The sequence below is a fragment of the Alligator mississippiensis genome, chromosome 1 (assembly GCF_030867095.1).
Source record: "Alligator mississippiensis isolate rAllMis1 chromosome 1, rAllMis1, whole genome shotgun sequence".
In the NCBI taxonomy this organism is placed as follows: Eukaryota; Metazoa; Chordata; order Crocodylia; family Alligatoridae; genus Alligator; species Alligator mississippiensis.
The window spans coordinates 387927266-388503981 of NC_081824.1; the positions used below are offsets into that span (position 1 = coordinate 387927266).

Genomic DNA, 576716 nt, shown 5'->3' on the forward strand with positions numbered 1-576716 from the left:
GCAAATTTGTGTCCCGCTATTGGCCAGTTCTAAATTATTCCTACGTGGCGGCTAGTGATTGGCTTGCTAGCCATTTAAAATTTCGCGTGACTTCCGCCCAAGTCGGAGAACTTTGAGCACACTGCAGAGTGCTTCTAAAAGAGATCTGACTTGCGGCTGAGCTGATCAATAGACTGATCACCTATCGATTCTTCTCCCCGTCGCCGAGCGCAATCCCAGACGTACCCTATCCCCGCCAGCTTGATCTGTGGACGGATGAGCTAGCCTGAGCCTTATCAGCTAGAACAACTAACATAGTTGTTCAGACAACCGGACCGTTTTCATCGCAACCACAAGAGGCGTAAGTAAAGTTTTACAACCACTAAGCTTTGTCGGCCTCTCTATTCACCAGCCCGCCCAACAAACGAATAATTATTACATCACCTTTAGTCGGCTCTGGCCGTTCGAGACATGGCAACGAGGATGGGATCTAAGGGCACGGTGATAGAGAAGAACCTAATCGGGTGCTGCCCCTGGCGCACCGGGACCCGCCGCGTAGAGAATGCAAACGACCTGTGGGCGCATATCGCTTACCACCAGGCGGTAGAAGGGGATGAAAGAAATATTGATGGTTACTTCTCCATAAAGAGAAAAGAGGCCGTAGTGAAGGAATGGAGAACTAAGCTATCCCTTGGGGAGTTTGGATGCATAATGGGGAGCGACCAGGTCTATTATCGACCCCCGGAGGAAACCTCAACCATATCCTTAGCTGGGGTGAAAGCGCGGAAGGCAGAAAAGCTGACCCCCACTCAGGAGTTCGTTCAATGCATTCGATACTTAAGGGAAGGAGGGAAACCCACCCCCACGGACTGGTTCAACTGTCCGGATTTGGTGCCTGAGTCGCGGGGCCATGAGCTCCTCGTTCAGCTCTGGAAGGATTTGGAAACTAAGGGCCGTCATGTGCCGAGATGGGGTCTAACTAAATGGAAGAAGGGAAAAATGATGAATGTGCTGTTCCGTACAGTAGCAGGTCTACTAAGGGAATACGCAAATTTAGAGGCACAGATGCATATGGCGGGTAAGGAGTCTCTGGAGCGGACAGCAAAGAGCTCCGGAGCAGCGCTTATCAAAAGCACCAGCTGCATGATGCCACTAGCAGAAAATGGCGCCGAAAGAAGCGCAAGCCATCCGGGGAACCCGGAAAAGAGGGGCGGAGTTTCAGAAGACCCGGCGGGGATCCACCTAACAGCTCCGCCCCCTGAGGTGACGTCGTTCCCAACGGCCCCGCCTCCTTGCCACGGGGAGGGGGCAATGGGAGGAGGGATGTACCCAATGCTCCCAGATGAAGAATTTAACTCTTTCTCTACCACAGCTCACCCGATAGCTGTGATGAAGCATGTTGCGGATGAAGAAGGTACTACACGCACCACTGTTATCTCTCGCACACGCACCCGACCAGAAATTCAGGAACTTTGTAGAGAATCTAAAATAAAACCAGAAGAAACTTTGGCCATGTGGTTAGGATGATTAATAGTGGAATTTGGATCTGACACCTTAGACAAGGAAGAAGCGAGTGCCCTGACCCGACAAGCGGCGTGGAGCGGAGGGCGAGCTACCGACTTGAATGTGGTCACAGACAGTGCCCACTGGCCCATCCCACTCCCGGCACTCGTAGTGGGACAGGTAACCCACAAATTTCACACCTGGCACGAAGGTTGTCCGCAGAAGGCTACTGCAGAGCAACTCCTCCTGGCTATAGTTGGGGTGTCATATCTCTCGTGGAGCCCGAGAACAAATCCAATGGGACTAACAGCCATACAATGCAAAGAGAGATGGGCTCACCGCCACCTATCCGACCCTGGGGCAATTCCAACGCCCCTGGAAGCTATAGATGCCTGCGTGGAGGTATACGGAGGAGCAAATGCCGTTACACTCCAACTCTTTTTTAACCCAATGGCAGGTCAACCAGTGGGAAATCTTTTAGGCCATCTCCCATGACTACAAGCACTTATGAAGCAAGGTGAAGAAGCTTCTGATATATTAAGGGACCGACCTTCAGCATACCCAGCCGAAACACTGAGACCTAGACATCAAGAGTACACCCCCTGGCAAGAGCCATGGTGGTCACCCCCAAGAACCCCGAAAGAAAGAACGACAAAGGAAAGGAACATGTTTGGTTTTCTCCTTGCCTACTCCGGACTTACAAAGACTCAGTTACGAATTTTGGGAGAAAGGGGCCAGTCTCGTCTGGCCAAAGCATTAGGATTCAAATTCGAGGACCCATCAAAAAATGAGTAATGGCCGGCGGCTCTGCCGGAAGCCTTCTCCAGCTCAAACCTGACCCCACTGATTCTCGACCATACACCAAACTCACTGTTTACAACCCTACCGATCCGGAGGACCAGCAACAAGCATTCTTCCTTCTCGATACTGGAGCTCAAACCAATGTGATTACCTCAATGATACCTCATCAAAAGACCACCAAAACGATCAAGGTGCAAGGGCTTAACGCTATCGCCATCACAACGAAGGTCAAATTTTGGGTCCAAGGCCACCGATACCCCCTAGAGGCTGTCCTAGGGGGCATTAACATTTTAGGGATCCTGGGGATAAGAGTGCTTGACCTTAAAGAACAAGTGCTACAGGCATTACCCATTATTATCCCAGAACAGGATTGGCATCGACCAATGCTTCATAACACCTCCACCTGGCGATATCGACTGATCCCAACTAAGGGTCCTCTAAAACAGTCCCTTACTGACCTCCTGCGGCGACTCGAGCGATGAGGCTGTATTAAGACCGTAACTGCCAGCACCTACCTGTCATCAGGATGGGGAGTTGCAAAACCTGGAAAGCCTAATGAAGCCCGGTTGGTTGTGGACTATAGAGAAGTCAACAAAAGGTGTCAAGTACTTCAACAACCTAATCCTTCTACTCTGCCACAATGTATGTTTGAGAGGGCACAGTTCCAACAAAGTAAGTGGGTCGGAGTCAAATTGGATCTAAAAAATATGTTCTTTTCCATCCCGATAACTGACCCAGAAGGAATACTAAATATGTATATTGATGGCATTATGTACAGGTGGACGGTCTGTCCACAAGGATATCGCAATGCTCCATCACTAGCCACTGGAGCTATGAATAATACCCTAAAGAATTTTCAAGCTTCATACTCTCTTCCCCCAGAGAAGGAATTGAAAATTTGGAGTTATGTCGATGATATTGCCATCATGGGTTGCGATAGTTCCTTAGTTACTAGTATAGTCAATCAACTAGTCGCTCACCTTCAGAGTGAGGGATGGATGATCAACGAGGAAAAGTCAAGCCTGCATCCTGTAGATGACATTACGTTCCTTGGTACTCGATACATCGGTTCCATCCGCCACGGAATTTCGCATGAGGGTCCTAACATCGATCCATTAAAAACATTCTTCCCTACTACTAAGAGGCACTTCCAACAGCTTTTGGGTCATTTGAATTGGTATCGGGATTATGTTGGACCTAGTGATTTGGCACTCCTCACCAAATTGCAGCGACAGATCCGTAACAAATCTCGAAAGTCCACACCCTGGACGAAAGGAGACCAGCGGAACCTGCTTCGCTTGCTAGCCACGGTTAAAGATACATCACTCCACGCCATCGATCTGGGTGAGTCACTAACCATAACCCTTGGGTTCACCACAAACCATGTGTGGGCTGTCGCACATAACCCTCACGATGAGCTAGTATATACAGCCCATAAGACGCTTCAAGTGGCACAACATCGATATGGAGCTGTAGGAAAAATCCTCCTAGCTGAACAACTGGTGGAGCCTTTAGCAAGGGGGCATGGGACGTTACGCGCTCCCGGTGCCACATTGTTACCCTTGCTGGATGCGGAAAGAGTCGACCCACATTTTCAGTGGGAGTCTAAGACCTGGAATACGCTAGTGCTTACCCACCATTACAACTGGCATTGTTGGAGGTTGGAAGACACGGCACCTGATCCAAGCCCAGAAGATGAGGAGAAGGTCCCTACATTGTATGGAACTTCTGCCCCGGCGTGGATGGCCTCAGATGGAACCTCCCGACATGGCACAGACTATGGGTATTATTGCGAAGCTTGTAACGATAGGGAAATATTTCAAGCCAACCCAGATGATAATTCGGCCCAAAAATGTGAATTATTAGGGTTCCTCAAGGTACTAGAACATTGTCTGACACATCATAACAATACACTCCCCGTTCCAATCATTGCAATTGATTCACAATACATTTATAAAATCCTTACAGGTACAGCTTTTCCCTCCGAAAATTTGAATGATTGGCAAGACATCTGGAAAACGTTAACTAAATTTGTGCGCCTCCCGTTTATTAGGCACACTAAGTCCCATCGTCCGGATACTGATCCAGTACATGAAGTAATTGATAAGCTCTTAGAAGATCCACTCCAGACCAACATAGTCTTGCCTATCACATCTACCTCCGGTCCCAAAGTAAATCCATTCCTCACGTGGCTTCACGAAAATTGGGGTCACCTGGGACCACGAGCTTGCCATCAACGTTGGTGCCAAACCCTTGCGAAGCCGGCCTCATACGGAGCTCGGCGTGATTGGGAAAAGGTAGCTCAGGCCTGTGAGATATGTGCTAAAGAAAAGTGCCATAGAACCAAACATAAGCTTGGAGCCTTCGATTCTTCACAGTTTCAGGCAGGAAAAGTTTGGCAGGTAGATCTGCTAGGACCCCTCCCAGGGTCTAAGCCGCCAAATAAAGGATTAGTTGTTGTCGACTTGGGAACAAGACAGTTACAAGTCATTCCTTTATGAAAAAGCAATGCCACTGCTGTCATTTCTGCTTTAACTGCTGTATTTGCTACCTGGCAACCCCCTCATGAGATTCAGTCTGATGGGGGACCCCCGTTTAACTCTAATGCTCTAGACAAATTTGCTCGTCTTCACAATGTAGCCTGGCATCTCCATCTGCCGTACCACCCACAGTCCAGCGGCGTTGTGGAAAGACACATAGGTCTGTACAAGGAACAACTTCGCCTCAGAGGAGGAGGGACATTTAAAAACTGGACTAAATTCAATCATGATGTTCTCATCTCACTGAACAACGCTAAACTGTTATGGGACGAAACTAATGTCCAGAACCCCCCACCTCTGGAACCCAAGTTCCAGCCAGATGAGTTAGTGTGGATCTCAATACCGCACCCCCATCAGTCTCATCCACAAGTTCACAAAAGAACCGTTCAACGGTCGGGACAATATCCTAATACCTAATCTGTTCAATTAGAAGAAAAGCCCGATCGTCCTCCTATTGTCGTTCATCACAACTGGATGACTCGCCGTTCTGACGTTCACCCAGTATCCTTACAGTGAATTCAATTATAAGTCTCTTTTGTTTTGTGTTGTTGTTCTCTTTCTTCACAGGTTTAGTTCCAGCAAAGCAGTAACTCACAACCGCCCGATTGTGAGATTCATCGAGTACCAAACTACTGTTCATTCGAGTCAATAGAGTGATGGTTGTGAAGGAGACACTGAGATGGCGAACGTCCATTCGCTCAGGACTTGCTATAACACTATTTTCTCTCATTTTATTAAGTATTTTATTGACATTGTCTGTTAATAGGACAAGATGGACCGACTACTAGATGAAGGAAGTCCCAAGCAGATGTTCTCCAATCAGACGATGATCAACAGTTGTTGTTATATGTTCAAAGTTATTGTATTTTGTAATTTGTTGAAAAAACCGGTCTATCAAATTGTTTGTTTGTGTATATATATATATATATATATATATATATTATTGGTTGTTAAAGCTTTGCCAGGTCAGTAAATCCGGAAACAAAGATGCCGTATGATGTGCTCATGTGTCTAAAATTCCAGTTGTGTCGTCGGCAAGGGGGCATGTCACAACCCAGTGATTTTGGTGCCTCGGCACGATGGAATTTTCCCACCACATGAGAGCCTCTTGCAAAGAAAAGGTTTCCTGTTGCAGCAGAAAAACCCCGATGCAAGAGAATTCCCGCCATTCGAATGCAAATTTGTGTCCCGCTATTGGCCAGTTCTAAATTATTCCTACGTGGTGGCTAGTGATTGGCTTGCTAGCCATTTAAATTTTTGCGCGACTTCCGCCCAAGTCGGAGAACTTTGAGCATGCTGCAGAGTGCTTCTAAAAGAGATCTGACTTGCGGCTAGCCTGAGCCTTATCAGCTAGAACAACTAACATAGTTGTTCAGATGACTGGACCGTTTTCATCACAACCACAAGCTGCGTAAGTAAAGTTTTACAACCACTAAGCTTTGTCGGCCTCTCTATTCACCAGCCCGCCCAATGAATGAGTAATTATTAGATCACCTCGAGTCGGCTCTGGCCGTCCGAGACAATGTCAAGATGTGACAGGTTTAAGTGCACGTTCTAAAGGTTAATTGAACTGAATATATGAAGAGGTGACTCCCCCACCCCTCACCATACTTCGATGGGCTGTAACTGGAACAAATTATATCCAAAAATATGTGGATTCACACAGCTTACAAGCAGTACTACATTTATTCTAGGACTGATAAAATACTGAGAGAAAAATCAACCATGGTCTGTTGAGTGGGTTAGTCAAATAAATACATATGGTACTGAACTGAGTAACAGTATTTTTGTTCCGCAGCGTAACCACGATAGACTTTTCCTCTACATTTCCTCTAACCAGAGTTTCCACTAACACCTACTGCAGAACTGGAAGTCATCTCTCCAAAGTCTAAGTTCAGCACGACAAATAGATCATTCTGCGAGAAGCAGCTGCAGCCCACTCAGTGCTTCTAGCTAGAAAGTCTGCCATGACAGATTTTCCCAACAGCTGGACAAGATTCCAGCCAAGAGAGAGATTGATCAGGGGGTGCAGCTTGGAAGCTTATTTCATATATTCCATTATTATCTACTAAATATTTTACTAAAGACACAAGTTCCCGCTACGGAAAGACTGTCGAGTGATTCCATCCTGCAATACTATGTGGAAACTAGCATTAGGCTATTTAAGCAAGCAGTATTTGGGAATGGGAGACTAATGCTCTCACAATGCTTTGATGGCAATGAATCAGCTATTTATCTTTTCCATTATACAGACTTTGGATACAAATGGGAGCCCAAACTACCTTCAGGATGGCAAAGAAGAGGCAGAAGGGATTTTTTATTTATTGATTTGTTTTTAAAGAGCTACCTCCTTCCTTAGGTCAGCTCAACTGTGCTCAAGGACCTAATCAACCTTTATTGTAACCAGTATGGCAGCTTGCAGAAATACAGGATGTGAAAGTGGAAGCTGTGAAAAAGGTTGCCAATGCATCTGTTGAATAATGCAGGTGTCATAATTGCATCCTGGCTAAATTCTAAAATACCTAATACATTGGTGAATACCATAATTTCCTGGTTTTAGTACTCCAATTATAGAGGTTCAATCCTAAGCAGCAATTTTTAACTGGTAAAATACTATTAGATTGTACTGAGCAGTTATTGCAAATCTAGATTGTCTGTTTAGTTACAGTGTTACAGTACAGCACTTAGGAATTTTTTTTTACGGTTTTTAGAATGAAGTAGTCTGGGCCAAGATTGCTAAACTGAAGCTCTAGATGCTAAAATTATTTCAGGGTGGCACAGGGTATGACAAAAAATGCCACAGGTGTCTGGGACTTGGCAGCACGCTGCAATCTTGCCAAATAATTCTGGATTGTATCATCCTCCTTGCGCATGGCTAGTTCTCTTCAGAAATGCATTTTCTAAGGGACACTACAACTCTAATATACAGCACTTAAACAACTAATTGCACCAGCGCATCACCAGAGTAAGTGCAAAGATTGCGATGTAAATATCTCAAAGGGCAGTTGTGTGGCAGTGAGTTAATTGAATAAAAAATATGGTGCAATAGGCTGCAGTGATCCAGGAGATTTCAGCAAAGGTTCAGTATGGCATCAAGCTGTTGGGATGTTGGAAAATGGAATTTAAGGATTTACATTAGAAGTATTTTGAGGTAGCAGATTTAAAAAAACCCCAAATACTAGTAAATTCTAGAAATTATTTTGGTAATTTGAATGAATACCCAATCTCTAGCAAATCCAACTGTAATAGCAAACAAAGGTCATAAATGACAACACTCACTTGGTGAGCATGAAATGCCACAACATCTATCACAATGAACTGCACAATGAACTGACCAAATCGTGATTCAGGGCACAAGAAATAAAAATGTATTGCTTCTTTAAGAACAGAATGAGTTGCTATGGTAAAGAATAACAACTCTTCCTTTTGCTAAATTTCTTAATTCCTGACTTGCTAAAAGTAGAAAGAAAACCACCAGAGGTAACCATCCTATCCTTATGACTAAATGGTAGAGAATTCAAACAAGTAAGAAATTGCCCAAATAACCTATCCCAATTCTCAGATCACTTCAGATTTCTGAGAAATGGAGGATTTTCTGAAGGTTTTATGTTTGGCCCAGGATTTTCTAACTCTCAAAGAAAAAGGATAGGTATCCTGATTATTTCTCAGTCAATACCAATGACTGAAGTTTTGTGATCTAGCAATATCATTTTCAGGAGGCTGTGCATTAAAATTAATGACAAGACAGATTCTTTGGGGAGAAGCATTTCTAGCAGTTTGATTAATTAAGTAAGCTCATTTAAAAAAAGAGCAAAATAAAAAGAAGTTCATCTGCAGATAAAACAATGACTTTTAAAACAGAGCTCTCCTGAAAAGAAACCTACTAAACTTTATTTAAATATGGTGCTCAAACCATTATTTTTCTAAATACTTATATAGAATAATTTTATGAGAATATCAGGTAAGTTTCATGGCATTTAAGTGCTGGTACATGTGTAAGAGTGATTTTAAAAATATTTTTTACCAGCAAAATTTTACAAAGTATGACTTAAAGTGTCTACTAGTCATAGAAAAACTTCTACCATGCATAGTTTAAGTAGCACCTTAAAAACTAATAGGATTACTTGTGGAGTAATGTGCTAGTCAACATAAATAAGACCATTAGAATAAACCCCTGATTTTCTTGAAATTTTAAAACTGATTGCTTTTGAGGCACTTGAGTTTAAAAATTCCCCATCCTTCATTCCACTAAAAGTCTGGTGCAGTTCTCCAAAAACTGCTCCTAAAACCTGAAAAAATAAAAAAATTGTAAGTGTCTTCATTGACCCTGCTGAAGTACAAAAGGTAACCAAAAAAGTTTCATGGCACCATAACTGTTAGGAAAATAGGTCCTACACTTTTCTTTTTAACTCTGAAGTGGTCCTTTATAAAAGAAAAGATGTACCTGTGCTGGGTATGATGTGTTACTATTTTTTAACTTGCATTTCAATACTATACTACTGGCTCCTTTAACAAGGTTCTAAACTAACCAACACCCACCATCAAAGACTTCAGAGCCCATCCATATAGTAGCCTAGCATCTGACTCATCCACATTGTCAAGATGGAAAAGAATAGGACCTAATGTATGTTTGACACTGGATTTGGACCCAGCACCTATACCGTTGTTCTGGGCAGGCACAACCCTCAGGCCGACCACAACACCTGCCAGTTGATAGTAGGCAAATTTATTGATACAGGGTAAGAATGAAAAAGCAACAATACAAACAATCCTATATCTACCAATCCTAGGGCTGTCATCAGAGTCAAAGTACATCTGTTCAGCATGCAGGCTCCACTCTGAGGCTCTCTCTCTTGGGTTTCAGCAGTCTGGAGGTGGGATGCCGAGGCCCACAGCCCCCTCTCCAGTGGGGTGCATGCTGGTATGCCCTCAGTCCATGGTGGCCTCAGGGACCCTTCCCAGGTGACAGGGACAAGGATGGGGACCCCTTTCAGGGAAGAGAAGTGGGGGGGGGGGGGACAGCAAAGAGGGACAGACAAGGCAAAGGGAAGGACGCTTCTTAATCTCAAGTCTCTGCTTTTGTAGTCTCCTTCCCCCTTGATGACTCCCGATGACTCTTCATCCGTGGCTATCTCTGGTTGGTTGTCGCTCTATGGTCACACATCCACGTAGCCTTCCGGGCCTTCTCCTAATTTGGTCTGTTCCCCCCAAACCAGGACTTAGGCCCCGCTCTCTCTGTGGCCTTGTTGTTGGTGTCACTTATCTTGTTATGGGACAGTATGGTACATACTTCCTTTGGCTCCCAGGCTGTTTCCTAGACTACGTGTCTGTGTTAGCCTTGTTGTGCTAGACAGCCTGTCTACTTCCAGGGCCATGAGAAGCTGTGTGTGCATCTCCCAAGCTCTTTAGAAATCCATTTAACCCCTGCTGCCCATCTTGACCCCTTGCCATGCATATATCTATACCTATAAGCCAATTCCCAGAAAACAGGCTTTTAAATACCATTTCTAATATAAAGACCTTTATGTATTTACATGTAATTGAAACATGATAATCAAGGATCCTTGTTTTCTCTAATAACCCCCCACCCAATTTTGACATTTAAAAAAGTAACTCAAAATCCACCTTTATCTCCGATTAAAATGAAATACTACTATATACCTATATATATATATCTATAGACAGATGTTTAATCTATATGTCTATATAGCTATAGATACTAGTTGCGTTTCATTTTAATCACAGAAAAAAAGGTAGATTTTGTTACTTCTTTTAATCTGAAAATTGGGGACTTCTTTAAATCAGAGAAAACCAGGATCCCTGATGATCATTACAGCTGATAAACATCCACTGTAGAAACTAGATCAAAATAGGGCAACAAACTAGTGCTCCATTGTGCAGACCCCATGATCACTGTGGTGGGACTCATTCATTAGAGGATGGAGAGAATAGAGATCATGTGAAACATAGTACTGTCTTAAAATATTTGATTCAATGTCTTTAATTCACATTGGCTTCTGTACTAGTCATGTAACGTGAACTAAAAAAAAAAAAAATGGACAGAATATTGTAATAAGAGGATAATCGAGGGTGCTACAAAGAGTGCTCTAAGAACAGTCTTAAATGACCTGACAAACAGAATAAATTAAACCTGGGGATAATGGCACATACCTTTGTGAGTATCCCTGGCACAAAAGGATGGAGAAAAGATTTAGTGAGCTTTATTAAGACCACCTTTAGAAAACACAGCTCAATTCCAGATGCATCCATAACAGAAAGATGTCAGCAAATGGAAATGGGGAGGGAGAATTCTGAGAAAGCCAAATACATAATGTAGGTATAAGAGGGATGGATTTATAAGGAAAGATTAAAGAGATTGTAGGTGAAGAGGAAATGGGTTACATGGCTCCAAGTAACCGAAAAAGAAATATAACATCAACATAAAGGAAGAATTACTAATTAGGGTTGCATAACTAGAGACACTTGGATGAAATTAAGTACAGGACATTTGATCATTATGATAAAAGTTACTGGAACATAGATTCCAAGAGACATGTGAAGTGGTGGGAGCGCTATGTATTAAATTAATTAAAAACTAGCTTGGAGAATATATTTTTTGGGATTCTTAAATATTTTTAAAATGAAGGCTATTGACCATATGAATGGAAATTATAATAAAAATCCAAGTTTCAAAATTAGGATTATATGAAATGAAATAAGAAGCAGTAAACCTACCATTTTTTAATCTTATGCAGAGCTACAAAAGCAGCTTTTTAACTCCAATAAAGATGTATGGCTTGAAAATGTGATTAAGTGCAGCACCAACCAAGGAAATCAAGAGATAAATCTTCAAATACAGGCACAACAAAAAAAGTATTTCAATGGCTTTTAAGGAAAATATTATTATATTCTTTTTTAAGCCCGAGTCATTCAACTGTGTGGCTCAATTGATTAATATATTGTCCTTAGCTGACAAGCATTTTGAGAGCTGTAAAAAAGTTGAAAGGAGGTTAACTATAATTGGGACAAATGAAATGTCAGTTTGTGTTATTTGATGTAGCCTTGTAAAATGATTACAGTTTCCAGTATTTCCTTGAGCAGCCAGACATTTTGTGACCCTTTGTGGATAATACCCTTCTTTCTGATCCATGGCTTTTGAGTCCACTGTAATGTCAGAGCATATCATTAATCAAAAATTAAGAAGAGACCTGAAAAATAATAGGACTTTAAAAGCAGATGCCTTCTACATCATGTTAGTTAAGCACATCCCAGTGTGAATTGACAAGTGAGTGCCAAATTAAAGAGACTGCAGCCCTCATACATTAAGAAAATTAAAGCTAATGTAGAACAGATCAAAGAATTTTGATTTTTAAGTTGTTCTTCCTTCCTCCCTGCTCCCATCTCCTTACTTAATAAATTAAAGGTGAGTCTAGCTCTTTAACTAGGATGCGGGCCTAAAAGAATATAAGGAATTTCCATAATGTGCATTCAGCCCGAGAAAGCTTCATTGTGAAACCTCCAAGAAAAACCCACAGCTTGATTAGAGCTTGTAAAATAATGGATTTTTGTTGAAAACCTGTAAATATTTTTTCACAGAAAATTTTCAAAAAAAAAGTGCTGTTGCATTTTATATTTTTTATTTAACTACCTCTGGTAGTGGTGATTCAAGTGTCCTTCCTTTTAAATCTGTACTGAACTAGTGCTGCCAGAAGTGCTGCACTTTGAATGAAATATCAAAATAAGGGCAATTCATGGCAAGATTATGTTACAAAGAAGCAAAAACCTCTCCTTTCTACTGGTATTTGAAGAGTAATAAGCAGGGATCCTGGTTTTCTCTGATTAAAACAGCCCCAATTTTTGGATTTAAAAAAGGAGTGCAAAATCCACCTTTTCCCATGATTAAAATGAAACGCCACTTAGATATAGATATTTGTGGTGTTTCATTTTAAAATCACAGAAAAGGTGGATTTTGGGTTAGTTTTTTAATCCAAAAATTGGGGATTTTTTTTTTTAATCAGATAAAACCAGGATCCCTAGTAATAAGGGATAGGGCCACCCTACATAAATTCTGGATCTGAAGGAATGAAACAATTCCCTCTTAATAACCTTTTGGCTTATTTCTTCTGTGGCAAGGATGACACCTTGTTTATAGATTCATAGATGCTAGGGTCGGAAGGGACCTCAATAGATCATTGAGTCCGACCCCCTGCATAGGCAGGGTTTAGATGACCCCAGCTAGATGCCCGTTCCAGACCCTGGCCACTCTAACTGTGAAGTTCTTCCTAATGTCCAGTCTAAATCTGCTCTCTGCTAGCTTGTGGCCATTATTTCTAGTAACCCCCGGGGGCGCCTTGGTGAATAAAAACTCACCAATTCCCTTCTGTGCCCCCGTGATGAACTTATAGGGAGCCACAAGGTCGCCTCTCAACCTTCTCTTGAGGAGGCTGAAGAGGTCCAGGTGCCCCAGTCTCTCCTCATAGGGCTTGGCCTGCAAGCCCTTAACCATACGAGTGGCCCTTCTCTGGACCCTCTCCAGGTTATCCGCATCCCTCTTGAAGTGTGGCGCCCAAAACTGCACGCAGTATTCCAACTGCGGTCTGACCAGCGCCCGCTAGAGGGGAAGTATCACCTACTTGGATCTGTTCGTCATGCATCTGCTGATGCACGATAAAGTGCCATTAGCTTTTCTGATGGCTTCGTCACACTGCCGACTCATGTTCATCTTGGAGTCCACTAGGACTCCAAGATCCCTTTCCACTTCCGTTCCACCAAGCAGGTCATTCCCTAAGCAGTAGGTATGCCGGACATTTTTCCTCCCTAGGTGCAGCACTTTGCATTTCTCCTTGTTGAACTGCATTCTGTTGTTTTCTGCCCACTTGTCCAACCTGTCCAGGTCTGCTTGCAGCTGTTCCCTGCCCTCCGGCGTGTCCACTTCTCCCCATAGCTTTGTGTCATCCGCAAACTTGGACAGAGTACACTTCACTCCCTCGTCCAAGTCGCTGATGAAGATATTGAAGAGTATCGGTCCAAGGACCGAGCCCTGCAGGACCCCACTGCCCACACCCTTCCAGGTCAAAACCGACCCATCCACTATGACTCTCTGGGTGTGACCCTCTAGCCAATTTGCCACCCACCGGACTGTGTAGTCATCCAAGTCACAGCCTCTTAACTTGTTCACCAGTATGGGGTGGGATACCATATCGAAGGCCTTCCTGAAGTCTAAGTATACGACATCCACCCCTCCTCCTGTGTCCAGGCGTTTTGGTCATAAAAAGAGACAAGATTAGTCAGGCACGATCTACCTGCTACGAACCCGTGCTGGTTTCCCCTCAGCATAATTTGTCCTGCTGGGCTCTCGCAAATGTGAGCCTTGATAATTTTTTCAAAGACTTTGCCAAGGATGGAGGTGAGACTGACTGGCCTATAGTTGCCTGGGTCCTCCTTCCTCCCCTTCTTGAAAATGGGGACCACATTGGCCCTTTTCCAGTCCTCCAGGACCTGGCCCGTGCACCACGAATGTTCAAATATTACCTCCAGTGGCTCTGCAATTACATCAGCCAGTGCCTTCAGTACCCTCGGATGGAGCTCATCCGGGCCTGCCGACTTAAAGGCATCCAGTTCTTCCAAGTGACTCTGCACCATCTCAGGGTCTACACATGGCAGTCTGGTGCCTTGCTGCTGCCTCTCTACAATCCCAGTGAGAGCCTTGTCCTGCCCCTCACTTAGGAACACTGAGGCAAAGAACTCGTTGAAGAGTTCAGCCTTGTCCCCCCTATCTGTCACCAATTGCTTCTGCCCATTTAGTAGGGATCCTATTCCACCCTGGGCCTTCCTTTTACTCCCTATACATCTAAAAAACAATTTTTTGTTATCCTTTACTTGGGTTGCCATCCTCAGCTCCATGGTAGCTTTGGCCCATCTAACTGCTTCCCTACAAGTGCGAGCAGAGGAGGTATATTCCTCTTTGGTAATCTCTCCCTGTTTCCACTTTTTATATGCTCCCCTTTTAGTCCGCAGGCTGCCCTGGATTTCTCTGGTCAGCCAAGGAAGCCTCCTGGCCCCTTTCCCTCTTTTTCCTCGCATCGGGATCGTCTCCCTCTGTGCCCGAAGGATCATTTCCTTAAGGCACAGCCACCCTTCCTGGGCTCCCATCTCTTCAAAACTCCTACTCTGCAGTGCATCCTTGACTAATCGCCTGAGTTCATTGAAATCAGATTTCCTAAACTCTAGCACTTTGACCCTACTAGTTACCTTACCCACTCAACGTCTTATGGTGAATTCTATTATTTGGTGATCAATGTCCCCCAGGTGACTACCAATCTGTAGGTCCCCTACCATGTCATCCCCCGTTGCCAATACCAGGTCCAGTAAGGCATTCCCCCTAGTGGGACCGTGTACCTCCTGCATCAGGTGGAGGTCCTGTACACAGGATAGGAACATGCGTGAACGGTGGGACTTTACTGTCTGTGTCTCCCAGCAGATGTTTGGGTAGTTTAGGTCCCCCATGACTACTGCCTCCCTGGTTTTTATGGTCTCTGAGAGCTGCCTCAGGAGCCCTGAGTCTAGTTTTCCCCTTGGTGTGGGGGTCTGTAGCAAACCCCTACCACCAAATCCCTTTCTCCTTGCCCCCATGTAACTTAACCCACAATCCTTCTACTTTCTCCTCCTTCGATTCTGTCTTGATAAGGGTTGAAGTATATTGCTCATTGACATAGAGCGCAACCCTTCCCCCTTTCTTCCCCACCCTGTCCTTTCTGTACAGCCTATAACCCTCAATATATACCGCCCAGTCGTGGGAAGAATCCCACCAGGTTTCAGATAGCCCTACTAAGTTGTAGGTGTTTTCTGCAAGCAGGAGTGCTAGTTCATCCTGCTTGTTCCCCACGCTCCTAGCATTAGTATATAGGCACTTGAGCCCTGTGACTGGTGCCTTTTTTGCCCCCCAGCTCCGATTCCCAAAGGGCCCCTTATTGCTTACCTGCTTACTGCTTACCTGTGCTGTATTGCTGGCCGCCCCATGGATTGCAGGTTCCCAATTTTCTCCTTCTTCAGGCTGGGCTGTCCTTGTGGATGCCACATGGTTTGGTGGTCCACGGCTTCCCCCGCCCTCATCTTCCCCTGCCCCGATGAGCCTAGTTTAAAGCCCACCAGAGGAGATCCGCCAACCTAGAAGAGAACACACGCTTACCTTTGGGGGACAGGTGAAGCCCATCCCAACTGAACTCGTTCAAGATTGCTCCTCAGGTACACAGTTGTGGTAGAGGAGGTTTGTACTTGGAGCTCCAGGAAGTACAGAATGAGACACAGGGCTCTGAAATATGAACAAATAGAAGCAGAGGGAAGGAGAAAGTGAACAGGTTGGATGTGGAGAGGATTCCCCAGGCAATCCTGTAGAACAGCGGTTCTCAGCCTTTTGAACTCGAGGCATCCCACCATGACTTTTGTGAATTGAGTAGCACCCAATTTAAAAAACTAATTTATATATAACAGTGCGTATTTTCTTACACAGGGGCTGAGCAGTAGGGGCAGGGTATTGCCCAAGCAGGGACAAGCCTGAGACTGCCTTATCTACTTAGCTCATCTCCTCACACCTCACTTACCTCCTTACCCCTCACAACACCCTTCAAAGGACCTGGCAGCACCCCAGGATGCCCCGGTACAATGGTTGAGAATCACTGCAGTAGATTCAAACTGCAGGCCCAATTGCATGAGAGCCATAAGACTACACAACGTCTGGGTGGTTGGTGGTAATGATACGAGGATTCCTCAAAAAGTTCCCAGAATTCAGTTCATTAGGAGCATCATTACCTTCCCTGGTGTGAGCCAGGTACTGATAGTTGGTGTGACATGAACGCTGATCTATTGCTAACCAATCGCATGGCTTGGCGGTTATGCACATGCTGACTGAGTGCTATAGAAAGTAGTCCAAGCTGAACAGCCAACCTCCATAGAAAAGGGGACTACTGGCAGCCATATTCTATTTAGTTTTCATCCAAGGCCACATTTTTTTTCTAAAAAAAGATGTTACTCAAAAAAAATCACAAACCTACTTAAAAAACAAAGGCTTTGCAAAAGCAAAATTACATAAATGTTTTTTAAAAAAGAGTGAGCCAATTCCCACCAAATCTGCAATTTATAGCCAATCTCTGAGTAGGTTCAGTTTCTGGAAGTTAATTCTATCTTGCCCAAGTTCCCGGCAAGAGAGGCATCTTAAAGCATTGCAGAAGTTCCCGGGGAATCATTTCCAGGAGGCAAACCATAGAAACAGAGATACTTCATAATTAACAGACTTAGATGAAGACAGGAAGTTCTTGCAAGAGAACTTCTCTGGTGCCGCCATACAGAAAATTGGGAGTAAAATTTGAAAAGCCAGTGAAGTAGGATCATCCTGTGTGTCAGTATACAGCAGATACTGCAGGAAATTGCAGATGTGAAGCTACTGTATCCATCAGCCATGGCCTGCTACTTGTGAGCCTGTAGCAGATTCCTGCCTTGCCAGTTCTTCCCCATTCTACAAGTGTGCATGTGTCCAGCTCAAGTTCAATACTTTGTATTTGTTCTTAGGGAATTAAATCCAACCTATCAAGACCAGTTTGAATTATATCTTTGTCATCTAAGATGCTTGTATTCCCCCCTAATTTTCCATTTTCTGCAAATTTTAATACTGTATTTGTCATCCAAGTTCCTATTAGCATTAAACCGGAGTCAGACATTCCTATGGGGTTCTGCATGATAAGGCCTCAAATCACTGACATCAAACCACTGATAACTATTCTTTGAGTATGGTTTTATACCAGTTGTATAAAAATATCATCCAGATCAGATTTCCTTATGAGCACATGATGTTAGGCTCTGTTAAAAAAGACTTATTGAAGTCAAGATACTCTACTGTTTCCTCTAGGGTGCACTGAAACGTATTCCTGATAAAAAAAGAGAACACACATTTGTTTGAAATTGTAGCAGCCTTTAAAAAATGGACTCACCTGAACAGAATGGGAAGGGCCACCTGGCAGAAACAGGGTTTGTCCCAGAGGGGACACTGTAGGCTCTGAGGGCAAGTGAAGCTGTTTTGGAAGCAGCCCTGTTGGAAGTAGGAGGGGTGAGGTAACCTCAGCAAAGTTTTGAAAGAGTCATTAGCAAAAGCCCGGGAAGGGCCCTGAGCTGGGATTGGCTGAGAGGCTTGGCTAAAAGGGGGAGCAGTTTTTCCCTGGGGGTAGGGGGGGGACAAGAGAGAGGGAGGGGCCAAGGGCCAGGGTGGAGACCAGATTCAGTCTCAGCACAGCAGTCCCTCAGAGAGCCCCTGAGAGAGGCCTGCAGGAGCAGCAGTGTAGGAGCTGCAACTGGAGTGACACAGTATCCAGTGTGATACAGTATCCAGTTCTTCTCTCTGGCCCCGGGAGCTGCAGCAGCAGGAGCAGGCAGGGACTGCTTGTGTGGAAAATCCAACCCTGGAGAGACCTGACTGCAGCTGGTGTGGCTGGGTGACCACAGCAGAGCCGGGGCGGGGACTGCTGGAGTCTGCCCTAATTTCCCTGAGCGGTGAGGAGCCCCAGGGGCAGGCAAAGCCCAGGGCTGCATTTGCTGGGGCTGTGAGCCTGTGTGGGACCAGAGGGTTGCTACAGCCTAGAGCCCAGACACTGCTCACAGCAGAGCCTGGGAAGGGGGTCAAAGGCAGGGGAGGTTGTCTAGTAGGAACTGCAGAAGAGGAGCCACCGCTTGCTGCCCAGAGGCTCCAGGAGCAGGGAGGCGGACACCATCGCCAGGGAGCGTCCACAGACCACGTGCAGGGACACAGACAGTCCTGCTCCCTGAGATACCCCGCCAGGGGCAGTGCAAATGGGATCCCCAGTACACCGTGTGCAAATGAGAGACTGTGTAAATAAGTTCTTGAGGGTTTATTAGTCAATATATCCATGTGCTTATTTAATGATTATTTGTTATGTTGTAAATAATTAAATCTTGTAAATAGTTTGAGAATTGTCTGCAAGGGTGCTTGATTGTATGGGGAGGCTCTCCACTCAGGGGCACTGCAGCAGCTTCCCAGGGGGGCTGGGCAGGGCGACTGGCTACTGGGTACCCCAGGATCCCATTATTCAGGTGAGGGCGCGTGTAGTGTCATGCCCAGGGTTACAAAATGATATTTTCTTCGCAACTCTGAGTTGGCTTTTCTTACTACCGCATTACATGGGAGGGCCTAGATTCAAGGATTTATATGCTCTAGTTGCTTTTGAGTAAGAACAGATACACCTTTTCCTCTAACAAAACAGTTGGCAAAGTACAGTCCTTAGATTGAATCCAGCTCACCAACAGATTTGATGACTTGCAGGTGGAGGACCACCAACTAATTGGATCTGGCCCACAGGCAGCCTCTGGCTCTGCCCACCACATGGTGCCAGATGGGTTTGCTTCCACCCAGCAGCATCAGGCTTTTGTGGACCCAGGCAAGGTTCCCACTGTGGACCCAGGCACACATCAGCATCAGATGTGGGCACTGCTAGCAGGTTCCACATTGGAGCTCAGGAACCTACTGACTGTGCCCACAGCTGACACCGCCACCCACCTGGCATGGCAGCAGATCCTGCATGGGTCCACAGCTGCCAGCAAGTTCCAGGTCAGGGCTCTGGGTAGGAGCTTCCACCATGCCAGGAGGGTGTCAGCATCAGCTGTTGATGCCACTAGCAGGTTCTGCATCTGGGCTCCTGAACCTACTAGCAATGTCCACTGTTGATGCCACCACCTGCCCGTTGCAGCCAACTATAGCTCCAGTGGGTTCTGGAAGGAGGGGGAGGCAGAGACCATGAGCGAGAAATGAACAGACAGACAGAAGAGGAGAAAGCAAGCGGATGAGACAGAGGAGCGAGCGGGCAAGACAGAGAGTGCAAGACAGAAGAGGAGAGAGAGCGAGCAGAGACAGACAGACAGAAGAGGAGAGAGCAGAGAAGAGAGTGTGGAGAAAAGAGAGAACAACAGAGAGGAGGAGAGAGAATGGGAGAGAGAGAGACAAAAAGATGAAACAAGAGATACACACAGAGAGAAAGATGGATGTGGCCCTCGACTGGTCCCCAAAACTCATTAAGTGGTCCTCCACCTGAAATAATGGCCCACCCCTGATCTAACATGTGATTCAGCATAGCCTGACCTAAACTTTTATGTGCACAAAGTCCTGCACACTTCAGTACAGATCTACATATACTAAAGATTAGGTGAGAACAAACAGAACAAGGTATTGGAATACATTGGTATCACACTGGCTCAGTCTGTCATTTACTTTGAACAAGAGCTACATGGTAGCCTCTGAATCCCAGGCAAGGTTGTTTGGGATTCACAAGCTAGACAATCCTGTCCTTAAGTCCCCCTGAGGGGCCTGAACAGTTTGGAGAACCCAAAGTATGCCTAATGGAGGAAGAGGAGGATGGCCATGATCCTATTTTTTCCCAACAGCTAAAATTATGACACAGGATTGAAGCTAAGATATATTGCTCTCCGCCATAGACATATCAACTTCATGAGTGGTTAGTCTGTGAGTGAAACACTTCAGTTAAAGAATGACATTTCAGGGATAAGCACGAGAGAGGATGATAATTAGATTTCTTCCTACTTCATCTGTCAGGAATGCAAAGTCTTACTCTTGGGCTTGGAGAAGTCCTTGGGGAAGATGCCACTAATAGCTAAACTTTGGAAATGTGCTCTAGCTGATTTACAAGAGCCTTTGCCAGAAACACCAGTGAACAAAAAAAGGAATGAAAAGCAAAGTACTGCTTTGAAAAGTGACTAAGACAAAATGTGAATTTCTCAAAGCAGCAGTTTCCAATCTGTATCAATCTGAGGAAAGGCAACTGTCAGCTCCCTGGGGTGAGTCCACAACCTTTTTGTTGTTACTGGACATACTACTGCTGCCACCATCCCAAGTACCACAACCGTACTGTCCTTGAAGAAGAAAAAAAATCAAACTATCACAGTTAGAGTTAAACTTGTGACAAGGCTAAACTTAAGATTAAATGACAGTATTTTTATCTTTTCTCAGCTCTCATCTGACACTTTCCACTAAGTTGGTTCTATATTGAAGCTTACAAGCACCTAAAGGGTGCAAACAAGTGTGCCTAAAAGATTTAAGCCTCAAGCACTCAGGTTGAAAGAAGTCAGTGCAGCTTCACAGACTTCACAATCCTCTAAGTTGGAAAGCTTGAAAATACTAAAAATGCTTTTTCTTTTTTAAAACAAGGCATTACTTGTTTTAGTACAATCTAATGTGGAATACCAACTCCCCTGCCCCACCACCTGTCAGTCTTTGATCAATGGAGATTGCCTGAGCTTCATTAGATTGTTATAAAACAAGATACAACAGTGGCGTTTTTTGTCAATCAGCCCTTACTCCTAACCATAAACTAGTGACTCTTTAGAGACAGCTAGCTGAAAGGTTGCCAGCTGAAGTTAATTTTATAGAAATTCCTGAGTTCCTTTCTTTTTCTCAATAAAGAGACTATCATCTAGTTTACAAAAATTACCAAGAAAATCAGAAACCTTGAAATTAGAGGCATCAAGGGCACCATGAAGATGATTTATAATCCACCAAAAGGGGTTAGCACTCAATTTCTCACAGCATGGATTATTTATTTATTTATTTAAACACATGGTTACATTTCCTTCTGTGTCAAGTGTGCACATGGTTGACTGTGCACATTTCATGGTTACACTAGCTTCTGTGTCAAGTGTGCAGAAAAAAAGAAGCCTTAGAAATAGATAGCACAGGTTGGTAGAAATAGCAGAAGACAGAAAATATCTTTAGTTATCTACAGGCTTTAGTAGGTATTTTTATTTTGCCCACTCCTTTCTATACTTCTGGGCATATCTGTCATTGGTGTCAATCAGGGCAGTGCTGTTGAAGTCAATGGAGCTATGCCAAGTACCTCCAACAGAAAAGATGGCCCTTCCAATTCAGCTTAGTCAAGGCTACCATGTAGCTGCCCTGCAAAGAAGCCACGCAGAACTGAGCCATGTTCAGACTGTAATTACTCTGTAATGAAGCCGATCTCCAGTGGTGCCTGTTCCCTTTCCATGCGAGTCACTAGAGTTCAGCAAGCAGAGAGAAATGTCTAGTGCCAGTGGGTTATATCCTGAGATCTTCTTCTGAAGCTAGATAACAACAGCGTTCTGGCACAGAGCTGGCTCCATCATGGGAAGCAACAGATGGATAAACAACACTCAAACTTACTTTTACTTCACACCATACTGCAAACCACACAAGTCAGACTCTGTAGGAATCAAAGAGTGGCAGTCGACCTACGTGCACTAAAACGGCATTATAAATGCATCTGTTTCGCTGGCTCAGCATGAAGCATGATTGGAAGATAAATATATTTGCTGAACAATATAACAACTGCTGTTACCATGTAGAGAAACAGTGGAGCTGGAGGTATGAGAAAAAATTGCTTGGGGTATGAAGTTTAGGAGTGCCAAGTGTAGCTATTCTGGCTGCCTGAAAGAAAAGGACAACTATTTTTGCATTTTTGTAAATTGAGAAAGATGTTTTTATTACAGTACATTAAAGGTCACATCCCTGAGAGATTCAGGGGAAAAATTAAAATGCTTTCCATGTGAAAATAATGCTTTAATTTGACAAGTTTAATTTAGCAACTTTAATTAGTTTCTTACGAGTAGTTCCCCATTTCAGGTTGACGTAGGTGATCTGCAGGGATCCTGGTTTCCCCTGATAACAAAATTGCAAATTCTCTGATTAAAACACCTCAAAATCTAAGTTTTTCTATGACTAAAGTGAAACACCTCTCTCTCTCTCTCTCTATATATATATATATACACACACACACACACACACACACACACACACACACATATCAGTTGAACACAATATTTTATTGATATATTTACAATTTTAAAGCAATTTGGAAACCTACCAGTGCCTCAATCACTATGATAAAATAAATGCCTATAAATGTGCTTGATTTGTTGTTTTTTTATCATAGAAACAACCAGAGCTTCCCCTGCCCCCTTTGCTCCCCAAGACACAGGTCCAGGTGCAGCTGTCCCCTCTTCCCCCCTGCTTGTGGCACTGAGCAGCCCTGATACGCTGATGCCTGCCCATGCCATTGCCCCTCACTCCCAAACCACAACCCCCCCACCCTTGCTGCTGCCCCTCACTCCCCCACCCACACCCTTCCTGGGCCCTGCTGGTGCCCCTCACTCCCCACCCACAACCTCCCCACCTCCTGCAGCCCTGGGCTACAGGACCAGGGACCCAGGTCTGCAGCCTCCAAAAATCTGGGGGGCACGTGCCCCACTGTGCCCCCCCAGAGTGTGCTCAGCAGTGGGGAGCCAGCCCTCCCTCACCTCCCCCCCGCCAGACAAGCTGCCCATGGCCCCGTCCTGTTCCTCACCCAGGCCCTGTGGCCGCACATTCCAGCTCCCCGCTGACTTACCTGCGGGAGCTGCTCTCCAGGCTGCCTGGTGGCCATGTGCATGTGTATGTGTGCACATGCATATGGCACCTTCTGCTTGACTGCCCTCCTCCTGCTCCCCCCAGGCCCTTTCAGGCTGGAGCTCTGCAAGCCTGCAAGGGGAAACCCACCGTTTCCCCATGTTTTTTCTCCTTAAAAGGTGAAAATCCAGGTTTTAACACATTTTTCCAAGGCAAGGGAAAATGTGAATCCCTGGTGATCTGACATGATTTTGATTGTTTATTTAAGATTTAAAGACTACATAAGCACTGTTTCTGAATAGGAAAGAGGTTTTTGACATTAAGGGTGAGACACCGGAAGAAGACAATTTGGAGGGGAATGTAGGTGAAGGTCAGATGCAATTTGCCATGCTACACTCCATTCCCTGGGTCGTGGGTATGTACTATCTAATAATATTCAGGACTTCACGTGTTGAGACTGGGAGAGAAAAGAAACCAAACAGATGGAATGAAATTAAATGGACGAGGAAGAGAAAATAAAAGATAGTTGCATTTGTGCTATGCAGAGATTGTACAGGGTGACTCACCTCAAGTTTTAAATAGCTTAGCAGAATAACAGGAAGGCTCTTCAGCAGCACATGGGAGTCAATTGGTACCAACAGGAATACTCACAGAGAAGAAGAGCGAAAATCCAGAGCTTTGTATTATTATTACAAGTGTCAGTGATCTAACAACCCTCCATCAAGACTGATAAAAACACTGTTTAGAAGATAAGCAAACTGACATATTGCAGAAGAGTAGTGAATATTTCTTATCCCAAAGAATAAAATTCTAAAATACTCCAACTGTAGAGAAGAAAGAGGCAATTTGTGATTTTTGCATCTGTTGCCGACGAATTGGTGGTCATTTAAATTGTCACTTCTGACAATCACAAGCTCACTTGTCACACTGGCTCCTGACTTAACTATGGATAAAACTATTCTGACCAGTTTGCCCCACACTTTTCTACTCAAGCAGCATGTCTTATTAACAAGCATGAAAGTCCAGCCAATGACCAATAGCAGTGGCTAACTGAAGGCTGAACAGTAAGAAACCAACTGTTATTGAAGTTATTGGGATCTTTGCCACCAAATGTAGCCACAACGTTCTCCTCCTTATTTGTATTAAATTGAGAGAGAAAGTTGCTGTCATCATTAGTAACAAGGGATGGCCTATGCAGAGTATGTCCTACTTATGCAATACATACTTTCCACTGACAGGAATGGGGGCTAGTTAAGATAGAGGAAGGCACGATTCACTTTTACAGGAAAACCAAAAACAGCCATTGGCAACTTCACAGAACTTCATTTCAAGGAAAGGTCACAACTTGGATAGCCGTTATCAGAAGTTGCCAACATACTGAGAGAGAACTGCATTTCTGCAGTGGGCATGTCACGCTGACAAATGAAATTGGAATTCTGTCTGGTTCACCAAATTAATCTGACAACCTGAAGTGATGCATAACCCAAACTTTTACAGAGACTTGTCTAAAAGTGGAAATCACTGCCAGAACTATATGGTTATTGTGGAATAAGATATCTAGAGGGGAATTATACCACTATAACTACAGAAAATTCTACCAGGATAGTAAATTTACCATTGTAAATAAGCCCTTAGTTAGAATCTGCTGGTTAAACAAGAAACTCTTATAAAGCATTACATCATTCTTAATTTTAACAGCTGCTCTCCTCTGCTTAGCTTCTGTCATTTTCAGAGGTTTCAAGACATAGCACAACAAGTGGTAATCATGGTCAGTGCCTACATTATTCTCTTAGGGAAGTACCCTTCTGTTTCCTGGCTGACATGCTAATTTGTACTGCTGAATCCACATATTAAAAAAAACCATAACAAAAACCAACACCAAAAATATATTTCTAATTTGATTACATCACACCATTCACAAAAGAGTTTGACAGTTGTTGGCACTGCATTTATGACCCAGGTACCTTGTTCTGGACAAACCCAAACCCTCAAACTAACCATGACTTCTCTGTTTGATAAGAGGCAAATTTTATTGAAATGCAGTGATAGCAGATAAGAATAATGCAAACAATTCTATAGCTACCATTCCTACAGCTGTCACAGGGTCACGGTAAATCTGGCCAGTACACAAGCTTCACCCTGAGGTTCTTTCTTGAATGTCAGATATCAGCAGCCTGGAGTTTGAAGGCTGAGGCCTACCCTCCCACAGTGGCATGGGTGAGACAAGCTGGTGGCATGCCCTCTGTCCATGGTGGCCTCAGGTTCCTCTCTTAGGGACCCTTTGCTGCCCTGTAATCCCTCCTTTTGTATCCTGTCTCCACTCTGATGACTCATTTCTGGGCATCGTTGATTGGTTCCCTGTGGTCATCATACTGTCTATGTTCTGTCTTGCCAGACTATTCCTTTGTTTCACAAATCCATTGCATGCACGCATCCTAATTTGGTTATTCCTAGTTTCTCCTAATTTGGTCCACCTACCAAAACTGGAAATCCTAAGGGCCCTGCAGTTTGACAGGGATTGGTGCCAATGCAATGCTACAGAGTCCCTTATCTCTGTTATGGAACACCGTGGTACATGTGTCTTCAATTTCCCAGCCTGTGTGTCAGTTTGCTACTCATCTGTATCAGACACAGTGGGCATAGAAGGAAACTGTCACAAACAGGCTTTTAAAAATCAAGTAATCCTTGCCATTTCCCTGGACTATTGTTCTAATGCAATATCTATTTTACCTACAAGCCAATTCCCAAAAGCAAACCTTTAAGTACTATTTTCTAGCCATCAATGGTGGCTTAAAACAAAGTAATAAATAAAATTAAAAGCCATATATTATAAATAGAAAAAAATATTTTAAAAATAAAATAGAGTAGAACAAATTCCATAGAAAATGCCACAGAACTTAACTCCACCTGCTGAAAGCCTGCCTAAATTTCAAAGATTTCATAGATTTCATAGACATTAGGGCTGGAAGGGACCTCGGAAGATCATCGAGTCCAGCCCCCCGCCCAAAGGGCAGGACGTCAGCTGGGGTCATAGGATCCCAGCAAGATAAGCATCCAGTTTCATCTTGAAGGTGTTCAATGAAGGCGCTTGAACAACCTCCGGCGGCAGGCTGTTCCAGACCTTGGGGGCTCGGACAGTAAAGAAATTCTTCCTTATGTCCAGCCTGAAACGATCTTGTAGTAGTTTGTGACCATTCGTCCTCGTCATCCCTTGGGGCGCTCTGGTGAACAAACGTTCCCCTAGATACTGGTGATCACCCCTGATAAACTTGTAGGTGGCCATCAGATCACCCCTGAGCCTGCGCTTTTCCAGGCTAAAGAGCCCCAGGGCTCTCAGCCTGTCATCGTAGGGTCTGCTTCCCTGACCCCTGATCATGCGCGTGGCTCTTCTCTGGACTCTCTCAAGCTTCTCCACATCCTTTTTGAATTGTGGAGCCCAAAACTGGACGCAGTACTCTAGCTGCGGCCTCACTAAGGCCGAGTACAGGGGGAGAATGACGTCCCGGGATTTGCTTGAGAAGCATCTATGGATGCAAGCCAGCGTTTTGGTCGCTTTACTAGCCGCAGCATCGCATTGCAGGCTCATGTTCATCTTGTGGTCAATGATGACCCCCAAGTCTCTTTCTTCCATAGTGCTAACCAACATAGCACTGCCGAGTCTATAAGGATGCTGCGGGTTTTTCTTCCCAAGGTGGAGAACCTTGCATTTATCGGTGTTGAACACCATCAGATTCTCATCCGCCCACTTGCTGAGCCTGTCCAGGTCAGCCTGGATCACCCGCCTGTCTTCTGGCGTGGATGCTTTGCCCCAAAGTTTGGTGTCATCGGCGAACTTGGCCAGTCCGCTTCTGACTCCAGTGTCCACATCGTTAATGAAGATGTTGAACAGTATGGGTCCAAGGACAGAGCCCTGGGGGACCCCACTGGTCACAGGACACCACGATGAGTGACTTCCATCAATTACTACCCTCTGGGTCCGACCCCGGAGCCAATTTTCCAGCCAGTGGATCGTGGGGGACCCAAGGCGACAATTGGCCAGTTTCTCCAAGAGACGATCATGGGACACCAGATCGAAGGCTTTTTTGAAGTCAAGATATATGACATCAATCTCATCTCCCTTGTCCAGGTGATAGGTCACCTGGTCGTAGAAGGAAATGAGATTGGTCAAGCAAGACCTACCCGCAACAAACCCGTGCTGGCATCGGCCAGTCCATTAAGGATGGCCTCCTTAATAAATAAACTTTTCTAAGATCTTCCCCGGGATAGAAGTCAGGCTGATGGGCCTATAGTTAGCCGGATCCACTTTCCTCCCTTTCTTGAAGATAGGCACCACGTTGGCCTTCTTCCAGTCTTCGGGCACTACACCAGAGCGCCAAGAGTTTTCAAAGATCTGCGCTAGAGGCTGGGCTATGATGCTCGCCAGCTCCTTGAGTACCCTGGGGTGAAGATTGTCAGGGCCGGCTGACTTGAAGGTATCCAGCTTCTCAAGATGTTCCTTCACAAAGTCAGCATTAATGGAGGGCAGGGGATCACCCTCACCCGGACTTCCCAGCCCTGTAGCAGGCACGGGCGTCCCATGGGGCTGATGAAAGACCGACGCAAAGTACCTATTTAATAGGTTGGCTTTTTCCTGGGCGTCAGTTGTCAGTTGCCCCATCTGGTTCAGCAGGGGTCCAACGTTGCCCCTGCTTTTCCTCCGGCTCCCCACATAGCTGAAAAAGGACTTTTTATTGTCCTTGATGCTCAAAGCTAGCTGGAGTTCAGTTGCAGCCTTGGCTTTCCTGGTCAGCTCCCTACAGGACCGGACCAGCGCAGAATAATCCTCCTTGGAGGTGACTCCCATCCTCCATCCTTTGTAGGCCTTTCTTTTTAGCCTCAGGAGGTCTGCTAGGTCCCTGGAGAGCCAGGGGGGCTGCTGTGCCCTCTTGCTGCCTTTCCTCCGAGATGGAATAGACTTAGTTTGTGCATTGAGGATCGCTCCCTTGAGGAGCAACCACTCTTCTTGAACTCCCCTCTCCCTGCGGTCACAGTCCCTTAGGGCCTCACTGACAAGCCTCCTGAGCTTGTCAAAGTCGGCTTTCCTGAAGTCAAGGACTTGCGTGTTGCTGACCGACTTGCCAGCTTTTCGGCGGATGGTGAAGGTGATCAGCTCGTGGTCGCTGTCACCCAGCTTCCCATCGATCACTAGGTCGCCGACTAGGTCCTCCCCAGTAGCCAGCACCAGGTTGAGCAGCGCTTTGCCTCTCGTTGGCCCATAGACTTCTTGAGTCAGGTAGAGGTCATCCACGCACGAGAGGAAGCTCTGCGACCGCTCAGATTTTGCTGAGCGATCCTCCCACGAGATGTCTGGGTAATTGAAGTCACCCATGACAACCATGGTCCTGGAGCAAGCTGCCTCAGCCAGTTCCTGGGCAAACTCCTGGTCTAGGCTCAGGACTTTGGGTGGGAGGTCTGTAATAGACTCCCACCATTGTGTCCCCTGTGCCGTGTTCCCCACGGATTTTAACCCAGAGGGTCTCCAGCCGTCCACCCTGGTCGCCAATATCGGCTTGCAGGGACGCGTAGCTTTCCTTAACATAGAGAGCTACACCCCCGCCCCTTTTCTCTACACGATCCCTCCTGTACAGGGTATAGCCATCTATCCCCGTGGTCCAGTCATGGGTGGAGTCCCACCAGGTCTCCGTGATCCCTATGACATCGTAATTGTTTGCACTGAGCAGGAGGATGAGCTCCTCCTGCTTATTCCCCAAGCTCCTGGCATTTGTGTACAGGCAGGCAAGCGCCCCCTGGGGGGCTCCTTCCTTGCCCACAGATTTTACCAGGGCTGGGGCTGGAGCGGGCTCCCTTGAGTGCCATGATCCGCTGGCTTTGCAAGATTTGCTCAGCGGGCCAGCAGTGGCGGTCGTGCCCCCGTCCCCCAGCGGGCTTAGTTTAAAGCCCGGTGGAGCAGGTCAGCCAGTCTGGCTGAGAAGAGCCTCCTCCCTAGGGGAGAGAGGTGGAGACCATCTCTTCCCAGCAGCTCGCTGCCTCTCTCGCCAAAGAGCGGGCTGTGGTCATGAAAGCCAAAGCCTTCCTGACGACACCAGCGCCGCAGTCTTTGGTTGACCACATAGATCCTCCTGTCCCTTCTCAGCCCATAGCCTGAGACTGGGAGGATCGACGAGAACACCACCTGTGCCCCCAGACCCTTAAGCCCCGCTCCCAAATCCCTGTAGCGCCTCATGACCTGGCTGGGAGTGCTCCGAGCCATGTCATTGGTGCCCACATGAATAAGGAGCATGGGATAGCGGTCTGTGGGTTTGAGGAGCTTGGGGATCCTCTCCGCAATGTCCCGGATGCGGGCCCCTGGGAAGCAGCAGACTTGCCGGGCTAAGGGGTCAGGGTGGCAGATTGGCCCCTCCGTCCCTCTCAGGAGGGAGTCTCCCACAACAAACACCTTACGTTTTGTCTTGGGGAGAGCAGGGGCGGGAGTTGCAGTTGGGCCCATGTTGCCTGTGGGGGCCGGCAACTCAGCAGGCTCTGCTGGGGCAGCAAGAGGTGCATACCTGTTGCTCAGTTGTGGCGGGGGTGGGGCCTTGGTGCGGCAGGCCTTAGGGCCCTTGACCACCTTGGTCCATGCCCCTGGCTGGACACAGCAGGAGGTCCCAGAGTCCTCCTCTGGCCTGGAGGGAGACTGTGATCTACCCTCTGCCTCCCGGGGGAGAAGGGCCTGGCAGTAGGAGTCTATCTCCTGCTCGCAGTCCCTGATGGCACGCAGTCTGTGGACTGTGGCCTGGAGCTCCTCCAGCTGGCGTGCCAGAGACCCCAAAAGGGAGCAGACCCCACAAGGGGAGGTCGCCATGCTCCCAGGCCCCAGAGCCTGAAAAAGGGACAGGCAGCCCCCGCAGCTGAGAGCCAGGGGCTCCGTCTGCGTGGAGCCCGGAACCAGGGGCTCTGTCTGGGTGGCCGTCTCTGAGGTGCCAGAGGGGGGGGCCGCGGAGCCCGAGGGGACCCTCGGGGTGCGGCGCGTGCCCATCCGTGTCATGCCTCTGGTAGGCTGGCTACAGCTGGGACTGTCTACCCTGGGGGGTGCGCAGGCAGGGTCTGGCGCCCTCCCGCACGAACTCCGCGCTAACTCACATGCCAGCAGAGAAGCGCGCCTGTTTGTGCAGCCTGTTCGCGTGGCTCCCTGGGGGGCTGGGCGAAGTAGGGGCCTGGGCGGGGCTTGACCCGGCCCGGCTCCACTCAGCTGCCGCCTCCAACACACACACACTAAGGGGTTAGCCCCTTCTCTCCACGGGCCCCGCTTACCCCGGCTGCGCTGGGGGTCAGCGGGGGGCTCCGTGGCTGCTGGAGGGTTTCTGGGGGGCTTCGGGGGAGCGGGGGCACAGCGAGCTTTCACCCGCGCGTCTCTCGCCGCTCCCACGTCTAACTGGGCTTATTCCCGGTCAGCGGGCCCTTTTAAACTGAATAAAAAGATCTTACAATGATACAAGATGCCCAGACTCAGGCATTGACAGACAAGGGGAAGGGAGTTCCACGGCTGTGGAGAAACAACTGAGAACAACTTGCTAAGAGGGCCATCTGTCCCACCTTCCAAGTTCAATCTTTTTCTTCTGCCATTCCAATGGAAGATTATTTTTAACATCCTGCTACAGGAAACACAGTGTGGCTCACAAATATAGTAGGTCAGTGGTATTCAGCCTCTGGTACATGGATGAGATCCAGCCCACAGAGCAGTGTCATCTGTCCCACAGGGTTCTCACAGGTCCAAAACTTTGGAGGTGCAGGAATGGTGGCAATGAATGTTGCTTTTGGTTCCCCACTGCCAAATTACCAGTCCCCTGGGCAAGTGACATGGCCTCATGTATTCGATCATGCCAACACACAGGGCCAGGGCTATAACTGATCCAGTGCATGTGGTTGGGGCCAGGGCAGTGGTATAATCCAGCACATATGGGGCTGGTGCTGGGGCAGCAGGTCCAATTCAATGCTTGCAGGAAAGGGGGTGGGGTAGCAGGTCCAATCCAGCAAGCAGGGCCAGGGCCACATGCAGATTATGCCTGCTTGCCACCTCCACACTGGATCAGACTTGCAGTGAATAAAAGTCAATAAGCTGCAACTCTATGTACCTAAATTAAAACCAAAAAACAAGTTAATATCAAAACCATATTTAGATTCTAGCAAAAAAGGGCAAAACAGATCTATTGGTGAAATTCCACTGAATCTAGACAAATGCTGACTAGAAAGAAGGCATACAAAATTAAACAGGCAATTAACTGTTGGAACCACTTACACTGGAATATGGTGGATTTTCAATCACTCACTGTCTTGAACCTGGACAAGATATGCTATCACTGATTCGATACAGAAATTTTTGGCTGAGCTGGTCTGATCTCTATTATGCAATCAGATTAGATGTTCATATCTGTCCCAGTTGGCCTTCAAATCTGAGAGTTACCACCTTAGAATGACCAAATATAATTGGCACACTAATAAATGGCACATCTGGAGAAGTGCCTGAGAACAAAGCCAGTTCAGTGACTCTCAAGCAGCTGCTATAGCACAGCTAGTTGCAAAAAGATCATTTAAGAAGGCATGCTGTGTGGTCAGTAAATCTGTTCAAAACAGCTGATATTTATATATCGCTGGATGCTAGCATGAACCTCCCACTCAGCAGTGTTTTGCTCCATAGACTCTGTTCCTCTCTTCTATTATGGATCATCAAGAGTCCACTATGGCTGACCTGTATATAAATTTGGTAAATGGTTTAATGCTTTGTACAATGTTGATTGTAAAAGCAAATTCATAACATAAAAGTGAACAACTCCCTGCACAATATATTCCGCTCTTGACTCTGGTTGCCTCCAGCAGCTGCTTAATTGGCAAGTTTCTTTCCAGTAGAATGAGCTAATTAAGAGGATTCTGCAGCATTATAAAACTGGTACCCTACTGATCACTCTTTTTGTTAATGCAGAATTACCCCCATACTTTGTTTTAAAAAAAAATATATATATATAACTGCTCCTTTAAAAAAAACAAAGAAACAGCATCCCCCACCCCTGCCGAAAGCATGCTGAAGTTTTTCCTCTGAGGCTAAAACAAATGTTCTCAGAAACATTCTTTAGTTCAATCGTAAGCACCAAAAATAGAATTTCCATTTTAAAAAATGCCCTACCACAACTTTAGCTAGTACAAGTGGCTGGATAGCAAGTAATTGTCCCTGTGAACCTGTTTTGATGTTGAACTTGTTCACTTGGAAATAATCAAAATTTAGCTCTTTCGGGTAATGGCCCTGTTCAAATTAAGATATTCAGAGAACAACTTTCAGCCAAGGCAAGATGAACGCAGAGTCCACCATTCAGCCCAAATGAATAACTTCCTTAATGGTTCTCCTGGCAAAGCAGCAGCCTCCAGTTAGAAGGCTCTACTCCAGTTCTGGCTCGGCATATCCTGCCAGACATCACATAGGAAATCAAGATATAAGTTATAGCCCAAAACAGAGAGAGAGAGAGAGAGAGAGAGAGATTGCACTTCACTGCAGTAGGTATTTGGAATGCATGAGCAAGAAGCTTGCACCAAGGAAAATTTTATTAGGACTAATTTTACCTTTTGACATCGTATTTTATTTAACTGCTGCCCCATGCTGCAGAACATCATCCAGCACCTTTGAAACCGAGTAATAAGCAGGCAATGCCTCAGGCTCAACTGCCTGTGGTAGTGAGTTATTAGTACACAGCAGAAAGTGTAAAGCTGGAGCAGATTCAGGACTAGTGACTCTTCAGGTGAGAAATTTCTCAGATTCTTCATCAGGTCCAGTGGTTGTAACAGATTTCATGTCCAGAGAGGTGGGTGCACAACACAGCTCTCCTTCCCTGCAGGAATTGCGACTGCTTGTCATATTTCCTTCTTTTACTAATAGGGAACATTCTGTTTAACTTCTGTCTGGAAAACCACCAGGTAGACAAAAGGAAGCTAAACTTCCAGCTGGCAGTTAAGATCAAAGGATTATGCTTATACTTAGGGTAACACTCCAGTACCACACTACAAACTGGAGGTAAGATTCAAGCCTAAATGAGAATGAGCTGCTGTTTTCAGCTCACTGCCCAGTGACTATAAAAACTGCAACAAAAACACCCTTTCTTCCTGATTTATAATTACAACATGCAATTCTTTTGTACTGAGGAGTGCATGCATTTCTATGCTGAATGACAGGCTTGAACCTCTAACTCAGTCTTCTGAGAACAACACTGGACTGTCCCCACAACAAAAGGCTCCATTTGTCCTTTGCCAAGCTGCAATGTCTTGGATTTCCCTTTATTCTCCTAGCTGACCTGCTGTGTGAGCTAGCAGTGGTTCATATGTAGAATGCTAATATGGGAATAACAATTTCAAACATAAAAAAAAAAATTAATTTAGGATTCTTCAGAAGAAAAAATGCAGGCATTTTTATCTCACATCAGTTGCACTTAAACACTGCCATCTTGTGTTGTAGAATGCATCAGTTTGTTGAATTTCAGAGCTAAAAGACCATTTCAGCAAGGATACCAAGACTAATACAGTAACCTTTAATAGCTGAAGGCATAGCTACACTGTGGAAGAGGTGTGCTCTTCACACAAAGAAGCTCACCCAAATTAACCGAAATTGAGTTAAAACAGCAATAAGTAGGCAGCATGGAGTTTAAGACTGCTTAGTGGCTCTGGTTCCACTCAAGACTCTTCTATAAGCTTTGGTGCTAGCTTGTGTTAAAACGCAATCTCCCCCCACTGCTATTTTAACCTATTTTAAGAACATACTTTTGTTTTTTCCCCATCCAGAGACACAGTAAAAGTATAGCTGAAAAAGGGAGTGCTTACCAATGCCAATTACAAAAGGCCACCAAAACCAATAAAGTATTATTACTTATGTAATAAAGAGGTTTGCAAAATATAGGATTCAAACTGCAAGTTACAAAAGAGCAAAAGTGACGGAGATGATCCCAGCCCTTATCCGGCCCACTGATTACTACCCCACAGTCCTAATCCATGTGGGCACTAATGATGTGGCCGGGAGCAGGCCAGATCACCTGATGAAGGACTACAAAGCTCTGGGGGGACAAGCTGAAGGAGACCGGGGCACAGGCAGTCTTCTCATCTGTTCTCCCAGTGAGCAGACGTGGATGACGCCATGAGACCTGCATCAGGGAGGTCAACTTGTGACTTCAGAAATGGTGTCTTGAGGCAGGCTTTGTCTTTTTGGACCATGACCCATACTTCGGAACAAGAGACATGCTCAGGTGGGATGGGCTTCACCTCTCCCCCAAAGGTAGGTGTGTGTTCTCTTTCAGGTTGGCTGATCTCCTCCAGCGGGCTTTAAACTAGGTTCGTTGGGGGAAGGGAAGGATGAGTATGGAGTGAGCCATGGAACACCGAACCAAGAGACACCCACAAGACCACCCCAGGTATATAGCAAAGATCCTATTAGACAGCAGTATAAAGGGGGACTAAAGACAGCCACCAGGGGAATTAGGTGTATATACACAAATGCCAGAAGCATGGGAAACAAGCAGGAGAATCTAGAGCTCTTGCTAGTGAGCAACAACTTTGACCTACTGGGACTAACTGAAACCTGGTGGGACTCTTCTAATGACTGGGTGGTGGGAATAGAGGGTTATAGGTTGTATAGGACAGCTAGAGTAGGGAAAAAAGGTGGGGGAGTTGCTCTCTCTGTCAAAGAACAGTACACATCTTCCCTTATCAAATTAGGGTCAGAGAGTGGTCAAGAAGAGACTCTGTGGGCTTGGGGTGAAAGGGATCTCGTGGTGGGGGTCTACTACAGGCCGCTGCACCAGGACAATGAGCTAGACCAGGAATTTTCCAAACAGCTCGAAGAGGCTGTGAGGTCTAGACATATGGTAGTCATGGAGGACCTTAACTACCCAGACATATGCTGGGAGGAGCAGTCAGCTAGATCTAACTTCTCTCGCAGGTTATTAACCTGTATTCAGGACTTCCACCTAACACAGGAGGTAAGGTGTCCCACCAGGGGCAACACCTTGCTTAACTTGGTGTTGGCCACAGGGGATGACCTGGTGGGGGACCTGTGGATTCAAGGCAACTTAGGAGACAGCAATCACAAAATGATTAAATTTACTATCCAGCGAAGGGCAGGCATTATACCCAGGAGGGCACAGATGCTGAACTTTAAAAAAAGCTGACTTTACTAGACTCAGGTGATTGGTTAGGAGGGTGCTAGGAGCTAAGAACTTGGATGCGTTGAGGATCCAAGATGGGTGGAAACCATTCTTTGGGCTCAGAATGAGTCAATCCCATGGCATAGGAAAGGGGGAAAAGGAGCCAGGAAGCCCCTTTGGCTAACCAGAGGCATCCAAGATACCTTAAAGGGCAAAAAAAAAAGAGGCGTACAGGAAATGGAAGCAGGGGATAGCTAGCAAAGAGGAATATACTTCTTTGACCCACACCTGCAGGGAGTCAGTCAGGAAGGCCAAGGCAATTCTAGAACTCAGGCTAGCATCAGGGATTAAGGACAATAAAAAGTCCTTCTTTAGGTACGTTGGGAGCAAAAAGAGGGTGCGGGGTAGCATAGGGCCCATACAGGATGGGCAGGGGGGCTTAGTGACAGATAGCAGGGACAAGGCAGAGCTCTTCAATTAGTTTTTTGCCTCTGTCTTCTTATATGGGAATCTAGATGAACCCTCAACATGCATCACGGACACCAACAAAGGGAACATCAGCTGACCAACGGTCAGTGCCGACACTGTAAAAAGACACTTGGAGGGACTGGATGTATTCAAATCACCAGGGCCTGAGGGACTCCACCCATGGGTAATGAAAGAATTATAGAGGATCACAGCCGATCCATAGGCAAGGATATATGAGCGCTCATGGTGCTCAGGTCAGGTTACGGAAGATTGGAAGAGGGCTAACGTCATCCCAATCTTTAAGAAGGGGGGGAGGAGGACCCAGGGAACTACAGACCAGTCAGCCTTACCTCTATCCCAAGGAAAATCCTAGAAAAAATGATCAAGGAGCACATCTGTGGGAGCCCATTGGCCAATGTGATGCGGAAAGGTAACCAACATGGGTTTTTAGCAGCCAGGTCTTGCCCAACTAACCTAGTTTCCTTTTATGACAAGGCCACCAAATGTTTAGATGCAGGAGTCAAGGTAAATGTTATTTAACTGGACTTCAAGAAGGCCTTTGACAAGGTATTCCATACCATCCTTATAAATAAACTGAGGGGGTTTGCCTTGGATGATTATATGGTAGAATGGGTAGCAAATTGGCTCAAGGGTTGCACTCAGAGGGTGGAAGTGGATGGGTCAATGTCAACCTGGAAAGGTATGGGAATGGAGTCCCTCAGGGCTCAGTTCTGGGGCTGGTGCTGTTCAACATCTTCAGTGATCTGGACGAGGGGGTGGGAAACACCCTGTTCAAATTTGTGGATGACACAAAATTATGGGGTGCAGCTAACACCCTGGAGAGGAGGAACCAGATCCAGGCCGACCTAGAGAGGCTGGGGATGTGGGCAGAGAGCAACAGGATGCAATTCAATAAGGACAAGTGCAAGGTGCTGCATCTAGGAAGGAAGAATTGCCATCATACCTACAGGCTGGGGGGGCGACCTTCACAAACAGGTCCAGGGAAGTGATTCTCCCCCTCTATGCAGCACTCGTCAGACTGCAGCTGGAGTATTGTATCCAGTTCTGGATGCTGCAGTTCAAGCGGGATGCGGAAAACCTGGAGAGGGTTCAAAGAAGGGCCACTCACCTGATTAGAGACTTGCAGGGAAGGCCATACGAGGAAAGGCTAAGGGACCTTAACCTCTTCAGCCTCTCCAAGAGAAGGCTGAGAGAGGACCTTGTGGTAGCATACAAATTCGTAAGGGGAGAGCAACATGAAGTAGGCGACAATCTGTTCACCAGAGCACCCCCTGGAACAACAAGGAACAATGTCCATAAACTACTAGAGAGAAGGTTCAGGCTGGACATTAGGAGAAAGTTCTTCGCAGTCAGGGTGGCCAGAATCTGGAATGGGCTCCCAAGGGAGGTGGTGCTCGCCCTTCCTTGGGGGGTCTTCAAGAGGAGACTGGACAGGCACCTGGCTGGGATCACATGACCCCAGGGTTGGTGACTTTTCTTGCCTGCCAGGGGCAGGGGGTCAGACTAGATGGCCCACTGAGGTCCCTTCTGACTCTATGAATCTAAAAGTAGCATCTCAAAGTCCCTGGAGAAATAGCTATGTAGAAATCTGCCTTTTATCATCTTTTTCAAGTTAGGGCCATCCTACAGAGTGTAAGATTTGTAGGATTACGCAAATGAATCACACATTTCAACATCCAGTCTTAGCCAGTGCCTAGTGAGATACTTCAAAGGCAAATTAAAGAAGTCCAGCAATAAGCAGTCTTATGAAATAGTCTGCTCACCAAATAAGCTCTCTCCTAAGACCCTGGAGGTAGATGTTGGCTTATGGCAGGAGACATGACTCCATCAAGGGGCTTTGTCAGAGGAATTTGAAAAACTGAGCTTATATAGTGAGAAATGTTTTCTTTCACTGAGACGAAAACTTTTTCTCGCAAAGGCACTTTTGTCGAGCAAAATATTCCACCTGGCACAAAATGAAATATTTCATTTATGGGAACCCAGAAGAAAAGCAAAAGAAAGAAGGGCTATATTTACAGAGGGGCAAGAAGTGTACATATTTAAGTGCTTCAGGATCCCTATGAAGATCAGGCCACTCAGCCAGAATGCGAAAGAATCAAGTACTGTTCCCCCCTCTGCCTGATGGGATTTAAATCCACATCTCCCACCTCCCAGGGGAGTGCCTTAGCTACTGGCCAACAGACCATTCCAAAGGGAGGAGGAAACTGTCAATCCCTCAGGGTGGAGATGTTCTATGTCTACATCTTCTATGCTGCTACCACTTGTCCTAGTACCAAATTTCCGGTCCACGGTGAGCTTCATGGGCCAGACCCACCCCATAGGCTGTATCTTGGTCACCCTGGTAAAAAACATGTAAAACCCACTGAGGAAAAATTAACTGGGTAGTAGGGACACTTAGATTTGGGATCCTCCTCTAATTAACATTTAACCATTTATACAAAGTTGAACAGAACAACCAGTAGAGACAGAGCTCCTTCCCCAACAGACAAGCCTACCGCTTGGTGGTTGGGGAGCACTCACTGTCTTGAGAGGCTCGGGTTGGCAGAAGAAATTGATCCTGAGGCACTGTGGAGCCCAACTTTGTCCTAACCAGAAGGCTACTGGCTAAAAGGAAAACTAACATAACTCTTTCTCCTCAAAATTTGTGGATTTATCCCTGAAAACAATTTTCCAGCGAAAACTATTTGGTTAAGCTAACCCAAATTTATAAATAGTCTTAAGATGGCAAAAACAACATTTAAAAAAGTAAATTTAATATTCACTGAGGGAAAAATGCCTAGCTCCTGCATATAACCTGATGGGCCTTCACATAGCTTAACACTTTTTTCTTTTTGCTAAACTGACCACAGCACTCTGAAAGAAGATCTTCTGTTTTAGTCTCTACTCCCCTTAGATTGCTCAGATTCTGCAACCAGGATACCTGTCTCATTGTAACAGCCTTCGTCATTAATCTTACCATAGCACCCCTGGCCTCCAAATGCCACCTGAACCAATAAAGTATTTATTATTTATACAATGAAGGAGTTTCCAAAATGTCAGAGGCAATCTGTTGGAAAGCTTGTGCCACCAATTTTTCTTCAGACATGAAGGATCTTATTTCTACCTTAAACTCCTGAGGTAGTTTATTGACTAAGTCTAACACCTTTTGCCAGCTAAAGTTATTATACTTGCAAAGACACAGACAGGCTAAGTACAGACTGTCAAAAAGTCCAAGGCTGAATCAATTCAGTCTTCACAGATTAGTCTCATAGATTGAACAGATAAGCAAGTGAACAGACATTCACTTTTGATTCCAGAAATGCAGCCATATGCCTGCAGTGGCCCAGGCCAGAAGCCGGGTGGCACACCTCTCTGCTTGGATGGAGCAGGCAGCATAGGACAAGGCTAGCCCACCCACCCTGCAAGGGATGGTTTGCTGGGAAGGTGAGAAGCAACCTGGGATGCTGAGGGACTGTGAGTGAACTTGAATCTGGAGGGGATCTGGGACAGGAATTCAATAAACCCATTTAACCTAAATCAGTTAAGTCTGACACTACATCCATACAGTTTATCTTAAACTAGTTTCAGCCATTTTGAAAGTGGTTTACATGTACTGAACTTCTGTTGTTACAGATTTGAACCCATTTCTGATCACTTATATTGGTTTGTGTGTAACTTCTGTCCATAGCCCTAGTATTTGGTAATTCTGAGTAAACTGATAAGGAACTTCCTTCCAAAAGAAGTGAGCCACCTAGGCTCCTTTTTTCTTCTCATCTGATTAATTCTTAGAGAGTAATAAGTGCAAGACATCCAGGTGTGGTATACATGCACAAAACCCTCCAACCCTACAGGGAGTATCTGGCTCTTATACCTGCTCCCTTGCAATGCAATCACCTGTACTTAGTTCCTCATTGTCTGGCATAAATTAGTCTTCTCCAGCACTGCAGAACATCTAACAGCTCCTGCAATTTCTTCTGCATTACATTGGGCTGTATATCTAATGCATCTGCAATGAAAGACTAAGTTGTTAGGATGACATGAAATAAATGAGGTCACAGACTTTTGGATGGTGACCAGGGATAATACTGGTTTTCTCTGATAAAAAAATCCCCAATTTTCAGATTAAAAAAAGTAACCCAAAATCCATTTTCTGTCATCAAAATAAAACACCACCACACACACACACACACACACACACCATTTCATTTTAATCACGGAAAAATGTGGATTTTGAGTTACTTATTTAAATCTGAAAATTGAAGTTTTTATTTTTTAAATCAGAGAAACCCAGGATCCTTGGTGACAAAGAAATGTCAAACTGAAGACTGATGTGGTCTTCACTGTGCTTTTTGCGATGCAGCTTGAAACATCTGGTAGGACTGACATACTTGAAATCTCAGAGATCTTGCCAGGAAAGGTGATTAAATACTGAAATGTACAGAACAGGAGGAATTCCTGGTGTGTTATAGACCCTCTTGAAGCCCATTACAATAGGGGTGAGAGCCAGATGTGAAATCAGCAGGTCATGGTAGGGGATAGTGGGTAGGATTATCCTTCCAATAATAAACTATTTATTGTAGTAGCCTCGAACTCTGACATGCATGCCAGAAGCACAAGGTCATGTGTGTAAGGGCTTGGAGGATAGATAATAGAACAGTTATGGTCCGTGGCAGAAGTGAATCCTTCCAGGCTAGGGAGAGAGAGTCAGAAAGCTTGAGCCTGAATTGATTCAATTTTTGCAGGTTAGTCTAACTTGACGTGGCTGAACTGGTTGGAAACTGGACAGACATTTTATCTGGGCTGAGGAAATTCAGGCACCTGCCTGCAGTGGCTCAGGCTAGAAGCTGGGAGGTGCTCAAGCAGCCCACCCTTCCCTTCTGCAGGGAGCTGAGCTGAGGGGGGCATGGCCAGGCCCTGGCAGGACTCTCTTGTTAGGGGGTTTGCCTGCACAGTCCCAGGCTTTTCCCTGCTGGCTGCTCAAGTGGCAGGAGTGTTGCCAGCCCCCAGCCCTGGGCTAGCACTCTGAGACAAGCCAGTGCATGCATCTGTTGATGATATTGAGCTTTTCAATCTCCCTCCCTGCTTCATCATAATGTCTGCAACACACTGACAGGTGAGCAAGCCAGCTGGGGGTCTGATTACAGTCTTTATCACGCAATTAGCAAAACAATAGCCTATCTCCACCTTACTTCAAACTTCTTAAACAGTTTACCAGCTGACCTGTTGATTAGCTTCAAATGCCCTAAGCAGTCACTGTTCTGTCTGCCTGTCCCAGTGAAATTGGAGACAGAGACACACACAGATACCTTTCAGCATTAGCTAGCATACCACATGTTGGCTATGGTACCTACTGTGGCAAAGAAGAGGAAGGGATTTCTACTTAAGCAGTGAGCGGGGGAAAGGGGGAAACCAGCAGACTCTGCTGTGCTTGCAAGTGTAAGCCAAGTTCTAGCTGTGTGCTTCCCAATCAGCCAGTGATGACAAATACTTAAGAGAACATGTGAAGAGTGCTCCAAGGCAGTAGGAACGGCTTGTAGAGAAAGACTGCTAAGACCTAGATGGATCCTGGTTTTGCAGCTCAAACAAGGCCTTTTTTCAGGCAAGATTCCCTGGCCTTTGAATTAATTTAAAACAAACACAGGGCAAATGAAACATTTGTCCAGATTTGTCCCTTTTTGCCCAAGACTCCCTCTCCTTTATTTTCCACATAAGCCAGCGAGCTCTGGGAAGAATGGTCTGGTGGTTTGAGCAGAGTCTGTTAGCTGGGTGTGCTGTAAGGATTGTATCTCAGGGCTTTTCTAGAACAGATTTCAAATTTTGAGGGTCACTAGCCTGACCTTGAGACTGCTCATGGTTACTTGCCAGAAGACAAAAACTGTTTCCTGTGTTATATCAAGGCCCAATTTCCTGCAACTTTCTGCAGTGGCTTCAAGACGTGCAAATTTGGGCTGGAAACAATCATTTCCGTTCTTTAGTGCATCTGCATGAGTTTGCATGTTTGTGCTTGCATTGTGGGAGAAAATGCTTAACTATTTTCTACTGGTAAAAATGTGATCCTGCCAAGTCTAGAATGAAACACTATGAAAGAAAAACTAATAACTAACTAGTCTGGAGTTCCAAAAGTATCTGGACCGGAACACCAATGCAGTAACAGTGGGTGTCTTTACACATGCTCCGGTGTGCGGGTGGAGCGATGCTTTAATTAGAGTGGTTCTTGAAGGCTGCTTGTTTATTCAGCATCTTGTTTATCCAGCATTCCATGCTGCAAAATGGCAGCAGGGGTGCTTTAACTAAAGCTGGTTTGACAAGCTTTAGTCAAAAGCACCCCTGCCACTATTTTGAAGCATGGGGATGATGAATACATGCAATGCTAAGACTGCTGGAGCGTGCTAATTAGCATGCTCCAGCAGACTCAGTTAATCAAGTCTGCTCCAATGTGTTTGAAGTAGAATGCCTTGGAGCAGGCATCAGGCACGTGTATAAGTGCTCACAGTGTGCTTACCGGGATTGTTGCTGCCCTACTGCAACATGCTTATGTACCATTCAGCAAGATCTAGCTTTATTCAGAGCGGGTGCATTTTAACACATTCTGCTCATCTCCCTATTTTTTTTGGATTAGGCATACAAAATGTCTGAAGTCAAGATGAATTGGTCTACTGGCAAGGCTGAACAAGCAGCTTACCCACCTCAGTATGATCAGGCTTTTTCTAAAGGAAACAGTTTAACTATAAGCAATATTTGTTAGGATTCATAGGGAATCCTGCAGGACAAAACCCAAAAATTTCAGAAAAAATAACCAGCAAAGAAGAACTATTAAAAAGAAAGGACACCAAATAGGGGAGAGGAAGTGGAAGGAAAGACTCACTGCCTGGCTTTGTGTTAATTTTATTTCCAGGCTAAGACAGAAAGTTTAGTTTGTCAAGTTAAGTGCCCATTTTGAAAGGTTTCACATGAAGAAAAGCTACTACTGTACCTTGAAAACAGGTTCTCACCCTACAAGATGAGTTCATTGGTTTCAGAGCCCAGTGGTAGCGAGCAGTAAATCCCCCAGGTCACAGGAGCCCAGGAGAGGGGAAGGAAGGACTTCTTTTTCACCTGCCTTTCCTGCTGCTCCAGTTGTACTCATGTCCCTGGCTCTATGCAACTGTTTGTGTGCTCCCCATCCCCTCCCATCCAAACATAACATTTAGACTGATCCCCATCAAAGGAAGAAGCACTTTAAGTTATTTTGTTTGAGTTACTTTGACAAGGGTTTTGCTGTCCCCTTGCATCCAGCTTCCCTTTTTCCACTTTTGAGCTGCAATCCATAAATGAGTCTAAACAGTTTTTCGTGGTAAAAATCCTTTTTTTTTTTTTTGCATCTACCAAGGACTGGTGGGGTGCTAACTGACAGCAAGATGATTCTGCAGGTCACCAACCAAGAAGAGAAAAAGTTGAGAGCTATTGCCCAAAACTGCATAGTACATATTTCACCAGCATGCAGCAGCAGCTCAGGGATAGTTCTTGCATCTCATTAACAGAGCAACAGACCAATTAGGGGAAGTTTCCACATGTCCTGAATTAAACATTGTTATTGTAATGGTAGTCATGTAACTTGTACTAAATATTGAAAAGAAAGAGCAAATAGGACCTGACAGAGAAGATCACTACCAAATTTACATTTGGAATGGGTAAATAGCAGAAAAGCAAGATATAAGACCTCATTCTCTACGAGTATGTACACCTATATGTAGCAGTGTTTTAAACCTCAGACAAGAAATGTTTTACCAAAACAAATTCAAACAATCAGGTTTATTGTTCAGCAATTCATTCTGTGGACATGAATATTTTGCAAAAGGCAGGTAAGACAAGGAAAAAGTCAATGTAGCATCAGAAAAAATATTTACAAATATACTGTAATTCAACAGAAAACTCCTCCACTTCCTGAATTAACTTGTTTTAGGGAAAGTGATACTTTTATCTGTCAAAAGTGAAAAGGAGAAACCATTCCCTCAAATGGATTCCATTGTTTGTGTGTAGCACATTATGCCTTCACCACTGAGCAGACTATACTTGGTATCTTAGTTTCAAAAAGCAAATAAACAATTTTAGAAACCAGCATACAGGAAGCAAACACGTTGGTGTGCATTTTAATGCAGCTTCATATTACTCTAGAGAACTCACTTTGCAGCATGTTAAAAAATGAAGACAGCGATTGCAAATACACGTTTATATTAATTATTCCTATAGTGCTCTATAGTTTTAAGAGCATAAAAACAGAAATACCCTCTTCATGCATCATAGGAAATTCAGCTACTTAATTATTAGCCTCAAACATATTTTGAAGTTATTACTGATGCTTGTTCTTCTTTGTGCTTGAGAGGTTGAGCTCAAAGTGAATGCATTTTCCCCAAGATATTATCTTATTGTAATTACTTTCTCATAAATAAAAGTACAGGTATATGAAGGATATAGCTCGTCTTCTATGAAATCTAGAAGGGCAAAAAAAGGTTACTCTTAAAAACACACATTATATATTTATAGATCTACATCAGCAGCAAGCACCTCCTCCTCTATCTGCAGCAATGGCTTCATATCTACGTTCGCTTCACATGGAGGTTGGCTGTCCAGCTGTTAAGGAAGGGAAGAAACAGAAAAGTTGTTAATTAAGAGCCTTGCTACTGCTCAAATGTTAACTACTGTTAGTGCTAATGCAAGTTTGGAGCAGTTGAACCTTAAGGCTAAACACTTTCTCTGGATGTCTTGTACCTGCACAGCTGTGACATGCTACTAGAGAGCTGACAAACAGGGGCCCAAGTAGGAGCTGCAGGTGTGAGTTGCCACTACAGGGCTGGTGAGCCAGGACAGGCTCCTGAAATGGGAGGTGGAAAGGAAACAAGGGTGGGGGAAGGGTGGTGAAATGAAGTCCCCCAGCCACTGAAGGATAAAATAAAAAGTAGTAAAAAATAAGAATGAATTTAAAAAGAAATAAAGAGGAAGTAAATTAAAGCAAGACTCATGTTTAAATAAATTGGGATTTAAAATTAGGGTGTGGGGGTGCTGGTTGTGCTTCCAGGGGTGGCTGGGATTGGCAAGACAAAATGCTTTTGGGGGAGCTAATGCACCTGTCTGGGAAGTAAGTCCCCAGCCCATGGGGACCTGATCCGGCCAGACTCCTACCTTATTCCCACCCACCCCTGCCTAGACTCCATTCCTGGACCTGTTCATGCCCTGCAACCTGGCTAGCTGGCATATGCTAAGCAGGCTGTACAACTCTGAGGATGGGAAGGTCACACTCCCAGAGGGTTGAGAGGGGGAGCTGGCTTGGTGTCAGAACTGCCCCCTGGGCAGTAGTGTTCAGGAGGTGGAAAGTTCAGAACAGGAGGGGAGGGGAGGGGATACTGCATCCTGGGATGATGAAGGACTGCAATATGGGCAGCTCATCTGTAGGGAGTCACACATTAATGAGACATGATCTGGATAACAGAGATAAACCTGGCCCAGAGTTGCATAAACTTAAACCACCTAAAATGTGCTTAAAACTAGTTTCCAGTGTTAATGCACAGACAATCCAGTGGTTAAGAACTCCAAGAACCACTTAAAATTAATATATAACAAGGCCCTAAGATTACAATGTCTTAGTGAACAAAAATATACTTGTAAATTGTTAGTCAAAACAACACCAAATCTATTATAAGTTCTCTTTGCAGAAGCAAAGAAGTCTCTTTACACCAGTAAAAAATAATACAAGTTATGGATTTAACATATAAAATATAATGAACTAGCCAATTGCCCGTCAAGAATGATGAGGGGGCGAGGGGAAGGGGGCCACCTAACACCCCATCCTGCTGCTGTTCTGCATCTTGTCCAGTCCTTGGCATGGCTTCGGAATCATGGCGGCGCTCCCCCACACTTGGAGCACTCTGATTGGCTGTTTCCATCAGCCAATCAAAATGCGAATAAAGAGTTACAGACAGACAGACTTAGGCTTTTATAATATTAGATGATAACACTAATTACTGTGCTACAGTTAAACTCAGTGTTGTGTGTAACTAATGTTCGGGGGAGGGGGTGTTAATATTTTAAAACTTGGGCTCAGCTGGAAAACAGGACTGGGGTTTAGGGATAACCATCACCACAACATTTTGGACCTAATAAGCAAACTTAGATTGATCTAGCAGTTTCACAAATCTGGATTTTGTGAAACAGAGGTAAGGAAGAACAAAATCAATTCCAGAATCATGCATCCGAAGCATCTATATTACTTTTCTAATATTCCAAAGAGCAGGGCGAGGGACAGACATTACACATAAACCAGTTTAAGTGATTAGTAACTAGTTTAAACCTGTAACAGAACAGATGTTCACTGCACATAAACCAGTTTGAAAATGGCTGAAACTGGCTTGAGAGAAATTTGGTTGAATGTAGTATCAGACTTAACTGATTTGTGTCAAACTGGTTTAATGCAATGTCTGTCCCAGTTTAAGATAAACCAGACACTCCCAGCATCCCGGCATGCTCTGTGGGCTGGGTATATGCCTTCATTTTCTCAGTCCAGAGAGAATGTCTGTTCAGTTGGAAACTTGTTTAACATAGGCAAGTTAGACTAACCTGCAAAGACTGAATCAATTCAGGCTCAGGCTTTTTGAATGTCTGTCCCTAGCCAAAGAGATCCATCTTGAAAGCCTTCGGCAATCACATCTCCTGCAGTAACACGCTATGAGAAGAGTTGCTTTTCCAGTATCTAGTTTCCAAATCAATTTGTACTTTATGGCTAAGTACAGACTATCAAAAAGCCTGAGGCTGAATTAATTCAATCTTCACAGGTTAATCTAGGCTGCATAGATTGAGCCGATTAGCAAGTGAACAGGCATTTACTTTTGATTCCAGAAATGCAGCCACATGCCTGCAGTGGCTCAGGCTAGAAGCTGGGGGGCACTAGAGCACAGCTGCTTGGCACTTAGCCAGCATGGGTTGTGGATTTGCTTCCTCTTCCTGCTGCCCTGAGGTCTCTGGGGTATACTGTCCAGACTCACAGCAGTAGGACTCTGCAGGGTTGCTCATCACTTCCTCTTCCTGCTTCCAGGTGCCTCTGGTATATTTAGTCCACAGCTACAGCCAGCACTAAGCAAGCCGAACAGGGCACCTCTGTACTTGGGGGAAGAGAAGTTTAACCCCTACCTCCCTGGCACCAGACTCCAACAGGGGTTTGCTGGGGGAGGGGGGGGAGGTGCAGTGAGCCAGCCAGTGAGGCCAGTAAGCCAGCCTTCACTACTCCAGCTAGGGAGCAGAGGGGCGGGGCCAGCCCGGCTCTATGGAGCAGACAGCAAAGCTCAGCCCACAGCTGCAAAGTGCTGGGATGCTGGGGGGGCCTCTAATTTAACTTGAAACAGGAAGGAGTCTGTGACGGACATTTCATAAACTGGTTTGACCCAAATCAGGTAAGCATGTACTACATTCAACTAGGTTTATCTTAAAACCAATTTCAGCCATTTTGAAACTGGTTTATATGCACTGAACTTCTGTTCTTTTACAGGTTTAAACCAGTTTCTGGTCACTTATGCACAAACATGTTTAACTTCTTCCCCTAGCCCTGTTGTCTAACAGATTTGAGCTGGTTTCTAATCACTTATATAGGTTTGTGTGTCATTTCTGTCCTTAGCTTATTGGGTTGAAAACAAAAATAAAGTAACCTGACTTTGCCCCCACCAAAAAAGAAAAAAAAAAAGAAAAAGAGAGAATATAGAAAAAAATTAGTAGTATTTTCTCTTCTCCCTGTTAGGCTTCTACAGCCAGGAAAAACCTGGATCTAGGTCACAGGTTCTGGCAAGAGCACCACATTGCTTTCCTAACATCAGTGAACAAAAAGAGCTCAAATAGAATAGTTAGAGCATTTTGCCATGGGAGTATTTCATTCCTAAATGCCTGATTCAAAGGAAGAACTCACCTTAAAATTAAGAAATTGTCTAGTGCTTTCTGCAACAGCAGCGAGAAAAGTAATAGCTTATCAAGCTACCAAAAGCAACTTCATTGAAAGTTAAAATGTTAAAGATACTAATGAAGAAAAAAAATTACCGTGTCCTTTAATTAAGACATGCAAGTAAATCAACCCCCAACTGCACTCATACCCAAATGAATAACCAATCATGAGGCAATAATTCAAGTAATATTAGCATTTGAGAATTACTAAGATCTGTGTTACCAGAACAGGATAAACTAATGACTTTTCCAGAATGTGATAGGAATGTACTAATAAAATTTCATATTAGTTTTATAAACGGATACGGGTCTGCAATGCAACTGATCTGTTATCAAGACAAATCTATTCAGTTACTGGCAATAATCCTAAAATTTGCCTCTCCTGGGCTTTCAAAGACTGAAGTACATTCACTTCATCTCCCTGCTTACATCCATTTCCTTAACAAAATGCTGGTGGCTATACCAGCACAAGAGTTAAGTGGAATGGGGACAAGAGCCCACAAAAAAAGAAATGAAACAAAACCATCATAAATGAATTTGCTAGTATACCAAGTTTGCACTAAGCCGGTCATGTCAAACTTAGATCTGAATGGTGGGGCATCTTGCAGGCCAGATAGGAGGCAGCAGGACGAGCGGTGACAGTGGGGGTTAACACAGATTTCACTCATCTCCCACCACCAAAACATACCCCTGAAGGGACTCCATACCTAGGATCTTGGCAGTGGGCCAAACCCCTGCCCACACCTGCCCCAAAATGTCAAGCCCCTTTTGACTGGTAAAAGAAAAGACACTTGTTGAGCCCCACAGCAAGTACCCCCAGAAAGCAGTACTCATACTTATTCTATTTCCTTACTTTTAAATCTGATATAGCAGTCATTGCAGAAGAGCTCATTGTTTCGAATTCTGACTTCAGCTCCCGAGCCTGATCCTCCAAGGTTGCATTTACAAGCCACACACTGTAAGAAACAGCAAGAATTAGCTCCACTTTACAAACGCTGGGAAACAAAGTTCAGAAGCAGCTCATATTACAAGCCAGCAAAGCCCAGACCATAGACCCAGGATCCGCAAGAGCAAACATACAAAGATTAGTTGATTAAAATGCAGCCAACCAGATTAGCCTTATCATTTAAGGTGATGACTTGCCAACTCATAGCAGCGATGTACATTCTAAACATGTAAAAAGCAGACGTGATTTAGAGATTAGGTCACAAAATCTTGTTTTAAGCTTCAGTTTCTCTGAAAACACAAAAAAATGGCACAACATGAAAGCACTTGTTCTTGAAATGGCGATGAGCAATTCTGGCGCAGAACATTCAGGTCTGCCACTTGCAGACTCCATGCTGCCGTATCTGCTTTTCATTCTGCTAGCTTGTTCCCACAACCCCATAATTTTCAAAGGCAGCAAGCATTTATGCACAATTATTCTAAGTGGTGTATGGATACATTTAAAAAATAGAAGTTATTTGGAGCTCCAGTCCACTTCAGTTGCCAAGAACAAAGTCCTCCGTACCATTTCTTTATCCAACTATTAAAATGTTTAAGCCTATTCACTAAACAGAATATTGCTACAGAAGGGCAACTAAACAACATCTCTCCAAGAAGGCATACAGAACCTTCAAAGTTTCTAGGGCTACTTCACAACTCCCATTTACCTACTGGATTTACAAAACAAAACAGTAATCCCTAAGGATCTCAAGCTTTCTAACCTAAGTGAAAAATGCTACAGTATGTAGGGATCAGGCTCCTCCACAGGGCCTTATAAAATACATTTGAAACAACCCTTATTAAGTAATAAGTCCAATTCTGCAGCACTCTCTTTAATGTCTCAATCTTAACAGATTCTCTTTGGGCAGGGTCATGCCTTTTCTCACATGCCAGCACAGGCAAGTTTAGAGGTAAAAAGAGCCCTCTAATTCCTCAAAGCAGAGTACACTTCTTATAGGGAACAGACGGACTACAGCATCTCTCCCTTTCCAGGTGGGCAGGAACTGATGAAGCCTCAGCTAAGTTCCCTGCAACATGCCAGTTAGCACAATGGATCCAGACCACAGCCAGTGAGCTAGTGTGTGTGTGCAAAGGGGGGCAGGTAGTGTTGCAGGGAGTGGGGATGGATACTCTGGGCACTTACACACATGGGGAGCCTGCTCCGATGTGCTGGAAACCCAGTGTGTCAGAGCAGACTTGATTAAATCAAAGTCTGCTGGAGCACAAATTGACACGCTCTGGCATGCTCGTGTGTCATGTGCATGAGTGGTGCAGCGCACCTCCACACTGAGAAAGTGGTGGTGGTGTGTTTTGAATTGAAACACGTTCAATGTGCTTTAGTTCAAAGCACACCATCACTATTTGCTCAGCATGGAGCCGTGCTGCACTGCTGAAGCACATGACATGCAGGAGCTTTTAATTAGTACGGCTCCCTAATTAAAAGTGCCCAGTGCCACATCAGAAGCATGTGTAAAAACATCTACACAATCTGCAACAGCAGTGGAGCTGGCACAGATTACTTTTGCCCAAGCTTGGAGAGAACCAGGAACCAATGGCATGGGTGTCACCCCTCATGTGCTCATAGAGCAAAGTGCATTATTGTCCTTAACTAAGGGATCTTAGGAAAGTCAAAAACTGACCTCTATTGACTGAGATTCATAAAAAGGACTAGTAGTTTTAGGTGGCTTAGTTCTTGACTATACAACTTGAGACATCTTTCAGAAGGCAGGGGGGGGTTCAGCTCTTTCACAACAGGTTTTCTTTAGAAGTAAGAATTGTAAGGTAGATCTGAGAATTTTAATGCTTCTCTAATATTGCTCTAAAATTTAGAAATATTGCAAATTAGAGCAATATTAAAATAAGCATTTAACATAACATTTGCAGATAGGACTGCGGCATGGATACATACACATAGCACACCTGCATAAGGAAAGCATGTAGCATGTGATCAGCAGAGCCCCTGCAACCAAGCGTGCTCCACATTAGCTCCTATTTCTTCACAGTGTTACTCCTACCTCTCACCTTAAAACAATGTAAATGATAACAAAGACCAAGAGATTCGATGATCATGGCGGCTCCTTTGCCCAGAACGTTATTACAGTATGAACATATTTTCTTCCCACTGATTGACCTGGATACAGAACAAGAATGTGGCTCAGATCCTCAAAACCAACTTGGAAAGGTTTTTAAAAGAATTTAGCAAGGGCAATCAAAGGTCTGAGGCGGTGAGAAAAATCACTGAAAGAGAGTACTCGTAAAGAGAAAAGTTAGGTTATCTGGAAATAATATCCAACTTAGTTTGTTAAAATAAATCTGCAAACTAAGAACAAAATATATAATCTAAACAAAAAAAAAGTAAATATGTACAGACAAAACAAATGAACATTAGAATTTCTGTCCCATCTTTCACATCACTCACAAGACCAAATGCCACCTCGAGGGGAATCTAAAAGAAGGATATTGCTGAGTCTGATAAGTACCACACAGTCTCAGCACTACTGCCTTATTACTGATCTCTGGGAAAGTATTCTAAAGTCTGCATTTGAGTATATACCCTTGCCAAGTCTCTTCATCTGCACCTTGTTAGATAAGAGAAAGCTGATTCTGGAATTTAAACCCTTTGAAAGTGTGCCATATGGAGGTCAGTTTCAATGGATCAACCAGGATGTTAGCAAATCAGAAACTGAAAGCAAGAACAAGATAAGCTACCATTTTAAGGGGAAAAATTATCTTATACTATATTTTAAAAAATTACGTAGCCTAGCTTTAAAAAAAAAAAAAGGTGGGGGGGAGGGGGCGCAGCTGATACATTTATTACAATGTTCCAGAGTGCTAGAGGTAGGAAAGGTAAAGGAATGTTTTCTAAAGTCTTTATTAGACCTAGTACAAGCAATCACATGTAGATGATTTCTGAGAGTTATCCACAAATTTGCTTAAAAAAAATGACTTGCACATAACCATGATCTGTTTCTTCTCCTATGCCACATTTGAAATTCATTTTGACTTCAAAATAAACTGTAATTCTTTCTTTCCTTTCTGGATTAAAAGCAATGGCCTACTCTAGCTGTCCAAGGCCAGTAGTAATGAAAATTCCTGAGCATTCCTTAAAAAGATATTGACCACATGCCAAAAGATATGAACAATAAAACATAGGGCTTACACTTTTATTTACTGTATTTCGCAGTGTATAGGCGGATGTGCTGCATACATCGACCCCATTTTTCTGATCCAAAAAGTTAGGAATTTCATAGATCCAGTGTATAAGTCAGCCTAACTTTTTGGATCAGAAATATTAGGTCAACTTATACCAGTCCCTGCGCGCCCTCACTGCAGGTCAGGCACCCAGGAGGTAGAGAGGTGCCGCAGCACCGCTCTCAGGGGACAGAGCTAGGCTCAGTGCTTGACTGGCATGGCCCCAGCCCCTGTGAGTAGCACTGCCTGGGCTGTGCCAGCTGAGCACTTAGCCCAGTGCTGCTCACAGGGGATGGGGTTGCACCACTCGAGAGCTGAGCCTGGCACCACTCACAGGGGACAGGGCCAGGCTTAGCACTCGGCTGGCATGGCTCCATCCCTTGCGAGTGGTGCTGCCTGGGCTGTGCCAGCTGAGCACCAAACCCAGCGCCACTCGCAGGGGATGGTGATACAGTGTATAAGTCAAGGTTGAATTTTAAAGCGTTAAAAATTGGGTGTCAAAACTTGACTTATACACCATGAAATATGGTATTTATTTTTTAAATACTAGATTTTTAAAAAAACCCAATAAATGCTAGCAGTACTAACTGGAAAGCGTAAAGATACTTTAAGTAATCATTATGGTAGCCAACAAGTAATAGAATTAAGTGACTAAAAGTTCATTTGTCTAGCTTTTCTTTTTTTTTTTTTTTAAACCAGTATAAAGCACGAGCAACAAAACCATGAGAAATATGGAACTGATAATGCTTGGTTCTGCTTGGTGCTTGCCTGAAAGTTGAGGCACTTGGCAAACATGAATTAAACTTTCCAACACCCCTATTGGGTAGAGGCCAGTACAATATAATTATATCCGTTCGACAGACATTCAGAACTGAGTTAAGAAATTAAGTAGCTCATTTAATATCAATCAGCAAAGTCCATAGCAGCCCTGGAACACCACCCCCACTGTAACTACTATATCAGCATCTACAGGGTAAGACAGACTTCTGTTCATTAGACTGAGAGGGGCAACTACTTACTTATTCCGTGTCTGAGACCCGGATTGGGAAGCAGAGGTAGGAGACTGAGCGCAAGGAACAGGAGATGGTGCTGATGGGAGAGTGTGGGTCGAAGATGCTGTTCTGACAGAGCTGGTTGATGAAGGTGCTACATTGGAGGAGGGAGTGCATGTGTAGGCCCGATTTGAAGTAGACCCTGCTGGAGGAGCAGGGCGAGTATAATCTTGACTAGATGAGACAGACTGATTCATCCATGAATGATGTCTCCACGAGCTTGTTCTTGAAGAATCAAGATTGTCTAGAGATTCACCTCTGAAACAGATAATTGTTAAGTTCTAATACTCCGATATTATTGCGCAGAATCAACTTTCTGATGAAAAGGTTCATTTTGTAGCATAATATGCTTGTTGGTAACCCAAGAAATATTTGTATTAGGCTCATTAATTAAAAGTAGCAAGCTACATAATTTTACTGTGTTGTACTGACCTTTGGAAAAAGTGAACTAAAAAAGGTGGTGCAAAAGGCAAAGATAATGGTAGAATAACTTTTGCCACAGCCTTATCAGAGTGAACTAAATAAGAATCCTTTGATTAGTAACAGACATCACATAGTGGCTTTGTTTGTAGTTTTCTCTAAGGGATACCGGTTTAAAAATAGATCTATGCACTACTAGATAACAACGTTATCCAGAAACCAGCTGTTGGCACAGGAGCTATGAGTCCTCACGACTGATATCTATTGTCTCCTAAGTGCAAACCAACACTGAGATGTTGTTTAAGCAATAAATATTAGAACATGAGTTTCATGCAAGATTCCCATGTGGCAGAACTTAGAAAATCAATGTACGAGCTTTATTTCACAAATGTTGCTATTGATGTTCTTAATAGCACAGGCAAATGATGGAGCATATTAATGATTAACTTTTGCTATGGCTACATCAAATGAAAACTAAGCAATTAGGGAAGTATTTTAGTTTCCTAAACAATCGCTCTGCACAGTACTTGTAAATATGTGGTCTCAGATATGATACCATAATACAAGCAAACGTCATCCTTCTGTTAAGACTCAAATTGGCTTAAAATCTTCTCATCTTTGAAAGCAACAATACCTAAAAGGCCCCCAAGATAAATATTTATCAAGAGCCAAAGTTCAAATTTTGAACACCGGTCTTACCTCCTCATCAAAGTGTTGTGTACAGTAATGGGTTCCTTATATACACTGGAACTGCGCTGCCTAATCCAGCTGTTGTCTGTATGCAGTGACGTTCTCTTTCTCATTTCCTGAAGGATTTGTTGTCTCTCTGCCTCTGCTTGGGACATGGCAGGCTCTTTCTGAGACCCTTTCTGCGAATCAGGAACATTCCGAGATTTTTCCAAGTATTTGTTGTTTGTACCTGCTTTGAATAAGATACACAAACATTTGAGGGACGAAGGGGAAAAAATTGCAATGGCAAAAAAACTGGTGTTGCCCAATGTGCTGCATGTTCACAGTCACAATTTTAAAATTTGACTGAGGTGCTAGAGGCTTAAGTTTATACACGTTTGTATTGACCATCATAAAAGAAGTCCAGTCCAGGAGGGGATGGAAGAGCAGTGGGGAAAAGCCCCTAGCCCATTCCTCAGACTGGGGACCCTGCTTCTGACTCCAGGGGCTCCTGAGTGAAGAACAGGCAGGGGGTGGTGCTGCTCCCTCTACTCAGCTCCCTGAGACCAGGAACAGGACAAAGGAGCAGCTGGGCAAAGCCCCTGACCGCTTCTCATTCTGGAGACTCCTCAGTGAGAAGTAGGTAGGGGTCTCATGGCACCACTCCCTCTGCTTGGCTCCTGGAGTGTGAAGAGCCAAGGGTAAAGCATAATATTAATCTGCTGCTTTCACACACAGAATTTAAACATTAAAAATCACATAATAAATCATGATAATTTAAACATAACAGTTAATGTGATGTGACATAAGCAAACACTATATACATGCCACAGAACAGAGCCGTATTATTTTCAAGAACAGGGGAAAGCCAGAGGATCCTTTTCTCTAACATTCTAAACTACCCATGCTCGATTAGAGGTCCAATAATTTGAACCAAAGCCTGACAAAATACACAGTTGCACAATGGAGCCCTCTCTCTTTTTGCAGAATTTATATTCTCCCCATTCTCTTTACAAGAATTATTTCCTTGCTCAGGATATAATTATTTCCCTGTTCAAGATATACACAAACTTACTGTGTTTTAGACAGGACTCTTAATTTTGCTTTTGTAAATGCACTGCCTTCAAAAATGTCCCTTAAATGAGACAAGGTTCCTTGGGTGAATTTGATATCTTTTATTAGACTAACCCAAATGTTTGGAGAACAGTTATTAAGCAAGCTTTTGGGTTCAAAAACCCTTCGTCAGGCTAAGGAAGTTTCAGCAGTTGGTGTGTGGGGTGTGTGCTCTTACTTAAATGAGACACATTTTCTTTAATATCCTGCTACTGTAGTATCTATCCCAATACCTTGATACTATGGTAAAAGGAGACCTCAAATTTTTGGTGTAAAGAATCCTCTGGTCTTTACCTGATATACCTAAACAATAGGGGGAAAAGGACCACATTCCTTAAATTAATAGAATTACCCATGATTAAAAGTCAGTATTTTAAATTAACAGTAGCTAGTACTTAATCAAATAGTCATAACACATATAGTTCTGCATTAATTTACTTCACTGTCATTTTCTCTGCCTTTAAATGCTGCTATATCTACAGATTTTTTTTTTAAATCAGTAGAGATTTAAATTTTAAAATAGTTTGGGAGTTATTTTTCTCATTAGTTTTAATGATTGAAACATGATTTGAGAAAGTGACACAGCCATTATGAAGCTGCACTCCCACCTTGCTTTGGGTTATTATACTTCATGTGATAAAGCATTTGCCTTCTTGGAGCCTTCTGTTCAGGTTCTTTGGTCTCTTGCTGCATCTTCACACTTTGTTTTTGGTTTAGCTCATCCTGTAGCAACCCTCGGGCGATACCACCCAATGGTTTCTCATATTGACCTACATTCATGTTTGCATACATAAACCCATTTATTACTCAGACACAAGATGTTAAAACAGTTTCTAGATGCAGAAATAGTATCTTCCATCATTGGTATCTTTCATCAGAACAGGATTTAGTAAGTCAAGTCACCCACATTCACTTTCTATTTTTGCTTGAAACAGATTAGGAATTGAATTTTGGATATTTTCTAAAGATAATTTTCTGAAATGTAATTCTTCCTAACTGCTTAAAAAAAAACAAAGCCATTGTCATAATACTATGAAGTCATCTCCTGTTATCCCCACATTCACAAATTAAAAGTTGCAAATTCAGCTACGTTAAAAATACCTTCCCTTGAGTTTTCTTATTACCAATTCAAACGTACTAATGGATCCTATACCAGATGTGCTCAACCCCCCAACCCATAGTCCCATGTTATCTGGCCCATGGGACTGACTCACCATGGGTCTGGAAGACTTGGCTGCAGAAGAGTGGTGCCACACCCCTGCCGCACTTCCTCCTGCACCACTCCAAGACCACCAAATTTCTGGACCTCCAGGGGAACCCTGGGCCTTGTATGCTGAACTGGGAGTCCAATCCCAGTGCAGAGGGCTGGGTGGAGGCCTGGGACCCTGGGGCCCAACCCTAGCACAGAGGGATGGGAGGGGGTGGTGCCAGGCTCTAGGGTCCACTCCTGGTGTTTGGGGCAGAGAGGGGACAGTTCTGGGCCTCAAAGCCTAATCCTTATACATGGAGCTTATCCAGGCTGCGGACAAGGCCTGCTCTACTCATCTGCCCCACAGGCCCAAAAGGTTGAGCACCACTGCCCTATACCATTTTCCATAGATAAACCTATAGTTTCTCTCAATCTACTATGCAAGACCCATTAAAAAAAATGTAGCCATATCCTAACTAATTTTTTGGGCTGACAAAGACTTTTTAAAAAAAATAATCACAATTAAATTCCTAGATTAAAAAAATAGTTGCAATTAATCGAAATTTTAAATCACACAGTTAAACAAGTCATCACGCCCCTACCCAACAGGTTCCAAGCTGCACCCTGCAGCTCCTGCCTGCCACCACCAACAGCGCGCAGCCCCAGCTCTGACCCTGGCCCACCCCATGCCCGCTCCGGACTCTCCCCAGCCACAGTGAAGCAGCCGGAACCCATGTGAATAGCTCCAACCCAGACATGCTACACGCCTGCTCCAGACTCACCTGTCCACACCGGGCAGTGGCAGCAGCCAGGCATAAGCTGCTGCTCAGTACGGAGGAAAAGTGGCCTCTCCCCCTCACCACTGCCAGGCCCTTCTTGCTGCAGCTGCCCAGAGCTCACACCCCAGCTACACTGCGGATCCTCTGCACTGCTACCCTGCTGGGCAGCCCAGAGGCAGTGATGATGGCAGCGGAGCGGAGTTACAGGGCAGCCCGGGCACAGGCACTGGGCAGCTGCAGCAAGAAAGGCCTGGCAGCAGTGAAGCGGAGGAGGCTCTTTTTCCCCGTGCCAAGTAGAAGCTTCTGTCTGGCTGCTGCCGCTGCCCAGCATGGGTATGTGAGCCTAGAGCAGGTGAGGGGTGGGCTGGTGTCGGGGCCATGCACATGGGTTCTGGCTGGTCTGGAGCTGGTCCACTCCACTGGTCAAAATGATGTGCGTGATTAATGCGATTAAAAAAATGAACTCATTTTTTTTTTTGAGTTAAGCACGTAAGTTAACTGTGATTACCTGACAGCCTACTAATTTTTAGTAAAGCATTTATTCCTTATGTAGATGATGATCATGACAGCAGTCCATACCACTGCCTGAAAAGGAATCTTGCTAGTATGAAAGCTTTTAAAGACCAAACGGGAGTGCTCCATAACAAAAACTACAGATTTCTCCCTATGATTCTTACAGCAAGCCTAGTACTTTACAGCTGAAAGTAGAATATATATATATTTTTTTAAAAGCATCCAAACTGGATCTAAAGACTGAGTCTTGGGTGATTTGCCACACCCCTCAGATAGTTATTTGAACTGTTTATTTGCTTGACTTTTAAAATTGTGACAAAGTGTGATATGTTGTGAACTTGTGTGCAGATCCCATAATTCTTTTTTACTTTCAAATTATCTTACTGCATTAAATATCCTTTGAAGGTATTCATGTTCCTATTGATGCTTCATAAATGAAGGAAAAAAACAAACAAAAATTTAAGTACTCACCGTTTCTGTTTGTGGTGTAATCATCCAATTCTGAAGTTGACCTGGATTTACTTCTAAAAATACAGAAAACATGATTTGGTTTCCCATAGCTCCTAGACATGGAACTGGAGTTAATTGTTTTTGATGCTGTATAAATACAATCTTCCTAAATTACAAGGAGTGCTCATAGCCTTAAATTGTAACTGCAGAACCCTTTGGTAACTGCTGTATACACACAGAGGCCCATAATCCTTGCCTCAAAGAATGCCAAAATTATTATTTGAAAGGCTGATGAAGATGAGGTACAACCCAGCATATCACATTTCAGGCATGCACTCTCTCCCAGTTCATACAAGGTGATGTATTTAGCACTTTACACTTTGAAAATGCCACTGCAGCTGAAAAGAATGGTAAAGCCTTACATGTTGCATTGCAAATATTTCTTGGGAAATCGCTGTAATTCATCATGCACTTCTTCACTCTGGGTGCATCCACACATGCCACTATGGTGTCATTGTTACTGTACTGTCTTTTAGCACTTCCTTTTACAACTGCTAAAATACAGTGAAGAACAGTCCATACTGCACTGTGCATGGTTATTTTTAGGCACTATGTCACTGTAGCGACATGCTATAATGAGGGAGAGCCTCACTATGGCAATGTAGCTGCAGCGTTACAGTTTTTGCCCACAGATGCTAGGTCACCACAGAGCACTGCTACAGCAATGTAGCCTCATGTGTAGACACACCCTCTATGCGCTTAGCTGAAGGAAATTAGATATATAAGAAAATGAAAATGTGTACTGACAGCCCAGACGAGAAGTTTATCAGCACTTCTATATTACTAGCTCTAGCTAATGCAGGCAGATCAATGTGTCAATTAGTACTGAAAAATAAATAAATAACATTGTGTTTTCTGCTTCCAAAAGCAGCAGCTATAACACATTACAGCAGCATCACTGCATGCACATCAGCTATCGAAGCCCTAAGTAAACTACTGTCTTCCGTCAAGAAGATCTTTGAATGCAGAATACTTAACATATCTGCATAACATTTCTTGCCCCTCACTAATTTTCTGTTCAATGTGCTGACTGATGAGTTCTTGCACGGGTGAAGAAGGAAACAGCATAGGTTGTTCAATTGCTTATAAGAGTAGCAATTATTAGGAATAAGGAAGCCTGACCCGAGCCTTACCTCTAGGCTGCCTATACACATGCTTCCTGGATTTCTCAGTGTTAAGACTGATTAGCTGAAGCTCAATATATCAGATGAAGTACACTACATATCAGCTCTGACTCCTAGTAGGTGAAAGCATAACTCAAAGATTACACAAAATAAAATTGCTAATAAGGAATCTCACTTCATCACAGCAAAATGGCTCAGATTTACTGCCAAAATCAAGACTCAAGTAAATAAAGGTGAAATTATAACCTGTATGAAGATTGTGTCAGACTAACCTGTCAGCAAGAAAGTGGCCAGATCGATCCTCAATGGTTTTAGGTTCATCATAATGTTTATAAAATCTATAAGCAAAATAAATAAATAAATACACACAGAGACACACACACGAAACAGAGCACTATATAAAAAAAACAAAGTCAAATGGGCAAGAAAGGCCTTCGTAAAAATGTTCCCTGTGAATACACTGCTAACATCTATTTGAGTAAATATGATACATTTAAGAATTGGAAGACAACTGAGATTATAAGATGACCTCCCCCAATACTTAAATTCTACATATGGAAAATTTATAAATTTGTTATAATTTTCCAGGTACAGAATCTAATTATTGAAGATCTGCCTTGTATTTGTTCCCCTCAGACTTATTTTCTCCACTGTGGCAGCATAAGTGGTTAGGTAGCCATTTGCTTTCTACTTCCCCCCAACTTTTTACCTTGGCAGCCCCTTCCCCCTCTCCTTACTGTAAGAGCCTGCTCTTCCTGAGTACATGAAGTGAGGAACAAATCTGAAAATAACCTTGAAATTAAATATGGCTGTAAAAAATTTCATATAGTATCCATACACTTAGGTCATTCAGAATTGATGCATGTTACCTTTTTTGAAACTGCTGCTTGTTTTAGCACACGTACTCCATAAACACATTTTTGAACACCACTTGGCACCTACCTTTATGTAGTACAAGCTATATATGATATTAGTCCAAAGCCAAAGGCTCATGATATACTACACAGTTCATTGGGCTGGGGCCCACCAGAGTCAACAGCATTTCAAGCCATGTTGACCCCACAGCTCAGCACTGCTCAGTATGTATGTACCCCCCCACCCACCACACACACACACACACACACACACACACACACACACACACACACACAAAGGATCCATGTACTAATTAGTCCCCAAGTCATTACAGGAGCTAGGTGCTCTTGTCATGAATCCTGGGATGCTCCAAAAAGTTATATGCAGGAGCAAAGCAACCTGGTTTAGCTTTACCATATGGAGGCTGGGGCCGCACTAATCATATGCACCAAGCTGAGAGCTGGGGTGACAGATGGATTCTGGATGAACAGTATTCAATAATGTGGCTCACCATGACTTGAAAAAGAGTCAGTGGTGAGGGGGACTACGCTTAATAGACATTACCATAGGTCTTATTCAGATGGGCTACACTAACCCATTCATGTAGTAGGTTCCCATCAGCATCTTGGCTAGTATCAAGGATTTCTGGCACCAAAAGGAGGTTGTCAGGGCTGGCTCCTTCCCTGTCTGGCCCTCCCAGTGCTGGTCTGGTACTAAAGTACCTCTAGGCCCAGTACCAGTTCCCTGCAGAAAGAATACCAACCCATTTTTTTTTTTTTTTTAACTGCCATAAAAATGGTTCCCATCAGCAGGTTTGCCCAAAATGGGCCACATGTTTTATAGTCATGTTCAGTGTTGGCTGCATTTAATCAGTTTCATAGTTGGTGTCCATTGATGAGCACATGCTCTTTTTGGCAGTAATTTAGTAACAGACCATGTATTTGGTGAGTTTTCCTTTTATGGAATGAGGAACTTATTTCCTCATGCCAAGTAGGGGGAAAACACTTCACCCTGTATTCAAGTAAATACAGTATAGAACTGTAGGAAATTAGGGTTGGAAGGGACCTCAGGAGACCATTTATTCCAAGCCCAGCTCAAAGCAGGACCCATCCCCAACTAAATCATTCCAGCCAGGGTTTTGTCTAGTCAGGCCTTAAAAGCCTCCATGGATGGAGATTCTACCACCTCTTTAGGTGACCTGTTCCAGTGCTTCACCACCCTCCTAGTGAGAAAGTTTTTACTAATACCCAACGTAAACTTCGTTTGCTGTAACTTGAGAACAAAAATCCTATGTCAAATTTAAGTGCATAGTTTGCCCAATACATTTGGCCTGCTAAAGAGGGGACTCAAGGAACATTAGTTACACAAGAGTTCAAAATACTCTCAGATACTCTAGCTTTTCCTGCAAATTTATAGGTCTTTGAAAACAGAAAACTAAACAACCTCCGCCACCACATTTGTTTCTAATCTTTCCATTAAGTTAACCTGTTGTGCTCCTTGTAACAGCAGGAAAATCATTTTAGAATTACAGGCTCAGAAGAGACTTTTAAAGTTATCTGGTTCAACCCCCTTCATACATACAAGATTTGCCTGAACCATCCCAGGGAGGTATCTACCCCAGTCAATTCTGGAACCCCTGTTGATCCTTTTTTTTTTTTTAATATACAAACAGATGGCTATAAAAGGAAGGAGATGGTGTTTTACTCTCTACCATAAAAAATATTGAAACTAGGCATCTCAAGGACAGTGTAGTAAGTAGGCAAATACCTAGGTATCTCAGTTACTACATTCACAGTCTATGTAAATACATCACTCCCATTATGAATGCAGACCTTTGATGCTGCTCCTCTGCCTCTGCCCACCGCTTCTGGTCCTCAGTATACTGCTGCTCTATCTCCTTACGTCTTTGCTCAAGCTCTAGCTCTTGGAGTTCACTTTTTTGTTTCAAGTGGAGGATTTCTTTCTCCTCGAGTCCTTGTTCCTCCTGAAGCCACCTCCTTTCCTCATCTTTCTCTTTCTCATTCTGCTGCTGCTGTGACCCCTGTTCACTTCCTCCACCTCCTTCAGGAACATCAGCATCTCCTCCCATGACTGTTCTCCAACTAGAAGCCAAGGGCACATGTGCAGTGATAGACATCGTGTCTGCAGTTAGGACGCACTGCTCCTGGTGGAGAGGAAAACATTGCATTTTCTTTTTAAACAACATCACATGATGAAGAAAATATTGTGTTTTGTGAGCATATGAAGAGCTAGCTCTGGGGGAAATCTCATGGCAAATGAAGATCCTTTGATGTATGTTTCAGGATGTGTTGGCTCAGGTCAAACAGGTCTTATGGTCTTGAATAAAATTTATTGGATAATATAGTGAAAAGATGTAACAGCAAAATTGGTGGCTTAAAGTTGCCTGAGTTTCAGATCTGTCCCACCTCCCTGTTCACAACTGTATACAAACAGAAATGGTTTTGCCAAGACTGAGAAACTGCTCCTTAATCTGATACAGAAACAGACAGCAAGAGAGCCCTATAAGCACTTTAGATATCCAGAGTGGTTGCTCAGCTATGGCACAGACAATAGGTGCAGAAAGGAGCTGCTAAAATAGCCAGTCAAACTCTTGATATTTTGAGATATCTAAAAGATTTTATTTAGTAAGGCTGCAGTTTATTTCCAATGCAAGTTCCTCAGAAACAGTCTGGTGTAGCCTTAAGACCACTATTAAACTAGGTATTTCTGAATGTAATTAAATTTTGACATATACAGGTAGTCCCACTAACTTCAGTGGACCCATTCAATAAAGAGAATATGAAAAGCTTGAAAGGGAAAACAATATTACAGCCTACCTCATCTTGGTATTTTGAACTTTCTTTTTCTGCTTCCTCCTGAGCCCGCAGCCATTCTTCCCTCAATTTCTCTTGCTCACGTTTATATTTCTCCTAGCAAATTATATATAAAAAAAATTCAGAGCAATGAGAAAATGTGATGTGCTCTGCTTGTAATACAATACAATACAGCACTTGCTTTAAACCATTCTAGTGTATACAGCAGTCTGTTTGGTGTAGTGAAGTCTAATCTGATGGAATGAAATCCTGACTCTAATGATGTCAAGGGGAATTCTGACAGTGACTTACATAGAGTCCAGTTTTTATGCTCAGCTTCTGAAAGCCCACCAACACATTTTTAATGTTCCCTACCTTTTGATCAGTTTGAGTGCAACCTGAAAACTACTGTATCACAGGAAGAGGGATAATACTGAAACTATAGGCTAGCAATTGTGTGCAAAAGGACCAAAGAAACAAAAGGAAAGAAAGGAAAGAAGGGACAAAGGGGGAAGGGATAGAGGAGGAAGGGGAAAAGGGAAGTGGGAAGCCAGGTCTCATTTTCTTTAAGAACAGCGCTCTAAGTTTACCTTGGGCTCAAACAGATTGATCTCCAGAAGCATCCAAAAATGTGGTAGCACTTTATAAAACACCAAAGCTTTTACCTTGAAAAGTTTACAAACTAAAAAACAAAACCAGAAAAACCAGACAAAGACAGACAGGCAGACAAAGGGTATGAAAAGGGACAGATTTAATTATAGATAAGCAAAGTGTGATTAAGCCATGTCTTGATGAGTGCACTGTCACCACACACAGAGCTTCTGCGGCAAACTATGCTCAATGACACCTGCAGATCCCTACAATTTTTAGATGGTTAGCCTTAAATTAAATTAATCTGCACAAATGTGGGGCAAAGTGTTAAGCACGAGTAGTCCCATTCTGTTCATTTCCCTGTGATTACTGGCATGCTCAAAGTTAAGCACATGCTTTGTAGCACTGCTACCTCCAAAGTCATACTTCGCCCTTCTAACATATATCATAGAAATGTGAAAACATGGAAACATCCCAGCTTAATTGCTAATGCCAAGGCTGGGTTTTCAAAACTCTCAAGAAAGTATTTATTTTGTTTTGTTTTTTTCTGAGACAATTAGACATTGTAGTTAGTAAGGGACTGAACTTGGAATCCCATAATGGCATTTCTGAAAACTTTTTTTGAGGGAGAAAGTGCAAACTACAGTTTAAGAATATTTTACTGGCAGATTTTTGTGACCTTGAACGTCTTAGGATACCAATAATTGGCCCAAAGCATGAGTTATTAAAGACAAATAAAACATGCTAGCCCACTCTTCTCTTTGTGCCTCTACTCACATTTACAATAATGAATGACCAGCCAATTGTTATTCTGAAATACTGTGGCTTGTACAATACTGTTGCCACATTTTAAAATATTAACATAAACTTCTGTTGGAAAAGTCTTGTATATAAAAACTAAAAAGACAAGTTCTGATATAGCTAGATCCTAGACCCCATGAAGTATTACTTCCCCTTACTTAATTTTTAGTGAGACTGAAATTTAGAAATTCTGGAACTGAAGGTAACTCCTATGACATTCTCATTAAAATAAAAATTCAAGGCTTATTCAAGTTATTCTGTGCAGTTCACACATTTCAAAATAAACATACACCTTGGCAGACTAAAATATATATATGAACTGTTTTTTAAAATAACCTTTTTGAAATAAATAAATTTCTCCTTGACAGATTTAAAAAAGAAAAAAAAGTGAAATTGATTAGTTTTGTTTGAAATTATATGCAGAAAAGGTTTATAATAATTTTTTTTAAAGACAAACATTTGTTTCATTTCAAATTATGAAAATACAATGCTTGTATTTTCCTTTCCCACGTAAACCTTTCAAAACTCCTTCATATTTGAAAGCTTTACAGTGGCAAAGAGAAAAATAAAGATAACTCTTCCAAGGAGCAATTTATGCTGTGCACACATGTTCAAATGATCTGGAAGACTTATCCCAGATTTGTTTTCCTGGTGGAAAAAATTACCAGGAGTCCCCTGAACAGATATTTAAATGCTAAGCCCCTGAGGAACAGAGATCTTGCAGTGCTGACACTATGCTGCTGGGGGCTCCAGTGCACACATCTCAGTTTGCTCTGAAACCTCCCTGTCTGCTTGGAGGCAGATAGCAGTTGTACAAAGGCAGCCCTGATTTGCTAACTCAGATTACTCAAGGTCAGTTTGTGTCTCCCTGGAGCACAATGTAAAGGGGGGGTATGTTCTGTACTCTGGTTGGCTGGAGCAGTAGAATCTAGCCTGAGCAACATACTGCCACCCAGAAGGGCTAGGATCAAATTACTATGGGATGCTGGATAACTATGCTGCGGCTTATCTCAGAAAGGCAAGTTCACAAACATTTGCCCTGCCAGGAGAAACTCTCCCAGAAGTGATTTAACCTTGGTTATTCCCAAGATATTTTTCTCCTGGAGCAGCCATTTTTGCTCTGGGAGAAATAACTCTTCTGCTGTTGGGAAGGCTTAGGACTCAGACTGCGGACACACATTAAAATGATCTGGGAGAACACTCCTATTTCATGTATATGCCTAGTTTCTACTGAAAGAGGAACAACTTTCCCAGTAGAAACTGAAAGTCTGTATGTGGCATTAGCCAAACTTAAACATAACGAAAAGCAGTTTATCCCAAATCCCAATTCCTTACATTTCTGTCATGTCTCTTCACAGTTCCTAAAGCACTCTGCAACATGATGGAGGTAGAATTGTTTTAAGAAGTAGGACATAAGGTGTAGAGAAATTAAATTATTTATCCAAAATTAGGCAAGATGGCAGAGCTTGTACTAGGTCCTACAGTTTCCTGAATGACCATCCTATGCATTATCCACATGCAATGGAATTTCCATCTGCAACAGGATAGTTGAACAGTACCTGCAGTAAACGTTCCTGTTCTTTTTGCCATTTTTCTTGTCGTTTTCTCTCTTCCTCTTGATCCCAAACCCGGCGACTAGGAACAGTAATGGATGGGACTGAAAGCTAGAACAGAAAGAGAACAATTAGATGCAAACGAAGAAGATATCTATTCACTATCTTCTATAATGTATTTTTAAATACTAGGTCCAAAAACAATAGCTACAATTTGAAAGCAACAAGATCCTACAGTAGTATACCACTTGGTGCAGTTAAATTTTAACACTTCATTCGAGCTTTAAGAAAGGTTTAATCAGTGATCTGGTTAATTTAGTGAGACAAGTAAGTAGAATAAAAAAACCCAGTAAAATACTTAATAGCAGGCTTCCCCAAACAAAGCCACAAAACTAGTAATCTATTCACAGATTCATAGATGTTAGGGTCAGAAGGGACCTCAGTAGGTCATCAAGTCCAAACTCTTGCCCTGTGCAGGAAAGAGCACTGGGTTCAGATGACGCCAGCTAGGTGCTTGTCCAGTCTCCTCTTAAAGACTCCCAAGGTAGGGGAGAGCACTACCTCCCTTGTAAGCCCATTCCAGATCTAGCAACCTTTACTGTAAAGAAGTTCTTTCTAGTGTCCAACCTAAATTTGCTCTCCGTCAATTTGTGGCTGTTGTTCCTAGTTACTCCAGGGAGTGTCCTAGTAAATACAGCATCTCCTATTCCCTGCTCCCCTCCCCTGATGAATTTATAGGCAGCCACAAGATCACCATTAAGTTCCACTAAGTTCATTTCATAAACAGTGTGTAAACAAGTACTCACATCAGATATTGCAGATTCTGAGCCTCCTGTATGATTCATGAATAAGAGGAGAAAGAGACAAAAAAACCCATATTATAATTGCATGCAGCTATAAGACTTATTTAAATGTGGAAAGTTTGCTTGTGGAAATTCTATGATACTATTTGATTACACTGTAAACTATGCTTGTATTTGACCCATTATCTTTATTTAGATCAGTGAATCATTAGGCATCTGCAGTTAATACCTATCTGAGCAACTGCTGAGAAGAGAATAACCCTGTAACAGCAATACATTCTTCCAGACACTGCCAATAATTGCTTTGTATTGAATTAGCAGTATAATCCCAGCTGTAGTGACATGAAGTTTACTCATTAGTCATTACACCTTTCCCACTATTACGTTGAAAAATTAAATATTTGAAATATCAGTATAAATACTCCCCCCATAGAGTGCTTGTTAGTGTTTGTTACAGATCTCAGTTTAGCTTGTGCTGTTGTGACAAAGTGCACACACCATGTAGATATACTAAAAACTATGAGAAAAAAATTGTGGGAAACAAACTCTTAGGAGTGAGTTTTTCTTAGAATATTTCTGAAAGAACACAATGAATGCCAAAAGAACCAATAGTTTAGACTACGTTAATTACATGACACATTTCATTAAAAACAATTATGTAATAGAAAAGCAAAAACATTGGAACCTATTTCCCTGCCATGCAACAAAACATGGGAGAGAAAAGCACATCAAATTATTGTAATTGCTCACAGGCCTATGTCAAATTTATTTATGTGCATTATTTTTAGCTACAAAATGTTTAACAATGGAAATGTATTGCTGAGAATAATAAAGCATCATATGTGAAATTAATAAAAATATAAATTATTGATATATAACTAAAAAGTATGCCTTACCATACAGAAAGGCTTTTTTCGAACAAGGAGAAAAAAGGCAGTTAACATACTACCGAAGAATTCATTATACAAAAACAAGATTAAGACCGGGTCTTAAAATATATTTCAACATCTTCATTACAATAAAAAATAGGTAGGGCAGATATTTAGAAATGACTACCAACATAATAAGAAATGCGTTGTGCCACTTCAAAAGTCACTTTAAAAAACCCCACACATTCGGGATGAAATTCTGGCTCCACTAGTATCAATGATAGAATTCCCATCGACCTCCACAGGCCTAGAATTTCACCCACGAAGGCTGCAGCAAAATATTGACATTCAAAAGAGTCTTAAAAGACAGAATGTTAGAGTATTAGTGAAGATATGATATGTGACATGCAGAGCACACAAAAAAGCAACCCTACAAAACTATGAACAAGAGCCATATATTTTGCCTGTAAAAGGCAAAAACAAAACGCTACTAAATTCATTTCAAAATTTATATTGGGTTTACTTTGGATTTAGTGCTGTTATCTACTGTAGAATGGCAGCAGAATGATATGTTACATCGATCTGGTTGTAGAGAGCAACGACTCTGAACAAACTGCAATTTAGGTTGAAACGACTAATGTTATCGATAGCTCTGAACATTTCATGAAATATGTGCTGGAATGTTTATTATCCTGTTTTGTAGGTAGTTGCAAACCTAAACAAAGAACATGACCCTTCTGTTACCCAGTGGAAGAAAAAAAAAGTGTTTTGAACTTTTCATCAGAGGTTTTAAAAAGGTTTAGATATACAAAAACACACAAAGACCCATTACCACAAAGGTAGACCCATGAATTGTAAGAATAACCTGACGACCCTAGAGAAAGAATGGAAATGAATTACATTCCTTTGTCATGGTAGCAACAAACAATGCTGAAAAGACATAGTACCCAGCACCAGAGACTTGTTAGAAAGAATGTACAGTGGGAACAATTTCATGAAAGTACATGAAACGTTAGCTTTTAGTTTTACCTTGTTCAAAAAATTGTGATCGTCTTTTTAAGTTTTTCAAAGAAATAGATTCAGATTCTATTTGAAAAATACAAAGAACACAAGTCAATATGGTGCTAACTTTTCTTTTTTTTTTAAACTGACTATCACCACTGGATAACAAATGACAGTTAGCAGACTTTTTCAATCTGTAAAAATATTACTTAGAAAAAAAGATGGAAAAAATTCTAATCTTTTGTAATAAATAATGTACATTTTTTTAGTAGGTTATACCACATAGAGATTAGTACTTAGTATAAGCAGAATCCATCTACAGTAACAACACAGATGACCCACTTTGTGTGAGAGAACTGGAGAACTGGCAATATGGTTTGGTTTAGCTGAAATCTCAGGTTTGGTACTCTTTTACAGCCCATGTTTGGGATTACAATCTCTAAAATTCAAATTCTTTGACTTGTCTTCTCCTCCTCTATGACCCTTAGTCATAATACAATGGGATGGCTTTAGCCGGTGCATATACTTTCCCATTCAAAAGTGCTTCCACTTCAGGGCTCATATATAAATCATCAGGCAAGCTATTATAAGATACAGTTAACTAAGCAGTTCCCATTAGAGAATTAGATATTCATTAGGAGACCTAAGTGGTTGCTTTCTCTTACTCTACCCCCAAAGAGTACCTTTGTTAATAACATCATTAGGACTTGTTACATGAAGCCCACACTATGCAGTTGAGGTATTAAAAAGTCATCATACTTAAGTTATAGTGGGAGAAAAAAAAACCCCAAACACATAGGGCAAGTCCCTACATTCAAGGTTGTGAGGTTTGTGGTGCCACAAATCCAGTAGCAAAAAAACCCCAAAACACAAACACCCTCCAGGGAAAAACCCGGCACAGAGCATGTGTCAGTAGCATGGTCTGGAACAAACAGAGGGCTAGCCATCCAGAGCAATGCTCTGGCTGCCAGCCAGGTTCCATGCTGCCAGATCTGCACCTCTGCTGTACCAGGAAACCAGGTAATAGTTCAGGGGTGTGTAATGGGGCAAAAAGCAGCGACACAAATCTGTGCCTCTGCTATTTGTCTCTACAAGCACATACTCCTGCATGTGGGGACTCACCCATAGAGCTAGATTCTCTTCATCCTATCCCTCTAGTGCCTGTAGGGCAGAGAAAGCACTGACACTCAAAAGCTATGGAAGGACTGATACGAAACTGCTGTAATCTGTTATAAACAATACTGCACTATGTGGAGTTATTTTTTGTCTCTGCTTTGTTTCCCTGCACAGGAAGTCTATAACCAGCCATACTGAGATCCAGGTTCTTGTTAGGGCTTTGTTTAAAATCTAAGAATCATAGAGACATTCAGAGGTCATCTAGTCCAACCCCTCCACCAGAAGCAGGATCATATCTATCCAAGCTATCCTATACAAATTCATTATCTAAGCTATTAGTAAAACGACAGCCAACCCTGACACAAATCACAAGGCATAACACCCTAACCTGCCACAGGGAAGGCAAGGGGCCAACAGTAGCTAATATTCTGTTACTGCAAGGGTTGTTAAAATATGATCAAGACATCCAAAGAGGGCCCCTCCCATCACTATACAGGAAGGCAAAAACCCCTACAGTCTGTACCAACCTGACAATGGGGTACAATTCCTTCCTGACTTCAAATATGGCAGTAGGTCTGACTCTCGGCAGAAGGGCAAGCTTTCTAGCTAGGAATCTCAAAGCTTAAATGTCAGCAGGAGCATTGGTACAACCCAATCAAAATCCCCAGCCTTGGCCATAGCTAGTGTTCAGTGTTTGAGGAAGGTAAAACCCTGTCCTAAATTGTCCTAAATATGCATGCAGCTGATACATCTGAAGAGGGTATGTAATAAAGAAAAAGTTTGTGAACCTCTGCTATAGCGCAACCCTACTTATTTTGAGTGCAATCAGACTTATGTGCTAGACATGTAGCCTCCAGTATTCCACTAACATTTACAGGTACAATATCTGTGTTCTCTCTTCTTTCCTTTACAATTAACTGACAAACAACAGTAGTTTACCTTTTTGCTCATTAGAACACAAATCTGCTTGCATCCCATTTATCACTTTGGCTCCGGTATCCTACAAAAAGAAAAGCTATTTAAATATAATTTCATGGTTTCATTTTAACTTATCAGTCACGATCACCATTTTCTCTCACAGGAATTGCACGAAGTTAAGTATGCCAGACAGTTCCTGTAACTTATGAGCAACTTGTAACAAATTTTCTCCAATATATTTTCTATATAGGGTACAGACATTTGCTAGAATTAATGTCCATCATTAGCTGATGGCCTGAAAGAAACCATTCAATTTGGTTTAGAAAAAAAGTTATAAGCCAAAATGGTAGTTGCTATTTGAATCCATGAGGTGGGGGTGAGGGGGAGAGTTTAAGTGACTCAAAAGCATAAACTTTATATTTCTTGAAAAAGTATCACGTGCATTACTATCAAATACCTGCAGTAGCCATTTTTAAAGAATTAATGTTCTAAGGTTTATATTCAGAACAAATGTCCTCGTCAAAGCCTGTATACATTTTAACATTTATTGATTCCATGTTCATGGAAATACAGCAGTCACACTTAAAAATATTTTCTCTCTTAATTTATTAACTAACATCATCACAATATTCATAGTTTCTTTCATCTTCACTGACATAAGGATAGGGAAGCAAAGAGAATATTACACATACTGAGCAACTTAAAAGTGGCAAAAAAAATGTTTAAAGATAAGTACTGCTTATTTCTAAACTAGACCAATTCCATTACTCCCAGAAACAAGACAACAAAACCTAACTTCTCTCCACCACAAACACCTACTTTAAAAGCTCCAGGCTCAGAAGAGGAAATCTAATCAGTAAAAGCATTGTCATTTAGAAAAGAAAATGGAATCTAAATACTATGGAGGTGGGGTCCCTCTACTTGTAGTCCTTTTGGGCAAAGGGGAGTCAAACTAGATCCCTGTTCCTTTACTAACCTGACCAGATAGCAGAAGCCCTTAATTATGCTAATGGAGGAGAGAAGTGGACCACCACTCCATCATGTCATCAACCCACTCTTATCCCGAGTGGAAAGTGTCATCTAGTGTAAGAGCTTTCAGTGCATCAGTAAAGAGCATTCCCTTCCACAAGGTGGCCAAAGTGAGGTTTCTTTGTGCTGCTTCTTCTGGAGATTCTTCAATTACATCCAGGCTAATGTCATTTTAATATAGTAGGAGTTCTTTGCATATTTATATGGAAGCCAACTGCTTTCTAAATTGCTACCAGAAAGATACTGCTGCCTTGTCATTCTAAAACTATGTAAACAGTTACACTGACTTTGTACATAAATAAAAGTTAGACATTTACACAGGAAATGATGCATTAAAACAGAGACTAATTAAAAAGCCAATTGAAAAATCTTGCTCATTTGCTAGATTTACTCTTTTTCTCCTTAAGATCTTAAAACCTGTCCGTCAATTTCGTCTCCCAACATTCCACAATTCTAGAAAAAAATACAAAACAAAACAAAACTACAAGCAACTTACAGAATTTTGAAGACTGCTGTTGAAATCTGTTTTTGTTGATATGTCTGAAGAAGTAGTGGGAAAATGATCTCCAGAAGTTGCATCAATCCATTTATTTTCAGATGTACCTACAATGTTGGCAGCCAGACTGGTGAGATTGAGGATTTTATGCCTTAAATATGGCAGGGAAGGCTGGTCTTTTCCCCAATCTGATTGGCACATGGAGATCAAGAAATGAATGTGGACAGAGATGCCAAAGTAAAGAACAAGAATTAATGAAAACACATTCAAATCAGACAATAATAAGGAAACATACACATACACAATGGAGAAAGAAAGGAGGAAAAGAAGAAAGATGAATTAGGTAGACTTTGTAAGAGAAAGAAAAAGCTTAGCCTTTTAATAAGCAGACCGCCTTCCCAATAAGCCAGTTAGTCAAAAGCTAGGCTCAAGAAATATTAGCAAGTTTACTTAGATATATTACATAAATCAAGATATATATTTATTATTATTCATTAAAAGCTATTTTTCCACAAAAAACTTCATTGCTAAACCTAATCTTGACTATTATCAAACCATCATGGACAGAAATCAGGGTTTTAAATACATACAGAGCTCCAGGAACACTATCTCCATATTTTTCCAGGGGCATGATATATCAAATTTGTCCCCATTGATTATTTGCTATAATCCACATTTAATTTGACTATATTATGCAGCTAATGAGGCCCAGAGACTGGGTTTTCAATGACAGGTCACAAATTTAACTGTATACAAGTAGGAAAGGCAAATACCACTGCCTGCTCCAATAAACTAGTAAATTATTGATTCAAGAAAAGATTATATAAACCAAATGAAACATGATTGAAGGGAAAGCTACCTTTACCTTAACATTAATCTCATACAAGAGTTGCAGCCACCCTTCAATCCAGAACCAATCAAGATCAATGCCAGTAGCTTCCAGGGTCCCATGCTTTTGATTTTTCTTGGGGCCTGTCACTCATCATTTACCTAAGGTTCTAGACAAGTTTTAACAAACATTTTGGTTTTTTTTTTGTTTTAATATCCTATTCTACATTTTCCTGCCCCAACAAATGACAGTCAAGCTGTAGTAGGGCAAGTAAAAAGATCACTGATATGAGACATGTGGTCACTGGAAAATCCTTGTCGGACTCTCAAAATGTGTTAGGGCCAAGCCAACAGCAAACTTTGAAGCTTTGCCAGATCTCCTTCAAACCAGGAAGGATGTATGGATTAGTGCTTCCTGCAGAGCCAGAATGGTGGTACCATAGCCAGGAAGGAATTTTTAACCCTAAAACTAAGTACAGATACTGAAAAATCCCAAGGTGGAATTGATCAAAGCTGCACAGTTTTCTGTAAGGGGCATAGTTTAGGTAAGTACCAAACAGAACACACATTCACCCTTGGAGAGGATGAGGGCAAATATTAGACTGGGTTCTGCCATTTTTAAATCAGTCTATATTTGCTGAACTTCTGTTCTGTTACAGGTATAAACCAGCTTCCAATCACACCAGTAAAAGTGTAATGCCTGCACCTGGCCTGAAAGGCTAACTCCCACAGTCCTCCTTTGAATTAGGCAAATCACATCTCAGATGTAATATACTAGGTTCTGCTCCAGTGTCCATCATGTATATTTCCTGCTCCTTTCCCCGCTGTTCAGAGGGGAATGTAGGTGGAGTGTTATACCCAAAAGAGAGAGATGGGGGGGAAAGCTGCTGTCTCCAAAACCTGTCGGGAAAGATAGGGGTGGTTTATCCAATCTGAACAAACAACCGCCTCCACACGTGCCGGCAACTGAGGTGGCAAGAAAGGGCATTTTCTGTCCCTTTATATAGTCTTCTTACACACCTAAGTAACAATCCTAGGACACACCTTTAGCTTTGCATTCCATCAAAAATTAGGCCAGTGCATAAGTATTGGCACTAAATTAAGATCAGTAGACTTGCCAGTGAAGACTGCTGCAGTATAAATGGTTAAAAAGGAAAACAAAAAAGAAGGATACCAAGTTGTGTTGTTACGAAGCAGCCACACTAACAAAACACTTAAAGCAAGGATTATGGGACTCTGCAACACATGCATCGAGCTCAAAGACAAAGCATATTCACCTTACTAAGCATACTGTAGTTGCCCTGTGAAACAACTCACCATTCTTTCCATATCGTCTGACATCCATGACCAGGTTTCCAGTTTCTAGAGCATTAGCAATGGCTTCTTCCCCCTCAGCAGGGTCCATGTGTGACACCTTTGTGCCGCTGACAGTAATGATTTCATCATCTACATGCAGTTGGCAAAGATCTGCAGGACTACCTAACATACCAGAAGTGGGGGAGGAAAAAAAAAACAAAAAACTCAGATCATTTTTGTTACTGTCCCAATCAAAAGACAGGCAATCATTTGGTTTCCTGAAATCAATATTTACTATTGCTGGAGAGTTACGTAAGCTTGGAAGAATTACTACCGTGCATTGGACTTTCTGGTCTATTTAGTGCTGGGTATCTTGGTTAATGTTGGAATAATGCTTTCTTTTCTATTAAAACATCTGCAGGAATCATACAGGAAGCCTGAGCCTTTCAGGTTTACATATTCATACCCGAGACCTACTTATTTATTTTGAGATTTTTGTTGCCTCTTTCTTGACAAGTCTGATCTTGAAGGCAAGGCAGTGCAAGCACCCTGGTATCTGCCAAAGATGCATTTATGTTGCGTTTGTTTGCAGTTTGTACCCTGCTAGCATTCTGGATTTCTGGTTGCACCTGAAGTGAATGTCATTTTGCCTACTGCCTTACTGAAATGCAATTTGTATTATTCCAGAATTAACCAGGGCTGAGCTTAGTTAAGATACTGCTGGGCTGTATTCCAAGTTAAATTTTTCTGGGTTCTTTAAATTACTGGCAAGTTCAATAGCTCAACCAAGCTCTACTTTTATTCTAGGTTGAACTTGAATTCTACCAACTTGTTGTAGAGTATGTATAATTTTAGAAACCAGCAGAAAGGCGATGAATTTATGAGAAGCTCTAAAGCACCGAATTAAGGGGCAAACAGGATATGGACTTAAGTTGAATTCCTTTCAATTCAGTGGGGGGAAAGATGCTAAAAAGTTATTCTTCCTTGCAGAAGGATTCCATGGATTATACCTGAAGGGAGTGAATACCTGGAGGGAAACCTGAAAGATCAGAGGCAGGAAATTTAAAAGGCAGTGAGATGAAGTTAAAGAAAGGAAAGTAAAAGCTGTAGATAAGGAAAAAAATTAAGTAGGAGTTCTGTTAGATTATAAAAGTCTCTGAAAAGAAGTGGTGCAAGCAGTACTCAGGACTTTTAGAAATAGACTACATGCAACATTAGAAAATACTGTAAGAAAATCCTGTACAGACAAGAGTAGATGACTTTGTTCATGTAGTATTCATCTCCACTTTTTATGATATCCCTGCAAAGTTTTTACAAATAAGAGCCAGGGCCTCCAAATAACAGTTTAGATGGCATTTAAAATGTGACAACACTGGAAATCAAGGAATTATGGGTACGACTATACTATGTTGCAGGACTCCTGGAGAGGTCTGCTCTCAAGCACAATGCACTACCCACCCCTGTTCACATACACCAAACCCAAAAATACAGTAGTGAAGACACTGTGGCTGCCAAAGACAGAAGATTCAAGGCTTACATGGGCTAGGGACAGACATTACGTGTAAACCAGTATAAGTGATTGGAAACCTGTTCAAATCTGAAACACAACAGAAGTACAGTGCACATAAGCTGTTTTCAAACTGGTAGATTTGAACCAGTTTAAGATAAACCTGGATGGATGTAGTATCAGACTTAACTGATTTAGGTTAAATTACTTTATTGAACTTGTGTTCCAGATCCCTTCCACATTCAAGTTAACTCTCAGTCCCACAGCATCCCAGGATGCTTTGCACACCCCCCGCAACAAACCGCCCATTGCAGGGTGGGTAGGCTAGCCTTGGCCCAAGCTGTCTACTTCAGCTGAGCAGGGAGGCATGCTTTAACAACGCTCAGCTTCTGACCTGCACCACTGTAGGCACGCGTCTGTATTTCTGGAATCAAAAGTGAATGTCTGTTCACTTGCTTATCGGTTCAATCTCCGCAGCTTAGACTAACCCATGAAGAACAAATCAGTTCAGCCTCAGGTTTTTTGACCACCTGTACTTAGCATTGGTGGGGGAGGGAAGGAGGAGCAGGAGGGTTGGTGGAGAAGAGTACCTCAAAAGCAGCTTCCCCCTTCATGTATCTCCCTTTGGTGCAGAACAAGGAGAGGAGGTAGACAGGGCATGATCAAAAGCCAGACTACCTTAGAGTAGAGATCACACTACATAGCAGATGCATAACCTAAGGAAGTAGGGCACCAGCCCTGGGCACTGACTCCCAAGGGGTGACAGAGTGAGCAGCAGAATGATTAAAAGAACAGAAATTTCCTGGCATCTTAAAATGTTGGGGTACAGGAATGAGAAAAATGGAACATTTTCTCTTTTCTTCCTGAATTAAATGCTGGTTAAGAAATTTAATATTCCATTCATTTGACTGTTCTTTAGAATGTGTGGACTCAAAGGGCCTCTGGTAGATCCTCACCAAAACAACCAAAAACAAAAAAAAACACACCACCACTGTAAATCCAAGCTTTTGCTGCATGTTATATATACAACATTATGGAATAAAGACTAGGCAGAAGAAGGTATAGGAATGAAAAAAAGATAGAAGAATCCATAGCTTTCTAGATACAGCTTATGCAATATAGGATTAATGAAGATTACTTTTAAAATCCAGTACCTTTGGGTTGTAAAATAACTGTGCAGTATCATGTCCAATAAAATTTTGTGCTATCCAGGAAGCATGCTGTATTTTATTTTTTCACAACTGAAACAATGCCATGTGTAATACATTTTTAAACATAATGTGTATAACTGGAAATATCTCAGACTCGGCTGAAGGTGTAAATACTTATATTACCATATTTCTAATACTTCTTAACAAATAATTTTGGTCATGCACTGAAATGTCACTTTAGAAGATTCTTCCCCCATAAGCTTAGAAAGCTGACTAAACTAAGTCAAAGCTAATGTTCAAAGTGAGAGGTGTACTGAAGCTCAACAACAAAGTTGACTCTATGAGAGAAGAAGTTCAAATTATCAAGTAAGACTAAGAAAGCATAAACTACAAGAAACAAAACATTAATTCATTCGTATAGCGATTCTGTATGGCAACTGCTATAGTCTCTAGATTACATTTATACATATAAACCTAAATAAGCACTTGAATGAACTGAAATTTTTCCTACTACTGCATCAGATTTAATTTTAGATCATAATTAAAGCAAGTGAGTTATGGTATTTTTCAAAATTTCCACTAGAAGCAAAAAGCATTTTTCTGCTAAAAATGGAAATCTTTACTTTTTCTAATAAACTGCAGTGCTCAGTTATCTTCACATAAAAAAAAAAGGGCAAAGAAAGTTGGTCAAATTTGGTTTGCAAAGAAGACAGCCCTATATGGCTACACCTGGTATATTTCAGTCACGTGTACCCTTAGGTCACTCATGTCATCTCAAATACTGGTTGTAAATGGGCAAGGGAGAAGAGGGACATTTCAGGTGTGGAGGATTACAGGGCAGTGGGGAAACTGGCTAGGTCACTTAATGTTTTCTCAGGCTTTCTTTGTTTATTTAGTAGAAGGTGTTGAAATTGTTAGAAAAAATAACTGCAACCCTGGTTTATTTTATGGGTGTTAACTGGACTCTGGTCAAATATGCACTTCAACTTTTAAAAAGCTTTTGAAGGGAACAAATATCAAGTGTATGCTGCTTCGGTACAATGTTTTTTCTCATCGGGGCATTTAAAATAAAAAATATATTAAGCATATAATTCATTGTAAAAACCAAGAATGAAACGCACTGAAAATATTTTAAGGAAAACAATGTAGTTAAGATAGTTCGCTAAAATTTCAACATTCTCTTAAATTTGAAGCAAGCATTAAGAAATGAGCAGAAAAAAAAATGAAAGTATGCTACGGTATTTCAAGTGCTGTCCTTATTTTTGAACTATTATGTAGCTACCTCACAGTGATAGAACAATGCTTAGCTTTGAAGGCAGCATTAAACATACCATGTATGTAAGAGTGTTAGGCACAGTTCGGTTAAAAAAAAAAAAAAAAGTTACTACTGTTACTACCAATTCCTTTGTACTCTGACATGTTATTCATGGTTAGGACAAAGTATAAACTGAGATAGCCACAACCGAACATTCACCCCTCCCTCCACGGCAGGAGCCCAGAATCAGGGTTGACAGGGACCTTTGTGCACTACAATCCTATAAACATTAACCAGCATTACTGTAATGTTACTCTTATTTTGATTTACAATAGGCAGCACGGAGAGAGATCTTTGCCCAGAGTAACTGGCATAAAAAGAGAAGCCTAGTGGCAGTGAGAACAATTTTAAATTACTCTTGGATAAAGGGGTTATTCATTGTTTGATTTTCTTTATCTAGTAGGACCTAGCCGATGTAAACACAGTCCTGGTTTTTACTTTAAAGTCAATACATAAGTTGGCAATTAATAATTTTTCTTGCTACGAAAAAGAGTTTAATAAAAGCTAGCTTGCAACAGTTTCTCCTCTCCTCGTTTTTTTTTTAATTTTTTATTATGCATTAAGCCATCAGGTGTAAAAATGAAAATAGCAAAACTTGGAGTGAATATTACTGAAAAACAACACATACCATATAAAAGATGCTATTTTATGAACGATTACTCTTTTTAATTAACAATTCATTAAAATATAGTTTGCTCTTTAAAACAAACTACACTAAAAACTCAGAAATATAAAAAGGACATTTAATCCCCAACAGGAATGACAAGAACCTTAATCTTTGATATTAATACATATCTAAAAGAAATGGAGCTTTAGTTACTGTCTACTGTTTATTCCGATTCTGAATGCAACTTGCAGTTGATTTTTACTACCTCTGTTCTGAAAAAAAAATTAAATTTCAGTCACAGAACTTAGAGGTTGCAGTTACTTTTCAAAAGTAATAGTTTCCAATATTCAATAGAGTGGAGGCAGGCAAACCTGAAACAAAATATATGCCTGGTAACAATAATCTTTCCTGTGTACCTGGGTTTATATACAGTAGGAAGTAACACCTTTAAAAATATAGGAGAAAAGAACAGTCTGTATTTTAAAGACCCTTATCTTTCAGAATATTAAACTGCATCAGGCATCACAAAACCTTATTAATAAATATATATGTATACCATTGCTATGGATATACAATTGTTTCAGAACACACTTAATATTAAATAAGTTAAGTGATACTTATACAAAGGAACTGTAGAATATTTAGCCTTTAACAATAAAATAAGTGTTCCCCTTTTTCTTTTCTACCCCCATCTGAATTCTTAAGAATATTTCCATCAATTCTTACAAGTAAATGCCTTTATTTGAAAGCCTCAGTGCATTAACAATAGGAACAAAGTCTCTAAGAGGATTAAATATGAATTTACCTTTTTCAATTGATTGCACAAAGACCCCAGAAGTATTCCAATTTGCTGTAAACCCAAAGTTGTGGCTCTTACCCGGTTTCTGGTTTATACTGATTCTCATTTCACTGTACTGGTCCTGAAAAATAAAACATGACACTGCAGTATCTGGTATCACAGGCATTTACATGAGGGAAAGTTTATCCACTAAATAAGTGAGGCTACTCACAATGTACACTTTAATTATCTATGAACTGACTTTAAAATGGTTTTCCTTGTAGATCATGCTAACTAGTTTGTTTGTTTGTTTGTTATTTAGGTGAGTAATTTAAACTGTATATTGTTTCCTGTAATTGTGTATAGTTTGTTTATTATTAAATTCATCATAACAGGTTCCTCAGGGCAAAATTCTCTGGTAAGATTCTGTAGGAATTGGAAAGACATTATGATCTCAATTTTAAAAAATGGGCAGTTAGTTCTTATAAACTTCATCCCCCTAGGAGCACAAATTGTAACATCTGAAGAGGAAAAAACCGTAGTAAGTCCTTGCACATATTCTAGTATACTCAGGGTGCTCCCTGCCTCATGAGACTGTCTAGTGGGAATCTCAAAAAGCTGGATAATTGTAACTCATTTAATCTATATTTATGCATGCATTGTTATGCAACTGGATGCATTAAACTTGGACCAGTGTCTCTGCGCAGAGTTCCACAAAGTCAATGGGCTGTTCTTAGACATAGTGGTTTTAGATTTATAAAGCAATTCCTAGAGCTGGCTGGAAGCCAAACAGTCCATTCCATGGGGAACTGATACTTCAAAAATTGTTACAAGTCAGAACAAAAAGCTAAAGTTCCCTGCGAAAGAAAAATATTGAAAAAATTCAATTTGAACTTATCTAAGCCTTCTGTTTTGCTAAAGTAAGACTGTTTAGTTTACTATCAGAACATTCTCAACTATTCAGTGATATGATATTTAGTTTAATATAATGAAAACCCTACTTAACAGTTTTTCCCTGATCCAAACAAAAAACACTAGTGTTTTTGTCATAATGGGAAAATTGAAATGATTCATTTAGCTTTTTCCTGTTGGAAATTGTCAGAGTGGATACATTTCCCCAAAACAATATTCTATTACTAAACCACATGCTGTGGCACTGTGGGCCATTTTTAGCTCAATAAATTACCACTATCTGCATAATTATTGGAATAAATCTCTATTCATATGGTTACAAATATGGTTACCCTTGTTTCTTATTCTCCCCTTTCACTTACCTAACACTTCTACATCTAATCCTACATTGTAATATCAAACCAAATTAAGTAAGCAAAGGTACTCTAAGTTAGTAAAGTGGAATGTGCTAGAGTTTGATGAGCAAAGAGAAGCAGGAAATAGGCACAGACACCAGCTACAATGGCAATATGTGGAAGCATTAAAAAAAACTTAAGTCAACCCTTTGGATCACGAGTCAGAAGACAATTACCAATCAGAAGAGATGTTATAATAGCCAGACTACAAGATACAGATAAAAAAAGGCATCTCTCTCTGTTAAGAAAGAAACATTTTTGGCAAAACTCAGAGTTACAGTTTATTGAACCAGCGTGCAAGTTACTTAGCTATTACAGTCATTGGCCAATAAATAGGTTCTTACTTTTCCTTAGGTATATAACTGACTGCATTAAGTCAAAATTCCATATTTTTACACATACAACAAGCCCCAGAAAATAATATGCTCCTTTTTTATGAAAGACAGAATGAAGGAAGGGAAGGGGGGGGGAGAAAGATTTTTTTCACCCCAGAGTTATAGATGCAGAGTAGAGATAGAGCCTAATCATCAGCTGACTCACCCTTGCTTTCCTGCTTAACTAACGCTGAAAAATTAGCTACTGCTGAAGACTGGTCTCCATAGGTGGATCTATGATTTTGAAGAAGCTAAAGAATCTCTGAGGTTGTAAAATAGAAAAGGAGAGAACAGAAGAAGCTGGCAAACAGCAAAATAACCCTAAAAAGTTTAATTTGATTGGTGGAACATCAAGATCATTAAAAAGGAGAGATGATTGTTAAGACTGTGAAGAGCAATAAGCTATTAAGTCTACTGAGGCCATCAGCTGCCTGACCAGTAATGAATGAATTGCTGCACTGTGGAGTAGAAATCAAAGCAAGACATTTCTATCCTGGTCAGAATATCAGCTTCTTTGCTTAAAACACATACCAATTTGTGGGGGCAGGAGGGTGGGAAAAAGGTGTGTGTGGTAAGTGAGAAAATACGGTATTACCTTATATTGAAATTCTACTACTATACTTAAAGTTCAGCACAGAATAATGTATGAAGTAAGATTTAGGCCATTAACCTGTTCCTTAAAAAAAATAAATGAGATCTTTTTACTTTCCCCAACTACGAACGGATCTTTACTCTTACTCCACCTGAGAGGAGGAGAGTCCAGTTCCATTCACTGAATTTCACCTTGCTGCTTTGACAGGTTCTCTCCAAAGATTATATTGGTCTACAAACTCAACATTAGTGCTTTAGTGTTTACTTGACTACCAGTCTCTCGCCTGGCCATGAAATGATTTACCAGCAGATTAAGCAGAAAAGGATTTTCTACCTCAACTACATCTTGTTTGATGCATGCTGTATAAAACAGTCATGTGCCTGATAACCAAACAGTAGCTAGGCTTAGTCTTTTTATCACTGCAGTGAACAGAAATGAAACCCGAACCTAAAATTTTTGTTTCCAAAGCAAAAATGGGCACATGAAGTCCATATATCTATCTAATTTAATACATATCCTACCAAATTTAACAGCAACAGCTCTAGTTACCATTGTATTATTATTATTTAAATTATCATAATCTCCTCCTACTTGTAACAATCACGTCTTCAGAAACAACAATTAAATAAATTAATTATGATGACCAGACAGGCAGTTTAGAGCTGCCAGGCCAAAAGCAGTAGTAAGAATCTGTAAACTGAAAACAACCCAAAAAACCTGCTCAAGAAGAAATTGGTTAAAGAAAAACAAACAAGCTGCTGTCCAAATGGGCTGACACTTACAAAACAATATTAAAACAAAAATAAGAAGAATATGCAGTGACTTCATGATCAGCATTCAGGTTTTTTTGCTTCAGCAGTAGGCATAATTAGCATTTAGAGAAATGTAAAAAATGTGAAGAATGCAACTTGCAGCATGATCTTTGAGGTTTAGCAACATCAACTCCTGCAGGATGCTACTGACAGCTGAAGCTATTAGTATTCAGTTTACATTTGAAACCTGAGACTGACAGGAGACAGCAACAGTCAACAGCTTCATGAATACAGTACTTTATATTCCTCAAAGCTCTATAAAAAGAGCACTAGATCTAATTTCTGAACAAAAGTTGGAAAATTTTGCATCAGACAATTAGTGAGGATGTGATTTAGTTTAAAACTAATTAGTGAGAACAGTTGTTAAACTAAAACCTAGTTGGAGAATTAGTTAAAAAAAAGCACCGATTCAGGCCAATTTGGGGAGAGTGGGAGTGGGTAGGAGAGATGCAACTGTGATGCTGCGTACATTAAAAAGGGTCAGATTTTTAACGCCTGAATTATTTTGCCTCCTGCAGTTTGAGGGCGCAAATAATGGCTATAGTGCAATTTGGGTCACTCACATGACTGTACTCAGGAGATAAGATAATTTGCTGCTGCAAAGCATGGGCACAAAAACTGAAACCTGGGTAATGTTGAACTGAACATCAGACTCACTTTGTACTTGAATTAGAAATGCAGTGAAGCTCAGGGCAGAGAGTTTTAAGTGTTGTAGTTACCAAAAGAGCAAATACTATTTTTCCCTATACTATCTGAAAAAGAGGCTAGATGAAATGGGCTAAGTTGTTTCTCTGAGCAGCTCTCATTACTGGAGAATATTGGCCTAAGGTTTTAATAATAATCTTTGTTCACGCTGCCTTAGGTCTACTAGATTACTGCAAGTAATTATATACTTTTCAAACTCACCCGTGACCTTGAAACCTCAGGCTCTGGCAGGCTTCTTCTTTCTGCAGAGGGTGCAACTGTAACAGAGTCAGGAGAAGTATAATACTCTGATTTAAGACCATGGCTTCCAGCATCCTGGTCCTGGGATACAGCAGAGGCTACTGAAATAGGCGAATATGTTCTTTTAATATCTTCCTCCTTTTCTTCTTCCTCCTCCTCTTCCTCATCCTCTGCATCTTCATTGCCACTTTTCAGTGCAGTGGTAGAAAGAGGCTGTCTTGTTTCTGGTTGTGAAAATGAATTGCTGGTGAACAAAGCTGGAGCTCTCTTGGCTCTATCTACTTCTCCGTTATACTTCTGGGCATCATCCATCTAGAATTAAAATGTTATTACAGAAAAGCAATTCTTAAAAATCCACAAGCCACAAATGGAGTATTTCAATACTCCAAAAAGTTTAACTAAAAAAAGCACTTTGACCTTTCTTCTTTCTCTTCAATTACCTTTTTAGTCCTTCCATTCAATACCACTTACTCCTTGCCTTAACAGAAAGCAAGAGGCCTACAGGAAACTAAATAATCCAGGTTTGAATTCAGGAGTAACACAATCAAACCATATGCTTTCAAAAGCTTACCTATTTACCAGATGCAAAATTGGAGAAACTAAGGGCTTTTGAAAAAGCTATGAAAAATCTACACCGATTCTGATTTTCCATGTTGTGTTTCAGTACAAAGGAAAAAAATCTCACTGTTCTATCAAGTTGGATTTACACCACACAAGAAACTGTCCTGATTCATTAGCAATTATCCGATGCAAAGAAAAAGCTCCAGAAAACTGTAACATATTTTTAAAAAAATTTCTGGCAGGAAACTTTACAAAAAAAGAGATTACTATTCACACAGTCTGATCAAAGTACTAATACAATCAACAAGTGATCATTTAAAATATATATCAGTAAATGTTTGAGCATAGAAACAAAATAATCTGCTCCATTATTAATATGCCCTGTGTAATGCAATCACAGGTAATTTGGAAGGTAATTAATTACAATGTTAAAAGTACTGTTTGGTGACTTACTTAAGATTATAACATTCATATACATTAAGAAAAAGGATGTTTTTACCGTAAATGATCTAGGAAGTGATGAGATTCCTCGTGTGTGGACACCAAAAGGTCTTGGTGTAACCACAGATGTTAACCTAGAGGTATCAGTTTTCTGGTAACTTCTGGGTAGAGAAGCTGAAACCCGAGCTGACCCAGTTTGTGCATTCACTGAATGGTGAGTAGACAAAGGAGCTGAGCTCTGTTTTTCGGACAGGCTTTTAGATGGAATTTGCGTTTCACCTGTTGCATAGCTCTCCCACTTCTGCAAATTCTCTTTGCTAGTTGGCGCAGCTAAAGGTTTTTCATTGTTCTTAAACACATCAGTGGTATCTTTTTCAACTAAGTAATCTTTTGCTACTGAGGATCTAGAAGATGTTTTTTCTTCACTAAACACATCATCATATGACGAATAAATCCACTTGCGTTCAGTTGTTCGCTGGTTGTCACCATAGGTTTCGTGATCTCTCTTCTCCCTGAGGAGACAGGGCTCATTAAAATACCAAAGGAGTGACCTGGTGAACAGGTGGGTTTTAAAGAAGTCTTTCAGCTACTAAATGCTTGAGGCAAGAAAACAAGCAGTAGGTAAATTAAAATGAATCCTGCTCTCTCTCCAAAATTAAAAAAAACCTTTTCTTTTCACATATTAAAATGGCCAATAATCCTATATACTCTGATGTTATCAACTGGCTGTGCTGCCAAAACTGGTTTCTCTCCAAGCATTCCAGTTAAAATTTTTGGAAAGCTGTAATAACTATGTTTCTCCAAAGGAAGTTAAGAGATGGAAATGTACTTAATTTGGAAGGGTGGAAGACTGCCACCTGAAGACTATTGTCTTATTAAATACTGTACTAAAATGCTTAACTAATTTATAGAGAACATGGTGTTTGTTGATCCTGAAGCTGAGCTTTAGTGGTTTTGTTTTTTGTTTGTTTTATCATTAAACGTGTCCATGTAGTGTAAAAAGCTCACTAGCACAACTATAGTGTTTTAGAAAACTATTTTTTAAAATCACGGAGATATTGGCGATTAAGTACAATGAACATCTATGCTGATACTGAATAAAATATATTTTTTGTCTTGAAAATAAGAAGTACTGAAACTCAGAACGTGTTCAAAAAGGGTCCTTTTAATTTGCTGTCTAGATGTATGCAGCAGGTATACACAGGCATTCATCTAAAATAGATGAGACAATGTATTTATAAAACCACCATCACCTATAGGCCAAATATTGTTGCTTTACTGTATTTACTTTCTTTCCCTTTGAAGAGTGAGTTAAAACTATTTGCATTTCACCCATTCTATAAATAGCACATGGATTCACATAGCAATTACATTGAGAAAGTTGGAGAACCCATAGTCCTGCTATTTTGTGATATAACAAGCACCAGGCATATATTTACTCACCATGTAAATACATGTCTACAACTAGTAGAAAATTACAACTACAATATTAAAGTAAAGAAAAATACCCAATCCTATTAAACTAGCCCAGGTACTAAAACAGCATGACTGACCAACTTATTCATTCTAGCCTGGCTAGGCTAATTTTAAACCAAATATGGTTAATGTGAATGCAAATTTGATAAAAACAGATACACTTATTTATACCTAGTTCCACTTTCTAAATTTCATGGTACATGACTATCCAGATTTAACATCCTCTATAAATTTCCCAGAACTAAACCACATCTGCCATTCAGTTATTTATGTAATGCTGAAATCTAAACAAATCAGTCACAAGTTGGCAAAGGAAACCTTTATCAAACAACACCCCCCCTCCCCCACAAAAAAACAAATGTACTAAATTAATTCCACTTCATATGCCAGCATCATTTTAATGCTAGTTAAAGCTACTTTATAGTAGAGAGAACAAAAGAGCCCACGCTTAAATAATACACATGAAACCCCAGTTGGATGCATTACCTGTCTCGCTGCATTTCTTTCAGTGATTTGGTATTTCTTACAGAAACCTCAGAGGTTTTCCTTTCAATGTCTTCTCTTTCTTCCTTTTTCTTTTGCAAATCTGAAGTGAAACTTTTTCGGCGACTCTTCCATTTTGCAAGATCCTAAAATGGAAGTCACTTGAGTTTTGGGGTATCTAATTTTCTGGAGACCTGTAACCACTTCATAGTCTATCCTACTGCATTACTCAGTCCTTCTAACTAGATCTAAGTGTCCTAATTTTCCTCTGTAGACAGACACAGTTTTTCTGTGCTAAGGCTAGAATCTCATGTGTCTTCTTGCAAAGTCTGACCTAAATGTTTCCGAAACACAGTGTTTGTATTTTTCAGATAAGGTGACATGCCTGTTGATCTTCTGATCTGAAACTGAAAAGGAAAATTAACTTTTCCTTTTCAGTTCTTTCCAGTTGCATCTGCAATATTTATTCTTAAATTTTCTAGGAAAATAGAACTGTTTTATTTAAATGCAACTGTTTATTTGCTTGTTTGTTCTTTAAGCAAAGGAAAGCAATATAACAACTGACTGATGCATTAGTTTTAATAAGCTGATGTCAGTATTAAAGATGAATTGAAGGCAGAATATTTTTGGGGAGATTTTTTAAAGAATTAGCAAGGTAAAAAAAATATACATTAATGTAATTTGCAAGGAAGAAAATATTTTTTTTTCTGAATGGCCAAAATACTCAAATATACTCAACCATCAGCCCTTCATTAACTTTCATTGCATGTGTAATGCTTTCTATCACTGAACAATTTAATGTGGAATTCTAACTATCATTAGATTTCACAGTAACACTAACATGTATTCCTCTAAGCAGAAGCATGCCCTGTTTAGTTTCCTCCAAATGCGATTTGCAATCTTTGTTGCAGATCATTGTATTAAGCCATACTATACATATGATATATGTATAGTAAATATCTATACATAGCCATACTATACATATGATATGATACTATAATATAGCTGTTTTTATATTACGCCTATATTACATTTACAAACATGCAGACCAAAAGATACTCTATTCCCAGAGAAGCAAATATCTAGTAGAATGACACTATGCTAAATATGGCATCTTATCTTTTAGGCTAGGTACGGAGGTTCAGAAAGCCTGAGGGGGATTTACAGTAATTTTCACAGCTTTTTTTAAGCACCCTACATTAGTCTGGGAGAGAACAGAACTCAAGTTGCAAGCCCAGCCAAGGAGCCGAGCAGCTGGCCACCCCTGATTGGCCAGTACACACCCTCTCCCCAGCTCTGTCACCTGCCAGCAGCAGCTGGGGGAAAAGGAGCCCCCAGCTGCACAGGCCCAGCCCCAAACCAACATGGCAGGAGGGGTGTCCATGTGGCAGGGTGGGCATTTCCCCCACACACCTGCTCAGTCTGGTGGACACCTGCAGCCAGGAGCTGCTGCTTGAAGCCTCTGTCTCCTGCCTGTGACCAGACAAGGTGGGGGTATAGAGCCATGGCTCAGAGCTGCATACCTTTCTGCCGTTCCAGGAGCCAGGGTTGGGGAGCAGACCCCAATAACTTGCTGGCTTGGGTTTGGAGGGTGCCAGGCCAGACTGGATTCACACAACAAGGGGCTCCACTCTCCTTCTGCCCCGGGTTCCTGGCACAGTGGAGAGTTGCACATCTTTGAGCTTCAGCTCCATTCTCCCACCCCTTACCCCTCTTCCCCCCTGCCCAGCCACACAGGCAGGAGACAGACTCTGAGCAGCTGCTCCTGGCTGCAGCTATCCACCAGGCTGGGAACCGGGAGTAGGGAGGGGGAAGTAGAGCCCCACTGCCATGCAGACCTGGTCCATCTCTCCCTCCCCCAAGATCCAAGCCAACAAGATCCCGGGGGGGGGGGGGGGGGGCATGCAGCAGGGGTCTCTGCTTCTCACCTCCCTGCTCCTAGTTCCCAGCATGGCAGACAGTCTGGCTCTAAGCTGGCTCCTGGCTGCAGCTGTCAAGTGGGTTGGGTGGGAGCGATGAGTGGAGGGAAGAGCTCTCCCTGCCCCTCCTGCTGTGCCAGCTCAGGGCCAGGGTTATGTGCAGTGTGGCTCTGTTATCACCCTCTCCTTCCCCCACTCAGCTGCTCAGGCAAGAGACAGAGACTCTATCTGTGCCAGCTCAGGAGCAAGGCTGGCCCGGTGCTCACCCTGTGCAGATAAGCACCAGCCAAGGCTAGCACACTGACCTGCAAGGGGCACCTGTGATGCCAGAGGACAGTGAACAAAGGTGATTTGCTATGGGATATGGTACAGAAGTTCAATATACTGCTCTGACCTAAACCAATTAAGTTTAGTACTACATCCATCCAGGTCTATCTTAGTCCAGGTTCCACTATTTTGAAACTGGTCTGTATGTGCTGAACTTCTGTTCTGTTGCAGGTTTAGACTGGTTTCCAATCACTTATACTGGTTTATGTGCAATTTCTGTACTTAGCCTTATTGTCATACACAGAAAGCAGCCTTCAAGCTGGTATTACTGTTTAGTCCTCAAAGGCTACAATGGAAAAAGCTTTACCTGGCAGAGTTCAATAAGATGCAGTAGATGAATTAAGGCATCAGATTTCATCCCTTCTTCCGATAACTTAGGCTAGGGCAATTGTTTGGACTGGGTCTTTCTGGACTCAGTTGTGTGAAATAGAGTGCACGCAACAGCCTACAGATTAGGTAGAAGTTGAATGTACTCAGCATCTCTCAGGTAACACAGGATAGAAACTGCATGCCCTTAGAAGTGTATGTGCACAGAGGTCAGGGGCAGGGAACACTTACATCTTGCCACCTTTGGTCTTGTTCTTGTAGCTGGGCTTTTATTTTCTGTAGCTCTTCAAAACGAATCTTGCGCATTGACTGCAGCTCATCTGCGCTGATATCAGTCAAAGACTTACTCCTAGGAAAAGCATTGTTATGCTTAGATTTATTTGTGCCAATATTTATTCAAGTGGAACTTTTGAAAGGAAGGGATTTATGTTAATATGATGAAGCTCTTGGAGGGAGACATTTTAAACTGAGCAAGAAATAGTAAAAACATACAAAGTCTTGACAAGCAGCTAAATGGGCAGGCTGGGATGTGCAACAATGCCAGTGATCATGTCAATAAACAGTATCTTTGTTCTAATAAGATTAGAAAAGGTAAGCAGCAGCTCCTGTGGTTTTGTTGCAGCTTCGTATTAATCATTCAAGTTGATTCTTCACATTTGCCTGCTCCTCACAGATCTCCGCTGCTTCTTTCTACTCAAATTCTCCTCTACCCCCAAATGCCGTTTTCTCCCTCCGCGTGTGCAGTTCTGTCATTTTTACCTATTCCTCAGGCCCAAAATCATGGAACCATCTTCAATTATCCTCCTTCTCTTTCTTCATACAAAAGCTTTCAAAATTTTATCACTTCTCATACAAATTATGAATACCTCTGTCCCTCAATCCCCCCCATTCCCTCCCCCCCACAAGCCGCAGCCACCCACACATTTCTAAAGACCACTCCATCCTCACTACCAAAAAGCAGTTTGATTCATGCCATGACTTCCCAATTTCCTCCTTCTCAGCCTTCCTGACTCTCTTTGATTTAATGTCCAACAGCTACAATAATCTTACTCTCTCCCAACTTTCATTAAGCTGTCCACACCAATTTCAAGTTCCATTATTGCATTGTCACCCACTCTCCTCCTGCTAAATTTTCCCACAACTCTCTTCTCTTTCACTTCACTTGCCATATTTGACATCCATTCCCGTGCTACTTTCTTCTCTGTTCTCACCTGTATTGAGTCATTAAGACAGAAGACAGCTGCATTGCATGACAATTTTCTGGAGGTTTTGTATATCATAATGAAGACCTTTTGAAATATTTTGCAACACGCACAAGCATGTGCGCAAGCACTGATTCCCTCCCTCATCCCCCATGGAATTTTTGCAACTGAGAAGTAGACAGTATTATGTATTAGTTGTTTTCCATATTGTTAGAGTGCCCTAACCACCAAACTATAAACTCAATTTCTGTCACACACTTGTTTGAGCTCTTCCATGCCATAAATAAATAGTTATTAGGCTAGAAAACCATGGAATTTTAAGAGGTCTTGTGTTTATCTATTCATTCAGAAGAGGTCCTGAAATTGTGCGAGTTCTTTATTTCCTATTCTCTGCAACCTTTTAGAACCTCTTCCAGATTTAAGACTCAGCCATAGCTGGAGAGACATGACAGCCTTCTCCCATTCTAATGCTTCAGAAGAATGCCACTTCTGCTCCCAACCACCTAGCTTTAGGTTGAAGAATACTATGACCACCTGAATGACAAGGAATGACACTGGATTGCAAGACCAAGGGAGTACACTGAAAGGGAAAAAATAATGGTATTAAATTAAATCTGGCCTAATAATATAGTTAATTGGCACAATGCCTTTTAAAATATTGGCAAACATTTAGGTAAAGCCGTGACCACATTTCTTCCCTTTCAAACTTCAGCGTACCTAAGCATGAATATGAGGTACAAAATTGTCTGGTGGCTTCGTGGCACATCCACCTGAGGTTTAGGAAGAGGTCAAACCTTCTCACTAGTAACCAAAGGCTCTGGACTTTGGTTAACAATCCCATGGTTATTTCACTCGGTACTTATTTATTTACCATTCTCTGGCCCTTCCTTGCTTTTCTAGTTAACTTTTATATCATGTGCAGAAAATTGTTGTGGATAACAAACTCCAAATATTAACACCAAAAGTGCTCAATATTTGTTGATGGAATGATAGAACACTTACCTTCTAAATTTCCCTTGCTTTTCTCTACATCCCCTGAACCAATTAGCTTTAAATATTGCTAAGTGAAAATCGTATGGCTTAGCATAAGATGAGCACATACAAATCGGCATAACAAAAATTTAAAAAAAAATCCAAAAGACCTATACTTTCACATACTCATTCTTAAATTCTAGCTCTGTCCTGGAACAACTTTCACTCTGCTGATTCTGGCAACGTTCGCTATTTAATAATGTAATTACACAGCATCAAGAAAACTCAATCTCTTTCTAACAAACTATACTTCTTCAAAAATCTCAAAAGAAAATCCACTATCACTTGCCCCTCTAAGTTTCAATTATCTTCCTCTACTAGGATCTTCCTTTTTCAAAAAAAGTTGAGTTTTGATGTCAAGTTTTGATGAAGATGATTAAATGTCACATGCTGAAACAAGAAATTGAACCCAACAGAAACGCTTCTCTAAACTAATTTCACTTTAAAGCTATCTGCTATCAACTTGCTTGAGTCTTTCTTTCTGGGTGATTTATCTTGCATTGTTTCATACATTTGGAGTAGCTGGGAAATCTTCCAACCCTCCTATAACATAGATCTTTAAAACACAGCTCCAGAATTCTCGCTTGTGCCCTATTTCAAACAAAATAAAATATATGTACTAGCCTTACTTCATATTTGATGAATATGTAAAAACCCAATTTATGCATATATAGTTGCCATGCGTAAAGTTTTAGCAAAACAAATTCCACTGCCGATTTTAAAATACCAAACAATATAAGTGATTAAACTTTGTTCTCCGCATATGCAATGCTTTATGCCACAAGGAAGCTGTCACAAGCACAGCTACTGGATTTCCTATACTTGTTAAGTAAATTGCCCAAGCACAGAATTACAAAGCAGCATGCACAAGTTGCTTCAAGCAAGAGTTTTTAGCTATTGTGCATGCATAAAAAAGTTAAACAACATACACAAAAGTGGTAGGGTAATACCTTTCATGTCTTTATCAAACTTACCCATGCTCATCAGAAAGCTTTTGAAACAGTCTGAGAAAACCAAAAATAAATTAATTACAGTGAGTCTTCCATGATAAGCAAGAGAACATTAAAAAGTTTGGTTATCAACTATTCTGAGTAAAGCAATGGGTGAACCTCAAATGGTTAGGGCTTGCAAGCTTTTTAGAGCACTTCACAGTTCAAATGCTAGGGAGAAACTTTTAGAACCCACACACTTTGGGAAGTCAAGTTTGTAAACCTTTGAAACAAATGTCTCCATCCCAATTTCTAGTACTTCTATCTTTGGAAAGACTGAATTACTTCTTCCAGCACTGCCAAACTGCAAGGAATACATGCAAACCACAACTGTTTCAATAAATGAAAATTAAAACCACACAGTCCTAACAAAAATTGCTACTTTGGTTCCAATTAATTCACCCATTCCTAGTTTTAAGGCACACAATAAATGAAATGAATTAAACAATGCCAAAAGTAATCAGCTTAACACACATGAGACAGACCCAAATACATCCAGTGGGATGTATTTAAAACATTTTAAAATACAAAACATTAGTAAAGGCATTGAGCATAAATATTTTTTAATGAAAAATCCTTGGAACAGCTCAATTATTTTCAAGTATTTGAGATATACTGCTAAGCACTTCTTGCATTTGGTTAACTGTGTGAAGCTGAAATATAAGAGACAAAAATATTGTCTGGAACATGAAAAACTGCAACTCGCAATGCCGTATTTTCAGTGCCAAGAACAAACTCAGAAAAACCCACTCTCCAGGACTGAGCATGACATCTGAAAAAGAGCAGTAGTTACAGTGCAGACTGGAGAGAGAGGTTCTCATCACCCCAGGGATGGAGCAGTGGAACATTCATTAAAATAGAGTATATCTGAAAGCAGGGAAGATGTTATGATTGGGAGAGTGAAGATATTCCAGTGGAAACTAAATTAGCACCATACATATACACCCTCTCTTTTCAGGTAGGTTTTTTCTTAAAGGGCGTAGGGTTACTGGTGATTTCTACCTCAGGTATCAGGCCTACAGCTGTGAAAAATAAGTTTCTGAACATTTTTCAATCCTGGATCATGGGCATTACCAAAACCCTTCAAAAATCAAAGCATTCACGTACTTCAGGGCCTCTCTACACGTTACATTTATACCACAATTAACATATTAATCATGGGATAAATGGCAAGGGTGGTACACATGCACCCGATGCCAGCAACTTGAAGCCCCACATCCACACTTTACAGTCTCTGGTGGGGAAAAACCTTCAGCAACCCTGCTCTCCATAGCCCTACTGGAGTTGCTGAAAGCAGAGTTTAAACTTCCACAGGAGGAAGCCCTCAAACAGACCCAAGGATGACGATCAGCTGATTGCTGGTCCCACCTCCAGGGCAGTCCCAGGTTACATGTGGGACCAGACACCTGGCTTTCAACTGGTCAGTGCAGAGGGAACTCAGGATCATGAAGGCAATGGCAAAGGGTGCGATTGGGACCCGATCCCCAATTCCAACAATCACACCTGCCATGCCACATGATCAGATCACAGGGTGACTTGACATGAGTGTGTATCATGGGCTTCAGGAACATTTGTACACTATATTGAAAACCTACACCTCAGCTTCTATGGTCTCTTGAGTAATTTATGTATGTGCCTGTTCATCCACAAAAAAGAAGTATATTAATTTGAGACACTGCTGGTATCTTGATAGAATTTACCAGCAGCCATAATGAAACATGAAATATCCTAATTATGGTTGAAAATATGGTATTGCAGCCCAAAGCAAAATTTAATGAAAGCAAATGAAGCTTTTTTATGGATTACGTAACTAAATAAATATGTTGAAGCCTTCACACTTGCATGCATGGATCAATACAAGATGATGTTTTCCTTAAACAGAGACAGTTCCAATAATTCAGATACAAACTTAGTCCGTGCAGATACACAACCTGACCTCTCAACCATCTGCCGCTTCTTGTGTCTAACTTTGCTGGCTTCTCGGATAGCTTCCCATTTTTTCCAGTCTTCTTCACTGCATGGACCTGGTATAAAACTGATTGGCTGCACAATGCTTCCTACTTTCCAAGAGTCGATCTTTCGAGTCAACATATCATCCTTCTGTCGTAAAGAGGGTGATAATACCATACCAGCATTTTTTTTCTCTTGCAACGTGCTGCTCTTTTCAAGTAAGCAAAGGAATTTGGACCGGATTTCCTCTGGAAGGCTCCAAGGATCAGGAAAGAGTGCAGGATGGTATTTGTCTGGAGCACCTGATAAAGGCACTGCTTTTTTCTGTGCTTGGGCTTTACGAACAATCATGTCATCTTTTTCTAAGTCTGGAATCACAGTTTGTTCTTCTCTGGGCTGCAATATTATTTCACCCTCTAGGGAAGGCTCTTGCTTAGAGGATTTTTTAAAATAGTCAGGATCCTGAAGAACAACTGGATTCACATGGGAAGCCCCAGTCCTCCGTACAAATAAATCATCATTTTCCAAGTCTGGGTACAGTTCTCCATTCTCAGTCTCCTTCTGACTGTATCCTGGTGTAAAAGAAACATTCTTTCTGCATGTTACGAGCCTAGGGCCAGAAGTAGGATCAATTTTGGTCTTTGTTTCAGAAGACAAGTAGTCAGTATATTTTTGCAGGGCCTGAAGTAATGAAAACTGACTGAAGCACATAAAAAAGGAGGAAGATAGAATATCATTAAGTGGCAAAAGAAAAGTTGGATCAAGACAAAAGTATTCAGAACCATATTTGCTTTACAATTGCAATCTTTAGACTAGCACCCATACATTATTCAGCATTTTCTACAATTACGATGCTGCAGCATGTCCACCACTCTAAAAGTGTCAAGACAGCACATCCACCATTGTAGAAACAAAGAGATCGTATTCTCAGGCACAAAATAACCTTTTGTAGCTTGCTATGACCTTTACATTTAGGTAGTCAAGTTGCTATTTATTGTATTTCTGCACTTAATTCGGTACACCAGCAATACTGCAGGCGACACCCATTAAATTAATTTAACTGCTGCATAACTTGTAGGATCCTTTGATGCAGCAGGGGAATGCAAGTTTATGCAATGATATCAACCTGGGTTGATCAGAAGACTCCATCTTTCTGCCTTCTGCCATTTGTAACAGAGATTTTCGTACATATTCAGCAGTTTGTTTAGTATGGTTTGGATCCTTTCCATAATGGCTGTTCAAATCAAGACTTAGTCTTGGTTCATTACCAATAGCAGCACTGCTTTGTTTATCGGCTGAATCCTCATCTTCAGAATCTGATCTCTTTTGGCTGTAGGGTAGCAAAAGGAACGAAAAGGAGGGAACATAAGGAAATATTTAGAATAACTGTGGAGCACAGCACACAGAGGGAAAAATGCTATAGCTTGTCACAGACAACATACCAGTTAAATTCCACTGTCAGAGAGAAAACTGCACAAAACCTCCATTAAAAAAAATGCTGTTAAACCTTCAGCTTCTATCAAAAGGAAGCCAGTGGAGATGATGACGAAAAAATCAGTTTCTGGATGCAGCCACACACTTTAAGCAACACTCCAGTTAAAGGTTGTACATACAGGAAATATAACAGGAGCATGCATGAAACACACACCTGAACCCCTGAAATTCCTTATACCAAGATTTGGAAGAATATTTCTTGATTTTTTTCCATTCTAATTCTTCTGGAGTCCAAAACTTAGGAAGAAACTTGTCAAAAGAAACCATCGCTTTTGTCACTGCTGAGTTTAGCTTGCGAACATATAGATCATCCTTTTCAATATCTGGGATGCTTATGGCTCTCTCTTCCTCATCATCAAAATACTCAGAAAACTTTGAATGAATGTGGATGGTTGGATTGCTTTCCACTTTAAGGTCCAAGTGTCTCTGACTCTTCTGGTTACTGTTCAAAATATCCAATCAACGAAGATATTTTAGGAACAACAACGTAACATGCGCAAGAGACATGCTTTTTGTTGCAAAAGTTCTGCCTTGTAAATGAAGCAAATTAGCTCCCTGTTCCATTACCTCAGAGTTAGAACAAAGTTAAATGGTTACAATAGCATCTTATTTGACCTGAAAAGAATAAGAATTCAGCTACAGAAGATGTAGTCATTTACTGGCTATGTTAAAAGTTATTAGAAATGCTTGCTAGGTTACACTTAGTAGAGATTGCAATTTTAGTAGGATAGTTATTTGTATCTAGTACTAGCATCTCTGACCTCATGGGTTCAAGTAGCACAGCTAATGGACGAGCTGGATAACTCTCTCGTGAAAAAGACTTGGGAGAGTCTTTGTGCAACATATAAAGACGTGCAGATGCAGCAGGGCTCACTGGGCTCTTTTTTATTATTAAGAATCTACGTTTTGCCAAATCATCCAAGTCCACGTCGGGCAGCCTTCTTTCATCTTCTGATTCAGAGACACTGTCATACTCGGAAATTGTCTGCAGGGAAGCTGGATCTGTAAACATGCATTCTGCTCTGCTATTTTGGCAGGTTGCTAAAGGATCTTTTCTTTGCCCACTGAGGTTGATCAAAGCAGGAACAAAGTGAAGATAGTGAAATCACAGAAGTATTGGACTGTTTTCAGATATTAATCTAAAGAGTAGGCATTTAAAAAAACCCACCATAGCTAGTAATTAATAACAACTGAATTTTGGGAAGCTTTAACCAAAAAGTAAAATGTATTCAAGACATTTTATCACTCCACTTTAAGATCATAAATTCCCACTGCTAAATTTCTACCATCCTCAAAATGTTATCCACATACTATTAGCAACGCAAAGAACCTAAGTATTCAACTATTTGCAATTTTGTCATTTGAATTACAGAAAAGATGTATTCTCCTGGTGTAATGAATAAGCTTATTGTATTTGCCAATTTGTCACAATGAAAAAAAAAGACCTACTTTACTCAGATAACCTGCTAGTACCTTGAAAGTGTTCCATCTGACTCGGTGGAGACAGGACTTGCCCAGCTTCTTCTGTTGTCCTCATTTTTTTCTATCCTCTTTTTCCTCAAAGGTGCTGGCATATATGCTGATGGTTTACTTTTACTGGGTAAGAAACGATTGAAATCTGTAAGAGGCTTTGGTTCAACTGCAGATAGTCTGCGATAGGACATGTCATCTTTATGGGAATTGTGCATTTTGTAAGGCAGTTCAGAGTCTGTGTCACTTCCACAACCTTAAAAGAAAAAAGAAAAGGCAGAAATGCAATTTATCCCCTAAAGACAAACATCAAGATACCACTTTAAATGCCATAAAATAAAAGTAGATACGTGTGCACATTCTCAAGTTTCTGCTCAGATTTCATAAAGCTATTGACAAGACAATAGCAAGGGTATTTTTAGAAGCTTGTCACAAAGCTGTGATGAGATCCAGTAGGTTGAACTCAATTTGCATACTAGCATTACTTTTTTTTTTTTTTTTTTGAGAGCAAAGTGCTGATTTCCAGACCTAAGCTTTAAAATCTGACAAATGTAAGTAATTTTAAGCTTAATAAACACTGACGTTTGAAATTACTCAACAAGGCTACATGTAAATATTTCAGGTAGTGGTACCTGAACTCTACAGTCTCAGATTAATACTAGGGGTGCACCAATAGAGATTTTTGGAGCCGATACTGATAGCCAATTTTTATGGAGGCATATCGGCCAATGCCAATCCAATTTCTGATACACTGCCCAGCAGCTTGAAGAGCAGTGTCCAGCTGGTAAGTCTGTTGTGGTGGAAGGGGAAAGGGAAGGGAAAGGGTGGGAGCAGATCAAGGCCCCTGTGATGAGGGAGGGAGTGGGGCTGGGGCAGGGGTGCTGTCCAGTTGGGGCAGGGTGGGTGCAGGACAGAGCCGTGGCTTGTGTGGGGTGGGTGGGATGCAGGGGGACAGCTCCTGTTGCTGCATGCCCCCCCCAGGAGGGCACAGGGGGGTGCTTCCAGATCTGTGCACGCCCCCCCATGGTCTCGAGGTGCCCCTTCCCCCCCCAGCCTCCCAATGAATTACGGCTCCTTTCTGCACCCTGCCTCATCCCGGTGGGACAGTGCCTGCCCTAGCCCCACTCATTATGGGAGCTTTGATCTGCCCCTGCTCCCATGTCCCTTCTCCCCACTTCCACCACAACAGACTTACCAGCTGCACACAGCTCTCCAAGCTGCTGGACTGCGCTCCTTGCCACCTACATGCTGCACTGTGGCTGCACACATGCATGGGGCATTTATTGGCCACATTATTGGCCATATCAGCCCAATTTCCGATAGTCAATTTTCTTTATATTGGTACTGATCTGATATTGGACCTATGTATCAATGCACTTCTAATTAATACCTAAAGCCTCCAAAAATTAGCTCTCTGTACAAAAATTACTCTATGAATCTGTGGAATCTTGACTAAGTAGCATAATATAATTTGTAACCTAAAATGTGAAAACTGCCTAAGTTTACAGGTCTGCTCAAAGGAATAGACCTTGCAATCATGTGTACTGTGTTTTACTTCCAATTTTAAAAGCATTCAACCACTTGGAAAATGATGCACACAGAAACAACTGAAGGAATTTGATTCACAAGCCTCATCCTCACTTTACATATGAAATGAGGAACCAAAGTAAATCCAAAAATTCCAAATATTTTAATCCAATACTGGTATATGACAGAATATGAAAAAGATGTAGAAATCTGATTTATGGCTACAAAAAAGAAAAACACATCTCTAACTTTGGTGATTATGTAAGATTTTTACATAATCTTTTACGTAAGTGTTTAAATAGACAAGCAAGGCAAAACAGGATGAGTTACATCTCTGAATTCAGTTTCCTTGTATGTCTTGCTTGCTGCTAGTTTCCTTGTACGTCTTGCTTGTTGATAGTTTTCATCAGGCCTTTCAATCAGCAGTTTTGAAAGCACATTAAAAGGGTGGAAAATACTGAAAAACAATCAAAGTTTTCCACCAAGCCTTTTATTTGACCAACAAAAAAGTATCAAATGAAAAGTTTCAGATAGGTCAAGTTAGGGAAATTAATCCTACTTCTGAGGAAGGTTATGTGGGATTTGGAAGAGAATCAGGTGGTAGGCAACAGCTGATACCTTAAAACATTCTTCTCTATGCTTTAAAGAAAGTGCAAGAAGTAAAATAACACAGTTGGCAAAGGTTGTAAACAATTCTAATGGGAGATAGTCATGTGACCAGATAACTGCTTCAGGCAATAGCTACCTATCAATATTTATTCCTGTAAAGATATCCTGCCATGGCATCTTCTGAAGCCTCTTATTTAGAGCTTGTTTAGAAGACTGGGAATTTAAATGCCTAGGCACCTGCAGCATTAGGTCCATGCATTTTTCCCTACCCTTGCCAGTGCCACCGTATGTGACCCAGCAAACAATCCATCAGACAATAGAGGAACTTAATAAAGTAAGATACCTTCACTGCCACCTTTCAAGGTTATATCTGATGAAAAACTTGCAGAGGATCTTGAACCAAAGGAGTCTAGGCTATCAAACGAATCGTCTCTTTTATGGCTAATTGAAGAAAATGCTTCTCCACGGTCAATGCTCCAAATATCACCGTATCCACTATCCCTGCCACTTCTTTTCAAACTGCTGGATTCTTCAAGTGCCTAAAGTAGAAAGTAACATATTTATTTTGAAATAGCCTTTTTTTTTTTTAAAGGTACATGAACACACAATTTCAAAACACATTTGTATATGGATCTTGAACTTTAGGAAGGTGCATTTTAAGATTTTAAAATAAATGTATAAAAGCTTGTTAAACTGGTAACAGAAGAAACAGAAGAATATGATGCCCATTTGAAAGAATACCATGATACAGTTACCAGCTGTTTACAAAGACAACCAACTCCCTAAGGCAGAGGTGCTCAACCTATGGCCTAAGAACCCATATTATCTAGCCCACAAGGCTCCCTACAGGTCTAGAAATATGGTGGCAGGGGAGCAGCGTCAGTATTAATTGCTCCCAGAGCCACAGCAATTAATGCTGCCACTACTGTCCCACCACTGAATTTCTGGACCTGTGGGGAGCCTCACAGGCTGGATGACATGGCCCTGTGTGCCATCGTGTGTTGGTGCACAGGATCAAGTCCACAGCTGGATTTGACCTGCAAGGCCGGTTCATGGCCAGATCCCAGCATGCTGGACTGCAACAGTGGATCAGGTCTACATATGGGATCTGGCTTGTGGGGTTGGATAGGTTGAACACTGCCTTAATGAATTTGTTTTTAAGAGCTGACATAATCAATGCATGATATTTGCACACCATATAGTTTGCAATTTAATATACATCCTTAGAAAGACCATATTTAAAATAACTATTCTACCTAGATTTTTACCTTAGTCAGAGCTTGTCCCAGTAACTTTTCAAATGCTTTAAGGTTTAAGTATGGACCATTATAATGAGGGTTGCTTTGAGCTTTCCTTCCAAGCCAGTACAATGTAATCAAAACCTAAAAGCCAAAGAAGTGAATTTTAGAAGCTCATTAGTTGGTTATTAAATTGACACATCATTTGAGCACAATGCTGCAGTTGTTTTGGAGATTTCCAAGTACTAATGCAATATTTGTTAGTGTCTCAAAATTACTTTACTGTGGCTATTGTGTTGCATCTAAATGCACCTTAAAGAATAAAAATTAATCCCTGTACTGAATTAACCTTTTCTGTTTGAGAAATGAAACCTGAAAGAAATCATAGTAAACTTGTACTAATTTATATCAGAGAAATGATCAGCTCAAGATGAAGTTAAGCATGGCAATAATATTACTAGATATGTTTTTATAAAACTTGAATTAGAGTGAAATTATTTCAGAAAGTGTTAAAAAGTATCTTACATTTTTCACTCTTCTATTGGTCTCCTCTGGTCTACAAAGAAAAGAAAAAAGGAATTTAGTTTGAAGCAATTTAATCCTTAAAAAAAACCAACCAAACAAACAACCCCTCCCCCCCCCCCAAAAAAAGAACCCTTAAAATTTGTGAAGCTGTTACAAGTTGCCATGAAATGTGGATATGTGACTCTTCACAGGCACATATTTTTTTTTTACTGTTCAAGAGCTACTTATGAAAACAGACAGAAATAACTGTATATTGAGTTTTTGAATACTTTCTGTAAATGGAATCCATCCCTTGTTATGATCTATTTATCTGGTGTCAGGGGACTACCTAAACCTCTTTCTTCTAAAACTTTCATTGGTAACTGAGAACTTAAGCTGCTTGCCACTTTATTTAAATTATCCTAAACTCTGTATGAATCTAGAAGATAATACTTCCTAAAGTATTTGCTTCAGCCGTGATCAAGCATAGAAAGTTTTTTCAGCCCGAAGAAAAGCTTTCAAAATTCTGAGCAAGTAAATCTGGGAACATCTAGAGGGTTGGGGGGGGGGGGGGGTTGTTTTGTTTGGGGTCTTTTGTTGTTTTTAAGAATATTTAAGGAAAAACCCCTTAAAGAATAGTAACTGCAACCCTAGCAAATGTTTTAAGCAGCTCACTGAAATGCTTTGCTAGTGTCAATCAAGCTGTATTTGCAACATGCCCACTGCTCTCATGCAAAGTTTAGGAGGAAAAGAAGAACTTTCCCATATTCCCAGGAGGGCTTTCAAATGCAAGGTGGCCACAGAAATTCCCCCCATTCTGTGTATTCACTGGTATATTTTTTTTGTGTGACATCTTCTACTGGACCAATAAGAGTTGGTCTAATTAAAGAAAGCACCCTCCAAAAAAATCCTTGCTACTCGCATATTTCCTGGATCATCATAGCATCAACATCACTCCAACACTATTCACAGGTAGTCTTCCAACACCAACTAGCAAGCATTACGGGCTGCACCATCAGTATGAGAAGCACATCCACCTTCCCCATCACCACCACCGTTGACATCCTGCTCTTCTTGCACTGGCTCAGTACTGAGTCTAAATACAAGCACAGCAATTTGAGGCTGCAGTCAAACAAGAGGAAAACTATACTTACTGGTCAGAAGACTAATATACAGAAGTAGAGAGACCTATCAGCAGGGACCCTGGTTTTCTTTGATTAAAATATTGTGTATCCTACTTCTGAGATATTTTATACTGGGAAGTCAAGAAGACTATTTCACTTGATGAACTTCCAGTTTTAACCTATTCCTGATGGGCAGGGATCCTGGTTTTCTCCGATTTAAAAAATCCCCAATTTTCAGCTTTAAAAAGTAACCCAAAGTCCACTTTTTTTGTGATTAAAATGAAACACCGCTATACATATAGCAGTGTTTCATTTTAATCACAAAAGATGTGGACTTTGGGTTACTTTTTTAAAGCCAAAAATTGGGGATTTTTTTTTTTTAATCAGAGAAAACCAGGATCCCTGCCTATCAAGGATAGAATCAGACTGAAAGTTCATCAAGTGAAATAGTCTGCTTGACTGCCCAGTAAAAGATACCTCAAAAATAGGATACACGATATTTTTATAGGGAACAACAATGATGTAGTCTTTTATTCTATCTAATAAAACTGCTGGTTGGAGCATACAGTTCCCCTTCTGCCCCCCTTCCTGATTTCAGAGAGGCTGCCATTCATATTCAGGTCACCTGCAATAGCATACCTATCCTTTACAGCAGTTACTCTCCTACAGACATGCTCTATGACAGCTGCAACATAGATATGAGTCAGATTCACCCCCTCCCACAGTGCTTGCATTCAACCTTTGAGCAAAAACCTCCTACACACCCATACTAGACAGGTTCCTGACAGAAGTGTACAGCCCACAAATATTTCCCAGTAAACATCTAATACAGGTCACAAACATGTTGCTGACACATTAGATACGTATTTGGGATAAATACAGGGTGAACTTAAGAGGAGCTGCTTGCAGCAATGATGCATTTTTCACAACTGTATCAAATTGTGAGCGTGAAGATTTCAATGCAGTTGCTAGTAATGACTATGTGGTATAAATAGCAAATCTCTAAATAGAGTACATATCATTTTCTTTAATCAAGGACTTTAATTGAAACACTAGCATAATACAGTGTTAGTCATTATGGGGAGAAATAAGCTTTTAGTTCTACACCTGGGTAAGTAGTTGCTAAGAAAAAATTAGGTAGGTCTCATAGGACTCTCTATACCACTTAAGCCAGGAGAAGTAGTAATTGCTATCTATTCTTTTCAAGATATAACATGATGCTTGATGCTTCAGAAAGCTAGTCAGTTCTGTTCATTTTTCCCTATTCTTTAGCTTCAACCTGTATGTTGCAGCTCAACATGCAGGTTGGCTGGCTGCTTTAGGTCTATACACACCTTTTATCTCATGCACCCCCATAAAAGTTGCTTAAAATCTAGTACTATAAGTACTAGATTTTTTGTACGTTCTCCCAAACTTTCCAGTCTTCATTGCTGTGTTTCACAGAATCAAAAAAGGACATGCTGCAACAACTTTGACTATGCCTTTCAATCACTTAACATTCTTAGATAATTATAACCGCCCCTTGGATGTGCCCATATACTAAAGTGCAGATGAAGTGCTGATTTAACAAACATTTGTCTCTTGAAAGCAACTTAAAGAATTTAAGAGGCAAATGATTTACTGAAGCAAACAAATTTCAGTATTTGAACCAATGCACATACATTAATTCAGTTACATTTAAACTCCTAACTCAAGCTTACTTATGTACTCACTAAGGGAACAGCAATATGCCCAAGTTTGCAACTATAAGTTATTTATGAAAAATCCTGCTGGGACACATGCATCTTATAATGACTTGCTATATGCTAAGCTATGTTACTATACAACAGCATTTGGATAATGAAAAATCAGGGAGGCATCACTAAAAGCTAATGCCACCGTCAATCATTACTTCACCCAGGTTTCCAAACATTTTAATAAATTAAGAGCACTGACTGGTAATCTAACTCAATAAAGAAAAATGTTTGAACTAAATAGTCATGGCTAAATGTTTAAAGATTGTGTGGTGGAGGGAGGTTTAAAATTGCACATAATTTTATTTCAGGTATACTGCAATCTAAGTAACTGCCATACTTAGCAGTCATACTGAACAGCAAACCAACATCTCAAAAATCACCTAATATAACTCCCATGCCAAGCAATTAAGAGGTCCCCGAGTTTAAAGTAAAACTTCCAAAGCACAAAAAGCAAGAATACTTTCTATGCTGGGTGGTGTCTTTAACAGAATTATCAAGGTTATGCCCATGGAATAACAACTAATGTGAGAAGGGAGGCCAGATGCCTGAAATAACAAAAAGCATGAGAAATTATTACCTATGGATAGGGTGACCATAATAAGTCAGAGGGAAATACGGGACTGGGTAAGGGTATCCAGGACAGGAGGCTGGGAGGTAGCAGCTTGCATGCATGCATTCACGCACACAACCCTGTGGTTTCCAGGAGTGGGCCCTGTGGGACAGTGCATGTGTACGCACGTGCGCGCGCGAGCACACACACACACACTCTCTCTCTCTCTCTCCCCCCCCCTCTGCCCCCCGGCTCCCCACACCCTCCTCCAGTCAATTCTGACTCTACTGTGCAAGTAACTCTGTAACTCTGCTCACATCCCAGCGGGGTCTGGACCAGGAAGCAGCCAAATGAGTGAACTCCCTTGAGAAAATTGAAACAAAAATCCTGGATTGGTACAAACCCACCCACTCATGCCTGACTTATGGCTCAGGAGCCACATGTGCAGGTGGGTTCCCATCAATCTGGGACTTTTGCTTCCATTTTCTCCAATAACTGGGATGCTGAGACAACCTATGAAATCCAGGCCCATCCCAGCCAATCCAGGACATATGGTCACCCTACCTATGGAACAAAGGCCTCTGGATGACTGAACTGCACAATGAAAAATTGAGTACGATACCAAGGTTAATCAGAATTAGATCAGCGTGAAACAGCCACTCAGAATATAAACCCTTGTGTTGCAATGCCTCATCCACTTCTTTTTTTTTTTTTTCCTTTAAATTTTCCCTGAGCCTGAGAAAGGGCGCATGTGCCTGAAATCAGAAAAAGGGTTGGTTTTTTTTGCAATTTCTTAGTTGTTCTAACAAAAGGTATCATCTCTGAACCAAGAGTTCTAGAGTGCTCCACTTCATCCACATCGAACATTTATATAGGTTTTCCAAGGACAACAAGTTTTTGGGGTGGAAATAGCTGCCACTTATTATTAGCTGGCATAAGTATGTAAGAAACTAAAATATGTCAAATGAATTCCAACAGAATTGTTTATAAGTACAGAGCATCATTTATACTCCTGCAATACTGACAGTAATATTCTATAGGAAGATAAGCAAAGGCAAAAAAGAACAAGAGCTTAGCATATTGGGAAATGGGACCAGGGAATCCATCAGTTTTCCTTACTACTTAAGATCAAGCAGAGGGATAGTCTGCTTCTCTGTGCCTCAAAGTTAATCTGATGGTGCCAACTCCCCACAGGGGCCAAGAGCTAATTAACACTTTAAGTCACTTTTTAAAACATAAAAATGAGACGTGTATAGAAGGATTACACTGACTTTCAAATTCCTTAAAATATTAGGACCAGAAATTAGAATTCAACACAAAACAGACAACCTTTAATATAGATTCAACACACTTAGTCATTAATACACTCACTTTTTTGGGTTTCTCCTTACACATTTACTAGTAAGAACTGCTTATAATGGTTGCATTTTAATTTATTTTAAACATCTAAGCCATGGGTGCTTGCTAATGTTTTAGGAAGAAGCTTTTCCCTTCCCTCTTTGTTCCCTAATAACAGGCACACTGTTCCAGGTACTATTGAGACACATGTATGTAGCCAATTTAATACTTTAGACAGAATCCTACATACCCTTGCCAGAAACAAATGAGAAACTCAAAACCAAGGAACTAAAAGTGGATTGATTTTTATGATACCCAAGAAGGAATTTGCTCTCTCACTTCCCCTTTATTTTCAGTGTACAAACTTGTGAAGTCTTAACCATAGATTCTTTTTAAAAAATCTGCCTGAATCTGGACACAAATTCAATACTAATTATTAGGGATGCACTAATATAGATTTTTTGGGCCGATACCAAAGGCTGATTATTAATGAGCCATATCAGCCGATACCAATCCAATTGATGATATGAAAGCCTGGCAGCTTGGAGAGCAGCATCCAGCTGGTAAGTCTTTCGGGAGGGAAGGAGCGGGGAGGAAGGGGAGGGCAATAGGGGGCAGACTGAGGCCCCTGTGGTGAGGGAAAGAGTGGGGCTGGGGCTGGAGCAGGCATTAGCCAGTCAGGGTAGGATGGGGCAGGGGATGGAGTCGTGAATGGCTTGTCCAGGGGGAATGGTGAGGGAGGGCGCCGCTCCCACGGGAAGCATGTATGACATGCCCCTGAATCTGAGCACAGGGCGAGGGTAGGCTGCCACTGCAGACTGGGCTCGGGGCAGTGCTGAGCTCTTCTCAGAGGAGGGATTGGGTCAGGGCTATGCTCGAGGCAAGTGGCAGCAGTGCTGGGAGGGGGACTACAGTGGGGGGCTACAGCCTCCCCAAAATTCCCCGTGGACCCCTCCGAGCCCCGCCTTCCAGCGCTATCACTACCTGCCCTGAGCACAGCTCCAGCCCAACCCCCTGCCAGAAAAAGTCAGGTGCTACCCCAGCCCCAGCCTGCAGCAGCAGCAGCCCACCCTCACCCCATACAAATATCTGGGGGACACATACCCCACATGCCCCTCCCGGGAGTGTACTGTGGCAGAAACTGCCTCCCCTCCCTGAAACCCCCAGACAAGCCACTCCCAGTTGGGCAGCACCTGTTTCATGCTGTGGCTGCATGCAGCATTTATCAGCAACATGATCTGCCATGTCAGCCAAAAAAAGCCAATTGCCAATAATGTCAAATTTTCCTTTTATTGATGCTGATATGATATGGACCTATATATCAATGCACCTCTAGTAATAATTTTTTTTTTAATTCAGTATTACTATTTGTGTCTTCTGGAGTCTTGCTTTGTAAATTCACAGTTACAACATCCCTCCATCCATGTTTAAAGCATGGACAGATCTTTGCTCTTGATTAGCACATTCCACAGTCTCTGAGGTTGCTGAATTTGACTCAAGATGCAACGTGTAATGCCATTCAGTAAAATCTTTCCCTCCTTCTGTGGCAGAGAGATTCTCTGCTACACACAGCAGGGAGAAGTGACTTGTAGTCTACTTCCAGTGATGGAAGAGAATTTGTTGCTCCTTGAACCAGTGACAAATGCCTTAGGTTTGTTGCCAAGCCCTTTTCACTATGGTGACCAAACACCCTGAACACCTTTCTGACAACTGCCAAAGCTATCTGCTCCCATTCAGTCCTCCCTATGTTAGATATTGTCAATACGCGACTTTTTTTTTAAAAAAAAAAAAAGGAAAACATCTTTAAAAATGCACCATGCTGTTCTCCTTTTGACCCTGTACTACAAGGGGCTTTCAGTTCATAGATGCAAAACGCAGAACTCAGGGAAGCCTGATTGCAGACTAGACACACTCCCTTTAAATGTGACACAGACTAACAAACAATCCTTAGCTAACTTAAAGAACAGACTCAACTTACACTTCTGACGAGGATGGTAGAGCATTTGAAGGGTTCTCTACCCACTCATGGGTAAGGGTATGTTACATGAAAAATGAGTGCAGTGTCTCTGCCCAAATGCCAGTGCGCTTGTGCTAAATTTTAAACTCTTTAGACACCTACTCAATTGCTATTAATATTCTAGCATCAGATTTCACTGAACTCCCACTAGTTGCTAATAATAGACAGGCTTCAATGGAAGATGGGATAGTTGCATGGATACAGAAATAAAAAGAAGTTTTTTGAGCTGTTGGATTATTACTAAAGTGAATATTTGTCTCTTGTAAGCCGTTTCACTGACTAGTGTAAATAATACTATCTTGGCATTACAGCAAACACCCAACTTTAATTTGTGTGCCCACATGACTTGCAAATTTGGCCATCCTTTACTTATAAAAAAAGAACAAACATTCTCCATCTTACCCAAAAATATGCCATTGGGCTCCACGCTAAAAACCCTGTACAGCACAGAAGACCACATGCAAAGTAATGCTTAAAAAGTCCCTCTCTCTCCCAGACCCCATACTATGACCATGTCATCAACCTCTGGCAAGTATTCATCCTCATCCATTTGAGAAAAATCACGGGTATCTTTCACATATGCTGAAGATTGAAACAGGGAAAATGTTCAAGATGTGGATGAGCAGCCAAGGAATTCACTGGCTTTCAACTACCTACCTCTGTCACTTAAACCAGGAGCTTCCTTGCTAATCTTTATGCTTCTATAAAAGTGTCTTATTAAAATAGTTATTTCTAGACACAAACATTAGACCCGGCAAGCAACAGTACAGCCATATTAGCCACTGCCTTCTCTTTCCTCACCACTTGCTGGGTTTTCAGTTCCTCTAATTTGTTCACATCTTAGATTCAGAATACGAGCTCCTCCTTTTTCCTATCACTGTAAAGTGCTAGGCAGATTTATGGTACTATAAACATGACACAACAGTGCCAGTAGAATAGGACTTTGGACTAGGTATGCACATATGAATCAGGGCATGGGTTCAAAGAAATAAACTAAAATTAAAAAAAAGAGAGGAGAAGGCGGGCACAGGTCACAAGAGCCTAACGCTATGACTAGCAACGCAGATAAGGTTTTGTAATTTCATTAACATACCTTCAAATTTGATCAAGAATTCTGGAGTGCAAGTTAAATAGAAATTCATATAATGGTGGACTGGCTCCATCATTCTGTATAACAACTTTATTACACCAACTCCGAAACACCTTCAAAAACCGCAGTTCCTCAACAGAAGGTGGGAGGGGTTACCATGAGTGATTATGCTGTGAAACTTCTCTGCTCCAGCCATTCATGCAGGCCTAGCAAACATGTGGAAACATCATGGCTGCAGAGAGCTGGGAGCTGCACTTCTGTCTCAGAATGATTTTGGCAAGACGTTCTGAGTCTTGCATTGCCCCAGACCAAACAGAAGTTCACTGCTGGTTCCACAGTGGAAGGGAATCTAGCTGTGGGCTGGGAGCCTGCAGCCAGGTTCCCACAGCAACAGCCAGGCTTTGTCAGTGCTCACTGTTTCCAGAACGGGAGGGGGGAAGGCAGCAGAGGGAGCTCATTCTTGAGCCTCCCCAAGTGGTGCTGAAGAATGAGGTGGGGGAATTGGAGTCCCCATCTTGGGGGAGGAAGGGGGGCTCCAATACACCTGCCCCACCCTCCAGGGGGAGCTGAAAAAATCCCAGATTAAACTCCATCCACTCCCTTTTCCCTCTCCCATTCTGAAAACAGCAACAGGCTGGGAGCTCTTCAGACGCAAGTTACAAAAGATGCTACATTTTGAAACGTCTTTATCTGATCTCATGCAACGAGGGATCAGATTTCCACCAGATGGGCCATTTTTTAAGTTGTTTGCAGCCATGTACTTGCATTTGGTCACAGCTATAAACTGCTTTCTCTGGCCAGGCTGGGTGAAAATTGTAACTTGTCTCCATCCCCTGAAGCATCAATTGCAGGTTGGTATTAACAATCTTCTCTGCAACCCATAGATACAAGGAATGCACCCATTCCTAGTATTTACCAAAGTATATTGTTATGTACAGAAAGTCATGCCTCTGAACCAATTAGTGCCAACCTACCCTACCTTCTGCCAGACTTGAGGCTAGTATGGCTAACTACCTCTGAATGCAACAGAAATACACTATACTCAAAATCACCCCCCCCAACCTTTTTTCCACCTGGCCTGTGAGCACGTATGCAGAAGATAGTAATGTTAATTTCTGGAAAACAGTCTAGACCTATAAATTATAAGATAAGAAATAAAGTACCTACCAGATTCAGCCAAAAATATCAGCCACGTGCCAGATAGTTTTAATCAATAAGAACAGAATATACACTACTTTTCAAGGGCCTCCCCTTCAAAAAGGGGCCTAGAAGATGTAATTATTAAGATTTGGATATTGGTTGAAAAAAGTTCTCAAGTTTACTTAGCCGAATGTTATGTTTTCTTCATTCAACTCGGTAGCAGCCCATTCAATAAAAAAGTTTCAAAGTTTTCAAAACAATTTTTTCATGCTGTAAAAATATTTTAAATGAGTAATTTTAATGAGGTTTTGATTAATTCAGTTACAGAGGCATAACAAAGCAGCAGTGATGCATGGGGGCAGCAGCAGCTTCTGGCTGTCAATGCCAGCAGCAAGACTGTACCTGGCTGTGGAGGCAGCTGTTATTTTTCTGTTCTACCGCATTCCCAACAAAGTTGGTGTACAGAGTTGCTGGCCTGCTCACCCCACCTTAGCTACATGATGCTTCAGTAAAATAACTTCTCACTTATACTTAATACCATTGTTTAGATATCCCATAATTTTTTATTGGTTCCAAGCACTAGTCCACAGATCTTGTGAAGTATTATTTTGAAGGATCTCTTTTGATAACTTTGAAACTATTCCTTGTATTGAGTTTCTACAGCCAGGGACAGAAGTTACACATAAACCAGTTTCATAGACTCATAGACATTAGGGCTGGAAGGGACCCTGGAGGATCATCAAGTTCAGCCCCCTGCCCCAGGGGCAGGAAGTCAGCAGGGGTCATAGGATCCCAGCAAGATAAACATCCAAATGTCTCTTGAAGGCGTTCAAAGTAGGTGCTTAAACCACCTCCAGCAGCAGTCTATTCCAGACCTTAGGGGCTCAGACAGTAAAGATCTTCCTTATGTCTAGCCTGAATTGGTCATGGAGGATTTCATAGATTTCATAGACATTAGGGCTGGAAGGGACCTCGGAAGATCATCGAGTCCAGCCCCCCGCCCAAAGGGCAGGACGTCAGCTGGGGTCATAGGATCCCAGCAAGATAAGCATCCAGTTTCATCTTGAAGGTGTTCAATGAAGGCGCTTGAACAACCTCCGGTGGCAGGCTGTCCCAGACCTTGGGGGCTCGGACAGTAAAGAAATTCTTCCTTATGTCCAGCCTGAAACGATCTTGTAGTAGTTTGTGACCATTCGTCCTCGTCATCCCTTGGGGCGCTCTGGTGAACAAACGTTCCCCTAGATACTGGTGATCACCCCTGATAAACTTGTAGGTGGCCATCAGATCACCCCTGAGCCTGCGCTTTTCCAGGCTAAAGAGCCCCAGGGCTCTCAGCCTGTCATCGTAGGGTCTGCTTCCCTGACCCCTGATCATGCGCGTGGCTCTTCTCTGGACTCTCTCAAGCTTCTCCACATCCTTTTTGAATTGTGGAGCCCAAAACTGGACGCAGTACTCCAGCTGCGGCCTCACTAAGGCCGAGTACAGGGGGAAAATGACGTCCCGGGATTTGCTTGAGAAGCATCTATGGATGCAAGCCAGCGTTTTGGTCGCTTTACTAGCCGCAGCATCGCATTGCAGGCTCATGTTCATCTTGTGGTCAATGATGACCCCCAAGTCTCTTTCTTCCATAGTGCTAACCAACATAGCACTGCCGAGCCTATAAGGATGCTGCAGGTTTTTTTTCCCCAAGGTGGAGAACCTTGCATTTATCGGCGTTAAACACCATCAGATTCTCATCCGCCCACTTGCTGAGCCTGTCCAGGTCAGCCTGGATCACCCGCCTGTCTTCTGGCGTGGATGCTTTGCCCCAAAGTTTGGTGTCATCGGCGAACTTGGCCAGTCCGCTTCTGACTCCAGTGTCCACATCGTTAATGAAGATGTTGAACAGTATGGGTCCAAGGACAGAGCCCTGGGGGACCCCACTGGTCACAGGACACCACGATGAGTGACTTCCATCAATTACTACCCTCTGGGTCCGACCCCGGAGCCAATTTTCCAGCCAGTGGATCGTGGGGGACCCAAGGCGACAATTGGCCAGTTTCTCCAAGAGACGAGTTTGTGACCATTTTACTGTGTCATCCCATGGGGTGCTTTGGTGAACAGACATTCCCCCAGAACCTGGTGAGCACCCCGATAAACTTATAGGTGGCCACCAGATCACCCTTGAGCCTGCACTTTTCCAGGCATGGCTCTCAGCCTCTCTTCATAAGGTCTGTTTTCCTGACATCTGATCATATGCGTGGCTCTGAAACCAGTTCAAATCCATAACACAACAGAAGTTCAGTGCACATAAACCACTTTCAAAATTGCTGAAGCCAGTTTAAGATATACCTGAATGGATATAGTATTAGACTTAACTGATTTTGGTTAAATTGGTTTATTGAACTTCTGACCCAGATTATCTCCAGATTCAAGTTCACTTATAATTCCCCAGAACCCCAGGATGCTTGCACCTCCCCCACAAACCTCACCCTCACAGGGTGGGCAGGTTAGCTTGCGCCCAAGCTGTCTGCCCGAGCAGAAAGGTATGCTCTACCACCCCTCCTCCCTGCTTCTGGCTTGGGCCACTGTAGTCATGTGGCTGCATTTCCAGAATCAAAAGTGAATATCTGTTCACTTGCTTATTGGTTCTACACAGCTTAGACTAACCTGAAAAGACTGAATAGATTCAGCCTCACGGTTTTTTGACTGTCTGTACTTAGCTTAAAAGATATTATTTATACCCCTCAGTCCAGCATCAAATAAATAATTAATAGTGTCCTTTTTCCATAGGTTTTGTAGACAGAGTTGAATTCCAAACTACACTGGTTACCTATTTATGGGACCTCCTTAAAAATTATAAATAGTAAATAAAGCATTAAATATGGTGGTATGAATTTTGAGAACTATTTAAAAAAAATATGTTAATGGTAACTGTCAAGCACCATAGAAGCATAGCAGATATTCAACACTACTTAAGGAAAATATATCACTCACTTTTTCTGTCTAAACTGCAGTCACCATGGTAATGCATAGGTAGCGTTGGGAAAACCACCCCAATATTCAATTTTTCCATCTCCTAGAATTGCTCTGCCAAGTGCTGGATTAAGTTAAACATTTCCACAATAGTATGGAAATGTGTATGCTATACTTTCAATTTCTTCCCTTACACTATGATTTAAGTATTTAGTGGGAGGGTAGTGGTGGGGAGGCAGGAGTGGGGATTGTTTAAAAAAAAAAAAAAAAAAAAAAAAAAAAAAAGTGAGGTTTTAATTGGCAGGGGGCTGGACACGACGATCTCACAAGGTCCCTTCCAGCCTTAATGTCCATGAAAGCTATAAATCCCTGTTCTGTGAGACAATAGATTAGTTATTAAATGGCAAGCAGAATCTTTTGCTACTTTTCTGTTAAACTGATTTTTATTTATTTTATACCCAGTTGTCTGCACAAACAAAACAGCTAGTCATAAGTATTTTAAAACAAAATAATATTAAAAAAAGTTAAAAAGTTAGAGTATCTACCTATACTGGAGAATTTTGACTGAATATTTAGTTCTGTAGTTAAAACCAGAAATATTTTACACCACCATTATGATATCACTAAATTGAGAGGCAGCTTTGGAAGCAAATTGAGAGTAAAAGTTAAGGTTGTGTTGTGATTTGTCTTTAGGGTTAAAAAGGCTATTTTACTGTTTAGTTGTTAAGTTTAGTCTCTATATTTGGCACAAGAATTTGAGAAGACAATTTTCTATGTTGTGAAATATTTCAAGTTAATCAAGATGCATTAAAGCATTGAAACCTACCTTTCTGGTATTTTGCCTTATTTTTCTCATGTTTCTTTGGGTTACTGTAGCAACCACCATATATTAGAAAATGGTGAGAGAGAAAGGGAGCAGACATACAAGTAAATCCTCCACCCTTTGGTTTCATAAACAAAAGTATAAAAAGAAAATAGATACTCATTCTGGTTTCGGTCCTGTGTGCTGAGACAGGCACAAGAACTGCATGGAAACTATCCAACGTCAGCACTCTTGCATTTTCCTGGTTTGCCTCTTTACATGGGGGCACAGATTTGAGGGCCAAAACCAGACACTCCAATTACTTCAAACTTTCATTGATGTCTGAATAAAAAAAGAAGTTAAACCTGAATTAAATTCCTTAAAAGGGCTCCAGTGGAATTCAGACTCTGAACAGTACAACTATTTCATAAAGCAAACAAATAAAATTAATAAGAGCACAGCAAAAAGACAGAAAACAATTACCTTGATGCACTCTGGTTAGCATGGACAAGATCTAAGATAAGTAAATATAAATGTTACTTTCAATATTTGCAGCAAATCTCACTTGCTGATCTCAGCCCTTGTGACATCTGCATGTAATGGAGCTAGTTAAAGAGCAACCTGAGCTGAGTTTTCAAGTAAATTCTTTAACATTTGGAGTTATTTAAGTGAGAGAGAGTTCCTCTTTTTCCACGGAAACAAAGCAACAGGTCTTCTAAAGCAAGGGAGCTTAACCTCCACCCAGCAGGCCAAATGTGGCCAGAGGAGCTTTGGCATTCAGGTTGTGGGGCTCTTCTAGGGTCAGGAAATATGGCAGCAGAGGAGCAGTGGTTATTAATATGGCCATACTCCCCCACTGTCAATTCCCTAAACAAGCCCCGTGGTGGCTCAGAGCCAAGCCATGCCCCCTTCCCTCTGCACAGCTAGGTTGGGACCTAGGGGGTCAAGTTGGGGCCATGCTGTGCATCCTTCCTCCTAATGGAAGTCAAGTTGGGGCTGCATGAAGCCCCTTCTGCCCCTGCAGGGCTGGGTTAAGCCCCCTTCTCCCTCCAAGGGGCTTGGCTGGTGCCACATCAAGGCCCTTTCCCCCTGTGGAGCTGTTTTGGAGTTGAGCTGTCCCCATCTTCTTCTGTGCAGCTGGATGGAGTCCCACCATAACCATCTTGGGTGCTGGATTGGGACTGCCAGACAGATCCAGCCCACTGGGCAAAAGGGCTGAGCACCACTGTCTTGAAGTGCTGTCATGTGAATGAAGGCAGCCAAGTTAGATAGGGGATATTTTTAGACATTAAAATGTCCAAGTTCTTAAACCTGGAAAAATGAATGCTTCTCTCCTGCACAGTGAGAAAAAGGATAAAGGCCCAACTATTTTCCTTGCCAGCATGCCAGAAAATTGGGAAGAAAAGTGTGCATGGGGGGAGGGAGGGAAACAGAGCCCAATTTAGTCTGGTCATATACCTCTAAAGTAAAGTAGCTACCCGACAAAGAATATATATTTTTAGCATTCCAAAGTGCCAAAAAGAGAGTCATCTGGGAGTTTCTATTGTGAAATGGAAATGCAACAATAAATCCTATTAAATCAAATTAATGATATGGACAAACAGACTCAGCCAATTAAATAGGGATGATCTCATGCTTTCACTTACGTTAGTACTTATGAAGTATGTAATTTGTACCAAGCAACTGACTACTTACAAAAATTGCCCCAAAGCTTTACAACTACCCCTATGGGGAAGGAAGGGAGTGGAAGAAGAACCTGATTCTGCTTCAGCTGATAACTATGGCAACACTGCCATTGCCTTCACTGGGAAGAGGAAAAAGCCTTAAAGTACAACATTTGATCTCAGAAGAGAGAATATGTAGGTACCATATACAGGCTCCCTATAGAGGGCTACAGCAAGTCATCTGCAAGCTTTCACCAGTATCTAACCGAAGTAAGAATAGGCCTTACAGGTCTTTATGACAACATATCTTACATGAGAAAACTCTACGTTAACTTTCCTAAAGATGACCATTATCCAGATGCTCCCCTGCTTGCTACACCCCTTCCCTTGCTCGCTCCCACAGCGTTTAGTAACTTCATCTTTGTCAGTCAAAGCCTGGATGATACAGCCTTAAGCCATGTAAACCAAGATCACAGAGGAGAGACAAAATCTCCTCTCAGCACAGACGGACAGAATTACAGTTTCCACATGGAGCAGTGAAATTTCTTTCGACCTTCCATAGGCATCTTGAAGCTCTCATCTAAGACTATGCATCCTGAGAAATTCAGAGCTTCCTAAAAAGTCTGATTTACTTCAATTAAAGGAAAAGATTAAATAAAACCCAGATGATCAAACAGTAGAAACAATTTCCAGTAAATAAGGGTCAGATCCTGCACAGGGTTACTCTGTAACTAATGTCACCAGAAGTTAATTGAAGTCCTGCTTCCCAGGAAAACATTTGGGAGATGTGACCCCTATCATTTATCACTTATAGCCAATTGCAATTCATGGCTCCTCATACACAAACACAGTACTCCTGACATTACATTAATTTGCATCACAAAATGAGGAACAGCCAAGTTCTTATCATCCAAAGTCATATTAAACTTCTAATCCTAGATCAGATCATAAACCAAAACCCATCCACTGAGATAACACTAATCTGATATTTATCTCTGATTACATTTAATACTACAATTCTAAGACTGTTCGAAACAAAATTGCACTTTGGAAACAACATGGGAGAGCAGGTCTGAGACCTAGTTGTCCAGAATGTTCTGCACTGAGGGAGACATGGCCTTTTCTAGCCCTATTCTCTTTCTGCCTGGGCTAAAAATGGAACAGGGAACACATTCAGCACAATGGAAAATAACTGATGATCAAACAAAAAGGCTCTGGGATAGGCCCATACAGATCCTTTGAAGATCCAGGTACAGGAGGAAGGAATGAGTGGAAGGCCTTTGTGCCATGACATGGATGCAAAGGATTTGGTGAAAAAAGCAAAACATAGAAAAATGCTGCATTTGTAACAATCTCTTAGTACTTAAATATGATTTATATTTACTCCCCCACTCTGTTCATTTCAGGAGATATTTATCAAGATAAATATCAAATAAAAATGGTGCAACCAGCATAGGATTACATTAATGGCAAATAAACATAACGTACAGTTTTGTATGTATTATGGGTATTTTTCATAATTCTCTATTCTCAGTAAGGAATTATCCACATCATGGTATAAGTAAAGCAAGCATTATTTTTAAAATGAAATCTTTTCCATCAAAACCTACTTGCAATATAACTAATCAGCCACCTACTTAGTGCTACATTATTAGGGAATGTTAATTATGAAGTGAGCACTGCTTCAGCAGCAAGAAATACAAGAAATACAAAAAGGGCTAGTATTAAATCCATCATAACATTACACAAAAAGCTCCTTGCTTGCGAAAATGTACAGCATCTCTGACAAAACATACACACACCAAGTTCTAAGGTAGCTAACTGCATGTGTACAAAAGCAGCATTTTACAAAACATGGACAAGATTTCATGTATTTAGGCACTTTAACTCTGATAACCAGCTATAGATACTCATCAATTCTCAAAATCAGACCATTTATTTAGGTGCCTTGGGTGAGGTACTTCCATTTGAAACTGCATATTTACAGGACCACTGAAATTAAAATAACCTGCTTTAGGGGTTTAAGGTCAGGTCAGGCACAGACAACTCATGGCCAGAATGCCTAGGACATTTTGGCATTGGCAAAATGAATGAAAATGGCCAATGACTTCTTGAATTCTGCATCCAAAACCAACTATGCATTACCAATTCACATTTTGCTGGAAAAGATCACCACAAAGTGTCATGGTGACATCCATGATCAGGCCACCAGTACCAACTAAACTATGTTATTGTTAGGCGGAAGGACCTACCTTCAGTGCAGGAGACCCGCACGTTCCACAGTGCTGACTGTGACACTGACCACTCCCTGATCATTAACAAAAGTGAAGATTACAGCCAAGAAACTACATAAAGCAAAACTTAGGAGCAAGCCCAAAAATCAATGCCACTAACACCAAGAACCAGAGGCAATGCCAAGAGTTTGTGAAGGCTTTCAAACTTAGCATGTCTGGGAAGTCACTACCAGGCAAGGCAGAGGAAATTTGGAAAGGTTTAAGAACTGCAATCTATGAAACAGCTAAAGCTACATTTGGAGAAAAGAGACCATTCAATAGGAACTGGTTCAAGGAAAATGCAGAAAAGAACTATTACTTCTCATCAACATCAAGAACACAGTCTATCTGGAACACAACAAGAAGCCAACAGTGAGCACCAAAGCGAGACTTCAACATGCAAAAAATGGGGTAAAGAGAGCAACCAGATGCTATGCAAGTCAGTATTGGACTAAGCTCTGTGAAGAGATATAAACAGCCTCAGACGCAGGGAGCCTAAAAGTTATGTACGATGGTCTGAAGAAAGCTCACTGTCAACAAGGTTGCCCCTCTCAAATCGAGCACCGGTGAAACCATTACACATAGAAGCAAGCCGATATCTCACTTGGTTGAACATACTCAGAGCTATACTCACAAGAAAGAAACATCACCAGCACATCACCAGACTGATACCAACTCTACAGGTCATGCCAGAGTTAGACATGGAATCCACTGTAGAAGAGCTAAGCGAGGCCACTGATTCATTATCAAGTGGCAAGGCTTCTGGAAAAGATGGCATCCCAGAGGAAATTCTCAAGTGCGGGAAGAAAAGTCTACTACCATATCTTCATCAGCTGCTACTCAAATGCTGGAAAGAGGGTGAGGTACCAAAAAACATGCGTGATGCAAACATCATCACTTTGTATAAAAATAAAGGAGATAAGGGTGACTGTAACAATTACAGAGATATCTTGCTACAAAGTATACCAGGACAAGCTTTTGCAAGGGTCACCTTGGTGCACCTACAACAGCTATTGAGTTGCGTCTACCCTGAATCTCAGTGCAGATTCAGGGCTGGAAAGTCAACCATAGACATTATATTTTCCCTGTGTCAACTTCAAGAAAAGTGCAGAGAGCAAAACCAGCCACTGTACATCGTCTTTGTGGATCTAACCAAAGCATTTATCACCATCAGCAGAGCAGGCCTATTTGCAGTCCTAGAAAATATAAGATGCCCACCAATCCTGTTAAGTCTTATACTTTCCTTCCACGACAACATGAAAGCAACCGCTCAGTTTGAGGGGTCTACTTTGGACAGCTTCAAGATGAAAAATGGAGTGAAGCAAGGATGTGTTCTTGCCCCTACACTCACTGGAATCTTCTTCTTGGTACTCCTGAACTGCGCATTTAAAGATATGGAAGGTGGAATGTACCTTCACACAAGATTGGATGGGAAACTCTTCAACCTGTCATGACTCAAGGCAAAAACTGAAGTTAGGTATTTATCAGGGAGCTCCTATTTACTGATGCTGCCCTCATAGTCCATGACAAAGGCCTACTACAAGAAGTCATGGATCTCCTCTCAAGATCTTGTCAGGCATTTTCTCTCACTATCAGCATAAAGAAAACAGTTATACTAGGACATGGAGTTCCACAAGATCCATCAATCACCCTTAATGAGAGCCAGCTAGAAGTAGTCCAAAAGTTCAGCTACCTATGTTCTACAGTGACCACCAACCTCTCACTGGATGAAGAACTTAATGTTTGTATTAGAAAGGCTGCTACCACCTCCAGCAGACAAACTAAAAGAATGTGGAACAACTCAAAGCTTACCATCAAAACCAAAATGCTAGCATATATGAGTGCTGAATATGCAAGCTTTGAATGGTGGGGAAACATGGACAGTTTATGCACATCAAGAGAAAAGGTTAAATAGCTTTCACCTGTGCTGTTTATGCCACATACTCAACATCAGATGGCAAGATAAAGTTACCAATGCAGAGGTTCTTCAAAGGGCAAATTTACCAAGTGTAACAGCCCTACTTAGACAGAGATGACTGTGCTGGCTAGGCCATCTGAGCAGATTGGAAGATGGACATATACCCAAGGACACACCATACAGAGAACTATCAGAGGGAACAACAGGATGCCCCAAGCTTTGCTATAAAGACACACGCAAGCGAGATATGAAGGTATTTGGAATTGATCCTGGCCAATGGGAAACCTTGGCAAGCAATCGGAACAAGTGGTATCATCATTTTCACCAGGGCATTAAAGTCCGTGAAAGGAATTGGCTTCAACAGCTTGGAGAGAAAAGAGTCCTTAGGAAGCAAGCAGCTCTCGAACCACTCAACCATGATGTATGCATTTGTCACCACTGCCACAGACCATGAAAATCACTATTCAGTCACATGAGACACTGCAAACCATCTACATCATAGGCTGCAATATCTAACATCTCTTGCATGCAAAAGGATGACATTGTCGATTTAGGGGGAAATAAAAAGATAACCACAAACAGGGGTGGAGGACACAGACTATGCATCCAGACCAAGAAAAAACTGTAGCCAAGGAGTTTGTTCAAGATTCCCATTATTAAGTAAAGCCCTGAGAATCTTTAGTATACAGCCAGAGTGGACTGATCTGTCGATTTTAAGATCTAACTTCTGAATCACTAGATTATGTGTGGTTGAAAGCATATACAACATGTATATTTGAGTGCAATGGAGATCCAAATCATATTCTTTCTTTGATCATTTAAACTTGTTCAGAATTCAAATCAGTTTCAGAACTCTTAATTTTCAGATTAAGCAAAGTTAATTTTGAGATGTTCCTGGCAAAGTCTTCAGACCCAAGTGTAGACCTTGAAGCTAATTAAAAAGAATTAGGCTTTGAATTTTGATATCTAATTAAGTTTCCTCTGTGCACATGGAAGATTAAATATGTAAACTCAAGTCTCCATTATAAAATGTCATAATCTGAATTAGAATAACAACTTGAGAGAGAATGTTTGGAACAGGAAAGATTTCCAAATTCAGCAATCAGTGAAGCTGTATGAAAATTTTATTTGCCCTGGACACCTGAAAATTCTTTTTCAGGGCTCAGCGAGCCTAAAATTTTAATATCTACATATTTATCTGCTTAGGACCCATGCGTTTTATGGATCATAAAACTCTTTGTAAGGTTAAATGATGCTGTAACAGGAGTAGGGTGCTCTCCTGTTTGGGCAGTCTATTCCACTCTCACCTGCTAATTGTACTTGGATGAAAAGATATAGTGTGGGAGACTGCCGTATATATGCAGCCCTGGGGTTGTGGTGCAAAGTACATGGCTCCACCTTCCCCTACACTGTGTTCATCTCCACCCTCTGATCTTAACAGCACTGGTCAATTAACGGAGCTGTCAGTCAGGACTCACTATGTTCTTGTTTACACTCTAAACTCAAGTGCCCTGTTCAGAACAATTACCAATCCTTGGTCTTCTTTCTCAAATTGTTATAACTGTAAACAAAATTAATAACTTCAAGCCAGGAGCTGGTATTCACCAACAAATTTCCCTTTTCCTGGGGTCTTTTATTTACAGTCTACATTGTAAGAAACAAAAAGTGACAGTCTGCACTTAGCCAACTTGTATTTTTTTGGCTGTCTGTTCCCTTCAGAGATACTTTCCCACGCTGTTAATCCTCACAGCGTGCATCTAACCCTGTCTCTATCAGCAATCAGGCTGTTTTGCTAAGCGAGGGCAACTCCCACCCCACAGTTACAGTCCTCCCCGACTGTGGTCTTCACCACCCAGGTCAGGTCTCACCCCGTGGCAGGAGCCTTATTCTTTACTCACAGTTTCTGTCTAAGACAGTCTCTCTCTCTCTCTCTCTCTCTTCTCCTGCAGGTCCAGACAATCTCTCACCTCCAGCTTTCGAGAAATACCGGCAAAAGCTATCATTGTTCAGCATCGCCTTCCAGAATGGCTGTTCCAGCATTTGTTTGCCAGTGCCTCCACACCAGCCCAGGTAAGTTGCTATGCTCAGTACTGGCCCCTTTCCAGGGGTCCCTCTTTCACTCCCTGCATCTTGGAGTACTTTCTCCCCCCACTTGGAGTTCCAACATCTCTTTTTTCTGTGTTCCCTACATCATTCTCCTGCACAAAATTTAAAGGGACCACATCTGCTTTTAATTGAACCTTGCCGCCAGATTCCTGGCATCAGCTCAACCACAGGGTGAGCATAGCAGGGACGAACTTAGACTCCCTGCTACAGCTGGACACAGAGAGACTAATAAACAATGAATTTATGGCTCACATCAAGCCAACTTCCTTTTCTGGGCTTATATCTGCTCTGTTCCACCTTCAGTATCAGTCTCTATACCAGTGGCCTCCAAACTTTATGGTGAACATCACTTTTTGTAAGTAAAAGCCACCACAGGATCTACCACCTCCATCCTGACTCCGCCCCCACCTCCTGGACAAGCCGCCAGGGCTCTGACCCCACTCACCCAGCTCAGCCCAGCTGGCAGGGGACATGGATCAGCCCAGCCATGTGCGTCCTGCTGCTCCTGATTGTGGAGCCTCTGACAGATTGATATTGACTGTCAGAGGCTCCATGATCAATCAGCCCATTGAGATAGACTGGCTGGTAACCACTGCTCTATACCCTCTGCCTTTTTTTCTTATGCATTCATACATTTGTGCACATTGTCTCTCACCACTGGGGCACAGCCCTCCCAACCTGTGCATAAACTCACTATTTCACATTATCAAACTGTCTACAAAATTATTCCTAGCATGTTACATACAAGGAAGTGGGAAGGTACCACTGGTAATCTTTTCTATAATAAAAGAACCATAAGCAGTAAGATGCAATGTGTTTTACTAGGTAACAGTGTACTTTTTTTTTTCTTTTTAACTTTTTTGCAATACCACCCTTCCTCCCATGCAAAACAGCTCATTATTTACAACCCTCACTTGTCTCATATTATACTTCAAGTGCATGCTCTTTTGAGTCTGGGCCTGGGTTATTATTTGTTTTGTGAGTTGCCTAGCATGCATCCAGCACTTGAAAAACAAAAACAGAGGCAAGAGACAGACAGACAAACAGACAAGTATTTTACTGCTAGATATCATTTACTTTAACAAATTAGTTTAGACATGCAAGATGCTCAGAAAGTCCCCCCTGTCAAACACGTGGAAAGTAAAATTTAAGCACTACTTAGAGTAACCTGAACCAATTCAAAATTCACAGTTTGTAAAATTTAACAAATACTAATTTTACTGTTTCCTTCCAACCTACTCCCTACACCTCATTCTCATTTGTAAAAAATGTCCTAACTAGAGCTGTTTGAATAGTGGGAAAAATTTACTAAGAGGTTCATTAAATGCAACATGCTAAAACCTACATGTAATCAAATTGAAATAAACAGTGGAAGTTTGACATACTGGCTTTTCTGATAAAATCCTGTGAAAGGTTTTTGTGCATGCTAACACAGATGCCTATATGAATTAGTACATTACCATAAGAATGCTGGCATGATCATATTCCCAGTAGGGAAAAAAAACAAAAACACATTTTATTCTTTCCCTTGGAATCCTAATTTATAGGAAGTGATTATTTTCTTGTAGAACATGGGACAAGAAAAGAACATTTCCCACACTTAGTTTTTTCCTCATAGTATATGTACTGTTAAGGAAGTGAGACAGTGTCAGAGAACCGAATGACTTAAGGTTTCTTTCCGTCTGTAAAGCTTATATCATCCACTGGGGATCTAGCTAGCAGTCTTTTCAGGCCGTGAGGCAGAATGGCCCAGCTGGGGTCACATGTGGGTGGACAGTCACTAGGACCCAGCCACCACCACTTTTCCCCACCACTGCTTAAACTTCACATTTGATTTCCAGGGTGGATACAATGGCTCTGCAGGCCGGATCTAGCCCATGGGGTATAGGTTGCTGAACTCGGGCATTAAGGGAAAAGAAACCATTCCATATAATACAGGTGATCAAATCGCACAATTTAAGTATGTTCCAAGATGCACTTAGTGCCAAAAGTTCATGAACTCAGATTTAGAACTCACAGTTTTACAGCCCTATCTGAACAATCACAAAGAGAACTGGATTAATCTTCAGAAGGAACTCTTGGACTATTTTGGTAGTTAGATTGTTGTGCATTGCAGATTTTTCTTTTATTCTTCTATCCCTCCCTCTTCCTTCCTCTTTTTTTTCCCCTTATACTATTTTTGTGTACATAGTTTGGTTTTACATACACACTTGATATATGTTTTTCTGATGGCTGAATTGCATTTAAACACAAATCAATATTTTGAAAAAACTGCAAATAAGCTAACCGACAATTTTGTGGCAAATATTACTCTACTTCCTGTGCAAGTAAGCCAATTAATAGGTAATCTTCTAATTCATATTTTATTCAAATTAGTTGAATACTTACAAATATTATTCAGCTAGGTGTCACAAGTTCAAATTAAATGGCAGAAATCAGATTGATTTCTGAAAGACAAACATTATATACAAGAGCAGTTCAGTTGGTTATTTTTGTGAATAAGCTCTGTGGGCATTTCTCCAAAGAAAGGATGGAAGGGACACAATGAAATAGCAAGTACTACCCCTGGAATTCAATGCCTTTTAAGATTTTCCATCAGCAATCCACACCCAACAAAAGCACAAAGAGGCCAAATTTCAAAGAGTATAAAATGTTTTGCATTGCAGAAATGAATGTGGTTTGCAGACTGGGTGCACCAGATTTCATTCCTGATGCATCTCATTCTGTACTTGCTCACTCTGGGTGGGTGTGCCTTCTGCTTATCCATCTGATGTGTGATTTTAGAAAGTCTAATCTGCACAGTGATAAAGTTTCAGCAGCCTCACTTTAGATACATCAATTCCCTTCGCAATTCCTATTCATTCCATGAACTCATGCTTTCGGCTGCATTCTACCTTGGTTCTTTATCACATTTAGCAAGGCAACAGCTGCGTAACAGCATGTTCACTGTATTATAATGCAATGAGAAGGTAGAACACACAACACTCTTCCTTGGTTTTCAACGCAAGTTAAGTAAAATTAGGGTTGACACACCAGTGAATTGACTGGTCAAATATTGTCAATTGACTGCATATTTTTTACTAGTCAAAGATTATATCAATTTTACAAAAAAACTGCATTTTTTGAAGTTTTCTTGATGGAAATATGATTTTTTAAACATATTTGGTGGAAAAGGCGTGCTTTTTCTGTGTATTATTTGGACCTATTGTCAATTTCTTAAAATTTGCTACCAATATTTGACAAGTCAACTGACCAAACTTTATCTGACCAGCCAAATACCAAACCCTAAGTAAAGCAGTCTCCAAATAATATTATTCAGTAAAAGTCATCCTACAATATCATACTAGTCAAGACATTCAAGCACACAGAAAGTCCACTGCAGAAAGCTTTGACTACATGTAGCAAACCGAGTAAAAATACATACTTAATGCACGCTATACCTGCTTGTCCTGCTAGGAATTGTACTCTTCAAAATAAACCACTAACGCCTTAAAGAAAAAAAATCTCACCCAGCTCCATCATTAAAGTCTGCTGTATTACAAGGTTACACACTCTGCCTTCTGTTATGGAGCCCCAGGATAGAGTTTTCCAGCTGCTGCTTGGCACTACTGCAGGTGCTCAGCACTGTATCAAAGCAGCAGCCCATATTTCTTCAATGCTAGAGTTGCCAATTCTGAGAGAGTTTTTAGAAAGTTTCTGCAAAGTAACCAGAGAACTCCAGACTGATACAGATGAAAACCATAATATGTGTTAAACAGTTGTACAACTGGAGGTCACTGCACTTTGCATCATTCCCCTTTCCATTTCACATCTCACTCGTTTTAAGATGATTGGAAAAAAAACCTTCAGTAATTCAGGACTCACACCCAACACCTAACATCTAGAAAACTAAACTTCTCAGCAAGAAAAAAAATGCCATACAAAATGCTCACCTCTTGTGCAGTTGAGGAACAACAGCTGCATCACTGTATACATAGACATTTTCTTTAACATGTTTAAACAAATGAGTCACTCTTTGCTTTTTGTTACAGAGTCTTTCCTTTCCTAGCTGCCTTGTACGTTCTTTCCCGTTACAGATCATGAGTTATCTTCTCTTTCATTATATGTAGTGCCCTTTCACTCATTCTTACTTTCTCAAGATCTTTTTTCTATTCTAGTCACTCCTTCCATCTCCCTCCAGGATTTTAATTTTGATTCCTTACTTCTCACATTCACTTCAATCTCATCCTGGTTCTCACTCTCACACACACACACACACACACACACACACACACCCCGCCCCCCATAAAATCTTTCAAATTTGTAGCCTTAGGATTGCATGAGCTTCTGTCTTCAATACATGTTAGAGTAACATAGCTGTGATGGTCATCTCCCATTAATCAAACTTCTTTTTTCTGGTAATTGTTTGTCTGCTACCCCTGGGAATCTCTCTTCTCCATTTTCACAGAACACTTCTTAAATGAATCCCTATTGCCTGCTTCTTCCCTCAGACCTGATGAAAAATGCCTTGTATTCAAAAGCTTATCTAACTTTATCCCAACCATGAAGTTGGTCCAATAAAAAGATACCACCTACAAAAAATCTTTGCCTATCTTTAATATGTAAGCAGTACATAAAGGTTATTAACAAGAGTTACATATAATCCAGTTTATGTGATCAGAAAACCATTTAAACCTGTAACAGAACAGAAGTTTAGTACACTTAAATCACTTTCAAAATGGTAGAAACTGGTTTAAGACAAGTCTGATTGGATGTAGTATCAGACTTGATCTAGGTCAAACTGGTCTGTGGAACTTCTGTCCCAGATCTCCTCCTGGTTCAAGTTAACTCACAGTCCCCCAGCATCCCAGGATACTTTGCAGCCCTGGACTGTGCTGTCTGATCCAGCAGAACAGGGTCTGCCCTAGATGGAGCATTATCACTCCTCCAGCCAGCTGAGGAGGCATTGTGGGGGAAGCCATCCCCCAGCCATGTGCCATCCTTAGCCTCAGGCCAGCTGAGGAGAGGGCTTGAGGGGGGTAGGGGGAAGACTACCCCTGAGCTCAGCATTGGACCCCCAGCCAGGGTCTTCCCATGGGTGGAGAAGCCCTGAGTAGGGCTTTTCCCTTTCCCACCCCTGCCCTCAGAACTAGGAGTGGGGCTATTCCCCAAGCCATGCCCCCTCCTCAGTTGGCCCAGAGGCTGAGGGGGCATGGCTGGAGGGAAATCCCCCAGCCGCAGGTGGGCAAGGAAAGGGAAGAAAGCCCCCTATGGGTTTCCCTCCCCACACCAGGGAGACCCCAGCTGAGGTGGCAGGTCCTACCCTCCCCACCATGCCGCCTCCTCAGTCAGCCCAAGGCAGAGGAAATCGCCCAGGAGGATGGGGGGAGAAAGACCTTCTGTGCGCTTGCCCCTCCCCTTGCTTTGGGGAGACCCCAGCTGGGCATCTGGTGCCAAAGTTGAGGAGGGGGCATGGCTGGAGAAAACTGCTGGACTCCCAGCTCTCTGCAGTGGCTGGCAGGCATCCTCTAGCACCCCAGAGCTACTGGCATGGGCCACTGCAGGGGCCTAGCTGCCTTTCCAGTTTGAAAAGTGAAAGTCAGGTCATTTGCTTATCTGTTCAATCTACACAGTTTAGAGAAACCTTCAAAGATTGAATGGATTCAGCCTCAGACTTTTTGGCTGTCTGTATCTGAGCCAAAGGTCAGTTCATTAAACTTCACCAAAGCTCATCTTGGTCTATCACTGTATCATGGACTTGAATATTTTAATATGCTGGGATACAAAGCTGCACACAGAAAACAACCAATAGCAATGGTGTCTTTTATTATTGCGTGAGACTCAAATGTTGAAATACACAAGAGCTCAATTTTGGCTTTTTTCATGTTTTTAGTTTGGTATCTCAACATTTTTTCCCCTTTACATAACAGAATGTTTCTCACAGGTACCTTATGAACAAATGTTAAAAGAGCTGTTGACTGAAATAGTCAACACTAGAGAAGGTGTGGGTTAGTATTAGTTTACAGAAGTGTGCAATAATGCTCTCAACTGTACAGAGTTGTGATGAAAAACACCTCACACCTTAAAATTAAACACTACTTGCCTACCACTATGCAACTCAACTCTGCCTTCCAACAGCATCTAGCCACATTTAACCACTGGTTTACACAAGGATGCTTATCATCCCAGAGGACAGTCAAGGCTTGAACATATTTTATGTGATATTTTCAAACGTTTATAGATAATCATAAGACATAGCTATTGAATTAAAATAGATACAATACTGCCTCACAGATCTGCCAAAATTAAAATGAGACCTTTCTTTAAGCAGTTTTATTCCTGTGACATTCCCTGGGCACCAGTTCAATTGGCTGTAAATTAACATTCCATGGAACTGTATACGTGTTTCGGACCAAGTACTTTTCTTCCAGTTGTGCACTTTTTGCTATGTACAGTATAGGTATTAATAGCACTACGCATGCCTCTTCTTGGGGTTCACAGGTGTATGTACAGGGATTAATAGGATAGCTTTTCTGGGTGGGAAAGGAAATGCATTACTCACAGGCAGTTTGTTAACTAATCATTCTTAGCAGCTTCAGTGCTTACATCACTATTCACATTTTCCTTTCTGAGTCAGTATCAGATGCCATACCTATTTTTACAAGTGGAAAGGAGTGTCTTTTGATGGAAATTAAGCTGGCATTACTATTGCATGCTGCTCTACTATCCAACACCTGCTGCAAATTCTTTAGCATTATCTTTACAACAGTTCTCGCCCTACTCTTTAATAGCGGCAAGGAAAAATTTTCCCTTTGTTTAGTGTGTGCTTATTAAATAGCCAACTGTTCTTCATCAGAACAATGTTTATAACTTTGCAGGACTTTATTCCAATGGTAAGATAGAAGTAATATGGGAAGTGAAACCAAATCAAGAATCTCATTTATTTTGTACCAAAAAAGGTAACAAATAGCTTATTTTATTTTATTTTAGAGTAATACTAGAAGTAGAAATCATATTACCTGTCAGCTTGAGCAATGTTAGTTACACATTTCAAATATCCACTAAAATGTAATATCTCCCTAAATTTAACACCATCCTAAGTCTGAAAACTTAGGATGGTATTAAAAACACAATATATGCATATTAGCTGATGATTTCAGGCATGAGGTGTTGCAAATAGAATCTATTCCTGTCAGCCTACTTGACTTTGAAATACAGGAGCTGGCCAATTAATCTGTTACCTTGGAAATTAGGAAGGTTTCAAAAAGCAAATAAAATGCAAATCTTTCTTCCACCTTCTCTTCTTCAAAGAATACATAAAAATTCTAACCTTCACTAATATTTAATATCAATTTTCATATTGCATTATTTACTGAAGGGCCAACATTTGGAGATTTAGTGGTAATAGAAATCATTAGAAATCATCCAATAGTGAATCTGGACATCAGGTTTTGTATAATCTGCGTTTTTGTACAATCTTTCAACATCTCAATTAACATACACTATATACTATGTAGGTACATCTCAACTCCCCAACCCCCAGCCCTCTCATATATACAGTGCATTTTTACAACCGTGCAAAAATAATTACTTAAAATTGTTGCTATTTTAACACAACCTTTGCCTTCAATAGTCACCTCCATTACTCCAACTGGATCCCTCAACTTTCTCACTACTTCATAAATACTGTCCTTTTCTGTCAAGAGACTGAAGTCCATATCTTCAGTGATATTTAGTTACCTAAATATGCATATAAGCACCTATTGGGATTTTCAAATACTGCCAAAGCAGGTAAGAAGTCTAGGCTCCCATTAAATTGAAATATATATAAAAATCACTATAAAAGCCACTTAACTTTCACACAGACATAACCTCTCCTGTTATCTCAGAGGTATACATTTTTAAAAAAGAAAGCAGATTACAATCATGATTCTGAACATATGAATGCCTTTTTTCAAAAGGTCACTTTTCTGCTATATGCCATTTTGGTGTGGTTGATAATTTCAAACTACCTAAATACCAATATGGCTGATTGGTGGCATAAAGCCTTCACTAACCAGCATTCAATTTACTCTCATATATAGTCCCAATCTGCTGATTTTTCTAGATCCCTTCAATAGTGACAGGTGCCAGACTACTGGGGTGTTCAGCTATTACAGTAATATCCTCTCGTATGTCAGTAAAAGACAAACTGCACACTATAAAAGTACAGCCACTGACAAGAAACATCAAGTAACACTGATATGACCGAGAGTCATTATACACTAAATGACCCAACAGAACACATTTCTCAATCTAAATTATCAGAAACTTTATAGATACAGATTAATACTCCACCCAGCATGACAAATTACTTTGAAATGCTCTTTTTTTATTCTTGATGTGTACGGTCCAAAGTCTAGAATTTATTTTATTATGTATAACAACTCACTGGAATGATTCAAGACTTAAGTATGTTAATGATATGAACTTGAGTTTTTTTTATATATGCAGTGTTAGAATGATTTAACATTGATAAAGTACAAAGAGTTTAAGGACTTCCTTTTTTGATGTGCATAATTTTCATTTATATTTATGAAAGATACACGTGCACAAAGCTGATCCTGAAAGTTACAACACTAGGCTAATGTAAATACAAGGAATTATGCGCCATGGATATTTATGTGCATTGGAAGATAAGCAGTTTTAGCATATCAATTAAATTAAAATTGTGCATTTTTAATTAAAAAACGTGGTAACATGGCCAGGGAGAAAATAATATATTGGCAAAATGCGAAGAATATTTCTCTGGTAACTCCTACACTTTTCATTATAACTTGAGTTACCAGAACACAATTACCCAAATGAAAATATACGATTAACATTTGTAAGGGACTTCCCTGCCCCGGTTCCCACCAGAAAAGCCAACTAAAAGAAATTTTCACTGTTCCACTTTAACCTCAGGTTACAAAAATCCTGAAGGAGAAATTCATTTAGTCATTTTTCTTAAACTAGTAAGAATCTAGTGTTTTAATCCTTTCATCTTTAATTGAGTAAAATTGTAATTTCTTAAAAGTTAATTTCTTCCCATTATGTTTAATATTTTCCCCTGAGTAACACTGGAGTAAAATGCTGTCACAATTGGGCTCAAAGCAGTGTTGCATATAGTTCCAAGGCTCTGAAGTACTCAGTCTTTATCAATTCCACAAGCTCAATTCAACAGGGACAGGGACACTTTTTTTTTTGGTCTTTTTAAATATTTATTATAAAAATACTAAAAACAAGTGGTAAAAAAGTGCCAAAATGTGTAGCCCACGCACAGGCTAAGCATGAAACTCTCATCAGTAACAAAACATCATATCATCTAATACTGAGTCCCCCTCCTTGATGGCCCAGCATGACAAACTGGAAGGTGAAGTGTCCGTATTCAAATGTGAAAAGTGCCCAGACCAGGAAGCAGAAGAGTTGGAGGACAACTTTGAAGCCAGCCCCTGAAAGCCAATTTCTGCACCTTTTCAGAGTCACCATGTTGACCCATCCCATAAGGAAATTGGCCAAGGAGATCACACTCCCCTTGGCCACCTGGTACAGGACAGAAATTATGTATGCTGTCTCAGGAAAGTCAGGGTTCAGCAAACCAAAGAGGGTACTGAGGGCAGGAAAGAGTGGCTGCAGCTGGGAGCAGTCCAGGAAGGCATGGAAGAAAATCACCTCTACCTCCTTCTCACAGAAAGGGGATGCTGCTGGGTCTAAGTGGTAAGCAAAGCTGCCTATGGCTAGAGGCCCACACAGCAGCTGCTACTGGAGATAGCCAGTTCTCTTGCAGAAGAATGTACAGAGTGAAACAGGCTGCGAGATGGCTTGCTCTCATATTGCTGCTCCTAGGCACTGCCTCCAGATTGTGTCAGGGTGATGCACTCTGATTGTCCCCATGTATAGCAGCTTCCCAGATAGGATCCTTGAAGTAGATCCCACCACTCTTCTTATTAGGCATGGGGAGGGATAGCAGGCTACTGGGCCTGTCTCTCTCATTACTGCCCATGGCTAGAGAAATAGGCAACAATATGGGAGGGGGTTTGTCTAGCAATCAGCTATCAATGAGGTTTCATGTGCAGAGGTAGTTCTCCAAAGCAACACATACATCCACAGAGAGGACAGCTTTTACTTCAGTCAAGAAGTGGGAATTAAACTGGAGAGAGTACAGACTCAGGCTGTCAGCCAGAGTTTTTGTGTAGAGCTAGGATGACTGGACGTGTGTCAGCTTGATGATGTGCAACTGGATCAGGGAAGCAACAAGGCTTCCAGAAGCAAGGTGCAGTGTCCCTTGTTGCAAGGCCAAGTTATGGACCACGGAGGAGGAGGAAGAGAGGGAGGGGAGAAGTGCAATTTTGTAATTCTTTTAAATACAACACATTTAAAATACATGTTCCAGTAAGAGTAGAGAGCTATAGCAAAGTTCTGCCAAAATATCTCAGTAATATGACATGCAGGTTATTTTACCATCTTGGACTTCCCAGTCCTGAGATCTTTCATCAAAAGCAGTGTACTGTGTAGTGGTTCCATAATACATGCATTAGGGATCCAAACAAAACCGGAATCTGAATTCAAAGTTTCCAATTAAAAAGGAGCATTAAACTCTCTGAACCACTTAGTCACGAATTTGCTTGTGCTCTTTCCTCTGTAAACAGATATTTCAGGATTCTTATTGTCTGAACATCTGATTCAGTCTCTTGCAATGTGGTTACAACAGCCACTCCCACTATCAATTTTCAATTGATGGCCAGGCCAGATGGCCCCTTTCACTGCTTGCCAGTGTCCACATGTGTTGCGTCCACAGAGCTCCCAGAATTTCATGCAAAGCAGTAAGAAACAGTACTGCTTCTGCAAAGGCTGCTTCCCTCTCTCCCCAGACATTTCTTTCTTCCCTATGTTAGGTCTTTATTCTTCTGTTTCCATTTCTCACTTCTGTTGTCATATGTTCGTGACTGAACTGTACACATTCAAATATGAATCATGAAATTAGCTTAACAAAAAATGTTTTAGAGAATACATTTAATATTCTTCTATTTGCCATCTGCTTTTCAAACTTACAGTGCACTTGGGTCAAGTTTTCAAGTTTTATCCTGGAACAGTTAGAGCTACAAATGACTTTTTGTAAAGTGAATGTTGAGGATCTCATGTAAAAACACAACTCAAGGAGCCATGACCTTAAGAAAAAGCACTAAATATTATGAAATGCAAAACTCTAAAACTCTTGGTTTAGAGATGATCCCTTTTATTAGACCAACTAAGAAATTGCAAAAAAAATCATCTTTCTTTGCAAGCTTTCAGGCATACTTGACCTTCTTCAGGCTAAGGGAAAATTGAAGATGGTAAAAGCCCCCTTAGGTAGAAAATAAACTTAATTTTGCAGAGGAAGCTGAAGGTGGATATCTGCTCCTCTGCGTCTATGAGTGTTCCTTTGTGTGCGTTCTTCTTTCATGTGCAGATAAGGCAGTTTTTCTTCCCTGATGATGTCAGATGGCAGAAAGGCAGGGAGGTGTAGACATTTTTCTTTCTTGTTTAGCAATGAAGTTTATAATTCCAAAATAAGCTAAAATATGGCATCTTCCCTGTTTCGGAGATGTATTTGGTAGCTGTGTTGGTCTCAGCCTGAAAAAGGGTGCATGTGCCCAAAAGCTTGCAAAGAAAGGATTTTTTTTTTTGCAATTTCTTAGTTGGTCTAATAAAAAGGTATAATCTCTAAAACAAGAGTTTTAGAGTTCTTTTCATCTCAGACTAACATGGCTACAAAATACATCTATAAATATTATAAGACTTCTGATGAGATGTTGAGTTGGAAACAGTAATCAGGCCTCAAGGATTGTTCTTGGGCTGCTTTTAAGTAAAAGGCTTACTTCATTGGTAAATATTGGACCATCAGAACCACATGACTGCCAGTTTCACTTTGCTTTTGCTGGCACTGCTGAAGGAAATATGAGTAAGAAAAACAAATGGAACCTGGAAACTGAGTGCTGCCCCAGGGGTCAAGCAAGAAAAGTGTGAAAGTGACTAGAAACATCAGATATTCGCAAGAATTAGCTAAAGGCCATATCCCGTTCCACTGACTAGGGGCATAAGTACAATCCTATTCCACCTTGCTTGATTTCCTAAAAACAAGTTAACATGACTACTTTTGGAAAGCATCCTCCCTCATCTTGGCTTTAAGACTAAGATTTTTTTTAGGGATTTAGCAAGATAAACGAGTATTGCCTAACAGGTAAGATAAATTCCTAATACTACAAAGATTTAAAGCCAGATCCTGTAACTCAAGTACTACCAAGTAATAGAATGCTAGTGAGTTAAGTAAAGGACCATGGGTTATTAGACCAGGATTTTACCCACCTCTGCTACTTCTATTTTTGGCAAGCCATCCAATATTTCTCTGCATTTCCACAGTCTTATAGGCTAGAGACAGAAGTTACACAAACTGCTTAAAGTGATCTAAAATAGGTTTAAACAAAAGTTCAGGGCACATAAATGGCTTCCAAAATGGCTGAAATCAGTTTAAGATAAACTGATGTAGTGTTAATTTAACTGACTTAGACCAAACTGGTTTATTGAATTTCTGTCCCAGATCCCTTCCCAATTCAAGTTAACTCACATTCCCCCAGCATCCCAGAATGCTTTACAGACCTGGCTATACCATCTACTCTGGTGAAGGAGGGCTAGCCCCTCCGCCATCTAAGGCACTAAAGCCTCTGCTACCTGCCAGTACCCATCAGCCCAGTGGAATGGGCCCCCAGACCACCTATCCCCTTTCTGTACAGGACAAAGGGAAGGAAAGCCCCAGCAGTGGCAGCTTTTGCCCCTGCAGCAAATGAGCGGGGTTAGCATCAGCTCACTGAAAGCTCCACCTCCCTCACAGCTCACTCCAAGCAGGGGCTAGAGAGTTGAAAGGGCTAAGCTGATCCCAGGATGCTTTGCAGTGTGGGTGGGCTAGCACAAGCTGTCTGCTCCAGCTGAGCAGGAAGGCATAATTTATCTCTCCCTGGCTTCTAACCTGGGCCACTGCAGGCATATGACTGTATTTCCAGAATCAAAAGTGAATGTCTATTCACTTGCTTATTGGTTCAATCTATGCAGTTTAGATTAACCTGCAAAGATGGAATCAATTGAGGCTCCAGCTTTTTGTCTGTCTGTACTTAGTCATGGAGATTGCTGTTTGGAAACAGTGGGAAGGGAAGTATTGGAGGTCTCAAGTTCAGAGGTGTTGTTTGTGGGATCCTATCGGTGGTTACTGTCTGCTTATTTTAAGCCATTCGGACCCTTTTGGAGAGGGCAGGATATAAATCTAAATAAACAAGTATACAAGCCAGCTCACCTCTCTGACATACTTTCACAAGTCCAGCACACAGAAATGACTAGAGACCTAGTCTTCAGAGGCCTAGAGACCAGGTCATACTAGGTGAGGCTGAGGGACTTGGGACTATTCAGCCTGGAGAAGAGAAGACTCAGAGGGGACCTGGTGGCAGTCTATAATCAGAGGAATACATCAGGGCATGGGGGAGCGACTATTCACCAAGCCCCACCTCAGGGGAGGAATAGAAATAATGGGCACAAGCTGATTGAAGATCACTTCAGACTAAACATAAGAAAAAACTGCTTTACAAGTTGAGTAATGAGGGTTTGGAACAGGTTCTCCTCAGAGGTGGTAGAGTCACCTACCATGGTGATCTTCAAGAAGTGTCTTGATGCCCATCTTGCTGGGGTCATCTGACCCCAGCAGTCTTTCCTGCCCAAGTGCAAGGGGGCTAGACCCTTTGATCTGTAAGGTCTCTCCCAGCCCCTAAAAAACTATGAAACTATGACTGAGCTGCATTGCTGCTACTCAGGCGAGAAGGTATTTTAATCTACAAGTACCCTCCTGCCTTGGACCATTCAGTTTGAGTTTAAACACAACTTTAGAATGCTACAAACCCATCTTTTTATGTAGATAGCTGTGGTGTTAGACTTCCATGGGGATTTTGTGGGAAGGTAAATTATATTTTTTTTCTTTTTTTTTTTATTAACCTGGTTTTTTTCAGGCTTCAGAGTCAGAAGGAACCTCAGTGGGCCATCTAGTCCAACCCCCTGCCCTTGGCAGGCAAGAAAAGAGTCACCAACTCTGGGGTCATGTGATCCCAGCCGGTGCCTGTCCAGTCTCCTCTTGAAGACCCCCAAGGATGGGGTAAGCACGACCTCCCTTGGGAGCCCATTCCAGATTCTGGCAAACCTGACCGTGAAGAACTTTCTCCTAATGTCCAGCCTGAACCTTCTCTCTAGTAGCTTATGGCCATTGTTCCTTGTCGTTCCAGGGGGTGCCCTAGTGAACACTCTGATCTGACAGGTTATTTGATCTGACTTTGTTCAAACTGGCAGACCTATCTTTACAGTGTAATTTTAGAATATGTCAAATGTGCTCAATGTTACAAAGGTGAAGAATAGCAAAAATACAAGGAAACAAACAAGCAAGCTGAAGTTACAGACCTGTGCAAATTTATAATGCGCTTATGACCACAAAACCAAATAGCTATTTTATCTTCTCAGCTTTTAATTTAATTTTCCTATTCCTTGAGCAACTTTAAGATGCAATTTAAAAAAGCTATTGAGTTTCATAAATATTTCCTCAAGTCAAATGTGGAAATTTTCCTAGAAAATTCAGCTTCCAAGACCTCAGATCCCAAGGCTCCATAATGAAGATAACAGCCTAATACTGTTACTGATTACTCATTTTGCTCAATTTAGAGTTCTGTGCCCTAGATCTGAAACTGCTGGGTTCAAAGCTTTTTCATTGTTTTTTAAACCTACAAATAATAATGTTTAAAATAACAATATCAGTAACCCAATCTACAGCAAGGACATGCCAGAATGGAAGTTGTCCCCACACTTTAATCCAGCCCATTAATCCATTTAGAAACCTACTTCAGCTAATCTTAAACAATACTCTACAACAGAGGTTCTTAAACTGTGGGCTGCAGAAAGGCTGCAGAACAATTGAGAACATCTGTACTTGTAAGGTAAGACTACTGATATTAAAAATGAGTCATGTGCTTTGATTTGTAGAACAAAAAAAAGTTTATTATGCGGTCTGCTGAGACCCTCAGCAATTCTCAAGTGGTCTGCGAAAAAAAAGTTTGAGTGCCACTGCTCTACAATATCTCTACAATGTCTCCACCTCTTTTAGTGCTCAGGATATACAAGAAGAAATACTGAAATAGGATGGTCACATCCTATACAGCACTGAAATGGTTTAAGTCCCAAATAACTGTATGAAGGCATATAGCACCAAAAGTGTCTCATAACTTAAAGGATGTCACCATTACATAGAATGAACCTTGGTTAACTATTGCTATTCAACATGCCTATCTCCCATTATAATGTGTGACAACATCTGCTTTAAGATATGACCTGTATCAGTTATTTTAACTAAGTATTGAAATAATTAAATCTCATTCAGTTCAGTCTTTACAGAAGACAAAGTAGAACATTTAACATCATGACTTCAACACAAGATACTGGGGCTTAAGACAGCTTTTGCAGAGTCCAATCATTTGATTTTTTTAAAACAGCAAGTCCTCTCAATTTCTTGGCTTAGTACATTTTTATTGTTTTCAGATATGACCTAGGATTGGAATTATTCATTCTCTTACTTTGAATATGAGGTCTTCACTTCTTTAAGTAGTTGTACAGTACTATTGAACAAGACTTCTGCATCAGCACTCTGATAGAAAAAATTAGGTCACTTAAAATGGGTACAGTCTCTCTTTCTACATGTATCACTAATAATTGGGAACGCACAACATTAGAATTTTGAGTATGAGTAAGGATGTTTGAACTTTAATAGTACCTTAATTCTCTTGCAGTCTTTGCCCCCCTCCCATAACTCTTCTATTGCTGTGAAAAACAGGGTGCATTTTAAAAGAACTTAGCAGGAAGTCCTCAACATGTAAATGTTAAGCGTGCTGGCAACTCAGTCACTGAGCTCATATTACCCTGAGACACTGATATATTTAAAATAATCAAATAAATAAGTGATGTAATCCCCTGCTATTCCATTTTTTTTTTTAATAAAAGCTGCTCAGTTTAGAAATACTCTCTCATTCCATTCAAAATACAAGAAAAGGTTACAGTAAAAAAATAAAAAAGTATGCCAATAAGTTACAAAAACTGAAGGCACAAATGTATTTGTGGTATATGAGGGACAGTACCATCTGGATCATTTATCATAGACACGACACATTGCTATATTATACACACCAAGCAGCCAGTAACTTCTAGAGATTTACAGAAAGTCTGAACTAACCATAGATCTCAGACACTAATCCCTGTTCCCATTTTCACTGGCAGAAAATCATCTACGCCAGTATATTTTCCACACAACATTACTGCTCTATTAGTCATTTATCTGCCAAGGTATGAAAAGATTTTTCAGCTTTACACATCAATGCCAGTAACTGGTATATTTAAACCAGCACTATCCCTTCAACCATCCATTTTTAACAAAATTTTCAGCAAGTTTTTTTTCACAAATAGGTGAAACCACATGGAATTAGAAAAGCACCAGAAAAAAATCAAGAGTTCCATTTAGCTGTCTTCTATGATACAAATAATATTTATAGAAAGTTTCACATTACACCCACCACTGATCTCAACTATATGAGCAGCCTCCCACTTCCTGTAGAAGTTGGAGAAAATTATTTTTCAAGCTTGCTATGTTGAAAACTTACCAAAGGGGACAGGGAAAAAGACACAAAAATTCTTCAATGATCATATCTGAATTTGATTTTGAATATATTGTCAAAATACTGTAATCTCAGGCCTTTCTAAAATTGAGACAAACTCTTGAAATCCGAGTGGTAGTTGAAACCTCATTACTGAAGATGTGCAAACAAACAGACAGTTGCTATACCTTGGTATAGTTTCCAGCAAAACAGAACTTCCTATATTTATGCTGTCTTGAGCCCATCCTCCAAAAAAACTGGTTTCATCACAAAGGAGACATTCATTGTCCCTTAAGGATTTGAAATGAGTTATATTGGAAGTGAATATTGAGTAAATCCCTCTTGAAAATTTATTTTTTCCTTTGAATACTATTTTTTTTTCTAGATGTGATGCAAACTGAGAACTCATCTATGTATTTTTGTGGCAGCACCAGGGTGATGTAGCTGTGATGGTCCAGGAGGTTTGAGAAGCAAGGATGTTTTTGTGGGTGATATCTTTTATTGGATCAACTGCATGGTTGGAAAAGACTTAGACAAGCTTTCAAAGGCAGTGCATATTGCCAAAACTTCTTGCCTCTATGTACATTTGTAAAGCAAGGTTCCTTGAGTAGATGTGATATCTTTTATTAGACCAACTGAGTAGTTGGAAAAAAAAGTTCTTCACAAGTTTGTAATGCAATCACCCTTCTTCAGGCATAGGGAGTCTCTGCAGTTGAGACTCCACTGAATGAGAGAAGCTAAAAGCATGGCAGGATATCACTAAGAATGTAAATAGGTAAAAGTTAGAAAAACAAAGAAGTAAAGCAGGGAAGGGAGGGGGAAGAAAACAGGGAAAAAAGGCCAAAAGGTGAGTAGGGGAGACACTACAGCAGTGGTGATTCAAGGTAGAAAATATGCTCTCTCTTAAAAAGGAGGTAGTTGGAAATTAGGAAGACAAAAGGTCAGAAAAGTAGGGGAGAGGAGAAAAGAAATGTAAGAGGTCATGTCTGGCAGGTACCTGGTGAATCAGATGTCAGGCAGATTGTAATGTGTCATAAATTCAGTATCTGTACTGAGTCTATGATTTTTGAAAGGTAGATTTATGAAATGATATTTGTAGGCTCATCTACAAACGGTGTTTTGTAAATTCCCTTTGAGGATTAGAACATTTGTAATGTGTATATTTGTAATCCACCCATGCATTAAATACCATCCATATAAAAGCGCTAGTACCCTAATGCAACTGAAAAAAGTTGCTTTATTTTATTTTAGATTGTTCAGACAAACTAACAATAATGCAGTAACAACACATAGCTATTCCACCCATATGTTTACATCCATGCTACCTCAGGCAAATGCTAATTCTATCCTGTACAACCTGTCAAGGCTTATTTAAATATGGAAAATAAGCCTCAGGTGAATGTAGAGAAAACAAAATTTGCTCAAGAATGTGAGGTTACCTGGACATTTTTCCCCTCTTACAACACAAAATTCCTTTATAGAATTTAAAACAAGAAAATTAATGAATAATGCACAAGTTACATTCAAAAGAAAAATGTATCCTCGTTTAAAACATCATGTGCTATTTGAATCAACATCCAGGTTTTGATGCATCATGTTGAACCAATACTGGATACATCTTCAAATAATTCTGTCTACATATGTCAAAACTCTACTACTTACAAACTATTTCTAATTTTTTAAAAGATGTTTAAGGAAGACAAACTAGGTAATGTTGCTCAATGAGCACACAGCATTAATCTCTTGACAAACTCATGCCTTCCTGTGGAAGCTCTCTGCAAAATACAGCAAGACATTTGCCCTGAAATCTCTCCCTCCCCATCTTTAATTAATGTCCTAAGTGTGCCAAAATGTGTCAGAATATTCAATTTACTATTTTACAACTTGGTCAGACTCATAGAGCAATTTTAAAAACTCTGAGCATTTTAGATATCATGTGATATAGGATTATATATAATCACATCAGTATTGAAAGAATGTGAACGTATGGTGTACAATTATTACCATTCCAACTCTATCATTCTATATATTTTTGCTGTTATAAGTGCACAACTGCTGACCACTTTTTCATGAAATGTATTTTTCATTTTACAAGTAAAAGGGACACTGCAAGCTGTGGGGTTTGATACCATACCATAGATCTAGATTTTAGCTCTCTTGCTCTAAGAGCCATTAGTGGCACTAGTAATTTTGGAAGAAGTCCTTCAAGCCAGCTAGGGTTTCACTCTTGATACACTTAATGGATGAATTCACTGTACCACCCAGGCACACCTGTTTGTTGTCAGCACTGAGACAAGTTGGGCAACCTACCTTACACAGCAGTTTAGCTACCTGACCTCCCTATGGTTTCAGTTCAGAACTAGTTATTTTGCTAAATGCCAGCGGCTTAGCTCCTTGTACACCAAAGATGAAAACCAGAAGAATGCTAATCATCTTTTTTTTTTTTTTTTTTTTAAAAAAAAAGCCTAAACATGTTAGTCACTGTCAGTTAAATTACTAGGTCAAACATCATATATTTTAGAAACACATTTTCACCATAAGCATGACACATGAATCTTGAATTAAATTTCATTTTGCCAGAAACAAAGAAGGTACCAAAATATTCCTGCCTAAGCTATTTACAAGGGAATTCTCCCAAATGAGAAAGCTGGGTAGATTTTATTTTGCAATATTTTTCTCATTTTTACACAAGTGTTTCCACCAACTAAAATCCATTCCTGTTTATATAATTATTTATATCCACCAAGATACATTAAATCCTACATTTAAGTTAGTGGATTTCCATCCCTGCCCACTGTCTTTTTTTCCTTATTGCTATTGGGCAATGAATTAAGCTCACAGACTTATGCTCCAAGACAGGAAAAACACCTGGTACTACAAGAAAGATGAAAATCCTAAGGAAAGATTTGCTCCTTCGTAACACCTATAAACTACCAAGTTCTTGGCAGCTAATAAGGTCTTTAGCCTGCTCTCATAGATGTATCAAGCAAAGCTCACTGTAAGACTGGGAAAAGCATTAGTCCAACAATTATAGGAATCAATTAAAATTATTTTGCTGAACACTGACTCATGACAATGTTTATTATCTATATTTTTAAAGCCATTTGAGATTAAGAGAAAGAGCCTAATGCTTATTACTACCCCACATAACTTTCATTTGTCCCTTATTTAAATTTAACCTGTAACCAGAACACCACTACAAAACATTGTAAATATCAATTAGCAAACTAGCTGCTAAGGGTAGGTTTAAACACTAATGATTAAATTAAAATGGCCAAGCCAAGTTCTTTATTTGGAGACTTTGCACAAAGTTCTAACCTAACAACTTTAGCAAGGCTAACACCCTTCACAGCCACACTGTTTCAAAGCCACTCTTAATAGCTCTAAGCAAAAATTTGAGTCAAACGTTAAAGACTCAAACATATTAGCTCACATTAAGAATATTAAATGGGAAAAAAAAAAAAACTTACTTGACTGTAACTCGATTGGATAAATCCTGAAGGTCCCCAGGATGAAAAAGCTGAGCTTCTTTCAATCCAATATTTTCACAAGCTTTCAAAAAAACATTTATATTATCCTGTGAAGAGAAGTAAAAAGTGATTGCTTAGTTAAACAGCAGTGAATACGGACTGCAAGATGACTAGCATGAATTGCTAAGTTTCAAAGTGCAACTCATGGAAATTAAGTCTTCCAGATCATAAATTTTAGTAATATTTCATATATATATATATACAGACCCTGTTTTTTTGATCTTGTGACTGACACTCGCGTTAAAGATTACCTGGTATAAGGCAGTAGCCAGCCAGTAAGCAGTAATCTATACTTTGATGTCAGCTCTGTTCTGCAAACAAACGCCCTCTTTCCAGCTTTGCACGACAAGCCTCACCTCCTGCCTTTAAAAATAACTTCAGCTACTGACATTCACCCACCCAGAAACTGTTGGCAATGGAGGAATAAGAGGAGGAACATTCTGTTTCTATGATTACAGATTACAGAATGATTGTGGAATACTGCACCTGGAATCTGGGTTTGCTTGCTGAACAAGCTCTTGAGAGAAAGGCACAGAAATCAAACTGTATAAAAATTTGCTGCTTCTTTGGTTAAGTTTATTTTCCCCCCCAGTGTAAACGGCAAAATATGGGTGTGGTACAGTACTCTGTGCACCTGCTACAGACCAGGTAACTATCACAGGCAATATACAAATACACAACAGCAGGAAAAGATTACACAGCTTGTGGTCTCCATTTCATAAACAATAGGCAGTTTCAAGAAATTCCTTTCTTGTTAGCAAGGAATGCTATTATCATCAAAAGAATGTGCCCTCTTGTCACCATTCAACATGACAGTCACAGGAGAAGGGACACAAGTTTACTTAATTCATAAGATAGTACAGCCATGTAATTCACAGCTTCTGAAGTTAAAGTACTATGTCAGAGTTTCCGGTGTGTAAAACAGCCATTTTGACAATTTAGTACTACCTTAAAAAGCTCTTTCTTTTAGCTCTCCTTGGACACAAAACCAGTTCAGCCATTTAAACTATATTTAAAAAGCCACAACAAAGTGTCAGTTGGTTCCAGGACAAAAACTGAACTGTAGTTCTGTAGGTCTTTATTGCATCTTAGTGTATTTACAATATTCCTGTATTTCTTAGCATATTTACTTTATTTGTGGAGAATGTCCATATACAGATATTTAACATACCAACTGAGAGCTTTCTTATATCATACTTCACAAAGCTTGAGTCTCGCTCCAGGGAGGGATTTCACCCATGGAAACCAGGAGTAAAATGTCTCCAGGTGTAGGCAGTTCCTCCAACGTACTGAGGTGGCAGTAAGGAGGTGGGAGCAGGGGGGGTGGTAGGGACAGTTTGAGAAATACTGGAGAAAAGGCAGAACCATAATCACACGTCTACCCACACAACCTCTCTTGAACGGATTGTGATGTTGTCTGTACAAGCAGCCAAATTATAGCTGCCCTTTTGTGAGGATGCACAGTGAGAAGAGACTCCCAAGCTTTCTGCCTCCACCCAGTGCAATCACAGAAAAATCCAGGCAAATCTGGCCCTTAACATACACTGTCAGCTTATAAATCAGGACTACAGACTTATCTACTTAAAAAGAAAGCAAAAGCCTGAGTGGGTGCCTTGCCTTCAGGGATTTTACAAACTGCTTTGGTCTGGCTGAATCCTCAAGCAAACTACTAAAACAAACAGTTTAGAAAATGTTTAAGGGATGGGAGAGGCCAAAAATTAGAGTCCAGATGTAGTGTCCTGAAAGGTATTACAGCTGGAAGGAGACAAACTGCAGAGGTTTTGTTTGGGGAGCAGCACAAGAAAACAAGAGCAGGAGCAGAAGATTGTAAGCTAGAGGTTATTTAAACGCTTGTGGAGTCCATCGAAAAGGTGAAAAAAAAATACCAACAGGCTCTGGGCAGTTGAAAATAAATGAGCAGTTACCTGGGCTTTAAGGTGACAAGTAAGGACAGTATCCTGTCAGCTACAGGCTAGGGCATCTGTTTCTGTGGGACTGGGCTCTTTTGCTCGGAGCTAAATTTCTCAGCAGTGGCAGATATCAGAACAAGAAGCAATCAGCAAGAGAAGTTTAAGTTGGATATTAGGGGGAAAAAAAAGACTCTTTCACAAGGAGGGTAGAAAACCACTAGAACAGGTTACCCAGGGAGGGTATAGAATCTCCATCCTTAGAACTTTTTAAGACCTGGCTAATCAAAGGCTGGGATGATCTAGTTGGGGCTGGGCCTGCTTTGAGCAGGGGGTTGGACTAGATGACCTCCCGAGGTCCTTTCCAACCCTAACTTTCTATGATCAAGCCTTGAAAAAAGGTTGCACCCCTTGGTAGGCTGGAGGTATCAAAACCAAAAGAGTCAGAAATTGCTGGGTTGCTGAGCAAAGGTATAGAAAAGGAAGGAGGACATAGAAAAAATTAAATTAGATCTTGGTGATAGGAAAATTAAGGAGAAGTTAAGAGATGAAGGGTAAGACTGAAGGTAGTGGGGAAGAAAAGGAAAGAGAAAGAGCAGGAGCACCTTCATCTCAAAGGAAAAGAGCCTGATGGTCAGCTCCCTCATCTAGGAAGTGGAAGACCAATGTTAAGTTCCCAGATCCTAAGTAGCCATTTTTAATTGACAAAAAAAAAAAAAAAAAAAAAAGAAGAAGTCGCTTAAAAGCTAATTTATTTGAAATTTTCTGGTGTCATTAAAGAAAAGTAAGAGAGTGACCGAAACAAACTGCATAGTTGACAGTGCCCCTTTAAAAAATATACAGAACAAACAATGCTTTAGACAGAAAAAGGCCCTTTTTTGATCAGGGCAAGTAATAAGTGGATTTCATCAGTGTTCCTATATACAAGAAAGCCAGCAAATAAGGTTATAATACAAAAACGCCAAGAATCGAAAGAAAGCAATGTACTTTATTATATACACTATCACTTCAAGCAGTTATTGTGAGAAAGCTGTCCAAGTAAAAATAATCGTTTTACAGATCGGCTCTTGGAGAATACTCTATATGACATGTGCACAGCTTTCTGGCTAAAAAAAAAAGTTTATGCTACTTTTTACTTGTTTTTACTTCAGGGCAAATTCAGATTTAGGAAAGGAAGTACAGTTCTGTTCTCCCTTAAACTTCAAAAAGAGTAACTAAGTTGAGTGCAGCATTTTGAACAGGCCATTGTTAGAATACTTAGATTCCACTTTAAGTTTTGCAGAACAAACAGAAAAGAACATTCTTACCTTTAAAAGTAAACAAATTTAAATGTCAGAGATATCAAATTAAATAAGGAAATATGGAAATAATGCTACTTTTACCAAATCATTTTTCAGAATGGAACAATACTTTATTAGAGCTGGGGGTTAATATTAAATTTAAGGGAAAAGGGCCATACTGGGGCAGACCACCAGTCCATCTAACTCAGTATCCTGTGTTTTACAAAGGCAGAAAACAGATAGTATATGTGCATCCAGACGGATCTATCCCCTGCCTCTCTCCTCCTGTAGCTTGCAGAATTCACAGGCCTATGAAGATCCTAACTGGGGAGCTGCAGCCCTTTTATGTTGACTGTCCACCAAAGGAGGCCTGATTAAATTATTAGCCTCTACAACAGTCTATGGCTGGGGTTTTCAACCTTTTTTAGTTGGTGTATCCCTGTCGGCCAGTCAAGAAGCAGGGAGTCCTCTGGTGGCTGGTCAACAAGCAAAACCGGAAGTGCCAGCGACTTCTCTGTGCCGCTGCTGCGTACCCCCTGGGGCCTTCCAAAGTACCCTCAGCTGACAACCCCTGTTCTATGGCAATGAATCCCACAAGATAATTGCAAGCTACATTTAAAAATTGTAATCGGTACACCTTTATTGGTCCATATAACATAGGAACCAATAAAAGAAAAAAATTGTCCTGCCCCTGCCCCTCTGTTTCATTGTACATCCTTTAGTTCAATGGTAAATAACAGGGTGACTTGATTTAAATCACTGGTCATGAAGCCTCAACTGAATCACTGTTTTCTACAAAAAGTGCATTCTAGTTGTTTGATATAACCTTTGTTCAAGACTATGGAAATAGGCTCCAGGATAGTCAGGATACAGTCTATATTTCTCTTTAGTCCAGTGTTGAGAACTTTGGCTATCACAATTCCATCTATTTTGTCATGATTTTGTTGACAAATTGTCATCAGATTAGGCCAGTTCTCAGTATAATTGCTCAAAACAGTCCACTACTGAGTTTCACTGCACATCTTGTGGGAGAGTTTGTTTGATTCTCCTTGCTTTTTCAGAGCAGCTGCCGCAAAATGGTTATTATGGAAGGATTTTGCAACGTCAACAACATTCTGCTCAAAATGTTTCTTTTGTTTTTACTGCCCATCCCTCCTTGCATTTATCTCCAGACTCCTCCTCCTTGCCCAGATCTACTCTACCCCCAATAATCCTCTATTCGTTTTTCTTGAAACTTTCAAATTTTAGAGAGAGGTAAGGGCTTGACTCTGTACATAAACTAACAGAGACAATAGGGCTGATGGGTCTGTTCTCTTTCATCTCCCTATACTGCTATTAACAAGGATGTTATCTCTGGAGACACAAATCCAGTTTGAGAACTGAAACAAAGCATCACAGAGATGCTTAATGGGATCTTCTAGACTGAGCACTGTGTTCCATTGGGTAGAGTAGTTTTCTTTAATCTTTACTAATCTACAGAGGAACCTCTATGAACCCCACAAGATTAAATCCCTAATATAGTCCATGGCCTATTGTGACCTATTTATAAAACTTTTCTAAAAAGGTTACATGAATATAGTGTCTTAAATAGTATGTAATTAGAAGTTAGAATCCCTATTCCATGATGACAGGGGTTTAGGTTGTAGCCGTGTTGGTCTAAGGATATAGGCAGACAAGGTTCCTTGGGTGAATTTGATATCTTTTATTAGACCAACCTAAATGGTTGGAGAATAGTTATTAAGCAAGCTTTCGGGTTCAAAAACCCTTCGTCAGGCTAAGGAAGCTGCAGCAGCTAAGAGCACACACCAACTGCTGCAGCTTCCTTAGCCTGACGAAGGGTTTTTGAACCCGAAAGCTTGCTTAATAACTATTCTCCAACCATTTAGGTTGGTCTAATAAAAGATATCAAATTCACCCAAGGAACCTTGTCTGCCTATTCCATGATGATAACTTTGAGCTTTAACAGATCTTAAATTAAAACCATCTTTATATAGGTTTTGTTTTTTAAAAAACAGCATTTTAACAGAAATAAAAAATACAATTAGATAAAAAAAAATCTGATTTAAATAAAAAAATCCAATTTTTAAATTTAAAAAATAGTTGATTTTTATCCACCCTAGTAGATAGATCCCTTTTTAGTTTCTCCATGCTATTCATTATTTTATAAGCCTCTGACATTCCCTTCAGTTTATGGGACTGAGCTGGAAAAGCCTTTTTCCATGTAGTCTCTCCTCATTTGTAAACTCTCCATGCTCCTGGTATCCTTGTTGCCCTTTTCTGTACCATTTCTACCTATATCCTTTAGAGGTGGGCAGACCAAAACTTCAAGCAGTAGTCAAGGTGTGGGAGTACTATTGGTTTCTGAAGAGCCATAATAACATTATTTTGTTTTCAACTCCTTTTAGAATAATTCCCAGTACTCTATTTGTTTTTACAGCTAATGAACAAGCCACTGCTGTCAGAGAAATATCTGCAATAATTCCATAATCAATTTCTTGAATACTAACAGCCAACATACGGCTCACCATCCTAAAACAGGCTGCAATTTTAACAATGAGCATCACTAATCTCATAGTACTCTATGTGCATTACTTAACTATAAATTGGGAAGTGATGTTGGAAATCACCAATACATTGTAGCTATGAAGAAGGAAAAGAAAACAGAGACAGAAAGAAATATCCTATGATGTATAAGGCATTCCCAGAAGATATAGGGAAGTATCAACGTCACTGTACAAGTTTTTTGTTATTATTATTATTGCTAGCTTTTTGAAGGCCAAATCAGTTCCAAATAAAGTGGGCAAAGCCCAATAGTCAAGTTGCAAAATTTGACTGAACAGAGCTCAATCAACAAGTCTGTGAGGCTCTACCACCAGCCAAGTATCCTCCCTCCCAAGCCCATCAGTCTGGGGCTTTGGATATTCTCCAGCTCCAGGAAGGCATCCTAGCTGACTCACTGGGCCCGAGGCCTTGGGATTCAGATTCCCTCCCTCTCTCTGCTGTCTCCCTTGATCTTAGCCAAAAGGTACTTTACCCAAAAAGCCAAAAAAGTACAAGTAAGCTTGACAAGGCCTCGTCTATAAAATGGTGCAGAGAAGAGCTATCAGGACAGAGGAACAAAAAGCCTGTCCAAGAGAAACCTAATGGCTTGTTTACACCACCTCTGTGCTATGCCCAGAACTGCCTCTGGCAATAACAACCCACCCATTTGTGTCAAATTGTAAAAATAAAATAATGAACCACTCTTAGGCTCTCTGTTATGGGTATGCTTATGAATGCATGATCTAAGGCTACTCTAAAAATCTGTACATTGCCTCAGTTCCATAGGCAAGTGAGGAAGGAATGGACACACTACAGAGGCTGTGTAGACAGGACTTAGAAGAGCTCACCTTATTTAACCTATCCAAATGAAGGCTGAGCAAGGGGTGAGGTCTATAAATACACGCATGGTAAACACCAGAGAAGAAAAAAGGCTATTAAAACTAAAGGACAATGTTGGCACAAAACCAAAATGAATATAAATAAGGCCATGAATAAGTTTAGGCTGGAAATGAAAATATAGATTCTAATCACCAGAGCAGTGAAGCTCTTGAACAGTCTTCTCATGGGAAATAGTGGGAGGAAAAGGAAAGCAGCTAACTAGTTTTAAGAAAGAGCCTGACCAGTTTATGAAAGGGATGATACCAGCCAGTTGCCTGTAAACAGCAAGGGACTGAATTCAGCTACTTAGGAGAGCCCTTCTAGTCCTCAGATTCCCTCAGGTCATCATTGATATTGGGTGCCTTCATAGAGAGAGAACTTAAGACTGAAGCATTAGCCACAAAATTCTAGTATATTTTTGCTGGCAGTTACTGTGCACCGTTTATATAAAAAAAAAAGTGAAAGGAAACAACAAAGCATTTAAGCAACTCCAAACAGGACTTCATTCTCACAAAAGCTATAAAGATTAACCACACCACAAAGGCTGGCTTGTATAGAAATATTACAAGCCAATATTTTATCTTGCCTGAAACATCAAAGCAAACCACACCCAAAAACATCTCTGAGACACCCAACCTGCCGCTGGAAGCATAAACCAGGCTTTGGACACACACAAACAGGCACTTTAATGCTACAAATCTCAAGAATGACAGATGGTGCCACACCCTGACAAATGCACCTGTCCCTGAGCCATCGTTGGGATCTGGAAGCCACATTCCTTTTCTGTGTCTGCTACTGAGCCTTTCATAGGTAAATGTTAGTGCTGCTTCCTATAGTCACTATGGCAAGAGTTAGAAAACTGCTTAATACAGGGGCGGGCAATTATTTTGGGCAGAGGGCCGCTTACTGGGTTTTGGCAAGCCATCGAGGGCCATGTGATAGGCAGCCAGGTGCAGATAAATATCAATTTTTAAAATTTTTTTAGGGGCCCCACAGGCTGGATAAGATGGTCTGGTGGGCCACGTGTGGCCCACGGGCTGCATTTTGCCCACCCCTGGCTTAATAAGCATCACTGGTAAAAGGAAAGGCATGAAATCCACACCTCAAATGTAGAGAAAAAGCTCTCTAAGTGGAAGGTGTTAACATGAGTGGCATGGAAATAAAACTGGAGATGCTGTGGAGACCAAGGGAAAGAGCACAAAAAAAAAAAAATGAAGAATGAGAGAACTCAGAAGAGAAGTAGTACCAGAGAGAGAAAGAAGATGGGCATGATAAATAGCAGAAATGGAAGGGGAAAAAACAAGAACCCATGATAAAAAAAATTTCAAAACCAAAGCAGCAACCAGGGCATGACACACAAGATTGAGGAAGCAAACTAAGTTAAACAGAGCAATTGTGCCTGTGTCTGCCATAAGGGAGGCAGAGTGGGCTTATGTGCCAGCTTTTTGTTTGGTTCTCTATCAGACGATGGTTTCAAATTTTCCTTGTAGCTTTTATATACAAGGGAATATGTGCCGATTATAAATTGCACTTCAAGAGTTTGGACACTGAGTTTACACTTATGCCTCTTCACTTGGCCAATTTCTTCTCACCATCCTCAAGGGGAAGGCAAGGGTGTCAAAGCTCATTTACATTAAATGCATTTCCTTTCTTCACGGTGTACTTGGTAGTCTAATAAAAGGTATCATTTTGGAACCAAGAGTTCTAGTTTTTTGTATGTCTATTTCCTTTCTTCAGAGTTTAGTCTCAACTGGGTGGGAAGCACATGGTCTCCTTATGTAATCACTTTTCTGAAGTTCACATACTAAGATCCTGTTATTTAGTTGGGACAAACAGCCTTTTACCATTAGTAGGAATACAAGTTGCGGAACGTCTTCTTAATTTAAAAAAAAGCATACGGCGCATGAAAGGAAAGCAGTCTAGTTAAAGGACTGGATGGTTTTCATTTTTTTTCCCTGTCTCAGACCAAAAAAAAAGAAAAAGAAAAGCCTTTGACATACACATTGGGTTCTTTTTTTCTTAAGTCTTCATCCTGCCTTTCCAGTGACGTTTAATGGCAATGGCAAGCAAGGGGAAAAAAATTAAACAAACCAACTTGAAAAGGAAGAAAGAGAGAAGCAGCAGGCCTTCTGAATTAAAAATTTATTTTGCAAGCTTACAGAATTTCTTAAAGAAACCATCCATCCCCAAGGATGGTTTGCATGAACACAAGCTGACAACTTACAGCCCTTGGGATAGATCCACTCCACAGAGCAATTCAATTTGGTCTGAGAAGATGGGGTTTCTGCAGTGTTTCAGTAAGGGGGTAGGAGGAGGGAGGGGCTTTGACTGTGGCAGCAGGAAAAAGTGGTGGCACTTGGGTCAGAAGGGCAGGCCCACCTTTACCTGTGCAGCATTATGTTGGCCTGCTGCTCCCTAAACGTTGCCAACCCCTGTTTAAAAAGTGTATCACAGGTTCATCTCAACAATAACAACATTCAGGAAGCAAGGAACTAGAGGGGCATGATACTATGCTCTCCCTACCAAGCTTGGAAATCTCAGCTGAATAAGACTTCACTTTGTGTTGCTTCCCATTTCCAAATGCTAATTAACTACAGATGTGAAACAAATCTGCAGCACTTAAGTGTTCTGTAAAACTGAACATGAGGGACAGGATTATTCTCTACTCAACAGACCCTCTTCTCAGAATGCCTGATACTGTCCATGACCAAAGGACCCAACAGGCTGGAATACAGATTCTAACCCAGTTATACAAATACATTCAGTAGTGCTGTGCGAAATTTCACCTGGCATTTTATTTCAAAGCTGTTTCAATGCATTTCGAGCTCAAAACACTGAAATCGAAATGAAACAAAAGCCTTCGAAACAGCTTTGAAATGAAACAAGGAACTCAATACGTTTTGAAAGTTTCAAAACATTTCAAATTTCAAAGCCAGGCTTACTGGCTTCAGCTGGTCCTAGCCGGCAGCACCCACCTCCTGTCATCTGGCAGGCAGATCAGGGGCTCACCGGCACCCCCGGGAGGGCTGTGGGGGCTGTGCCAGACTCCTCCTGGTGGTGTGCCCCCCTGTTCTGTCTGGCAGATGACAGGAGCTGGGTGCTATCTCCTGGGGCCAGCAGCAGCACCCATCTTCCCTGTGCTGGGTGCGGGCTGCGTATCTGGCAGGCAGATCGGGCCCACAGCCCCAGGAGGACTCTGAAACAGGCCCCGCAGCCCTGCCAGGGGTGCAGACAAGTCCCCGATTTGCCTGTCTGCTGCATTTTATGTTTCCCTATAATAACCTATAACATCTAAACAGTGTTGAAACAGCAAAACAATTTCGACGAAACGAAACAGTGATTTTGAAATGACGTGAAACACGAAACAAAACACTATTCCATTGAATCATCAAAATGGAAGTCGAATTGGAACGGTGCTGTTTTGCACGGCTCTAATTTTCAGCATATTTCCCCATCCCCACCATTTCTTAAGTAACTGAGGTTGTACTGCAGTTAGGATCCAAGATCCTAACTTTACAACTTTGTCTTTGGAGGATAACAGCCACACCCACATATGGACCCTAGTATAGTCAAGTGGTCTTCGGTACAGGCATTTGTTCACATGTATGAAGTTGCAGGAACACTGACAATAAGTTAACTAAACCATCCTCTGCAAATTTAGCATTTTGTTTTCTGTGAATGTTCCTTAACATAACATCTGTCTCTTTCTTCAAAGTTAGCTGGCTAAGTATTACTTGTTAGATACAGCACACCCATGCATTGAGGGAAATTTAACATTATGTCCATTTTATTTATTTCCCTGAAAGTGATCCCAGATGTTACAGAGCAAAAAGCAAATGAACAAGATTTGAGCAAATATTCTGTGCATTTCATCTTAAGGCAGAAAGCAAGCATGGAGAAGTCACACACCCATAGTACTAGAAAACTGCAGGGGTGAAAGTGGGGGTTGAAATGAAAGCAGTTCTGAAATCTACAAATACCATCAGTAGCTTATGCAGAAACACACTTACACATAGGTCACCATGCAAAGGAGAACTATTTTTTAACTTTACCAGTTCTACTAAAAAAAGTTGGCTTTTTTAGTTTTCTACAAGAAACACTTATTTTCTCATAAACACCAAAAAGACAATAGATGCAAATATGTGCAGTTGTAAAAAGTACTGATGTGTTTAATGTAGTAGTTCATCTCAAGGTGAAGTATGTCACCCATCTTTACATTTTTAATTTCTTTTTGTTTGTTTTTTTGCTAGAGCGAGTTAGTGTTTTTTGAGACAAGACTGTAATTACCATAAATGCCACGCTCACTTTTATTAAGTAGTACTGGGGTCAGCAACCTATGACCCATGGTGTCTTTTGGATTTGGGATTCAGTGGCAGAGGGCTCCTTCATCAGACAGGTGTCTTTTGGATTTGGGATTCAGTGGCAGAGGGCTCCTTCATCAGACAGTCTCCCATTGCAGGGAGGAACACCAGCTTCAGATGCTTTACCCATATTGCTAGAGAGACACGTGGCAGTGGCAGCAGGGTGCCCGCCAACAGTGAGGTTGGATCATTCGGTCCAGAGCCTTGCCAACCCCTGAAGTAGTAAATAGCACTTTGAATATGTCTATGCTGCCTCCTGAACAAGAATGGATACAACATCAAAAATAAGACAAACCTGCTCAGCACTCTTCCAGTATCTGTGCATGGTGTCAGGGCACATGCACTTTGGCCTCACAAAATCATTTAGTTCACCAGTTTGTAAGCCTGGGGTCAGTGGGCAGAGTTTTTCTGATGGCGTATCTGTTCTCCTACTCTATATTTGTTTTTGTTTCAGAATGTGCCATTTTAGGTAAATTGCATTAATGTCTTTGGATTCTTGAAGCACTCGTTTTTAAGGCATGGACTTTGGCTATTAGTTAACCTAATTAATATGTAGTTTAGACCTGTAAAATAGGTGTGTGAGAAAAATGTAAGCTTGCCATTTTTTTCTCAGAAAAGAATGTGCAGTGGAGATGAAACACGTTTCTTTGTTCAATGATCCTGTAAAACTGCTCTAAGTGAACTGGCCCTGAAAACATATATTAGTCTGTGAAAATAACTTTAACACTGGGAAGTGTTAAGCTATGGGATTATGAAGTGTAAACTATGCCAGCTGTCCAACTGACATCCCATGGGCCACATCCAGCCCCTGAGGGGTTAAACTGTGTGCCCTATGCTCCCTATCTAGTTCACATTCCCTGTCTGACTTTAGCTGCTGACCCTGGGCTCCTGCTCCCTCCTGCTGCTTCCACTGTCTGATCCTGTCTGTGGAGATGGAGCAGGGCAGACTGCAGCTGAGGGCGCTTTGGCCACAGGGCTTGTGGGGCACCCCAAGCATGCTGCATGGCATGGCAGTACTAGTGTGGTGCAGTGCAGTACAAGGCAGTGGGAGTGGGGGAGGGGCACCTGGCACTGGGGGACATGTGTGGAAGGGTATGTGTGGAAATAAGGAAAGATTTTACAAAAATCTAACTAAAACTTAACACTTGTATTTCTAATGCAGTTTCCTCTTGTAAAATTCAAAGTTCTGAGTCTTGTGGCATCTGACCTCCAAACCATGTACTTATTGAAGAGGATAAATGAAACAGCCATTTAAGTCACATGGGGTGTGTACAGAAGTCACTTGTTTCACCATTTAAAATGCTTTATTTCCATTACGTAATAGAAATATATGGCTTTTTATATTATTTTAAAAATGGGTACAGCACTTTAACCCTTGTTAAATGAGGTATTTGAAGTGCTGTATTTTACAGCACTTTAGCAACTTACAGTATTTTACATAACTTCTGTATACCAGTTAAATTTCTGATCAGTAAAGAAGCCCCAGGTGGCTCTGGAATACCCCCTGCCTCCTAGCCTGGAAAGTGCCCCCCTCAACCAAACACTATATTTCTGTCATGTTTAAGACCGCTGTAACTTTATACTGCTATAAAAAGTGCTCTAAATTACAGTGCTGTAAAACATGCACAGAATACTTGTGTACACACCCATGGTGTAAATACTTGATTTAGAAGAAAGAAGGCAATCACCTTTCATTTATCTTTTGTTAGGTATAAAAAACTGTGGTAGTACAATTATTGTCTTTCACAGAAAGCAACTATGTAATGCTTTGCTTTGACATTGAAGATGAAAAGTACTATGTCAAAGCATTTTATGAAGAGGTCAGTATCATTCTTATTTTACAGATATGGAAGCTGAGACACAAGTGAAGTGACTCAGCTGAGGTTACCCAGTAGGCCAGTGTCAGAGCCAGAATCAAATTGAAGATCTAGTTCTTCTGAATCCCAGTCTAGTTATTTATTCTAGCAGACTATGCTGCAAAAATAAAAATTCTGAGTTTAGATGGGAAATACTGGACATATCTACATGCGATGCTATGGTGATGTAGCATCCACGGGCAAGAATCATGATACCACAGCTACGCTGCTGTAGCAACACGATCCCTGGTTATAGCGCATTGCTATGGTGATGTAGTGACTAAAAATAACCGTGCGTGGTGAGCATGGTGCAGTACAGGGTGTTACTGTGGCATCTTTTAGCATTACCCAAAAGAAGTACTAAATGATGGTGCAGTAACAATGGTGTCATTGCAGCATGTGCAGATGTGCCCACTGTTTATCTTCAACAAAAATAACCCCAAACTGTAATAGAATACCTTGCAAGCTGGAAGATGGATGAGGCTGTATGTAGAATCATACCTCGGCTATCCCTCCCTTCCTCTCACTCAAGATAAGGATATAACTATTATTAGTATACCCTTAGAACTAATCTGAAATAAAATCTGGGCTTTGACTCTCAAGTTTTTGGAAGAAATAAGGCTTCGTACTATGTAAAAGTAGAGCATGCTGCATAACATCCAGTGACTGTTAGGAGAATGTAGTCATTGAAATGGTGTTCACTGAGGTGTGGTGCTCTTCTGCTTGAAGTAGTATGGAATGTTTCAGTCTTAATGATGAATTTCCTTTAATTGTTTTTTGTCCTTGCCTAAATACCTTGAAATGCAGATTTGTGAGTAAAGGATAGGGCAAGGTAGAGTCTGTAGGGTGTTTGTCATAACTGAACTGGAATTCTAGCAGAAAGAGAAGTTTCTAGGCTGGACTCACAGTTTACAGTACTTTATGGAGGAAAATGTAGCCTAATAGATCGAATGCTAAGAAACTTCTGATTTTGGACTACTAAGTGTAGTACCCTATCCAAGTGCCTTACTGTCACTTAGTAAATGTTATATATATTTATGAGCTGTATGGAGCCCCAAAAAGTGTTTTTGGAGGATATTTCATATGAAACCTCACAGTAAATTGAAACAGCAAGGGAATTATTTGGAAGTATTGACAAAATGCCAACTGTGGCACTGCTAATGAAACCCTAATTAAAATTTACAGAGATGATTTACAATGATCTGTAAAATAACATAACTCAATAGAACAGTGATTTTTTTAAGCTTAAGTGCCACACCTAACTCTATACTAAGACATCAAAAAGCCTTTTCCCCCAGAAGTGCTAGTACTAGCAAATCTCATGAAGTACGTTGCCAGGTAAAGTGTAAGGAGTTTCTGTTTATCTAGCAACACAGTCAGCAGTAGTATGCTATGTATTGTTTCTGAATGCTATTTTTATTTCCTTAACATACGATGACTACCACTATATTTGTAAGAACGCTTTTTCTTTCTTTTTTTTTTTTTTTTTTACACTAAAAATGACATTCATATACAATTGGTTCATATCTCAAGTTAGTGACGTTTTTGTGGCTTGATTTCCTCTCCTGTCTTCACTCCACATGCAGGAGAGGTATGTTGGGGTGTTGCTACAACAGCCATTCATTGCATCTGCATGTTTTGCAGGGCACAAAAGTGCCTTTTCTTCTGGCTTGTTATGGTCTTTTTATTGTAGTATCTGGACATTTAATTTTATAATTGAGGACAAAAGGAAATGAGTTACCAGTTGGCAGCTTCCTGCAAGACGAGTGCTTGAATTGTATGGATACACTATTTGTCTTTCTGTTCCAATTGAGATTCTCTTAGTATGTATGCTGCCACTATGTTTAAATGCCTACAGTTGCAGCCCTTGCTATGTACCCACCTCTGACACACACTCCTTAATAGTGTAAAGGTAAAAGAATTTACAAAGGTGTTGGCAGCATCATTGTTGCTTGCTGCATCTCCAGAATTACTGTACCCTGGTGACCACACTTTTTTTTTTCCCCCTAGAACAAAAACAGTGGCATGGATGTGAGAAAATTCAAACATAACACAAGAATGTAGATGTGCCCAAATATGCATCTTCTCAGTTCCTGCTCAATGATCAGCAAAGCCTGGAATATTTTAGTTCCTGTTAGAACTGGCCCATGCAGAACAGCCTGTGAAAAAACAAGCTGTTCACAGAAGATGCAGTAAGCTTTTTCAAGGAAGCAGGACAGGGGAAGACCACTTTTTTTTTTTTTGTAATCCCTTCCAATCATCAAGGGATGCTAAATGAGTTGATCTCTGACAGTGACAGTACTAATAGGTGCGAACAGTTCTGTTCACTTCAAGCGCTTGGTAAGAATACAGAGGGTTAATTTTACTTGCCGTGCATTCTGAACTCTAAAACTGAAAAGCCTGGGTGTACAAAAATGAAAAGATGACTGAAAGCTTTGCCAGCACCTTCCATGTTTCAGGGACAAGCCAAGAGTTATTTACTTATCCTGTTACTCATAAGGCTTCAGGGGAGTTTCAGCTTCATGCAGATTACTGTCATTCTGATTTATATATAGTAGGTTACTTTGGCATCATAGTTTAGCCACATTTAGTTTGTAAAATCTGTTTTCTAGAGACTGTAAAGAGTGGAAAAGATTTTTTTTTTTTTAAGTGTAAATGGAATGTCAATAATTGGTAGCAAATTTAGGCCTTCTCTGAACAGGAAAATAACTTGGAAATAGGTATCCTACACAAGCTTTATGTGGATGGTTATTCTCCCTAAATGCCTTTTAATTTAGCTTAAGCTATTCTGTGCAAGCCAAAGGGCATTATATTGACCTACAATATTGTTAGGATGGAATTAATGTCCACATGGGGAATCTGTGGAATTGTTATTGCCCTTTAAAATATGCACCCTGTCTTATTTCAGACGTTACCTTAAGCACATGCACCCTAGTTCACGGTTCACTAATCGAAATGGAAAACTTTCTAAACCTTCACCACCCTATACATATATAACTAGTATATACCACATCTTGTATATTCTAGTTAACTTTTGTAGTATGATAGCTTATCCTATGACAGCATAATTTTTTCCAAAATGTTCAAGAAACTGAAATATTGCCCTGTAAAAAGACAAGAAGAGTTGAGTATTAATACTCCCCTTTGAATTATTGTCACAAAACATATTGCTGTTGTGTTGATGAATATTTTGTGCATGGTTTTAAAAATACAGATATTCAAGACACGAAATTGCTGGAAATCTCATACTATTAAACAAGTTTCATGTTTATCTTTGGAAGAATATTAACAAACTCCCCAAAATCATGTTCAAGTTGACAGAGAAAGCTAGTCCTCAGAATAATGAGTCTACTTTTTGCCCTAAATACAAGGGAATCTTCACCTGACAAAAGCCTCCTTACCGATTTATTTATTTATTTACTTATTTATTTTATGTAGGGTATACTAAAGGAAGGGCACTCTTTTGGAATCTGGCCTAGGAATAGACGGGGGAGATTGTAGTTCCCCCAACCCCTTCTATTTTTGTTTCAAGTAGTGGGATCAAACTTCAGGGCTAGGGGTAGAAATTAAACACAAACCAGCGTAAATGATCAGAAACCAGTTCAAATCTGTAACACAATAGAAGTTCAGTGCACATATAAACCACTTTCAAACTGGCTGAAACCAGTTTAAGGTAAACCTGGATGGATGTAGTATGAGACTTAACTGAATTAGGTTAAATAGGTTTATTGAACTTCTAGCCCAAATCCCCTCCAGAGTCAAGTTAACTCGCTGTCCCCCAGCATCCTAGGTTGCTTGACACCTCCCCCGCAAAACTTCCCCCAAGACCCCCACTCCAGCCAAGTGGGGAGGTGTGCTCTAGTGCCCCCCCCCCCCCCCCATCTTCTGGCCTGGGCCACTGCAAGCATGTGGCTGCATTTCCAGAGTGAATGTCTGTTCACTTGCTTATCGGTTCAATCTATGCAACATAACCTGTGAATATTGAATCGATTCAGCCTCAGGCTTTTTGACTGTCTGTATTTAGCCTAGGTGTCTCTTACAACACCACTCTAAAGTATGTAATTAGTGGTGTAATTACTGGAAATAATCCAAACAGATCTGTGATGAACACCTAGACCTAGTATCTAGTGTTATCCTTTTATAAATTTCTGACTCAGCCTTCTTTTGAGTATAAACAATGTGTAACTGGTACAGGCTGCTCTTGTGATATACAGCATCAAATTTAGTCCTCAACTAAATCTTGTATTCTGAACTGTATGAAAAGTATAATACTGGATGTATGAAAAAAAAGTTTAAACATGGTTGAAATGCTTGCAAAGGTACAAATCTGTAAGGAGACTGCCTCATTTAGAATGTGCAAATGGGATGGCGTATGCCTCCCAAAAGGTACTTACTTCAAATATTTTATTTCCCAACAGGTTATTTATCTTTTTTAATTGGATACCAAAGTGCCAAAGTAAAAAAAAAAAAAATGTACAAAAGGCAACAAAAATAAATCAAGGACATGCAACAAAAGTGTAATCACCTTTCTAACTGCCCCACCACCTCTAACACACAGAATCTAATAGAAGAGTAGGAAAAGAGAAGCTTGCAAAAGCACATTTTGGATGAGCTGGTCTGAGGCATGAACAGAAAAACCTGACTGAGGAGGGTGGAGTCCACAATTCTCTTCTGCCTGCTTGTGCTATCAAAATTGTTTTAGATGAACTGAAGTTAATCATAGGACAGGCAACCTGTTTTGCAACAGAAACAAGTTAATTCATTTACCGAAAGAAGGCTAAGCCTACTAATTAAGAATCAGTTATCAGAACTCCACACTTAAAACATTTTAGGAGAAGAGGATGACAACAGCACCCCTTGATCCTCATCTAAGTACCTTTTGAAGTATGAAGGTCCATCTTTTTTGTCTTGCCCTGGGAAAAAATACCAATAAAAACAGAGCAGCAGCAAAGTGATTAGATCAGCTCCTCATTTCAACACATAATAATAGGTTTTAGCAAGTCTGTATATACATTTTTCAAAACCACACACTCTGCCTCCTACTACTTACCATTTAAAAGGGCAACAGTCAAGGAAATGGAATGTTAGGACATTCTTGATTATTAGAAGGAAGAATGGATTTTTAGGGGACAACTCTAAAGAAGTGTTTCAACCAGAGGTCAATGGCAGGATCAACTTCTCACACTAATACTTGTTACCAAGGTTGCTTAAACACTTAAAAAATGCTCCAGAACCAGTAAGAGCAATAGATTTGAATGTGTTAATAGTCCCCTTATCAAAGAGAGAGGAATGAAAGACAAGGAAACAAAAGCTAGAGCAAAGTTTAATAGTCCAATGTGGCACCAGGCTCACTAGTCAGTTCTCAACCAGAATTGCCCTAGTTAGTTCCAATTTATTTGGAATTTTTAACCTGCTCCTCAGATACCTAATTGCTAACCAGCTGCACCACCTATGCCTCCAGCAAGATGGGGCTAATCTACATTTTCAATTAAGAGCAACAGCCTTTGCACAGGATTTCTCATTTACCACTCATTTCATATTTTCTGAAAAGAAAAGAAAGAAACAAAAAGGTGGGGTTTTTTGCTTTAAAACAAACAAACAAACAAACAACCCACCCCCCCACACAAAAAAACCCAACAACTTTTCACCTGAAAATTTCTGACCAGCTGCATTACTGCTAGTGCAGAACAAAAAAGAAAGGAGGCAAACTAGAGTTGGTGGATGAAAATCCCCAATTCTCACCCACTGCAAGACACTTTTCTGGTAGAAGGTTTTGGAGGGCCATATATTAGTCTGCTGGACAAGAAAAGGAATGGCTAGATTAAGACGATGACGTGTCATGTTCTAACATGATAACTTGTTATAACTCTTTTGGCTAGACCAGTGATTCCCCAGCATTATAGATCAGATAACTCTAAAAATGTTTCTTACTAACCACCATATTTCCTTATCAAATTGAAAAACTCTAAAAAACCAACAAGGAAACAGACAAACACATACCCTAAATTTTGGGTGATCCACAGATCACAGGTTCTAAAGCCTCATAGGCCACCAGTGACGTGCAGACCGCAGCATGGGGACCACAAATATACATATAACTGAATGGAGGTCAAATTGTTTTTAGAATTGATAGAAGTGTTTTCTTGTTTTTTTATTGCAGAAACAAAATGAGGAAGAGGATGCTTCTCCAATAAACTGAAACAGTAAAAAAATGACCACTAACTGTAGTAAGGCAGGACAGATATGCACCTTTATGGCAGTACGGGACTGTAAGGTGGATAGAAAAGTGGCTGGAACATCAGGCTCAGAGAGTAGTAATTAATGGATCAATGTCTGGTAGGCAGCTTGTATCAAGTGGAGTGCCCCAGCAACTGGGGTTGGTTTTGTTCAATGTCTTCTTCAATGACCTGGATGATGACACAGAGTGCACCTTCAGCAACTGCAGATGACACCAAGCTGGGGGGAGTAGCAGATATACTGGAGGGTAGGGCTAGAATTCAGAGCGACCTAGACAAATTGGAGGACTGAGCCAAAAGGAATCTCATGAGGTTCAACAAGGACAAGTGCGAAGTCCTGCACTTAGGACCAAACAATCCCATGCACTGGTACAGCGTGGAGGCTGACTGGCTGGGCAGCAGGTCTGTAGAAAAGGACCTGGGGGTTACAGTGGACAATAAGATGAATATGAGCCAGCAATGTACCCTTGTTGCCAAGGAACCTAATGACAAACTGGATAGCACTGGTAGGTGTGTTGCCAGTAGGTCAAGGGAAGCGATTATTCCCCTCTATTCGGCACTGTTAAGGCCACATCTGGGGTACAGTACTTTGTTCAGTTTTGGGGCCCCCAGTACAGAAGGATGTGGACAAAATGGAGAGGGTCCATCCAAGGGCAACAAAAATGGTGAGGGGGCTGGGGCACATGACTGATAAGGACAAGCTGAGGGAACTGGGCTTATTTAGTCTAGAGAAGAGGAGAGCAAGAGGGGATTTAATAGCAGCCTTCGGCTACCTGAAGGGGGGTTTGAAATAGGATGTTGCTCGCCTGTTCTCAGTGGTGGCAGATGGCAGAACAAGGAGCAATGCTCTCAAGTTGCAGCAAGGGAAGTTTAGGTTACATATTAGGAAGAAATTCTCTCACTAGAAGGGTAGTAAAACACTGAAACAAGTTACCCAGAGAGGTGGTGGAAGAGCTATCCTTGGAGGTTTTCCAAGACCCAGCTAGATAAAGCCCAGGCTTGGATGATCTAGTTGGGGACGATCCTGCTTTGAACAGGGGGTTGGACCAGATGATTTTCTGTGCTCCCTTCCAACCCTGATTTTCTATGATTTATATGTTTTATACAACAACTATATGCCAGTTTCCATTTTTCCTAAAAATAAGATCCCTATAAAGAGAGACCTATCTAATCCTAGCACAGAGTGGAAAAATTAAGTTTGTAAGCCAAGCTGCACATTTTCTGGAAACTTATGATGGGTAATGAAATCTACAGCTTTCACATCTCTGACTTCCCAGTAACACATTACAAGTATCACAAACAGGACATATATTGTAATTTTAGGAATAATTGCAACTCAACTTGCCTTCTGCTCTACTTTTTTCTTGTGTTGGGGGGAGGGGAGGGCTGGAACTTAAACATATTTCACTTCGTTAAATTAGAATTTTATACAAAATGAAAACACAATATAAAGCTACACACTAGCTCAATGCTATTTTTATTAATCCACTGATTTTTTCAAAAATGTGGGCTGTTCTCAGCTTAAGTGCAATGGTTTTGTACCACATGGCTGCATGTCCAAGCAACTAGACAAATAACTCCCTCAATTTTTTGAGTCCCCTCAATTATCTCATGCCTCGCTATGTTATTTCTGAAACTTGACACCTGAGCCCTCTCTTGGAAATTAGGCTAACTGCACCATCCTTCAACCCTGTTACAATTTATGGTAGCTCTACCTTAAGTCATGTACCTTCCACATCAACCTCAGCCCTTGTATTCCTGAAGGCAGTGCCTCCTCCCACACCTTAGAAACTTGGCCTTAATGTTTACATTTTCCTTATTCATTCACTTAAATCTCCTGTCAAAAAGCAACTGAAACTTCCATGAAAGCTTCAGACCAGAACTTTCCAACCTATACAAGACACAATCATTCAGCACAGCTTTTCTTCCCTCATACTCTGACACAGATAACATTTACTGCAAGTATGCTTAACCCCACATATGGCATGTGTGGTATGAATGCAGGTTTCACTTCAGCTTCTAATCCTCCAAACACATTTGTTTCTTTATCTTTCCATCATGATTATACTTTAACTATAGCAAGACGCACCCAAATTTGTTAAGCAGCAATATAATGAAGCCAGAGATGAATGTTAAAGTTGTTTTCATCTGTCAGCTGTTTTTCACTAAGGCAAGCTTGGAAATTAAAAGGCAATCCTGCTTTAAAAAAAAATCATTAACTGCATCTCCTTTAAGTAAATGGAACTAACCGATCACAAAATCATTTGACTACCATCCATTCAGTGAAGAATGTTACAAACCTCAATTTGCTATTTTACAAGCAGAACACAGCAGCATCTATTTCACAGAAAATTCAGAATATTATTGGGGCTTGGTACCCTTTTTATCTTATTCAGTAAGTTTATCTTTTAAACCAATTTTTAAAATCAGACAACACCTTCTGCCCTTCAGTAAAAATTGCCTTACTTGAACTCCACTGAAAACCTCTCTCTACTATACAAGTTTTCAGCAGGCCTCTCTTTAATTACATCTCAAATCTGAAATATTTTATCTAGACATGCTCACTTCATAGTATATTTGAGCTCCAAAGCATACAACCACCAAAAAAGCCAAAGCTTTGAAAGAATTCAGAGGCAAAGAATATTCAAACTGCTCATTGCCACCCTCTCTTCCCCCCCCCCCAAATCACAGTTCAGGCACAAACTTTGAAAAAAAATGCTCAGAAATGCTACATAAGAAACAAGCTCCCGAGAAAGACTGCAAGAAGGATTTAGGAAACGGAGATCCAGTGCTTGAGCGGGACAAAGCCAAGCTTCATAACTAGAGGCAACCAGAAAACAGGCTGTGAAAATTTAAAACAAGCAGCTGTCCAGCTGTCTGGGAATTTGGGAGACCCATGTCCAATTCCCAGATCCATCACTGACTCTCTGTGCCTCAGGATCTCATCTGTAAAATGGACTATACTCCATCCCTATTTCAGTCATGATGGAGAAGTACATAATGATGGAGGAGTACATAATTAAATTAACTGCAATAAGCACGATCCCAGTGCCAACTGTTACTCACACTTAGGGACCCACCAAAGTGATGGCAAGACAACAGGTTTTTCGCAGCCTGCTCGTGTCAGGCAGAGCCAAGGTTGCAGTCATTTCATGGCAGCCCCGTCCCTTGCCACTCATGTGCTGAGGACACCTTCACTCAGTCTACCTCATTACATTTTTTTTTTTGGTTGATTTTGCGGGAAATTATGGCCAATGTCAGATTTTCCAGCAATCATAGACCATACTGCTTTTTACAGATTCTGCAAAATCCATCAAATTGAGATTTAGTTAGGTCCCTGCTTATACTGTAGCAAACTACAGTTCTGCCTCTGGGGTAAATGCATGCACAGCATTTTCATGTCAGCTATCCATTTTGTAATTTAGCTGTAATCCAATTAATTACAGGCAGTCTTCGATTTATGACTTTGAGTTATGACGAACAGCATAAGACATTTGTAAACTGACACCTTGTTTCGAGGTTCCAATGCGGATTTTGCCTTTACGATGCTTGACACAGCTGCGGCCAGCTGGTAAATCTGTTGTGGTGGGGGACACGGGGGTGGGGGTGGGGTGCAGTGCAGATCAGTGCCCCCACAGCGAGGGAGGGATTGCGGCTGGGGCAAGCTGCTCAGCTGGGGCAGAGGGGCATGGGGAAGGGGTGGGTCAGCTACTGCCACTGTGCCGCCGGTCTGGGAGGGCATGGTGGGGGGATGTGTGCCCTGGATCTGCGTGGGGCGGGCGGGACCAGAGCTACGCCAGGCTGCACTCTGGGCAGAAGGCCCAGCCAGGGCAGGGGGAGGGTGCGGGACACAGGTGCTATGATGCCTCAGACAAGTGACGCACAGTGGCGGGAGCCACTCCAGTCTCCCCACGCCTCCCAGATGAGCCATGGCTTCACCCTGCCCCACCCTGGGCTGGGTGAGTGACGGCAGTGGCAGGGCATGGCAGGGGCATGTGCCCCGGATCTGTGTGGGGCGGCCAGGGCTGGGGCCAGCCCGGGCTGCACTCCAGGCAGGCTGTAGGGGCTATGGGGAATTTTAGGGTGGCTGCAGACACCTCCATAGCCCCTGCTCTGTTGCCTGCCCCACACAGATCTGGGCCGCATGCCCCTGCCTTGACTTGCCACCTCTTACCCAGCCAGAGAGAGGCGGGGTGAAGTCGTGGCTTGTCTGGGAGGTGCTGGGCAGCTGGAGTGGCTCCTGATGCTATGCACTGTTTGTCTGAGGCAGTGCAGCACCTCCACCCCATACCCCGCCACCCCAGCTGGGCGAGCAGTGGCATGGCACAGCCCCTGCTCCCAGGGCCCAGCCACAGCAAGCCGCGCCTGTGTCCTGCACCCCCCCCAACCTGATTGGGCATCCCCAGCCCCAGCCCCATTCCCTCCCTTGCTGTGGGGCATTGATCTGCTGCCCCATGCTTCTTCCTTCCCCACCCCACCACAACTGACTTACCAGCTGGACACAGCTGTTTTGAGCATGGTAAAAGAACCAACCCCCCATTTGTAACATTGTTCCTATGGGAAAATTGGTTCCAAGTTATGACCTTTTGATTTATGATGAGGTTTTCAGGAACCAATTGTGTTGTAATTCTGAGGACTGCCTGTATATAGGAGCTAGGGATAGACATTACACATAATCCAGTTTAAGCAATCAGAAACTGGCTTAAACCTGTAGCAGAACAGAAGTTCAGGGCACATAAACTATTTTCAAAATGGCTGAAACTGGTTTAAGATAAACCTGGTTCAATGTAGCATCAGACAACTGATTTGGGTCAAACCAGTTTATGCAATGTCCGTTGCAGACCCCTTGCTGGTTTAAGTTAAACCAGAGTCCCCCTGCATCCCAGATGCTTTGCAGCTCTGGGTTAGGCTTGGCACTCTGCTCTACAGAACAGGGTTGGCCCTGCCCCTCTGCTCCCTAGCTAGAGCTCTGGCAGAAACTGCAGGCACAGCAGGATCTGCCTGGCTTCCCTCTGCCCCGCTGCCCCCTTGCCACTTGCTGCTCAAGCAGGGATCCCCCCCTTCCTTCCTCCCCTCTCATCTCCCACAGCACAGACCCCAGCCCCATGGACCTTAGGCATGCAGTATGCTAGCTAATGCTGACAAGTGTCTGTGTGTGTCTCTCCAATTTCACTTGGACCGGACAAAGGCAGACATGACAGTTGGGGCTTTTTGGAGCTAATCAACAGGTCAGCTGGTAATGTCCCTCCATTCCTTCTATGGAAAAAGCTGTTTAAGAAGGAGCTTGAACTAATGAGAGAAGCTTTTATTTTCTTGATAGGTTGCTAAACACTATCTTATCAGCTCCCTGCTGGCTCCCTTGCCTGTCAGGTTTGCTGCAGATGGTATGAAGAATCAGGGAGAGGGAGATTGAAAAGCTCAGTGTCAACAACAGATGCATGCACTGCACACAAGTAGTCCTCCCTCCCCCTGCCCTCTTTGCCTCAGAACACTAGCTGGGGGCAGACAACATTCCTGCCCCTTCAGCAGTGATCAGGGAAGAGCCTGGGACTGTGCAGGCAGGGTGGGGGTTTAAACCCCTCCCTAAGCAGAGCATCCTGCTGGGGCCTGACCATACCCCCTCCTCAGCTCAGCACTCTAGAAGGGAAGGGAGGGTTGTACCACTCTCCCCCCCCCCCCCCCCCAGCTTCTAGCCTAAGGCACTACAGGCATGAACCTTCACTGCTTCGGTCCAGAGGGAATGTCTGTGCACTTGCAAATCAGTTTAACCTAGGCAGGTTGGACTAACCTGTAAACAGTGAATCAATTCAGGCTCAGGCTTTTTGAATGTCTGTCCCTAGCCACAAACTCTAACTTCCTGTAAATGGACCGGAAAACAGTGAAAAGGAAGAAGCTGTCAAAGGGCTATTGTAAGAATCCCTGAAAACCATGGGAACTAACAGCCATGAAACAGGATTACTTCCCCCCCCCCACACACACACATCCACACACACTTGTTTTCAAGGCTTCTAACAATCACTGAAAGAGCTGCTACTAGAAGCCCTGAAAATGAAGGAAGCAAGTCAAGTTTGGGGCTAGTAATGTCACGGCACTGCAATCAAGGGGGTCCGCAACATTTGGTCTGAGTTGCCATCAGCCTGAGGAGCTGGAGGGCTTCAGCTGCCAGGGTTAAAGGGCAAGGGGCTGTGCCTGCACTGTAGCCAGTGGACAGAGAGAAGCAGCAGCAGGGAAAATCTATAGCAACAGCAGCCTGGTCAGAAAAACAGCCCACCTTGTGCCCAAGTTGGGTTATTCTAGGCTACAGTTCCAAAAAGTTGCTAACCACTGCTCTAAACAATGTTTCTTAAGTACAGAGCATTTCAGTGCAATTTCAAAGTTGCTAATAGTACAGCATTGACAAAGTCATGTGCTTAAGCACTAATCATTTACATTCAGTCTGAGTAAATGCATACTCCATGTTAAGAGTGAAAAAAAAAACCCCAAACAAGAACAGGCCCTTAATGATTACAAAAGGGCAATTCATTTGCAGTTATTAGTCTTCCATCCTTAAAAAGAAGGTCTATCAGTCAGACAAAACCCCTGATCTTCCTGCCCTGCACAAAAAAAGATTTTCTCAATGTACAAATTTTAGCCAATGGCATTGTGCACATTCACCCACTGTCATAATTATGTCTCTTTCTTTTTGTTATGTTCAAGCTTTTTCACACGTTCTTACTTGAAGCCTTCACTGGAAATTAGTAACAACTGAATAGCCTATAAAACACAGTAGATGGAGAAGGATGGAAACACATTGTAACAGCTAAAAACTAATGAGCTATTCTGTCTCCTGTGTTAACAAACAAACAAACAAACAAGGCCTGTAAATCTTGAGTTCTAAAAAATGATCTTAGAATACTGAAAGCTTACAAATACTTTACCTATTAAAGAGTGTAGTTAGGATTCAAACCAGAAGCCACCCTAAAATAAAAGTCTATTCTTTGGTTTCCTTTTTGAGCTCCTGGCTTATTCTGGGACCATTTAAGCAGTCAAAGTAGTAATGGAATGAACCACACTGTTTTCCTCAAAAATTATGGTTTGACTTGCATTCTTGATGGGGAAAAGTATTCAGCACATTATTCTGTATACAACAACCAAACACTCTCCAGGATGAAAACAACTATTGCTTCATGTACTTATTTGATGTAGAAATGCAAATGTGGGCTTTCCATAAGCTACACAAGCATATGTGCGAAGTTAACCCAACATTATGGCCTTGAGCTGATCACTTAACCCTCCTCATCTCTGAAGAATGTCACACTGTGCCCAACTACTAGCTAGATTTTTATAATGTAAAAAACAAACCAAAAAAAAAAAAAAATCAAACAAAATTCCCTAAAACTAACTTCAAATATTCTGCCTTCTACTTTTGTTGAATAAGTACATATTTTCTCAACCTGTACTTAGAACAGTCCAATATTTTGGTTGTAAATTTCCCCTAAATTCTGAGTTCTAACAGAGTACAGAATCCATGCCTGAATCTCTGTATACCTTGGCTTTTTAAAACTGAGGGATGTAGCCTCAGGCCATGAGCGCACACACTGTCTGAAGCACTTCAAATGCCTTTGCAGCACTCCATAAAGTGAGGGTGGAAATATTCATTGAAGAAGCCCTTAAAAATGGCGAAAATGCTTAAAAAAAAATGATCCTCAAGAAAAGAAAGAGAAACATCTTTGAAGTGCTTCATTTTGAAGTACTTCCTGAAATGTCTACACCCTCAAGTGATCCTTCAGCATCGTACAATGCTCTGCTCACCACCTCCCTGCCAGGGGGAGGGGAAAAGTGGGGAGATATCAGTGAGCATTCTCCTGCATGCTTGGCCCTTGGAAACCTCTATTCAAGGGACAGAAATTATACACAAAATGGTACAAGTGATCTGGTTCAAATCTGTAACACAACAGAAGTTCACTGCACACAAACCACTTTCAAAATAGCTGAAACTGGTTTAAGATAAACTTGAATGGATGTAGTACCAGACTTAATTGGTTTAGGTTAAATTGGTTTATTGAATTTCAGATCCTTTCCAAATTTAAGTTCACTCTCAGTCCCCCAGCATCCCAGGATGCTTTTTACTTCCCCCAAGGTGGGCAGGCTAGCCTTAGCCCAAGCTGTCTGCTCCAGCTGAGCAGGGAGACATGCTGTAGCACCTCCTGGCTTCTGGCCTGGGCCACTGCAGGCATATGGCTGCATTTCCAGAATCAAAAATGAATGCCCATTGATTCAGCCCCAGGCTTTTTGAACTGTACTTCGCTCCAGAGACCAAAGGCAAGAGGGATTCAGCTATTCTTATCTCTAGCCCCTGAAGAGAAAAGTTTTATTGCATGCTTTTGTAGTAATTTTGAAGCAATCAGGAAGGGCATATCTACACATGTGCTTTAATGTGCAGTAACCCATTTTACTGCATATTAAAGCATCATGTAAAAAACTGGAATTACGATAATACACAGTAAAATAGGCTACTGCACATAAAGCATCACTTAAAAACCATGATGCTTAGGCAGCCTAATGGGCGTTTGTTTATTACCTCATACTGGAGATAGCAAATTGAATGCGTATTAGGCAAAATGCCTTATGCATGTGTAGACATGCCCAAAGAGAGGGGACATGGCATGACTGCATGGTGCTGAAGCACACCAAATATTAAGTGTGCCAGTATTCAGAAAGCTGATGTACATGTTGTCATGACCCAAAGGTCTGATTTTGTGTGCGCTTCGGCACTAGAATTATCCCCGTGGGATTACAGCTTCATTGCATGGTGGAGTTTTGCTGCACAGAGAATCCACGTGCAAAGGAGAGAGTTCCCACCACTTTGCAGCTGTCTTTGCAGGGTGCATTTTCTTTGCAACACAGAAATGCACGGTGCAAAGAGTTCCCGCTCTTCGAATGCAAATTTGTGTCCTGCTATTGGCTAGTGCTAAATTATTCCCATGTGGCAGCTAGCGATTGGTCTGCTAGCCGTATAAGAGGCTTGAGCAGTTTCCGCCCAAGCCAAAGAGGGCTCCACATCCATCTTGTGGGGACTCTGGGTGCGCGGCAGGGTAATAGAAACCCTGTGTGTTATTCAGGAGGAGTTTGGCGGCCCGATCCACCGCACACCTCTTCCCGTCTTCGAGCGGTAACCTTTTATAAGACGTATCGACGAGTTTTGAGGTGCGCTTGTCCTGGACATCCGGAGTTCTGTCTGCGTGGAGCCTAGCAAACTCCACGTGATTGTTTGTGTTCTTTCTGTTTGTAACTGCAACTCAAGCAAGTTTTCAGTCTGCACCGCGACCATCTCGGTGTAAGTAAACAATCTTAAAATCAACCATTAAACATTTGTGCCTAATTCTAGCTTGGCGCCCGCCCTCTCCGGCCGGGTGTGCCCGGGCTGCCGGCCATAGCCCGCGTGCAGCGCGACAAAGGGCCGCAGGATCGCATCCGGCCCACACACATGTGCTTTCACAACATATGGAAAGTCAACCAATACAAGTCTGTCTGTGATTTTGGGGATTTTAAAATTATGAGATGCACAGTTTTCTACTTCTGGAAACAGAATAAACAGGACAGACTTCAGGCCAGAAAAATACTTTGGACTGAGTTTCTCCATAGGCAGGAAGGGCTTCTGAAGAGGAAAAGCACATTTTATCCCTTCCAGTCTGAGGAAGGCTGGAAAACTAACCTTAATACTCAGTATTTTGAGTTTATTTGCTCTCATTTAAAATAAAACTCATCTTGAGAAAAGTACTCCATAGTTGCTGAGTGTTTTATTCTTTCTTTGCCTGCAAGTCTGCCAAATAACTTATTGGCAACCTATTTGGAGACTTGCTGTAAAAATAAAATAAATTTAAGTTAGTTAGTTTTCCCAGTTAACAGCAACATGTGATAGCTGAAACAGATGCACTTCTCTAGTTTTTGTGAGCAAGCTGAAAAATGTGCAAAGAAGCCATCACATAAATGGGTGGAACCTGTTAAAGTACACTCTGCTCTTCTCTTTCTAACACTTATGTTTTTCAATATATAGATTAACCTGCCTATGTTCACTGCTCCCACAGAGACCCAAGAATTCTTAAAGGGCTTGGCTTTGTCATATGATTTCTTCCTAGGATTCACAATGGTCTGCGTTTGATTAGAGCCTGATGCTGCTTTCATATAGAGATGAACCAATTAAAATGACAAAACTAATATGTAATCCGACTAATGAGCAGAGGTATCATTGGATACACAACTATTTTTTTCTTTTTTTTTCTTTTTTTATTTTTTTTTACTTATTCAAATATCAAAAGAAAAACATACACATAGCTAAAACATGCACAAAGAACTGTGCTACTCAGTGAACACAACAGCAACCACATAGAAACATGGTATAGCAGGAAGGTAACTACTGTACAGAAAAGTAAAGAGACTTTTTTATATTCAAATATAAAACAAAGTGAGGAGCAACATTTCTTTCAGATTACACACTGAAGGTATCGAAACTGGTTTCATTACTTACCAAGCCGGCTATTGGAGTAGACAAACGATTGATTTTCTTGATGATTCCAGGTTTGATCTTGTTAATCAAACTAAAAATAAAATGAGAGTAATTTGACTTGCTGTTTTGTTATAACATACAACTCAAAAGATAAAACATGAAAGAGCGTATTTGTGAAAAAATATTTTCTCCAATTCTAATTTATATTTGTACCTATTAAAGACAGATAAGATGTTTAGATTCAACATTTTCAACTATGAAAAGTGAATTGATCTCACACAATATAGAGAGAAGCTGTACAAAGGATTGCTGCGAATGGCAGAAGAAATGGGTAAAAAGATACAAGAAACATGGGAGTGCATACAGGATCAGGTTTTGCAAGTCAGTTGGGGGCAATCTTCATCAGGAGTACCACAAATTAGCCCTGTACCCTTAGCAAATGCTACACTGGCCTCCTTCCCTGATCTGCCGCTCTGCTTTCTGCTTCCTGCCCTATCTGCCACTGTGCTGCTTATCCCCTCCCTGATCTGCTGGGTGCCACACAGACTACCCATGCCATTTGAGACGCACATGCTATAGGTCAGCCAACTCTAGTTTCTCAGAATCTTATTCTTAAAAGGCTTCTTCTAGAAATATTTTTTCAGAGGATACCATTCACTCTGCAAATTACAAAAAAAAATGATATGTTTGTATTGAAAGTACTATGTTATGAAACCCCAGTCACATTAAGTAACCTTATTTTTTTAATTAATGTTCTCTATCCAAATCTGAGGCCCCTTATAATTAGCACAGGGTAAGAAAAAAATGTTTCTCACCAAGAAAGATCAATATGAATTTTAGAACTACTGTATTTAAACTTATAATTGTTCAAAGCACAAATCCAATTCAAGTCTGTAAGACTGTTTCAATACACTGTCATTCATGTATGAAGCATGCGGCCACATACACTTTTTAACATATAGGTTATGCATGTAAATGGCTTGCTTGGATGCTCAAGTTAGGTACTCAGACTCAAGTGATCCAAGCCAATTACTCCCTTGGAACATGAAATAATATTTTTCATCATCATTGCAAGTGTCATGCTGTTTTACTTCATGTGTTTCCTCATTGTGCATCTCAAGGTCAAGCAATTTAATAAAATACATTAAAAAGAAAATAGTTTTTGTAAGGGTTAGAATAACTAGAGGAAAACTGGTCTATGTTTTATTCCATTAGCCCAAGAGATTTAGTCCCTGATACATTAAAGTAACTAAATACCTAAAGCAGAATTAGATTTTAAAAAGGAATGCAGGGTAGAAGACACTTCACCTCTCAGGGTATATTTTATGAATGCTGTTAAGATCCTAAACACAACGTGGAGACTGGCAGCATGCAAGATACCACTGCTGCCTGCAGTACTGGTGGAGTTAAGGTTTCACTACTGTAGGTTTTAGAATCAACATCCTTCTAATTGTCTGCTAAACACGAGCTTTGATTATTGTATTGAAGTGGGTTTTCAAAAGAATTATTTAGCTTCTGAATGCATCATTTTTGCATTGGTTCTTGTTACAGTTTATAAACCACTGAATGTTACTGTAACAAGATGTTTTAAATTTGTTTTCCTTGCCACAGAATGCACTGCAAACTCTGATACTATTGGAATTCTTGTCTTCCACTAGACTACTGATAAAATACAGCACTTGCAAAACTTTGGACCATGTTCATAACACCATTTTTTTCTCCCCTTTTACCTCTGTATATATTAGATTAAGATTATAATATAAAAAGACATCTATAGAATTTAAGCAAAACCTCAAACAAGTTAGCACAATATGGATAATTATTTTTCCTTCATAGAATATTGTATGCCACCCAATTCAACCTGCTCAGCAGAATAAATTTAAAGATGCATTGGATTGCACAGGGCTATTAGTTACAGATAAATTAGGCTGATTAGCTTCAGAAGACAGTTGCCATCTGCCAAACAAACTATTCTGACAAGCTTTGGCCAACCAAATGACAACAAAGCTGGCAAAGGATTAAAATATATACCTGTTCAGGCTGCTAGCTCTTAAAGATTTTTTTAATTATACCTGGAGGTTTCATTGTTTTTCTTTGTATTGCACACTTCCCCCCACTATATTTACAAGGTTCTCTCTGATGTTCCATTTATTAAACAAAAAACCTATATGAGATTTGGGGAGATTCTGACCTAACAGGATACTATCAAGATGGAATAAAATACTTAAGAGTCCTGATGTAAAATGCTCTGCTAATATCCGATGAAAGCAAAGAATCTGACAAGATTTCCAACTACGTAGCATTTTTGGCTCTTCAGAAATTATATGTTCTTATTTTCATGTTCCTGTTTAAACTCTCACATGCCACTGCAGATGGAGAAAGCAATCATTAAGAAAGGTTGGAAGGGATAAGTGGGTAGGAGGGGAAAGGGAAAACTCCCAAACCCAAACCAATTAAAAAAAAAAAAAAAGCAAGCACAGAGGACAGCACACAGATAAAAGGTGCATTAATGAAGTTCAGAAACTTTGCAAATAAAATACTGGCATCCACTTTAGTTCCATACTTCAAAATAAAATTTACCCACACATGTATAAAAGCAAGGCGAAGTAGCACCTGATAAACTGGGGCGGGCAAAATACAGCTCCCACCAGGCACTTTCATCTGCCCTTGGCCCCCACCAACAAATTGTACCCTACCCAGCCACACACACACACACACACACAAACAAAATATACCCTATTGTGCCTCACTCCCACCCTCGTGGGCAAAAGGGCCTGGCCCAGCCAGCAGGCAGCTTCCAGGGAGGGCTGCCACTGCCCAAGGATCTGCTCGGCATCTCCAGTGTCCTGCTCGCTCCAGGCACCAGGTAGGGAACGGCAGGGGTGGAGCTGCATCTGGATAGGAGCATGGGGCTGGGGCTGGTGGCAGTATGAAGCCCGTGCCCAGAGGGGTGGGAGCAGCACAGAGCTCAGCTGGGCAGCATGTGGGTGTGGGGGGGGAAGGACAGGGGTGTGCCCCCCCCCCCCCCCCCCCGCCATGGTATGTAGCTGGCAGGCAGTAGCAGCAGCAGTCAGGGGCACTTGTGCCCTTAACTTTGTTAAGCAACCCTCCACCTGAAATAATTTCCTGTCCCAGTTATAGCCTAACTGATTCTACCCGACTTGAGCCTAATATTGTTAACTGCCACTCTCTATTTACTCTGAAGTGCAAAGAAAGGGCTACTTATAAATATTCCCCTAGGAATTCTCCACCAAGATATTGCTGTATTGGTGGCATTTTGATTAATTTACTCCTGTCCTATAAAAATCATTGGAGATTGATGCTAATAGAGGACCTGGACTTGAATCATGCTTTAATGAGTGAGGGTCGGGGGGGGGGGGGAGGGGGGGAGGAAGGGAGGGGGGTTGGTTTGTTTTTTTTAAGGGAAAAACCCTGCGATGGGCATAATGTTCTATCTTTCTGACACACCCTGGTAGTCAACCCAAGTCAGTCCAGTAATTCCAAACCCATGACACAGGTAAATGGAATACATATTTTAGAGACAGCCAAGGGCAGAAAAATCTAAAAATAGCTGAACACCAGACATGACTTGTTTTGATTCCAACGATGAAATTAAGCCAGAAATGGGTTAATTTGCATTACCCCATGCAAACACAAAAACATGCAGAGCCATAGTTTGATTCATAAAACCATGTTACTGCCTGCAGTTTTGCAGTAGATACTCATCATCCTCACATAGCACATGCAATTTAAAAACAATTGAATATTTGTAAATTCTATACATATACACACTATTTTTTTATACCAAGGCAACTAAAAGTTCTGGCCACATCCTCACTTGGTATAAAATGAGATACTTGAGGAGCAAGTCCAATTATACTGTAAACACAAGTCCAGGCAGTTAAGCAGGCAGCATTAGAAAGTTCATATTCCCCATATGTTTTATCCATAAGGTTTGTTTGCTAGAGATTCACCCAAGTATAACAAGTGATACTTTGAGGGTATTACTGTTCCAAACCTGAATGTGGCCTGGGGCTAAAGAGCAATCCATATAATCTATTCCAATAAATATTGTTTGCAACCAAGGAAACCAGGTGAACAAGTGATATAAATGTATCTTTATTAGTAAATATATTTGAGCTATGGAATTTTTACTGGAAAAGAACCCAATACTCACTCACACAGCAGGACTCCATTTTCTAGAGCTGCTCGAAAGCTTTTGGTTCCAAAACTTTTTCCAGTAACTGCCTACAAAGAAAATAATTAGGTGTTAATTTACATTGAAAAACAGGAAAGATAGAAAAAGTGTTGAGAGATGCAGAATCTTATATCCAGGAACTGATCCACAGAGTTCATTTAAAGTATTATAAATCAGCAAAAGGTTAAACTTTCAGAGAAATTAGTTTCTTCTTTATGCCTCTGAGGAACTGTATGCTTTATTGTGATATTTCTGTGTTAACTATACTCAAATTGTTGTTACAATAGTGTGACTCAGTTTACCACTTTAGCCTCTATACAGAGGTTAAGTGGAAGGGCTGACTACATGCAAGATAAGACCAGATGCACGTTTAGCACAGCAGAACCTTGAATTGCTCTGTTTAAACAAAGTATTTCTGGGGGTGCTCAGGTTTGTTCAGGCTGGATTGGGGACAGAGGGATTGCTTAACCCTTTTGGGACAGAGAACTTGTAGATAACCAGCCTTTGCCCCAGTAAATGTCTTTACTGAAGAAATTGTCTGCTGTTATATTTGGGGCTATGGGTTGTGCTCAGTCAACCTAAGAAGAGGTGAAGTCCCTCTCAGGAATAGAACTGAATGCTTACTTCTGGTGTCAAGGGCCATGGAAAGAAGATTAAAGGTAAGAGGTAAGTGGGAAGGAGCTCAGACTCCCCCTACACTCCAGAAACCAAGTCTGGTCTGGCTTCCAGAAACTAAACAAGGCCTCAAGGGTCCCAAGCAAGCACCTCCTGGAAGGCAATCCATGACATCCTTCATAAAAACTGAGAGAGGAGATGTTCTTATAAACTAGTTAGCTAGTTAGTTGTTAGATACTTAAAAACACAAGGACATTCCAGTGCGAGCCCATCAATCATTAATTACACTCATTTGGAACAGTAACTATTATTTTATATTATAAATAATCTACTACTGTATCATGTGCAAAGCATGATAAATTTGAAATAAAGTGCTAAAACATTCTATATTTTCTAGCTTTTACATTTTTTTTTTTACAGTTGTAAATACATTCTCTTTTCTTGCCGAAAGCTACAATACTTGACAAAGTATTTTTTTTTCTAGAAACACAAGGTTTTTCTCCCATATTTAATATCTACAGAAAGGGTGATGCATATAGTTAACCTTTGAATCATTCTATTGAGTCTTCACCTAACATGTCCAAATTGATACCTGCTTTTAAGATGAGAATACATGGTTCTTTTCTGATGTGATCATTTTTCATTTAAATGGTGAGTAAAAGGGAAAACAATCCCAAAGGCCCAGGATATAAACAAACCAAGTATAAAAGCATGATCCTCAAGCTCCCTCTCTTCCTTCCCTCTCTACCCACAAGCCTGAAAGTCCATGAATATCAAAGTTTTCACAAGTGAAGTCTCATAAAAGGTGCAGATGGAAGTGACAATATTTGCCCAAACTGTCCCCTGAAAGTGCTCTACAGCCGTGACCAAACAAATGCATGGCTTCAAAGTGCTTTAAAAAGGCCCGATCCCACCACAATCTATACCCTCATTAGTTGAGGGCTCTGCTGAAGGCGTTCCAAAGCAGAGCACCTTCCCAGTGTCTGCGTGCACTGGGAGCAGGGCTCAGCTGATGCAGCCCAACACTGTTCCTGAAGCTGCTTATAGAATCAGAGGGGGAGAAGGGAGCTTGTTCAGGGGGCTGCCCAGTGGGCCCACCCTCCCCTGCCTACTCTGAAACAGAATGGTAGCTGGAAGGGAGGCCGGGGGGGGGGGGCGAGGGGGGAACTAGGGGAAGAGGTTGAAAAGATGGATGAGACTCTCTCCCTGGATTGGCTCCAAATTGGAGCTGGATCTTTCACCATCCCAACCCAACAGCTAATGTTTGTTGGGTCAGGAGGATTGGTCTAATTCATGGTGCTTCACAGGAAGTGCCATGAGTCATACCTGGAAGTTGCATTTCTGTCTGTGCCTATAGGCTCCCAAAACTTCCACCTCTAAGTATGACCAAACCTATCTCTACTTTGGCAAGGCTGTATGGACATACCCAAGTTGACTGACACAAGACAGCAACAGAATATAAACCACCTTCCAACTAGATATAATCCTGATTTTAGTCTGATGTGGTAGATGCTTGCATTAGATTTCAGGGCTTATTAAAATTTCAAAGCTTTACATTGAAGCAATTTTCAATTTAAGTATTTTAATCTCTAATATTCTTCACTGTACAGTCCCTGTGACAATCTATGTTTAAAGATGATATATACAGAATGGAAGTAATCAGATTGAGATTTTGAAGGCTGATAAGAATAATGTGTTGGCATTAAAATAAGACTTCAGTACTGTCAAATTAGGTTTCTGTGATACCAGCTTTAAAAAGAAACTGTAACAAGGTACTTCAAGACTCCCTCAGTGAGCTATTTAACACCGAGTTTGGCCATCTCTGTTTTCTGCAACATGCAGTGCAATGTGTGCTGGTTTCACAAAAAGCAACCTACTTCAAGTTTTTAATGTTAAAACTGCAAGCTTTTCTAAGAGATCTCATGGAATTCAGACGCATCGTGGGTCATCTGGCATTGTAATAATTATTAGGCCTGTGCAAAGCTTCGGTAGCTGATTTGATTCAGAGGAGATTCAGCCTGATTTGGAGACTGAATCTAATCAACTCGGGAGATCAAATATGAGCTCCGAATTGCAGGCAGCTGACAGCTGCCTCCATCTGGTACGTCTGTTGGGGTTGGGGGGGTGGGGGGGGAAGAGAAGAGAAGAGCCATGGGGGAGGGAGGGATTGGGGGGGGTGTTACTTGGGAAGGAGGGCAGGAGGACTGCAGGATGTGGGCATGGAAGCACTGGGAGTGGGGGCTCTGCCCTGCTGCCGCTTGCTCAACCGGGGCGGGGGGGGGGGCAGGATGTGGGCACAGCTCACTCCAGGCAGAAGGGGGCAAGCGGCAGCAGGGCATGGCCCCCACTCCTGGTGCTGATGTGGGTGCAACAGTGCTGGGAGTGGGGGCTATACCCTGCTGCCGCCCAGAGAGCTGCACCTGCATCACGACCACCCCCCACCCCTCCAGCTGGGCACGTGGCAGCAAGGCTAAGCCCCCATGGCTCCCCCTGCCAGGGCAGAGGCAGGCACAGCTGGAAGAGCCATGGCTGCTCTGCCTGACCCCATCCCTCACCCGGGCCCAGCCTAGTCCCAGCACTTTTCAAAAGCTCCATATTCACCAGCTGCAGGAGTGGCAATTGGGGCCCCTGGCACCCATGGCAGAATCTCCCCATGCAGCACAGGGCAGTGGGGATCACTCCCCGCTTGGCACCCGCACAGCAGCTGCCCCATGGCACGGATGCAGTGTGGCTCGGCAAGGTGCCACATGCTGTCTGGGAGCTGGAGTGGCTCCACTTGTCATCTGGATCCTGGCAGCACACAGCCCCAACTCCCAGGCAGCACGCAGCACCCTGCCAAGCTGTGCTGCACCTGTGTCATGGGGCAGCTGCTGCGTAGATGCCAAGCAGGGGGCGATCCCTGCTGCCCCCACTGCGCAAGCATGAGCTCTGCCACGAGTGCCCAGAGGCCCCAATTGCCACTGCTGCAGCCAGTGAGTGTGGGGCTTTGGGTTTTTTTTGTTTTGTTTTTTAAAGTGCTGGGACAAGGCAAGGCAGCCATGGGGGCTTCTCCCGTGGCTCCCCCCACCCAGGGAGAGGCAGGCACAGCCTAAGGAGCTGTAGAAGAACCTCTCCCTGGCCAATCTGAATCACTGAATCTCTCCGAATCAGCGCCCCATCTTCTGAAGCTCATTTGGTCGAGTTGATTCAGGACAGTGATCCAAATCGAATCACTGTCCTTTGAATTGGCCAAATCCAAATCCAAATTGAATACTTCCCTATTCGCACAGGCCTAATAATTATGATAGGATACACTAGAGGTAACATTACCACATAGAGAGTAACAGTACAGGAAAATATAGACGACAAAATACCTTAAAATGGTCTATAAAATAGCGTAAAACAATTTTATTGAAATGTAGAAGAGGGAAGAGTAGTTTACTGCTATATATGCAGGGTACAACTGAACCTACAGATGTGTGGCAAAATTTGCTTGGTTTTTTTTTTTTTGTTATCTTTTGGTGTTGTTAATTAGTTTAACCACTGCATAAGGAAGCTCTTAATTTATATATTGTAATGCATACTTCAACAGTACTAAATTAAAGGACTGTGCCCCAAGTATGTAAGCAAATTATTCAGAACATACTATTGTATTCTTATGCTTCAAGTGCATATTCAGAAAAGCTATACTGGCTACCTTTGATAAAAATAAAGGAATGAATAATTATGAAGAAAGTAACAATCTGCATTAAAAAGACCTTCTTTGAATGGGTACCATAGCATAGCATGTTACACCCCATTTGTGAAATCAAAACGTCAATAAAACATGAGACATTTAAGGGCTTATATTTTTCCTGGCCATTTTTGTTCAAAAGTTTGACCCAACATCTTTAAGTGTTGGGTAAGATCTGACACTCACTACATGTTCTAATCCTTGTTCATAAAACAGGTTATACTGGCTGTGATTCATTTATGTAATGGGCATAATTAAATTCTGAATATGCTTTCAACCATTTAAGATAACCTCACTCACCAGTTTCTCAAAGGAAAAAAAGAAAAAGAATATTTTTGCAATATTATTCATCTCTTTATTTTCCATCTCTTTCAATTTATAAGAGCATCTTCTTTCAGATGTATACATATTTTCAGTTCAGTTTCTGCTTTTCCAGGGTAACGCCAGTGGTGACTATATGATGCAAGTTTAAAAAAAAATTAAGCAGATATATTTAATTGCTGCTGTAAAACCATTTAAATTAACAATGTCTGAATTTTATAGATGTCCTCTTTAACAATTGCTCAGTGAGTTCAGTCAAAGGGCTGATTTGCAAACGTATACATATACAATACATTTAAACATAAAGAAACAAAGGAATTTGAAGCACAAACCATCCTATAGGAGGTGTTTGTTTGTTTGGGGTTATTTTTTTTTGCGGGGGGGGGGGTTGTTAGTTTTTTTGAGATGGGGGTGGGGAGACAGAAGCAGAGACAAGACACTGGACAACTGAAGAAGTACATACGGTGCAGAACTGCCAATTTATATTGGGCAAGTCTCCTTGGCCCATGTTAGGAAATTAAATCTATGAATATGGACAAATGATCACATGTCAGATAGGTAAAAGAAACTTAGAGACTTACAACAGCGACTAACACATAGTAACTTCGTACGCTTGCAATTATGCTATGGTCAATGAAGGCTAAACCGGAGCATTACTTTTGAATGAAACAGAATTAAGTTTCTCCAGTTCAACTTTCACTCACCACAGGATAAACAAATGAACAGCTGGTATCTAATCAGTTCCTGCCCACTTAACTCTGCAATTTTCTGGTCCTTTCATATGCTGACATGATCATAATGGTCCTATGCATATATACACCAGCATCTTACATGAAATTCGATGGACCTACCTGTGCTCATAAAACTTCTAGCATTAGACTGAGCTATAAAATAGAATAGGAACAGCTTCAAAGGTTTGCTACTTTGGTTAAGTCCATTCCAAAGTTTCTAAACAAGATTTTGGCACGAGAGGTTGGAATCCTCAAACTTGCAAGTAAATGTTAGCCTAATGGATTGAAACAAGCAAACTACAAAGTCTTTTACTATTCTTTAATACTTATATAATGAAAGGATGAGCTCACTGTGCTATATACTGTCAAAGCGTAACAAAGACAGTCACTGAAGAGCTTACAATATAAAACACAAGGTAGCACAATTAATTTAACATAATGAGGGGAAGTAAGGAAGTAATAAGACCATTACTGAATACAATAAGCATAGGTCACAGCTCACCAGCTGCTTAACCACTGTCATATTTTCATTCTTGGCTCTCTGGCAGAAGAATCTGAAAGCGGATTTTTGAAGGAAGACAGAGAGGTTGATCAGCACTTATTTATGGAGAGTGTTTCACCGACACTAGAGAAAAAGCAAAGGCACTACTTAGAATATTTTAAAACTAGTAATCAAGATCATTTTCTTTCTGCAGTGACGCCAGACATTTCACAAATGCACTTAGAAAGACAGGTTTAGTACTGAACTAGCTCATGAATCCACTGACATGCCTAGAACTGAGTTCATTAGATACGGATGATTTATGAAAGCTGGCTAATTGCTAATGTTTACTTTCTTTGATTTTGAATGTACAACACCTTTTGTATTCTGGAAGATCAGGGAAGAAAACTTCAAAGCACAACTAAAACTCTGTGCAGCAGTTAACGTAGTTCACATGATGTGGAAAAGTTTAGATAAAAGACATTTTTCCGAGGGCTGTGCACTGCATCTACCATGACATTGAGCTTGCTATTTTGAATCTCCATCTTAACGAACAATTCCAGTTTGTTTTAAAAGAAACATAGTTTGCAGAAACTCAAGAAAAAAATGCAAACAAATTGGAAGCAACTTGGAGAGCCAACTGTGAGCTTTTACAAAGGAATCTGACATTCTTGGATGGTAGGTACCCAGGATAGTCCATTGACAGCATCTGTCAAATCTATCATTTGCCTATCGCCATCTAGGAAAACTGATGAGAAGAAAATAGATTAAAGGGATAGATGGAGGGAGGCAAGTATTCAGTTATAATCTTTTTCCTGATGGAATTCATCGCTGTTGTGACAAGCAACATCAACTTTAAGGAGGAATTCTCTCTTGATCAAGCCCTTGTAAGGAATTTTCAGTAGTAAAAAGACAAAGCCTTCAAGTCTGAAAACTTATCCTTAGGAAGGGAAATATGAAGAGACACAGCTTTGGGTTTGCTTAGAAGGAAAACAGCAGGAAGGAAAAAGAGGGCATTTATCTGTGACAGTTGCTATTGAAAGTATTACTGTATTTACTCGCATCCAAGACAAGGTTACCTCCCCACCATCCTCCCTCTCCTCCCCACCATTCAACAGGGGAGCTCCTGAGGCTCCAGGTCTGATTCCAGACCCAAAGCCACTGCATGCTCCACGCCAAAGCCACCTCACTGAATAAGCAACGGGGAGTTGGGGAGACAGGGAGATAACAGCTGGTGCCAAGAGACATAAGTGGCATGGGAGCAGGTTGTGGGGAAGCAAGCTGCCTGCCCCATGCCACTTTTTCCTACAACAGTAGGTGCAGACAAGTATAAAATGACTCTCCCATAATTTGATTCTATGCATGGCAAACAACAAATTTACAAATTTTTCACACATACAATCCAATTTCTGGAGGGTAATCTTAAAGTCACAGTCATCTTGGGTTTGGGTAAATATAGTAGATCAGTTTTCTCCAGGCTACATTAACCCTTGATGCAATGTCAATGCTTTGATTCCACACAATGACCTAGTGATAAAAGAAAAACAAGTCTCAGCCTTTTATGGATCTATACAAGTTGTCCCCTAGACTTCTTCACATTAATATTGAGTGAAAAGTAAAAGGAGAGAATGGCCTGAATTAACGGATGTCTCAAATGATTCCCAAAACAACTACCTCATTAACAAATGACAGTGCCCAAGCACGTTTAAGAAGGTTTGTAACTCCCATTCCATCTGCCTTTCTGGACATATTTTGATAGTGGAAATAGTTATTTTTGTCCTGCAGCACTGCAGGGAAGGGATGCTGCTTTTCCACAGACTTAAAGTAAGATACATCTATGTAAAAAAAAACAAAAAAACCAAACCACACAGAATTGGGACCCAATTCAGAAATAAATGTAGATGCTTTCTAGTTTTTCCAGCTACTGCTCACTGCCAGCTTAAGGGGCATACCAAAAGAGTCACTGGGACAACAACCCAAGAAAAAACAGAGCTGATGACAGACTGGATTAGTGGTATTTCATATGAACAGACCTAGATTTCAAACCAGAAAGACATTATTATTACTGCATTTAGTTGTTTTTAATCGTGTAAGAAGGGAATCTTTACTTGTCTTGGAAGTGAATTGATACACAAATCTCAGTTCTTATTCTCATTCCCAGATTGGTGAAAGCACTAGCATTTTATTTTTAAAAAGAAGTAAGAGGACCTACATGAAGTTTAAAGCATGAGAATAAAAATGGAGCTGGGAAAATAGTCCAAATGACAATTTGGCATCTTAACTAAATGAGCAAATTAGATAAAGTTGTTTGCTATAAACCAAGTCCAATCACTTTAAGCCACAAAATTCAAACAGCAAGAACATAAATATGCAACAAATCACTAATATGCACCACTATATTGTTTTCCAAAACTTTATCAAGGTGCTTCAAATTAGTATAGTAACTCACTGATACAAGTATGAAATCAGTTTCACATCATTTTTCTATGTTGTACTGTGTTTTTCAATTCTCTCCCCCAAAACACACCAGCCCTAATTACTTTCATTATTCTTATTTGTCAAGTGCAGAAGTGTGGCTCACTGTATATAAAAATTGATTCCATAAATGGAAGCAGGTGCCTATTTAGAGATAAAATTTAAAAAACAGAATTATGGCAGCACAACTCATTCACACTTTGCTTTTACTATAGGACCCAACTGCCATAATAAAATAACATCAGAAAAGTATTTTATTATTATTATTATTTCTTCAAACATTAGGCTTGAGACTGATCCGGAGTTCAGATCAAAATTAGTCATTACACCGAAGTAAAAATTATCCAAACATTAATTTACTCTTAAAGATGATTATGACAAGCTTTACTAATAAACCAGTTTTGTATAGCATTAGTAGAGTAAAATATTAGCATAGTAGAGATTACCATTTGGTAATGTTAAGATTTGTGAATTGCAGCTTACTAGATAACTCAATGTCAGTTATATTTTGTTATGATTTTAAAAGAAAATATGAAGAGAGATCAAAAGTCTTACCACTATGAACACTATTTATTAAGGTTAGAATCATCCCCATAAAAGCAGCAGCATAAACTTAATAACTAGGAAAAGAGTCAAGTTTTCTGAAGTCAGTCCTATGAAAATGACTTGCACTCCACTAGACTTTCAGTGCTATTGGAATTAAATCATATGTATATTTTATCTGACAAAAGAAAAAAAAAAAATCAAGGCATTTGGAGAATACAGATTACATAGAAACTAACTGTTTACCAGAAACATGAGTAGTCAACATACCTGAAGGTGTGGATCATTTTCACTGTTTAGGTCATTTTTAGCATATTTTCACGCACTGTCACTTAACATAATCCAATTAACACATGCAACCCTTTGCCAGGCCCTGGAGAGAAGTACAAGGGCCAGATTCAAATTTGGGGGTTTTGGCTCAAGTCTCCAACCCAGAAACCTGGGAAAAATAATCTTTACTAGAGGTCCTAAAAGAATAATTTCCCCATTCTCAAGCAATTTTTTATCTACTAGAAAAACACAAGTTTTATTAAAGGGAAATGAGAACTTCAAAACCTTATCAAACGGTATCTCAGTTGGGGTATATAATAATAGGTGTGTTTAACAATCAAACACACACTCTCCTGCTCAGTTACAGTCTATCTGAAACTCCCCTTTACCAGAAAATGCTACTTTTTGCAGTCCAAGAAGTGTGTGTGTGTTTGAAGGGGGGGGGGGGGGGGAGGGGTTCTCCTTCAAGATCTCCTGTGGAGATAACATCTCTGGCCACAACACTTAGGTCACCGCCGCTCCACCAAAAATCAGCATGGAGCTGTACCCACTACTTTACAGGGGGACAGAGAGCAGTGACAGCACTACTATCACTGCTCCTCACTGCCACTTTTTTGGGGAACCCACTCTACTTTTTACTCTTTGAGAAAGCTTAAGGATTTCAGCTCTTTTAATATAAAATTGATATAGGTTTCAGCCTAACCTACTACTAAAGGTATTTCAGCTCTTTTAGAAACAACTGGGCAACTGGCCTCAACCCAAACCCATTAGAGATTTGTATGTCACAAGTACTCTTCTCCAAAAGACTTGATAACAGTGCAATGCCATCCCAAGGGATAGTTCCTGGAGGAAGTCTCAGAAGCCTCTTTAACTCCTGAGCCAAGGGACCCTCCATCTTAGACCTCCACAGAAGTCTGGGTAAAGGTAAGTAAGGGGTCAGCACTCACCCTATTTTCTCCTACAGCATCAGTACCCTTATAAACTTTACAAATTTTAGAAAGCAGGGCAAGTGTACACAAGCCTGACTCACCTGGCCCCTTATATTCAAACTGTTAAATATGTTATCACAGCCAAAACAAGCACAGAGGTTTCTTTGATCACGCATACCAATGAGGGTATGCAAATAAGCATCACAGAGGTTGCCACGCAAAATAGAGATATTTTAACAGGGTTACACACAGGTTCAGCAAAAAGATCATACACAAGCAGTAGGCTTTTAAACCTTAATTTGAAATGTTTCCAAATAGACAGCAGTGCCTAAAAATAAAAGTACAAGTAAGTTAAAAACTGACATTTTCACATCCATATTCCTACTACAAATAAGTTGACACGAAGCTGACATGGGGGCATGAATTTCTTCAGGGTCAACAATAACCCATACGCAAGTGCAACCTTTTTTATCAGGACTTTTTTTTTGCTAAAAAATTAAGCACCACATTATTCATATAACCTAGCTGCATTTAGGTGTTAGTAACCATTCTTTGGGATGACATGTCTATCTTCAGAAATGGTAGCTTTACTATGGATCAGCCATAACATTTACAAGATTCAATACCCTAGATATAGCCTTACCCACTCTTGTTTAAAGGCAATACAAAAGTGTTTCATAACAGGGCATATTTTTACTAAAGAGCCTTGCCTCAGATCAAATATCTTACAGATGAATAGAATGAAACAAGTTTCTAGGTAAAAGTGAAAGGAGCATACCAAAATCTTGAGTCAACTAAGTCCAATTGCCATTATACAGCTTCTGCCAGTTCATGATATATATGAATAGGATCTTGGCATAAATAATTTCTGTATTATAAAACGTGCACCTATGTTTACCTGCTCGCACATTCTGTAGGGTTCTGGGAGAGGATGTACTTCAGCTCTGCTGGGAGTCTAGTGAAATCTTGGGAGCAGAGAGGTGGACTCTGGGTTGTAGCTTTTGAAGGGGGGATGCAGCCAGGGAATATGGCTGTATACCACAACACAGAGGTGGTGCTTTGATTCTGTACAGACTCCAAAGGTTTAATACATGCAGAGATGAGCACACATTAAATTGGCCGGCAGGGGGTGCTCAGACAGATTCTAACAAACAGCACTATTTTCTCGCATACTACAGCACATTCCCAAATCAGATATATCTGCCAAATAAACTGAGAGCCCAGTCCTAGCTAGAAGAACCTGCAGAGTCAGATGAAGGCCTGTACAGCTTGAGATCAGGGGCCAGGCAGTTCAGTTTCAGCAGGATCAGGCCTTCAGGTGTCTCAACAGGAGGCTCCTGGCCTCCTGCCTCTTGAGCGATTCAGCCAAAGATCCAATCCTACTGGAGCCACACTGACTGACCCCTCTTCTTGAGCTAACTGAGCCCTCAGATAACTCAGCATATGCTGCTGACTGTCAACTTGGTTTAAGAGCAGGGGCTGGGCAGTTTAGCTCCTGCAGGATCGGGCCCTCTGCTCACTGCATCTCCTGATTTAAAGACAAGCATCCAAATTTCAGGCAGCTAAATTTTTGGAAAAAGGTACATGTGTCATATGTGAATAAATACAATAATTTGAAGTCTGCTTGGTTTATAAAAAGTTAATTGACAGACAAGCTTTGCACAGCTTCTGAATACGTTATTTTTTTAAACTTTTTTTTTGGCTGAGAAGATAAAACACAGGATGATAATAATAATGATAATTACATAACATTGTGAACTGATCATCTCAAGGAAAATAAAGGCAACATTTTACTTGTTAAAATGAGTAAAACTACACAGAGGAAACAAAGGAAAATGAAATGTTTCAGTTGCAGCAATTTAAGTATTCCTGTTAACCTTCCTGCATACAAGAATTCATGGACAGATATGCAATTTAGGCACCTCTAAGACAAAAATAGATAAGATTCCTGCAAACCATAACAGACCTTGTTACAGGCAAAGTGAATGTTTTGGATTTAAAGTTTCATGCAGTTATATCTTACAAATCTTAAGAGATTGATGTTATATATCTTGACTTCAAAAAAGCCTTTGATCTGGCATCCCATGATCACCTCTTGGTGAAACTGGCCAATTGTGGCCTTGGGTCCACCACGATCCACTGGCTGGGGAATTGGCTCCGTGGTCGGACCCAGAGGGTGGTAATTGATGGAAGTCAATCGTCATGGTGCCCTGTGACCAGTGGGGTCCCCCAAAGGTTCTGTCCTCGGACCCACATTATTCAACGTCTTCATTAATGATGTGGACATCGGAGTCTAGAAGCAGACTGGCCAAGTTTGCCGATGACACCAAACTCAGGCAAAACAGCCACACCTGAAGACAGGAGGGCAATCCAGGCTGACCTGGACAGGCTCAGCAAATGGGCGGACAAGAACCTGATGGTGTTTACCACTGAAAAATGCAAGGTTCTCCACCTTGGGAGGAAAAACCTGCAGCATCCTTATAGGCTCGGCAGTGCTACACTGGCTAGCACTATGGAAGACTGAGACTTAGGGGTCATAATTGACCACAAGATGAACATGAGCCTTCAATGTGATGCTGCGTCTAGTAAAGCGAACAAAATGCTGGCTTGCATCCATAGATGCTTCTCAAGCAAATCCCGGGATGTCATTCTCCCCTTGTACTCAGTCTTGGTGAGGCCACAGCTGGAGTACTGCATCCAGTTTTGGGCCCCACAATTCAAAAAGTAGAAGCTTGAGAGAGTCCAGAGAAGAGCCACACACATGATCAGAGGTCAGAAATACAGACCTTATGATGACAGGCTGAGAACTATGGGACTCTCTAGCCTGGAAAAGTGCAGGCTCTGGAGTGATCTGATGGCCACCTGCAAGTTTATCAGGGGTGACCATCAGTATCTGGGGGAATGTTTGTTCACCAGAACACCCCAAGGGATGACCAGGTGGAATGGTTATAAACCACTGCAAGACCATTTCAGGCTGGACATAAGAAAGAAGTTCTTTACTGTCCGAGCCCCCAAGGTCTGGAATAGCTTGCCATCAGAGGCGATTCAAGCACCTACATTGAACATCTTCAAGAGAAAATTGAATGCTTATCTTGCTGAGATCTTATGACCCCAGCTGACTTTCTGCCCTTCAGGCCGGGGGCTGGACTCGATGATCTTCTGAGGTCCCTTCCAGCCCTAATGTCTATGAAAGCTATGAAACTGTATGGTATGGCATAACAATAAAATTAAATTATAATACAATCTACTAAGGCACACAACTGATTTTCTGCGAATACCAGAAACAAGGCTCTAGCTTTTTAAAGTTAATAGGAAGTGACATAGTAAACCCTTACTTTAGGCACACGAGAATCACAACTGCAGCACTTTCAGGACTAGCAGGAAGTAGAGATGCCAAGTGAAAAAGCCACAATTGCAGAAGAGTATAGAACTCAATTAGAGTATACAGCAATTCTTCTGCAAAAACAGTCTTTTCAATAGTAGTTCTGGAAATACTATAATTCATATAGTCAAATCATTATCCCTGGTAAATATACTTTGATCCATAGGTTGGAAGTTCAGACCATGTACAGCAGGTACTCACCTGAAAGCTTGTAACCTAAATTTGAGGGAGTAGAAGGCAGAGCAGTACAAGAGAAAAGAAAGTGCATAGAAGTACAAGTTTACATATAGTTGTTTCTTCCCATTCATAGGAGTTATTTACATATGGTTTTAGTCCCGGGAAACTTTTCAACACCAGAAAATGGAAGCAATATTATCCGTGCAGTATTGAGAAGTATAAAATTCTGGGTGGACATGATCAAAACAACAAAACAAATTCTGCGCAGGTATTATACAATTATGGCTTCTCCGTTACATATATCTCCTGCATTTTCTCAATTTTCTATCTTTACCCCCCCACTATGCCCAACACTTTTCAATCCATTCCAAGCGGTTATATAACTCATAAGCAGTACTAACAAGTGGAGGGCAAACAGTTTCACAATGGGAATGGAAGATACTTCAAAAGGCTAGTAATATTGTTTACACCAGGGGTTGACAACCCCCGGCATGTATGCCAGAGCATGGCATGTGAGACCATTTCACACGGCACACCGCAGCCAGCCTGGACTCTGGTCAGCTGCCATCAATCACGGAGCCAACATCATCACTCTTTTCATAAATTATAAAACCTAGTCCAAGATGCAACCCTGCAAATCTTCCAACAATAGTAAGATGCACAGAAACAATTAAGTAAAAGTTTCTAAAATCAAAGTTGCTTGTGCTAGTTTAAAACAAACAAACAAACAAACAAACAAAACCCCTTCTTTTGGGTCCCCTACCCCAATAAACACAAGCTGTCATTAACATGCAATATTACATTGCAAGTGAAATTAATGAAACTCAGCATAAAAAGCAATGCTCCAGTGGGCACAATCTCTAAAACTACCATTTAAAAAAAAATTATTTGAAGCTGCAAAACTTCAAGCAGGAGGGAAGCCATCGAAAGATCTGGGATCTGGTAAATGGACCCCTGATATGATTAAAATTATGATTAAAAGTTTAAGATGTGGGAGAGATCCTGAAATAACAAAAAAAATCTTTTTAATAAGTATGTAACTACACGGTAATTTAAAGATTCTACTCTGGAACAGCCTTGAGATGCAGGAGCAATGTAATAAGGGAATCAAGTTAAGGGTGAAACCCTCAGGACCCCCATATCCTATGGCTTACATATATTATAAACTTGACATTACGTGTTAGAGAAAGAGAGATGACCGAGTACACTCCCATTGCTGTGCAGCACCATCTAATGAGAGCCACATGGCACAGCATCTAGTCAGAGACTTCAAGCTCCTATTAGTTCTTTTATCTCTTGCCAGAGAAAGGGAATTGCCACTGGCAAAGAAGTTATATAATTACAGTCCGCAGAGACAGTCTGGTTGGAAACTCGCACACTAATATACAAGGCAACAGCAAAGGACCACTTGAATCTAAAGCTGAGAAGTTAAGAGCAGGATGAAGAAAAGGGGAAATTAGTCCAATGCAAAAGAAAAAAAACAAGACAAAGCTGAGAAACAACAGTAACAAAAACAATTAGCAGGCAAGTATAAATACTTGACATTAGAAGCTAATAGGAAATTGCGATAAACATCTTTATGGTGATACCTTGTTAATTGCTCTCGTTTGGAAAAGAAAAAAAAATGGATTGAAGCTGCTTATAAGATAGTGTTGGTATTTTTAACGTTACTCGGCCAGCTGTAATTATTAGTTGTTACTAAGTTAAACACTTTTAAGGGCTAAGTTAGTCCTGAAAAGTGACTGTCCAAATACTAAACTGTCAAATTTAGCACATTCTGGTGGCCAATTCCAAATGAATGGCCTCTAGTTTCACTGCTACTATTTAACTACTGCCTGGATTTGATCAAATAAATATTTACTTTCTCCCATTTTTAGTAGAATTACTAATATGGGAGAAGCAGAGCTGTCCTCTCTGGTATTTTTCCAACATCTTTGCTCTCATAAACGTTACAGGTTCCCTACAATCCCCAGATTCTCCTTCAAAATGATTCTAGTCTCACTGTGGAGACATTTTCCCCATAATAGTCAGGCAAAACTATTCCATTCCAGTACTCCTAATTACATCTTCTTCTGAATTGTGCATTTTCAAAGAAGGTTATACCAATAGGTATACTCATTTCAAAACCTTTTTCTTATTTACTTTAAAATTCTGCATCAAATTTAATCCATTATCTCTAATAATATTCTTTTCTATCCCTTTAAATCCTTCTCTCTCTGTAGTACGGAAAAAACCTCATTGAAGCAACAACAAAACTTCCATCAACTTCATTTACAAACTGGATTTCACCCTCACTCCTCATCCATTTCATACGTTTCTAAAAACATATCCTGTCTACCACTTAGACATCTGTTAACAAAGGGAACTGAAGTTACCTAGAGTCATTTCTCAAATGAATCTTTCCAGCTCTCTGATCATTCTCACTGCTCTTTCCCAAGCACTGTATTTGTAACAAAGTAAAAATAACTTAATGAAGCACTACAGGCAACCAACTATAAGTAAAAGCTCTGCCTCCCCATTCAGGGACAGCAAGGGATCTCTACAGGGAATCTTATCACATTTTTTCCCTTGCTGTTAAACAGCAATGCAAACTGCCTTTATGATATGAATATGTGGAGCTAGTGTCAGGAACAATGTTTTAATCTGTCAACTGAGGCGGGATCCATCTCTGTTAAGTGCACCAGGCTATCAAAAGCGGAAGCAGCTTCCAATTTGTTGCCCACCATCACCCTCCATCTCTGCAACTCTCTTCCAGCATACTTAATTTCTTAGATTTCTCCTTCCCATTGAATGAGGTTTTGCCCTTCATCAACAATTTCACCTCCAAATTGGAATACAGGTACTCCTCACTTAACGACCTACCTGTTTAACGACCATGCAGACTTACGACCAGCTCTCTGAGCAGTCGGTATTGTACGAAATGTATTGTGGAAACGGCAGCGCGGCGCCTCAAGCCAGGGCATGCAGTATCAAGGGGCGGCTCCTCGCTTATTGACCAATTCGCTTAACGACCTAGTCCCGGGAACGGAACTCGGTCGTTAAGTGAGGAGTGCCTGTAATTTACAATGCTGAATTCTGGCTAGCCACTGGTCAAATAGGGAATAAAAGGAAAGAGAACCCCATGGCATGTGCAATACACAGTTCTATTTTGTAGCTCCTTTCTGGGTATAAACATACTATTAGGATATCTAGGCTGACCTTGTTCTCCTGCTTTATCCCAGCAAGGGCTATGGCTAGCTTTACTAATCCCAAAATATTTGACATTTGCTGCTCATAGGCTGAGTTATCCAATAAAAACAAAAACAAAAACAAACAAAAAAAACTCATATAAAAGAAATAGGTAGTAATCATGTGAGAATGAAACAACCTGTTGTTAAGCGAGCAACCACAGGGCTTAGTGAAAATAGTCCAAGCATATTCTGACATGCTGTAAAACACCCAGTGCACAGGCTGCATAACACTTCCCAGGATAGGTTTATTTAGCCTAAAAAAATCCTGTTGAAATATGCATCCTTAAAGTCAAAAGCCCAAGGCTGAATCGATCCAGTCTTTGCAGGTTGGTCTAAACTGCAGAGAGTATGTTTATAAACAACTGAACACACATTTACTTTTGATTCAGGAAATGCAGCCACATGCCTGCAGTGGCTCAGGCCAGAAGCTGTGGGGGGCACTAGACCATGGCTCTCTGGCATGTAGCCAGCATGGGCCGTGTTCACTTCTTCTCCTTGGTGCCCCCAACTTCTCTGGGATATGCGGTCCAGACCTACAGCAGCAGGCCTCTGCAGGGTTGCATCACTTTCTCTTCCTGCCTCCAGGTGCCTCTGGGATTTGTAGTCCACAGTCTCAGCCAGCACTAGGTTTGAGCAGGGGAAGGGGTGTTTAACTAGTTCATAAACCAGTTTGACCCAAATCAGTTAAGTCTGATATTACATTCAACCAGGTTTATCTTAAATCAGTTTCAGCCATTTTGAAACTGATTTGTGTGCACTGAATTCCTGTTCTGTTACAAGTTTAAACCAGTTTCTGATCACTTAAACTGGTTTATGTGCAACTTCTGTCCCTAGCCTTAGTGTATCAGGTTCCTCTTCCCCTCTATCCCTGCCCCTGTTTCCAATTACATCTTGACCTCAACAGCATTGGGAAGGTGTTTTTTTTAAAAAAAAACAAAAAAAAAAACAACCAACCAACCAACCAACCAAACACTTTTTGTCAGCTATCTGGTAGAAGCAGCCAACCGTTTTTCAAACAGATTGCTTCCAACAACTTATCATTGTTTGTTTATTATTAGTAACCTGTTTTTTCCTAAATTAAAATTTACTAGATCAAGAGGGTAGGATCATGACACCCTATCAGTTTCACCTGAGTTTAAGACCGTCTTAATTTTTTTTTTAAATGAAACTTACTTTATGCAAAAATGAACAGAATAAGAACCACCCACTTCTACTGCTTCCCCTCCCATCCCTTCTACAGTTCACGCTGCTGTGTCCTGTCCCTTTCCTATATTAAACACCAAGTCAGATGAGGCCTTAGTTTTACATAAGCTCAAAATGTCTCTGGTAACTTCTTCCTCAGTGAAGCTATTGATATGGTATTTCCCATAAGGCATGACAGATGCATAATTAAGTAGTTATATGCATATCAGTGGTATGCTGGGCCCAGCACAAACAATTGCTGGATGTCAGTGCAATAGATAAAGTGTTAAGATGTAAGGAATAGAGACAAGGAAACTCTGACCCATACAGGGAAGCAACCATAGCATACCCAGCCCTCCCACCTTCCTTTCAATGTCTGTAATATTCAATATAACTCTGTCTCTTCCAAGGCAAAGTTTTCTTTTAGCTACCATTTTATTGCTTCACTGTTGCAGTAATTGTTTTTGAGATGAGCTGAAACTGGTTTGACAGAACGTTTGCCTCCTTGCTAGGGTGTGTTTAGAAGAACTCAAGATAGATTTGGCTCTTATGCTAAATACATATTAGTTGCCCACAAACAGGGTTTAGATTACTAATCAAAAGCAGCCAGTCTGTCCTGTGATTAGGGAAACCATTTATTAGTGACTTGTTTTTACTGATATTCTTTCAAAAAACAAGGGTCCCAATGTACATGATTTCCCATCTGATAATATGGAGGGGGAGCAATTTTTTTTAATATATTTATCTCAGAGGAAGAGACTCAAAATGGAAAAAGAACTAAGAAACTTTTTATTTGCAAGTAGAAAACACTTATCAAAGGGTGTCTAAATATTGCCTATCTGGGTATTAAACCCAAAAACAAATTCTCACAAAAAAACAAATTGGCAGTTTGCTGGCAGTGCATCAGCCCACAGGTAGAAGAGTATTAGGGATGTTTGACTTAAATCAGTGTATGCACAAAAAAAGTATTAAAAGGTCAAGAAAGCAAAAATGTTGTGCATTAGGTTATGCTGATGGTTGCAAAATAGCTGATAGCTATGAGAATATTTATCCAATCCTACTCATTTAGAGGCATTTCATTTGTAGATATACCTTTGGCCACGAAGTAGATGGAAATGTTTGGAATATTTTACATTTTTAGTTTACTTTGGTCTGTTTAGATGTATAAGGAAATCTGAAACATTGAATTTAAGAAAACATTAACTGTAATCCATAGAATTAGCTGTATAAGAAGATTTCTGTCCTCTGTAAATCTGCAGTTCTCTTACATTTTAAAGGCAAGATGCCTAAAGCATTATTTTAAAGTAACAATGGTTTCATACCTTTTGGAATGTACAGACTTCAAGAACATTTGAAGTTCTGCCTAGCAACGCAGACAAAGCATAAATACAGACTCAGTGCATAAACATTTTTCTCTATACATATTTTAATGTTGTTGTTCCAATCTATGAAGCTTAATTTGGTAAATAATGATTTTCTGAACAAAGATCCTTATAATTTTATTTACACTTTAGTAGAGCAGGTGAAGACACCTTATACTTTATCCATCATAACAAACAAGGCTGGCAAATATCTTAAACATGAAGTCATTGCTTAATCAAAAAAATGTCTTATGTTCTTATAGATTCATAGATTGTTAAGGGCTGGAAGGGAACTTGTAGATCAAGTCCAGTCCCCCGCACTAGGCAGAAAAAAAAACAACTGGGGTCAAGTGACCCCAGCGAGGTGACTGTCCAGTCTCCTTTTGAAGATTTCAAGGGTAGATGACTGCACCACCACTGGAGGGAGTTTATTCCACAGTCTGGACACCGTGACTGTGAAGGAGTTTTTCCTGGAATTGAGCCTGAAGTTGGCCTTCCAGGAGTTTGTATCCATTGCTCCTGGTCTTCCCCAGGGGTGCCCTGGTGAACAGCTGTTCACTGAGTTGTTGTGCTCCCCTGATGTAGTGGTAAGCTGCTACCAAGTCCCCTCTCAGCCTTCTCTTCTGTAGGCTGAAGAGGTCCAAGTCCCTCAGCTTCTCCTCATATGGCTTGCCTTGCAAGTCCCTGATCATACGGGTGGCTCTTCTCTGGACCCTCTCAAGCTTGTCCACATCCTTGCTGAAGTGCAGTGCCCAGAACTGAATGTGGTACTCCAGCTGAGGTCTCACCAGTGCGAAGTACAGTGGGAGTATCACTTCCTTAGTTTTGCATGAGATGCAGTGGTTAATGCATGCCAGCATGTTGTTTGCCCTGCTGGCCACAGCATCGCACTGCCAGCTCATGTTCATGTGATGGTCTATCACTACCCCTAGGTCCCTTCCAGCTGTAGTGCTAGTCAAATTGTTACCACCAAGCCTGTAGGTATGTTGGGGATTGTTTTTGCCCCCAGACAGAGCACCTTACACTTCCAAGTGTTGAACTTCATCTGGTTCTGGTCCGCCCAACTCTCCAGCCCATCTAGGTATGCCTGTATCTACAACCCGTCTTCTGGCATGACCATGCTTCCCCATAACTTAGTGTTGTCTGCAAACTTGGCCAGTGAGGTTTTCACCCCCACATCCAAATCATGGATAAATATGCTGAAAAGCACCAATCCAAGCAGACCCCATAGGGACACCACTGGCCACTTCTCACCAGGACAACACAGATCCATTCATGAGAACTCTGGGTCCTACCATGCAACCAGTTTTCCACCCAGTGAACTGCTGAGCAGTTAAGCCCACAATCTTCTAATTTTTCCATAAGGATATTGTGAGATACTAGATCAAAAGTCTTTTGGAGGTCTAGGCATATAATGTCAACCTTCTCTCCTGTGTCCAGGTGGTGAGAGACCTGTTCATAGATTACAAAACTATTTCCTTATATTAATTACAATTTTGACGGCCATTCTGTGCAAGATATCAAGTCACTTCTGTGCAATGCAAATTTGTGCACATTGCATTTTATTGGACATTGACCCATATAACACTTACTTTTGAACAAAGCTCTAGATATTATGTCAGACTTGAAACAGGCATAGGCAAACCATATGCATTATATTTATATAGAAACAAAGGAACTACTATATTGACTGCCCATCAAGCTCAGTATCTTGTCTGACAGCAATGAGTACCAGGTGTTTCATGAAAAAAAATTCTATCAGCACACGTGTATAGTTCATCTAGCTCTTAATTATATTAGATAAATACAAGAACAGTTAAGAGACATGAACATCTGCTTTTGGGGTGAAGGCATCTAGAAATTAAAAAAAAAAGCACCAGAGAGAACACCATCCAGAAGTCCTTCCTCTTAGTACCTAGCAAACAATCTCTATCTTTGATTAAAGTAAAGACAGAAACTCTTTTTTCTTTAATACAGGGGAGTGTGGAAGCCTGTATCCCAAGTGAGCTAGTGACATGATTTTTGAGTTATCATCATCTGGGAACACCTAGTGAAGGAATTAGTATTCCTATAAAGCCCTTTCATTGTTATACAGGCATTACAGGCTCTCCCTCCCAATCCCAAACAGTTCTGCAGTGCCAAGTGCAGCATAAGGCCACCACTGCTATGTGCACCCTCAGGCAGGGGAGAGAAGTTACACGTAAACCGGTTTAAGTGATCAGAAACTGATTTAAAACTGTAACAGAAGAGAAGCTCAGTGCACATAAACAAGTTTTAAAATGGCTGAAACTGGTTTAAAATAAACCTGGTTGAATGTAGTAGCAGACTTCACTGATTTGAGTCAAACCGGTTTATGAAACATCTGTCCCAAGCCCCTTCCTGGTTCAAGTTAAGTCACAGTCCCCCAGCATCCTTTGCAGCCCTAGGCTGGGCTGTGCCGTCTGCTCCAGAGGGCAGAACTGGCCCTATCCCTCTGTTCCCTAGCTGACTCCGTGCCCCCCACTCCTCCCCCAGCAAACCCAGGCTGGGTTCTGGTGCCAGGGAGAGGGGTTAAACACCCCTTTCCCCTGCTTAAACTCACTGCAACTGTGATCTACAAATCCCAGAGGCACCTGGAAGCAGGAAGAAGTGATCAGCAACCCTGCAGAGTCCTGGTACTTTGATTATGGACTGTAAATCCCAGAAACCTCAGGGGCAGCAAGAGGAAGCAAACACACAGCCCATGCTGGCTACATGCCAGAGAGCTGTGCTCTAGTGTCCCCCAGCTTCTGGCCTGAACCACTGCAGGCATGTGGCTGCATTTCCTGAATCAAAGATGAACTGAAAAACAACTGGATAGACATTTAAAATCGCTGTAACTTAGACTAGCCTGTAAAGACTGAATTGATTCAGCCTTGGGCTTTTTGACTATCATACTTAGCCTCACTTTCCTCAGGCAGGAAGAACCACTCACTATTCTCAACCGTTCTGGAACCTGTGCCCATGGCATTAAAATATAGGTGGGCGATGGGACCATGCACGTACTTATACACACCAGGCCGTACAACTACAACCAGTAGTCTTCACCTTTTTATGGTGAAGATCACTTTTGGTAAGTAAAGGGCACCACAGGATCTATTGTGCCCCCCACCATCTACCCCCACCCTACCCCCTAGCAGTCAGATATTGGCAAAGGAACAGCAATAGAGGACTTTAAGCTTAGAATTCACCTCCTTTCTCCTCCCTGCTCAGGGGCAAACCCCCTCCCCACCTGCCACTGCCTCAAACTGTTCCAGCAAGAGAAGCTCCATAGCTATTCCAGGCAGAAACCCCAACCGTGTATCTGCTCCCAGAATCTGCTTCCTGCACCACTCCCCCCCCCCAGCAACCCCCCCCCCCCCGTGCACCTGGACAAACCACCCAGGCTCTGACCCCACTCATCCAGTGGCAGGGGGCACGGCAGGGCTAGGGAGGGGACCATCCCATTCACCCAGCCCAGCTGAGTGGCAGGGGGCATGGCTCAGCCCAGCCACGTTCTTCCTGCTGCCGTCTGGCAGCTCGTAAGTCCTGCTGCTCCCAATTGTGGAGCTTCTGATAGTTTATTGAGATTGACCAGTTGGTGACCACTGATCTGCATAAAGCCATCAGTGACCTACCCTCCAGTCCCAGGCTCACAAATCAAATCCAGATCTCAGTACAGGCCCACAAACCACTTCCTTTGTCTCCTACTCTACACCCTGCTCGCATATGGTTTCCATAACACACCTGCAGCCTCATGCAGTCCTGATGCCCACCATCTTACCTCTTTCATAGTCCTCTTATCAGAAATGCTGCAAACACTCAAGTCACCTTTGCATACTTTAGCTCCAAATAAGAAAGGTGAATAGCCATATTCATATATGGTGCTGGGCCTAAGCTAGTAATTCCTGCTTCTCTGCAAAGCCAGTTAGAACACCCACTGCATAATGCTATGGTAACTCTATTGTCTCTTGCCTGGGAGTCAGCAAGAGCATGGTGTCCCAGCATAATGCTAGTATCATGACTGAAGATGTTTGGCCCCTCCATGAAGCAAGGTCAATAACGCTGTCAGAGCAAAGATTCAAAAGGTGATGTTGAATTTGTTTAAATGCTGATATCTGGAGAACTTCTCTTATGTTCTTATTTTGAAAAGAGCTCTCAGACATTGTCGCTGCTAGGTTGCAGGGATAAAAAGTGAGCAAGGGAAATAAGAAGCTCTAGCTCCCTACTAGGTTTTATCTGTACTGGAAAACTCTCTCACACTTCACCAGCTGGGAACCTAAAAGGTTTGGTATGCCATAGCACAAAGTTGCTAAAGTATTTATGTCATTTTCAGCCACCAATTCGGAGAAGAAAAAAAGAAAGAAAACAGAGCGTGCTTATGAATATGAAGTTACCCTTCGCCCTTTGGATTCACTCCTCAGTGAAACTAGCTCTTTAATCTTCTCCTGGGTAGCATAAGCTTGAAATATTTATAAAATTAAACTACATCAGAAAAATATATAATGTAACAATGCAGTTTCTCCAAGTAATATTATGTATGTATGGTGCTTCTATAGGCAAAATGCAGGAGATGAGAAATTATAAAACACTTCAAAGGAATCCTTGTCATTCAATATTTATCAGGAGTTAAATCTCAATTTTGGGATTCAATGCAACAAACACAACGGGATGTGGAACTAGTGCACAACTGCTTCCCAAGTACATGGTGTTGTCATAACCTTGTGCTTCATGTCAATGCACAGTTTAAAGTTACTTTAAGTTCTGTAACTTAAATTTACAATAATTATAACTACTTATTTCCAAAATTTTAGTACAATATTTCCTGAACAAGACTGACCCTCCAATGACAAAAATTACAAACAAATTAAATGCTTGATCATTTTCATTAACATAAATATAATGATGCATCAATTACCTTACAATTAAAATTATTAAAATTCAACTTCATTCTCAAAGTAAGATGAATTTTTCATAAAATACATAAAGCCATCTAAAACATTTAAATAGATGAAAAATAATTAACCAGCTATAGCACTGAACAAATATTAGGATAAGATGTTTCTTTACGACTTTTTTTTTTTAAACTGAAAGACAATGACAACAACAGTAAAAAAAAAAGGCCCGCACATATACTGGCCAAAGCTTTCAAAAAATTGCTAACTCAGCCTAGGAATTTACAGGGATTTTCCAACAGCACCTAAGTGACTTCACCTTTTATGAAGTCAATAAGGCTTGGGTTCCTTAAGCACTTCTGAAAAATCCTCCTAAAATAAGCAGTTCAGAAGCCAGTTTGAGACTCTTCTTTTGCAGTGTCTGACTAATAGATATTTTCAGTCTATACCATGTAAACTTTAATATTGTTTTAAATACCTTTTTAGAAGCCAGATTCTCAATCCCTACTACTATAAAGAGGGGGGAGGGAGGGGAGAAGAGAACGAGAGAAGAGCAAGACAGAAGAGAGCGAGAGAATTAAATTGTTTACTACAATTTTACATGCCCGAACAGTTTTGCATTGACATCATTAGCACCTAATTGTTTAAGAAGCTGAATAACTAAGGGTTGAGTAATCCAGTAAATCTTCAATTGAGCTGAAGTTTCTGGGCTGGTCCTTATGTAGGTAGTATTTGCAATCCTTGTCCTGAAGGATGACAGAACTTGGACTTCTTTAGAAAGAATAAACATAAAAGAAGATATATGGTTTCAAGATGACAGGGGCCTACAGCAAGCAGGTATAAAGCACAATACTGTAGTTAGAGTTTTAACTTCAATAAAGCTCTTTCTTTCTTTCAGATTTTTTGTGAAGAATTGGGACAATGTATTAGACATTATTAAGTGGCATATCTGCATTAAGACTTGGCAGAAAGCATTTACCATATGACCTGAAGACAGTGTTAAATATTCATATAAATTAAATTATGCAAAGATGGAAAGTTGATGAAAGGAACACATGGCTACATACATTTCCCTCCCCCTACACTGATGCACTTTCAGTTACTTCTTGACAGATACTTCATTAACTTTGTAAAAGCAGTTACACACTCAGTAATGAGACAAATGTGTTGTACTATTTCTTCTTGAAATAAGTTTTTAAAAATTCATACTGGGTACATAAGGAGCAGCCTTCATCTCAGTGATGGGCATTGTTTAGTTTCTGTTCGAAAATGATCTTGTGAATCTCCTGCCAGATTCTGACCTCTGCTGTTATGAAATGGAATTTATTTTGACCAAGCAATTTGTTATTCAATGTACTGCTTAAACAATACTATGCACTTCCATACCTTTTAGAGTCACTACAAAGCAAGGTAGTCTTCCTTCTTCTGATATTTCAGAAACCATAACATAGTATTCCTATTTTTCTTAGAATGAACTTGAATGGCTGAGTTTTGAAGAAGTAAAATAGATTATTACCATTACATTTAAACATGGTTGACTGAATAATAATACTAATCTTTTTAGTTTGTTTATTGAATTGCAGAAATACAAAAAAAAAAAAAAAAATATATCAATTGTGGTTTTTTTCCCCCTCTCTATCAATTCCAAGGTTGTGTTTAAAAATATTAAAAGAGCCATGAACAATAAAGTATTTGGAAGTCTAATGATTAATTTTCAAATCTGCTTACAGTCTTAACAAAACTAAGGCTCTTTTAGCGTGCGAGTCTAACAAATAACAGCCAAAATACCACAGCTTCTTTTCTGAAGAACATTCCACATTAGGCTTGGTCTACACTTAAATTTGGTCAGCCTAGCTATGTCTGCTAGGAATCTGCAAATAAACACATGACCCTTACCTGGCACAGTTATAGTTTAAACAGTTATGGAAGGAAAGGGGAAGAGTGTTTCTGCCAGGAGAGCTTCAAGAAGGACCTGGTTTTTAAACTATTCCAGCAAAAGAAGTCTTGTAAGTATAAGATGCGTCTTTCTTAGGAGGGCTTGCTGGTATAAATTATGCCAGTAAACATGAGAATAGGTAAGCCATGAGCATTTTTAATAGGTCTTACATATTTATCTGCATAATGGAGGATGATCCAAAAATCAGATATATGAACACCCATGTCAAAAGAGTCTCATTTAAGAAAACTCTCCTGTGGCAGTACAGCATACTATCGCATTCAGAAAATAAGCTGCTGTCCTTCTAGCTCAAATTTCAGAATGCTCTTTCATGACAAAGAATTCCTCATGCCCCCTCACGTTGATGAGGTCTGGAAGAAACCAATCTCTGGTAGTCTTCGGCTTGATGAAGATACTGGGCCAATATGAGAAGTGATATTAGGATAAGAATGATATTAGGATCCCTGGAACATTTGTTCTTGCTTCCCCATCACCAGTGTTGAGCATACAACCAAATAAGATTGTGTCTACAATCTATATGATATCCAAAAGGTTTCAGGCTTCCCTCTGAGCAAAAGCTGAGGAAAAGATTATCCACAGCAAATGTCTAAGTAACACTCCTCTGTGCCAGGTGTATATGCAAACCATTTTTTTTTTCCTGAGGTTGGCCAAGAATAGCCTTCACTATGAATACATACTCGGAGCACTTTTCTCCCCTTCCGTTTACCCCAAAAAGCACTTGAGAGTCTTAACTGTTACATACATGCCAACTCTATGCTAAGAATCTGTTTATATTTTCAAGTGGTATTCTATGGCCTTAGCAGTATTTAACTCCTTTTCATACACAGCCCAAAAAATAAAGGGATTTATTTCTTTTCATAAGTTAGAACAGACACTGCAGTTATCCTTGAACAAGCTGTGCCTGTGTTTGTCCCAAAACAGAACTATCCTGGGATTGGTGCAAGGGTTTAGCAGGCAGCTAAAACCACTGTGGCTTTTCTGCCACTGATTCAGTGATGTAACCCCAGGATAACCTGATGCACTTTGCAATGTCTTGGGATAAACTTATCCTGTGAACCTTTTTAGAATTTATCCCAGGATAATGGACATGGGCATCTGAATGACTGCACTTTGATTTATCCAGGGATAGATGTGATGTCTGCTTGTAGTTACTGAATCACAGGATCCTAAACAAAGATAGGGCTGGAAGGGATTTCAAGAAGTCATCTAGTCCAACCTCTTGCTCAAGGCAGGATCGTCCCCATCTAAGTCATCCTTGAAAAGTGTTCATCTAACCTATTCTTAAAAACCTGCTTGTACAACTGCCAGGATAATACCCAAAACAAAAACATTTTTTAATTTGTCACAGATAAAGCAGGAGAATGAGAGCACTATCAATGTCCTGCCACTACCAGGACAGGAAGAAATGTCTTAAAATATGCTTAGGAAATCCAGGGCAAAAAGCAAGCAACAGTAATGATAAAAGGGTTTGGAAGTCTAGCCATAGGAGAAAAGATTGAGAGAACTAAGCAAGCTTAGTTTGCAGAGAAGGAGATTAAGGGGATACAGGATATCAGTCTTCAAACATCTGAAGGGCTACCACAAAGAAGAGGGAGAACAAATTCTCTCCCTCACTTCAGGGAGTAGGATGTGTAGCAGTGGCCTGAAACTGCAGCAAAGTAAATTTAGACCGGATACCAGGAGGAAAAACAAAACAAAACAAAACTTTCTGCACTGTTAAAGGAGCGAGGCAGTGGAATAGACTGCCTGCAGAAGGTTTTCAAAAAGAGGTTGGCAAGTGTTGGTTAGGGACATAAGCAGCACTGGAAAATATTATTTTGGGGGGAGCTGGACGGTGCAGAGTACACCCACTGGACCCTGACCCTTCCTCCCACAGGGCCGTATCTGGGCCAGTGCGTGCTGGTGATGTCCGTGTGGCGGTGGTGGAGGACCGTTGGGCATGGAGCTGCATCAGCACTGGAGCCGCCATCACCAGCCCAGTTGCGGAGGGGGGGGGGCTAAACCGTTAGCCCTGGCCTTCCACTGCCTATGGTCAGGAATGATTTAGGAATAACAATGCCTTTAGTGTACTGTGGAAAGCAAGAGTTGGAAGCTTTAGAAGGTCCCTACGCATGCATTGCTTAGAGATGATGGGAAGACCTGTGTAAGGCCAGAGTAGGAAACTGGAGAGAAACATGCTCAACACCAGAAGAATGAAGCAGAACTTTGCAACCAGCTTAATTATGAAAGAAGATTAAAGGAGCTGGGATAAGTTTTAGGAAGGGATAGCATGATAAAAAGGGGAGTTCTGGTTTCCCAATCCAGGTGTCTGATGTGTGTTTTCAGTCCCCAGTTTCCAGTGCAATCTGGAAGGTATTTTCTTATCCCTTATTTCTAGGCTTGTTGCCACATGGAGCCATGAAGGAATGCTTTTCCTCTCCTGTTGCTATGGGTGTTGGGATAGTGGGAGGGAAGAATGGGTGCCTTCCTCAGATTACTGGGTGTTGGGAATTTTTACTGGGGTATCTGGGTGCTCCCGTTGCAACAAGACAAGCTAAAAACATCCCCTACAAGCACAAGTTACAGCAGTCCTTGTAGAATAACCCTGCTGCTCTTTTACCTATGCTCAGTACCATCAAAAGGTAAGCACAAATACAGTCTATTTATTTCTTTATATTTTTTTTTGCTTCTAAATATACTGTATTTACTTGAATCCAAGGCTATCCTGAATTTAAGATGACCCCCCCATAATTAAATTCTACATGGAAGATTTATAAATGTTATGATTTCCTATGTATAAAACAGAAGTGGGCAAAGTCTAGCATGCAGGCTGGATCAGGCTGGCAGCAGACTCCATTTCCCAGCAGCCCCTGCAGCAGCAGCTCCTGCTCTGCTGCCCAGGCACCCCAGATGGTCCACCCCGCACCTGGTGCATGGCTGGGCAGCAGGGATGGGGCTCTGATTGGGAGCAAGATAGGACAGCAGGGTTGGGGAGACCCCAAGATCCTAGGGCAGTGACAGTGAGGGGCCAGGGCCCCTCTACAGCCTTGGGCCTCCCCTTAAACCCTCCACCCCCAACTTCTATTCCCCACTGAATGTTACTGCTATAGGCCAAGCTGGGACTGTGCAGTGGAGCTGTCAGCAGAGTTAGCGGTGCAGGTAGCAACTGTGTCTGTGCTATAGCTCCGATTCTGGGTAGGGGCTGAAACCTAAGCCACAGCAGCTGCATTCCCCCCCCCCCCACCCAAATACTTGATTCTAAGACAATGCCCCCCACCACACACACATATCTTACATTGGGGGGAAACCTCATCTTAGAATCAAAAATTGTAAACACTTCATATTCATGTTAATAAATGCATTAACTAATCAGATTTATTAAACTGGGGGGGGGGGAGTTACATGCTTTCAGTCATTTAAGATGTTTTCTTTGATACTGATATCCACAAAAAGCTTTTTCTGTGTCAAAATGTCTTTAACAGAGCCAAAGCAAAAAGGAAAACCCCAGCAATTTACAAGAAAAAAAAGTAAGTATTTAAACACCTCAGAGCAGAGAAGCTTTTCAAACAATCAAATCATAGTTTGACATAGCACCTTTTTCTCTGCTTCACAGATCTCCAAAGAACAGTCCATTAGTTCATGTACATCATTCTAATAGGAAATGTTTTCTTCTTTCCTGTATGTTTTCTTTTGCTTTGAGTTGCAACAGCCATTTTCTGGAAACTAAAACAGGAAAAGGCTCATGGAATGCCAGTAATGACTAGCAATCTGGATTACCAATATCAGCAAAGATGTCAAATAATATATTATGCAACAATAGGAATTTTAAAGTGTTCAGTCAATAGAACAAATGAATTGCCTTAAATAAGGAAAGAATGGAAGCTAAAGATGCTGAAGTCTGTAGCATGTGTGTGAACACTACACAAACTGTATACGTAATCACTGATTACTTATACAATCTGTTGTGTGTGTGTGTGCAAGAGAGAGAAAGAGAGAGAGAGACAGAGAGAACGAGCTTCAGCATCTTTAGGAAACCAGTTTAAACCTGTAACAGAACAGAAATGCAGTGTACATAGACTGGTTTCAAAATGGCTGAAACCAGTTCAAGATAGACCTGGATGGATGCAGTATCAGACTTCACCGATTTAGGTTAAACCAGTCTATTGAACTTCTGCACCAAATCCCATAGAGTCACCTTAGTTCCCCATCCTCTAGCAGCCCACTAGTGCCCCCCCCTCCCACCCAACAGGGCACCCTCCTTGTCCGCTCCGGCTGAAACAGAACAGTCCAGGGGTGGGGCCGTCACAGAGCTGAGGCAGCAAAGCTTTTGCTCCTAGTCTGTGTCCTACCTGCATCTAGCAGCTGGGCTCTTGGGGAAGGAGGGGGGGTGGAGGGGAGGAGATGTGTGTGGAGGCCACCACCTGCTCTGCCTGCACTCCCTTCCCCCAAAACTTTCCAGAATGACTGGGGAGCCTCTCTCTCTCCTCCCCTGCTGACTGGCTCAGAGCTGGGGAATGCAGCCTGCTTCCTACCAGCTGTTATAGGTCGGGGGGGGGGGAAGGGAAGGTAGGAGAGAAAACAGAGGCCCCTGCCCCCATCCCCCTGACCCAGCCAGAACCACTGGGGGGGAGGGGCACTGTGTGTGTTGGGGGGGTCCCCTCTCTCCCCACTGACTGGCTTGGCTGGGGAATGCAGCCCTGACCCCTGTCAGCTCTTAGGGGTGGGGCAGAAGAAGAAACCCCCACCCCACTCCTGACCCAGCCAGAATTGCTAGGGGAGACAGGGTACTGGCTTGGTTGCAGGGGCCAGGGCTGAAGCCAGGACCAGAGGGCTCCACTTTTTCCCCTCTGAGAGGGGAAGAAGAGAGGGTGTGGGGAAAAGCCCCCCAACAGCACCCCCCAGCAGTTCTGGCTGAGTTGGGGGAGGCTGGGTCTGGGGTCTCTGTCCCCACTCCCCGCACCCTTCCCCCAAGAGCTGGCAGGGGACAGGGCATCTGGGGCTTCCCTAGCCCGAGATGTGCCAAATCAGTGAAGGAGGGGAAAAAGTCCCCCCAGGGGCTCTGGCTAGGTGGGGAGGCTGGGATGGGGCTTCCACTTCCCTTAAAAGCAGGCAGGGTGCAGGGCTTCACTCCCCCACCCTGGATGAGCCAAATCAGCAGGGGAGGGGAGAAAGCTCCCCAAGGCATACTGCCCCTCACCCTCCAGCACTTCTGGCTGGAACAGGGGCTTCCCTCCCATCCCCACCCCACCATCACAGGCAGCTGTGGGAAGTGTGCTGAGCAGCCAATCAGGCTTAGGCTGCTGATTGGCTGAGCTGGCCTGCCTTTATGCCAGTCTCGTACCATGGGAGATGCATGCGAGTGCTCCTAACCTCCTAGCCTGGGCCAATGCAGGCATCCCTGTGTCCTGCCCCCACCGATGGCAGAATATGCATTCTGTTCCTTCTTGAGCCATTTTTCGTAGCTTACAGAAACCCACAACATGTTGATCAATTCTACCTTGGGCTTTGTCTGTGCTTAGCCTAAATGACCTATGTATAAGAGGTACATTCAGAGATGATAGGGCTATGGCACACAAGCCAAATACTTTTTTCTGTAGGTCTTTATAGCAGAAGATATCAAGGAGATTCCCACACTGGATCGATTCCTCCTAGGAGACAGATCCAAAGAGTTAGAGCACACAATAGGGGAGGGTTTAGAACAAATCAATTAATTAAACATTAATAAGTCACTGGAACCAGATGGTATTCAACCAAGAGTGTTCTGAAGGAATTCAAATGTGATATTGCAGAACTGTTGACAGTAGTGTGCAACCCATCTTTACAAACAGCCTCTGTGCCAGAGGACTGGCAGATTGCGGACTGTCTTCTAAAAATTTAGCTCAGTACACAAGCAGCAACCAAAAAGAGCCAATAAAGCACTGGGCATCATTAAGAAATTAAAAATAAAGTGGAAAACATCATTATGTCATTTTATAAGTTCCTGATGCACCCATATAGAATCATAGAAAGAAGGACTGGAACAGACCTATAAGATCATCAAGTCGGGTCCCCTGCCATGGGCAGGAGGTAATTGGGCTCAAACGAAACAGCCAGAGATGGCGACTGCACCACCTCTGCTGGAAGTCTGTTCCAGATTCTAGTTACCCGTATAGAAAAGAAGTTTTTCCTAATGTCCAGCCAAAACTTTTCCTCAACTAGCTTATGTCCATTGGTCCACATCTTCACCGGGGGAGGGGGGGGCTTTTCTGAAAAGTTGTTCACCTAGGTCCTGGTGTTCTCCCTTAACATATTTGTAGGCGGCTATCAAGTTGCCCCTCAGCCTTCTTTTGCTCAGGCTGAACAAACCCAGATCCCGAAGTCTCTCCTCATAGAGCCTGTCCCCCAAGCCCTTGATCATGCACGTGGCCCTTCTCTACACCCTTTTGAGCTTTTCCACATCCTTCTTGAAGTGTGGTGCCCAGAACTGGATGCAGTACTCCAGCTGTGGCCTCACCAATGCCGAATAGAGGGGGAGGAGCATCTCTCTAGATATGCTGGCAACATCTGCTGATGCACGCCAGAGCTCTGTTTGCTCTGTTGGCAACTTTGTCACACTGGTTGCACATATTCATCTTCTGGTCGACTGTCACCACTAGGTCCCTTTTGGACGCAGTGCCAGCCAGTGGACCACCACCCATCGTATAGATATGGTGAGGGTTCTTCCTACCCAGATGAAGGACCCAGCATTTGTCCCTGTTGAACCTCATCTGGTTTTGTTCAGCCCATAGGACCAGCTTGTCAAGGCCATCATGAATTCTTGACCTGCCCTCTGATGTGCCCGCACAGTTTGGCATCATTCACAAACAATAATTGCACTTTTCACTCCCTCATCCAAGTCATTAATAAAGATATTAAAAAGCACAGGCCTAAGCACTAATCCCTAGGATACACCACTGGAGATGGCCTTCCACGATGAGGCCACCCCATCAATCAAGTCCCATATCTCAGACTACTGTGTGAAGAAGTGCTAATCTCTACATCTCAGAAAGGATGGAGTGGAATTAGAAAAGGTAAAGAGGAGGATAACAAAAGATCATCTGGGATATGAAGCAGCTGCCATACCATGAGAGAGTAAAAAAAGTAAGGAGACTTCAGTTTGGAAAAGAGAAGGCTTAGGGAGTGAAATTATGAAGGATGCGAATAGGCCAGGGGTGGGCAAAATATGGTCTGCGGGCCACACCTGGCCTGCCATCAGATTTGATCCAGCCTGCAGGCAGCTGTCCTGCAACTCACTGGATCAGGCCCACGGGCAGCCACGAGCTCTGGCCACCACATAGTACCAGGAAGGTAGGTATGGCTGTTTCTCCTGTGCCAGGAGGTCAGGCAAGACTGTTTTTGCCCAGTAGCATTAGCTGTGGAAACAGGCATGCGCTACTGCCACAGCAGGTGGGCAGTGACATCAGCTGTAGATGCTGCCAGCAGGTTCAGGAGCCCTGACGTAGAACCTGCTGGCAGTGTGCACACCTGACTATCCACACCTGACATTGCTGCCCTCCCAGCATGACAGATGCTCCTGCCCAGAGCTTGACCTAGAACCTGCTGGCAATGTCAGCTGTGGACCCACAGCAGGAACTTCTGCCACGCCAGGCTGGCAGCAGCATTAGCTGTGGACACTGAGGGCAAGTTCTGTGTTGGGCCTCTGGAACCTGCCGGCTGCACCCACAGCTGATGCCACCACCTGCCTCTGCAGCAGAAATCCCTGTCTGGGTCCACAGCTGAGCACTGGGGCTCCTGGCTAACTGTCTCTCCAGAACATGGATGGAGCTGTAGAGAGAAAGATGGAGGCGGCCCTTGTCAGGTCACCAAAACTCATTATTGGCTGGAGGGCCACTTAATTGGCCACTCTGGGAATAGAGTAGTAAGAAGAAACTACTATTCACCGAAGTCCAAAATATAAAACTAGAGGACACCCACTAAAATAAATAGGAGACAGTTTTAAAACAGAACAAGAGGAAGTACTTTATTTATTTTTGGCTACAATCAATTAACTTGTGGAATCTACTGCCAAAGGAAGCTGCAGAGGCAAATGGCATAACCAGCTTCAGAAAGGGATTAAAGAAATTCATGGATGACAGGTCCATCGATAGATATTAAACAAAATAGGCATCCACGTATCTCTCAACAGCCCTAAAACAGTAATTGTTGATATTAGGAAAAGCATAAAAGGCAATACATTAAATCGGGAAAGGCATGAAAGGGAACAGCTGGATCTTAAACACCTCCAAGGATGGAGCTCTCACCACCACTCTGGGTAACCTGTTCCAGTGTTTTACTACCCTCCTAGTGAGACAATTCTTCCCAATATCTAACCTAAACTTCCCTTGCTGCAACGTGAGACTGTTGCTCCTTGTTCTGTCATCTGCCACTACTGAGAGCAGTCTAGCTCCATCCTCTTTGAAGCCACCCTTCAGGTAGATAAAAGCTGCTATTAAATCTCCTCTCATCCTTCTCTTCACTAGACTAAATGGGCATTTTTACACATGCAAGTGCCGCAGCACAAGGTGCTTTGAAAAGCACCTGGCACTGTCACTTCCAGGTGTATAAGTGGTGAAATGTGCATCAGGGCAGAGAAAATGGCAGTGGTCTGCTTTTTAATTAAAATGCATAGAAGGTGTTTTCATTCAAAAGCACACCACCACCACTTTTTTCATGCTGACGTGCATTTTGTCTCATACAACTGCAAGCGACGCAGCACTGTGCGTGTGTCACCTTGTGTGCAAAGCAGACTTAATTAAATAGAATCTGCTTCCATGTGCTAGACCTCCTGCACATCCAGGCACAAAAATGTATGCATATAGATGCTGAATAAGCCTAGTTCCCTCAGCCTCTCCTTGTAAGTCAAGTTCCCCAGCCCCCTCACCACTTTTGTCACCCTCCACTGGACTCTCTCCAATTTGTCCACATCCTTTCTTTAGTGGGGGTCCTAAAACTGAACACAGTACTCCAGATGTGGCCCCCACTGCTGAATAGAGGGAAATAATCAGTTCCTTTGTCCTGCTGGCAACACTCGTACCAATACAGCCCAGTATGCCATTAACCTTCTTGGCAACAAGGGCATACTGTTGGTTCATTCAGCTTGTTGTCCACTGTAAACCCCCCAGTCCTTTTCTGCAGAGCTGCTGCCCAGGCAGTCTGTCCCCAGCCTGTACTGGTGCATGGGACTGTTCCATCCTAAGTGCAGGACTTTGAACTTGTCCTTGTTGAACCTCATGAGATTTCTTTTGGGTCAATTCTCCAATTTGTCTAGGTCACTCTGAATTCCAGCCCTACCCTCCAATGCATCTACTACTCCCCCCAGCTTGGTGTCATTTGCATAGTTGCTGACGGTGCACTCTATGCTATCTTCTAGGGTGCTGATGAAGACATTGAACAAAACCGGCCCCAGAAATGACTTCAGGGCATTCCACTTGATACTGGATACTAACCAGACATTGAGCCATTGATTACTACTCTTGGAGGCCGATGCTCCAGCCAGTTTTATATCCATCTTGCAATCCATTCAGCCAGCCTGTACTTCTTTATAGATTCATAGATGTTAGGGTCGGAAGGGACCTCAATAGATCACTGAGTCCGACCCCCTGCATAGGCAGGAAAGTGTGCTGGGTCTAGATGACCCCAGCTAGATGCATATCCAACCTCCTCTTGAAGACCCCCAGGGTAGGGGAGAGCACCACCTCCCTTGGGAGCCCGTTCCAGACCTTGGCCACTCGAACTGTGAAGAAGTTCTTCCTAATGTCTAGTCTAAATCTGCTGTCTGCTAGCTTGTGACCATTGTTTCTTGTAACCCCAGGGGCGCCTTGGTGAATAAATCCTCACCAATTCCCTTCTGTGCCCCTGTGATGAACTTATAGGCAGCCTCAAGGTTGCCTCTCAACCTTCTCTTGCGGAGGCTGAAGAGGTCCAGGTGCCCCAGTCTCTCCTCATAGGGCTTGGTCTGCAAGCCCTTAACCATACGAGTTGCCCTTCTCTGGACCCTCTCCAGGTTATCTGCATCCCTCTTGAAGTGCGGTGCCCAGAATTGCACGCAGTACTCCCACTGCGGTCTGACCAGCACCCGATAGAGGGGAAGCATCACCTCTTTGGATCTATTCGTCATGCATCTGCTGATGCATGATAAAGTGCCATTGGCTTTTCTGATGGCTTCGTCACACTGCCGACTCATGTTCATCTTGGAGTCCACTAGGACTCCAAGATCCCTTTCCACTTCCGTGCCACCCAGCAGGTCATTTCCTAGGCAGTAGGTGTGCTGGACATTTTTCCTCCCTAGCTTGCCTGCAAGAATGTTGTGGGGACACTGGTGGGTCTCCCACATCTACAGAGCCGGTCATCTCATCATGGAAGGCAATCAGCATGACTTGCCCTTGGCTGACTGTTCCTAATTATCTTGTTCTCTTCCAAGGGCTTCCAAATGGATTCCTTGAGGATCTGCTCCATGATTATTCCAGGGACTGAGGTGAGGCTGACTGGTCTGTAGTTTCCTGGATCCTCCTTTTCCCCTTTCTTGAATATGGACACTATATTTGCCCTTCTCTACTCATCTGCGACCTCTCCTGATCACCATGAGTTTTCAAAGATGATGGACAGTGGCTCTACAATCACATCAGCCAACTCTCTCAGCACCCTCAGGTGCATCACATCCAGCTCCATGGATTTGTACACATCCAGCTTTTCTAAGTAGTCCCTACCCTTTTCTTTTGCCACTGAAGGCTGCTCACCTCCTCCCCAAACTGTGCTGCCAGGTACAGTAGTCTGGGAGGTGACCTGTGAAGACCAAGGTGAAAAAGGCATTGAGCACTTCAGCCTTTTCTGTATCCTGTCACAAGGCTGCCTCCCCCATTCAGTAAGGGACCCACACTTTTCCTGACCTCCTTCTTGTTACAGACATACTTGTAGAAACCCTTCTTGTTACCATTCACATCCCTTGCTAGCTGCAACTCCAACTGCACTTTAGTCTTCCTGACTTCATCCCACACGCCCAAGCAATATTCTTATACTCCTCCCTAGTGGTTTGTCCAAGTTTCCACCTCTTATAAAAACTTCCTTTTTTGTAATTTAGTTTACTGAAGAGCTCCCTGATAAGCCAAGCTGGTCTTCCATCATACACGCTAGTCTTCCTGCACATCAGGATAGTTTATTCCTGCACTCCCAGTAAAGCTTCTTTAAAATATAAGCAGCTCTTCTGAACTCCTTTCCCCCCTCCTCAAACTGGTCTCCCAGGGAATCCTGCCCATCAGTTCCCTGAGGAAGCCAAAGTCTGCTTTTCTGAAGTCCAGGATCCTCACTCTGCTGCTCTCCATCCTTCCTTTCCTCAGGATCCTAAATTCAATCATCTCTTGGTCACTGCTGCCCAAGTTGCCAACCACTACTACCTTTCCCACCAATTAATCCCCATTTCTGAGCAGCAGGTCAAGAAAAACAAGGCCCCTAGTTGGCCTCTCCAGCACTTGGACCAGAAAGTTGTCCCCAATACTTTCCAAAAACTTCCTGGATTGCCTGTGCACAGTTGTATTGGCCTCCCAGCAGATGTCAGGGTGATTGAAGTCCCCCATGAGAACCCAGGTATGTGATTGGGAAACTTCCACTACCTGTTTGAAGAAAGCCTCATCCACCACTTCCTCCTGGTCTGGTGGTCTATAGCAGACCCCCACCATGACATCACCCTCATTGCTCTCCCCTCTGACCCTAACCCAGAGACTTTTGACCGGCATGAAACTGCAGATATGCCTGAGCTCGGAGCAATCATACAGCTCTTTTATATACAGCACAACTCCTCCTCTTCTCCCCTGTCTGTCCTTCCTAAACAGTTTCTACCCATCCATGACAGTGCTCTACTCATGCAAGCTCCCACCAAGTCTCTGTTCTTCCAATCACATCATAGTTCTGTGACTGTGTGAGAACTTCCAAGTCTTCTGCTCATTTCCTAGGCTCCGTACATTCACGTACAAGCACTTAAAATAACTAGTCAATTGCCCCAATTTCTCAAGATGAGTGAGAACACCTTGCCTTTTGCCCCCTCCTGCTTGTTCTTCCTCCAGGTCACCCACTTACCACTTACCTCAGGGCTTTCGTCTTCATCCCCCAGCAAACCTAATTTAAAGCCCTCCTCATTAGGTTAGCAAACCTGTCTGCAAATATGTTCTTCCCTCTCCTTGTCAGGTGGATCCCATCTCTTCTCAGCAATCCTTCTTAGAACATCATCCCATGGTCAAATAAGCCAAAGCCCTGTGGGTGACACCACCTGCACAACAAGGTACTGATTTATAGGATGCACCCACTCCTGCCCAGGCCCTTTCCCTTTACCAGAAGGATTGAAGAGAATACAACCTGAGCCCCAGTCCCCTTCACCCCTGCACCCAGAGCCATGTAGTCACTTTTGATCTGTTCAGGGTCTCTCCTGGAAGTATCATTGGTGCCCACATGGATGAGCAGCATAAGGTAGCAGTCAGAGGGCCAGATAAGTCTTGAAATCCCTCCATGACATCTTAGATCTGAGCTCTGACCAAGCAGCAGACTTCCCCAGACAACAGGTCAGGACAGCAGATGGATCCCTCCGTCCCCCACAGAAGGGAGTCTCCAACCAGCACCACCCGTCATTTCTTCTTGGTGGCACTTGTCTCGATTCTTCTTGCCTTGGGGAGGCCTAACCTGTCCTCCTCCACCAATGGAACATGCTCCTGCCCCTCTGTTGCTAGGCCTCCACATCTGAAGACTTCTGCTTGCTGCCAAAGTTCTCAAGTTTCCAGCTTGAGCCTTCTTGGGAGTCCATGACCTCTTTTCTCTAGCGCTGCCTCTAGCAGTTCTACCTGCACAGTCCTGGAGGTCTCCTCCAGCATCTAATCGATGAACTGCTCATTGCAGAGGATGCTTTGGAGCCTTGCCATCTCTTCCCATAGCTCTCTTGCCTGAGAAATACCACCAGGAGGCACTGCTGACATTGCAGGCACCCCACCTAGCCATCACTGGAGGGAACCTGCAAGCTACAGTCCCCACAGTGTCAAACTTGGACCTGGGTAGAAGCCTTGATGGTGAGCAGGCCTGCCTGGACAGAAACCTCACAGGTGCAAGCAGTGGCTCTGGCACTGCAACATCCTCCATTTTCCTGGATCTCTTAGTAGGCCTCTCTTACTGCCCCTCTTCCAAGCACACTAGTGAACTTGCCTAGAAGCTGACCTGTTTACTGCTCCCTGGCCCCAAAGGGTTCCCTTCTCCTTGCTTCCCCACATCAAGCTGAAAGTCTCTGCCCTCAAAGGGGTGGGGGGAGCAAGCTGACCTGATAACTGCCTGCAAACTGCTTACCCTGTTTGCTGCCCCTGTTCACTGGCTCCCTGGTCACCTGGGGAGTCTCCTTTTATACACTGCTGGGCCTGGACTGGCTCCACCCCCTTGTTAGAGCTTGTCAGGCAAAGGCAGCAATCACTAAGCTAGCAACACCTCTAGCTTCTCAGAGTACACATCCAGAACACACAGAAGTCCGCCAGACAAACACTCAGCAAGCCAAAGACACAAGCGGCTCTGGATCACTTAGCTTCCCTGGGCAGAATCTGGTGTCTGGCTTTTCTTTCCCTTCCCCCTCCCCTTCTTGCTCTCAGCAAACTGTCAGGAAGTTGTTTACCCTGTTTGATGCCACTGTTCACCCCTGTCAGTCTTCTCTTCTCCAGGCTAAATAAGCTCAGTTTCCTCAGCCTCTCCTCAAAATTCACATGCACCAGCCCACAAACCATGCTCACTTCCCTCTGCCAGACTCTCCATTTTGTCCACATCCTTCCTGTATTGGGGGGGGCGAGGGGAGGGACTGGACACAGTACTCCAGATGCTGCCTCACCAGTGCTGTATAGAGAGGAACGGTCACTTTCCTTGATCTGTTGGCAACACTCCTAATAATTCAACCTCATATATCATTAGCCTTCTTGGCAACAAAAGGTACACTGTTGATTTATATTCAGCTTATTGTCCACTATAACCCCAGGTCCTTTTCTGCAGAACTGCTGCCCAGCCAGGCAGTCCCCAGCCTGCATTGGATTGTTCTATCCAAAGTGCAGGACTTTACACTTGTCTGGATTCAGCCATGAGGTTCAACAAGGACATGCGGGCATGTGTGGTTTATGGTGCTGCAAACATCTTTGCAGCTCCACAAACTGAACAAGGTGCACAATAAATCTTACAAGTTCTCAAATATCCTCACCATTGGTTGTATATGATGTCAGCCAACTCTTTTAGCACTTTTCGGTGCATTCCATCTGGGCCAGCTGACTTATGAATGTCCAGCCTTCCAAGGTGTTCCCTCACAAGATCTTCACCAATTATAGGCATACGATCTCCCTTACCCTGATAATCCTGCATCCTGTCAGGCAGGGTGATCCCCTTTGGGCTGGTTGAAAACTGATGCAAAGTAACTGTTAAAGAGATTAGCTTTTTTCCTGGGTGTCGGTTGTCAGCCGCCCCATTTGGTTCAGCAGGGGTTCAATGGAGAGGTTCCAGAAGATTGGAAAAGTGCTAATGTGGTACCTATCTTCAAGAAAATAGTAAGGAAGTTCCAGAAAGCTACAGGGCAATCAGTTTGATCTCAAACCATGGAAAGATCTTGGAAAAAATTAATCAAAGAATCCATCAACAACAGGTTAATAGAAGGAAACATTCTGAGAGATAGTCAACATGACTTTGTTGTGGGTAGGTCTTGCCTGACCAACCTCATTTCCTTCTATGACCAGGTGACGCACCACCTGAACAAGGGAGAAGAGGTTAATGTCATATACTTGGATTTCAAAAAAGTCTTTGACCTGGTGTCCCATGATGCCTTCATGATAAAATTGGGGAACTGAAGCCTCAACAATCTTACTGTCTGATGACAGGGGAACTGGCTCTGTGGCAGGACCCAGAGTGTGACAGTCAATGGAATTGAGTCAACATAGTGCATGGTGACCAGTAGTATCCCCCAGGGTTCAGTACTCTGACCAGTACTTTTTTAATATATGCATAAATGATCTGGACTCAGGTGTCAGAAGTGGACTGGTCAAGTTCACAAATAACACCAAATTAAGGGGAAGTGCAGTCACACTAGAAGATAGGCTGGGGATTCAGGCTGACCAGGACAGGGCAGATTAAAACCTGATGACATTCAACACAGAGAAATTCAAGGTGCTGCACTGTGGGAGAAAAAAACCCACATCATACTTATAAGCTTGGCTGGGCTACACTCACTAGCACCACAACTGAAAGAGACTTGCGGTTCATGATTCACATGAGCCACCAATGCAATGCTGCAGCTGGCAAAGCAAGTAAAACTCTGGCTTGCATCTACCGATGAATCTCAAGCAAGACCCAAGTCATCCTCCCATTTTAATCGTCCTTGGGGAGGCTGCAGTTGGAGTACTGCACCCAGTTCTGGGCTCCTCACTTTATAAAGGAGATGGAGAAGCTTGAGAGAGTCCAGAGGGGAGCTGTGCATATGATTAGAGATCAAGAGAACAGGCCTTATGAGAAGCTGAGGGGCATGGGACTCTTCAGCCTGGAAAAGAGAAGGCTCAGGGGTGACTTGGTGGCAGCCTATAAGTACATAAGGGGTGTGCATCAGGAACTGGGAGAACATCTGTTCACCAGGACACCCTAAGGGAAGACAAGATCTAACAGTCACATACTGCTGGAAGCCCGTTTGAAACTGGACACAAGGAAAAACTTCTTTACTGTCCAAGTATTCCAGACTCTGGAATAGACTCCCCCAGAAGTAGTGCAAGCACCTACTCTGGATACATTCAAGAAATGCCTGGATGAACCTTAATGTGGCCATCTGACCCCAGCTGACTTCCTGCCCTTTGGGCAGGGTGCTGGACCTGATGCTCTCATGAGGTTCCTTCCAGCCCTAGTGTCTATGAAATGTAACAGACATCTGCTGCAATAAAGCTCCACAAATTTTGGGCATGTGTGGCATGATAAGAGGTATGGATGTCTGTCTACTTGACCTTTATGCTGCCATAACAACTTTTATGGTGGCACCAAGGTAACATTGGTTTCTGTCCTAAAAGGTCAGGAATTTGATGTTGTGTTCTTGCTAAAGCAGCCGAAGACTACTGGATATACTACATTTTGATTCCAGACAACAAATTAAAGTTTGCTTTATGCTCTGGTGTGCTTCTCTCATGGCAGAACTATCCAAGCTAGTAGCCTGTGGGCAACATCTGGCCCCTAAAGGGTTACTTTAAGGCCCCTGGCCTCCCACCCAGGTGCCACTCTCCACATTGCTCTGGCTACAGAAATAGGCAGAATTTCTGGGCTCCCTCTCCCACCTCTATCTTCCACTTCCAGCCGCCAGGCCCAGGGGTGACTGGGGAACCCATGGCTCAGGGCACCTGCTTTGCAGTGCAGTGAAGGGCCCCGTGGCTGTGGAGCTCTGGATGAGGCCAGGGCACCTGTGCATGCAGTGCAGCAGGAGGCACCCCTGTGATGTGGCACACTGAGGACCTGTGGCTTACACTGGTGAAGCCTGGATGGCCTGTAGGGTCTGTGATCCTAAGCCACTAAGAAGTTGAACAGCCCTGTCCTAGGGCATTGCTTGAAAACAAAACAAAACAAAACAAACCACAATAAAATTGGCAACCTCCCCCCCCCCCCCCAAAAAAAAAAACCAAAACCCAAACAAACCCCAACTCCTCTGTTTTACTCTGTAAAGATGGATTTATTCTAGGAGGCACACTGGAAATAAATCAAGCTGAGTTTATAAGCCTGGAGCTTGTACAAAAACTGTATATCCTTGAAAGAAAAAAAATTACATACATACATTCCCACCACACACAATTACATATAATTATGTGGATCAAGACAATTACTGCCTTTGAATAGTTAGTGTAAGTGGCATTTATAATGCCATCATCTAAAAAAGACTGGATTACCAGGACAACTTCCTCCTGAAAACAGCAAGGCTAACTTAGAGGAAAAGCACAGACCATCTGCTACACTAATGTTATAAGGCAAGTTACATAGGGAAGTGATAGTTACATACTAAGAGTCTCTTAAAACATATAACCAACACCTAATGCTTTAGAAGAGGTCAAAGATGACTAGATGCACAAAAGAAAGATTAAATTCTTCAGGGATCTGCCAGCAATACGACGCATGAGATTTGTATCACCCTTATTTTTAATTCTCATAGTTTATCTCAGGTCTCCCATGACCAGCAGCAAGCACTGTTTTAAATTTACCCCAAGATACTGAGATATGTTTTTTTTTCCATAGAAAATGGTTGCATATTCTATCTCTCTGAACAGATCACATAATGAACATAGCTAATAGGAGCAGGGGGTGGGAAATATATTTGCTCCATGAAAGTGGGTTGTCCTGACTTGGTAAAGTACCTAGTTCATGAATTAATGAGGTAGTGGAATAATGAAACAATTGGCTTTCCTCAAAAAGGTGCAATTACGGGATTATATAGGGAAAGCAAACCTGGACTGGACCCCATGACCTCAGAGGTCCCTTCCACACCTATGTTTTCCAAACAACAGGAAGAAAGAATCTACACTGTGACATGTTTCTTTTAAAAAGTTTCAATTTATTAAATAGCTCTCAACCAGGTGCAACCATGTGTGGGTGTGTAGCACTAACATTTTCTCATGTACAACAGACTCTTCCACCAAAAAATTAGCTTCTGAAAACTGGGGATGCATTAGAAGCAGATAAAATATAGTAATAGCACTTTCTGCTATTACCAGGGAAAGGGATAGTAAAGCTGCATGTATTGTAGAGGGCACAGCACAATAAGCATATGAGGCTTCCTAAGAGTCGATTCTGGACACACTCCTCTCCCTGGCATGCTCCAACACCCCTCTCACCCCCAGAAGCTGCTACTTGGTTTATTTCTTCTAATAGGCCTCAGTTTCCCTGCAGTGTTTTCCATCAGCCCACTGAGACCTGTTAGGCCAGGGGCAAGCAATTATTATTTTGGGCGGAGGGCTGCTTACCAAGTTTTGGCAAGCCATCAAGGACCACATGGGTAGCCCTGCCCCTTGACAGATGCCCCACCCCCAATCACCATCTTGGGACTGGAAGTCCTGCTCCTTAACCTCTGACTTTTTCCATTGGAAGTCCCTCCCCTTGCCCCCAGAAGTACTCCTTTCAGCAAGGGGTTTTGCCATCTCTGAACCAGAAAAATACCCAATTATATTCTAAAAATCAAACACGTACTACAACATTCATTAATTTCATTTCAAAAAATATTTTTGTCCTGATTTACATGTGCTTGTGTAGTGTACATAGAGGTGATAGTATAATAGCTTAAAATAAAAAGTTTTACTCTTGAATATTGTGGGAGGGTGCGGGTGAGAGGGTGGGTACAGGCTTGTGGGTATGTAGGGTGTGGGGGAGGGTTTGTGTGTGTGGGATTTGGGGGTGTGGATAAGTGTGGGTGGGTATGGGGTTTTGTGAGGGGCTGTGAGTGTGGGAGAGGGCAGCTGGGGAGGGTGGCAACTTGCATGGAGAGGGAGGGTTTGCCCACAGCCTGTGCCCCTCCCCCACAGCAGGCAAGGCTCCCATCAGCACTCATACAAGCCTGGGCTCTGTGCTCTTGCCACTCCTTGCCCCAGGGCACTGACACGAGCCCCATGCTCCCACTCATTGCACTTGCACCCCCTTCTGCCACTCCTCCCACCACCCTACCCCAGCTGGGTGCGAGTGCAGGGCTCATGCCAGTGCACCAGGGCAGCACTGGCGGGGCCTAGAATGGAGCGGCAGGAGCACAGAGTCCAGGCTACACTGCTCAAACAGAGAGAAGAGGGAGCTGGCCTGGCTCCATAGAGCCCCTGGCAGCCCGGCCCCATGCTCCTGCCGCCCCACTCTGGGCCTCACTAGTGCTGGCTCTGGGACACCGGCATGGGCCCTATGCTCACACCCAGCTATCATTGCCCTTTTCCCCCACCTGCCCCAGCCATTTCCCCACTCCCTCACCCACTGGCACCATGCGATTCCCGGCTGCAGTGCTGAAACCTCAGGATCCAGCCCAGCCAGCCCTGAGGACTGGGGCAACCAGCTGCAGCCCTCCTTTGCCTCCCTCCTCCTTATCTGCATTTCTCTTGGCATGGGGAGGCAGGAACAGCCCCAGGCCAGAAGCCTCCAAAAGCCTCTGCTAGACAGAGGCTTCCAGCTGGGGCTTGGGGTGGGAGAGACTGGAGGGGGGCAGAGCTGGGCCAGACTTGCTGCGGTAGCAGAACCATTTAGTTCTGCTGCCAGCTCCCCCTGGGTTCTACTGCTCCTGGCTACTGTCATCTTTGACAGGCAGCCATGAACAGATAAATAAAATACTAATTTTCTAACTTTTTTAGGGGCCCTATGGGCTGGATTGAATGGCCTGGTGGACTGGATGCAGCTTGCAGGTCATATTTTTCCCACCCTTGTGTTAGGCACTCTGGCCTCTCCCTTGGCCACCTCCATTGCTCTTCCATGCTATGGACTTTTGTTGGTAATTATTATGAATTTAGGAGACTGCCCTCAGAATACCAGTGAGAGCTTTGAGGTGCTTCAGCTTCAAAGCTCTGTTGATATCCCCTGTCTGACTCCACCCCTTCTGGTCACCAGGCTCTTCTTTGCTAATGGAGCACAACAGTTCCTCCTTCCTGCTCTGCTCCACTCCTTCTGGTCTGGCCCTACAGCCTACACCTAATTAGTAGGGTTACAGCTCTGCAGCCTGCTCCTCTGCAGCCTGCACTCTGGACTCAATAACAGGGATTAGGGGGTCCTATTGCATTTCTACTTACCTGTATTTTAAGAAAAAAAACCTTTTTTTTAATTCATACTATCAGACAAGGTGTGCATCCTATTCAGGGTATGTTGTATACAAGATATTATGGTGTTATTAAGTTAAGGTACTTCAAACAGGACAGACTTATTTGATGTTTCCATTATATAGAAATAAAAAAATTTAGACTGGGATTTTGTGGGGGCTGAGTTGTAAGTACCTTCATGACTAGCCTGGTATAAGGTCACAGACACAAACCCATAACATGAAGCTCAAAAGCTAGAATTAAGAGCTAGTTCTTCAAGAAATTTTCTACATAAGGCTTTACAGGATCCTATTGCATAGGATCATAGAAAAAGTAGGCCTGGAAGGTTATCTGGTCCAGCCCCCTAATCAAGGCAGAATCATCCTTGACTAAACCATGACAGGCAAGTGTCTGTCTAACCTGCTCTTGAAAATTTCTGGGGATGGAGATTCTACAAATTCTGCAGGTAGCCTGTTCCAAAGCTTGGCCATTCTCATAGTCAGAAAGTTCTTTCTAATCCCCACCCTAAATTCTTATGCTGTATCCTGAAACGATTGCTCCTAGGCCTGATCCCTACAGGCAAAAAAAAAAAAAAGCCCACCTCCATTGGTCATCAAATACCTGAAGGGAAATTACAGAGACATTATCCACGCTCCCTGCCCCCTTAGTCTTCTCTTCTCCAGACTAAATTACCCTATTTCTTCCTGTCTCTCTCATAAGTCTTACTTCCTGAACCTCTTATTACATTTTGTCACTCTCTGATGGACTTTTTCCAATCTGTCTACATCCTTCTTCAGTGTGGGACCCAATCTAGACATAGTACTCTAGGTTGGGCCTCACCAGTGCTGAATAAAGAGAAAAAATCATTTCCCTTGATTTGCCATTAACACAACTGGTAGTGCAACCAGTATGCTGTTGGCTTTTCTGCATTAAGAGAACATTCTTGACTCATATTCAGTCTATGGTTACCCCAGGTCTTCTGATATACTGCAGCCTAGCCAATACTTTTCCCCATCTGTATTTGTGCATGCAATTATGCCATCCCAAGTACAGGACTTTGCACTTGTCCTGTTTGAATTTCATCTGGTTGATTACAGACCACTTCTCTGATTTACCCAGGTCATTCTGATTCTAGCCCTATCCTTCAGTGTCTGAAACACCACCCAGCTTTATGTCATCCACAAATTTGTTAAATGTGCACGTATCCCATTGTCAAAGTCATTAATGAAGATATTGAACAAAACCAGACCCAGGACAGCTCCCTGGGAAACCCCAGTTCATTCCTCCACCCAAGTGGACATTGAGGATAATTCCTTGAGCATGATGATCCAACCAGTTGTGTATCCACATTACCCTTTGCCTAGTCTGTATTTCCATAGCTTGTTAATGAGAATGTCACGGAAGACCATGTTAAAAGCCTTGCTAAAGTCAAGGTATGTTATGTCCACTGTTCTCTACCCAGTCACAAAACTTGTCACCTTATCACATCATAAATAAAAGCCTATTGGCTCAAAAACACACGCTTGAAAAGCATAACATAAGCAAGTCAGTATATACTTCAACACATCAGGTTGGTGAAGCTGAAAAGTTCTTGCTCACCCCAAAAGTATTTCAAATTAGCTATCTGAAATTCAGTAAATAGCTCACAATTCAGCAAAGTGTCTTCTTTCAGAGAAAGAAAATCTTTCTGATTTTGGCATTAAGTTCCAAAAAGGGTAAGAGACTGAAATTGACCAAATTAATATGTGTTACTCTACACCAGGCTTTTCAAATATGCCAATATGTTCTAGCAACATGCCTTTTACCTTACTCTAGACCCATGGTTCTCAACCACTCGAGTCATTCAGAAAACATCAGCTCTTAGCTTTCACTCCTTTTTTGACTTGAGAAAAATAGAGCAATTATTCTGTTGCAAAGAATTCAGGAAGACCACAACAGGGCAGTGCTTTTAACAGTATGACTTATTTGAAACTCTGGGTTTATTTTTTAATCATATTTGCACAACTACAAGTGCTAACATTGTGTAGCACCCTGAAAAGGATTTCAAGGTACCTTGGTTGAGAATCACTAGGATAGACAAAGCCTTGGTCTGATTATCTAGCTTCATATCTAATTTTGATGGATTTTAATATTCATACTATAACTAGATCTGGAAGGGTAACTGACATTTGTGGGCCTAAATGGTTTCCTAAAATCTATTCAGGAATGACCACAGTATAGCACACACAAAGAAATGAACATCCAGTTTACCACAACTACTCTTCTAGGCTAATAGTAGTGTTTTGTACTGTCAAATATGGTACAGCAATTTAAATATCAGCAAGGACTGAAATAGACTTGAAGACTGGAATTAAATGAATGCAAAGCCAAGGGACACTATAATGAACATCTTGGTTAAAACTTCTAATCCAAGAATTGTGATCCAAGTCATAGAACAATAACAATATATGTGGTGTGATGCAGAATTAGGCTGCGTTGATTAGTGAAGAAGCCACTGTCAATCCCTGAAAAGGTCTTAGAAATTCAGAGCATACATCATATGAAAGCATGCCAAAAATCAACTGTCCAAAGACAGGCTCCAGGTCAATAAAACAATTAAACTAAAAATGTGTTTACTCTGAACAATTCAAGAACTTACTCATACAGGGAAACTGTAGACTGATGTTTAAAGTTTGCTAACCCATTGTATTGATGCATGCAAGAAGTCTGCAATAAAGTTTCCACAACCAAGCTAGCCATCATAAATAAAATGTACAATACACTTATAGTGAAACTTACCTGCAACAGGACTTCTGAGGTAGAACCTTTTAAAAAAAAAGAAAGCCTGTCTTAAAGAATATGCTTAGGAAGAGTTTAGAATGACATTCCCTAAACCTTAGGTTTCTTAAAGCTAAAATACACTGCAAATGGAGCAAGGTTATTTTAATCAACTCTGAAAACTCTGTGAAAAAAGTGACACAGGATTAAGTGATAAGCTTTTTGTAGGCTCATGAAAGATCTTGTGATTAAACTTGTGATACTAACATTTTTCCTCCCTGCTAACATATTTTACTTCTGGTAAAAAAACAAAAAACAAAACCCAAAACTTATGGGTGAAATTCTCAAATAAAACAAAATGAACTGGGATAAATTTGTAGCTAACCATATCAAGGAACTACAGCTAATAGAAAATAATTAACAATATAACCATTTGACCTCAAATGAGACATAATTTAACTTAAACTTTTAATTTCCCTTTATGTCTTGGTCACATTTTTCATAAGTAATACATTTATTAAAATTTATAGCACCTTCACTTCAAATGTATATTTTTCTATTATGACATAGCGAGAGTTATTTTAAAATGCTGGAATGTCATTAATCCGTGCCCCTTAGCTCAGCAATTTGTAAATGATTAGCTCCAAGGCACGAAACAAAGTAAAGCCCATCTAAGCCCATTTCATTTGACTAACTATTAGCATTTAATTTTAACAACTTTTTGAGTTCTACTGCCAAAACTCAGAACCTACAACTAAATAGGAGGAATTAGGAAAATCTCAAAGCATTAATATTGATTCCCAATATATTAGCATTAATTTCCATATAGATTTTAAACTATTCACATTTCTTTCATTAATACCTTCTTGGGAGGAAATGTCATATGAATCAATCACAAAATGTTCTTCTTAAGAGCAAGCAGAAAAATAAGTTAGGTATCTGTGATAAGAAAAATATGAGATAATAGATCCATGTTTAACAATGGGCATCTTTCATAAAAAGAACACAGTGGCATGTAACACCAGACTCCTCTTTGTACCCATAACCCATCCCCCTAATATATGGATTTAAAAAAAAAAAAAGTTTGAGTGACGAATGATGATCATCAGGTTAAGCTGGATGAGGAGTTACAAGAACTTAATAGCCCAATAACTGCAGGCTCCAAGAGCTTTGATGTCTGAAAAGGTGATGAAGCTCCCCAGTTGAGATAAAGTTCTAGGGAAGAAAAGCCATACCAATCATACAAAAGTTAACATCTGGCGTTGAATTGTTTATGTTCCAAGCTATTCACCATCACGAAGATATACATTGAGTATTCCAAGATTTTTAGTTCCGAATTCAAAACAGCTCCTGGGACTTCCATTTTTCACTTTGAACAATCTATCAGATATTGAAAACACCATAACCTGAAGTTCAAGGGGTGTTTTATTCAGTTCTGGACCACAGCTAGAAGAGTAGACCAGCTAGATTGGGGACCAGTATCTTATTTAAAACCTGATGCATCATAATCCCCCAGGAAACACATGCTACAAGGTATTAGAAGGCTAGGCAATTAATTTGTTTCAAATTCCACTAGTTGGGAAATGTTGGCCATTCCAGTTGATCGCTTATTTTAATTTGAACCTGAATTATATCACAAATTCCATAACTAAATTAAGAAACACATGTGAAACTGGTGTTTTATGCCACCTGAAAATACGGTCTTCGCTAATTAAGAGTAAAGAGCTGATAGTTGATAGTCACTCAAATGCGTAAGAAAGCAAGAATAAGCAATCATGATTCTGAAGCCTAAAGAGCAAGTTCGTTGAGGTATTTCACTAGTTGTATAAAATGTAAGGTTTCCATATTCCAGAGGATCTATTTTGTCCCATGGCAGAGGTCAGCAACCAACAGCTCTTGAGATGGAACTAGCCTTCAGTGAGGTCCCATCTGACATGGGGGACTGGTGGCAGTTGTCACCATGACACTCTTCCCCTCTTAAGCATGCCTCTCTGCTGTGGAATATGCTGCTCTACTGTGGGCTGTGCCTCCCCTCACTGCAGAGGAAATACACATCAGCAGCAAGGATTTGGGGCTGCTGCCCACAAATTCCCCAGGCAGAACATGGGGCCTGGCAGTCATTTCATAGGCCCTGGAGAAGGGTGCAACCCCCTGCCTCCATGTTTTTGATTGTCTGAGGGGCCCTGGTGGCCTCACCTCTTGCCACTGACTGGCTGTAAGGACTGTCCATCATGTGGCTACACCCCTCACCAGCTGGTGGAAGGGTGGGGCCACATGATAGATAGCCCTCACAGCTAATCAGTGGCCAGAGGCAGCAGCCATCTTGCCACCAGTCCTTCAAGCAGGCAAACCCCATTCCCTCTCTTCCCTGATCCGATGGGCTGCCGCAGAGCTCTGAGAACTAGCATTTTATTTTTGATACATTCCCCCCTGCCCCACCCCTGCAGATTTTGCGAAATCCATGAATCCATGAAGGAGGTCCCAACTCCTGCTGAGTACCATAAATAGTGGCCCCCACTGGCAATATAAGATTTTATAAATCATCGTGCAATAACAAAATAAAGATGGTAATAAAAAAAAAAAAAAAAAAAAATGGTCATACTTCTGCCCAGCAATGCTGGGAATTGATTGATCAATTCAAGTACTTCCTGGACAAGTGTAGCACTACAAATGTAATATCTGTCCATGTGAGACACGTCAAGAGGACAGTTGTACACGAATCCTGCAGTCCAACAAAAAATGATGGAAGTGCTGTGAAAATATTCCACGATGAAACAAATTTCTCCATAGCGCTACTTTTTGTGGTGGCATGTGTAACGTGCAGAATGGACTGTCTATAGCAGTGCAGAGGGTCTCTCTGCCTCCCAGGATCCTACTCTACTCACCTCTTCTCCCCCACCCATTTCCCCCCCCCCCTCCCATTACAAGAGGGGAGGAATGGAGAGAAGAGAACAATCTCTGAGCATTCAACAACACTCCACAGTCCTCGTCTCAAGGGAGCAGCAGGTCTGCCCCTGCTGATGTCAGTGATCAACTGGGATCCTGGTTTTCTCCAATTAAAAAACAGAATAACTTTTGGGTTTAAAAAGTAACCCAAAATCCCCATCTTTCTGTGATTAAAATGAAATACCTCAAATATATAGATGTATACAGGTTTCCCTCAATTTATGCAGGTTCAATTTATGCACATTCGCTCTTATGTGATGACCCTTTTTATACTTAAAATTCATTACATGTGAGGTAAATTAATTGTTATGCAATTGGCATAGGCACGCTCCCCACTACCCCAAGCAGGTAAGTCTGTGAGTTTGTGAGGGGAGGGGAAAGGGCTGTAAGTGGAGGGGAGGGGAAAAGGTCATGGGGCTGGGGCCACACTCTCTGCAGCCCCTGCTGCAGCTGCTCTGGGAGTGGCTGCTGTCAGTGGCTTGCAGCTGCTGGGTTGCACCATGCCCCAAACCCCCTGGAGCTCTACTTCCCATGGCACTCTGCTCCGAACCCCCTGGTGCAGAGTAGCCCAGCGGCTGCAAGCAGGTGGTGTCCGCCACTCCCAAGGCTGCAGCAGGGGCAGGCAGCAGCCTGCAGTGGGATGAGAGCAGGCTGGGGCTGGTGGCAGCACCAGGTTCTTCCTAGCACTCAGGGTGGGCCGCAGCGATGGGAGGGGGCTGCTGCCACCCCAAAATTCACCGTAGCTCCCCAAACCTGTCCTCCCAGCACTGCTGCTGAACTCCAGGAAAAGCCTGCAGTGGCCATCGGCCCCAGCATGCTCTTATCCCACTACAGGCTGCTGCCCCAGTACAGCCCTGGGAGCAGCGGATACTGCTGGGCTGTGTCACGCTGGGGAGTTCAGAGCACGGTGCAACCCAGCAGCTGCAAGCAGCGGGTGTTGGCAGCTTCTGGGGCCACTGCAGCAGGGGCTGCATTAAGTGGGGAAAAGCAGAGAAGTGGGATGCTTGGGGTGGGCAACAGCCCCACTCACCATAAAGAGCCTGGTGCTGCCCCTGTTGCAGCCCCAGGAGCAGCAGACCCCACCTGCTTGAAGCTACTGGGATGTGCCGTACCCCTCTCCCTGCCCCTTCCCTAGACCCAGCCTCACTCTCTCCCTCCCTCCCTCCCTGCCATGGGAACACATCCCTATCTGTTTCATTGTAAACTGCGTTTAATTTATGCAAATTTGATTTATGCGCCATTCCCTGGTAACCCATTTACCGCATAAATTGAGGGAAACCTGTATATAGCGGTGTTTCATTTTGATCATGGAAAAATGTAGACCTTGGGTTACTTTTTTTTTTTTTTTTTTTAAACCCAAAAATTGAGGGTTTCTTTTTATCTGAGAAAACCAGGATCTCTGGCGATCCAGCTCACTAACAGGAGGGATCTGGACAAGGTCAGGAGGTGGGGAAAACAGGAGTAACCCGTTGTTACCTTCTGGCTAGAGCGCACAGTTTTCAGCAACTTTGTAGTACTCCAGCTGAAAGGTTCTGAATGTGTGGACACCCCTCACAGCGTTATACATCTGCAGCACTACAATGTGCTACAGAAACACGCATGTCCGCGGCCTCAAATGCTGCATTTTCCAGGGTAATTTATGTACTCACCAGGGACAATTCAGATTCTGTAGCCTGAACAGTTTCATCTCAGCAACAAACATTTCTAGTTCTGGTTGAGAACATATCCTTTTCTATGTGAATCAAACATCAACTGAAGCAAAAGCTAAGTACGCAGACAGTCAGAAACATCATTGGAGGGAAGTCCACTGTCTCCATTCACCTCAAGTCAGTGATTCCTTAACTCTAATGAGCACACATGAACAGACTGATTTTTAAACATCTCCTACTGCTACTACAAGATGCATGCACCAAACAAGCACCACTTAAGCAAAATGTCAAATAAAACAATGGAAGCAACTGTGGTGCCTTAAGTGTCTTTGTTTTTCCTCCACTAAGTGAGGGTGAATTCAACAGTAATTTCACTACTTAAAAGTATTTAGACGTCTAGCTATTCTTAATTTCTGTTCATGCCAGGCAACTAGATATCCTTGAGAATCTGGTCTCATACATGTCAGAAGTTACACATCAACAGTAATGGGAATCTTAAGTATTTTAATAAGTAATTAGCTAACCATACAGTTTAAAGGACCACCAGTACAAAAACAAGCACAAACCAACCCAGAAGTAATTAACTTAAACCATTTTTTTTAAATGACAATCAGTTTTCATGTCCAAGTTGCATCCAATAGTCAGTTCACACAAAGGTGACAATAACATTTAAAAGGAAACGAGCAATGTTGTAACATGGAAAAACCTCAGGAAAATAGAACTTTTATTACCTCTAAACACTTCTTTAATAAGAGAACAGGTCATCAGATTCCCACATAGTATATTTCCTGCAGACTGAAGTGAAATCAGTTAACTGGTTTTTCCACTTAATCCAATTCCTTTCGCTATATTCCTGGAGTCAGTGCTAAAATACTTGCAAGTTAAGGCCAGTTGTAATACACACATATTGCTAATTCTTAGGCTGTTCAGCAGAACTATAGACTCTTTCGATTACACTTGACTGGCAGGATGGAAAAAAGCCAATTGTTTTGGGTTAAAATAAGTCTAGTATAAAATTAAAACTGCAGATATCTAGGTGAAAGCCACCTAGTGTAAACAGGAATTAGTCACTCATTATTAAAAAAAAAAAAAGTGTCAACACAATGTGGTGTTTAAACACCATCAATAGTAAAAACAAAGTTTAAAAACCATAGCTACGCAGTATTGCCATCCTAACTATGACTGAGTAACTGGATTACAATAGTGAAATAAATCAGAAAGAAAATGAATAACCAGTGTTTTCTGTTCTTTACAGCAGTTTCCAAATTTATAAATACTAAAAGACCACACCAAGCACCGCCTGTGTAAGCAGCGTTATCGACAGACAGTACTTGACACTAGACAGAATAGAAACAATTGGTCCTTGGAAAGCAATAAGCATTAAACAGCTTTTCTAACAACTGGAGAACCATTTGACTAAACTAGCAACTATATTTCAGATATTTTCACAAGTTCAAACTGGCAACTTTTAATTTAACAAAAGCTACTCAAGTTTTCCACGGCTAATAAAAGAACTTTCCTTAAAAATTACTGATGGTCATTTTGACATTAACCAACATTAGCTCGCAGCAGTGATGAAAAGCCATTGAAGCCAAAAATTTAATATACAGCAGTGGCACAGTATAAATATTCCACAGAATGTGTCAAATCCATATAATGCAAAATGAATTACCACAAAGTATTATGTTTAAATGATCATTGAGAGTTGTTGCTATGGCTTCTGGCCAAATTCAATGCAAGGTAGAAAGTGTCCTGGCAAACAACATCCAGGAAATTATCAAAAACTAAGTTCTCACTGAAGAATCATACTTTCTAATAACAGTGTCCCAAAACAATGCTCGGAGTGGGTGGTAATTCACAGTGGAAGAATCCAAGATTAAAACCAGATTTTCCTGGCAGAAGACTGAATGGCACTAAGCCCATAATACCTATACTACAACAGTGATGATTCATTAAACTAATTCACAAAAGCCCCAGTGCTTATGGGCATAAATGAATTTTGAAATAGTAACAGATCAACTGAGATTGCAAGTGTTGCACATTGATAGTTTTCAGTAGTAAATGATATCAGATTGTTAGGCTTATGTTTAGGGAAACATCCTATAATTCTATACTAAAATGCTATAAGGTCATGATGCTGGCTGGCTGGCTCATAACAAAAAAGTTTTGCTTGCTCACTTTTTACTTGCATTCCCTTTTTCTCTTTCACATCATGATTTCATACCATTTTAAAACAAGGGGAAAGTCATTTGATCTGAGTGACATTTACTCAGAATGCTTATTTCCTCTGCATCACACCTACCACGTGCTATAGAAAAGATAGGGGCAAGGAAAGTGACTTAAAATATGCTTCAAAATAAGAAAGGATTCAATCACTAAATGGCAAAGATATTCCGTTTCATGATTAAAAATGTTCAGTCTTAAAGAAGACCATCATACTTTTGCAAAAAGTGGAGGAAGCTCTGCATTATTGCTCAGGGTTAATAAAATATGTTTATCATATCAATTACCTTTTATCCTAATGTTAACAGTTACAGATTTTAAGAATCTAACCAAAGTTAAAAAAAAAAAAAAATCCATTAAGTCAGACTTTGGACAGAAAGAAGAGAAATGGTATTTTCCTATATAGTTGAAGTTAACTCTCAAAAGCCAAAAGTCTCAAAGGGTACATTTATGGTGCTCTGTACAGTGCAGTATACCTGTACATCAGTGGTCTCCAACCTTTTTAAGTAGATCACCTTTGGTATTTAAAAGCACCCCAAGATCTACTGTGTGCCACCCACCCACCCAGCAGGCAAGTCTGTGGGGGGGGAAGGGGAGGGAGCAGATCGAGGCAGAGGAAGAAAAAATTATTTGGGGGCACACCTCCCCAGCAGGTTAAGTTCCACCCGGCCAGGGCCCCACTCAGCTTACCCCTGCTTCTGCCTCTGTGGCACTGTCCCTCACCGCGGGGGCCTCGATCTAGCCATCCCCTCCCCCACAGACTGACTGCTAGGCTGGGGCATGCACGTGCATCCATGCGGGCACTCAGTCCCCCACTCCAGCCTTGTATCGACTCCAAGAGGCCCTGAGATCTACCTAGTTGGTGACCACTGCTGTACACGGTCTAAATTATCCCATACAGAACTCAGGGCTACCACAGCTACACTAATTCCAATATTTGAGCTTGCTCAAGTCTCTTTATATTAAATAGCAGCCAGCAGTAGAGACATACCCAAAGACTCAAGGGGCCTTAATTACTTTTCTGTACTAACTGCCACACCATAAAAATCATCCTTACGTAATGCTTGCCATCAGCTTATCTCAAAGAAAAAAAATGCTTAAATATCTGGACTTGTGTCCAAATAATCATATTTTAAATGTGGTAGAGAGGCACAGTTAGCCATGTTAGTCTGAAATTACAAAGAGGACAGGATAGCACGTTAGACATTAACTGATTCAGAAAGGTACAAGTTTCCATAGGTGATAGCCTACTTTGTCAGTCCATTTACAACCTCTGATGAAGCGCACACACCTGCAGAAGCATAGGTCTCTCTGAACCAGTCAGTCTAAGGTGCTACTCCTGAGCTGCCTTCTGCAGAAATAAAGTAGAAATGCCAAAGCCAGAGGGATAAGTCTAAACACTTTCTAGGCTGACTGTATGCACAAGGTACATCCATCTATAGCCAGGCAGTCCTCAACTTGCAATGTTTCGAGTCACAATGTTTTGCACTTACAACTTTTATAAATGGACACTGTTTGAACTTTATGACATTAGTTTTGACTTACAATGCTTGATCCAATGTGATGCCACACCAGCAAACAAGTTCACTACATTGCTCATCTCCCTGAAGAACATCTGTCTAAACATCCTCGGACACTCTTTAAAAAAAGCAGACAAGACTCAAGAAAAACCTGTAGCCAAGACTCCTGAGAAGACTCCAGCCAAGAACCCTTCACAAAGTCCAACCGAGAGCCTTTCAAAAAGTCCAGCAGTCACCTCAAAGAAGTCCTTCCAAATCAATATAATTGCTATATACAATATAAATATATTCATGTAGCTATATTACTCATCTATAATTGATCGAGTACAACATTCTGGGGTATTTTTGGTGAAAATAGGGTATTGGGCCTTGGGTCAGAAACCAATCCCCCATTTATAACCTTGTTTCTTATGAGAAAATTGGTTCCGAGTTACAACTTTTCGACTTAAGACGTGGTTTTCAGGAACCAATTGTGTCGCAAGTCTGAGGACTGCCTGTATAGAGCTCCTAGATGGGGAGCATCCATGTCTCAAGAGGCAAAAGATAAAAGAAAAAACTACACAAATATTTGAGAAGATGAAATGTGATCATTTTTTACTCTAGTAAAAGAGAGCTAGTGTTTATACCATCAGCAGAAGGGGAAACATCTGTAACCTCTTCAGCAGTCAGTGGTATTCTGTTATACTGATCACATACTATTATCATGGTTCCAAGACCTCCGCGTGACTAGGCTAACCAGCCATTATGGAGGGCACAGGGATCATGTTTCCAGGCATAACACAGTAGAGGTTTTACTTTATACCAATTATTTAAAAAATAAATAAAAAATTATATATATTTCAGGGAAATACCAAAGGCTTATTTTAAGATGAGAAAGAGGTGCACACACACTCACCCCTGCCCAGATAGAAACTCTGTTTTGCCAAATTTGTCTTGTTTTTCTCCTGTTCTTACTTGCCTGGCCCACACTTCCCCTTGGCTCTTTACGTAGCTCCAAGTAAGCACTGTGCTATTTAACTTCTGGAGATGAAAAGATGCTTCTGGTATAGTTTCACATGTGCAAGCTTGTTCTGAGGGAAGACAGAAACATTGTGACAAAGCTAACTTATATGTAGATTAATGAGCCCATCACTCCATCTAAAAAAATTCTGCCAAATTAATCTTCCTGACCAGCAGCCAACTTGACCGTAAGTCCCAGCACTGAGCTGGCAGCCTTCTCCACAAGTTTAAATTTAAAAAGGTACCTACCATACATTACTTGGGCCCTGCAGGAATTATTAAAATCCGATCAAGTCAACCAGAGACATACATGCACAGAGGTTACATTTAATGCTATTTCTGACCAAGGAAACTCAGAATGCAGTAGTTTTGCCACCAACCATGACTTCAATGCAGCAATACTATGCCATAAGTATTTTTGGCTCAACTGCCTTTAGAAATATCTCACTGTCTTATTTATTTTGCATGGCACAACTACTTAAACAAGCTCAGGTGACTCCAGGGGCCAAAATCTGCTCGTTTCAACCCATTTCATTTGCCACCCTTCCCATTCTCCCAGACATGGCAGAGTAGTCTTCACCCTAAGTGCCTCCAGATGCTACTTGCCACACATGATAAAGTAACCCTCTTCTACTCTGCTCCCCCTACAAAGCACGAGAACCCACTCAAGTGAATTGCCACAAGGAATCTACCCAACTGCTATTACTCACCCACCTCCCATCTTGATCAAAAGGCAACAAAATTTATGCCATTAAATTGTTTCCCCTGCCAGATTTAAAACCTGCATCTTTTTCCAACACTGAAAGCTAGGGCTCCAATCCAAAGCGTTACCATGCTGGTTGAATACATAGCTCCTTTAAGGACTTGTTTTGTCCCCTGCTCCTATATTGTTGCTTCACATACCTGTGGTATCATGATAGCAGCAGGAAGAGCTACTAGTACCTTTCATTACCTAATTGTTTTACTGGTTTTGGTATCCCACAAAGCTCATGAGTAAAAGCTCTGCGTCCACAAGTGTAGCACAGTGAATCTCAGCTAGGGTGTGGCAGCACCATGGAGTGCCTTAACATCCTTTCAAGGGTTCCATGGGGTGCCTCACAAGGTTAGCACTGTTAGGCGTGCAAACGCAATTCACAGGATAAACCAAAGTTTTCAAATAGGAATCCATAATGTTAAAAACATTCTGACCTTTTGTGGTCTTTCTGATTTTGTTGCAACAGAATAATTGCTTTATTATTTTTCTGTAATCAAAGAACAAGTAAAGACTAGGAGCTGGGATTTTCTAAAGCATGCTTCAAGTCTAACAAGAGGCACCTCAAGTCTAAAAGGTGCGAGAACCACTGATACAGCATAAATGGACATTTCTGAGCTTTCTACCTTCCCAATGAAATTAAAAGAAACTTTTTGATGTGCTCCATTTTACTATAATAAGGAATTCTATAACAGATTAATATTTTAATCCAAGGAAATCTAGCTTTTCAACATTTTTGGCTTTCCATTTTTCTAGTTAAAAAAAAAATCAATTTGCTGTGAAAACAGACAATTTCTGTTAAAAAAAACAAAAAACAAAAAAACAAAAAAACTTCTGGTTGAAAAGGAGAAAGATTTTTTGTTTTTTCATTTTTTAAGTTTGCCACCACAGGAGAGAACCATAGGCAGAAACATTTTCTAGCCAATTCTGATAGTAAACTTCTATTCAAAATGGTAATTTACACAAATTAAGTACCTATTAAATGCATCTGTCTCAATAATACAAGCAAACTTCATCTAATTATTTTGAGTCGGGTCTCATTGCTAGCCTTTACAATGAAGAGAGAACGAGACACACGATTCTAATTGAGCACTCTCAGAATATTCTGTTCAGAATCACTGACCAGAGGGCCCAATTACCAGGGATCCTGGTTTTCTGCTATTTAAAAAAAAAAAAAAAAAACAAAAAACCCCCAATTTTCAGTTTAAAAAGTAACCCCAAACTCACATTTTTCCATCATTAAAATGAAACACCGCTAATATATATTTGGCGTTACTTTTTTTAACCGAATATTGGGGATTAAAAAAAAATTAGAGAAAACCAGGATCCCTGCTAATTACCCTAGGTAAAAGGTTTTTAGGAGACAACCCAGAAAGAATCCAGCAAGATTCAGGAGTTGTTTTTACCAATGCTGAGACCATAGTATGAGACACTCTTGAACACTTCAGATTAGTAATACCTTGGAGATTTTACAAAGCTTCAATGATATTTAGAAATCCGTACGTATTAATCTTCACTTGTTTCATACACCAGTGACCTTAAAGACTCCCTCCTTGCCTAAAAATATTTCCTTAAAACAGTATGCCAGATACATTTTTAATTGAAGTTTAATCGTCTCCAGCAAAAAGGTTCAGACCATATCAGAGGCAGCTGCAAAAGTATATCAGACTATCAAAGAGTTTGTATCCTTATAAGACAACACGTGGCAATTCATACTCTATACAAAAGACAAATAGTGAAAAAAAAAAAAAGTTATAACTCAATTTCCTGAAAAAATTATTTTTACAACCAAGTGTCAGAAATCAAGTTTACTCTGTCTGTCAGATACACCGATATTAAAAATTTATGGATTTTCCTTTGTATTCAAAACTTCTAGTACCATCAGTTAATACCTAAATACACTACTCCTTATAGGACTGAAACTTCAAGAAACCAAAAAAATATTGGGTAAGTCAATTTATCACTCTACTTTTATACAGACATATTTTTTAAATGACAACACGCAGAAGCAGCTCCTAAACCATATTCGATGATATAAACAATATACAAGGTATATTTACTTAGATATGCAGAAGAGTTTGTAGCATAGGATTATGACGAGGGCTGTAGGTTTTCCATAACAATACATTACATAAAGTATTTTCCCCAGTTTGTAGGCTTTAACAAATCTTTTACACAGTTATATATCTCACTTTTATGTTTTACTCCTGCTTCCTAGTAAATTACTGCTACAAAGGAAGTTTAAAGGAAGGGAGGGGTGGGTACAAGGAACAGCTGGAATGTGTATGGTTTCTATAACACAATAAAAACCAAGTGTTTTCCAAAGCTCAACAAGGTCACAGACAAATATAATACACTGAAATGCTCATTAAAAACTTTAACGCTGTGGATAAATAAAGGTGCCTGATAGATAAAGACATTTAGCAAAAGAAGTTAAATGTAGAAAAGAAGCCGATATATGCCTGTTCAGTCTTGTGCTATGTAAGGAAAATAGCAGTGACCCAATAAAGCTGATGAAGGGTTCAGGTCCCAGTTCAAGGACAGAGCAAAACAAAGTATTAGCAACTCCCTGACTGACTATAGGTAGTAGTCACAGGTAGATTACTTCATAGTGGGGAAAAATGGAAAGAAAAATCTAAATATCAGTATTGTCTATAGACTAAACAGCATTACATATACCAAGTGCGGAAGACCTACAGTTAGACATATGCAACAGCTTAACGTGCACTTTCAAAAGTACTACCCCAACATTGCATAAGATTTGAGAATAATACCAGAAGTTACAAAGGCAGGCATTGCACAAAAAGAAATACACCACATTGCAGACGCAGCTAAAAGGTTATATATACACACACATATGTACACACTTTACAGAACAGTATGAAGTATCAGCAGTTATCCAAATTTCTGAGAAAAGCATTAACACTTAATGTTACAAATCGCGCTTTTGATACTCAGAATCAACTCATCTTGCTGTTCTCCCTACCACGCTTCTAGATAAACACCTCTGTATTCTTAACATCTTTGCTCTATGAAGACAAATCATTTTCATAGTTTGCAGCAAGTTAGAATGAGATTATTTTAAAATTTTTACTTCTATTACTACTTACTTTGATGTGTGTATGTTGCAAAACTAGTTCATGTTTATGCATTAATTAGCTAACTTCAGCTTTACTCAAGGGCCCATTGCCAAGAACAGAGAGAGAAAGAGAGAGAGAGAGAAAACTGATGCTTTCACTTAATGGAGGCTTAAATATATCCCTTATGCAGACATTAAGAACCTAGCCAAGACTTTGGCAGCAAAACTATAAAGTTCTCCAGGAACAAGCCCACCCAGATTTTACAGCTTTATAGGACTGCTCAATATTAGATATAGTTCAAGCAAAATAACAAATACATTTTGCTTTTCATTTGTGTGGTTTTCATTCTGAAAATGTTTAGGAGATTGATTGGTTCTTTGCACACAATTTGGGCACGTGTTGATTTGTAACCAAGCAAAATGTCTTCGTTACTGTTTGCACAACTTAGTATAGTGATTCTCAGAGAGGGTGCCATAAGATTCTAAGAGTGCCACTGGGTGCTATGAAATATTAGCACTGTTAGGTGTGCAGATACCTACCTCCATGTGATTCACAAAATAAACCCAGAGACTTCCAATAGGAATCCATAGTGTCAAGAACATTATAACCTGTTGTAGTCTTTCCAAGTCTTTTGCAACATAAGAGCTGCTCTGTTATTTTTCAGAAATTAGCAAATGAGTGAAAACTAGGAGCTGGCATTTTCCCAGGGTGCCAGAGTCTGATGAGTTTGAGAACCATCAACTTAGTAGGATCAGATCACATAATAAGTAATCCATGCTCTTCTTGTTAGCTAGCACCATCTCCATGCTTATTTGTGCCTAATGTTGAACAAAACTATAGCTATTATATCCATGTTTGAAAAGAATCTGCAAGGAAAGATTGCTATGCAAATACAGGAAATACACCCCAGCTAGACATCTTGGCTGTATTGGCAGAAACCATGAAAATATACAATAGACATACAGACTTTAAAACATGTTCCATAAAGAAGCATTTGGTGACCACATGTTAAACAACCACTTCATTGGATTCAGTCATTATACAATATGCCCAAATCAGAGGGTTATTTTAGTAACTCAGTCTCTTCTTACAGAAGAAATTCTCTCTTCAGGATGACTCTTCCTGCCAGTAACTCTCAAGCAAAATACATAGGATTTTTATTAGAAATTTATTTCCAAAAAAGCCTCTACCATAATTTCTTTGACAGCGCTTAAATATACTAGTTGCTTTCTAATAACAGAGGAAAGTTTCAACTCTGAAAAGTGCAGAATATGCAACAGCTCGACAGCTAATAAAGTAGCCAACAAACACTCAACATCCCACAGCACTTCATTAAAATCTATTTTATTATATTTCCATTAACTGGACAGGGCAAGTTATGAATGGTAGTGGGATCTTTAACTTCCAACCCAAAAGAAACGTAGCGTTTGGTTATCTGGCAAATACAAAGAAGCTTCAACTTCAGGCCAGAATCTCTAGCAGTAAACCACCCGTCTTTCATTATTATACAGTGCCAGCAAAAGAAATGCTCTTGGCTATACTGCAGTACTCCTGTAAAAGTTAAGAAAAATAATAATTTGACAACTGATATCTTGGCTAGGATTACAAGTTGGATGTCCCTGATGACAGTTATCAAATCCACTTTATAAAAATCATCATGTTGTGAAACTTATGAACTCTAGATCCATGGGTTAAGTTAGGAAGGCCACAAAAGATTGCTTGACACTTTGCAACATTAAATGTCTAACACCTTTTCCATTTAAGTGGGTCTCTCAGAGTTGCTACATTTGAGACACCTACAGGTCAGATAACTTCACTCCAACAACTTCTTGTAACAAACTCACAATCCCAGCAAGATCTGTATGGTTTACTGGAAGCTAAAGAGTTACTATTGTAAAATTAAACACTATTGGCCCAAGGATCCTCCAACTAGACCTTTACAAGACTTGGTTGGTTAGACTGCAAGTTATTTTAGGAAAGAATTTAAAACTGCTGAAATTTACCTGGAGATTTGAGCTTGCTTAAAACATGAAACTTAAAAATCAAAACCATACAAGCAAGATGGCTGTCTCTAAACTTAATATGTCTGCTCCTCATTCTCTTTAGACTCTGAGGGGCATATCCTCTAAAAAGGTAAGTATATCTCTGCCAGTCTCCCCCCAAACACACCAAAATTCACTAGGAATGGTTTTCAGGTAGAATGGAGAGACAGAGAGAGATATACATAGCCTGCTCTCATGTTTTGAGGCATTGCTTCCAATTCAAAAGACAGGAAGAATGGTTTGTGGTTAACACACAGAAATGGGTGTCAGGAACAGTCCTATTTCTAGCTCTGTCATACAACACTATGCTCTTCTAGCTCTTCTACAACACTATGGTTAGCAACAGCTGTCCCTCAAACGGAAAATATTTTGAAGATTTTGTATGCCACTTCAACAACAGATGTTGGATTCTGACTAGACGTCATCTTACCCCACTGAAGTGACAAGTGAAAGCCACACGTGACATCAGTGGTTTTGAACTTTTTTTCATTTGCAGACCCCTAAATATTTCGAATGGAAGTGCAAACCCCTTTGGAAATGTCAAATGCGAGTACAGGCTCCTTTGAATTGTAAACATGGGTTTTCACATACTTTTGGCTGACACTGTCATCTTTTGCGGACCCCTTAGACAGCCTGCGGAACCCCAGGCAGGGGTCTGCGGACCAGAGGTTGAAAACCACTGCTCTCTGGATAATCTTGACTCACAATTTCTGTTACTGTCAGGGCCATGGGATTCCAGAAGTCTCAGCTATGAAACGTCTGTAAAGGACTTTTATTGAGGCTTGGTTTAGAAAACTGGTCAGCAGAAGCATGTTTGAAAATGGTTTCCATTTTTGCTCATAAGCACCTAGACTCTTCTGCAAAGTAAGTAATACAGCACTAAACCTTCAACTCTCTGAAGATGGCTGATCAGTCAATCTCCTCCTGGAATTTTAAAATTCTGTGACAAGCAAAGAAACACTTCAGAGCAGAGGCATCAAACTGAAATCTGTTGGAAGGCCAACTTCCCTCCTTTTCAGATGCCCACAAGCCATAGGCCAGGGACAGGCAATTATTCTGGGTGGAGGGCACCTTACTGAGTTTTGGTAAGCCATTGAGGGCTGCATGACAGGCAGCCAGGGGCAGACAAATATTCATTTTCTAATTTTTTTAGGGGACCCACTGGCCAGATAGAATGGCCTGGCGGGCTGCATCTGGCCCATTGGCCACATTTTGCCCGCCCCTTGTGACAGCAGTCAGCTCTGTGACCCTACAGGGACACTGAATGTATGCATGTGTGAGAGGACACAGCATGTGTATGAAAGAAAAAGACTCTGCAGGAGCCCAGGCTGATTCAACTCCTCCAGGAGAAGTTGACTTGAGGAAAAGCTCCCTGGCCTTCTCCAGATTGGGGTCACCACTCTGGAGAAAGCATAAGGGGCAGCTGATCCTGCCTATACCATAGATCAAGAGGGGAGGGGAAGGGAAGAACAGGCGCTACCTGCTCCCTGCCTCTTTCCCAGTGTGAGCAGCTTTGCTGCACTGCTCCCCCCTCTTGGCATGGGGTAGAGTGCTGGAAACCCCTCCCATTTTCATTTGCCCCTGCTGCCACATAGCTGAACAGCTGGGAGACAAGGAGAAGCCAGCTAGTGGGGTGCCAGGTTTAGGGAGGCTTTTCCTGGGGTAGCAGAGCCAAGTGGCTGCTCCTCACACAGGAGTTCCAGGTGCGCTGAGCAGGCAGTGGCTCTGGCCCACTACTCCATCCTCTCAGCTCCCCAGCACCTAGAGCAGGTGTGTCCAACCTATTTGAATGTGGGGCCGGATCATGAACTTTTTAATCGCCCAGTGGGCCGGCAAGCCATATTCAAAGACGTCACAGGAAGTGGTATCACATCACCCCCCCCCCCCCCGAAATGAAAGTACAGTGTTTACTTTTGTTTCCCATTGCAGCAACTCGAGCCTCAGAAAACAGCTCGGAGGGCCGCATGGCGGCCCACGGGCTGTACGTTGGACAAGCCTGACCTAGAGCCTAGTGGTGCATTCCTCCGACACCCCCTGCCAGCTTCTCACAGTGGAGTCCCAGGACTGAGGCTGGCAGAGTGTTGCCTACTGCTCCCTCTGCTCCACTCCCTGAAACCAGCAGCAGAGAGAAGCAGCAGCTGCTCCATGCAGGGCACTCCGACTTGCTGCTTCTCTCCCCTCCCACACAGGTCCAGGAGGGGAAGGGTGGAAGGAGATACAAGCTCCTCTTTGGTAATCACGCAGTCCCCAAACTGGGAATTACCAGGCTTGAGGAAGGGGCTGGGGGCTTTGCCCCAGTGATTCCTCCACTTAGCTCTAGGAAAACAAGCAGAACAGAAGAGCCTGATCCTCAGGTTCCACATAGTCCAGTCTAGGCAGGTACAAGGAGTCTTTCCCCATCTGCTATACTCTCTGCAGGATCAGGAGAAATGGAGCAGGCTGTTCTGCTAGTCTTCCCCAGCCCAGAATCACCCTGGTCTTGGAAGGCGCAGAACCAGGGCTCTGGCCAGTGGCAAGGCTTCCACTAACAGAGCTGTTTTGCACTGCTTTTTCATGGGTGATGGATGCTGCTAGGGGAAAATACCCCCACCACAGCACAGCCAGAGCCAGGGCAGAAGTAAGAGGGCCAGACAACCCAGGTCAGCATGTCAGATCCAACACATGGGCTATGTCTGACATCTCTCCTTTAGCCTCTGGAACCTCTAGGTCTCGCACACCCCGAAGCCGAGTGCTGCGGATGGCTGAACTGTCTCCACACTTTAACCAGTGTGTTCCTGAGTATATGAGCAGTATCTCATTCTCATGAAAGGTTGTGTCAGGTCTTAGATATACCTGAAAGCAGAAAATAAATGTTTGTAATCTCAACATGGTTTCCTAGTTTCTCTTCCCCTTACTGCAACTACCACTGGCAAATTTAGGATGAAGCAAGGAATATAAGGCTAACATCTAAAAAAGATCAAGCCAAAAATAGAAGTGCTTAGATCTCAACCAACATAGGACTGCTCACAAAAGGCAACAAGCTGTGGTTTACAAACCGTTTCTCCCCCACCCCCTTTATTATATATTTATTTGAAAATATACAAGTTAGTGTTTCTATACTTTCATCTTTCTCCAGTGTTAGCAGAGGTTGGCAAGGTTTTCCAGAACTGCCTAAGTTTAGACCCTTATGCCCATATTTAGAAACCTGATTTGCAGAAGTACTGACTGTTCAGTAGGATCCAATGACAATTGACATCCGTAGGGCAATTCTAAATATATTTGTAATGCTCTATTTTACTAAATTTTACAGACTAGGCCATTTTTTCTATAAAAGAAACTCTTCAACCTAACCAAATGCAGACATTAGTGTCTTAATTTTCCTCCGATATGGCAACTAAACAGGGCTAACATTTAAGAGAAAAATAAACTGATATTACCAAAATTGAATACCAAGCGACTCTTACTTTTTTGCAACTAGAGGTTATTAAAGTCAGGAAACCAAAAAAGAAGGATGCACTACTATTAAAATTCAAAGCTTTGTTTTAAAAGCAATATGTTTTTATATTTCAGCCTCAGGTGAGAGTGTTTATTTTAAATAGGATATAATTTGGGTATTGGAAATAACAATTCTTATTTTAAACAAAATGTATCTTTGTGCATAAGATTTTTAAATTTAAAGAACTTAGCAAGACATTTGTAATTCACAGTCAAAATATTTGCACATTACATCAGACAAATTAGGAGGTATATAAAGAAGGTTTAAAAGGTCTGCTTTTCTACTATACAGAAAGCAGTGAATACTTTACGTTTATACAGTGTTAGTGCTACTTCTCCCTATGTGTTACTGGCAGGAGAAGAGAAGACCTTTTGTTTGAATTGTATAGCCAGCCAATGGTAAATGGAAGAAAAAACAAAACATTTTAAAAATAGGTTTGCAAATGTGTTTTCAGGAAAATGACGTAATGCTATCTAGTGAAAACTTCACTAAATTGAAAATAACTTAAAAGGGGAAAAGAAGTCTTTTAAGCCCTGAAATGAATGTGCACGCAAACTGGATAAAAGCAACAGATCCTCTTCACATACTTACTGGGTTCTGAGTCTACAGCCCTGAGTACTCCCTGCACAGGAACATGGTTTGCACAAGAAACAGAGAACCCTGACCTCAAGTCTTAAGAATTTAATAAAGGGAAAAATTAAATAGGTTTTCTTGACATTTTACGATTTGAAAAGCAAAAATGTTAAAGAACATTTGTGGCAATTTACCAGGTTTAATGTCTGATGTACATAATCTTAAAATACTTGACATCTTTAAATTATTACATATAGTGGAGCAATTAAAGTTCATCTTTAAAAGCATGCAACTATTGAAAATGGAGTCAAAGCCTTAAATCTCTCATGTTTTTAAATATTACTATTTAAATGTATTGTGACTTGACTATTTCACAGATTAGCAAATTAGTCAATATGAAAACTTGAAAGCTTCACGCTTCATTCCAAAGCTTGTCAAACACAAAAAACCTTGCCTCTAGGACAATTCCTGGACCATCAGCACTACAGTATCGCTCCAACACTAAATATTCATGGTAATCATAGAAAATTAGGGTTGGAAGGGACCTCAGGAGGTCATGTAGTCCAACAACTAATCAAACATTACTTGTGTATAAGATGCATACACCTTCCAGGACACCTGCTAAACAAACCCTCCTCATCCACCTATTGCCAATCTCAGTCTGTGCAGCAACACATAGGTAAGCCATGAGGCATCAGTCTGCATACAAGCTAGGCAAACAGAGCAGGTGGTTATATATGGATTAACTGAAGTTTAAGAAAAGAAGCAACAGGCAGAGCTTGAAATTATAGTTCTCAGCTTCTTGGAGTCTTTCAGAGGAGAAAAAAGAAAACACCTTGGACCCAAGATGGACCAGGGAAATAGTCTGTGGAACTGTAAGAGAGTATAAGCAGTGATTGGAGAATTAACCCCCTCGAGCCTTTAATTTGGAGGGAGACACTTAAAGCAGTTATGCAGCTTTGAATGACCCCTGTTACACAGTAATTTTGGGCAGCTCCTGGAGGTCTTAACCCCTGGACTGGCCACACATTAACACTTTTAAGTGGTTTTAAAGCACTCATTAGGTAGCTCAAAGTTACACCACTCCAGGGCAGGATTATCTCTGCTCTGTGCTACTCAGCTTCTGTGCTACTCAGCTCCTGTTCCATTCAGGTGCAGCCACTCCTCATAGTTGTGCCACCCCAGTTGAAGTCCTCCAGGATCTCTCAGACCCCTGCCCAGAGACAGAAGCCTGTCCTGGCTCAGCTCACCAGCCCCATGGTGGCAACTCACACACCTTCCTCCGTCTCGGCCCTGCTCACCAGGCCTCTGGCAGCAAATCAGAGCTGTGCAGGTGTGGGGGAAGTCCGGGAGGGTTTCTAGACTAAGGGTGTGACTGCTCCAAACTAGCTCCACCCAGGGTTTGAATTACATTTTGACTCCTGTGGGAGGGTCTACAAAAAAAATAATAAGAATTGGGCTGCCCATCACGATGCCCTAAGAAAATTGGAGACCCTCCCCTCCCCTCCCCCGTCATGATTTTGAAATCTTACAAGGGGGCTCTCATCTCTTATAGGGCAGCTCAGAGCCCCTCACAAGTGCCCCCTTAACCTGACCCCTGCTACCACCGATCAACGCTTGTGCTGCTCGCCACGGAAAGTGCAGCAAGGCCCTTAGAAAAGAAGCGACAGGGCAAGCTTGAAATAAGTCATCTTGGCTTTTTGGAGTCTTTGGCGGGGGGAAAGAAGAGGACACCTGAAGTCCAAGCTAGAGCAGGGAGGGGCAAGAGGGTGCAAGCAGCGCTGGGAGAATTAAAATTACTTAGTTTGAGGGGAGACACTCCGAGCAGCGGGGCAGCTTCGAGCGCCCCCTCCTAAGGGCAGGAGGCGGCGGCCCCGTGGGGCGGACAAGTCTGCGGAGCAGATCCGCCGATGTGGGCGGCTTCGCGGGGGCTGAAAATGAGGAAAAAGGCAGGGGGCGACTTCAGGGCTGCCCGCAGGGGCTGGAGCTGGGACCTGCCCCCTCCCTCGAAACAGCCCTGACGGGCAGGAGGGCAGAGGAGGAAGGAGACCCGAAGCTAGGAGCGATGCCGGGGCTCTCACCTCCACCCAGCGCTGGGCTTCAGCGAACGCCGCCTCGCAGCCTCCCGCCGGCTCCTCGCCGCTCTCCATGGCAGGAAACTGGGGGGCGGACAAGGGGCAGAGCTCAGCCGCGGCCGGAGCAGAAGACAGGAGGCTCGGGGACTTCTCAGCACTGCCGGCTGCTCCCTCCTCCTCCTCCTCCTCGCTCGCTCGCTCCCTAGAGCCGCCGAGACTCAGAAACCACAAGAATTTGAAGAAGCCGCTGCTACCAACCACCCCCCGGGCCGGACCCGGGCCCGCCCCCGCCTCGGCCCGCGACTGCCTCCCCTCCCGGCCCACCTGCCGCCGCCGCTCGGCCCCGGTCCCGGTCCCGACCCCGCCTGGCGGCAGGTAGGCGCAGTCCCCGCTCCCGCCCCTGCACCTGGGCAGCGCCGCCCTGCCCGCCCGCGAGGGGCTCTCCTGGCCGTGCCCCGGGCAGCTCGGGGCCCTGAGCCCGCCCGAGAGATGACAGCCCCCTGTAAGATTTCACAATAAACCCCGGGGGGGGGGGGGGTCTCCGATGGGATCGCTCCCTCGCTTAGGTGGACTTGTATCTAATCAACGAACCGGTTTTTTTTTTTTGCAGACCGCCCCCCCTCCCAGGGTCAAAGAGGGACTGACCGCTGCTTACGAGACACCGGGCGTTGAAGTGCCCTTGTAAAGCTCGGTTGGTTTCACCGCCTGGAGCCCTGCCCCAGAGTTTGTCCTCCTTGTATGCCCACATTAGGCCTGGAGCAGCACACAGGCCCCGGCTGCTGCAGCCACAGGCGACTGGTGCCTCCCGAGTCTGAGCTGGACAGCTGCAGAAGCTGGCATCGGCGGTGGGGAGGGGCTAGCAAGCACCCTCAGATGCCACCGGCAGCATCGGTGGTGGGGATGGGGCTGGCAAGAACCCACAGACCAGCATCAGGGATGGAGCTGGCGAGCCCTGGCAGCAGGGATGGCCCTGTCACGGGCAGGGGGCACGTGCCTCCCCTACCAGTCACCTATTGCCACAACCCTCAGCTAGAGCAGTGGCTCTCAACCATTTTTGTACTGTTTGTAAGCCTTGATGGCCAGGCCCGGCCCAGTGCCCCTCACTCCCGACTTGCTGCCCCCAGTGTGTGGGGGGCACGTAGGGCCCCAAGCAGCCCCTCGCAGGCTGGAACTTGACTAACATGCCAGGGAAAAGCCACGGTTTCCCACATTTTTCTCCTTTCAAGGAGAATCCATTTGTAAAGTTTGGTCGCGCCCTTTTCGTATATTCTTGCAAGCCACGTTTGGGTCGTGACTCACGGGTTGAGAAATGCTGCTAGCCTAAAGGAACTCCTGCTGGAGGCTCCTCAGTCACTGCCTTCCTTCTGGAATTGCAAACAGTAATGCTCAAGGGAGTGAGGGAGAGAGCCAGCTTGTTGGTCTGAAGTTGGGAGGGGGCAGGGAGATGCATCTGAGGATGCGAGGTCCAGTTCACAAAAGCTGATGCTCTCTAAAGTATCTTATTTTGTTCATCCAGAAGGGACATATCCACCCTGACTTATGATAGCAGACATTATTCAATTTGGCCCCCATGTTTCCTGCCCCTTTCCCTCCCATCTGTCCTCTTGCTTCTCACTGGGCACATCTACATGTGCATATTAATGCATTACGTGCTGGAGTTTATTGTTCCCAGGTGCTGCATTTATACACAGGCACCTGGAACCACACCATGTTGAACCAGGCTGGTGCAGCTCCAGTTGGCAGGGCACTCTGCTGGGAGGAAAGGGGTCAGCCTGCCAGCCCGGATCTACTCCCCCCAGCTCAACATGCTGCAGAGGGGCTGGCTGCAACACAAGGGTGCTTATCTCGGGGTAGGCAGCAGACAGCTCTTCAATGTAGCACCCTCGTGCCTCAGCCAGCACTGTCTACAAGTGCAGTGGTAAATAAGCCCATTGTAGAATAATACTTGTGTTAATCAGTACTATCCTAAGGCAGAGTTAATTAAATTACTCCAGCCTAATATGAGTGCATGTGTAAACACTGACCCTTTACTGCAGTGCTAATTAGTCAACTCTACAGTAAACATTTTGTGTAGAGGTGCCTGCTGTCTCCTAGATTCGAGCCTCAATCTGGGAAACAAACCCCCCTCAGTGGAATCTCGTCTTTTGACTTCTGTGGTTTGACTGTACAGCACTGTTCCCTGGTCTCTATGGTAACTTCAGACAGATGGTTTACCTGGGATTACCCCGAACCACCAGCAGTTTGCAGCCTTCCTCACCTTCTACTGCAGGCAGGCATGTTGATTTCCCATCTCCAGCTGGAAGAAGCAGCAATCAGATGCAATAACTAGATCAAGCCAAGCTGTTCCATTTTCAGCAAGGCAACATGCAAATCCAGTTGTCCCTTCAGCTCATGTACTTGTTGGGATGCTATTCGTGAATAGCAGTGTTTTCCTGAGCTCCATGCCCATCAGAAAAGCACCAAGTTGCACATCTTTAAGTTACCCTTAGGAGACAAAACATTGCTCGTAGAGTTTGCTCGTAGAGTTTTCCGACATCCTGGCAGATGTTAGGTCAAATAAATAATTTGGAGGTCTGACTCAATCTACTGAGGTCCCTTCTGACCCTAAAAATCTATGAAATAGTAACATGCCAAATACTAGAGCAATTTCTCATGTGGCAAAAATGGCACACCTGTCTCAGAGATGTGACTTGTTAAAAATGGAACTTGTTTGTAGCAGGTACGCATCTCAGGTTAATTTGAACATCTGACATGGTATTAGATCCTCTGATGTCCCAAAGTGCTCTGCCCTCCCTCCCACTGCAGAAAGTAGCTCGCTCTCTGACAGTCCACTTAGACCATTTGTCAGGGAGGCCTGTTTTATCCTATCCCTATTGCTGCCAGGGGGCAAAAACTTTACCACCTAACCAGGACTTTTTTGGGTACTTGCCCAGGTGCTAAGACCTGTAAGGTGTGTGCAGGCAGTCCAGCACCAGAGAGCTGCTTGCTGGTGCTGGACTAGCCACATGCCCTTTGAAGTTGGGACAGCCCCTTATTGCCTCCCGGATTAATACCATCTTTGTGACAACTGTTGTGCTCCAGCCATGGGGTTTAGAACATGCCGGCCACTGATAGCTCTTCATTTTTTGTTTTTTAATGCTACAGAAATAATGTCCAGAAGGGGCCTTAAATGCATTATTTCTCCATCTTAATGTTAAACAGACATGTTCATTTTGGTGGTTTTCAATAACTTTTTTTCTTTCTAGTTTTCTTGTCAGCAACATTTACATTTGAATGCTCTTTGTATTTCCTAGGTCTTTCCCCAGAAGCTTATAAAATGCAACTCCAGCAACATTTTAGACTGCATCATGTAAATCAAGCCCAAATGATAACGATTTAAGCACACCCCACTCCTTTTAAATCATTAAAAAACAACAGATTGGCTGATGGTTTCTGACCTAAAGACAGCAATGTCTTAGAAAATTTTTGCAGTATACTTAAGTGAATGGAATAATGGATGCGCCAGATTATCATTGCAGAAGACAGTGAAATTCCAAACACCCTTGCTGAAATTTATTCTCCTGGATTTTCAATCATTGGTGTGTTAAAGAAACTAGTATGCCTGCTTGCTTGTGCTGGAAAAGCACAATAGCTATCCATTTGTTGCATCTTGGATTTCATAGTAGATAAGTTTTTTTTCTTAAAACTGTTTTTTTCCTCATAATTATATTAGTTTGGCTGTGGACCAATTGTAGTGAAGGCAAATTAGATCATAATTCTTAATGCAATACACCCCTCTCCCTAGAGCATTTGATGCATACTAACTAGATCAGCATTTTAAACACGCAGGAAACATTTCTCACGGGGTTACATGGTGGCATAAAAGACATAATATTGGAGCTCTAATGGAAAAGTAAGGCACTGATAAACAAAGTGCTGTTTAAGCCAGGTTCCTTGGTAGGGTCCTTGGTAGAAAGGTCTGTCCTGGGTGGCTACATGGCTTTTTTTTTTTTTAAAGGGAAATTTCTATTTTGTCTACATCCAGAAAGGTCCTCCATTTGCTTACAATGGCTCATTCTTTACTAGTCATTACTGATATTTTTGGCTGACAGTTGTTGGCACCTTACTTTTGTTCTGTTTACTTTCTATTCGTTTCCATGCTGTGCCATGTTGCTGTAGCTGCTATCAGATTTTAAGATATCAGTGTCAAATGTAAATGTTTTGGAGAAGATGTAGAGTCAGGTTGTAGTACACAATCTGAGAAGCCTCAAAATGGGTCTCTCTTCTCAGAAAGGTAAATAGCTATCCTGGAGAAATCAGCGCCCTTTCTAGGTGACTGGTAGTGAACACTCAAGAAGTTAATAGTCTTCTTTGAAAGTGTATATATCTGACAACCTTTTCATTGGTCTTTTATTGTTCAAATTACTTATGAACACGTTTGGCCACTGTATTGTTCATTTGTTCAGGCAGATTTTATATTCCAAATTTTCTGTTAATAAAATCGTCAATGAAAATTAGCTGTTTACATTCTTGCAACTCAAACTGCCCTTCATATCAAATATACTCAATTCTCCATTGGCAAAACAGACCCCTGCCCTTGATATATTCTTATCAACAGAAATCCTGGTATTCTCTGGTAAAAAAAAAAATCCCCATTTTTCAGCTTATAAAAAGTAACCCAAAATCCACATTTTCCCGTGATTAAAATGAAATGCCACTAATGTATATAAATGTGCATATATATAAAGTGGTGTTTCATTTTAATCATGGAAAAATGTGGATTTGGGGTTACTTTTGTAGCCAAAAAATGAGGATTATTTTAAAATCAGAGAAAACCAGGATCCCTGTTTATCAGCCTCTCTGAAAGAGCATCTAGCCCTTCACCACAGAACTGGATTACCATTTTATGAGGCATAAAGCAGTCCCGTTCCAATCATAATACATTAATAAGACACTGCAGAAACAGTTTAGAGATGCAGGAATCTTAGATGGTGCAAGAGATTTATTGCACTTGCAATAAACTAATAGGAAAAAGATTACTCATGAAACAAAACTGTAGCACAGGTAACTGATAGAACCAGAGCAACATGGATGAATCAATTATGTGAAGTGATGTCATTTAGCTCATGTAAAAAGGACCAGAGAAAGAACTAGCCAGAAGTTGCATCAGCTAACTAGTTGTAGGAAATTGTAAAAGGAAATCAAATAGCTCTGCTTGCACTATGTTGAGCTGTTTGTAGGTAGCTCCATCCGAGCACCAGGTCAAAAACCCATTTTAAGCTACCAACAGTGAGCCTTAAAGGCATGAAGCTGCTACAATCTGACAGTGTGCAATGCCGTTTCACAGAATATAGCCTCTGGTAGTCTGAAGAAACTTCCGCTTTTCTACATGCAGACTATGGGCTTTCTAAGGCGAAATTTTATGTACATGCTGTGCCTCATTTATCCCGACACTTGTCTTCTCTACTTACAACACATACATGGAGTAATATCAAAAAAGCAAGGCAAAGAGAAAGAATAAGTGTTGCAAACACGGAGCCCCTAAATCCAAAGTGTTTAAACTTGAAAGTTATCACTGACTCCATACAGTAAAAGTTTGCAATGTATTCAGTGTACTCAGTTAATGTATTGTGACCTTTTGGAAATAAGATGGTAGTCCTAGATTGCCGAATTTCTCATATTAAGTCTCTAATCTGGGTCGTGTATGGCTAATCTGTGCTCCACAGTCAGATAACAGCTCAGCCACTAACCATTTCCCCATCCACTGGCTTCAAGAAGACTGAGCAGTTTTATTTCCTCCAAGATCAATGCAGAACTGTGTGTGTTGGAAATAAGTAGGGTAAAAGATAACGAAAATGGCATCACACAAGTCTTGCATTTTCACACTTCACTGGACACACTGATCTAATATTTGAACTTCATCAGTTCCAGCAGGCATAAATATGGGAGAGGAGGGAAGTCTGAAGGCACATGCAGTAATGGAAGTAACCTTCTCTTGGGATTAAGATGGTCTTAAAACTGTATTCTAAATGCCTGGCTTTTTGGCTGGGTTGCACAGTATGTCTCCACATTAAAAGAAGATTGCATTACTCCTTGTTATATTACTGCATCCTCTCTCCCGCCACTGATTGAGAGGTTTCACTCTAATTGCTAATGCAGCAATCTACTGAACAGTTCACAAAATATTATGCTGCATTAGCAAATCAAAATAGTTTACTGAATGTCCATGGTATCTTCTGGGTAGGCTTGTTTTACTCCATTTAAGGCAGTTAGGGTTTATTATTTGGCAGGAATCATTTGTGGTTTTTCACCATTTTAAATCATGTGGGAATATTTGTCATAAGAACGTGCTGGTAAAAGTTGTCTGCATTGTCATGGTTTTCACTGATTTCATATTTAAAGTGTAAACAGATTGAATTTTTAATGCACATGCCATTTTGAAAGGATACTAAGTTAGCTTCCATCCACACAGATCATATTTGTGACAGCAAAGTAACCAGTTTGAATAGTATAATGTTCTCTTCTATTGATAACAGCAGTAGGCAATAACAGAAGAAAATTATATATCACAGTCTCTGATATTCATTATTGGCAAGAACAGCAGTAATCGTTGTAAAATACTATATTCCACCCCAAGCCTAAGCCTTCCCAGGATGGAGTTAAACAAAGGCTTTTGTCATTTCTTCCATATATAACTGTATTAAATACTTAGTACAATACTGTCAGTCATAAAGACAGATTTCACATAGTTTTTACAGGCAACTGTTTACGGCACAATGTACAATTTTATTAATATATATTATCCGTGGCACATATCTGCTTACAGATGAAAACTACTTAAAAAAAGGTTCAACCTTGTTGCATGACAAACTGCAAGGCCAGGGGATGCTTTAATATGGAATTACAGGGACAGTGAAGGACTTTCCCAGAAAGTGTGATTTAAGGTAATTGGCACACAAGGTTCCTTGGGTGAATCTGATATCTTTTATTAGACCAACCCAAATAGTTGGAAAATAATTATTAAGCAAGCTTTCAGGTTCAAAAACCTTGTCTGCCTATGTCCTTAGGCCAGCACAGCTACAACCTACACCCCTGTAATATTTAAGGTAACTGGCACTCTGTGGAAGCCTGACAGAACAAGAGCTGAAAGACTGACTGAACAAGAGCTGAAAGACTGACTTTCCAGTGCTCTTAGTGCTATCCCTGCTGACCCTCAGACAACCTATGGAAGATAGGAATGTGATCCATAAAGTGAGGACAGGAAACTTACATTTGCTAGAGACATGAAAGGGGGAAGATGACCATAACAGAAAAGAAAAACCACAAGCACATTCCAGAAGAAACTAGTTGTGAAGACATTATTCCCAAATTTCACCATTCCTTTGTCAGCACATTCCTATGAAACTACTGGTAATATGTGGGTCTCCCCATCCCACACTTGTGGCAGATTCACAGAAGAGTGCTAGAAGGTCATTAACTATTATTCCATTAGCTCATATGATAAGACTGCAGCAGAAAATCTCAACCCTGCTGACAAATCTTGTAAGGAGTCAATATGATTCCATGTATATTCCTAATTTTTCAAAATAAAGCTAAATTTATTTCCAAATTTTATGTAAAAAATAAAATCCTTGCATTAAATGAACAGTAGGATTGCAGAAGCGAGCTCTTAAAAGTTGGGCAGTGGCAAGTTGGGCAACCATTTTAAAGTAGGCAAAACAGCTGTTAGACTAGGGTCAAGTAGAAGATAGTCTATAAGATGCAAATCTCCCCTATCTGTCTATCTACCTACCTAAATAGCACAAGCTTTCAAGAGCTGAAGCTAAACTTCATCAGATGCTGGTTCATATTCAAAAATAAGATTGCCAATATCATCATATCTCTGACCCCTTGTGCATAAGTATTATGGTAGTCTGGTCAATCAATTTTGTCCCTCCTCAAATTGCTTAAGTATACTCTTAAATCTTTAGTATAACCTTACTTCTGGCATTTTCTAACTTTCGACTGCTTTCACAAACATGTATTTTTGTTAACGTTATACTAGAAATTACTATTTTAAGTGATACAAATTAGTGGAAAGTTGTTCTACTTGGCCAAGTTAGTAAAATGAGTCTGTCTTTTCAAACTGGTGGAGGCAGGCATTCCCAACTGTCAGTTTTCCAAAATAAACCCAGTATTCTTACATTTAGAACACAATTAATCAGCAGAGTCAGACTTTTTTTCACTGGAACTGAAAAACAAATTAATTTCTAAACTATTTCTACACCAGTTAATTATCATTGGTGCAGCTTCATTAGGCAGCTGATGTACCTATATAAGCTACTCATTAAGGCATGTAAGTTTAAATGCATGAGTCACATAGCTCGAAGACACCGCTGCTAGTTAAACTATGAATTATTACTAAAACATTTAGAGATTATCCCCTTTCTGTTTACAGTGAGAAAAGTCATTCCTTGTAAAAGTATCCTATTTTTGAATTAACAAAAATGTAGTATGCCACTTATAATCTTAGTGATTTCTATTTGATCCTTTGATATTAATGCAAAGACAGCATAGCTTGTCCTGCTTAATAAATTCCCCTTAATGAAACTGGGGCACTTTCAACTCTGCTAGTGATTATTGCGGTGTTCTATCCATGTACAGATACAAAGAAAACTTTCTTCAGCATTGGTTGTTTCAACCTTATATTGTGTTCCACTGATAAACTATACCCTCTCCCCCAAACAGGTGGGAAAAAAGGAAGTTCATTAACATCTTGATTTTTTTCCTTTCCCCCTCCAACCAGCTCATATGTGTAATAGTTGTCACTTGTTCTAACAGCTCTCCAGGTGGCATCTTTAGACAGACATTCTGACTTTTTATTTAAAAGACAGAAGATGGTGGTAAATGATAAGACAGATTCCCAGGCCTGTTTCTTTCTGTGACGAACGAGGATGTAGCTAGAAAGATTTCTCCTGGAGAAATCCACTCACAGTACCTGCAACTACAATTGAAGGAGAGAAAGCATATACCTGCTGGGACACCACTGAAGGATTAGTTTACTTTGCCAGCAGTTCTGTTTTGGAAGCAAAGCTGATTAGCTACATCTCCAAGCACTATTTGGATACAACTGCAGAAACTCAGCTTATACAAAAGAAAACAGTTTTCAAAACTATCCGAAATCATGAGATCACTATTACTGGAATTCACAATTTATAACTAATTTGAAGAGTAAAACTGTTGAAGGAAGTTAGAACTAACATACACCCCAAGCAATAGGAAAAAACAAGCATTTCACACAGCATTAAGTAATATCTACTTGGATGATACATGTACAAGCCAGCAATGATTCTGAAAGGAAAAACATGAATATTATGATTCTTTCTACAAATGTACAATACATTTTTGGACTTGTTGCACAGAAATAGAGATAGTTAACTATTATTTTGCCATCACACCTTTCACTTCAGAGAAATACCATACATTACCATGTCAGGCCAAATATCCAATGCAAGATTCTAAGATACAGCCTTAGTTCTACCAGCATTAGTTTATAGATATTCAGCTTATTTTCCTCACAATAAAACTTAGTCAGCTAATGATTCATTTTAGGTGATTAGCTAAGAGGAAATCTCATAGGAAGTTATTCCAAAACAACTCAGAGATGAAAGTCTTATGCATGAATATATGCTCAGAGAATGTGTGTGTGTGCCCACACCCATGTGGGGGCAGTGGGAGGAGCCATCTACAACTGCAGCCGAAACTAAGTAAGACAATAAAGGATAAATTCAAAGTTTATTCCACATGTAGTACAGTTTGTCAACATGTTAGGAAAGTATCAAAATTTGTATTATTAACATATGGCAAGAGTTATTTTCTTACAATACATTAATGACAAGTTTTTCCAATTACGATAATTTAAGCTGCAGACAGAGCAATTGCGTTAAACCTTAATTCTTCTGGATCTCGTTCCATGAACTTCTTGCAAACTTCTACTGCATCCTATTTAAAAAATAAACAAACAATGTGAAATTATGCTATTTCTCATCGTATGAAAACAGGACAATTGGCACCTCATTCATTTTATACAAGTTATGTCCAAATAGGATTCTTCCATTTTCTACACAAACCTTATCAGTGTATCAAATTGATTTGGGAATAATTTCTGTTCTAATTTCATGCAAGATGCTATTACCCGTTCCCAAGTAAATGAATTCAGAGAATAGATAGCGTACTAGTTAACTTTATAATTCTTAAATTTATGTTATTGTACACAGTATTCTAGATGAACTTCTACAGAACTATCCATTTTTATTAACACTACTGTAATTAGAAACTTACATTTTGTCTATTAATATAATTCAGAAATCTAAGCAATATTTCCAGCTGTGTTTATTGCACAAATGGAGGACTTTAAATAACTCTTGCATTTTGGCCTAGGGCACAATACAGCACTTGATATTTACTACAAAACGTGAACGAAGAATGTGAACAAGTTAGCAGTATTTTCTTTCCCCTTTATCAGGCACAGATTTCATGTTGTTTAATATCGTCAATACAGTTACTTCTTAAAGACAGAGGTTGCGTCTCTCCAGCCTTTTCCTTCCCTAAAACTAACCTAGACTGACCAACATAAACGTCAGACCCCAATGCATGGCCCTAACTCTCCCCCTCCCAGACAATACCTTCCTATTGGGAAGGCAGGGGGCAGAGGATGGAGGAGTTTATTTTCCAGGTTAAACGTATTCTATTTGGATTCCCTTTTCAAATAAAACAGCTTCTGACAGAGGCATCCATAAGCTAACACGATGAAGAGAAAAAGAAACAGCCACATGAAATAAAAACAGGTGTTTTTGGTGCTGGTGAGAAGGGCAAAAGCAGAAAGTGCTGGAAGAGTAACCATGGTCCAGCAAAGCAATTAACTATAAAAGAAATGAGAGAAAGGAGGGAAGAGTATTAAACGTTTGTTCAAAAGTTCTCAAAGACCAATAATTTCACAACTCCCCATTCCTTGCACATAGCCTGCAAGCAACAATGGTATAGGAAAATATCAATAAGGGATAAAAAAGCAGCTTGAGCTGCTGGCGTAATAGTCATTTAGTGTTCCTGGTCAAGCAACCATAGGAAAATGTTCTCTCATACAGAGCAGCATTTGTATGGGAGTTCATGAACACCCATCTCAGTTCTGAGTACAGGTTGTTTTCTCTGCCTCCCTTCATATGATCATACACAAGAAGTAGATAATGATCTAAATGCACTAAACTTATGCAGGGCGGGTTGTATTCATACCTCTAAAAAGTTGTCATCACTTGTCTGCCCATGGTTTATTGGAAATGGTTTGCGTCCATCTGTTGAAACATAAGAGATTACATGAGATTGCAAACTGAAGATTGAAAAGCTTGTCATTTTTTCCAGAACATACACTTGGAACAGTTAAAATAATCACTTCTCAGTAGGTATATGTTAACACGATTAGTTTGTTTAGATTAGATGGTAATACACCTTAATACCATTCCTTGGCTTCAACAGAAATACAGTATTACAAACAATTAGTAAGATGACAAAGCGTGTGCGTGTGTGTGCACATGCACACACACACACACGTGCCTGAAAAATGTAGATGATATCCAAGGCACTTAGTGAGAGAGAACAAGAGATCTGAAACTACCTGTAACAAGTTAAATTAGTATTCCTCTAGGAGCCCTAAAGAGAGGATTAGACCCACCAATTCTGAAGGGATCAAAGGCAAAATAACTTAAATATTACCCTCAATTAAAAGATACAAAAGTCACATGACATGATAAAAGTAATACTAACAATTTAACTTAGACAAGTGCGCAATACTAACCTAGCCCTATATCAGAAATGATCTAAAAAGGCAAGTATAGATGAAGAACAGTTTAATTTTTCACTGACAACATAATAATACCCTTTACATTTAGTACTTCTCAAATATTTTTACTTGTTACTTTATAAATGTATCAACTTACTTTTGAAGAACTTCGATGTTGAAACATATGCCAAAACATGAAATTTTCTCTAATTTCTGCCAGGGGCCAACTGATCTTGCCAGGCCAAATTCTCTTTTAAGTATTAATATACCATAATTTCACTAAGCTTGGCAGCACTTCTAAACTACAACTGATCTAAAAATCCCTAAAATTATACTCTTCTGAAATGTATTATTAAAACCGTTATTCTTACTTTAATGACCAACTTCTTTTATATAGCAGGAATGAAGATAAAAGAGAAACACATTCCAAGAAAGAGAATTGAATGCCACTCTATTTTGCAAACTATTGAATTTTTAAGTTCATTCTGGCACAACATTTGTATTTCGGTTGTATATAAACAACATGGTTTTCCATGGCAAAAGCACAAGCATTTACGATCTTGTGGTTCTCCCCCCAGCTTTCTGCCTGCCAAGGTCCACAGGCTGGTCAGAGTGGGCAAAAGCTGATGACACAGTACTTTTCCCTAGCCCCAGTCTGACCCTGTAGCAGTTGCGCAGGCCGAGCTGGGGCTGTGCTCAGTGACCCAGGCCGCAGCATGGACAGAACTTGCAGTACAGAGCAAAGATTTGGTGGGGGGGAAGGTAGGGGACCAGACGCTAAAAAGGGGGAGAAAGAGGCTGAAGGTAGGAGATGACAGCAAGCAGAGGTGGGCAGGAGGATGCAGCAGCAGCAGCTGCAGCCCCGACTCCAGGTAGGGGCTGAAACCCAAGGCACTGCAGCACCTGTTCCCCAGTGTCCTCATACTCAATTCTAAAGATGAGGGGCTTTTCCCCATGTTAATTTACTCAGAACCGAGTAAATATGGCAATTGTATCCTATAGTTTTTACCCCACTATGAAACAGTTTAGAAATTCTCTCTCATGAACAAGACATGCTATTTAATAATAGTCCATCTCAAGTGTCCTTGATATTATATAGACTCGAATCTGTGCAGTTTAAAAACGCTGTTAAATTAGGTGTTCATTTTCAATATTTTATTAATTGCACTGGTATATGGCATTATACAATAATAAAGTAGAATCAATTATATTTATGGCCGGTGGGTTATGCTAACTGCTACATGCAAGTCAAATTGTCAAACTACAACTGGTATCAGCAGCGAACCAGACAAGCAAAACAAATTTACTAGGCAATAGCTGGCACTCTTAAAACTGGGTAAGTGATGACTTTATAACTGAGATCTACAGGGGTAGTAAATTGCTTGGGATATTTGCCAGAAATAAAATCCCTGGCAGGTGTTATTTTATTGTGTGATTAACATGTTAAACATGTAATAAACTGTAACATGCCACATACTCAAATTAAAGCATAATGCAATTTAAACCATCTTTGTGACTGGTTTGTATTGCACTTTCAATTTATACATATGGCATGTTGAAAGGTGCTCAAAGCTGGGCGTACACTGGGCTCAGGAGCTAATTTCTGATGCGGGGCTGCCTGCAAACTCATTTAAATTTCCCATGGGGAGCCCAAAACTGAGAAGGCAGTCTCAGATGATGGGCTCCTTTCATGCCAGCAAGAATAAAAGTCATACTGGGCAGCCCAACATCTAGGACCAGTTCCCAATCCTCGTCTGTTGGGCATGGCTTTTAAAGGTCTGGGAGGGTGACAGGGAGCCAGGATCGCAATCCTAGGCTCCTTGCTAGCAAGTTTAAAGCTGTGCTTGGCAGCTCACCACTGGCAAACAGTTATCTGGTACAAGGCTGCCCACCAAGCCTTTAAAGCTCTGGATAGGATCAGAAAAATCTTTATGCCAGATCCCCAAAATCACATGTCCCCCTGGGCTACATCTTGGAAATTTGGCATGGCAGGACACACAGTTATTGGAATCTGGGATAAAATTCCTCAAATCCCACTGTGCATTTAAATAAACATCTACCAGGGGCCTAAATAGCTACCCTCTATTAGCCATGGGCATTTTAAGTGGTGGGGAATGCACTATACTGGGAATGATATGCAGTCTTTATTCTACTCCATTTCCAACTGATAGCTGTCTTCAAGTCGCTGCTTCAACTAGCCTTCTGAAGTGTCTGAAATGAAAGGCTGGTTGCCCAGCAACAAGTATTAAACTAAGAGTATTAAAGAATCCTAGCAGAACTTAGTGCTGCTGCATCTGCAGCAAAATTGCCAGAATATTTCAAATGCGGAACCTAATAATCAGATCAAAATGATGTTTTATTGCTATTTAGAATACTAAGCAGAAAAAAGGTATTTTAAAATAAAGCCAGCCTGCCATAACTGAATGTCACGTTAATAATTCCTGGTATGTTACTTGTACTTGTTTTGTGAATAATTCTCATTTTGACTGATAGTATTAGTATCATGGCTTTAGCTACTTCTATCTTGTATTATGCAACATGATAATCAGAGAAATAATTCAGTCACCTATTCCAAGAAACCAGAAAAAAAACCCCTTCAACTGAAGTTAAAAAAACTAAACAAAAAAAACAAGTGTTTTTCTCAGTAATATCATAATTTTAAGTGTTTTTCTCAATTAAGAAAATATCTTACAGAATTGGCATCTTTATTCCTGCTCTTGTAAAGTACAGCTGTAATTTAATGATATTTTTGTATCAAATAAACACTTCTCTTAAAAAAATTAACAGGATGAGTTTACTTATTTGCCAGAAAGACAAACCCAAGTCCATTTTAAACTAATATCGTACTACTTATTGTAATTTCACATTCTAATGTTATTACAGATTACAAGATTACCTCTTGCATCTGTTTCAAGAGAAACATGGAAGAAACTGTTCTTACCCAATTCATAAAGATGATCGCCTACATTCACTAATGCAATAAAGTGAAGATCTACTTTTTCATCTAAACTTGGTGCCTGTAACACAAACAAAAAACACCACAACCATCAGCACTAGTGTGTCAGGGATCTCTATTTTAGTTAACATGTGACCTACACAAAGAATGGCTTGGTAGACAAGTACATTTTAGACCATGAGTAAGACTACAGAATAGCAAGAATGAAACTAAATTTTTGAAACGAACAAAAATCAAGAGAATTCATGCAAATATATAAATTAAGAATTTATATATTAAGAATGATCTGAATAAAGCATCTGAAAATTAGTGTAAGGTTATATTGCTACAGAGAATCCTTGTCTTACAAGAAACACAATGGCTCATCTACCATTAAATTAAAAAAAAGAACATTAATGTAAACAGCAACACCTCTCCTATTAGTCATGACCTGTATATTCCACAACCACAGAATTTCTCTCTGATGTGTTACATTTCAAGATTTCAGCTTTTATTTAAAGAAACATAATTATAGGTGCACTGATATACTGGTTGCATATAAGATCAGCACTGATAAAAGGGAAATTTACATTATCGGCTATCAGCTTTTTTGGCCATTGTAACCGATAATGTTCTCTGACAAATATAATCAATTATGCTTTCTGGCCAGGGTCCTCGGATACCTGGGTTCCCTCTCGCATGCAGGGACAGGGCCCCCAGATGCCTGGGTTCCCTTGGGAAATGGTGGGTTTCCCCTTTCAGGTAGGAAGCATTCTACCCTGCAAGGGGTCCTGCTTGGGGCTGCTGGGAGCAAGATGCAGGGGGCATCAAATGCATGCGAGCAGCCTCACACATGCACGTGGCCAGGAAAACAGCTGGGCAGCATGGAGAGCAGTTCTCTGCAGGTGAATCTATGGAGTGGAAGGGGTGTGAGGGGGGCAGATAGAGGCCCTCATGGTGAGGGAGGGAGTGGGGCTGAGGACGCTTCCCAGTCAGGGCAGTGCATGGGATCTGGGACTGGGGACGAAAGCAGGATGGAGTCATGGGCGGCTCCCCCGCCACTGTGCACACCCCATGGGGAAGGCATGGTAGGCAGGGAACACATGGCCAGCTTGGGGCTCCTGGGGCAAAGGCAGCAGGGCAGAGAGCCCTGAGTCTACAGTGGGCAGTCCACATCTGGCTCACTGCACTTGGCTCTGTCCTGCTTAAAAGCACCCCTGCATTTAAAAATGGTGGTGGTGGTGCTTGAACTAAAACTCATTTGATGAGCTTTAGTTCAAGAGCCCCCACCACCATTTTTAAGTGCTGGGATGCTGATACAAGTGATGCTGGAGGCAGCTGGAGCACACCAAAAAAAGGTTTATTTATGTTAGTACAGGGTTTTCAACCTTTTTAAAGCAGGGTACCTCTTCTGGTGGGTACCCCTTCTGGATGCAGAGAGCGGGGTGGGGACGGATGACAGCCAGTCAGATGCGGAACCGGCAGGACAGGGAACTCGCACATGGCCGCCACTACCATCGATACACTCCTTGTCACCACCGGGCACTGCTTTCCCACACCCAAGTATCCCCGCTTCTCTGTGCCACCAACTTCGTGGCTGGCCAGCCAGCCATCAGCAACCTCCCCACCCCCATTGGCATGTGGTGGTGGCGCAGGAAGCTCACACGCAGTGGCCACTTATATACTCAGCGCTGCCACTGCATATATGGCTGGACTGATGCTGATGGTCGGCCACATGCAAAGCCGGTGGCGTGGAGAAGTGGGGATACTTGGGCACAGGAAAGCGGTACCTGGCAGTGGCACAGAGTGATGGATAGCAGCAGTGGCCCCGCTCCACTTTCCTGAGCTCAAGTACCCCCACTTCTCTATGCCACTAGCTTCGCATGCGCTGCCGCATACCCCCTTGGGCTTTCCCAAGTACCCCCAGGGGTACACGTAGCTGCAGGGGACAACCCCTGTGTTAGTACATTTTAAAGTACTGAAACTTTTTTTTGGTGCTTTCCAGCAGCCTCCAGCGTTACATGAAACCAAATTTGTTATTGGATAGGTATTGGCTGATATGACTGGTTAATATCAGCCAAGAAAATCTTTACCGGTGCATCCCTAAACAATTTTTCCAGTCCTGGAAGAAATGCTAGAGCAAACCAATACAGTAGCATTCTCAAGCCTGAAGCCAGCCTGGAGAAGAAACAAAATGCCTATTTTGACTATTTCCTAGTTCAGTCGGGGAACTGTGGAAGAAAAGATAGCATAAGTAGGTATAATCAACACAGACCAAAAATGTCAAGCGGGAGGGAAGCATAAACCCCTACAAATGAAAAAAAGTGTTCCCGTATGAGTCATACGATTCTTTTTCAGATTTAAATAAGAATTGTTTTTTCCCCTTTAATCAGTAACAGCTTCAGGTAAACTTCATTCATACAACCAGAGACTGAAACTCCCTCCTCGTCAATACCCTTTATGAAGTTACACATTTAGAACTAGCCGTCTGTCTTCCGCCTTGCAGTGTCCCCTTGATGGGTCACTGCAACACAAACTGGTCCACATTTTGTTGTAAGGTAGTGTCCAGACTTAAATGAGATACATGCCTGGACAAGGAAATGGAAGAATTAGAGGGCATTGTTACAGCCAGCCTCAGAGAGAGATCTACTTGATTCTCCAAACAGCCTGAAATAATAGGTCTAAGAGGAAGAAACTATCCAACATATAGATAAAAATAAAAATTGAGAATGCAAAGAACTATCCCCTTAAGGGGAGGAATTGCTAAGAATCAAAAAGATTCTCTGTATAGCAAAAGATCAGAATATCTAAACCACTCATTTCTGACACATCTCCAATACTTAAACAGACTGAGAGGACCTATTTTCTATCGTTCCTGCCTTTTTCGTAACAGAAGAGAAGCCTTAATGCCACTCAAAAACCAAGAGTTTAGCTGCCCCTACCTCTTGGAGGGCAAAGGCATATCATGTTATACCTAATGAGCAGCAGGTCTGCAGACTCTGCCTCATGTTACTGCATGTCTAGATTGCTGGTAACAGTCAAAATATTTTTAAAAAGGAAGTGTCATACCCACTTTACATACAGGAAAACAACCTACGGTAAGCAAATAAATGTTTTCTGAAGTGGTCCCTAATTCTGCATACCTCAATTTCCAAACTTGAGAAAGCCTGCAGCTAGATAACTCACTCAAAGCCACAATAAGTAGTTAAGATCAGAACTCAGACCTCCTCATTCCTCAATCAATAGAATGCAGCTAATTAGGCCCATGATGTGGTGGTATAACTGCACATAAGAACTCCCATAAATACCGGAATGCATTGTGCCTGGGCCCAAACTAGCAGACGACAACAACATTTTGGAAAATTATGAGTTTAAGATTGTCTACTTTCTCCCCTGATTTACACTAAAATCTTCAAAAGACTTAGGATGTGCTGACTGTTTCCTACCTAGCTCTCCTGATTGTCCTAGCTCTGGATCCATCATGAAAGCCAAGGTAAGCAAGGAGTACATACAAAACCCTGCTAAGTGTCCATCCCAATTTCAGGAAGACTACATAGTTAAGTCTGCTTCATGTCTTCCACAATAAAACTGTTTTCAGTTCCTTAGGACACTGCCAAACTAAATATTCTATACTGAAGTTTTACATGCCAGGTGTCTGGCTCAGGATAACAATTTTTTTGTCAAAAAAACCCAACAAAAACCACAGCACTGTCATTTCTAATAAGTCAGCCAAAGTAAGTTTTGCTCTACAACTATGTAATCTCAACCTCTAGCAACTATACGCTTTAGACTAGAGCAAGGCAATCCAGCATGTGTGTGGGGGGGCCTCATCATCCAGCCCACGGCTCTCCATAGACCCAGAAATCTGGCAGCAGGAAAGCTGTGGCTGCAACAATTCCCCACTCCCCTGCTGTCGAGGTTGAATCCTACCACTGCTCCCCCACTGCCACTCTATGATGAGAGGCTGAGAGCTACAGGACTCTTCAGCCTGGAAAAGCGCAGGCTCAGGGGGGACCTGTTGGCTGCCTATAAGTATATAAGGGGTGTACATCAGGATCTGGGGGAATGCCTGTTCACCAGAGTGCCCCATGCGATGACAAGGTCAAATGGTCACAAACTTCTCCAAGACCATTTCAGGCTGGACATAAGGAAGAGCTTCTTTACAGTCCAAGCCCCCACGACCTGGAACAGACTGCCACCAGAGGTGGTGCAAGCACCTACTCTGGATTCCTTTAAGAGTCAACTGGATGTTTATCTTGCTGGGATCCTATGACCCCAGCTGACTTCCTGCCCCTGGGGCAGGGGGCTGGACTTGATCTTCCAAGGTCCCTTCCAGCCCTAATGTCTATGAAATCTATGAAATATCCAGACCCAGGGAGGAGTTCCCAAGAATCAGGTGACAGCTCTGCAGGCAGGATCTTGCCCACATGCTGGAGCACTACTGGACTAGAGGGCTTCAAATTTGCAATGGGAGATTGTCTTCTATCAGAGACATTCCAATAAAGCAGCCACACATTTGACCAAGGTTTCAGCTCCTGAAAAAGCATCATGCCTGCTGTTAGAGTTTGCCAACTAAAATGTCTAAAGATGGTATGGAACAAACTGGTCCTATAGGAGTGCAACTATAGGACCAGTCCTATAGGATGTCAGTGCAACTGACATCATTACTGGTCTATAAAGGCTAAGCAGGACATCCTGATAACCAATTCACATTGCTACTAGTACCACTGTAAAGTCATGTACAGAAACTGGGAACAGACACATTCTGGTGCACTCAGATTTTTCACCTGCTGGTACCCAGGCAACATGGAGGAAGAAGAGAAAACAACTAGATATGAATAATGAAATGAGAGAAGTAGGAAGTGTGTTATGGGGGAAAATGTTTAAACAAGAGCTCACTTACTGAGAATGTGGATTTCCATTTTCAATGTTTAATAAATAGCTACAAAACGCATTGAAAAATTCATATTTTATCTTCCTTTAGTGGCTAGTCCCTTAAAGCAGCTCAAAGTGACAGAAATTTGTGCTGTAAATTTAAAGGCTTCAACACTGCTGATGACTAACTTCATGGATAATGGACTGGTTCCACAAAGAGAAGCTATTTCTCCTTTCTCACTTTTAAGATAACTTTATTTTAAGAAAAAATTATTTTCTTGATGGCGTACTAAATTCTTCCTAATCTGTTGTAAATTATTCATGAATATATTAAAGAAACAGTGAGACATATGACATAATACATATCTATCCATTTGTAGCTTACAGTAGAACCCACGATACTTGAAATACAGACAGAAAAAAATTGTTTCAGATCAACCAGAAAGAAAAAAAATCTTAAGCAAATAATGTGCGAGTAAAAGAGCACTGTTTTTGTTTAGATTCACTCCTTTTACTTTTTTTTTTTTAAGTATGTCTACTTAAAACAAAAAAGTGTTTTGAAAAAACAGAAACATCCCAGAGGTACCATAACCCATTTACTTTTCCATATTTCCTTTTTTGTTCAATTCCTTAATGAATGTGATGCAAACTCATTAATTATTTCAGTCACCTCAAAACTACACTTTTGACAAAGTTTATTATTATTTGAAAAAAAAAAAAAATGCTTGGCTTTTTTTCCCCCACATTGCAAACGGCTTACAAACAATGACAAAAGACCTACAAAGGGTTGGGCAGAAGGGATACATTATGACATAACAAATTTCACATTATTTTCTCTAAGAATTATTGTATGGTGCTTTCTCTTGAAAGAGTTGAAGTGACAGTGTGGAAAAGTTGGAAGAAGAGCATCAAGGTTTTCCTCCCTGTTGAAGCAAGATAAGAGACCCTGGTTGAAAAGCTAGAAGTGAGCATGATGTGTATCCTTGAAGAATAAGAATCTTGAATTTCATGCAAGTGAAGGGCTAGGATATGGTTCCTGCACACTGCATGAATTTGATGAAGCAACATTGAATGTCAAATCCCACATGGAAAGAGACTACAGAGAAAGATGGGAAAATAAAAAGTTTAAGTATAGGAAGAAAAAGCTCAATTTTGAATTTAGAACTTGCCTGGCTATGGAGAATTAAAGATGACCCCTGTTTACAGGTCGCAATAACTAGAAAGAAGCTGGTATATTAAAACAGTGAGAACAAGGAGACTGGAGATGGTGTAACAAAGTTAGCAGAAAGACTTTGAGCTGTTACAATAAAAGAACAAATGGATAACTGCTCAAATGGGATGGTCACATGAAGAAGGCAGTTAGTAACAAGTGTACCAATCATGTATGTTAAAAACAGATAAACTGACAATGGAGGGTGTAAAAAACAAAGCACTGGATGACCAAGCAGAGCAGGTGCAAAACCAACACTCTACTATAAAAAAAGATTGTGAACAGTGAAGTTGGATTTTCAAGAAAGTGAAAAGGACCCAAGTGAGATGAATGTAGAAGGAATTTAAGATGATGGCCATGGCAGTTAGTGAGTTTTTAAGTGAAGGAAAGAAAAGAGAATGCAGTGTGTCTGTTAAACTACAATTTCCATTTTACATTGTGCTGAACAATATTTAGGCTATTCATAGACCAAGTTTATTGTGCTGTATTCCAGACAGGACCATACTCAGAAAGAATCTGACACCTGGCTAATCCATTATTATAGTAAGCCAGCACCATCATTTTTGGCTCAATTAACCATCATTTTTGGCTCAATTACTTGCTCGTGGGTTTATGGGACAATGGATTTTCTAACTTGTGGCAAATGTAACCCAAGGGTGTGGAGTTTATAAGCTGAGCAGATGACACAGAGGACAGACCCCACATAAGAGCAAGGTTCTTTTCCATATATAGTGTCAACCACTGTCATATGTAAAATCTTACACAACAGAGGGAGCAAATGGACTCTGCCCAGCTTGAAATACTGACAAACATCAAGCCATGAAACTGGCAAGACCAAAGGAGGAGAAGGTATGCCAAGACATATTATGCTCAAGTAACTAACTCGCATGTGTCTATACTATTGAAGACATTTCTTTGCTAAACCCATGTTTCTTTCTTTCCTGCCCTTGTCCTCAAAGCATTAGGTAGAGACCCAAAGCCTAGGTGTAGGGCATATAAATGTCTGGGAGGCCTCAAACACCAATTCAGGGCTAAGGACTGTGGGACAGCAGCACCCCATCTTTCAAAAAGAGATGTTAGGTAAGAGCCTGAGTCCAGGACTGGAACACAGGACACCAGTCAGAAAACCTGACTAGATAGACTCTACCATGTCCAGAACAGATCTGCAGGGTTGCAGTGCTGCAACTGCCCCACCTTTTGATCCCTGCTTCACCCAAACTTTAAATGCAATTGCCTGGGCATTTCTATTCAATTGACTTCAGTGCTTACTATCATATCCCTGATTCCTACTAATCTCTCCCCACTCCACAGGTGTTGGTGACCCTCTCCCCTTTTTAATTGTCCTGGTGTTCCATTATTCAAACTATCTTTTCTTCTGTAATTTTGCTGTCTGTTAGCCATTCCTGGTAATATTTCATTCCTGTTCCATAGCTAAAAACCTTAAGTCAAGCGTGGTACTATTAACTAAGGTGTAGAAATGACTGACATTCAAGTATTGGAGGCACTAGTATGATGCTCAAGAAGGCTAGATTGTGTTCGATGAATCTGAATGAGAGATGTACATTTAATCATAATGATACAATACATTTGACTATTTTCACTATTTTTGCTTAGTTTGTTGCATTTTAACGCTTTATGTAACATCTAAATTAGCACACATTCTGCTAGTTACATGCGTTTTTGCTTTGATCTTAAACTGAATAATATATTCCTAGCCCCCTATTAAAAACCTGTTGTTTTCTCTTTAACTGGAGAAAAAAATATGTATTATGTTAAATAGGATGATGTGCCACACCATCTGCTCACCCACTTCTCAAAATTCTAGATCTGCCCATGACCACATTTCACAGCTTGCAAACATTGGGTTCACAAACAAATCTAACGACTATTCAGAAAAGTGCTGGGCCAAAATGTGAAACAATATTTTGGCACAGCAGTTAAAGGGTTGACTCTCCCAATGGGGAAAGACTAGTGCATGCTCGTATTTAAGACTGTAGCATAAAATTAAATGTAAGCAAGTGGCATGAGGAGGTCTAGGACTACCACTTAAAACAATTTCCCTTGAACAAGTAACGCACTGGGGTGAAAGCATAAAAGCAAAAGAGCTAACTGAAAAGCTTCATTTATCTATGCAAATTTATCAGTTTAGAAGGGAACTGAACAACATAGTCTAATTGCTTCTTTTAATCAATGAAAACCATCTCTCTAGAAAAAAATTAACGGTAAGCAGAATTACCATATTACAACTTAAGTGCTAGGTAAAAAGAAAAGCCACCATGGCAGACAAGTAACAGACCTTTCACAAATATTTTACATGCCTGAATGAGGTAGGATAATTTTAATCGGTTACATGGAGAGCAAAAAGTCCACTGCAACAGAATGAAGAAGATACAGAACTTAGTGGCATTTAATAAGCAATCGGTTCAAATCATGATTTCAAGTTAAATTTTGTTTGGTCAGAAATGACTAACTCAAATGTCTCCAACCTAAATTTTCTGAGGTCCCTTTTACATGTGCAGGTAAAGTTCCAATGGGATCTAATGCATGATCCACAAAATTGTGCCTGCTGCCAGGACACACGTGCATAGCAGGAGGCATGATTATATCCCCATGAAGCTTTACTGTCAGTGTTCCCCACACTGCCCCTGCTGCGAGCCCCACAGCTGGTGTGGGCTGTGGGGCTTGCAGCAGGGGTAGCAGGGAGAACAATGCCCCTGCTGCGAGCATTGCTGGCTGTGGGACTCACAGTGGGGACAATGCTGTCTCTGCTGCAAGACTCAAGAGGTGTGGGACTTGCAGCAGCGGCAGTGTTTCTCGTGCTGCTGCGAGCCCACCAACAATGTGGGCTATGAGGTTCACAGCAGGGGCAGCACGGGGGAACACCACTGTTGATGCAAGCCTCACAGCTGACAACTCTGCCACCACTGTAAGCCTTGTCAGCTGTGGGGCTGGAAGCGGGTGGTGCTCCCCTGTGGTTGGGAGACCCTCAGTCGATGAGGTAATTAGAACAAGGGTGTAATTAACAGTAATTAGAACAAGTTATTACACTTTTTTGAGGAATAACTTCATAGCTTATTGCTTGTTTTTTCATGTCATAAATTGGTTGAACACGTAGCTGTGTCTCAATTTCAGGTATATTTACGTAGCTAATCACACCTTAAGTGTAACATGTAGAGGGGGCCTGAGTAAAATTATAATTGGAGAGGTTAAATAAAAATGCACGACAGGGGTTTGTTTTTTTTTTAGTGCTTTAAGCAAGCAAGATGTAACTGGACTCCCGGATTACATAGTGGACAGACTACTAAAAACTTATGTTCACAGCATAGCATACTAGTACACCTTGCAAGAATTTCCTATAACCGTATCCTTGATTCCAACCTTTTTGTATTCACTACAATCAACTTTTACACTGGCGTTTTAAAGCAGTAGCTCCCAAACTCTACTAGTTCCCACATTCTACCTTTTTTGGCAAAGAATTTGATATTCCATCAGTTCATATATACTATCATATATACTATTACTTCTAAAATTTTAAAATTAAGCTTAAAAATCCCCAAAATATTCCCAGTCAAATATTAAAATGAGTAAAGAGCAAAAATTAATTCATACTAGTGAAAACATCAAGGACAACGTAACCACTTTTCTCTTAATTTGTTCAGTGGAAAATGCCACAGTTCTCAAGTTACATGTTACAAACCAGGTAAAGCCTCAAGTATAAAACTAGGAAGTTTAATGAAGTTCTCAAACACTGCCTTGTGTGTAGAGAGTAGTTGTTTTATACAAATTGACAGGTGCCTGGGAAAGAGAGAGATATACCAATAATGATGACAAAACTCTAAAAAGACAATAGTACTTGGGAACTGAAGCAGCACTTTCCATTAAAAAGCAAGAAGGATTTGTCTATTCTGGCTGAGTATTTGAGTGGTCTGTAGGTCAGATTTATTTCAGTTTAATCAAAAGTCACACATATCAAATGCAAATTCAATGCGACAAATTTAACTGATTATAAATCTTAAAAAATACAGTTATCCCAGTTATAAGTAACAGTACCCATCTCTCTCTCAAGATGTCTTTTTCACACTTTGGAAACTACAGACTCTCCTCGAAGTAGCTGATTTTATGAAAGTTCACTTTATAATTCCATTTCTGTTTCGTACTTTAGAAGGGATCTGTGATATCACAAATTAAACTGCCTACTAAATATAAATAAGTACATATTGAACAATTAGTGCATGAATATTTAAGCGTAATGACTGAAGAGAAAAAAGAAAGATGGAGCATGTCTTTGATGAGCAGCCATGGTCTAATAGAAAATCTTCACCATCAACCACAGAACAAGCTTTAGAAAATGATAGAAAGGAATAAGCTGTGAAATACCTAAGCCACTTTTGAACTATAGGAGACATTTCCTTATTGCTGAAATACCCAAGACCACGAAAGAAGACTCAGACTTAAGGAAAATGAGTTCAGGATAAGACTAAAATTGTGTCTAATAAAAACATGGAAAAATGATATTATATGGCAAAGAATTATAAGCTACTAGGAAGTGGATTTAGCAGACTCAACTGAAAGACAATAAAGATGAAGTGAAGAAGTTGGATGAAGCCTATGGAAAAAACTAAGTGGAAAAACAGGAGAGCAAAGCATGAACTGATTTATGCTTCCTGTTCTTTGGGGAAAGAAATCCTAAGCAGTCTAAAAAGGCACAATAAAAAGAGCTCCTTGAAGGCTGACATTACATGACAGAGGGCCAATCATGTCAGGAGGAGGAAAGACTGAAGATGGACTACACTTACAACAGAATGAAGCCCAACAGATGGATGGTGTATCAAGGGCCGCCAGCGACGAAGACGGATTGATGGACTGGTAGCCTTTGCAGGACCTACATGATTACGTTTGACCCAGGAGAGGGATGCAGAGCGACACAAAGGTGTAGCCTTCGTTCTGCAGGGGCTAAACGGAGGCTGCGATGAGGATGATGGTGAGGACGGCAAAGACGAAGACGACTACATAAACATTAAAAAAGAACACACTTAGCCGAATTACTGTAGGAGACAACAAAAAGGAAGCTGCAAAGTCACCCATTCCCCCTGTATTGGATACTGCACTTTAACAGACATCAAAGATGTTACATAAGTAGTGCTTAAGAGTGGATGAATTTGAACAATATGACAAAGAATGGAAATAAATATGGACTTGGTCCAAATCTGAAGGAATTCCCATCTGGTATGATATAAAAATCTGTAAAAAAAAACAGTGATATTATTCACATTTATAAAATAAAGTCAAGTGCAATAGATGCATAAGAAAGGAAGTAGGTGACTTAAGTCATAGTTACTTCTTCCAAGACAAGTTAAACACACACACACACACGCACACAAAAGTATTTTGTCCTCACCCTTGCATTCCATGAGTTTTCCATGCAATTTAAGAAAAGAATGCGGTATAGATCTGTGATATAAAACAAATTAAATCAGTACCACAATACAACGCAGGGTTTTCAGACTGGTACATTTCTAATTTAAACAGAGTGTAATACAAATTGAAAGTTCATTGTAGCAAAGTGTTTGGTTTTGATAAGCGTTTCACTTATTCTTTTGAACTACTTGGTCACTAGCAGTATTGCCACTAAGATTAAGATTAAGGCTCTACTCCATTCTCTTCCATATCCTTGGAAGCAGGAGTAGTAAGTTAAACCATTCAAATAGTTTTTCTTAGAAAAAATGACTCAGAATTAACAGACCAGAAGAGACCCTTATGTTCACCTGGTCTGACCTCTTGTTTAACAGAGAAGAGAAAACTTAACTACATACAATCTTATTTGACTGTACCATTTAGAAAAAAAATCTAAATTTGATTTTTTTTTATTTTTTTTTTAAGGCAGTGATTCATCACAGCCATTGGTCACTCATACCACTGGTTAATTACCCTGATTGTAAAATACTGCACCTTATTTATAGCATGAATTTGTCTGGCTTCAACTTTCTGCCACTGGTTCTTGATACTCTTTTGTCAGCTATACTGAAGAACTCACTACCAAAGTTCAATTCCTGACTTAGATGCTTACATCAAGTAAGGCAAGGTTCTTTGAGTAGACGTGATATCTTTTATTAGATCAACTGAGTAGTTGAAAGAAGTTCTTAGCAAGCTTTTGGGCACAATCACGCTTCCTCAGGCATAGGGAGTCTCTGCTGTTCTGAGACTCCAATAAGTGAGAGAAGCTAAGTGTGACAGGGTGTCAGTGAGAATGTAAATAGGTAGAAATTAGAAAGACAAAAAGGTAAAGCATAGAGGGGAGGGGAAAGAGAGCAGGGGAAAAAAGGGGTAAGGGAGACATTACAGTGATAGAATACAAGGTAGTAAACAGGCTGTCAGTGAAAAAGAAAATAGTTGGAGATCAGGAAAACAGAAATGAAAAGCTTAAAGTGTGAGAGGAAGTAGTGAAAATATAAATAGGTAGAAAGGAGAAACAAAAAGGTAAAGTAGAGGAGGGAGGGGGAAGAAAGCTGGGGGAAAAAGGCCAAAGGGAAACATTACAGAGGTAACAGCACAGAGTAAGAAAGAGGCTCTCAATGAAGGAGCCTCTCCAATTTTTTCCTCTCTCTCATGATTATATGAATCCTCTCCAGTTCCTCAGCATCTTCCCTGAATTGACACCAGAAATGTAGACAGGGTTCCACCAATGGTCACAACACTACTACCAAGCACAAGGGTAATATAACCTTTCTACTTTCAGTTTATATATCCAAAAATCCCATTAGTTTTTAGCCAAAGGAAGGCACTGGAAACTCCTGGTCAGCTGATCATCTACCACATGAACACCCTAAAAGTTTTTTGCAGCATAACTGCTTCCCAGAATCACCATTTATTCTTTCATCTCCATTCTTTGTTCCTACTTTTAAGGCCTACATTTGCTGATAATTAAAAGAAGAATTCTGTTTGGCACCCAGCTTAACAAGCTATCCCAGTCCATCTTCATTGTTTACCACTCCATAGGTCTTGGGGTCCTCTGTAAACTTTATTAGTAATGGATTTTTTCTGGGTCACTGATAAAAATGTTGAACAGCACAAGGATAAGAACCATGCAGGAATCCACTAGAACCACACAACTCAATGAATTATTCCCCATTTAGTTATGCTGAGACCAGTCAGCCAGCTCTAACTCCATAATGAGATACACGCAGGTATAACAGAAGGTGTATGTTAAATTCAGCAATAAGTGTATTGAAAATACACTCCACTAGAGTAATAAAGTTCTAGTTTCACCATTGGAAAATATTTTTCATTAAGAAGGAGGCTTCACTGAATAACTGATAGTGAAGGAAACTGAATTGGCAGTCTATCTGTCTGGAAAGATGTAAAAATCTCTAAGGCTGCTTGCAGACATTTAAAAACCCCCCCGAACTCTGGTGCTTTACTTAAAACTTCATGCACTCCTGCACCGTGCCCAGCATATGCCCAAAGAGGCAGCACATTAGGTGGACCTGGCTTGCCCTACAACTGTACAGATTGGGCACTTTAGTGGGGCTTTTTTGCCACTTCTACCTAATAGCTGATAAGTTTTAGATAAAAGCAGCAAAAAGCCCCGCTGAAGTACCCAATCTATGCAGACGCTGCAGAGCGGGGTTGAAGTAATGCATTGCTGCTTCTGGTTAAGCAGGTTTTGTTTGGTTTTTTTTCCAGTCTGCAAGCAGCCTAAATGCCTTACAGACAGTATAATTGTAAATCAGGTGATCCTGGCTTGAAAGACAGATATACATCTGGGAGGAAGGAGTTATTTGCATAATAATATACACATGCTCCCTAAGAACTGAGTAGAATACAGATGAGAAGATAAGTTTATGTATTTAAGGGGTGCCTTGGGAAAAGGCTTTTCATCTAAAAATCCCTATGCTTTAGGGGTGCTTGCAGATGTAAAAAAACCCAACAAACAAAACATGTTTTAGTTTAAACTTGGTGCATTTCTGTGCCAAGCCCTGGGCATGCCCAGAAGAGGCAGCACAGTACTACAACCCAGCTTGCCCAATGGCTGTAAAGATCGGGCACTTTAATGGGGCTTTTTTTTGCGCTTTTATAATAGCTGATTGAATCAGTTTTAGCTAAGAGCCAAAAAGCCCTGTTGAAGCAAATGATCTTTACAGACACTGCAAAGCTGGGTTGACGTAACGCTCCCTTTCTTCCAGTAAAGCACTTAAAAAAAAAAAAAAAAAAGTCTGCAAGTACAGGTGATTTAGTCCCCTAGCTGGCAGAAGCTATGATAAGTGGTACTGCAAGCACAAAAGTCACTTGCAAAAAAGTCAGGAAAGCACCAGAGTTTTCTGTACAAAGAAAAAGGTGTTATACTTTAGCAAGAGATGCAGAGTGAGATCTTTCTTTGATTTTTAGTTGTTGTTGCTCGTGTGATTTATCTTGCTTGTATAAAAATCTTGTTGCTGTTTTATTTACTTTATAGACTCTCTATGATAAAGGCCATTATCAGAGCAACTGGTAACTCTGGGCATGCCTTTGAGGAAGAGGGGACCTCTAATTTTATGCAAGCCATATAATTTTATGTAGACTATACAAACCATATGCCTCATAAGCTGGCAAGCTTCCTTAGATGGCACTACAAAACCTGTACTGAGATGGACAGTCTAAGACAGGGGAGGGCAAAATGGTGGATCTGGACAGCGGACAGACTCCAATTCCCAGCAGCCCATGGAGACCATCTGGGCAGGAACCACAGCTAGGGAACATGGTTGGGCAGAGAGCTGTTCTGGGACTATCTTGGGGTGGTGACAGCGTGGGGCTGAGGCAGAGCCATGATCCACTCCCTGCATGCCCGTCCATGGAATCTGCACTCATTGCATGGGTCTGCAGGCAGCAGATCACAGCTATGTCCCAGCCCTGGCCCCCTCAACATCCCAGGGGCTCCCCAGCTCAATCCACCTAGATTGTTCCTGGCCATTGTCCCATCCTAGCTACATGCCCTGCCTATATGGGTCCTGCTTCCAGCAGTGGGTGTGGGGTTGGTGGGCCAGGGTGCCCAGGCAGCAGGTTTGGGTCTCACACTGATAGCCAGAAGAAGCTGCTGCCACAGGGGCTGCTGGGAAATGAACTCTGCCACAGGCCCAATCTGGCCCATGGGCCAGACTTTTGCCCACCCCTGGTCTAAGGTTTAATGAGATAAAAAGTTACTCAAGGGGTAAATCTTTACTATTCTGCTGTTTATCCATTAAGAAAAAACCTGAGAGGAGTGTGGAACTGAAGGGTATCTCAATAGTAAAGCCAGCCCAGTTTGCAACAAAGGATCAATAGGCTTCTTGCGACTGTTCCCATTGCTGCCCTTACTGAGCAACTGCCCCTACTACTCCTTCAGAGGCAAGTGTGAAGGGCAAACAGCCCACCCACAGATAGGAATGTGGGCTTTCCCCAATAACTTTTACCTGCCTTTACCATCTAATGTAATGCTTACAACTTTAATGGGTTTTTCTATCAGGCCATAGTAAACCTCAACAGCTCTACAGAAAAGAAGAACAAGCCAGACAGAGAAATGGAGGCCGGAACAAACCAGCAGCAAGTGTGGGGGGGTCAGAGAAGCAGAGGAGATTATTACTGTAATACTTCATTTATACAACTGATACCTTGATTTCAGAGATCTACACAGCAAAAAGGGACTGACACAAAATGCTGATAAGATGGAATGACATTTTACATTTATATAGTATATAAAACTCAAAGCTATATACAGCAGTATGTCCCAACTAACTACTATACTCCTAAAAATTCTATTAATGAGGATTCCTGCAGGTCCTTGCACAGCCTCCATATGGATATAGGTATCTGACAACTGGAACAATTTACATGACAAGAGATCTGAGTATTTACTGGTTTAGAAAGACAGACCTGAATAGTCTCCATCCACGCTGGAATGCCAAGCCAAGCTATAAAATGTTTTGCAATTCTTTTGCTTACTTTAATAGGAGTTAGACTTTGCTTGCATGAATTTGTAAATACAATAATGGTTTGCCTGAAATATAATATAGTAAACAGAAGTTTTAAAAACTGTGGAGGTAAGGAATTAGGCTGAAGAAATCCTGTTGATAAGTTACCTAATGAGTACTTTTTCTTTAAACAATGTGATTATTGTGAATGGCAAATGTCAATCCATAAAGAAATCCAGATTTAAGGTTTGCTTAAAGGAATGGAGGCTGATAAAGTCTTTTGAAATATGCATGCAACATTTGCAGGAAAAAAAAAGTAGTAGTATTTCAGACAAGTGCATTTCCTAGATTTTAGCACAAAATGGACTTAAATCCTTTAATCAGACGCCCCTCAATTACGCAGGCCACAGAATTTCACCTGTCTTGAATGACACAAAACAACTTTGTGAAACAGAGCACTTATTTTAGAAAGATCACTACTTAATTGAAAGACTTCTAATAACAATGATGATAAATCCCTTGATAAACGAGTTACAATTGAAACAGCTTAAAAGGTCCAATTTTATTTTTAGCTTCCAGATATTATTTATATACATTATCTTTTGATTCATTCACTTCTCTATATTCTAGCTCCTCCTCCCCTCCCTGCCTTTCCCCCACCCCATAAGAGACTATTCCAGAGACACAAGTTGATCATGAAGTTGCACCAATTTCTTCAGCTTCCAGAAAGATTAAAAGTGTATACACACACACACACACACACGTGTGCTGTGTGTGCTTAGACAAGGACTTTTATAGGATGGTGAGGATAGGAATAATCCTGCCTCAAGCATCACATCACCTAAGCCCATCAGAAACTAGACATTCTTCTGCATTTAATTCTGTAGGGACTCAATCAAAAAGTTCTCAGAGATGGTCTAATGCAGCATTTTTCAACCAGTGGCCTACAGGTTAGTCTGCATGCTGCTCCTTCCATTGCACTCCTGCTGTTGCCACCACCAGCCTCCCCCTTCCTCCTTCAGCTTCTGCTGCTGGCTCCAGCCCTTTGGGACTGAGTGAGGGGGCACAGCCTGTGGGGCTGAGGCAGTCCATGGCTTGGGGACCTTGTGTAGCACAGAGATACATGCAGCAAAGCGGGGTGGGGAGGGCGGTATGCAGCATAGTATGTTGGGTGTGGGGGCACTGGCATGGCTCAAGTTGGGGGCACCACCAGCACAATATAGTTATTAGGGAGGGAGGGCCCCCAGCCACACAGTGCTATGTGCAACCTGCACAGTATCAGCCCAAGAGGCTTTCAGTCTGCCCAGCATGAGGCCAGGGGGTCATTCAGAAGTTGGACAGCCCTAATCTAATTAAGACCAAAAGGACTGGGCTCCTCAAAAAAGTGCACTCATAGCTGCCACTTTCTTTAAAAAAATATATAGATATCCATGGTGTGCCCATTTTTAAACTAGCCTAACTTTTGCCCAAGAAGTGAAAGACCATCAGCCCACCATAATTCAAAGGAAGTTAGCATTAACTAAAGTTCAAGATGTGTTGTCCAGATCCACATCTTCAGTGTGGTTATGCATGCACCTCATTCATTCAAGTTCAGTAGCAGTGTATGTAGAGCATGCCATGGCCCTGTTCTCACTCATGCTCCGTGCAAAGGAATAGAAGGCAGTGTTAATTTCTACTCAGTTCCCTCACCACCACAATATTGCAGTGTAATGATCTCAGAAAGGAAAAAAGAGTATGGGATGCAATGGATACAACTCAAAAAACTGTAGAATAGTACTTTTTTTTTTTTTTTTTATATAAACACAGAGCATAATTAACTTGCGGAACTAGTAGGACTCAATTAATTCAAACTTTCTGCTATGACTAAGAACGTCTCTGACATAATGAAGAAAATTTCTACTCCATTCCCAAAAAGTTATCCAGCAGCCAAGCTGGATGCAGAGTGTGGTTCTGAGTAAATGGTCTATGACTAGAAACACAGTCCTGGGGTTCCCTCCATGACATCAGAATGTCTTGGTACCTGAAAACCATTTCAACCACACAGGGGCCAACAGGAGCAAAGTCTCATCTGTGGGTGCTCTGCAAGGTAAGTAATGTGGGTGAGAAGATGCACAGAATGATTCCTGACTACAGGAGATAAAGAAAAAAAAACAAACACTCTTGATGAAGCAGCTCAGGTAAAGGTCTATAAAGCAGGACTGGTATGCTTCTTGTTGACATACAGTACATGCAAATTTATTTTTGGGCAACTTGACTCAGGAAGACTAACTGAAGAACAGAGTTCCTTACTCTCACTTGTGATATAGGGATATGAATATACTGTGATGTCCACTCCAGTGATCTGGAGACATGGGAGCTAGGAGTACAAGCTATTTGACAGTAAAGGCACCAGCTGATTGTTTCCCTCCATAAAAGGGGAGAGGACTGGCTAGTAAGAATGATCATTCACCACCATTTCTTGATGCAAATACTAGAGTTGTGTGATCTGTCATGATATGTACGTGATGCGCATGTGTATGCCAGAGGAAAGCTTCACATGGTCTCCATACTGAATTCCAGCACACAGATCTAGAGTCACTTCTCCTCTGTTGTCCAGACACACTGCACTTGGAGATCATGGAGCTTCCCAGTTTAGTCACCAACAGGTGTGATGAGAGGAAAGGAAGTCCTATGCACGCACTGGACTGGGCACTCCACAAAAAGTCAGGTAGGACTGAACAAGAAAAGCAACATTTTCTTGCTTAGAGGATGCTTTCCTGGAGAACAGATTGTTTGCAGTCAGGACTGTAGTCATCTGAGGTGGAATCTGGTATGTATCACCACAGATGCAGGTCAGATAGCTGAGAAATGTAAAAGCAAGCGTTTAGTGTTGTATGGAACAATCCTCAACCATGAGGATAAGACTGGAATTGATCTTTCAGGAGATTAGAGTTCAGAAACAAATCAGGTTGGACTTCTGCACGTTCACCTATAATACAGAATGAAGAACTTGCTCCGTTATGTTCCCTATCATGATCCCCAAGGATGAGGGTAGCTTAAAGGCGAGGTCTCCCACTTCCTAATAAAGTATTTATTCTAGCCTCTAGGATATCATATACAAGTGGGTGGCATGCACTCTGACAGACATGTTTTAAAATAAAACACTGCTCTGCTAAATACTTTTGGAAAACAGCTGTAAACATCCATTCTATGAAGAGAGTTCCAGGCCCCAGATCTTTGTGGGTAGAGACACTCGCTGCTAAGCCCAGAAAGGTACCTAAACTCTGAAAAGGTTATAAATTCAGATATACCACTGAGCTTAGTGATTTCTGTTGGCTGATCTGTATATTCAGGTGTGCCTAATTCTCCCCAGGTACTGTACCGGAAGCCTACCTAACTCAGGCTTCTGGATTCCACTATGAAGGCCAGAAACCAAGTCCTTTAATGGCACTGGCATGATACTACCACCTGTCAACAAGTTTTACATTACGTTCCCTCAAAGTATACTCTAGTATACAAGAATTATATTCCAAAGAGGAAAATTAACTCAAATACCAATTTAAGTGATAAATGCTGTGTAATCCTCAACTCAGAAGGAGAACTTCCTCAAGGAAACCTTGATACTATGGTATTCTCTCAAACGAGAAGACACTGGTTAAAAAATGACAGTGTGATCTAATGGACTGAAGATAAAAACCCACCAAATTCTAGTTTTAGCATTGCTACTGATATTCAGGTCTCAGATGAGTCAGTTTGTAATGCGGTTTTCACATCTACAAAAGGTAGGTACACATCTACTGCACAAGGCCCTTTTTTGTTATTTTTTCAGTCACTGCACAAATATCATCTGAATAGCATACCAAAATAACAAATGTCCCTTGTTTTAATCGTTGTGCTGGGCTGGTCAATTTCTGAACCATGCCTTTCAACTCTTCAACTTGTCAGATAAAGAAGACTGAATGTTCAACCTGAAGTAACAGAACACAGTATACATATAGTGTGTGCCTGCATAAGTATCCAGATGACAAAATTAAAATCTTCATTTTGTTTTTGAACACTACTTAAGGTAACAAGCACTCGTAACACTCAACAGTAGATAGTGGGCATGTCTACATGTGCCCAACTGCATAGTCCCAATGTTGCATAGGTCGTTTCCAACCCTACTGCACAGTAGTAATGAATTACTGTGCGGTAGCGTCGGCATCGTGGTTTGTGCCCACCAACACTACGTTGCCATAGTGATGAGCTACGTTGCCACAGTGATGTTGTGTCTTGTGTAGATGCACCCAGCGTGAGGTTCTATCATAACAGATTTTACAACTACCAAATTGTAGTATCTTTACACAAGCTTTTCAGTGAACATCATTAAAGTCAGCAAAATGATCTTTAAACAGGTAATACAGCTGTGGCTCCTGCCCAGATGGCATCTTTAAACAGGTAATACAGTTTGTCAGTTAATTTAAAAAACTAAAGTTTCAAACAATTTTATCCATTTCCTATAAAGTTTTTTTTAAACTTGAGAATAGTATGTGAAATATGCTAGTTTCTGTATTTATACACCACTTCAAGCTTTCCCAAGTAGTTACTTTAATTATTTGGGCTTTTAGATTACTTTTAATTATCCTCTCCCCCAAAAGAGAGCTCCATGAGCATGTCATTCCCCAGTAATGCTTGGAATACTGAGTGTTTTTAAAATAGCCAGTTCGCCATCTGCTGGCTGAAGTGCTTCTTGCAGTAGCAGAAGGAAATGTCACCAATTGATATTTAAGAACAGCAGTTATAAAACCCATCATTCTCTACCATCCAAAAGATATTCTACCAATGTGAATATAGTATTTTAGAGAAGCCAGTCTAATTTTTGACTGAAATTAGTGTTCTTGCAACTAGTAAGTGAAAATTTCTTGTAGGACCTAAAATGTGAGAAATGCCTAGATTAGAATCCTAAATACCCTTTCATGTTTAATTTATTGGTTTTATAGTTATTCTGTCTCAAAGCTATTTCAGCCAGGAATCCTACTGAAAATATGACTGATGACCTGTAGGAAGCCATGCTAGATAACTACAGTGACCAGTTTGGAGGATCAATATATATAAATATATAATGGCCTTAGAGGAAGCAGGACTACCTGAATTCATTTTCAAACACCCAATTCTTTTCAAAAAAGTTTGCGTCTGAAAAAAATAAAATAAAATCCACTATGGCCTGCCCAATATACATCTTCTTATTTAAATAGACAGGTTGTCTAAAAATAGTATCACTTCATTTGTTTCTAAACAGGCAACTCTCTGATGGCACAACTCAATGCTATTCTCTATCCCAGATATCATTAAGCAAGACAGACTCATAAGCCAAGAAGTACTAAATACCCTCTATAGTTCTGCTTCATTCTAAGAAACAGCATTTCTTTATGAACTTAAGAGCTTCATGAATAAGAATCTGCATGGAAACTCAGGACATTAGCATATTCTGTATTATAACTGTAAATAGTTATTTCATTCCTCACATACTTGGAGCAGTTGCATCTCTCTCATATATTCCAATATGCAAGAAACAGTGCAAAATGATAAATCAAAGTGGTAGTCACCCACCCTGATGATCTTCAAAAAACATCTTGACGTCCACCTTGCTGGGGTCATTTGACCCCAGCAGTCTTTCCTGCCCAAGTGCAGGGGGGCTGAACCCGATGATCTGTAAGATCCCTTCCAAACCCTAACATCTATGTAACTATGGAAATAACTGAATTTTGAATATATCAATTGTTGAAGTCAGGTGTTTTAAACAACTGGATAGACAAGATGTCTATACAATTTTTTTCACTAGAAGTATAAGTGAAACATTTATGTCTGTCTAAAAATTAATCTTTGATCATGTCATATAATACATATTGCAACTAAACATAATTTCACATCCTATATAAGGCAAGTTATTCAGTATTAACATTTAAAAAAAATTCATAATTATGACCAATATTTGGAGTAGAGATAAATACAACTGAAACCTTGGGAAAGATACAAAGGTGATCACATGAACAGCTAGTGGGGGGGGGAGGGGGAAAGAGAGAGAGAGAGAGAAAGAAAGGAGAGTCCTACAGAAATGTGGGCTACATCTAAATACATTTCCATACATTCCATGTGAGCTGGGAAGACAAAGTAACTGAAAACTCCTTCAGGTCCTCTCAACTAGTAAATCGTAACATCCCCACAAACCAAAGACCTTTGAAACCCAAAATTTTACAGCAGCTGATTTTTTTAACAATTATTTTTCAGCTTGCCATTTCCAACATTAACTACTGCTATCATGATTAAAATCTGAGTATACTACATTCCAGGCAAGACTGCTGTTCTCAGGGCACGCTAAACAACTTTGCAATCAACAGTTTGCAGTTCTGGTTTCAGTTAAGGAAGCAGCCCAGTTGGAACCCAGTAAATAGATCGGCTTTAACTTCAGTCTCTAAAAACTCTGATTGTTACACTCCTGAATCACAATACCACTTCAGACATGTATACACATGTATACCTAAACTGTCTGAATTTGAGATCCATCCTGTCAATTTAAGAGTAGTTAAAAACAGTGGTCTATTTTTGTTTAAAGACTGGATATACTATTGCCAGAGTTTTCTGAATAAGGATCAATGGAATTATCTAAAGGCTTGGACATATGTTCAGCTTCTCCAAGGAGAATCCCTGCTCTCCTAGGAGAAACCACAAGGGTACAGAAGTGTATAATTTTTCTCCCAGTGTAACATGGCCACTCAGAGAAAAATATCTTGGGAACAACTAGAATGAAGCCTCTCCCTGGAGAATCTCTCACAGGTGACAGATTCTGTACAGGCAGCCCATGTGCTTTGCTGCTTCTCCCTCTGTGTCCCACAGGGGAGGGAGAGCTGCATCACTCCCAACCAAGCAGGGAGCAGCGTGTGCCCCGTGAGTGTTTCGGGCTGGAGAAGCCCAACACTGAAGCACCTAGAGGGTGTGCTCTGCTCCTTGTTTATTCCCTGTCTGAATCACGCTGCAGCACTTGGGTGCCAGGAAGCATACAAGCATATCCTACCCAGCCTTAGCTGGGCTCCAACACAGCACAGGGAAGGGGATGGCTGGAGAACTGCATAGCACAAACCCTCCCCTCCCACTTCCCCTGACAATCCCTGCCTACATTCACTATAAAAGAGAGCCTGCAAAGCTCTCTGGGCTGCTTTAGCCCAGCATTCATACTGCAGGCACTTTGAGTACCTGTAGATATGCCCAGAGGCTGCTCTGACGCGCTGTAACTACAGCAGGTCGGAGAAGACTCGAGTAATAGTGTCCCTTGGAGTGTGCTAATTAGCGCGTTCTACCCAGCCTCTGCATCTCATGCATCAGCATCCCCATGCTTCAAAATGGCAGCAATGGCATTTAACTAAAGCTTAATGAGCTTTAAAGTGCCCCTGCTGCCCTTTTGAAGTGTGAGGACACTGATACACGAGATGCTGTGGGCACTTTAATTAAAACAGCTCTTGGAGCCGTTTTAATTAAAGCGCTCCCCCCGCTCCTACACCTGGAGCACGTGTAAAAACACCATTTGCTTCTCTGTTTGAACTCCTATACAGGTCAGTTTTTCTCTCAGGAAAACCAACCCACGAGAGTTGTTCTGGATGATCTGAATGTGTGTGCAGAGCCTAAGCTGCACTGCCACAAAAGGGGGATGCCACTGTTTCCTATACAGCAACTGTGGTATGTCCTGGATCACTTAGTACAGATGTCTCATCTTTTAGGTGAATGTAGGTTGCTGTAGCTCAAGTTTTTACTTGGTAGACAAGAAGTGGGAGCATACAAAAACACCAACATTTGGAATGGGTATACAGCCAAAACAAATTGGGTTTGCATCTGTAATGACATGTTTAGAAAAATGTGCATGCACATTTATCTAACTTGTTTCCTTCAGTCTTCCATAGCAAATATTTTTTTTCAAAATTATGTACTGCTTAATAGAAATTTTCAAGAATTCTAAAAAATAAAGAGCCAATGATAGTCTTCATAATTTTCTGCTAAAACCTAAAATATTAGAAATTAAAATGGAAACTTTTGATAAATCACTCTAAATTGCTCAAAAATTTTAAAGGGTTGAATAAACTACAAATCTGCAATTAAAATACATTTAAAAGAGATCCCCAGGGTTCAAGAAAGATGCATTAGTTTTTAAATGACCCGGGGCACCAGGACCATGGGACTGGGGAGACGTTTCTTGACTCCAGGGTCCCAGTGCCCTGGGAAATCTATAAATTGTGTGTGAAACTTAGTGCCCTGCATCTCCCTTGGATGTGGCATTTTCAAGTGCTTTGTCCTGCAGCCCCTATGTTGGCTGCAGGGGAAAGTCCGTCAAGCATGGTGGTTGCCGGGTTCCCAGCAGGGAAGCCCTTCACCACTCCTTCCCACACTGGGGAACCTATCAACCCACTCCCCGAGAAGCCCATTTTCAGCCTCAGGACTGGGGCTGTCCCAGTCCCAATATCAACTTCTGTCCCAATGCCTATACAACATTACAAGATGGAGGCATGCTACATGTTAAATTTACAGCACACCATACAAATGAGCTGAGAAAAAGTTCCACACATTTTGTGTAACATCTTTGTGGCTGGTTTGCCACTTTATGGCAGCATAAATCAACTGAACTTGTAGCGCGATTAACATGGTAACTGAATCATAAATTTAACATGTGCCAGAGACCCCAGTCTCAGAAGCACTGCAAAGGGTGGAGGGGACAGGCAACAGAAAAATGACTTGCTCAAGGTCAGGAGCTCAGTAGTAGATAAAAGAAGGCATTCTAAAACTCCTTACACCAAGACCCATGACCAGTCCCCCAAACAGCAGTGACTCCCCATTCATTCCTGTCATGATGTCTAGTGATTGGTCTATTGTTTAAAGAAGGGTATGACAAAAGTTTTGTCTTTTAGATCACACTTATTGTGCTAAAAATCAACTTCACTTTACAATAGTTCTGTTTTGTAGTTGCAGTGGTGAGAGGGCTCCGCTTGGTTATTTTAAAAATTTAGCATTTTACAAAGATTTCCATCTATTAGATATATCAGTCTGAGAGCTTAAAAATTGAGCGCTGGAGCATTCCAGTCTGGTTTTACTTATATTACACACATTTTAGGAATAACCACTAAATTACTACCAAAGCATAGCTATTCTAGTGAGGTTATTTCAAAAATCAGCCTGGATGTTATTCATTACTTTGTAAAGTTATTTTTTGTAGCATGGTGACAGACTTTAAACAAGATTTAGTAGTTTATTTAACAGACATAGGGCACATGTTTTCTTCCTTTGTCCTCTCAAAAACTGTAATAAAAGTTGCTTTATTAATAAAAACAGCTAGAAGAGACTTATTTTTTCTAGGTCTGAATTCAGAAGACTGGCTACCCAGCAAGTGTCTGAATTGTAATCTTGGAAAACCATTATTTCCCTTTGTCTGGTAAAAATAAGTTGCTGCTACCGAGGTATTTCTGCTTCCTCTATTTCTCAGTATCCACTTTTTGATGTGATATTTTTAATAGGCAGAGAAAGTATTCTACTTATCTGTAATTTTGGTTTGTATATTTTACATTATTCAAGACCAGGAAGTATCAAAATAGGCAACCAAGATAGGGAGGCATAGGCACTAATCAAGTTAGAAGTCTTTATCACAATTTATGGTGCAATTAACGTGGCAATTGTAACGTAAGTGTAACATGTGTCATGGGCTAAATACCTGATCTCTAGTATTTTCTTTCCATATGAATCTCTCTAGCATCTAGTCGATAGAAAAAATTCATCTGGGCATAAAGAGAAAAGTTATTCGGTAGAGCATTCAGTAGAGAAAGGACAAAGTAAAAATGTTTTTAGAATTATAAGTGCTTCCCTTTAACAGATCCACAAAAGAAGATGAGGAAATTTCATCCTAAAATTCTAAGTATCCCTGGCAGTTTGTCAGCAAGCTATTACTCCTGAAATAATTAAAGAATAGGCTCCATTTCTCCATCCAGGAGCAGCAGGGTCTTCCTATTCTTCCATATGTAGACTATGTTCAAAGTGGATACTTCTATAATTGTTCTTTATGAGAAAAATCAAGTTTTCTACTTTGTGGGGGAGAATGCCAGGGGGATGAGCAAATGTTAGGAGAGGTCTAGATTGCAAGTCTCATCAGAAGCATTGTGAAATTCACCTTTTTAGAACAACTTCAGTTTTAGCATTTGACAGCATAATCTAATTTATCTTGTAAATTTATTTTAAAGAGATTTAATTTACTTTATGGTATATTTACTCTTTGGGTACATCCATGTGCAGATCTAGGATTTTGAAAAGGGGGGGGGGGGGTGCAGATCATGTGATGTATCAACACACAACATGACAGTTTTTTTCCCAGTTAGAGAAACTAGAAGTTTACTAATATGTGAGGCCTAGGGGGCCTGCAATATATTATTCAGTTAAGATCAAAGTAAACCATTGCAATTTTGCTAGATTCTATATCAAGTTAAAAAAACACAACAAAACAGGCAAAAAATATTCAAAAGATACCACATCATTAAGTCCTGTAGTTATTACTTAATTGCATGTCTCTTGTTCATAAAACAAATCTAGCTTTCTTGAGCATCTTGACAGTGCCTCCAATACTTCACTATCAGTCATGTTTACAACTCTATTAATTTCTACACCATACCAAAGTTAAGGTTTTTAGCTAGAGCTAAAAACAGTCTGGAGGGTTGTGAAACAGAAGACAGACATTACTACAAATGGCTAACAAAGAGCAAAACTGCAGAAGAAAGGATATTTTGAATAGTGGCACATCTGGACCATTAAAAAGGAGAGAGGGTCATTAACATCTGTGGAACAGAGAGAGATTAGCAGGAATCAGGGAGATGATAATGACCCATGAAGTCAATTAACTTTCTCAGCACTGCCTGAATAGAAATGCTAGTCCCAGGACAGTCTGGGAGAGGCCAAAACCCTACTAGGGAGGAGAGGGGGAAGAGGTTCAACTGCACCACTGCAACTGCTGAGTACACCCCTGGGTGTATCTGCTCCACACCCCACACACCATGACCACCCCTAGATCTACCCCTGAGTACACACAAGAAAAAAAAATCCAGTGTTTCCAAAACAGAAATTCTGGTCAAATTGCTTTATGAGGAAGACAAAGCCTGGAACAAGTAATCACCACAAACTGCTAATTCAACCTGCATTTTGCCCACAAACATTTTGTATGCAGTGCTAGAGGCTTTACAATCCTGTTATGAAACAAAATTTTGTCTGAACTAGCCAAATGGACAGAAGCTAGCATTGCTGGTATGGTGTAAGGTTCTTGTTGAAGTGAGCTGCATCCTGACTTCTAATATCAGTCTATAGAAAAGAATTGTTTGTCATCCTACCATGCCTTACCTAAATTCTGAGCGCACAGTATCAAAACCTTCTCCATACATACTGATATTTGCAACTCTGCCCTTTCTAGATAGTTATTAATTTGGAAGGAGTGCCATGTTGTTCTTTAAACAGGATCAGTCCAATAAACCTGTCCAACTTATATTGATAAGGATTATTTTTTCCCCAAGAGCACTCCATAAAGTTTCTACATTGTGCTGAAAAAAATCTGATTATTTGCTACTGATTCTAATAGGTAGAAACACTACCTACAAACTGATTAATATAAATACTTTAATAAAATAAAACAATCTATAACTACTTAAAATTCAAAATTATAATAGTATATTCTTGTAACTTTGTAGCACCAAGCAGAGCACATTCTGTGATTTTAAAACATTGTCACTTGAAAGAGAAATAGAAATCAAAAGCAACAGTAAATTAATTCACTAGTATACCTTAGTGACAGTGTATTTACCAACTTAAACTCAGGGGGTGGTCTACAAAGCACAATAAAGTGCTTTGATCTTCATTGGATGCTTAAAGCAGTGGAGCTGCAAAGTTCCTATAATACGCTCTGCTGATTCTACTACCAAAGCCCAGGTATTTCTGCATGGTAGACATATGTACAAACTAAAGAAACTGTGAAGTCATTTAACTGGATTATCAGTAGTAACAATTTACAAATAAATACTTTGTTCAGAAGAAGTCAAGGTTCTACCCTGGCACACCAACTCATGACCTTGAAAATAAATTAAGGGGAAAAAGCCTTTTGCATTTCATGCAACTTTTATATAACAGAAAGCTACATTTATATTACCATTTATTATGTCAGTGACACTCCATGAGGTTTTCTTTTTGCCTCCAGATACTGAACACCTATTTCTAATTTCCAACCAACACAAGCGCCAATACAAAATCTTGACAGCAACTTCATATGATCTTATCAATAGACTGGCAAAACTGACCATCACATATCTTTGGGAAGTTAGCCTGCCTTAATGTTAAGATTAAAGGTTTAGAGATTTTGTATGAACCAATGACTATGCTGTTGTGGAGTAGACCACCTGTTAGGACTCATGCAATTCAACTACCAATGGAACAATAACTGCCTCAGAGAGGGAGTGCTGGGATAAATAAAACACAAAAGCCAAATCTATCATTCATATACAGGAGACTTTTAGGTTTTCTTCCCCCCAACCACATGTTAAAAGTTCTTTTAAGGCCTTCCAATTTGAAGGGCTGTCTCATATGCTTACAGAAAGGATGAGGGGGAGTTCTGTCTGCAGGACCACTTTATCCAAAGGATACTGTATTCTGTCCCAAATGCTTAAAACACTTTTTCCAGGACAGTAGATAACCATTAAAGATAAACTTAGAGAAGAGATTGGTAGACACTACCTTTGTAGCATTCAGTGATACAAGCTTTCAGTGTAGCTTTAGCAGACACCACGAACCTGGTCCCAGGGAAGCAACCCTGAGAATATAATGGATGTAGAGGAGGACTAAGACATTCTTTTAAAAGTTACACCGCATAAGTGTCAAGTCACCTTTCAGGATGACTTTAAAGCTCATGACCTACATACAGAAAATCCAGATGCCACAGCTGACACTGGAGAAGTGCTCAGACACTATTACACATATGAGAAAGTTTCTAAGTTCAAAGTATGTTATGAAGAATGATAGTTCCCTTTAAGACAGAGTAGAAATTACTTATTGCTTAATCTCTTTCTCAGAACATAACTACCACACAGTTGAGTTGAGTGAACTCCTTGGAGGACCCTACCTGAATACTTGGGAGGTTTCTAGAAGCCATAACCTATGCGTTTATTTCTAAGTTTCACAAAGATCTTGACAAGTAAGATAATTTCTCAAAGTCCATTTCTTGGGTAAATTCCTGAGTATATCAAGAAGTAGGCCTGCAATATTGTTGTAGCCATGATGGTCCATGAAGTCTGAGAGAAGAAAGGTTGTTGACAATATATTTTATTGGATGAACTGTAGAGTTGGGAGGATGTCACACATGCACTTCATGCCCATAAGCTTGTCTAACATCTCTCTCGGCTATACAGCTGGTACAATAACAAGCGTTTACTAAAAACCCCTCACCTTGAGTACAAGACAGAAAACCTGGGCCATCTCTCTTTTCTAGGGTTTGAGGGGAAGGCTCACAGGCCATAGACCTGTTAGGGAATTAAGAGAGGTAGTCCCCAGTAGTTCTACCCTACCTAAACCAATTAAGAAATGGGATTGAATGTTTTAAACTGGAACCTTTGAAGCGAGACCTAATTCCTCAGGTAGGCACTAAGATATATGATGAAACTACATGATTTTTCCCTTTGTGATGATAAAGTCTCTGGATTGGTTCACAGCAAGAAGGTAAGGAAGAGAAGAATGAGAGAAGATTCCAAAAGAGGAAATTACAACATCCACAGGAAAACAATTTCTTTTTGAAGAGTCCTTTTACTTTGTTTGTGTCTGAAAGAGTTACGGCAGCAAGCTGGGAACTCCCTCTCTTCAGGCAAGCTTGTCTTGCTTTCTTCTACTCTGACACAAAAGCCACAATAAGCTCATTTTCCTTTCTTGGCTTGTATACCAAACTTCATTTTGAATGTGTCAAATGCTTAAACTGGTGGAGTCAAGGTAGACTGGAAGCATCTTTCTTGTTTGACTTTTTGTCTTAAAGATAACCAGTCAGCTACTTTGATCGCTTATCCACCTTTCCTTTATCATTCTAATTTAGCCCAAGACTGAAGTCCATTTATATCAATGAGAGTACTACCAATGATAACCTGGAAGCCAGAAGCCAGTGTTCATGCAGACATTCATAACCAGGGGAATGCATATTATAGAAGATAACCAGAATTTGTCAAAGACTAGGAGCCTGCATTTACATGCATAAGAATATATTTCAGTATTTAAGAAAAAGCACACCTGTGATAAACTTGGAAATGATTTGATCATTTTGAAATCCTGATGTAAAATAAATTCTCATAGATATCAGAGACTTCATCTGAGACAGGACATAGTTCCCCACATACATGAGGTATTGAAATGTGATTTTTTATTTTCCTGAAGTAGTTTAGTCACATATATACATATAGGTCAAAACCACTAGCACAGTTAGGACGAGCCATATGTATTTTGCTTATGAAGTGAATGGATCAGTTAGTTTTGTGTCACTTGTGATTACACTGAGGCGTGCATAGTATTGGCATTTATTCCTAGAAGTTCCAGATCTTCGATGCAAGAATCTCAAGAATCAGATACCAAGACTCATGAATAGAAAGAAAAAAGCTTAAAGATGAGATTTAATTAACCCAAAAGACTAGATAAGTGGAAAATACCAAAAAAATAGGAACTTACAAAGCTTCATGCTTTTGGACCCTGACATGACTAACAATTGCAAATATCAGTACTGAAGAAATACTTATTTTCAGCCACACATAAATCTAATAATTTCAAACAAATATTCTGTTAGAAGCATAGTTAGTAAAATAAAGTTATAAAACTGAATACCTCAGTCTGACCTTCATGGGCACTGGATTCATGAGTGACACGAATAGCCTGAAAATTAAAACATATGTTTTCACTAAACTTTACACAAAACATGTTATTTTAAATAACAAGTATTTATGAAAGTCAGTTCATATTCTCAATTTTCAACTTTGTAACATAGTAGTTAATGTTGTGCTATACACACAAGATTTTTATTTATTTTTTATTGCATCTGGTAGAACACAACAGTCCAACTAGTGGCTGTAGGCCACATGTGACCCACAAGGGGTTAAAGTTGTGGCCCAGGGGCTTTCATCTGCCCCTTGCCAGGGCCACGCAGGCGCACGCTGCAGCTGGGGAGAATCCAGAACAGAAGGCCTGTGGCTTGCCCTGAAACCCATGCTGGATGGCAGGGCATGCAGCTCCCAGCTGCTTAGAAGTTGGACAGCCCTGTGTTAGAAGAATTGACTAGAAGTTAGCCAACCAAAAGAGACTCTGATTTAAATAACTTTTTATTTCATATTCTATGTTAGGGGATACCTAAAAAGGAATTGCTATTTCACAAGTTAAAATCATATCACCTAACACAGTATTAAGTCTTTTACACAACCAGTAGTTGTAAAATTCCCTGTTAAAAGCAAATGTCATTCATAATAAATAATTCATAAATTACTTTGATAAAGCACTTCAGCAAGTGCTTATCTTTAAGCATGAGCAGTTCAACTATGGTAAACAGGACTGGTCACAGCCTGAAATGTTTTGTTGAAAGAAGATCGAATGCAGAACTACTCATACAAACATTTCTACTGTATAAAAAGAAGAGAAAGATACTAACCTCATAGGTTTCTAGATATTTGGCTCTCTCTTCAGGAGTCATTAATAATGAATCTTCCAGAAACTTTTTCAATGAAGAATCAGATTCTTTAAACAATAAAATAAAAATAGAAAGTGAATGAAGAAATCTCTTTATTCTCCTATCTTCACTAAACTCAGACAATTACAACAAGAGGAGAAAATGTTTCATAGCTGACTTGGCTAATATTTAGCATTCTATTTTTAAAAAAAGTATACATCACAAAGTGTACAGTGAATTTATATCCAGCCAGAAAAATAAGAACACAATGCCAATAGTTGATTGTATGCTGTGTATTAAAAGAAGTCACCAGACTCTCATTATGGTAAAAAAGATAAAATGTTACCTGCCACTTTATATTGGTAGATTAAGACTTATTCATTCTGTAAGGTCTTGGTGTCCTTTGACTTACCAAAATTCTTAATTACTATCAACTTGCACAAAAAAACTGTACTGCTGCTGCATCATCATGAAAAGAAAATAATGGCTAATTTCTACTTAAGTCTTTAATACCGAGATACTGACATCCTATGTAAAAACAAAACTATGTTAACCAAGAAAAGATTTACCAAAGTTCATTTTATCTTTGTTGTTTGCAATAGCATGAATAAGCCCAATTGTTCCACAAGCATTGCTGATGGTCTGCTTCATGAAGTATACTGATGATTTCACATCTTGCCCCTCAGTTTTTATTCTCTCTTCTTCTTCTGTTCTGAAAGTTTCATACTAAAAAAAAATCCAAATATTTTGCATGTAAAAATCAGTAGATATTAAACCTTCAAATGTCCTGTGCTCCATTAAATTTCAATAGCAATTTGAAACAAGTGAATAAGGTAGTCCTCCTATCCTTAGTTATGTGATCTGTAGGATTATTCACTTGAACAAGCTCTTTAGAATTAGGGTGTTTAGTCATTATCTTATGACCAAGGATTCTGATTTTTTCCATTTAAAAATCCAAAATTCTCGATTTAAAAAAAAAAAAAAAAATGCAAAATCTATGTTTTTCTGTGATTAAAATGAAACACCACTATATCTGTAGGTATCAACTGAATACAGTGTTTTATCGATATATTTACATTTTAAAGCAATTTGGAAGCCTAACAGTGCTTCAATCATTATAATAAAATTAATTCTTAAATACCTATATATTTTGGTATTTGATTTATTTATTTATTTATTTTTATCATAGAAAAATTAGAGCTCTCCCTGTCCCCTTTGCTCACCAGGATGCGGGTCCAGCTGCAGTTGTTCCTTCGCTGCTTTGTGGCACTAAGCAGCCCTGATATGCTGATGCCTTCACTCCCAAGCCACAGCCCTCCCAGTGTCCCTTAGTCCTGACCCACAACCCCATTGCCCGGCTAGGGCCCCTCATTCTCAACCCGCAGCCCTCAACCCCACTGGTGTCCCTCATTCCTGAATTGCAGCTCCTCCTCCCCCCACCCTACTGGTGCCCCTCACTCCCAACCTGCTGCCCCCTGCCCTCCAGTATGGAGGGCAGCGGGGTGGATGTGCCCGACCAGTCGACACTATAGGCGATGTATCAGTAGGAGGCATGGGTGGGCACATGCCTGCCCCCTTCAGATTTGTGGGTGGGACCTGGTACAGAAGGGCAGAGCAGGGGGCAGAGCCTTGCTGCTGCCACTGCTGAGATCCCTGCATGAGAACAGCACATGGCAGCAAGGGAAGGGGCCATGCTGTTCTCACCTCCTCCCGTTGCCAGCTTTACCCCACCACCATGGCCCTGCCGCCTCTCCACTCAGGCTGCCCCCACTACCCTTCACCCCACTTCCCCTTCAGGGTAGAGTTGTGGCCTAACATACAAGTGGCTGGCAACAGAGGATGTGGGGATGGCATGCCTGACTTGGGGATCCTGGCAGCAGCAGCAACAAATCTCACTATCCTGCTCTGTCCTCTTGCGCTGGGTCCTGCCCACTGGACCATGGAGGCAGCTCCTGCTTGTATTGGTCCGGCCAAACTGCAGCCCTGCACCCTGCTGTAGGCACACAAATTTGGGGGGGGCACATGCCTACCCATGTTTCTGACACATTGCCTATGGCACCTGACCCCTCCTCAGGAGTGTGCACAGCACCAGGAAGCCAGCCCCCACTAGACGAGCCACCCATGGCTCCATCCCACTCCTTGGTCAGGCACCATGGTTGCGCATTTCTGCCTTGGCCCCAGACCCCGAGTGCTGCCCCTACTGGCCAGAACCCCCAACCTCACCCCCCAGACAACAACCCTGCCCTACTCCCTCCCTATCACCATGGGACTCAGTGTGAGCTGCTGACTGATTTTTCCCTCCCGCCCCGCAAAAAGACTTACCTGCAGGAAGCTGTGAGAGCTGTTTACCACACTGCCTGCCTGCAATATGCATGTGTGCATGCACACATCCACATGGTGCCCCCCATCTTTGATTGCCCTCCTCCTGCTCCTCCAGCTCCAAGCAGCCCCTTGCAGATTCAAACTCTGCCAGCCTGCAAGGGGAAACCCATGATTCCCTGTGTTTTTCCCCTTTAATGGGGAAAAAAACACGTTTTTCTGTGGCAAATGGAAAACCTAGATCCCTGCTTAAGACCAGCCAAAAAATAAATAAATCCACTCAGCATTCTACTCCCTCTCCCAAGTATTTTAAAGCACTTATCTGTGTGTATCATTTAGTACCATGTAAAATATGTTCAGAAAATTAAAATAGTCAGTTTCTCTCTTAAAGTGAGCACTTCTTTCCACTACAGCTCTCCATGTCTCTTCAAATCAGCAAAAAATATTTAGAGAAGGAAGATAAAAATGTCAGCATCTGCCAAGCAAACTGGACTCTGGTAAATAATAAATAATGGAACCATACTGGACCTTTTACAGAACTTGGTTTTTCAGAAAAAAATACTGTTTTTGAATGATATGGATGACCTTTGCAAATTGGCCTTATAATATCAGATTCCCAAGGCAATTTGATTATCCTATATATTAATTTGGCAGGGGTGGGTAACCCTTTTGGCAGGCATGCCACAAATTAAGTCCATGCTCACCTGCCTGATCTGCTGCTCTTCTAATAACTCCCTGCCTTTGCTGCTGCTGCTTCTTCCCCAATCTGTTGCATGCCACACAGAGGCTGCCCATGGCATTTTTGGCACATGCCACACATTGGCCCATCCCTGTATTAATGTATCTGAGCACAAGGATTTGAGTAGCACTCAGGCATAACACAGGGCTTACATTTGTGGCACACCTTCCAAAAACACTGATCCTCACTATCATTGTTCAAAGCATTTGAGATTTGTCAACTATTGTCACTAAGCTGCTTGGGAAAGAAGAAAGTTTAGAAACACTCCCCTTTCCTTCAGGTAAAGAGAGACCATTGGAGGAGCTGAAGTGAAGCAAAATGGGTTCAGTCTGGGTCCTCTGTTTTTGATGGAGTGAAACACCCTTTGGGAACAGAAATATACTTTGCTTTGAAAGGGCATGACAGTTGTAGTTTTGGGTCTTGTTTCATTATATTACTATGTATTTCCCCACTGAGTATAGTTTGTGTGTTTTACGCTGCTGCAGATAGGTTAAATAAGCAAACACAAAGGCACTGTACTCTTTACAAACTGATTATCAACAAACAAATCCCCACAAAGCTGCCCACAACTAAAACAAACTGAGAAAACAGGGTTTTTAGACAATATAGACAATAAAATGAAGCAATGTCCTGAGTTTAAAATCTCTCCACCCTCTCAATATGTTGCTGATGACTGATTTATCAGTCAAAACAGCAAACTTGAAAGCACCAGGCAGTGGTTTGGTCAATTCTAAAACATTCCATTCTCTTATCTCCCGGTGGAATGCTGTTCTCTTGAACTACAAAGCCCCCCTCTAACTTTTTCTTTAAGTAGCATAAAACAAAAGGCTGTAATAAATAAATGCTTCGAGATCTTAGCTAATAACCATGCCAAATAATACAGCTGCCTAAAAATTGGCACGGTAGGCATTTTAAGGATATCCCAAAGCTGTTAAATAAGATTAAAAGCTTCACTAAAATTGTTTTTAGTTTTAGAGGAACTGTGTCCTGGGCTAAGTGGCTGACCTAATCACATTTGTAATGACACACTGTGAATTTTACTGATTGCAAGCATCAGTTGAGATTAGGAGTGTTATAAAGAAAATCAACTAAGTTGTCAGGTGGGAGAAAATGCCTGCTCTATACGAGTCGTGTTGTTACAGCCATGTATCTCCAAAAAATATGCAAGAAGATAGATTTGTTTGGCAATATATTTTATTCGAACAATGATACAGCTGGAAGATGCCTCAGCCAAGCTTTCAGGTACAAAATTCCCATTCCTCAGTTGTGCCTGCTCTGTAATAAGCACCTACTGTAGCCATTCATCTGGTTTTAAAGAGGACAGCCCGGTTTTCTGCTGTTCTCTCCTCTGTCCTATTGATACAAAACCAGACACCTCTGTCAGACTGCTGGAAGTCTATGGAGGCAAACAGAGGACATAAAGGCATCCAGTTTCATATCAACAGGACAGAGTAGCAGAAAACTGGGCTGTCCTCTATAAAACCAGATGAATGGCCACCCTATGAAGATCCCAAACTTTCCAAAACAGAAGCAATAAAGTACTACTTGGGACAACAAGGGGACACGTTTATATTCATCACCAGAGGCTTACTCAAACATCAGCAAGAGACTGGCAACTGAACCATTTGGTACTTCCACGTGTCCAATTCTTGATGAAAAGAGAAAGGATCTGAGAGCAACAGGAAGGTTAAGGAAAAAGGAAAAACAGAGCAGCTCAAGAGAAAAAAAAAGTTTTGTATATGTTTCAGTGTGGATACAGATATGTGGGTTCTCTAGATACCCAGGTACTAGTTTTCTAAAACAATGAAAAATTAAAATGAAAAATATTTTCTAGAATGAAAACAACAACATCTAAAAGATAGCCTTCCTAGGACTTGTGTCCCAATGTAGTGGCTTGGCAAGTCTGTGGATAATCAAACTAGCTGTAAGCAGTGACTAATCCAAGGTAACTTATTTGAAAAGTACTTGACTAACTGATACATCATGACTGTGCTGTTATTTTTCTTGCACTCAACAAATCATACATCAGGGCAGTATACACTTGCATAGCATCCTCTGACCACCTTCATCACCTTACACCAGAGGACCCCGCCATGCATTCTCCACTTCTTTTGAATCCCTCTTTTTAAACTCACCTCGCATCTGTTCCATTTTGCATCCCATGCTAAACTCAGAATTTTGGCTGCTTGTAGACATTAAAAATCAAAACTAAACAAAAACGCACTTTACCGGAAGTAGCAGCACATTACTTCAACCAGGCTCCACAGCATCTGTATAGATCAGGTGTTTCAGTGGAGCTTTTTGGCACTCTTCCTCAAAGCTGATTCAATCAGCTATTAAATAAAAGCATCAAAAAAGCCCTGCAGAAGCACCCGATCTATACAGAGGTTGGATGAGCTGGGTCCATCTAACACGCTGCCCTTCTGGGCATGCACTGGGTTTGGTTTGGGGCAGGTGGAGTTTAAAATGTGATTTCTGTTTGTTTAACGTCTTCAAGCAGCCTAAGAGACATTTTCCATCTCAATGAGTAGTAAACGCAGTGTACCTTTATATTCATCAGTTCAACAAGTAGTAGTCTAGCCTCACTTCCACATTTTAGTTTAGAGAAGACCTTACTTAATCCTTGCTTTTTTGTGTGCGCTGTCCCTTATTTTGGGAAAGTGACCATGGCTGTTTTTCTAGCTGTAGTCTCTTTGAGACTCCAAATAAGCCAAATAATAGCCAAAGAACCTTTTGCAATACATTAATTTTAAAATGAGAAAGGTTCACTTGGAACAAAGACCCTTTGAATATCCAGTTTAGACCACTTCTTCATTCTATAAATATGTTAAGTATTACTGAAACATCCAAAATAAAACTAAGAAGAAAAAAACAGCACTGACAAAAGTACGTGGTTATGATCTCAGAGTTTTAAATAAATAATCCTGCTCATAATTTAAGTAATCTAAAAAGTATTTCTTAGAGTTCCTATCCAAACATCTTCCTCAAAGGGCAAAGCTTATCACTTTTTGATTGAAAGAGCAATGTTACAAAAATAAGTTCAGTCTCAAATTTTCCTGTCCTTTTTCTCCCTTATCTCCAGTTATTTAGAATGCCTGGACAAGAGAAGCTATACCTTATTGTGACAATAAGGAGTTGTCTATGTATAAAATTCTCATTAAAATTTTATTAAATGATTGCATCATTGAATGCCTCAGTGTGTAGCAAGTTGGCATGCAACCACAAGTTCCTGAAATATATACCATCCACTTAGGAGAAACTGCTGACTAAAGTCATTAGGATTAACATCTGGGCTCCAGAAAAAACAATGAGAAGCAGGGTGCCTGAGCTGAAAAAACAGTTTGACTAAGCTTATCGGATACGAGGAGAAAGAGAAAAATGGAAAAGTTACCAAAGAAGAGAATGAAGTTGGAAGAGCAGAGGGGTTTATAAAGGCTAAGCAAGCTGGGACAGGAAAAAAGCAGCAAAGCAACATGCTTTCATAAAAAGCAGACCTTTGTCAGAGAAGGAAAGAGACTGGCTGCAGAAGACAGCGATTTATGCAGCCAGAAGAGAAGGGCTACTGAGAAGGGGAAGACCCAGATCTCCTAGAAGACACTATCAATCTCCAAATAATGAAGACTTGCGTCAATCCAGACCAAGAGCAAAGGGTCCATCTAGCTCAGGGGTGGGCAGTTATTTTGGGCAGAGGGACGCTTACTGAGTTTTGGCAACCCATTGAGGGCCGCATGACACGCAGACCAGGGCAAATTAATATTTTCTAAATTTTTAGGGGCTCCGCGGGCCGGATACAATGACCTGGTGGGCCGCATCCGGCCCACAGGCTGCATTTTCCCCACCCCTGATCTAGCTGCATAAAAGGACCCAAATACAGAATCTGGAAAGTGTCCACTAGAGGGAGTTTTGACAGAGCTGAAATAGCAGAGAACAAGAAAAAGTTTTCCCTCCAATCTGAACACTTACAGCTCCATTAAAACATTATTGTCTATAATTCTATGGGAGGATTTTTATACAGCAGACATAAAGTAGCCACATCTCATGTAATCAAGATGTGCATACCTTTTTCTAAGCGCAAATATCTCCTCAAACATGCAGTTACATAATGTGCATGAAATATCTTGAATTCTACAGATTTAAGGATCTTTTAAAAGTTAATGTTGAATATTTCAAAATTGTCTAACATGCATGCTGAGTAGGGGTGCACTGGAAGAGATTTTGGGTGCCAATACCAATAGCTGATTTTTAAGGAGGCATATCAGCCAATACCGACTTGATTTCTGATACAGCTGCATGCAGCTGGTAAGTCTATTGTGGTGGATGGGGAGTGGGGAGCCACATGAAGGCCCCTGCGGTGAGGGAGGAAGTGAAGCCGGGCAGGGGTGGCTCCCACCACAGCATGGACAGCATGTTGGGGGACCGGGGGGGGGGGGGAGGGGGAAGCACATGTGCCCCTGGATCTGTGTGGGGTGGGGCAGGGTGGACTGCAGCTGCAGGCTGGTAACTTCCTGGCACATGGGGAGGAAGGGCTGGGCCATACTGCACTCAGGGTGGGTTGTAGTGGGGGGGGGGGGGGGGGGAGGACACACCAGCACACTAAATTTTACCATAGCCCCCTCCCAGTGCTGCCACCGCCTGCCCCAAGCGCAGCTTGGCTCAGTCCCTGCCTCACAACGCGCTGGGAAGAGCCCAGCACTGCCCCAGCCCAGCCCACCCTCTCCCTCCCTCACAGTTCCGGGAGCACGCGCCCCACCACGCCCTCCCAGGCTGCATGCAGGGATGGGAGCCACCCCACCCCCATGCTGCCCAGATAAGCCACGGCTCCATCCTGCACCCTGTTCCACCCAGGCAGCGCCTGTCCCAACCCCACTCGCTCTCTCACCACAGGAGGCTTTTACCTGCTCCCTATGCCCCTTCATTCCCCCCTCACCTTCCACAACAGACTTATCAGCTGCATCTACCTCTCCAAGCTGCCAGGCTGTTCCTCGTCACCTGCGTGCTGTGCTGCAGCTGCATGCATGCATGGGTATTTATCAGGCAAATCAGGCCAATTTCCGATACAATCAATTTGCTTTAAATTGGTGCCAATTCAATGTCGGACTGACGTATTGGTGCACCTCTAATGCTGAATAGCTAATATACAGACCTGCATACAAACTATTGGTGCTGAGAAAGATGTACCATTTAACTGGAGAAAGGGACCTAATTTTCTCCCCCCTAGCACAGTGGTTATCAACCTTTTTTGGAGTCAGGCATAGGTGGCGGAAGGCCAGGATAACGGGGCTTAGTTCCCGTAAGCTGGGCCAGCGACAGCAGCTCCAGCACCACCACTGCCCCAGTGCCGCACCCAGTGCCCCTGCCACGTGCTCCTCTGATGCCACACATACAGCACCAGTGCACCCTGGCCCTGGAACAGCCCTGCAGGAGGGAAGGGTGGGGTCAGGCAGGCACACCCCACATCTCCTAGACCCCCAACTAATATTTTCTAGTACCGCTTACGGAGTCAAGGCACGCCTACCCAGCTTTTTTGAATTTGGTGGCACTCTCATTAAGAAGCACTGTTCTGCCTGTCCTCCCCAAGCTCCTCTCAGAAACAGAGGTCCACCTGGCCCCACACACCTCTGCTCCCAAAAGATGCTATTTAGGGTTGGACCAGGAAAGGTTGTGGCATGAGACAACTCATTTGCCTTTAGGTTTTACTGGAGGACCCTTAAATGAGGCAAGAGAGCATGTGCCCCATAGCCCTTCCTGATCTGGCTCTGCATGAAGCAAGCAGGGCACTTCTACCTGGCTATGGCAGGGGCGCCCATGCCATAGCACTCCTAAGGGAGTCTCCACAGCATCCCAGTTGAGAGTCACTGCCCTAAAACCATTCAAGAAACCAACCTCTTTCAAAAAGAAAAGAAGGCTACATCGAAGCTAGTGGCCTCACTAGGAAAAGGATAAAGTTTGGTTTGCAGCCAAACCAAATATATTACAATACTGAATATTACAAATTAAAAAAAATGTGTCACCTGTGGCTACCTGGTAACTTCATACTTCCCACATCCCACCCTATATTTTTGTGCATTGCCTCAAGTGTAGCATGATAGTAACAACAACAGTTCTATTAATGTGACACTTAAAATCCTGTTCCCTACTAGTGAAAGATGTGAATCAGATTTCTTAAAATGCATATTTACAACAGTATTAACAAGCTTTTTTTCCTTTTTGAAAAAAAAGCATGAAACCTTTTTGCATAGCCCTAAACAAGTTTCAAGTCTCATTTTGCTTTAACTAAATTAATAAGGTTCAGAATTGTGGCTTTCACATTCGTTATGATAGGACACTGACTGATCCACTGACTTTGAATTACTGAATATCAATAAATATTTACCTTTTCTGTTATTGGGAAGAGAAGTAATACTGCACAGACCGGTCTTGGCACCATGCTAAGAAGTTCTGGCTCCATACCATACACGTCTACAAACTGCCAGTCAGGATGTATTCCTAACTGTTTGAGAAACTGAGAAAGAAAAAAATACATAGCATTAAGATGATTATGTTATAAATTAACCTTTTAGGCTCATTATATGTTATGTAGGAAATAAATATACTGTGATAGCAACTTTTGTTGTGTGCAGATCAAAGTAGGAGGGCAATAAAGGGAAGTAAATGTGTTTTGATTTTAATGAACAAACTGGGTAAGTACAATGCTAATGAAGATAAAATAAAAAGACCATAAACAACTGTAAATATATTTAAGCAGCTGCAGGAAGGGGGAAAAATGGAAATCTGTCTGTAGCTTGTCCAAGGTTTTCAAGTCAGCAATTTTGCAAGACGTGCTTTTGTGAAGGAAATCCCAAAAACTTAAGTTGTGCCCCTCCGAGGCACGAACACAGTTCTAACTGATTAAAATTATATGCATGCATGTACAAAATGCATTTGCCCCTGTCCAGTATTCCTCAGAAGTATACCATGTCCTATATTAAACACAGCCTCAGACTTAATTTGAGAAATGTATAATGCTCAGGACCCTGTTAACAGATTAAATCGAAGTTTGAGCATTTTACAGTGAGTATATCAGTGGTTCTCAACCTAATTAGACTGAGAAAATGCCAGCTCTTACCTTTCACTCAGTTGTATATGGAAAAATGGAACATTTCTTCCATTGCAAAGAACTCAGAAAGACCATAGCAGGTCAGAAAACTTTTGACACTATAGTTTCCCATTTCAAATCTCTGGGTGTATCTGCAGAATCACATGCAGGTATTTGCACACCTAACAGTGCTAATATTGAGTGGCACCCTGGTTGAGAATTACTGGAGTATACACCATGGATGTTCTTTGGCAAGAAGAGGGATGTTTAAGTGACATGGACTATATAGTTCTCAGCTGGTTTCTTTCAAGGTGTTTATTAGATTCTAGATAACTGTTATGTTGCTGTTGCTGTAACAACCTTCCCTATGTTACACCAAAAAAAGGGGGTTTGGATCATCCATTACTATCATCAAGCCACTAAAGAGAGAGGATGGCACACTGTAATCCTCTTTGACAGGGATTCTGACTCTCCAGTTGAAAATCCATGTTCTAAGATGACTCTTTCTGAATAATAATGTTTTTCTCATTGAAGTTGATCTTCATTTACACAGCCATCTGTTCCTCTGCTTCAATGGTGGAGTTAAAAGCTGCACTCTTTAAAAGATTTTTGAAGCATCTTCATTTTCACTGCACTTGACTAAAGTCACCATCAGAAATGCTCCTGCAAATTTGATCGAGTCAGTTCAGAGATTACAGATACAAAGACATATTGATGCTGTTCTTCCACAGATTCTAAGAATAGCATATCACAATTAGTTTATATCCTATCATAAATATTTTACATCATATTTGGGACCACATTTTCTATGGTCTAAAAGTAGTTTATGTTAGCAAACATAGGATTTGACAACTTTATGGGTTTTCCATGTAGGTTACTCATTTCATACCTTCCTACTATGTTCAGAAAACCCCTAGCCTACGAATCCCATCCAGCTGAATGGGATTCATATAAGACAAGGAATGATGAAGAATAGCTAATAAGCTACTGCACATACTACTCCCCCACCCTCCCTCACCAAATGCAAAACAGCTAGTACTCCTCCTCCTTCCCCAGCTGAAAAAGCTGTGAATTCGCCTATGGGAAAAAAAAGCTCCAAAGCAAAAGCTACAGAACTCAAGTGTGATAAGGCACACAGTACTGCTACCTAAAAGAAAGAGATTAACTCCCTAGCATCCCCCTCTCCAAACACAGGCATTTTTCAAGAGCTTCTTCTTGAAAGTTAGAGCACTTGTTTCTTTAGGGCAGAAGTATTTGGTAATGACATGAGCTAGTGAACAAAGTGGGGGAAAAGAAGAGAAACACTCTGGAAGGCAATACTTACCCATTTCTACCTTCCTATCACCCTCTCCCTAGTTGTTATATTAATGCAAATTTACTTCAGAGGCATGTAACCTTACGCAGCTGTATTCCAATCTGCGACCTCAAGGAGGTTGTCTGGTGTGTCTACAAACAGTACCATTATATAGAAAATTAAGTAGACTATCCATTCAAATACTGATTTAAAACTAACAATGGGAAAGAGGCAGAATAGAAGTCTTTCAGCACAGGAAAACAAAAGGCCAGTCTTGTCAGTCTTTAAGGATACAAAATGAAACAGTTTCTACAAAAGGACATGGAGGAATGAAATAGACTGTATTGTGAGAAGTGAGGAAAAATTACACTGGTGAGGCTTTACAAGTGTTCTTCACAGGAACACTAGGTAACAACCAAGTAGTAGTTTAATTAGTAAAGTGACAAACTATAATTTACAGCTATGGTTTTGGAAAACTTGCAGAGTCTTTTTAAACATTTTCTGCACCTGTGCCACCTTATAGTACAACATGCAAAATCAAGCATAATTGAGGATGGCCAGATTCAGAGATTGAAGGGAGGTATAAGAACTGAAGAAAAAATAAATTTAAGTACAAAATGCTGACTTTGTGAACTGAATTCTTAATGTATATACCCACAAAGACATTTGGAGAAATAAGCAGATGCAGCTGACAAAGTTAACTTATCTCTTGGAGCTTTGAAAGTTTGATCCTAGAGTATCCTAATATAGTTGCTTCCTTCCCAAAAAGTCCATTTTTTAAAACTTTCATCCACTCACAATATCTATCAATATGTATTATCTCATCACCACAAATCTGGAGGAGAAAAAAAAATACTTTCAGATATTCATAAAGGCAAAAATGTGGTGCTCAAGAATACTAAGCTTTACTCAGGACAAGTCCCTCTAGTCACTGGAGTAAGATTTTGTTCAATTTGTTCTCCGTTTGTTTGAAATAATAGATAATGTTATTCTAAAACAAGAAGTATTTATGGCAGAAGATACTGACAATGCCATAAATTAAGCCTTTTGTTCTACATCGCCCTTTAAATTTCACTCAGACCAGTACTAAGACCTTAACATTAACTTTTAGTAAAATGGGATTATAAAAAAGGCAAATGTAAAGTTCCGGTGGCCTATACACAAAGGAAAAGCTACAGAATTTTACCTCATGTCTCTAACCCTTCATATTCTTCACTTAGTGACCTGAACAAATACATTCTGTATTAATACAGAAGAGTTTCTGTGCTCTTATGAAGCTGATGAGCAGTAAAAAAAGGAGACTGGTAAGTTTTCTCTGACATCACTCAGAATTCCCTGGACAGCAGGAAAACTAAGAGAAGCCCATTTTTGTATTTGGGAACACTAGACCATTAATAGTAATACACATGGGAGGTAACTGCTTGGAAGAAACCCAAGTCAGACAGAAGTACGAGTAGAAGCCTAGGGAAATACCATCTCTTTCACCCAAGGTCCATACCAGTGCAAAAACCAAAGAGGCAAGAGTAAAAGAGGAACCAATTTAACAGCAAAGGAGAAGGTTTTATTATTTCCATTATCTTAATACCAAGGACTCTTATTAAAGGACCAGGATCTCATGCCATTTGGCACAGTGTAGACACAGAACAGCTTGATCTCTAGCTCAAACAACTTAGCACCTAGTAGAAGATGCGAGATGGAAGTACCAGGAAACAAAGAAACAATACAGGCAATATTGTCATGACAGGCAGTGGTCATAGCACACCAGCAGCTTAAGGGTTTTTTTGGCATCAAATATACAAGGACAAAATAGAACTTTGAGATGAGGTAGCTTTATGGACGTTAAGCGAGAACACTTACCAACCAGGAAGACATGACAAAGATGCTTCTTAGAAAATTAAGTAAGTGGCAGAAGGAGACTAGCATCTTGGTCAACTTACTTTATAATAAGTGAGAGATGACAGCCACAAAAGCCTTGAAAATGGAGACAAGTGGTTTATTACTAATGTGATACAGAAGAGGAAGCCAGGGGAGAAACTCAAAAGAAATTAACATGATCAAAACCACAGGCTAAAAGTGATCTTCACAGAAGTATCTGAATAGATACAAGCAGAAAAAGATTACACGCATCATGGTCACATACAGACATTTAATTTCTACTGACAGAGTTGCTATTTTCCACTAGAAACCATGATTGTACAGACTTTCAAGATTTTTCTCCCAGAGTAAAAATAGCTGCTCCAGAAAAAAAAACAAAAACCAAGAGACATAGACATTAGGGCTGGAAGGGACCTCGGAAGATCATTGAGTCTAGTCCCCTGCCCCAGGGGCAGGAAGTCAGCTGGCATCACAGGATCCCAAGAATAACCAAGGTTAACTTATTCCTGGGAAGGTTTCTCCCACAAAAATTGAGCCTTCTGAGAAAAGCTGCAGCACAATCCTTCTATGTGCCAGCATGCTTTGATTTCGGTTTGCTTCACCCCCTCCCTGGGGAGACAGTATTCTTTCATCTGAGCAGGGAGCAGAACATGTCCCCCTGAATGCTTCAATCCCCATGCTGTGCTCCAGGTCTAAAATGAGATGCAGGTTGAATCAAATAATCAAGGTTGTCCTGTGCACTCTGTTGTCATGTGCTTTCAGGCAGACTGAGGAGCCTGCAGAGCACACTGAGATGTGTACACAGGAGCCCCCTGATTACAGTGTCAGAGCAGCAGTCTCTCGTGGAACATCTGAACAATGCTCTCCAGGTAAGTTTTCCAGGAAAACAAACCCAGAATTGATCCAGAGATCATTTGAACATGTGTATGGCAGGCATACTCAAGACTTTTAGCTATGCATACAGAAGGTCCCATATCTTACATGTTATGGAGGAGCAAGAGAAATCGAGAGAAGAGTTTTTATGCAATCAAGAGTGGTAACAATTTTGACTCAGTAGCCTGGTAAATTGTCTGAACACTGCATTCAAATTACAGCTGAGGGAATAGGCATGTTTTATGGGGTTCTTTATTGGCAAATCTCAGATACCAATCAAAGATAGCAGCTTGAGGTGTGGTCAGTTATCCACTAAGAACTGAACTGGAACAAACCACATGCACATAAACCAAGCCATTAATTTTAGTGGAAAGTCACAGTGTAGGAAGCCAAAGAGGCCGTTACCAGGTGGCAAAGGGGGGAATTAAGGACTCACCTGACTGGCAGCAGGCTGAGCTGGAGCTTTACAGCCACCTGAGCTGGCCAGGGAGTCCACCCCTAGGAGCCATGAAGTAAGAAACTCCTGGTAGTAAAGCACCAGGGCTCCTGAGTTCAGGAAGAAAGCCACTCTGCAACACAGGGAACAGAGGAAGGTGTACCTGGGGCATAGCAGGGCTTGATTATACTGGCAGGCAGCCCTGGTTTACATTAAGCCTTAGAGGAGGCTTGAGTACCTGTCAGAGGGCAGGTGGTCGCTATTAAGTTATAGGAGCAATTTAGCCTGGAGCACTGCAAGGGCAAGTAAGGCTCACCTAGAGAGAGCCAGCAGCCCAGAAGGGGCTGAATGGGATCAGCAGGATCCAGCCAATGAGTGGCTGAGAGTTGTATAGTGGGACAAGCAGGGTCCCGAGGACCAAAGAGGGGCCAAGAAAGGGGGCCAAATGAGGGACCAGGTCTCACAGCCGAAAGGGAAGTCAATCAAGGGGTCAAGGAGTCCAGCAGCCTAGGGAGGGGCTGAGTAAGGGACTGAGGGGCCTGGAGACATGGGGCTGTGCAGGAGGAGGGTTGCATGAGTGTAAGCATATGACAACGAGAATGTCCATGAGAATGCCACCTGCAAGGCTTGGGGCATGGTGTAGAGGATGTACACAGCCACGCAATTAGCCTTTAGGGCTACAGGTGCCTTGCAGAGACATGGTCAAGTTGACAGAGCCTGTTTGAGCCTGAAGGAATAGTTGATATTTGCAGGGGTGCAGGGGAACCCCATTGGAGATTTGGTAGGACTGAGGCTCACTAAGGCTCACGGGCAGCCTATTTTATTCAACCTTTAACAAGATCAAGGTGTGGGGGATGAGCAAATTGAGAGAGGGCAATACTAGAGTCAGAGCTGAGCAAGGGGCATCACGTCCACCCCCTGGGTCTCAGACCTGCTACACACAGTAAGCAACATATGCTTTTATGTTATAAACTTTTAGAGTAGAGACTGCTGCTTTTTGGTAAAATGATGCAGCATATTGGTATTCCAAGAATACTCAAGCAATTTGGCTCTACAATTCCATACTGAAAAGCATCAAGTACTCCTCTGTACATTTGGCAGGCTGACTCAATTGCCTGTAAGTGGTTGCTTTACTTTCCTATTTAATAAACATGCAATTTTCCTTCATCAGCTTCTTCTAGAACAGGCACAAGTAGCCAATTCAGTCTTCAGAAGTCATTGCTCTTAGCACATTAATACATGTATTTAAAAATAATCCAGATGAAGTAAAAGGTAAGCACTCATTTTAAGATACAAGTGTTTCTTCAAACTTCGGGAACATCCAAGTAAAATTAACAATTCATATTTGGGATTAATGCCTATTGGTGAAGCTGCCCAGCCTCCTTTGAAAAAACAAACAAACAAACAAACATCACAAGAGTAGATACTTGGCTAAAGCCTTATTTAAAAAAAAACAAACTAGTAATTTTTGTTTTGAAGTCCAGATGGAGATTCCCTAAAAGCTTTCTAATATTGGGCACTACAATCATTAAATCTAAGTTTTACTAAGGTCAACTGCAACTCAGCCACTACAGTAGCATTATAACTCCATATTACTCCAGCAGCATTAAAGCACAATCTAGTTTTGTGCCCTTGCTTATACTAACTTTCCCACTGTAAGTACCACTGGTTCAACTCCACCGATCATGCAAGCAATGACAGTAGGCAAAGCACCAACATTAACCACTCTGGGCATATCTACACATGCAATAAACTCCAGTGCATATCACACCAGAGTTCATTGCTCTTGGGTGCTGTGTTTGCACATGCACCCAGGATTGCAACACACTGAGCTGGGTTGGAGTAGCCCTAGCTGGCATGGAACCCAGGGGGTCAGCCTGCCAACCAGGGGCTGCTCCAACCTGGCTCAGTGTGCTGCAGAGGGGCTGGCTAGGGCACGAAGGTGCTCTAGTGTGGGGCTAGTCAGCAGACAACCCCCACACTGAAGGCTTCAGCCAGCCCCATCACCATCTACAAATGTGTTGCTGTGCACTAAAGAACATTGCCATAGAAAAGTATGTGTGTTTACAAGTACTAACTTATGGCGGAGTTAATTCGTTTCCTGCGGTCTAACAGGGCCAGATGTGTAGACCCCAAGACTTTACTGCGGAGCTAAGTAGGCAGCTCTGCAGTAAAAGTCTCATGTAGATGTGTCCCATCACCAAAATCGTCTGAGTTCCCCAGATTAGCACTCCCCATCAATTATGATATTATGTATTATGCTTCTTCACCAACCACATCATTTTAAGTCAACCATAAAAAGTCAGCAAGGCCCATAGTCTGGAGTGTTTTTTATCTCTTTTAAAGAATTCAGAATAATCAGAGCATTTGATAATTTAACACACAACATTTCAGAGAGAATTCATAAGAATATTCATTAGGAGCATACTCCATCTACTATTTAAAGAATGTTAAAATGTGCAATAGAGAAGAACTGAGAAAATTACCAACCTCCCACTTGCATCAGCAATTGAAAAGTTTCATAACAGAATACTTCCACTTCCAGTTGTACCAGCTACACCACTGTCAGAAACAGCATTACTAGCTCTAAAAAAAAAAAAAAGTTAGGAGCTCTTTGTTTCTTCATGAAGAGCTACTTCTGGAATCTGTCAAACATTCAAAACTAACAGTGAGCATGCAGAGGCAAGCTACATCAGATCAGATCCCAGTCTTCTTTCCACCTGTTTTGTGAAACAAAGCAAAGCATGTGGAAATCTGTCTTCAGCAACTAACTGAAAATGATTACTTCATACTGTGGGAATTTAAGGAACACAAGGACAGCAGATTAGCTCCTTACCTTTCTCCCATCCCAATGTAGTGGGTTGGAGAGCTGCAAGATCTACCTAATCTCTAGATAGTTTCAGCAACTTTTTCAGTGAACACAATTTACAGCAGCCCTGAGGCTGTTCTATTCTGAATCTTGGGATCATCACTGTGGCTCTGAGACTAAGGTTATAGCATTAAGTTTATATATAGTTATTTCTTACCATCTTTCCTCAATGATCTAGGCCAGGGGTTTCACACACACAATCCAAAGAACTGCAATCTCGCACACAAGGCTCCTGAAGGGCCTGGGAATTTGGGATGGACCCCCCCACTGAATTCCAGAGGACAGAGCCCCATTGAGGATATGCTGGTGGCAACAAGAGCTAATGACAGCTGTGTTAACTCCCATGGCTCCCTGACATTGCTCACCCCAGTGCCAGAGGCAAATCAAGATCTGGCCTGTGAGGATTCCCAAGCTCCCAGATCTGACCAGACTCTTTGTAAGTTGTTTCAATGACTCTCTAAACATCACTGTTAAAAACATGCCATAGTTAAATATACTATATTTTCAGACTGGATCTAGTGTCCTTCAACTTGGTACCAATGGAACATGTTCCATCTTTGCTAGATGTGAAGTACTTAAGAATTTAGTGCCTTCAAGTATCAAGATCTAGAAGTAGACAAAATAAAAAGTAGTCATCAATGGACTCCATATTTATGCTCCCTCTTGATCACCCTTTCCAGCCCTATCAACCTTGCGTTCTTAGCTGATCAAGGCACAGCTTCAATTTTGCCTACACACAAAGGTGTTGGCTAAGGTACTCTCTAGGGAAGGGGGGAGACGTAAGTTAGACCTTTGGCTAATGTTACCACTCTGCTTTTATAAAATGTGGTCACTAATACTTCCTCCTCTGGTTCACATCATTTGATGCAAAAGTGGTCAATCTTTTATACACAGGGGAATAACCTAGGTTCTTATATGTACAAGGGAGCTTGGGACTCTGACACCCAGTCTCTCACAGCTGCCTCACTTAGGGCTACCTGAGGCTGAAGACAGGTAGGATTTCAGATAAACCCCCTCTGGCATTTTCCCATTGGATAGCATACCATCCAAATCAATCTGCTGGCTGTTGTGAAACTCTGCATTTTATAGGGAAGTCAGACACTTATCTTTGGATTATGAATTCATCCTCAGTGTCAAGGTCTTAAAAGTAGGCATGGTAATGATAAATCTTATCATACCAAAGTTTCTTTGGGGCAGCACCTTTTATTCCTTACATTTTCCAGCTGTGAATGTGGAACAAGCCATATTTTCCCATTTTAAATGTATGTTCCAAAGATAAATGTATGTAAGATTTGAAGAAGGTTTTTCAGCATTTCCTAAGATCTTCAGAAGCTGGGTATACCAAGTCTCCTCTGGAAGCCCATTCTATTGCTGGATCCTTTTGACCAAAAATGCTTTGTACCCAACTCTTTGGCTGTCATAAGAATTCAGAGATTGAAACTTGGTCCTTTAAAACAGATGGCGCTTCACCCATTAGTTGTTTTGAAAATCAGAACCAAAAACCTCAAACCTGCGCTAGAAAGGGATCAAAAGAAAGTGATCACATGCAGATGAATGTCTGAAACTAAGCAGATGCAGTCTGTACTGGGTGGAATTTATACATAACCTGCACATTCACCTTCAGATACACTGAATTAAAGTAGTGTAGCCTCAATGTATCCAAAAGAAACGGGCAGTTTCACCTGCTGCTTTCTGGCAAAGAAAGCACTCTTAAGTATTGAGACTATCCTGTTCCTCATTAACCTTGGAGGACCAAAACAAGAACTTCATGCCACAGTGATGAATGGGGCCATAAGCCTTAGAGTGGCAGCATCTCATGTAATTCTTCAGAATAAAGAACATCATCTGAACCTTTCTAATCAATATAATCTGAACCTTGTGTGGCCTCAACTAGAATCTGCTGCTCTTCATGAAGAAAAAAAAAATTCTTGTAAACATTAACTTCTTAGTAGTGGCAGTGACTGCATCACTAAAAAATCAGACACACAGATAAGTGTCATTAGAATACTATTTATAATTAAGTACAAAGCACCTTGCTGGAACATGTGGAACTACAGTAGCATTGGGCAATCTAGTCTTGTGACATCATGTAAGTGGGTTAGCAGTATTTTATAATCCACTGCATCAGAGACTTCTGATATGTCCAGCACCATAAGCCCTGTGACAAGCCATGCTGAATCATCTCTGTGAAGTATAACACTGAAGATATCAAGTGACTCATTTCTATTTCAGAAAGCTTCAAAATAAAAAAAAACAATTTCTTACCATCTGCTCTCTTGTGTTAAGTCAACTCTGTGAGTGCAAAGAACAAGATTACAAATAGGATGTGGAACAGGAAGGTCCTAACACTACTAAGTAGCTGTACTACTTTCTCCATCCCAGCCTAAAGATCGCACAGAAACCTGCTCATAGGGAGAAAGTCTGAAATTATTGTGTGTAAATGCTATAAGCCAAAATCCCAGTCTACAACCATGATATTTTCTGCATTTTCAGAACAAATGATGCATGCAAAAGCTCGTCTGTGTCTAGTACTGTATCCAGTTTGGGGCCTCCACTATAGAAAAGATGTGGAAAAGTTGGAGAGATTCCGGTGGAAGGCAATGAAAATGGTTAGGGAGCTGCAGCACATGACTTCTGAGGAGAGGCTGAGGGAACTGGGCTCATTTAGTCTGTAGAAGGGAAGACTGAGAGAGGATTTGACAGCAGCCTTCAAGCACCTGAAGGAGGGCTCCAAAGAGGATGGAGCTAGACTGTTCTCAGTGGTGGCAGACAACAGAACAAGGAGCAATCGTCTCAAGTTGAAGCAAGGGAGGTCTAGGTTGGATATCAGGGAAAATTCTCACAAGGAGGGTGGTAAAGCACTGGAACAGGTTACCTAGAGAGGTGGTGGAATCTCCATGCTTGGAGGTTTTTAAGTTCTGGCTTGACATAGGCCTGGCTGGAATGATCTAGTTGGGGATGGTCCTGCTTTGAGCAGGGGGTTGGACTAGATGACCTCCCGAGGTCCCTTCCAACCCCAATTTTCCATGATTCTGACATGTTCTGTAACATTTTCTGAAAGCGTTTGAATTTACATCACAGAATACAGGCTTGTGTTTCAGATTTATAATCACTTCAAGAAACATTTTAAAATAAACTTTAAGAAAAAATCCTTTTCAAGTAAAAAGTACATATGCTTGTAGATTAGACCTACCCTGCTTATAACAAACAAAAATCCCATAACTGAGTTTAGAACAAAACTATATAGCTTAGCCATTTTCAACTCAAGTTGAATCTCCTCAAAGGAAGCTCAAGTTCAGAGCTATTCCCATTGCTTCCATGAAAGATGTTTTACAGAGAAACAATTAAATTTTACTCCCCCCACCAAGTAAGCAAAAAAACAACACAACCTAGCGTAGTTCTGATATTTAGAAAAGGAAATCAGCTTTCCCTCAGTTTTATTTAATGGTTAATTAAAGCTCATTGGGGGCATCTACATAGGTGCTTTACTTCAGAGTTTACCAATTAGCTCTTCAGTAAAGCGTTACTGTTCACACATGTGACACAATGCATGTAAAAATGGTGAACAGGGCTGACTGGGTCACGAAGGTGCTACAGCATGGGTGCTGCTTGCTAGCTAACCCTGCACTATAGCACCCTCGTACCCCAGCCAGCTGCAGCACACTGAGCCAGAGCAGAGCAGCCCTGGGATGACAGGCTAACCCCCTGGACCTCCTACCAGCTGGGGCAGAGCTACCCCAGCTTAACATGTTGAGGTCCTGGGTTACATGTAAACACCGTGCCAAGGAGCAATAAACTCTGGTGCAAACTGTACCAGAATTTATTCAGGCACACTAAGGACATTTACACACATTTTTTTTCCTGTGATATGCTGGAAATCCACTGCTTCAGAGCAGACTTGATTAACAGAGTCTGCTCTGCACACAAGCAGAGGCAAACCGCACTGTGCTGCATGCAGTTGTATAAGCAGCGAAATGTACATCATCACGCAGAAGATTGCCGGCGGTGAGCTTTTGAACTAAAGCACCCTGCCGTCATCTTCTCAGAGCTGATGCGCATTTCACCACTTATACAAATGTGTGCGTTGCAGCACCAGGCACTTTTACGTATAAAAATGCCCTAACTGCCTGTGAAGATGTGCCCAATTATACCATAAGTTACTCCTTGGTTGGTTTTTTTGGTTGCTTAAACTTAATTCAAGAACTAAAGAAAATCAGGGAACCTGACATTTCTATTGCTTTCTCTTTGTCCATCTTTTTTCCTAAATCAAATTTAGCCCCACCTTAAAATCAGAATCCTTTTCCAGCACAGATTTCTAGTTTAGATTACAATACTTTAAAAGATCCCAGGACAAGAAAAGAACAGCAGAGAACATACAGTGCACCTGCAGGCATTTCAACTGAAAAACTATTTTTAACTAGGCTCTTGCACTTCATAGATTTCATAGATGTTAGGGCTGGAAGAGACCTCGGAAGATCATCAACTGTTTGCAACTGGAAGTGTTTGCATGAGAACTGCTGCATTATTCAAATAAGCAAAACCAAAAGCTGAGAAAATGATCTAGTAATTAATTACCTTCCCTGTCCTACATACTCTGAAGAATTCACCTCATGACTGATTACCATTGTCTCATATACACACATCCCGTAAAACAATACACACCTTGATTTTGAAAGGCGAAATAAAAAAGTACCAAAGTTATCACTGCATACAGCCTGTTGGATATTGTAGTAACATAGCTTCCCCTTCTCCCTGATGACTGTCACATCACACCCCTTTTTGCATAGAGCAGGGACTGACCTACTCTTCAGCTGATTCACTTTCCCTTTCCTACTTAGCCAAAGCCATTAAGTGATTCATTAAGTCAACCGACTCCATCAGCTGCCTGAACAGTAATACTACTGCTGCTGCACTGGAGCAGGAATCAAAGCAGAAAATCAGCTTCCCTGCTTAATAATACCCCAGTTTGGGGGCTGGTTTTGAGGAGGGGTGCATGTTTTATGTGAGACTATAGGGTAATCTCTGAACCAGACCCCCATGCAAAGGAGGAAAGCCTGTTAAGAGTTCCAACACGATCATCTTGAAGGCAGACAAAATATTTCACAGAATAATTTAGTTTTAACAATCCACTAGTTTTTAAAAAAGTGATCCTCAGGGGTGGACCCAGAAAGGATGCAATGATGTGGCTGCACCCTCAACTCCCTTTATGGGGCACAAAGCGGGAGCTTCCAAGGACTTTTCTAAAGCCCTGAAGCAGGTGAAAATCCCTTGCCCCTTTCCCTTGCCTATCCCTGCCCCATCCCCACCCATCACTTGTCACTCCTGCTCTCCCTCCTCCCAGGGGCAGGAGAAGCTCCAGAGCTGCTTTTGCCCTTCCCAGCCAGCTTGGGCAGGGGGTAGGCTCAATTGGGGCTAGGGACAGAGGCAACAGCATAGTGGGAGAGTAGTTTCCCCCTCCCTGCCTGGTCCCCCGGCGGGGAAAGCAGGCACAGGAAGGAGGAATCCCTTGCCCATTCCCACTGCCACTCCCCATCCCCAGCTCCTACATAGCCTGGCTGGGGTGGGGCACAAGCAGCTCTGGAATATCACCACCCCTGGACAGCAGGGAAGGCAGCAGGGTGGGAATGGGATAGGTCTCTAAGCACCAAGGGGAAGGGAAGGGAGATTTTCACCTGCTTTAGGGACATAAAATGCTTCCCAAGGCTCCTGGGGCACCTGCAGCGGTGACGGGGGTGCAGGAGGGGCAAGGAGGCTGGGAGCAGGTAGTGGTGGCTACAGCTACCCCTGCAGTGAATTTGGAGCAGGACTATACACCTGAGCCATCTAAATCACATCAAACCTCCTCAAAGGCAGCTTAAGTCCCCAGCCAAGCCACCCTCTACATTCCGTAAGCTAAACTCTATTTATCCAATGACTACCAACCCTGACACAACCCATAGGTAGCACCCTATCCTGCCACAGGTAAAGCCCAGGAACCACAACAGTCAGCATCCAGCTTCTGTGAAGCACTGTCTATATTCACACTGGAGGCTTTGGGCAGCGGGCCACGCTGCCGGCTGAAGAGGAAAGCAGAAACCCCCTAAGTCTGTACCAATCTGGCAATGGGGCAAAACTCCTTCTTGACCCCGCAGAGGGCGAATGATGCAACCCTGAGCAGAGGGGCAAGCCCCAATAACCAGGGATCTCCAGCTTTAAGTCTTAGTAGGAGCTCTGGCCCAGCCTTGGCTGCAGCCAACCACCAACACCTCTGAGGGAGGCTTAAAAGCACCCTGCCATGGAGCAGAAAGTGGGGCCACAACCAGCAGAGCTGCTTTTGCCCATCCCAGCCAGCCTGGGCAGAGCTGGACTCACCTGGGGCAGCAGCCCAGCAAGACAGTAGCTTCCCCCACCCTGCCCAGCCCCCGGGGGGAAGCAACCCCCTTGCCCACTGCCACTCCCTGCCGCAGCCGGACTGGGTGGGCAACAGCAGGGCCCAGAAACGTGGGAGTGCTCGGAGCAGACGCAGCAACAGCTGAAGACGAGCCGCACCCGCCCAGGCTCCAGCACAGCCCGGCGGCGCTGGGGGGCTGCCGGGCCCGACCTGCGTCCCGCGCTCCGGCCCGAGAAGCTCCCGGCGGCGCCCCGATACCTGCAGCAGCGGGCGGGGGGTCCTCACCTGGTTGGTGACCTGCAAGAGACACAGAGCGACACCGTCTCAGCCTCAGCCTCAGCCATCGCCCCCCTCTCCTCCCCGGGGTCTCCCGCGACGTCACCGCCCCCCTCCCAGCGCGCGGCCCCGGTGGTGACGCACGTCGGGGTTGGCTTCCAGCGGTAGCCACCGGTGCGGCTCCATGCTGTGCTCGCTGCTGCGCACGGCCACTGCGCGCCGCCCCGCGATCCGGGACCGCACCACGGTGTGCGGGGGGGGAGGGGCGGGAATTCCCTGTTCCCAACCACCTCCAGCCTTCACCCCACCCTCTCCGGAGCCGCGGGTGGGGACTTTGTTTTGGTGGGTGCGGGACCAGCCTTGGGCAGGTGGGTTGGGGGTGGGAGCGCGGCGGCTCCCCGCCCCCCATTCCACAGCACATGGACTCTCCCAGGGGGCAGGGGGCGGGGCGACAGCCGGACTGCCCCTCCCCCCGCCGCTGCGGCCGCCTCGCGACCCGCTCGGCCCCGCCCCCCCCGCAGCGCGGAGGAGGGGGACGCCCCACCCCCCAAGCAGTTCGAACACTGGGCCTGGGCTGTCCCGTGTGCGCCATCCCCTTCTCTTGGCACTGCGCATGCGCGCCCCCCAGCTGACCCCCCCCCCCCTTACACACATACACACCCACCCCTGTCCTGAGCCCAACACCCGGACCTGACTGCCCCCTATCTCCCCAGATCAGCCTGGGCCTGATCCGATCCGATCCGATCCGATCCCAAAGCAGCCTGATCCTGGCCTCCCCCGCCCCCTCCCAGATCACCCTGGACCTAACCCTGTCCCCCCTTCCTCCCGATCAGTCTGATCCTATCTTATCCTATTCCTTCCCCCCCCCCCCGATCAGCCTGATCCCTTCCCCCCCAGATTAACTTTGCCTGATCCTGTCCCCACTTCCCTTCCAGATCAACCTGGGCCTGATCCTGTCCCTCCCAGGTGCCTGACAGCACTACAACCCTTTCCTCCCCCCTCCAACCCCCTCCCCTTTTTTTTTTTTTGCAGAACTGAGTGGAGCCTGCACTGCCCAGCTACCAGGGAGCTACCAGAGTCCTCCCCATAGGTGCGCTTCACCCGCCCGTGCCCCAGGGTGACTCTGCCCCCAGCCCAGGTAAACAAACAGCGGCCGCAGTGCCAATAGCAAGGCCAGCTGGACGGAGCAGCCTGCAGCAGGTGCTGCCCAGCTTCGCAGCCAGGACACCCCCAAGCTGCCCAAAAGGGGTAGGTGTCCCGTGACGCGAGTGTGAAGCAGGCCAGTAAGGGGGACCCTGCAGAGTGGAGAGTTGGGTACAGGGCAGGCAGAGACTAGAGGTGGGGAAGTTGGAGACTAGAGGGGAAGAGATGGTGTCGTAGTGGGGTACGGAGGCAGGCTAGGCACAACCGGGATAGACAGCCTGGAAACGGTGCCCATAGGCATAAAAGGTTGGGAGGGAAGTCCTGAGTAGGCTGTGGCTGGCTGGGAAGTGCACTTAGGAGTGGGGTGCAACTTCTGAGGGTTTGGCCAGAGAATAGACAAGAACATGCTCCTTCACCCCATGGTGTTGGCCATTCGGCGGCGACGGGCTGCCCAGGGGGAGCCCCGGACTCAGGCTCTGGCCTTGGGTCCGGCTCGTTCCCTGCCCCAGCCCCGATCTCAGTCCCACCCCCACGCGCAGACCCTGGGTCCTTCTCGCCAGCAGCTTCAGGCCCGGACCCAGGGTCCAGCTCACCCACAGCCTCAGACCCAGGCCCAGGGCTTGGGTCCTGCTCGCACCCAGCCTTTGGCTCAGGCCCCGGGTCCAGCTCATCCCCAGGCCACAGCCCAGGCTCTGGCCTTGGGTCCAGCCCGGCCCCAGCCTCGTGCCCGAGCCCGGGCCCGGCAACAGGCCCAGGCTCGAGTATACCAACCACACCAGACCTTTGAGGGGCTCAGTGACCGGGTCTGCATCCAGCGGTACCGACTCACAGCAGATGCTATGTATCATTTGTGTGATCTGCTGCGGGGTAGCCTGGGAGCATCTCAGAATACCAACTTTGCACTCTCAGTCCCAGACAAGGTCAGTACTGCCCTTGCCATTCTGGCCTCAGGCTCTTTCCAGAGGTTTGCTGCCCAGACCACAGGTGTTGGCCAGTCCACAGCCTCTAGGGTTCTCGGCCAGTTCCTGGAGGCCCTTATCCCACATACCCCAGATTACATCACCTTCCCCACGGACCCCAGCACCCAAGGACAAACCATGCGGGACTTTCTTGAGATCGCAAACATCCCCCAAGTCCTGGGTGCTGTGGATGGCACATACGTGAACATCAAGAAACCTGCGCAAGACTCCCACACGTTTGTGAACAGGCACCGCACGTATGCCATGAATATGATGGTGGTCAGCAGCGCCCGCCTTGAATTCACCGATGTCCTGGCCAGGTTCCCTGGCTCCAGCCATGACTCCTCCGTGTGGTCCCAGTCAGCTCTCCTCAGGCGATTCCGCCGCGGAGAGTTCACACCTGGGTGGCTGCTAGGTAAGGAGTTCCATCTCTCTATCCCCCGCTGTGCCCATCTTGGCCCCGCAACCAACCTTTCTCACCTGCTAGAGCATTTGGTAGAATGGCTTGCATGAGAAACTCTGCCTCTTTGGGGACAGCCCAGGTCCCAGTCTTAGTTGTTATCACTCTGTTGTCTTTGCATAGGTGATCACAGCTACCCCCTCCAGCCATGGCTCCTCACTCCACTGGCGCATCCCGAGGGTGCTGCTGAGCTGCAATACAACCATGCCCATAAGCGCACCAGGTCAGTTGTGGAGAGAGCTGTAAGCCTGCTCAAAATGCGCTGGCAATGTCTCCATGCATCTGGTGGCACATTACAGTACAGCCCTGAGAAGGTCAATAGGATTTTCGTGGCATGTTGTGTTTTGCATAACATAGCCATACGACGTGGGATTCCTCTGCCAGAGGGGTTGGATGTGGATGAGGGGAATGAAACAGACCTGGAGGAGGCAGCAGAGGACAGCAGCCGTGAACTGGGGACCTCTGGGTACACAAGCCTGGAGGAATTAGAAGAGACTGATGAGGAGACAGAAGGCACCACACCCCTCAGACAAGTCAGGCAAGCGTGCCGGAGAAGGGCTCTCAGACACCGTGTGGAGAAACAGCGTGGAAGGACAGTGCGGGCTAGGCTGATCCAGGAGATGTTCGGGTAGCCCTTGGCACAGCACACTAGTGATGTCTGGCCAAACACCTTTCACACCAGGTATGCAGGGTGGGAAACATCTGGAATCTCCCATCAAGGCTGGTTTCAATAACACCTGCAGTGTTGAGGGAGAGGGTACCTACGGCCTGGTTTGCAAAGAAGCGCCCCAAAGTCAGTTTATTGTATCTACATAAAGGGAGGGTCCTGGGCAGCCAGGATCCCACAAGGATCTGCACAAAGTCAAGGTACCTGCTCAGAGAATGAACATTGTCCTCCGCTCCTTGGTAGTCCTCAGGGGTGGAGAGTCCAGAAGGGAGACCCCTCGCCTCCTTTTTCACATCTTGGTAGGGGAGTGTGGGGGATCATTCCTGGCCCTTCTATCCTACATGCACCTGTGAGCTACTGAGCCAGAGACTCATGAGTCTACTGAGCCAGAAACTCTTGAGTCTGTTGCTAGATGGGATTGGTAGGTGGTAAGTACATCCTAGAGGTGAGAAGAGCACCTGTCTTGAAGCTAGCATTTGTGGCTCCCCAAGGATCCCTCCCCCAGCAAGAGATAGTCTAGTTGCACTGGGAGTCAGTGGTATGTGCATAGATGCCTGTTGAACTACTGCACTCGATATGTTGTGGAGCAAGACAGATATCTCAGTAGTATCCTGTACTAGTGTCTGCTACTGGGCCTGTACACATGGTATCTAGTAGGGCTGTGCGAAACAGCTGTGTTTCGATTCGGTTTTGGATTTGGCCCTTTTGGAGGCCAGTGATTCATTTCGGTCTCTCAGATTACTGTCCCGTTTCATTTTGGCTGAATCTTTTTCAAACAGGCTGCAAGCTTCACACAGTCCTACCCAGCTGGGCGGGGCTTGGGGCTGGGGGTAGGGGCCCCAGCAAGAAGTGGGACAGGGCCATGGGTGGTTTGTCCAGGGGAAGGGGAGGGCCGCTGCCCTCTGTGCAGGCGAGGAGATCCCTGCATGGATCTCTAATCCCTGTCACGCCAGGTTGCGAGGCAGGGAAGTAGCACAGAGCGGTCAGCAAGGTTACTAGTCCCTGCCACGCAACCTGGCTCCATAGGGAACAGATCCAGGGCTGCATGGGGCGGGCAGCAGTTGGGAGGAGACCCCGGTGCGGATCTCTGCTCCTTGTGGAGACAGGTTGTGCAGTAGCTCATTCCCCCAGCTCTTCCCAGGGGGCGCGGGCCCCCAGATCTGCACGTCAGGTTTGAGTAGTCTGCCGCTGCAGGCTGTAGCCAGTGGCAGCACTACCGTCTTCCTGGAGCTCAGCGCAGGCTGCGCCAAGAAGCTGCTGCTGGCCCCAGCCTGCAACAGCAGCCTGCTGAAGCACCACGTGCAGATTGGGGGCCAACGCCCCCCAGGAATAGCTGGGGAAATGACCAGGGAGCTGAGGGAAGTGATCAGAGAGCTGGAGAATTGAACTAGGAGCTAGATGTCAATATCAGAGCAGTCCTTCCCCTCACCCCTTTCCCCTCCCTCTTCTTAGTTTTTGTTTCCCTGCAAACCTGGCTCCGAAACTCTGAAATGCTCTAAAATGTTTCAGAGCCTTCTGATTAGTTTCGGAGCCTTGCATTTCAATTTGGATTCAGTGTTTCGGGTGCCAAAACAGCCTGAAACACCTCCAAAACAAAACAGCTGTCAAAATTTTGCACAGCCCTAATATCTAGCATCTCCAACAAACCATTCTCCATGGCCACAATCTCCTGTTGCAAAGCTGCCACCTCTTCATCTGTAACCACTCCCTAGTCCTTCCCTATGTTGTCATTCTAAGGAATGAAACACATGATGTCCTGCTCAAAGCCAGCAACCTGGGTATCCCGTTGCCAGCAACACGGGGCAATAAAGAGATCATATGGCATCCTTGAATGTGGGGCTGTTATTCTGACCCTGGCAGATCCTGGCTACAGACTAGAGAACCTAGAGCGCTCAGAGGACTCTGAGGGCACTCAAGCAGGCTGGCAAATATGCCTGGACCCCTCTCTGGAGGGGTCTGTAGTAGGGTGAAAGCCCCAGAGACTTGCCTTGTCAGATGCCAGTGGTGGTGGCAGGGTTCTGGCATAAAGCCCTCACTTGCCTCTGTGGAAGAGGCAGTGGGTGGGGGGCTCAGTGTCTTTATCCCTGACTTGCGCCTAGTAACTGTGAAGTAAAATCAAATTTTGTTTATTTCTTAGATTTCTGTGTAAGATCCTTCAACAGCGCTACCCAGCCATAACACTGTGGGGATGTGCATCACCTGTGGAACTCATGACACTGCCACTCTTCTTGGACTGGAAGGCGAGCTCTGGAAAATGGGGAAATGGGAGTGGGAAGAGGATTTAGGGTCAGACCCAGAGAGCTCAAAGCCAGTGTCTGTGAATGCAAGGTGCCATGTTCCTGATAAATGTCTCCCGGTTAAAACTCCCTGTGCCTATTGCAAGCTCTGGACCTCATCTTGGCCTATAACCTCAGGTCTTTTAATTTCTTTTGGCTCAGTGGTTTGTCCCTGGCTGCCCTCAATGTCAGTTTGCTGTTGCAGCTTTTCTCTTAGGCAGTCATACTCCGCTGGGGTGATGTGCATCACCCATCCCTCTGAAGTCCCCCAGGTGCTAAGCCATAAAAGTAGCATATGGGGGACAAAATTGGGTGATGTGGGGGGCCTGCTGTGCCCTCTTTTCTGTGTATGATGCATGTCTCCCTCCATGGCAGAAGCCCCTTGGCAATGGGTCAAGAGCAAGGGAAATCAGAGAAAGTTGCTGAGATCTGTGCAGAAGAGAAACCTCTAAGCTGGAGGTGAGAGAGGAATGGGAGCCAAAGTAAAACTGTAGGGTCCTGGATTCAGCAGCTACATTTGCTTGCCTTCCACTTTAAAGCATTTCCAGCAGTACTGGGATTACTCTTAAGAGCAGTGGTTCTCTATCTTTTTATACTCTAGGCACCCCCTGTTTGGCTTGAACCCATTGTTCAGCTCAAGACACCCCTAGGGGAATAACTGTTCTTACATTTCACTCAATTTTTTTGACTACAGAAAAATAATAGAGCAATTTTTCTGTTGCAAAGAACGTAGAAAGACCACAGTAGGTCAAAGCTGTTAACACTGTAGATTTTTATTTGAGAGCTCTGGGTTTATCTTGTGAATCATGTTTGCACCCCCAACAGTGCTAACATTGCATGGCTCCCTTGAAAGCATCTCAGGGCACCCTAGGGTGCCATGGAACACCAGTTAAGAATCACTGATTTAGAGTGTATTGATTATGATTCATCTTGAACAGGCCAACAAGCTTCTGGGAGAAATCCCCTAAAGAAGATATTTCCCTAATAAGCTCTCTTAGTTAAAAGATTATTCAAGTTATAGTATAAGACTTCAAAAATGAGTTAGCTGTGCTATTTTTAGATGTGCATGGAAATAAATACTGTGTTTTCTAAACCAGTGTCACCATTCTTAATGTTTGGTTTATGTAGATGGTGACAGTAGGGGAAGTCAAGAGAATATGGGGCAAGACACATTTGGGAGGAAGATCAGGGAAGAGAATATGGGAAGTCAAAAGCGTCTTGGCTGTTTCTCCAGCTAGTAGTAGAAAATGGATGACTCATTCCCCTATTGTAGTGGTGATCTTCATTTGAGCAGTCAGGAAGAGATGTATATTTGTGTATTGATTAAAGGTTTATATTTCAACGTTATGTTACCATATACACCCCCAAAAAAGTTAGAAGAAAATTAAAAAGTAAAACAAAACATTAGTTGACTTTTAAAATATTTAGTTATTTGGTTGCCAGTCTCAAGAGTTGGAGTCCATGTTGTGATTTTTTATTTTTCTGAGGTGGATGCTACTGTAGACAGGAGGAATAAATTTCTCTAAGTCAAAGCTGGTCCTTCCTGCCAGCTTCCCGGTGCTTAATGGTCAAGTACTGCAGAAAACTACCATCCTACTTTGCTGAAAGGATCACGCACATTCAAGTAGCTTCAAAAGCAAGGACTCACTGTACCTAAACCCATCAACCAACAATCCAATTCCTAGAATTCAATTCTCATCAATGAGTTTTGGACACTAAACCCAGGGTTACTAAATCTGGCCCACATCTCCTATCTTGTGAAAGAGAAAGCAGCAGCAGGTACCATTCCTGCATGAAATAGGTGTTATCTTATTCTGAGAGGGAATTTGCCCTTTTTTTAAATACATGAAGTGGGTCTGTGGCTCAAGGATTGGACTATTAAGTCACCTCAAGACCAGAAGCCAATGGTCTTGATCAATGAGCCATAATAAAGATTATCCTCAAATTGAGGGACTGCTGACAAATACATGCAGTAGTCTCACCAGCCCTGAGGCCCCCTATAGCTAGCTCATATATTGTCAAACCTTCATGAGCAAGTTCAAGAAGCTAGCCGAAAAAACACTCTGGCTCCTGTAATTGAAAAATATATCCCAAGCCAGAAGAATTTGTGTTCAGGCCAAGACACAGAACTGAAACTGCTTTACTGGTACTAAAAATTGATCTCTTGTCACATCCACCCTGATACTCGTGAACTTCCCTGCATCATTCAACATCATAAATGATGAGAGAGTCATCTTACCTATGAGAGTTAAGTCCAGAGTAATGTGCTAAAGCAGGTCAGCAGGTCTCCAGACTGGAGAATGTGATTTAACACCCTACCATAGACAGCAAGCCTCTGACCCCCAACTAAAGCTGCCTGCACTTCCCTCTCAGAAGATATCTGGCCTTACTTCAATAAGATTAAGTGGGAACACAAGAGAACATCAGGGAGGATTGCTGAGGAGGGTGCTGTAGAGGAGATTGTTGGCTTGCTGCAGCTGCATGCTGCCTAATCCTGCATACCATTGCAGGCTGAGTCAGATCTCAAACCAAATCCAGCCTCTTTGTGGAGTGGATTCAGCCTGGGGACTGGAGGTAGGCAACCCCTGCACTAAAATGGTTCATGGTAATAGGAAACTGCACTTCTACTAGACTTCACTTGTGGAGTCCGAGGATCATTTTTGTTTCCAATCCCTTTCAGTATCAATATGATGCCACCAGGTGAATTGGTCCAACAAGTTGAACTCAAGAACACACTATTCAGGTGATGTGGTTCTTCCTGTCCTTTACCACATGAATATTACTAGCATCAATAAGGCACACTGCTTGGACAAGATTCTCTCAGGTGAAAAACAGCTTGCTGAAGCTAAACCTGAGCAAGGCTAACATGACTGATGAATAGAGGAAAGGATTTTGAAGCTATAGGATTGCGGGAAAGTAGGGCTGGAAGGGACCTTATGAAGTAATTTAGTCCCACCCCCTGCTCAAGGCAGAATTATCCCCGAGTAAAACATCCCAGCCAAGTGTCTGTCTAATCTGCTTTTGAAAGTTTCCAAGCATAACTTCTCAAAGTAGCCTGCTCTAGTGCTACTCTCATAGTCAGAAAATTCTTCCTAATCCCCACCCTAAATTTCCTCTGCTGCAGCTTGAGGCCATTTTTCCTAGTCCTATTCCCTGTAACCACAGAGAAAAACCCATACCCATCATCTCTATAATCCCCCTTCAGGTATTTGAAGATTTATCAAATCCCACCTCAGTTTTCTCTTCTCCAGGGTAAATAATCCTAGTTCTTTCAGTCTTTCCTCCCAGACCCCTAATCATTTTTGTTGCCCTGCATTGGACTCTTTCTAAACTGTCCACATCTTTCTTGAAGTGCGGGGCCCAAAACTGGACAAAATACTCCAGGTGAGGAACAATCTGCTTTCCCTGAAAGAAATTAGTTCAGTACTTCTGCTAAATGGGCAGAAGCAATTGGTGACGGACAGGGGGGACAAGGCTGAACTCCTCAATGAGTTCTTTCCCTCAGTGTTCCTAAGTGAGGGGCACGACAAGTCTCTCACTGGGGTTGTAGAGAGGCAGCAGCAAGGCGCCAGACTACCATGCGTAGACCCTGAGATGGTGCAGAGTCTCTTGGAAGAACTGGATGCCTTTAAGTCAGCAGGCCCGGATGAGCTCCATCCGAGGGTACTGAAGGCACTGGCCGACATCATTGCAGAGCCACTGGCGGGAATATTTGAATGCTCGTGGCGCACGGGTCAAGTCCTGGAGGACTGGAAAAGGGCCAATGTGGTCCCCATTTTCAAGAAGGGGAGGAAGGAGGACCCGGGCAACTATAGGCCAGTCAGTCTCACCTCCTTGGCAAAGTCTTTGAAAAAATTATCAAGGCTCACATATGCGAGAGCCCGGCAGGACAAATTATGCTGAGGGGAAACCAGCACGGGTTTGTGGCGGGCGGATCGTGCCTGACTAATCTAGTCTCTTTTTATGACCAGGTTACGAAACGCCTGGACACAGTAGGAGGGGTGGGTGTCGTATACTTAGACTTCAGGAAGGCCTTCAATACGGTATCCCACCCCATACTGGTGAACAAGTTAAGAGGCTATGACTTGGATGACTACACAGTCCGGTGGGTGGCAAATTGACTAGAGGGTCGCACCCAGAGAGTCATGGTGGATGGGTCAGTTTCGACCTGGAAGGTGTGGGGAGTGGGGTCCTGCAGGGCTCGGTCCTTGGACCGATACTCTTTAATGTCTTCATCAGCGACTTGGACGAGGGAGTGAAGTGTACTCTGTCCAAGTTTGCGGATGACACAAAGCTATGGGGAGAAGTGGACACGCTGGAGGGCAGGGAACAGCTGCAAGCAGACCTGGACAGGTTAGACAAGTGGGCAGAAAACAACAGGATGCAGTTCATCAAGGAGATATGCAAAGTGCTGCACCTAGGGAGGAAAAATGTCCAGCACGCCTACTGCCTAGGAAATGACCTGCTGGGTGGCACGGAAGTGGAAAGGGATCTTGGAGTCCTAGTGGACTCCAAGATGAACATGAGTCGGCAGTGTGACAAAGCCATCAGAAAAGCCAATGGCACTTTATCGTGCATCAGCAGATGCATGACAAATAGATCCAAAGAGGTGATACTTCCCCTCTATCAGGCACTGGTCAGACCGCAGTTGGAGTACTGCGTGCAATTCTGGGCACCGCACTTCAAGAGGGATGCGGATAACCTGGAGAGGGTCCAGAGAAGGGCCACTCATGGTTAAGGGCTTGCAGACCAAGCCCTATGAGGAGAGACTGGGGCACCTGGACCTCTTCAGCCTCCGCAAGAGAAGGTTGAGCGGCGACCTTGTGGCTTCCTATAAGTTCATCACGGGGGCACAGAAGGGAATTGGTGAGGTTTTATTCACCAAGGCACCCCCGGGGGTTACAAGAAATAATGGCCACAAGCTAGCAGAGAGCAGATTTAGACTGGACATTAGGAAGAACTTCTCAGTTCGAGTGGCCAAGGTCTGGAATGGGCTCCCAAGGGAGGTGGTGCTCTCCCCTACCCTGGGGGTCTTCAAGAGGAGGTTGGATATGCATCTAGCTGGGGTCATCTAGACCCAGCACTCTTTTCTGCCTATGCAGGGGGTCGGACTCGATCTATTGAGGTCCCTTCCGACCCTAACATCTATGAATCTATGAATCTTGGGGGTCTGCAAAAGAAAATTAAACTGGTTCATTGATTAACAAGTCCACCTAAGTGAAGAAGCAATTGGATCAGAGACCCCCCCCAGGTTATGATTTTCAAATCTTACAGCGGGGCTCTCATTTCTTATGGGGCGGCTCAGCCACCCCAAGTTCCCCCTTAATTCGTACCCTAATTAGGAGTACACTTGGACTTCTGCGAAAAGCATGGGCCAGTGCTTTGCATGCCAGTCTAGGATGTTTGACATCCAATTAATCTCCTGTTCTGCCACAAATATCAAGTGTAACACTAGATGCAGAAGCCTTTCTGTGTCTCAGTGTCCATCCAGTTAAATGGGAATTATTATGCTTTCCTTTTTCACAGAGACATTCTGAAGATCAAGGCAGACAAGGTTCCTTGGGTGAATTTGTTATTTTTATTAGACCAACCCAAATGGCTGGAGAATAGTTATTAAGCAAGCTTTCGGGTTCAAAAACCCTTCGTCAGGCTAAGGAAGCTTCAGCAGTTGGTGTGTGCTCTTCGTGGATGGAATGCAGATGACTTTTCATTCCATCCAGGAAGAGCACACACCAACTGCTGAAGCTTCCTTTGCCTGACGAAGGGTTTTTGAACCCGAAAGCTTGCTTAATAACTATTCTCCAGCCATTTGGGTTGGTCTAATAAAAAATATCAAATTCACCCAAGGAACCTTGTCTGCCTATGTCCTTAGACCAACACGGCTACAACCTAAACTTCTGAAGATCAATACATTTAAGATTTTGAAATGCACAATTGCTCTCACATAGCAATATTCACAAATAATATTTTCTGTCATCTCCAGCTGGTTAGGAAATTCCATTCCATCCTGTGATCTTGGCCTTGTTTATTTACATCTTTGTTACCTCTTTCCTGGAATACAGCAATGCAACGTGTGGGTATGAAGACCTGTGTATAGGAATCTCCAGCTAGTACAGAATGGTGCAGCAGCCTGCAGTACCGTGAGCTCATCAGACTTGTCTTCCACCTTGTACATTGGCTGCCCATAGAATACTGAATGAAATTCAAGAATTTAGCCCTTATTTTTAATGCCCAGGATATTTAAAAAGTGACCTAAAGCTTGCAGTTGAATTTTGGGATTGACAGCTCCTCTGGCACGTTAACACTTTTTACACTAAGGTATAGGAGAATATGGCCACATCTACATGGAAAGTAGACCTTTGTTAGGGGCCATTTTGAGGCTGTGACATTAACTCCCTCAGGAACTAGGAGTATTAGAAGCCTCTCAATTTTTAGCTCCAAATGCAAGGTACATTATGCAGAATCATAGAAAATAGGATGAAAGGGATATCAAGAGGTCCATTACCCTCCTCCAAGGCAGCATCAACTATACCTAAGCCACTCCTACGTCTCAAACATTTTGACCTTTCTTTCCGTAGCATCAATATATAGCAACATGTATATTAAAAACAGAAGAAAATAAAATAAGACGTTCCACTGAGCATATTTCTCTGCCTGGAAAGGGAAAGAACAAGCAACATTCAACATGTTAGTCATGTCACTTAATGCACTACTAGAAGGTAGGTACTATAGTGATGAGCACAGAACAGCGTGTACATGAGTCACCCAGTTGAGGGATGCAAAACTAATGGGACCTTCCCAGTCCCCTGCTACTGAAGGCAAGTCTGATTTGTCTGATGCAGGATATTTTGCCAAACATAATATAATAAAGGTCTGTACTCTGCAGTAGCATATACATAAATAATTATTGAATTGCGAAGGGAGAGGCTGTGACTACACAGGATAGTGGCACATCAACATATGGTGCTTCTTACTGACAACAATAAACAGGTCCTTAATGGCGCACAATAACACATCCCTTTTGGAGGAAAATTTTCATTCAATTGAATGTGAAATCATGGAGTGCAGATCAACCAGCACTGCCACAAGTTGTTATGTTATATTGCTCAGTAAGATTATTTTCAATATGAATAGTCATGACTAATTAATAGATTCATAGATGTTAGGGGCTGGAGGGGACTAATAATAAAATAACAAGTTTTATTGGAATTTTAAAATGAAACATAATGGAATGTTATAAAACTTGTATGGGGAAAAATGTCATGTCAGAGTATATATTTTTAAATGAAAATCCATGGGTGAAAACCAGAGTTGCCACCTGTTCTGATTTGGAAAAACACTACTGAATGACTGTGCTGCATCATCTCATCACAGTGCAGTGCCAGCACTCCCCAGTGCCATGCTGTGGTCACGTGAAAAAGCTGGTCTGCAGGATGGGGTTCAATACCATACGAAGTGTCACAGATTTTTTGTGGTATCTTTTTACTGGACCAACTGTATAGTTGGGAGAGCTGCTGGACAAGATTTGGGGCATGAAGTGCCCTTCCTTGGACCTGAGATTTGAGGAAGGGCACTTGATGTTGGGAAACTTGTTCAACATCTTTCCCAGCTATACAGTTGGTCCAATAAAAGATATCACCAAAATAAAATAAAATAAAATAAATCTTTGCCTTTCAGACAATCCCATCACAACCACAACAACACTCTAACTGTATCCTACAGAGTTTGACATCTGCCAAGTCTGGGCCATTTGATTCAGTGCCTTGTAGAGATTGTACTTTCAGGCTTTAACAAGTTTTATGAAGGTGCTTTGGGTAGATGCCATATCTTTTATTAGTCCAGCTAAATCTAATAAACGATATTAGATCTACCCAAAGCGCCTTGCCTGCCTACGTCCTTAGACCAACACGGCTACAACCAACATTCCTGCAAGGTTTATCAACAGTTTCATTAGCCTCAAGGTAGGAGTAGAAGAAAAACCCTAACGACAGAGAGCAAGCACACTGCGGAAGGAGGCAGGAAGAGCCACCCCTACGACACCCCTGGCCCATCACTGGCGAGCGCAGACTGAGGCGTCTCTGAGCATCACCAGCCAGGACACCAGCCTGGCGGAAGAAAGGCAGGAAGAGAGAGAAAGAGAACCCTTCTGGCCCCCACCCTCCTTTTCCTTGCCCTTCTTCCGGTGAATTCCGGCTTGAGCAACCAATGAGAGCTAGGGGCGGGCCAGAGCAACAGCCTCGCATCCAATAAGCGTGAAGCGCGGCGGAAGGCAAGAGGAGGTACGAGGGGGCGGGGTTGGTGGAGTTGGCTAGTGAGGGTGGCTGTTGCTGGAGATGGCTGCGGCGGCGCTCGTTAAGGCCCTGGAGCCCTTCGGTGACTCGGGGCGGGTGGGGGCTTGCTTACGGTGTCCGTCCTGGGGCAGGGGGGGGGTGTGTGTCCGTGTCCGTGTCCGTGTCCGTGTCCGTGTCCGTGTCCATCTGTCCTGGGGCAGGGTGTCCGTCCCCCATCCATCCCTCTGTCCTGTGAGGGGAGGGTGTCCGTCCACTCGTCCTGTCCTAGGATGTTTGTCCATCCATCCCAGGGCAAGGGGAGGGTGTGCCTGTCCGTCTCAGGGCAGGGTGGGTGTGTGTGTGTGTGTGTCTGGGGGGGCTTGGGCAAGGGCAGAGGGTTCGGAGTAGGATGTCTTGGAGTAGGTGGGGTGTGGGGAAGGGTATTTTGGGTCATGGTAGTGGGGGATATGGGGTGTGGGGGTTGAATGCTCCTCCTTTCCTCCCTCCCTCCCTCCCTCCTGTGGTGCAGGGGTGTGTTGGACATGGAGTTCGGTGTGTAAGCTCCCTGCACTCCCTTCTGTACTTAAAGCCAAGGTATTTTGGCTCCTTCCAATGGCACCTTCCTGGGGTGTCCTTTGTCAAGTATGTCAAGTCCTCCTACTTTCATGGCACCTTTCTGCAGGGATCCTGATAACCCTAAAAACCGCTGAAGCTGCCAGCTCGGGGGCACAGCATCCATCAGGGGATCTCAGTTCTCTGAAGTTTCTAGCTCCAGAGCCATCGTTCTTGGGACAGGGGTGTGGGGGGACATGTACATCTGTGCGTAACAGCTTTTTGAGCTTGATGCAGAAGTGGACCACGGGATGATAATTGGTCGAAAAGGATTGGTCCCTTCTGGCTTTGAAAATCTTGGATCGTGTTATTCAGTTCTTGCTCAGAAAGCTGGAATTTGGTTACTTCAAGTGTCTTGTTTTGGGGCACAATATGCATGCATGAAATATACCTATTCCCTCCCTTTTTGTATATTTCTCTTCTTCAGTATATTTGTGTATAATAGTTTAGCAGACTGGCTGCTTGGACATTGTCACAATGAATCAATTCTTTAGGCCTGTCAGACAGTATCTTGTTATAGAGACCATGAGGTTGAAACCTTGCCTGAAGTTTTTTTGTTTGTTTTTTTTTTTCTTGTGCAGGGGCATTAACTGACTAATATTGATTGATTTGATTGATTTTATTTATTATTTTTTATTTTTAGATTTTGGCAATACAGCTGATGTCATTAGATCAATACCACAAGACCTATTTGCAGAGCTAGTGAGTAATGTTTCTATCACTCATTGCTATGACTGCATTTGTTGTAAAGTTTAAGTGGTTTATGACAGTATCTCTGCTGGCATGAGTTTCCATTACAGGGAAGTGCCCTGAACTTCGGCACAAGTGGACTAAACCTTTTCCTCAGTGAGGCTGAGTCCATTTCATATTCATATTGCTATGGTTTTTTTTTCTTGAGTGGGGCATGCAGGGGCAGCTAGCTTGAAAAAACCGACAACTTCTTGTTGGTTTTATCTATGAAATCTCTTACCACTAGGAAAATTATGCACCCTTATGGGTGTCAGTTTGAAATTACCACTAACAGAAAGCAGACCAGTCATTTGACTATGTTCTTTTGCAATTTTGGTGGTATTTGTGTGATTTTTAGTAGTAACCTCTTACTTTATACAGTCGCCTCATCTCGTTTAGTATACTCACATTTAACAGTTTAGTAGACTGCTTGCTTGTTCACTCTCACAGCGGACCAATATTTTAGGGAATCAAAGCACTGAAATCTGGCTTCAGTTGCCTGCTCAGCTGAAGATGGTTAATATATTATTTTTTTAGTAACTGTACTTGTCCTTGACTGCTGTTCATTTAACCTTTTTTCTTTGTAGTGTGAGCAAATTATTCAGCATCTTTGCGGTAAGATCCCAGGTGTGAATGCAGTAGAACTATGTCAGGTGAGTTACATCAGTAATAGTTGGTCATAGCCACTACAACAGTTTACATTAGGGTATACAGTTTGTACAGTGAATTGTAAAATGTGCTTTAAAGAATTGCTGTTTTGTAACTATTTTCTCATTCTTTTTACTAGCGATTTAGAACGTCTGGGATTGCATTGAATGTCAGTGACTTGGCAAAGGTAGTTAATGTCGTTTCCTTTTTATTCAGGTGAGCAAAAATCATGTCTCTGCCCTCTTCCAATTGCTCTCTCTTTTTTTCTTTTTCTTTTAAGGTTGAGGGGTATAATATATATTGAGTTAAGTTTGTGACCTCTTTTGATTCCCTTATGTTTGTAAAACCAAGATATTCTGGCTCCTTTCAACCCTCAATTTTACTTTATCTTGTTTAATTAAACCATAAATCTGAATTGAGTAACTTTTTCACTTCAGCCAGTCTGTCTATAAAAATGTAGTGAATGTAGAAAGGAAGTCTTAATTGCTCCTTTGAGACTTTGTTTGCAAGTTTATAGCAGTTTAACTTGGCTACCTAAGATATCAAAATGGAAGTTGTTAATGGAGACCTTTTTACTGCTTCATAGAAAATTAGGGTTGGAAGGGACCTCAGAAGGTCATCTAGTACAACCAACCCCCCCACCCCCAATCAAAGCAGGGCCATTCCCAACTAGAGCATCCCAGCCAAAGCTGTGTGTTCTCCAAGGATGGAGCTCCCACCACCTCTCTAGGTAACCTGTTCCAGTGTTTTACTACCCTCCTAGTGAGAAAATTCTTCCTAATATTTAACCTAAATTTCCCTTGCTGCAACTTCAGACTTTTGCTCTTTGTTCTGTTGTCTGCCACCACTGAGAACAGTATAACTCCATCCTTTTTTTACGCCCCCCCTTCAGGTAGTTGAAGGCTGCTATTAAATACCCCCTCAGTCTTCTCTTCTCTAGGCTAAATAAGCCCAGTTCCCTCAGCCTGTCCTCAGAAGTCATGTGCCCCAGCTCCCTCACCATTTTTGTTGCCTCCACTGGACTCTTTGCAATTTGTCCACATCCTTTTTGTAGTGGGGATCCTAAAACTGAGCACATTATTCCAGATGTGGCCTCACCAGTGATGAATAGAGATGAATAATCAATTCCATGGACCTACTAGCAACACTCCTAGCAATGCAGCCCAATATGCCATTAGCCTTCGTGGCAACAAAGGCACACTGCTGGTTCATATTATTGTCCACTGTAACCACTGGGTCCTTTTCTTGAAGAGCTGCTGCCCAGCCTGTCAGTCCCCAGCCTGTACTAGTGCATGGAATTGTTCTGTCCTAAGTGCAGGACTTTGCACTTGTCCTTCTTGAACCTCATGGAATTTCTTTTGGCTCAATCCTCCAATTTTATCTAGGTCACTCTAAATCTTAGCCTTACCCTCCAGCATATATACTACTCCCTTCAGCTTGGTGTCATCTACAAACTTGCTGAGGGTGCACTCTATGCCATTTTCCAGGTTGTTGATGAAGACCTTGAACAAAACCAGCCCCAGGACCAACTTTGGGGCACTCCACTTGATACCAGCTCCGAACTAGACATTGAACCATTGATTACTACTCTGAGCCTGGTGCTTCAGCCAGTTTTCTATCCACCTTGCAGTCCATTCATCCAACCTGTACTTCCTTAGCTTGCCTGCAAGAATGTTGTGGGAGACTGTATCAAAAGCCTTGCTAAAATCAAGTTACATCACATCCACTGGTCTTCCCACATCCATAGAGCCAGTCACTTTGTCATAGAAGACATCAGATTGGTCAGGCATGACTTGCCCCTAGTGAATCCATGCTGACTGTTCCTAATCACCTTTTTCTCCTCCAAGTGCTTAGAAATGGATTCCTTGAGGATCTGCTCCATGATTTATCTAGGGACTGAGGTGAGGCTGACTGATCCAGAGTTCCCTGGATCTTCCTTTTCCCTTTTCTTAAATATGGACACTGTTTGTCCTTTCCAGTCATCTGGGACCTTTCTTGATCATCATGAGTTTTCAAAGATATAGCCAGTGTCTCTGCAGTCACATCACCGATCTCCCTTAGACCCTCGGGTGCATCCCATAGTACCCCATGGAGTTGTACACATCCAGCTTTTCTAAATAGTCTCTAACCTGTTCTTTCTTCAGGCATGCTAGCTTCTGACTTGAACAGACAAGCTTTCTTGGGAAGTTATGTGAAATATATAAATTCTTATAGTATAAGTTTTCATTATGATAAAGATGGGTGCTAGACATTGTTTTTTCTATTATTATTATCCTGTTGGGATTTTTTTTCTACTTTATAAAATTGAAGAATCCTGAGGATGAATTGCTAACTTAAACCCAGAATTGTTTAAAATATTTTTGTATGCACTCTAGAGAATTCAGCAGGGGCACTGCATGATTTTATTTACAGAATACCAAAAACTATAAATAGCGCTAGCTATTTACTGGATGGCTCGTGTGTGCGCATGCGTGTATGTAGCATGTATTCTCAACTGGGCTCTTTGAGATCATGGAAGAGGGCTGGCATGACTAATACCTGTAGTATTGTTGGGTTTTGGGGGTTTTTTTTCTTCTTTAGGATTGCCTTGTTGTGAGGTTTTTGTGCCGTGTTTTTCTCTCTTGCTCTGAATTTACTACATCTTTACTTGGGCACATTATTTTATTTGACTCAGGCTAATTTTTAAACTAAGAACTCTTTGGGTCACTGCCTCCTATTCCTTAAGTACTCATAAATAATACTATGATACCCAGTATTTATTATGCTATTTATGTGCATGCACACATACAGAGCTTTCAATAACCTTTTTTTTTAAGGTGCCATAGTTTAAAGGCTTCCATTAGTACTGTGGTTTCCCATGTGCTATACACAGCCGGAAAACAGTGTCTCAATCTGAATCTAGGGAAACTAGGCATGTGCATTAGAGAACAAAATATGATCCTACTTGTTTGTATAAATATAGACTGTCATAATGTAAGTTGTTTTTTTGCGGGGGGAGGGGGGTTAAATAAAAATCATTATGTATTTTTTGGTATTATTATTATTTTTTAATTAAAATATAGCTAGCAAAATACAAAATATAGACGGAGAGAGCTAATGGAAATCCTTTTGCCCATCTGGAGTGAGAGACCAATCTCTAAATTTCTGAAACACAAAATGTTGACGTCTGTCTTTTGGATCTGTTTACAGCACAGCTGCCAAAAACAATATCTCTGCAGAAGAACTCTCTACCAGCCTGAGCAGTACAGTCAATGTGCTGCCAAAACATGCAATTCAGGTCATTCGCCATGTATGGAATGAGCAGGGTAAATCTATCAGTGTGTCAGAGGAAGCTAGAAATATGGCAACAGTGGGGCAGGTAATTAACTTAAAACTTTTGGTTAACGTGAGCAGCACCTTAAATCAACTTTAAAACCACATTATGATTCATTTTAAGTGTACAAAAATCAGAAAGTTTTCTTTTTAATAGACCAAGGTGAGTACCTATGCATACCTTCCAAAATAAAAAAGGTCCCACAATTGTCTACCTTTGGAGTATTACAAGCAATGAAGATGACAAATTCAGCCATAGCAAAAAGACCTAATGTGGGTATCCATTCTGGATCTTGTTTTCTGCTTTGTTTCCTGAAATGTCTTTATTGAGCAAAAACAGCTGGCACATTTTGCTGGCAGCAGAAACTTTATTTTTTCTGCACGTGTCCAATCCAAACTGAGAATGTAATGAACTGATAAGGCATGCTTTGCCCTATTAAGGACTTAATCCCTGGTTTTAAAAGTGGAAGCTAGGATTGAATGCCCTTCAGTCATGTATATCTGATATAAATAATTAGTAGCATGGTCTTTTTGTTGCTGAACATGGCAGCCCAAGTCTGTATTTAACGTAATTTTTCATTGTGAATAATAATATCAATAAGCTTTCAGTTCTTAGTAGTATGCTGAAGTTTTCAAAACTGACAAATCATAATCACAGTTACTCTGTTTTCATAGTAATTGTTTAATCACTTTTAGCTTGAATAGTTGAAATTGACATCTATTGAGTTGACAGTTCTCTGAAGGAATCCTTTTTGTTTTTGTTTTGTTTTTTTAATCGTAAATGTAGACTTTCTTCAGTACTTGCAACTAGCAAGCCAGGAAAAAAAATGTTGTCTGGACAAGTGAAATGTAATGCCTGGCTACTGACCTGTATTTAAATCCTTGTGGATCCCCAGATTCTTCCTGTGGCTTAAAATGAAATGCACTTACCAGTATTACGAAATAGAAAAGCAAATGGCTAATTCAGTACTGACCTGCTGAATTGGTCTTCTGCCTTTTGTTAAGCAGTAGTGTTTACACTGTACTTTAAGACTACTTGCTTATGGCTATGAAGTACTCTGAAACAAAAATTTTGGACCAGTGTTTGCATTGTTCCAATTCCCTTTATTTAGGCGTTTGGCAGTAAAGAGGATTTTCTGGTTTAGAGCTTCATGAAGATGGTGACCTTGTGAAAGTTCTCTTGGATTCTCCTCCTCAGGAGTTGTACTTTGTGGGTGTTTGGGGTTATCTTTCAAAAGACAGTCCACAGAATTTCACTTAACTATTTTTGCAAGATTTTTGTTTGTTTGGGTTTTTTTGCCATGCTAAAACTTACCTTTGGTGTCTCATCATTGCTATTCCAGCTGTTCTTGTATAACAACTCTCCATTTGGACTTAGAGGGGACTGCTAATTAAGGTCAGATAATAGGGGTGTGTGAAGCTTCGGTTGCTGATTCAGTTCAGAGAAGATTCAGAGGCCAAATTACTGAATCTAAATTTGAATCGGGAGACCAAAAAAAGCCTCTGAATTGATTCTTTCAGGGGAACAGGAACTGAGCACTTCCAATCACAGCGCTCTGGGGGAGAGACATAGAAACAGCACATAAGTCTCTGTTTGCAGCCTTTCTGTCCCTTTTGTGAGCTGTTCCTGCCTGAGCATCAGGAAGGCCCCCTGCTGCAGGGTACCATCCCTGCTGGTTTCATCCTGCTGCATCTTAACACACGCACAGTCACACATGTCATGAGTTTTTGAGGTGCAGTTTCCCAGAAACCCCTGTACCTATCTCCTTGAAACCTGGCAGGCTTCATGGCCTCAGCAGGGGCTACCACCCCTACTGTTTTCATCCAAATATGCAAAAAAAAAAAAAAAAAAATGACACGGTTATAGGTATTTTGGTGATTTCCCCGTTATAGTCTATGGCCGAATCTCTCCGAATCAGCGTTGAATCTTCCAAAGCCAATTCAGCTAAATTGATTCAGGCCAGTGGGCCAAATCAAATTACTGTCCTGTGAATCGGCCAAGTCCATATCTTAATCAAATATTTCCCTATTCACACAGGCCTAGCAGATAATTATAGTGTGATTCAGTAGAGTAACTAGGAGTGGGCGAGAGGGGTACCCACTCTGGTCACCAAGTTAGGAGGGGCACCAGAATCACACCCCCAACCCACAAGAGTCTGCACCGCAGCAGCATACTCATACCAGGAACTCCAAAACAATCCCCAGCTGCTGCTGCTTTTAAGAGCAATAGCTGGGGTGAGTAGAGCATATGCAGAAAAGGCAGCAGCAGCTCAGGTTTTGATTGTGTAGGAGTTCCTGGTATAGGTAAAATTCTTGCCTGCCCTGCTCTTGGAATCTGTGCAACCCCCTGCCGATCCCCCACTTCTCCTGCAGGGTTTGCCTCAGGTGCCAGCTCTTGTTTGTTTTGCTATGGGCATGATTGATTAGAAAGCTAAATGCTACATGTTAGAGACCTTGAGAAAATGAAGCTCATGTTTCTGTTTCTCTTAAATAGTAGTTTTTGCATACAGTGTATTCACTTATTGTTGAGGTAAGTTTTTACTTAATTGGCACTTATTTGGGGAATTTTCAGTTTGATCTTTGCAAGGGGAAAAAAAAAGAGAAAAGAAAAAGAGACCTGTAGAGTTCTGTATTGAAACCAGAATATATTGCATAACATCTCCTTTTGTCTTTCTGTTTTTCTTAGTGGAATATAATGCATGCTCTAGCTATTCTGTTAGACTAATGTATTGCTGCTGATAGTGTAGTGACAGTAGAATAGATTGGAAATCGTGTTTAAAATTTATTCTGGGTTTTTGTTTTTGTTTTTTCCCTTCAGCTTATAGATATTCAATGGAAATTGGGAATGGCAGTGAGCTCTGACAGCTGCAGGTCTCTTAAATACCCTTATGTTACAATGACACTAAAAGTGGCAGACCCTTCTGGCCAGATAACAAGCAAGTCTTTTGAAATGACAGTGCCACAGTTCCAGGTTTGTGTTCTAGTTTCATAGAAGTTGGTCTCTTTAAGAATGTTTTACTTAATAGAAATTGCAGTTAGGGAAATTTGCTTTTATTTTACTAATCTTAAAATTGGAAGAGGATTTGAATAAGCACTTCTCCATACTTTTCTGACTAATAATCAGTTGGCTTAAGATGTGGAACTCAATTACTCCTTTTTAGGAACTCTGGCCTACAAATTCCAAGCTAAAAAGTGATTTATCCCAAAGTAAACCACCTCCTGACAGTGAAGCAAAGCAGCTTGTCTGAAATCACTCAGAAAATGACTGGCAGAACTGGGTGTAGAACCAAGCTCTTTGGAGTGTGAGTCAGGTGCTCTGATCATACTGCCTCCTGCTTCCACTTTGTTTGCTGTTGGTTCAGCTAAGTTTCTAGTATCTAAACAGAGTGATTTAGAAGTGTAATTATAGTCCTACATATTAACTCCTAGGGGGTGTAAAAGTAACACATCACCTAAACAGCAAGTCCTCATGTCAGTTAATAGTGAAAACTAACATTTGTGCTAGCTAAAGAAGAAACCTAGAAAATAAGTGACCACAACTTCACATGTACCCCAAACAAACTCAGACACCCCATTTCTTTTATTTTTGAAGTGGTGAGGCCACTTGAAAAATTGCATTGTTGTGGAAATGTGAGGGAGGGATGTTTTTAAAGCTGCTGCTACAATAAGTGAAAGTTGAGAGAAAGTTGTCTCTTCTCTCCTGTGTAATAACTTAGCAACAGCACGTGTGTGGTTGATTTTCATTGTGTTCTGCATAATTAAGCAGTAACAGTCGCATTCTTTTCTTGGTTGTGTGGGTCTTTTACACAATCTCCAGAGCACAGAGTAATCTGGCTGGGGGAAAAAAAGATCAAGGAGGCTTGGAACAGATGTAATAACTTTCCTTTTGTTTAAAGTGGTTCTTCACAATGATTACTCTTCTACAGATTGAAAAATCTAAACCCTTTATATGGGATATCGTACACTGCCTTCTGTGGCATGCATGGCCCTATTTGTAATGGCCATTAAAGCAGTGGTATTCAAACTTTTTGAGCTGAGCCCCCAATTTGAACTACAATTGTATTTGTGCCCCCCTCATCCCAGAGGAGCAGTGCAGCCAGGCACAGGGCACCCCATATCCTAGCAGTTGGCTTGGCTTGGCTTGGCTTGGCTTGATGGGGTAGGCTGCACCCACCATGGCTCCTGTGCCTCCTGCCTCAGCCCCACTGTGGCTCTAGGCTGCATGCCCGCCATGCTGCAGAGGTGTAGCAGCCCCCTGGCAGAGCCTGCTTTGGCCTCCCTGCCCCTTCACCCTTCTCCCCCCCCCCCCCCAGGCTGCAGTGGTGTCGGGTCCTTGCAAACTTTTTGCCTTCACCCCTCTGTGCTACATCCCCATCCACAACATTCCTTCATGCCCCTTAGGGGGGCACGCCCCACATTTTGAAAACCACTGCATTAAAGGTATGTTTGTATCCTGGTTTCCTAGTCTGTAGCAATAATGATATTGGTAGACTTTCTGAAATGTTCTATGGGTGTGGAGTACCCCACTGTTGCTGTTACTCTTTGTTTGGTATGACACTTGCGTAATGGGGGCAGGGGTGATAATAGGGGCAGCCAGCCCAGGTGCCCACTTCGGGGGCCAAAAAAGCAGCTGCAGACTGGAAGTTGCCATATCCTCTTTGTCCCAGGAACCATGACATATGCTGCTGTACCATTCCTACATACCAGTCCAGTGATACTGTTCACTTTGATCATCAGCAGCTGTCTTTTGGTCTCTAATCATTTTGCCCACCTGTGAATTTTACTGTCTTTTGCTTCTCTGACTCTAAGACCCATTGCAGCATACCCCTCCAGTTAATTGTGTCTTGAAGTGTAACCTGGCAACACATTGAAGTGATTAATAGCACAGTAAAAAGAGGAAACCAGCCAGAAAGTTACTACACACAATATGTATAATAACTTTATGACCAGTTGATATTGTGCCTCAACCTGAAGGTGGCTAGTGGTATCTCTGCAGCCGACAGTCAGCTGACTGTCCTCATGCTCTGGACTGCACTGGGCATCCCTGGTGCAGTCCCCATCCTGCTGATGATCAGCTGATTGGGAGCTCTCTGTGATGAGCCACAGAGCACTCCCAATCTGCCAATCGTCAGCTGGCTCCAGGGACTGCCCGCAGGTCAGTTTGAGCCTCTGTGTCCTAGGAGCCAGCCATTAATCAGCTATTTGTCAGGTACCTTGCCAGCACAGGGGGAACTCAAGATAACGATGCTGAACTCTCCCTGCACTAGCCAATAGGATTCCCAATCCCAAAATTACATCTTCTGCTATGAATCTTGCACATGATTAGAGGTCTAGAGAGCAGGTCATATGAGGAGAGACTGAAAGACATGGGACCATTCAGCCTGAAGAAAAGACTTAGAGGGAACTTGAAGGCAGTCTCTAAGTACGCTCCTTGTATACATCAGGGCCTGGGGGGAGCACTTGTTCACCAAGGCACCCCAGGGGAAGACAAGAACCAATGGCCACAAGCTGTTTGAAAATCACTTCAGATTAGACGTAAGGAGAAAGTTCTTTACGATTCGAGGACCAAGGGTCTGGAACCGATTGTCCTCAGAGGTGGAACAATTGCCTACCCTGGAGAGCTGTTTAAAAAAAAAAAAAAAAAAAAAAAACTTGATGTGCACCTTGCTGGGGTCATCTGACCCCAGCAGTCTTACCTGCCCAAGTGCAGGGGGGCTGGACCTGATGACCTCGTGAGGTCCCTTCCTGCCCCTAACATCTATGTATCAACATATATGAATCTATGAATGTGTGGCATGGCAGGAGGCGTGATAATTGGGATTGCAGATTGGATCCCATCGTGCCTTCAGATGAACATTCGTCAGTGACCTAGTGATGTAATGAGACTAATGAACATTTTATTTTGAAACTAGGCTTCTATATGTGCAAAAGTAGATCCTTTACTGAAAAAACATAGAAAAGCATAAGGTAACTACTATTTTTTCTGAAATGTTAGAATAGGGGGCGGGCAATTCCTTTGGGTGGTGGGCCACTTACTGAGTTTTGGCAAGCTGTTGAGAGCTACTTGGTTAACCCTGCCCCTTGACAGGTGCCCTGACCCCTGGTTGCTCTCTTGGGACTGAAAGTCTCACCCCCTACCTCCTGGCCTTTGCCACCAGAAGTCCTTCCCCTTGCCCCCAAAAATACTCCTTCCAGAAAGGGATTTTGCTGTCTTAGAACCAGAAAAATACCAAATTTATAGTCTAAAAAGCAAACATCTAAAACATTCTTTAATTTGATTTTAACAAATATTTTTGTCTTGGTTTACATGTGTTTGTGTAGCATACATGGAGGTGATTGCACAATGGCTTAAAATGAAGTCTTACTCTTGCATATTGTGGGGGGGTGTATGCTGGGTGTGGGTGTGTCTGCAGGGGGTGGATAGGTGTTGGTGTGTGTGTGTGTGTGTGTGTGTGTGTGTGTGTGTATGTGGGGTGTGGGTAGGTTTGGGGTTTGTGGGGGAAAGCTGTGTGTGCGGGAGGGTGGCTGGGGTATGAGAGACGGTAGGGGTCTGCATGTATGGCAGTGCGAGGGGTGGGGTGCATGTGTAAGCGTGAAACACGTGGGTACATCTGTAAGGTAGGGGGGTGTAGGACTAGTGCCACACCCCCCCCCCCCCCCAGCATGAGCCCTGTGCTTCCGCCATACAGCCATTAGCCACATGGTGCCGGAGCGGGGCAGGGAAATGGCTAGGGCTGGGATGGGGCTGGGCTGCCTGCGTCCTGCTGACTGCTCCCCCTGGGTCCTACTGTCCCTGCCTCCTGTCATCTTTGACAGGCAGCCAGGAGCAGATCAATATTTTTCCAAACATTTTAGGAGCCCCACAGGCTGGATAGAATGGCCTGGCAGGTCAGACTTTGCCCACCCCTGTGTTAGAGTATGTACGTTCTCAGTATCTTCTGGTAACCATGTAATGTATCATTGCATGGTTTAAATACTTTAAGAAATGGACTCTGCATACTAGATGTCCAAAGTGTTTCTACTCCTAGCTTGAAATACTTTCATGTACTGCACCCTCCAAAAAGTTATAGTCTTAAAGCACATTTTCCAATTTTTCAAAACCTTTTCTTTTCCTGACAAACCTACACAAATAAGGTATGAGGCCATGCAGCGTTAATAGTGACAGTAGCAAAAGGCTGACTAGTACAAAACATGCTGGAAAGGAATGATTATTGCAAAGAACTGTGGGTGATTATGAGTAAAAAAACAAACAAACAAAAAAACTCAGACAAGAAGTAGTGTTAAATTGATTATTTAAATTACAGTGCGTGTTCTTATGTAGCTAAAATTAACAGTAACTTTTCCTTTTCCAGAATTTTTTCAGGCAGTTCAAAGAAATGGCAGCTGTTCTTGAGACAGTTTGAACATAACACTGTTTAAATACTTAGACTTCAACATGCTTTACTTGATCTAAATAAGCCTTTCTATCCTGCACAAGGAATAAAATGTCCATATGTAAATGAGGTATGTATTCTTATGGTCTCATCTAATAATAGTTCCTGGTACTATCTTTAAAGAAAGAATACTCAAAGTTGCTTCACTTTCAGACATTTTGGAGAAAAACTAGCAGGAACCAGCTCTTGCAGGGATGCGGTCTGTATAAAGCAAACTGTTAATTTTGGCAGAAGATCATTCTGCACAGCTAGACATGTAATGGCTCAGGTTTTTCCTACAATTCAACAGCAGAAGCTATGCGTATGACTACAATGTGGCAACACCCATGAAAATGTTAACTTCGCAGAGGAGATTACTGCTAGAAGTGTAAACCTCAGGTCTACAATTTTCTGTTTTAAAATTGTCACGATGCATTTGGCATGCGCATAGCTAACGGCAGAATTGCTAGTATGTTGAATACATAAAATCAAATACAACAAGCATATTGTTAACTCTAAAGAACAATTTTGTCACTTGATTAATTTTCTAAATGTGTTGACAGCTGGTTTGTGCTCTCTTTCACTAACTGTTGGAGGACATTTTGAAAATGTATCAATAAAATTATTAATATTATTTCTGCATTAAATTTATATCAGATATTTGTATTATTTTTATTCTTTGAGCTGGAAAATTCAAGATTTTTGAAGTTTCAGGATAGGAAATAAAAATGTTAATGTGAGCATAACCCAGAAGTGCCACTGCTAAGAGTCTACCAGACCATTTGACCAACACTTTTTTGTTTTTGTAGCAGGAATACACAGGATTATGTAACTTTCAGAGAATGGGTTTCCTGAGCAGACAGTAAGAAGATTCTGACTTAATGGCCAATTTAATCAAGGGCAAGAATAAATTTAGATAGGGTAAAATAAACCCAGTGTTCTCTCTCTTTCTTTCTAGGTTGTCATACAATCAGAATAGAACTGATATGGAAGATTTAGTAATATAACTAGACCTAATGTAAACCATATAAAATGCACTGCTGAATACCATGTAGTATGCTTCTGGTAGTTCTGTTGTATTGGACACCACTGGTGTAGTGCGGCAATATGCACAAGCTGAAGAATGAATGGATGAAGCTGGCTGAAGTTTAGGTTTATTGACTCCCAAGCAATGGTGATGGGTTGGGGAAACTAACTGGGGGGAAGGTGAGGAAAACAAGTGTAAACATCTTTAGCCTCCACAGTGAGAGTTTGTAGCCATATTTTTGACCCAGTTTGTCTAAACTACTTTTGTCAATCCTAGGAGCTACTTTTAGAAATTTGAGTAATTACACCAACATGTATCTTTCAATGTAGAATCAGCTGGCAGAGTCTGTTTTCTTTTTGACTTTGCTTCCATCATCTCTGCCTTTTGCATCAAGACAAGATGACTGCAAAACACTTCATGTGGGCATGCTTTGAACCACTCAGATTCAGAGTAGGACAAAAATGGATCTTCCTGTTTTGAGTATTAGGCAGAGGTCCTAGCATTTATTCTCAGAATTGTACTGGATTGCAGATGAATCACAAGGTACTAGGTTTGACATCCTGAAAGGTGGCTTGGGTTTTGTCATATAGCCAAGGAACAGACTGACTGCTTTTGCTGAGGTCAGTAGAGGTGCTTGAGTGCAAAGTCCTTGAGCTGAAAATAAAAGGGAACTACTTGCAGGAATCTGAATGTCTGGCCTTTGGTATATTCTTTACCTTAGTTTGCCAGAGCTTGGGTTTCTTAACTTCCTGGGCATACTATAGAGAGGGGCAGGGATGATTCACATTTTGTAGGCTAAATCTGAGATGCTTAAGTTTTTGTAAGGTTTTGTACTCAGGAAGGTGGTTGACACAGAGTATCATGATTATCTGAAAAATCTCTCATTCTGTAGAGCACAACAACAAAAAGTAGTTGACTGGAATCTTATTTCATTTTAATTTTTGTTTAAGAGTTTTGGAATGTGCTTGTAGAAGTTCCTTCAGGCTTTTTTGTATAGCTGAAATGGTTATGATGCCATTGGAACCCAACTGGAGAAGAGAAGCTTTACTTACTAATGCCTCCTCTTCCAGAAATAGTAAACTAGCAGTTCCTCTAAGGTAGAGTAAGAATCCTATTTCCAGTCCTGTTTGTTACCTCCCAGTAGGGCACGTCAGAGGAGCTGACAGTTTCTGTAGTGAAATTGTCACGTGGCAACCTGTAAATGTCCCAAAAATATTTGAGATGTCCCTCTCCTCCAGTATATTGAAACTGTTCTTGAAGAACTCTTCAGCTTTTCTTATTGGCATGTCTGCCTTGACAAACAGTCTCAGCAAACACCTTTTTGACTTTTAGACAAAGTTAGCCACTTAGACAAACCACAATTGTTTTATTTCAGTTTCTACCACATGTAGAGATTTCTGCCTTAAATATTAAAGTAATTTAAATATTCATAATTAAACTTGTAGAAACTAGAAAAAAATATATTTGGCATAGTGAAAGAAAAAGGCAATATTACTATTGTCTAAGTAGAATTTGGGCTTTTACCTTGCCTCTGATATTATTTATCAAATTAATTCTTGATATTCACAATATTGAAGTTATTAAAAGTTTGGGTAATTCAGTGTGGTCTGTTTCTGTTTTTTTGTGTTGGTTTGAATACTGACTGAGTGAAAGGTTGTCTTGACACCTGAGATCATGGATGCTGCAGAAGAGGGCAAATGTAACTTTCTAACAAAACGCTTTTATGTTCAATTAGGCAGAGCTTTAGCCACAAGTCTCTTCTCTGAAATAGGGGAAACTGAAGAATTCAAAGCTAAAATACTAGGGGGAGTACATAAAAGAAGTAAGGAGCAAGTATCCTGGAAATCCTCTCTGAAAAAGGAGAAAAGAGGGCATAGGAGATCTAAGTCAACAGGATTGCTACTTCAAGAAAAGCAACTGTATTTTGTGATTCAAGTACTTTAAAGAATACAAGAAATTGCACAACTCTTGTCTGTTTAATGTGTAGAGAGGAAAGGAAGGGTCTTGTGCAAGAATCAAGAAACCCATGAACAGGAGTGGTGAAAGGAATCTGGTCTGGTAGTGGAGGAGAAAGGGGTTTGTTGCCAAGAAAGGGAAGAGTCTCCTGTGTTCAGTGCACAAATACCAGAACTCAAACTCTTATTAGCCAAAAAGTAGGAAATACCCACAGAAATAGGGGTTACTACCTTATTTCTCCTTCCCAGTCTTGCATTGTAGCCTTTTCTAAATCAGTCTGCTGTCAATTTACCCTCAAGGAGGTCCTGGTTTCATCTAGGTTTTCTCTTCTCGTGCAGTAAGAGAACAGCTTCTAATCCTTTAGAGAAGGGTACATGGATATTTTGTTTAACCATAATTCCAGGACCCGAGGTTATCTACAAGGGTACCTATTTGACTGCAGGCAGGGGCCTTGCTTGGGGCAAAGATAAAGAGAGTTTGGGGGACAGATGAGACGACCCTAACAATTTTCCGTGTTCTGCCCAGAATCTCTCTACAGGTTTGGGGGGTTCCCCCACCCTTTAATCCTCCTTCCAGGTTTCAGACTACAGGGCCATCCTAGGATCCTAATCCATTTGAATTAATTTAGGAGGTCATAAAACTTCTAAGTGCTTCCCGGAAAATAAACAAAGGCTGCTTTTAATTTATGATTTTTGCTTCTTGGATATTCAGACTCTTCCCTCACTTTACCCCCTCACCTAAGCCATTTCATTAATGAAAGAAATACCTCATGGATCAAGCTTGTCCTTTGAAAAAACTGATGCCATTTGTCTTCAATCGTTTGTTCACTAAAACTCCCTCTAAAAATAGACATGATATTCAATAAGACCCAACATATTGTGTGAACCCTAGACCTGTGAATTTGTGTTCCCTTACTTGCTTGTTAAAATACAGTTTCTTAAGATTTTGATTCCTGCTTGTCAAAATGTTTCCCCATCATTATAAATATTTTAAAAGAAAATAATTCTTTGTATTTTAGTTTGTGTTTTTTTCTTTGTATAACTAGTTTATTGTGTCTGCCCATGGCTAGGGGCAGGTATTCAGAAAGCTGGAGCCTGAATTCGTTCAGCCTTTGCAGATTAGTCTAACCCAGGGGTGGGCAAAATGTGGCCTGTGGGCCAGATGCAGCCAGACAGACCATAATATCTGGCCTGTGGAGCCCCTAAAAAATTTAGAAAATTAATATTTATCTGCCCCTGGCTGCCAGTCACGTAGCCCTTGATGGCTTGCCAAAACTCAGTAAGCGGCCTTCCGCCCAAAATAATTGCCCAGCCCTGGAACCTGGCTAGGCTGAATCAGTTTGTAACTGCACAGACATGTGAACACATGCCTGCAGTTGCTCAGGCCAGGAGCTGGGGGCAGAGTGACCCTCGGCTACAGAAAAGCTGTGCTATGGGGTGGCCAGTCGGCTGAACTGGCCCGAGTGGGATTTCATTCCCCCCTCCCTGTCCCACCGGCAGGGATCTGAGCTTGATCTGTTGGGTGCCCCTTCCTTGCTGCTGCAGTCACGGGCCAATGTGGCTTCTGATGCAGAGGGGCAGGGAAGGGGTTTATTCTTTCCTCCACCCCTACTGCCCCTGGGGGATTGCAGTTGGGTCTGCCCGACCTGACCACCACTGAGCGGCAGAATGAGCCCCTTCCTGTCCCCTTCGCTGGATGCCAGAGAGAGGGGGAATAACCCTGGTCTCTGCCTGGCTGAAGGGCCCTTCCAGCTAGTGTTTGGCCCAGAGGTGTGGGTTGGCTGGGAAGCAGGCTTCCTGGGCCAGCTTGGAGGTGATGGTAGACCCCAAGTCAGTTGTGCCCTATGCCCTGTGGAGCACCCAGGGCTGTAGCCTAACTATAAGCTGTGGGCTGGCCATGGTGCGGGGCTGTTCTGCTCCCCTGTCTGTGGGTGCCGCTGTGCCACGGGGGGTGGGGGGGGTGCGGAAGCTTCTGCCCCATACGTGGAGCTCTGGCTGCAGCCCCAAGATAGCCTTGGAAGGCAGAACGTGCCCAGGTGGAAGGCTTCAGTCCGGGGGCTGCAGCTGGAGCTCCACACGCAGGGCAAGCTGCAGGGCTGAAGTTCCCCCCCGCTGCCTTCAGGAGTGACAGGAATGGGAGGGGGCGTCACTGTGGCAGGCAGAGTGAAGCTGGCTTGGCTTGGCAGGGCTTTCTCCTCTTGCCTCCAGCTGCAGCTCCTGCCACACCCAGCAATGGCACTTGGGGCTGGGGGAGATCCCTTCAGTCCGGTGGAAGAGCTGGCGGGCCCAGAGCCTGGTAGCCACCCACTTTGGCCTCTGAGCCAGCTCAGCTAGCAGCCCCCAGCCACGAGCCAGGTTGGGCTGGGCTGCACCTGCTGACAGAGCTCAATGTCCCTGTCACTGAGCCTCAGCTGCTAAGGGTGGCCCCACCCCCATGGCCTGGCCTGGCCAGACCATGTGCTGCTTTGGCCAGAGCTGAGTGAGGCTGGTCCAGGCTGCAGGAACAGGGTCACCCCCGGCAGCTACAGCTCCATCACAGCTGACCCCGGCTGAGCCAGGCTGGGGAGTGCCACACAGAGCCCCCTTGCGGTGGGGGCAGCAGGAGGAGGGGAATGAGTCCCCACTGGCACTGAACAGAGCCCCCCTCCCTGCCCCATGGAGGGAGGTGGGGGGAGGAGTGGAGGGAAGAGTTCCCCTCTGGGCAGCCCCGGCAGGGGAGGGATAAGGAGGAAGAGCCCCTCACCTGCCAAAACTGAACAGAGCCCCCTGCCCTGCTGCGGGAGTGGGGGAAGAGTCCCCCTTCAGCAGTCAGGCAGCCTTGCAGAGTCCTCCCCCCTACCCTGGAGGGAGGAGCGGGAAAAGCCCCACCCCCAGCACAAAACAGAGCCCCAGCATAGCCCCCTTAAGATGAAGGTGGCAGGAAGAAAGGTTAATTCTTCCCTTTGTCCCATCTGCCCTGAAGCTAGGGTCTGCCAGCCCCAGTGGCTACTGCTACAGCCCTCTCCCACTGCTCTCTGGCAAACAGACAGACTCCTGCTGCAGTGGGGGAGGAGAGGAAGGAGGGAAGAATTAACCCCCTTTCTGCCCGCTTTGCCTTGACAGGGCCATACCTGCCGTTGTCTCCACCCTGCTCCAGCTAGAGAGCAGGGGGGTGGGGTCAACCCTGCTGTGGAGCAGAGAGCCCTGCCCAGCCCAGAGAGCATGTCAAATGCTGGAGGAGTCTGGTTTAACTTAAACCGGGAAGGGGTCTGGGACAGACATTGCATAAACTGGTTTGTGCCAAATCAGTTAAGTCTGATACTGCATTCAACCAGGTTTATCTCAGACTGGTTTTAGCCATTTTTAAACAAGTTTATTTGCACTGTCTGTTCTGTTATAGGTTTAAGCCAGTTTCTGATCACTTAAACCAGTTTATGTGTAATGCCTGCTCCTAGCCCATGTGTTTTAATAAACTGCCTTCCTTTCCAAGTCCACATTTATCTTGTAGCTTTTTCAGAAATGGATGCTTTTCAATCTTTATTTAGGCTTCACAGCAAGAAGCCTGATTTTCAAATAATTGAAGCAGCCAGGAGCTCCCAATGATTCCCCTGATTTCATTGGGAGCTGCTGACTGCTTAACTTGATTTTGTTTTTGTTCAGAAGGTAAAATCTCTCCATCTTATGTGGAAAAAGGGATATGTATTCTGATTCATATGCTTTTATTTGCACGGTGTACAAAATAGACATTGGGACTATTTAAAAAGACCTTAAGATTTTCCAAGTATGATCATTTCAGCCAACATTTTTAATTATATGATAATGTTTGCAGTGAGACATTGGCAGAAATATCCCTATCTTTTATGGGAGCAGGATGGAGCCTTAATTCAGACAAAATAAAGCTTAGCTGTCTGCCTTTAATTTTGGAATAAATTGCTTTACCAGGAGGAAATCAAAAATGCAAAAGGCCCAATTTGTCTTCTTTCTTAAGATGTTTTTGAATTGGAGCAAATGGGTACTATCCTAGATGCCTAAGAAAATGTGAACCTTAGTATGAATGTCCAAACTAGGGCTTCTTGTAACTGTGAAACTGTACATTGTCAAACGGGCTTTGGCTAAGAAGTGTAAGTATTGATCATGATCACCTCCTGAACTAAGATTCTTGGGCCACTTCTACTATTACCTGTGTAAAATTGTTTGCCTTCATTCCAGGTAGCCAGGGAGTTAGTGTGGAATGAAGTACATGTTCTGTTAGTTATCTGTTAGTTACCAAGAACAGTTGGTTATTAGCTTTTGCAAGGTGGCTCTTACTTTCTCTTAGGCAGAGATGGGAGATTTGTTCAGGACAAACTCCAAGCTCTTTCAACTGTACGCCCAGCAACTTCTGTTTATGAAGACGTAAGTGCCATTCTTTTCAAAACAGTCTGTTTTATGAAAAACCACAAACCTTGCCTTTTACATCATCTTGTTATGGCAGCAGTCACCAGGTGGCACTGTTACATACAGCCCTACAACTTTACTTTTTTTCTTAGCATGTTATCAAGACTCCTTTGAAAGACTAGGGTGGTGCTATGCCATAAGCCTTTGAGCGAAGCAACCATTTTCAGAGGAGCAAAATATGTGGTATGATCCCCAATGCCTCACAGACCTCTGAATCTAGTTATTTTCTCCCCCTCTGAGTCTAGTAGTATAGCTGCATTGCAGCACTGTGGGTGGCCTGGTTAGCTCAGAGAAGCAAAGCTACTATGCCTGGGTGCACCTTGTGTGAATTCAGCTATACTGCTTCTGGATCCAGAACCAGGAGCATTCTAGTTGCATTCTTGAGAACGGTGCCTAGCAGTACAGAAGCTTTAGGGGCAGTGACAGTCCTTCTTCAGGGGCTCTTTGTGAACACTGGCGCATGACTAAATTTCATGACTGTCCTGGGAAATTCAGGGCAGGTAACTTCTCCCAAAGTGAAGTAATTGTATCAGCTAACTGGTGGGTTATTTCTGTTCATGATGAGTGTTTCTCGGGATAGAAGAGCTTTCTGAGCAGCTGTGGGGGGGCTGGGCTTATATTTGTGGAAAAGACGATTGTCTCTATACCTGTTTGTGATGAAGTGTGTTCTAGGACTACAGTATGTGTGCAAATACAGTAAGTTCCATTTTAAATATATAGGTTTCCCTCACTTTATGTTGTACATGTGTTCCTGGAAAATGGCACATAACGCTAATTCACATAAAGGGAACCAACCCACTTTACAATGTAACAAATAGGGATACATTCCAAGACCTCAACTGTACTGACCCCCAGACCCATTTCTACTACTTTTACAAGACAATTTTGGTACTCACCAACAGCAGACAGTACACATAAGCACAGGGTGGTGGTAAATGTTACCATAATGGGGATGGCAACTACAGAAACACATGTTGCAGACCATGAGCAAGGAACATAGATCCACACAGGAGACTATATTTTGGTGCGCATCATTCCCACAATGCACCGCACGAAGCAGCCGATTGTGGGCTTCCACCACACCAATCGCATAAGAGTGAATTTACCTTACATAATTTTTGGTCTATAAAGGTTCATCGCATAAGAGCAAATTCGCACATACAGAACCCGCATAAAGCGAGGGAAACCTGTACCCAGACTGTCACTGAATTCTCCTTCTCTAGGAAACACCTACAGAGCCCCACAATTCTGCAGGTGATCTCTAACATTGGTTTTGGTAGAAGAGACTATAATGTTTTAGGGCAGGAGCGCTTTTTGTTACTTGATTTAAAAGGTGAACCAAAATAATGCAAAAGATGCTTCTCTAGCCTCCCACATTTCCAGTCTAAATGCTACCGCCGCACTTAAGGTTGTAAAGTTTATAAATCAGGCAAAGGAACTAATTATGTTGGTTGCATGCTTCTACTTGGTGTAAGGCTATGTAAAATATTGTTCATTCATTTTTAAGCTAACTTGGAAGAAAAGGATGTGCGTGGTCCTGCGTGACTCCAAGAAATCTATTTTTGTGCTCCTTCCTTGGTTTTCTCCAGGAGTATTACATCAACAGTTGCAGCCTCTAATGTGATACAGGGGAGAAACCATAGATAGCTCATCTAAGGATAGAAAAAACACTGTGGCATTTTTAATTTCACTGTGTGGTAATTTTTATCAACTGCTAATGTTATAAAAAGCTTGGATATGGTACCTTACTGGAAAATAATACATTTTCTATTTTTCATTTTCTATTTTACATTTTCTATTTTTCAAATAGATTTTGACAGTGATGTGCTGTGATATTTTAACAAGGGGCATCTGCATTTTTCCCAGAATGTGAAGTCAGCTGTATAGGTAACATTTTTCAGGGAAAATTTTCTTCCTTCCAAAATAATCTTTCCATACCCAGCCCCAAATCTGTTAGCTCCTCCAGCCTATATGCCCTAATTTCTCAATCTTTCCTTTACCCTATGTGTCTCCCCTATCTGGTGATGGTTCAGCACACCAATAGTTATGACCAGCTGAATGGAGATGAGAGCTCCAGCATCCTTTAAAGTTCCAAAATGAGATGGGATCCAGGCACTGGAAGGGAAAGTTTGGGTTTCAGTAGCTGAAGGACTCCATTCAATACAAAAAAATGCTAGTAGCTTAATCCTTCCTTTTTCTCCTCAACTTGTGCTTCTGGAGTGGATGTGAAGGACAGGGGCATTAAATAATGTATACTTCCAAGTGCTGAAACGGTGGTTACAATTACTGTGTTATGGCAGCCTGGCCAAGGGCTGAAGACTTTAACAGACAGATGGCTTAGCATTTTGGGGGATAACCTTTCAAAAAAGAGAAAAAAAAAGTCAAGGGCTGTTCTCATGGCCCTCAGGCCTCTTCTTCAGAAACAGATCCTATCTGCTTCGTGCTTTCAGGAAATAATCGGTTTATGCTTTCATGGGGTCTTTTGTAAGAAGCTTTTAAAGAGGAGCTATTATTTTTCTTCACTTGGCTTCAGGCCTGCTCTACTGACAAAGGACTGCAGGATAATTAATGGCAGAAAACATTTCTGGTGCTCAGTCAAAGGCCTTTTTGAAGAAAACAGGTAGAATATTTGAAAGAGATGGCTCTTAATTAAATTATTTTATATTGATTATAAAATTATACACTGACTATAGAAATGTTAAGTAGGTTGGTTCCATCAAAGTTTGAGATTTTCATGAGATTTCAGCTAGGGATTATTTCTTAATGGTTTATAAATGTTATTCATTCCTGTTCCCCTGTTCTGCCTTGGAATGGTTCTTTTAGGCGAATCTAATTATAATCTGCCTTTATTATCAAGCAAGATTAATGTTACTTGTGCAACCCATGTCTCATCAGGTTCATGTCTAGCAATTTAAATGTTCATTGAATGTTTCTCAGTATTGACTGGTGAAGAGCTGTTACAAGTCTTATTTAGATGTTTGGGTTCATAACTTCAGTCATAACAAACATCATATGAATCTTCAATGTGACTGATTTATTTTTTTTCTAGTAATGTTCTACACCTTAATTAAAATGCTGCCTTGTCAAAATTGTTGAAAAGCACTGGTTTTCCTCAGCAACACAGGTCACATGTAAAGCCTTGATAATGCTCACAGTTTGTTCTAGCTACTAGAATTATCATAACTAAAGCTAGCTTATCTGTCTCTCCGAATAACATTGGAAGATGAGTAATATTCAGCAATTAATATTAAGGTCTTAAATGTTGCTAGAAAGTGAACTGAGGCTGAAAAAATAAATATGTGCAAAGATATACATTATTTACAATATCATGTAAATACATTCTGAGTTCTGAAATGTGGTGCTTAAGGGATTTTTGCTCTTTTTTTTAGATGTGTGATAAATTCTACTTTATGGAAATATCACAGAATCACCTGGGCCAAGGCGATTAAAGTTATGCATGAAATATGGGATTATGAACCAACAACTTCCACAGAGGTGTAACTGAGCTGGTGCTGTGCTTACACCCTCTTAGTTATGCTACTGATCTTCAGGCCAGTTAACAATTTTTTGCACTTAAAGATGATGGTTAAGCATTACTGGCTAAAGACGAATCTTGTCAGATGCTGAGTTTTCTCAATTCCCATTTAAATTATTAGGAACTGGCTGTGCTCAGGAACATTATGCCCTATAAGACTGGATTTTCATTAAGTGACAATGAAAGATTAATGCAACAGAGATAGCTAATGTGGTATCATGCAAGAACTAGTATTTAGAATTTAGTATTCTGAGCCTTCTTATTTATTATCAGAATACATTTTTTCATTAAACAGAAAAAGTTTTAAATCTTAAGGTCTCCAAAAAGGGATAGAAGATAACTACTTCAGGTTCAGTTATGTAGATTTATCTTTGTCCTGTCACATCATTTTAGTTTGAAATCTAATGTGATATTGACTTAACTGTACTGCCCAGTTACTCAAAATGGTCAGACCTGTGTGACTAAAATTAGGTGCCTGTAACTCCATTTAACCATCTAAATAAATGGCCTCAGTACCTATATGTTGACTTCTTTGTAAGTTGTAGATGAGCAATGCCTCTGAAAAATCAGACCAATTTACTGATGTGCCTAAATGCTGATATAGCTGCAGCTCCCAAATTAGAAAATTTTAGCAATGCTTTCTTCAAATTTTAAAATATTACTTTATCATGTGCCTTGTATTTTACACTATGATTCAGAAAGCCTTGACAATAAAAATGGGAATTAGATGCAATTTTGCCCTCATTCTCACCCTGGGCTCTACCTCTCATATCTTAAATGGTTGTTCCATATAGTGTAACTCCAGTTGGGAAGATGTACATGTAAGCTGCTCTTCACTAAGGGCTGAAGACAAATTTGCAAAGCTATTTCTAAGGCTTCTTTAGCATGGGCTGCAGAGAGCCATTTTCTTTTACATCAAGGGGCATTTGCTTCTCAGATTACTTCTGATCTTCATTGACCCAAGGAATAGAATTCTATCAGTTTCTGGTGATCTTCAATATCCCTTTCGAAGAAATGGAAAATGATACCATGAAATCCTGGAGTATTCAAACAGTCTTAAATGATAGGGGGAAATAACGTGAGTAGAATACAGGATAGGGTAAAGAGTGGTGTGGAGTTTTGTTTTAGCTGTGGAGGAAAGAATATAGTTTGATATGGGCTAAATTGGGTAACCTGATACAGAGAAAGATTTAGATGGATGAAAAGAGATGGAAAGAGAAAAAATTTAAGATTGAAAAAGATGAAGTTATGTAACTAAAGGATCAGATGTCTATGAAACGCTTAATAAAGAAATGAGATAAAATGACTAGGAGATGAAAGGATAACATGGAAAAATAATGCATAAATGGATAGGGATATGGGCAGCTAAGGAGAAGCTTACAATGGAAAGTTGATACAACGGGATGTTACAGATACAAGCAGAGAAGAGAGGATGGGATTTGAAAACTGAAACTGTTAGCTGGATTAAAGTTGGAGAATCTAAATAGTTAAAAAAGATCAGAAATCATGCTAGTGGTAATATAGATTCATATATAATTATAAAGGTTTTAGTAATAAACTAATTAGAGGGCTCAAAACAACCATATCTAATATCGCTTTAATCCATGGAACCATATCATTTGCCCTCTGGTTCTGCCTGTGTGTCTTAGAGTGAGTGACCCATGGGCCGACTGCGGGGCTTGCCAGATGCCCCTGTAGCATGGACCCAGAGCCCCTGCCGCAGGACTGTGATGTACAGTCCACTGTGTACAGCACAGCTGCTCCAGGGTGCTATGCTGCACATAGAATCTCCAGGATGCAAGCACACATGGTGCTCACTCTGGATCTGGGGACAGTTCATGGGTCTGGTTCAGCCTGTGGACTGGCCCCATGCTACATGGGCTGGATGAGTTCATTTTAAAGCGAGCCAACCAAATTAAATATTAAATCACACAGCAGGCAGCAATGGTGGCCAGAAGAGAAACCTCTGGATATTACCTCGATGCCAGACCAAGCTCGCCTTCTCCCCAAACTCAAGCACTTAAGGTCCCTAAAACATGTTACATATATTACGCAATTAACTGGTCAATTGTTCAGTAAACCTAGACTGGCCACCTGTGCAAAGTAAGTATCACACAATAACAATGACTTTCTAGTTATAGAAAGAGCCAACCAGCTATAAAGTTAGTGCTTAAAAATGTGTAAAAACTGTATAGTTGGTTTGTATCCGGCTTTAATTTGAATGTGTGGCAGGGCCCTCAGACTTGTTTCACACAATTTCAGCTTCATCCATTTCTTCATCATCTGCTTTAAAGAGCCATTCTGTTCTAAAATTGCAGCTTGTTGTTAGAAGAGGCAAAATTATACCTTATTTGCAGTCCTAAATACAAAGTGCTGTTCTTTGGGAAAAAACAAAAGCCCGTAATGACTTGCAGTTCTGCTTTGCCAACTGTGAAGTCCGTTTTCTTCTACTGAACAACAAAAGGATATGACCTGATCTGTTACTGTTTAGAACTGAAGCCTCATCTGGCCTCAAAGTTGTATTTTAATATGATTAATTTGTTATCAGAACCACCATTTCCCATGCTTTTTTCTTTTTATTTATTATAGTAGTTCTTTGGAGCTATACTTATGCTAGGTGCTATACTAACACAAAGTAAACGAGATTGACTGTACAGCAGGGAAAATTCTCCATAAAAAATTTCCAGGATGAAGAATTGAAGCTTATCTGGAACAGTGGTCACCACACATCCATCTGCATGATAATTAAAGGAAAATATTTTAAAATCCTGTATTGATAGTATCTCATCCCACTTAAAATTAAACATATGTATGGTACAGGAACAGGTGAATGTTGAAGTGCGGTAACAGGGTAACATGTCCCGGAATCAAACTATAATGGAAGAAGGTTTATCCAAGAAGACCTTATTAAATAAGTTGGATTTGTTTAATAAATAAAGTAAAAAAAAAATCCAGGATAATTGAAAGCTAACGTGTAATGGTTTACATAAAAAAACTACATTGATTAATATATTAAATTCAATACCACATCTTGAAATTCCTACTTTAAAACTTATATTTAAGCAAAGTTTTATCAGGATTGTTTTTTTTTTTTACTTCTGTTTATTTACTAAGGGTCTTTGTCAGTAATGGAATATAACTGGGGACTAAGACCAACACTACCAACTATTCAGGCTCAGCCTTCTGCCTACTATTTACCTCCTCCTGGGTTTGTTTCTCTTGAAATCAATGGAAATGCTCCCAACTGATTTCAGTGACACTAGGCTGAACCTTTTGTGCACACACATGACAGCCTGTTCTTAGCGGCACTAAACCACTTTCTAAGGTGTTCCAGGGACTAAAGTCCTCACCTCTGCATCCAAACTCTCATTGCCCTTTGGCCACGGTAGGAGCCTGGAGACAGAACTTACTTTCTTTCACAACCTCCCAGGCTTGGTCTACACCAGTGGTTCCCAACCTTTTATTTCCATGCCCTGCTGCTGGGAGCAGAGTGCGGTGGCAGCCCAGGGGCAGGGGAGTTCTCGGCACGTGGCGTGGCTCACCTTTGCTGTGCAACACTGCTGGCATTGCCCCTGTGACCCTTACTTGGGTCATGACCCAGGGTTGGGAACTGCTGGTCTAGACTCAAGATTTCTAAGACTTCACGGTGTGTTACTGGAACATGTCAAGTAGCAAATTATAATCAATCAATTGCACAGTCTAGTATAGACAAGGCAGTGTAGATTTTAACATGGTAACCTGGTTGAGTTAAAACTGGATTCCTGATTTTTACATGGCACGTATGCCATCTATGCTGGCATTTTTTCACTGCAATAGTTTGTATTTACTAGAATGTTCTAAAAAAAGAACTGTTTTCTTAGTGTAGAGAATGTGCCTGCAAGTAGCATGTCATTGTGTCAAATTCTAGTGCAGGAGATGGAAATACATCTGTCAACAAAACAAAATATGAATTACACGATTAAAAAAGTGATCTAATCTCTTCATACTCTAGCAATCAAAGGGGTCAGTAGATAAAAAATAAATATGCCACATCTGATACTTGCTTCCATAATACATGTATAATTCCTGGTGTTTTATGTCCCTCTCAGTGCTGAACCAAAGAGGATGTAACCCCTCAGTTATAGTTTGGTTCTTCACCTTCATCGGTAGATCAATGGACCCAATCTCTGTCAGGGCAGCAATACTAAGCAAGCACTATGCTGTAGGCAAAATTTCACCCTCTTATCAAACGCAGAAAGAAGTATCTGTGAAAATAAAATTTAATGTAGCCACAAACAACATTGGAGGATCTTATGACATGAGTTTGACATGGGGGAATCGTTCCTGTGGAGATTTATGATGTCACCTCCAGAAGCGTTTGCTATAGTGGCCAAGGTTGTAGTTATCTTTCCCTATCACTGACCCGACAAGAGCTTAAGGCTGTCACTATTTGATACTACATATGTACAGAAGGAAAAGAACTAAAAAGCTCACTATTTCTCTGTTATGGACATAGATTCATAGATGTTAGGGTCGGAAGGGACCTCAATAGATCATCGAGTCCGACCCCCTGCATAAGCAGGAAAGAGTGCTGGGTCTAGATGACCCCAGCTAGATGCTCATCTAACCTCCTCTTGAAGACCCCCAGGGTAGGGGAGAGCACCACCTCCCTTGGGAACCCATTCCAGGGTGATGGATTTGGACATGGGTGATGACAAATTATTAAAGAACTATCCAGGTCCTCCTAGTAATAAAAAAAAAAAAAAAGAGTGGTGGCAAATTAAAATTTAAAATGATCCATAGCCATAAAAACAAGCTCAGGATCCAATGTGAAAGGCTACAGAATTTAAAAAAAAACAACTCTATGTCTGGTTCAGAAATCACTGGTGCTGATAGGATCTTTCTCAACTACTGGGTTTTGTCTTTGCAGCTCGTTCTTAGGAAGAGGCAAGAATTTCTTAGGGGGTGGCCCAGCTATGTAGTGGGGGCAAATTCAGACAAGCTTTCCAATGTTAGACATTTTCCCTCAGGTCATTGAAAACCTTGTCTGAATTTGCCCCTCTACATAGCTGGGCCAATTAGAAGATGGCACCCTAGGAAGCCCTTGACTCTTGCATAATGTCTGGCTCATCAGGGCTACAACAGTGCCCTTACACCACCACACCTTAGGAGGAAGAGGTGAGACCAGGCATCCTGAGAGGTCAGACAAGGGATTTGTAGGGAATGGCTTGGATCCAGATGCTCCTGTCTCAGGCAGTGGGTTGGACTAGAACTCTGGAGGTCCCTTCCCTTCCAGCCTTGCTTCTCTAGCATTCTATGAATGGATGAAATAGCTGCCTTATATTGGAATAGGATTAGCCTTGGGGAGTGCGCTGAGGGTACAGGGAAAGAATGAGAGATACATGCACCTCTGTGGGTGAAGCAGGATTGGTCCCTCGACACAGAACACATACTTCTTGGGCTAGAAAAACACAGATGTGACACTGGATCTGTGCCATAGACTTTATGCCCTGTGGATGGTTGGGTGTCTCCATTTCTCTCCAAATACAGACCGTGCGTGCCACAAAAGGGAGCATGGACCTCCTTTCTGAGGTTTGGTTTCCTGAATAACGCAGAACAGACACCTCATTTCAGGTGGTCTGTCCCTCTGGCTTCTTTACTACAGGTTTCCCTTGCCAACCACTGGGGTTAGGTTCCTGAAAGTTCCTGTGGTTGGCAAGATGAAAGGCTTATGGGAAAAATGGCAGGTGGCAGGCTGATGCGCAGCCATGGAAAACCGTGGTTACTCAAAACTATACCGTGGTAGCCAAAATGGTATGTAGAATATTAAGTGTGGATACTCTAAACCGTGGTTGGCAAAACCATGGTTGGCAAGGGAAACCTGTATTCACTCCAACCAGGAAGAGCACATACCAACTGCAGATGCTTCCTCAGCCTGATGAAGGGTATTTATACCCAAAAGCTTGCAAATAAGAATTTTTCCAACTATTTGAGTTGGTCTAATAAAAGATATCAGATTTACCCAAAGAACCTTGTCTGCCTGTGTCCTTAGACCAGGGGCGGGCAATTATTTCAGGCAGAGGGCCGCTTACTGAGTTTTGGCAAGCTATCGAGGGTCGTACAACAGGCAGCCAGGGATAGATAAATATTAATTTTCTAAATTTTTTAGGGGCCCAGCAGGCTGGATAGAATGGCCTGGTGGGCCACGTTCGGCCTGCGGGCTGCGTTTTGCCCTCCCCGACCTTAGACCAACACAGCTCAAACCTATACCTCTGTCCGAGCTTGGCATGCCCATGGGACCTTCCATCCCTGGCCCAGATTCCCTCTCACCACAGGTCCCTGTTCACTGTCCTTATCTCTTGGTGGATTTGCCCTGGTGACTAGGGATGAAACACGTGTGATTAGGTCAAGAAAACAGGCCTTAGGAGGAGAGGTTGAGAGACATGGGACTCTTCAGCCTGGAGAAACAAAGGCTAAGGGGGACTTGGTGGCAGCCTATAAGCGTACAAGGGGTGTGCATCAGAAACTGGAAGAACATCTGTTCACCAGGGCACCCCAAGGGAAGACAAGGTCTAACAGACACAAACTGGTGGAAGGCATAAGGGAAATGCTTCTTTACTGTTCGAGTCTCCTGAGTCTGGAATAGACTCCCCCCAGAAGTGGTGCAGGCACCTATTCTGGATACCAATGGTGACACATAGGAGGTGCACGCGGGTGCACACGCACCCCGAGCATGGCAGTGCACCCTCTGCCAAAAGGCGCTGCCGACAGTGGTCACTGCTTGCCACCCCGTGTCGGTGGTGTCCGTGGGCAGTCTGCAATTGCCGCTGGCCACCAACACTGCTGGCGGTGTCTGTGGGTGGTCGACGACCACTGGTCGGTGTTTGCCACTTCCCCCTCCACTGCCGACAGTGCCACAGCTGTCTGCGGCGCTACCCACCTGCCATCGCCACGGTCCCGCCACCGACAACTCGCTGTGCCCCCACCCAGCCTTCGGGGGCACGCGGCGTTCATGCTGGATACCTTTAAGAAATACCTGGATGCCTATCTTACTGGGCTGATCTGACCCCAGCTGACTCCTGCCCCCTGGGGCAGGGGCTGGACCCGATGACCTCGGCTCGCGAGGTCCCTTCCAGCCCTGACGTCTGTGAAACCTATGAAACGGGGGCGGGCTGGCAGAGGCATGCCCCCGCGCTGGGCGAGGCGACCTTGAGGGTGCCACTTCTCTGCGCAGTCTTTGGGTGACTCTGAGCTCTCTTCCGAGTCGGGCGCTGGCGCGGACCGTGTCACCCAGCCCCCTGAGGCAAGAGGCCGCGTCTTCACGAAAAAGTCCGGCGAGGAGCTGAGCCGCCGCCCCGCGCCGGGGCCGGGCCAGGGCAGCGCGGGCGGGCCTGGAGAAGAGGCGGGCGAGGCGCCTCCTCCTCCTCCTCCTCCCGGGGCGGCGCGGGCCCGCGGGGACGGAGCAGGAGCAGTAGCCAGGAGGCTGCAGCAGCTGCAGCGGGGAGCAGCATGGAGAGGCCGGGCCCCGCCGAGCCGCTGTCGCACCCCCTGGAGCCGGAGCCGGAGCCCCCGCGGGCGGGCGCGGAAAAGCGCTTCAAGCTGTGGTACGTGGGCTGGGCGTGCCTGGACCGCCGCACCACGCTGCCCATGCTGCCCTGGCTCATGGCGGAGATCCGGCGGCGCAGCCAGCGGCCGGAGGGCGGCGGCGGCGGCGGGGGGCTGCCGGGCGGCGCGGCGCCGGCCCGCGAGGTGCTGCTGCTGCTCGGCTCGCCCACCCTGCGCTGCGTGCCCTCGGCGCAGCCCGCCAAGCCCGCCGTCTTCATCTTCGAGCACAAGGCGCAGCACATCGCCCGTTTCGTGCACAACAGCCACGACCTCACCTACTTCGCCTACCTCATCAAGGCGCAGCCCGACAACCCCGAGTCCCGCATGGCCTGCCACGTCTTCCGGGCCACCGACCCCAACCAGGCGAGTGCTGGCGAGGGGAGGGGCTGCCCCGCGGGACATGCACCTGCCCCCGGGAGGTGCAGCTAGCCCGGGAGATGCACCTGCCCGCGGGAAATGCAGCTACCGCGGGAGATGCTGCCCCCCAGGAGATGCAGCTGCTCCAGGAGATGCTGCTCTTCAGAGCCCCTAGGGCCCCTCTCTGAGCAGCAGGACCCCTGTGCTCCCTGAAGGGCTCGGAGCCCATACGGGCTGGGCTGGAGAGGGATGCTCCTTCCTTCAGGAAGGGGCATGGACTAGGTAGATGCTGCCCCCCCCCCCCCCCCCCAGGAGATCTGCTACCCTGGGAGATGCTGCCTCCCCCCCCCCCATGCAGTCCCTGGGGAAATGCAGCTACTCCAGGAGATGCTCGTCTTCAAAGCTCCAAGTCCCCTCTCTGAGCAGCAGCACCTTGGTCCCCCTGAAGGGCTTGGAGCCCATACCGGTTGGGTTGGAGAGGGATCCTCCTGCCTCACGCAGGGGGCTGGACTGCATGACTTAGGGAGCCCCCCAGGAGATGCAGCCCTACAGGAGATGCTGCTTTTCAGAGCCCCTAGGTCCCCTCTCTGAGCAGCAGGACCCAGGTGCCCCTGAAGAGCTTAGACCCCATACCAGCTGGGCTGGAGAGGGATGTTTCTGCATCAGGCAGGGGGCTGGATTAGGTGACCTCTGGAGGTCCCTTCCAGCCCTGCTTTTCTATAAGCCTATCCCTACTTATGTAGTAGGAGCTTTCCAACATCCCACCTTCTCTCTCAAGTCATTGGGAAGCTTCTCCAGCTTTGCCGGCTCCTCAAGAGCGCTCTGCAGGGTTGGCATAGGTGATGAGAGAAGCAGCAGGCTCGTGGGCCTTCACAGTATTATGGTTCAAAGTAGCTACAAGGTGTTTCCCCTTGGGAAAAGGTGGGGGGATATGAAGCCAGTTGTTCGCATTCCTGGCTAATATCACCATCAGGATGGGCTGGGCACAGGCACCTGATTCAGGCACTCTGTAGCGAGGGACACAGACTTCTACCCAGGATGTCTTGAGCTCATATTGACAACACTTCATAGAAGCAGGATGTTGGCTGCTGTGGTTCCCCGGCTTTACCCGTGGCAGCTTAGGGGGTGCAAGGTCTGTGTGTCAGGGTTGGCGTTAGGCTTATAAGTTGAGTTTAGTTTATGGAGTGTAGGGGATGGTTTGGAGAAGGATAATCGCAGGCAAGGGGTTGGAGTAGGTGAGGTCTGGAGGTCTTCTCCAGCCCAATTTCTCTATGACAGGGCACTGAGGCTTAGGGGGGGCCCCTTTCCATGAGATCTTGTGTGTCTTGACATGGAAGACACCCACTTGCATTGAGTAGCTTTCCTGCCTCGAGTGAGTTTTGGGGGAGATGGTGAGAATGGTAGGATGAGAATGGGAGTGAAGCAGGGCTGAAAGGGATCTCCAGAGGTCACCAAGTCCAATCCACTGCCTAAGGCAGGAGCAGCCATAGCCAAACCAATCCCATACGCTCCATAAGATAAACTCTGTAAGACTACCATCAGCCCTGACGCAACACAGACCTCAAACCCTAGCCTGCCACTGGTAAAGCTGGGGAAACACGGCAGCCTATGTCCTGCTTCCATTAAATGGCAATATATGCTCAAGAGGTCCCAGGTAGAGATGCCCCCCACTGCACAGCACCTGATTCAGGTGCCAGTGCCAAACTCACCCTGGTGGTGATCGTAGCCAACAGGTTCATATCCCCCATCTCTTCCCGACGGGAAACACCTTGTAGCTACTTCAAACCATAATACTGTGAAGACCCATGAGCAACTTCAAAGGGTCTCTGGCTTTTTCATACAATCCTAGAGAAATAGGGCTGTAAGGGACCTCCAGAGATCATCTAGTCCAACCTCCTGCCTGAGGCAGGATCATCCCTATCCAAACCATAAATGGGCATTTATTTCTTCATGTGAACATGCTCCCCCTCTTCCCCATCTTGATCCTCTCCCTTCTCATCTGTGAGCATGCAACATCTCTGATCACAGAATTTGCTGGTTAGGAAAACTAAGTAGGTTGAAGGTTGTTTTAAACTATCCTGAATCATGTCCTAGCTGTTGGAAACAGACTAACCTGCATCATGTGATCAGTCAGTGCTGTGCAGACCACCAGTGTTGCATAAACCATGATTTGGAAACCATGGGCTAATTCATTTTCTACAGGACCATAATTCACTTGCAGGTCATGGGAAGGACACCTGGCTGTGCCATGCGCATTCAGGAGTGTTATAAATGAAGTTATGTCTAGGAGCGGACATCATTGAAATAAGGCCAAGAGAAAGAACTACCAGAACGATGTATTTTTACTGGCTCTTTGTCAGGCTTTGGTTGCATCTAATGCACAGAGGACTCTTTCTCCTCTCTGCTGATCATGTGAGGATTGGAGACCTTGATAAATAGTGTTGATTATTAGGTTAGTGTGGTGATGGCGTGAAAAATGTCTTTCAGTAAGAATAGCTGCTTTGAGTAATTTGGTTAACTTCCCCATTAAGTTATACAGATATATAGGGAGGAATGTGAGTGGTTAGACACAGCGGAGTCCAGTGAATCTACTTTGCTGGAGCATCTAAATCTAGTGAACAGAAAAGGCAGTGTGTGGTTTGTTTGTTTGTTAATTTGTTTTGAGGCAACGTTTTAGAGAGAGAAAAGCAAAAGAACAGAATGACAACTATTCTGAATGCTAACTTAGGGTTCAGCAAATGTAGTACCAAAGAATAAAACAATAGTTAATATGGGAGGAGTTGCAGTTGTACATCATACTAATACACACTGGAGACAACAGAATTCCCTTTAACTTCAGTAGATGCTGAACAGATTCACTAAAAGTATCTCCTGTTATTAGGTAGGGCACCTGGGAAGTAACAGGAGACTGTTTAATATCCAGTTAATTTAACGCCTGTATGTGCCTTTTTATCTCTCTAATTCTGATTAAGGATGTTCTTTTGTCATTTAATTCTTTGTTCACTGTATTTTCTGTAGATTCTCCCCCTGGAAGAAAATGTACTCATGCATACAGAGTTAAATCAAAGGTTTGGGTTTTTTTGTAGGTAAAGTCTTTTTATCTCAGGGAGTTGGAATGGGTACTTTGGAAGGAAGTTGTATTGAAGACCAAGAACAAAACTAACATGAATAGATGCAGGGCCAGCTTTGTGATTGGAGGTGTTCAGAGCACGTGCAAGCCTTTAGTTCCTTCAGAGGGGCAGATAAGGAAGAAAGCTCCGTGACTCTCCCATTCTGCTGCCCGTGAGAGAGGTTGGGCTAACAGAGTGTTGTCAGGTCTGTGCAGGTCTGAAGCAGTTGCTTGTGCTTAACTCTAGTTCTGAGTTGGCAGAATCAGGAAGGGAGTTGATCTGAAAATCTCCTGTTCCTCCTACATTCATTTATTATACAACGGATGGCAGTCATGCAGTCTTCCAAAAGGTTGTAGGATATACAAGGAGATTATGGATACCCACAATGTTGTATATTGTTCTAAAAAGTTCTTTTAACTTGTTATTTCAGTACCTCTTTACTTTCACTGTAAGCATTGGAGTTATTGATAGTGACAGGACAAGTAACTCCGGGTCAAAAAGAGTTAGTGTCAGTGTAATATTTTAAAGCAATGAAAACAAAGTATGTGGACAGTATCTTCTTGCTAAGTACTGACAACTTAGAGATGCATGTGGGGAGTGAGAAGAATATATTCCTGAAAACAAATGCCGTACCTTCTACTAATTGTACAACTAAAATGTCTGTTATTGATTTTTAGGGAATACTGCTTAGTACTATAGTAGATTGAGGTCAAACAAAGACAGAACTGAGAAGACAACACAGAAGCTGCTGGTTCCCAATTCAGAGTTCAGTCCCCTGGACAGATCATTCAATGCTTTAATACTGGAACATTTCCTAGTGAGGTCGAAGTATTTCTGTCATTGGAAGTTTTTAAGTCCAGGATAGACAAATATTTGGCTGGATTGTCTTAGACAGAATGATCCTGTCTTGAGTAGAATACTGAACTAAATGGCTTCTTGTGGTTGCTTCCAACCCTAGTATTCTATGATTCTCTGACCATTCATTTTCTAGGAAGGGCATGCATTTGCCTCTACCCTGTCATTGCACACTAAAGAACTCATGAGCATTCATCTTATACATACTTCTGCCAGATTTTTTTTTCATGAGCAGCAGGACAATCTCATTTCAGAGTGCAAAATCAGACAGTGAGTTTTATCAGTTTGACCCAGTTCTCTCAGTAGATTTTATTTGCTCACAAATCGCATCTCTGAAATGCAACTAATACAATTTTTTTCTTTCTTCAGTTCAATTTTTTTTCACGAAATACTGTTGTCAGGGCATTTTCCATACAAGATTAATGTAATATACATTCTTTTCTGTCCCAGTTATCCACTAATGTTGTTTACTAGTGCTGAAGTATCAAACAAAATAGAATTGTTTAATCTTCCCAGCATTTTGTTTGAATTACCCATCAGCTGTAGGCAGATATAAAGGCTATGGCGAATCACGCAATTTCAGGGGCTGCAGCCTACCAGGGAGCCCACTCCTCAGCTTGGAGAATGAAGGTAGATGTTGGGATTTTTACCTAGGTTCTGTCCTGGTCCCTAGTCAGGGTCTTGATCTTTGCTCTCTGGCTCTTAGAAGGGGTAAAGGCAAAGACTTGCAGGACCTTCTAATTTATGGTGCTGGGAAGAAAAAAAGTCTGTTCTCCCTTCCTTCAGAATAGCTGCAGTATTCATAACTTCCTGAAACAGCCAAATGTTTCAGTGCTGGCTATTGGTTTTTGAGCCAGAGATGTTAGTGTCACACAGCTGTCATTTAGAAATAATTTAGAATGCCCAGACTCTATCTGCAAACTTAGGACAGTGCTATTTCCTTTTTCATTTGGCAGTTTTTTCACAACTGCAGTAACTAGAATGTTTCCGTCTTTCTTTTTGCTTTGTTTTGCCTTGCCATTCTCTTCCATGAAGGGTTAAAATCTATAGAAATCTCTGGCTTTACCACCAGAGAAAGCCTTTCACTAGCAAGCTGAGTTTTCAAACTTGATTTCTTACTCTTTATTATAAAATCAAATATTTCTACTATATACAAATAGGCTTTACTTTAAATTTATTTCATTAATTACAAGTTTTAGAGGTTTTTAGCAATCCATTTGAATGACCTATGGTCATTTATATATTCTTAAGTAGAATAGTTTAAGGCCCAACCTCCTTTTTCACACTTTAGTATGATATAGAACTTGAAGAAATGTGAAGAAGTTTGGTAACTTTTATAATACTAAATACAGTTGATGTTAATCCAATTCTAATACGATTGATATTTATTAGTGAAGATTACGGCACAGTAATGACCATGGCCATTTAGACAAGTACTTTACTAAAATGTATTATTTCTTTTTATAAATGTTACTTAACACTTCTTGAATCCTTTTATAATCCTCATAAGGAATGATCCAAATGAATCTCTCTGAGATCTTAAATGCAATCCAGACAAGTCATCTGTGAAGAAGGAAATGTTCTCTGGTATTTTCCTCTGCAAGGCCTATCTGTTGAGTATGTAATCAGTAGCAGCACTGTTCTGTTGTTGCTATGAGTTAATGGGACTAGACTGGCCCAAGGCAAAGCAGAAATAATGGAGCATTTTGCCTACAAAGCGAGGGTGTGATAAGAACTAGAAGTTAGTAGGCAGACAGACACTGGAGCCTAAGGTAGCCTAGTTGTAATCCAGATCTTTGCTTTGTAATCATTGTATAGGCTGTAAATCAAAAATGTTAGGTCATTTTAGATGTACGGTAATTGTTTGGTAGAATAAAAAAAGCCATTGCACTAGAACAATGGCATAGGATGGCTCACGCTGAGCAACTAAATGTCAGTACAAAAGCTTCGCTGTTATGTCGCCAGAGGAGGCCTTTACCCTAAAAGAGCATCGTGTTCTAGGACATTTCTTTATTGAAACACACAAACATGAAATTGTAAAAATATTAGGAAATGACCCATCAATTCAGGGTGTTTTTTTGTTTTTGTTCTTTTTATAGTGCTACCTTATTTCCCTTTACCCTGCCCTCCCCCCCAGCGCAACCCCCCCCCAAAAAAAAACAAAAACAAACAAAAACACACCAGCAAGTGTGGCTTGTATCACAACAAATATATGTTATTCAGTACTAGGGGTCATTTCTTCCATTTATATGCATATCAGATAAGTGTGTAATTTATTGCCTACATAACAAACTCCTACTATTTGCATGTGGGTTAAATTCATGAAGTTGAAGTGCAGAGCATCTTTCAGCCCCTCAGTTCTATTTTGTAACTAATTGTTATTCTGTGGACCTGCACCAGAAAGAGTGAGGGGCAAATGAGTGTCAAAAGGTGGCTGTTTAGAGGTCTTGAAAATTGCAGGTGCTAGTGAATTTTGCAGTTTCTGTCTCCCCTCAGTTTCAAAGCTTCTAATAGCAGCCCCAAAACTGACTATTGGAAGCCTTGAAATAAAAAGAGCTAATCAGTTCCCAGGCTGCCTGTGCCACAATACTGACAGGTGTAAGCAGTGCTCCTTAACTACACAGTGCTGTCACTACTATGACCTTAGCAACCCTAAAGCTCACTACCATTTTCAAAGCTTCAGGGATGCTGTTAGAAGCATTGAAAAAATATTTTATTCATTTGATTTCCAGGCTGTTGTTCTTTCCAGAAAAGCTCCGGGTGGCTTACAGAGAAGGACCTACTCAGTTTAGGATCACTAGGACCACACTACTGATAGTGTTTGAATTACCCATCAGCTGTAGGCAGATATAAAGGCTGTATGAGTGCTGCTGTATATTTAGTCTGGATAAGAACATACTCTGAGAAAGTGCATGGGGTATTTTTGGTTCCCTAGTCCTGATGTCAGGCACTTAATTTTTACTTGAGATATGAAGTATATGCAGTTAATATTCACCCATGTACATGTGTTAACATTCAACTGCTGTTGTGGTTCAGTGGTAGAATTCTTGTCTGCCATATGGGAGACCCAGGTTTGATTTCTGGACACATGTATAACTACAGTCATCAAGGCACTGAACATCCGGACTTGGTCTGGCCTTTGGATACTGTCTCAATGGTCTAAAGGGGGCGCATGAAAGGTCTACGCAGCCTCTGCTCCTCCATACTCCTGACTAGGGACGTGGGTTGAAGGTCCTGTGGTGACCTCTCACACATACACCATGATCTGGAAGCACTGATGGTTGCCTACTAGTATGGTTAACATTTTGTAAGGTGGAACTAGTTTTTTTTATATATATAAGTACGACAAACCGTGATAAACAGGTTGGTTATTGGCTTTGAAGGGCTCTGAATGAAGTAAGAAGTACAGTAAGATATTAATAGTTCATTTATTGGGTATACTGCTAAAACCTACATAATGCAGTTGGGGCTGGGGATGAGATTGGTCTTCTGGGAGCAAGATGGGGTCTCTGAATTCTGTCAGTGAAGATGAAAGCAAGTGTAAAGGATACCAGGAAGGATTATGCTGTGTGTGAGAGTCAGGATTTGCAAAGAGAAGCTGAAGAACCATTACTCCAAACCAAACCTTGGACACTGGAACCTTATGACAGAATGCAGAACTGTTCACTGAGACAGCACTTTTATCTCCAGTCCATCAGAAATAGAACAGGCCATATTGAACTAGAGCCAGAGGCTCTGCTGTAGAGTGGAGAGAGTCTGGCAGCAACGATTTTTATTCTCTTCACTTGAAAATAAATTTGGATTAATGTTTTCAAAACTGAAACCCAACTGTAGGCTCTGGAGGCAATGTTTAGGCACCTTGCTAACTTTTAAATGAGCAAGGAGCTTAGCACTTGTGAAACTCAGGCAAGTGGATAAATACAGCTTCAGGAACCTATATAACTTTTTAGATCTTCAACCTAGGAACGTTGGTTCTTGCAGCTTTTCATGGACAAAAATGGAGGAAGTAACAAACCATAGTATAAACTAATATATTTTAAGAACCTTACTTCAAGATCACCACAGCTACTTTCTGCTACTGTTACCTGGCCTGGCAGGCTGGGTGAGCAGGGCAAATCATTAAAATCAGCTCCTCTTTTAATTTTAGTACCTGCCAACTTGGATTTCCCATCTTCAGTTCCCCTTTGACACAGTGGGTGGTAAGACAATACTTTCAAAAGGGAAAAAAGATAAAGATGGAGCTGGGTAGGATGATTATATACTTCTTGAAGATGTTACTAGTTAAGGAGGGAGTCCCCTGTGGTTCAGTGGTAGAATCCTTGTCTACCACACCCAAGACCTGCGTTTGATTCCCAGACACTTATACAACTACAACCATGGAGGCACTGAACATCTAGACTCAGCCTGGTCTTGGATTCTGTCTCAGTGGCCTAAAGGGAGGATGGAAGGTCTGGGCAGCCTCCACTCCTCCAAAAGTTCCTGCCTAGGCATATTCATTGAAGGTCTGGGTGGCCCTCATGCATACACCGTGATCCAGGAGGATTGACAGTTGCAACCACTAGTTAATGAATTGATCATAAAATAGGACTTCTTGTAGAACAGTCATTTAGCTTCATTTTGCTGTGCTCTATATGTACCACAGTCAAGTCTGCTTCCTTTTGCAAAGGCCGATCAATTTATACTGCCTTTTTTTCTTTCTATATTAAGGGACAATTCCAGTTTAAAATCCTTTAACTTCCAGAGAGGTTTGGTGAGATTATACAAAAATGTTTCCTGGCATGAATAAGAGCCTGAATGTAAACATGGTAAAAATGAAGTACTAGTACATCCAGTGGTCACCAAGACATGTGACTTTGAGGAGCAGGGTTGATTTTAGTACTAGTCAACTCCAGCAGGGTGGCAGCATATTATGGTCTTTGCTGTTTGTTTTAGAGCAAGGCTGCCCAACTTCACTGCAAATGGGAACCTCACACTACACCTACCCCACCCCACCTCCCATCCCTTCACCACTGTGTGGATGGCAAAGGGGTGGTTGCAGGAACCTTTTGGCTGCCACTTGGCCAGCCCTGTTCCAGAGAATAGAGTAGCTGCTGCTACTTAAATTACTCTTTCCCTTTTTTCATGTTCAGTAAATATATTTTTTCTTGCTTCACCTCTGCTTTTTCTCACTTTCCTTTTGTGTAAAGTAGGTGCCCTTTGCAAAGTAAGTGCTGGCTATGAGAAGCACTTCATTGTGATTATGTATCTGGGCTGCTGAACAGGTCGTACTGAATTACTGCACCCATTCTAACATAGTCATCTCCTGGCATCATTTTGGCTTGGGGTGTTGGTTTTGTGTCACTTAAGATACTTATTTAGATTCAGAGAAAAGGAAAGAAGGTAATGTTGTTCTTATAGCAATATGGCTTTTTGCTCGTCTCATCTGTAACAGGTGACTTCATTTCCCTCGAGTGCCATATTTTTCTGCAACGTTTTTAGAGAGCATAAATAGATTAAAAAGATTTTTCTACTTCCAGGGGTGTCAAACATAAGGTGGGTAGAAAGCCGACTGGATCATTGGGCTCAGAGGGTAGTAGTCCATGGCTCAACATCTGGGTGGTGGCCAGTATGAAGTGAAGTGTCCCAGTGGTCGGTCCTGGGGCCAGGTTTGTTCAATATCTTCATCGATGACCTGGAAGATGGCAAAGAGTGCACCCTCAGCAAGATTGCAGATGTCACCAAGTTGGGGGGAGTAGTAGATACACTGGAGGGTAGGTTTGGGATTCAGAGTGACCTAGACAAATTGGAGGATTGGGCCAAAAGGAATCTCATGAGGTTCAACAAGGACAAGTGCAAAGTCCTGCACTTCGGACAGAACAATCCCATGCACTGGTACAGGCTGGGGGCTGACTGGCTGGGCAGCAGCTCTGCAGGTAAAGGACCTGGGGGTTACAGTGAAAAATAAGCTGAATATGAACCAACAGTGTGCCGTAATTGCCAAGAAGGCTAATGGCATCCTGGGCTGCATGGGTAGGCGTGTTGCCAGTAGGTCAAGGGAAGTGATTATTCTTCTCTATTTATCACTGGTGAGGCCACATCTGGAGTACTGTGTCCAGTTTTGGGCCCCCCACTACAGAGAGGATGCAGACAAATTGAAGAGAGTCCAGCAGAGAGTGACAAAAATGGTGAGGGGGCTAGGGGACATGACTTATGAGGAAAGACTGGGGGAACTGGGCTTATTTAGTTTAGAGAAGAGGAGACTTAATAGCAGTCTTCAAGTACCTGAAGTGGGGTTCAAAACAGGATGGAGCTAGACTGTTCTCAGTGGTGGCAGATGACAGAACAAGGAGAAACAGTCTCAAGTTGCAACAAGGGAAGTTTAGGTTAGCTATTAGGAAGAATTTTGTCACTAGGAGGGTAGTAAAACACCAGAACAGGTTACCCAGACAGGTGGTGGAAGCTCCATCCTTGGCAGTTCTCAAAACCTGGCTAGACAAAGCTTTGGTTGGGATAATCTAGATGGGGATGGTTTTGCTTTGAGCAGGCGGTTGGACTAGATTACCCCCTGGGGTCTCTTCCAACCCCAGCTTTCTGTGGTTCTATCTCGGTCTGTATATAGATGTGAAGTCATATAGCACCATATCTTAACACCTGAACTCCTGAAATAGCATTCAGCAGTATTACGAGCCTGAAATCAACAAAATAAATGATTGATTGGCTTGTTCTGGTTACAGAACTAGTTTTGAAAGATCAATACTTTCATAATTTGATGAGTAACAAATTGTAATTTGTGTAAGGCCACATATAGACCTTCCAATTGTGTCAGGTTTTTCTCCTGCTGCTGCTGTATTGAGAGATTTCTTGGGAAGAGAACTGGCTCTTCCACAAGAAGGTAGACTGGTTCCTTGTCAGGAAGACTTTCCTCTTTACAATCTAACCTCGCCCCCTGATTGGCTGGGGGCAGTGGGGGATAAAGGGAGGTCTGCATCCTCCTGAGGTGGGGACCCTTCTGGAGACAAGACCCCCTGCCTGGTGCATCCTGGCTCAACCTGGAGGAGTGCAGCTGGAGGCAGATGTGGGGATGGAGACATCCTGGAACCCTAGCATGGATTCAGTCCAGGGAGAATTCTCCCCCTGACCCATCCTGTCAATCAACCCAGGAGGGCTCCCACTTGGAGAGAAGAGTGCCCACCTGGTACGTGCCTCCAGGCCCATCAGGAAGCATGATGGGACGGGCAGTTTTGCTGTGGTTGCAAGGCTACATGGGCTTGGGCAGCTTTGTAGGCATGAGAAAATTGTTTCCCATAACCCAGCATGACTCCTGATAGACGTCAAGGCATCCCAGGAGGTGGGAGACGGCTGCGTTGTGGCTCCCCTTCACCTCTTCTTCCCTCCATGTGCTTCCAGTTGCCCTAGGAGGCATGCAGAGGGGCAGGAGATAATGGCTACAAGGATGCCCTAGCTTGGGCAGCCTTGCAGCTGCTGTAGATTGGGAGGCTGTCCTCAAGCCTGGTTCTTGGCTCCTGGTCTTTAAATACCGGAGAAATTTGAAGGAGTAGAATGGCAAAATTTTCATTAATCTGTCTATGCTGTGGCTAGGGACAGAAATTGCACATAAACTATTATAAGGGAACTGAAACTGGTTCAAATCTGTAACACAACAGAAGTTCAGCGTACATAAACCGCTTTCAAAATGGCTAAAACCATAGGTTAAACTGGTTTATTGAACTTCTGTCCCAGATACCCTTCAAATTCAAGTTCACTCACAGTTCCCCAACATTTTAGGATGCTTTGCACCTCCTCTGCAACCCCCCACTCAGGGAAGCAGGAAGGTGTGGTCTAGCGCCCCCTGGCTTCTGGCCTGGGCCACTGCAGGCATGTGGCTGCATTTCTGGAATCAAAAGTGAATGTTTGTTCACTTGTTTATTGGTCCAGTCTACACAGCTTAAACTAACCTGAGAAGATTGAATCAATTCAGCTTTGGGGTTTTTGACCGTCTGTATTTAGTCCATTTGTTAAGTAGGACTTCATCTTCTAGATCTGGCAATCTGGCCCTTCTCATAAGAACTAGAAAACACCCCCCCCAAAAAACCCAATGAAAAAGTCCAAGACCCATGTCAAAAGATAAATTACTAGTTTTGATAAGAGAAGTTGGCCTTCCCCTGCAATTCCTGTACTGCTTTGAGGGCTTTTTAGTTGCTTTGTTTAGAGTGAGCTTTGTTTTTCTAGTCACGGAGTTGCCTTGGTGAGTTATTAGATAGAAAGTACATTTTTACTAGGTAAAACTTGATTAGAACGTGGCCTTCCCCCACCCCGCCTCCCCCCCCCAGCTCCACGATTCTTGATAACATTGAGCCACACAGTTTTGAATGCATGTTGTTTGAAGTGCTCTTTAAAACATTTAAAAGATTTCATGGGAAGAACTACTGTTTTTCTCTAGAGTATACCAGTGATGCTCTTCAATATAGTTCAGAACTGTGTTTTTCTACCAGAATTAGTACATATTTGTTGTGGTTTTTTTAAAATGCTGATGTTGACCGTATTTCATGTACTCAGTGACGCTGATCTGGGGTTTCCTGTTATGTTCATTTTTCTTTTTTTTCCCCAACTAATTATCCCAGGAACTCTGGAAACAGTTCATGGTCTGTGGGTTTTGCCTTATTTCATAACTTAAAAAAAAACAACCTGTAAGTGACCATTAGTTACATTATGACTTTTAAACAAAAAGAGAAATCTGATTAAGTGTAGCAGAGCTATGTATGGTAGAAAGGGATAGAGTTGTAGATGCTCCAGTATGTTTCTTTTTTAATCAGTCTACTGCTAGAGTAGAGAGGGCGACTATATGCATATAAGACTTTCTAGCCACATAAAGTTTCACATGTGATTTCTGAGCAACACACTTACTTGGTCCTGCAAACTGATTTGTGCAAGCAGATCTTGATACACATGCAAAGCTCTACTGAAGTCATCAAGGCTCCTGACGAGCACAATGCCTAGCCTCAGCAGTGCAGATCCTATCACCAGAGCTTTAGCCTTGGAGGAAACATTCATTACTACTGGTATCTGGATTAGGGGAACACTGTTGTTCACCAGAAAAATGAAGCTGAAAAGTACACAGGCTTTTTAAGGGCTACAGTTTATAACTACATTAGATAACCATTTAAACAGTTACACTCAGTATCATGGTACCACTATGGTATAGTAAGTAATCAAAACAGATTACCCTATCAGTTTACATGAGACTGCTCAGAACTGTACTTGCAAGATAACTTTCCTAACTCTAATAGGAACCTAGTGTTCTGCACCCAGGAATAGGAACCTATTGAATAGAGGATCTGTTTATGGATTACTTAAGTTTTGAAAAAAAAGAAACTTGTTTTGCTTTTTATGGAACAGCCAAAGCAAAGCTGCTTTTTTTACCTTCTGGTTCAGATATCTGAACAAGATGATGATGGATAGTATTATTATTTTGAGAGAGAAATTTTAAATGACCGTGGGGCTTCTTAAAATGTCACACTTTGGGCTTGGTTTTGCAGTCAAAACTTCAGTAAGGGTCATTGAGTTTTCCCTGCAGAAGGACTGCAGTGCTAAACCGTGTGAAGTAATAAAGAGGATCCACATTTTGTGCGAGCCATCTGCACTATAAATAGAGGCAAAAGCTTGGATACTTGTGGGTGAATTGTGCCAAAACAAATGCTGCTTTCAGTAGGGGCAGCACATTATGGTTTCATGAATGATTCATGAATACACAAACGCACAGTGCACACGTTTACTATAAACATGTGTAATAAGATACTATGAAGAAACTTGCTAATTTAAAAAATGACAGAAAGAACAAGACAGAATGGTGAAAACATGGATTGTGAATTTAGGAGAACTGGGTTTACATCCTGGCTTTACGATTCCCGGTCCTCCAGTTTCTCCCACTTAACAGTGTGAAGGGGGACTAAAAATAGTGCCCACACTTTACATGATTGTTGCAAAGTTTGCAAAATGAATTCAGGTGCTCTGATAACCTCTGGGGGAGGGTGCTGTGGAAAAGTGAAGTGTTCCAAATTAGAAGCAGCTGCTCTGTAAGATAACTTATGAAGTGAGGCATACAAATATTTCTGTACAGATATTGCAAATATTGAGAAATACGGATTCCAGCCCAAAGAGTAAGTTTATGAGCCTGATATTTTTTTCACTGAAAACAAATGCTTGCTTACATGTTCATTTCCAGTTCTGTATTTTATCTGTCAGTTACTATCATGCTCCTTCTCACTTTTGTTCTCCATTGATGACGATAGCGGGACATTGAAGTCCCTGATACTGTAATACAGAGTGCCGTTACTAATTTAATGTATTTTTAAAACATTCAAACAATCAGTGTTCTTTTCGAGACAGATTACCACAAATTTCCTGTTGTGTAGAAATGCATCTAGTAAAATTTATTAATCTAAGATGCATTCATTATTTTAATGTTAAATCTGAGATCAGATGCCTCTATTCAGTAAGTCTCGTGGTTATTTATTTTTAAAAAATTTTATCCCTGAAAAGCTTAGCCTGGCGCCACGTCGTTTCTTGATGTTTGGGAAAATGTAGGCTCTAAATAACCAACACTTTTGATTTGAATACCCACCTTGATGTCAATAAAGGGTCAGATTTTCAGATTGTGGGTATGCCATCATTTTGAAAAAAGCAAGCCGCTTTATAGTGTCTCTCGATAGGTAATAACACTGACACCCCAAATAACTTGTTACTTCTGAGAGCATCAACTTCTGACAACACTTCTACATGTGTATGGCTACTGCTTGTATCTCTGAACAAAGCAGTCGGATTATTTGTGCTGAGATAACCCCCAAATCCCATCTCAGTACTAAAATTATAGAAATTAACCCCCTCATACTGAAAAAAGAAATGGTAAACTTTAAACCAGGGCTAGCCAACCTGCAGCACACATGCTACAAGTGGCAGCCTCTGTGTGGCACGTTCAGCCTGTGTGTGTGCCTCGTGGCAGATCATGGAGGGGACGAATAGCACAGTGGCAGATAGGGCAAAAAGCAGAGCAGCAGATGGAGCAGGGAGCACAGGGAAGGGAACAAAAAGCAGAGCAGCCAATTGGATAGGAGCAGAGGGCAGAAATCAAAGCAGCATATTGGATAAGGAAAGGGGAATTGGAAGAGCACTTGAGAAGGGTACGGGAATAAATTGTGACATGTCAGCCAAAAACGGTTGGCCACCACTGCTGTGTAAACTATTAGTTTCTTTTTCACATGGTTCAAGCAGTATTTTAACAAAATTGGAATAAAATGATTTTATCAAGTTAATCCTGCTATAGCTTATATAGTAGAATTTCACACTACATTATTTTTCCTTCTTTTTATGTGCACAGTATACTGTCAGTTGAATGAAAAGCAGATTTCTACAGTTTCTGATGTTCTTTTTATCAGTTTTAAAATCTCTGCTGTAGCTCTGTAGATGTCTCAAAATACTCTGTAGGATCCCACAAATAGTTACTGTCTTCATCATGGAAATATAACACCTCAGCTTGTACTTATGTACAGAGCACTATACATATTAATTTACATCTGATGGGCATTTTTCACTCTGTTTCTGGTGTTCCAAATATGTAGTAAATTTATTTTAATTACTAATTGTGATATATTGTTGGCATCTGTTCTAACACTTCCGAGGAGGTTAGATTACTAAATACGTGAATTTTCTTGCGGACTGCAGTACTTAAATGTGTATTTCTTGAATTGCTTTAAATAGGTAGTCTGTGCTTTAGTTGTGCAGCTCATTTGCTTTTCTATCATTAATACCAGGTTGAGATCTGTGAGTTCCATAATTTATATATATTATTCTTGCTACCTCTGTGACCAGGCTGTGTTGGGGCAGATGATGTAACTAGAATATGGATTTCACGTTGTCCTGTTCCAGGAGTCAGCGGGTGCATCTAGACAAGACACTTACTGTGCAGTAGCTCATTACTACTACACAGTAGTATTGCCTGGCATGAACTGTGATGTGATGCTACTGCACAGTAGGAACGAAGTACTGCGCAGTGAGTGTCACCAGGCAACCGTGCTGGGATGCTACTGCACAGTAACGCCAGTCACTGCGCAGTCATTTAGTCCTTGGTTATGCAAGTACTAAGTGCACAATAACAACTGCGCAGTGGGTGTCTCGTGTAGATGCACCCAGACGCAAAGTTTACTCCAGCAACCTGTGACTCCTACTGAACTGTTAAAGACAGTGCACATAAGGTGTAATGAATTGCTGTTGCTGTAAGATGGTGGTTCTTCACAAAAGGAGCTCTAAATAAAACTATGCAACATCTGCTTGAACCTTCTGCCTTGGCTTACTTGTTCCCTGCTTAGCCCACTTTCCAAGAGTCCTGCCTAGAAAGCCACTCATGCAAATAAAAATCTCCTGGAAGAGCAAGTCAGCAGAACCCATTTTAGGCTTTCCAACAGGATCACTGCTTACTAGAAAGTTAAGATATTTTTTGCACATTTCAGCTTTTAATATTGAAATATCCTGGCATGTCATCAGGTAGGATATGATATTACTTTTTTAGTAAATTAATAACTTGTGCCTGTTTAAAAATGTCAAAACATCTTCTATCTCCCATGGCACTCTATATAATAATGGCCTTGATACTAAAGATGTGACAGATTCCTGGTTTTTGAAACCCCGCAGAGGCTAAAAGAAAATTGTGTCCTGCGTCTCTTGTTGGTGTGTAAATATGCTTGCTTGGTTGGCTATGTATACCAAGCACCTGTTAAAGGAACACGGCTCAACTGAGTTCTGTCTTTGGTGACTGGACTATACCCATGACAAAACATAACAAAGCCACGCACCTACAGGGTAAATGTAGCTTGATGTAAAAGTAACAAGGGAGAATGGGACTGAGAATTTCAATCCGTCCTTGAATAAAGGGCTGAACTAGACAATCTTCTGAGGTTTCTTCTAGTCCTACTTTTCTGTGATTCCATCAAAGCAGAGCAGGCCATGGAAAACGGACTCTCCGGAAGTTTGGTATTGGTATGGAGAAAACCATGGTGTTTTGACGAACCAGCTTGTATTGCAGAGAATTTGGAATTCAGCAGAGTTTTGAGCACTCTCTGGCCGCTGGTTTCCTGCATGTTGTTGTCAAACCTAGATATGTGATACTGAACACTTTCTGGGGGTGACTTCTATACTGCTTTGTCTTCAGTGATATAGTGACAGCAGGCATTTGGGGGGTTGACCATGCCCCTTGTCTTTTTGCATTTTTGGTTTTGGAGCACTGAGCAGTAGTGAATGGCCAAGGCATTCTTCAAATGATTCTTCCCTCGGAGCACGGTGAATGGGATACAGACATATCCTTTTTTATTAATTCCACAGTTTTTCTATGTATGCAGTTTTTCTGTTTTATACAGATAATGTGTTCTGGAAGTGAAAATAATCAAGGCTGTAGACTTTGAGCTGTTCTACATTATTTTTTATAAAGATGAATCCCCCTAGGAGTATGTTTATGGTCTTTTAGAGAGAAGTTTGTTTTCCCTTTCAAGCATTTTTTTTCAAATTATTGTTTATAGGTAAAATAAGTCTTTGAATTCCTGGTTCCTGACATATCACGGGACTAGTTTAAATTTTGATGTGGTTAAAGAGAGATTTCACAGATCCTTAACTACTTGTCTCTAGATGCACTGGATTACAAACTTGGCATATTTTCCAGTCTTGTTATTCAAGGATGTGTACTAAAATACATGACTACCATTACTGTGCAAAATATTTTGTTTATCTCATCTTCTCTGACACATCTGTTTTGTTCGCCTCTTGGCTTACAGTCCCAGGTTGTGTTAAAACTATGTAGCTCAGGGACTTTTACTATGGCGTATAGTATTCAGCAAGCTCAACTGGTCAGGCATCTTCTGAAAAAAAAGATTATCAGATTTTTAAAATACATATTTTTGGCTGATACTACAAAGGCATCTGCAAAAAGGAGATCTGAGGTCTTCATATGATTATGTGTTACCAGGAACTTGGCCTTTAAAGGGAAGAAAAAACCATAGGATTTTGATAAATTATTATTTGGAAGCACTGGTCACATACTCAGGACAGAGGGCCTTGCTTGGGGGTCTCTTGACATTACTGTGTTTTATGTAATACTTAGCTCATGGTTTGCAGTTTTCTTGTGGAAACTTTTGCATTTTGGAGAAGGGCATGACCTTGAGACTGTGCCCAAACTGCTGCCCTTTTTCCTTAGTGTACTGACTTTGCTTTTTATTTAAGATTTGGTAACAGCTGTTTGTTAAAGTCAGTGTTTACTTAGCTGTATTTCAAAAGTTACAGAGAGGTAGTTAGCCACCTTAACTTGAAGTCAGGCAGAAGGCAGGGTAGATTTGAACCTTTATATGTAGACTAAATCAGAGATGTGTAGCATGTTTGTAAACAAGGGCTTACTTCAGATGCTGTGAAAGGACTGGAGGAAGCAGAGCTGCTAAATAAAAAGCAGAGATAAGAATGCAAATGTTAGGGAATTGGGGGGGGGGGGGGCGGAGAAAAAAGTGCTCTGAGTGAAGATGGGTAGGAGACCGAAAGAAGCAGTTTAACCCACCGAGGGACACAAGGGTTATAAAAGCTAATCCAAGTAATGGGATAAGACTCCATAGTCTCGGTTTAGACCTGGAGTGGAAAAAAAAATACATCTGACAGGTCAGATCCAACTCATGGAGCCCTACGATGCAGCCCGTGGGTTTGGACTGGCCCCATGCTCTGCATGCGGTCTGCGGATCCTGTCTTGCATGCAGGCTGGATCTGATATAGTGCCCATGCTGGATTATCACTGGTTCGAATCAGGCCATGCCAGAGTCAGCACACAGGGCTGGTCTAGCAGGGTGCTGCATGTAGTGTGCACCCTGTACTGATCGCCTATGCTTTGTGCAGGATGAACCACTGGGTTGGAGGACATTAATGATGCATCTGACATGTTCAAGCTGGGGTTTGTAGGTCACAACCAAAGGGATTCTTCATGGCAGGAAAGACTGGGCAGACTGCCCTAGACAGAAGGGCAGGCCAGTACTGTGACCGGGCCCGGGAGTGCCCCTTGTCACAGTTACAGAAAATAAGAAAGGTCTCTTAATATGAAAGGTCCAAAATGTGGTGGCTGCTGTGGTTTGGGTGGGGGGTCGTTTGGTTGACGGTTTGTGTGCTATGTGACTGGCTAATAGGCAAGTGTTAATTTAAGTCAGTGTTATGCAAGGCAGATGACAATGGAAATTCACTTTCACTCCAAATATAGCAGTTTGTATTACATTACAAAGTGAAAGCATAAACAATAACTCCTATATAGTCTTCACTCCAGAGAGCAGGTATTGTACTTTACAGGAAAGAGTTGTTATATTGATAAGCCCTTTTCTGCAGCGTGAATAAGTTTGTGTTGTCAAATAGTCTACTGCAGTTGGTACATGCTGGTACTGACCCAATAATAAATTACATGATTTACTCTACAGCTGATAAAGGACATAGATTTATTTCGTTGGTACAAACTGGAAGTTCTCTTGTCTAACTAACTTGCTTTGCTCTTGCTTCCAAGAGCCCACATTGAACTGCTGTGAAAAAACACAATTAGGGCTATCTTTACTTCTAATCTTTAGAAAGTTTAATTGGATTAGTTACCTACCCTACAGCCAGCTCAGTTTAAATATACAAACATGTTCTTGACAGTAAAAAACAGTTTCTGATTTGATCATCAGTGCCAAGGCTTGAGGACATATGATCAGGAGTCACTTTAGTCCTGCTTTGCTTATGTAAAAGCAGAATCAGTTTTTTTAATGAATGTCAGCAATTTCTAGTATTTATTCTTGAAAGTGTTCGTGTTTTTTCCTTTTCTGTAGTGGAAGACTGCTCTAAAACATACTAATCTCCTCATATGTACACCCCATGAATGTATGTGTTTATTTACAAAACTAGGTGAGTGTTCTGCCAATAGTTATTTGAAATATGTTCTTCAAAAGCTTTTTGCATTTAAAAACACTTACTGTGGCTTTTAAACAGTTTCTCCATTGAAATAATGTTTAACAATTGGTTTTAGAGATTTGTCATTGTCAGCTGCGCTTAATTCACTATGGTAATTACCAGAATGCCAGTGTGTTTGTTACTTAAAATATAACCTAAGGTCCTTCCGGAATTAAGGAGGTCCATATTAAAGAATTAAATTTATTCAATGCACATTTCTTTCTGTAGATTTAATTATTTGAATAGTGTTTTCCAGTAGTGACATCTTAACATTATGTATCGGCTATTTTGGGCTTTGCATACAGATCGCCATGGGATTATGTATTACAACTACAACTAAAAATCACAAACTGGACTCTGGTCTAGTCATAGATTCTCTTCAACTGGTCTTTTTGCTCAGCTATGGAGAATTGGAAGTAGAGGGGAAATACGTTAAATTTAATTGATAAATTCATGAAAGTAAGAAAGGTTATGAGGTATTAGAGAAATGGCTTTGAGAGAAGACAATCCATGCGTGAAACTGCTTTTGCAGTGGGATTTGACTGAATGTGTTTCTCAGTCTTACTGAGATAGACACATTTGTTAGTAATAAAGGGAGTTCTGCGGGTTGAAAAAGGCAAATGCTGCACTACCATCATGGCTATTAAAGCCACTAGTTCAATGTTAAAGTGCTTGTGATGATACTTGTATTTTTGTTTTATTGTTAATGGAGTGTAAGACAGTATGCACAGGATCCACATCCTGAACCTAGTGGAACAGTGGACTACGTGAAAATGTTCTTTTTAGTTTTTCCTTTTTTTCAGTTTGAAACCTTCAGGCTGTCATTTCAAGTTTATTGAAGAATGACCGTGAGACATTGATTAGAACAGCCAGGATTCTGTGCAACTGGATAGCATTTCCGCACGTTTATGGCCACTTGCACTGTAAAACACTAAATGAAATGTAGTGTTTTACAATCCTTAAAAGGTCAGCAGTGTAAGGGGATTTCATCCTTCAGCCAAGTCTAAACTGAGAGAACTAAGCCAGCCAGATAGAGTTCCAGGAACAGAAGAGAACCCCTAACCCTTTTCCTAGACCCTGCTCCAAGCTTAGGCTGCAGATCCTCCCAGTACAACTTTGTGTGCTGTGAGATTTTGATATTTCACAGCTGGCATTGCCCTGCTCCCAGAAAGGAATTGTAGCCTTGGCAGGGAAAATTATCCTGTTTTTTCACCATCTAGTGGTGCCCTTCTACCATAATGCCGAAGTAAATTCAGAAAACTAAGGCCTTGTATAGAGACATTCAGTTTCGCTTGGGAGTGTCACTGCTCTCTCAGGAGGAACCACAAGTGTACAGATGTTCAGGCTTTTTCTCCTAGAGTAAAAGTGGCCACTCCAGGAGAAAAATGTGGGAACAACAGGGTTAAATCACTACCAAGAGAATTTCTCCTGGGAGACTGAATGTCTATGCATATTGACAATACAGGCTGACCACGGACAGTCTGGGTTAGCCAATCAGGGCTGCCCTATGCACTGATGTCTACTATTGCCAGGCAGACTAAGGGAGCCCACAGAGCGCACTGAGATGTTTGCACAGGCCCCCCTTGACTGTATAGTGTCAGCACTGCAAACTCTCCACTCTTCAGGGCCTTAGCATTCAAATTTCTGTAAATGTGGCTCTGGGTAAGTTTTTTTTTTTCTACCGTGAGAATAAACCTGGGGGAATTCTCCCAGATTATTTGCATGTGTATAGGCAGCCTAAGCAGAAAATGTGGAACTCAGCATAAAAAGCATATGCAGAAAATAATTGCACAAATACATTATGAAAAGAGCAAGGACTTCTAAGCTTTAATTGGTCTTTGTTCTTTCATGGGTTTGTAGGAAATGAGCAATCTCTTAGGCAGTTCTAGGCTAATTAGAAACTGTCTAAATCTAACACTTTCACGTGAGAGAAGCTAATTTTTCATGCAGACAACACAACCTTCACTTAACCATGTGAAATGAAATGTCTAAGCCTTGTATAAAAGTTAGAACATTATGAAGAATTAATTTCAAGGGAGCTCCTTATATGACAGAATTGGCACTGGATTAGGGACGTGAAAGATTACATTATTAATCATTTAACCGATCAGCTCAGTGATAACCGATTCTAGTTTACTGGTTATCGTTTAGCCTGGAGCTGGGCACAGTCTGGGATGGGGAGGGGCAGGGGGGAAAGCCTGCGATGCTCCACAGCATGCCCTGTCTGGGCCTGGACCCATGGGCTGGGGGTTGAGCACCCCTTGTTTACCTTTTTATTGACATTGTGTTCATGGGATGGGTCTCCTGGAATAAATCTAAATTTTTATAGCTCTATAAACAGAACATGCCTATCTAAATACCTTTTACAAAAAACATGGAGCATTTGTGCGTGTGTGTCATTTCAGTTGAAATTACAAATACTTTAGGATTTTTTTTCCTTTCATCCTATAAGGTTGAGTTATAAGGTGTTGAACAAATGGGTTATTGATGTTTATTGAAAGAAGATGATACTTATCCAGACTTAATCTTATTAGACATTTTACTGTTGTGGTGCACTAATTAATATTATTTTCATCAAGTTCATCTTCATTTAAGGACAATGAAAACATATTGAGTAATTTTGCTTGTAAACATTAACCTTCATTCCATTGAAGATTCAAGTCCATAGAGCTATTAAAACATGTACATAAAGAGTACAAAAACATTAAGATTAGATCTTTTATAGGAGACTTTAGATTATTTGTGTTTCATGAACATCTGACTTAGTTATGAGTTATGAGAATGTCATTGAGAAATAATAAACTATGGATTATACAGCAGGTCTTACTGAACAGGTGCAATAAATGCAGCCACTTGATTGCATTTGAAAATTGTAAAAGGGCAAAGAAAGGTTAGGAAGGATGGTTTGGTGCAGTGGAACAGCAGTGCCGTTCCCAGCTTAGCCACGTACTGTGCATGACCCTGGGCAAGTCACCCAATCTACCCTGTGCTTCAGTTCCCTATCTGTAAAATAGAAGTAAAAGTTCCTTACTTCACAGCAGTGTTTAAGTGAAACTCCATTGACGTGTGTTTCAATGAATTGTATAGTACAGTTTAATAAGTCTAAAGTCTAAAGAAATGTTAACTGTTTTGTTCAACCATGAATGCTTGCCATCCCAAATAATGAATATATGATTTGTGTATAGTATTGGGCCTTTCATTAGGAAATGCGGTTGCTTATACACTGTGATCTTGTATGTTTTTGGTAGACTTTGGATTTGCAGAAAATGTGACTACACAACAGGTGTGTTCTGTATTTTGATTATTCATAGTAATTGCATAAGCAGTGTCATGATTATCTGTGTTCAAAATTCTTTCCTCTGCTTTCTGCAAACTGTCAAAGATGTACAGTATATAGAAAAGTATGGGCAAAATGCCTTCCTATATACCATTTCTTTCCTGTTCTAAAATAGATTACACAGAGGCACATATGAGCACAAATTAACAGAAAGTTAAGGTTGTAAAATCTAGCACTCAAAATTCAGAAAATGCCAAAAGCAAATGCTGTGCGTGCAGACTTTACTGAGCTCTGTTGTATATATTTTTCATGATGTTGCCTAACAACATTCACCCTTTTTTTTCCCTGCAGGAGCCTGGCCTTATTCAGTGTACAAAATGGATGGTGACAGCTTGCTGTGCAGTTACTCAGCAATTTATTTTTTTCTCATTTTGCATTTCTTCCCCTAGCTGTGATTGTCTTTATTCCTTGCCCATATTTTCTGTCTTTGCTGTCACCATATCACAAATTCAGTTTCTTCCTCAGGCTCACTGTCCAGCCAGTCTCTTCTCTTCTCTTCTCTTTTCTTCTCTTCTCTTCTCTTTATCAATTTCTCTCTCCTTTAATTTTCCCTCCCCATAGGTTCTCAGTCTCACCCTCCCTTGACAACTCCTCATCTAACTTCAGTGGTCTCCTCTTCACGTATTAACTTCTAAACCCAGTCTTTCTGCCCAATTAGTTCAAGTTCCCCAACTCTACCTTCCATGTAAACCCCTAGGCTCAATCTACTTTTCACCTCTTCATAAAATCTCTAGTCTCAATTTACTTTCCCCTCTTCTCCTCTGACATATCTAGCCCTTTTGCCCCCTGCGTTTGAAACAGGCAGCCTTCTCTTTCACTCTGGGAGACCACTGTGAGCCCACATCTGTTCTTGGATGAGTGCCTAGACCTAACATAGTCCACATGAACCTAGAGCTGCAACTGCAGGCAGAGAGTCCTGTTGAGCCTTGGCAAGAGCATGCCCAATGTAAGCAGAACCCCGTTAAGGAAATCTAATGATAAAATCTAAGTGATCACAGCTGAGCATGTTTGTATTGCAGTTGTTTCAGAAATTTAACTTAGTTAAATCAGTAGGAGAAGAAAAAGGCACAAATCTTGTACAAAAGTCATCCCCTGCCAGGTTACAAGTCACTATTCCAAAGCAGCTAGGTGCTTAAAATCAAGGAATTTAACATGGGCAAAAATTGTATTTTTCCCTTAACTGCTTGGACATGACTGAACCATTTTGGCAGAAAGTTTCAAGAAAAAATTCCATCTGAGGTGCACGGTTCAAACATTTTTGGCAAAGTTTTAACTAGTTGAAAGTACAGTGTCACAGTGAGATGTGTTGGGCAACATGATCATCCTATCGTTCCTGCAACAACATGCCCATGCTTGATTTTAAACTTGTCGGTATTCCTGTTGACCTCGGTGGCTCTTCCCATGCAGTGAAGTAAACTTCTCACCTGATTAAAGAATAGCATGTGTGAAATAGTATGCAAAAATGGGGCATTTTTGAAGCAGAATATGGTTGAAAAACTGTTGTGCCATATTTTAAACTACCTCATTTAAACAATACTAAATTTTTTTCATCTGTTACTTTAAGATCTGATATATACTAACTTGTTCTAGATAACATACTTTTGTCTTTCACTTCAAAAGTGGTGAGAGTTTAACTGAAAATGTGGGAAAAGCAATGAATGAAAAAGTAATGAAGCTGAACATGTCATTGATTTAATGAAGCCTGGAATACAGATTTGTGGAAATAAAGTTACTGTTAAACTCATGTTCAAATGAGATGGTAGTACTGAATGTTTCTGGTTTGTTGTGGATTGCAGTAGGGAAAAGTGTTTTGAAAGAAGAAAAGGAAGTGGAAAAATCCAACTCTCTTAACATTCTTCCATTAGTGGAAAATAAAATTGCCTTAATTTTGGGAACTGATGCTTGTTTGAGGAAAATAAAGGCTCAGTGTCGTCATCACTTTAATATCCTAAAATCCCTGTGGTCTTAAAGGATCTGTAGCCTTAAGCTTGCAACACTACTGCTTAGCAGAAAGCCCAATCTTCCTTTCATAACTGATTGACAAACACAAAGCTATAAATTAGTTTTAAACTTCTAGTTCCAAGGAGTTCCTTGATAGGAGATGTATGTTCCCCAAAAAGCAAGTAAAAAATATCATCTCAGAGCAAAGAAATTAGTGACTTTGTTCATTTTAGTGTAGAGGTAAAATTGAAGTTGAAATATGTGGAGTGTTGAGAAGACAGAGGGACATCTTTAGACTTCTAATGTGGAGTCTGGTTCTCAGAAACTGTCCTCTTCCCTCAAGGGACATTGCACATCAGTCTACATTTTGCCCAAGCCAAGAAAGAGGATAAAATCCACGTGGGAAAGCAGCATTTGTTCCTCTACAGAAATGGATCTTTAGATAAGGAAAGTCTTTGTACACCTCTTATAAAACAAGAAAGAATAAAACCACATAGCAAGTGAGTGAAAAGCAACACTCTAGTACTGAGCCTTTCAGTTTCCTCAAGTTTTATCTGTAAGAACATAAGAACTGCCATTTGGACTTAAACTAAAAGTCCATCTAACTCAGGGGTTCCCAACCTTTTTATGCCGCAGCCTGGGAAACCATGAACTGGAAGTCACAATAGACTGGAAGTGACTGCGGACCGGCAAACTGCAGACCAGCAGTGACCGGCAGACTGTGGGCCGGCAGCCAACCCTTTTTTATATTCAGTATAAAAAACGGTTGGCTGCCGGTCTGCAGTATGCTGGTCACTTCTAGTCCAAGGTTTGCTGGTCTGCAGTCACTTCCAGTCTGGCAGCTGACCTGCGGCCCGGGGGTTGGGAACGCCTGATCTAACTCAGTGCCTTGTTTCTGATAGCAGTGAGTAACAGATGCTTTAGAGAAGGAGTACAATAAACTGGGCAGCAGAATGATCTATCCACTGTCTTATCTTCCTAGTCACCAGCAGTCATATTTTTAAGGATGTCCTAGAGAGATATAAACTCTTCTCAAATGTTTAATAGCCCAGATAGTCTCTTTTTATGGAAAATAGGTTACAAAATGCCTGGACACAGGAGGAGGGGTGGATGTCGTATACTTAGACTTCAGGAAGGCCTTCGATACGGTATCCCACCCCATACTGGTGAACAAGTTAAGAGGCTGTGACTTGGATGACTACACAGTCCGGTGGGTGGCGAATTGGCTGGAGGGTCACACCCAGAGAGTCGTGGTAGATGGGTCGGTTTCGACCTGGAAGGGTGTGGGCAGCGGGGTCCCGCAGGGCTCGGTCCTTGGACCGATACTCTTTAATGTCTTCATCAGTGACTTGGATGAGGGAGTGAAATGTACTCTGTCCAAGTTTGCAGATGACACAAAGCTATGGGGAGAAGTGGACACGCCGGAGGGCAGGGAACAGCTGCAAGCAGACCTGGACAGGTTGGACAAGTGGGCAGAAAACAACAGGATGCAGTTCAACAAGGAGAAATGCAAAGTGCTGCACCTAGGGAGGAAAAATGTCCAGCACACCTACAGTCTAGGAAATGACCTGCTGGGTGGCACGGAAGTGGAAAGGGATCTTGGAGTCCTAGTGGACTCCAAGATGAACATGAGTCAGCAGTGTGACGAGAAGCCATCAAAAAAGCCAATGGCACTTTATCGTGCATCAGCAGGTGCATGACGAATAGGTCCAAGGAGGTGATACTTCCCCTCTATCGGTCGCTGGTCAGACTGCAGTTGGAGTACTGTGTGCAATTCTGGGTGCCACATTTCAAGAAGGATGCGGATAACCTGGAGAGGGTCCAGAGAAGGGCCACTCGTATGGTTAAGGGCCTACAGACCAAGCCCTACGAGGAGAGACTAGAGAAACTGGACCTTTTCAGCCTCCGCAAGAGAAGGTTGAGAGGCGACCTTGTGTCTGCCTATAAGTTCATCACGGGGGCACAGAAGGGAATTGGTGAGTATTTATTCACCAAGGCACCCCCGGGGGTTACAAGAAATAATGGTCACAAGCTAGCAGAGAGCAGATTTAGATTCGACATTAGGAAGAACTTCTTCACAGTTCGAGTGGCCAAGGTCTGGAACGGGCTCCCAAGGGAGGTGTTGCTCTCCCCTACCCTGGGGGTCTTCAAGAGGAGGTTAGATGAGTATCTAGCTGGGGTCATCTAGACCCAGCACTCTTTCCTGCTTATGCAGGGGGTCGGACTCAATGATCTATTGAGGTCCCTTCCGACCCTAACATCTATGAATCTATGAACCCAGTTATATTATTGGCTTCTGCAGTATCTTGTGGCAGCAAATTCCACAAGTTATTTATGCATTGTTTAAAATACAAACTGATATATATTTACCTACATTTAGTCTTTGTTTGGGAATCAAAAGGCAGCAGAAGGAATGGACTCATCCTCTGTCAACTGAAAACATAACTTCCTAGAGGTAGTGCATAAGAGATTAGTTTCTTCATGACATACAGGTGCCTGTAAGAGATAGGCAAGAGCCTTAGTATGAAACTTGTTTTGCCATATGGATCCCCCCCTTCATATCTAGATATTGTAAAGTGTTTACTTCCAAGCACACAACTTTCTCCAGGCATTGAAAATATAGCTCTGCTAAAGCTTAACAAATTAGTAGTAATACCTTCAGCAATATACTTTCAGGAAGGGGTTTCATTCTCCTGAAAGTATCTCAAGTGGTACCTACCTCAAGCTTCATAACAGAGGATTTCAAATTAAGCAGCTTAAAGAATTATGGAAAATAAGCTTTGAGGGAACTTGGAAACCCATTTAGACCAACCTCCTGTTCAAAGTACTGTACATTCATCCTTTTCCAAATTCTCCCAAGTTATATATTTGTATAACTTGTACTTAAAAAGTTCCAGTGACAGGGATTCCATGACTTTTCTAGCTTAAGAAAAGGCTGGGAGACCTAGGATCATGTAGTTTGAAGAAGAGACTCTGCAGGCAGCAATCTAGCTAGAATAATAGGCCAGGAAGAGGGATTGAGAAGTAACCATTGCTGAAATGAATTGAAGGGGTGCTAGGGTGTATTAGCTGTGGGATGCTATGAGTCAGATAAGTTACCTGTTTTCATATACATGGCTAGGTGATAATATGAATGCAAAGCAGCCTGGCTTAATTCTCTACAGTGAGGCTCACACTTCACATTTATTTTCATTTACAACTGTTGAATTTTACATGCTAGAAGATTTTAGTTTAGATAGTTTCATATTCAAAGGCAAAAAGTCTCAAAACAGTATTAAAAGTTGTTTTACAGTTTGAGTGGTCTCTATTACTTTCCTTTATAACAATGTTAAAGTCCATTTCACTAGACTTTCCTACAAACAGTAAAAGAGGTGATTGTTTTATATTGAAGAGACACAGAAAGTACAGATTTTGCCTAACCTTTTAGAAATGGGTATCCATGAGTGTTAACATCTACTTTTTAGAATATTAACATATTTAAGAATGATTTAAGTTTTTGAAAGGAGCTGAAAGTCTTTGGAAGCAAAGACTTCTGTTTATCCCCCACAGGGGATGGCAACACTATGACTGCACAGAGTTCCCAGTGTTCTTCTCATAAAGCATTGTAATTCATATTTGCAGTGATCACCCTCAGCAGGATAACACTTCATAATTCTGCACAATTTTCCTTTTACCATGCTGAAACTGTCATCTTTATTTGCTATTCATATCAGTAGGCGATCAAAACTGAGACCACCCACTACTTGCACAAAGGCCACAAGTCAGTCAGCTTGTAGTAGGTATTTTTAATTAATATAATTTATTTGATGTCTATGCTGCCCTCCCCCAAAAGCAGGTTACAATAAAACTTAAGCCTACCTGCTAAAAGGCTGCCCAAATTAAAAGTTTTTACATAGCTTCTTGAAAGATATTCAGCCTCAGGCTCTGGCAGGCCTAAGGTAGTGGTCATGGTAAGGCATTCCAAAAATGGAAGAGCAACTACTGAGGAAGGACCTTCTGCTCTCATGGTACATACTGGAGATTGCTTTCAGCTCATTTCAGTGGGGTATAAGGCATGCAGGGCTCAGACTATTTAGGACTGTAAAAGTCAAAACCAACACCTGGAAAGCTATTGGAAGCCAATGTAGACTCTTGCGCACTGCAGTTTTGTGCTCCTGGTGACCCATCCCTGCATCAGCTCTAGCTTCCAGACAGTCCTCTAAGGCAGCCCTATGTAGAGTGCATTGAAGAACTCTAGCCTTGAGGTTATCAAGGCATGGGTGGTGGTAGCTAGACCCAAGCCTGAAATAAATGGTAAAGCCCTCTTACAAGATGGAGTTGGTAAAAACCACTCCTAACCACTCCTGCCAGCCCAAGCTCCAAGGCTCCAAGGCTGCAAACCCAAGTGACAAAGGAAGAGTGAACCCCAGCAATGATGATGTCCCTGTTCCCTCGAATCATGAGATCTGACCATCATCACTTCTGTTTTATCTGGATTCAGCTTCAGTAGTTTTACCTGCATCTGGTACCCAGCTTCAGCCAGGCACTGGGTAAAATCAAGACTGCATAGCCTAGGTCAGATGAAAAGGAGAGATAGCTGGATGTCATCAGCATCTGTGACATCAGCCACTCCAGATCCTTGTATAATCTCACCTTGTAGACTCAGTTACACATTGAACAGGAGAGATAACAAGATGGAACCCTGGGGGACACTGCAGGAAACGTCCTGAGGGGATGATAAGTGCTTACCCATCATTGTTGCCTTAGCTGCAAATAACCTACCAGATCACATAGACATATTACCAACATCTCATGGTCAACTGTATAAAAGACCACTGAAAGAGCTACTAGGATCAATAGGGTACAGTTTTCCCTATCAAGCTCCACACTGTACAGAATGAAAGCCAGACCAAAAGAGGTCCAGGAATTCAACTGTGCCTGGAGTTGTCAGGTGATACCATGTTCAATGACCTACCCCAAAAAAGGGAAGGCTGGAGACAAGGAGGTGATTGGCTGGGAAGCCGGCATCAAGAGACAATTATTTTGAGTAGAACCTGGACAGTTACAGACATAAGAATGTCTTGCAGCCCTCCCTCCTGTAGGGGAGGCATTGACAATCCCTGCCAGCAGTAGCCACAGTCTCTTCAGCAAAAATAATTATTTCAACCTTCACTGTCAGCAGGTAGAATGAAAAATACTTGCTCAGAGCCAAACTCTTGTATCTCATTTTCTGTTGAGCAGATTGAAATTAGAAACTGGTTTAGATGTAGACTAGGGGTTCCCAGTAGGGCTGTGCAAAGCTTCAGTCGCTGATATGATTTGGTGGAGATTTGGCTTGATTCGGTGGTTGAATCTCTGAATCCGAATCGAAACAGGAGACCCTTTAATCTCTCCGAATTGAGTTGAACCCTCTGAATTGATTCGGAGAGATTCAATGCTTCGGACATAGACACAGTTTTAAATGTTTTTTCTACATACCTCAAGGTACCAGGCGGCTCGTGAATGCTGTGATGCTGGGGCAGATGGAGCATTCCACAGGAGCACAGGGGGGTTCCCAGCACGCTTGGTAACAGACCTGGAAGTGGACCAGAAGCATTTCCGGTCCACTTCCACGTCTGCCTGGGAGTGCACTGGGGGTCCCCTCTGCGTCCCCCTGGCTTGGTGACTGGTGCCTTCTGGGTCTGGGGGGGCACCTGGGGTCCCCCTGCAGCTGATTGCTGAGCTGGGGGCATGAAGGGTTCCTTCCAGTACTTCCAGTCCACTTCCAGGTTCGCTGCTGAGCATGTGGTGGGGTTCCCCGTGCTCCTGTGGGATGCTTCATCTGCTCCACTATTGCAGCATTCATGAACCACACCTGGTACCTCAAGGTATGTAGAAAAAACATATAAAGCTGTGTCTGTGGCCAAGTCGCTGAGTCTCCAAATCAGCATCGAATCTTCAGATTCAGATTTGGCCGAATCGAATCAGGACAGTGATTCGAATCAACGAATTGAATCACGGTCCCTGATTTGGGCCGAACCCAAACCCGAATTGAATATGGCTTGTTTTGCACACCCCTAGTTCCCTAGTTCTGATGCTTAAGCTTGATGTTCAATTTATTTCTTTCACAACCATTTTGAAATAGGATGGTATGTGAAGCAATTAAGTTTATGGGTTCCTGGAGTAGGCCATATGAAATTTACAGTCAAGAGGGGATTCATATTGTTTGTCTAGTAAGTAAGATAGTTTGTTGATTTGTGTAATGATTTGGAACATTTTGGGACCCCCTTTAATCTGAGGCATTTTCATTTGTTTCATTTCATTTCATTTGTTCAGCTAACATCAGGAAGGCTTCTAGGCTAGAAAATTCCTAAGTTAAGTAAATGTAAACATGGCTTAAACAGTTTTAAATGAAAGCAACCCAAAAGGAAGACAAATCCAACATGCAAGCTGATTCTGATAAAATCATTCCATTTCAGTTAGTTATACTTGGTGTGCTTCTATATTTAGTTGTACTGCAACTAAACATCTAGCATATTGCTACAAGATGACACACAATATCATGCTGCTATTTGTTCCTGGAAAAAATAAATACTTTATAGCTATAATTAGTTGACAGTTGGGGGAAGTCTGTCTTTACAGTGAATATGAGGCTACTAAAACTCAGTGCACCGAATTTGCTGAAAAATCTGAGCTTGTAGATGAATATATACTTGTTTTGCAAGTTTAAAATGGAGAGGTCTCCCCATTTTGTCTCTGCAGCCGTGTGTTTAAGCTGTTTGCTCAGAGGTGTTTACCTATACATTTCTCATGCAAGATTAGGAAATATTAGAAAAGGGCTGTTAAAACTAACAACCTACTGTTTTGTAACACTCCTCAATGGACTTCACTGAACATATTCAGACAGAGTTGATACATGTGTGTTAGTTACCCTGTTATAAGTCATCAAAAAAAGAAACAAGGGGGGCACTTCCCTGAATTCTTGCATCATAATCTATTAAGTAAGGACCCACTTAATTCACGATTTCACAGAAATTGTGCAGTTGGGCATTGTCCGTGAAATCCACAAGCAAAAAAACCTAACAACAAAATGCTTGCTTCCGAAGGTGGGGGCGAGAGGGGGGGACTGCCAGCACAAAGGAGAGCAGCCAGTATAGCAGCTGTCCCTGCCCCTTGCCACTGATTGGCTGAGAGGGCTGCCTGTCATATGGCTCTGCCCCTCTCCACCAATCAGCGGTGAGGGGTGGGGCTGCACGACGGACAGCACTCTCTCATCCAGTCAGCAGCAAGGGGCTAGGCTGTATGACGGACAGCCCTCTCAATCAATCAGTGGTGAGGGGTGAGACCACCAGGCCCCCCTCAGCCAGTCAGAGGTGTGGGGGCCCCCACAGTCTGCCCGCAAAGTCGGCTGCCTGCTTCTTTGATTGGGGGGGAGGGGGGAACTATAAATCAATCCCAGTGGCTTTTAAAAAATAAGGCATTCTGGGGCCTGTGTTCCTCCGTTCCAGCTACAGAACAGCAAGAAGATTGGCAGTGGCTGAGGAGTACCTCTGTGCCAGAAGAAAGAATGGGGGACGAGGGGAGTTTGTAGCCAAGTACTCGAATACCTCAACCTCTCAGCTAAAGTTACCAGTGGGATGAGGAGAGTGGTGTAAATGCACTCAGCCAACATGAGATTATTTCTCAGATGGTGAACAGGCAGCAGAGAGGAACTATGTCCCTATCAATCTAAGCCAGGTCTCAACACCTGACCCAGACAGGTTACGTGTCCTTTTCTTTGTACAATGCCAAAGACCTCCTGTTAGCAAGTTCAGTTACACCAGTAACGTGTCCAGGATGGCTTGCAATTTGCAGTGTTTTACAGATTTAGAAGAATCAGTTACATCAGATTGTTTCACCACTTCACTTTTATTCTACCATGAATAATGCCATTCATACAAGGTGCTTGGAAAAAAAACCCGGCGCCAGAGCAATGAAATGGGTATTTATATTCTGCTAGTTTGTACCAGAGAGATGACTGGCTTGTACTGACAAGAGATCTGGCTGTAGAGTGGGAGTCAGAGTCCAATACTGTGTCCTACTCACTCCAGTACTTTCTCTCAAATGATGTTACAAAGGTGACACTAGACAAGTACTGAACAGCAGCTACAAGGCAAGGAGCAATCTGGTTCAGTGTGTCAACTCTCAAGTGTTGAATATTCAAGAGGCGTGCTGCTGGAGATAAGGGAAACGTGAATGTGTGATTCTATTCTGGAGGAAGCAATAAAGAATATAAAATAATACTTTTTAAATCATCTGCTCTCAATAGGTGTGTCTACATGTCACCATATGGCAACGTTGCTATGGCGCTGTGCTTTAGTACTTCATCTTGGAAGTACTAAAGCATGGCGCAGTACTTCCTCCTGCTCTGTGCATGCTACACATGGATAAATTTCCCAGCTATGTCTCATAGCAGCTCACTATACTGGGGGAGTGCACTGCTACAGTGACTTAGCTGGCGATCATATGTAGACCTATGCGATTGCTACGTTGCCATAGGTCAACATGTAGACGCCCTGTGTATAATAGAAACCTCCCTGTGCTTTTTATTAGTTGGAGTAAAGTGTGTGTAAATGCATTTGGTCATTGGTGCAGGGTGGGAAAAATTAAGGAAGGTCCATTTTGCCATGCAGATCAGTGGAACTGGCAAAATTCAGTTGACAAAAATTACATTTCTAATTACACCTGTGTAACCAGAGGCAGAAATCATAACCTTAGGGCTACTAAAATGTAATTGAGAACAGGAGCTGCAGAATGTTCTTTCTAATAATGAAAATGCAGAACCCAGGAGAAAAATACAGCTTGACCATTTAATCCTCTGTTCAATTAGCAGTACCACCAACTAAAACAAATATCCTAACTTAGAAAAGAGTAACGTATTCAACATCAGACAAATCCATGCTGCTGCATTTACAGTCGTTTTTCAGTATAGAAGTGTACTTTGAGGGTGACTAACTCTCGAAGTAAAATTATCTTATAAGATGTACGTACTGAGGAAAGCAGGGGTACATTTTGGAATGTGAACTGGTGCTTCATAGATTCATAGATGCTAGGGTTGGAAGGGACCTCAATAGATCATCAAGTCCGACCCCCTGCATAGGCAGGAAAGAGTGCTGGGTTCAGATGACTCCAGCTAGATGCTTATCTAACCTCCTCTTGAATTATCTAACCTCCTCTTGAATTATCTAACCTCCTCTTCATGTACATGATAGTGTTTGGCATATGTCTACCTATGCCAGAACGTAGCTATTCATACAGGGGAATTGAGCAACTAGTACTAGAATATGCAAGATTTGTGATACGGTATGTTCTGGAAAGAATCTGTAAATTATATCACCATAGTGCATCATTAGGAGTTTAAAGGACATTTAGATTATCTGTTAGAGGAAAGTATTTGGAACAGGAACCTCTATGATACAGAAGACAATTTTGATTTATTTTTTATTGTCAGTAGAATACAGAGCCAGTGAAGTTCTTTATGAGCCATGCAGAGCTCTTCCAGCATAAGAGCCTATGGGATGGAACATTAGGAATATAAAAACTGTGGTGCATCTACATGAGATGATTTGAGCACAATAGACTAATTCTACTGCGCATTAGTGTGGCAGGCAAAGCCTGTGCTAAGGTGCAGCAGATTTAGTCTACTGCTCATTAACATCACAAAAAGACCATTCATTTGTGCTAATGTGCAATAGCACCAATTACAGTGCGTTAGGTTTAGTACCTGCCAGGTATGGTGTGAATGCACCATAGATTTATAAAGTATGAGAGTCATTTCTTGTTTGTTTATAGTTCCTTCTTGATAATTCCTAACATTTTATTTGACTTCTTGACTGCTGCTGAACATTGAGCTGATGTTTTTAGTGAACTATCCACATTGACTCCCAGATCTCTTTCCTGCATGCTAACAATTACTGTAGAGCACATCATCATGTATGTATATTTTAGGTTATTTCTGCCCACGTGCATCACTTTGCGCTTACTAATATTGAATTTCATTTGCCATGTTACCCAGTCACTCAGTTTTATGAAATCTTTTTGTAGTTCCTCACAGTCCACCAGTCCACCTCAGTCTTTACAGATTCACAGAAGTTTAGGGCTGGAAAGGACCTCGTGAGATCATTGGGTCCAGCCCCCCCCTGCTCTGGGCAGGAAAGACTGCTGGGGTCAAATAACCCCCGCAACATGTGCATCCAGTCTCCTTTTGAAGATCTCCAGGGTAGGTGCTTGCACCACCCCCACTGGGAGTCTATCCCAGAGTCTGGTCACACAAACAGTGAAGAAGTTTTTCCTTATATACAGTCTGAAACCTAGGAGCTTATGACCATTGTTCCTGGCTTTCCCCAGGGGCACTTTGGTGAATAGTTGTTTGCCTAGCCCCTGATGTATTTGTAAGATGCCACCAAGTCCCCCTGAAATCCTCTCTTTTCTAGGCTGAACGGTCCCATACCACACTGAATAATTTTGTGTCTTCTGCAAATTTATCCACCTCAGTATGGACCGCCCCCCCCCCCCCTTGCCTGCAGCCCCTGCTCCTACCCTTGCAAAGTAATTTATGAACATAATAACAGCACCAGTCCCAGCACAGATTCCCGGCGTACTCCATTGTTTATGTCCTTCCGTTCTGAAAACTGACCATTTATACCCATTCTTGGTTTAATATCCTTAAGTCAGTTTCTGATCCACAAGTAGACCTTTCCTCTAATCCCATCAAAACCCAATTTCAATCAGCATTTGACTTGTCAGGTCCTTGTGACAAGTTGAGCAAAAATAAATTGGAGCAAGCAATGGTAAAACATTATCCTTTCCCCAGTAAAAGTGAGTTTGTTTCTGTCACAGACAGAATTTTCTCCCCCGAGCTGGGGGCCTATTTCCAAAGCTTGCTCAGTCAAGTGAAAATCTGACCTGGGTATATTTAGCTTCAGCAAAAGATGAAGAAACTTGTGTATGTGTTTGAAGTATCATATCTTTAGCCTGCCCTCAACTGAAAGTGATTAAAGCCTTACCATCTGTTGCTTTAAAATACTAAAATTAACCATTTTAGGGAAATATAATGTGGCTATTTTGTACAGAAAAAACCTAGATATGCACATATTTTGATTGATGCCTGCACAATTTTGGTAGTCAGTATTTCTGAAAAATAGCCACTAATGTAAGTCTTTATTACAACATCATCTATTTATATATACCAAGTTTATCTAAAAACCTTACTGTTCTCGTCTCACATTTACTGTTTTTTTCCAAACTAGATTTTTCTGTATAGTGTCTATAAGATAATGATCAAAGCTAAGCTTGTTTATATTTTAACCCTAAAGCCTTTTTTTAAAAAAGTTAACTGAATTATAGTGGCATCAGCATCTATAAATCAGTGCTCACTTTTTCTGAGCTGACAGGGTAATGACTATTAACATTGGAACCCCTCATTATAGTGAAGCTGAGTGTGTGTTAAAAGGATCAGGATCAGACCATTAACAACTAGTTTAACATACAGTGACTTTTGAGAAAAGGTTAGCTAGAGATACTATAATTTGACATACAAGTTTGTAGAAGCCATTTGGAATTACAGATTTTCTATAAATTTATACATAGCATTATTACTTTTACCAAGCTTTTTAAGAGGAGTAATAAGATTATATTAAATAAACACCAATTAAAAGTATATCTAAGGAAGTAAATCTTCAGCTGTGTTAAATAAAAGCAAAAAGAAATTAAGTAGCTGCTTTAAAGAACTTTGTTAAGAAAAAGTAAGCTAAAGAGCTTCTTACTCAAAAGACTATCCAAAACTAAACAGAGCCTAGGCATAAAGTAAATAGGTATGAAAAATAACAGACAAGTTTTTTCCAGGAACTAAATTAGTGATTCTCAGTCAGTGTGATGGGCAGCCTGGGGTACTACAAGGTCCTTTGAAGGAGGAAGTAAGAGGAGGCAAGTAAGGTGTAAGGAGATAAGCACGTAAGGGCAGTCTCAGGCTCTTCCTGCCTAGTTGCTCCGCTAACCCTCTGCAAGAGAGCCTTTTAGTAAATAAATTAGATTTTGAAATGGAGTGCTGCTCAAGTTCACAAAAGTTATGCAAGAGTACCTCAAGCCTAAGAGGGGTGCCTAAAAAAGGTTAAGACCTGTTCTACTAGATGGAAGACCAGGCAGTTTCTTGGATTGCATGAATAGAACTGTTAGATAAACTTACCATCAGTCCAAGACAAAAAAAAAAAAAAAAAATCTTTTCAGATCAGCTAAGACACTTATGTTGTACTTTAGTTCTTGTCACCTTGACTGTGGGACTGGTGTGGTAGGGTATAATAAGTCAGCAGATCACAAGGGACTTTATCATACCAAGGAGTGTGGGGTGGGGAAGGTTTTTTTGTTTTACAAGAAAGCAATAATTTTTCAGAGAGAGATCCAGTCCTCCTTGGAGGTAGGAAAGAAAACCCCTGAAATGTTTATGCCTTCAACAATATTTCAGTCTGTTTAAGGAGAAAATAAGGGTCCCCAACCCTTAAGACAAAGCCATATAAACATAAAGACTAAACAGTATCAAAGACAACAAGAGTATTTTTATCTTTAGAACTGCAAATATTAAGAGAAAAACAGCATTATTAGAATCCACAAAACTAAGCGGATAAACATAACAAAGACTAAATTCTCTGAGTAGTGAATTTATGTATCAAGTTAGATAATTATTTAAGCAGCTAAATAAAGTAAAACTTTTTTTTCTTTTTTTTTATGTTGTATAAGTAGCTAAAGGAGCTTATGTGGTATAAGTTTAGAACTCAAACCCCCCCTTCCCCTCTCTCTAACAAAAAGTCTTAAAATAACATTTCTTCTTTTTTCATTTTCTACTCAGCTACTTAGAAAAGGTAATGTACTGCTGGTTTCCTTATATCAGTACAACCCTAGCTCCTCCTCTTTTAGGAGTTGCCTCTCTACCTTTATTAAATAAAGCAATGGAGAGCCTACTGGGCATGCTCTTTAGAAGTAAACTTCTTTAAAAAGGAGCTAGTCTTTCATTTCTTTTATTTTCTTCATGTTTCAGTTGAAAATTTATGCTATGTTTCAGTCTGTAACCAGATACAGGAGACAAACTTTCCCAGAAGTAAGTTTTTACCCACTGCTTCTTTTTGGGGTGCTATATCTAAGTATATTGCTTGTGAACCTATTAAAAGTAATAATAATATTAAAATGTATGGAAATTCTCTCTTTTGATAGTTGTTTTAAATGAGTAAATACTTAACGTGAAATATTTTGTTGGTAAATCAACAAAGCTGTTCTTTAGAATTACCTTATCCTTTATTATCTACAGGTGTTAAGAATAAAAAAAACCTCACTGTCAGTCATTGTTTTCCCACACATATGCAGTACTCCTTTCTTTTTTACCTTGTAAATAAAGCTCTAAGGTCCAGTAACCAATTCCAACCTAGCCCAGCCTATACTTCATTAGCTTTAAAATATTGTTTTTAAAAATAGAATAAACATAAGCTAAAGCATATGTCTTTTAGTTTTTGGAGTTTCAGGCTGTTGTCTTCCCATATTATCCTAATAAGGCGCATGATGAAGTCTGCAAACTAGCTGACTTTCAGGAATATCCTTGTTGTAAATTCATTTTATAAATGCAAGAAACATTTCCTGTCTATCTGAATTGGGTATTTCAAACTACTAAAAAGTTTGAGAGCCTGAAACATACATTCTTCTCTAAACTTTTGCTTTTTGCCTCCGTTTCCCATTTCTGTTTAGCTTCTCTGTCTGCATCTTTTTGTGATACTTTTGGTTCTTGTTTTGTTTGCTGTATCTATTTTGGCAGTTGTTTCCAGGTTCTGTCTCTTCCTTTCTCTTGTTCATCACAATGACCTTTCCTTCTGAAGAGAGTCCTGTAAGCTGCTCCCTTTACAGCCTCCTCTTGCAGCTTTCCAAAGCATCACAGACTTACCTTGAATGCTGTAGGTACAGCTTCTTCCGGACTCCAGCAGCTGTCTCACTGCAGCTCTGTGGCAGAGAGAATTCTGGACCACTGTCTCTCTCTAGTAGTTCCATTTTACTCCCAAATCCCAAAACGGCACGTGAGTAAATGGCATTTGCTTGGCAATACTTCAGAATAAAGAGGTGCTGTTCCAATAAGGGAGTGAGGCATGAGGAACCCATTTCCCAATATAAAGATGCGATAGGATGAAGGGTTACAATCCTGATGCTTCACAGAACACCTGTGCCTCAGTCATGAGACTGGTTATTCCTTTATAACTTTTTCTATCTTCATTTGTTTCTCTTTATCCTGTTTATTCCTTTGCAGTCTCCTATTTTTCCTTATGCTAGTAAGTTTGTTGCTTTCTTTAGACAGGAAAGCTATGGAGTAAATAAATTATTTAGAATAGCTGTTCTAGTCTAATGTGGATGCTATTACAGACTAAGTCACTTTTATTCTAGAGTAATTTCTGCTTTGTTAGCAAAAAAACTGTTTTGGGAAAAGAATCTCGCTCACTCTGGAATAGTGTCCAAACACAAAGCTCTTCTGGAATAGCTTTTGTACTATTCCAGTCAGTGGGACAAGGCCCCTACATAGAATATGCAGCCTAGGAACAATTACCCTCTGTGGATTACTTGGTTGAGTAACTTCAAAAATGCCAAAAGCATGGGAGGCGTGTTTTTAGGAAAACAAAGGATATGTATGTGCAAGTCCACACCAATCTTAGTCTTTTCCTTTACAGGCAGACTTGTTGCTTAGCTGCTGCTGCTACTTGGGTGACTTGAGCACTGTATGCCGATGCGTGTAATAGAGCTTGAACCTGTGATAGTAGTGAAACTTGGTTTAGGGACCTGCAAAGCTGGAAAAAAGCAGTAAAGACTACAAATTGGTTCAGGTGCTCGTTACGTTGACCAGGGTGTCTGGAAACTAAGTTAGGATGCTTGTTCCTTTTTTTTTTTTAAATAGTGCCACAAGGTCACAAAAGTGAGTGGATTTTTATTCTCCTTTTAGGTTACTCTTTTCCCCCCCCCCCCCCCATCTTCTTGTCCCCTAACTTCCCTCCCCTCTCTTCCTGCCCTTTCCACCCCCCTGCCTTTTCCTTGTGCGGTTTTCAGTTTGCCTGTAGTCTGGGAGTTGGCAGCACGGTTGGAAATAAAATACAGTTGCTTTAGCTCTCAAGTTCCTACCTCTGGTCCCACAAGGGAACTAGAGCTTGAATTAGGTTAGAAAATACACTCTTTTTAATAATTTAATACAGCTAAAACCTTTTAAGGCTGAGCAGCCTACTGTCATCTCAGACCCCAAGAACACATAATCGGTGGTTTCATTAAAGCTGGGCTTTTAAATACAGTGCATGTTCTATGTTATTGGAACTAAATGGGGAAGCCTCAGAACAATACACATCATTTCATAAAATGCATTTGTGCCCCAAGCCGTGGCATCTGAAAAAGTTTACTACCATGATATGGGTGTGTTGATAAAGGCTTCACATTGCAGGCCTCTGGGGCCAGCAGGCAGCAGGGATTTGTATGTTTATATCCAGTTAACTTGAGATTTAACTTGCTAGCAAAGAATCCTAAGATTCCTAATTATCATCTCGAGTCAGTTGTGCTGGGAGAGGAAATTCTCTGAACTTTTTTTACAGTAGTTAATAAAATGTATGTAAAGTTACATCTGTCACAGCACATCTTGGAGGCTAATGGCATGTATTTAAGTACATGTTAGCGTGCTCTTCATGGTATCACATTTTATATGATGCCACTTGCATCATATGAAATCTTGCAAGTGCACTTCGAAAGTCAGGCCAAGACTAGTTCTGCTATGACCAAAGTATCCTCTTAACACTTCTATTGCAATATTCCATAATTGGAATACAGGCTGCATTGTGATACATTCTGTACAAACACAAATGGAGATGTGATGCTTTCTTAGTCTGCAATCTCTTCAGGAAAGCATCACCAGTGACAAGCAGAAATGATTAATAAGGGGAACAATGAGATTGCTCATTTGCTCTTTTATTTTAAAAGTGTAGGTATCCATAATACCCAATAATAGGCAAACTGACTGTAGGCAGTGCAATAGAATTGGATCTCCAGAAGGGGTCTGAAGGATGAGAGGGTAATGGAACACATGACTTGGTGCAGGCAGTGTATTGTATATATGAAGAGTAGCTTGGAGGAATGCAAATGTACATTTATTATGATAAAGTGTCAACCAGAATAAAAAAGCTGGCCTCTTTGGCTGAACAAAATAAGTGGGGTATGTTGGTGGGGAATATAATAAGAGAAGACTGGAGAAGCATGAAGGACTTTGAGTGTGAGAATGTGGGGTGCCTATACATGTGTATTGAGGCTGCTCTGATGCGCTGCAATTACAGCGCATCAGAGCAGACTCTATTATAGAGTCTGCTGGATCGTGATAATTACCACACTCCAGCAGTGACATGTGCATCAGAATCCCTACACTGAAAACCAGTGGTGGAGGTGCTTTACTGAAGCTCATTCAAGCTTTAGTTAAAGCGCCCCTGCTGTCATTTTTCAGCATGGAGACCCTGATACATGTGACATTCTGGGTGCTTTAATTAGAGTGGCTCTCAGAGCATGTGTGTAAATACCCATGGAGTCTGAAATTTACATTGTAAAACACTGCCAAGGAAAAGGTATGGTCAAAGTGACAGTCAAAATGTCGGCATCTGTGTTGCAATTGTATTGGAGAGAGTTGATGTGTCAGGGCTGTAGAGGGAGGAGTTTTAGAGTAGGGAAAGATAAAGTGTAATGAGGACTGCATATATAGTCTAAGCAGAATGTAATGGAGAAATCACAGCCATACTTTGCTATGGATCTCAAAGTAAGAAATAAAGAGATTATGACTTTCATGTTAAAATGGATAATGCTTTGAGCTGTGGGAAAGTCATTTGTAAAATGATTGTATTCACAATGGAGCACTGATGGCTACATATTGGGTAGACCTGTGGTTCTCCAACAAAGAAGCTGAAATGCCAAGCTTGTATTATATTCTTTGCTTTTTAAAAATCTAGTTACTGCTTCCATTTTGCAGTGGTTTTGATGGAGATTTGTAAGCAATGTGTCTGCAAATTGTTCTGGACTTGCACCATGACTTGTTTGAACTCACTCATTACATCCAAGAAGCATGGTCATAAGAATGGCCCATATGCCAAGTCATTGTACAAATGGCCTATTGCCCATTGGTTTTAAAGCATAGCTGAATAAAAATGTTATGATGGTGCCAACTAAAATGGCATAGGTGGTGCTGTAAGCACTTCTGAGTTTTTAAAGTACACGAAGTCTGAGAGCCTGGTGCGCAGATGTATGGAATAGCTTGCAGGTGTAATCCTTGCAGGTGCAATCCATTATTTTAATAGCTTTCAAGTAGGGACTCTTATGTAGTTAGTCCTTCTGGAAGCTAATGTATAAGGCAAAGGGATTAAGAAGTTATTCAGTTTAATGTTAGATCTGAGGAATTGGTATAAAGAAGCCATAAACTATTTAACATATTTGGCAAAGCATTTTTATGAAATATTTACCCATCTATTTTATTTACAGTTCTCATTTTATTCCCTTCGTGTCATCGATGGTCAACTGTCTAATAAGTGATCCTCTCACTTTTTATTAGAATCCAAATTCTTAATTATTTGGAACCTGTTGCTTTATATCAAGAGACTCGGGACTAGTGCCAGCTCATTTTGTACAATGTCTCTTTCTACCAATAGTTCTTGTGGCTGTACAGTTTAAGCCCGAGGGTAGTTGTGAAGAAAGAGTCAGTGCTCCGACTTGGAGAACATTGTGACTTACTGGAAAAGGTTGCTAGTACCTCTTAGAGCACTCTTTTGACACACACACACGGGGGGGGGGGGAGGGGGAAAGAGCAGGGATTTTTTTTGCTTGTGAATCATTGAGCAGTATCACTGTAAGAAGAAAGAAAATACCTTTAGATTTTTGTGGCAAAATCTCCTACACAGAAACAATGACTGAACTAGTAACTCTTTTTGGTCCTTTTTTTTTAAGGCATTTGCAGTTCCATTTCACAGCAGGGTAAATAACAAGCACTGAGTAATGACCTTTAATCTGCATTTAGAGTTCTTCTCATTTATGATAAATGAAATGCCATGCGGCTAGGATTGGTGTTTTTTGGGTTTGTTTCTTTTCTTTCTTTTTTTTTTTTTTTTCAGATTCTTGTCTGAAATGGAGTGTGAGTAATACTGCACATAATTCTGCAAAGGAGGTATAGGCACAGTATGTAGTTACTTGAATGGCATCTCCATTGATTTAAATCTTGTTCCATTAATAATTCACACCAATACCCAGCTTTTCTTGCACTGAAAAATGCCTGCAGAAACCTCTTATTCTGCAAATCCTCCCAGCTTATTAATGCAACTAGAACCATTAAATCCAGTGGGACTGTTCACTTGAATAATGAAGAGGCAGTTCAGCAGAGAAACCTTTCTTCTCTACTCAGGCTTTTATTTGGGAGATCCTATATAATACCTATACTGTTGTAGTTAATTAGTTGTTGACTGTATGGAAATGGCAAGCAAATCATGTGTTTTGAAAATAATTTTCAAATGATCCCATGTCTCTGGCACTTTTTCTTTCAGTTCAGGTTGGCATGCAAATACCACGGCGTTGGTTTTGCTCTAACTGGTCCTGTTTTATTTAAATAGATGTGAACTGGATTCCCAGTTCAAGTGCCAGAATTGCCTTGTTAGTGATCTAACATAAAATGATTCAGGCATAGACTATCAAATTTACTTCCAGGAAGGTTGTCATCAGACTTACAGCATCAATTTTCTTTTCCATCAAAATATTCAGGTTTGGCTCTGAAACTAGAATCTAAAGAATAATTTTGAGGAATCTCATGGAGTACATAAACTGTGACTGGTGGGCATAGTCCTGCAGCCCATACTTGGGCAGGACTATGGGACTGGCCTCCATGTATCGTTAGTCTTTCATAGTTGCTTAAGTCTCGCTTTTTACTAAATAGTATTATGTTAATTTAATGGTGAGTTGTCTTTTTTAAAAGTACACCCCAAGATACCACAGCTCTTTGGCAAATGTGAAGGCACATATCCAGCAGTGTTTTCAAAGAAGGAGGGGTGTGAGTGTGGAGTGTACTTATGCACATTTTGGGTTTGGTTTTTTTGGGTTTTTTTGCTTGCTGCTTATCTAAGCTGTTTTCCTTGTGTGGTAAGAGCAAAAAGCAAGATGGTAAGGTACTGTAAATCAATCATAGGATCAACATCCTGCTTCGATTTTGTATGTGTGTGTTTGGGGGGGGTGTGTGTTGTGTTGGGTTTTTTTTTTCCCTCCCCCCACCCCCTGCACCCCTAAAAATTGTTTTTAAGTTTGCTCTGAGACATCTTAAGATGTTTGCAGTGCTAAATATAGCTCCAGTGCTGCAAACACAAAGTTGTCTGGTAGTGGGTAAAGTTTACTTAGTATTATGACAAGACCAAGCACTTGTCTTTACTAGAGTCTAGTCTGTTGGGTTCCATGTTATACTTTTTTAATAGCCTCAGAGGGATGTGATAATTTCCCACTGATAATTTTTCATATTTGCATCAATCTTATTAATCTTGGGCAGTTAAAGAATTCCCCTTCCCCTCCCCCTTGGGAAACTTATCCTTTCCTGAAAAGTATAAGTCTTGTTACCACCTTTCTTGCTCCCATCTTAGGTTTTTTCCAAAATGTCTTTTTGGTTCACAGTTTTTCAATAATCTGTAAGATGACCCAGTCATCCCTTGAAAACATCTCCAGTATCAATCCATTAAAGGTTTCAGTTAGCCTTTCTGCTACAAACTCCCCTTTCTACAGTTTGTACTAATTTACACCATCACTTTGAGTTTGGTCATTTGTGAAAATGCTGCATGGAACACAAGTAGCCTACGGTCTAGATTCTGTTGAATGCTGTCACACTTTCATGAAGTGTCTCTCTGGGCCATATACTTTTCAGTGCACTAATAATTGAGTGCTGAGAGCCAGTTAGCCTAAACTACGTTACCTTACAACTAATGAAATAGCAGGTGGGGGACAACATGCATCCAGACACTTGTGGAAGTTAAGGGGAGGTTAGTTCACATTAAAAATGGCCACCCAATCTAACTTAGTTTGCAGACCCTACACTTGGATCCCTAGTTAGGAGGATCCTCTAGATGCTAAAACAAGTTATTGACCTTCTATGTGTACCCCATGTATATGAAGTTGAGGGGTGAGGCCATCCCCTAGACAGTTCAACTGATGCAGACTGGAAGTCTTGGACTGTAAAATGGTGATGGGTGATGAATCTCTTTTCCCTTTCTCTTATTTCGTCTCTCCCAATTCACTGCTCCTTGTGTCCGTCTCCTGACGGACTAGAGTCAGTGTTTAAAATATGAATTGGTCTCAATTGGCTCTTTTTATTAGCCTTTTGAGCTACAAGAAGAGGGGTGTTGAAGACTTCAGTTTTAGGGAGTCTACTGTTTTTGTTGCTTGTCACTTACTATAAGCTGCTCAGAGCCTTTCTGGAGAGGGTAGGATATACATTCAATGTGTTTATTTGCAAAGCATGTCGCTGTTTCAAAAGCAGAAGAGCACTGAACCTTTCACTTGATTTCAATGGTTTAAATGAACTTTGCTGAAATTCTGAATATTTACTTACAAATAAACAGGACTTTTTTTACTGGACTTTTGTTGACTTCATTAAAATTGTTAACAACTTAAACTAAGAAGTCTTAACCCAGTAACGCTATAACAGCCAAAATGGCTAACTTTTTTTTAGTACTTCTCAAAGAATTTTCACTATTACAAGTTATAAATCATCAAAGGTATATGTTTCACACTTGTACTTTGTTTTAGTGTCTATATTTTGACAAATTACCTAGATGTGGTATGTCCCTTGTTACTGCTGTTGTAATAGCTTGATACTGCATCTAAGTTCAGGCTCCTTCCTATTTGGGCAGACATTTGCGTGGGGTGTCAAAAGCCCGGAAGGAGAGAGTCTCTACCCTGAAGAGCCTGAAGCCTAAATATTTTTAAATGTAAAATGGGAAACTGATATAAAAGAAGGCAGAGTAACTTGCCCAAGGTTACCTGAAAGGACAGTGGCAAACTCGGGTGTCATACATATAAACAGATGACTGGTAGTTGGTAAGTTTTCACTTTGGAGTTAAACTGGCAGACATGCATTACTAGTGTTTTCCAGTATGCTTCCTCCTCTGACTAATTAGCTATTTGAACTGGTGATAAAACTGCTAAGGGTAAATAAGCAAGCTTTCTTCAAATAGACTGAAATATATTGCTGTGTTGCAAAGGTGAAACTATACTGAAATCGTCAGCAAGTTTGGGGTATATAAATATTGATGTTCAGAGGAAGATTAATGGGTAAATTTTGGGCTACTAAAAATCATTTTTGATAGGGACAACAGGTTGTAGAACAAAAAAAATCAACATTTCATTGGCTTGGAGCTGGAGTGGAATTCTTATCAGTAACTGGTGATTCTGAAACTGGTATCTGATACTATGGTGAGCGTTTTGGTTTTTTTGCACTGTGGTGTTGTTTCTTGTTTATTTGCTTGTTTGTACACTTTTTTTTTTTTTCCTTGTAGATTAGTGCAGCGTTGGCACACACTGCTTCATTTTGCAAGGGGGTAGTGCTCTGTTTTGGCCTCAAGGAGCAACACTAGAAAACACATGACATTAATAAACTTCTGGGTGTTGTGGGTTTCCTTATTGAATAGCTGTCACTGCAAATGAAGGAGATTTTACAATTTTTCCCTTGGTGATGTGAAAATTGGCTTGTTAGTGTTACTGAGAATCATCTGAATGATGGAATAGTTACAGATTTGTCCTGCTTCTCCTTCTGTAGTTGAAAACCATGCAAATGGCTTGAAACTTTTTTTTTTTATTTCTATTTTGTTGCTGGGGGAGAAACTTCCTTTTTGTTTTCCCTTCCTGCCCCCCCCAACCCTTTTTTAACTATCTCCCATGCTTAGAGCCTCCAGATACAGCAAAACAATTTTTAGTGAGGATGACTGACTCCTGCCTAAGTACAAGCAGTCAAAAAGCCCAAGGCTGAATCAATTCAATCTTTGCAGGTTAGTCTAAGATGTGTAGATGAACTAATAAGCCAGTGAACAACCATCCACTTTTGATTCCAGAACTGCAGTCGCGCATCTGCAGTGGCCCAGGCCAGAAGCTGGAGGGCACTAGAGCATGCTCGGCTGGAGCAGACAGCATGGGCCAAAGCTAGCTCACCCACCCTGCAAGAGGGATGGGATTGGGGCTTTGCATTCTGGGATGCTGCTGGACTGTGAGTGACCTTGAATTTGGAGAGGATCTGGGACAGAAATTCAGTAAACAGATTTAACTTAAATAGGTTAAGTCTGATACTGCATCCATCTGGGTTTATCTTAAATTGGTTTCAGCCATTTTGGAAGTGGTTTACATGCACTGAACTTCTGTTGTGTTACAGATCTGAACTGGTTTCCGATCACTTATGCCAATTTGTGTAATTTTTGTCCCTAGTGTTCTTTCCAACCTCTTCTTCCTACACCAGAGGACATAAAAATTCTCCTGTAATTGACACAATCAAGTAGGATGGTTGCAGGGTGTTGCTGTAATAGTTATCTTTTAAAGAAGTTCTGAAGGCTTTTTATGTTAAACTACTTCTGAAATGTCTTAGTAATAGCTTGGCACAAGTGGAAAAATGAAACATTTTTCTTATTGGGAACTGGCAATAAACAAAACTTATTGCCACTATATTTATATGCTGCCCTTGCCAACAAATGTTCAGAGCAGCTTGCAGTAAGAATCAGAAGCAACATATAAAAGCAAATGAAATAAAATATTAAACAAAAGCTCCTTAAAGAATCACTTCCTAGCTTTGCTTGTTAAGTGTCTGTCCAAATAGGAAGGTTTAACTATGTTTCCAAAAGATGTCCAGTCTTGGGTTCTGGGTATCAATGGGGAAAGATTTTCAAAGCTGAAGACTGACTATCAAAAAGATCCTCCCACATCTTCGCCCCCCAGACTTGGCACATTGATGGTACTAGCAGGGGATTGCTCTCTTCTGATGTTTGGGATTGCAGTGGGGCTTAAGAGAGAAGATGGTCCCATTAGACATAGGACCTAGAATGTTTAGAGCCTTTTAAGTCAAAAACAGCACTTTGAATTCTGCTTGGAAAGCTATTGAAGGCCTATGCAGACTTGGGAGCACATAATGTGCTTCTGGTGACTTGACTACTTATCTGACTTGAGCATTTGTTTGAGACGCATGACCAGTTCAAAACTGTTTCTCCCCCCCCCCCCCCCCCCTTTTAAGTTTCCATAGTGCTTTAAAAAAACGAACTTTAATTTTTAGGATTTTTATGTCAAATTATTTCAATGGTTGATGCACTACTGCTTGCGTTATAATATTTTTTTTTCCCCGAAAAAGCTTAAGTTGTATGTTTAAACATGTTGTTAAATTGAGTTTGTAGCATGATGATTAGTGCGCCATCCATAAGAACAAACTTGCCCTGCTGTAAATGTCTGAAGGGGTTCCAGACAAATTAAGCTAGCCTTATATTCTCACAATGTTGTTCTCCTATTTTGCATTTGGAGACAACTTGTTAAATCAAATACCTTATCAGCAGTACTGCTTGTAGCACAAGACCCCTTTTCCTTTCTTTTGTTTTATGTTGACAATTCTAAAGTGGTATCTGCCAGATTACTGCTGTCTCAATGATTAACGATCTCAGACCTGCAAGAGAGCGGTTCTTTCAATTCATTATTACATTCAAGAGCAAAGTCTAGGCAAGTCTTTGTGGTGGCAGCTAGAGTCAGGTGTATGTATTGATTCTTATGAAATATGCTTTGGATCAAGAGACATTAGAAACTGATTCTAGTTAATGCTGAACATTGTGTTCATCTTGAATACTTTAGCCTCTTTGTGGAACAACAATGGGAATTATTTAGTGTTGTAGAAGGGATTTCCTTTTGAAGATACCAGTATCTGAGTCCTGGTAATTGAGCTAATTCTCTTATTGCTTGCAAGATTCCTTCATTTCCTTACAAAACCTAAAAGACTGAGTAGCATCCTTTGATGGCCCAGACAATAACAATACTTACTGAAAAGGCTACATAAAATCCACACGTGCACAAGCTTGCGCACATACTTTGCTTTTTTATAATTTTAAATCTAAGCATATTCTTCTTACTAAAGGTGGTGTACAGATTTTTTTTTATATCTTCTTTGGTAGAGCCTTTCCATATACCATAGGTTCAATGTGGGTGTTTTTCATAGATATGATATATTTTGTTTACAAAATAAGTTTTGTCCTTTCCTCTCTCTCTCCTTCCCTATTTGTGTATTTTTACTTTACTCTTTTGTTATCTCCAAAGCAATGAAATGGTAAAGTGTAATAAATAAAATTTAATAATCTAATATGAAGGCATTTTAGGCTAAGAATGTCATTAAGTTGTGGGAATCTTGCATGTAACTTGCAATGTATAGTTTCCTAAGTGAAGACATTGTGCTAATATGATCTTCCATAGTAAATTATGATTAGCAAATCAAATCTTGTTGTAGCATAATATAACTTATTATTATTATTATTATTATTATTATTATTATTATTATTCTAGATTCCTATTCCCTCCATTGTACCTTGGAAAGTTTTTCAGCAGCCTTGATCCTTCAATTGGAACTAATTTTAAAGTTTATCATATTATCTAAATAGATTTAGATGGAAAGATTCTCAACCAGGGTGTTGCAGTACCCAGGGGTACCTTGGGATCCTTTCAGGGGTGCTTAATTAACAAATCAAAAAATGAAAAGAAACTTTAAATTTTAATCTTCATATCTAAATATGCCTTTCTTGGAAAACAGTTCTTTAATAATCTCATGTGAACTTTGGTATCAGGCTCCATCTTTTTAAATTCCATAAAAATGTGGTGTTATGCAAACAGCTGTTTTTAATTCTGAATATCAATTGTATTTTTTTTTTCGTAAAGCAGATCTTTGCTAAGTCACAAGGTAATTATAGTACAATCTTCGTATTGCATGCAAAATGCAGAAATCTAGAAATGTGTTTCTCTTGGAAAGACTTGGAATGTCTTATTCAAAAGAGGGTTGGAAACAATAGGAACTGTTTTGAGGGAACTAAATGGCCTGGAGGAGAGGTCAGCATAACTTTCTTGATGGTTTGTAGAATGAGTCATTAAGTGTTGTGATGCTGCTGTAATGAGCTTGGTGGAATTTTTTAATAGTTTGAGAATCGCAATATTAAAGTGCGGAGGTGGGTTTTTACAGAACTCCTTCTTGTAGAAAAAGGTATGCAATGCCAGAGATACAGGTCCCTGGTTTGCTCATGAGCCATAGAGTCTCTTGCTATAGTTTTGTTCACATGCAACCTGTTAGAGTAGTGACCAAATTGCCTCTTAACAACCAACAGACTGTGACTGCATTAAATGAGTCTGGTCTGTGACCAGTTTGTTGGACCAGTAACTGGATCACGAGATGCCTGAGGCTTCAAGGTCAACTGTTTATTTTTCAGACATGTTTAGGTCTGTATTTCTGGTTCTAGTTTCCACTAGAAACAGAAGTGTTGAAATAAAGGACAAATGTTGTTCTTGTAGTATGATTGTCTGTGCTTAAAGATAAATGAATTCAGAGCTGAAGAATGCAAATCTAACATTAATTGAGAATTTAATGTGTTCTTAAACATTAGTGTGTAATGAAGTTGATGATTCTGTCCTCTAACTTCATGAGGTAAGGGTTTTTCCTCGCATGTTCAACAGCTGCACTGCATTGAAATAATCCTTTGTGGTTTGCCTAATGTGTGAGCTAATGACTAGACCAAACTGGTTTCTTAATGGGTTTTATGCTTTCCAAGATAATCATATTGGTAAAAAAAAAACAAACAAAAAACCTTATTGTAGTTACAGATGGGGCTTGCAGTTTCACCTAACTGAAAGTTTCCCAGAGCTTTCCATTTTGTAAAAGTATTTTGAGTTGTTCGAGCTCTCCAAAGATGAACAATCTTACTCTGAAATTTTATATGGGGGGAGGTGTCCTGCCTCAGGATGAATCAATCTCGGGGAGGGGAGGGCAAAAAATGGTCAGAGATGAAAGGTGTGTGTGCACATACATGAATTAGTGGTGGCTGTCTAGCAAGGAAGATGGATGGGAGTGGGAGCAGATAGCAAAGGAGGATCAAGGCTAGGAGGTAGAATAGGTGGATGGTGTTTTTGTGCCTACTAGGCTTGCTCCTGTCCAGAATCTGTGATGAAATCTGACTTCTGAGTTGCAGCATTCTTTTAGCATCCCACAGTCACAGAGCCTAATCCACAGAGGATAACAAACTACTGCTGTTGCTGTATAAACTGCAAATAATGGCTTTACTTGGCAGTTGGAAAACTGCCTAAGATGGGGCTGTGTGTGGTTAATCCTAGCCTATCTCAAGTGCTCTCAGTGCTGTGCTGTTAGTGCCCTTTAAAGGACTAGGTCCTGTTAGTTTCAGGGCAGCAGTTTAGAGACCAGCCATTCTGAGTAACAATGTATCCAGATTTTGAGGGGCAAAACACTGAAATGTAGGCTATTTCTGATCTTTAAAAAGCTGGCTGCCTTGCCTATAGTGGTCAGGTTTGTATTGCATCAGGTTTATTCATTTTGCTTAAATAGCAGTGATGGGTCTGGTGAATCTAAACAAAGGTCACAAACAAAATCCTTTTTTCAAGATGCTCTTTTTAAAAAGATGAAGCGAGGCTCTTGCAGTCTGCAGTTAGTAAATAGATAATATGAAACAACTGGAAGGAAAGCTGTGCATCATAAAGAAACAGAAGTGGTCTTAACTTCATCTCTCCATTTCATGTCCCACAACTGTGGGAATGTGTATTGGATTTAATGACTTGTCATTTTTAGTTTTTTCACTTAGAATCCCTTTTTTAATGTACTGATTTCATGCATGCTATACCAAATGCTCTCTTCTGTGCTATTTATTAAGCTGAAGATGAGTAAGCGTGTTCTTCCCCTGCTCATTTTTCAAAGCAGTGCAAAGAAATCTCAGCACATTTGAAATGCAGTTTGGCGCAAGCCCAGGCTGCCCTGCAACTTCTGCTGGTGCCTTGAGGGATACCTGTGGCTGTGCTACATGTCCCTGAAATGTAGAATAAATAAATCAAGAGTACATATGTACTCATGTAAAGGTTAGAGTTATCAGCTGTAACTTTTGATGACTACTTAGACTTGTGCCTAGGAGGTTTCATGCACACTAGCATACAAACTATGAAACACACCCTCAGCCTTATCAGGTGACTACATGATTACCCTGAATCTAATTAATTACTGAACCCTTACTTCTCCTATGGCCCCATGTACTAACTATCTAAAACTAAGGAAAAATGGAAAGAGTAGAGTATAAGAGCAACCTGGCTAAATCTCTTGAGCTCTTAAGGATCAGAAACTTGAGAAGAAATTGCTACAAAAAGTATAGGTTAGGTCAAGTTACTAAGGATGGACATTAAGGCATGTAAAGATGAAATTGCAAAGGCCAATACAGACAGAGTTGGCCTGACTCCACACTCCTCCCCATCCCATCTCTATACCCCAGTTGCAGTTTCAGATTATCAGCCCTTCGAAAATCAGGTCCAGCGTATGTCTGAGTGGGACCCAAAATTAGAAGCTACTTTCTGAAGCCAGAACATTTTATTGATTGATTGATTGTGAGGGGTAAGGGAAGACTTGTTAAGAAAAGATGGTTTTAGCCAGTTGATATCATTCAGTGGCATCTTTTAAAATGCTTTGTCCTGTTTACAGCCCATCTAGACATGAAGTTCTTCTCAATTCCAAATAATGGATTAACTTTAAATATTCAGTAGAAAATGTTCATTTGGAACATTTGGTGTTTGTCTTGACACATCCTTTGGATACCTGAAAACATTCCCATAGGCTAGGGACAGATATTACACACAAACCAGTTTAAACCTGTAACAGAACAGATGTTCAGTACACACAAACCAGGCTTTTTGAATGTCTGTCCCTAGCCCTTGTCTTATAAAGATAACACTGCTGTTTTATATACTTTAACTATTTCTTAATGGCTTTCCATTTACAAACATAGAAACAAATGCCTCCTTGGCTCCCACTCCAGTAGATGACCTTACATGGTGTGTTGTGAATTGGGTTGTTCACTGCAAGCTTTTTATTCATATCCTTTCCTGATACAGTAATCTGTTTCTTCTTACTTTTTACTCTGTTTATCTAAGCCATAAGCAATGTTTACTTGGATATCTTACAATTGTGAGAGTGGCAGAAATGAAGGTACAAGTACTCTGACCTACCTGGTCAAAAACATTAGTGTATCTGGTGCTCCTGAAATGTATTAACTTGTATCTTGAGTCTCCTATCTTTTATGATTCTATCATGTTACACATTTACTTTCCAAAAAAGGAAGAGAAACCAGAACAATTCAGTTAGGCTATTCCACTTCTCATTGGAAATGTTTGAGCTGTCTAAATACAAAAGGGAAAAATGGTGTTTACTGACTCTGGAGAAAAACTAGTAGGATTGTATTTTAACAGCAGGAAAGCTTTTATAGTTGGTATTCTTCAAACTGCTGGGATTCAATCTGTTAAGTTTGAGAGCAAGGGGAGGGGAAATGTGTACTGGATGCTCCAGCTCATGGCAGAGCGTGTGCGCGAAAACATTCACACACTTGACTCTGTACATAAAACACTCTGTAAAATATGCATCTTCTAATGTCTAAGCTTTAAATAAGTCAATGGCAAGTTCTTGTATACACAAACAAAACTGAACTGGCAGGTGAGTGACCTGGTGTGTTTAGGGTGTATGTGACGTGAAAGAAGTGTCATCTTATGTCCCAAAATCTAAGCATTAAAAAACAAACCAAAACCCACAGCCCTCTTTCCCTCCCCCGCCCCCCCCCCCCCCAAGCTATTTTGTTTGTGAATGTGACCTTCAAAGGTCATATCTAACCTGGGGAAATGTTGTGTCTAGAAGTATTAACGTAATGTTGAATTCCACTTAAAGAACTGTAAACAGGAGCAGGTCGCACTTTTGATAATAGCTCATTATGGATAACTGTTAGGGTGGGTTTTTTTTTATAAACTTCTATTTATTAACAAATCCAACTTATCAGATAAATTTTAAATGTATAATGATGCAAGCTAGATGGGTTTTAGTGCTGGCCCCACACCACTCATGTGTTGGGAGTGATGCCTGCAAAAGGGCCTCTTTCTGCCAGGATTGGACCCCAGATGCCTAGCACTGCCCCCTCCTACCCCTGTGTGCCAGGATTAGTTCCTGAGGGTCTGATACCACTCCATGCACCAGGATTGTTTTTTTTGTTTTTTTGGCAGCTGGCATCACCCCTTCCTGCCCTCCATGAGCAATTGATGCCTCTTGAATCTGGGAGGGTACCTGCAGGAGCTGCTGCTGGTAGCAGCCCTGTCGGTGGGGGCACCAGCCCTGCTGACAGTATCAGTGTTGGCTGTCGGGGGGGAGGCACGTGCACCCTTTTACCAGTTGCCTATGCCCACACCCCCACACTGGGATTGGGCTCTGGGGCCCACCACTGCGTATATCTGGCCCTGCATGCTAGGAGTGGATGCCAGCACTCTCTCCCACTGCCAAATTTCTGTATCCATGGGGATCTCTGCAGGCCAGATGACAGCTCCAAAGGCTGGAGTTTGAGACTGCTGGCCTATGTCAAGCTCGTGGTTTCTTCATCTGTGAGCTGAGCATTTAGTAGTTTTTAATTGTATCAATGTAGTTTAATTATGAAACCATGCTCGAATTGGATGGCTCCGTTTTTTCTGGTATCTTAATTTTGTATTTATGGGGACTTCAGCATCACAATTTTGCCATGCAGTATGTGCTCTCTCCTGTTCAGCATTTTCTTCCCCAGGCTTTGCAAGGACTTGCAGGCTGTCTAGGGAACCTTGTCTTATGGGTACGTGTTGTTAATGATTTCAGGTATGACGATATTTTCACTTCTATGTGTACACTTCTGCAGTTGAAATGCAGATCTCGCTTTCAACTAAAATTTTATGCAAATAATTCACAAGAACTGCGCATTTTTATTTTATTTTATTTTTTTTTTTTTCCTCTCTCTCCTATCCTACTCTTTTACATGTTGCTTCTAGGCCGAGGAACCATGCAACAGACATAGATTCATAGATGTTAGGGTTGGAAGGGACCTCAATAGATCATCAAGTCCGACCCCCTGCATAGGCAGGAAAGAGTGCTGGGTCTAGATGACCCCAGCTAGATGCATATCCAACCTCCTCTTGAAGACCCCCAGGGTAGGGGAGAGCACCACCTCCCTTGGGAGCCCGTTCCAGACCTTGGCCACTCGAACTGTGAAGAAGTTCTTCCTAATGTCCAATCTAAATCTGCTCTCTGCTAGCTTGTGGCCATTATTTCTTGTAACCCCTGGGGGTGCCTTGGTGAATAAATACTCACCAATTCTCTTCTGTGCCCCCGTGATGAACTTATAGGCAGCCACAAGGTCGCCTCTCAACCTTCTCTTGCGGAGGCTGAAAAGGTCCAGTTTCTCTAGTCTCTCCTCATAGGGCTTGGTCTGTAGGCCCTTAACCATACGAGTGGCCCTTCTCTGGACCCTCCAGGTTATCCGCATCCTTCTTGAAGTGCGGTGCCCAGAATTGCATGCAGTACTCCAACTGCGGTCTCACCAGCGCCCGATAGAGGGGAAGTATCACCTCCTTGGATCTATTCGTCATGCATCTGCTGATGCAAGATCAAGTGCCATTGGCTTTTCTGATGGCTTCGTCACACTACCGACTCATGTTCATCTTGGAGTCCACTAGGACTCCAAGACCCTTTCTGCTTCCGTGCCACCCAGCAGGTCACTTCCTAGGCAGTAGGTATGCTGGACATTTTTCCTCCCTAGGTGCAGCACTTTGCACTTCTCCTTGTTGAATTGCATTCTGTTTTCTGCCCACTTGTCCAACCTATCCAGGTCTGCTTGTAGCTGTTCCCTGCTCTCCGGCATGTCCACTTCTCCCCGCAGTTTTGTGTCATCCGCAAACTTGGACAGAGTACACTTCACTCCCTCGTCCAAGTCGCTGATGAAGACATTGAAGAGTATCAGTCCAAGGACCGAGCCCTGCGGGAGCCCACTGCCCACACCCTTCCATGTCAAAACTGACCCATCCACCACTTTAAACCAGTTTAAGTGATCAGAAACTGGTTTAAACCTGTAAAAGAACAGAAGTTCAGTGCACATAAACCAGTTTCAAAATGGCTGAAACCAGTTTAAGATAAACCTAGTTGAATGTAGTATCAGACTTTACTGGTTGAACTCAAACCAGTTTTTATGTGATGTCTGACCCAGAGGCCTTCCTGACTTAAGTTAAACCAGAGCCCTCCAGCATCCTGGCATGCTCTCTGGGCTGGGCTCTGCTCCAGAGCAGGGCTGGCCCCACCCCTCTACTCTCTAGCACAAACAGAGATGGGATGTGGCAATTCACAGTTGCGGCTTGGTTACAGCTGCTCCCCATGTCCTGGCTGGTGTGGGCAGTGCTGCACAGAGGCCCCTTTTCCCTGTCCTGCAGTGGTGGGGGGTAGGGGGAGAAGAGGAGGGGGAAGTACCCCCACAGCACTGAACAGAGCCCCCCCCCTCCCTGCTCCACAGGTGGGGAGGGGAGTAGTGGTGAGGGGAAGAATCCCCTTTGGGGCTGATCAGCCTTGCCTAGAGCACCCCCCCCCCCTCCATCCCACAGCAGGGGAGGATCAGGGGGAAGAGTCTTCCTTCAGGGCTGGGCAGCTTTGCAGACCACCCCCCTCCCCTCCCCACCCCATGGAGGCAGGGGATGCGAGGAGGGGGAAAGCCCCTTTCCCAACACCAAACAGAGGCCCCCCTCCTGGTTCTGTGGCAGTGGGGGAAAGGGAGGAGGGGGAAAGAGTTCCCCTCTGGGGCTGGGCAGTGCTGTGTTCTGGGATTGCTCCCAGCTGCCAGGGAGCCACTGTGGTAGGCAAAGCTCTCCCCTCCTTCCTCCATTTCTGGCTATGCTCCCTCTTGCCCTACTCTCCAAGCCTTGCAGGTCAAGGTTGAGGTTTAAACCCCTCCTCAGTCTTATTCAGGCCTGGCCACATTTTCCCTCCCCAAGCTCAGCTTCTCTGTGGAAGAGAAGGGCTGCTCTAGTGCCCCTGGGCTTCTGGCCTGAGCCACTGCAGGCATGTACCTGAATTTTCACAACAAAAAGGGAACATCTATCCACTTGCAAACGGGTTCAATCACTGCAGGTTCGACTAACTTGCAAAGATTGAGTCAATTCAGTTTTGGGCTTTTTGAATAGCTGTCCCTAGCCCTGGAGGTAAATGATCTGTACCAGGAGCCTATACTGCTGGCAATTATTAGCATTGTCTATGGTACTTAAAATTCTGCCTTCTATTGGAAACACTTAAATTCAGAGCAAAATATAAATCTCTCAATGCGACTATTATGCTTTTGTACATTTTATTAGAATTTAGAGTAAAAAAATAAAATTTGCATTGGTATTTTTTAAGTACTTTAATAATCTTTCTAGACGCTTGTATCACTTGGGTTAAAGTGCAGGGAACCATGCAACTAAGTAGCTGTTATTCTGAGTGCAGACTTAAGAGAAGGGGGTTGAGGAAGAGGGTGTAGCCAAGTTGCTAGGATAAATGGTCTAATGTGACTGAAATGTCTACTACTGTTCTTCACAATGAGCTCGAGACAATGATATGTAAACACTAACCAGCAGACTTTTTTTTCTTACTGAGGAACAGGAAAGATCTGAATTGTTACAAAACAAATACTCCCACTGGTTATGGGATGAGCTGAAGCTTTTTTGTCTTTTGCCACATTTTCCTTTTCTTAACAGATAAAGGAGATGCTTTTATCTCTTACCCAAAAGATGGAAAAAACTGAACATTAAGATGGGTCTGCAGCTCTTCCTAGAAAACTAACTCTTAACTTATTTAGTGAATGATGTGGAAGCCAGAAAATACAACAAATCCCTCTGTATGTGAAGAACTAAGCCAGTGGAGAGCAAAACAAATCAGCAAAAGTGCAATCCCCCTTAAGATGAACACCAAGTGAGTCACTTTCCATTCTCTCAGGAGAGGTCTCTTGTTTTTTTAGATGGGCTGAAATATGCCCCAGATGTGCTTGTGGCTATACTCCTATAGCGGTTGTTTGTGGGGAGGTTTTGTTTTGTTTGGGGAGGGGAAGGGGAGAGAACATTTTTCCATTGTTCTAGTTCTGGACCAATCCTAGCTAGGGTAAGAAATAACACAAACTAGTATAAGTGTTCAGAAACTGGTTCAAATATGTAATACAATAGAAGTTCAGGGTGCACAAACTGCTTTCATAATGGCCAAAACTGGTTTAAAATAAACCTGGATGAATGTAATATCAGACTTCACTGATTTATGTTAAATCAGTTTATTGAACTTGTCCCAGGTCCTCCTGAGATTCAAGCTGTGTGCTCCAGCAGAACAGGGAGGTGTGCTCTAGCATCCCCCTGGCTTCTGGCCTGTACCACTGCAGGCATTTGGCTGCATTTCCAGATTCAGAAGTGAATGTCTGTTCACTTGCTTATCAGTTCAACCTGTACAGCTTAGACTAATCTACAAAGATGGAATTGATTCAGCCTCAGGCTTCTTGTACTTAGCCCAGATGTGCTTGCAGCCTTAGACACCCACAGCAGTAGCTTGTTTTATTTTTATTCTCTTTTTGGAGGGGAGCACGTTTTTCCATTGTTCTAGTCTCTGAGGTTGACCATTATCTCAGTTTTTTTTGGCTGTTCTGGACCAATCCTCCTAAGGGGAGGATTGGGGGTTTTATGGCATCCTCTACCTCTGGCCTCACTGATTTAAGTCATCCCATTAAAAGGTGCGTCTTGCAGCCCTGGGCACCTTAGCCTTCAGGAAACTCTTGGTCATCTTTATGCCATTGCTAAGGAAGTTAGTTGGAAATGTTAGACCCAGACGTGTAGCTGGGAAGATGCATATGTTGTCATGGACAAGACTTTCCTTTAGTGCCCCTACTTCTGATCTCTGGGCCCAGCCAATTTGTAACACTGAGTATACAAGAACATTTTAGCAGGAAAGGGGTCTGAGGATACATCAGGCAGTATCGCTTTGGCTATACCCATGATTGCCAAAAGGCCTGTGGCATCTAGGGGAGTGCCATGAGATCTTTTGAAGGATGCCACCAACTGGTGAGGAGATTAAACAGATAAATGCAGGTTCAGGCTCAGTCCCTGCCTGGCCATTCCCCTGTCCTCACCACTTGCCTGTTTCACATGTAAGTAAGAGCCATAACCTTACAGTGCTTGAGGGGGTTTGTGGGATGTCATGCATGTCTTTGAGAGTTTATTTTTTGTAGAGGGGCACCGATATATCTGTTGTGTATCAGATCAGCACTGATAAAAGGGAAATGACATTATTGGCTATTGGCTTTTTTTGGCTGTTGTAGCTGACTGACTTCTTCTGATTAATTATGCCTTCTGCCCCCGGATGCCTAGGTTCCCTTCTGCAAGTCAGGGTGACCCCAGATATAGCGCCATCCCTTCACGGCTGGGCTGGGCTGGACTGGAGCAGAGTGGAGCACCCAGGATGCCACAACTACTGCTGGCGTGTCATGGACTGTAGGCTGGGGCTGGGGTGGGCACTATAAAAGGTGCTGAATGTTGCATGGATGTGACTGGGGAGAGGTGGGCAGAGCTCCCTGGCCCAGCATGACTCAACCTGCAGTACCTGGGGGTCCACACCCCAGGGCCCAGGGGTGGAGCCTGGCAGGGGCCAAGGCAGCTGTTCCCCCTACCACTGTGCAACAGGATCCTTTTCCCCCAGCTCCTCAGCCCAGTCTGGTCTTGCCCTTCCCAGGGCTGAGTCCATTCAGTCTCCCTTGTTGGCCATGGGGACTTGACCTGCCCCTGGCAGTGGCCACACCTGGAGCGGAAGTGGCCCTTCCCCTTCTGGAGTCCAAGCTGCAGGGAAAGAGTGGCCTGACTTCTCCAGGCCTAGAATGGTCCTGTGGCCCTGCTCTGTGCAGAGGGAGGAGAGTGGGGAGCCTGGCCTAGAGATCACCCAGTCCTGGGCAGCCAGGAAGGCTCAGACCTTCCCTTCAGCCCTGCTGGGCAGGCTCAGGTGGCTGCCTCAGGGCTGGGATTCAAGGGCATCATGTGGAAGAGCAGGGGCTGAAGGGCTCTGCACAGCCAGTTGCAGGCACTGCTAGGCTAGCCCCACCTGCTGCATCTGGCATGGGAACTTTTACTTGTGCTCTAAGAGTGTGTGTGTGTGGGGGAGGGGGGGGATGTGGCACTTGAATTCAAGTGCCACTGTGTTTCCTGTATCGGTGTCCCTGTGCTTAGAAATGGCAGTGGGTGCACTTGAACTAAAGCTCATTTGTGTGTGTATTATTATAAATGTAAAACAAACTAACAAAAAGGCTTTATTTATGTCAGTAGTTTAAAATGCCTTAAATATTGGTTATTGCATCAGCTGATATGGTTGGTTAATAATCAGCTATTGGTATTGACCAAGAGTCTCTTTATTGGTGCACCCTATTTTATTTATTTATTTTATTTTTTATTTTTTGTTGTTGTTGTTGCTCTACTGATATGGCATGTATAGTCTCTACACCTAGACTCCTGAGTTCCCTTCAAACTCTACATTTTCTATGATTCATCTAGTCCAACCCCCTGCCTAAAGCAGGACCAGCCCCAACTAGATTATTCCAGCAGGGCTTTATCTAGCTGGGCCTTAAACCTCCAAGGATGGAGATTTCCCTCACCGCTCTGGGTTCCAGTGCTTCACCACCTTCCTAGTGAGTTTTTCTTAATATCCAACTTTAAACCTCCCTTGCTTCAACTTGAGAACACTGCTCCTTGTTCCGTCACTTGCCACCACTGAGAACAGTTTAGCTCCATCCTTTTTGGAACCAACTTTCAAGTAGCTGAAAGCTGTTATTAAATCCCCCTCAGTCTTCTGAAGACTAAGCCCAGTGCTCTCAGCCTCTCTTCATACATCATGTGCCTCAGCCCTCTAACCATTTTCATTGCTCTCTGCTGGACTCTCTCCAGTTTGTTCATGTCCTTTCTGTAGTGGGGGCCCCCAAAACTGGCCACAGTACTCCAGATGTGGCCTCGCCAATGCCTAATAAGGAGGAATGATCCTTTCCCTCAATCTGGTGGCAGTATTCCTGTTAATGCAGCCTGGTATGCTATTAGCCTTTGATACTGACTACCAACTAGACAGAGGCATTGATTGCTACCTGTTGAGCCTTACAATCCAGCCAACTTTCTGTATTAAGTGTCAAGCTTTGTTCAGTGTTGTTGTTCTTCTAACTATATGATATGTGATATTTGATATAAATGTGTGTGTGAAGTTGTGATTGGGCCAAGATTGCATAAAATGAGTGTTACACCTGGGAGAGACTCAAAAGCCTAAGTGGTTATAGAGAGGTAATTGTTGCCAGTATGAGGAGAACAGCCAGGTAGCTGGAGAAGCAGCATCTGGCCTACTACATTAGCAGTGAGGCACAGGTGACCTATCCCATACTGCACAAGAACAAGGCTAAATGGTATAGTGCACCAATAGTAGCCATCATGACACTCAGCCTCTACCAGTAGTTCTCAAGCTTTTTAGACTGAAGGCACCTCCCAATAACTTTTCTGAATTAAGCAGCACTGCATTTCAAAAGCTAACTTGTTACAGCGCTTACCAATATACTCCCTGACCTTGGATGCATCCGGGTTCACCTCTAACACTCCCAGGGTTCTTATACCTTCAGGGGAGCCCTTCTGCCCCAAACCCTTTTCTGCCATTTACTGCTTCTCCATTGAGAACAAGTGGAGATGCTCCAAAGTTCACCTTCCTGATCTCTCTTGTACCTCGGCTTTACCCAACTCACCCAGGTCTTGCTAGCTCTCAATAGAGAGGATTTTGATAGCTGAAAGAATCGTATTCATGTCCTTAATTAGTCATTGATTGGCAGCAGCTGATCTTTCCTGGCTGTCCTTTTGCTTCTACTAGCTGATGTTGGAAGGGAAAACCATAGGCTGTCCACATGCTTCCTTCCTGAAGGGAGAGAGCTTTCTGCCTGCCATTCCCCATCCTAGGCTGGGAAGGTCAAAGTAAACAAATGTGTATGTTCCTTTGATTCCCTGACTACTTTAGAGGAAGCTAACTGAAGATTACCAGAAAGGAGAAGCTTCCATTCAGTTTATAAAGCCTTCAGTCTCAAGTTGGGGCCTACATGTCATCAAAAATCTAATAGTTACTGATGCTTGTATGGCCCAGCTAGCTTCTAGGTCACTGTTCTTTGGCCCCCTTTTCTATGTAGACTAAACCTAAGGTAGTAGAGTCTCTAGACACATGCATTTGCTTCTGTAGGCTTGGGAGTGCCCTTTAAGAGGGTAGTGCAGCCCTCACACCTTTAAAGGGAATCCATATAACCAGAATTGATAAATTAGTTAGATACTAGTTCCAATAGACCCTTACTAACAAAAGTTCAAATAGAAAAATCTCTTTAGGCAATCCATCAACCCAGTGACCACATTTAGACTGCTTGTGCTTCTGTTGTTGGTGTGCAGGGGTCCATTTTTATTTGCCTCATCCAAGGGAGATGGATTTGTCATGCACAGTGCATTACTCCAATACTTAAAATGAACAGCATATAAAATAAAACCATAATAAAAGGGAACATTTGGTCTTAAGAAGCAGGGACTATAAATATGGCCATATTGTATTGGGTATCTGGTCATTGACTCTGTACGTGAATACCTCTTGTTTTAGGACGGCGGTTCCCAAAGTCTGACAGATTGGTGTGCAATTTTAAAATAATACACCCTTAAGTACACCAGCAAATTTTTTTCATATAAAGTAACTTTATTAACATGTCAAGGGAAGTGATTATTTCCCTCTGTTCAGCAGTGGTGAGGCCACATCTGGAGTACTGTTGTCTTGGGCTCCCTACTGCAGAAAGGATGTGGACAAATTGGAGTCCAGTGAAAGGCAACAAAAATGGTGAGGGGCTGTGGCACATGGCTTCTGAGGAGAGGTGGAGGGAACTGGGTTTATTTAGTCTAGAGAAGAGAAGAGTGAGGGGGCATTTAACACTTCCGCAGGTCTTTTTGTTGCTTTTAGCTGAAGCTGATTCAATTGGCTATTAGATAAAAGCACCAAAATAGCCCCACTAAATCTCCTGATCTATACAGATGTTGGGTGAGCTGGGTCCAACTAACACGTGCTACCTCTTCTGGGCATGTGCTGGGCTCTGTGTGGGAGCACGCAGAGTTTAAAATGCTGGGTTTTGTGTGTGTTGACATCTGCAAGCAGCCTCAGACCAGTAGGTTCAGACAAACTCATCTGTATTAATATGTAATTAATGAGTCTAGTCTAGTTTTAAAATGGGGGATGTCAGACATGGCCTGTGAAGTCTCTCTTTCCAGCACAGTGCACCAACAGAAGTTGGCAGGGTGACCTACCTCAGAATTCAGGGCCCTGCTGGCCATAGCGCTCATTAGTGAGCTTAGCTTGCTGCTGCTGTCACCCCTAAACTGTTGCTGTGCATCTGGACCCTTCCCCTTCTTGACCCTTGGCTACACCAAACTCACTACCACTGTAGTAGCTGCCCCAATGCTCTGGGCTGATTCTAGCCCCAAGGGGCCCTGTGGTTTGGGTTTGGCCTGTGGCCGCTGGCATTAAAACCAGGTGAGTGACACCCCTGGCTATAAAAGAATGGACTGATGTCACTTTTGGAATATGCAGTCTTAGGCACAACTATGCCTTGTCAGTCACATCTATATGCTTTACTTAAATTACTTAGTGATATAAATTGATTTTTCTCAAGTTACTGCACCACTCTTGTAAAATCGTGTTGTATGAAGTCATAAGGAAGATGTAAAAATAGAATATAGCACCTAAATATAAGCTTGAGAATAATATTTTCAGGAGTCTTTTGTTTTGTTTTTGAAAATGTTTACCTGAAGAATTAACTTCAAGCATCCAGGGAAGACATGCATAAGAGAGAATTCACTGCGCAACACCCAGATTTTCTGGGAACTGAACGTCTGATTGCTATCTTTGGAGCTGCAAATAAGGTTAGGGACTGCATTTTTTTTTTTTTTTTTAATCAGTTTGGTCCTTGCAGTCTATCAGTCTTTAAACTTAAACATGCACATTTTGTGTGTGTGTGTGTGTGTTTAAAATTTTAAAGACTGATAATATATATGGATTCTGGCTTTTTGCACAGCTGAAATCTTTGAAGCATGGTGTTACCTAATGCACATCTATATTTACAGCATTTAAAAAAGCATAGTCTCAAGTGCATGATGATCTGACTGAAGTTTTTACAAGTGGTGATCCAAATTGAGACTCTGAGCCATCTTGTCTGGCTTATTACAACTTGGCAGAAACCAGCAGTCTGTGTCCTTGGCATACAGTTAAGTTAAATTTTGAATGCTTGGAATTGAATTAGTAGGTGTCATGGAAGAGTGATCCACTACCATTTGCTTTTATTTTTAAAGGAGACTAGCTGAAGTCTAGAAAACATGCAGAATCAAACTTGTTTGCATAATGGTGCTGAAAAAAGTCATCAATGGCTCTACCTACTCAGGAGGAGGTGTCAAATGAGGCTTCCCAGGGTTCTGTCCTGTCTGGTGCTATTTAATATCTTTAATGATATTAAGTACAAAGATGTCAGACTTGCAGATGACACCAAGTAAAGTGGAGCTGGAGCCATTTTGGGGTACAGGCTTAATATTCGGAATGATCTGGAGAAACAGTTCAAAATGTAATGAAAATCAATAAGTACCAAGTCCCACAGCTGAGACAGAATAACCATGTTCCCAAATACAGACTGAGGAATTGGCTTTGATGCAGTACTTCAGAAAAGGCCTTGGAGGCTATAGTAGACCATAAGCTGACTGAGTCATTAGTATATGCTTATTGCATTTTAATACCATCTTGGTGTTGCCTGCAAGTCCAAGGGAACTGCTGATTACACTGTATTCAGCACTGATGAGGCCTGTCTGGAGTACGGTCTGGTCTGGGCAGCACACACAGATGTGGGCAAACTGGAAGGAGTCCAACACAGAACAAGAAAAATTCTTAGAGGTCTAGGAAGTGTGATTTTTTTTTTTTTTTTGAGATGTTGGAAGTGATGAACTTTAGGGTACAGGATAACAAATAACTGACTTAAAATGCAACAAGGAAATTTTTAGGTTGGATAGAAGGAATACCTTTTTTCATATAAGCATAGATAAGAGTTGGAACAGAGTACCTAGGGAGACCTAGGGGATTTCCATTCTTGAAAGCTTTTTAAGAGCAGGTTAGACAATTGCTCATCTGAGGTTGTATATTGGGGATGATTCTGCCTTAATCAGGGGGTTGGACAAGTTGTCCTCTAGAGGGCTCTTCAAACCCTATTTTTGTATGATTTTATATGAAATTACTCTAGAAGAAGAAATGTGAAAAGTTGTTTGTGTGTGTGTATGAAATCTAGTAGACCTAATAACACATGATAGAATAAATCTGAATGTGGCCCCAAAGTGAGAATTTCCTGCATCATTATCAGTTTTCTACTATGTTGGTAAGCCATTCTTCTGCCTAGCCAAGTTGACATTACCTTACACTTGTTTTTTGTAAAATAGTTAAAGCTGCTTTTGTATTCCTTTATTGATTTCCTTGCAACAGTGGCACATACTGCAGTAAGTGTGTGTGTATATTTTATTATTATTTAGTAATATACCAGTCAGTCTGCATGTGTGTAATTGCTGAGCCATGCAGTAGCATCCTCAGTGGCCATGTGCTGTTCCTATAGTTCACTGATTAACTTAGTGAGCAGTATGTGACATGGTATGTTTTGCCACAGCTAGAGACTGGGTTGTTGCAGAGACCCTGTGGGGGAGGCTGACTGAACAGACCTTGCCCTGTCCAGAACCTATTCAGCAAGGCCCACTGATGGCATGGCAGGCTGAAGCCAGGTGGGCAGACTTCAGGATCTGTGGTAAGGAACTTGCTTGGTGGTGAAGTCGACCTCCATTCCTCGCTCCAGTGGGTCTCAGTTGTGATCCTGGTGTGGCAGTTTGGACCACAGTGGGTGTCCTGATGGTAGACGTGTAGCAGGTGGATTTAAGAGATCGTTGTGCAGCGGCAGGCTTGGATTGGCATAACTTCTCTAGTAGCTTGCTAACTGCAACTTCCTGTTGAATGTGAGGGGGAGAACTTTTGAATAAATAGATTTCTTAGCATATACAGTTAAAACAGCTTTGCTTTTGAAAGCCTAGCCAATGACTTGTGGGAGGCTCAAAGAAAAGGCTCCACAAGTCTTTACGGAGATTTTAGATGTGGTATGTAGGAGAATGGTAGCTGTTTACTTTTAGGATTCCTTGGGCCTAAAGTAATAGGTAAACTTAGTTAGGAAGTATGAACTTGAAGCACTGTAGCCTGTTAGGTCTGGTCTTCCTATGTCACAGAGTTATAACTTGAACATGGGCAAACATGCAAGCCAGGGGTGCTTGAAGTAGAAAAATGGCACTCTTTGCTAGTGTCTCTGCAGGACAGCTTGAACTCTTTCAAAACAAGCTGAAGGTGTAGCATCTACTTCTTCCAACATACAAGTGGCTAATCATACTTGCTTCATGGGCATTCATGCAATTATAGATGTCCACATTGTCAGCTGAAGGATTGAGGCTACTGTTCTTCACAGATATACTCAGGTGCTTGTCCAACCTCACTGAAGGTGCACAGTAGGATGTTGGTTCCAAAGGCTGTTTTTTATTAGCAAAAATGGAGATAGAGGAATTATTGCATGCATCAATAAAATATATCTATTACGATAAAAGTTGGCTCATTAGGGTAGTAACAGCACCCCTTACCCTTCTATTAAGAAAACACCTGTAAAAGGAAATGACTATTATACAATGACAAAGTAGGACTAGCGGGGACCTCCATAAGGTTATCCGTTCTGCATCCCTGCTCGAGGCATGATTATCTCTGACTAAAACATCCCAGTCAAGTATCTAATCTGCTCTTGAAAAATTCCAAGGATATAGATTCCTCTGGGTTGCTTGTTTCCAATTCATTAACCATTTTCATAGTGAAAAAAGTATTTTGCAAAAGGCTATCAAATTTCCCCCTCAAACTTCTCTGAGTGTACTGCTCCTTCACAGAGAGAGCTTTGCACCTGCCCTTTTTTGCAACATGATCTTGATGGCTGTTCAAGGTATAGCCATCAATACCTGTGGTCCAGTCATAGGTGGAGTCCCACCAGGTCTCCGTTATCCCTGTGAGATCATATTCATTTTTGCTTAGCAGAAGGGCCAGTTCCTCCTGTTTGTTCCCCAAGTTCCTGACATTTGTGTACAGGCAGCTAAGCCTGCCATCAGAAGCCCTGGGCTTCCCTGTCCTCTTAGAGTCCTGTCCTTGGGCTGGGGTAGGAGGGAATTCCTTGGTGTTAGCTGGTCTGCTGATTCCGTGGTTGTCACTTCCTGAGTGGTGAGTACAGTATGCAAGTTCTGTCTGAGAACCATTAAAAATAATAGTTGTCCTAAATCCTAATCTTTTAACTTTTTTTTAAAATTGTGGTCATTTCTCAATAGAAATTGAAAGCAATTTGACAGCATGTAATGTAGACCTCTCAGGTGTAGTAATTGAGTCTCTGTAGTTTGTAGTACTTTGAACTTGAGCATAGGGTCATAGGAAAGCTTTTATACTTTGAGAAATTCCTATTTGGAAAGCCTAACAAATCAGTAAACATGCCAAGTATGTTAATATTGTATTAACCTAGACTCTAAAAGTATAAAGCCAGAGGGTATAGGAAGCCCTTTTTCTTTACCTAAAAAAAAAAAAAAAAGAGAGAGAGAAAAATCTAGCATATTATGATCATAATTTGCTTTAAATATTAGTGTTCTGTGTGCATTCTGAACAAATAAAAATGCTGGTTGGAATTGATGATAAATGATGCTGACAGCCAAATTTTACCAGTATTCAACTGTGTAGTGTTGTGGTGTTTGGTTTGTTTTACCATGGGATATGGAAGACTTTTATCAATTTCTGTTGCATATTGATCAATCCTCAGTTCTTGTGTTGTCAGTACATTAGCCATAATGCTAGTATGCGATTTTATCAGAACGATTAGGTAGAAAGCTAAATTTTTAGCTGGTGCCTTCAGTTTAAGCATTTAATTCCAAGTTTGGGCATCTGAATAAGTGTTGTGTGCAAGTTTGTGGGTGGTCGTCTGCCCCTTCCTGCCCCCCCACCCCCCGAGTGGTGAGCACTCTACATCTCTGAAATTTGCTAACTCACTAAATTGAGAGTGCTCTAAAACCAAACCCAGGTTTGTCAGTGACTCTGGGTATGTACAGGCATTGCATTTAAATCTACCCAGCAAGGGTTAGGTCAATCTAAATGCCTGATCATTTCAGGCATGCAGGGAGCTTTTAAACACCCTGAAAATGGCATACCCAATCTAAGTTAGTTCATCTGAGGACATGCAGTAACTTGTTTTAAATCTCTAAATTTAACCCTTTCTTAGATTGGGTTAACCCAGTTTTCAGAATGCTAGCATGTGACCTTTTATTTTTAGCAGCACAGTCCCAAGGCTGGGAAAGCCTGGCTACTTACCCCAGCCCTGGATCTGCATTCATTTGCCATGGTTGGGGAGGGGGTATTTTTAGACCCCTGGCCTTCTTTTGACTGACACACACACACACACACACACACACACACACACACACACACACACCCCCCCCCCCCCCCCGAATTACTTGTACTGAGCTCCCCATACTGCTCTGGGAGCAGCACATGCCTGCTTCCAATCTAGGTGTAGGCAGCTTGCTTTTTTAGCTGCCTACACCTAGAGTGGGTATGATGAACCCTTGTAGTCATAGGCAATGCATAGTGGGGGTACTGGGTGGGGAATGTGCCCCTCCCCCTCCCCTTGAGATTGGCCACTGCTTGCACCTGCCTGCCCCCTTGCCAATGCTGGTGGCTGCAGGTGGTTGGCACTTGCCAGCATGGTGCCCCCCCCAGTCTCAGGAGCCACCAGTTGCTCATGCTTATATCTTTTCACAATACCAAAATCATTTTAAATTAGACCACTGGGCTAGGGACAGAAGTTACACAAAGTAGTTTAAGTGATTAGAAACTGGTTTAAACCTGTAACAACAGAAGCTCAGTGCACATGAACCAGTTTCAGCCATTTTGAAACTGGTTTAAGATGAACCTAGCTGAGTATAGTATTAGACTCAATTGATTTGTCAAACCAGTTTATGAAACTTCTGTCTCAGACCCCTTCCTAGTTCAAGTTAAATCAGTCTTCCAGCATGCTTTTCTGTTCCAGAGAGCAGGGCTGGCCCTGCTCCTCTGCTTCCTAGCTGGAACAGTGAGGGCTGGCTGACAAGGGTGATGGGATGACAAGCCTGGCTGGGGATGCAGCCCCGTCAAGGGTAGATTGGGGAGGGGGGGAACTCCTCCCCCCCCCTCCCAAAAAACAAACCAAACCAAACCAACCACGCTGTCTGGGGTCCCAGGCCAGGGAGGGGGGTAAACACCCCTCCCCTCTGTTCAAATTTACTGCTGGCTGTAACTGGATTGCAAATCCCAGAGGCACCTGGAAGCAGGAAGAAGTGAGAGCAGTAGGACTCCACAGGGTTTTTCATAATTCTGAGTTGCAAATACCAGCAACCTCAGGGGCAGCAGAAAGGGCAAGTGAGCACAGCCAGAGAGCTGTGCTCTAGTGACCCCTGGCTTCTGGCTTGAGCCACTGTAGGCATGTGGCTGCATTACCTGAATCGGAAGTAAATGTCTGTTTACTTCTGTTTCAATTTAATCTCTGCAGTTTAGATTAACCTGCAAAAACTGAATTGATTCAGCCTTGGGTTTTTTTACTGTCTCTACCTAGCCCTAATGACCTTGCCTTTTTTCTTTTAACACTCCACTATACTGAAAGATTATAACCGTTTTGGACTCTTAACTCTTCTGAATGTAGCAGTACCCTTTGTAAAAATGAACTTTAGCTTAATTTTTTTGACTGTGGAAGAATGTCATAGCAGATTTTCTGTTGAAAGAGCCAGAAACACCACAATAGGTTAAAATGTTTTTGACACTATTTGGAATTCCTATTTCAAGTCTCATTCCATCCAGGAAGAGCACACATCCAAGCCTGCCTTACATATCTACAGGAACAACATTACAACCCAGAATACAGACCCAAAGATATTACTGAGCTTATACACCTCATCCTCACACACAACAATTTCACTTTTAATAATCAACACTTCCTCCAAATGATGGGAACAGCTATGGGCACTAAAATGGCCTCACAGTATGCCAACCTTTTTGAGCCACCTGGAAGAAGACTTCCTTAAGAACTGCACCATCAAACTCTTGCTGTACTTACGATACGTTGATAACATTTTCATCATTTGGACTGAGAACCTGCAATCTCTGAGTTCCACCAGAAATTCAACAGTCACCATCCCTCCATCCGATTTTTTTCTTTGGAATACTCCAGCACCAACATCCCCTTTTTAGACACAATGATCAGTATCCAGAAGGGTAAAATACAGACCACAGTATACAAGAAACCCACAGACAAACACATCTGCACAGAACCAGCAATCACCCTAAACACACCAAAAAAGCTGTGATATACAGCCAAGCCCTCAGATACCACCGCATTTGTACTGAAGAGAACACCCGGGATTGCCACCTCACCAATCTTAAAAAGGCTTTCACCCAGCAAGGACACTCCTCCAGAGAGGTAGATCGCATGCTTGAAAGAGCCACCTGGATACCACATGAAGAACTGCTGCAGTACAGAAGAAAAACACCCACAAATCTCACACTGCTGGTTATGACGTATCACCCATCCCTTGAACCTGTACAGAAAATCCTCAAAAAATTGCAACCCATATTAGAAAGAAATCCTGTTCTTAAAAAGATCTTCCCAGAGCCACCCATCCTAGCCTTCAGACAAGCACCGAACCTCACCAACCTCATCGCCAGAAGCAAACTTCCTCAACCCCAGAACACACCAAAAGGATCCAGACCGTGCCAGGACAAGAAATGCAAAACCTGCCAACACATCTCCACCACCCCCACTATACTACACCCCACAATAGAGCCATCAGCATCCCAGGATCTTACAGCTGCACCTCCAGAAATGTAATACACCTCATCCAATGCACCAAATGCCCTGATGGAAGATACGTAGGAGAGACCAAACAACAACTGCGCACCAGAATGAATGCACACCGGAAATCTATCAAAGACAGAAACACTCAATTACCGGTGGGGGCACATTTCTCACAGGAGGGCCACTCTCTCTCCAATCTCTCAGTCCTGATCCTCGAGGGAAATTTACACAACACTTCCCAGAGACGAGCCTATGAGCTCCATTTCATCAACCTGCTGGATACTAGAGACCAGGGACTAAACATAGACATTGGATTTTTGATACATTATGATCTGCCTGGCAACTGACTCCCCAGCCCAGCCCCTGGCTTGTTTACTTTTCATTGCATCCAGGAAGAGCGCACACCAACTGCTGCAGCTTCCTTAGCCTGACAAAGGGTTTTTGAACCCAAAAGCTTGCTTAATAACTATTCTCCAACCATTTGGGTTGGTCTAATAAAAGATATCAAATTCACCCAAGGAACCTTATCTGTCTATTTGAAGTCTCTGCGTTTGTTGTGAATTTGTTAATGGTTAGGTGTGCAAATGGTATATAGCTCTGTTAAAATGACCTAATGGTACACGGCTTCCTTAAAAGGATCTCATAGGCCCTTGCTGAGAATAACTGTCTTAATGATTTTGTGTAAGCTCTTGTATTCCAATTTTCAAAAATCCAAGAACATTGGTTTTGCTGCTCTTGTATGGTTTTAGGACTAGGTACACCTTGAACTCTTATGCAACTCTTGAACCTCAGAATTGCTTTTCAACTATTAAGTTGTTACAGTATTTCTTTGTAATAGCTGAATCTCACATGCTTTTACTTGGCAGTTTGTTTTACCATGAGTTCTCTTTTTCCCCTTTTATGAAGTAAGGGGACAGACCTGGGAACAGAATCCATGCTCATCTAACTTGCTACCTTCTGAGATTCAGAAATATCATATTCTTAAGACAAGTGTTATAAGTTTTCTATAAACCTTGTTGTATTTTTGTTTTTTCCTAGCCTCTGTTCTTTGTTCTACAATGGTCTTTCTCTTCATGACTAACACTTAAGCTATAAGCTCCTTAAGCAGAGACACTTCAGTTAACTGCCGACCAGCTATGTCTTTAGTCAACAGACAGCTTGCCATTTCCTGGCTTTTGGTCTGTGTTCTCTTTGTCTGAAAACTATTGAAAGAAGAGTTCTGGAAACTTTGTAGTGTACTTATGGGTATAATTTGTAGCATCATGGTCCTAATGAAACTAGGTGTGTGATTTTTATTTTTTTCCTCCCCCCCCCTTGGGTTCTTCCAAGACATTAAAGCTGATTCATTCAATTTAGTACTTTGCAGCAGTTTCATTGCTCTTCTATATCAGTATGATGCACAAATATTAATCTTCTCCTTAATTTTTAAGCCCTGTTAGGTGTTCTGTCAATGTCCTTGAACTAGGAATTTTTTCATTCCCTGGTTTGTCATCTCTAAGCTATCCTTTGCTCTTACCTAATTGTACATCACTAAGTACCTTGTTTTTTTAAATTAAATTGGCTAGACGTAATGCCAGCGGGCACACCTACATGCACACTCTACTGCAGAGCTAATTAGGGAAATTTGCAGTAAAAGCATGATTGTCAATCTATTGCACCCTAATACAGGCAGTTATGTAAACTCCACTGTAAGATAATACTGCTGGGGACAGTACTATCTTATGGGGAAGTACTTGCCTGCTTTGATACACATGTGTAAACGCTGACCCAGCTCAGCCCAGGGTTACCACTGTCCTATCACAACGGGCTGACCAGGTACAAGTCTTATTAGGGAAAGAGGTCATCAGCTAGGAGGTATCAAGCATCTATTACCAAGGATCCTGGTTTCTCTGAAAAAAATCCCCAACTTTCAGATGAAAAGACTAACCCACAGGGTTACCACTGCAACTAGGCAGCAGGGCTAGGGACAGATGTTACACCCAAATCTGTTTAAGTGATCAGAAACTGATTTAAACCTGTAATGGAACAAAAGTTTTCTGAATGGCTGAAACTGGTTGAGACGAACCAGTTTGAATGTAGTATCAGACTTAACTGATTGAGCTCAACCCAGTTTATGCAACGTCTGTCCCAGACCCCTTCCTTATTCAAGTTAAACCAGAGTCCCCCAGCATACTCTCTGGGCTGGGCTCTCTGCTTCATCAGAGCAAGTCTAGCCCAGCCCCTCTGCTCTCTAGCTTAAGCAGGGGCAGGGATGTGGTGAGACACCGGCTGGCATAGCTGTTAAGACAAAGTGGACAGGGAGGGGGTTAATTCTTCCCTCCTTCCCACTGCAGCCAGGGTCTGCCTGTCTGCTGTGGGGCAGGGGGTGGGAAGAGTCTCTGGGGCACAGAGCCCTTCTTCCACCACCATGGGGCTGGAAGGTAGGTGGAAGGACCACCAGCACCAAACAGAGCTCCCCCCCTGCCCTGCATTGGAAGAGTCCCCCTCTGGGGCTAGGCAGCTCTGGACAGAGCCCTCCCTCTCACCCTATGGTTGTGAGGGACAGGGAAGAATCCACCTCCTGGGGCCTGCAATGTTGTGTACTTGGATTGCTCCTGGCATTAAGGGAGCTGCTAGGGTGGGCAGAGCTTCTTCCTCTTCCCTCCCCCTTTGCCATGGGTCTGGCCACACTCCCTCTTTCCCCCCCCCCCCCTCCAAAACCCACAGGCCAAGGTGGGGGTTTAAACCCCTCCTCTGTCATATTCAGGCCTGCTGGGGCCTGGTCACTCCCCTCCCTCAGCTCAGCTTCCCTGTGGAAGGGAAGGGAGAGCTGCTCTGCTGCTCCCAGGCTTGTGGCCTGAGCCACTGAAGGCATGTGCCTGCAGTTCCAAAATGAAACCTACAATCTATTCACCTACAAACCAGTTCAATCTTTGCAGGTTAGATTAACTTGCAGAGATTGAATCAATTCAGGTGTGGACTTTTTGAATGTCTGTCCCTAGCCCAGGGGATCAGACCCCTGCCTGTTGCCTAGCCACAGGGCTCCACACACAGGGCCACTCTTGTGCACCAGCCAGTTGGTCTACCTTCTGGAGCTGAGCTCCACCCTGACTCAACATGCTACAGTCCCAGCTATATGTGAAGATTCTCTGTCTGTCTGGGAACAGCTGACCAGTACAAACTGTGCTGGAGTTTATTGGCTTAAATGAACATGTATATGCGTCCAATCAAAAGCAATTGATCTGTAGATAACAGAATCGCTCTTTATTCTGCGAGCTGATCATCTGTTACCTAACTGTCAGTAGATCATTCATGATTTTCTTCCTGGGAAGTCTGTTTACTTTGACTAATTTTTAAGGCATAGTTATTGGATATGTGGTATCTCTTGTTAATTGATTTCTTCTGTTTCTTTTTTTGGAATGCGTGGGACGAAAAAAAACAGATGAAAGTTTGCGCTTCTGGGAATTTTGTGATTTATCAGCAACAACCAAATTGTTTCTGCTGAGATGAAAATAGAAAAATGCCTTCTCAAGTTCAGTGTCCTGCACAGTACGTAGGAGGGTATCTGGATTTTGTCTGTGTCTACTGGATGAATGACTACATCAGATTACAAATAGAAAGTGGTCTTTGCCTATTGGAGGCCTCTGGACAGTGTCACAATTGTTACTTTGAGGAATAGTTGAGTGTTTGACTACATAGCTAATAATATTAAATTCACCATTGTGCTGGATGGTGTCTTTGGCCTTGGTTTTCAAAAACCTGAAATGCTCTAAAATGGATTGAAATCAAAGAGAGAATAGTTGAGAGCAACTGTCTTTTTTGGTTTAGTGTGCAAGTCAGGAAGGCTGACACATGGATGTTAGAGCCACTGTTTTGGCATGGTTTCTGAACTTGGGGACTGAACTTTGCTTGCCCCATATCCCTGCTGCTGATCTTAGTTGCTATGGATGACTTAAAGCCCCAATCTTTGTGGGGGGCGGGGGGGGTTGTGATGGGTAAAGTGGGAATTTAAATAAGTCGGTGATTGAATATTGTACAAAGTATGTTTCACTGACATCCTTTTAGTCCATGTTCTATTACAGATTAAATGATAGCACATCCTCTGACTGTCAAACAATAGCCTGAGGTTAATGCTGATGAATGTTTAAAGTGAAAATGTTGCTAGTGGTCTTCAGATGCACATTGTGTTCCAATGTTTTAATTTGTTTTTCAAGAAGTTGTTAGGATTATGGAATTTCTTCTCCCCCAAATACAATCCATGTGTCTCCAAATGCCTCGAGTTACCTAGAACATCCTTGCTTTTTAGGCTGCAAGGTCTTTGACACAGTAATAAACAGGGATCCTGTTTTTTTCTGACTTCAAAAATATATATTTTTGCATAAATGTAACATTATATACATATAATTTTTTCCAATATGCAAAATACTACTTGTAATCTAACGTAGTCATAAATCAAGTAGACACAGACAAATTCCAGATATGCTCCTATGCACTGTGCTGTAGGGCTGTGTGAAGCTTCGGTAGCCAATTCTATTCAGAGATTTGGCCCAATTTTTCGGGACCGAATCTCCAAATCTAATTGGGAGACCAATTAAAAGTTCCAAATCAATATGGCTACAGACTAAACAGGCAGCTGACATGGCTGCCTCCAGCTGGTAAGTATGTTGGGGTTGGGGGAGGGAGGGATTGGGGCTGAGGCTGGGACAAGCTGCCCAGCTAGGGCAGGGAAAGGGGGGGGGTGGGGATGGGATGTGGGCATGACAGGACCCTGAACAGGGGCTATGGCCTGTTGCCACTTGCCCAGCTGGTGTGGGGGCAGGGGGGAATGCAGGTGTGGCTTGCTCCTGGCAGAAGGGGGCAAGCGGCAGCAGGGCATAGCTCCCATCACTGCTGCACCTGCATTGCACCCTCCTCTGTGTCGGCTGGCAAGTGGCGGCAAGGCAGAGCCCCTGCTCCCAGCACTGGTGGAGGTGTGGCAGCCCTGGGAGCAGGGGCTATGCCTTGCTGCCGCTTACCCAGCAGGTGCAGAGGGGGGCATGATGCAGGCTTCCACCCAGAGTGAACCACACTGGCATCATGCTTCAGCCTCTTTTTTTCCCCCCACCGGCTGGGCAAGCAGCAGCAGGACAGCCTGCCCACTTCCAGTGCTGCCACGCCTGCATCCCCTGCCCCCCCCCCCACCCCCACCCCAGCTAGGCAGCTTGTCCCTGCCCAAGCCCCAATCCTTCCCTTCCCTGTCTCCCAACCTCAACAGACTTACTAGCTGGAGGCCGCTGTGTCAGCTGCTTGTTTAGTCTATGGCCAAATCTCCAAAGCAGTGCCAAATCTTTTGGATCTGATTCAACTGAATCAAATTGGGACAGTAATTTTGAATCTCCAAATCAAATCGCTGTCGTCCAAATCGGCCGAATCCACATCTGAAGTGAATACTTGCTGCTTTGCACAGGCCAACTATGTGCAGGACACTGAACACTACTTATTATATAATATGTATTAGTGGTGTTTCATTTTGATCATGGAAAAATATGGATTTTGGGTTAGTCTTTTAATCTGAGTGTTGGGGACTTCTTTTTCAGAGAGAACCAGGATCCTTGGTAATAGATACCTGATACCTCCTAGTTGATGATCTCTTTCCCTAATAAGACTTGTCCTATCACAGTAACATGTACTGATGGAATTTGAAGGATAGCTTATAAAAATCTGTCTTTTTTCACAAATCTTGATCTTGAGAGGGAAATCAATATTAGATTTTAAACAGTGTCTTGTGCTTACTTTCTGCAGATGAAAGTAAAGGGGTCAAAGGAATGAATTTCTAGGGTTGGATTCCTGATGCTTCAGACAACTGAATTATTAGCTTAATGTAGAAATCTTTTCATAAGGAAAAGAATATCCTTTGTTTACTTAATTTTCTAACTGGGGCCTTTGCCATAGTATTTGACCACCTCCCCAAGTAGTATCAGCATTATAACTTGGGGCAGGTAACTGTAGCACCAGCCCTGGGTATCAATTTAGTGGGGCTCCTCCCATTCACAGGATGCAGGGCACTATGCTGCTGCTCTAGCTGCAACAACTGGGGTGGGTAGAGTTTTTGATGTTAATGAGAACTGTGAAGTGTAATAGATTGGGTTAATTATAACCAAGTTACATTTGTTATGCATACATCTTTGATCTCAGTCTTCCCCAGTTAATCTAAATATATTTCAGTGAAGTTGTAGGGTCTGATTTTACTGGTGTGCCATACATTGTATGTCATACAACATACTGTTGTTGAACAACAGGAAGTTTCCATCAGTGGCCCAAATGCTTGGCTGAGACAGCATTTCCCAGCAAAAGTTGGAATGCAGAGAATGCATTAAGCTTTTGGGAGGGTGACTTTTAATTAACTCTCTAAAGAGAGATGGCTGTGAGAGAAGGCATATGTGAGGAGCAGTAAAGAATCACAAGCAGCATGATGTGCTTGCACCTTTGGTCAAGAAGCTGTTACAAAAATGCTAATGTCATTGCAAAATAAATTCTGTTTTTTTCCATAGCAGTGCTCATTTCATATCTGCTGTAAGGTGTGAAACCACAATTTCAAAGACTCAAGGTAAAATGGAGAACAATACTAAAAAAATGCATAGAACTTCAAAAATAAGTGACCTCTGCTTCAACCTCCTAGTGAGAGACTCCACTGTTTTATCTAGCTAGAAAAGCAAATCTTAAATTAATTTCCATTTGTTCAAAATGCATAGTTCTGGATGCTTTGTTCTTTATATAGTTGTAGCTAAACTATAAAATATATTTTATTTTACTAATGGCACACAGGTGTAGTGTTCTTAACGTTTTTACGTTCAGCTTGCTTTTTTAAGCATGAGAAAGTATATCTAACTTGAATTTTCAGTGCTGGATCACAGTTATTGAAGAGAAGAAGCTTCCTTTATAATGAAACTTTTCTGGTTTATATGCCTTGTTTTGAATGATACTGAGAGGTCAACCCTCCAGGAAATTCAAGTTGAGATGAAGAGGGGAGGAATGATAAGGTGCTTACTCTTGTAACATGCCATGGTCTTGGCCCTCAGATGGTCACAAAAAAACAGCATGCAGGATGACCCATCCACTCTATGCCAACTGCTTTTCAGGGATTTGAGTATAAATTTAATAGTCTCTCACACAAGTGGACTTAAGCCTCTGATAGGTGGAATAAGATCTGACCTCTGCCTGCTTCACTAACCAAACAGCCCTGTATTCATTAATCCCCTCTGCCTGTTTTGCTTCCTTCTAGTATGGTCAGTAATGCCCATTTAGATTACAGGGTCTGAGGAGTGAGCTGTTCCTTGTTGCTTTCCCACCCAATATATTTGGATGCCATAAATCTTTTTCCAGAACAAAACTATGTTGTTTATAAGTAACACTGAGGCCAGGTACAGACATTAAATACAAACCAGTGTAAGTGATCAGAAACCAGTCTATATCCAGAACAGAAGTTCAGTGTGCACAGACTTAATGGCAGAAGCTGGTCTAAGATAGAGCTGGATGGATATAGTACCAGACTTAATTGGTTAAGGTTAGATGGGTGTGTCAAACTTCTGCAATAGATCCCTATCAATTTTATATTAAGGTACTGTCTGCTGGTATCCCAGGTGCCTTTGCAGTCCCCCCCCCCCCCCCCCCCAAGCGCAGGCAGCTGCAGCTCAGGTCTTCCAGCTGAGTGCCTAGCTGTCCCTGTCCCTGAGCTCTCTAGCTGTTAGCCAGGCAGGACTGGTGTGGGTGTGGGTGGGGGGGGGGGGAATTAGAGGGTGGAGCAGGGCTCATGAGCTGCTGGGGAGAGGCAGTGCCAGCAGCACACCCTGCATTCTTGGCTAAGGTCAGTGGGGCACAGAGTATCCCTCCCCTGTCCTGGTTTTGGACAAGCCCCGGGACTGTGTGGGGAGTAGCTCTGGGAAGCCCTTGGGGGTCTATTATCTGCATCCCCTGCCCCCACAAAGCCAGTGCTAAGTTCCTGGCTGAAGCCTCCATGAGCAGGGGGTGAGCACGCCTCTCTGTACCACCTGCCTGCAGCTGACACCTGCCTGATAGATGACAGCAGCATGGAGAGGCACATGCCCAGCAGCCAGTTGAGATGGTGCAGCCCCTCGGCTGCATTTGGCTGCCCTTAGAAGATTCCCAAGCATGGTGGAAGGCTTGCAGGAGTGCCCCATGCTGCTGGCCTTGGCCAGTGCAGGCAGCCCTTTGTGTTTGTGGGGTGTTTTTGTTATCTTCCCGGATGAACGAGTGAATTTGTGTTCCGTTCAGTCCTGAACTAATGTAGTCCTCTTAAAGAAACCCATGTAAATTGGTTCAAATACGCCTTGAGTAAACTAGATGAGTTGCTTCTAAAGTGAGCTTAGTGGAGACATGCATTGCTCTATGACCACTTTTGCCACACAGTACTTAAAAGCAATGTTGGTGGAACCTGAATGGAGTCGTATTTACTTGAAACCAATGAGGCAAGTTAGGAAAAAACAAAACAAACAAACAAACAAAAAACAGTGAGGGGAGCCTGTGGACCTTTTATATAGGTTGGGCATGAGTACTTGGGCCAAGATGTCAATTTGTAGATTGTTCTTCCTCTGGTCCATCTGTTAACTTTTAGCGCTCTTCTTCAGCTTTGGACACCTCCATTAATATGAAATCTTAGTTCTTTTAGATTCTTTGATGTGGTTTTGCATGTTGCACCTTGGTGTCCATTTCTAACAAGATTTAACTTAAAATTAGACCAACAGGAGAAACCCAACCAAACGCTGTATAAGGTTATATGTGTGTTCCCAGTTTCAACAGGCAGTAGAACAAAATAGAAGTCAATGGTTAACCTTTGCTATTACTTGTTCAAATCACTTGCTTTTGTTGATAGCATTTGTGCCACAGATTTACCAAATTCAGGTGTGGCATAAGAATGAGTTATGTAATCTGTGTATTTTGCTTGTCAAGGAGTAAAAGGAGGATTTTAGTCTAACAGCTGTAAAACTGCTTAATATTCTTCTAGAACTAATACCAAACACACCTTTACCTTGCATCTGCCTGCAGGATGGCTTGGGTGTATCTCCTACCTTTTCCATCCCTTAGCACAAGTTGCACCAAGTAACATTTTCATGAGTTCTGAATTTGGCTTTTTTGCAACCAATTTAGCGATGAGTACAGACAGGATGTTTGGGGGTTTTGTATTGCTCTTCTTGATTTAAGAACTTTTAAAGTACTCGAACAGTCACTGCACAACCTCAGGGACTGAATTGTTTTGAAAAACTCATGTCTGCATTGTATTCGGTAAAGAGAAACTGAGTAATATCCTTAGCTTGAGAATAGTTATTGATTATGTAGAGTTGAGCCAGAATTTGAAATAATTTTATCAGGTAAACTGGCCATTTCTGAAATTACCACGCACTTTATACAAAATAAGAACTGTGTATTAGCTTTTATGGCATAAATGTAACAGTACAATTTAGTCCTTAGCCTGAAAATGCAGTTGTATATTTGTAACATGTATCTAACCAATAGGGTATTTTTACTTTCCAGCTTCTCGTAAAGAGGTCTTCTGCACAGTATTTAGAATTCTCCTTTGTTTCTCCTGCCCCCCTCTGCTTTGTGAAATTTGAACCAATACTTTTTTCCAAATGGTTAATAGCATATAAAGCCTTTGTAGGATTTCCATGCATGTCCTGTTGCTGCAGTATACTCTGCCTGGTTCCCATGATCAGAACTGATGAAGAATGCCTTGCATTCAAAAGACTAACTTTATCTCGGCTACATAATTGGTCCAATAAGAGAGATGCCTCTAAGAAATCCTTGCCTATCACTGTAAAAATTAATTTTAATTTAAAAAATCATATTGCCCTTACTAACATCTGTAGATTAAGGGGAAAAAACTGTTCTGCCTAATCTGTTGTTCAGTTTTAATTATGAGCATTTTGATACTGTTTTTTGTTTTGTTTTTTTTCTTGTTTAAGAAGACTTGACTTGTCATCCAAGTACTATACAGCCTGTGTATGTTCTGGTTGATGGCAACTGTCAATTGTCCTGGATCATAGTATATGCCTGAGGACCACCCAGACCTTCAATGCATATGCCTTTTTGGAGGACTGGAGGCTGTGTAGACCTTCCATCCTCCCTTTAGGCTACTGAGACAGAATCCAAAGACCAGACTGAGTCCAGATGTTCAGTGCTGCCATGGCTGCAGTTATATTAGTGTCTGGGAATCAAACCTGGGTTTCTTGTGTGGTAGACCAGGATTCTACCACTGAACCACAGGGAACTCGTGTTTCTGGTACTATGTCAGGAAACATTTTGGCCAAGTGCAAACATTTGGGGAGATTAAATTGGATTCAAAATGGTTGTCCGACTTTAAACTAGCTCATCCTGGTGCCGACCTTATTCTTAACAGACTTGGTCTCAGTGACCAGCAATCAATCTTAAACCTGTAATTGTACAGAAGTTCCATGTACACAAACTAGTTTAAAAATTGTAGAACCCCGTTTAACGTAAATCTGGATCTATGTAGTATCAAACTTTTGGTTGTTTTTTTTCTTCTTTTGAGTCAAGCCAGTAAATGGAACTTTTGTCCACTGTCCCTAGCCCCAGGGCTGCTCTCTTCACTCCCCTCTTCCCCCCACACTGGGTTTGTTTTTATGTGGTTTTGTGTTGGTTTTTGTTTGTTTGTTTGTTTGTTTTGTGCCCCTTGCTATCCTTCTCAACCCCCATCCCACAAGCTGTTCTGGGTGCAGCCACTTTTTTTATCAGCATTTGCTTCCAGAGCTGAGGGATGGAAGTGTAGGGGGGCACCTCCCTTACTCCACCTACAGATCACATCCATTTCCCCCCTGTAGGTTGCAGACCCCCATGTGTTGTTTTTTTTTCTCATGGTTTGTTTTTTTTATTCCCCCCCCCCCATCTTGATATTAGGCAACCATTTTTTAAATCAACTTAACCTCCCCCTAATGCTCCTGAAATTCTGTATTTAGCCTTTGGGTTTTGAAGTGCCAATGGTTCCTGCTTGAAAGAAGCCTGTAACTGGCTGTGCACTGCTATGATCTGAGTTTCTAAGGAAATGCACTGAAATCTTTGCCAGCTTGTAATGGGAGTTTTTCTCTGCTTATAGTAGAAATCTATCGCTATATGGCTCAGGTTCATTAAACTTTGCTACTTTACTTCACTGTACCTGGAAAATGCCTCTACTATTCAATTGGAATCCAAACCAAAATGTATCACTCTTTGCATGGTGATGTGCAGGAGTTTCTTGCTTGACTTCTGTTTTGTCTGATTCTTTTGACTTTTTACTGATCATGAGGAGAACTGAATTTAGCTGGAAGTTCAACTTCTATTCATCAGTACTTTTAGCAGCAAATGTTAAATACATAAGGGATTAAATTGGACTACTATTAGACTGCAAATCGTGGTTTCTGAATTGTTACAAATTGTTTTTCTAATGTCTTAAATACCTCTTTGAATCTAATTATGAAGTCAGAAACATTTTAGTTAAAAGAGACTGTGATTCCCTGTAAAGTCTTTATGCCAGTATGCAGTAACAGTGAATTTTGTACATAATTCACAGCTGTCTAAAAAATACTTTAATTTCTGATGGATGCTATGGAACTTTTCTGACTTCCTGATATTCAGCACAGGGTCCATTTTCAGTGAATGTAAAAGGCAGTATAGGTTGTTAATTCCCCAGATGGGTTTGTTTGTTTGTTTGTTTGTTTGTTTGTTTGTTTGTTTGTTTGTTTGTTTGTTTGTTTGTTTGTTTGTTTGTTTGTTTGTTTGTTTGTTTGTTTGTTTGTTTTAAAGAACAGTGTTGCCATGAAGATTTGCCCCATTCTAGAATTGACAGTGGTTTTCCTTTGTGCTTTTGTCTTTTAAAGCTGTAGCATGCATCACTTATCAGAACTGATGCTATCTAATGTTTAAAAACATCACGGTTGATTAAAGTTTTTAAAAAATAACCACTTTTTGCTTGGGTGTTCAGCATTACAGTTTCTGCTCTTTTAACATAACTTCCTCCAATTCTTCAGCTTAGCATCAGTCACTTTAAGTTTTTATCATGTATTCCTTTTCTTGTTTTTATGTGCTTTTTTGGCTAGAACAATATGTTGGTCCTTTAGCAAAAAGTTTACTTTAATTTAATTGTACTTGGTTAGTTAAATTGGTAACTAAAATTTCCAACATGAAAGTACACTAAAGCAAAGCAAGCAGTTCCAACTTGTACTAATCTCAAAATAAATAGTTTTGGCCATTTCTACATTTTAAAGGCATAATTAAATGTGTATAAATGTATACTTAATTATTTTTGCATACAGAAAAGTGTCTATTCTCCTACTACTTAATCTGTCATTTCTATGCATATGACCACTCAAATGACTCATCCCTCATGTCCAAGATCTGAACTTTGCAACACTGCTAACAAATTTGCCTTTGGCTAAGATGGAGCACTGCAGCCCCATGCTAAAGTAGCTTTTCTTTTTTAAGCTTCTAGAGAGTTTCAAGCTGCAGGTAGATAATGCACTGCGGTAGCCTAGATCGCCAACATATTGGAAGGTGGGTTTTGTGTTATCAAGTCAGAGGAATACATGCACATTACTTCCTGGAAAGCTGCTACCTGAGCATCCTAGGACCCCAAAGGAAAGTAATTTTAACAAGAGGCAAGCGCACTCGTCACAATAGTGCCCCTGGCTAATCTGAGGCTACAAATAGATGTTGCCAGATTTAAGCAGAACAATTCATCTCCTTCATTGGTTGAAATGAACATTACCCCTTGTCCCACAGCATCAATGAATGGGCAGGACGACTGGTGATCATGTTTTCTCAGGACTTGAGGGGCTGCATCTCTTGCACCCTGAGAACTGTCTTGCAGGATCAGGCCCCTGAAGCCCTGGGAGCAGGGCTATAAAGTAGATGGAATTTTGTCACTAAATAGTGACATAAACTGATAGCACCTTTATCGCAACCACAAATTTCATGTGCTTGTCTATGCCCCTTGGCACACCACATCTATTTGCTTGGCCTTTTGTTTCTCCATAAACTTTTTATGGCAGCACAAAGGCAATGTATGTTTTTACCCAAAGTCTCTTTAGCTTACTTGTCCCAGCTCCCTGCCATTACCTCAGATGTGTCTGGGCTGAGCTTCAAGCAGTTTACCTTGTACATTACTATCCTGGGCACAGAATTGCATAAACGAGTCTTCAGCACCCTGGCTGAAAATGTCACAACACCTCTTATAACATCACTGGTTAATCTAGTAGGAATAGAAGATGAAGTAGATTCATCTAGAAAATACTTGCATAAAATCCTTGCGTGGCAGTAGACTTAATTTGGTTCTAGGAATGCTGAGGTTCATATTTTTGGTATCCATGTATGTAGCATGTACAATGATCACATGCAGCATGAATTCAATGATCATATACAGCGATGTTACTGTAGATAGATATACTTTTTTCTTTTCCTATTTTTTTAAATGCTTGGACTTCTGTTTTAATCATAGTACAGTATTTTCATGTGGGCTTTTTTAACTTTTGACTCTTTTTTTTTTTTTTTTTTAAGTGGTGGAAGTAGCTGCTCACAATGTGGGATGGAGAGTAAAGTTTTGTTAGTTACAATATTTCTCTCTCCATGTTTTGCTCCTCCCATATACCAACAGAAAAACTGGCACCAGAAATGTAGCTACCAAGTTGCATATATCCTTATACATCTTATATATGTTCTTATACAACTTGCAAAAAAGTAATGTCATTTTTTTTTTTTTTTTTTAGTCATGCCTTTTTTAACTCTGGAGTCCTACCTGCTAGTTCTTTAGAAGCTCATAGTACTTGGTTCCCATATAACTTGCCAATAATTCCCAATTATCTTGCATCTTGCTTTTATTCTTGTTAGAAAATAGACTAGGTAGGCTGTATTTAGCTTAATTTAGTGAAAATAAGCTTCACTATAATACTTGTAGACTGTTCACTTAAGTTCATCGGTGCCCTGTCTACAATCTGACAAATATGAACAGCTGTTGGTATCCTGGGGTCAGTGTTGAAACTGTTTCATTCCTTTTGAATGATGTCCCTTTTTTAATACTTGGCAGTATTTGGGTAAAAAGTTTCCAAAGTTCATAGAACTGCCCTAGACATGAGGTCACTTTTTATCAACAATGATATCTCTATTACAACACATCTGAGTAAACTTATTATTTGGTCTTCTTTTCTGTGTGACATATCATAGCATATACCTAGTGTTTCTTGACAGCTTTTTCAAATTTTCTTGCTTCTTAATATGCAGTTTTTTCCAAGAACCTGCAACTGCATGGGACTTATCAGAGAGGATGCCTTTGGCCTGCTTGTAGATACTGTCCTTCCCAACCACTCAGGATGCTGTTTTTTCTCTTAAAACAAAAAAAAAAAACTTGTTTTGCATAATTTTTAGTTGCTGTACTTGTAAAATATATTTGCCAACAGGTATTGGCTTTGTCATATAATAATGCTTTTAAATGCTGGCTCCAGGATTATGTTGTGTTGGAAACAGAGTATTCCCTTTCCTTGACTTCCCTCCCCCCCAGTATAGCTACTGTGTCATCTTGAACTTGGAAGCAAAATTGAATTATTGAGGTGGTTATGAAATGTTGAGGAAGAGTAATTAATTTCAGATGCATCCTTGTATATAGTTATCTAATTACTTGTCATGCTTATCCCCCACCCCCATCCTCCCACCTGCACCTCATTGTTGAAATGGGTGCGATTTGAACTGCCAGTATCTTCTAAACCAGAGGGCTAGGTACTCTCAAAGCCTGAATCTATTTAAGTTATGCAGTTTTGTGTAAGTGACATAGTTTAGATCGGTAGCAAACAGAGAACCTGTTCACCTTCTTTGGGGGCTGAGGGCAGCAAATCTCAGACTGGGTTCCACCACTTTTAAACCAGTCTATGCTGAACTTCTGTTCTGTCATGGGTAAAGACCAGTTTCTGATCACTTACACTGGTAAAAGTATAATGCCTATACCTGGCCAAAGAATGAAGTTACTGTTTTTTGCTTTCTGGAAGTTAGGGGTGTCACAGATCTGTTACAGTAAGCCATGAGAGAGAATCAAAATGTCAGGTCATAGTAACTTGAGCTTCAACAAGTCAGAGAGGCCTGAGCCTGAATTGATTCAAACTTTGCAGGTTAGCCTAACCTGGTTAGGCTGAACCAGTTTCCAACCATACAGAGAATCCCTCTGGACTGAGGAAACTTAGGCACATGTGTGCAGTGGCTCAGGCTGGAAACCAGGGGGTGCTAGAGCAGCCCTCTTTGCCCTTTCACAGAGCTAAATTGAGGGGGGTATGGCCAGACCCCAACAGGGCTCTGATTTAGCAGGGATCCTGGTTTTCCATGATAAATTGCAAATTCTCTGAACCCCAAAATCTGATTTAAATCCCCCTCCACAGTCCCCACTGGCCCTGCTGTTGCCCCTTTCCCCCACCAGAGGGGGTGGGGCCCAGCTGCCAGGGCTATGGGTCCAGGAACTCAAGTCCACAGCTCCCTGCTCCCAACAGAAGGCAGCTGCAGCAGGAGCAGAGACCCAGCTCCCCCACTGCTGCCTGCCTGCTGCTGACTTCGGCAGGGGCAGGGCTGGCTCCTGGTAGCTGTGCAAACTCCCACGGGGCAAGGGGAACCTATGTCCCCAGATCTGTGCAGGGGGACAGGTTGTAGGCTCAAACTTTCACCCTGCTTCCATCCCATGGGGCTGCTGTAGCCCTGCAGGCAAGACCCAGCATGGCTGGGGACAGTGGGGCCACACTGGGATCTGTAGCTTTCTCCATTTTTTTCCCCCCCTCCCCCCCATGGGAAATGGAAAACCCAGATCCCTGCTGATTTAGGGAGGGTTGTGAACCCCCACCCTGCCTGCAGTCTCAGGCTTTTCCCCCCTCACAGGGAGGGGGTGTTGCCAGCCTGCAGCCCTGTGCTGCAGCTCTGAGGCAAGGGAGAGTGTGCAGTGCATGCATCTGTTGATGATACAGAGCTTTTCACTCTCCCTCCCTGCTTCTAGATACAGTCTGCAGCAAACTGACAGGCAAAGAAGCTGGGGGGAGTGGGGAGCTGATGACAGTGTTTATCACCCTATTTAAGAAAGCACAGAGATGTACCAGCTATCTGTTGATTCAGCACAGACACCTCTCAGCAAGGTAGAAGGGAAGGGAGGAATTTGTGCTTAGCAGAGAATGGTGAGGGGGAGGGAGGGGATCAAACATCCTTCCTTGAAAACACGGTTTGAGAAGACCTATTAAGCTACCTGTTGATTTGGCTCCAAAAAGCCTGCCTACCTTGGTAGTCTCCCACGGCATGGTCTGCTAGCTAATGCCAAGGTGTCTGGTAAAGCAAAGGGGCAAGAAAGAATAAACTGGTTTATGTATAATGCCTGTCCCTAGTCAGAAAGGGTTCTATAGGATGAGTGGAGACCTGCTTGGTTTGTTTAGCTGAGCAAAATAAAGGCTGAAAGAGGATATGATGGATGTCCATAAATAAGTCATGGAGGTAAATGCTAAGGTAGCAAAGGCACTATAAGATAAAGGACAATGTTGGCACAAGAACTGATGATGATTATATTTGAAATGGAAACCAGAAGAATTCTAATGATTAGAGGATTGAAGTTCTGGAACAGTCTTTGAAGTGGAGTAGTACGGGCAAAAAATATAACCCGTTTTAAGATGGCTTGATCTATTTGCAAAAGGGAATTGTATGGTATAGTGTTATGGTCTCCCTACCCGCAAACACACACACGTTTTTTGTAGTCATTGACAGTCTTTAAAACAGCAACAGCCTCCCAGGAACAACCTGACAGCAGAGCCCTGACATGTTACAACTAGCAGGCAATGAGTCCTCTCTCTTTTTCTTTTAAACTTTGTTAATGACCGTTTTTAATTGTCTGTCAGGTTCCTGACGTTATTAGCAGTATAAGGCAAGCTTCCAAAGCAGCCCTGAAGGAGGATGCCAAGTCCAGTAAAGATGGCGAAGAAGCCTTTTACAACTCCCAAAAATTTGAGGTTTTGTATTGTGGAAAGGTGACGGTGGCTCACAAGAAAGCCCCCTCCACCCTAATTGATGACTGCATTGAGAAATTCAGTCTTCATGAGCGCCAGCGCCTGAAGCTATTGAGTGAGCAGCGGAGTACAGATTCGAGTTCAGAGTTAACCTTGGGTGAAGGAGACTTGCCCACTTCTCCAACAGACAGTCCATTTGAGGAACTAGATGGCACCAATGCCTCCACTGGGATGTTTACAGTTGGTAGCCAGACCAATCTGGTCAGCCTGGCGGGCACTCGTGGCTCCTTTCCTGAGCGAATTTTGGAAGATTCAGGCTTTGATGAACAGCAGGAGTTCCGCTCCCGGTGTAGCAGTGTCACTGCCATTATGCAAAGGCGGGTTCATGATACCAACCTGAAAATACAGCCTCGAAGGAGACATGCAAGTGCACCGAGTCATGTTCAGCCCTCAGATTCTGAGAAGAACAGAACAATGTTGTTTCAGGTATGTCCCTGCAATTTTGTGTACAAAGCTGAAGTAGTGGAGTTAACTTACACCATGTACTTTATATGCATTTTGAACTTTTTTGTGGACAACTTCTACAAGCCATCTAATACTGATATTACATTTTGTATTGCAGAGTATGAAACCACACTAGGAAGTTCTCTAAAACAAGCATAGATATAAATGATTTGAGCAGCTAAAGGGATTTAAGTTTGTGGGTTCTAATAAACTGGAAGAAAAAAATAATAATTTTTAATATTTTTTTAATTTGCTTTTGTTTGATATTTGCTTAATTAATTAAAAGAATGTTTCTTTTTTGTCTTGGGTTATGATCTACTCATCTCTAGAGCCAGGGTTTATATACAAATTATATAAAATAACAAGAAATACAAATTATATGCAATTTTTATATTTATAATCTGTATATATGGATAAATATATAATATATGCATATATATCTACATACAAGTTATATCAAAATAAAATATGAAATAATAAAATACAGTTAGTGTGCATGTGTATAACACATAGGTATATATATATATGATGAAGTGCTCCTGGATATAAATAAATGTCCAGCTTCACAAAATTAATATCTTGATTTATTTATTTTTAATCTTTTCAATGCGAGTGGGACACTCTTGTTGAAGTACTTCTAAAACTGAGGAATAATAAAACGCAGTTTAAACCAATTTTTTACAGTCAGCTTCACTGACTTAAGTCACTTCTTCCCTTTCCCAGAATAGGAATAGTTTGTCTTGCAAAATTTTTTTCTTAAAAATTATTGTAGCGCAGATGAAGTCATCTTCAAATCCTGCAACTCTTCCTTTTCATAGAAGTGCATTAGATCTGGCAGTACATGGGCTGAAGGATCAAGGGAAAATCATTTAAAAGCTGCTGCCCCATACAAGGAAAGATCTTTGCTCTCTAAACTAATAGGCAGCTAACTGCTTTGGGATTTTTCTTCCCACCTAGTTCAGAGGAGAAGTGACATTTTCATCCTCTTGAGGGACTGCCAATTTATGTGAGTAAGTAGATGGCCCATTAGAAATCCACAGACAATCACTTGTGATAAAAAGGGCTTAGCTGAAAAACTCCACTGAATATTATTGTGTGCACTTGGAGCAGCCCTTTGGGAAATCAGGTGAGAGACTTGCTGTAGTGAATCTGCTTCTCATTCGTATAACTAAAAATAAAGGCTAAATGAAGCACTTGGAAAAGAACCCCCCTCCCGCCCCCCAACTCTCTTAGTTGTTTGTTTGGAGGAAGCATCCCCGAAGAAACAAGCTAATGTCTTCTTATCTGGCTGTTTTTGTTTCTTTACCTTTTTGGGAACGGGGAAGATTAAAGCTAGATGATTTCAGGTCAGTCTAATGGAGCATTAAAGTTTTTTCATTAACCATGAATAGAATAATTTTATTTCAAAATCTGAACTGCCTATTTTGCTTTTCTTGCTCTGAAGACTACAGTATGCCACACATCTTCCTGTTGAGTAGTATGTTACTCAGTGAGCAAACAAAGCTGCTTTGCGGGCAGTGGTGGTAACATGTAGGCCTAACCTCATGAGTGTACAGTTCACTTGCATTTTCTGAGACCAGTGTGACCTTTTTTTTTTTTTTCTCACATGTTTTCAAGGTTGGACGATTTGAAATTAACCTAATCAGCCCAGATACCAAATCTGTTGTGCTTGAAAAGAATTTTAAAGATATCTCCTCATGTTCTCAGGTATGTATTTATAACGTAGCTGTTAGTGCTAGGAACCAGCTTGTTTGATTTAGAGATGGCATGGTGCCATTGTGGAGAAAAATGGAGTCAAAGGTTTTGATAAAGAGAGAAGATGAACCACACCACACAGATATTCTTAAAGGTAGTGATTATACCTTCTCAGGTGCTTTTTAAGCAATTACCCCTTTATTTTTTTTCTTGGTGTCTATAAAGCTATTTTTTTATTTTTTTTACTCTTTTTATGGCTACTATAGCCAGTTTAAAAATGTAAGAAGATAATGAATCTATTCTTTGTACCACAGATTTCCCCCAGAAGAAGGCTTACTTGCAACCTCCAGCCTTGTCCAGTCTCTTTGAGTATACTTGGCATACTCTGCCTAGGTATTAGTGGAGTGAGCCATACATAGCTCCTTTCAACTCTGAAACCCCAGCTGTTTGGTCCCTGACTTTCCGTGGTTACCTGTGACCTTGGCTGAAGGAGCTAACACCCAGTTTGGCTCTGACGGACTTGAATTCCTTTTTAAAGGGAGAGGTGGGATGTACACTGAAATCCCAAACAGGAAAACACGTGGCTCCTTTTCAAAGGCTTTATTGGGGCAAAGCCCACACAGCAAGAAGTTCTTGCCTCAGAGCTGCAGGCTGGCAACACCCCTGCCCCTTGAGCAGCTGGGGGGAACCTGGGACTGCAGGCAGGGGGGTGGTTCACACCCCTCCCACATCAGAGCCCTGCTTGGGCCTGACCACCCCACCCCCACAATTTAGCTCTGTGAAAGGGAAGGGAGGGATGCTCTAGCATCCCCTGGCTTCCAGCCTGAGCTACTGCAGGCATGTGCCTGCATTTCCTCAGCCCAGAGGTTGGAATGGTCTGTATAGTTGGAAACTGGTTCAGCCTAGCCAGGTTAGACTAACCTACAAAAGTTGAATCAATTCAGACTCAGGCTTTTTTAATGTCTACCCCCAGGCTGGGTGGCATAAGCAGTTTAAAAGCTTCCTTTTGCATAATACAGTTACCTACCTTGAAAATTTAACTAACAATTGAGGCTTACTGTCCCTGATGGGAGTATAAAGGAGACAGCATGTAGACTGAAGCTGACATGCACCAGAAACAGCGAGGATGATTTAATAGCTTTGAAGTGTACGTAGATCAGTCGGGCAGAATGGAAAAGGGATGAAGCCTGTGACTGGTTTGGTTCCAATACATCCTGTATCCAGGGAAGAAACAAACCAACAACAGTTTTAATAAACCTGCTTAGTCGAGTCATAGAAATTGCCTTCTGCAGTGACTTTTTTCTGAAAATCTTGATGACAATGCTGGTGCTGGCATTGCAACAAAGAAACTAAACACTGTTTAGAGGTATTCCAGTTCTCCGTGTGCCAGCTTTCTTGCAAGCTACGCATTTAGAAGCAATAATCTCTTCAGATAACATTGCATATTGCTGTTAAACACTCAAACAGAACTCTAATAGGTGCGGGTAAAAATAAAAGCCAAACTGAGAATAAATTTTAAGAGGTCCTGAGAGGGTTGTGTAATGTTTCCAGAATTGCTGCATATTAGGAAAAAATGATAATAGAAATGAAAAATTTAGTTCTAGCCAAGTATTTATAAAATAAAGCTCATCGTTATTTGTTCACTACTAAGCATTGTAGAAGAGTCACAATTCTCCTCCAAATAATTGTTTTTGTTTGTTGTTTTTTGTTTTTTGGTGAATTTGTTACCAAATCTGAGATGCAATGCTGCTGGGAATATTCTCTTCTAAGATTAAAAATTCCCAAAAGGAAAGGAAGCTATCTCAGCTTGTGCTCAGGATTCTTTTTTGTGGTGCTTTTTCTCTCTCTCAAATATGCTAGTGTTGCATTTCAGACTGGAAAATGCACGTGTCTAACTTGTATAACTGGGTAAACAAGAAACAAAAATGTGTGCGCAGCTGAACTTAAGTGCCAGAGACAGCTGTGTAGGCTTCCTTGTAATAGCCTCAATGACCTTGAGGTAAGCAGAACAATAAATAATCACCATGTGCCCTGCTGGTAGGAGAAGTTGAGCTACCCTAGTAGAGAACAGTGGTGTAAGTACAGTTAATGGAGAAACTTGCTGTGCTATTTTCAGCTGCAGTGATGCAAGTGTCATTTCCACCTCCTCCATACACATTCCCCTTTGCAAACAAATGAGAAAAGTCTGAAGACTGTAACAGACTTTTGGCATTGAGACAATTTCTGCTGAGTCTGTGATCTGGCCTGTTAGGGACTGATTTTTTAAATGATAGTGGTTAATCTTTCACATTGAAGGGTAGCACTTGGTCCCTCACGTATGTATAATCTCACACCTTTTCCACTTGATTTTTGTGGGCCTGGAGTTGCCACAGGAGAACTAGTTTGTGAGTTGCTTTCTGGTCCTGGAGTAGACTTAGGCTGAGAAGATAAGAACAGATTTGAATTTAACCAGCTCCCTGAATTCTGAGCAGAATCACTTCCATGGCTTGTGCCAGAGGTCAGTTTCTGTAACTTCAGTATCAAAATGGTATATTAAAGTTTTGGTATGGGAACAATATATGTAGTTCATTAAGCAGTGCTAGAACATTCTGGAGGCACAAATGCAATGCATCTCTTCATTAGTACAGCCTAAGCAACTTATAGGGAGCTTATTTGGCAGTGAGGAAACTGTCCAACATGCACAGCCCTAATGTTAAGTCCTTTTCTTTTCCTCCTCAGCCATGGCTGCAGATGCAGCCCTTATAGGGTATGGTCACAAGTAATAATTAAAACATTTTAAATGGTGTTTGAAATATATATGTGTAAGCAGTGGTGGTTTGAAATAAGCCCCTTGAAATATTCTAAAAGTGGTGAAAAACTCTAAAACAATACCTACCTGAAAATGAAGTACTGTTTTGAACTGTTTCTCTTGTTTGTTATGCCTTGGCGGGGCATCGGGAAGAGTAGTTGGACAGCCTGCCTGCTGTTCAACTACCAGGTCCCACTCTGGGTTCCAGGGCACTGTTGGTGACCCACGTCTCCCTACCTGCCTTGACACATACCAGACCCTGGCTGACTTTTGCTGCTTCCTCAAATTGGCTCTTCAGCTCTAGTCCCTCTCTTGGGGGGGGGGAAAAGAGGCTAGAGAATATGGGAGCCGGAGTACCAGAGTCCTAACAGTGGGGCTGCAGACTCCCCCATCCCTCTCCCCTCCACAACATTTCAGTACAAACTAGCCAGCATGCTTAGGTCAGTGTAAGCTGATTGGTAGGATTTGACAAGTGGCTTGTGCCATTTTTACAATTTGAAATGGTTATCTCCGTTTTCATACTGGCCTCGTAAATGGCTTGTACTGTGTGGTTTTCTTCTTTCAGTACAGTTAATCATAACCAGGGATCTGGGTTTTCTGTTCACCAAGGTGGGGGTGGAGGCAAGTGGTGAAACCTGGATTTTCTCCTTTAAAGGAGGAAAACTTCAGAAAACCCATGACTGGGGGGTGGGAAGAGTGCCATCAGGCAGGGGGTGCCATGCACATGTGCACATATACACATGCACATGGCCACCAGGCAGCCTGGAGAGCAGGTCTCTGCAGGCAAGTCAGGGGAAGGAAGAAGAAAATAGAAGCCCCCATAGGGAGAGAGGAAGTTGCCCAAGGCTAGGGTTGGGGCTGGTGCCCAGCTGGGGTGGTGCATGGAGCTTGGGGCCTGGGGCTGGAATGCATGGCTGTAGGGCCTGGGTGGGGAACAGGATGGAATCATGGGCAGTGGCAGGGAAGGCTGGCTCTCTACCTCTTCATGCACTCCTGGGGGGCCATGGGAGAGGCATGCCTCCTTGATCTGTGTGTGGGGAAGGTGCAGCTTCACTCTGGGTTCAGGCTACCTGCCCTGCTGCCCTCCCTTTTGAAGGGCCTCCAAGGCCCAGCAGGTAAGACCCAGTGGGGCCAGGCAAGGAAGCTCAGTGCCGTGGCATCAACAGGGATGCCAATGCGGAGTTGTGCCCCTTGTTGCTGCTGAATGGGCACCTCACCATGGTGCTCCTAGTGGTAGCACCGAGCTTCCCTGACTGGCCCCACACTACTCTGCCATACTGGGTCTTGCCTGCTGAGCCATGGAGTACTACCCCCCCCCTTGTGAGGGGGAGCAGCAGGGTGGGGAGCCCAAGCCCTCAGTGGGCAGCCAGCATCTGCTCTGGAGCTTGTGGGAGAGGAGGAGCTGAACTTCCCACTCTGCCACAGCAGCTGCTGCTTCTGGTGGCAGCTGAGGCTCGACTGCTGCTGCGAGGGGCAGGGGACTGCAGACCCGGGTCCCTGACCCCCACAGCCCTGGCAGCTGGGGACCCCCCTCCAGCAGGGCTGGGAGGCTGTGGGTGACAAGTGAGTGGCAGGGCCCAGGGGGCTGTGGGTGGGGAGTGAGGGGCAGTGGCATGGGCAGGGCACCAGCATATCAGGGCTGCTCAGTGCCACAAAGCAGTGGGGGTGGGGGAAGAGAGGGGGCGGCCATAGCTGGACCTGTGTCCTGGTGAGATAAGGGGGCAGGGGGAGCACTTTCTTTTCCATGGAGGGGGGGAACCCCAAAATCAAATGCCAAAATGTATAGATATTTAGAATCTATTTCATTATAGTGACTGAGGCACTGGTAGGCTTCCAAATTACTTTTAAATTGTAAATATATCAATAAAACATTGCATTCAACCGATACCTGTGTATATATAGTGGTATTTCATTTTAGTCATTGAAAAACATGGATTTTAGGTTTTAATCAGAATTTGCATGGGGTTTTTCCAATTCAAAATATCAAACAAAATCCCCCCCAGGATCCCAGATCATAACATGGGTATTTACAGAGCTGCATCCAAACTTCATAGTTGTAACTCCTACTGTAACTGAACACTTTCTTTGTTCAGGCACTTCCCTACAGTTATGTTTAGACTATACAAATATTGACAAAAGACTTGCAGAATATTGGGCTCTGTCCTTGTTCTGTGCAGTCATAATGTTGAGAAAAATCCTTTTCATTCTGCTTTTCAAAAACAAAGCTAAACCTTTTTAGCCTCAAGGCACCTTCCATAAGTACGTGGTGTTTTTATCTCTTTGGAATTGAGGCACCTTGGCTTAGAGCCACTGAGCTAGAATCTAGCTGGTGCCAGGTGAGGCTGGTGGAGGACAGACCTCACCCAACTACACCTGATTTTTTTTTTTTTTTTTTTTTTTTTTTCTGTACTCTGTTCCCTCCCTGCACCTGGCTTGTACCTGAGGGCAGGCATGACCCCCTACTGTCATGCCTGCTGGAAACTAGAGCCATGTGCAACAGCAGCTCTTCTCAGGGATCATGGTAGAGGTGCAGGGGGAGGGAGAGCCAGGCTGAAGTGTGGCTCTGTAGCCACACATCTGCTGGGGAGTATGGAGAAGCTATGGGTGCTGCTTGTCTGTGGGGTGTTGAAGCAATTGGTGAGAGGAGGAGCAAGTACTCACCTCCCCACCAAAAGGATGGGCACTCTGGTACCCGTGGAAGAATTTCATGGTGCCCTGGTTGATTTGCTGCTATAGTTTGTCAAAAGGAAAAGAAATGCAGGCCTGATTCACTGCTGAGTTGCTTGATCTTTTGGTGATGTAAAGACTCCTATGACTTGTAGACCAGGAGAAAGAAGTTATGCTTGAGGTTGGTTGGTTGGTTGGTTGGTTGGTTGGGTTTTTTTTGTTTTTGGTAACTACCTTTTGCTCATTGAAAGAATAAGAGGAAAAGTTGGTAACTTGCATAGCACTATTAGCAAGTACTGAAATTCAGTTAGTGACCATGGTCTTTTTAAGTGTTTGTTTTTAACCAAATATTCATTAATTTTTTTGTCTCAAACTTTTCAGGGTATAAAACATGTTGATCATTTTGGCTTTATTTGTCGTGAATCTATTGAACCTGGGCTAAGCCAGTATGTCTGCTATGTGTTCCAGTGTGCAAGTGAGTCTTTGGTAAGTAACTTTTAAATAGTATTTTTTTTTTTCATACTTCTCAAGTAGTTTTCATCAGAAGATCCAAGTTTGGCATAAACCCTGAAACTCTACAGACTAGTGAGGTATAAGAATTGTCCTCACTTTCTTCATGTATAAACTGGTTGTGTTCAACCTTGGTTTTCCAGTTCATTATACAAATGTGCTTTTACTTGACTCTAGAAGAGTATTCACACTCAGGGGTATCTAGGTGTTAGAATTTGCAAATGTCTGATTTGGGGGGGGCGGCGGCAATGTGTGCATCTAAATCCACGTGTAGTCTGATTTATTGATTTGGCTGATTTTTTATTTTTAGAAGCCTATTGAATACGAGTAACCTGCTCATTGTCTGAGGTTCTGATTCAGCACTTCTTTACATCTGCTGAATAAAGGAATATATTGGCAACAGAGGTGGAAAAAAACTTACATTTACTGACTTTTTATGCTGTGGTAGTGTTTACAAGTCACCTCTTAAAGCACTCTGAAGACATTTAATGGGATGGTCCATGCATTAAAATTTGCTAAATTATACTAAGTACCTGCTAAGCTGTTTTAAATTTAATGTCATTTTCATGCTAGCATTTATTTATTTTTGAGCTGTTCTACCTAGCTCAAGCTAGAGTTTTGGTTAGTCTGCTCCACAGAGATGAAGCAACCAATTTGCAGTCTTCCACCATCCTAGGATGCATGGTTATCCCTGACCAACTTTCTTCCTGCCTAAACTGTATTGCTCAGGGTGTGGTACTAGACCCAAGGCAACATTCCCACCTGCTCCCAGTAGGTATGATCCCAGCTCACCTGGCACTACACTGCCAGCTTCAAGGACTCTGGGAGACCTGGTCTGCAGCTGTGGGCCAGGCACATGGTCCTCTCTGAGGGATAAGACTTTGCCCTTCATCCAGGTAACTCTGCCCTTAGCCAGGAGAATTTGGTGGGGCTGTAAGGATGTCCTGTAGGGGGAAAGGGCTGCATAGTGCTAGCATGGAGACCAGGGAAGGATGCTTCCCCAAGGTCTGTTCTGTCCCCATGGTTAACCCCTGATGGCCTGTACTTGGGCACCACCAAGTGGCAAGAGCGTGTAGCCCAGGGAGACGTGCTCCCGTGGGACTCCATACTTACCTTCCAGGCCTCCACTCCCAAAGGAAGGATAGGGTCTTGGATCCTGTCCCTGCCCCTGCTCACAAGGCCTTCTAGTGGCAAGTCAGTTGTGCAGGTCAAAGATGGTATTTAATCCTTAACCTGTACCTGTTCTGAAACTGTTGTAACTTCAATGCTGTGCAGAACTCCATGGATTTAGAACGGTGCAAAGGTAACCTGTAACAACATCCTATGACTTTTCTTTAACTCTAAATTTTATTCCTGCTACACTGCTTCCGTTTTCTAAATGTAGTTGCTGTCTGTCTTTCTTCCAGTTATTGTGAAAAATAAGTGATATGCACAAATCACTGTTGTGCCCAGTGGCTTTAGTGAGTTCATGGATCACTCAGGATTGGGGGAAAGGGAGGCAGACTATGCTGACCATGGTAGATAGGCAGAGGGGGGCGGGGAATGGGAAGGGGAATAGGTAGCAGCATGAGTGAAGGGAAATCTTACCTGTTCAGACAGGTGCTGCTACTATTCAGTTTCAACTCTCCCATGGCTGAACTCTGCCAGTCAGAGTGGATCCTGGTATCTTGTTTACCGCCCCTCCCCCCCCCGCATATTAGGAACAGGGCTGTTTCCTTTGGCAAAAGTTCTTTAGGGAGGAGGGTGGAGCAGCATTATACTTACCCCACTTCCCCTCAACTTTGTATAGAGGGGTGTGGTGCTGTGTTGTCCTGGCAGGAGGATCCTGGTGCCCCACTGTAGTTACATTGCTGGTTCTGCCTAGTAGAGAGTGGACATAAAGGTTATCAGTTAGTGGGTGTAGTTGTAATTGAGAGCAGTAAGTAACCATGTTGGTCTGAAGCCTGGCAGAAGGCAGGGAAGACTTGTACCTTTTAAAGACTAAGGCAGAGATGCATAAGCTTACTTCATCATATTGGCAGCATTTTTTTATTGTTAGATGCAACGCACTATAGGGAATGCATTACTTTATTGTTCTTCATGACTTTAAAGCACTAATGCATTCTGTTTGTTTGTTTTGGGTTTTTTTAAGGCTGAATGCCAAAAATTTTATAGACCATATGTTGTACCCCTTTGGCAGTACTAGGTTAACTGCCAACTGAAGCTGGTAAAAATATATTTCTAAGGGGTGCTTAACTTTTAAAAAATTAACTAGCTTTATAGTAAGCTGAAAAACACAAGACCATTAACGTTCAAAGTTTTAAGTTTTGATATGTACAAAGTCCAGTAATATTGACTGCTTTACCTACTTGAAACAATTCTGCACTGGTTGGCATTCTGATGTGGTGTGATTTTTATTTTTTGCTGGGTGTTGTGAGACTAGAAATTCCTTTCCAGTTCTATAGGTCTAGATCCTCAACTTCTTTTGTAAAGCAGTATAGCTCTGCTGGAGCCCCTGAGCTACCATGCTTTAGTTTCTACCAGTTGAGGATCTAGCCTATTATCAAAACCTGAGGAAACAACTAGAACCTATTGCATGGCCAGTTTTTAGTTTTTTTTGTTGGAGGAAAATAAGCCTATCTGATCTGTGGATTAATCTGATCATGGATAACAAACTTCACAAGTGACCTGTAAGAAAGACCTGGTCTAAAAATAACCCTGTTGGTAATCCTCTTGTGTACTCCAGGAGTGGTAGTAATAGGATATGTCTATGTTCAGGCACTCCAGGGGAGCTGGGTTATTGACAGTTCAGCAACATGGAGCTCTGTGTAGGCTGCAAATCCTACCTGAGAAGTGGGGTGAGCTAGCTGTCCTTGGGCTCTGTTACAGCAGCTAAGCTGCTACTGATACCTGAACAAGCATGCCTACACTACCATGCAGTATCTTTTTGGTTCTAGTAATTATTTAAATGAGAAACTCCTCTAATGGCAAGAGTTGGCTCTAGTTGTAACACAGGCATGAGCTTGTTTTCTTCACAGTAATGGGACGAGAGTAAGGTGAACTGTGAGAAGTAACAACCTACCCCAAAAGCATCAATAGCCATCAGTAATCAATAGCATTTAGCACTGTTTTATTCTAATCTGAGACTCTGAATTTAAGATGACACCCCCCCCCCCATAATTACATTCTAGTAAATGTTATAAATTTCTGTGTATAGAATCTAATTGGGGAGGGGTCATCTTGTAATTCATCTGTCCCCACTGTCTAGTCCACTGTAGTGGTGGGAGATGAGTGGTATGGGGAGGTTAAGCAGCTTGCCCCCTGTTTGTGCCTGCCCCCCTTTACTCTTGCTTCATGCTGACAGGCTCTGTCCCCATTCTAACCTGGGGCACTGAGCACAGTCCCTGCCGGCCTCTGTAGCGGCCGTGCAAGCTGTGTGCTGCTGCTATCTGGATGTGCTGGAGCCATGCTTGGTGTCCCAGGCTGCAGTGTGGATGGAGCCTGATGGCATAGAACGAGAGTAAGAGGCAGGTAGGGGAGCCAAGGCTCCTTGGTGGGGAAGATGGGGAGAAGGGGCTACAGGGGGAGATGGTGGATTGTAGAAGTGACAGGGACAGGCAGCAGCTGTGGCTATGGCCCTGATCCCTAATAGGGTCTGGAGCCCCTCATCCTCTAGTCTAAAATGAAGGGGTTTGCCCCCTCCCATGTTAAATGGGGGAACCTAATCTTAGAATTGAGTAAATACTGTAAGTAGTATAATAAATCAATAGCATTAATCTAGTTGACAGGTCAGTAGGTTTTTGTTTAATTCAAACTTCCATGTCCAGGCAAAGCTTTGCCTGGCCCATTATGACAAATTATCAACATATTTTCCTAATAATAATAACCCATATTACATTGTATTTTGAATGTTAACAGATTTTGTTCTGTGTGAGAGACGCCAGCATTTTGATGCAGTCTGGCCCTCTCAACTGCTTTAAAAGAAAAGGGAAGGCAATAATTGGAACATAAATTACAGCATCTCTTTTTTCCTTCCTGTTCCTTCCAGGCTAAAGCAAAGATTTTTTTTTTTTTCTTTGAATATTTCAAGAGTACTTTTTATAATACATATAAATGATGGAGAGTCTAAAAAGTTTGCAAACCAACCATGAATGTGGATGTGACTATCGATCCAAGCTGAGGGAAAACAGTTACCTCTGACCTCTCTCATACAAAACAGTTTGACTCTTCCAAATGCTGCAGTGTGGGAAAGACTCAGTACAGCAATGCAGCTATCTCAAATGCAGTCTTGTCAGGAAAACAATACACGTGAATCAGTTGTTACTTTACAAAGAAATTAGTACCCTGTCTTCAAATCTTTTGATCCAGGAGTCTGAGAAAAAGTTCCCCAATGTTTCTGATGTATAGGCAGGATCTAACTGCAACACTTTGTTTTTGTTCTTGGCTTTAAAAAAAAAAAAAAAAAGATGGGTAAAGAACCTAATTCTTTAATGAGTGACGGAGGCTGAGGGAGATGTACTCAGTTGGTTTGCCTAAGGACTCTTGTGTTCCAGAATGTTGCTAGCATGTATCCAAGCTAAAAAGTTAATTAGGCAGGAACAAATAATTCTCTCTGAGGCTACTGAAAAGTGAAAAGCTGAAATCGCTGTACAAGAACTGATTCAATTTTCGAGCTTGAGTGCCTTTTAATTGCATATTTTTTGTCCTGACTTTCAGCAGTGCAAAACCATCTGATTTTTGAAAGGTGTTATGGATGTGCAACACTTCAGATTTTAGGTGCCTAATTCAGCAGCTACACGCTGATTTGAGGTGTCAGACCAGTGTTTTAGGTGCTGTATTTGAAACTAGACTCGACCAATGGTTTGAGAGATTTTTTTTTTTTCCACTCTAAAAAATGCAAAGTGCTTTACAATCCTAGGTTTTTTACTTTCTTCATTTGAGCACAAAAGGAAACTGGTCTAGGGAACTGCATAGCCTTTTTTTGGAGGGGAAAAAAGTGCCCCAAGCCAGGTTTTTAATGGTATGTTTGTCATTTTTACAAGTGCCTAGTAACTTTCCACCCCCCAACCCCAACAAAAGGACCAAAATAGAAGTAGGCTGCTAGATTCTTCTCAGTACAAATAACCACCTATCTCTCTTATTGGATCTCTTGAAAATAACATTAGGTATTTTGCTATACCTTTTAAGTACCTAAATACCTTGTTAAAATCTGGCCTTAAGGCCATATGTATACTTCTTCCTGAATCTGTCTGCCATGGACAACGTATGGTTTTCAAGACAGAGCATGGCCCCAGTGATGGCACATGGAACCACTCATGGTTACTCCTGAGCTTTTTTTTTTTTTTGCAGTCTAATTATAAGGGTCAGCAGTGACCCACTGGAAGTTGGTTGATGCAGGGTTGGGAAAGGGAAGATGCAGGTTAAGGATGCTTGCAGATGCTAAGGCCCCCTCTTCTTCCCCCCCCCCCCCCCCCAAAGTGTTTTACCAGAGTAAGCAGCATGTTATTTTGACCTGGCCCTGCAGCTTCTGTGTGGATCAAGCACTTCAGCAAGGCTTTTTGGTGCTTTTATCTAAAGCTGAGTCAATTGGCTATTAGATGAGTGCCAAAAAAGCCCCGCTAAAGTGCCCAATATATACAGATATAAGGACCCCACAGGGCAACAATAGAACTTGGTTTTCTTGACTATTACACTACTGTAATTTATTGACCGAGTTATGCTCTATAAAGAGTAAATAACCATTCCTAATATCAAGCACTTGCCTGATATACATCAGCACAGACTTGCAAGCATATTTTAACAGTTCAGTATAAAAACGCAAAAACTCAGACTTTTCATAGTCTCTTTTCCTTTTCCTTCCAGGTTGATGAGATAATGCTTACCCTGAAACAAGCCTTTAGCACGGCTGCAGCTCTACAGAATGCCAAGACTCAGATTAAACTCTGTGAGGCCTGTCCTATGCACTCCTTACATAAACTCTGTGAAAGAATCGAAGGTAGCAACTTTCCTAAGTCAGATATGTTTTTGTTTTGTTTTTCTTTTGAAGCTTCATAGCACGTTACTTTGCAACTGTTACTTTCATTGGACCCTACTGTGTGCTCTGAACTTGTGTTGGCTGTCTTACTCATTTGAGTCTTGATAGCATTTGAACTCCCATGGCTGTAGACATGTTAAATTGTCTACCACTTATTAAATAGTATATTATATAATGAAGTGATGATTCTTGTAATTTATTTTCTAAACTGGTCCATTAAGTTCTTGTTGCTAAATGTTATACTTCTCTCAAATGTTTTTTCTTCTGTTCTGTTCTTTTTTTTTTTTTTTTTTTTTTTTAATATGGGAAGAATGTTTATGCATATTGCTTTGAACAGTTTTGAAGCCCCTATTCTGGTCAAGGAAGGGACAGTGATGAAACCCATGGCTTTGAGATTTTTTCTGTTCTGCTGTTTTTTTCTCTTGCTAGAGTCCAAAAGAAAAACCACCAGTCTTTCACATATTTCACTGCCTAATTCTCTTACAGCAAATACAAAATTAAGATAAACAAATGTCAAACATTTAGAATTGCTGTCTGGCTTCAGATTGCTACACACGATTTCCACTAAAGTTTAAAAGGAAGCTAAGTATGGCAAAATATAATTCTTAATAACACTTTACAACAACATTAAAAATAAACCTGTATTACCCAAGTCTGATGTACTCTATTCTCTGAAAGCAGTGGTGCATGTATTCAAACTAGTAGATTACAGCAAGCAGGCCTTCCCTTATAATTGTTTGGAGATACTGTAATAAACTATATAGTAGCTGTTGTTTGTGAAATAGTATCATTTACTTTTAGTGAATGAAAAGCATGAGAAATCTTGGCCAGGAAACAATTTTGTAGTGAATGGATACATGTCTCCCATCTGAGCAGTAGAAGTGTTCAGCAGTGTCAGTTTTCTTAATTCTCCACCTTACTCTATGCAAAGCTAAACTCCTAGAAAACCTCTTTATTCCACTGATGCATATAAAACAGCTCTTAAAGTGCTGCATCATAACTCCTACTTTTCAAAAGCAACTAATAAATTGTTTGGGGTCTTTAGGTTTCCAGGATACAGGATGCCTAATGTTAGCAAGGGCTAGTTTGTTTTGTTTTGGCTGGTTGGGTTGTTGTTTTGTTTTGTGTGTGGGGATGTGTGTGTGTGTGTGGGGGGGGGGGGGGGGAGATAAAGGCAGAACCACCAATCACCTGAAAACCAGATGTTTGTCAACTTAAGTACTCAAAAAGTGGTTTCTGAAAACTTTGTCCTGAGACTAAAAAACATATAGCAAGTGTTTTGAGTTTCTGCCCCCTTTCTGTGAGGCTGGGCTCTAGACAAAGCAGAAGCTTGTCAGCTTTATTATAGGCCTGGCTGGCAAAGATTCCTGTTAAGGCTGCCTAAACACTTTTTTTTTTTTTTTATAACCAACATCTTCACTTGCTTCTAGCTTTGCTGTGATTTAACCACTCAGATTGAGCATTTCCATGCTGAGTGCTCATCTGTAGCTGTAACCATTTCTTGATTTATTTTTATTTTAGTTTTTCCTCCAAAAAGAAAAACGTTTTCCAAAATGGGGATTGGGGAAAAATTTGATGCTTGGCCAAAATTTATTTCTTAACATCAAAGCTTCTTATAACATACAGGCACACCAAGAGACATTACTTTCTGGAGCTGGGTTTTTTTCTGGGGCTTCACTGGGGTATATCTCCCTGTGAAAAGCTACAAACATTTGGCTGAGTTGGAAGTCTTTATGAATTGCTGTTTGCATAGAAGGTGATATAGGCCCTAAGCTTTTGAGGTTGAGCAGGATTCTTCCTGCAGCTGGAATCACTATGGCACAGGAACAGTAAATAGGGAGACTGTGTCTACGGTCTTTTGTCTTTGCCTTGTGTGACAGCAGAGGGATCATTTAAAGAGGGCAGACAGAGGAAAGAAGCAGCCTGACTTGTTTACAGAGTAGAGCAGGTTGGGAGCAAGATAGAGAGGGAGAGGGGGGGAAAAGGAGGGAGAAGTTTTCTTTTATATAGGGGTCTACAAACTGAAGGACCCTCTGTCACTGGATTTCTTGCCCCTTATTTTAATAAGGGATTAACTTTTTATATTCAGTATGATTTTGCAAGAAAGGGGGTCCTATGTTTTAACTATATTATGAAAATATTGTGCACAGTTACCCCATGTGAGCAGATTAAGTGGGCAGGGCTAATTGAAAAAACTAGTTATGTTTGATTTTATTATCATTTTATATTCTAATTTGTTTTTGAAAAGTGTATCATCTCAAATGCTATAGTTGGATGGACAATAAAAAAATAACAGTGTATTCTCACTTAGTGCTAAGAGGACCTACTAAATGTTTTTGTCTCCCCTCCCCACCCCTAGGTCTTTACCCACCAAGAGCCAAACTTGTCATTCAGAGACACCTGTCATCACTTACTGATAATGAACAAGCAGACATTTTTGAACGTGTTCAGGTAAGGTAGAAGTTGCTGCCTTCTCTGTCAATGGACTAATATTTTTAAGTTGGTAAATATGCATATTTTCCTTCTAAGGTATAATTTGAAAACCTATGTACATTTTTCATGAACTGTTGAGTTCATGTGTCAAAACTCTACTGTAATATAGGGCATCTTTACATGTGCTCCAGGGGTTGGGGGTGGGGGGTACTTTTTAATTAGAGTGGTTCTGAGAGCCACTCGAATTGAAGTGCCCACAGTATCTTGTGTATTCAGTATCCCACTCTTAAATCTGGTGGCAGGGGCACTTCAACAAGCTTTATTAAAGTGCTCCCACTGCCATCTTGAAGTGCAGGAATGCTGAAGACATAAGACGCAGAGGCTGTGCGAGTGCGCTAATTAGCACTCCCCAGCGGACTCTATTTAATACAGCGCGTCGGAGCAGATTGTAATTACAGTTGAAGACACTTAATATGGGAACAGTTAAATTCTCAACTCTGTCCTAGAATTGTCTATAATAAGTAAAGCTACAGTAAAAGCCCTGTTATCCAGGGAATGGGGAGTGTCGGGCATCTAAAAATTCTGGTTACCCGAGGCTGGCAGTTACAACCGGACATGGGGGTGGGGAGGAGGTAGTAGCAGCTGGATGCAGAGCAGTGGCATCACGGGGTAGATGTTTCAGCCAGATGCGGAACAGTGGCAGCGTGTGGTGGTGGGTGGCGGTGGTGGCAGCTGGATGCAAGCTTTCCCCTGCCTCCAGCTGGCCAGATGGAAATTCCAGTTAATAGAGTATTCTGGCTACTAGAAGGCAAGATGACAGGGTTTTTACTGTATTTCCTTTTACTGTGCTTCAGTTCTTCATCTGTAAAATAGGAGGGAAATATTGTGAAACTGTATGTTAGGGAAGCATTTTTTTTTTGTATGTCAGGGAGGGTACCTAATGGAGTGTAGATTCAAATGAGCTGTTTCCAATCTAGACCACATTAAAAGCATAGCTACAGCCACTTTTTCCCTGCCATCTCAAAATACTGCTGAAGCCTTCCCTGCAGCTCTGTGGGCATCGGTTGCTAAACACCTGGCAGATATTACATTTTATGACATGATTAACATAGGGGTGCATCAATAGATTTTGGGGGCTGATGCAATAACAGACTTTTAAGGTGGCATATCAGCAGATGCTGATCTGTTTTCCAGTATGCAGCCCTGCAGCTTGAGGAGCTGTGTGCACCTAGCAAGTTTGTTGTGGTGGAAGGGGAGGAGGGAGGGAAAGGGCTTGGGGAGCAGATGAAAGCCCCTGTAGTGATGGAGGAGTGGGGCCGGGGCAGGGACTGCCCAGCTAGGGCAGGGCGCAGCACGTGACTGAGCCACAGCTTGTCCAGGGAGTGCTGGGAAGGGGGGTAGATCCTGCCACTGCATGCATCCCAGGAGAGCACAGGACTGTCATGTGCCCCCTGGATCTGCATGCGAGGTAGGTCTGGCTGCAGCTGTGGACTAGGCCTGGGGCTGCTCTGCTCTTCCCAGCAGGAGCTGGGCCACGCTGCACTTCAGGTGAGTAGCAGTGTTGGTAGAGGGCTATGGGGGAGGCTGCAGCTACCCCAAAATTTGCAGTAGCGCCCCCCCCCCCCATAGCTCCCCTCTCAGTGCTGCTGCCTGCCTTGAGCACAGCCCCATGTGCCAGGAAGGGCCTGGCACAGCCCTGGCCCCAACCTGCAGCAGGAGCCCACCCCACCCACCCACCCAGATCAGGGCACACATGCTGCCCCCCCCATGCCCTCCTGGGGTGCACACAGTAGCAGGAGCTGCCCCTTAGACAAGTCATGGCTCTGTCCCACTCCTGCCTTGCCCTGACTGGGCAGCACCTGCCCCAGTCCCACTCCCTCCCTTACTGCAGGGGCCTGGATCTACCCCCCACACCCCTTCCTTCCTTCCTTCCTCCCCTCCCATTCCATCACACCACACTTACCAGCTGCATGCAGCTCTCCAAGCTGCCTGGTTGTGCTCCTCACTGCCTATGCACTGCTCTGTGGCTGTGTGCATGGACAGGCCAGTTATGGGCCCCATCAGGCCAATTTCCAATACAGTCAATTTTCTTTATATCAGTGCCGTTCTGATATCAGACGTTTGTTTGTTTGTTTGTTTGTTAAATCCATGCAGCTCTATTGACTTGTTAATTAAACAACAACTGAGCACCAGAATGAACGCACACCAGAAATCTGTCAAGACAGAAATACCCAATTACCTTTTTGGGGACACATTTCTCACAAGACAACCACACTCTGTCCTATCTATCAGTTCCATTCCTCAAAGGGAATTTACAAAACAACTTTTGTAGACGAGCCTACAAACTTCACTTCATAAATCTACTGGATACAAAAAATCATCGATAAAATGTAGACATTAGATCTATGGTACATTATAACCTGCCTACCATCAGACTAACCCCAGGAAACCTCCCTACACTTTACCAATTGCATTCTTTCAGCAGGTCAACACCTACCTCCACCCCCCCCCACCTACCTGTCTCGCACCTATTGTTTCCCATCTTTCTGATCCTCATTGCCACACACTTGCATTTTCACAGACCTGTGTTTTGCATCTTGGCTTCCATTCCATCCAGGAGAACACAGAACAACATCAGAATCTCCCTATGCCTGAAGAAGGGTGTTTGTGCTCAAAAGCTTGCAAAGAACATTTTTTTTTTTTTTTCCAACTATTTAATTGGTCTAATAAAAAGCATCACATTTACCCAAATGTGCCTATGTCCTTAGACTGACATGGCTACAACCAACACCCCTGCCATAAATTGTAACAATTATATGATTTTATATGCTGAGTTTCCCAACAAAGGCTCAGAGCAGCTTCCAGTAAGAGAACAGAACAACTTAAGGGCAAGAAAAATATCAAAATAAGAGACCCACTAAACAGTCTGAACCAGGCTTTGCTTGCTAAGTGTCTGCTGAAATAGGAAGGTCTTGCATCACTTTCAAACAAAGTCCATGGTTGGCCTCTGGCAGGCCTCAAGAAGGGACTTTGTAAAGCTGAGGAGCAGCTGCTGAGAGAGCCCTCACACATGTTTTTGCTGAGTGGACTTGACATACTATTGGTGCTTACATGAGGTTGCTTTCAACTAACCTTGGAGATCATGGTGGGGCCTAAGGGAGAAGGCAGTCCACATGCCACATGTTCTCTTGAGTTTTATAACATGATAAAATGGCCAACCAGACACAAAGAGATCCAGATTTCTGGGATAGTATTGTATCGTGCCTTAAATTGACCTTGTGGCATGTTCCAGACATAGGCTACCCCATATCTGAGCCGAACTCTCAGCTGAGTCTTGGGATCACACAGGGTAGCCACAGATTTAGGATCTAGCTGTCCTCTGTCTGATTTCCATGGTAGGTCTTGGAACAGCCCAGAGTCTCCAGCCAGGACATAGGGCCATCCTAGGTCTAAACTGCATGTGCACCTGAGCTACTTACTTGGTATGTTAAAAGCCTGTGGCCTTGAGAGGCCGAGATCAGGGAAAGCCTCCCTGGCTGGTGTCCTGACAGCCCAGATGAGCTGAACACATGGTGTTTCAAAGCCTGGGCCATGGGAATCCAAAATTAGGAAAGTCTTTCCAGCCCGGTGCTTCATATGTGGCTTTTAGACCTGGCTTTTTCACACCCAGTTCTAACTCTCAGCTGAGCACCAAGATTGGGCCTTGGAAGCCCCCTGGTGTCCATGAGGAATTTTTATGGCCCATCCCCAATGTTGTGCATCCTTGCATACATGTGTGGCATGGCAGGGTGCACAGTATTTGGAGATGGGACTAAATATCCCGTGGATTCCAATAACGCTATTTTTGTCTACCAGGGACCTGACTTGCCAGGAGGTTGTCAGATTGAGTGTTTCACACGCTCCAAATAATGAAGACATACGGGCAAGAGATGCAGTCTCGCTCTGTAGGCTTTTCTAACAGAAGCAAAATAATGAGGTTTCATAATTTCACTTAGATACACTTACATATGTGTTTTTTGCTTCAGGAAATTCGTAATATAAACAAGTACAGTGGACTGTACTTGCACTCCAGTTAACGGCACACTGTTTCTGCAATGCGGTCTTTTTCCTTCCATTAAAGAATTCTTGCTCCCCTTTGACTAGGAAATCTCTTATTTGTGAGAGCTTGGGAAAAATAAGAACCCATTCTAAATTCCCTTAAGTTTAACAAAGTACATTTTAAAATGCAGTCTCGAGCAAGGGACAGAGGTAACTTAACTACTTCAAAAGAGGAAGAAGCAGGGGGTTGCCTCTTGGGAGAGCAACAACATTTATGCTGTAACTACTATCTCTGCATTCCTTTTCCATGATACAAATAAGCTATTTTTTTGTGAATTCCATTAATTTAGTCCAGAAGGAAATGAGATTAAATTTACAATGTTTTATTTGTATTTCTACAAGAGTATGTAGACGTAAGTTACCCAATACTGTTACTGTGAAGCCATGTTTTCTTTATGGCGCAAGTCTGGCTCAGTGCAGTGGCTCACTGTTCTCCTGGTTATCTGATATGCTGATGAACAGTTTGATAATGTACTGTTGTTCATAGTGTGCTTGGCACAAAGGGCACTTTTTTTTTTTAATAGTCCAAAGTTCCAGTTTCAGAAGTGACTTGAGCTCCTGTAGGCCTGTCCTTCAAAGTATTTAGGTCTCTAAGGAGTTAGGGCCGTTCAGATCTCAGTCTAAAGTGATCTTCAGAAAGGGACTTTTATTTTATAATGCCTGTCTGTTTTTACAGAGCAATACTTACGTACCAAATGGTGTCATAAGCCCCTAGTTCAATTAGCTTGTTTGGCATCTAAAGTGAAAATACCAATACTGCCTGTATGGTTAAGGGCTTGCAGGCCAAGCCCTACGAGGAGAGACTAGGGCACCTGACCTCTTCAGCCTCTGCGAGAGAAGGTTGAGAGGCAACCTTGTAGCTACATATAAATTCAGCATGGGAGCACAGAAGGGAATTGGTGAAGCTCTACTCACCAAGGCACCCTTGGGGGTCACAAGAAATAATGGCCATAAGCTAGCAGAGAGCAGATTTAAACTGGACATTAGGAGAAACTTCTTCACAGTTAGAGTAGCCAAAATCTGGAATGGGCTCCCAAGGGAGGTGGTGCTCTCCCCTACCCTGGGGGTCTTCAAGAGGAGGTTAGATGGGCATCTAGCTGGGGTCATCTGAACCCAGCACTCTTTCCTGCCTATGCAGGGGGTCGGACTCGATCTATTGAGATCCCTTCCAGCCCTAACGTCTATGAATATGTGGTTTGTACATAGTCTCATTGGTAGCTTGACTTCTAAGAACAGTTGTGGCAAGTCACCTTCTCTAAAACTGTCTGCTCTTGACAGAAAATGAAGCCTGCCAATGACCAAGAAGAAAATGAGCTTGTGATCTTGCATCTGCGGCAGCTGTGTGAAGCTAAACAGAAGACGCATATTCATATTGGGGAAGCGCCGTCGGTAAAACTTATGCTTGCTTTTTTTTTTTTTTTTTTTTTACTTTATTCAGCTAAAACCTTAACTATTGCAAGCAGGGTGGTATTGGAATACCTCAGTGGGCACTGAAGCTTTTGACTGACTTGTCTGCTTATCTTAATTATACTGTTGTGCTTCATGTAGAGATGCTAAATTTTAAAGTGTGTATTTATGTGGCTTCTTTCTGTTCATCCAAAAAAGCCATGAACAGTTACTGTAGTTCTAGATTTCAGTAGGAGGAACAGTAAGACCAAAACACTAACTTTTAAGCACAGTAAGAAATTGATTGGTAAGAGAAGAATGTACAAAATTTCACTTAATTATCTAGGTAATCTCTTTTAAAAAAAAAAAAAAAAGTGGAGAGGGAAGGGGAGGCATAGATAGCTAGTTTCCTATAGGTTAGATTTTTTTTTTTTTTTAATACGTATATATTTTTTTGTGCCCAGGCTATGTTGTTTTAGTTCTTGGAGAACTTCAGTTGCCTAAAGTGTGGTCAAAATTGAAATATGCCTTTGCTTTTTTCAACAGAACATTTCTGGCAGTGCAATTCCAGAAAACACTGCTAGTGGTGGCAGATTTAAACTTGACGTTCTGAAAAACAAGGCCAAGAAATCCTTGACTAGCTCCCTGGAAAATATCTTCTCGAGGGTAAGATTAACCACTTGTCATTATTACTTCCAGATATCCTTGACAATGAGAACCAAAGCACAGTGCAACCTTATTATTTCTGTTTTTTAGTTCAAATGGCGCCTAAAAATTGGGGAGTCAGATTGTATGTGTAACATCTTATGACTTCAGATTTAATCTGTTTACATGCTTCTCATAAATATGCACAGAAGAGGGAAAAGTGCTTTAGGAGCAATTTGTGAAAAATGAGTGTCCAGCAGCAGCAACTGAGGTGGCTGGAAGGATGATGAAAATGCATATTATTGTCAATCCAAATGGTGGATTACAATTCTTCAAGGAATTGTTTGATTATGGGAGGAGGAGGTAAAAGCATCAGTATTTTGATCTTTTTTTCTAGTGAAGTATATTTCAAGTCTGTAGCTTTACTTTATTTTTTTAACTGTTTAATATTTAATTCTAGGTCCTATACAAACATAATGTTAATTCACATGATACACTATGCATATTACCCCTAAAAGTACAAGGGGTTCTCATTCCATGTTAGCCAAGCTGTGACATCATTAAAAACTACAAGCACGCAGAAAAGCCCACTAACGTACAGTATATATTTACTTCTAAATGGGATGGTTATTGGTTGGTATTTTTCTTTTCTTGGGGGGGAGGGTTTGTTTTGTTTTTTGTTTTTTTTAACTTGGACTATAAAAGGCCAAGTGACAGCAGGTAGACAGCAGAAAGAAAAGGAACAATGAAAAAAGGTGCAAGAGTGATCAATCAGCATCTACATGCTCAGTAGACTGCTAGGCCAGGTAATCTGCATAAATGGATGGCCTGTGCCTATAGAAGTACATTGTAACTAAAGGATTTAGGCCTTAGTTCAGTAAGGTGTTCCCAGTTATTCCGCAATAGATCTGGTAACATGATATACTCATGGGTGGATCTAGAATTTTGAAAAGTGGGGTGTACATGGTGAGATGCATCATTTATAAAGCAACACTTTTTCCAGTAAAATAAACTAGAAGCTTTCCTAATAATAGGAAATGGCTAGGGCCATATTATTCAGTTCAAGACTGAAGCACAAACGCATAACTTCACTGAAATGAATTGACAATCTGCAGAAGTGTGAAATAGCTGATTCTAACAGACGGCAGAATGCAAAGCAAAGGATAGTGAGATTGGTGTGGAACGTCATGGCCATTTAGAAAGAAGACACCTGTAGAACGAAGAGTTTTTAGAAGGGATCAGATAGATTTATAATGAGCCATGAAGTCAATTGACTCCTTCAACACTGCCTGAGAAGAAATGCTGCTGCCAGACAGTTGGTTTTCAACTTTTGGGTGGTGTGGGAATTGAAGGGGATGGGGTACAAGTGAACACCTCCTGGATCCTCCCCTGGATGTACTAGTCACAACTAATAACATTGTTTAAGTAGCAAAAATGTCTTGTTTTGTCTCTACTCAAGCACTTCATATACTTACCTCTTTAAGCACATGTCATCCCACTAAAATCTGGAAATACTCTGGCTTAAATTTTAGGAATAGGCTTTAAATGCCTTGATGGAGTAGGGCAATAGCTAGCATTATTTAGATCACTTTAATCTGACTATACATAAAGATGAGGATTTTTATAGCACTTGAGATGCTAGAAGAATATGACCTGTGCACAGAAAAGTGGCTGAAGAACAATACTTTAAAGATCTGTGCAGTTCTAGTACTTGGAAATATCAAATGGTGATAGATGGCCATAATTGTACTCTGTTGGATTTATTTATTTTCTGTGTCTACAGAGAATATGACTCTTAGAGCCAGATTAAACAAGGTTCTTTGGGTGAATCTAATATCTTTTATTAGACCAACTTAAATAGTTGGAAAAAATTTATTAAGCAAGCTTTTGGGTTCAAAAACCCTTCATCAGGCTAAGGAAGTTTCAGCAGAGCCAGATTATGCTTTCATGAGGTCTTTTTTTTTGTTTTGTTTTTGTTTTTTCAATAGGGGATGCTGTTGTAGAGCAGGTGTTCTGGGGATGGGGTGTCAGTGTAGGAGAAGAAAGGCCCAACAAACACTCTGGCTAGGGACAGACATTACACACAAACCGGTTTAAGTGATCAGAAACTGGTTTAAACCTGTAACAGAACAGATGTTCCGTTCACATAAACCAGCTTTGAGATAAACCTGGTTGAATGTAGTATCAGACTTAACTGATTTGGCTCAAACTAGTTTATACAATGTCTGTCCCAGACCCCTTGCTGGTTTGAGTTAAATCAGACTCCTAAGCATGCTCTCTGGGCTGGGTGGGGCTCTGTGCTCCACAGCAGAGCTGGCCCCTCCCATCTGCTCTCTGGTTGCAACTCTGGCAGAGACTTGCAAGCACGGCAACATCTGCCTGGTTTCATCTTCCTTCCCCTTCCCTGCTAAGCAGGAATTCCCCATCCCTTCTGCCTTAGACACCTCAGCATTAGCTAGCAGACCACATGCTGGCTATGGTCCATGCTATGGCAGATAGCAGTGTTGGGTTAGGGTTTTTTGGAGCCAATCAAAGCTCAGCTGGTAATGTCCCTCTGTTCCTACTTTAAGAAGAGCTTGAACTAATGAGAGTCTATTTATTTGTTTTCTGATGGGGTGAAATGCTGATAACACAGCTGGTAAATGCTCTGTTATCAAGGGGGGGAACCCCTCTCTAATCCTACTGGGGCCTGGCTACACCCCACCCCACCCTCAGATCAGCACTGGAAGGGAAGGGAGGGCTGCTCTAGCACCAGGGTCACTGCTTCAGTAGTGTTTTTATAGTGCATAGTAGAAGGAATCTTGTGCAGTCGAGGTTGGACAAAATAACCTGAATGGTTGTCTTCATTACCTGCGTTACATTACCCAGACCTTCTAGGCCTGCCTGTTATTATCATAGAGTATCTGGTTACGTGGTATATTCCTAGTAAGTGCAGGATTTTGGAGTGACACATGCCTTGCACATGTAACTACAGTGGATTTAGAACACAAGCATACCAGAATTTTGCAAGCTAGAAATTGGTTCAACAGTGTTTTTGGTTTTTTTCCTTTTATTCCCATTAATGGCTTAATTAATATAAAAGTTAGTTAAGAAACATCCTGCAAGACTGATAGGGAAATGATACATGTCCTGATATTTGGAGCAGGAACAACTTTTTTGTGTATGCTGTCTAACACAAAGTTCTGACTGCCAAGTGCTTTGTTAAACACGAATTTAAAGAAATAGAGAGCAACTTCTCATGTTTCTTTTTTGCCATCTGTGTTGTAAAATATATTTGCTTTGTGGGGCATCATCTCTTTGTCTCTTTTGCAGTGCCTATCACTGATCCAAGGGTTAGACTTTAAGTATTTATTTCTTTACCTCCCAGTGACTTCCATGCTCTCTGCCCCTCTTTGCTACCCAACAAGGCATGCATAAATGTCTAGTGCCGTGATGCTATTAAAGTTTAATCCTAAAACTTACCTTCATTTTAACTTGGTAAAGAAAATACTTGAATAGTTTAGAAGACAACTTATTATCTTTGAATAAAATCTTCTTCCAAGCTTTTGTTGCAGGCAAAAAGTTGTTAGTTATTTCATAGTTATTTATTTAATGTGTTTTTTTTGTTTTGTTTTTAAGGATGTGCTTATAGAGCATCAATTTTTAAAGGTGTTCAAAAAATTTTTTTTATTTTTATTTTTTTTTTTTTTAAACCCTCACACTTAAGTTGTACTTGTTGGTGATGTATTCACATCTCTCATGGTACAAAACTGCTTAATTAGGACTGTGCCATTCATGTCACTTAAACTTCCACAGCATCTGACAAAGTGAACTTGGGTTCACAAAACCCTGTGGTGGGCAGTCTTATTCAGTTAGTCTATAAAAATGCATATCTACCCTGCCTTCTGATTTAGCAGGATCCTGGTTTTCTCTTACTTTTTTAAAATCCCCAATTTTCAGTTAAAAAAAACAAACCCCAAATCCACATTTTTCCATGACTTAAATGAAATGCCATGATATCTAGATGCCCTTGATGCATGTTTTCCTAGCTAAAGCCTGTGTTGCACAACCCACTTTCTTTACTGGCCTTTCCCTAGATACCTAGATATTAGTGGTGTTTCATTTAAATTATGGAAAATATGGATTTGGGGTTCCTCTTTTTAAAACCAAAAATTGAATTTTTTTTATTTATTTATTTATTTATTTTTTTTTTAAGGTGGAGAAAACCAGCATCCTTGCTGACTAGACTTCAGACAGACATGGCTAACTACCTCTCACTACTTGAAAGTGTAATTTATTTACTAATACCTGCATAGGGTTTACAGCTAGACTATAAATGAGAAGCACATGTCCTTTTGTGTTCTGCTCTAGTAAGATGTTATTAAAATAGAAGGCTGCAAAGAATGCCACTTTCCCTTTTGTTTGTTTTTGCTGAAGTGATCTTATTTGTGCCAGGACTGCATTGAAAACAAACTGGCTTCCTAGCTGTGGGTCTCAGAAAAATAAATATAACCTGTTTGACCTCAAACATCATAAATACAGTTTGTGAAGGTTGTTCCCAGTCTATGCCAGACTAAGAATAGGTTGGGGGACAGGGGGGTTTCCTGACCTAAGAACTGACATGTTTTGATGACCAAAAACAACACTGCTATTCAGTGAATTTTTTCAGTCTATTAATTTGCAATATTTTTGTTTATTTCTCTGGTATGTGGGAAGCCAGTAAAGAAAGAGGGTTGTGTAATGCAGGCTTTGGTTAGTATGACATGTATCAAGGGCACTGACATTTGTTTTGGTTTCCAGGACTAAAACTCTGGCCAGAAAAAGTAACCTGAAAAAAATGTTACTTTTGTTGATGTTGCACAACTGCAACTAGAGCTGTGAATACAGTGAGAGGAACTATTTTGCCCTCTGTTTATCAGCAGCTTGTAAAACAAGTATGATCTTGCATATCTTGGTTTTAAGTATGGAAGTAGTGCACAGCAACAGTTTATAGATACCATCTCAAGGCATATTTCCACTTATTTTGGAGAAATTTGGAACTGCAAGAGATCTCAAAAGGTCATCTAGACCAAGACTGTCCTAGGGCAAGATTAAATATACCAAGACCATATGCTTGTCTATTTTGTTCTTTAAAAACTTCAATACTGGAGATGCACAAAATTCTCATTCCAGTTCTTAATATTCTTGTATCTAGCTTTTCTTCCTGGTTTCTAATACCATGATCTCCTTTGCTGCAAATTAAGACCATTATTTCCTTGACCTACCTCTTGTCACATGGAAAGCAATTGATCAATAGCCCTTCTTGGATGTAGTTTTACAGAATTCCCTTGCCTTCTCTCTTCCTGACTAACCAAACTGAATTCTTTCAACTTTCTTCATAAGTTTTATGTTTTAAATCCATTCTTATCACTGATCACTCTCCTCTGGACTTTCTTCAACTTGTTTACATCATTCTAAAACTGCAGTGACAAAACCTGGATGAAACACTTCAATTGAAGTCTCTGCAAAGCAGAATAACTACCTGTGTGTATTCCTTTAGCATCCCAGAACCTTTGTCTCTGCTGCAGCAGCGTCACTTAGTTGACACAATTCAGTTGGTGGCTCTCAGCAGTGATTCTCTACAGGATTCTGGGTGGTTGTGGTGCTTTTTAGGGTGCGATGCAACTTTGGGACTGTTAGGTATGCAAGCACCTATGTGTGATTCACAAGATAAATCCAAATACTTCAAACAGGAAGCCATAATATCAAAATTATTTTGACCTGTTGTGGTGTTTGAATTCTTTACAACAGGAAACTTGGTCTATTATTGGCAGGCACATTCTAAGGTGTACCTTGAGCCTAACAAGGGATGGCTTGAGTCTAAAAAGTTGAGAGCCACAGCTCTTGGCATATTCACAATCCTGTACTGCAGCCTAACAAGTTTTCTCTTTTGTAGTCATTCAGTGTGTTTACTGGCCACTCCCTGTAAGTACCAATCCTGTTCCAATATATTGGGGATGTTCAACTTCTGAGCAGTTGGTGAACCCCCCCTGCCACGTGGGTTTTGCAGATTCCCTGGGCTCCTAACTTTATATCACAATGGCTGCCCAAGCTGTTTTGCTCCACCTCTGAGGTAGGGGCAGGAAGTAGAAGCTGGAATGGGGAGAGGAACCTGGAGACCTTGGCAGCAGGAGGAGGAGAGGTAGGAAGAGCAGCAGCCACCATGTGCAAAGCCCACAAATAGGAAGTTCACCCATCACTGGCCCCATGTGGCCTCTGGGCCGTGAGCTGGACAACTCTGCAGTATAGCATTGTGTTGACATATGATGTAATGTAGGATAGAAGGGAGGGGGGAAATAAAAAAAACTTAAGAGTTTTAATGTGGTGGTGTTTACCCTAGGAACAAATGTGAAGTCAAACATAACCTTTTCATGGACTTGTTGGCATTTGGTTCTTCCAAACGATTGCTGAAGTAGTTTACTTTGCCCTCATCCCTATGTACATTCAGATCATAAGAAGTGTCTTAGCAAAGAGGACCCTGGGAATCTTCTGCAGTCTACATCACTTAGGACAGGAACATCTTAATGACAGGAAGGGAAATGCCTTTTTTACTTCACTTTTCACAAATATGGGCTGCTACTAGCTGATAAGTACAGTTAGCAGCAGATATAGGGGAGGAGACGAACAGCCTAGATTAATGGCAGAACAGGTTGGGGATTACTTACAAAAGCTAGTTGCTTTCAAATCTACAGGGCCAGATGGGATGCACACTACAGTAATTTTGGACTGTTTGGAAATCCTTTTTGGGAACTCATGGATGTTGGGTGGTGTCCTGGATGAATGGAAAAGGGCAAATGTAGTGCCCATCTCTTTTTTTTTTAAAGGTGAGAGGGGATTTGGGGAACTACAGACCAGTCACTGACCTCTATACCCAGCAAGATCATGGAGCAGGTCCCCAAGGACTCTATTGTGAAGCACCTAGAGGAGATGAAGGTGATCATCGGGGATCCTGTTTTTTTTTCAAATCGAATAAAAAGGAACTACAAAACCTACATTTTTTTCCACGATTTAAAATGCAATGCCACAGGATCCCTGGTGATCAGGAACAGTCGGCTTAGATTCACCAAAAGCAAGTCCATGCCTGACCAATCTGATTTCCTTCTATGATAAAATGGCAAGCTCCGTGGATGAAGGGACAACAGTGGATGTGGCGTACCTTGACTTTGGGAAGACTTTTGACAATCTTCTGCAATATCCTTGCTAAGAAGCTAAGGAATACAGACTAAATGAAAGTCCTGTAAGATGGATTTGTAACTAATTGGATCATTGTACTCAGAGTTGTCCTCAATGGCTCAATGCATCAAGTGGGGTTCCCCAGAGGTCTGTCCTGGATCTGGCATTGTTCAACAGCTTTGTTAATGATTTGGATGATGGGGTCATGTGCATATTTTAGCTTTAGCAAAGTTTTGGATGACCAGATATTTGGTGGAATCGCATACTCTCCAGAGGGCAGAGCTAGGATCCAGAATGACCTGGATAGACTGGAAAAATGGTCCACAACCAGCAAGATGATTCAACCACGACAAGTGCAAAGTCTTGCACTTGAGATGGAATAACCACATGTGCAAACACAGACTGAGGAATGAGTGGCTGGGCTGCAGTACTGCAGAGAAGTACCTTGGGGTTACAGTGGAACACAAACTGAATATGAGCTAACAGTGCGTTCTTGTTGCATGCAGAATAAAGTCAACAGCATCCTGGGTTGTTTTAACAGGAGTGGTGTTACTTGCAAATCAAAGCAAGTGATTTTTCCATTCTTCGTACCGGTGTGCCCACACCTGGAGTACTGTGTCCAGTTTTGGGCCTTGAAGTTTAAGAAGTATGTGGACAGTCTGGAGAGAATCCAATGCAGGCAACAAAAATGATCAGGGTTTTGGAGACCAGTCTGATGAGGAAAGGCTGAGAGAACTAGAGTTATTTAGCCTGGAGAAGAGAAGACTGAGTGGGGATTTGATAAGTCTTCAATTACCTGAAAGGTGATTACAGACCAGATGGGCTTTTTTCTGTAGCTGTAAGGGATAGGATTAGCAGCAAAGGTCTCAAGCTTCAGCAGGGGAAATCTTAAGGTGAAGATTAGGAGGAACTTTCTGACTGAGGGTGGGCAGGTATTGGAATAGGCTACCTAGAGAATGTGGAATGTCCATGCTTGGAAACTTTCAAAAGCAAGTCAGACAGGCTTTCCTGGGATGGCTTGGTCAGTGATGATCATGCCTTGAGCAGGGGGCTGGAGTAGTTGACTTCATGAGGTCCCTTCTAACCCTACTTTCCTATGATCATAAAAGGTTTTTACACTCCAGAGTGTTCTCATGAGAGGAATTAAAAGCCTTTTTCCTCCCCTTCTCAGAACTTATTGTGTGCATATTAAAAAAAAAAATCCTTACATTCTTAATTATACTTTTTGTTTGTTTCTTGGAGGTACATTTATGAGAGTGTGAGCCATCACATGGTCTATAAATATAACACTTGAATGAACAAATTTAGTACTCTAAAATCAAAGGATTTTGCATTGATTAGAGATAGTGGTTCAGGCAGATGTTTTGCTGTGTTGCTCATCTGTACCTCTTCCAGGTTTACATTTTAAGATGACTGTTTTTGTCCTGTGCTCTCTTTGAACAAATTGGCTTAATCATACTATGAGGAATAAAATATGATAAAATTGGGCACTTGTATTTCTGCAGGGAGCTAACAGAATGCGAGGCCGTCTAGGAAGTATGGACAGCTTTGAACGATGCAATAGCATTGCTTCTGACAAGGTATGTAGCAAAATTTAAGCAAAACTGGAATGTTGTTGCCAATCTCCTTTTTGATTTTTGAAGAACAGTGCATTTATGAAGAGAAATTTCAAGGGAGCTTATCTACCACAAAGATTACTTCAGTTTTCGAAAGCATCTTCTTAAAGTTGAAACGTTTTTATCTTTACTTCTTATTGTTTATGCTTGCTATTTGTTTTATAATCCAACTAACAACCTCTAATCTGCTTCTCTCTCAACCACTCAGATGAAGTAAGTCCTATAAAATAATTGTAAAAGCAAAGAACCTAAATTGAGAAAAGCCTTACTTTTTTACAGGTAAAAAAACCTTGGTTAATTCAGTTAGAAATTTGGGTCTTAATTACTTGGTGGCTGTCCTTTTAAGAGGTACCCTCTGCATAAACCAGTTTTTTGTTCAATTTTTTTATTTCCTGTTTTTAGTGCCTTCCCACTTACCTCACCTCACACAGTATTTGATTGGATGACACCTTTTCCCTGGAGACAAGGATACGCAACAGCTTTCATGATTTGATTTTTTTCCTGTTACACTTTGCAATCTGACTGTGTAATAATAGGCTCCTTTTCCAGGATATCACTTTGACAGTACAGGAAATGTGTTCATGTTGTGTTGAGAAAACTATTGAAAAGCAGCTTCTCTTATGATATTTTTCCCAAGCTTACTTATTTTACTGAAAGAGCAAGATGTCTCTTCAGCATGTGCTCCAAAGATGAGTGCCCTGTTAGTTTTGAGTGCTTTGAGTATACCCATTATACTTTTTTCTTCCTTTTAAAAAGGATGTTGCTATTTCGAAGACATTCTTGGAAAAAATTTGCTGGCACTGGTGGCACAGCTGATAATTAGCATACAATAGGCCATGACCAGAAAGGGGAGAGGCTTCAATCTCTCTTCAGTCTCTTGATGGACTGTAGAGTCTGTTCAGCTGTCACAGCATGCAGAGGGGAAGGCCTCATTCCCAACTGATTTTTCTTTCAGGACTGTTCTCCTAGTGATTCACCTCCTGCCACTCCTCCAGCTTCCCCGGTGTCTTCAGGCTGGCAGCCATTTCCTGAGGAGGACTCGGATTCTCCCCAGTTCAGAAGGCGTGCACACACGTTCAGCCACCCACCATCCAGTGCCAAGAGGCGGATTGCTTTCCAGGATGGAAGATCCCAGAGCGTTAAGTCCCCTCTTCTGAGACAGAATTCTACTGAGCCCAACGGGTAGGTTTTGCGTTCTCGTATGCGCAAGTCTTTTTAGTGTCCTCTTGATAAAGTGGAATAGAATGAAATGAAAAACACAAGCCTATACCCAAGCCGCAGCAGGTAATATTCTTGTAAGCTAACTCCACAGTATTTTAGATGCATTTTTTTCTCCTTTTAACTTGATGATGGTGAGCTTCCCAGAGCTAAAGAATTTGTAGCTGTGCAACAGTTAATATACAAACAACTAACTAACCGGAGAGGCCTGTGCAGAGGTGGAGTGAACATGGGAATAGCACCACTTCTAATCACTTTGCTAGTTCCTTGTACAAATGAATTAATCTCTTAGCTGTGTTCTGAACTGCGGCCTTGTAGAAGCAAAAACATTCCCATCAATTGAGCTACTTGGGTTGTAGCACTACAGGAAGCCTAAGTGTTGAAAGTCTCAGGAAGCTTCCAGTGTCACTTGCTCACTTTGTCAGGTATAGCTAACAAAGTAGTTGTAGGAATTCAATATTTCTATGCTGTGGGATTCCTCAGGAATATTTTCCTGAAGGAGAAGGATATGCAAATTTTGTAATATTTCTACTTTTTCCCCAAAAGTCTCTCGTCCTTTGCAGTGGAAACCTTCCCCCTAGCTATTAGGGTTTGAATTCTTACTCCCTTGGGAGCTAAGGCTGGTACCTTCATTTGATCAGAAGGGGGTCACTTCACTTCTTTCCAAGGTTTCTCAATATTGTGCTACTCACCCCTGCCCTATTTCTACCTCCAGGCTTTGCGCATACAAAATCCACAGCACTTTTCATTCTTGTTTACTGTGGAGCCCACTCAGGCAGTCCGATTCTTTTATATGGTAATACTTTTTTTTTTTCCCCCCCCCCCAAACTATAACACCCCTTTAAGTTGGAAGCCACATTTCTGGAAATCATATTGGATATATTTTTGGCACTCTGCTTCTATTCAGTGTATGTAATAAATGTTAACTCCACAACAAACTCTCACAAAGGTTAACAAGTCTGTTCTGTTTGACATCAAGGACAAAGGAAAAACTGGCCTTGAAATGCATGTGCCATATTATTCCTTCTGCTTTAGAGAGAAACTTCAATGTGTGTTTTGTTTTGTTTTTTGTTTTTTGTTTTTTTTTTTTTTCACTGACCACAATGTTGTATGCAAGCAGGAAACCTTTAGTTCTTGGTACTTGCTGACTTCATTTCTTTGTAATTAATCTGCAAGAAGTCTGACTTTAAAGTTGCATGATCAGCACATTTCCAGTCAAAACAGCTTCATGACAATTTTATCTTAGACTGATTTCTCCCCTGTTCCCTTTCCTCCCGCACCCCAGTTTAACTAGAAATATCAGAGCAGAGCAACTTGAGACTATTCTAATGTTTTCTTTTCTTTTTCCTTGAGTACAGAGGTGTTTAACTTTTTTGGTTTGGTATGTATTCCTTAGTGTGCAAGATTTTTTAATTTACTCAAATGTTTAGAGATTAGTGTTGCATACATCTCTCTCTCTCTCTCTCTCTCTCTCTCCTTTTTTTTTTTAATTGGTGACTTCTCCAGTAATTTATTTTCAGGAAGATTTGGAATTTTAATTCGGAAATCTCTGAAGTGCTTCTTCAACTTCGTCTCTGTCACATGGTTGCTTTTCCTTGTTTCATCCTCACTCTAGTCTATTGTTTAGCAAACCGGTACTGATAACCAATGTGAACCACTGAAGCCTGCTTAAAATGGCAGCTAAGATAAAGCTAAATAGTTATTCTTGGGTGCCTGCAGCCAAACTTCATTCCTATATTTTCTTTAAAGCTGTTGTAATTTAGTAATCTAATTTTATTAGCACCTTCCCCTTTACATGTGATACTGTACTCCCAAATGGTCAGAGTTGTAAGTAGAAGTTGAGCCTGCATCTTGTCCAGTATCTATAACTTGGGTATTTTAAATTGTTATATCCAACCTATTTTTACACTGTAACTATTTTTTCTCTTATTGCCTGTACAGTCTTACTGCTATAACTCGGCGCTCTCGCTGTGAGAGTGAATCTGCATCTTCCAGTCTCCCTTCTTCTTTCTCTGCCCCTTCTTTCCTGAAAAGCTTTTACCAGGGTTCAGGAAAGCTGCTCCAGCAGTCAGAAAATGACCTCTCCAAGAGGTGAGAGCAGTGTCTTCTGTCTGCAATAGTGTTTTTCAACTTTGGGAACATAAGGGTCTCAGTGAAATGTGACCCGCACATCATAATGTGTGAGAGATGCTGCTCCTTGCACTGATGCTTTTCTAACAAGTTTTCTCAACACTTGATTTGAATTGGTGAACAAAGCATCCTGTTGACATGCTCATCAAAAGTTTTAAAGACATGTCTGTTAGTTTAGGTGTAGTAAACTTGATGGTGTGTGGCTGTAATAAAGCAGCCAAGCTATTGCACTGATCTATAACTCTGGTACATGATGTTGCATTGTGGAAGGAGGATTGGGGCAGGGGGGAATGGTGAATGAGCATTTCACCAACTAACATTTCTGTGCTGAATGCAGGCAGCATGTGTTGGCATTATTTCTTTTTTTTAAGCTTGAAACTGAGAAGAGAACCATGAGAGAAGACTACAGTGTATTATTCCATTCCATGGTGGAACCTGGTATGTGGTGGGAAGAGACTGACTATTTTATTTTCCTGATGCTTTACTTCAGCAATTAGTACCGATGCTCCATAACCTTATCCTAGTAGTGAAGAGTTCATAGTCACTGTAGGGAGCTTTCTTAGTCACAGTGAGAAATCCACATAATGACCTAAATAAACTAAATATAAGCATGGGGGTTGAGTCAGGAGAGCACTTTAATTACTTCCCTGAATCAGAGCCATAGTGATTTAAAAGGCTTGTCATGTGCTTTGATTGCATGATTTTTATAGCTTCTTTTTATAAAACTTGACTCTTATTCTACCCTGCAGACTCCTTATCCCCTGAACTAACTACTTAGTGGGCTTTCTTCAGAGCTAGTCTATTGCACTGTTCCTGTGGTAATTGCCACTGATTCTCATTTCTCTTGGGAAGGAGCCAGTCTTGGTGGAATCTTCTTTTAAGCTGTATCGGGGTTTTTCTGACTGCCCTTCTACCATACACGTACAATCTGGCAGTTGTTTTTGAAGTAGTGTTTTGGTCAAGTCAAGGTCTAAAGTTTAGTTGACAAGCAGAACTTTTTACACTTGGAGACTTAAGTCATCCAAAGTTTAAGTGGAACAGACTTTTAAAGTTTCCAGCATATTTGAAAAGAATGGTTTTCCCATTTGCTTCCTATGGAAACTGCAATCCCACCTTAAATTAGTTTGCTGATTGTTTGAGCTAGTAACCATTTGTGCTTCCATCCTCATACACTAGGTAGCACAGAGAGGGCTTGAGCCCATTGGGAAACATTGGGCATGTCTACACATCACTGTACAGCAACATTACTACGGCACTATGCTTTAGTATTTTCTTTTGGAAGTACTAAAGCACAGTGTACTATGGGCAGTTACTGTGCCATGTATGCGGCGCACAGTTAGATTTTGCCACTGTTGCCATAGCGGCACACTATACTGGGGAAGTGCGCAGCTATGGCGATGTAGCTGCCAATCACATGTAGACCCACATGATCACTACATTGCTGTAGTGCACCATGTGGCGAAGTAGCATGTTGCTACGTCGCTGTAGGGTGAAATGTGGACGTACCCACTGTGAAACATGTACCACTGATTCTATCAATGCATTGTGGCGTGCCCTAGTGAGGAAGAATTTCCCTGTAATATATTGATCAGAATAATTAGATAAAGCACTCGCCCTTATTTCTCAGGACTCTCTTTTTTTTCATTGAGATCTAATCTACATTTTAAATTCTGTTCATGGAAGTATGAAGGAAAATCATGCGCAACTGATATCAAAAACCCTCATGTACACAGATTTATAGTATCAAGAAAAGTCATTTTGCCAGTAGAGTTTGAATACATTTTGGGAGCTGGTTTGTAAAAGAAACCTGCCGTCACAGAGGAGTTACTAGGAGCTCTACTGGCAACCCCTTTTCAAAGTAGACTACCTTGGTAGCATGTTGGTTTGGGAGTTGTGCCTTTTATTAGATGATAGGTCTTGGCCTGCCATCTTATTTTCTATCCTACCTTTTTTTTTAATTTTGAGGAACCTCCCCAAAACCCACATTTCCTCAAAGCTAAAAAAGTTTAACAAATTTTTGAGAGAAATGCAAGGTCATTTTTAAATTCTGAATTCTGATTTATACTACTTTTAGGCTCAAGATGGTAGCTAACTTTGTTAGCCTAAAGTAAGGCAGGGCAGGGTGGCACTTTAGGGCGTTTTTACACATGTTGCTGATGCAGCACCAGGTGCTTTTAATTAGCAAGTCATGCTGCTTAAAAGTGCCTGGTGCTGCATCAGATGCAGGTATATAAGTGGCACAGCACGTGTCAGTGCTGTGAATGGTGGTGCACTTTGAACTAAAGCACATCAAATGTGTGTTTAGCTCAAAGCGCACCACCTGCCACTTTCTCAGTGCTGACGCGCCCTCTGCCACTTATACACTTGCATCTGACGCAGCGCTGGGCACATCCATTACATGCTCCAGTAGAGCTCCATTACTCTACTCTGCCTTATGCTGGAGGTTGTGGAAAAGTCTGTGAGACTTCTGACAGTGATGTATTATTCTGTGTAGAAGTTGGATTTTGTTGGTTTTTGTTTCTTGTTGAGATGCAGCAAGATTCTAATAATTCCATTTTCTTCACTGGAGTTGTTCCAGATTTACATTAGTTCATCAGATGAAAATTTGGCCCTTGCCCCAGTGTTCTGAGAACGCACTGAATTAAAGAATAAAATGTATATGGATATTGTGCATTGCAGTGCAGGGTCTTCAGCGTTTCTTAGTAATGAGATTTTAACTTTTTCTGTATTAAAGTAACATCTTAAATTCTGTATTGATGTTGCTTCAGAACAAATATTTTGATTTCTATAGAAACATTTCACTTTCTCTTTATTGTAATCCTGCTCTTTTAATACTGATGACTGATGTATTTGTGAAAGGTTTTACGGGGCTACTCTTTTTTTTTTTTTTTTATTTTTTTAAGTGATGAAAATACCTATGTAGTAGTCAGTCAGACATTCAGATCATGTACTCTGGAGAGACTTAAGGAATAGTGTAAATGATGGTCTCTTCATAGGCTATGTGGGTTCCCCCCCCCCCCCCCACACTCCCTACCCCGACTTCATATTGCAAAGGTTATTGACAGTACCACATTTTACCTGAATAGAAGACTACCTGGATTATAAAATGATCCCCCAGTAATTAGATTCTGTATCTGGAAAAATATACATTATTATATTTTTCCAGGTATAGAATCTAATCAGTAGAGGTTTGCCACTCATGACTGGACCCAGGTGTTTGTCATGAGTCCTGGGATACTCAAATGTATATGTAGATGAAGCCAGAGCAACCTGGTCTGTCTCCACCTCATGGCGGGTGTAGCTACACTAATATGCAACAGGATCAAAGAGGGGGAAACAGAGGGATTCTTAATGAACTGCTTGGGGCCCAAAATGGTGGCATTTGCCAGTCATTTAAGACAGGTGAAGAAAGGGGACTCATGGGAAGTGAGAAAGACAGGCACAGCTCAGCTGTGGGAGTGAAGAGGAAGTTGAAAGTGTATGCATTGTAGTGGCTCCCCATGATTTGAAAAAGTTGAATGCAGTGGGCATTGCCATATATCTTACTCAGATGGGCTGTACTAATTTATTCTGGGGTAGGTTCTCATCAGTATGTTTACCCAATATTGGGCATGTGTTTTACAGTTATACTCAATATTGGCTGCATGTCATCAATGTCATAGTTTGTTTCTATTACAGAGCACATTGCTTTTGGCAGCAGTTTAATGATAGACAATACATTTACACAAAATGAAAGCTTATTAAATACAAGATGAGAAGCTTTTTTCCTTATGCTGGGGGGAGGCATGTTAGATTTGAGTAAATATGGCACCTTACCATGCTGGTGGGGAAAAATATAAGCTCATTCCTTTTCCTCATGGTTTGATTTCTTTCTCTTTCCTTTCATTCCATACTTAGTCTTGAATGGCTCAGCATAGGAATCTGAATTTAAACTGGAATGGCTGGGAATGTACTATAGAATATCATAGGAAGTTAGGGTTGGAAAGAACCTCTGGAGGTCATCTAGTCCAACCCTCTGCTTAAAGCAGGACTATCCCCAGCTAGATCATCCCAGCTTGGGCTTTACCTAGTTGGGTTTTGAAAACCTCCAAGGATGGAGCTCCCACCACCTCTCTGGGTAACCTGTTCCAGTGTTTTACTACCCTCCTAGTGAGAGAAATCCTTCCCAATATCCAACTGAAGTTTCCCTTGATGCAACTTGAGACCGTTGCTCCTTGTTCTGTCATCTGCCACCACTGAGAACAGTCTAGCTCCATCCTTTCTTTCAAAACCCTGCTTCAGGTAGTTGAAGGCTGCTATTAAATCTCCTCTCTAGACTAAATGCCAGTTCCCTCAGTTTTTCCTCATAAGTCATGTCTGCTAGCCCCCTCACCATTTTGTTGCCCTTCACTGGACTTTCTCCAATTTGCCCACATCCTTTCTGTAAGGGGGGGGGGAGGGGGGAATTGAGCCCAGTACTCGAGATGCTGAATAGAGAGGAATAATCACTTCCCTTGATCTATTGGCAACACGCGTACCAATGCAGCCCATATGCCACTAGCCGCCTTGGCAACAAGGGCACGCTCTAACCCCCAGGTCCTTTTCTACAGAGTTGCTGCCCAACCAGTCAGTGCCCAGCCCCCAGACTGCATGGGATTGTTTCATCCTAAGTGCAGGACTTTGCACTTGTCCTTGTTGAACCTCATGAAATTCCTTTTGGCCCAATCTTCCAATTTGTCTAGGTCACTCTGAATCCTAGCCCTGCCTTCTCTAGCATATCTACTCCCCTCCCCCCCCCCCCCCCCATTTTTGTGTCAAGTGCACCATAAACAGGTTGTGGGGAATGCAGCAGGCCTTCAAAAGACAGAAGGATAGTTTTTTTTTTTGTGATTTTAAAGTCCCTAAAAGTTAAACAACTTCTTCAGCTAAGTATATGAAGAGAGGTATATGTAAATGATATATTTGATCAATAGGTGTTTCAGGAACTCAAAAGATATGTTAATTTTTAATAAACTACTTTCTGCCTGTTAAGAAAATAGTGGCTTCTGGTTCATGTTGCTGTGAAGCTCTTGTTGGTCAAGTTACCTTTGTGCAGTTTTGAGGTTGCATGTAAATACTTGCATATTTTATAGTGCTACTAGAAATTTTACAGTAAATATTTCTGAATGGGAATTGAGGAGGATCATGTTTGTTAGAGCTCATCTTTAAAGACCTTTGTGGTCTGTAGTATTTAGATGGATTTGTATAAATAAATATTGGGCGAACTTCACAGCTATTGAGTAAAAACCAGCCCTGCTTATATTATGCATCTTTTGGTACCAGAGAAAGCATGAATATGAAAAAGATTGTGTGTACACCTCCTTTTTGTTCTAATTATTGGATTTCTTTTAACCCAGAAACAATAGTGTGTGGTCAGTGCTTTGAACAAAAAAGCTCTAGGCAATTGGAAATACAGTATTGAAGCTTGAGTCAGGCCATTTGGAGTTTGCCTCATAGTAAGTAATATCCTTTAATGAACTTGGTTTTATGAAGTCAAGTCCTGAGTAATAATGACCTTCTTGTTGACTAGCTAGTATAAATTGATAGTATTCTTCACCTTTCGAAAACTGGTAGAGAAGGAATTTAAACCCTGCAATCAAGTTCCTATATGATTAAAGGCAAATGTAGGGTAAAATAGGCATTTGTAAACAGACAAAAGCTTAACATCCATGGAAATAGAAAGTAACTGTGAGACTGAAAATAAAAGAATACAAGGCTTCTGTGGACGTAGACTTGGGTTAAGGGACCACTGTTTATAGAAGATAAATAAATACCTTTTCTTTTTACATGATTGAATTTATCTTTAGGTGTCAAATCAGTTACTTGATAAGTGGAATCCATTAATAAAGATTTTCCTTTGTTTTTAAGGAAGGCCTTTTTTACATGCTTAACTACTAAAGCATGTATGTGGAAAAGGAGACCTTTTAAAATACCCTCTTTGAAACTTGGAAGCAAAATCAGTTTTTCTAGTTTTTGTTTCCTTTATTCTTGGAAATCTGGCGTGGTGTAAATTGTTCCTGATGACTACGTGGTCTGCATGGTTTCTTTTCTCTTAAATAAGATGCATGTGATTACATGGACTTTACAAACAATGGAAAGGGGTGGGGAGGGGGGGGAATATTTCAGTTTTAAAACTGACATTCCAATTCTACCCCCTTTTTTTTTTTTTTTTTTTTGCAGCATCCCTTCATACCTTCTGTGCACTCTTGACCAGTTACTCAAATTTAAATCCTATTTAGTAAGCTTTCCAAAGCTTTGCAATACTTGATTGCTTACAATAACTATCTTTTTAGCAGCAAAAGAAAGCAAAGCAGTTTAGGGGCATTCTCTGAGCAAACCAGTAGTAGAAAATTTATCTTTCAGAATAAAGATAAATTACAGCAAATACAACCAACAACAATTCAAACTGATGAGAATTTAACTTTTTTCTTTTTTCCCCTAGGGGAGGAATTCTTATTTCTTAGGTTTTATATATGTAGTCTTATGCCAGTTGAAGCTGCAGGAATTGAAATGCTGAGTGATTTTATTCATACTGGATTTGGGGATTTTGTTGAATTTTTCCAGCTACAAAGTAGGTTCTACATTTGCCCTACTGCTATTTAAGTAGTTGCATCAAAGGAAAGGAGAAGTTGAAGTGAAAGCAAATTGAAAAAAAATGCAAAACATGGCATGAGCAGCAACAATAAAGAGCCTTCCTGGGTCAGTCGGCATGAAGGGATTTAACTACAAAATAATTCAGATAAGTATCGTAATTCAGTGACTTTCCATCTTGGAATTAACTGTCTTTTAGAGGGCACATGTTTAAAGATATATTTTGAAAGTAAGAGTTTTTGCTAAGTGAAGAACTGCTTGAGTGTAACATGCTTTGCAGAAACCAAGCGGTATTCAGTGGGTTCCTTAAGAAGGTCCATGTTCTTCATAGCATGTAGTGACTCCAAAATGAAAGAGTGTACATGCGAGTGTACTTCAGTCTACTAATTGTAGTTTAATAAAGTGATGAAATTAAAATATTGCTCGTTCAGCTAGTTGACTATTGGGGTAGCTACTTGCTGTTGCCTTGTATACTGGCTGTTTAAGGGTTAACTTGCAAACAAAAATGTCTGAAGCATTCCATTCTTTTTTTTAACTTTGTTTTTGATTACATATATGCTAGTCAGCTCAAATAGTTTCAAGGTTAAGGATCAAGGGGTGGTTGTTCAGAGGCTTTGAGAACAATTATTCTCATTTAGAAGTAAATAAATAAAACTTATAAGTGAACTGTGAGAAGAGGGATGCAAAGCAGTCAGGATTAATCGGAGCTTAAAAGCATACTTTATGGCAAGTTGTTATAGCAGGCTGCAACTAAATGGCACATCAACATACTTTGCATTTGCCAGAAGGCTTGCTTTGCTTGCTAGATCCAGAGGATAGTTGAAGCAAAATCTAAAACTTGTTTGAAGCTGTGTGACTGGTTTTTTGAGGCAAAGAGCTCCAACTGTATTTGTGTTCTGGTGTTTTATCTTTAATTCAGTTGTGTTTTTAGAAACCTCTTTTAGGGCTTTTAAGTTGGGATTTATTTTTATTAATAAATTAATACCAAATGCATGCTGGTCACTTGTTCAATATCACATTAATATCCTAGCTGGTATTTGGCTATTTGCTGTACTGTTCAACTGTACCCCTTTCCCTCTTCTTTGGCTCTTTATTCTGTCAGGTATGATCTATTTGTGGTGCCTGGAAGAAGTTCTGCTTTCTTTGCTTATGTAGTGCCCTGAGTTATCTCAGTATGGATGGATTATTTATAACATTATGGTATACAGTTTATTTTCCTGCCCCCCCTCCCTAGTTGATGCATGTGTTCATGATGCATCCACAGATGAATGTGCAAGGGGTAGGATAGAGAGGATTTCTCTATTATAGCTTGTAATTCAATAACTAAGAGTAACCATTTAGCATTCCCTCAAAGGAAATTTTGTTCTTGCATTTTCAACTTGATTCAAGTAGAAGAACTATACATTTAAAAACTAAGTGCAACTACTATTGTGCTGCACTGAGGGGATTACCAGCTGAACATGGGAGAAGGTTTCCTGTCTGTAAAATGATTTAATCTGTATGCTGTTGAGGATGCCGTGGGGCTTTCCTGTGCTGATGAATATTCCTCTCAGGAAATAGGAGGGGAAGGGAGGGTTGCTTCTCAACCCTGTGAAGCCTAGGGATTTACAGAAGAGGAAAAGTGACAAAAAGCTACTTCTCCAGTAATCGGTAAATAAGTGGTGCCCAGTGGTGATGGCTTGTCTATGGCATGAAGACAGCCCAGTTCTCTGGTGTGCTGTGATTTTTAGCATTTCTACCCATGCCTGGGCACCTCTCCCACCCTGAGGAACTGGGAGGTAATGGTGTTCAGAAGGAAGGCCCATGGTGTGGCTGGTCTGTCTGGTCTTAGGCAGGTACCCATCTAATCTAGGTACCAAAGGGAGAGCTAGTGCAAATATGAAGTGAAACTGAACATAGTTATTCTGAAATTTCACTCGAGTTACTGAGAGTAGCATCCAACCCATTGGGCCTATGCAACTATCTTTGGTTATCTCTAATCTACTATTTCACACATGGCTGTGGAGGTGCTGGATGGGAATGCATGGTAGAGCTGCTGCCTCCATCTCTCCACTCAACTTCAACAAATGGGGCCAGACACTGATCACTTTAGTTATGTAAACAACCTTGCTGGTCGTGTGGGATGTGGTTCACCTTTTTTGTCCCTATTACTCTGACTTTATCCTAGGTATCTTTCAGATTATAAATTCTATTAGAAAGTTAATTGAGATAGGCAAAGGGCTCCTTCTCTGAAATGAAAGTCAGCACCATGGGGTTGTTTTAAGGAAGGACTTGCAGGAAAAAATCTTGTTTAAATAACAGCCTCTTGCATCCGTTTGTACATGCTTTCCAAGCTAATTGCAGAAGTTTCACATTAGCTGCTCCTGCACTAGTTGACTAGTTTGTTTGGTTTGGTTTTTTTTGGAAGAGGAAGTAAGCAATGATGCTTGCTTAAAACAACAGGGGAATTTTGGAAAGTAATCCCAATCCAACCTCCAAAATTGTCTGGTGTCCAAGGGTGTGTACTGACTGGTAAGTGCATAATAGTAGCTGTGTGTTGCCAACACAAAATTTAGCTCATGTGACCCAGCACGTTGGAATTTAAATGTATACAGCACCTTTTATGGACTAAAATGTACAACCATCTAGTCCTCTATGGGAGTGATTTACTGTAGCAGAATGTTTGTGTTGTGAAAACAAGAAAAGAGGGTATGCATCTCATTCTGAAAGCTTTTTATATTAGTTAGCACTGTAACGATCTAATCTTGTGGTAGTGTAGGAGTGATGATATAGTCAAGATGGTTGAAGGGGAAAAATGAGAGGTAAGGATTTTGAGTGATACCTTTAATTGGAAGATCTGAATAGCTGGGAGGGATGTAGACAAAAGTCTGTGGGTATCACTTTAGCACCCAAAGGCTTGTCTATGTCCCTCCCAACTATACAGTTGGCCTAAAAGATATCGCCCACAAATTCCTATTTTTTAATTCGTGACCAATTCAAAGGTTTAAGGAGTAGATGAGGCTACAACTTTTACCCATAGCAGTTCCTAACAAATTAATAAGTAGACTCAGGTTCTAATGCCTGCCTTGAATTACTGCATTGCCTTTCATGAGATGCATGGAACTTAAAAAATATTAGTATTTTCTTCAGTTGTATGTCACTTTTTTTTTTTTTTAATTGGTCTTTTTCTTGTAATTTAAAATAACATGTAACCTTATCTTTCCCTCCTTCCCTCTCTTGCTGTAGTTTTCCCCTATCTAATAAAGGTATTGTTCCACAGATGAGTTGAAAGGGAATATGTGTAAGGCAGCTACAAGGCAAATAGGGATGCAAACCGCACTTTTCAGTATTGTAGCAGTAGGACATACTATGAAGGCCAATACTATTTTTCACAGTAGATCTTTGTTCAGTATTCAACATTGGATGCAGGAATTGCCTAACTGTTAATAAATCTCTGAATCTGTAGACTCTGCAGAAAGAAAGCAAGAGAGATTGAGTACTTTGATATAATTTGGCCTCTTCATCTTGATGCAGCACCACCTGATGTCTCTTTGGAAAAATTTGATTTACAAAATAAAGACCAGAAGGGATTCTGACATAAGTGAATATTTCTGACTTTTGTTCAGTGTGGTGCCTGAGGCAACACGGCTAATAAATGAAGTTTTTAACTTGACTCAATTTAGCTACTTTACATGCTTTCTCCTTTTTTAACCAGTGAAATTTCAGAGGTACTGCATTCAATTAGCCAATTATGTTCTAATTCAGGGCTGTCCAACTGGAAGCCCAAAGGCCACATCTGTCCCAAGTTCCTGGTCCAGGCACTACTCCCCAACTCCTGGTCACTACCTACTGCTGTTGCCAAAGCCTCTGGGCCTCCCCTTATGCCTCCAGCTTCTGTTTCCTGCTGCTTTTCCTGGAGGATGAGACTATAGAAATAAGCCATATAATTACTGCAAGTACTGGGGAGCGGTGTGGGGGAGCAGTCACATCTGACATTCTGTAGAGTCTTGACAATGCATGTAATGGATGCAGTTGTCTGCATTTCACACTTATGTCATCTCTCTAAAAATCTTGTTTCCCAGGTGGGTGTACAGTTATAGCTACCTGTGATACTGCCTTGCTACTTTGGGATATTAGGGACTGACACCTTCCTAAGCTTGCCTAGCTATAGAGGCTTTGAATGGCTGTTTTCCCATGGACTGTACCGTAAGTAGCAAGAGGCTTATGAGGATGCGATTTGATTTAAATAACCATCCTCTGTATTGTGGTAGGTATTGTGAAAGTGTTGCATCACCATCCTCCACCCCCATAGTATGTTGACCACCCCTGTTCTGGACTACCTGAAATGTGCATGCCACAAGTGGCATGGGCCACCTCTGTGTGGAGCACAGCAGACGGGAAGGAGCAGAGCAGACAGCACAGTATCAGAGCAGGGAGTAGAAAGTTAAAGCAACAGATGGGGCAGGGAGCAGAAAGCAGAGCAGCTGATTGGACAGGAGAAGGGGATCTTAGTGGCACTTGAAGGGTGTTTTGGCATGCCTACCAGAAAATTTGTCCCCCACTCCTGGAAGTCATCCTCTCCCAACCAATGGAAGATGACTGGAATCCCTTTCCAATAAGGGGCTGCTGTGTTTCTGCAGTAAGCCCTTGAGTTGAGTGTCCCATGGCCTGGCTGCAGATGACAGTGCTTTCCCATGGGCTGAATGACCCACAAGTGGTAGCAGCAATCCCTACGGTTGCCAGAGACGCTGTTTTATCACTCTGAAACACTGCTGTCATTTGTGTACCCTTCTCCCCTCTTGCTTGCCAGGTTGAATAATGGGGGTGGTAGGGAAGGAGTGGGGATGCAAGCAGCTTTTAAATGGCTGAAAGCCATGCTGAAAACAGCAGCTATGAGGATTAACACTGATGCTGCAGTGATTCTGGCAGGAGCAGCAATGAGCCTTGTTGGCCAAGTCCAGTCATCAAGCAGTCATGTGGGCTGGATGGCTTCCATGGGGTAGTTATGGCCTAGAGGCCATATGTTTGAAACCTCTGCTTTTTAATGTATTAATTTGATGTTAAATACAAAATCCTTATCTAAATGAATAGTCTGTTTTGCCACCTCCTTCACTGCTGCACCTGTTCCTGGAGCCCCTCTCAGGATAGTAGTCACGTTCTAGGTACAAGATGTATCAATCCGTTGGAGATGACAGCTTCTGTTTCTATCCGTTTCTCTGAGTGCTTTGTCCAAGTAATCCTCTTCCTAAATTGGGTTGATTGAGAACTGTTTGGCATGTCTCAGGCAGTTAAGCTGTAGGTGTCTGCAAGCCATTTATAAGTCCCAAATGAGGTTAATAGGTACACATCAGATGCAAAAGAGTTGTCCAAAGATTATTTAAGAATATGTTGGATGTTTGCCATTTGCTGTTATATTGGATTAGACCAACAACTTCTCCCAGTGCTTGGGATAAAAGTTATACTTGTTGAAAGTCAACAGGACATAAGCTCTTAAATGGCTTAAGGCCTTTTGAAATCTTTGCTCTTTAGCAACAGCCGGTACTAGATGCTTAAGTACTGGAGTGGAAAGATGCAATAAGTCTGTCTGCATTCATATTTCCTCCTTGTTTTTTTGCAGCCCCTTCCTGCAGCAGCACGATCTGCCAACCAGCCACACCATTGTGGCCCTTTTACTAGATTAGTCCTTAAGATCACTAGGTCACTGTGATGGGATGTGTCCCTTCTCTTGCTTGAAAAGACTCTGTTCCTCCAGCTGTGGGTGCTGGTAGAGAGCACACAGGCTGCTCCCTTTTTGTGTAGGGCTGTGCACATGGCACACTTCTTTGTTCTCTCTTTTCATCAGCCATTATCCTGCAGCTTGGAAAAGAGAGTGGCAGCATAGCAAGAGGCTTCTGACCCACCTACCCTACAGTCCTCCACCTTTTGAGCTCATGATTACATTTGCCGTAATGCCTTAAATGAGCTTCTGGATTTTATGTTTGGGCAATATCTTCATCTTGATGTGTTGCATCAGATCACACTTGGGAAAACTGATGTATGGCTGAAAGGAAAACAAATTGCTTCCTTTTGAAGGATAAATGTTCATTTATTTTCTTGCACTTAACTGTCCCTTAGCTTTTTCAAAAGGACATTTTGAAAAGTTTAGCTTTTTAATTCTGAGCTTCTGGCTGAGCATCATATGCCTCATACTAATCCTTGCTCAGGACTGCTGTATGAAATGAACTTTTCAGTGTTGTCTGTCACAATAAAAATTTTTTTTTTTGCAGTTTGTGCCTGTAGATCATAACCTGCTCTGCCTCCATAATACTAACTCAGAAACTGCCCTGATGGCTTCTATTGTATATTAAACAAACCTGCATCCACTTGTTCTCAATCTGACACTATCTGTGGCCCTTTGTTTTTCTTTTTCCTTCCAGTGAAGGGGAGGGAAGGAAAAGGACTTTATCTGTGTGCAGCAATGACTCTCTAAATGCCGTCGGGGTCACTCTCACCCCCCGCCGCATCTCTTGGCGGCAGCGGATCTTCCTGCGGGTAGCTTCACCAATGAACAAATCTCCTGCTAAGATGCAACACCCAGGTTTGTCTTTTTTAAAGAGAACTAACTAAATATACACTATTGCATGTTACTGGGCAAGGTTGTACAAAGGACAGTTTTAAATGCAACAATGTGCGTGCCAAACCTTGGTTGTAAAAAATGTCTTGTCAAGATAAATCTTGAATATTTTTATTGTTTTGGACAGTTTGTTAGAGGAAGCGAGCTATTTGCATTTTGTTGCTGTTGTTTGTTAAAGGTGAACTGCAATAACTGGTGGTTGTGGGGGTTGTTGGGTTTTTTTGAGGGGGGGGAGGGTTTAATCAGCAAAAAACAAACGAGTACTCTTTCTCAGTCTGCAGATTTTGTAATATAGCCTGCTTGTATAAAGTAGCTTACAGAAAATAAGTTAACATTTTGACAATTTTCTGTCTTTAATGGTCTGTACTGTAAACATTCTGCTGCTTATAGTTGTAACTACTCAGCTTGGTAATCAGCAGCCATCAAAAAAGACAAACAAAGTTAAGGATAATTTAAAAAGGGAATTGGAAACAAAACAATGCATCCTTATGCCCCTTTATAAATCCATGGTGTGTCCACACTGTGAATACTGTGCCTGTTTCTGGTCAGCATACCTCAAAGGGTACAGAAGAACTAGAGAAGGACAACAAGGATGATTAGTGGTATGGAGCAGCTTCTATAAGAGGAGAGACTAAGAAGCTAGGCCTATTCAGCTTAGAAAAGAGATGCGTGAGAAGGGACATAAGGATTTACAACAAGGGCAGGCAAAATACGGCCTGTGGGCCAGATCCAGCCCACCAGGCCGTTCTATCTGACCCATAGGGCTCCTCTAAAATTTGGAAAATTTTTATTACCTGCTGGTGGCTGCCTGTCTAAAAGCTGACAAGGCACCAGCAGCAGGAGGAGCCGGTGGCAGGAATCGGCAGCAGCAAGGCCTACCTGGCACCACCCCCCACTGGCTGTTCCCCAGCCTTCCCTCCATCCGAGAATGGAAACTCAGGGAGGGAGGGGTGGGGGAGGACCACCAGCAATGGCCCTGCTCTGTGCGGCTCTCGGGACTCTGGCTTCATGCCTCCATGTGCCACTCCTGGCTAGTGTCAGGAGCACCACATGATGGTACGGAGCCAGCTCAGCCTGATGGTGTGGGACTTCCTGTGGCTCCTGGCACCCTAACATGCCACCCACACTGCACCCCCCCCCCTTACCCTCCACACGCACAATATACAAGAGGAAGATCACATTTTGGGGTATTATGAAATTGCCTCTAGAGGTACTATACAAATGTACATAAATCGGGACACTTTAAAAAAAAAAAAAATGTTGTAGTAGATATTTGGGTTTTTGTCGTTGTTGGGGGTTTTTTTTAAGCGTGTGATTCTTTTTTTCCAGTTTCAAAAGACCCCCCAAAGGTACCCCCCCCCGGAGTACTTCTGGGGCAAGGGGAGGGACTTCTGATGGCAAAGGTCAGGGCTTAGGAGTCGGATGTCTGGTCCCAAGATGACCAGAGGATGGGGCTATCAACATGGCCCTCGAAACCTCACCAAAACTCATTAAGTGTCTCTCCAGCCAAAATAATTGCCTGCCCACCCTGTTTTACAAAATACCTGTCTCAGAATGCACATACTAAGGGGTCACAATGACTAATAGGTAGTTTAAAAGCTATCAAAAGGAAGTTTTGTTTTTTTTTCACACAACATGTACATAGTGTGGAACTCCATTGCCACCGTATTTTGTGGAAGCTGACAATTTTGTCGGATTCAAAAAGGGATTAGACACTTTCTTGAAGGAAAGGGAGAGCAGTAGCTATTGAGTACGGGAGTTAAGGGTACAGCCTTTGAATTAACTTCCTGGACCTTAAATTCTGGAAGTTTAAAGTGAAAGAGGAACAGTGGAAGAAACCCTGGTCGTCATCTGTTTCTCTCTCCCTTTCAGCATCCACTCTGCCACTGTGTGACCCAGGATACTAGGCAACATGCACCTATGGTCTGACCCAGTAATTGGCAGCTCTCGTGTACTTGTCTATTAAATGCATCATCGCATATTTAGAAATTTCTTTAAAACATTTTTTTGGCGTGTCATTATAGCTCTAGTCACTCTTCACAACCATGGATTTGTTACAAAGGTACTCTTGATAGATCACACTTGTACTGCATGTTAGCAGAGAAAAGTGTGCATGTTTCCATGTAACCCGAGGTCAATTTCAGTTGTTAAGCTTTTTGACTCCTGGAAGTTTTCAAGCACAACAATACTGAATAGGTAGTGTCATTGTTAATGGGCCTCTTCATGTGAATTTTGTGAAGGAGGGAGTGTCTTGAGACTTTGGTTCTAACATTGAAGTTGATATTAAACAATGCTAGTAGGCCTGCTTTAAAAACTAGTGCCTTTTGTTGAAGGTGAGAATACAAATAGTATTTACTGTATGTAGCATGTCAACTATAATCTTTGAATTTCCAGTAATAACTGCGTGACTCTTTCAGATGGCCGTGAGGGGAATGAATTGTTACCACTGTCTCCTCTTGCTCCACCCTTGGAGGAGGATCCTCTTTCTCCTGTGCTGCAAAATGAGGATATCCCAGATAAGGCTGGAGAGGGAAAAAATTCAGAAGAGCTGCAGAGTCTGTGGAGAAAAGCCATCCATCAGCAAATCCTGTTGCTTCGAATGGAAAAAGAAAACCAGAAGCTGGAAGGTTAGACCCCTCAAAGAGGTGGTGGGGCTAGTTTTCAGAGATCCAAATAGCAAATAGTTATTGCCCTCATCTGAAGTCTGAGCCAGTGCTACCGTGTATATAAAACAATGTGACGTTGCAGACAATGATTTGAAATATCATTCCATTTTTTGTCGTTTTATGACTAAAATTGGCAGACCTATAAGTTTGAATTCTTGAAAATATTTAGACTTCCTTCATGAGATGTTACAAAAGTGTAACATTGCAGACAAGTACATCAGGCTTCCTTTCCTCTTCTTCTGAAACTACATGCATTTAGTTACTTTTATATATTAAGGTTCCTTTTTGTAGTAAGAATAAGAGATCCATTTCTCATAGTGGTTTATTGTCACTATACAACAGTGTATATCCTGAACAGCTACCTTCAGGGATGTCAGTATTCTGCATGGGATTTATTCCCCTGTTGTATTAATGCAGATTTTCTCTGCTACTTAAAACATGGACCCTTCTTTCCATGTTTAATTTCCATAGCATAATGACTTGTGCCATAGTGAAAAACTTTTGATGATACAGTGTAGATTCATAGATGTTAGGGTCGGAAGGGACCTCAATAGATCATCGAGTCCGACCCCCTGCATAAGCAGGAAAGAGTGCTGGGTCTAGATGACCCCAGCTAAATGCTCATCTAACCTCCTCTTGAAGACCCCCAGGGTAGGGGAGAGCACCACCTCCCTTGGAAGCCCGTTCCAGACCTTGGCCACTCGAACTGTGAAGAAGTTCTTCCTAATGTCCAGTCTAAATCTGCTCTCTGCTAGCTTGTAACCCCCGGGGGCGCCTTGGTGAATACATACTCACCAATTCCCTTCTGTGCCCCCGTGATGAACTTATAGGCAGCCACAAGGTCGCCTCTCAACCTTCTCTTGCGGAGGCTGAAAAGGTCCAGTTTCTCTAGTCTCTCCTCATAGGCCTTGGTCTGCAGGCCCTTGACCATACGAGTGGCCCTTCTCTGGACCCTCTCCAGGTTATCCGCATCCTTCTTGAAGTGTGGCGCCCAGAATTGCACGCAGTACTCCAACTGCGGTCTGACCAATGCCTGATAGAGGGGAAGTATCACCTCCCTGGACCTATTCGTCATGCGTCTGCTGATGCACGATAAAGTGCCATTGGCTTTTCTGATGGCTTCGTCACACTGCCGGCTCATGTTCATCTTGGAGTCCACTAGGACTCCAAGATCCCTTTCCACCTCTGTGCCACCCAGCAGGTCATTCCCTAGGCTGTAGGTGTGCTGGACATTTTTCCTCCCTAGGTGCAGCACTTTGCATTTCTCCTTGTTGAACTGCATTCTGTTATTTTCTGCCCACTTGTCCAACCTATCCAGGTCTGCCTGCAGCTGTTCCCTGCCCTCCGGCGTGTCCACTTCTTTGTATCATCATTACAAGCTATGGGGAGAAGTGGTAGGCCTCCAAAGTACTTAGTGTTTCAAACAAAATGCTCCTTGTATTGTATGCGGCCTTCCATTTCCCACCTGGGAAATAGTTAAGACCTACATTTTCACAAATATTAATTTTTTAGATGCTCCCATTTTTTTTATCATCATGTGAGTGTTCAGGACTTCATGGAAAAACTGGCATCTTTGTGTAGCTAACTCATTTTTAATAATATATTAGCCTTTTGATGGTAATTGTGACCTTTTTTATAAAGCTGCTAATCAAAAGGTAGGAGTCAACATCCAGATGTATACATATAAAACTTCTAGAGGTAACAATATATCTGATTCATCTCAGCCATTTAAAATGCTAAATGTGTTCTTGGTTTTAATTTAAAAAGTTACTATTTGTGGTTTCTAGTCTTGTCCTGTTGCAATATTTAATCTTTCTGGAGCCTAGTATTATTTTGCATTATTTTATTATAGACTTCCTTTATCCTCATTTGTAAAAGTCTTTCTCGCCTCTTTCTCTACTTCTTTAGTGCAGTGTATATTAATCGGGACACAGTAAGGGAATGAGCAAGAAAAATATTGTAGCAGGAACTTTATACATACCCTGGGCACATAACAGGTTGCCTTTCCAGCTTAGCCCCTCTTACAGATAAGTATCAGCTGAGAAACTATGGTGGCTTGTTAGGATGTATAAGGGAATGTCCACTAACTTAGTTGCTGGAGGATGACTGACCAATAAAATCTTTTATTCTTGGCTATTTTTTTTGCAAGCTGCCAGTCTACATTTGGGGAAGAGAGAAGGTTTCTGCTACAGTGACTAGTTTCTCCTTCATATTCTTTGAACTTCTTCTGGGCCAGGATGCAAGTTGAAATCCAATACGGAGGCATTGCATGCAGTTAAATCCTATCTGACTTCTAAAAGCCCTGAGAATAAAATGGCTGAGAGAAGTAGTGTACAGACTACAAAAATCATAGAGCTGGTACTCCTCTCTTTTAGTTAATGTTTAATCCTAAATGCTCATTTTTGGTCAGGTAAAGAGGCAATGAGAGACTAGAGTAATATGCATTTATTTAATGGGAGTCTAATTTTTAATTCAGTAGTTCTCAGACTTGTGAAGTTTTTTCACTAAAAAATGCCCTGCTGTAAGTGTAGGGAGCTGGAATATTACAAAATCAACACGGGAATTTTTTTTTAATAGAGAAGCTTAGACTGTGTTTAATGTTGCACGAGATGGGATAATTTGACCTAAAGAATATTTGTTTTTTCTGGAGATCTTGCCAACACGCATGTTTTGTTTTGTTCATTGGTTGAGATTAGTGTTGTGTTGATAGCACTTGTTTAAAGCTGGCATGCATTAAGCTTGGCCCATTTTTTTTTTTTTTTTAAAGCGGCAATTGACCCTGCCATCTTCTGGAATTATAAACATAATTGCAGGAAAAACCTAAATTTCTATTGGCAGCCGGATTCTTTAGCTGCGCATTCATAGAATGTTTTTTTTTTTTTTAATGGATTTATTGCCTTGTTCTTAAGATCTGACATTTTTCCCCATTTATGAAATGGCTCTTGGTACTTATCTACTAAACATCTCATCTTAGTTGTATTGATGATAAAAAAATATTAACAGAATCTCTCTCTCTGTTCCTTGTGCTGTCGAGGAGACTTAAATGCTAATAGTTGTTTGTTTTGCAGAAGGTAAGAATTGAAAAGCAACAAAAGAATACTTTTAATTTTTAAATATTGAAGGTGTAAAGGCTGCTCTCATTACACAGTAGCATAACATCCTATGGTAGCATATAACTGCATTTGTAATTAATCTGATTTTCTTTTGTTGCCCTTATTCCGGCTAGGTGGTTATGCTTATGGTTTCTTTGGTTTCAGAGGGACTGGTTGTGGAGTCATAGCACCTACTAATTTGAATACAAATGCAAGAATGAAGCTCAGTGCCTTTCTACAGTACACCTGCCATGTTCTTGCATCTTAAATTTTTCAAACAGTTTTTCCTGTGAATAACAAATAATCTTTTTGTTATGAAGAATTTTACTTTCTTTTACAATAATTTTATGTCTCTTTGGCTACTTGGGCAACCAGTTCCAGGCTCTAGAATAGTGTTAAGTGTTTGGGGGATGGGGGCTTAAGTAGATGATCTGTCAAACAAAATTTTGCCAAGTTTTCCTTGTTTTTCATTGAAGCATCAGGTAGTGCTTATTTCCAGAGCAGGGTGTGGTGGCAAGTTCAAGATCTGATCTGGCTTTGTGTGGATAGAGGCCTTGCTGTTTCCAGCTTCAGTTTGTCACTTTTAAATTTGGCAAGTACCTGAGCACTTCATAGGCAGAGATCCTATTTGTTTTTTCTCTGGATTGCCACTCCTTCGCTTCCCCCCCCCCCCCCGCCATTTTGGGATTAACAAAGGTAACCCCAAATCCACATTTTTCCATGATTTTAAAAGGAAAATTTTTAACAGGATTTTGGACAGGTTGGACAAGTGGGCAGAAAACAACAGAATGCAGTTCAACAAGGAGAAATGCAAAGTGCTGCACCTAGGGAAGAAAAATGTCCAGCACACCTACAGCCTAGGGAATGACCTGCTGGGTGGCACGGAAGTGGAAAGGGATCTTGGAGTCCTAGTGGACTCCAAGATGAACATGAGCCGGCAGTGTGACGAAGCCATCAGAAAAGCCAATGGCACTTTATCGTGCATCAGCAGATGCATGACAAATAGGTCCAAGGAGGTGATACTTCCCCTCTATCGGGCACTGGTCAGACCGCAGTTGGAGTACTGCGTGCAGTTCTGGGCACTGCACTTCAGGAGGGATGCAGATAACCTGGAGAGGGTCCAGAGAAGGGCCACTCGTATGGTTAAGGGCCTGCAGACCAAGCCCTACGAGGAGAGACTAGAGGAACTGAACCTTTTCAGCCTCCGCAAGAGAAGGTTGAGAGGCGACCTTGTGGCTGCCTATAAATTCATCACGGGGGCACAGAAGGGAATTGGTGAGTATTTATTCACCAAGGCGCCCCCGGGGGTTACAAGAAACAATGGCCACAAGCTAGCAGAGAGCAGATTTAGACTGGACATTAGGAAGAACTTCTTCACAGTTCGAGTGGCCAAGGTCTGGAACAGGCTCCCAAGGGAGGTGGTGCTCTCCCCTACCCTGGGGGTCTTCAAGAGGAGGTTAGATAAGCATCTAGCTGGGGTCATCTAGACCCAGCACACTTTCCTGCCTATGCAGGGGGTCGGACTCAGTGATCTATTGAGGTCCCTTCCGACCCTAACATGTATGAATCTATGAAACACCATTATACATATATCCATATATTAGTAGTGTTTCTTTTTAATCATGGAAAAACATGGATTTTTGGGTTACATTTTTTTTAACCCAAAAATTTGGGATCTTTTTATCAGAGAAAAGCAGAATCCCTGTTCGTAGCAAATGGAGATGTAAGATTTCTGAGAGAACCACGTAACGTTCTCACATAGCTTGTGGTAAACATGAGGCTTAAAGATCTATCACAGGTTCTTTGAAATCATGCAGTATGTACCCCAGTCAAATGATCAAAGTTTGTGTGTGTGTACTCCAGATACTTTGTGTCCCCACCCCAAGGATCCATGTACTAATAGGCTCCCACTCATGATTTGAACCAGGCGTTCTTGTTAGAAATCCTGGGATCCTCCAAAAATGTATATGCAGATGAGGCACAGGGCAACCTGGTCCTTTGGAAGGCAGGCCCACCCTAATCCTATGAGAGCAGGGGCAACCGGGTTCTGGGTGAACTGTCTGGATGTTTGCTGTTTTGTGCTGTTTGCCAGCCATTTTGAGGCTGGTGAAGAAACGGGGACCATTAGAAATGGAAAAGAAAGGCACAGCTCAGCTGTGGAAGTGAAGAGGAAGTTGAAATGTATGCACTGCAGTGGCTCACCATGACTTGGAAAAAATGGTGTTGAGGGGGACTGAGTGCAGTGGGCAGTACAATATCTTATTCAGATGGGCTGAACTAACCCATTTTTGTGGTGGGGCCATGCGTGTTATAGTCCTGCTCACTGTTGGCTGGATTTAATCAACTTCATAGTTGGTTTCCATTACTTAGCACATGCAGCTTTTGTAGCAGTTTAATGCTAGCTAATGTAATTAGCAAGGTTTCCTTGTATATGAATATATAATGGTATAGGGCCCCCCCCCATTCTATACTAACTAAAGGCGGGGCTAGGGGAGAATCTCATCTTGTATTTGAGTAAATATACTAATTTTTATCCTGTGTATGGCATGTTGGCTGATGAAGTACATTAAATGCTTTGTTTCTGAGCTATGAATGTTTAGCCACAGAAGAGATCTAATAAAAACCCCTCTATCATCAGCAGACTTGGGGAAAATGCCTTTGAAATACTAACAGATGATACCTCCTTCCATTAATGTAAGTTTGAGTATTACTAGAATTCCATATGTTGCAAAATATTCATTTCGCTCTGAAAAGCTTTCCAAAGTTCAGGCAGAAGGTAAGGCAGGGTGGCACTTCAGGGACTAGCTGTTTCAGAAAAAGAAAAGCTTTTACAGTATAGGGAAAAACCTACTTCATCTTTGGTGTCACCCTGCACTATTATGTTTGATTTCAAACTAATGCGGCTAAACATCTCTGGAGCTCAGATGCAGTTGGGAGGAAAGGAAGTGAAGAGCTGCCCTCCTGTCTACTTCCCCAGCTTTTTTTTTTTTTTTTTCTTTCCTTATACTATCTGAACTTCCCTACACTGTTTTGCAACACAAATCAAATTGGCCCATAGTAGCATAACATAACAGTACAGGTAAGACTAGTTTTGTACAGCTTATCCATTAATGCAGGGCAAATTCTGTAGTAACAAAATCTATCTCTTCAGATGGACCTTTAGCTGCGTTGTGATCAGTGGTGTCTGATTATGGTCTAGTGTCTCTCATGCTCTTTTTCCACATTCTGTATTCCAGCAAGCAGAGATGAACTCCAATCAAGGAAAGTAAAACTGGACTATGAAGAAGTTGGTACTTGTCAGAAAGATGTCATAAATATCTGGGATAAAAAGTTACTAAACTGCAGAGCCAAAATCAGATGCGATATGGAAGATATTCATGCCACTCTTAAAGAAGGTATGTATGTGTGATTTCGTTAACTGGAACATTTTGGGAATTGTCCATTTGTCTTTATCCAAAAAAAAAAAAGCACCCAAAAAACCCTGTCAAAATTAAAACCAAAAAAAGTATTTTGCAGTAAGAAAATTCATTACTTTTTACAAGAAGCTGAGTTCATGGTGTAGAAGAATGAATAGTTGTACTCATGTGAAGTGATGTCTCTGAGTCATTCAGCTTTAGGGGAGCTTTATGCAAGATAAGAGCCTCACCTCTTCAGGTTGAAGAACCCAGTTCTTTGACTCGGACTGCAGCAAACTTATAAACCTCTATAACAAATCACTAGGCAGTGGGGGCAGAGGACTACAGTGCTTTGTTATGGATTGCATGCTAAGGCTTGACTTTAGTTCATTCTTTGCTTTGAGGAAAATTTGCTTTCAAGAAAAAACGCCTGATAGACCACCACTTTGTAGCAGCATAACCCTCTAGTTAAGACATCTGTGGGAACTGAATCCAAGATATCTGGACTTAATTGTTGCCTTGATAGCTTGAGCAAACGCACTGGATTTGTTACTTTGAAATCAGTAGAAGATTCCCTCAGTCTGTGGCTTAATTGTGAGAGGAACTCGGGGCCACTCTTAGTGTGGATACAGATGAGCCGCACCTCATTGTTTCCTCCTTCACATAATAGTCATGAATTTGGTGTGGAATCCCACACCATCAGTTTAGTTGCTCGAGAACTAAAAACTTACTACTGTAACCCAAATTCTTTATAATAAAGAAGTGAAATGTATTTGAAAAATAGAACAAAGGAAAAATGCCTCATTAATAAACTGTCAGTGAGCTGCAAAAAAGACTGAAAAGGAAAAAACTATTTACATAAAATCCCTTACTAAAGCCTCCTTTCTAGGATTTTATCTGGACGTCATTTGTTGACTTCAGGATCACTCTGTGCTGATTTATGGTGAATCATACTCTGTAGTTAGCAAATATTATAACACTATTAGTTCTTAATGCTTTTTAAATTCAGCTGTAAAGGGATATTTTTGTGGAAGGTCAATAACGAACATCTTGCAACTTTAAAATGGGATTTTCAAAAAGTGCTTTTGGAAATCTTTCCTTAATGCATGTGGTACCTCAAGATTTAATACATGGTTTGAGGTTAAGCAGCATGAGCCCCCTATCTCCAGAAGATAAGTGTATCTTGATGCATCTCCTAAATGTACCACCATACTGCGTGCTGGCATACAGCTTATATACCATTCCATGTCAGTCCTCAGAATGGATTTAGTGCAGTCTGTATTTTATGTGATATTAATATAGGGCAGTGCATGCTAACATTTTACAAAACAGAAGTCAGTAGCCTACCTGCTCAAAGCCTACTTATTTTTTTTCTTTAAGGTGTACCAAAGAGCCGCCGGGGAGAAATCTGGCAATTCCTAGCTGTACAGCACCGTGTAAGACACAGACTCCCAAGCAAACAACAACCTCCAGACATCTCCTACAAAGAGCTCCTGAAACAACTGACTGCTCAGCAGCATGCTATTCTTGTAGATCTAGGTATGCTTGGTGTGGCTGAAAAATATTCTAAAGGATGTTTCACGTCTTTGCTGAGATGTGGAAACATGCTTATTTTGACCCAAATTTTGGTGGTGATTTTTAGTGTTGGCACAGAAATGGATGCTACTGTCTATGAACATATGTTCTGTGTTGGTATCGACAGTGTGTCCTGAACTTCTATTGCTGTATGTGCAACAGGATTCTGAAAAAGCAAACTTACAATTGTTTGTTATGTTGAAAGTTCACTGCAGCAAGATGGGGAAATGGGCTGGAATGGGGCAAGAGTGAGTTACAAACTTTAAAGATTAAATTCTTTAATGATTCTTCCAATATCAAGTCTGTGACAAAGCTCCCATTGATTTCAGTAAGGCTATGATTGCACCTAAAAAGTGATGAGAACAGGAATAGGCCTATAGGAAAAGAAGAAAGAGTTGACTTCATGATGAGAGAGTAATTGGAGAGAGATGACAAGGGAAAAGTAAACAAAAGGGGAGGAGAATGAAGAACTTTTTCTTTGGGTAAAAAAAAAAAAAGACCCCCCCCCCCCCCAAGTATTATTTGCTATATAAATGGCATGAAATAGGATCATACTCTCTCCCTATCCTTCTCGCCACATGTATGTTACTTGTCTTAGCTTTTCCCAGAGAACACTGCAGTTTTAATGTTTTTCTATGCACGTTATAAAGCATTTGTCATAACGAGCCCTGATCTTGATTTGAAGACCTGAGGCATTGGTAAAATAGAAATATTAAATGTTGTTGTAAGTAAGATGATCCACTAAGACAAAAGCCCTAGATAAATGGCTGGGAGCCTCTACAGTGAATGAATAAATCTGTTGTTTGCAAAGTAAGCTAAAGAACTGGGCTTTGTTGCTGAAGACTGTAATGGATGGGGTTGCAGAACAGGATCCTTTATCTCAACCCAAGCCCCTAGAGTATCTATGGCATAACTTTTTGGCAAAATAAATGAGCTTTTAAACATGCCAGTACAAAAAGGTGAGAGTGCATGGGGAGGGCAGGTACTGGGGAGGGATAAGAAGGTATTTAACAAACAGTTTTACAGTGCTTAGAAACAACAGCAAAGGGTGCTTTTTAAATTCTCAGTTTTATTCAGTACAACTTTTTGATCTTGCCCTGGTCAGAAAGTTTGATCAATTATCCAAACCCATTTCACAACTTTAAATCCATTTTCAAGAATATTTTCCTGGAAGGCTTGATAAGAGGTATAGTGGGGGGGGGGAAAGCTTTCACAGCCTACAGAGAGAGAGAAGATGGGTTTAATGGGTCCCTGTTCTCATACGAGAACTCCGAATTAAAAAGCAGGTTGACCATAAATACCTCTTTCTTACAACAGGAAGGACATTCCCCACACATCCTTACTTTTCTGCCCAGTTGGGAGCAGGACAGCTGTCACTTTTTAATCTTCTGAAAGCTTATTCTTTGCTGGACAAGGAAGTGGGTTATTGCCAGGGTATCAGCTTTGTGGCTGGAGTACTGCTTCTGCACATGAGTGAAGAGCAAGCCTTTGAAATGCTGAAGTTCCTCATGTATGACCTGGGCTTCCGTAAACAGTACAGGCCGGACATGATGTCACTACAGGTAAGTTAACCCTTTCTCCTGAAGTAAACCACACTTGAAGCTGCAGTGAAATTTCTTAGAGGCTGTCCTTGTGCTCTAGTACCTTGTAAAAGTTGCATGTTGTTAGGATGGGATGTTGCCACAGTGGGGAAGAAAGACATAGCTTTACTAAAGGTCACAGAAGTAGGGATGGAAGGGACATCCAGAGGCCATCTAGTCAAACTCCCTGTCCGAGGCAGGATCATCCCTATCAAAACCATGGCATACAGTCATTATCTAGTCTCCTAAGGTGTCTGTATTTCTCCTTTGCAAATGTATGCACCAGCACTTAACTTCCCTTGAACCTTTTCTATCCAAACACCTAAAACTTACCTTTTGGAAACCTCCTTTTGTTTTGGTTTCTTTCTTCACTGGTCTTTTCTTCAATACTCCTTTCTGTTCTTTTCCTCTCCTGATTTCCTTCACCCATGTTTCCTCCTGCCTTCTATATGTGGTAAAAGGAGTCTAGGGGGGGGAAGTGGAAAAGCATGGAAAAACTTGCTGAAGAAATATTAATAGAAAGGGGGGGGGGAAAAAAATAAGAGGAGCGCTCAGATCCGTTTCCCACAGCACCTGATTAGTGTTAACTTCTGATGTGCTTAATTTGCCTTCTTGTCTCCTAGGGTAGGGATTGCCAACCGGGGATTATGCATACCCCTAGGAGTACTTGGAAAGGTCATAGGGGGTTCACAGGCAGGTGGGGACAGAGCATCTCCTGGGGCGAAGTGGTGGCATCTCCCCAGCATGTTCCCACACGTCACCTCTTTACCTAGTGGAGGGATGCACCGGGCACTGCCAGTCCTATGCAGCACACCCTGGTGCCTCCCTGCCCTCCCACCCCAGCTTGCTCTCCTGATTTTGGCTGTCGGGCCACTGCCCTCAGTCAGTAGCCAACAGCAAGAAGGCACCCCTCTGGGTGGCCACCACCCACCTCCCCATGCCGCTGCCATCTCCCAGGAGCCCATCAGCTCCACAGACTGCTAATGGGCAGCATGCGATTGGGCGGGTGCAAGGCCTGTCAGCAGCCTGCAGAGCCTCACGTGCAACTGGCTGCGGAAAAGCGGGTTGTGGCGGTGGCGCAGGACAGTGGTGGTAGGCAGGGGTGACCAAAGAGTTGGATTTCAGGGGCCAAAGAGTTGCGATTTCAACACTCCAGCCACCTCACCATCACATGCATCTAGTGTTCCCTCATTTTAAAATGGCAGCAGGGGCACTTTAACTAATGCTCATTGAATGAACATTTAGTTAAAGCACCCCCACCACTGTTTTGAAGCATGGGATGCTGACTACATGAGACACTGAGGGCATTTTAATTAGAGCAGCTCCCAAGAACGGCTCCTAATTAAAACACGCCCTCCACTACCACCACCACTCCCACTAGACACCCCTACCGAGAAATTTAGAAACTTAAGCCTTCCAGACAAATCTTCTTCAAACTAGCAGTCCACTTAATCCAGTCTCCTGTCACTGCTGTTGCAGTGGCCATTACAGGATGCCTGAAAAAGGAAGGGACGGAGAAAGATCATAGAAGGTCAACAAACGTGTGCAGGTATCCTATAAAGAAAATTAGTCCTAACGCTCATAAATTGGTTGGCTTATCCTTCAAGTGTCAGAGTTCTATATGCTAGTGGTTCTTAACCTCCATTAGATTCAAGGGCACCTCTTGGAAAATGCCAGCTCTTAGTTTTCACTCTTCCCATAGTCGAAAGAAAAAAAAAAAAAAAAAGCAATTGTTTTTAAACTTGGACCACAACAGATTGGAATGGCTCTGACATCATGGATTCCTAATTGAAGACTCTGCATCTATCTTGTGAATCATATAGGTGTTTGCATGCCTAACAGTGCTAATATTGCATGACTCCAGTGGCACCCTTTAAAGGGATCTTATAGCACTGTGGTAGAAAACTTATTTTCTACATTTCCATTTAAAAATATCCCTGTGCGTATAACTATCTGCTTCTTTAGTAATTCATTAAAAAAAATCCATTCTATTTTAAATTCCAGATTAAAATGTTGACCTCAGTTACCTTGGGGCAATGAACTCCATATGTTTAATTATATACTGTGTAACATTATATTGCACTCAGTTGAAAGAAATGGCTTTTTTCTTGTGTTATGAGAAGTAGATGGGAGTATCTGACCTACTTTTTCTATACTACTCATTTATTTTACATATACGAAGTAAACATGGGCTTGGCTTCATCTTAGTCTTTTGGACGATATTGGCTGCATCTCAAAGCCTGCATATAATTGGATATTTTTGGTGGTTTTAAGGTTCTTTGTAGTTGTAGTGTAGGCTGGAACTTCATTTCTTGGACTATTGTGCTATGGGAAAATTTGCAGAAGTCATACATGGATTATATCTAGGAGTAGTATATAGATTTTATTTTGACCAAGTTGCCTCCTGTAAACTTGGATCAATGGTGATCTCCAGTGGCCATGTAAAGTATTCGTAGGATTCTTACTCACTGTAATAATGGAAGTAAATGGCAGAAAAAGCAACATCAGAAATATAAACACCACACCTCTAACTTAGTTAACTATCTACTATGTGTTTCAATGGAAACATGAAAAGCTAGGACTGCCAATCTAAACTCCCAAAATAATTTTATAGCTAAAATTGATCTGCTTTTCAGGATTTAGTGCCCTTGCAGACCTGTGGCTACAACTGACAACCCTTGCAGACCTGCGGGGCATTCTTTAATGTGAGATTAGAGACATTTACATGTTGGATTTTTTTTTAGTACCTTGGACTGCTAAAATACCACTGTACTGTGGTACTTCTGAAATTTTTCAACCTGGTGCAGAAATTCTATTAAGTTTGAATTGCATCTTTTTGATATTACATGATTACATTAGAAATAACTCATTATTGTGTTTAACAATCCCTGGAATTAAGGCAAGCAGTCACTTGCCTGAGAGTGTACATTACTTTAAATGTATGACAGATCACACTTTGATCTAATCTGATTTTTCCATTACTGGATTACCTGTATCAAGTTATAAAGTTAAATGCATGTAAAAATATATTCTAAACTATATATCTGTACACTTCACCTGGCTTATCTGGTGGTTCTGTGCCATAGGCGACCCTAATTTGTCTCTTTCTACAACTCAAAGACAACATTCAGGGTTTTATTTTTTTTTGGTGGGTTTTTTGTGTTTTTGTTTTTGTTCTCACATTATTTTTCACTTTGAGTTGTCTGAGGAACAGACAGGAAAATAATATTTCAAGCTTTTTAGAAATCTTTGGCTTTAAAAAAAAGTGCTGTTAAATTGGTCTTTCCTTTTTTACTTTTTGATTGATCTGAGCAAAATCAACAGTAAGGGAGTTGTCTTTCATATATTTTTCAGAAGGAATGTAAGACTGTTTTGTTCATTATGAAATGTGACTCATATATTTCAAGGATTGTACCATACTTAGATGCCATGCATCTGTCCAATTTAATAAACGTGTTCCTTTTAAAGCACTGGAAACCTCAGCAACTGGTAGTAAATGTCAAAGATAGGTCTGAGGTTTAGGACTTTTTGTAAGTGAGAAATGAAGGAAGAGAAATTTAATAATGATGTTGGAGGTTTTTGTTTGTGAAACTTGAGTAGGAAATTGATAGCAATAATTTTAAGTCGCCTAGTAACTGTTCAAATAGAGAACAAAAGGCTAGTTTTCTACCCTTGTAACACAGCAATACATTGCATTGTGATGAACCTAAATTTGCCTGGACATGTCTGAGTAGGTTTCTATTATGAAAATCATACCATTGAAAATAGAGTAAGGGTGCATACAGATGTTACACTGAAGCTTGTGAGGTTAGTTAGATTGGGTGGCCATTTTAAAACTCTAACTTCATAATTAGATAGGTGCTGGGAACACAATCTAAGGTAAGTCAGGGTAAGAGGAGGAGTAGGCAGAATGGGGGAGGGAGGAGATCAGGAAGGCTAGCAGGATCTTGCAGGGGGGGGAGGGGGGCTTGGTGGGCTAGCAGGATCTTGGAGGTAGAGTCCAGGGGGTTTGGGATTGAGAGAACTAGCAATGTTGGGGGGGGGGGGAGAAGACTTGGCAGATTCAAAGCCTCTTCACTCCCACCAGCCCACCCACTATCCCAGCCTCCCTCTATCTGGCAAACTGCTCCTGGTGCCAGTGTTCACTAATGCCAGGAGCCCAGCTTGAGGGCAAGGGTGGGGGGAAGGGTAGCAGATCAGGGTGGCTAGCAGGTCTGCAGTGGAGGGATCAGAAGGCTAAAACTAGCCCCCTGTCAGGTGGAGCTGAATCCTACTCTAACTTACTTCAGTTGGGCTTGGGGTTATTTTGCTGGTTCTGGGGGGTTAGTTGGTCAGCAGGGAGAGCTGTCCATCTGGGGGGTGGTGGGAGGGGTCGGAGGGGCAAAAATAGCCCCGTGGTAGAAGGGCTGGGCAGGGTTTAAAAAAAAAAAAAGCATCCCCCCAGGATGGGGGCATGGCTGAGGTTTTGTTTGTTTGTTTGTTTTTAACTTCTTTACGTACCCCAAGAGGCATAGGCAAATCGAAGATTTTTTAAAAAGGGATTCAGGAGCAGCAATCTGGGGCTACAGGAGTAGCAACACTCCCTCATTTCTAGCTTTCAAGGCTGGCCAACTATGCAGCTGGGGACTTCTTAAAGTCCTCACATTTGATAAGCATCCTTTCCCTCACACCCTCCACTTTGTGGCACTCCGTCCCTTTCTCTCTTCTGCAGCATCTCCCCTCCCCTACTTTTTCCTACCCCATTGTCCTCTCTACTTAATGGAGACCTGCCTGCTGTTGCAGGAGCAGCTGGGACAGCCCCACTCCAGCTAGGGCTGTGAGGAATGGCTGTACACAGAACTAGATTCAGCCATGGATGGCAGCAGTAGTAGGCAGTTTCCCCATCCCTGCACCTGCTCCTGGACTGGCAGGGCCTATCTGGGGAGGATGGCGGGGATGACCACGCAGTGTTGGGGAACCTGACTACTGCTGCTGTATCCCTTGACTTGGAGAACTTATGTCTAATTAAAGGGACATATAGCTAGGAGCCAAATCCTTGTTTTCAACAGGATTAGAGAACTTACATAGTTTTAAGCCTTTCTTAAGACTTGAATAATATTGCACATTAAAAATTGAGCTGTTTCTCTTCATAAAGGGTCAGAGATGGTGCATTTCTGTAGATTACTGATGATTTTTTGATTATCTTCCCCTATAGCACTGCTTATAGCATTCTAGGAGTTCTGGAGAAGTGCTTCTGAAAATTTTAGTAAATGTATCAGTCTTGTTTTCTTAAGTGCTTAAGAGCCTAAAACTCTATGAAAGTCAAAGGGGTTTAGGCTCCTAACTCATGTAGATATTTAAATGTTTTTAAAGTATGTTTTTCTTATTGCCAGTTCCTTATTCCTTTTTTACCCCAGACCCATCCATCACAAATGATATAGATCATTGGTTAATTCTGAATCTAGGATGGTGGCAGAAGGTAGTTGCAAAATGGTTCAAGCAACTTTGTGGAATTATTCTCATCTAGCTCCTAGTACGTTTATTATAGAAATTGTGATCTGAATTAGTACTTATTAGCAGTTTTGGCCAAGGAGCTAAGAATCCAAATGCATGTAGACTGAGCTACCCCATAAAGTGATCTGCCCAGGTGTTTGTATGTACTGCTGTCTGACTTGTACAAAGTAGTTTCTAGTGCTGTCAATTGGAGGGAATAAAAACACGGGGAAGTAACTGCATCTGACAAGTCACTTTCTCATTTAGGAATGGATTCATGTTAAATGTAAGACACTGTTAACTACAGAATTGGGCCTGACAGGTAAACAATAGATTTCTGCTTCCTGTTGTTTAGAGAGGAAGAAAAGTCTGTGCTGTGTGTGATTTGCTGGATGATGATCTAGAAAAATAAAAAGGAAATGTTTTGCTGTTTTAGTATTTTTATTTTATTTTACCAATGAATAGTGGCTTGTAACATCTTACAACTTCTTATCTTTGACTGTAGGTATTGTATAGCAGTGCTCTTTTTCATAGCAATCTCTTAAATTCCATTAAAATGCTAGAATTGGAATTCTGTGGCATATCAAATAATCCTAATTATCCCTTCTGGCTTGAATCTGTGAATCCTTAATTTTAGGTCATGCTTTATTAATCAGTGGTCAGGATTGCTGCTTGCTACCTTACCAGGTATAGAGGAACTGCCCGATGGCAGATATATTGCCTTAAATGTCACTTTTTTACAGAACTGTCTATCCTAGATAGGATCCCTCTGGAGTGAATTATGAACAGTTTAAAAAGCCTTTTTCCTCCCCCTTATTTTTTCAATTTCCCTCTCTCAATTTTATTTATAGATTCAGATGTATCAGCTGTCAAGACTTCTCCATGATTATCACAGAGACCTGTACAACCATCTTGAAGAGAATGAAATTAGCCCCAGTCTGTATGCTGCACCCTGGTTTCTTACCTTGTTTGCTTCTCAGTTTCCATTAGGATTCGTAGCCAGAGTATTTGGTAAGAGAGATTACTTTTATTGCAGTACTGAGCCTTGTACTTATAGGCAGAGTTGTCCAACCGATGGCCTGTAAAGAGTTAATCTGTGGCCCTAGATTTCCCTTGGTGGTTGCTGCTCCTCTCACTGCTCAGGCTGTTGTTACAGCTAGGATCTCCAGGCTTCCCCTTCCTTTTCTGGCTCTTTGTGCCCCTGCCCCAAGTAGGACAGGGCAGCACTACTTGGTACAGCTTACAATGCAGGGGGAGCCCACAGTGCAATGCAAGTGGGGAAATCTGCATCCAAAGAGATGGTGGGGGGAAGAGAGCATGCCTTGTTCTGAAGTGAACAAGAATAACTTGAGGCAATTGGGTTTGGAAATGGGGAAGGATACAGTTGAAGTGGTTGTGGGGCAGGGGGAGAGCAGTGCCTGCCCATACAGGGCTGAAGGAGCTTGCCGCCGGGCGAGGAGGGGAATGACATCTGCATTCTCTGCCATGTGAAGCCTCGTTACTAAGAAGCTGGACAGCCCTGTTTTAAGGAAAAAAAATTTTGTTTTTTTTTTACCTTTACCCACTTCCATTAAAAGGTAAATTTGCAACAGTTTATTTTAGCTGTCAGCTCCAGTTAATTTGATTTATTTTGGTGTAGAATTTGAGTATCTAACTGAGTTAAGTGGCAGAGTTGTTCCATTAGCTGCTAACTTAACAGTATACAGATCTAATTGCATAAACTTTTAGGGGTGACTTGTACTACAGTTTTTAAAAGCATCTCCTTCCTTCTGAATATCAAACAGCAGATACTTAACCCAGTAGCAATGATCATTTCATCCCATATGTCTAGTTAGAGATCAAGCCCCCAGTGTTTATATATCTGAAGAGGTCCATCCTTTTTTAATGAAACTTTCAAAGGGTCTGTTTATTAATATGGGAAAAATAGGATTAAGCATTCTGGGGGGTTTTCTGAGTGTTTGATTAAACTAAACCCTTTAAATGCAGGATTTGTATAATATGCTTAGGGCCCTTCTACACTGCAGTAAAGGCACAATTGGAATTAATGCATGATCCACCCAGCTGTACCTCCTACCATGCCACACATGTATGAGTACTTTTAACTTTCTTTAGATAGTCCTATAGGGCCTTTTCCACTCCTTGGACAAGTAGTCCCAAGGAGTAAGTATATACAGGATCAAAATGGCAATGATTTTTGTATGTTACTAGGAAGACTAACTTCAAATTTCTTTCACCAAATGACTTAACTATTTTTCATGCAGCATTTTGGTTTGTGTAAAATAGCTAACAAGAAACTTCTTTCACAATCTGATGCATCTTAAATGGGAATTTCTCTCAGTTTTTGCCTTGTAGCTTTTATGAACCATTTTTTCCATTTCCTATATTTTACAGTTCCTCCATTATTCAAGGTCATAGCTTTGTTTCTTATCCTTCTGTCTCATAATTTTTTGTGGATTCCCACTCAACCGTCTAAGTCAAATTTGTATTCTTCCATTCTTCTTGCTTTTGTACCAAAAATAGTCTTCACTTGCATGTCTTCTCCCCTGCCCCCTGCTCCAATATGGGGGCAAATTAATAGGGGGTTTCATTTTTGAAATGGAAATGATAGTTTTAAAGCTTATATTAATCTTAGCTTTGAGGGTAGCAATGGTAGTTGCTGAGTTTTTTCAAGGGGGTGGTGGTTACATTTTTGCTGCTAGAAATAAGTGTTCAAGAATTCCAGTTTTATTTTGCTTTTTGTTTTAAGGTTTTTTGTCTTATTGCTTTGGTAGATGTGAAATTGGGAAACTGTCCTTTCTGAGGGAGAATTGTGGCTTATCATTCTTGTTAAATAAACACAGCTGGGTACATCATCTAGATTTACAACAAAAATATTTCCAGAAGCTGTTTTAGCTCCTGATACTGCAATCTGATATGTTCAGACAAACTTCTGCACCCACTCGGAGCCAGTTGATTCCTCTGGGACCACCTGGATCCACTCAAGTTGATGATGAAAGCTTTGTTGATTTTTGAAGTCGGGGTTTTTCCATATGGGTGTGTGGATCAACCTGTGCTGATCAAAATAAGAGAATTGAAGGCAGAGTCTAGGATATTTAGCATTCTAATAAGATTACTTTCCAGTAACTAAGTAGGATTTTAGCTATCTGTGAACAGTAGAGTAAAACCAGTGTAACAGAATAAGAGTTTTACTTCATTTTAGGATCAGCTCCCAATAAAGTGTGAATGGCATGTGTTGGTCTTGGTTTAACATTTCTTTAATGCAGACTGTACTCAAATGCCTTTCACAATGTCTTAAACTGCAACACCCAAAACTAAGTGTTTGTCTGGTAAACATGACATCCTTTCAGCTAAAGAATTGCAGCATTGAAAATACAACATTTTTGTTTAACACTCGTGATGAAAATTATCTTTTTTTTTTTTTTTTTCTTCAATAATGAAGAAAACATAGTTAAAATAACAAGACGAAGCAAGTATTGATCATTTTCCTTCTTAAAGTTATCAAATTTCAGTAAATTTTATAAGGATTATATATTCCACTACAAACATTTAAAGAAAAAAAAACTGCTTGACTTCAGCTTTTTGCCTTTGGATACTTACAAAAATTATTATTTTTTAGACATTATTTTTCTTCAAGGAACAGAAGTCATATTTAAAGTAGCACTGAGTCTACTAAGCAGCCAGGAAGCACTTATAATGGGATGTGAGACCTTTGAGAATATTGTTGATTTCCTTAAAATCACTATCCCAGACATGACTCAGTCTCAAATGGAAAAGATTATTACCCAGGTAAAATAGCTTTTCTATTCTTTGTTTTACTCTTCTTTTTTTCCATGTGACTTATTTAGATATTAACCTACAGGTTAATACAAGGTTCTTTTTAAAGACAGCTTTCTTAGTTACTGTGACACTAAATTCAAGCAGTCATCTTCTGAGTTGTACCTGCAACTTATGGGTTAGGACAATTTTTGGAGTTTTGGAAACCTCTAGTACTTTGAGACTACTTCCAGTAAAGGACTTAAGTACTGTAGCACCTCCATGTTTTAGGCCTCCTGGAGTGGAATCCAGAATCCTTGGTTATGTACCATGTAAGGAGCATATGTACCAAAATTAAATGCCCAGGAATCATAGAAAATTAGGGTTGGAAGAGACCTCGGGAGGTCATCTAATTCAACCTCCTGCTTAAAGCAGGACCATCCCCAACTAGATCATCCCAGCCAGGGTTTTGTTGAGCCGAGCCTTAAACCTCCAAGGATGGAGATGGGGGTGCACTGATAAAGACTTTTGGCCAATACCAATGATTGATTACTAACCAGCCATATTGGCCGATACCAGTCCGATAGCTGATATGCAGCCCAGCAGCTTGGACAATAGTGTCAAGCAAGTAAGTCTGTGGGGGGGGGGGGGGAGGGAAGGGGGCATGGGGGGCAGATGGAGGCCCCCACAGTGAGGGAAGGGAATGGAGCGGGATGGGTGCTGCCCAGCCAGGGCAGGGCGTGTGACAGCTGCAGGCAGCTCATCTAGGGGACATGGGAGGGTGGGGAAGGGGAGCAGCTCCTGTCACTGCACACACCCCTGGGGGAGGCATGGGGGGGCATGTGCCCCCCAGATGTGTGTGGGATGAGGGCAGGCTGATTGATATGGGTTTGGGGCCAGAGGCTGCATCAGCCTCTTACCAGTGGTGCTCAGGGAAAGCAGCAGCAGGGCAGGTGGTGGCAGTGCTGAGGGGGGCTACAGGGAATTTTGTGGTGACTGTAGCCCACCCTTTGGCCCCTCTCCCAGCACTGCTGCTGCCTGACCAATCCCCCTACTGGGAAGAGACCAGTACAGCCCCTGGCCTTGAGCCCATAGCAGGCAGCTTGCCCTCTCCCCATGCAAAAATCCAGGCTCCCTGTGCCTTCCCCCAGGGGGGGTGCACAGCAGCGGGAGCCTCCCTTCCTTCCCCTCCTCCTCCCCCTGGGCTCTCTGGATGAGCCTCCTGTGGCTCCTATCATGTGCCCTAACTCGGCAGCACCTGCCCCAACCCAATTCCTTCCCTCACTGTGCCCCCCCCGCCACACCCCTTCCTCCTCCCAGACTTACTGGCCAGTCACTGCTCTCTAAGCTGCTGGACTGCATTCCTGACTATGTGCATGCTGCAGTTGAGTGCATGCATGTGGCATTTATTGGTGACATGGGCTACACTGGCCAAAAAAGCAGATTTGCCGATTTTAACGTCAGTCTTCCTGTTTTATTACTGCCAGTTTGATATGGACCAATATATCAGTGCATCTCTAGATGTGGGGATTCTACAAGTTCTCTGGGTAACCCATTCCAGTGCTTTATCGCGCTCCTAGTGAGAGTTGTTTTTCATAATATCCAACCTAAACTTCCCTTGCAGCAACTTGAGACCATTGCTTCTTCTGTCATCTGCCACCCCTAAGAACAGTCTAGCTCTATTGTCTTTAGAGCCATCCTTCAGGTAGTTGAAAGCTACTATCAAATCCCCGCTCAGTCTTACCTTCTCCAGACTAAATAAGCCTGTACCAGTGCATGGGATTGTTGTCCTAACTGCAGGACTTTGCACTTGTCCTTGTTGAACCTCATGAGATTCCTTTTGGCCCAATCCTCCAATTTTGTCTCGGTCACTCTGAATCCTATCAACTGCTCCCCCACGCTTGATGTCCTTCGAACTTGCTGAGGGTGCGCTCCTTCCCATCTTCCGGGTCACTGAAGATACTGAACGAAACTGGTCCCAGGACTGACCCCCGAGGCACTACAATTGATTATGGCTGCCGACTAGACATCAAGCCATTGATCACTACCCATTGAGCCCAATGATCCAGCCAGCTTTGTCAACCTTACTGTCCGTTCACCCAACCCATACTTTCTTAGCTTGCTTGCAAGAATGCTGTGGAAGACTGTATCAAAAGCCTTGCTGAAGTCAAGGTATATCATGTTTTCTGTTCTCCCCACATCCAGAGAGCTTGTTATTTCATCATAGAAGGCAATTGGGTTGGTCAGGCATGACTTGCCCTTGGTGAATGAATGCTGACTGTTCCTAATCACCTCTTCCTCCAAGTCCTTAGAAGTGAATTCTTTGAGGACCTGCTCCTTTATTTTTCTGGGGACTGAAGTGAGGCTGACAAGTCTGTAGTTCTCTGGAGTGTTCTTTTTCCCTTGTTAAAGATGGGCACTATATTTGACCTTTTTCCAATCATTCAGGACCTCCCCCAATTGCTATGAGTTTTCAGAGATGACGGCCAGTGACTGCAATCACATCAGCCAACTCCCTCAGATGCACTGCATCTGGCCCCATGGTCTATACATCCAGTTTTTCTAAAGGAGTACTTAGCCTGTTCTTTCACCACTGAGGGCTGCTCACCTTCTCTCCAAACTGTGGCCCGGTGTAGTCTGGGAGCTGGCCTTGGCTGTGAAGACCAAAGGTAAAAAAAAGTATAGAGTACTCCAGCCTTTTCTTTGTCATCTGTCACTAGGTTTCCTCCCCCATTCAGGAAGGGACCCGCGCTTTCCTAGACCTTCCTTTTGTTGCTAACATACTTGTAGAAACCCTTCTTGTTACCCTCCAGGTCCCTTGCTAGCTGCAAACTCTGTGCTTTGACCTTCCTGCATGCCCTATTGTCATCCCTGCATGCCCAAGCAATATTCTTATACTCTTCCTTAGTCATCTGTCTAAGCTTCCACTTGTAAACTTGCTTTTGTCTTTTAAGCTCATTGAAGAGTTCTCTGCTAAGCCAAGCTAGTCACTTGGCACACTTGCTATTCTTCTTGCACATTGGGATGGCTTGTTCCTGAACCCTCAGTAAGGTTTCTTTTCAAGTTCAATCAGATCTCCTGGACTCCTTTTCCCCTCAGGCTGGCCTCCCAGGGGATCCTGCCCATCAGTTCCCTGAGAGAGTCAAAGTCTGCTTTTATGAAGTTCAGGGTCCTTACTCTGCTGCTCTCCTTCCTTCCTTTCCTCAGGATCATGAACTCAATCATCTCATGGTCACTGCTGCCCAAATTGCCATTAGCTTCTACATCCCCTACCAATTCTTCCCTGTTTGAGCAGTATCTCAAGAAGAGCGCAGCCCCTAGTTGGTCTCTTGAACACTTGACCAGGAAGTTATCTCCAATGCTTTCCAAAACCTTCCTGGATTGCCTATGCACAGCTGTATTGCCCTCCCAGCAGATGTCAGGGTGGTTTTTTGGGGGTTTTTTTTGTTTAAGTCCCCCATGAGAACCAGGGCCTGCGATCTGGAAACTTCTGTTAGTTGTTTGAAGAAAACCTCATCCTCCTGGTCTGGTGGTTTATAGCAGACATCCACCACAACATCACCCTTGTTGCTCTCCCCTCTAACTTTAACCTAGAGACTTTCAACAAGCCTGTCTCATTTCATACTGGAGCACTGAGCAATCATATGGCTTCTACATAGTGCAACTCCTCCTCTTCTCCCCTGCCTGTCCTTCCTGAACAATTTGTACCCATCTATGACTGCTTCAGCCATGCAAGCTAACCCACCAAGTCTGTTATTCCAATCACGTCCTAGTTCCTTGACTGGGCAAAGACTTCCAGTTCTTCCTGCTTGTTTCCCAGGCTCTCTGCATTTGTGTACAGACACTAGCCAATTGCCCTGCTTTCTCAGTAAGAATTAGGAGGCCTCCTCTGCCCCCTCCTGTGTTTGTGCTCCCTCCAGGTCTCCCACTTACTGCAGTGGTGGTTTAAATAAATTGCATGCCAAGGAGGAAGCCATCTAGAATTAGCCAATGAGAAGCGTGGGGCATGTTTGTAATCCTGTACCTTTCTGGAATTTAGGTGCCTGAGTCTGCTACAGGTAGACCCCTCAGTTTTCTCAGGGTTTAGGGTCCAGAATCCTTTCCTTAAACTAGGGACCTACATCTGTTCTTTCAGAGACCTGAGCAGGACCCAACTCTTCCTTTTGAAACTGGTAGTGGTAGTAGTAATGGTGTTTCTGCTGATCTCTTTATATAACATCCAGTGGTTAGCGAGCTTGTCCAGGGCACTGGTGGGTTCATTGCCTCAGCCTGAGACATTTTGAATTCACAAATTCAATCTCTTAGCAGAGTATGAGCTAAGCTGGGATAGGGTCCTTTCAAACTGAGGCAGGCATTGAATTGAATCTCTCATTTCCTGGGTAAGAGTACTAGCCACAACACCAGTGGTGTTCAGCTTATGTACTGTGGGCTGGATCCAGTCTGCAGATGTTCTCACAGCTCTAGAAGTTTGGTGACAGGGGAGTGGTGGCAAGTTTTATTGCTGTAGCTGTGGGAACTTGCATGCTGGCCTGAGCTAAGTAGTTTGAGCACCACTGCACTAAACCATTATATAAAGGAAAAAGGTGTCAGCACTACATATTATGAGGAGCCTGTGTCTGTTCTTCTCAGAGAAGGCATATCAAATCAGGCTCTTCAAAGGACTTGGAAGCAGAGATGTATCTAGTCCCTGAACTCAGATTAGGTTTAACCAAGCAATGTGCATCAAACTGCTCATACTAGGGCAGTTCCAGGCATGCACAGAAGAACTCTTGAGGCCCAAATCCTAAGTGCTACTTAAGTAGCAATGTAAGAGGCATTTTTGCCACCTCATCAGTATTTTTCCTGCAGGTGACAAATATAATATAAGCCTTGTAGAGTCAACCTTTTAACCAAACTTTACATGAAATGTAATGCTATCTGTTGTAGCAAAACTAACTTGTCTTTCATGATTAGGTTTTTGAGATGGATATTTCCAAGCAGCTTCATGCCTATGAAGTAGAGTACCATGTACTACAGGATGAGCTACAAGAAGGTGCAAATCCTTGTGGTGATGGTGAACCTCTAGAAAAACTGGAGAGGGCAAACAGTCAGCTAAAAAGACAAAACATGGACTTATTGGAGAAGCTACAGGTAAAGGGCCATAGATTATTGGGTGAAGTAAAGAAACTTCCTCAGTTTTTTTTTCCCCCCCCCCCCCCCCAACAATTCAAACACTATGTTTTTGTTTCTGTTCATGTAACTTAGTAAATAGTTTACAAACAAATCATTTATTTGTTTAGACTATAGAACTAAACTCTAAATGCACTCACATGCCTTGTATTTATTTAAGCCTTTTTTTCTTTAGCCCATTTGTAATCTCTTGTATAACATTTTTATGATGTCTCCTTTTGCCTGAAGCTTCTTTTCCTTAAATATCTATGGAGTATATCCATCCCCACCTCCTTTTATCTCTTGGCTAGATAATACATCTTGAACTCTTTCATCTCTGTCCAGCCTTTATTTTGTTTCTCGGAATTCCCTTCAGCTGTAAAGATCTTTTTGACAGTCAAAAAGGTCACTGTATTCCAGTTGTAAATGCAGAGGTATACAGATAGGATGCTTTTCTTCCATACTCTGCTTACAGACCATGGTCATCTTGGGTCTTACATGACAAACAGAACACAGCAAAACTTAACCATCAGATGCGTACTATCAACTCTCACCCCCAAGATAACCTACAATAGCTTAATTCTCTGTGAAAGTGGAATACTGGTAGTTAGTTTCTGCTTTTAATGAATGCATGCATGCAGACAGTGAAATGTAAGCAATGAAGTTCTACTTCCATGGATGTCTGTCCTTATTCTGACCATCTTGCATGATAATGTCAAGTGATCTTTATTTTTATTTCTTACAGGTAGCTCATGCTAAAATTCAGAGTCTGGAATCCAACCTAGAAAATATTTTGACTCGAGAGAACAAAATGAAGAGCTTAATCCAGTCCTTGGAGCAGGAGAAAATTGCTTATCAAAATACTCTTGAGCAAATAACTAAACATCTGCCAGCAGAAGCACTGTCTAACTGTGAACTGCTTCTCAAGGAAGTAAACTGTAACCCAAACAATTAAACAAAGCAAGGAAATAAGCCATAAATAAGTTGTGGGCAGCATAATTTCAAGTAATTAAGGGAAAAAAACCAGCGTGCTGCTTTAGGAGGACTCGGAAAGCAATAGGTAATGGTGTCACCCAAAACTGGTATTGGGACACCGAATAGCAGCAAGTGGGCCTTTTAAATCTCAGTATGCAAATCCAGGCTATTAAAAAATAGTTGTTGTTTTTTTTTTTTAAATGCTTGTGTAAATAAATCACAATGGGAGAATATATTTCTCAAACTAATTATGACAAGTAGATGTATATTTAGAGTTGATTTAAAGGTTGGAATATCACTAAAAGTGAAGGGGGTGGTAAATTAAAACTAGATGCGCATGCTCTCCATTTTTTCTTTTTTTTTTTTCTTTCTTTCTTTGGTCTGGTAGTGAAATGAGGGTATTGTGTCTTTATATCAATATATATATATTGAATAATACTTGAAAAAATGAATGTATTTTCCTCCAAAGAACAGCATGTTTCACATGTTTTGTGGAAAATCTATGTAATATTCATGTGTGCCTGTCATTCATTCTACTGACTGTGTGTGTGGGTGTGTGAGATAACAAAGGATGGCTGTCGCTATGAGGTTCTTACAGGGAGAATTATGCCATACACTGCCTGGAATGTGCCAATCAGCAAGTTGCTTCCGCATGCATGTTGCAACAAAGATAAGCATCATGTCACAGCTAAGTTTTAAGTAACTCCAAATAGGTCACAAGATCCCAAAGTGGCTTACCTTGCTTCTTCCCTCTTCCACACTCTGAGTTTGGTAGTAGTTGAAGGAAGAAAATGAAGCTCCAGAGTAGTCTCCATTTGGACTTTTGTTTCCTGCGAGTGACTTGCTGTGGTCGCACGTTTAAAACTTCCGTGGGGGTTTCAAGTCACCAGAGGAACCTTTTAAGAAATCTTTAAAAAAACTGTTTTGGAAGGTCTGTGAACTCTTTGATAATTTTGGGGAATAAGCGCTAACAGTTTTCAGGGACTTGACTCTGTAAAAGGATAGGGAGAGGATTTGTCACTTTTTTTTTAATATCTCCCCTTCTGTCCCCCCCCAAATACCTTGAACAAAAAGGTACATAATATTTGTTTGAAATACAGGTTTGAAATGTTATACTGAAGTATAAATACAACTTAATTATTTTTCAGGCTATTTCTGTCTTGTTATCACCACTTGGCAATCATTTTTAATGCATCATAAGCAGATCTGTCCCAGACAGAAGAAGATATGTCCCAGTCAATTCGTTCCGGCAAAGTTTAGTTGCATCTGTCAATGGGCGGTAAATTAGATGCCTGCAGATTTGATAAAGTTATTTTTTGATCAGTGTAATCTTCAAGAAGACATTTGGATGTAGTAGACACGTATTTTGTACATGCACATCTCACTTGTTACTTGAGTGTTACAGTGGATCGTATTATCTTACCAGGTATGTGATTTCCACCCCCACCCAAGAAATTCTGGTCTTTCTTTTTTTTATATATATAAAAGGAAATAGAGCAAATTCAGCCCAAGTGTCTTTATGTATAAAAAAAAAATTGTCTGATTGGAAAGCAAGTGCTGGGTGTAACTGCTTTCTATATAATGTACTTTATGTTAATAGATACAAAAAAGGAACAACTAAGCTGGTTTGCTGCATATTGCTGCAGTATGTAGGTTTTTTTCCTTTCATGGTGGTTTTCTCATAAATATGGCTATTGAATGAGTTTTGTCTTTTGTATTACAGTTGGAGTGAAAGATCTTACACTGTATCAAATTTATGTGGAATCTGTCTTGGTATTTCAATAATGTTGCATTTGTACCAAATGGGAAAGATCCAAGTGGAAAAAGCAGTTGTTTGCAGTTTTGTTAAAAGTAAGTTTTGGCCAATGTGTATGTACTGAACCAATCGCAGGGAACTGTAGTAGTGTATTACAAAGATCAAGGTTATTCAGATACATATATAACATTTTTAGGTGCACTGAAATGTGCTTTATCCTCTGTTTCACGTATATCAAGTTTTTGTTGTAATGCCTGGAGAAATTTCCAATAAATGTCATTGATGCATTTCTCATGGCTTCTGATCAGCTGCTTTTGTCCTCCTTTCTAGCATGTCCTTCATTCTAAACAATTCTGCTTCTGTAGAAAAATAAAGGACTTGCCTACTTTGTAGGTATGGGGAAAATAGGATTTATAAAGGCTATGGGGAACCTCCCAGTAAATTGGTATTGTTTTATAGCCAAAATAGGCAAAATACAGGAGAAAACATGAACAAATTTTTAATGTTTGCTGCTTCATGAACAATCAAAGGGGAGGAAAGTCTACCTATTTTAGACTTGTACTTTGGTGTGTTATTGCAAATGGAATTGTGCAACCATGGTCCAATGCAGGAGAACCAAACACTAAAACTAGTTATTTCATTTTTAATAAGATCAGCAACACGCAAATTGTAAACGAGATAAGTACAGTAGGCTTCCTAAAACTAGGCTTTCTAAATAAAGGTGGTCAACCTTTTTCGATACCCATGCCACTAGTGCATGGGCAGCCCCTGTTTGTGGTATGCAGCAGATGTGGGAGGGGGTAGGCAGTATAGTTGCATAAAAGACAGGGAGCAGAAAACAGAAAAGCTGATTGGTTAGGGAGCACACAGCAGAAAACAAAAGCAGCAGGTTCAGGGTGGGGAATCGGAAATCAGAGCAGCTGATCAGGTAGGGGAGGAGATTGGAGTGGCTCTTGGAGGGCATGGGGCTAATTTGTGGCATACCTGCCAAAAAAGCTGGCCCCCACTGAGCTACAACAATAGTAGCGTTTAGCTCTCTCATTTTAAATTTCCTCTATTACATTTGTATAAAACAATGAAGGGCTGATGCATGCAGCAGAACAGAATTTTTCCCTGGATTCTTTAACAGTGTGTTCCTATGCACCAATAGCACTAGATTCTGCAGCATGTAGTAAGATCTAATTTAGGCCCTTGAGCACATTTCTTTTATAGTGTGATGGGATTTCATCCTCAATCCCAATATTTGCTCCTCCTATCAAACCAGGTATGCATGCCAGGAGGCTTGATTACTTTTTGGGTTTTTTTCATTTGGGATCAGGAATCGGAGCCCAATTGTGCTCTTACTATTTGCCAGTGCACAGGAAGCCAGGATCATAATCCCGGGCTTCCCATAAACTGGGCAAGAGCCAACAATCGGATGATTGTCAATTCTGATGCTGGTGAAGTTGAGGGGCTGACAGTCAGCTGATTGTTGGCCCCAGTCTTAGACAGCCCCAGGTTCAGGTCATGTCCTGGGGCTAACCATGCTGAAGCCAACCATCAGCTAACTGTCAAAACCTCATGCCCAGCAGCTCTGGCCAGGCTGCTGGGCATAGCGGGGATCAGGCTCCTGGTAGGGAGAGCTAAAAAGGCTCTTTTTGTCTTTTTCCTCCCATTCCTTCCCTCCTGGGAACTTTAAACTTTGCTGGGAGCCTCCCATCCCCCATGCCTGGCAGCTCCATATAAGTAGCATGGGGTTTCAAGACCTCAGTAGGGCAAGCCTCCCAAGGTACTCCTCCCCTCCACCCAAAATTGGCCCATAGCCGTGGCCCAGGGCCAAAAAACAGCTGATTGTCAGTGCTGCCCACATGTTTAATTTTTAAGGCATTATACAAACTAGTCATAAAAACTTCCAACATTGTATGCAAGAGACAAGGATTTCAGGGGTGATTGTTTTAGTACCTGATGAAGAATTTCTTGCATTTTAAAGCTTGTCTAACTTCACTCCAGCCATGAAGTTGGTCCAATAAAAGATCACCCCAAAAAGTCCTTGTGTCTTGCCTAATTCCTGGAACAGCACAGCTACAACATCACTCTTAACACTACTACCACATTATATGTGGAACACTTTTTTTATGGATCATTTGTAACTGGCAGGGGTGCTATCCATACATCCAATTTCAGGCTTCATACAGTCATATTGTGAATAGTCCATTAATTGTGGCATAAATGTAATGCCCCAATTATTTCAGCTGGAAGACTGCTTACTGAGTTTTGGTGAGCTGTTAAGGGCTGCATGGGTATCCCTGCCCCTTGACAGTTGCCCTGCCTGTAGTTGCCATATTGGGACCGGGCATCCTGCCCCCGCAACACCTGACCTTTGCCACTGTAAGTCCCTCCCCTTGCCCCAAAGCACTCCTTTTGGGAGGGAGGGTGTTGTAATCATGAAACTAGAAAAAAAACCAAATCTTGGATTTAAAAACAACAAAAAAACTACTATAACTTATTTTAATTCTATTTAAAATATATTTGTACTGATTTTATGTGTTTGTGGAGTGTATTTAGAGGTGATTGCATAATAGCTCAAAATACAGTTCTATTGTATATTGTGTGTGGATGGTAAGGGGGTATATGTGGAGGAGTGTATATGTGTGGAGAGGTGTGGGGTATCTGGCTGGGGTGGGGGCTGTGGAATGGGTGCGGGATTATGGTGGGTGGGGTGAGAGAGACTCACAGAGGCAGGGTCAGGCTGCTGGCCACACCGCGTGCCGCTCTTGCAGGCTGTGTGAAAATCTTATGGGATGCAGATCACGTGCCCAGGTTCTGTGTTCCTGCCATCCCACCCTGGGTCCCCGCTGGCCCCAGGGCACCGGCATGGGCTCCATGCTCCCGCCTGTCACCACCACTGCTGCCATTGCTTGCCAGCCGCCACCACTCCCCGCCGCTGTCTCCATTTCCTGCAGCCCCTGCTGTTACCCTCACCACCACCACTTTCTCCAGCCCCTGTCGCTCCCCGTGCTGCTGCCACTACCCACAGCCCCCTGGCTGCTCCCTCTCATTCTTCTCACACTGCTGCCACTTCCCATGGCCCTGCTGTTGCTCCCCTCATTGCTCCCCACTCTCCTGCCACTTCCTGCAGGCCTCCTGCCACCCCTACTTCCCTCTGCCCTCCTGTCTGCTGCTTCCCACTATGCTCCTCCCCCCCACCCCCCACCCACTGCTTCCAGCTGTGGCTCCAGCCTGTCCTGGCCAGCACCATGCAGCTCCCAGCTGCTGGGCTTATTGCAGCAGTTTTCCCAGGTTCCTCTGCCCAATCTTATTTTACTTTCCACATGGATGGAGGGAGGCAGGGAACAGCCCCAGCATCACAAGGCCAGAAGCCACAGAGTCTTCTGGCTGGAGGCTGGGGTGGAGGGCTAAGGGTAGGGTGGAGCCAGGCAGGCCTTGCTGCTCAGCTGCTGGGTCCTGCCACTGGCTCCCCCTGGGTCCTGCTACTGCTGGCTGCCTGTCATCTTTGACAGGCAGCCGGGGCAGATAAAAATTAATTCCCTAAAATTTTTAGGGGGATCACAAGCCAGATAGATAGAATGGCCTGGCAGGCCGTATCTGGCCCATGGGCCATATTTTGCCCATCCCTGATGTAATGTGTAGAGGGAGCCTTTAATATTTGTGCCTTTCACAAAAAGGCTTCCCTAAATGGGGCTGGGAAATACTTAAATGGACTTTTGATGGAGACATCCAATTGTTAGGAGTGGGGGAGGGAAGATGATCAAACAAAATTTATTAGAAGATGATTTTAGATTAATGTTTTGATTTTATGTTTTTAATGTATATGTTGTTTTTCATATTGTTTTACCTCCTTTCTTTTTTTAGTAAACAGTGTGGCAGAACCCGAGTTCATATTTTGGATACAAATATTTTAATCTGGTTCAAAAGAAGATTAGATAATTTTGTGCAGGATAGGTCCATCAGAAGATATTAAACAAGGTTATGGTCACAAGCTGAAAGTTAAAGTTTCTAGGCCTCTAAATGCTGGAAGCTGCAAGGACAGGCAAAGATCAGTCAGGACGGATACTACATAAATAACCTTCTGCTTAGCAGCTGCTCTGTGCCACTTTTTAAGATACAGAATACTGGACAAGATGGACCTGTTCTCTTGCCCAGTGTGGCCACATTTAGTTTCTCCTGTGAGTGCAGATCATGCTGAGATGTGTGCACAGGGGCCCTGGCTGCTCAGCATCAGCACTGCAAACTCTCTGCTCGTCAAGGGCTCAGCATTTGAATATCTATTCAAGTGTCTCTGGGTAAGTTTTCATACCAGGAAAACAAACCTTAGAGAAATCTCCCAGATCATTTGAATAGGTATATGCAGCCTATGTTATCTCTTATTCTCTAAATTAATATCCCATAAGGTTGCTACTTTTCATGACTGTGTAATTCATATTTCATAGATTTCATAGACATTAGAGCTGGAAGGGACCTCGCAAAATCATCGGATCCTGCCCCCTGCTAAGATAAAGTAAGATAAAGCTAAACTGGGTAAAGAACAGAGACCAATGGGCCTATTGCAATTTCAGACCCCTGGCAGTCTGGAGATTTTCCAAGTTCTTATGGTCAGTAGAAATCTGAACAGGAACATGGACTCCTTCCAAATGATTGTGCCACTTTTTAAAGACTACTTTAGCTGCTGGCAGATGTTTGCTCGGGGTATCATCATTCTATACATGAGGTTTTCTTCTGCAAGTAGTAAGTGTGCAGAAGAATTTGGCCCCCCACCCCCAAAGTATTTGCAATAAAATAGTCCAAATAACAAAGCTGGAAGCATCAGTCTCTATAACAAATGGGCTGGCATGGAGCTAAAATAGATTCCTGTTTCTGTGTCAAAACTGGACTGAACTGGAGTAAATTAAGTTGACTTATTTCTTCTGGTAGCTATTCTTAAGAAAGACCAAAGTGCTTGATAAAATATTTGTAAACCCCATAAAGTGCTATACTTTGTCCTCAGGTGCCTGCACCCCAATTCCTGGATAGCAGACCTTTTCAGAGGATCCATGGTTAGTTCATCTAGGGAGATAACATATTCCAAAGGCTGTATTGAGGCTTAGTTATACTTTGTTTTATTCAGTTAGTGTTGACACAGTCACTCTCTAAGATTACCTGAACGTATCTATAGTGCTAAATTTGATTCTTGGAAAGGATTAGGATGTTGCCTAAATAAATGACCACAAGTTTATCTAGCATGTCAGGGAAGACGTCATTAATGAAAGGTGAGCATGGTGATGGACAAGGTGAAGGTCACTGTCAGTTTTTAGAAGGTTCCACATCTAGTTTACAAGGCCATCTTCCATTCACTCCCTTCCCAATGATGGACCAGATTATAAGCCCTCCAGAAGCTTAATTTGGTCAACGATTACAGCACATACAGTCTCTTCAGGAATTCAAAGTTAACAGAAAAGGCTGTCTGTTTCAGAAGGGTGCAATACCCCACCTTTTTCAGCACCTAAAATATTAGGGCTTTATCAGGTAAACCTTTGTAGGTGTGTGGGCACTACTTTAGAGTCGCACTAAGTAAAGATGTGCATATTGACAATCATAGAAAGGAGAGAAAAATATTAGCCATAATAGGAATTCTTTGAGAGGTCCATATGTACATCTTCCCTCTTCGTTGAAGTCAGATATATTAAAAGGCTTCGTGGATGACCAGAAACTGAGATGCAGGAAGTGTACTCTTTCCTTTTACCCTTTTTGTGCAGAGCAATAACACACTTTAGGTACTGATAAACCAAACAGTGCCTCACCTTGAGTACTTGTGGCGCACATGCACTATGCACATTTGTATGGTCTTCCTAGATCTGTTTGTTAGTCACCCGAAGCAGACATCAGAATACACAGGTCTTTGGAATTGCCCTCCTTTAAGGCCTGACTTCCTCTTCACTGGTCTCTTTCTTTCTAAGCTGTCACCTCAGATCATGACAGCTACCTCCATCACTCATGCATACTTCATTATCTGTCGGGTTCATCTGAATCCTGCCTGGTAGGTTTCTGTTGCCCTCCTTCCATCTGTTGTACTCTTGTTATTGCTGCCCTCACCTTTGTCATTTATCCCTATGTCTTTTCCTGGCCTGCTCTTCACTAAAAGTTTGTGCTTCCTTCCCCTACCTCACAACCTCCCCTACTAGTCCCAAGGCTTCAAAATGGACAGCATGATCCTATATTGTGATACTTACCTGGTAGGGGAAAGACCATGTATCTGGGTCCAAGAAAGCAGTTTTCCTTAACCATTCCCGGGGATAACTGTTCTTCTGGAATTGTTTATTACCTGCTGAGGTGTTAGGGCTTAAAGCCTGCTTTGTGGAAATGGGAGGCTCCTCCCTAGCTTGGTCCTGTGGCCATGTGGCTGATGGCAGGCAAGACTTGGGGGCATCCGAACCCCAAGCCTCCGGGCGTGGGCCTGCACATAGGATGCCCACCAAAAGTCTTTGGAAATATCTGAAGCCCCTGGTAGGGGTGGAGCATGTTTGCTAGCTGTAGGGCCACTTATGGTTCTGGACTGACTCATGGATCTGGACTTGATTTGGCTTGGAACATGGAAAATTTCTTTAAAAAATATATATAATTGAATTTAAGCTTTAGACTTCTGACTCTCTTGAAGCAGAACAATTTTGCACTATAGTTTTGATAACTTTATTCTCTAATTTGTTTATATAAGTGATTTACCACTCTTTTCAACTAATAATATTAATTCCATTTTAGAGGATTTTTTCAGGGATGTCCCTTAGCACTTTCCTTTTTTTGATTTGATAGACAAGCTTACCTCAGTGTCTGCAGTCTTAACACAATCTGCCTGATCAAATTTGATTCAGAAAAAAATAAAGGGAACAGCCCATAGTTTTATTTTGTTTTCTTCTCTATACTAGCCACTAGGTGTCAGTGTTTCTTTTTATGCTGGTTTATCTTTTGTTCATATTTTCTAATGAAAATGTTCTGTTCCTTTTGAACAGAAATCGGATTTATTTGCTGTTTCAAGGAGTCTGGACAATATAAATTATGCTTATGAAGCACCAAGATTGAGATTAGAAATGAGTTTTCTGTACCTCTAGCTCATAGCTGTTGGGGTGCAATATTTTTACATTCTTGCCAATAGAATATACTATGATGCTGCTGGTCATTTGGTTGTTAGTAATAGCAGTTACATTAAGTGCCATTTCTGAACCAAAACACGTTCAGATCTGGATTCACCTTGATTTATTTTGCAAAGTGCTTACATAATCATGGTGTTTCTACAGGGAATGTGATCATTTCCCAATAGGTAATCTATACCTGAGTGTGTTTTTTAAGTTGTACTGTCCCTGTGGAATGTACTTTACCTTCTGTGATGGCTCACTTTTGCGGTAGCTAGTTTCAATTTATTAATCTCTCTACAGTCTACAGCCAGACCATTACATTGTGAATACATGGTGCATGGAATGCATTTAACGTTGGTGTGTGTTCATTTAGGGATGAACCCTGTGGATACTGAATCTCCAGTCAAGATCCCAACTGACTTCAGTAGTGCAGGATCAGGTTTGGGTTTTAAAAATATAACTTCCCTGTTTAGCCCATTTTTTTTGCTTTGAAGTCTTTTAGTTGTAGTGGCCTTTTCTGTTAAGTAGACTGAAGCCACATATAGCATGCCCTAAATGTTCAAAGAATTGGGGATTCTCCCTGTGGCAGAATGCTACCACTGTCTCTCCCCAAACTCTATCAGGTTGATGCCTAATCTGACAATTTGGTTACCATGGTCACTGCACAGGGCAGACACCTGGGCCCATCACCTTCAGGTAACCCTGAGTTGTAACCTGAGCTGGATACATTCCAGAGGGAGGGGGAAACCTGCCCCCTCTGCCTATGTGACGCCTCACACACCTGGGTGGGGGCTTAAACTTCCTATTGTTCTAAGCAATGTCATCATGACTGGGAGGGGACTAGAGACCCTGCCAGTCTACCCGACAACCAGTGATGCATTTCAAATTGTTTGACTGGCAACCAACAAGAATTGCTGGCCTTCACTGGATAGGTAAATGAGATCATAAGGTCTACGTAAGTTAAGGACTGCCCAGGGGGTGGGGCAGCAGCCATGGTGAGAACTCTCAGAGAAACTGGACCTTCTGAAACTCACTCTCTTGAAATTCATATTCAATTAATTGCTTGCCTCCAGAGGAAATCTCCACCTGCCTCTGGATGATACTTGTGAGTAAACTACTTGAGATCTAACTAGATATATAGCTTGCAGTAACACAGATGCATAATCAAAGGCTACCATGCCACTCTTTGCTCTAAGGGATTTCTCTGATATTGCTCTACCCTGTACCCTATTCCAAACCTGCTCCTTGTAACCAATAAAGTTCTCCTTTGTACCTAACATGGGAGACTCATTGGGAGAGGGTCTAGATTATGCCTTGGGGTCTCCTTGTTTTGGTTGACTAAGGGAGACCACTATTTGTGCTTCAGACTGAGGAAAGCACCCCAAATTCTTGTAGTGGGTCAAGTGCTCTCAAGGACTACTAGGCCTGTGTTTCCCAGAGGGTGCGGTCCAAGATCAGTCCAGACTCTGTGTGGTAGTGGCGTTACCCCCATGCTTGCAGGTGTGCTCCAGGAAGTGCGTCAGACAGATACGAGGCACTCCGAGCCTGGAAGGTGGTTGGGTGCAGTGAGGTGGGTGACTTAATGTAGGAGCACCTTCTACTGGCCTGCCACACTCCCCACCTTTTTTTATTTGAATTAATCTTTCAAAGGCTCAACTGATCAGAACATACTAAAGAAACATCTTAACCCTTTTTATGATACCGTGGAGCAAACAGCGTCGTCTTGGTTTCATTTTACAATCTGAATGCACTCAGCTTTAGAGAAGCTGACTTTAAATATTGCATCTATTTTAACATGCAAAAAACATTCTAGGTAACAAAATACTGCTTCAGCTATTGCAAGTATAAAAACACAGCTGTGACCACATGTATCTGGACAATAACAGGAATGTTATGTTACCTACCAAGTGAAGCCTAATACTCAAACTATATTCAGATAATTGTGGCATCAGTGTTTCCCTGGGGACTTCAAGGCATAAGCAAAGAGACCATGTCTATTTTATGATGTTTGCTTTTCTGAAAGCATCAAATTATATATAGGACTAATGGGCTGAAGGTGCTTAAGGCTGGACTAGTGCACTTCACGTGCAATATTGCACCATTTGAAAAGCTATCACGTTGAGGAAACATCATTCAAAACCTATTTTAAATAATGCTAACAACTACAATGGAGACATGCTCTGACATTTATAGGTTTAATGTCTGTTTCTGCACTTTGCTGAAAATGGATGGGCTGTGGGTAGACCTATGATTACTGTTGCACATTAGTAATCTTCAGAGAGAAATTGTGTAGGCAGTTTGTATCATAACTGGGTAAATGTAGATGAGAAGGTAATCTGTCAAGTAATTTTTGATATTATGTATTTATATAAATTTACAAGTGGAAAGTTTATTTTAGATGCTGAGATGCTTAATGCTTTGGGAAGGGAAGATATATGGAGAGTTTCAAGGGCTAGAAACTTTACAGTTTCCTGCTGAAATTACTTCCAGCCACTGTATGGTCCCAGTAGAAAGGGGAGGATAGTAATACCCTGGGAGAGGTTCTTAATCAGATGCCTCAGCCTGCTTATACTTGTATTTCCCCTCCTTCCCCTTTATGTGCAGAGTTGCAATAGGTTGGCTTTGTGAACAGTCTATAGATAAGTTTCTGCCCCCAATTGGTTATTTTGAAATTGTTTATTGCAGCATTTAGGGACTGAAATATTTGCTGCTGGCAGGTGACTTACCTAAATTCCTTGTGATGTACATTGGAAATCTTCAGGCTTGTCTTCTCCAGAAGTTACACCACTTTAACTAAATAGGTACACTTTTATAGTGGCTCACCACCTTGGGCACAGTTATGCCTATATAAAAGTGAAAGGACAGTAAGTCCTAGAACAGTTACGTAGATGTAACTGCATCCATGCTTGGGCTTACACCTATGTATTTTTTATGAGTGCAAAGAAACCCAGTGAACCACTTCTTTTTAGCTCTCTCTCTTTCTATCAAGGAAACTACATAAATCCCTAGGAATCTTTCATTCAAGAATCTTAAACATTATAAATTAACAAATTAAATGTCACAACATCTGTGGCAGGTAGGTACTGTAATTCAGTACTGTAATTCTTATAGAGGAAACAGGATATCTGGATTACTGATTATCTGCACAGAAGAATCCCCCAGATCTCCAATTCTCCTCTTTGTGCTCTGATTGAATGTGATCTTCCTCCTCCTCCCAGTAAAACGTACGAACATAGATAAATAAACTTACGAACTGTAAGTCTCCCTCATTTCCTGTTTTTTGTTTTTTTTCGTTCCTTGCTATCCATTTTGACCATCCCCAGAGCATTTCTTTTTTCCCTCCTTTCTATCTCTCACCCCTGCCCTGATATTCCCTCCTCTTCTTCATTAGCTGATCTTTGGCTTTTTTCTTTCTCGAAAACTACACTTCTTTCCCTGGCTTGCTTTGTGATTTCCTGAGTGCCCCTATGTCTTTCCCCCACCCTTGGCCTCCTGATCTTTTGCTCTCAGCAGTCCTGCTGTCTATGTGCAAAGATGGAATCCTGCGGTGAACCTTTATTTTTTCTTTAGGCCAGCTGCTCTCCATGTGTGCAGCCTCCCCCTTCTGCTCACATTTTTCAGAAGCGTGAGAGAAAGAAAGCTTCAGACTAACCGAGTTTCTTTAGCTGTTCTTTGGTTAGGGCTCCCATTACCTGCTTCAGACTGAGAAAGATGGTGTCTTTGAGCAAATGCTGCATCCCACATCCTGAGAGGACAGTTTCTGAGAGCACTGTGGCCAGTAGAATTCCTGCCTAGCTTACCCTTACTAAGGGTGTTGATTACTCGGGGTTAGTTTGCATTGCTCATGCTGAAATTACATACAAGCAATGCAAGATGATGCTCCCTATGCAGAGCACAGCTGGTTCCCTGTTAAAGTTCCAGGATTTTGATGAGAATTTGAATAACTAACCCCCTCCCTGAATTTTTTTTTTTTTTTTTTTTTTTTTTCCTATTTCTGTCTCTGAGAACAAGCTGGACTCTAGGTAGCTTTGCTTTCTGGTTTATGAAGAAGTGGTTGGTTTGGGAATTGGTTAGACTAGTGAAAACAACAAGAGCAAAAAGAGCAAACCCATGTGGACATTTGGTATTGGACTGATTGTTTTACATGCCTATACCAAGCAGCTTGGTGCCATGCCAAGCTTTGAATATCTCTGGTCTCTTGATACCTGTCCTGCTTCTTCCTCGCAATAAATTTGAACATAACTCGGCTAGCCTGCCTGAACTGATCCTGGCATTTCAGAAAAAGTGGCAACACTGTTTTGGTTCATGTGTCAGCTGGTAAGCATGAACTTTGTGGGATATGTTTAAAGTTCCTATTGCAATAGGCCCCGGAGAGCAACTAACCTCAGGATCCATATAACAAGGGTTGTGTCTCATGTTCCACTTAGTATGTGTTAAGTGCATTTAAAACATGAGAAACCATGTGTTCAAGCAGTAAAACTTGTACTAACTGCACTTGTATTACAGCAAAGTTCTAACTTTTTCCTGCTAAGAGTATCTCCAGATCATATTAAGTAACACATGTTCAGCTATCATTAGACTGCTACATGAAGATACTATGAACATTTTATAGTCCTCATCCAGTCATGACATGAACCAGGGGACCTCTCTATTGTACTAGGTCTCCAGGAGGGATGAGGAAAGTCCCATGTGAATCTTTAACTTGTCAGGTTCTGCCATGATCAGGTTGAAAGTTGGGTGCCTGTAGTTCCAGAGGGTCCTAGGGTTGGGACCAACAGTCAGCTGATTGCTGGTCCCACCCCCAGCATCACATTGGAGCCTGCTCAAGACTCTGATGCAGTACTGGGACTGACCATTAATGAGCTATGCATGTTAGAGATTATAGTAAACATTACCGTGTAACTGTTCAGAACACATTCTACCTTTTAATACCACACAGATTTAACATGTAATATATGCCCTATACGACAAGGTGAGATGGAAGTAACAAAGGGAGGAAGAAGGTAAGTTAGGGAGAAGAGGATAGTTGCATAAACTATGTGTCCATTTAAGTGGTCTCGGCTCCTTCAACGTTTCCATTTGTTTAACTATGGAAATAATTTTTAAAATATTGTATGTCAGTGTGTCCTTGATTACATGCTCTTGTACAGGAGCAGATTCAAGGGGGAAGTTCACTGTTGCACTTGCACCACTCTTGGATTCCTGCTCCACCCAAAGTTAAAAACTCAACTGCCTGGCAGTGACAGCAGCATTTCTTGTCAGGCAGTGCTTTGGGAGTCAATTGACTTAATAGCTCATTAACAATTACCTTATCCCTTCTAAACTCTTCATTCCATACATGTTAACTTCCCTCTCTCCTTCCTAATGGTCTTGATGTTCCACCAATCAAGGTATCCTTTGTTCTGTAAATCTGCTGTTTCTTAACTCTTCCTATTTCACAGCCCTGCAGACTCTTTTTAATTCATTCCAATGAAGTTATATTTATTTTGCCTCAAACTTAAACTGAATCATAGAATCCTAGAAAATTAGAGTTGGAAGGGACCTCAGGAGGCCATCTAGTCTAAACCCCTGTTCAAAGCAGGACCATCCCCAACTAGATCATTCCAGTGAAGGATTTGTCTAGTCAGGACTTAAATCTTCAAGGACGGAGACTCTACAACCGCTCTGGGTAGCCTGTTCCAGTGCTTTACTACCCTCTTAGTAAAAGTTTGTCCTAATACCCAACCTGAACTTTCCTTACTGTGACTTGAGACCATTGCTCCTTGTTCTGTTTTCTGCAACCACTAAGAACAGTCTAGCTCCATCCATTTTGGAAGCACCTTTTGGGTAGTTGAAGGCTGCTATTAAATCCTCTCTGTCTTGTCTTTTTGTCCAGACTAAATAAGCCCAGTTCCTTCCAGTCTTACCTCATAAGTCATGTTATCCAGCCCCCTAGCCATTCTTGTTGCTCTCTGCTAGACTCCCCAATTTTTGCACATCCTTTCTGTAGGGGGGTGGGGATGCAAAACTGGACACTACTCCAGATGTGGCCTTATCAGTGAATAGAGGGGAAGAATCACTTCCCTCAATCTGCTGGCAATGCTCCTACTAATGCGGCCCAGTATCCCAGCCTTCTTGGCAACAAGGGCACACTGTTGGCTCATATTCACCTTACTGTCCACTGTAACCCCCAGGTTCTTTTCTGCAGAGTTGCTGCTTAGCCGGTTGGTCCCAAGCCTTTACTGGTACATGGGACTGTTCCGTCCTAAGTGTAGGACTTTCCAGTTGTCTTTACTGAACTTCATGAGATTTCTTTTGGTTCAATTCTCCAATTTGTCAAGATCTCTGAGTCCTAGCCCTACCCTCCAGTGCATCTGACTACTCCCCCCAGCTTAGTGTCATCTTCAAACTTGCTGATGGTGCACTCTGTATCTGCCCATGCTCATGTATACAGGTCAAGGATGTAGTAAGTGAAGGGTATGATTCTCTGTTGGATGCTGCCTACTAGAGTAGTACCTACATGCCTAGTTGAAGTGTCCAAGTTCTGGAATGGATAGTTAATTCGTAGTATAGTTTAATATCCTTGGTATGTTACCCCATACTTTCTGTAAAGAAAATTTCTGAACGTATGAAAGAAAAGTTGTATTCTATCTTACCCAAAGGACCTAATTCCCAGCATTAGCTATAATTAGAAAATGGCGTAATTATCATAGCTGTTTGTTTGGTACTCTGGCAAGAAGGGAGAAGGAAAAGGAGAAGGGTCTCACATAACTTCCTGAATAAAGCACTGAGAGTACTGGCTCTACAGTTGGGTTTCTGGGGTGACCTTGGGCAAAGTCACTTCACTTCTCTGTGCTTCATTTTATGCTTGATACTTTCTTTGTTGAGGTCTTTGAATTTTAGAGGAGAGGCTGAAAGACTTGAGGCTGTTCAGCCTAAAAAAGAGAAGACTCAGAGGGGACTCAATGGCAGTCTACAAGTATATCAGGGGTGTACATCAGGGTTTGGGGGAGCATCTATTCACCAAGACCTCCTAGCGGAGGACAAGAAATAATGGGCACAAACTGATTGAAGACCATTTCAGGCTAGACGTAAGGAAAAACTTTACAAGTCGAGTGCTGAGGGTTTGGAACAGGCTCCCCCCAGGGGTGGTACAGTCACTTGCCCTGGTGATCTTCAAGAGGTGTCTTGATGCCCATCTTGCTGGGGTCATCTGATCCCAGCGGTCTTTCCTGCCCAAGTGCAGAGGGGCTGGACCTGATGATCTGTAAGGTCCCTTCCAGGCCCTAACAACTACGAAACTATGAAAATTGTTGTTTTATAGTGATGCTGATAACCCTTTTTGTCTTCTATATGTTGTCTTCTAAATGGTCTTAGAAGTTGCATGCTTACTTAGACTGATATTCCTCCTGGGTGTGCAAGGTAGAGTTGGTGATCCAAATTTGGTATAATTTGAGTCAGAATTCCCATGATATAGCTCTTCCTCCCAACTCCTCTCTTCCCTCTTTCTCTTTCACATGCCCAGAACATAAAAGCATGAGGCCCTGCAAAAGGTGTCATTTATTTGAGGTAGTGTAGGGCACCTATGGCTCCTTTGTAGAAGAAATATTGAACATGGTATTCAATAGAGAGGTATGCTCTAGAGAAAAGCATTTAACCTAATTCTTGAGAGAGAGAGGTGGGAGGCTTCTGGGCCTTTGGTTCTCTCCCTGTTTCCAGTCTTTTGGAAGCTTTGACAATTTGGAGGTGGGTCTGCACATGTCTGGTATCTGGAGATATCCTGCTTGTCAGTTGTGGTCTGAGCCATTCTCTCACTCATTTTGGACCAAGATCTATGGAAGGCCCAGAAGGTAACCCAGGTTTAAACTTTGATAACTAGGAAATATAGAAATAAGTATCATAGAAACCCTTCATGTGACGAAATGGGCAGGTCAGTGCCTGGCGGGGAGATGCCTCTGCATTCCCGCACTACAGACATGGCTGGAGGGTGTAGCTGAAAAGAAACATAAAGGAGTAGCAGGGCCTGGTTCAGTGATCTGTGTAAGCTACATCATCAAGGAGACATTGGAACTCTTTAGCAGGCTACTGCTTGTGATGTAAGCTGCAGCAGAAGGTGCCAGACTCCAGGACATTTTACCCACAAAGGCTTAAGAATAGGAGGGTAAAAATGTGGAAGGAAAAAACTATCTATTGGTGGAGATAATAGAGGGGTAGAGAAGGAGAAGATACACTAGTGCTTTCTTCTCACATGCTTATCATTATTGGCACCACCATGTAATACAACTGGCAGGATTTGGGCCATAAACCACATCTGTGACTTCTTTCACTCACCTTTTTTAGGAGAGCTGGATGGAAATTGGGACAAAACTTTGTTTTGTCAGGAAATCATAGGCTTCCAAGTTGCTGCTGTTATTTTATCCACTGTTCACTGCAGCTGTGCAAGGTGAGTGCTTATAGTTCCATCCTATTGATAGTATTGTCATCTTCAGGGGCAGAGTCAAGGTTGTATGGAGATATACCTTAACTCTTACTGTCCTGGTTTCCATAATACTTGAATAAAAATTAGGCATTCTTTTCTGAGAACATTTTGAGGCAGATAGATTACCTGGTGTCCTGATCTCTGTCTCCCAGTCATCTTGAAGCTCTGTATAATGAAAGCCTGTGTTTCAGCTATGCCACAAACTACTTTTATTCTCTGGACAGCTTTGTTTAATAACTTACTACACATACCAAACCATACAGTTGAAGCATAATCTATTCTTTAGTTTAGCTTTGTAATGCTGGAAATACAGCAGAATTGCTCTGGTTTATTTGACAGTTGTTCCTGTCAGAAAAGTCCTCTATAGATAGTGCTCCAGGATAGGTAGGGTAGTTTGGGGATCCATAAAACTGTTCACTATAAAGAGCTTCCTCTGTGCATTTTTAACATTCACAATTCTTTCTCCTCCACATAAGATGTTGTAGTAAAAGTCATAGCTCTTAAACTGTAGATTAGCTGTGGTGCTGTGGCTATGAAAGCTTTTCATAGATTTCCTGTAGAGTCCCTCACCTTAGTATCAAGACGGTTCTCATCTACAAAATCCAATTGTTATTTTCTTTAAAGATCATTTTCTCTTGTTTTCCAGAGCAATTGGATATAAACTTTACATATAAACTGAAAGAATAGATTAAAAACCCAAGTTTTTGTTCGAATGAGGTTTGAGCACCTCTTCCTGGCGATCCACAGGGAGTTGAGTTGCTGGCTGTGCATCTTTGGTTCAGGTTCAGCTTCTCCCAGGAGTGAGAAAAAGCCAAGATGTTGTTTTTATGAAAGGAACTGATTCCCTGTACTCCCATTTGACCAAATCCCAGTGTCTAAAACTGAGGGAAGATGTCAACCACCTTTTTGTTCTTCCTTGTTTCCTGGAGGAATGGAGCTCCAAGCTTTGACTCCTGTGAAACAAGGTACTAAGGGGACCTGGCAAGGAAGACATGAAGCTGCTGAAGCCACCAGCCAAGATCGTAAAGACTGTACTGGGAAATGGTGAAGTCACAGGAAAGAACCAAGGAAACAAGAGCTGGTACCATGGGAAGGAGGGTCTTGGGGTGGGGGAGGAGCGTTGGTTTTGTGTGGTGAGAAATAGCAGAGAAAAGAAGGAATTGGTGTATAGGGAGAGTGGACTTGAGGAGAAAAGTTCCAGAGAAGTTAAATGGTTCCAGAGGAATTTGATGGCAATAAATTGTGTGATTGGGATGAAATTAAATTAAATTGTTGACTGGGAGAAGGGATGGTGGAATTGGTGTCTGCAACTCCCTCCCCTGCTCAGGCAAAACCAAAATGCTGTGGTTACTAGATAATCAGGACTCATAGCCGAGATGATATCTTTTATTAGACCGACAAATTGTTTGCAAGCTTTAACTGCAAGCTGTTGAGCACAAACACCCTTCATCAGGCACTGGAGAAAAGATTGTAAAAGTTCACCTGGGTAGAAATGAAAGTTTGTATTTCATAGGATTTCACAGGGGAGTCAATAGATGGAAAGCTCCTCTGGGCAGTCAGTTCATAGCCGGTATGGAGTCTCTCGCCTCCTGTGAGGATCTGTGATGATGCACATTACCTTGAAACAAAGGCAGGAGCGGGATCTCGGGTTTCAGGTGGTCACAGTTGCTTCTTACTAGGTAGAAGCTGTGTAGTCTCCAACTGGGGTGCGGTAGGGAGGGGACACATCTGTGCTGAAAGGCTTGTAACATTTAAGGAAAAAAATGAAGAACTAGCACACCAGTATATCATGGATGTTCAAAATATAATCACTGGTACTTTAAAGCTACAGATGGGATTACTCTTGGGAAATGATGCTAATGCCTTCAACAAATAAACAAAACACTAAAAAAACAACCCCCTAATAAATGGCTTCTGACTAATAAACATTTTGGAAGGAACAGAATGAAAAGTACTGTCAGCTGCTGGAGATGTGCCCTTTCACCATATGAATAATTGCTGCTTATAAGACTCTTCCTTCTCCATTCATTTCTGTAACACAGGGAATGGTGGATGCTTGTCACTGATGAGGAACATTCAATTCCTCCCAGTTTTGCATTTTGGAGCAAATGCGAACCTTGTGTTTCATAGTTATTAAAACAATTTGCAATAGGTGGGGAACATGGGAGAGATTTGTATTTATTTTTATCAAAATTGAACCACCCAATTCAACCACTCATGCATGTATTGCTTGGCCAGAAGGACACACCTCTTTTCAGAGACCACTGTTGAGGCCAGGTACAGACATTACACTTTTACTGATATAAGTGATTGGAAGCCAGTCTAAACCCATAACTGAACAGAAGTCTGGTGCACACAGACTGGTTTGAAAATGTTGGAACCTGATCTAAGATGGGCAGCTTGTGTCCTGCCTCCCCTCAGCCCCCTTGACTAAGCAGTGAATGTGTGTCCTATTTGCTGCTGATCTAATCTATGCCAACTGTAGAAAACCATGCAACTTAAATCAAATCCACCTTGGGCTTTTTAAATTCTTGTATCTAGCCTGTGTGCGCCTCGCATAGACATGTCTGGGTTGGTATAAATGAAATGTTAAGAGTTTTAAGCATTAAATAGGATGGCCAATAACTGGACTATTTAACTTTTTTAACGAATGCCAGCCAAGGGGATTTATTTTTTAATATGAACTAAGTTTTTCCCCTACCTAAAACAGAAAGAAAAGGCTTACATATGAAAGCAGCATGACTACAACCGGAGACAAAGGACCTGGTGTTTAATAGACTTGGATAAGAAACTTGCTCACTTAACAGAAAGGATTAATCCAGGGTAGGGATAAGGAGGCTGCATATAAGTGTGTGTTCCAGGCCATTGGAAAAGGAACCTTCCTGACAAAGCAAAGGGAAGCTTACAGGTTAAGGGAGGTTATGCAGTTAGGGTTTTTTCTTTACCATTTCAACCCACTGTTCCTTTCTTCTCACTAATACATAATGTTTTTTGTTTGTTTGTTTTTGTTTTTTGCTTCTTTTTTTTTTTATCAGAGGTTGTCCTGGATCACTGAAAACAACTGATCTTGCATAGCACTCAGCATGGCTAAACTTGCTTGCACCTGCTGAAGGAGCCTTAGTACGAAACAATTGTAGAGGCTTGGAACCCAATCTTAGAGTTTCAGGCTCCCCCTTGAGCCAAGCAAAGACTAGCGGCATGTCAGTAAGATGGATACATTTGCACAAAAATTGAGTGAAGTCTGAGGTATAGCAAGCCCTGTGATATTGTGGCAAATTATATCAAAGCAAACTCCTTATATAAACATGCTACACAGTCGCAGCAAAAACATTTGTGGTGCAGTTTAATTTGGCAACACACGCTTACAATGTGCAGCCATGTCTATGATGATCAGATTTAGCCACACCATTGTTAACTCTGCTTTGTGTTGGTGCGGCATGTCCATTATAAGTGTTGTAATGTGATGTAACTAACAGATGCACCTACCGTGGCACTGAGGTCCTTAATGTAAACAAGATCTCAGACTGGACTTATCAAAAGGCTTACATGCCCCTCATACTTTCCTAGAATGATTTTTATTTTTGCATCCAACCCTTGTGGAATTCATTGTCTTGTATATTTTCTTTGGGGGAATGGGGTGGGTTCCTCCTAGATGAAATCCAACAGTATTGACCAAAATCCATTTAGGATCTTTGCACATCTTAAGCTGAAACTGTGTGAAACTCCAGATCTGTACAAATTGATGTGAATAAGAATAGGAGAAAATGTTATCATAACCCCTTCCATTAGAATTATATTGTTAAGATATTCTTGTTGTAAAGGATGCTTCCAGATACTCAGTTATTTAGTCTTGCCTTGTATTTTCCATTAAAAGTACAGAGCTTACACGAAATATTGAGTAAAATCAATGCTAGTATGTTACATGTTCCTCTAATGGCATTTGGTATATTACTACTGTTTATTTAGATGACGGTGTCCTATTTTGGACATGGATGCCCTAAAGTAAAATTCTTATGCTATTTTTTTTGGTAACTTTAATAATCCTTTTGTATTTCAGGGTTGGAATGTAATCATAAAAGTTAACACAGCTATTCAGATTGTTCCTCCTTTTGTAAGTGCGGGCTTCATAATACAGATTTAGTGGGCTGTAAACAGGATGTCGTATGGTGCCCTCCATCAAAAATTAATGATGGCAATGAAGATTAAATTATTCTTCCATGAAAGTACAGCGCATATACATGGAGATGTTTGCAGGCAGGCTTAAAATAGGCCATTCCCCTGGGGCAGCCTGAAGCTTACTGTCTACCCCTATTCCTGGTTAAAGACTTGGTCTGCCACAAAGGGGAGCTGCATTTAATTCCCGCAAAAACATGTGACACACAAAGGAAAGCTTTTGTTTTTCACCTTTTGAGTGTGAGCCATTTGGGTCTATTTTAGACTGTGGTGTATGTATATGATATGTGGCTACCTGCAGTTTAATCGCACTGCTCCAGCTTTCACTACTGGCCTCCTTTAACTGTCCTTCATTGTTAGAGCTTTGTGCATTTCAGTCTGCAGGGCTTTCAACTACACATTTCTGGGGAGTAAAGGATTCTGCAGCTGAAAACCTCCAATGTACATCTTCTGTGTCATCTTTATTTGATTCTCAAGTGTGAACTTTGTTCATAGGGAGAAAAAAAGTCTTTACTGAGACATTGTTTATTTTGATCCTGACTGGTATGGATAGTCTGATGCCAAGAAAAGGGGTTTAATTTAAGGCATAGCTTTTTTGTACGGCAGCTTTCAGAAAAACTTGCTGCTGTTTGTCTCCCATTTCATGCCAATAGATGGCTCCATGCCTCTATATAGTGTTTCAGCTTAGTGGCAAGTATTCCCAAAGCTTCCTGTTTTTACATTCCCCAAACCTGTTTTCCATATTTCAGCTCAGTAAAGATGTAAATATTAAACGGAAGATTTCATGCCTTCCACAAGGCCAGCTTTCTATTTGAATTCATTCTTGGGATCACAGAGAATAATAGGAAACTATATCTTCTATGGAAGATGATATTGTGACCTTTTATACTTTACAAAAGAGCTAGCACAAGAATTTCAGCTAAATTACCTGTTTCTTCTCATGGATTTAGTAGTTATTGGTTGTATTCTGAAATTCAGACTAGCTTTTAATGCGCTCCTTCCTCCTATTCTCATCTAGGGAATGTACTTTATTTTATTGAATCCTATTTCTTCTAATGTGCAGTCCCTTGTTGGTAAATCTTTGTAGCTGTGCAGTGCTTTGAACAGTCTGCCTTCTCCTGAGAAGTCAACATGTCTGGGTACACCTGGGATATATAGGATCATAGAAGTTGCAGAGGGAAAAGACCTGTGCTTTTGAGACCATATCTGTGCAAGAGAAGAATATGTAATCCCTTGAAAGAGAATGTATCAGATTTTAGTCAGATACTGTATTTGATCCTGGATGCACTCAATGTGTTTGGGTGAATGTATAGTAGAAAGTATGCTTTATACACCTTTAATTCTAACAACAACATGGTGAGGCCAGAAAGTATTCTTTCCTCAAAGTAGAGTATTCTTGTATTTTTGCAAAGATCTGCCTGTTGCAATTTCTTCTCCAGTCCTTCAATTACTTTTTTCTTTCATAGGGGATTGCTGCCAGGATGTACTTACTGAAAGAGCAAGCTATGAATGTTGTTGTTGCTGCTGCTGTTTGTTTCAGAATTAACTGAGTAGCTTGTTATCACTCTGTTAATGTTACTCAAGTAAATAAGATGCGTGGGAATGCCATTCTATTTTTATGTTGGCAGTGGGAAGTTACCAGCTCTGAACCATGTTATGTTAGTTCTGGTTGTGGTAATTTCTTCCTTGTTTCTCCAATCTTCATAGCAATAGAAAAGTGTTCTTTATACTTTGGTATGAAGAATGACCCCTTAGTGACAGATTACATCTACTTTATTAAGAGTTTTTGATCCCTGTTATTCAATATCTCCTGGGAGAAATAAGCAATTGACATTTTACCTTTGTAATGAGATCATAAGTACTAATAGAATAAAAAAGGGGGAAGAGCAACTTTTTAAGGCTTCTGTGCAATGGACTGGATTATGCTCTGTGCTGCTACTTGTGTAGACATCTATTGTGCTTTCCATCAGTGTAATGGACTTTAGTTCAGAGGCAGTTGAGTAGGAAGAAAAAAGTATCTATGAGCCTCCAGAATTGGAGGGGATTGGTGGGTAGGGAAAGAGCTGGGGCAGCTTGGGAGAAGAACAAGAACTTAGCCCAGAGAAAATGGCAGAGTGAGCTAAAGAGCCTCAGCAAAGGAACCCAATACAGCTTACACTGGTTCTTGGATCTGCTGCAGAGGGAGTGAGGCTTCTGGAGCTCACCTGCTGCTTAGGACTTTAATCTCTCTGTTCAGGTATATGAATACCTGCTTTTGTGAGGCTTCTAAATAAAAGGATGTGTTTTGGGAGGTATAGGGGTAAATCTTTAAGCAGAAACGCAAGCAGAAAAAATATCATGCTATAAAGCAAACTTATTAGCACAAACACTTTGAGTTCAACTTCCAAACCAGCTGTACTTGCATGGTTAGCATTGGGGTCGCTTTATAATATCTGTCACTTGTTGTCTTCAGTGTAGACCATGAGAGTAGCAGACCAAAAGAACTCCAGATACTGTTTGCTTACACTTCTTAACTCATTAAATTACATCATATGAGGATTTGTTGGCACTGAACCTCCAGTAATGGATATTGGGTAGGGTATGACCTTCAAGGTATATGCCCTCCTAAATATTCAGCCAAACGCATGTAAAAAAATTTTCTTTGAATCTAGCTTAATGCAAATAGTTCAATAGGACATAAACCAAATAGAATTTTTGCTTGATCTTATCTTGAAATCCCTATATCACTAACAGATAAGAACATACCATACAAGAAAAATCATTTGCTAGGGGCAAGAACATGAATAAGGTGTTGGTGACTGTACATTGCCTAGTGGCTGCTCAGAATGGCTTGAATTTTATAATTGCTGTAGTCAGTAGAGATGAAGAACAACACTTGAAAGTACAGCTAAAAAAATACCTGTGTTTCCAATATCTACTCTTCGCTCAAAAGTTTAGGTAAACATGAGAAAATATACATTCCTTCCCAGACTTATTGAGTGAAATAATAGTGCTGGGTGTATAACAAGGACTTATTTGATTATTTCTGTGAAACTTGACTTCAGAATAAATTGCTGGAAATCAGAGACTGACACCATGTAGAAAAGAGGGCTGAAGCAATTAGTTGAGAGAATATTCTCTTTCTGAGTTGACTGGATATTGCAATGGACTAGACAGTGAATAATTTAATTGTGTGCATGGGAAAGCCTGCAATAGGATGGATGGTGAATGCATGTAAAGTGGCAAATGTTTTGTTACTACTCTAGAGTCTCATATAATTTTTTTTCTTTGTCAGATGAAAAGCCATGGTTGCTTGGCTACATAACCTCTGCTGCCTTAATCTAATATTTTACCTGACCTAGTTGAAAGACTTCTCCTCTAGATTCCTATGTTTAGTTAAATTAATTCTATGGCTATATGTTACTGTCACGGGCGGTGGAGTTAAATGCTCTGGGCGAGAACGAGGAGGTAATAACACAGAGGCAGAGTCCCTTGGCACTTAAAGCGTAATGCAAAAAGTTTTCTTTTTGTACTCATGTTGGTAGTGAGGCTCAGTTCTCTTAAAGCTGTTACAGATACTGCAGTTATTCGCTCCCCTGGGAGAGATCACTCGTTCGGGATATGGGGGGTCGCCCTGGGTTTTTGGATATCGGTGGGCGTTCGCGAGACTGAGATAAGAATTGGCCAGATTGCACCCTGCTCGTTCAGTCTCGGACTCCGGAGTGATTTCTTCTGGATTCCTTGGTTGTTTTATAAGACCGACACAATTGCTAGTGTCCCCGTGAATCAATTAGCTTCTATTGTTTTGTTCGTTCCCTTAAACCTGGGGGGAGATCACCATAAGAGTCTCCCCCCGGGTTTGAGGGAGTGCCCAACAGTTACGGCAATAGCGTGACAATATACGCAATGGCTGCGGCTGCTATCTGTGAGTTAGTACATGGCGGCTGCTTATCTGTAAATTAGTACAGTTAGTACTTTCCCAAAATGACAGCTGGTCACTCGGGAGCAAGCAGCAAATATTATACAACAGTTACTATGTATTTGGCTCAGGGGCAGTTCCAGGATTTGGCAAAGGAGATGTGGGATCAGCCAACCTCACTGCATGGGTGGCTGCATGCTAGGGCTGTGCAAAATGTCTCTGGCTGTTTTATTTTGATGCTGTTTTGACTCATTTCAAGCTCGAAACAGTGAATTTGAAACAAAATGAAGGGCTACAAAACAGCCTGGAAATGAAATGAGGACAGTTGAAACATTTCAAAACGTTTCGAGTTTTGAAGCTCATGGTGGGCTTGCCTGTAGGGAAACAAAGTAAGGGTGGGGGAGAGTGGGGAAGGACTGCTTTCATGTTGACTGTGTAGCTGGCCAGTGACTGTGATCCTTTCCTGAGGTCCCTTCCAAACCCAGTGCTCTGGGGGAGGGATGGAAAAACAGCATAAAAGGCAGCATTGTTTGAACTGGCCTGCTTTCTGCCTTGGGGTCTGACAGTTACTGGGCTATCTTCCAGTAGCTCAGGAGTGTTAGACAACAAAGGCTACTACTAGCATTAATTTAATGATTTCCTACTTGCTAGCCTAGCAAGTGGGATTCCACAATACCATTTGCTTTCTTCTAGACACTTATTATTCTAGACGCATTTATTATTATTATATTAATTGATTTATTCTTTTCAATTTTATAATTATATTGGATCTTACACTACAGAATTTATATAGGAAAGGAGATGCATTTATATTTTATTTCTATACATTTATACCTTGCGGCATATACATACCTTGTAGAATTTATATAGGAATGCTGTGACAAGGGGCACTCTCCTGAGGCCAGGTCTCATGCTGGCCTGCCCACCTGACGCTATGGGGCAGTCTGCCTGGTCTTTCCTGCCACAACTTTGCTGTTCCTACAAACAGGTGGTAAATACAGGAGACTGCCCATTACATACCCTAATGCCAGGGGGGCTCTATCTGCAGCTCTGAACCTCCCCTACATGATAGCCCATGCCTTGCAGATGGCATCCAGGTTAATATTACTTCTGGTCTGTGATCAGAGCAAACTGAGTCCAAAGTTCGGCTCCACACACACGTGCATTCACCCCACCACCCCTCTTCCACTCTGCCCCTCTGTCACCAGGGCCTCTGGCATATTGCCTATTACCGGGCCACACTCCACTGCCCTGCTTCTCCTTGAGCAGCCCCTCTTGGGCCATCAGGCTTCACTACTCCCATACTGGCCTCACCATGCAGGACCTTTGGTTCCCGAAAGTTCCCTTACACTACATGGTCTGGCCTTATGCCAAACCCTGGGCTAATTCTGCCCCAAGCCTCTTATCAGGCACAACTTCTCATGGGGCTGGCCCTTGTGCTGTCCTTTAAGCTTACACCCATTTGGCCCTACTCAGCATGCCCCTTGGGCTGTCCTTCAGGCCTACTCCAACTTTAGGCCTATTCAGGCCCCTCATATGCATAGCCCTTCAGGCCTACTTGTGCTTCAGCCCTACTCTGTGCAAGGCTTCCCAATGCTCTCCATACTACCCACTCTAGGGTCTCCAGGATCTCCCATCCCTGCTGGGCTCAGGTGACACTGCTTGCCATGCTTGGGCCCCACTGCTCCCACTCCCCAGGGTCTAACACCCCTCTCATGGGCTCAGGTGGCCGCAGCCATGCCTGACCCCACTGCTGCCTCTAAAAGCCCACCTGAAGATGGGAGCTGGAGTTAAGGTGCCCCTCCTTGCTTTTCACTGGGGAGGTAGCTGGTCTGGCATTTTCTGGGGACTCCCACACCACCAGGAGTCCCCCACCAGGCCACCCTTCCCCGGCAGGGTGTAGTTTTAGGTCATACCCAGGACCAAGAGCCTCCAGCTCCTACTTGCAAGATGTTCCATGCAGCAGTTCAGCCAGGTGACATTCCTGCCTGTGTTGCCAGCAGTGAACTGCTCTGTTTATATAGGCAGCCAGCGTTTTAAAATGGCTGCCAAAATCAAGCACCTGCTGGCTGCTTGACTCAACTGTTAAAGTGGCAGGTACTACCAGTGCCCTGCCACAAACACAGACACACTTATACCTTGCAGCATATACATACATACCTTATAGAATTTACATAGGAAGGGAGATGCATTTATAATTTATTTCTATACATTTATACATTGTGGCATAAGACATACATTATAGAACTTATATAGGAATGCAGATACATTTATATACTTGTATGAAAACAGGATGCTATGAAACACACCATGAAGCGTGGTGGCAAGGTAGCTGGGAAGCCTTCAGGGAGGGGCGGAAAAGGGAGTAGAGAGAGAGGTGTAAGTCCCCCCCCACCCCAAAACTGAGACGCAGCCTCTTCCCTACAACCAGCAGGGATGAGGCTTCCAGAAGCAGCAAGGAGAGGGGAGCAGTGCCAGTGCCACTGCCTGTACCCGAGACTGCGTTCCCTCCCCTGCCATAACCCCTTCCCCCCCCCCCACCATCACCATGACAACAAGCAGCAGCACCAGCAGTCACCTCCACCCCCATTTCACTTACCATACTGATCCTTCCAGTGCCAGAGGAAGAGCTGGAGCTGGATCTGAGTGCCCTAGCAAGGGAAATTCTGGGGAAGGACAGGAAATCATCTGAGTTTGTGCTCCACATCCCTCAAGCTTCCCCTAAAGCCAGGTCTCCTTCCCCAGAACGCACTTCATAGGAGGCTGAGGTAGAGGTGTGGAGGCAACCAGCTCAGCTGAGTCCATTTCTCCTGTTGCTGTGCCTCTGCTTGCTGAGGAGGGAGAAAGTGAAGCATCCACACATGCACCCGCATCCCAGAAGTTAGCAGGTAGTGTGGTCTGGGATCATTTTGAATTGGCAGATGATCCCAGGTATGCTATCTGCCTGTACTGCCAAGCCAAAACCAGCCTAGGCAAGGGAACAAAATGCATGAGCACCATGGGGATACTGATACATCTCCACAGGCACCACCCCATTGCCCTTGCTCCTCAGCCTGGCACCAGTGGGAGTATTCCCAAAGGGAAGTCCCACTCTTGTTCCAAACCCCCCATCCCCCCAAAGCAGAGGCAGGCCACCCTGGAACAGTGGGGGAAAGGTGGACAAAGTGGGGGTGCATTGCAAGGGTGAGCAAGATCACTCAGAGCTTTGGGGAGATGCTTGCTGTGGATGGCCAGCCCTTCTCCTTAGTTGAGAAGCCAGGGTTAAGGTGGCATATTGTGCTCATGGCCTCATCCTACCAAGTGGCTGCATGCACCACCTTCAGCAGGACGGTGGTGCCCTCCCTGTATGAGGCATGCAGGGAGTACTTGAGGGAGGAGCTGCTCAAGGCAGGTCCGCAGGTGGCCTTACACTTCACCTTGACATCTGGAGCAGCTGGGGTGGGGATCATGCCTACCTCTCCCTCACAGGGCACTGGTGCAACCAGTCAGGCCATCAGTGGGCTCTCCTTCAAGCCAAGGTGGTGGATGAGTCCCATACAGCAATAGAGCTCATGGGGACCATGAACCACTTGATGCAGGAGTGGCTTCTTGTGCAGGGGTGGAGCAGGGTGAGCTCACCTGTGGGTTCCTGGTCACTGACAATGTGGCCATTATGGTCAAGGTGGTACATGATGCCAACTTCATTGGCATCCGCTGTGTGGAACACAAGTTCCACCTTGTAGTCGGGGATGCCTTGCAGGGGAACAGGGCTGCCAGTGATGGTGCCAGCACCACCAGCAAGCTCATTTCCAAATGCAGGAAGGTGGCAGGTTACTTCCACCGGAGCTTCAAGGGCGTCAAGATGTTTCAGGACAAACAGGCAGAGCTGAATATCCTGCAGCACAAAATCACACAGGATGTGGAAACTTGGTGGAACTCCACATACTTCGTGCTCAAGAGGCTGGTGGAGCAACAGAAGGCCATCCATGAGATGGCCTTGCTCAGGGAGACTGGAATCGGCATCCCCCTGAACAGAGCTGAGTGGGATACCATCTCCCAGATCTGGTGATCCTCAAGCCCTTCCTTGAGACCACTGAGACCCTCAGTGCTGTCGATGCCCTCCTTAGCCAGGTGATCCCTGTAGTGAGGGAACTTCAGAGCTAAATGGAGAGCTTCCAGGGGATCAATGTTCCTGGCTGGGGCAGGCTACTGTCACCAGATGTGCAGGCACTGGTGAGGCGGCTGAAGGAGGGCATCAGGAAATGGCTTGATCCTTTGTGGTCCAGTACAGTCCACATGCTGGCTGCCATGTGTGACCCAAGGGTGAAGGGCAGCATATGCAGCAGCCAAAGCCTGAATCAGTGGACAGAGGTACTGGTGAAAAGAGTCAGGGAGACAGAATGGCGGAGGCAGGGGGACGTGAAAGAGGGTCCACTGCTCCAGGTTCCCCAAGCTCCAGGTGCAGATGGAGTGAATGACACCCTCCTTGCACTGTCTGCATCTATTTCCTTTTTTTATTTTTAAAAGCCATTTAATGCCCTGCTCTCAGAGCTGGAGGGGGCACTCACTGCATCACCAGCCAGCAGGGGAAGAACATGTTCCTGCTGAGCTTCCATGCCAGGATGAACTTGGAGGTATGAGCTGGGGCTATGGGGAAGGAGGAGACCCAGGGTACTGGGCATGACCACTAAAACTGCACTCTGCCAGAGTTGGGGAGGCCTGGTGGGACTGCTGGTGGTATAGTAGCCCCAGGAAATGCCAGGACAGAGGATCCTTCTAATGAAAAGTGGGTAGGAGGTGCCATAACCTGTAGCCACTACACGCATGCACACAGTCCTGGCTGGGGAGAGGCCAGACCTGTCCCATCTTTGACAGGCCTGAGGTTTGCTGGTTGCAGTGGAGTTGTGAGGCTCCAGGTGAGCTCAGCTTAGCTGCCTGGGATGCCAGCTTTTGGGTTGAAAAACCCTTGGTCAGGCTGAGGAAGCACCTGCAGTTGGCATGTGTGCATGTGCTGTTTTTGGATGAAAGGAATAGTAAAGAAGCCAGAGGCTGGTATGCAATGCAGGCAAGAAAGCCAGTCAGTGAAAGTGGAAATGGAGGTGTCAGGGGTGAAAGGGACAGGCTGGGGAGGACAGGGGGCAGGGAGGGGGAAGGAGGATGTAGCTGCTCAGGTAAAAGTGGAGAGTCAGATGTCCAGCAGGTTGTAGTGTGTCAGAATTCATGGACTCAATATACACAGTGGAATCCTGACACACTACAACCTGCTGGACATCTGACTCCCCAGGTACCGCTCCACTTTTACCTGGGCTGCTACCTCCCCCTCCCCCACCCCAGCCTGTCCCTCACCTCCTGACGCCTCCATTTCCATTTTCACTGCCTGGCTTTCTTGCCTGCATTGCATGCCAGCCTCTGGCTTCCTTACTCTTCCTTCCATTCAGGAACAGCGCGCACACACACCAACTGCAGGTGCTTTCTCAGCCTGACAAAGGGTTTCCCAACCTGAAAGCTTGCTAAGATATATTTCTCTAACTGTTCAGTTCATCTGCTAAAACATACCAGATTAGATTGACCCAAAGGAAAGGACTTTGTCTGCCAGTGCCATGTCCTTAGACCAACACCCCTAGCACCTGACCAGAAGGACACAGGCCCCTGGGCACGTCTAAGCCCCAGGGCTGGGGCTGGCAGGGAGAGTTCTCTGGCAGCTGCTAGAGAAGAAGCTCCTGCAGGAGAGGAAAGAAAGGTTCGGTCACAGTTTGGCTGCCTGAGATGTTGCTGATGCTACTGTGCTGCTGCTCACTAAAGTATTTTACCTGTTGTCATTTAAAGTGGTGGAGAGGAATGAGGATGTAGGGGAGGAGGAAGCCTCACTAGGGCACACTACTGTGTCATGCAGTGACCACAGCATTAGTGAGAGCGTGCCTTAACACACACAGAGTGTCACCTATGTCACAAATTTTGCTTGTCAGCAGCCTGAGGTGCAGTCTCCCAGGAACACTTGAACCTATCTCCTTGAAGGTGGCAGGCTTTATGGCCTCAGCAGGGACTAGCATGCCTGCTGCTTTCACCCTGCTGTGCCTTAACACACACACGACACAAGTTTTGCTTGTCAGCAGCTTGAGGTGCAGTTTCTCAGAACCTCCTGCAGCTGTCTTCTTGAAACTTGGCATGCTTTGTGGCCTTAGCAGAGGCTACTGTCTCTGCAGTTTTCAGCCTGCTGTACCATAATACACACACGTGACACAAGTTTTGCTTTCAAGAATTTCAGGTGCAGTTTCCCAGAAACCCCTGCACCTAGCTCCTTAAAATGTGGCAGGCTTCATGGCCTCAGAAGGGGCTACCATCTTGGAAAGTTTTGTCTGAATCAGGCAAGAAATGACAAAGTTAAAGACAGTTTTGTGCTTCCCCATTATAGCCTATGGGCGAAACGTCAAAAGAGCTTTGAAAAAGCGAAACACTTTCAATGAAACAAAAGGGAACAGTGATTTCAAAATGAAGTGAAACTTGACATGAAACACTGTCCCATCGAAACAGAAGGGTGTTGTTTTGCACAGCCCCATTGCACGCCACTCCCGGCCTCCTCCCTTTACCCCCACCCACTGGTTTGGGCAAACCATGACACTGGAGCCTTTTGGGTCTCTTTTTAAAGTCCCCAAAGCAGGTAAGAATCCCCCACTTCTCTTCCATGCGAAGAGGCATATCCCTTTCCTTTCCCTTCCCCATTGCCCCCAATTCCCCAACAGCTGTTACTGCTTTTCTCTCTGTTCTTGACCAGGGAAACTTCAAAGCCCCTCCTATCTGCTCCAGCCAGGCTGAGGGGCCTGGGCTCAGCTAGGACAGGGACAGCAATAGCAGTGGAGATGGGAGGTCCCCATGCTACTGGATCTAACCAGGAGCAGGCACTAGGAGGGGGAGCTCTCCTGCCCATCACCTCTGCTACTGTAATTGTTCCCAGCTGTGCCCACCCCTACTCAGCCTGGCTGGAATGGGCAGGAGCAGCTTTGCAGCTTCCCTGGCCCCTGTGACAGTAGGAAATGCAAGAGTAGCAGAGTAGGGGACCTGCCTCTGAGCGCAGGGGGGAGGAGGATTCTTATGTGCTTTCAGGACTTTGAAAAAACCCCTGGGACTCCCAGAGTGTGATCCAATCCAAAAGTGGGGACAGCCATGCCACAGTACCCCTCTGGATCCATCCCTGACTTGGATACATTATAGTAGAATATTTCAATTTGGATACAATCCTTTTTGTAACTTCCATTATTTGCATATGTGACTGTTAGACACACTAATGTGGAGAAGTACCTCTGTTTACACCAGAGGATGTTAAGACTTGCGAGATCTCATATAATTGACCATAGGGTTGGCATTAAATCTTTACAGCCAAAACATCACAACACTTTGGGAAAACCATAATTTTCTTATCTAGTCGGCATGGCTTATTCTGACTGTCTGGGAAATACCAGGTTTGTATATATGAGCGCAGTCTTTGCAGCTCCTCTCGGAATTGGAGGAAGATTTCATTTGCATTAGAGTTTTTTTTTAAACGTTCTCCTTATTGCCAGTGCAACAAGTCTATTCATATGGCATAGACTCTCAAATAACTCTCAAACTATGGCATGAAAACCATGCATAAGGTAACTATATGAAAGAACACTGAGCAGAAATGTATACCTCCCATATAACTACCTAGCCTTACTTGCATATTACCACAAATATGAAAGCTGTGAACTCTAGTTAATAAAGGTTATTCTCAAAAGGGATATCTCCTTGTAATAGAGACTCTCCAAAGTCCCCCTGTCTTTATTCAGGAGCTGACAGGCAGCACAACTGGCGTGTCTGTCTGTCTCTTTGTTCTTTCTTTTAATTGCCTCAGGTTCATACACCCCTTTTCCCGGAAAGACCCAGATAAAGTGTGATTGATCACCTACTTGAATTTGCTTTAAATGATCTCATTTAAAATGTTAATGTGGACCCATTCAAGCTCAGGTGAGGGAGTACAATTAAAATGGCTATTTGCTTTGAATGTGATATTGTAGACTTTCCTCCCTGCTCCCAAGTCTGCAGGCCCATGGAAGGTCTAAATAACCTGAGGAGGCTGAACACCCTCCAGAAAACAGTTCTACCCCACCAGGCCCAGAAGATCCACAAGGAGTAGTTGTGACAATGGCATGAATCATACAGAAATGCTCACCGGCTAAATGATCATATTGGACCAAATCCAAAATCCATTGCTTCCACTGGTATTTGTATCAAGCTGACAGTCACAAGTGTACTGAGAGGTGTGGTTCTTAAACTAAACAGCATGTTGAGGCTGGAGTCATTGGCAAAGCAGACAAGTAGGGGTGCAAAGTCAAGCAAGTAAGAACAGGATGGGGGCAGAATGACAAAAGCTCTTTGAAGGCAAAACTGTGAGCTTGAACTTAAAACAGAAGAAAAGGAGCCAGTGGGTAAGGGGATAGTTTTTGCTGGCAATATTTTGTACAGGAAGAACCAAACCACTTTAATTTCACCAGTGAGTGTATCTTGGAACTCTAAACAAATATTAGATTAGACATCAAAATAGAGTCCTGGCATAAATAGAGTGAACAGTGTTTTGAATTTTTCAGCTGCAGGTCTGTGATAATTATTAACCTTCAAGAAATACATTAAACCCATTTTACTGGTAAGGAAAACTGAAGCGCAGTAAGAGTAAGTGATCTATTCTCTCTCATGCCTGGGTTTTGTGGAAGTTGGATCTATTCTCTCATGCCTGGGTTTTGTGCAGAGAATGGTACTCCTTTCCCTTAGCAGCTTAACGTTTTTTAATATAGAAGTAAATTCCCTGTCTCACTTCTGTTTCCTCCTGAGTGTTATACACGTGCTATATGTGATCCTGACAGCTCTGCCAGTGTAGAACTGCACTTGGTTTTATTTTCTGAATTCAAAATCACAGACAATTATGCTGAACTGAACATTTCTGAATTGAAGTAAATCCAACTGCAGTGGCCTTGCCATAGGCACACCCTAATTAATAGCAAAAATTTCCATATGTTACACTCTTCATGCAGATGTGACTGTTTTGTGACTTAAATGCTCTGAGTTGTTTCATAAAGGAGGACTTTTATACTGGGGACAACTTTGACTTGTGTCACTGCACACATCCATTTACCTTTCATATGTTTTATCATTATTTTTCATGCCTCTCTGGCTAATTATCAAAGGTATTTATTTGCTTCACCAAGTACTTTTGCTCTGACAGCCCATCTTCCCTTTCTCCATCCTGCAGTAAAGTTATAATGCTGAATTATGGTATTGCAATTATTTTTACAGCAACAGACTGTGGTATCATAAAACCAGGATTATGATGACTTCACACAGGAACAAGCAGAAGGGGGGCAGGGAAAGCTCTTTTTTCCCCCAACAGAATGTCTTCAAAAACAGTAGGAGAAAATACAAAAAATTATTGCTTAAGTCATGTTGGTTGTATAATTTTTTTTTATTATCTTTGCCCAGTGTGCAAATCCTTCTGAGGATGCTAGAATATCCCTTATGTTGGAAAACTTTCTGGATGCTTGGCTGAAGCTTACCCAGGTGTATTAGGACACTTTTTGGTCTCAATCTCCTAAGAACTGGGTTTTGCAAAAAATATCCATCACTATTATTATTGCTATTAGTATTCTATTATTTATACAGCACCATAGGTGTGCATGGTGCTTTATACACAGAATGACAAGTCTGTCTCAAGCTGCTTTGAATCTAGTAGACAAAGGAGAGAATGAAGTTTTGGTTAGATAGGAAGTAAGCTCTCCTGTGGTAACTTGATGCTTCTATTTCTAATTCTAGGTAAATTGGGAACTTTTGTGTTTACCCTCCAAAATGCCCAGGGTTCGGTTTGTTTTTTTTTGAGGTTGTCAGATTTAAACAAACCTGACAGTTATTGGAGCTGGTCCTTCCATCTTCCTTATATCATTACCACCTTAAAAATCTTCTCTAGGCAGTCAAGGAACTTGACTACCATAGAGTAGGTGAGGCTGCAAATAGGCTGAGGTTGGAAATTTGAGGGTCAGGTAATGTTAAAGCTTACAGAATCTCGTTCTTATACTTTCTGAAATATCATCATAAGTCATTTTGGGCACCTAGGAGCCAGATCCTGAGTCAGGCACTCCTTCTTTATCCAGTGTCGAGGGATTATTCGTGAGAGGCAGGTAACCATGTCCTGATTTTAAAGTATTATGTTTTCTTATCCCAGCTCTGTGTGGGATAGTGAGAGACAGGAGTGGTCTCCAATGACTTGAGAGTCACAGAATTGTTTGACTGTGTACAGCAATGTCAAATCATGGGAGGGCAAAGTGGGGCAGGAGCATGGTGCAGTTCTCCCTTTAGAGACTTTATGTAAGTACTGTGCATTGGAGAAGCCAAAGGAGCTTTTCAAACCCACACTGGAGCCAAACTTATTAGGACCTACCAAAAATGAGGAGGCAAGAGGCTGATTTTGTGATCTGATTGTAGGGCCGGCTACTATTTACACAGACTTAGTACAGTGCCCTCCCTCCCCATGCTTCTGATTGACCAAGGGGGCCCAGTGTCCCTGCCCCTCACCAGTGATTGGCTGAGAGGACTGTCTGTTGTGCAGCCCTGCCTCTTGCCTAATAACGAGCAGCCTTCTCGGCCAATAAGTGCTGAGGGGTGGGGGCAGCTGCCATCTTGGCCGCTACCCTTTGGACCAGTGGCTCCCCCATTATTCCTGGTAGGCTGCAGAGCCGGGCCACAGTGGCCATGAGGACCACTGGCTCCCACTAAGAAGCCAGCATTTTATTTTTTGAGGCTTTTTTTTTTTTTTAATTTCGTGGATTTTGCAGACAGTGCCCAATTTTGCAGATTTCACGAAACTGTGAATTGAGTAGGTCCCTACTTGTATAGAATTACAACCTGTATGAAAGAGATCCGTTTTGGGGAAGAATTAATCCCTGGGTTTTCCTGTATTTGTGGGCACTATCAGAATGCAAATTGCAAATAACAAGGAAGTGGAAGTCTTGTGACTAGATTTCTAGTACAGAACGATATCCCCTTAAAGGTCCTGCCCTGTTATGTGATAATGGCTATTCCCTCTTGTAGAAGAAAATTGGTTTGCTAGAGACCTTCAGGGTTCTGGTGCTAGATGCAGCTTGCATGGGTGTTAGTTGTTAGGGCATGTTGACATTGCATGGGATCCTTTTGGAGGGAACTGTAATTGCTGTGTGCATCCAAGCCAATGTGTTGCTATTGAAGGGCAGTGTTCCCTGTGTGTGGACCAACACTGGTAATGTTTAATGCATTATATAAGGCCTAAGGATTCAAGTGGGATGCAAGGGTGTGAAGGTCTTTTGCTAGTCTGCTGACCTGGGTTGAATTTTGCTCTGAGGCTAAGAACAGACATCCCATTTGAGGTGGTTTTGATTGATCTGAGGCACAGCCTGGGACAAAAGCAGAGCAGCACATCCCTTTACACATGCAACTTATCCCTGGACTGAACAGCAATTAACTCAAATGAGCAGTGATTGTCCCAGGAAAAAGCATTAATGCATTTTATCTCACATATTTCACTCCAAGTGAGATGATGCTTGTTTTTCTGGGAGAAAAGTGACAGCTGTTTTCAGCCTGAATCTCTTTTGATGAACTCCTAGGCAAACCCTACATTTAACATGTTCCTTTTCCAGGTTCTACACCACCTCCTTGCTTGCTGTATCCACAAACCAGTTTCCAGTATCAGTATAAAAGTTGGCAGTAAAATACAACAGAATCCTAAACATCTCTTACCCTTAAATATAATAAGACAGCTAATATCTTTTTGGAGGGGTGAGGCAGAAAGTTTACCTGATTAGGTAGCCAGTGGCCTACACTGTCAGCAACTAAACCTGGAGATCCTTCATTATACTGGCATGGCTGAACTGTACTTTCTGTGGGCTATCAAAAGGAATGGCAAATTCTTCTGGAGGTAAATCCAGAGGCCTTTTCCACTGTACTTTCTTTTCAAGGGAATAAGGGAAGATGACTGACTTTCATCCTCCCAGTAGAATGATACATTATAGCACTCAGAGACAACTTTGACACAACAGGAGGTTCATCATCTGTCCCTTACCAATGCAACCTCAGGCATCAGGATTACTCATGGATGCTGTATTCGCATCATAAACTCTGCTTTTTTTTTTATTCCAAGATCTGGCAGGAGGTGTCACAGAGTGAAAGCTAAAGTGCCATTCAAGAAGTGCATACCTTAGATGAAACCTAGGTTTAGCCAGGTATCCAGAAAAATCAGCTAATGATCAGGAGATGCAAACACCTCCTGAACAGAGTTCAAAATTTGTTGGCAGCCCTATTTGTTCTGGAGTCACTCATATAACAAATTAACAGAGATCAATGTTAAAGCTCATATTGGTGCTTTCTTTGAGTCTGTGGACCAAATGGTCTGCTACTGACAGGCTTTCTGCAAATCTACTGAGGCCTCAGCTGCAGCTCCACAGGGCCATAGTGGGCAAATTAGCTATTCAGGCGACATTGGCAGACAGAAAGCAATGTGCAATCTGTTATCCTGTCTAAATATCTGTGGCATAAACAATCACTTTATAATGATTACAGTTATTTGATCCTGCAATTTAATTGTGTTATAAAACTCTATTTATTATGTAGCTGCCTGGTTTATGAGTGAGGCACTACAAAGGACTTGGCATGGTTGGAACCTATATGTTTGTCAGTAATTTGCAAGGCATTGCCTACCAAGTACTAATTTTGAAAGGGTGTGAAAAGACCGTCAGCAAAAAGTATTCTTTGTTAAGCATAAACTAATCCGGCAAAATTAGCAGTACGAGGGCTTTTTAGGAAAGCACGCCAGTCGGGAATTCACCAACCTATGCTGAGAGCTGCAAAGCCTGCAAGAAAGAAACAAAGGAAGATAGAAATGTACATCCTAATCTAATGGAGCTAAGGAAACCACGGTGCTGTCAATTTACTGAGCTGTAGATGTAGAAACAGAATGGAGCCTTTCAATTCTGCTGCCTTCTCCCTGGGGTTAGAGACTGGTTGCCATGGATATCCTGGATTCCTGCAGCTAATGGGAGGGAGTTGTGTAGCTCTGGTATCCTGGGGACTGTCTAGGGTGAAACATGAAATGGAGGCCTGTGGGTGTGGTGATGCAGTACTGGGAAACGGCAGGTCACCAGGTCAGTTTCCAACAGCGTTAGAACTGAATTTTATTTCAAGTTGCATTCATTTGGCAATTTCTCTATTCCTGAATACTGGAACTTTTTGTCCTTCCCCTACTGTGCAATAGAATCATCATTGCCTGCAAATGGTTACTACCACAGCACTAAATATGGTACATAATTAGATGTGCACCAGTAGTTCAGAGGATTTTTTTTTTTTTTTAAACCATACCTTCAACTCTTTTCAAATATAATTTGAGCTGGCTTTGGATTTAAAACCTGTGGTTCCAATTTCTGAACATGAAGCAGCAGCAGGGTCAGCATTTGCAATACAATTTGTGTGGTGGGAAGCGGGGGGGTGCTATAGATTTCTGGGGTTTTCATTTTTAAAAACCTAAGCAGGTGATGCTGTGATGCTTGTGAGTGCTGCTTACTTCTGGAAGCAGTGGCACTGATTTGGGGTGAACTTTTGTGTGCAAAGGATTACTCATGCGAGTAAACATGTCAGGACTGGGCTCTTACTCTGTCTTGTTTCCTGCTTCTTGCATGCCGTATCACTTGGCCTTTTCTGTTTTACTGTCCCTCAGAAAAAGAACGACTACCCCTGCTTACATGATACACTGTGGTTAGTCCTCTGTCTTGCTGAATTAGCAGAAATGATTTCAAGGTATAATTTTCAACACTGATATTGAATATTGATGTGCAGCTGAACATACTGAGAGGCCTGCCTTTAAAGGATTTGTCTTTTCTAGTGTCATATGCTGCAGTAGCAACTACATTCAAATTCCCTTCTGTCTTTGCAGTATCCCTATATAGCTGATGAATTGTGGAGGGGGTCCATTGAATATGTTCATTGATTCAGTCTCAAAATATGAGCCTGTGATACTGTCAGCTTGTAGCTATGTCCTGATTCTGAGGTATTATGTTTTCTCAACTTAGCTCTCAGCATGGGATGGTGAGATGAAGGCCATGGAGACAGGAGCGGCCTCAGACAACTTGCAAGTCACAGGATTGTTTGGCTGAGTGTGGTGCAGGGATGACAAATCAGTCTTCCTAAGGATGGAAGGCTATATCTATTTTTCTAAAACTATTGTTAATTCTTTATTAAATGTGCATGGAAAAGCATAAAGGAAATGTTATGCCTAACAGTGCACTCATTTCTGTGTAATTCAAATAGGAATTCAACAGTCTCCAAAAGGCTTTGTATCTAAGTCCCATATCCTTCACATAAGCATGTGCTTAACTTTATGCATGTGAATAATTAAGTACTCATTGTGTCAACTGTCATTGAAATAAAGTGTTTGGAGAAATGTGCATGTAGATAATCCCATTTAGATCAGTGGAAATATTTTGGAATAAGAACTATTTCATGGGAAAGAGTTTTCAGGGTTGAACCCTAAATGCAGTAAATGATTCAACAAGCATACAAAATACAGGAGTTGGTTAATGGGGGATTTTTTTATGATCCTCTCCTATAGAGAGGATTATTGGGTATGGTGGGTATTCACTTGAAGGGCACTGAGATAATTGCAAATATGTTTGTCAGTTTACATTAATATGTAACCATATATCTCTCTCATGTGTAAATCCTTACCTAAATGTTCAAAGTCAAATTAATCTCTGGTGTAGATATTTCAACTAGTTGGTTTACATCAGTAATTAATTTTGTCCATTATGAGTCTATTCTTATCAATTGGATAGAAATCCCTTGCTTATAGGACTACAAGGAGGTAGCAATCATGATCACAATCTCCTTTCACATTTTTAATTTCTAATATTAGTAAAATCCCTATTGTTTTTATTTAACAGAAAACAATTTTTACAAAGGCCCAAAACTTCCCTAATATGCTTATTCTGAGTAAATGGAGAAACCAAAATGATGATTAGAAATATGCACATTAAAAATAGCTACAGACTGATTATAGTTTATATTAAGAACAGTGCAGTCTGTATTTTGTAAGAATTACACATTTACAGTGACATAACTGAGTGGAATTTGTCCCTGTAATTATATACAAAAAACTAGAACTCTTGGTTCCAAAATAATACCTTTTATTAGACCGAATGGGATTATGGTATCTCTACCAAAGAGAAAATTCAGCCACCTAAGGAAAAGGCAGAAGTTTGTTTTTTAATTTTTAAAAAGCAGAAAATGTAAATAAAATGTGAATGCCTCAAGGCTTATGAGAATTGTAGATATATTTTACTCCTAAAACTGTTTGTGTAATACTTGAGTCCTAGAATCATAGGGTTGGAAGGGACCTCAACAATCATCTACTCCAATGCCATGTACAAAACACACCCTCCAAAGGGGATATCCAGTTCTACTTTAGGAGTTGGAGGGATTTTGGTCTTTCTTAAATTTTATGTTTGGGACCTGTTTCACAGTAGGGGGGATGAAAAAACACAATTTGCCAGGATATTCCCCTTTTAAATATCTCTCCTAGGTGTCTTGCTGGACATGAGACAAGTTTTCATTTTTCCAAATGATCAGGGCAGGTGCTTAAAATAGGACTGTCTATGTGAAAGGAGGACACCTGGCCACCCTAGCCTCAGTCCATATTTAAATGTATAGGTTAAATATTTTCTGTATTTTAAGTGATGCAAAGGGGGAAAGAAGATAAGATTTATTACCACAGCATGGTTCACTGAATGAAGCCCTTTAGTGTTTGAGACTTGTTTCATCCTGTCCTCAGATGTTGTCTGACTATATGGCATTATACCACATTGGTGTTTACAGCCAACAGGACTCATTTTCACAGTCTTAAGGAACACATTGGGCCTGCAACCTTTTGTTCTGAATACTATTATTCAGTAGTATTAACCTGCTCCTCTTCTGTAACTTGTTGATCTGCCTTAATTAGTCTTTTGTCCTGTCCCTCTGTTGGGCTTTGTGTGTGGCCACCAGACAAGAAATAACTTACCAATGATTCAAGGACTTTTGCAGAATTCTAAGTCTATGAGGAGATCAATTTTATGTGAAATGTGGACAAAATGGAAATGAAGCCAAGGTAATCTGTTTGGCATTCTTCATCAGTTGATGTGGATGCTTAACTCCTAAGCACTTCTGTCCTTTCTTAACAGCAAGGACAAGCTAATGATCCAAAGAACAAAATCATTTAAAATTAAGTTGCTTTTGAGAAGCATAACTTTGCTTGCCTAAGAGAATGGACTTATTTAATACAAAAATCAAGGGGGACAGTAATAGCTGACTAGTAAGCCTCCAGTGTTCAAGGCATGTCAGGCAGTTGAAACAGAGACTCAGATGTTTCTGTCTTTTGGACCATTTTAAGTTAGTATGGTAAAGGCTGGTGTGTTTGTGACACTAAACACAATATAGTCTCGGACTGTGTAGAGAGAAAGCTTTAGTACTGCCAACTTCTGTGTACCATCCCTTCAACTCAGAGGGTGGAGCCAACTCAGACAGAGGGTGTAGTTCAATCTTTGGCCTATCTGTTGGAAGTTTTATGAAGGGTGCCCACTCTTGCACTTTTTATATGGAATCCAGTCTACTTGACAATGGACTGAGAATGCATTTTTTCACATAATCTTAAAGCCTTGAAATTCCACTTGATCCCAGGGCAGAAATGTCTTTTTTACATAACCTCATTGTTACCAGGTAGATACAATTTCAGGGCTGCAAGACTGGAGAAAGAAAGATGCTATTTTATGTTAATGATATTGCTTTGGAAATTGAACTTATGGCTGTTGCTCATCTTAAGTGATTGTGTGTTTGATGGAGGTAATCCAACGTTTAACTGGTGGAATGTGACTGGTACAAATTTTAGGGTTGATGCATGTCAGTATGTCACCACAAGATGGCAGCCTTTTGTTGCAATATCATCTCATTCCATTGGGACACGCTGTTTATAAGGTGACGTGAATGTTGTGATGCTGCAATCTAAGTAGCATGTCCTGTGATGCATGAGTGTCAGCCTTACTCATGAGCAACAACCTTACCAGGACCTACACATGAAAGGTATAGTGCTGAAAAATATGAAAGTTCACCTGTGTAATTAAGCAGTTATACAATGTAACATAGCCTACTGATTTTTTAAAACAAAGATGCAATGCAACAACTTTCAGAAATAAAAAGGAGTATAATAGTAATAAGGGCATTGGATTAGATGACCTATGGAGGGCCCTTGCAGACATACTTCTCTATGATTTCTGAGGCAGATCTACTATTAGTCCTTATTAAAACAAGATAATACTTTTGTAGATCCACAAACAGTCTGATTTCAATAATTTCTGAACTTTGAAACTGATATATAGTGTATTCTCTTCAGTGGTAAGATTTTGAATTTTAATTTTATTTGCGATAGAAATTGCAGACTGTAAGAGAAAAGAAAATCTCTATACCTGCTAAAGTCTTATTGTTCTAGTAGGTTTTCAGAACCCATATGACATTAGCCAGGGAGTTTCTGCCAGTATTTTAATAAGAAGCTCATCACAGAATCTTTTCAAATACTGCAAATATCACAGGGTTGGGCATGTGGGAAGAACCTAGATGAAAGGCTAAAACTTGTACACTGTAAAAGTTGGGGGACTGAGAATTCTACTGTTGCTTTCTAGTTTACCATATTTTTTCCTAACCAAAGGAGGAACCACCACAGCACCACTCACTAGAGCAAAACTGCAGTACATGGAGTGCCAGGTTTTTCACAAATTCAGTATCTTGCAGTGCACATTGATCTTAATGTGCCCAGCTACCAAAAGCTCCCATTAAGACCTCTAGCCATAACTGCATAGGCTAGAAATGTTTATACTTTGTTCTTGAAAAGAAACCATGCTGAGTGCATGGGAAATGCAGCACAGTGCTCAACCTGGTTTCATTGAAGTGGTGTGCATGAGAAAAATGCTAGTAGGGGTGGCCCTAAGGTATCCTGAACCCTGAAGGATGGAAGGAGGCTGGAAAATATTCTGAATATGTGACATCTCAACAAAATATGTGCATTCTAAAGGGAAAGCATTTGCTTTTGCATAAGCAGTTTTATGAACCCTAGGAATGAAATCTTTTGACAAGAATACCTTCTTTATCAGGATGTTTTAATAGCATCGAGCAAGGCAAGCTCTATCAGAGGCAGGAAATTTATCCCCGCTCCCTGTTTAAGCCAAATAATTAAACAGCACATATGTAGGTAGAGGTATTTTGCTTAAAAACAGGGGGTATATATGGAATCTGTAGAACAAGGCAGGGCCTCAAGAGAATACACAGTGTGTTGGCATTAGTGTGAACTGGAAAACAAATGACTATAGGAGGTGGTGATCAGAGAGGGGTCTTTTCATCCTTGCACTAGTCACCTGATAGAAATTAGTCTTACAAAAAGGTCTACCCCTAGGACATGAGAAGGGTCAGACCTCACTGCAATGTGTGCTGTCATTCAAATCACGTTAGTGAGTCCCATTCTTGGTAGCAGGTGGTTAACAATTTTCCCTGGCCAATTAGATGCATGTAAACAATGTTTGCTAACTTATTTATGCATATCTCACTAAAGCAGCAGTACCCAAGCTTCTGGCCCCATGGATTGCATAAATGGCATGGGGTTGGCTGGTTAGTGGGAGCAGCAATTAATGTTGCCATTGCTCTCCCATCATCACATGTCTGGACCCCTGGTGGGCCAGATGACAGGGCTCTGTGAGCTGGAGGTTGAGCACCATTGCACTAATGACAATGCTAAGATTGTACTATACTCTTTCTCCCACTTCTAATCCCCCTGGCCACATTGTTTTCTTCTACTCCTTACCTACTGAGCAACTTTCTTTCAACTCTACCTTGTCTGTCATTCCCAAATACCATGTGATAAGCTAAAGCCAGGGCCTGACGATGTTTTATGAAGCAACCAGTTTCCCTTCTCTCCACACTCATGCTTTGCTCTAATGAGATGGATGGGGGAGGGGAGTGCAAAAAACATTGCAAGAAGGTGAGGAGGGACAATAGAGGAAACCAGTTTTCCAAGGAGAGAAGTGGAGTCTCTCCCACTGGTGGGCTTTTGTGTAATCTCCAGCTACTTCTGGACTTGCCATTACATATGGAGTAAGAGCTTTCTTCAGCTCTTTCCATATCCTATGCATAGTGGGCATACACTGTGCATAATTGGGCACAGTTTTCACACCTTCATCTTCACCTGATCGCATATTTTTTCAGCATGAACAGCCATGTGTGCAAGAATGATTTTCTGTCCAATGCCAGATCATTGCTTGACATCTGAAGATGGGGAGGGGCACATCAGGGAGGCAGCTGAGTCTTCCTGCTGTCTTGGTCTTAAAGTAGGTAACGTCAGCTGCTGGGTAGCTGCAAGCTAAGGCATTGGCAGGGATTATTAATGGATCCTTTGTCAGAGGAGGGTTAGTGTACTGAAATTCTTCCCTCCCCACATCTCTTGCACTCATCTACTGTCTCTCCACATGAACCATTTACAGTAAGAAAGAGAAGAATTAGACACAAGCAGAGGACTTGTTTGTATGTACCAGCACTGGATCTCTATGGGCACTTACACCGGTTAATTTTTTTTTGTGATTGGGCCCCTGAAAGCACTCTACAGCCATGACGTAATACAAGTGCATGGCTGCAGAGTGCTTTTAAAATGGTTGATTGTGCAAAAAATTAATGCTTCGCATATGAGGTATTTGATGAAGGTAGTTTTAAAGCAGATCACCTTAGGGAACTTGTGTTCCTTCCAGAGTTCATTTTTCACGCGTTGCAGGGCTGGGCTGGCTCACTGGTGGGCAGCACCAGCCCAGCCCAGGCCCTGGGACTCCATAGGGGAGCAGCAGCAGCAGTTGCTAGCTGGACTTGCTTTTGCCAGAGCTGGAGGCAGGGGGGAATGGAGCCCCCTCTCCTCACGGGCCTGGCCCGGCTTCCCCAATAATCCAGCTGGGGTAGCTGGGGGGACCCATGAAGTGTGGGGGGGTCTCTGTTTCATACCTCTCCCCCAGCTCCAGCCAGGCCAAGCCCAGCCATCAGCTGCCTGGTGCTTTCTTCCTTCCCCTCCCTCCTTCCCCTGCTGGCAGCCCCAGGGCTGGAGGGTGGGAAGTGGTTGGGAAGAGGGGCATTTCAGCAGCCTCCTCAGAGGCTTCTGGAGCTCCTGCACCTGCTGGCCTGAGCTGGGGCAGGCAGGTTCATGCCCCCAGTGCCCAACAGGCAAATGTCTGTTGGATTGAGGGGTGGGTGGAGCTCTAACTCATGGAGCTTTGTGTAAAGCACCATAAGTTAGAGCGGAGACCCCTAAACATCTATAGGCAACCTCTGTAGATGATTAACTGTTCCTGTGAACGGAAGAATAACAAGTCATCTCTGTGGCCTGGGAAGCAGCAGTGCATGGGGCAGGGTAGTTACTGTCTGCTGGAAGCTGAGACAGCCACCCTGGCGGTAGTAGTAGCTATTTTTTTGTCTACCTCCTGCCCCTGTCACCCCCTACCCTTCCTTTAGTTACACTACTGCTTCTGACCATTATAAAACTGTCTTGATTGGCTAGACAGTCTGGCTCACAATGCTGAGCTCTGACTGATAAACAGGACCATTATTTTTTTAATGATCCATTTCTACTTGAATATTTCTGTTTTACAACTCTTCCCCCTGCCCCATTTATCTTAGTTGTTAGTCCTTACTTTTCTGATCTTTCAGGGTCCTTTTTAATGCTTTACAACAGAGGTGGCCAAACTGCAGCATGGGTACCACAAGTGGCAAGGGCAGCCTCTGTGTATGGCACATGGCAGACTGGGGAGGGGACAGGCAGGGCAGTGACAGGGAGCAAAATGCAGAACAACAGATCAGGCAGGGAGAAGAAAGATCAGCAGCAGATTGGGTAAAGGAAAAGGATTGGAGTAGTACTCTGGGAAGGTATGGGGCTAATTTGTGGCACAGCTGCTAAAAAGGTTGGCCCCCAATGCTTTACAAGATTAGGAAAGCAAAAGAGAAGACTAAACTAGTTACGATAATTAAAAATTAAAAATTGGTATTTCCAGAGAGAAATTATTTTTCTGGCCTGAAGTGCTCAGGGCAGAGCAGCTCCAGGTGAACGAATTAACAAAAATCCAGCCCCTCATGAAGCTTTAGCTATTTAAGGAGAGTTTTGTAGGGGTGGGGATATTAATGAAGAGCATGGCTTTTCACTCTTCTCAGACTAAGAAAATCTTTCATCGGACTCAAAATAAGTGTTCTTGAGCTTCAAATCTATGAGGGATTTCTAGTTCCCTTGTTTCTACTAATGTCTGGTGTACGTCAAATATTGTCTCTAGGGAATACTGGCAGCTGGTCTGAAGGTTTTCTCAGAAAATATCTGTTTGTCTCTCTCTCAATAGTTTCTTCTTGCAAATCTTAAAAACTTGTTCTGGACCCTATTTCCAGAGATATTGTCCACTCTAGGGTTATCATATTTCCTGGTTCAAAAAAGAGGACACCTGTTGGGGGGACATCTCACACCAAACCACAGCCCCCAGGCCCTGCCAGTGCCCCTTGCTCCTGACTCAGTCTCTCACCCCCCTGGACTATGCTGGTGTCCCTCAGTCCCAATCAGCAGCCCCCCATCCCTGCTGCTGTCTCTCACTCATGTCCCACAGATCCCTGGCCCTGACAGTGGCCCTCACTCCTGACTTACAGTCCCTTGTCATGCCCCCACTTCCCTGGGCAGCATCTCCTGGGGTCGCCCAGCCCGCAAGGGACCTACGGGTAATGATTGACCACCATATGAACTTGAGCCATCAGTGCGAGATGGTGGTCAGCAGGGCAAACAACATACTGGCATGCATCAACCGATATATAAAACTAAGGAAGTGATACTCCTACTGTACTCAGCACTGTTGGAGTACTGCATCCAGTTCTGGGAGTCGCACTCCAATAAGGATGTGGAAAAACTTGAAAGGGTCCAGAAAAGAGCCACCTGCATGATCAGGGACTTGCAAGGCAAGCCATACAAGGGAAGGCTGAGGGACCTGGGCCTCTTTAGCCTAAAGAAGAGAAAGTTGAGGGGGGACTTGATAGTGGCTTACCACTATATCAGAGGAGTGCATCAGGAGCTTGGTGAACAACTGTTCCCTAGGGCACCCCAGGGGAAGACCAAGATCAATGGATATAAACTCCTGGAAGGCTGCTTCAGGCTTAATAACAGGAAAAACTCCTTCACAGTCATGGTGTCCAGACTGGGGAATAAACTCCCTCCAGAGGTGGTGCAGTCATCTACCCTGGAGGTTTCCAAGAGAGGACTGGACAGTCACCTTGCTGGGGTCACTGGACCCCAGTTGTCTTTCTGCCTAGAGCTGGGGAGGTGGGGGCTGGACCTGATGATCTGCAAGGTCCCTTCCAGCCCCTAACAAATTCCGAATCTATGAAAAATTTGGATATATGGTAACCGTAGTCCATTTACAAATGTGCTGGGGATCCATAGTGTTCAGTGTCTCTGAAGATAAGTCTCTTCCACCATGTATATTTATATATGAAATAATCTCATCCCATCACTTCTGCCAAATGCTGCTGAAACTCACAATTCAGTTTTCAGTGCGTTAGGCTCAGCTAATGCTATATGTTGATCAAGCCTTTATTTACCTTTCTTTAATATCAGGCAGGAAGTGTAAAGCAATTGAGAAGCACTTGGAGTTTTATGGTGTTATCCAATGCTTCCCTTTAAAGAGTGCAGCTCTGTGTCCAATGGGTTTGTATTACATAGATGTGTATAGTCATAAAAGTGAAAAGCCTGTTTACCCAGTATTTACAGTCATTCTCTCTCTCTCTTTAGTTGGTAGTCTCTCTAGTTTCTTAAGCTTTGCGTCTTTGTTTTTGTGTCCCTGACAGATAGTTTAGCAAATCTTGTATTTATTAACACTTTATAGCCTTTACATAGGAGTGTTTGTTTGTTTGTTTGTTTGTTTGTTTTTTATTCTATCTGTCACTTTGAAGAGAATGTTTTCATACGGGGTTTGGTAAGAATCCTGCCATCAGAGGAACTGTAGAGTAATTCAAATTAGAGATATAAACTACTTATTACTTCATGTAATCTATCTTCCTGCCCAAGGAGATCATCTCTTATGTATTTTGATTTTTTCCCTGTCCATATCCAAGCTGAAATCTCAGTTTCTTAAATTGAAAATTAGCAACAAAAATGGATTGATTCAATTACTGTGTCCTGTTTTGATTTTTAGTTCTTTTTTCACCTTACTATAAATCAACTTTAATTTGTAAACAACAGCGCCATTTTCAACCCCTCCCACCCCTCAACCTTCTCATTTAAAAATGTTTCAGCTACTTCAAGACTTTATTTTTTCAGAACAAGAAGTTTATTTAAATCTGATCTTTCTTTGTGAGTGGTTTTGATTTCAGTAAAATGGCATTTTCCAAGGTCAGAGTGTTTCACTGGACAAATCCTTCCCAGGTCTATTTAGAAGTATCCTGGACTATGTTGGTCTGTAGACCTGCTGTTGAAGGTTGATACTCCCATGGCAGTCTCTCTCCCATTAAAATGGTAATCCCAAGCCAGGCCATATGGAAAGTACTTCTGCTGAGTTGGGGTGGTGGAGGAGGAAAAGAATGGGATGCATATTTGAAAACTGGCATTCCTATACTCTTATTGCTGTCATTGCCACCAACCTCAATCAGTTTGCTTGTCTGGAGGCATTTTTAGACTACGGGTTTTCAACCTCTTTAGATTCAAAGCAGATACTTCCCTAACTTTTCTGAATGTAGTGGCACCCCAATTTAGAAAGTGGGGGGAGGAGGAGCAAGAACTTATCTGTTTGCATAGAAGCCTGCTGCAGCTGCATATTGCAGTGGTCCTCAACCTTTTTCACACTGGGACCCATTAGCATAACTATCAGCTTGCCATGACCCACTCCTCCCAGTCCCAGACAGACTGTCTGTCTGTCTGTCCCCTGCTTCTCCTCCAGCTGCTGCATCCAGCTCCCTCCCTCTCACTCCTGCTGCTTTAGCTGCCCTGCTGCATTCTTGCCACTCTGCCCTGCTGTGCGCCAGCTCCATCAGCCTTGCAGTGTTTCCCTCAGATCGCCCCGCAACCCTTTAAAATCTTTTTGTGACCCACTTTTGGGTCGCGACCCATGGGTTGAATAATGCTAATATATTGCATAGCTTCTGTATTGAATGGCACCTGCTACAGCACCCTTAAAAGGATCTCATGGCATGCCAGGGTGCTGTGGTACTTTGCTTGAGAATCTCTGGTCTAGACTGTAGGATGACAGCAGAGATACCTGTGGTTGCTCCTAGCTGGTGTGTATAACAGGGTCTAGCTGTGGCAATGTAGAGGTAATTTACACCAATACTTCAGCTAGGCATAAAGTCAGGAGTAAATAGTTTGTTAAAGACTTTGCTTCCTCAGGTTCAGTGTGAACAGTGGAGACATCTACTCACTTGCCTACCTGGAACTGGGGAGGTACCAGGGCTGTAGCTAAATATAGACAGGCACAGAAAGACAATGAAGTGAGAGCTACACTCTTTTTTTTTTTGTGGGGGGGAGGGTTGGTTGAAGAGTGGCTAATATGTATGATATCTCATGAAGAGTTGTCATGGAGTCGTAGACATTAGGGCTGGAAGGAACCTTGCGAGATTATTGGGTCCAGCCCTATGCCCAAGGGGCTGGAAGTCAGCTGGGGTCAGATCACCCCAGCAAGATAATCATCCAAGCGTTTCTTAAAGGTATCCAGAGTAGGTGCTTGCACCAGTTATGGGGGAGTCTATTCCAGACTCTGGACACTCGGACAATAAATAAGTTTTTCCTTATGTCCAGTCTAAATTGGTCTTCCAGCAGTTAGTGACCATTAGATCCTGTCTTCCTTTGGGGTGCCCTGGTGAACAGATGTTCTCCCAGTTCCTGATGCACAACCCTTATGTACTTATAGGCTGCTACCAAGTCACCCCTGAGCCTTCGCTTCTCCAGGCTGAAGAGTCCCATGTCTTTCAGGCCTGCTCTCTTGACCTCTAATCATGCATGTGGCTCTCCTCTAGACTCTCTCAAGCTCCTCCCTGCCCTTTCTAAAGTGTGGAGCCCAGTACTAGATGCAGTACTCCAGCTGCAGCCTCACCAAGGCTGAGTAAAGCAGGAGGATGACTTATTGGGTCTTCCTTGAGATGCATTGGTAGATGCAAGCCAGAGTTTTATTTGCTTTGCTGGCTGCAGCATCACATTGGTGATTCATGTTGATCTTGTAGGACGGCCGTCTCAAATACGC

The 576716-nt window shown here is 42.1% G+C and overlaps 5 protein-coding genes and 1 long non-coding RNA gene across 23 annotated transcripts; 4 read left to right on the top strand and 2 right to left on the bottom strand.

The window, feature by feature from the left end:
* Window positions 1-43652: 43652 nt before the first annotated feature.
* On the bottom strand, window positions 43653-246243 carry LMO7 (LIM domain 7). 12 transcript variants are annotated; one of them, XM_019488601.2, is made up of 30 exons: window positions 246091-246243; window positions 175953-176023; window positions 171797-171866; window positions 142170-142276; window positions 101308-101338; window positions 100813-100926; window positions 99888-100083; window positions 97412-97664; window positions 92480-92509; window positions 89503-89620; window positions 86702-86844; window positions 84798-85251; window positions 83699-84049; window positions 79735-79849; window positions 74371-74532; window positions 72226-72332; window positions 70722-70782; window positions 68694-68750; window positions 66799-66824; window positions 65999-66103; window positions 63072-63164; window positions 62067-62398; window positions 59652-59717; window positions 58217-58269; window positions 55873-56034; window positions 54182-54404; window positions 53030-53320; window positions 50841-50949; window positions 48688-48790; window positions 43653-44486 (listed from the first exon to the last, which is right to left on the bottom strand). In XM_019488601.2, the coding sequence occupies exons 1-30, from the start codon at window positions 246157-246159 to the stop codon at window positions 44464-44466; spliced, it is 4095 nt and encodes a 1364-aa protein (XP_019344146.2). In that variant the 5' UTR covers window positions 246160-246243; the 3' UTR covers window positions 43653-44463. The 12 variants fall into 12 exon arrangements, with proteins under 12 accessions (XP_019344146.2, XP_059576390.1, XP_059576344.1 ...); XM_059720407.1 differs by having other exon boundaries at window positions 54182-54401; window positions 72226-72413; XM_059720361.1 differs by having other exon boundaries at window positions 72226-72413.
* A 73-nt stretch (window positions 246244-246316) lies between these two features.
* Window positions 246317-250580, top strand: LOC132247744 (uncharacterized). Its single transcript, XR_009459134.1, has 2 exons — window positions 246317-246459; window positions 246695-250580. It is a non-coding gene; the product is annotated as an uncharacterized LOC132247744 (long non-coding RNA).
* A 5240-nt stretch (window positions 250581-255820) lies between these two features.
* UCHL3 (ubiquitin C-terminal hydrolase L3) lies at window positions 255821-316999 on the bottom strand. Of its 3 annotated transcripts, none has more exons than XM_014610469.3 (9): window positions 316792-316999; window positions 316630-316668; window positions 301953-302081; window positions 293091-293247; window positions 292504-292589; window positions 291690-291737; window positions 260817-260892; window positions 257332-257390; window positions 255821-256044 (listed from the first exon to the last, which is right to left on the bottom strand). In XM_014610469.3, the coding sequence occupies exons 1-9, from the start codon at window positions 316831-316833 to the stop codon at window positions 255961-255963; spliced, it is 720 nt and encodes a 239-aa protein (XP_014465955.1). In that variant the 5' UTR covers window positions 316834-316999; the 3' UTR covers window positions 255821-255960. The 3 variants fall into 3 exon arrangements, with proteins under 3 accessions (XP_014465955.1, XP_019344131.1, XP_006269362.3); XM_019488586.1 differs by lacking the exon at window positions 316792-316999 and adding an exon at window positions 309623-309718 and having other exon boundaries at window positions 316630-316644; XM_006269300.4 differs by lacking the exon at window positions 316792-316999 and having other exon boundaries at window positions 316657-316749.
* A 272-nt stretch (window positions 317000-317271) lies between these two features.
* LOC132243216 (putative nuclease HARBI1) lies at window positions 317272-323499 on the top strand. 3 transcript variants are annotated; one of them, XM_014610468.3, is made up of 3 exons: window positions 317272-319164; window positions 319333-319432; window positions 322014-323499. In XM_014610468.3, exons 1-3 carry the CDS (start codon window positions 318195-318197, stop codon window positions 322159-322161), a joined length of 1218 nt encoding a protein of 405 aa, XP_014465954.1. In that variant the 5' UTR covers window positions 317272-318194; the 3' UTR covers window positions 322162-323499. The 3 variants fall into 3 exon arrangements, 1 of the variants encoding a protein (XP_014465954.1); XR_002090633.2 differs by having other exon boundaries at window positions 317275-319164; window positions 319333-319891; XR_002090634.2 differs by having other exon boundaries at window positions 317278-317895; window positions 319333-319891.
* Window positions 323500-330421: 6922 nt separating this feature from the next.
* Window positions 330422-343786, top strand: COMMD6 (COMM domain containing 6). Of its 2 annotated transcripts, XM_059720943.1 has the most exons (8): window positions 330422-330525; window positions 331678-331736; window positions 332351-332416; window positions 332551-332627; window positions 335601-335769; window positions 338542-338694; window positions 341636-341690; window positions 343076-343786. In XM_059720943.1, exons 1-7 carry the CDS (start codon window positions 330486-330488, stop codon window positions 341687-341689), a joined length of 618 nt encoding a protein of 205 aa, XP_059576926.1. In that variant the 5' UTR covers window positions 330422-330485; the 3' UTR covers window position 341690; window positions 343076-343786. The 2 variants fall into 2 exon arrangements, with proteins under 2 accessions (XP_059576926.1, XP_006269365.3); XM_006269303.4 differs by lacking the exon at window positions 341636-341690.
* Window positions 343787-361483: 17697 nt separating this feature from the next.
* Window positions 361484-528072, top strand: TBC1D4 (TBC1 domain family member 4). 2 transcript variants are annotated; one of them, XM_059721015.1, is made up of 19 exons: window positions 361491-362015; window positions 450166-450759; window positions 452395-452484; window positions 458309-458413; window positions 464279-464411; window positions 466810-466901; window positions 472260-472370; window positions 472914-473033; window positions 481709-481783; window positions 482775-483001; window positions 498172-498332; window positions 500786-500995; window positions 507363-507521; window positions 508902-509060; window positions 510414-510658; window positions 517000-517159; window positions 519765-519934; window positions 524855-525031; window positions 525795-528072. In XM_059721015.1, exons 1-19 carry the CDS (start codon window positions 361557-361559, stop codon window positions 526002-526004), a joined length of 3657 nt encoding a protein of 1218 aa, XP_059576998.1. In that variant the 5' UTR covers window positions 361491-361556; the 3' UTR covers window positions 526005-528072. The 2 variants fall into 2 exon arrangements, with proteins under 2 accessions (XP_059577035.1, XP_059576998.1); XM_059721052.1 differs by lacking the exons at window positions 519765-519934; window positions 525795-528072 and having other exon boundaries at window positions 361484-362015; window positions 524855-524948.
* Window positions 528073-576716: the final 48644 nt, after the last annotated feature.

Excerpts from the sequence above, each read along its gene's own strand:
- LMO7 (XM_059720667.1), bottom strand. The coding sequence starts at position 246,159 with ATGGAGAGCGGCGAGGAGCCGGCGGGAGGCTGCGAGGCGGCGTTCGCT. Across the intron at positions 100,084-100,812 it reads TGGGACAAGCTCTGACTAAG|GCACTTGAAGAATCCAGCAG; the intron begins GTAAAAATCTAG and ends TTTCTACTTTAG. Across the intron at positions 97,665-99,887 it reads CTTGAAAGGTGGCAGTGAAG|GTTGTGGAAGTGACACAGAC; the intron begins GTATCTTACTTT and ends TTTTCTTTTAAG.
- UCHL3 (XM_014610469.3), bottom strand. The coding sequence starts at position 316,833 with ATGGAGCCGCACCGGTGGCTACCGCTGGAAGCCAACCCCGAC. Across the intron at positions 302,082-316,629 it reads CCCCCCGCCCGCTGCTGCAG|TTTCTCAAACAGTTAGGAAT; the intron begins GTATCGGGGCGC and ends TTTCTTTCTCAG. Across the intron at positions 257,391-260,816 it reads CGATCATCTTTATGAATTGG|ATGGACGCAAACCATTTCCA; the intron begins GTAAGAACAGTT and ends ATGTTTCAACAG.
- LOC132243216 (XM_014610468.3), top strand. The coding sequence starts at position 318,195 with ATGCTCCTTCACCCCATGGTGTTGGCCATTCGGCGGCGACGGGCTGCC. Across the intron at positions 319,165-319,332 it reads CACACCTGGGTGGCTGCTAG|GTGATCACAGCTACCCCCTC; the intron begins GTAAGGAGTTCC and ends GTCTTTGCATAG. Across the intron at positions 319,433-322,013 it reads CATGCCCATAAGCGCACCAG|ATTTCTGTGTAAGATCCTTC; the intron begins GTCAGTTGTGGA and ends TTTATTTCTTAG.
- COMMD6 (XM_059720943.1), top strand. The coding sequence starts at position 330,486 with ATGGCTGCGGCGGCGCTCGTTAAGGCCCTGGAGCCCTTCG. Across the intron at positions 332,417-332,550 it reads ATGCAGTAGAACTATGTCAG|CGATTTAGAACGTCTGGGAT; the intron begins GTGAGTTACATC and ends TCTTTTTACTAG. Across the intron at positions 332,628-335,600 it reads GTCGTTTCCTTTTTATTCAG|CACAGCTGCCAAAAACAATA; the intron begins GTGAGCAAAAAT and ends ATCTGTTTACAG.
- TBC1D4 (XM_059721015.1), top strand. The coding sequence starts at position 361,557 with ATGGAGAGGCCGGGCCCCGCCGAGCCGCTGTCGCACCCCCTGGAGCCG. Across the intron at positions 362,016-450,165 it reads GGGCCACCGACCCCAACCAG|GTTCCTGACGTTATTAGCAG; the intron begins GCGAGTGCTGGC and ends ATTGTCTGTCAG. Across the intron at positions 472,371-472,913 it reads ATATTGGGGAAGCGCCGTCG|AACATTTCTGGCAGTGCAAT; the intron begins GTAAAACTTATG and ends TTTTTTCAACAG.